This window comes from Halichoerus grypus, chromosome 12 (genome assembly GCF_964656455.1).
Source record: "Halichoerus grypus chromosome 12, mHalGry1.hap1.1, whole genome shotgun sequence".
Classification (NCBI taxonomy): domain Eukaryota; kingdom Metazoa; phylum Chordata; class Mammalia; order Carnivora; family Phocidae; genus Halichoerus; species Halichoerus grypus.
Genome location: NC_135723.1, coordinates 27,729,227 through 28,305,942, shown reverse-complemented (window position 1 = coordinate 28,305,942; position 576,716 = coordinate 27,729,227). Strand labels below are relative to the sequence as shown.

Sequence of the window (576,716 nt, the reverse complement as noted above, 5' to 3'; positions counted from 1 at the left end):
ACATTTTATGATATAGCTCCACATAGCAGAAAAAATACTATAAAATGTTTTCAGAGAATACATAAATGAAAAACTGAAGCACTTTACGGAGGAGATCACTATTTCTTTTGCTACATATATCAGTTCATCTACTGCATTTGAGGGATGTGGTAGATACTGTATTTGGTTCGGTGCAAGGCTCTCTCTCTATTATGTAAAAATTATCTGCGCCAGGGCACCTGGGTGGCTCAGTCGGTTAAGCAGCCAACACTTAATTTCAGCTAGGTCATGATCTCAGGGTCCTGAGATTGAGCCCCGAATCAGGCTCCCTGCTTAGCAGGGAGTCTGCTTGAGATTCTCTCCCTCTCTCTCTGCCCCTTCCCCCTACCGCTTGTTTTTTCTCTCTCTCTCTCTCAAATAAATAAATAAATCTTTTTTGAAAAAGATCTCTGCACCAAGGGACTGCCCTAATTCAGGCTTTCAGTACCAGTCTCCTGCCTCATGTCATCTTCCTTCCAATTGTTTATACTTATATGTGTGGATGTGTATATTTTAATTGAGGGAACCTCTCCAAATTACATCACTAAATCTCTTATTACCCTCGTGAAAATCCCCTCCAAAGACTCTATTCTTTGTATAGAATAGAGCCAAAATTCCTTAACATGACATTCTAGGCAACTGCATTATCTCTTATACATTCTACGCTATATACCAACTGAGAGAACTTAACAAATACACCTAGCTGTTTAAATTTTTTACCTTCTACCCTCCTCTGCTGGCATGTTACAAAATGGAACCACAAATCCACTCCCTTTACAACTCCGATAAGCAGAGAAACTATGATTTCTTTATCAATGCCTGGCTCTTTTCACAAGCTCTCAGAATCCAAGTATCAGGAAAAGCACCTTAGCACTTTTGATTTCAATTTGGTATGATGAAATGAGTTTGACAGTCCTTTAAGGTAGTTCAGAGTCTTCGTTGGACACTAATGCTCAGTGTTTCAGGTGGCCAAGTACTGTCTTCCCCAAGTTCTCTCGAGGGTACCCAGAGTTATGTGGGAAGGAAGACCTATGTGATCTTGCGTCCTTGTTAATAACTGTGTCTTCATACCCAAGCCATGCCTTAGAGGGTCACTCCTAGAGTCTTAAGTTGAATTATGATGCCATTAAATTTTTTTTTTTTCTCAAGGCCTTGATGTTTCAATCTCACCTCCAAAGTCTCTGGTGTTAAGTTGTACTGGGATCTGGCTCTGCCCCCCATGAAATGCTTAGCCCAGATAGTCCTCCCGGAGTACCACACCAACTCTTCCCGTAAGTTAACTGGCCAGCAAACTTGACTGTCTTTCACTTCTTTTCACAATGACCACAAGGACTTGTATAATTTGATTCAACTCAGGAGACCCCTGTGTACGTTGTGAGTTAATGTCCAGGCCTCTGTAAATCTAATCTCCCAGTGTGCCACCAGGTTTCTTGGATGAGACCTTGTTCCAAGTTGGTATATGGGTCGTTTATAAAGCAGCCTTCTCTAACTCTTCCAGGTGGGATATGGTTTCTTCTACCCACAGGGACCTCTCCTTGTTACCCCTTTTTCCGTACTTCAGAGCTTCAAAGCAACTGAGAGAGAGAAGGTGTCGAGGCCTAAGATTTGACCCTACATTCAAGTTAACAAGGTAGCCTGTTGCTGCTTTATAGATGCTACCAGAAGACACAGGGTTCAAGGTCAGAGACAAAGGACTTTACTATAACATAGCAAGCAGCATGAGTATGATGTTGGCACTCGTTACCTTTGCCCCCAATTTCCATGGCCGTGACAGAAAATGGCCCATATGTTTACTGAGCAACCAATGAGTTTGATTCACAGCTGAAGAACACTGATCTTGGGAAATCTGCTGCTTTTCCATTAAGCCTTGTCTTTGTTCTGGAAGGGTACATTTTATCATCCTTTAAAGTTGTTTGCTGCCAGTACAACCCTGAGAAATGGCCCAGGTAAGTGCAGTCAAGGCTTTGCGTTCTTGCCATACCTAGCAAGAAAATGCGGGAACACATATGTCCTATGGCAGAGTGCTTCTCCCAGCAGAATGTTCGTATACATTTCTTCCAGGCAGCCTTCCCTACATCTCACTCCTGTCTGCAATCTTCCAGGCCAGAAGAGGTGAGCTTTCCTTCTTCTTACCCTATATTACATCCTCCTTCTTTTTTTTTTTTTAAGATTTTATTTATTTTTTTGAGAGAGAGAGAGAATGAGAGAGAGCACATGAGAGGGGGGAGGGTCAGAGGGAGAAGCAGACTCCCTGCTGAGCAGGGAGCCCGATGCCGGACTCGATCCAGGGACTCCAGGATCATGACCTGAGCCAAAGGCAGTCACTTAACCAACTGAGCCACCCAAGCGCCCACATCCTCCTTCTTTATCATCATTGCCTTATGCTAAGACATTGTCACAGATAGGAATATTTTCCCTATGCCGTGGAGGAAGTTTTTCAGATGTCCTTCCATATCTAGCTCTTGAAAAATTCACTTGGAGCTGAGTCAATTCAAGTCCTCTGGAAAGCAGACATTAAGATGGGTGAGTTCAGCATTGGGAAGAAATGACAGGACATAAGTATCTCTGCCACACTCCATCATCCAGTTGCCCTGGGAGAGAGTATCTCTGCCACACTCCATCATCCAGTTGCCCTGGGAGAGAGCATCGGCTAAAGGCCATCAGCTGACTGCACTACTTACAGCTGATTCTCTCTTAGGCGAGTCTTGAGCAGTGTATTTCCTTGGCTGCCATAGGAGCCAAAGGAATTACACATGTCCTCTCTTTTCATTATGGCTTGTTTTAAAACTTGTCATCAAACCGAAGAACTCAAATACCTGCTTTGTCTGCCTTGGAGCCATAATTGAGTGAGTCTAGCTAAAGGCCTTCCATTTATTTTTAATCTTTTCAAAGAACCAACTCTTAGGTTCATTGATCTTTCTGATTTCCTTTTAAGTCTCTATTTCATTTATTTCTGCTCTACTCTTTGTTGTGTCCTTTCTTCTGTGAACTTTGGGCTTCAGTTCTTTCTTTAGTTCCATGGTGGGTAAAATTAGGTGATTTATTTGAGACTTTTGTTTCTTGAGGGGGGGCATTTATGGCTATGAACTTCCCTCTTAGAACTGCTTTGACTGCATCCCACCAATTTTGGTGTGCTGTATTTCCATTTAATTTGTCTCAAGGTATTTTTTAAATTTCTCTTTTGATTTCTTCTTTGACCCACAAGGAGCACAAGGTTGTTGGTTGTTCAGTAACATGTTGTTTAATCTCCACATATTTGTGAGTTGTTCAGTTTTCTTCATGGAATTATTTTCTAATTACATACCACTGTTTCCTACCGTTGTGGTCAGAAACAATTTTTGCTGTGACTTCAATTCTCTTAAATTTATTAAGACCTGTTTTGTGGCCTAATATATGTTCTATCCTAGAAAATATTCCATGTACTTGAGAAAGATGTGTTTTCTGTTGCTTTTGGGTGGAATGTTCTGTATGTATTTATTACATCCATTTTTTCTAATGTGTCATTTAAGGCCTATGTTTCGTTATTGCTATTCTGGTTGGATGATCTATTCTTTAGTGTAAGTGGGGTATTAAAATCCCCTACTATTATTGTACTACTGTCTATTTCTCCCTGTAGGTCTGTTAGTATTTGCTTTATGTATTTAGGTGCTCCTATGTTGGGTGCATAAATGCTTACAAATGTTTCATCCTCTTGTTGGCTTGGCCTCTTTATCATTATATACTCATCTTTGTCTCTTATTAAATTCTGTTTTAAAGTCTATTTTGTTTGATACAAGTAGAGCTACTCCAGCTATCTTTTGGTTTCCATTTACGTGGAATATCTTTTTATATTCCCTCACTTTCAGTCTGTGTGCGTTCTTATATCTAAAGTGAGTCTCTTATAGGCAGCATATAGACAGATCTTGTTTTGTTTTGTTTTGTTCTTTCCATTCAGTTACTCTGTGTCTTTTGACTGGATCATTTAGTCTGTTTATATTTAATTTAATTATTGATTGGCATGTACCTATTGTCATTTTGTTAATTGTTTACCAGCTGTTTTTGTAGTTCCTCTCTGTTTCTTTCTTTTTCTCTTAATCTTTCCTGTGTGGATTGATGCCTTTCTTTAGTGGTATACTTATATTCTTTTCTCCTTATTGTTTGTGTATTTAATACAGGTTTTTTTGTGTGTGTGATTCTAAAGCTCAACATTTTTACTCCAAAATTTTTATTTTTGATGTCAAATTTTACTTATACATCAATTAATTATTATAATCATAATTACTTTTACTACTTTTGTCTTTCAACATTCATAGTAGATTTATACATGATTAATCTTTACCATATAGTCACCTCTCCAGTGAGATTGATTCTTCCATATGCTTTCTTGTTACCAGTTAATGCCCTTTCTTTTCAGCTTAAAAAAGTTGCTTTAACATTTCTTGTAAGGCCTTTTTTTTTTTTCTCTTGTGAGGCCATTTTAGTTGTCATGAATTCCTTCACTTTTGCTTGTCTGGAAAACTATCTCCCCTTTAATTCTGAATGATAGCTTTGTTGGGTAGAGTATTCTGGTTGGAAGTTTTGTTTTTGTTTTTTCTTCTTTCAGCACTTTAAATACATCATGCCAGTCCCTTTTGGCTTGCAAGATTTCTGTTGAAAAATCTGCTGATAATCTTATGGAGATTCCCCTGTATGTAACAAGCTGTTTTTCCGTCTCTCTCTCTGTCTCTGTTTCTCTCTCTCTTTAAAACTATGTTCCTTTCTCAATCTCTTCTTATAATCATACCAAAAATTTTCTAGATACGGCTAAGTCCTAGTAATCTGTATAACCAATGTAGAAGAATCATTCAGAACACCATGCCATAGGTTTTTTTTTATTTGAAAGTTCTGAGTATAGAAAAGCTCAGAAGGAGTGTTCTGTCTCAGAAAAAGAGTGGAAATGTATAGTGCTTTAGCAGAAGGTATCAGCGAAATCAGCTACTATCAGGAATAGTCAGGCAAAAATGGTTCTCAGAAGAGGAAGGGATTACTCTTCTGGATTAATAGCCACTGGGATGGAGAGAAAGATCTAGGGGATGAGATCATGGGCAAGAGGGGATGAGAGGTATAGCTCTGGAGGCAAAGACATAAGAAAGATGCAGTGGAAAATTCTCATTCCTTCTTACACCTTGAAGTTTCTGTCTTTGCTTTCTAATTTCCTATGTATCTAGCCCAAATCCCTGAGCTTCTCATCTACTTCCCATATCCTAATTTCTGATCATGTATCATGCCTCATGCTTCAGCAAGTTGCTGCAACTGCCTAATGTATATAAGTACTAATATCCCTTTTTATCCTAGCATTAGACCCTTTACCCTTTTCCCCTATAATCTATCATTGAAGAACAAATTTTATGATATTACCAAACACATTGCCTTATTTCTTAATTGGTCAATAGCCACAATGTTGAACTCTCCTAAGCTATATCCTACTAGTACAGATAACCCTGAGCTTTGTGTAACTAGTTGGATTGTATGCCTGCCGTCACTGTGGCAGAAAAAACCTTTGCCTTAGTAAGTAGGTCTCCATTTGGCTTGCTTTTCTTCCCTACTGTTTCCATTATGCCAAGGTCATGGATTATTTCACACTGAGACATAATTCTTCCCAAGTCTCAAAGGAAAGATAGATAGGATTTTGAGAGATAAATACGATATAAAAAAGAGAAGCTGATAGCAAAACACAAAGGGCAAAATGAATTCAAGAAACTCCAATGCCCATTGTGACCATTGTAGCTAGAATGGTTCATGGAGAGCTTATTTAGCAAAGCAGACACGGATGCAATAGGAACTAAAGTGCTACCTTTGATTAGGTAAGGAGCCCGTGCTCCAGATCGCTGATCACCCCTGATTGACATTCTCTCCTTGCAACTTAGGAATCTTTTCAGTTACAACTGGGCAGGTAGCCACCAACCTAGACTCCCTTACAGCTCGTGACTACACTCAGGCCAAACGTGTTATATCTGTAATCAGTGGGGAAAATTCCTTACAAAGAAAGTTGTTTGTCCTTTATCTTTCCTTTTCGTGCTGACAGAAATTGATGTGCATCGGATCTACTGCCTCGGACCCCAAGGTGGAATTCATGTTGAGAATATCAATTTTACACTATTAGTCCTGGATCTTTGAGCTTTTATGTAAGAAAGCAATAAACTTTTATCATATCTAAGCCTCTGTGTAAAAAGAACCCTATTAATAAAGAGCCTTTGAAGTAAATTTTAAGGAAAAGTTAAGATTGCAATGCCAAAAATAATAACACCAATCAAGTAACAACTATCATGAAGCATGTTCAAGCCCAAACCAACACCGATGCCAGGATGAGTCTCATACTTTCTCCTGCTTCAGTAATTTTTCTGGCCAATATCATATTAACATAAATACATCCAGCAGAGACACCTCTTCCTCTTTTTCCCTGAGCTTGATTGGTGGTATCTTTTAGAAAACTAACTGGCTTCAGAACATAATATTGCCTTTTGGTGTCAGCATTCAGCAGCAGGGCAAACAGACACCCATTTTTTTGATGTGATATTCGGCTCCATGTGAAATACCTCTTTATGTTCCCACCAGAGTAGCTCTTAGCCCTTCCCGTAGGCATTTAAATTAAAACATTGGTAATGTTCATATGATCCCTAAAAGAGAGAGAAGACCAGAGTCTTCTAATATAACACTCCACCCAGGCAGATTGCTTCATTAGAAGTTGTCACTTAGAAAATGTCAGAAAAGTGGATACCAAGCAATTCAATTTTCCTAGGAGTTTTAGTAGATGAGGCCTTCTTTCCAGCAAAGGAGGTTGTGTGAAGAGTGCTCTCAGTTCTTGGTCAAAGGCTAGCACTTACAATGGGCAAGGCCCTATGCAAGGGGTAATGTTACCAGGATCTGAAGAGGGGTCTTTACCCAGACAGCACGCATATGGGAGGGGGCTCCCCCTGCTCTGCCAATTCCTGGCAGCAGCTCCTGGTGAAAAGTAGTATGTTTGGGGGCCACCATTTACCCAGGAGTGGTGCTGAAACGAGGTGGTGAAGAAATGAGTGATGGAGGGAGAGCTGGAGAGGCCAGGGAGACATTGTGGGCGCTGTCCTCTGTGAATCCATTAGCTCCCCACGAAGCCCACGCATTCTGACGGCCTTCAAAGCAATTTCTCTGAGTTTCAGTGAACACGGGTGTCTAAACAAGGTGTTTTCTAAGCTCAGCTTCAGACAAGCTGCTCCTGCTGCCAGTCTTCAGAGCCCTAGGATTAAGTCTGGGCAATAAGTGCAGCCCCCACAGTGCTGGTCAGGCCACTGCAGATACTGTGAGATGCTCCGTGGAGGTGCCCCGCCTCCCTTTGGGGCAGGGCGAGGTCTGTCCAGGGTCAGCTGACTGCCCAGTGGGGTGGCAGGTCTAAGGAAGTTAGAGGTAAGAGGGTGGATCCAAGCTGGAGTCCTTGAGCGGGAACTGGAGATACAGACACCTGATCCCCAGCTCGACATTCTCGCCTCCTTACACCTCCATGCCTTCATCCAGTAGGCCGATCTCCTGGAAGTACTGCCGGTCCACAATAAAGCAGCCGATGAGGGCAGGGCTCCTGATTGGGGCGGTGGAGTTCTCCAGCTTCCACCAGGCCTTGGGGGGGTTTAGGTAGCAGCACCACAGCTCCCAGTCAAAGCCCTGGGTGGCCAGTGGGTACTCTTCTATCTCGAAGTTGTCATATTTGATGTTGTCAAAGGGTGGTGAGATGATCCATCTCCGGTTCTCCTTTATGCGGGTGAGCACAGGTTCAGCCCAGCCCACAGATGAGAACCCTGATCTAGCAAGGTTGAGGGACTTGCCCAAGGTCACAGTAAGTGGTAGAGCTGATGTCCAGCCTCAGTGAGACTGACTCCCTAGCCCCGAGTTTAACATACTCACCACACCGCCTCAACATATTATGGCTCATATGAGGAGCTGTGAACAACCTATCATTGCCTCTCAGGATGGCAGGGCATTGGACATTAATTCTCCATCTGCAAACAGGTGATTTTATATAGCAGAGCAATATGCAATTTTAGTGGGAGTGCTGCTATTCCTAACCCTGGAAAAGCAATGATCAAAAGGAAATACACGTGTAATATAGCCAAAGTTTGATAGATGTTTCTGATATTAAAAATTATATGCAGTATCTAAAAATATCTGAGCCTGACCTATCATTTCATTAGTTATAAACCAGGTTGGTATTTCTTAATACAAATCATGCCAAATCCAGTTTGAGGATCATTTCCCTACCCTTTGAAAATACGTTCTTTTAAAGTTTTTAAATAGATATTTCCTACACCTCCTCTAAATATATTATATCACTTTTATTTTTTCCCATTTAGAGATCATTTGAATTCGAAGTATAAAGAAAACCTGGAATGACCTGAGCCCAGGAACAAGTACAGCCTCCTTTGGCAAGTGAGTAGCCTCTGTAATGAGCTGCTTCTTTTCCCAGTTATCATAATAGAAGGGTCATGAACCAGAATCTGGTTCCAGAGGGAGGGCCGCGTGACTGTCAGATAAGAGGAGGAGTTGCTTTGCAGAGCGCGCCTGTGACTCAGCTCTGTGAAATTCACCAACAGCCGTCCCCTAGATAAACACAAGTGGCAGAAGGAGAAATCTGTTAAGTCTCTTAATGGAGAAGGAGGAATCTGAGTACTGATTCCTGCCGATCTAGATAAGAATGGATTGAAGTCTTTGGTTTTTTATGATATGGAGATTAGTACAATTGATGGTCCAGGAGATTTCTGTGAGATAACAAAATTCTTTGGCTTCGCAGGTGCTCCTCAATGTGATTTCTCTCTTCTGAGCTATAGAAATCGGGTTGCACTTTCTTCATGAAACTAAGCACATAATGCCATACTGAGCCTCAAAATATAGTTGTCTGTGTCAATAATTTTTATGTTCTCTACTGAATTCAGTTTCTCAAAGCTTTCGGTGTCATATTTATATTTGTATATCCTTGAGATCAGTGTTTTGCACATAGATGTACATATACTTATTGAATAATGAGGCGGAAGGATTATTCTCTTTCTTTTAGGTATTCTGAAGAAGTTTCCCTTTAGTTGTCAGTGTTATTCTCTTGTTCCCTGACCACAGACTGCCTAGAGAAATTGATTGTATTTGATCATTTATGACCTAAAAAACAACAAGATCTGTGGTTCACCTTAAAATTTCCACATATCAGGACACTCATAAACTATGAAATGAAGGTTACATTAATAAGCGTAACTTAATGGGAACCGTATATTATATTTAAAACCCCATTTGGATTTCTGTGATATGAGCTTCAGAGCATTGATCCTCGGGTGTACCTCTCTAAACATAAAAACTCTCTGCTTCCATTAGAAATATATTTATGTCCTGGTTTATGTTCCACAGTACAAGAAGATACTAGTTACCATCTAGATTTATCTTTATGTTATTCGGGGAAATTTATAAAAGCAGATCTAGCTTGCATGCAAGATATACTTCTAAGAATTATTTTAGTTTTGGTTAGTAGATTGCATAAATATTAAAATCATAACTCTTACTGCCTAATAAAATATAAAATATTTACCCATCTACCCACTTAACAAGTGTTTCCTACCTGCCCAACATGGGGTAGGGGCAGAAGTGTGGAGATCATGGACTGTGGGGACGGGGACACAGACATGAATGAGGTGCTCTATATCATCTTAAGGAATTTACAAAAAGATGAACAATATCCACTGCACATATATCCCTGTCACTTAAATCCTTAAGTTATGTAATCATTCTCTAATGATTTAAGCTCTGATTTACTGGTAAAAGAAAGTTCTTTCATCTATTATTATAACTTACCTTCTAAGTAATGTTGACCTAAAACTTGTGTTTGTTATTCTCTAAGGCTTAAGTTCCTTTATTATGTCCAAATCTTCCATTTCTAAGCTTGTGTCTAAGTAAGGAAAATGCTTTAGGAACCAAATGCTGCTTTTACTTCAAGGAACCTCTAAGAGATCAAAAATATAAGGCAAAATAGTTCACAGAGAAGTACTAATTAGTGCTAACTCACTTTTATTGCCTCCTCTTCAAAGCTATTTAAAAGAGCTATCAAGGAAATCTGTGAGCATCCCCACTTATAAGTAATGGAGGTGGCGGGCTCTCTGCTGCTCCCAAAGGCTGTAACAGGCCTGATGTGTTTGCATGTGGAGCATGTGAGCCTTTTACTAGGCGGGGAAACACATTACAGCTCCGTAGTGTTATCATAGGCTGCTTCTAAAATGGTTCCCAGTCTCCTAGAATTCACACACTCTTGGGAAATCCCCTCCTCTAGTGGCTTCCTTCTAGAAAAGAGAACACAGTACAAGTCATGTCATTTCCAAGATTGGGTTATAAAAATGGTGGTGGTACTCCTTCTCTTGATTTCTCACTTGCATACTCCGATGAATCCAGGTGCCAGATTCGAGTTATCCTATGAAGAGGCCCAAATAATAAGGAACTGAGGGGACCCTCAAGCCCTCAGTCAGTGTGTCATCCTGTAGGAACTGAGTCCTACCCACAACCGGGTGTGTGTGAGCCTGGGAGCAGATCCTGTCGCAGCTGAACCTTGAGATGACTGCCACCTTGGACAACATCATGGCTGCCGCCTGTCAGAGGACCAAGCTCAGCTGCACCAGATCCCTCACTCAGAGGAACTGTGAGCCAGTAAACGTAAGTTATTTTAAACTACTGCATTTCACAGTAATTTATTACACGGCAAGAGATGACCAATTCAAATTCCTATTTCCTAGGGTTGAAAGTAAAGATTTTAGCTGTGAAATACGATGATGGAGGGAAATGGAAAAGACAAAGACACTTAGGATGGCTGAATCGAAGGAGCACAGATTAGACTCATGACCATAGGCACTTTTTTTCTCAGTCAAGATTTTAAGAGTCAGGTGAAATAAATGAGTACAACAAAACTAAGAGCTTTATAACAGTTCAGTCAGAACAACTCTCAAGACACAGTTAAGCATAGTGGGAAGTCTTTTATTTATCCTTAAATATTGTGCATCAACATATGTATGAACATGATCAATTCCAATGGCAATTACAGTTAACTTTTAAGATACTCAAATGATTCATCAAATTAGAAACGTGCAGATACATACACATATGTTATCTTGGTGACTCCCTAGGTAGGTGAACCATGGAAAATTATTTTACCCCCCCCAACTCTGTTTCTGTATGTCCAAATGTTAGACTGTCTTAGCCACCACCTAGGACTGTGGAAATGAGAAAACAGATGCAAACCACCCAATACGGTACTTGCCATGTGGAAATTGGCTCCTATCTGTATGGTCTAATTTCCCTCTTACATCATATAGATAGAGTATGAGTCTCATTCACTGATTATGGCCACTCAGCATTTAACTTGAATAATGAATGTCCAAGTGTTCACAGGAGTTTTGAGAAAGGCTGTGAGGAGGCTGGTGTGTCTGAGCATTAAGGCTTTACCGTTTCTATTTTGTCGAGACGGATTTTCTAATCACAGACAGAAGGTTCCTTATTTGCTTCCAAGTGTGGAATTTGGAGTTCACATTTCAGAAAAGAAATCCATTTTAACACCCACTCTTCAACACATATATAGATCTAAGTCTGTGACATGCTGTCTTAGCTGAGCTCGAATTTCCTGTTTGGGGCTGCCTGAAACAGGATTGCTACTTGCAAATAACCACAGAGCCTCTTTCTTTCTCTCTTTCTTTCCTTCTTTTCTTTCTTTCCTTTTTCTCTCTTTCTTCCTCTCTGTGTCCTCCCCTTCTTCCTTCTCTCTCCTTCCCCATTTATTCCTCTCTTTCTCCTTCCTGTCTTCCTTCTCTCCCTCTTTTCCCCCCATTCCCATGTCTGAGATAGCAGCCGATAAAGTATTTTTACTTTTTTCCACATGGATTGGATTTTTTTTCTCATCTGGCATCTAAATTAATCTTTCAGAATAATCATGTTGTGTTTGAAGAAGCCAGTTGCCGGGAATTCAAGTAAGAGAGGACAAAGTCATTAGCTAATGAAAAATACATCTTCCTGAAAAATGGCCATCCTAGGGTTACTAATTAGCCAGTACCTGTAATACGTAACAGCTGAAAAGCAATGAAAACCAACAGTGTAATTTAAGTAGAAAGGGAATTTATTAGAAGGGTGTGAAGGCACTCAAGACTGAAGGGAGAACTGGGGCGCCTGGGTGGCTCAGTCGTTGAGCGTCTGCCTTCGGCTCAGGTCATGGTCCCAGGGTCCTGGGATCGAGCCCCGTATAGGGCTCCCTGCTCGGCGGGGGGCCTGCTTCTCCCTCTCCCACTCCCCCTGCTTGTGTTCCCTCTCTTGCTGTGTCTCTCTCTGTCAAAGAAATAAATAGAATCTTAAAAAAAAAAAAAAAAAGATTGAAGGAAGAACTAAAAACCAAACTTGAAAGAACTTTTCACCTAGAGGGGCAGGGTCTCCATAGCAAGGACCACCAGGCAGTCTTCTTCAGGGACCATTGCTGAAATGAATGAATAAATAGATGAACACAGTTGTAGTTTTTTGTATTCCTCTCCATTTGTGACATTCAAATTTCAAATTTCTTAAATTTCAAAGTTCTGAGAGGGAGTTTGATTAGGAGAGCATAGGTCTGCTGGGCAAACCTCTGTTTTTATCAAAGAAGCAAAAAAATAAATCATTGTGAAAGAGACTCCTGGTACCTTGTAAGCTTCTGAGAAGTTGGGCTGAGCATTCTACCTTAATTGACTTGCCTTCCAAGGCTGCACATGCTTCGGAAGACATAATTTCTCAAGAAAATCTCAGGGCACTAGTGGGAAGTGGAAATGGATGCTGGCTAGCTTCTTAAAATGACAAATATCAACCACATGTAATTTTTATACATTGATATGTCGGAAAGAAACTCATTTGGGCTATATGTGAGATCCAGGCTCTGACATTCTGGGCTGTCTTCCTCAGGCCAGGTGAAAAGAAGTATTTCATCATCTCTCAGAACACAGGCTCTAGAGTCGGACTGAATGGACTCAAATCCCAGCTCTGTAACTTCATAATGAGAACACTGTGACAAATTGCCTGTCCTTGCTTGTATCTCCTTTTCCTTATCTGTAAAGGGAAATAGTAAGCATACCTGCCTCAACGGGATGCTGTAATGATTACTTGTGTCGTTATATGCATAGCGTTTAGTATACCCTCAATTACGTTCGTTGTAAAGTGACAGAGTGTAGGGTTAAACATGTGGAGTCATGAGACCCAGGAGGAAGTTCAATTGTCTGCCTGGTGGTCATCCACTGGGTTGTAATTCGGTGAGCCAAACACACAAGTAATCAAACTGCAGATTGAGGCAGTTAACAAAGCTCAGGTGCCATCAGTCATGGACGCCAGGGCCAACAGCTGTGAGCATGACACCAGGTGAAAATGAGAACCAGGACGCATAAAGTGAAGGACAAGGCAAACCACTGGACCCCAAGGCCGTGGCGGACAGGAACCGAGAGGTTTACAGAAACACTGAGGAAAGCGAGGCAGATGCAGCAGGTGCATGGAACCAGCATCCAGGAAACTTCTTCTGAGTAGTTCTCCTATCACTGTCAAAGCTTCTCATAATTGCACTATCTTTATGAGCATTATTTTATGAGCATTACTTTAAATTAGCTATCAGACATATTATCTCCATTTTGTTTCGGTCTCTTGCTATGATTTTGTTCCGCTGCACTATCAGTGCTAACTAAACCTAGGTTTTAGGGGAGAGAGAGTGAGCTGTGCTACCTGCAGGAAAGGGGACGTGATTACATCTAGAAATAGGGATTGTGAGGGTTAGAATAGAGGCAACAAATGACACATTAGCATGCGGTATCCATACCTGCCGATTAAATAATAAAGATCCCAGTAATGAATAGTAGTAGTAGTAGTAATAATGGTAGATAACATTTACTTAGCATTTGCTATGTGCCTAGCACTCTACAAAGGGCTTTATATACATTATGTCATGTAATTCTCCCAATAAATCTTTGAGATAATTGCTAGAAAATAAAATCCTGACAGGCACTGAATTTGTTGTCTTCACCACTCTGTGCAAAATATTTAGAAGAGGACCTGGTACTTAAGAGGCATTTCCGAAGTGGTGTATGGTCTCCAATTAAAGAACAACATGAGGTATCGATTGTCCAAATAATTTGCTCAAGTCACATAATGTCAAATTGTGGAGCTGGGATTCAAAGTCAGGGAGCTTGATTCCAGAGCCCACAATCAAACTCTGCAGTTTTTACCCAACACCACCTTGTTTCCAAAGCATCACCCACAGCCAGTTTCCTACTGATTACCTCCTCCTTGCTGCACTTCCTTCTGTCCATCAGAGTGAAACAGAGTGTTAGGAAAAGGAAAAAAGAAATCATCAATGATAAGCTTGTTATAAAACAGGATAATGAAGACATAGTACTTGCAGCCCCAAATCAAAGTTTTTGGTATTATGCAAACATGGGCACTTGAACCAATTATATACAAGGCATTGAACTAATTGGATAATAAAAATATGATCAAGACAGGTCTCTAAACTTGAAGGATCCATGTTCTAGTGAGAAAGATAGGGGTTTAAACACACAAATAAATAAATAATCTAGTAAATGCAGAAATGGAGGTTTTGTTTTGTTTTGTTTTGTTTTGTTGTTGTTGTTTTTAAAGCCTAGCAGGTTCCAACAGCAGTGAAATGCATTGTGTCTGGGCCTAGCAGGCATGCACAGAAGTAATGGGAGGGAGAAAAGAAAGGTAGTTTATAAGACACAAGAACTCGGAAGGGTCTTAAACATGATGCCTAGGACATTATACTTCATTTTGTCAAAAGTAGGAAGACAGCAGGATTAATGTGTTAAGTAATAACACACCACTGGTTTGATCAGAGTGAAGGAAGATGGGTAATAGGAGGACAAGCAATAATGGAGGGCAGATATGATTAGGGCCTGAAATATGGTGGTGGTGGAGCAAATGCAGAATCACAGGATTTAGTGGCTGATTTAATTTCATCATGAAGGACAGCGAAATTCACACATGACTCTCAAGTTTCTCACTGAAGTAAGTGGGAGGATGATAACACTATTAATCCCAGGAAGAGAAACAAATAGGAAAAATAGACTTGTCTAAAGTAAGGAGAAAAACCTATTGCGGCCACCTACACCATCTGAAGGATTTGCAAAAAGTGAAGAAGGAACTAAAGCACCTAAAAGGATGCAAAATTCCGTATTTGTGTTGCATAGTCTTACACGTGGGAATTAATTCTGTTACTTGAGCTCTTGTTTGCTTGTTTTGTTTTTTAGTTGCTGTCTTCTAAAACTTAGCTCCAGGGCTATAACTGAATGTAATACAGTTTACTTGGATGGGCTTTAACATAAAATCTTTCTTCCTCAGGCTGCTCTTTTTACGTTCCGGAACTAATTGGAGCTCTGTTCATAATTTACCAGACACAGTTTGGGTTTACAGTACTTAATTTTGAAGTTAGTGGCCAAGATGGTCTCATTTTGCAAAGTCTCTGAGAAGATAGTTTTTGCGTTTGGAACACCACTAGCAAAGTCTTTTCCATAAGTTTTTAACTTGGAAGAGAGTAGCCCTAGAAGAGAGGGAAACTTACCTAAGTGCAGGATCAATGAGGAAAAGAGCAAGAAGTCTAGAGGTTCTGAGAAACTGTCCGTCAGGTGGATCATTGATTTGTTAGAATGAAGAGAATTTGTTAGAATGTTGAAAACTGGGAGTCAACTAATTCTTCACACCTCATTAGTTAACTGGCCTCATTAGGATTATTTAAACTTTAGGAAGTCTCCTAGTCGACTTAATTGCTTAGCCAACAAGAGATTTTTTTTCTTTCAGTTTTTTGAGGTATAACTGGTATACAAAAATTTGCATATAATTAAAGTATACAATTTAGTGAGTTTGGACATACGTATACACGTGTCACTGTACCACAATAAACATCCATCACTTCCCAGAGTTTCTTGTGTCCCTCTGTTTGCTTGTTTGTGGTAAGAACACTCATGAGATCTACCCTGTTCATAAAATTTTAAGTACACATATTTACTGTTAACTGTAGGCACTATAGTTAATTGTACAGCAGATCTTTGGAATGTACATTGTCTAACTATAGCTTTATGCTATTGAACAACTCCCCCTATCACCTTCTCCTCATCCTCTGGTAACCATCATTCCATTGTCTACTCCTATACTTTTGTTTATTTTATGTTCTTTAAAGTTTAAGAATTTCTCCACCCAGCATTAGATACTCTAAATTGGAGAGAATAAGTTGAGAGTATTTCCTTTCAAAAAGCATAAGGACTGATAAAATACTACACACATACACACACACACACACACACACACGAGAAATAGAACTTCCAGGTTGCAAAGATGACAAGCATGAGTGAATAAATTTATGATTAATTGCTTTTTTCTCTATATATCTGAGAAATGAGTAAATGTTGATTTTTATGTTTAAAGGTATATTTTTGTTTGAGATGTAGAGAGTACAGGCCTTGGTAAACCTACCACAGAATTTTGGCTGTTGTTTTTGTTATTGATACTTAAAGCCTTTAATTTTGTTTTTGTTACCGTTTTTTTATGACTACTGGGGAGACCTATTACAGACTTTTATATTCTTTTTTTTTTTTTTTTTTTTTTTTTTAAAGATTTTATTTATTTATTTGACAGACAGAGAGAGCGAGAGCAGGAACACAAGCAGGGGGAGTGGGAGAGGGAGAAGCAGGCTTCCTGCCGAGAAGGGAGCCCGATGTGGGACTCGATCCCAGGACCCTGGGATCATGACCTGAGCCGAAGGCAGACGCTTAACGACTGAGCCACCCAGGCGCCCAGACTTTTATATTCTTGAAGGGTGTAATTAAGAGAGATATCTGGCAAAAGTTATATACATTAAATTGTTTGATTTCTTTATAATAGAGTTATTTCCAATTTGAGTAGTCTGAAAACTATCATTTTTATGTCAAATATAATAATTAAATATGGAAGGAATAACAACATAACTATGGGGTATTAAATACAGGACTGGGTTTTCCTACTTCATCCAAGGATCATCTTAATATTTAATGAAGAGAAAACCCATTTACAAATTTTAAAAGCAGCATTAAATCTAAATATCTCATCTAGGGGACTACAAAAAGTATATCATGACCTATCAGTAGATATTAAAACCTGAAAGCCTAATTGTCTAGGACAGTGACTACCATTTGCTCCTCGTTCGTGTGCCCCTTTTCTTGGTTTTCTGGTACCCCCACCTGCATTGGATGCACATATGATTATGCTATGTATTTGTCTTGTTGGTAATGATTTTTTTTTAAGAGAGAGAGAGAGAGAGTGAAAGCGTGAGTGGGGGTGTGTGTGGAAGGGCAGAGGGAGAGGCAGAGAGAGAATCTCAAGCAGGCTCCACACACAGCACAGAGCCTGACGCGAGGATCTATCTCAACCCTGAGATCGAGACTTGAGCTGAAATTGAGAGTTGGATGCTTAACCAACTGAGCCACCCAGAGTCCCCTTGTTGGTCATGATTTTAGTGTTTAAGCAGCACTTTAAAAAAAAAAAATTAGTTAGTCTTTAATTTAGTTAAATTTCTTTTTATAGATGATCATTTGGGGCCAATTAGCTAAGAAAGGTGAGAGTAGTCACAGAGGAGAGTAAGGATGAAGGGTGATATTAATAAGTTAGTATTTCTCTGCCTCTTTGAATCCTTTGAATGCTTGATTAATCAGTCCCCTGGTTTTTTTTCTTGTGCACACAAAAAGAGGGACTAGGGTTTCTGGATAGGAAATTATAGTCTTCTAAGGGATATATCAAAATCTCTCCTCTCCCAAACTCTGTTCACATGTCAAATCTGGTTGATGACTACTTTCTTAATGTGTTTTATAAGGGTTTTAGCATAATCTTCATCAATATTACTATCATTCATAAACATTAAAGACCCTCAATTGGAAAAGCTGGTTAGAAAAATGAATATAGAGTCAGAGGTCTGTCTCTGAAAGGATAATGATTCACAAAGCAACTATTTTTCTATGGCAAATGTTACAAGTAACAAACAAAAGTCTGATTCCTGATTGAAATTCACCACAGCCATTCCTAAATTTAGACTGAGTTCCTGAATTGTCGCTTGAACATGTAAACTAATAATAACAGACTGTTAAATTGTATGGTTTGGTACTTAAATGGCAATACAGAATAACTACAACTAGGTTACCTGCTGGCGAATACCATCTTAAAAATATAAAACTTCATCAGAAATAAAAATCTTAATGAATAATTAAAGAACGTGCAATCTCTGTTTCTCTAGATAATCTAAAATCTCCTATATTAATCTAAAGCAGCAAGGGTTACATACTGAAAGTTTATACATTGACCACACTATGGAACTGCATTTACTGAGTTAGGTTTGAATTCACTCCTTTGACTTGTGTTGAGGTCCTCCTGAATGAGGATTTGTATTATGAAGCACCTCTCTAAAACTTGTTCCTGCATGCATCGTAAGGATATTGTTAAGGACGCATTTTGTTACACAGAACCGTCCTTGTGAAGATTTTCAGAGTAAGTTAATTTTTATCATTAGTGTTAGGAATTGCTGAGCTTTTCCTGAATAATTGATTTATAGATTCTATGAATGGTATAAGTCAGCAAATCCCAAACTAAAGTAAGACTCACAGAGGAAAACTTTCAAAATACTGAATCTTAGGTCTTTACCCAGGTAGACAGACTCAGAATATGGAGGTATGGGTCTGGGAATTTATGTTTTTCACAAAGCATCCTGAGTGGTTGTCTATGAAAAGACTCAAACTCACTGGAGTAACTGATCAACTTGCCCATTTTTCACTGCCAGCTAGAACAATTAAGAGGCAGCTTTGTAGTCTACACTTTATGAGTCCATATGATTTCATGGTCAGTATGTCTTTTTAAAATAAACCTATTTAAAAATGTATCCTAAATTGATTTCTCTGTCTTAATTATTTTAGCATTAATTTCTACTTTATACTCTATCTCATGTTTGACAAATCATTGCTTATCTTCCTTTAATTTTTTTCTTTTTAATGAGGTAAAAGTGTATCCCATAATACACACAGATTTTAAGTGTCTTATTTAAGAAATACTGATAAATTACCATGGTTTTTAATCCAAATATAGAAGATAGAATAACTCCCAAAAGTTGCCTAACATCCCTTTCTAGTCATCCCCCCATCTTCCCTCTAATTATAGCAATGAATCATCTAAGTCACTACAATTGACTTAACCTGTTCTGGAACTTCTAATATATGGAATAATAGAATACATACTCTACTGTATTTGGTTTACTTTACTAAAAAATATTTTTTAAGATTCATCCATGTTGCTGTATTTATCAGTAATTCACTCCTTTTTATAGCCAAATAGTAATCCATTTTCTAGAACACACCAAAATTTATTTATTCATTTATCTGTTGATGGACATTTGAGTTCTTTCCAATTTGGGCAGTTATGAGTAAATATTCTTGTACAAGTCTTTTGTGGACATGGGTTTTGATATATCTTGGGGAAAATCCTAGGCATGGGATTGTTGGGTCACAGAGTTAAGTGTTTCACATTTTAGAAACTGCTTTTCCAAAGTGGTAGCATTATTTTACTCTCATGAGCAAAATATGAAAATTCTATCTGCTTAATAGCCTGACAGCACTTGAAATTTGTAAGTCTTTCTTATTTATTTTTTTAGTAGGCTCCACACCCAGCGTGGAGCCCAAAATGGGGCTTGACCTCATGACCCTGAGATCAAACCTGAACTGAGATCAGGAGGTGGACACTTAACCAACTGAGCAACCCAGATGCCCCGAAATTTGTAAGACCTTTAAAAATTATGATATGTAATGGCATCTCATGGTTTAAGTTTGCATTTTCCTCATATTTAAGGATGTTGAGAATATTTTCAAACACCTGGTCATTTGTATATATTTCTCAATAAAGTGTCTTTTCAAATTTTTGTTTATATTTATTACCTTATTTCACTTTATATTATTGAATTACAGGAGTGTTTTTCCTGTAATATATTCTGAATACAAGTCTTTTTTTCAGATATGTGTTTTCATTTTTCAATAATGTCATTTGAAGGGCCAAAGTTATTAATTTTAATTAAGTCCACTTATCATTGTTTCCTTTTAGTCTTAGCTTTTTTGGGTCCTGTAAAAGAAATCTTTGTCTCCTCCCTCTTCACAAAGATATTTCCCTATATTTTATTCCAGAAGTTTTATGCTATTAATTTTTACATTTAGGTCTATGATCCATCTTGAATTAATTTTTGCATAAGTGTGAGATATGAGTTTATTTTCATTTTGATCTGTACAAGTGTCCAATTGTTCCAACACCATTGTTGAAAAGATGACTTCTTGCTCATTAACTTACCTTGGTGCTTTTGTTGAACAACAATTGAACATAAATATATTTGGGCTTCGTTATGGTCTACCTATTTTCTGTTTCATAGATCTCTTTATCCTTATGACATTTATATAACATTTTGGTAACTGTAGCTGTACAGTGAGGATTAAAATCGGAGAGAATAAGTAAAATCAGGCAGTAGGAGTGTAATGATCCTTTCAAAATTATTTTTGCTAAGTCTTTGGCATTTCCATATAAATTTTAAGGTTAGATCATCAAATCCTCCATATGAACTGCTGGGATATTGATTAATATTTTGTTGAATCTAAAGGCAAACTGGGGAGAACTGACATTTTAATAATGTTGACTCTTTATATCCATGAACATGACATATTTTCTCCATTTGTTTGTGTCAGATGTTCTTCATCTATTGAGTTGATCATATGGAATTTCCTCTTTAATTTGTTAGTATGATAAAAAAAAATCATTATTCATGTTTAAATGTTGAACCAAACATTTTTTCTCTTTTATTGAAATAATTGTCATATAACATTTCTGTTTTAGGTGCACAACATAGTGATTCAATGTTTGTATATATTGCAGAATGATGACTACAGTAAACTTGCATTCTTCTTTTTTTCTTTTATTTGTCAGAGAGAGAACAAGCGGGGGGAGTGGCAGGCAGAGGGAGAGGCAGGCTCCCTGCTGAGCAGGGAGCTTAATGCGGGACTTGATCCCAGGACCCTGAGATCATCACCTGAGCCAAAGGCAGATGCTTAACTGACTGAGCCACCCAGGCGTCTGTAAACTTGCATTCTTGAGGCAAACCCACTTTCTGATGATGTATTGTCATTGGTGTATTCTGGACTCACTTTGTTAATGTTTTGTTGAAGATTTTCAGCATGTTCATGAGTAATACTTATTTGTAATTTTCCTTTCTTTCTAATGTTCTTACTGGGTTTTGCTGTGAGGTTTATGCCCTATTTCACTTTACTCCCAGCTACCTGTTCAGTACTCAAAAAAAACTCCCAGCTACCTGTTCAGTACTCAAAAGAGATGAAAAGCTGATCATCTCACTCTTCTAACTTGGCAGGGTGTCTCAGTTGCTAGGGTAATGTAAAAAAATTACCACAAACTTGACTTGGTGGCTTAAAATAACAGAAATTTATGCTGTCACAGTTTTCCAGGCCAGAAGTCTAAATCAAGGTGTCAGCAGGCCTGAGCTCACTCCCAAGGCTGTAGTCTCCCAGGTTCTGGTGGATTCCATGTTCCTTGACCTCTGACTACATAACTTCATTCTCTGTCTTCATCTTCACATGGCTCTCACTTCTGTGTCTTCTATCTCTTATAAGGAATTGAATTTAGATGATCAAGTGTGATTTCATCTCAAGAACCTTAATGTAATTACATCTGAAAATAACTTTTTCCAACGGTCATAGTCACAGGTTCTGGGGGTTAAGATAGGGACTTTTTGGGAGGACCACCATGGAACCCACCATACAGGGATTGAATCTTATTTGTGTTAAAAAACAAAAACAAAAACAAAAAACAAAAAAACCCTCTATATGTATGTTTAATTTTAAGCCCAAGGACTAAAGAATTCACATATTTTTCTTTACTGGGAAAAATGTTGTTAATACAGAGGATCTCGGATGGGGATAAAGTCACTCCCTGCTTCAGTTCAGGTCCTCTGAGAAGAGCAAGCCAGAAGAATTAGAGGAATTAGATCTATAAGAGACTAACTGGAAAAATGCCTATAAAAGAAAGGAAAGTCAGGAAGGGTGAGGAGAACCCTGACCCATGTGAAGAAACGAGTAAGGAAGTGGGGGGGTGGGTTGCATAGGCAGAGTCTCAGATTGTAAGTAGTTCCAAGAACATGTCAATGAGGGAGTCTTTGAGCCAAAATGACCCATCAAAGAAATTCTCCATCTTAGAGGAATGGGTATTTCTTAGTCACTGGCTGAGAGCAGCCCACTGGAAGTGAGATGATAGGGAAAACAAAATGGTAGAACATTCAGACAAGAGCAAGGGCCACCAGTCAAATATGCTCCCTGCAGCCAGAGGGAATCCGAGTAGAGCATTTTCACGGCAGCCACACTCAACATGTGCGAAGTTAAATTTAACTGGTTTGGGGGCGCCAGTGAAGAAAATTATCTTTAAATAATGATTTCTGCCCATCCACTCCCAAGCGCTCTCCCCATGCTAAGATGATTTTAAGGGATTTTTACTTTGTACACAGAATTTATTTTTTCCAGGGAAAGAGGATGGCTCTTCTCAGGGCTAACTAATTTGGACCATTCATTTATAAACTAATTTAATCTAATTTTATAATCTATCTGTAAACTATTACAACAGTCTTTTTAAATACAGAATTTGGTCTGTCATTAACTAAACAGATGTTTAACCCCTCCTTGGTTTTTTTTTTTTTTTATTTTCTATAGAGAGCCCCGTTGAAGGACTCCCCTTTCCTCCATGCTATGTAATTTTAGGACAGAATCCCTGTTCTCTCTCTCTCCAAGATAGAACATATGTTGTGGGGAAGATGGTTTGAGCTTCAAGTGACTGTCACAAAAATCCTTCTTTTTTTCTCCTTCCTCTGCCTGTTTACTGTGCAATGTATTCCGTATCACCCCTCTTTCTATGTTTTACCAGGGGCGGACTGGCTTGAAATTTGTAAGAATGAAGCCTATATGCATCTGGAGGTTTCTGAAGCTAAAAGGGGTATTTAAGGTTCCTGGGCTTCAGATGGTGCTCTTCCAGGTGAGACTTAGCTTTCTCTTTCTAGCTTTCTAATCCAACATTACTAATCTGGATCATGCCACATGCATTACTAATAACCATTTTAATAATGGATTCAAAAATGCAGATATGTATGTTTATCTTCACAAACTAGCAGAACTTGAGAAATAGCTATTTATAAACACATATTTAGAGCGCATTTGATATGTGCCGTGCACTTTGTAAAATAAATGAGATAGAGTTCTTGTCCCTGGATGCCATAGTCTATCCTGGGGTAGACCAGTAATCATAGTTGCAATGTGCACAGTTTGTACATGCATGCGTACACAGATAGAACATATATGATGTGCCATGTATGTTGATTCTTTCTGGGAAATCTATGAAAGTGACATCTGAATAGTAACTTGATGATGATTGCTGGTGTACTAGGAACATCTGAAGAAAAAAATATACAGAAGTAAAAGAATGAAAAGTGGAAGGTTACATTCTTTCAAAATTTTTAATAATTCATTGTGGCGGGGCACCTGAGTGGCTCAGTCATTAAGCGTCTGCCTTCGGCTCAGGTCATGATCCCAGAGTCCTGGGATCGAGCCCCACATCGGGCTCCCTGCTCAGCGGGGAGTCTGCTTCTCTCTCTCTCTCTCCCTCTGCCCCTCCCCACCACTCGTTCTCTCTCTCTCAAATAAATAAATAAAATCTTAAAAAAATAATTCAGTGTGGCTAGAATACAACATGCATGTATGTAAAAACTAGAGTTGAAATTGGAAAAAGTCAGCTGGGGCCAGGCAGCAAAGGTCTCTATCTTAAAGACAGTGGGTGCTCCTGGAGGTTTCAAAACAAAGGCATGACTGATGACAGGGAAGAATCAAAAAAACCAAGATTCTAAGAATTTTAAGGACATTTGCTGAGAAAACTATTGAGAAAGAGACAAGATAATACAATAAGCAACTAGGGCTCTATGAAACCTCACCATTAGAGAAAACCCGTCCAAGCCAGTGCTGGTGGGCATTTATAGGAGAGCTTGTCCCTAGCACGTGTCTAGGTGGAAAGAAATGTATTTTGGCTTTTTCAGTAGTGGATAGTCAAATAGGACCACAGGGAAGGAGGTATCATGTTCCAAGGAGGAACTTGACATGAAGTTCCACTACATCTCTCTTTCTCTCTCTCTCACTCTCTCTCTCTCTCTCTCACACACACACACACACACACAGGGAAGGAGAAAGAAAGAAAGAAATTCATAGCAGGTTCTGACTCTTGAAAATTCTGTTTTCCATTTACAAAAGATTCGTATGGCTCAGTGATCTCTCACCTGTAATAAGCTTAGACCCCTTATAATGTACACATTGGTAAGAAGTCCCTTCTTAGAATCTTTTCAAAAAGCTCTTTATCTCTCAACAGTGGCTTCCAAGCATTTTTTTCAACATCGCCTCTCCCCTGGACACCTGCTCAGTAGCATTCACTCGATTTACAAGTCTTACAAGCTGCCCTTGATTGTTGTTATTGTTAGTGTAAAGCAAATATGCACCCTCTCTCTCCAAGGACCGAACACACTAGGCCTTGACAAATTGTGATCACATGTTATATTTATAGCAGATACCTTTTTCTGACAAGTATTTAAAAATAATTTTGCACTTCACTTAAAACTCATAGTCCTGCTGACAGAGTTGTTCATCCTGAGAAAGTAAAACCTCTCTCTCTCTCTCCCTCCATTGACTTACTGATTTATTCTGCGCTCATCACCTGGGGAAGCAGAGAGCGAGGTGGGTACCTGTTCGGAGAGTTGTTTCTGGCACACGCAGCAGACTGGATACTGATCTGGTTTCATAATAGTGAGGGCAGCTGTTCGTTCCCTGGATTACCAGCCCTCTCCAAGTACTTTATGGGACTCCGATCCCTTTTGTGGATTTTACCTCCGATGCCTTTTCACTCTCGGAAAGCTTACGATGACAGACTGCTGCAGAGAGAAAACAAACGTTTGAATAGGACACGGAAATGTTGTTCTGATTTACAATTGTGGTGAGATAGGTGTAGGGGTGGGGAATCATCCAGATTTAGCATCCCAGGTGGAGAAGCTTTGGAGAAGCTTGGAGAAGCTTTAAAGTGCTTCGAAGTGTACTCGGGCTGTCTAGGCTTATGTGTACAGGTTAAAGATTAATGTGGCCTTATGGGAATTTTAATAGTATGGACTTTATGTTAAGGAAAAAAAATCCAAAATGATAGAAAGAATGGTATTTGGCTTTCTTTCCTTTTAATCTTAATTTCAGAAAAGGAGACTGATAACTTAATATTTGTCACCCTTAGGACTTTATTTTGTGAACATTATTAGTGAAAATATGTTCAACTGTCACCTATTTACACACTTGGGAAGCACTTGAGAAACCATCTTGTCCAACACCATCATTTAGTGTCACATGTTTTTACCGGAAAAAGTGCTGAGGACAATGGAAATGATGTTGGTTTATCCATTTGTACAAAAGAATTAAGAAATATCTTAATGGACTTTCTGTAACCCTTTTTTTAAGATACACTATGAAAGATATTTAAATTCTTTTCCTTGATGACCCAAGGCATCATGACATGAAATAGAGAATTACTGTGTAATATAGGAGAATTATTTTTCCCTAAGTAAAAAAAACAAAAGCAAAAACAAAACCTAAAATATAGAATTATGGCCCATAACAACCAAATGCTAAATAATTGTTGCTTGGTGATTTATTAAGAGTTTAATGAAGAAAGATAATGAAGACATTGCCATGAGCTCTGGCTTTCGCTATTGGAAACTCCTCAGGCAGTAATATAAAGTATTTCTCCCCAACTCTCTACTCCCAGAAGATAGCCAGCATTTTGTGTTCCTAAGGCTTGAGCATTCCGTGTTCCTAAGGCTTGAGCATTCCTTACCTCAGGAACAGTTTTTGCTTCTGGGGCCTGTGTCTGTCCCTCTAGACCATTCACATCCACACCTTTCAGAGAGCCAGCAAGCTCTGAGATTGCGTGAAGAAATTTGGGGAAGAAATTACAGTGACCTCTGATGTTCCTCAAGGACTAAGAATTACTTAGGTTTGTAGGATCTGGGGGGAGGCGGGGAGGTGTAGACACCTTCCACTTCAGGCTCAGATGTGCTGGGGAAATGAGAGGATCTCAGGGCAAGCACAGGGCACTAAAAGCAAAGACCTCAGGAGCCTGGATTATGGGACTCAGGGCTGAGGAGAGGAGCGTAGAGTAAGGATGTTGAGCTATCTTGTTACAAGTCTGTCAGTCTCACGCAAAATTGTCAAGTTCCAGGTAGTGAATTTTGTATCCCCTTGGCCCACAGTATTTTTCCCAGGCAATCTAGATGAGTTTTCAACATAAAACACACAAATATGGGAAAACAAAAAAAGAAGGTATTCTTATGTCCGCATCAGGGATTACACATTTCTCATATTTTCTTTAATATTCCAAGAGCTTTATACTGAGTATTAATCAGGATTATGCTGGCTTACACTTATTCCCAGATAAATAGTGCAGCAGATGTTTTTAAAACTTTTTTTAAAAATTTATTTGAGGGCGCCTGGGTGGCTCAGTTGGTTAAGCGACTGCCTTCGGCTCAGGTCATGATCCTGGAGTCCCTGGATCGAGTCCCGCATCGGGCTCCCTGCCGAGCAGGGAGCCTGCTTCTCCCTCTGACCCTCCCCCCTCTCACGTGCTCTCTCTCTCTCATTCTCTCTGTCTCAAATAAATAAATAAAATCTTTAAAAAAAAAAAAAATTTATTTGAGAGAGAGAGCAGGAGCAGGGGGGAGGGGCAGAGAGAGAGGGAGAAGCAGGCTCCCCACTGAGCATGGAGCCTGAAGCAGGGCTCGATCCCAGGACCCTGAGATCATGACCTGAGCCTAAGGCAGATGCTTAACTGACTGAGCCATCCAGGCGCCCCTGTTTTTTAAAACTTCTTAAATTTACAAATAATTCAATAGCCTTGTAATGGTCTAAAAAATAAAAACTAAGGAGTAACAGAGATCTAATTCCATGCATGACAACAATGAATGTCCACCTGCTGGACGCATTGTACAGTTTCTGAAGGAGGGGAGCAAGTCAGGAGGAATGTGTGACTCAATAGTTGAAGCCCCAAGCAAAACACATCTCCTGTACTTAAAGGAAAATGAGTTCAATACCTTCAATATCAAGATAAAATGGTAAAAGATAAAAGAATCCACTTTTGCATAATGTGGCAAATAAAATAAAATGTGGTAAAAAAAAAAAAAAAGCACTGCTTTTCAGACTTCAATGTATCAGTGAATCACCTGGGATTTTTTTTTTTTTTTTAAAGCAAAGATTCTGACTCAGTTGTTCTGGGGTCTGAGATTCTGCATTTCTAGCAAGTTCCCTGGTGCTGCCAATGTGCTGGTTTAGGGAGTAACAAGAGATAACAATACTGGAATGATATGTGACTATGAAATGAGGCAGCTATAGTCATTTTTAGCAGACTTCAAATCACAAAGAGATCAGCTAGCAGTGTTTTGCTGCTGAAAACAAATGATCTGATAAATTTGTAATCTGCCTTAAAATTTTTCCCTTAGATAATAGAGAAAGGGGGACACCTGGGTGGCTCAGTCGGTTGAGTGTCTGACTCTTGGTTTCAGCTCAGGTTATGATCTCAGGGTGGGGAGATCGAAACCCTCATAGGGTTCCCTGTACACATGTAGTCCACTTGAGATTCTCTCTCTCTCTCTCCCCCTCCACCCCTCCTCCAGCTCAGGAAGCACACGTGGGCATGCTCTCTCTCGCTTGCTCTCTCCCCTCCCTTTCTCCCTCTAAATAAATAAATAAATAAATAAATAACTTAAAAAAAAAAAGTGGACAAAAGAATAACAGCAGATAATATATGGAGCCCTTATTCTATGCCCTGCACTGATGTAAATGCTTTGCTTTTATTATTTCATTTAGTCTCCATAACAACCCTTTGAGGTAGACTGGCAAGAAGATCTAAAAAAATGACTTCCACAGACTAATCACAAACAAGAGGATACATGAGAGGGTTAAATAAACACTTTTTCCATTTATGTAGAAATGTAATTCTGCACGAGTATGAGGTTGAAGTAATCTTACTACCAGAAATTCAGCTACAAAAGACACGGTCCAGTTAGGACACCGAATATTTAAAATAAGCTAACAGTATGAGTTCATCGTTAAACCAAAAACAAAGCCAATTATGTTTCACATGTTATGAAGGGTTACAGATAACACGTAGCAGGAACATTAAAACTGTAATGTTTAGACCAAAGGTGTAAAATTCCCCTTGGGCTCTGTCCTAGTTAGAACGTATTTACTGTAATTTATTGTTCAGTCTGGTAGTCAGAAGTGAGAGGCATCAACAAAATGGTGAAGAAAATAAGGCAGGATTTTAAAGTAACTGAAAAACAAAGGAAACCTGAATGTCTCCAAGTCTTTCAGCCTTGTGGTCATCAGTTTTGATAACATAATAAACTGACTCATGCTTCAATTCCAGGGAGTGAAGGAAATCCATCAAACTTCCTGAGATTTTGTGTTTTCCTGAGTGACTCTGTTTCCCTAGTTATCCCTTACTCCGAATTCTTACTTTTTCCCTTAATGATACATTCCCATTCCTGGTTTTGTGAGTCTCTTACCCTATTTCTATAACATTTTGCCCTGTACCTGGCTACTATCTCTTCTCCTAAATTGCCCTAAGCCCCGTTAACACAAAGCCCTTGTGTGCAACAACCTCTTTTTCTGGGGGATTAAAGATAATTCAGTGTTGAAAACATTGAAAAATTTACAATGCTCTCTCTCTCTCTCTCTGGGTATTTTAAAACAGAAGGGAAAAAGTAAATGAGTACATAAAGTCTTACAAAGCACCTATTTCCCTATATGATTATTTATTTGGATTTTTATTTTAAATTATTTTGGTTTTGAAGAAACAGTAAAAGCATATGGATATAATTGAAAGATGAACAAGGATATAATATAAAGAATAATTCTTCCCACTCCATTTCCCAGACAACTACAATCCTATTTCCCAGAGGCAACCCCCATTATCTTTTCCTTGTATAGTTTTCCAGAAATAATCTATACTTGAGGATTTTGAAAAATAACAAATGTTCTTTAAAAATACATTTCTTTGAAGATTACTCTAAGCACATTCTTAGCCTTTTTGTTGGGTGATAAGACACTGGTCAGAGCCTAGCCCTGAAGACAACTTAGAACTCACATTTAATCTAACTGTTCAAAAGTCATTTTGCCACCTGAAAAAGAAATGTATCACCTGTCATCTCTGTCATTCTCCCTGACACTTGCACCTTCCCTTGGGGCTCCTAAGTTTGCCAACCTCTTACTCAGAATCCCCTCTTCTGGAGAGAGCCTCCCTCTCTAGAGAGTTCCCACCAAATCCTTTGTCTCTCAGTGTACTGGTTTACAATCCTTGTTACGTTATTATACAGAGCAAGTTAACTATTCTGTGGCTAGTATTTTTTTCTTGTTGGCTATCCCCAAGGAGGACTGGCCTCACATAACAAACAGCAGAATTCTCTTCCTAAGAGGATCGTTTCTTGTCTCTTAAGTAACCCGCCAAACTGCAGCCACCTTTACAATGACACTCCATCCCGCACCTCCTAGCAACTCCATTGTTTTCTCTCCTCACTAAAGGTTTTTGAAACCATTGACTAGTTTCCAGGACACAAGCTCTTTCCCCAAGTGCCTTTGTGGTGAGGAGAGAAAAGACATTGTTCAATCACAGTGCGTGGGCACTAGGTTTGTACCTGAGGGGTAATGTCTTCCTCATGCAAAGAACCCTCAACTCTGAGACTATCGTCTGTGCTCAGCACTGTGGAACAGAAAAGGTTTCTAGTAGAACAAATTCCTACCCCACCTCCCAAAGTCCTGCTTATCATACTTGAGCTCTCCCATCTCAATCCTTCAGGGCAATAATTTAGGAAAAGGAATTCTGAGTCAGAGAAAATACCTGGTAGACTTCATGTACCAGGGATGGGGTGGCTCTTCTCTCCTCAATGATGGTAGTGTGGGAGTTAGATGTCAGAGAAGATGGGTAGATTCTTCATGTTCCTTTACTCCTTTCCTTTACCTTTCATCCACCCTGCTGCCTGGATGAGAAGAGGTCCTCAACAGATATTAAGCTGCACACATCCTAAGGAAGGTACCAGTAAGTCAGATCCATCAGGCTGTGACCAAAATAAAACAATGGCAAGTTAGACTTTATGCCAGAATCATATCAAGATAATATCTCAATGAATGAATACCAAACTATGGAAAGTCTATTACTGTAATTTACCACATGTACCACACAGAGAAAAAAAATATCATCTTAAAGATGGCTGAATTGGTCAAATTTGGCATTATTTTTTTTTAATATTTGGTTTTAGAGAGAGAGAGTGAGCGAGCAGAGGGGTGGGGGAGGGGCAGAGGCAGAGAGAACATCAAGCAGACTCCACGCTGAGTGTGAAGCCTGATGTGGGGCTCGATCTCATGACCCCAAGCTGAGATCAAGAGTCAGGTGCTCAACTGACTGAGCCACCCAGGTGCCCCAGCATTCACCTTTTTTTTTAAAAGATATTATTTATTTATTTATTTGACAGAAAGAATACAAGCAGAGGGAGCAGCAGAGGGAGAGGGAGAAGCAGGCTCCGAGCTGAGCAGGGAGCTGGATGCAGGGCTCGATCCCAGGACCCCGGGATCATGACCTGAGCTGAAGGCAGACGCTTAACCAACTGAGCCACCCAGACACCCCCAGCATTCACTTTTTTAAAAACAATTTATTTTAAAATACTAAACTCATTAAAGTTTAACAAAATATGTTTTTGTAGAAATATATTTTTCAGGACAAGTGTTAGTGAGAAGAGTGGCATCCCTTTACATATTTTACAAATTTTTTTTTTTTTAAAGATTTTATTTATTTATTTGACAGAGAGAGAGATAGCTAGAGCAGGAACACAAGCAGGGGGAGTGGGAGAGGGAGAGGCAGGCTTCCCGCTGAGCAGGGAGCCCGATGTGGGACTCGATCCCAGGACCCCGGGATCATGACCTGAGCTGAAGGTAGATGCTTAACGACTGAGCCACCCAGGCGCCCCTACAAATTTTTTTAATATGTGTTTTATAGAAGACGAATTCTTACATCTGCTTTGGCATTCAGTCTGTTACAATATGTTACTTTAAATAAAGTATCTGAAAACAATCTGGCCTCACATAGAGATGTAGTTGGAAAAGAGAAGACCTTTGAGCCTTCTGAAGTGCCTGAGAGACCCTCGCAGTTCTTCAAACCACACTTAGAGAATCACTGCTTTAGAGAATCTGGATTCAAATCTCACTAAAATTGATTTAGAAATATTTCATTCTGTATTACCTGAATCAAAACTTACAGATCAGGAACTAAAAATTATTTTGTAAGAGTTCTGATGAATTTATATATATATTCATCTAAATTTATGATATATATATATATATATATATATATACATCTCAATATTAAGTTGAAAAAATAGACTGTGATTACTATCATTATAAACACTTATTTTTAGGAATGTATTATGTGCCCTAATTACATGTGTATTTTTTTATATATTGATGCCAAATTGATGCCAAAAATCAATTTTATAATCAGTTATACATAATTTCATATTAATTCATTTAACAGTTATTCTTTGAGCATGTGTGTACTGGACACCGTCACAGGTTCCAAGGATAGAATAAAAAGAAAGCCAGAGAACCAGGCTTTATGAAAATTATATTAGTGGAAGAAACATAATAAATTATCAAATAATAATAAAAGTCACCAAATTAAATACCATTTTATACTCATTTGTTTGACAGATATGAAGAAGTCTTATGATACTGATAGAGATGATGTGGGTTGAAAGAATATTTTAAATATGGCCGGTGGAAGTGTAAATAGGATGACAATTTGTTTTTGCCTTGCAAAGTTGAACCTAACCTAAGATGTAGTATTTCTACTCTGGGTACACAACTCAAGAGAAACTCTTGCACATTTGCGTCAGGAGATATATACAGAAATGTGCATAACAAAACTATTAACAGACAACTGGAACCCACCATAGGCAGGAAAAGTGGAAAAAATGGTATATTTACACTCAAATAATACACAGTGTAGGAAATAAATAACCACAGATAACCTGTAATAGCATGGTTAGATTGTACTTGAGCACAAGAAGTGGGCCACAGAAGGTTATATTCTGCCGAAAGACTTTTTATATTTAAAAGAATTCTATTATAAAAAATCATTGTTCAAGCATGTGTGTGTGTGTTTAGGCAAGAAAATGATAAAGACAAAATTTAGGAGAGTGGTTAATTGCCTCTAAGAAAGTCAGGAGGTTGGATAGAGAAAGAGTGAATTGTGACAATTCATTTATTTATTTATTTATTTATTTATTTATTTATTTATTTGACAAAGAGAGAGAGAGCCAGAGAGCACAAGCAGAGGCAGAGGAGAAGCAGACTCCTCGCTGAGCAGGGAGCACTTTGTGGGGCTCAATCCCAGGACCCTGGGATCATGACCTGAGCTGAAGGCAGACACTTAACTGACTGAGCCACCCACGCACCCCGTGAGAATTTATTTTTAATGTTTTAGATCTAGGGGTTAGATATTGGGTTCAGGAGTGACCAATTGGAATTGGTCTAATAGAGCATTCACTTCTTATACAAGCCTTTCAACAAGTTAAAGATAACAGATAATGTCCTACAACTGAGAAAGAAAAAAATAAAAACTATCTACAAAAAGCACCATCAAAGTAACCCCAATTAGAATAATTCCTTTTAATGTCAAGAGCAAGACAAGAAAGTTACTATATTGGCTACAATTTGACAATATTATAAAGATTAAAGTCAATCCCATCAGTCAAGAAGGAGAAATAAGCTATGTTTTTGAAAGTTTGTCATTATCTGAATCTAACAGTAGCTGTGTCCTATGAAAAATGACTTAAACTACTATAATCCATAAAATATCTCATTTTGAAATTCATCTAGGAAAGGAAGTATGATGCAAAGGTGAGTGAATCTTGCTAATCTATGTAATAAAAATATATTGGAGGGACCCCTGGGTGGCTCAGTCGTTAAGCGTCTGCCTTCGGCTCAGGTCATGATCCCAGGGTCCTGGGATCGAGCCCCGCATCGGGCTGTCTGCTCAGCGGGAAGCCTGCTTCTCCCTCTCCCACTCCCCCTGCTTGTGTTCCCTCTCTCGCTGTGTCTCTCTCTGTCAAATAAATAAATAAAATCTTTAAAATATATATATATATATATATATATATATATATATATTGGAATATAGAAATAAGTAGAGATTAATGGAACAGAATAGGTAGTGTCTCTCTCTCTTCGTATGTATTTATATATTCTTTTTTCTTTTAAAAAAAATTTTTTTTAAAGGAAGGAGTGGGGAATAATTACAGGGAGTGGCAGTGAAGAACAAAATGAAAGAAAATCCCCCAGTGGTCCTTGATGTGAAACAAACAAAACGGTAATAAACAAGACAACACCAGATGAAACGGATGCTGGCAGACAGGGTCTTTACTGACGACCAAGTCCTGCAGTGTTGCTCAATAGGGACCTTTGGCACATCAGGTAGGACAAATCTTCTGCAGGACTTGAAGCATCAGGATCATTTAACATCCCTGACCCCTGTCCACTCTATGCCAGGAGAGGCCTCTAATCACTGGGGCAGACAACCTTCCAAACATTTCTAGCCCCATGGGCTGGGAGTCTTTTGGAGCAAGAAGGTGCTCTGGATCAGGGAAAAGGTCGATCATTTGGGAATTTTGTTTCTGAGAGATCAATTTAGAGAGAATAGCAGCACATTTGAGAAATTGGAGCTGTGTGGGACTTGAGTCAGATTACAGGTTATACCCAGAGAGCCATAAGGGACCAGAGCTGAGTGACTGGGGCATGGGAGGCTTGGCTTTTGGATAGTGACTGATAGAACCAGGGATATGGGGCTCGACGGGAATTTCTTGATGATTCTTATGAAGGCATGAATGATGGCTTCTTCTTCTTTTTTTTTTAAAGATTTTATTTATTTGACAGAGACAGACACAGTGAGAGAGGGAACACAAGCAGGGGGAGTTGGAGGGGGAGAAGCAGGCTTCCCGCTGAGCAGGGAGCCCGATGCAGGGCTCAATCCCAGGACCCTGGGATCATGACCTGAGCCGAAGGCAGACGCTTAACGAGTGAGCCACCCAGGCGCCCCTGAATGATGGCTTCTAATTGCAACCTCCTTATCAAGCTCTTTTCTCATGAAATTCTTAGTGGGGGGGCAGATACTACGGGCCGGGGAACGGCACCAGGAGCATTTAGAGAGAGACCCGTGGATCCTCACGTCACAGCTAACAGAACAGCCACACTGATGGAGACATATTCCCAAAAACATATTTGCTCATAAGTGATCAGACTGTTATCATTTCAAAAAAAAAATGTTCAGTTTATTTTATGACCCTCATCTACAATCCCACGACTTCATATTTGAAGCTAGTGTAAATCTGATTTGAGACATTCATCATATGACATATTATAGTAATTCCTGCCAACGATCATTACTTTTGTTACCCTGTTTTGGTCTGTTTTGTTGTGTCAAACCGTTGTGCAAAATGCTACCAAGTCAGGAGATTAAAACTTGTTAGAAATCAAAATTTCAGCATTTCATATATGGGGTGAATGTTATGGCTAATTCTGATTCATTTCAGATGCTTCTGAATTTTAATTTAATTGAAATTAAAATAATTTAAATCAAATTGACTGTTAGATTTAAATTTAATTTAAATTCTTGATTTAGATGCTTTCCAATTTCAATTTAGAATTTTAATTTATCTCAAATATGAACTAATTTGAATTAATTTTAAAATTCAGATTTCTTTCAGATTCCATTAGAATACACAGCATTCATTTTGTTCTGTGATTTCAGTCCATCAGAGTAGACTAATCAAAATTATTTCCTTTTATTTTATCTTCTTTCTTTCCCTCCTTCCCTCCAGTGGCTTACCAAAGGCTAAAAGAAGAGAGCAGTCTGCCTACGTACAAGCTAGAAGGGTGTGTATTGTCATATAAAATCGATAAGAAAACCAATTAAAAATCAGTCTGACTTTTATCATCATAATGCACCAGCAATTCTAAAAAATTGATAAATTCTAAAAGAATGATAAATCATTCCTCTCTGATAAAAGCTTTTATTGGCCTACATTCTAAATGATGGTGGTGGTTACTACTCAGTTTTAATTATATAAACTCCAAATTAGAACAATTTTATTACCCATCTTTTAAAAACACTATTTTTATAGGGCAGGTAATTTGGAGAACTCCCAGTTAGACAGATATACGTGGACTCATCTCCATGGGTTCATTTGGAAAGTAAGCTTGTAACGGTTTAGAATTATTCAAGTTAACTTTGGTTGTGTCTCCACCCCCAGCTGACAAGATATATTTCTACATTTAAACACTAGATTCCAAACAGAGAGTGACAGCAGAGTTACTGTAAAGATGAAGAAAAGAACTTGAGTCACTTCAAAACTCTCTCTCTATATATATATATAAAATATAATTAAATATATATAATTAAAACAATGAAACTGAGCCCAAATGCAAGGTGTAATATTTCTATTGGGCAAATACAAATTTTAGTTCAGTAATAACAATTCAAATAATTGAATTTGAATAATATCTTTGAAATTAAAATCTAAGTTATCAACAATTATTATTCCTGTTCATTATTAAACCATACTGTTATTACTCATAATGACAACAGACTAATATAAAGGTATAAGTCTTCCCCATCTTACAAAAAATACATTTGTGTAATTAAGAAGTATTAATCCAGGACTTTATTTTCCCTTATCATACTGATATAATTTGTTTCTTATTATGGCATGATTTTATATACACACATACATAAAAGAAAAGCTTTACTATCTTTCTTCTAGCCATTATTAATTTCTTATGATTGTTGCCAAAAGTAATTTTGTCATGGAGGGGGCTGTTTAAAAATGATCCTCTCCCCCTCGGTATCAAATACACTAGGAATAGCATTCGGGTCTCCATCTGTTCCTTTAGAGACCCATGGATCCTCACTTCTCAGCTGGCAAAGGAACAGCCTCACTGATGGAGACATATTAAAAAGAATATATGTTTTATCATAAGTGATCAGATGTTTATCATTTCAATAGAAATATATTCAGTTTATATTTTATTTTATACTTATGGCATATGTTACTTTATATTTGTATAATTTTCCTCCTTCCCGCAAACCCTGCATGTGATGAGGTAAGATTTGTGTGTACTTTGCTAAATCTCCTGAATCTGGAACAAATTCTGCCACACTTTATCAGGTGCTCAGCAAGCATTCAGTATGAAATAGTGCCATTTTATCTCAATCTTCTTTATTTTTTAAAAAAAAATACGTTGGGTTATTTTGTGATGATAAAAGAACGATGAAATGCCTGTTCTGCTTATTATGCATGGTAATATTATTTGGAATTTGAATTTTTTTAAAGAAAATGTAATTACAAGAAAAATCTATGAAATTTTACTTAAAGAATGAAATAGAATTGGCTGAGTAAAAAAAGATTATGGGCAGAAAATGTTGGGAAAAAATAAATGAGTCCACTGTTTCACTCACATGCTTTATCTCCAAGTTCTTAAACAACTACAACAAATTCCCAATTCTATGACTATTAAAACATACAATAAACTATTCTTTGATTCGTAGACTTAAGTAAGTTTTGTGTGGCTGAGTTTGAGCAAGTAGTTGGAGATTTTTCTGTACTTTAAAAACTAAGGCTGACTTTATGACTTCAGCGCCGTATCCATCAAGAGAAACGAATCACCAAGACAGAAGCCCCAGACACTAGACACAAATGCTTTTAAGACTTTTTTGAAAGGTGAACCTTATTTATCTGTAACCTCTACAAGCAGACTCTGGAGACAATTTTGGCCTGAATAGCATGTCTGTCACTTAGATGTGTGCTCTTGCAAGTTACTTAAACTTTCACTGGGAAAAAATTATATATATATAACTTATATTATATATATATATATAATTTATTATAATATAAATATATAATATATAATAAATAAAATATAAATTAAATTATAAAATATAAATTGTAATATATATATTAAGTGGATTCATATATGTAAAATACCTAGAACAACATATATATGTTTATTGTTAATTATTTCACTAAGTAATATATCATTAACGTTTTAATTCTTTGTCTTTGATTCACTAACTTTAACCCTGTGGTACATGACTAAGTGGATTAATCATCCTCATTTTCTAAAATGGAACACCGACTCTTAGAAATGTAAGGGATTTTTCTTTGGCTCAGCAAAATGGAATTAGAAGACATATTTTAACTTTTTTGCATAGTTTGGTGCAACCAATGCATGTAGAGGATTTACTTTAACATGAAGAAACATTTTACTCCACTGCTCTTTTCCAAAGCCACCCACAATTGTTAGTATTTTTCTTGTTACCCTCTTGTCCACATCTTCCATGGGTCACAAGGGCTGTGATACAAATGAGTTGTTTTGCAACATTGTCGTTGTTGAGATTATAATATTCCTAAGAGAATATCAACAAAGGACAGGGGGAAGGACAACAGAACATAGTGTTTTTAAAAGAACATACCCAAGGCCACATCCCGGGTACAATAAGACTAACCACCTTTTTTCCTGAGTAATTGCTGTCTTTTTACCAAAGATATATTATCCCCAGTCCCTCTATTCTGGATGGATAATTCTCTCTGGTTGATCTGCTCAGTCCTGTGTAAGCCATTTACTGAAATGAATAAAAAATAATTCCCCTTTTTTCCTAGATTTATTTTTGTTTTAAAAATGACTGCTAAAACAGCAACCCATCGAAAAATGCTCATATTAGACCAAAATTGTAAAGTCACATACTCACTTGTTAAACAGATGATGGGAATGTGTGATATTATTTAGAAATGCCTAGACTCATATTTTATAAAGCTAGTTAATTTTAGAATTTCTAATCTGTCACACTAGGGAGGATGCTGCCAATATTCATCCCCTCCTCCTCTCCTTTGTGTTTCTGCTCGATCCAAATGATGCACCATTGACAACACTTTCATATGTACACTAAAAAAAAATGTAAAGAGACAGTCATTGCTGTATGGTTTCAATAGTGTATCTGAGGATGAGTATCATCTAATGGTTCCTTATCTTTTTCCCCCAAGTTTCTAGTTTGTTTTTGCTTTAATGTTTTATGAGGAATTTCCCCAACACGCTTATGCTTTCAGAGTGATCCAGAAGGAGAGTTCTTCCATATCTGTATTACCTAATGAAAATCACATTGATCTGTAAACATTCAAGAAGAAAGAAATAATTTTGGCCACAACAGATTGAAGACTTCAAAACGGAGACAAATCCCCCTAGCCCACTGCTTTTTCTAAGCACTTTTAATTTCCCCCATCTGACATCTTCATTAGCATTTCATGCTGTATTTGATAATGGGGGAGATAGAAGGAATGGTGGTATTTGCGTGTCAGTACGTTGTGAAACGAAGCTCCAAAGCAGGCCAATACCTTCATTAGATAAGCCCTCAGGGGTAACAAGGCTTGTAATTCTGTTATGAATACCAGTCAGGTTATTACTCTAGGTAGGTACACACTCGCTTGAGGTTTATTGAATTTAAATCTGCTTATGCACTTCCAGCAGTTAGAGTTACAGAACGGGTCTGCATTCACGGAGAACTGCTGTAAAACTGAGAAAAATAACCACTAGCAATGGGAAGGACAAGGACCTATTTTTTTTTATTGTTATGTTAATCCCCATACATTACATCATTAGTTTTAGATATAGTGTTCCATGATTCATTGTTTGTGCATAACACCCAGTGCTCCATGCAGAACGTGCCCTCCTCAATACCCATCACCAGGCTAACCCATCCTCCCAACCCCCTCCCCTCTAGAACCCTCAGTTTGTTTCTCAGAGTCCATCGTCTCTCATGGTTCGTCTCCCCCTCCGATTTCCCCCTCTTCATTCTTCCCCTCCCGCTATCTTCTTTTTTTTTTTTCCTTAACATATATTGCATTATTTCTTTCAGAGGTACAGATCTGAGATTCAACAGTCTTGCACAATTCACAGCGCTTACCAGAGCACATAACCTCCCCAGTGAAGGACCTATTATTTTTAAATGTTGGCATTAAAGCTGAGCCTGGAAGATCCTCCTCACTTTAAGCCAGAAGCTGAGTGAGCATTTTTGAATCCCAGTGATTTATCATCACTCTAGAGTCTAGAACTAGGACCAGATGCCTCAGAAGTGGCCACAAAGAGTGGCTGGGGGCTTACAGAGGTACCTAGCCCACCCAGCATGAAACTTCCTCACAGTGCACGTAGCCCCCAATTAATTTTACTAAGATTTTTGGACTATATTTTCAGTTTTAAATAATGTTCCTTGGAAGAATTAAAATCTTTTTTTGAATCAGGCAGACTGAAATCCATTAAAAATGGCACATCATTAGTAAGTATTATGTTTTTCTTTGCAAAGGAATATTTGAAGTGCAAGGCCAAAAGATAAAGGGATGAAATTCTGTTTGAAGAAGAAGAAAGCTGAGATGGGGCGAAGAATTTAAAATCATAAAACAATTCTGTGAGAACATCATTTCAAATGTTTTTAAATTTTGGATTTTAAAATTTTGAGGTGAAATACGGGTCCTCATTTTAAATTCTTTGCTGTCATTATTTGTGACCTTTTCCATCCTCAAAGGCCTTGGCTATGATGGGCTACAAATGGAACTGATACTCGGGAATGTACGGAACACACGTCAAGTTCCTTCTGGGCACCGGGAAGTCTCCCCGCTGAGGGCTGTAGAGCAATAAAACCTACAGAAACACGTGTCACATATGCACGTGCTCCTGCTCGTGGCAAAGCCGCATCCTACAAAGTCAGAATTCTTTTTATGTCCTAGAGAGCTTCTTTCTTTTTAATTTAAATTCAGTTAGCCAACATATAGTACGTCATTAGATTTTGATGTTGTGTTCAGGGATTCATCAGCTGCTTATAACACCCAGTGCTCATCCCATCACGTGCCCTCCTTAATGTCTACCACCCAGGTACCCCAGCCCCCCACCCACTTCCCTTTCCACAACCCTCAGTTTGTTTCCTGGAGTCCAGAGTCTCTCATGGTTTCTCTCCCTCCCTAGAGAGCTTCTTCATTCAATTGTGGCCACCTACTTCAAGTCTCCAGCTTAAGTATCTCCCCAGAGAGGCCTTCCCTGTCTGACCAACCCTCATAAATTCGGACTCTGCTGTCATTTCTTAGGTCAGGTCTCTGTTGCCTTCATAGATGGTATCAACATTGTCAAGTATGTATTTAATTTCAATTTTGCCTTTCATTTTCTGTCTACTCACTGTATGGTAAGTTTCCTGATCAGGGACCCAATCTGCCATTTACCAGTGTAACTCACATTTAGCTCTTTGTCAGCCCCAAAACAAGTTTATTTTGCCTTCACCTAGAGTCCTCAAAACAATTTTAGTCTTGACCATGGTATTATGTTTTCTTTTTTTTAGAGATTTTATTTATTTATTTGACAGAGAGAGACACAGAGAGAGGGAACACAAGCAGGGGGAGTGGGAGAGGGAGAAGCAGGCTTCCTGCTGAGCAGGGAGCCCGATGAGGGGCTCGATCCCACGACCCCGGGATCATGACCTGAGCCGAAGGCAGACACTTAACAACTGAGCCACCCAGGCGCCCCATGGTATTATATTTTCAATTTGATAATCCCATGATGGATTTCTAAGTTAACTTTTACTTCACTTGTATTGAGTCCCAAGAGTAGGAAGGAAGCAAGGTAATGTCTGTAAAATGTGTCTACAAGCTTTCTCTTTTTATTTATTTATTTTTTAAAGATTTTATTTATCCATTTGTCAGAGAGAGAGAGAGCCCAAGCAGGGGGAGGAGCAGGCTCCCCAATGAGCAAGGAGCCCGATGGAGGGCTCGATCCCAGGACCCTGGGATCATGACCTGAGCCGAAGGCAGACGCTTAACCGACTGAGCCACCCAGGCGTCCCTGCCTTCTCTTTTTAAATAACATAATAAACAACATTTTATTCCTTATCAAAGAGTAAGCACTTTAGAAAATTTGAAACTACAGAAAAAAGTTTTGGAACTTTTTACTTTGAAATACAGATTCACAGGAAATTGCAAAGATGGTACAGAGAGGTCTCATGTACCCTTCCACCCAATTCCCCCAATTTTTACATTTTATGTTACTATAGGATAGCATCAAACTCAGGACACTGACGCAGGTACAGTATGTGGGAATAGTTCTCCATCATGTGAACACGTGTGTAGATTCATGTGGCTGACACCGCCACCAAGACAGAAGACTCTTCTCTTCCAACAACGATTTCCTGCAGGCTACCTCTTTATAGTAGAGTCACCCTCACCTTCCGTCCCACTGCCATCCCGAACCACTGGCAGCCACTACTAGGTTCTCCATCCCCATAATTTGGTTATTTTGAAAATGTTATATAAATTAAACTATACGGTTTATAACATTTTGAGACTGGCTTTTTCACTTATCATAATGACCTTGAGATGCATCCAGACGGTTGTGTATATCAATGGTTTCTTTTTATTGTGGAGTAGTACCCCACTGCATGAGTCTAACACAGTCGGTTTCATCATTCAGCCATTGAGGGCAGGTAGGCTGTTTCCAGTTTTTAGCTATTACAAATAAAGCCTGTATGAACAAGCATGTAAAGATTTTTGTGTAGACATCGTTTTCATCTCCATTTTTATACAGACATGAGTTTTCATTATTTTATTTGTATTTGTATTTATGTTTATGAAATAAATAAAAATTATCTGAAAAGATACTCACCAGAGAAAATTTGAAACTACAAAGAAATTTTTAAAGGGAGGAAAAGCAATCACCTACATTCCCACAAAAGAAAGTCAGTCACTATTACAAGTTTGGTTTTTTTCTTTCTAGTCTTTTCTGTGCAAAAGATTTTCACTCTTGATTAGAAAGAGTTAGGATTATAATACGTAAGTGAAATTTTGTATCCTGACTTTTTCTCTATTATTATGAAATAATTAGTGTTACAAAAATGCAAGAAAGATATACCTAATACATATAAACGTTTATTTGAACTAAAGCATATAGAGAAGGAAACACCTCCAAGCCCACCAGCCAGTGTCAGAAAGAGTGTGCACTCCTACCACTCACACTCCCTTTGGGTCTCATTGTGTTTTATCCTTTTATTTTTAGATGTTTTTCAAGAGATCTTATCAACCATACTGCTGAAAACAGTAAAAACTTGACTAAGCAAAATTTTAAATGAAGAGAGCTAGGAGGCCCACTGATTTTCTTCTTAACTAACTGGGGCTGGTAATACATCTCCTTTCCTTCTCCTTTATACTTTTTCAAACAATCATAATAAAAGCTCAAAACATTCTTCCTTTCAGAATCCTATGATTTATGTTTTTTTCCTAAGTGAAGGGCCAGTTAGTCCTAGATTGTAGAAAATCTTTATAAAACCACTGCCTTTTAAAATCTTACCTGTGAGTATTTTTCTTTTTTTTTTTCTTTTCTTTTTTTTTTTTTTTTTAAGATTTTATTTATTTGACAGAGAGAGCACAAGCAGAGGGAGAGAGAGGGAGAAGCAGGCTCCCTGCTGAGCAAGGAGCCCGATGTGGGACTCGATCCCAGGACCCTGGGATCATGACCTGGGCCGAAGGCAGCCGCTTAACCAACTGAGCCACCCAGGCGTCCCAAAGTATTTTTCATAATTTATATTTGTTTTGTAGTTTAAGCGAATGGTCAGTCTTTTTTCTACATCACTATTGAGATGGAAGAACTGCTCTTGAATTGTTAATACAGATCTTTTTTTCTTTAATTCTGGAATTAATTTCAGGGGCGCCTGGGTGGCTCAGTCGGTTAAGTGTCTCCCTTCAGCTCAGGTCATAATCTCTCGGGGTCCTGCACCTAGCTCTCTGCTCAGTGGGGAGCCTGCTTCTCCCTCTCCCTCTGCCCCTCCCCCAACTCGTGTGCACACGTGTGCTCTCTCTCTCTCTTAAATAAATAAATAAAATCTTTAAAAAAATAATTTCATTCTATAGAAAGATAATTTTTTTGGTCATAAATATGCATTGTGAGTACCTGATGTTTGCTTTGTCCCATGGACTCTAACTCTAATAAATATCACAGAAGTTATATACTTCAAACTATAATTATCCCAACTTCAAGGAGAAATGAAACTTAGATTTCTACATATCTATCTGTCTTCTAATTTTGTTGTCATTGTCAGGCTCTTCCTTATTCCCAGAAAAACTGCCATTGTGATGCTATTTATTTACAGCATGTTCAAATTCTAACTAGATTCAAATCACTCTTGACATAATTGGGAATATTACAAAATTAGATTTGGGAAGCTATATATAGAGTCCATTGATTTTCTATGTGTTATTATCTGCTGGATATTCTGAAAATTTAACATGAGAACATACTTCTATTGAGATCTGTGTAGTAGAAAGGAAGTGATCTATGGGTAGAAGGGCAAGCTTCCTTACGGAGTTTGCAGTGAAGCATAGGCATATGTAACAAATTCTGCAGTTCGAGCAGTTCTGCTTTCGACTGGTTCTTGGCCTGGTGATGACCTTAGACTATAGCCCTTCTAGAAAAGTAATACAGAAACAGTTACCTATTGATCAAGGAGACTGATAGCACAAAATACACTAAAAAATGCTCCAAGAAGAAAATTGATCCTCACTTATGATCCTAACCAGTGGACCCAAGATATCCTTGACTTTTACTTTTAGATCACATTAGAGATACACACACACACACACACACACACACATATGCATTCGTATTTATTTTTAATGAATCAATTATGGCAACTTTAACCCTTACTAGTCTGACTGCTAGAAATTAGTTCCACTCAAAGTATCAGCCCACTGTTTCTCAGAGTTATATTTAAGGGATTTTTCATGTGTGCTCAGAACCAGTTGTCAACTCTGATCACTGCAATATCCACTCCAGTTTTTTCTTTCTCACGTGTCCACTTCTCTGGCTGTAAAGCCACTGGAAAATGTCCAGTAAGCACTGCCTGTCTGTGATTGATTTCAGATGACCTCAAGGTACCAGGGGTTTTCTTCCCCAGGCATAACTACAGTTCTGTGTCCTGAACCCTAAAGAAGTGTTTGTTTCGTTTTGTTTTGTTAGTTCTAGGATCTTACATATTTTTTGTGCTAGCTTCTAACCATATCTTACCTATGTGCTTCCCAAGAGTCTCATAAAAATTCGGACTTCTCTCTTCTACCCGCAGAGGCTCAAGTTCAGTTCACGAGACCAGACAGGATAGAGACCATAGCTATGTCAGTTCTCCACTGGGTTGTAAGTGAACCTCCTTCAAGTTGCCCCAGGTACCACATGCACTTGGTGTACATGCTAGTTTCTATAGACACTTGCTGGGCGTGGAAGACTGTGGCTCTGTCTACACTCACAGCACCTGTGACCTTGATCAGCAATCTATTCATTTATCATTTATTTATTGCGGGTGACTGTTACGTCCTAGATACTAGGTAGGTGATGGAACTTACCTCCATGGAGTTTACATTCTGGAAAGAAAGACAACACAAACAAGGAAGGAAATACATGCATTTGAGGCTGTGCTGATGGCTGGGTAAGAATATTGGTCAGCAGAGAGCTGGAGAAGGATGTGCAACTTATTTACATACGGTAGTCAAGGAAGGATGATCCCTGAGAAAAGGTTCGAAAGATGAGACATTGGAAACAACTGAAGAAAGAACATTCTAGAGAGAGGGCAAGGTGCTACAGAAGATAAAGTATGGGTGAACTCAAAACAGAAAGAGAACAGGTGTGCCAGGAGAGGTTTTCCTGAAGAGGAAATGAAACCAGATTCAGAGAAGAAAGTCAAGTACCATGTTTTCCTGTAAGGAGGAGAAGAGAAATTGAGTAATCGCTGGATTGGGATGTGGTATTTTGGGGGTGGGGGGCTTAATATTGGTGGCAAATTTTAAGAGTAGAAAGCCTTCACTATATACTGTCTACATTTAAAGTTTATTTATCTTTCCAAAGAGAGAAGTTCCAAGACTAATGTGCATGGAAGATAAAAAATTTAAGAAATTAGGTTAACTGCTAGTTTATTCAAATTGCTTAACCTGGTGCTTACAACTTGTTAAGTTAAAGTTATATATCAGTTTGAGAGTGAATGGTGGTGATAAAAAATTATCCAAAATAACAAGTCACAGGATATTTGGGCTCTAAAAAGATACCACACACCTAAAAATACCAATGTTTACCTTTTAGGAATAGGTCAAATTTAAATACACATTTTATGTTGTGTGTCAGTCTATCTATATATAACTTTAACTTAACAAGTTGTAAGCACCAGGTTACTTCTCACAATAGTTGTTGAAAACTATCACCAAAAAAGGTTTATTTCCCAGAGGGACTTATGTCATGAACCACAACGTCAAACACCCATACACATAAGTCATCTCAGTCACCAGTGCTTGTTTCTCTACCTTCTCTCTGCCCCCCATCTGATCACCACATTCCCCCACCTCAAGAAAATTGTCATTTTCATAACCAATTCCCAGACTATCAGGTCTATCAAACTTCAGGGGGTGCCTGGGTGGCTCTGTCAGTTAAGTGTCTGACTCTTGATTTCAGCTCAGGTCATGATCTCATGGTCCTGGAATCAAGCCCCGCATCAGGCTCTGTGCTCAGTGGAGAGTCTGCTTGAGATTCTCTTTCTCCCTCTACCCTTCCCCACCCACTCTCTTTCTAAAATAAATTAAAAAAAAACAAAACCTCAGCACTCTCCCTGCCCCATCCATCGCTCCTACCCCCACCATACACACACACACACACACACACACACACACACTTCATTATAAATCACTTCATTATAAATCTATAGATGCATTGAGCAACCTTAAGGAATTTAATATGTGTCATTCTTTTTATTTTATTTTTTTAAGTTTTATTTATTTAAGTAATCTCTATACCCAACATGGGGCTCGAACTCATGACCCCAGATTAAGAGTTGCATGCTCTTCTGACTGAGCCAGCCAGGCACCCCAATTTCTGTCATTCTAAATATCAAGTGGCTGGGGGTCCTGGGGCAATCTATGCTGGGGCCGCCTTGGTGGGATGGCCAGAGCTGAAGTGGGTGTGGGCCAGGGTGGTCCCTGGGCTCTCTGTGCAGCGAGCACCCTGGCAGGACAGCTGAAGCTGAAGTGAGTGCAAGCTGGAGTGTCCGGGGTGCTGTGTGCAGGGGTGGTCTGGCAGGGCAGCTGGAGCTGAGGGGGGCGTGGGCCAGGGGTTCTGCAGTGCTCTACTCTTGGGTTGCTCTGGCAAGTTGTCTGGAGCCAAAGTGGTGCAGGCCTGGAGTGTTCTAGGGAGCTCCGCACGAGCTGGAGCTGTAGTGAGCACTGAGGAGGGGTGTTCGGGTGTGTGTGGCACTGGGGCCGCCTTGGTGGATGGGTGAGGGCTGGCTTGGGCTGCCGCGGAGAGGGTGGGCTAGCTGGGGCACTGAGACTCGGCTCCTGTCTACAAAACCAAGGTGGAGTGGGAATAGAAACCATGGTGCTCGGCAGCCTCTCTGATCTGGAGAGAGAGGAGTTTCGGCAGTTCCCCCACAGTTTGGCAGAGTTCTGGGGCTGAACGGTTTATATTATATTCTACTTGCTCTTGTCAGTCTTGGCTTGTTTTCTGTGCCCCACGGTGTCCAGGGCTGCTGTGGGCTAGGGATCTGGGGCTCACTGAGGTGGTAGACCAGCTATCTGCACTTTCAAGGTAGAGGGGGGAACATAAACTATGGTGTTCAACAGCCCCTCTGAACTAGAGAGTTCCAGCAGTCCCCCCACAGTTTGGCAGAGTTCTTGGGCTAGATCCTTTATATTCGAGTTGCCCTTTAAAATGGTGGCTGTTTTCCTGTGCCCCAGGATAGATGCATCGACTCACTGTCCCTCAGTACTATCCCTCCCTGCTGCAGTTTGCAGCATCATGACTGTTTTTCTGTCTCTCTTGTTCTTTTCTGTGTGGTCTCTCTATTTTTTGTTGTACAGAAGCAGTTCAGTCAGCCCTCAGTTCTTCCTCAGGAGAAATTGCTCTATGAAAATAGGTGTAGGTTTGGTGTGGCCACGGAGGAGGTGAGTTTAGGGTCTTCCGACATCTCCGTCTTGGACCAGAACTAAGCCAGGAATTGGCATTTTTTAAAAGTCCTCCTAAAAAGTGATTTTGTGGTAGGTGGTTTCAGAATTGTCCTTTGAGGAACTCTGATACAGGAATCTCAATTACAAATGATGTATATACAGAAGAGGTAAGTTCAAGATCCATAGTTCCTAGTATTTCAGTTGACAATAGCTCTCCTTTGTCTTTCGTTCTCCGTAGTCTACAAACCAAGAGTTATTTCTTTTAGACCTTTACTCGGGAAAAATAGTGTCCTAGTTGCATACATGCTGCATGGCCTCAGGTTGAAGCTGTTTTCCTCAAAGTCACAGAGCTCCGTGTCATTGGGTTTCTGCATATTCAGGGCATAGACCGTTCCTTTCTTAGCCCCTCCCTTCCTGAGTAATTCTGCAGACATCTGAGATCTCCACATCTCTCTGATCTCTAGCTTCCCTGTGGTTACCTAGATCTGAAGATCCCATCTTTCCTGGTGTGAGTAGCTCCCACCTTGCTCGTCATCCTGATGCCCCAGGATTATTAACAGCAAGTTTCCAACGATCAGTGCGGGGTGCTCACATACACTCTCGCAGCTGAGAAGAAGCTGCTCCCACCACGGCCTTGGGGCCATTGTATCTTCTCAGACCACATTTCAGTGGCAAAGAACATTTTCCAACTTTTTTAACAGAACAGATGAAAATAATTTTTTTTGAAGTAAAATAGTACAAAATGCAGTTCCTGGTCAAATGATATAGTAAGATGCTTATGAGAATATGGTCCCTACACACCCATACACTCCACCCACATTAGAATTTGAAAATGCACATTCACGTGTTTTAAGCTATGAAGTCCTGCAGTTTTTTTGTGGTTAGTTTCTGCACAGCCAAAATTTATTTCACACAGTTGACAATTTAACCTTTCTTTTCACTGTTGAACATTCCGAAAGTGGTCTGTGAAACACTGACAGAGAATTTGAAAACCTGACAGAGAATAGTATTATTCTCATAGCTGAGCAATACTGCCATTTCTTGGTCATGAGCCAAATGAAAATATTAAATTACATATATGATATTTAGAAAATCCTGTGATGATAAATGCACAGCTCTTTAAAACTACAAGTTCACTTGAATTTGGCATTTTGGGAGTTATTACTGAGTTAGCCCTAGGGAACTAGTTTGTGGACAGTAGATCAAATTGCACAGTTCAGCAACAAATAAAATCAATCAGACAAAAACTGAACTTTTTGTCTTCTTGATATTGGATTATTTCTGTAAAATGAGATCGATGTCTTTGGATGAGTCAGTGTAGAGCTAAAAAGAGGCGAGTCAGTAATATTTATAATATATTCTATGATACATAGAATTTTTTTGCATTGTGGAATAAAAGGTAGAAGGAAAGGGAGTGACTTGCCGAGTGCATATTTCGGGGGCGGGCAATGCGCTGTACATTGAAGGGCTGAGGGCAGAGGTGAACTATGGCAGTTGCCGCTCTCAGTTTAAGTAGCACCAATCATAAGACATGAGAACCAAGAAGAGTATAGTGCTGTAAGCACTACTGTAGCAATCAGCATAGGGCATTGTAGAATCACAGATCCTTAGAATGCATGAAATATTCTTTTTGGGGGCACCTGGATGGCTCAGTCGGTCGAGCGTGCGAGTCCTGATCAAGGGGTTGTGAGTTTGAGCCCCATGTCGGGTGTACAGAATACTTAAAAATCTTAAGGAAGACAAAATTCTTCTTCATGGATTTCCATAAGTAAATCAAATTTTCTTTGTGAGCATTTGTCTTTTTGCTGGGAGTGTGGGGCATTAGAGTATTTGATTTTGATTTTGATTTACATTTATAACTGGTCGAATAATGGAAACAGTATATGATCAGAATGTGGGGTGACAGACATAAAGGGGAAAAATAGCTGACATTAAAATAGAAATAATGGAGCTGGTGCTCTAGGCCACAATGGCAAGACCAGGGTGCCACTGGAAATTGATTGACTTTATTATGGCATCCTTTCCAATCACTTGTTAAATCAATGATGGAATTTCATTTGGTCATTATGAGAAAATCTCATTTCATTTCATATCAAAAGTCATTTCTGTTTCATGGATTATGCTACGATATCAAAAGATTTTAGACCTTTACTTATTTTTTTTTTTTAAAGATTTTATTTATTCATCTGAGAGAGAGAGAGAGACACATCAAGGGAGGGAACACAAGCAGGGGGAGCGGGAGAGGGAGAAGCAGGCTTCCTGCCAAGCAGGGAGCCCAATGCGGGGCTCGATCCCACGACCCTGAGATCATGACCTGAGCCAAAGGCAGACGCTTAATGACTGAGCCACCCAGGCGCCCTGATTTTAGACCTTTAAAGCATCCTAAATCAGGCAGAATGGGGGAAAAAAATAAAGCCTTGGAATTTGAAACAAAGACAGGAAATAATTTAGCAATATGGGCTATTAACTTTCCTAAGAAAGAGGGTAATTTGATAAGTCGTGCTGTCTTGGGCGCATGCTGAGCATATGACTTCCTGATGACTTGGGAGTTTTTAATTCATTAAAACCAGTGAGAGAGTGAGGCAGTGGACAATTTTTGTTTACAGCAGGAGGGCATTAGGCCAGAAGCTTTCAGGGACCTATGTCCAACTTCAGAGATTTAGCTGAATAATGATGACTGAGTGTCTGTGATGAGCCAGGTTACTAATTATGGCAAGGTCTAACAGCAAGTGAAAACAAATTCAGAGACTGTCTAATGGTGCTACTGGGTTGGAATAAAGCATGGTCCTGGAGGTTTCCAGCAACTTGAGATACTGATTAAAAACATTACAATTAATTATTTTGAGATTATTAATAGTCGCTAATGGAGAATGTTTTTCAGAGTATGGGCTCAGGACAAACAACCATCTGGTTCTTGTCTTTGACAGAGCTCATTTCTATACTGAGTTCTACCCTCATATCTTTCAGACTGGAAATTTAACAAGTGCCCCATGTATTTTTATGCATGTGAAGTTGGAGAAATTACTGGTGTATATAGACAAAGGGACTCATCACACTGCATGTTTCGATTAGTTTAAATTTGTTTCTTTTATTTTTACATCATGCAGAAGTTGTATACTCAATTCATAGGTCTAATTACTAAAGGTCTGTATTTTGGACAAAGAATTATTACACCAGATTCTAGTAGTTGTCTATCAAACATTATTTCCAATCATTTTAATTCCTTCCTGGTAATCACTTCTCAGCCTTTTGGCTAAGATCAAGTGTAATTCCTTCCTGGTGGAGAAACTTCCCACCCCAAACCCCACCCCAAGCCCTAAAGGCTAAAAATGCCAGAGATTCATTTTCTTTACTTTCAGCCCAGTTTGGATGAGGAAAAATTGAGAATTCTTCTGGAAAGCTTCTGTGATACGGACATACATAAGGAGAATCCCTTCCTTTCTCGCTGGAATGGTTTGTGTAAATTACGGTGCGTGGAGATTTCGTATTCATCTTATGGACGTCAAATGAATGTTAAGAGAAGCCAGGGCAAGGGGCTGATATCAGTGAATTAGGTCTAGAACCAACTATTCTGGATTTCTTATTATGCTATATATTAAACTTCCATTGTTTGAGCAACCTTTAATCAGAAATATGGCATTTGCAAAGAAAGAAACTCGATCCAACCTGTATTCAATTTATGTATCTCAGATCACCACGTAAAGATGTAAATTGGCTGATCAGTAGTCTGAATTAAATTTTTCTCTTCTCTATTGCCACTGTTTCACATAGCAAACAATACAAAGAACAACTGTGTAACCTTAACATATTACTTTTATTTTACAGTACTAATCGGTTACCATAACCATAGGTATCTAATAGAATATATAAAATAGAATATAGTAGAATCTTCTTAAAATAGAATAGTTTAAAAAACTTTCACAGTAGTAGAGAATGTATAAATTAAACTATGCTGTTCTAAAACATGTAAGTAGGGACACCTGGGTGCCTCAGTACATTGAGTATCTGACTCTTGGTTTCGGCTCAGGTCACGTTTTTAGGATCCTGAGATTGAGCCCCTCCCCCCCGCCCCTGCTTAGCATTGAGCCTGTTTAGGATTCTCCCTCTCTCTCTCTCTCTCTCCCTCCCTCTCCTTCTGCCCCTACTCCCACTCCCGCTCTAGTGCTCTCTTTCAAAAATAATTAATTACTAATTAATTAAAAAAATAAAAGATAAAAGTATTTCCAAGGCTTTTCTGACCAGGCAATAATTCAAACGTAATCCTAACACAATACAATTAATGCTTCTCTCAGTTTCTCATTCTCCCCTTTCATCTTAACATCTACAGCGTATTAAAAATGTCTTCCTTCCAAGTACATAAGTAAATGTAGCAAGTTAATGGGGATTATTAAAAAGCAAACATCCTTGTAATTATCAACCAGGTCAAGAAATTAGATTTTGTCAGTAAATCTGCCCTTTTGGCCCAACACAATCAGAAGTACTTTGTCTCCCAGAAAAAACCACTAGCCTTTTCACAGGAATCACTTCCTTGTCTTCTTTAGATCTTGTCACTTTATGAGCCACCTGAAACATTACAGTTTAGTGGTGTCCATGTTGAAAGTTTGATTTGCCTCTCTATTCTCTTTTCATCTTAATTTCTCTCTTCATCCCTTTCATTTCCTTACAATGTATTTGCGGAAAGAAACTGGGCCAATTGATCGTAGAATTTCCCACATACTGGATTTTCAGACTGGAGATTCATCGTGCGATTCAGCATGTTGATGAGCCCTTTGTATTTCTTGGAAATGGCAGCTAGATCTGAGGACTTGATTAGACTCAGATTCCATCCTTTTGACAAGACTACAGGCGTTGTTATATTCTTTCATCAGGAACACTGGTTGTCTCTCTTTTCATGATAATAGATGTTGACACTCAGTGCATAGGTCCATTAAGGGGTAGTAAAGTGGTGATATTTGAATCCTATTATTTCTTTGTAATTTATTGGCTGGGAAACCTCTATGAAGGGACTCCTCCGCTCATCTATCATTTACTTAGAGTTCAAATACAGAGGCAAGACAGTTGCTTTAGGTGTTGTCTTTAATTTCCCGGTGTTCAAGATAAAATTTTTCCCTATCTTTCTCCATATGTGACCAGTTACTTTATATTATGATGAGCATCATAAAACACCATACATGTTTGTATGTCACAGTTCTGTAGTTCAGAAGTCCAGTGTTACATGGCCGGGTTCTCTGCTTAGAGCCTTACAAGGCTGAAATCAAATGTTGAATGAGCTACATTCTTATCTGGAGACTCAAAAGAAGAATTGCTTTGGGGTGCATGGGTGGCTCAGTCGGTTAAGCGTCTGCCTTGGGCTCAGGTCATGATCCCAGCCAGGGTCCTGGGATAGAGTCCCGAGTGGGGCTCCCTGCTAGTGGGGAACCTGCTTATCCCTCTCCCTCTACCCCTCCCCTCTCTTGTGCTCTCTCTCTCTCTCAAATAAAATCTTAAAAAAAAAAAAAGAATTGCTTTCACGTTTATTCAGGTTGTCGACAGATCCAGTTCCTCCATGCTATACGACTGAGGTACCCACTGTCTTCCTGGCTCTTGACTGGTGGTCCCTCTCAGGTCTTAGAGTCCTTATGCAGGTTCTTTCCACATGAGCCCCTCTCTGTCTTCAAGCCAGAAGTGACAGGCCAAATCTTCCTCGTACTTTGTGCAGATTCTATTTGTTCACTTGCTTTTTTTCCAGCTTTACTGAAGTATAATTGACAATTACAATGGTAAGATATTTAAAGTGTAAAAAGTGATGATTTGATACACATCTCCATTGTGCTTTCAATTTCTGATTATTTCACAACCTGCAGGAAAAACCTCTGTGCTTTTGATTAGGTCAACTAACCAGGATACTCTCTGTATCTTTGGGATTTTAATTTCATCTGTGGATCCCCTCATAGCAGAATTCGAGATCAGTGTTTGGTTAAATACCCAACAGGAGTCTGGGGGTATATATATATATATATACACGTGCATGTAATACACAATATTACATGTAACCTCATAAGCTTGTACTAATTTCTGATTCAAATTCAGGACTATAAGATTTTTACTTACTTTGCATTATACATGTGTATCTCCATTCTTCCAACCAGGAATTCTGGTTTTCAAAGACATATGTGATGAAAGGAATTAGAGTTTCCTATAATTACTTATTGCTTTATAACATATTACACATACAAATATTTCAGAATGGCAGTGCTAATAGTAAAACCACTGATACGCTTGCTTACTGAAAAAAATGTAAGCTTTTAAAACTTAATAAAACATCTTGTATATTCTCTGACCATTAAAAATGGTTGTATTGTCTATATTTTCAAATCATATAGCTCTTACTAGTATAGTAAGTTATATTATAGTTTTACAAGTAACCTGTTTAAGAACTCCTTTGCTTCTGGTGCACCTGGGTGGCTCAGTTGGTTAAGCATCTGACTCTTGGTTTCAGCTGAGATCAGATCTCAGGGTTATGAGATGGAGCTCCTTATCGGGCTTGCACTCAGCAGGGAGTTGGCTTGAAGGTTCTTTCCCTCTGCCCTTCCCCCCACTCTCACTCTCTCTCAAATAAATAAATAAATCTTAAAAAAAAAAAAAAAGAAAGAAAAGAACTCTGGGATGCCTGTGTGGCTCAGTGGGTTAAGTGTCTGCCTTTGGATCAGGTCATGATCCCAGGGTCCTGGGATCGAGTCCTGCATCAGGCTCCTTGCTCGGGGAGGAGCTTGTTTCTCCCTCTGCCTGCCGATCCCCCTGCTTGTGCTCTCTCTCTCTCTGACAAATAAGTAAAATCTTAAAAAAAGAACTCTTCTGATACCTAAAAGAATTTTATAATTCTGTAGAATATAGGATTTTATAGACTATGTCCAATAATTTTATAAACTATGTCTTGGTGTTGTCCACTTTAAATCAATAGTTTCAAGTATGCCTTGTGATATTTCATTAAGTAGTTTCAAAGAATTTTTTAAATTCAGAAAATGTTTGGGGAGCCTCGGTGGCTCAGTCATTAAGCATCTGCCTTCGGCTCAGGTCATAATCCCAGGGTCCTGGGATCGAGCCCCACATCGGGCTCCCTGCTTGGCAGGAAGCCTGCTTCTCCCTCTCCCACTCCCCCTGCTTGTGTTCCCTCTCTTGCTGTCTCTCTGTCAAATAAATAAATAAAATCTTTAAAAAAAAAGAAAATGTTTGTTATTCCTAAATTGAATGATCTTTCTCCACTTTATACACATATATACACTTACATATATATACATGCACATGCATATACACGTACATATATTACTTTATTTTTGTTCCTTTTAATCTGTTTTTCATTCTTTTTTAATTTAAAGCTTTTCCATCTTTATATTTCTTTGAAGGGTATTTGTTGTATTTGTTCAATTTATTTTTCTTATATTTTTAGTTTTTTTTAATTTTTTATTTTATTACTATTATTTTTAAAGATTTTATTTCCAAGCAATCTCTACATCCAATGTGGGGCTCGACTCACAACCCCGAGATCAAGAGTCGCATGTCCCATTGACTAAGCTAGCCAAGTGCCCTTAAGTGTTTGAATTTTTAATTTTCTAAATCTTTCCTGAGTTTTGGCAACTCATTTTTGAGGTTTTTTTAAATTATTCTTATTAATACTTTTTTCTCATGTTTGTTACCATTTTCCTAGTATCTTTTAGCTCATTTTGTTCTATTTGTGGGTGTGTCTTCTGGTATTCTTTTATTTTTAGAAATGTGATTCTGTTTTTCATTTTCTTTTTTTTATTGTAATTATGTTTAGGGTTAGATATTCATAGCTTTATTCTTAGTTTTCCTAAACGTTGAGGATAGCTTTTTTTAACACTATAGTACTCCCTCCTCTCAAGCATGCACTTGCGTTAAAAATATGACAGGGGCGCCTGGGTGGCTCAGTCGTTAAGCGTCTACCTTCGGCTCAGGTCATGATCCCAGGGTCCCGGGATGGGCTCCCTGCTCTGCGGGAAGCCTGCTTCTCCCTCTCTCACTCCCCCTGCTCGTGTTCCCTCTCTCGCGTTCTCTCTTTCTGTCAAATAAATAAAATAAAATCTTTAAAAAAAAAAAATCACAGCCTGCCTTCTGGACTTTCCTAGTTCCATTCCCCTTTCCTACATTTCTCTGGGTTTTGTTGAACTCAGGTCAAGTGAATACCTAATAGCAAAATGGCTCACACCCTTATTCTAAGACCAGACACTGTCTGTTGTGTTCAGTATTATATATCCTGCAGTTAGCACAGCGTGTGGCACATAGGAACTCAGTAAATATCTGTGAAGATAGGAATAAATGAATGAATGAAAGTATACTAATGCATAACCTTCCAATTCCATCCCCCTTAGTGCCATGTAACAGCTGAATTGAGTTGATGGACAACGGAACCAATCATTCCGCAGACGAGTTTTTAGCTTTACATTAGGGATGAAGCAGCTTCAACCTGTTTCTACTTCTGGCATCTTTCAGATGGGGCCTTAGATTAGGTAAGGTTGGCTACTTTAGGATTTATTCACACAATACCGTGATAGGGGCTGGTATTAAAGATGAAAAAAGGTAAAGCCCTTTTGCAACGAGAAACATACATGTTCTCTATCTGGACGGCATGAGTACCCTAAGGCTCTACCTAAGAGGAACACCAAAACCTTTTCTTTGCTTTTCTTTGCTTTTCTTTCTTTTTTTTCTTTTGATTTGGGGTGGGTCAGAGAAGTCATTTGGAGTAAGTGTTGTTGACGCCCATGTCTCAATGTAGAACCGACCAGGTGAGGGGCGCCTGGGTGGCTCAGTCGTTAAGCGTCTGCCTTCGGCTCGGGTCATGATCCCAGGGTCCTGGGATCAAGCCCCACGTCAGGCTCCCTGCTTAGCGGGAAGCCTGCTTCTCCCTCTCCCACTCCCCCTGCTTGTGTTCCCTCACTTGCTGTGTGTCTCTCTCTGTCAGATAAATAAATAAAATCTTAAAAAAAAAAAAAAAAACCGACCAGGTGAAGGAAATGAGGGGCTTTGGGAAGTGTTCCGGAGGAAAGATCTTGGAGGTAGCAGAAAGCATGCTAAGTTTAGGGGAAACACTAAGAGTTTATCTTGGTTTTTAATTCCCGCAACAGCGAATTCTGAATTCATTTAGAGTGCTTACAACATTCACAGTAATTAAAGTTCGGGGTTTTTTGTTTGTTTTGGTTTTTAGTAAAAAACGGTTAGACATTGTCTTACTCCATTCAGACTGCTGTAACAAATTATGGTAGAGCGAATGGCTTCTAAGCAAGATGCGTTCATTTTTCACAGTGCTGGAGCCTGGAAGTCTCAGATCAGCATGCCAACAGGGTCCTGTTCGGGGGAGTACCCTCTTTCAGGCTATATACTGCCAACTTCTCTTTATATCCCATGCCAGAGGGCAGAGAGGGGAAGCAAGCTCTCTCCTGATGGTTGCTTTTAAGCAAAGATTTATTGGGGTCTGTGCTTTACTGTTCTTTAAAAATTGCATTACGTAGGGGCGCCTGGGTGGCTCAGTTGGTTAAGCGACTGCCTTCGGCTCAGGTCATGATCCTGGAGTCCTGGGATCGAGTCCCGCATCGGGCTCCCTGCTCAGCAGGGAGTCTGCTTCTCCCTCTGACCCTCCTCCCTCTCATGCTCTCTGTCTCTCATTCTCTCTCTCTTAAATAAATAAATAAAATCTTTAAAAAAATAAAAAAAAAATAAAAATTGCATTACGTGGAAATGTTAGTACAAAAGGATTTTTTTGTACCAAACTTCGGCAGCTTTTTCCCATTGGTTTAATACTTCTCTTCGTTGAAGCTGTAGTTTTAACAGTAGCTTTCAGCAGCCTGGATAAAATCATGGCCACCATCTTAATGTTTTTTTATCCCCCAGGACCTAGGGCCGTGCCTGCAGCCATCCTGGAAATTGAGTCCAGGTCTCCTTCTTGCGTCTAAATTAGCTGATTCATTAAAATATTAAATTGTTTAAAGATGAAATTGAGTATCCATGCTTTACATTTTGAATTTTTATAGCAACTTTGAATGCAAGTAGTTAAACTAAGTAGAGATGAAACACAGCTGTCCAGATGCCTCAGTTATCAAAAGACTTCATAAGTAAGCAGTTCTTCAGAAACATGAGCTCTTTTGTTCAATTCCTGTTGCAGAGCCCACATTTATTTGTGTAGAAAAATTCCATTCCACAAATAGAGTAAGAGTAGAAATTAAGGAACTTTTTAATGCATGTAACACTCTTTTTCTGAGTCTAGAAAAAATATTAAGAGTCCAAGTAACTTACGGGAATGATTGTGGTAGATCTACTTTAATTTACATCTTTTTCTTGATGTTAAGATCTAAATTACCTTTTAAAAATCCGTGTTGTCCCCGAAGTTTCTTCTGGTGTCGCCTTCAGAATTTTAGACTACTAAAGTATTCTTTAGTAAAAACATAACTATAAAATTAAAACATTTAATTGTTTATTAGAATAAACTCGTAAGTTTAATTTATTTAATCAGGGCTTTATTCTACTTCATTAGAAAGGGGAAAGAGAAATGCTGATTGTTCCCTGCTTTCATGGTCAACATTTTGAATAAACTGATGTCTCTTCCTCTTGGAGTCTGCTCACAGAAAGAATTACTAAGTTGAAAGTTCCATCCTATTCCATCCAGTTATTTGCAAGAGGCCAAAACAGGCTAGATTCTTACATCAGCATTTGAGAACTTTTTGACTAAAATAGGTAACCCTAGAAGACGATATTTCACATCATGCATACATTTAATAATATTTAGCAGAAAATTGTTTCACACCATTTTAAAAGAAAATACTTCTGTAGAATCAAACTTTTTTATATTTTCAGAATGTGTTTTCTAGACAAAAGTGCTAAGGAACAAGGTCCATGATAACAATTGAATCAGAACTCCGTGTTCAAACTCATTTATTCAGGAGATGCCTTTATTTCATAAAGTACTGTGAATGTTTACTTGAGAACAGTTGTGTACTATGAACTATATTCTGAAAATCAAGAATGTAATTTCTTAGCTTGCTGCTGGAGGAGGTCTTTTGGAAATCTTATCACTAGCACTTTCTCCAGCGTAGGATAATTTTAATTCGATATCTAGAAATTTTACCCTGGGGAGATGCTAAATACGTAAGCCCATCTTGTAACCTCTAGTGTGCCTTTGTATTGACGTAACATACTTTTTAGTATTTTTTACTTGGCAAGATACAACTTTTTGGAGAAGGTTCTTAAAATTGAATGATCCAAGGGTTATTGTTTTTAATTTCTGACTTCAAATTTCATGGAAAAAAATTAGCATGAAAACACCATGATACCCATATCTGTTCCTCACTGCCTGCTGACTTTATAAAACCTCTAAATTTTGATGCATATTATGCAAAGCAGCAGATTATAATGTGCAGATGCTCTAGTCACTAAAAAAATTACTTCCTTTGTCACGAGATGGCGCTGCACACAGTTCTAAATGGGCCCTTTTTCCTTAGGAAAGAAATTTTACAGCATTCAAGAGAGAGCAGCGTAGCTTTTGAACACTCCTACTTTGCTTCCAAGGTACTGAAAGGTAATACAGAATGGCTTGACAAAAGGAAAAAAGTTTTCCAAATTCTACGTTTGTGTCAAAAAAATAGAAGAATTAAAATTCATTCTTCAGAATAATTTTAATGCAGAATAAACAAGAGAAAGAATAGCTAGAACTATAGTAGATTCCGCCTATCTGAGTCTTCTATTCACTCCTCTTTTGGGTAGAATAGAAACAGAACAAAAATGAAAAGGGAAGGATGAAAAAATAGGAGTATTACAGTGAAGATTTTGAGCATGTGGAACTGTTTTTTTAAAAAACTATATGGGAGCATTAAAATTGCCAAAAGGAGAATCCTTCCCACCCCATTTCCTTCCTCACTGAACCTAAGTACAAATTCAGACTTGGCAAGAGAATCATGTGTCATTACATTTTAGATATGGGCAGAAATAGCCATCTCTGGTTTTTAGCACATTTGCAGTGAATTTTTGCAGAATGAATATTACTTTTCCACTTAAAGATTTCAGTGGCTTTCCATTACACTTAAAATTAAGTCCAGGCTCCTGGAGTTACTCATAGTAGCAGATTATGAACTGTTTTATGGATTTGCCATGACATACTGTACTTATTGAAAAATCAATCGTCATTAAACACACTGTTTAATTCAGCTGACCTTTTTCTTTCTTATCCAGGCTTTCTCAATGAAGGAGCTAGTGTGTTGATTAACTATAAGCACAGTAGGACTGTCTTAGAGTGCCCCTCGTCTACCTCTGCCAATCTGCTTTTTTTTGACCCTCTCTCTTGCTTCATATGCTCCATCCACTGTGGCCTTTCAACACCTAAAGTAAATGAAACAAGTTATTTTTTGCTATTAGGGCATCTGTACGTACTGCTTCTATTTCCGAAATGCCTTTGCTGGATTTCTTTTCATCCCTCATGTCACACTTCCGATCTCACAAGGTATTCCCAGGCCACCTAATCTATAGTAAATTATTCTATTTCATTAGCACCCTACTCTTTTTTTATGTCTGTTTTAAAAAAATGTAACTATATAAATGATGCACAGCCTTCATGTTTCAAATAAATTTGAGAAAGACATATAATGGGCCCTCTAGTGAGCCACATTATACATCAGCCTATGATAGATTCTGGAAGGCTCTATTCTAAAGAAACTTACAGAACTTTATTTAACCCTGAGCTTCTAAAAATTACTTTTGAGTATTAACATTTCAGGAAGCTGTCCAGAAGACCCTTTAGAAAACGTTGCTCAGATTCATCCAAGCCCTACATTTTACAGAAGAGGAAACATGCTCAAGTTAGTGATTGCCCATGAAATAAATTTAGCTAGCAAAGCTCTTTGATGGACACAATCCTATTGACAGTGGATGTATTTCCACAGAGTGATTGATCCCACTCCTGTCATTACTTTTCATTGCTGCTGTCTTACTATATTTGGGCTGCTTTTTACCAACCTTTATTCCAGTAGCTCTCTTTAAAATCATCACAGACTAAATTTTATCACCATATCCAAAATATTTATTTGGATTCATGCTTCTCACTTTTCTCTCTCTTTCTACCCACAAAAAGCTGTTATTCATTATTCAGTTGCATTTTGGCAGGTCTCTATTATAGCATGGATCAAAGAGAATAGCAGATTTATTTCAGTATCTCCCTCCCCCTTCTAATTTAAACTTTTAAAGGGAAAGGAATTTAAAGGAATTCATTCTTGTATCTCTTAGAAAGAAAGGCCCCCAAACAAATAAATAGTAGAGGATATAAATACGAAGACTATTTCTCTGGAGGTATTCAAGGTCTAGAGGGGAACGTGACATAAATACCAGCAATTAGAATGTATCAGGCTGTGATATATTCTGTGACAGAGAAAGGTTAGTTGTGACGGTGGGTTCCAGCTTTGCTTTTCTAAAGTGGCACTAAGTAGTTAAATGGAACAAACAAACAGGGTCTTACCATGTGGAGGAGGAGAAAGGCAGAGGTAACACGGTAACATAGTCACGCTGTATTTCCCACCTCCAGAATGCTCTAGCCTGACGAAATGCTGCAGGCCTTAGGATTAACTGGCAGTTCCACAGAGACGCCTTCCTGGGACCCTCACAAATCAAAACCGGTGCCCCAACTGAGATCACCAATTACACCTTTTCACTTTGCTTCATAAAAGCTCAATTTAGTATTATGCATGAAATTATGTAATTTTATCTCCTAGTGAAATGTAATCATCCTAAGAGGAAGACACTGTATTTTGATTGGTGTACCCTCAGCGCCTAGCAAAGTGTCTCGTGCAGTAGATTGTCGATAATTATCTGTAGAATGTGAAAAAGCAGAGAAGTCGATGAATTGCTTATTGTGAGTTTTAGGGGACGATAGAAGATGAAAAATGTAGGAGAGGAGGTAATTTTGAAATTTATGCTGAAGACTTGGGATTTTATTCTATTGCTTACAGGAAGTCATTGAAGGTGTTTGAGGAAAAGGGTAAATTGATGAAGAAAAGTGTCTTAGTCAAGGCTTTATACTAAGTTTTCTGACTCCCTCATGAACTGTACCACAATAAAATCGGTGAACCTGACAGAATATGCTATACAAATAGATCAATAATATGTATGTATATTCTCATAATGTCAGGTATAAACAGAGGTTCTATTAACAATATAGTTGTAAAATATAGTTATTAACAATATGGTCATTAACAAGGTACATTCTTAAGCTGAGATATTTTAAAAATAATATTTATTTTTAAGAGAGCCTACCCAGAGAAGGCTCAAAATTTAGAGGTCATTAACTTTTATTTCCTCTAGACTAACCTGCTTATCAGATTAGTGGCTGATTATTTGCAAGTGTTTAAAAACAGTCTTGGAGGGGTTGCCTGGGTGGCTCAGTTAGGTGGTCAATTCATGGTTTTGGCTCAGAATCATGATCTCAGGATCATGATCTCAGGGTTGTGAGATCAAGCTTTGCGCGTTGGGCTTATGCTCAGCATGGAGTCTGCTGGAGATTCTTTCTCTTCCTCTGCCCCTCCCCCTGCTCACACGTGCAGTCTAAATAAATAAATAATAAAAAATAAATACATAAAATCTTTAAAAACTAAATACAAAGACTTAGAAGTAATAACTAATAAAACTATTCAGTGCCCTGGAGCCGTGCGGATATGTTAACCACTAGCTAGATGTGCTCATTTAGATGCAGATTAATTAAAATTAAGTAAAATTAACGAGTCGGCTCCTCACTCACACTTACCACATTGTCAAGTGCTCCTTTGATCACTGCATAAAATGCCACTGAACAGTGTAATAATAGCTTAGAGGGCAAAAACTACAACAAAAAAACAAAAGCTTTATCATAGTAGCTTCCATTTTTGTACTACTACGTTTTTTTCAACACCCTTGTTTTCTCTATGATCTCTTACTTGACTCTGGAAATGAGCTCTTGAGGTAGAATGTACAGGAATCCCCATCATCACCATCACTAAAAGGAGGCGAGTGGGGGAGAGCAACTGAGATGACTCACCAGCTCCACATTGGTAGCAGCACGAGGGCTGAAGTGGAATTTTGACTCAACTACAGACACCTTTTCTGGGTGAGAGCTACAGGGGAAAAAAAAAGAAGAAGAAGAAGAAACAAAAAAGCTCTCAGTCATGGATTCCGAGAAAATCCCCTTGTACCAGAGAGCTGGAAAGGAGGAAAAGTGGGATGAAGTTGCACCCCTGACTGAAACCACCCCGCCAGTTTCTTAGCAGTGTACTGTAGAACTACATGGCAAGATAAGATGGTAAAAGAAATACATGCTTTTTGATCAAACTGAAGGAAATGAAAGTAGGAGAGTGGTCATCAGCAAATCCTGTAAAGAGCTCAGAATCCCCTAGTCATCCCGTGCCGGGCTGTTTATCTGATCGGCTGTGACTAAGGCTAATTTGTGGCGAGAGAAGCAGCAGCTTCCTAGCAACGTCTGGAGGGTCTGGCATTTCCTAGTCACTCCGACATGCCAGCCACGCTGCCATTTGCTACTTCTCTATCCTACTTTTGTTTATAAATACAAGCAAATGAGGGGAAATAAAAAGGGAAAGCTAGAGTAGCAGCTCTACTTAGGAGGATGTTCTCCATAATGTAGATTAACGGGGGAAATATGTTTAACCAATAAAACAGAGCGTAAAACCTTTAGCTTAAAATCCAAAGCTGTAAATCACATAAAATTCATGGCTTGGAGGACACTGTGTGACTCATAAAATTTCAATTTGTGTAAGTGGATGTTGTTCCTAGCTACACATAAAGACACAGAGCTGCGAGACGATTTCCATACGATGCACTGTGGCGACAGCCATCGTCACTTTACAAGTGGTTCTGCGAGTTTCGATTGAGGGCTTCACAGTGTACATGTGGGGATGAGGAGGACAGCATCTGAGTCCTGACTCTAAAAGGAAAAGTCCACTTGCCGCATATTAAGTTTAATAAAGCAGGATAAAACTTAATAAAGCTAGGAAAGAGCGAGGCACTTGCTAAATGAGCATGAGTAGTCATTGAGTAAATAAACACATTTTGGACAATGTCTTTCCTCTTTTGGATTATCTCGTGGATATTCATTATTTTATCATTCATCACAAGAGAGAAGCTTTTTATTTTTATTTTTTAAGATTTTATTTATTTATTTGACAGAGAGAGACACAGCGAGAGCAGGAACACAAGCTGGGGGAGTGGGAGAGGGAGAAGCAGGCTTCCCGCTGAGCAGGGAGCCCGATGCGGGGCTCGATCCCAGGACCCTGGGATCATGACCTGAGCCGAAGGCAGACGCTTAATGACTGAGCCACCCAGGTGCCCCAAGAGAGAAGCTTCTTGATAAAATAATGAAATGCATCGGATGACTTTGCTGATGGTTTCCACCTTTCCCGCCTTCCTCCCTCCCTCCTTCTCTGCCCAACTTGCTCCTGTCCCGCTCCCCGTCAAGGCACTTGCTATACTTGTACTTTTGCCAGGATCAAGAACCAGTTGGCTCTTTTAACTCAGAAAATGTGCACTTTAACATACATTGGAAGAAAGAATAAGAATTAAGAAATACTTTTTCTGAAGGGAAAATAGAAGAGATGAAGTCTTTCAATGGCCAATAAACCCCCTAATTTTATAATCTATTTGCAGATGTTTTGATAGCAAGGGGATGATTATTTCTGCTATATATAGGGAGAGTGAGAGCCAGTGAGAGCGAGCAAAGATTCGTCTTTCCTCTAATTAACATTCCTTATATTGATACATGATTACTAACCCCCATAAGTAGGGTGACCATAACACTTACTTTCCATACCAGGGAATGTTTAAAAGTGAAAGGGTACTATTAATAACGAATAGCGTGGATCATACAACAGTACCAGTATGTGAGAGCAGTACCCAGCTAACTGTGATGTATGTCTGTCCCACTCCTTGTCATGCAAGGTTATTATGATCAGAAGAGCAACAACTCCCATATATACTTGCTGACAAAGGTAGAATATATCTTCTTGGTAATAAATAGAGTGCAACCAACACTTTTTTGCATGCATTCTTCAAAGACTCTCTGTTTACCTCTTGGTGAAATGTGTAATCTTGTTATTTATTTATAAGGGTCTGAGGGCTGAGCTGGTTAGAAAGCAACTTTTCTTTCGTAACTCTCAATAACCGATGGCAGTGGTTTCTAGTTTCAAATTATAGGGCTCTTTTCTCAGTGGCTCTGGCCTATCAAAGAACTCATCTCTCTTTTGGCACGCTATCACACAGCTAGAGAACTTTGAAAATTATCCTGGGCACTTGGTTCAAATATTCAATATTCTATCTGCTCAGCAGTATTTGAGATGTATTATTACATGGCCATTTTTTTTTATCATTTTATTAGGAATAATTCCAAATGGGTTATGAAGAAAACTTACTGATTTTGATGAGTTTTCCAAAAACTCTTAATGCAGATATGTTCACTGATAAACAAAACAGCGGCAGAACTATCATATACTGGGCAAAGAGTCAGGCTGATACCAAAAAGCAACATGCAACATAAAAAAGATACAATATAAAGGAAGACAATCTGCTGGGTATTAAAAATCATCTCAATATGAACTCTTTGCAACCAGCACAGAACCTAATTAGCTATCAAATCCAAACCACACTAAGGTAAGCTTAGCTGACGAAAGCCAGGATTCAATAAGGGGGGGAAATATAAGTTCCTCAGTGCAAGAGATCTGAATAGTGTTTTGGAGCATTTCCCTGGCTGGTACAAGCAGTATTAGAAGATCTTTTTGGCAAGGGAGAAAAATGAATACAAATGGAATGCTAAATTTTTTAAATCAGCAGACTGTCCCAGGAATGATAAAGGTATCAGTAAAGTAGCAAGGGGATAACTTTAAAACATTATTTCTCGTGGGCTCAAAAAACATTCAAAACGAATTTATTTAAAGGTGTCACAATAGCTATGTCCAGGCATTTAGGCTTAAGGGAATTAAAATTAAAAGAGGACACTTTTTTTCCCAAGTTAAGGAGAATTTCTTTAAAACCAAGCATATTGCTAAACAGCAATATTATTCTTGGTCAACAATAATTGGCAACAAAATAAGTTTGAACACTGTAATATTCTGCCCGAACCAGTCCCAGATACTGTTTAATAACCAAGATGCAAACTAATTTTGTTGTAACAAGCCTAGGCCAATTCTATCAAATGTGTCCTTGGTTAGATATCCAGTTTCATTTAACGTTTTGAAAGCTCGTTTGACAGCCAGTCAAGTCCCTCAGACAGACCCGTTCCTTGTGTAGCACAAGGGGCTTGAACATACCATGTTCTGTTACGAAGACACTGAAGACCTAATTTATCTGTTATTTCACTGATGGCCATAGCATTTGGCAAATCCTGTTTGTTTGCAAAAAGCAGCAACACTGCATCTCGCAACTGATCTTCCTGAAGCATTTTCTGCAGCTCTTCACCTCCTTCCCGAATTCTTTCACGATCATTACTATCTACCACAAAAATAAGACCCTGGGTGTTTTGGAAGGAATGCCTCCAGAGAGGCCTAATTTTATCTTGACCACCAGCATCCCATACTGTGAAACAAATGTTCTTATATTCTGTTTCCACATTAAAACCAATGGTAGGAATGGTGGTGACTATCTCCCCCAACTTCAGTTTATACAGAATGGTCGTCTTGCCAGCAGCATCCAATCCAACCATCAAAATGCGCATCTGCTTCTTCTTTTTTTTTTTTTGAAGATTTTATTTATTTGACAGAGACACAGCGAGAGAGGGAACACAAGCAGGGGGAGTGGCAGAGGGAGAAGCAGGCTTCCCTCTGAGCAGGGAGCCCAATGCGGGGCTCGATCCCAGGACCCTGGGATCTTGACCTGAGCCGAAGGCAGACGCTTAACGACCTGAGCCACCCAGGCGCCCCTGCGCATCTGCTTCTTGTGGAAGAAGCGGGAGAAAAGGGAGGAGATGCTGAGGCCCATGGCAGTAGTCGCACTTGCGATGGGCAGGAGCAGAAGGGGTTTGGGGGCGTCCCCGGGCCTTCTCCTTTCACGCTCCCAGCAAACGGAGCGAAGGAAGAGGAGCTGAGGGAGAAAGAGGGCGGCAGGGACGAAGCTCCGGAACAAGAACTAACGCGGCGCTGCTCGACGACTGGCGCGGCAGCTGCGGGTCTGGCGTTTGAGGCTCCTGCTCGGCCATGTCACGCGGTAGCCGCGGCGACCCCAGCTGCGGCCCGGCCCCCCCAACGCGGGCAGAATCGCGTCACCGCCGTCACTTGGCCATTTTACGATTCATGTTGTAGATTCTCACTGACGAGCAGAAGCTGGAAATACAGACTAAAGTTATATTTTGTGGTTTTTTTCTGATACCATCCATGGTACCCCTGAATAGGTTAATAATTATAGAACGGGTTTATTAACTGCATACTTTTAAACAATGTTTTGAGACTAGAAAGTGATCAAACTTAATAGGAAGACAACATAATGTGACAGGACCTAAATTAAGAAAGATTATAGTAGTATCTTCATTAAAATACAGACATAGAAGTGAAATAAATAAGATTTAAAAGAAAAAGTTCCATAAGCTAAAGAACTGAAGGTATAGGAATACCAGCAATGAGAGAAAACCAGGAAGGGAGACTGGAGATAGATGGATAGATAGATAGATAGACAGACAGACAGACAGACAGACAGACACAGACAGACAGACTGATAGATTGATTTAGAAATCTGACCTATAAACAGAATTTTGTGTTCCTGTTCTTTTTCAGGATAATTAATTAGAAAAATGCAAGAGAATTTCTAAATAAACAAATGCAAACAATACACCAAGTTTAACTTCCAGCTCCTCTGCCTACCACTCCCCCATTTTCCTCCTCCTCCCCTTTATTTGTATCAATGTGGATGCTTCCAACTGAAAGAATATAAAACACAAGCCAAGCTTACTAAAATATTAAGGGGGAGCTTTTGGTTCATATACCTACAAGTTTCAGAGGAACTGTGATGTGCAGACATGGTTTGAATGGAGCACTGTGATTCTCTCAGGATGCATACCCCTGTGTGCCATCTTCAATCCCAGGAGGTTTTTCTCATTGTAGCAACTTGGCAGTTGTTTGGATGGAGATAAATGTTCATGGTATGGTGGTATGGTATTCCTGGCCAAAGTCTCAAGTTCTGTACTGATCACTTGGCTTGGGTAACCGGAACACATTTTTTTGGTAAGAGATACACTCTGTTCCCAGAGTCAAGGGTGAATTCAGTCTTACCTACAACTTCATGGCTGCATGGCTGTCACAGCATTAAGTAAATGTGGGGTAAAGGGCGAATTAGTGCAAATGACACTTCCCCAAAGAAAACCTGGCACCAAATATGGTGGCTCAAAGGAAGGAATAGGTAGGCATGTGATTATTGCCTATTGATTTCTACCAGATGTTCCTCTTCCTTCAGATCTTGCCATCCTCCTTTCACCAGGGAACTCTGATGTTCTCGTGTTCCCTTCCCATTTAGAGAACTTGTTATAATAAAATTTTTGCTTCAACAGTGTTTAAAATATATTTTTCAAGATGGAATTTCTCTGGTAGAGCAGCCATCCCATGTGTTTTCTTTGTAATGTAAATATTAAAGATCTTCCTCTATCTAGCCCCTAACATTCAGGCTGGCCTATTTTAACATAGTCCTATTTTCTCTCCTGTCAATCTTTTTTTTTTTTTTTTGCCCAGTTATTTCCCAGGTGGATTGAATCCTACTCCTTTCTACTATTTTAGAGAGAAGTTGCAATATAGTTATGTTTATAAGAGACAGCATTAGGTGCAAGAAACAAATCCACACATATTTCTTAAAATAACATTGATATGTTCAAACTTAGTAGTAATATTTGTGGGGCATATTTTGTTCCTGCCAGATTTAAACATGATGGAGGCAAATGTGAAATAGACTATGTTAAGTAATTACAATAAAAGCACAACTAAAAAATGTTCCAATATCTTTTCTTAGTTAGAGTGATGTCAGTAGTTGGCTATCAATATCGGAGAAAGATAAAAAAATGGTGTATTCATAAAATGAAATCTTGTACAGTTATAAAAATTGAAGGACCTCTTTATATACTGATACAGAAAGAAGTCCACAGTATTTTGTTAAATAAATTTAAAAAGTCATAAATAAAGCTGGCTATCTTCTGTGGGTTTGTTTTTTCCATTAAAAAATGAGGATGATAATTTATTTACTGGAATATGCATAATGATCTCTAGAAGAATACATAAAAAATCTGTAGCATTTGTTCCCCAATATTGAGTAACAGGGGAACTAGGCAATTAAGGGACATTTATGGAATTCAATTTGTAATTTTATGTTAAGTTATGCCATACAAAGGATCATGTAGGTCTGTATGTAGGGACAACGTAAAGATGTATTAACTTTGGAAAAGAAGTCAGACTAAAAATAGTAGCCTGATTTTGCCAACTATAGCATATTTAATGCAATGTGGTCTTATTTTTTGAATGCTTGAAAATCTTGAATTGCTTTGTGGCTTTGTTCTGAAGATTGCTTCTCACCTTACAAAGCTCTAGAACAAGATGTTGGAGGAAATGGCTTTGTGTGTGTGTGTGTGTGTGTGTGTGTGTGTGTGTGCATGGTCACCTACTGAATATTTCTTTTCACTCAGGTTTCTCTTTTCTGTGGCACCTTATTATTCTCTTTGCTTTACTGAATGGAAATTCCATGAGGTAGGGATGCTTTTCCTTTTTGTTCTTTGCTTTATGTGCTAGGATAGAGCAGCGCCGGGTACACGGTGATCAAACCATAAATATTTCTTACATGAAGAGTATTTTTAAATGTGTTGTGCCATTCTTAAAAGTTTCCTTATTCTTTTTATATTTAATAACTTTTGCTTAATATATTACATTTATAAATAATTGTTGTGGCTGAAGAAACAGTACAAAATCAAAGCAAGAAAGACACAATCTAGAGGTTGGGCAACATTCACAGATTTTCATAGGATGGCTTTCTGAGTAATCTATAGATCGTTCTCCCAAAATAAGTCCTTATTATCAAGACAGTAACTGAATTGATGTGGTGAACTGTAGAACATTGTATGACATTGTCTTTGATGGAAAGGGGACTAAAAAAAAAATAGGACTTTTTTTAAACATCGGTTTCCCCAATATTTTGGCCAGTCTACATATTGAAGACACATAGAGTATCTGCTCTGACAGCATGTTTTAGATCTTAGAAAATGCATTGTACTACCTAATGGACCTAATGTTCTCTTGTAAACAAAGAGCATCTTGTAATACTGTTCTTCTCTTAGTGGTTATCCATTCATCTCCTCAGGATCCTATAAAGATATTCCAGGTTTGGTTTTCTTTTATAGACCCTTTGAAGTGTCATAATTAGTCATGAACATATTCAGTAATCACCGTGATGCAGAAAATTTTCTTGATATTTGGCTGGAAAACTTGAGGGCCATGCATATCTACACTGGACAATTTGTATCATGTGCTTAATCTCAAGCTACATGGGTTGGTGCTGTCATAATAGACACTAGCCTTGATACCATGCTACATTTAATAAAAATGTTGTTGATTTATGGCAAATATCCTTGACAACCCGTTTCCAGTTTCGCATTATTTTTTCCTTAGTATGTCTCCAGACTTCTTCTTATATCTATAGCTGATGCAGAAGGAAAGTTATTTCATTTCACCTAAATTGTTATCATATTAACAATTAGCAATGACTTGGCAACGAATCCAAGTCCCTAACCACTGCTTTGAGCCCTGTCTCTGAGCGCCTGGCGGTGTTGCAAGCTCTGTAGTATCTTGCATGTTGCAACAAGCCTCAAAGTGGGATATGAAGGCCTGTTTAAATATTTTGAACCATGCATTTTCAAAAAGCCAGTAGGAAAATGAACAGAGGGCATGAACAAAGAGTTAAAAAAATAGATGTTAGCAATGTGAAAAGCTATTCATCACTCATAAATAAAGAAATGCAAATTGAATCATCTATGAGCATTTTTTGAGCAGTAATTGGCAAAAGATGAAATGTTTAATGTTATAAAACAATGTTAAGGATGTTGGAGAAAAATATTTGTGCATTGTACATAAAGATTTGATAGGACAAAAACTTTTATTGTGGCTTTTATTGTAATGAAAAAGGACTATTAATCAAAATTATCACTAGGACACTAGATGAAATATAATGCGTTCATCCATTGGAATGCTTTACAACTATTAAAAAGACCAAAATAGATTTACATGTGCTATAGGAAAGTATCCTCAGTGTTTACTATGAAATTCAAAATGCAAAGTGAAAAATTGTAAGTACAATGTTCTTCCATTTGTATTCAGACAAAAACTACATATCTACACACCCTTAAATAGATACCAAGTATTCCTAAAAGAATATATAAGAATATTAACACAGTGGCTTTCTCCAGGGAAATGCGCAAAAGTACTATGATAGAAAGGAGAATATCTTTTTAAGTCTGTTAGAAGTTTTTAAGCCAGGTACACATATTGTCTTAATTTCTTAATATGGAATTTATATTTCTTAAAGGTATAAAATCAATGTTTTGTGAAATTTTCTATGTACTTTAGAGCTCATACAAGCCTAATGTTCCTTTTGATTTATCTCTCTGTCTCATGAAAAATGAATCAATATTAAAAAATCAAAAGATGTTAACTTGGTAAAAGGATGTTCTTTGAGTAGAGTAATGGGGTGAGGAGTGGTGTTATTGTCTGAGTAGTGGAAGAATGTGTAGAAAAAAGCTGGGCGGAGTCGTCACAACCCAGGGTGGGGAGATAGGGTTGCAGTATCTTAAAAAGAATGGTTTGTGGATGTTCACTTTTCCTAGGCAAAAATTAAAAGGATTTCATGGCCATATATATTTGAGAAATGATTGGTTGAATTTTCTTAACAAAAGAGATACAAAAGCATTCCTGAAACTCTCCTGGGCATTCTGAAATGTTGATAGAGTCTTATTTTCTTAAGGTTTTTGTCATGGGAAAAGGAATAGAACTGTGGGTACACTGTTTAATGATTATCTAGTAAATTTATGGATCCAATAAGTAAAATTTTAAAAACCATTTTTTGAATATTTAGTGGTGATAAAAACAAAATTAAATTTCTTTAAATATTTAAACTGATGGCAAATTGAGTTTGATCAGTTCTTTTGAACTCTTCAAATATTTTAAACAAAATATTTATAAATATATCTATTAGAAATTTATTACTGTATTGACACTGAAACCCTTTAAAAAATGTCCACACAAGCGATTTTAATTTTTTTTTATTCCAACTTCTTACCCATTTTTAGATTTAAAACAACACCTATTGAGTTAGGCTTTCAAATTTGAAATAAGTTTACCCAAAGAGAAACAATATGTGGGATTCAGTATCTAGGTTATCAACTGCTTATGCTCAGTTGGCTCTAGCACTTGTTATTTTTCTGAATTCTTGGATTTAAGGTGGGCCCCTATTTAAAATTACATTTAATTTGTCTTTTTATTTTTTTTTTAGATTTTTAATTTTTTAAGCAAGGTGTTTTTCCATGAAATGTCATTTTTTATTTTATCACGGCCAAGATTTTGTCTTACACTATTGCCAAGTCAGTATGTCTTGGCTTGGTCTGTAGTTATCTTTGGGAAATGTAAGTTTGTTACTCTTATCAATTCATAGAAATATCTCAAGCAGTGTTTTTTAACCAGGGGCAATTTTGTCCTATAGGAGACATTTGTCAATTTTTGTTGGTCATAACTGGGGGAGGGGGCTATTGCTATCTACCAGATAGAGGCCAGGGAAGCTGCTAAACATCCTACAGTGCACAGGGCAGCTCCCCCATAGAACTGTAGGACCCCAAATGTCAATAGTGCCAGGTTTGAGGAAACAAAGTCTTATATGGAGATCAGTAGAATCTGTATTTCAAAGTGCTTCTGAAAGCTTAACGTGCAGATGCCTTTATAAAAGCAGATTCTGATTCAGTAATGAATATGGAAAAGAACCAATTGTAGTCACTTTACCCTTTCTGAGCTGCTCTCAGTTTCAGAGCCACTGAGTAGGCAGGATGCCTTATATAAACATACAGGGCAGGCTCTGTCCCCAACCAGCCAGGGTCAATGTGCATAGTCTAAGGAGCGAATCAGCCGACATATTGAGCTGTATATCCAGTGCCATATTGGATTCATTATCCTGACTGGATTCATTGTTAACAATAAAATTGATCATCTGAGCTCCAGCAGATTGGCCTTTGTGCTTTTTTTTTTTTTCTTTTTACTTAAAGGGGGAGAATAGTGCTATTTTCTTGTCCCTTCATGAAAATTCCATTGTCTTTTTTAAGTTTACATAATCACAGGTTGGCTGGTGGTCACTTTAAGTTGGCCCCTTAATCCTCTATCACTGGCCCAGGTGACATCAAAGGCATTTTTGTTTTCTGGTAACAAAAGGCCATTCCAACCTAACTTCCTATTTTTCTAGTTTTGAATATCAACTACCCTTGGGAGTACTGCTTTCTTTCTAATATCATATTATACTTAGTATTATAATATATTACATTACATTATATAGGTAATACATTATATCATATTTACTATTATAGATTTTTTAGGATAGATGAAAACCTGAGGGCTGGGAGCATACTTGAGAGTCCGTCATGGGAAAAGTGCTATCGATGATTTTGGTGTGGGGCCCCTGTTAGTAGGGGCAAAGCAACAAAAGTTTTCATTTACCCGCTAATCTTAATATGTCCTTCCTTATACTTTAAATTTGGTTTGTTCTTTTTTTCTACTCTTTTAAGGTACAAGGTTAAATCTGTGGTAGGAGAGCTTCCATATTTTTTAATACAGGCATTTACTGCTTTATACTCCTTATTAGAAGTAGAGTATTGAAGTTCCCAAATATTGTTAAATGGTCTATTCCTTTAATTCTGTTAGTTTCTGTTTCATATATTTTGTGCTCATAGAGGTGCTGTTAGAAGACCGTACACATAATTTATATATGTCTTCTTGATGGTGCATTAAAATCTCCAACTTCCTTCAGTTTGACTATATATTATATATTCTTATAACATTTTAATTGATTTTAATTGATCTTCTTTGTTTCTTATAAGTTTTTTTTCCAACTGTATTGAGATATAATTGATGTATAACTGCACTTTTTGTCTTAAAGTCTCTCTGTCTGATATTAGCATAACTACTCAAGCTCTCTTTTGGTATAAATATATATATATTTTTTTCCATTCTTTCACTCTCAACTTAATGGTGCCTTTGTACCTAAGTGTCTTTTAAATTAGCATATAAATAAATTTCAAAAATCAGTTCTGCCAATTATGCTTTTAATTGGATAGTTCAGTCTGTTTATATTTAATATAATTACTGATAAGGAAGGACCTATGCAATTTTGTTACTTGTTTTCTGTATGTCTTATATCTTTTTCTTTTCTCTCAGACCTCCATTACTGCCTTATTTTGTATTCAATAGATTGTTTCTTGTGTGTCATTTTAATTCCCTGAATTAATTTTTAGTGGTTATCCTGAGGATTACAATTAACATCTGAATTTATAAAAATTTGGTTTGAATTAATGCCAACTTACTTTTTTTTTTTTTAAGATTTTATTTATTTATTTGACAGAGAGAGACACAGCGAGAGAGGGAACACAAGCAGGGGGAGTGGGAGAGGGAGAAGCAGGCTTCCTGCCAAGCAGGGAGCCCGATGTGGGGCTGGATCCCAGGACCCCGGGATCATGACCTGAGCCAAAGGCAGACGCTTAACGACTGAGCCACCCAGGCACCCCAATGCCAACTTACTTTTAATAATATATAAAACTTTGCTCCTATGTAACTCTGACCTTGGCTTCTTTATGTACTTATTATCACAAATTACATTTTTATATACTCTGTGCCCATTGACATTGATTTAAAATCATTGTGCAATTTTCTTTTAAATCATATAGGAAAAAAGAGGAGTTATAACCAAAAATACAATTATGCTGACTTTTATATTTACCTATGTAGTTATCTTTATCTGTGTTTTTTATTTCTTTGCATGGATTCAATGTATGTCATTTCAATCTGAAAGACAACCTTTATTTAGCATTTCTTGTAGCTCAGCTCTGCTAGAGATGAACTCTCCATGTTTTTAGCTGGGAATGTCTTAATTTCTCCTTTATTTTTGAAGGATGATTTTGCCAGATAAAAATTCTTGGTTGAGAGTTGTTTGTTTTATCTTTAAGTACTTGAACTGTGTCATCCCATTGCCTTCTTGTCTCCATGATTTCTGATGAGAAATCAATTGCTAATCTTTTTTTTTTTTTTTTAAAGATTTTATTTATTTATTCATGAGAGACAGAGAGAGACAGAGACAGAGGCAGAGGGAGAAGCAGGCTCCCCGTGGAGCAGGGAGCCCGATGCGGGACTCAATCCCAGGACCCCGGGATCATGACCTGAGCCGAAGGCAGATGCTTAACCGACTGAGCCACCCAGGCGTCCCTCAATTGCTAATCTTATTAAGTATCCTTACGCAGACAGTTTCTCTCCTGCTGCTTTCAAGATTCCTTATTTCTGGGCGCCTGGGTGGCTCAGTTGGTTAAGCGACTGCCTTTGGCTCAGGTCATGATCCTGGAGTCCCTGGATCGAGTCCCGCATTGGGCTCCCTGCTCGGCAGGGAGTCTGCTTCTCCCTCTGACCCTCTCATGCTCTCTCTATCTCATTCTCTCTCTCAAATAAATAAATAAAATCTTAAAAAAAAAAAAAAGATTCCTTGTGGCTGACATTCAACAGTGTGAATATAATATGCTACAGTGTGAATATCTTTGATTTTTATCCTACTTGGAGTGTGTTAAGCTTCTCGGATGTGTATGTTAGTGTTCCTTATGCAGTTATGAAGGTTCAGCCATTATTTCTTCAAATATTCTGTCACTTTGTCTCCTCCTCTTCTGGGAATCCTCTTAGGCATATGTTGGTGTCCCAAGGGCTTTTAGGCTCTGTTAATTTTTCTTCATTGTTTTTCCCTTCTCCTCAGACAAGATAATTTCAGTTATCTCCTCTTCAAGTCACTGATTCTTCTTTCTGCTCAAATCTGCTGTTGAGCCCTTCTTGTGAATTTGTCATTTCCGTTATTGTACTTGGCAACTGCAAAATTTCTCTTTGGGTCCATTTTCAAAAATTCTGTATCTTGATTGATATTGTTTATTTGGTGAGACATTGTTCTCATAGTTTTAAGTCTTTATATATGGTTTCCTTTAGCTTTTTGAGCATATTCAAAATAGTTAATTAAAATTTTTTGTGTAATAGGTCCCGAGTGTGGGCTTCCTCAGAGACAGGTTCTATTTATTGATTTTTTTTCCTTTGTATTAGTCATACAAAAAAAAAAAAAAAACCTGGTTATTTGCATATTTCATGATGTTTTGTTGAAAACCGGCCATTTTGAATATTATAACATGTCAACTCTTGAAATCAAACTCTGCTCTTTCCTCAGGGATTAAATTCTCTCTCTTGTAGTGTGTGCCACTGAAGTCTTTTTCATTAAATCATTGGTCACCTAGTAGTCACCTAGTGACTGGAGGGATATTTCCTTACATGCTGGAACCCAAACCAGTAACAAATACAAAATTTCCCAGTGTTTGTATATTGGTTCTGTTGCTTTTCTGTAGTATAATTTACTGTCGATTTTGTTGATTTTTGCTATCTTCATTATTTTCTTCCTTTTTTTTTTATTTGGACTTATATTCTAGTTTCTTTACTGGAGCTTAGTTCATGGATTTTCAATATTTTTCTTCTCTGATATATTAATTTAAAACCATAAATTTTAGTAGAGCCTTAAATTTACCACTAAACTACTTTAGGTGCATCCACAAATTTTGATATGTTGTATTTTCCTTATTGTTCAGTTCAAAGTATTTTCTTACCTTCATTGTAATTTGTTCCTAGACCCATGTGTTACTGATAAGCATATTTCTTAATTTGCAAACATTTGAGATTTTATGGGTATTGGGTTCTATTTTTTTCCATTGTGATCAGAAACAATATTCCTTATGATTTCTTAACAATTATTGCAACTTTATGGTTCAGTATATAATCTACTTTGATGAATGTTTCTTGTGTACTTGAAAGCAAATTCTGTACTTTTGGGGTATAATGATATATAAATGCTATTCAGGTCAATTTGATTAATAGTGTTCTTTGTACCTCCTGAATCCTTACTGATTTTTGTCTGATTATACTGTCAATTACTCAATGAACTGTGTTAAAATCTCCAACTCGACTTTCTCCAATTTGACTATGACTGTACTTGTGGGTTTGTCTAATCCTCCTTTAGCCTGGTAAATTCTTGCTTCATTTATTCTGAAGCTATATTAGGTAAATACATTTTAGGATTGCTAAACCTCCCTGGTACACTGGTCCTGATATCATTATTAACTGTTTCTCTTTAACCCTAGGTATATTCCTTGTTTTGAAGCCTAAATTTTTGAATATTAATAAAGTCATACCTAGGGGTGCCTGGGTGGTTCAGCTGGTTAAGCGTCTGCCTTCGGCTCAGGTCATAATCTCAGGGTCCTGGGATCAATTAATTTTCTCATTATGGTTACGTTCAAGTAATTTCTTTTTCTCTTTGCATACTCTAATTTTTTTTTTCCCTATTGTGTTGAGTCTTATGTATCTCTAGTACATTCTTGTATTTTTTTCTAGGAAATTCTTATTTTTTAAAATGCTATATTATTTTTTATGTTCTTGAAGTGCAATTATTATTTTTTTGAGATCTGGTCTTTTGAATTTTTCCATCTTGATACTTATTTTATCTAATTTTTGCTGTAATTTCTTTAAAATATTTACATTAAGAAACTTTATGTTAATTCCAAATTCTGGGCCCTTTCAAAACTTGCCTAGTTTTTTTTTTCTTTTGATTATTGGTCAGACTTTCTGCTTCTATCTTATATTTTATTATTTTCTGGATCTTGTGTTTAAAAAGTCCATAAAGACCGAAGTACATAGTATTTTCACCCAGAGGCGGCATACTCTTCCCTCTTCCAGGAGGATAGTGTAAGTGGATAAGCATTTTTGACTCAATCCGGTCAGTAGTTAAGCTGAATTAGAGTTGTATTACTGCTATGGTTTCTTTTTATCTCTTGTTTCAAAAGCTGTTAAGGGCTACCTGTGCTGTGTATCTATCAGAGGCCACTTTCTCTAGCAGGAAATTGAAGAATTGGAGAAACCTGAGATTCTTTCCTTTCTAGCCCAGACACCAAACTCTTTGTTGTACCTACAGTGCTACAAACAGTAAAAATCCCATACAGGAGACTTGGAAGTAAAAAGATCTAGCTCTTCCCAAGTGCTCTTATTCATTTCAGTCATTTACAGTGGCCACAGGGTTGTTAACAGCTCCTCTAGATTCTCTTTAATCCAGTGGAGTTCTTCTGCCTGTGGCTGATCCAATCCTCCCCTCACCTGGACCCAGACTAGGTGGACAATAGCTACAGATTACTGGTAGTCCAGAGAGGATTTAACAGTCATTGAAATTTAGTTACTTTTGGCCTCTTTGTATTTATTGCCCTTTGGTGCTTTTTATAAATAAATGATTTTTTTCTTGTGGTTTATATATACATAGTCGGTCCTTGACTTACGACTTAGATTTTTCAACTTTATGATGATGGTAAAGTGACACACATTCAGTAGAAATAGTACTTTGAATTTTGAAGTTCGGTATTTTCCCAGACAAGCACCATGTGGTACAGTAGACTTGTGATCTGGGTGGTGGCAGCAAGCCACAACTCCTAGTCAGTCACACAACCTTGAGGGTAAACAACTGATGGACTTACAACCATTTTGTATCCATGTGACCATTCTGGTTTTCACTTTCAGTACAGTATTCAGTAAATTACAGGAGATACTCAACAGTGTATTATGACACAGGCTATGTGTTAGATAATTTTGCCCAACTGTAGGCTCATGCAAGTGTTCTGAGCATGTTTAAGATAGGCAAGGCTGGGGCGCCTGGGTGGCTCAGTTAGTTAAGCGTCTGCATTCTGCCCAGGTCATGATCCCAGGGTCCTGGGATTGAGCCCCTCATTGGGCTCCCTGCTCAGCGGGAAGCCTGCTTCTCCCTCTCCCATGACCCCTGCTTGTGTTCCCTCTCTCACTGTGTCTCTCTCTGTCAAATAAATAAATAAAATCTTAAAAAAAAAAAATAGGCGAGGCTAAGTTCTGATATTCAGTAGGTTTGGTCTAGTAAATGTACTTTCAATTTACGTTTTCAATTTACAGTGCGGTTATTAGGACATAACCCCATTGTAAGTCAAGGGAGATCTGTGTATTTTTTATTGTTTTGGCTAAAAGCTGTTCTGTTTAGACCATGTCCCTCTCATCTGGAAGCAGAATTCTACAAAGATTGCCTTTTAGAGTCCTGAATTTATTACTGCATTAATTTTAGTCCTGGAAATAACTTGAAAAATATTGAAAACCTTAGAATACCTTCTTCATTTTATCAAATTCTGTTGAAATTCAAAGACATTAGAATGCATACTGTCATTTCCTACTGGCATATCTTGAGTCTTCATTTTTCCTTTTCAAAGAGAAAATTATGAAGGCAGTTCAAAGAGAAGAGCTTATGAACCTAACATTAACTGCTGCTTATCTTTAAATCACTAAAGTCTATTTTTATTATTTAATAATAAAACTTAGATTTTACACTACTTTTAGTTTAAAAAGTCACTGAATTTGAGAATTATCTAACTCCATCATTCCAATCTACATGTTTTTCTTTATTTTAGAGGTCATTATCTTTTCCTGCTTTTACTTTCAAAATTTACAACTTATCCAACTTAGCAAAGACATTTTATCCCTTTTGTTCCTCTTAAATTGCTTCCTCATGAAACATTCAAATTCATTCTCCACATAAAAACAACAGAAAAATGATTTTGAACAGAATGGCTTAATCTTACCAACAAAATCATGTTTATTTAGTCTTTACTAAATTTCAAGAAAATTTTGCCCACCTCAATTCAAAACCATTTCCTGCTCAGTCAGCTTTCTTATTGAATAATTGTCTTTTTTGATAAGTATTCAGATCCCTTCCTGCTAACATAATTCAAATCTGGAATAAAAGAAAAAATCTGTCTTATAATTTAATGGCTCATGAATTTTCCTTTAACTGAATACATGATTGCTCCATTTGTGTCACCTGGTAGACTCCTCTTTACTTTCTGTAAGTTTACATTTGGAGATCTTGGCCGCCTTTCCCTATCAGTATACTTCACGCAGGCTCATTACAAAGTAATCAAAAAAACCCTAATAATTGGTGCATTGCCAAGGGAATATTTAGGTGTCTTAAAATTGTCCCCCCCCAAGCTTTCTTCACCTCTAAGAAAAATAGCTACAATTTGTTTATGTATATTTTCTTTTTATCTTCACAATAACTCTATGAGGTAGGTACTATTATATCCTTATAGATTTAAAAACTGAGGGTTGAAGAGTTGAGAAAACTGCCCAACGTAATATATATTCAACAGGGATATGGTGGCTTCTGCATTCACCGACAGTGTGACCGACTCCCAAGCTTGTCCTCTGAATCACTATATGGTGCTGCCACTTCACACTTGGCCATCGCTTTCTATCTAAAATACTCTAAGCAGGGACACCTGGGTGTTCAGTTGGTTAAGCATCTGCCTTTGGCTCAGGTTATGATCCCAGGGTCCTGGGATGGAGTCTGTCATGGGGCGCCTTGCTCAGCATCAGGCTCCCTGCTCAGTGGGGAGCCTGCTTCTCCCTCTGCCTGCTGCTCCCCCAGCTTGTGCTCTCTCTGACATAAATAAAATCTTTAAAAAAATAAATAAAAATAAATAAAATCCACTAAACATATCGAAGGATATAAAGGGATGGTTTGCCAATACGTAAACCAAAAAAAAAAAAAGTTCTTTCTCTTGATATTGCATTCATATAATAAGTACCACTTCAATTTGTCTTTCTAGGTACTTTGCTCTCTCCAGTCTGAAGGGGGTGAAGGGGAAGCTGCCAAATCTCACATTTTTAGATGGCATGTTTTTGTTGTTGTTGTTAAAAAGTCCCTTTTCCGGGCACCCTGTTACATATCACTGATTCAAGATTCTATCATCTTCATATTCACATCAGATAAGGATTGTCGAATAGATGAAACTTAAGCCAGAAGCTATAACTTTATATAAGTGGCTGATTGTTGACAGTAAACATCAAATTACTAAAATTAGTGGACCTTTCCTTTTTTTTTTTAATTTGATGGATCATGATATTTTCTTCATTATTTTAAAAATTAAATTTTGTGTAGTTCCGTGTCCTCATCTCTATGAGCCTGAGCAATATGCAATCTCTGCAGTTTGGGGGTTTGTGTTTGCGTGTTCATTCTAATGGGCAGGTTTTTGGCTGACTTAAGCAAAGAGGAATTTATTGGAAAGTTATTGGGAGGGGGCTCGGGCTGCCGACTCAAGATGGACAGGGATAGAGGGAGTCCTAGAAGGAAAGAGGTGGGAAGCATAGCAGCCAGGACATCTGTCACACCTGCTGCTGTCATCAGAATCACTATGGTGAATAGTCTCCAAATTCTTTCTATCCTGTTGCCACTAGTTCGAGACTTACAGTCCTAGGAGAGACCATGTGGTTGTCAGGCCTTAATGTCATGCCTACCTCCTGGTTAAACCAAGGTATGAGGAGAGGGGAAATCTGACTTCTGTAATGAGGACCCAGGCACATGGAATCTTTCTCATACCAGGAGTATGCAAACCAGAGAAGTCTTTCCAAAGACAAATGGGGTTACTGGTCAAACAAATGACTACACAGGCTGCCTAAAAAAGAATGAAAAACTTTCTATGCTTTGGTACATCTTTTAGAACTTTTGTCCTTGACATTCTAGTTGCTTGAACTTATCTGTTTTCATGAGGGCAGGTAATTCAGCTCTATCCTTCCCAAGCCGCACTGCATAAATCTTGGCAGAGGCAGAATATCTAGGGCTTTAGTAGTCGGCCTTCTGAGATCCTGTCACCTCCCCCCCCCAACCTCCCCCCCAGAGACCTTGCTAGGGAATTGGGTCAAGCTGATCTCTGCTATTTCCCAGTTGTGGAAAATTTACTTCCACTCTCTCACCATGACTCCTCTCAGTCCCAAGAAGATACTCTACTTTTTTCCCTTCCCTTCTAGATTATGGTCATAAAATTTTTTCCTCTTTACTCTCCTAAAAATTATTGAGGATCCCTGAAAACCTTCGTTTATGTGGGTTCTGTCCTATTGATATTTATATCCTATTAGAAACTAAAACTGAGAAAATTTTAGGGTATAAGAATATGTAAGCACACATTCTATTAGCGATCAACATTATGATATCACCTATCATGTAATTAGCAATAAGCAATTATTATGACCTTGTGGACTCTTATAAGAGTCTCAAGGACCCCCCACCCCATGGATTCTCAGACACATTTTGAGCATCAGTGACCTAGTCTAAACTTCCCAGTGACTTTAAACCTTTTGACGGCTAGAAGCTTTTTATGAAGACAGTGAGTTTAAGATCTTATAAGGCTGTCCTTACAAGCTTCTTTATTTTCAACTCCACAAAAAATCTGGTTACCTTCATGGAATGGAGGGAGAAAAATAAAATGAAACGCAAACAATCAACATTTCTTCAAGATGTTTAAAGCAGCAAAGATGGAATACAATTTAATATCACAATATGGTACATTAAGCTTCCTCTCCTGATAAAGCCACTGGTAGTAAAAGAAAGTATTTAAATCTGTTTTCAACAGATAGACTAATGTCTGATAAGTAGGATTTTGCCTCTGTAGATACACTTAGCAAGTACCTAAAACATACATAAACATAATGACAAAATCACTTAGTGCCATATGGATAGATTTCTTTATTACAGTCTTTGAAATTATTCCATTTAACTACCAATGAATTGTGAACCAAAATGTAATGAAGAACATTTTTTTTTTGATTTAGCAATGTTGAAACATATAAAAGTATTGTTAACAGTAAAGCTTTACAGACATAAGAATGTTTCTTTGATTCTTATTTTGAGAATTGATACACACAGGTCAGTTCTATATAAACTGTTGCTTGCTCTGATATTTAACATGGGAAGTATACGGTCATATAAGAGGTGATGATGATTATTATAGGCCAAGAGGAAATTTGTGCCAAAGCCTACAAGGTGACGGATGTCTATGTGGGAAGGAATATTTAGACACATGTAAGAAGCACTTGTAGCTTTTTTTAATCATAAAGAATTCACCTAATTATCACACGATTATAGATTCAGACATTAGAGTAAGAGAACAAAAATGACAAAGAAAATATCTTCCTAAGACCTTTACTTCAAAGGGTCAGTTTGAATCAGAGATAATAGAAAACAATGACTTCTTCGGGGATTTTTTCTAGTCAGTTTATTTCTCTCATAGGAGGGCTGCAGAAGAAGTTTTCCATGGCGTACGCTCCATAAACACTCCGGGGAGGTGCTATTTCTTGACACATTCATGGTCTGCTTTCCTCCAGAACTTTGTTTTTGAAAAGCTCCTAATAGCGTGGTTCCATGTCTGTGATTTCATTGTTTCGATTTATTGAAAGCTTTCTAAATTCTTTTGAGAAACCATTCATAAGCTTACAAAAAAAAGGGCAGTGGGGCTGTACTTTGAAGATTAACAATGGCTGATTTATTAATCAAGAAGTAGAGGTCAAGATAACTGCTAATATATAAAATATTAGCGAAACTTTTTGACAGTGTTCTTTGGCATCAGCTTTTTTCCTGTGACATGAGTGAATATAATATTGTGATGAAAAACCTTAAAACCAAGCTGAAATAAAAAAAAAATCCATAAAATGTTGGAAAGTAATACACTTACCGATGTATATCTCACTAAAAATTTTTTTTTAAATCTGATGCTGCATATTATCAGTGGTTACTTGATGGTTTCTGTATGTTCTAAAGGATGTGTAATGTTTTTCATTGGTGAAAACAAAGGTGTGGGTTCACATTGTTTCTGTATCTCAGCAGCTAAATATTTTCAGTTGTCAATTTACCCATGACTCATGTCTTTGTCACTGTTGGGAGATATCTATCTATCTAAAGATATATACACATAGTAGGAGAGATATATATATATATATACACACACACACACACACACACACATATGTATATATACATATAGGAGGAGATAGTAGAATATATATATGTATATATACACACACACATAAATACACATATACATATATATGTATGTATATTGTATATCCTCCCTTAATCAGTTTTTCATATTTATGTAACCTTTTGAGTTTTAGTTCTTTTTCTCCAGCTACCAAGTTTATATTATCTAGATAGCTTCTATGGTACTTTGACAATATGGTGTTGAATTATTTTTTTTAAATTAACAAATAATTCTTAGTGGTTCGTTCTATACCAAGCATTATTCTCAGTGGGAAAAGAGACAAGGGAAGGAATATGGCTATTAAAGTAAGTCATTACATCTTCTCCCGCAAGAATTTTCATTGCTTCTTGGATGATAAGCATCCCCAGATAACACAAAGTTATGAACTAAAATGAAATTGTTTTCTGTAAGGGTTATAGGGGCAGGCTTTGGGTAGTTTCCTCATTAGAACCCACCAGGATAGAGAAGTATCATGAGGCTAGTGATGGTCAATGGTCACATGCACCGTGTGCTCCCATGGGTAAACCCGGATTAGCATTTTCACACAGATAATATAGACCGCAGGTCCTTTGTGATTCACATTGAAATAGCTTGGCAGTTTGAAACTTTTCGGTCTTTACACTCTTAAAGATTATTAAGGACTTCAAAGAATATTTGTTGATGTAATTGTATCTCTTGATATTTATCATAGTAGAAATTAAATTTGATTTCTAGAATTTAAAAACCTATTTACATTAACAATAATAAACTTACTATGTGTCAACCTAAGTGGCACGTTTTCCAAAACAAAACAAAAATATGAGAAGAATGCTCTTGTTTACATGTGTGCAAATCTCCTTAAAGCCAACTTTATCAGAGATAGTTGAATACTAATATCTGCTTCTGCATTCAGGGTGTTGGGGTATGCCGTGTATCTGCAGTATAATAAATATAATCCAGCATCATCTGGATGTGAATTTAGAAAAGAGAGAAACTTGCAGAGCCCTGAGAGTACTTGGGAGGCTTGAGGGTTTTTAAAGCATGCTTTGAGAACCATTAATCTAATTCTACTTCTTTTTCCCACTCAAAGAAGCTTGTGGAAATACAAGTAAATGAGGACAGCAGTTTTAAAATCAAAATTTTAATTTTTTTAAAGGGCATGTTTTGCAGTATTCCGTGACACATAACTTCTGACACAGGTCCCATCTGGTCATCTGGTCGGGCCTCGTGTGTCATGATACTTACAGTGACTTTGGCTGGTGGGGGCGGGGCTGGGGGGTCCGTTTAAATCCTTTTTGTGGGTGGAGTGCAGCAGGCCTCACTTGCCTTCTGCTATTTGCTTTATTTCTCTAAAGCCAATCACTCCCTACCCCAGAAAGGGCAGGAGATAATTATAGAATTAAGCCTCAATACTGATGAGGTTTAAATCCTTTCTGACTTTCAGCCTCTGTTGTTATTTAAATTATTTACTCCTCAGATTCAGAGGCTGCAGGGATCAAGTAAAATTCCACGTTGAGATCATATTTTTTTAATGTAATCTATAGATTACATTAAATAGAGACACTCCTTCAAAAAGATTTCCCCCTTCCAATCCCTCCCATGAGCTGTGTGTCTTTTTCCTTTCTCTGGTTAGTAAGTACCCAGACCTCTGTAAGCTGCTCAGGCCCGCAGGTGCAGCAAAGTACACTGCATGGCTTTTCTTGAAGCCAGGATTTCTTCTGAATGTCTGGCTTGCCATAATCCCTCAAATTGACTATATAGGGTTCTGTTTTCACCAAGGAGAGAGGTGCTAATATTTTCTAGAAAATAAATTGTGAATTTTATAAATTTGTTTATAGGGACTCGTTAAGGAATGTTATTTGACTTTTCCCCTCAGTACCACATACTTTTAAGCATTACTGTCTCGAAATGGAGGCATATGCAAGATGACCTCCAAGGGCTGAAGGAGCTGTAGGACCAAAGAAACTGGCCTACAAGTCCAGCTTGACCAGAAATGGTTCATTATGGGGACTTACAGGCAGAGGCATGTGTTGGGCGGCTGCAACATGAGAAGATCTCACCAACCCCACCTCCCTTAAGACCTGCTTGTATAGCGTTAGAGGCTGGGTGTACATGCTAGGGGACCACCCAAGAGGAGAGTATTGAAAAATAGGTGTGTGTCATACTTATACCTCCTGTGGGGCAGATCAAGGATGTTAAGCCCCAAGGGTGTACTTCAGAGTGTGGTTAAACAAAAGGAAAGAAAGTGGGGGTGGGGGCTGCACTCAAAGTTTTGGGTCACAGAAAGGGCTTCGTGGAAGATTTGCCCAAGATGGCATTAGTCTGGTTCAACAAGATCTGTCTTCCTTAATGCTCAACAGTTCCTTCAACTACCTATTTTCTTGAACATTCTCTTGAGGGTGACTTCAAAACTTCCTTCAAATTCCTTTTTTAATTTCATTTTAAGTAGGCTACATGCCCAATGTGGGGCTTGAACTCATGACCCCTACACCAAGAATCACATGCTCTACTGATTGAGCAGCCAGGTGCCCCAAAACTCCCTTCACATTCCTATCCTTACCTTCACCCACTCTATTGATAGCAAATATCCATATATGATCTCCTGAAATCGAAGCCATTCAAAACGAACTATGCTTTATCCATCTATTTGACCTCTATCATCATGTCTTTTATCTCCAAAAACTCTTCCTTTGACCCTGCTGTCCACTCATGCTGCCTTCACTTATCTCTGTTTGCTCATTCAGCATGATTTGATGGATCAAGAAAATGTTTCAAGCATTTTGATGGATTCCTAGATAGACCTGCTTTCAAAGTGGTATGTTTATCAGTAGAAATGAAAGTGCCAAGGTACCCAAATTAAGAAGTTGGAGTTATTACTCCTAGGGAGTATGGGAGGAAGGGAAGAAAGAAGAGAAGGAACAGGTAGCCTGTCAACAGGCTCTTGCTGGATATGTTAACTGGTAGTGGATTATAAAATTCTTCAGTTCTTGTCTTCTTGAAGGAAAGAATTCAACTGAGACATTGGATAGAGAGTTAAAGCAGCGAAGGTTTTATTTAGCGAAGTGCAAGTACACTCCAGAGATGGGGGTGTGGGCTGATCCTAGGGTGGGTAGCAGCCTGCTGACTTTTGCATTGTTTTTTTATGGGATGTCTATTTGGTCTCCTTCTTTGCATCTCGTCATTATTATACCACCCTCTGTATCCACCCTGGTTTCCTCCCCTTCAACCTTCTCTGTGAGTTTGTGTCTGCCATCTTCCCATGAACACCTAGGCGAAATCGACAGGGCCAAAATTGCAATGCAAATGATATTGTAATGATATTATAACAGCCTACGCATTACTACCCAACACGATATTCCTTAAATGCCCATGCTCTGAAGTTGGACCAGTCCCTGTGGCCCCTGTCTTCTGCTTATGAGACTGTGCTAAACCGCAAAAGAGGTTGGTCTCAGGGAGACCTGAGGTCTGTGGGTGGCTACGGGGTGATCCCTGGCGATTTCCCATCTGCCATCCTCTTTTTCCCCGATTACTCATGTCTCCCTAACTTCCTATTCTAGCAGATAGACAAAACTTGGACGTACTAGATGGTGGAAAGTGAGTATATTAGTTTGCAAGGGAAGCCATGACAAAATAGTACAGACTGAATCGCTTCAACAATGAGTTTATTTTCTCACCGTCCTGGAGGCTAGAAGTACAAGATCAAGATGTCAGCATTTCTTTTGGGGTCTCTGTCCTTGGCTTGCAGATGTTGCAGATGGCCTTCTTGCTGTGTCTTCACATGGGCTTTCCTCTGAGTGAGCACATTCCTAATATCTCTTCCTCTCCTGAGAACATTAGTCGTACTTGATTAGGGCTCCATGGGAATGGCTTTGATGAGGGAGCAGACGGCTAGCTAAAGACGAAGCATAAGCTGCCACCCTGCAACCTCCCCCGCCCCACACACTCCTGGGGAGGGGGCCTGTGTGACATTCTTCCAGGAATCTCCCATCTGTCTTAATGTTAATACCTTGCTAGAGGGGAAAACTACCTTAACTAGACTGGCAAGGCCTCCATATCTTATAGGTTCTCCTTGGCATATGAAAGTTCTTTAGAAACCTCCCCCAGGGGCGCCTGGGTGGCTCAGATGGTTAAGAGTCTGCCTTCGGCTCAGGTCATGATCCCAGGGTCCTGGGATCGAGCCCCATATCGGGCTCCTGGCTCAGTGAGGAGACTGCTTCTCCCTCTCTCTCTGCCTCTCTCCCTACTCATGCTTTCTCTCTCTCTCTCTCTGTATCTCTGTGTCTCAAATGAATAAATAAAATCTTTAAAAAAAAAAAAAAAAGAAACCTCCCCCAACTCCCAAGTATATAATCAGCCACGCCTCACAACCCTGGTGCAGCAGCTCTTTCTGCCCACGGGTCCTGTCCCTGTGCTTTAATAAACCACCTTTTTGCACCAAAGACATCTCAAGAATTCCTTCTTGGTCGTCGGCTCCAGACCTCACCCCACTGAACCTCACCTATATTCCAAAACCACATCAGCTTCATTTTAACCACCTCTTTAAAGACCTTATCCCCTAACACGGTCACGTTCTGAGGTACTAGAGTTGGAATTTCAGCATATGAATTTGGGGAGGACACAATTCAGCCCATAACAGGCTGGTTAGTGTATTCCAGGCTGAAGGGGAAAACAAGTAAAAGCACAAGGACAGAAAGTGGAGAAAAATCAATAAAGAGTGGGTTTTTTCCCCCCTATTTATATACAAAAATTTTTAAAAATTTTTTTGTAAATTGTAAATTTTAGTAAATACTTTCTGATAATGATAATGATGTATATGCATGTGAATGAACTGGAAGAGTTGTCTCTATTAATAAAATTCTAAATTATTTTAAAATTGTTATTTATTTTATAATGGTAAATTCATATTTATGAGATTAACATAGGATAAAGGTTAAAAATGCTTAATTATATTTATTGGGCTTTATATAGTAACTTTTCTTATTCTACCTTGTTTGAGTTTCCATGTCCTCAGTCTCCTTCAGAGAATGTTTATAATGAATGCATGAATGACAGGCAAGCATGAGGCAAGAATACAATGTATTATATACTATTTAGTTGTAATCTCTTGTCAAAAGTAGAGTCTGTACATTGAATATAATGTATATCATCTTTCATTAAAATTTAATATTAAATATTTTTGTAAAGTTTATAATATAAAAAATTCAAGAAAAAATGCAAGAAATATTCTTTAATTCATCAGTTATACCTAAGAATTTTGTGAGAATATACATGCACATTGTCATATGTCTATGTATATATATCTCATATGTTTATATGTACATATGTGTAAGTATACATAAACCTTAGAATTATACATAAACTTACATATTTGGTTTCCTGTATGTTGACCATTTTAAGTGAATATGAACTTCAGGGTGCCTGGGTGGCTCAGTGGGTTGAGCAACCAACTCTTGATTTTGGCTCAAGTCATGATCTCAGGGTCCTAGGATGGAGCCCCACATCAGGTACCATGCATGGTGTGGAGTCTGCTTGAGATTTTGTCTCTCTCCCTCTCCCTCTCCCTCTGTCCCTCCCCCTACACACACACACACACACACACACACACTCTGAAATGAATATGAATAAATAAGTCTTTTTTTAAAAAAGTGAATATGAACTTCAGTAGTTTGAATTCTTAAATGAATAGTGAATAGGTTTGCATTATATTTATTTATTTAAAAAAGTTTATTGTAAAATATGTGTTCTCCTTAAGAGGCCAAAGGATTGGAAGTAACATAAACCACGGTCTCTTTCTCATGTTCCTTCAACTTAAGAAATACTTTATAAAAACATGGAAGAGCAACCTATTGATTAATGATATTTTGTAGATAATTTTTGCTGATTATAATACACATATCCTGAAGTACCTATTTAAGCCTCTCTCAAAGTCTTCTGAACAGCTGTTAGATTCAAGCATCTTTTAGTCTCATGACTAGCCAGGGACAATGTGGAAATCTTAACTTGGAAGTAAATCAGACTTACCTTATATTTGTGAAGTCAGCATTGTAAAAATCTCAGTAGAGCTCTAATATTACTAGAGCTACTATAAAAGATATATGTGTAAACAAGCTATCAAAAGATTGTAAATCTTGCTTTAGAACTGAACACTTTTTTTTCTTGCTCCCTCTCTTTGTTCGAAGTCCTAATGACTATATTCAAATATTCATCTTCTTAAACAGTAAGATTCATTATAGACCATATTATAATAGATTTAACACGTTTAAATTCATGTCAGATCCTTCAGTGAGTCATGAGCGAAGTTGATAAAAGAAAATGAAAATGCATTTTGGATAATGACATAAGACATTCCATTTTCTCCCTGTGCCACCCCCATCCCCCCACCCCCACCCCTGAATCTCTTTCTATTAAGTTTCCACTCTATTGCCGTGAATTAGCAAGGAATTAAAGATGGCTGAGCAGGGCATGATTCAGGGCATGACTGGTGCCATTCTTTGAGTTTAACCAAAAGTTGAATTGTTATTTTAGGATTTTTGATTTCTTGGGTAATAAGATTAAACAACATTATTCCTTTGGAAATGAATTCAGAGGAAGATTAAGTCAAATCTAGAAAATTACTGTTTCAGTCTAGTACTTAGGGGATTAAAAAAAAAAAAACACACAAAACTTACTTATTTGAGCGGCTTCCTGCTGTGAACATGTCTCATTTCCTACTCCTACATCCTTTCGTTTTCTTTTTTTTTTTTTTAAAGATTTTATTTATTCATTTGAGACACAGAGATAGAGAGAGGGAGAGCATGAGCAGGGAGAGAGGCAGAGGGAGAAGCAGGCTCCCACTGAGCCAGGAGCCTGACGTGGGGCTCAGCTTCCAGGACCCTGAGATCATGCCCTGAGCCAAAGGCAGACGCTTAACCATCTGAGCCACCCAGGCGCCCCTCCTACATCCTTTCTACTACAATTTCACTATATATAGGGAGCCATGGAAACTGTGGGTTTTGCTGCCCAGCATGGTCTTTTTCCCTTTTTTTCTGATAACAAAATATCCCTTTGCAAATAGTGGATAACCGTTTCCTCCAGTGTGAATAGGGCAGATATAGGGGCATTTGCATAACTCAAGCCTGGACAGTTAGATTGCCTGACTATGGGTTGCCACCGTTACTAGTTCAGGGATTGGTAAATTCCGTTCCATGATTATTTCTTTCAGCACAATTCAAAGCAGAGGTTAAGTTTAGAAAAGCTTTCAGTTGAGCTTCACCCCCAGATGTTAACCTTAAAAATAAAACTGCTAGTTATTTTACCAGGAGAAATGGGTTTATCAATGGTGAGTCCTGTTCCCTGGCTTTGGTTCTTGAGTTTGGCCAAGAAAGAATTCAGAGCCAAACTCTTTTTTTTTTTAAGTTTATGTATGTATGTATGTATGTGGTCTCTACACCCAAGTGGGGTTCAAATTCAGGACCGCGACATCAAGAGATGGACGCTCTTCCAGCTGAGCCAGCCAGGTGCCCCTCGAGCCAAACTCTTAAGCAAGCAAGGATTTAATAGCAGTTGAAGCAAAAGTAGACTCTCAAGATGGGATAGGAGGCGGGCCCAGAGGTGGCAGCTGCCCTGAGGGTCAGGGTTGTCTTTGCTTTTTATGTTTGGATAGGTTATGGGTCATAGCTAGGGCGATTTCTGACTAAGCTTATAGCCAATCATCTAAGAGGCTCCTCTTACCAGTTGGGAGGCCTTATACGGTCCTTGTCAGAACTGTCATGGTGGCCATTTTCTGCCTGGGAGAGATTAAAACCACAATGTAAATGTATTATAGCAAAGCTCTGGGTCACTGTAGGGTAGGGGTGATGGGAAAGTACGCATGCATATCCCCTGGGTCTGTCCGGCAGTTTGGAACTTAGCCTCCTCCCTTTTATCAGTCTGAAAGCACTTGTTCCCTGCTTACATCTAGCTAACTGCCTACTTGATCAGGAATAGCAGAAAATTGCAAGCAAGCTATGGCAAAACCATAGGTAAGTCTGGAGAACAAAGGAGAGGAATGCTTTTTTATAGAGAAAAGGTGGCAGTTGAGAGAGATTGTTTAAACTGAAAGTCCATTGGAGTAAATTGGGAGTTCAGAGTATAGTGGCTTCTCATTGGCCAAGCTGTGACTGTCTCTTATTGGCTGTGCTGTTGCCAGGGGAGGAAAAAAGTCTTCTTTCCTCTTGATGGGATAGTAGAGTAGTATCTACTTGCAAGGTCCCTCTCTTCCTGTTGGGTTCTGCAATTGACAACTAGTGCTGGGCATGAACGCTCCCTCGGCTGGCCTCCCAACTCTGTTCTAAATGAGGTTTCCTTTTATTAATTTTCACATAAGCCAGTGGAGCTCCAGCTGAAGGATTTTGATAAATGGGCTAATGTGAGACTAATTATAACTAAAATGGTTAAGTAGGGAAAGTTGATAACAGAAGGAAAAAAAGGCATGAACATAAGGAGTAATATGAGACAATTGATTATAAGCAGTTTCCCGATGAACCCTTTAAAATGGCTTCTGAGAATTGTAGAATAAAAGGCTTGTCTCTGGCTTGAAACACTTCTGAGTAAGGGGAATGTTTGGGTTTACCTGAATCCTCAATTGGTTGCACCCTGTCAAAGTATGGTTGTGATACTGTGATTGACAATAAAAAAATACATATTTGGTCTTTGTCTGGCTCTAACATAGAGCTCCTAAAACTTTTGGAATTTCCTGTGATGAGAATCATAAAAGTGTCTTTTGTTATGTTAATCAGGTGACTTTTGAAATGCACCTAGGTTACCTGCTAATGGGGGCAGATTGCCAGGAAACCAACCCTGAGATTGAGGGTTGGAATTTTCAGTTCTGTCTACCCACCCATCCACCCCAGAGCAGTAGAAAGAGGTAGGAGATTGAGATTAATCACCAGTAGCCAATGATTTAATTAACTACGCCAATGTAACAAAGCTTCCATCAAACTCCATAAGGACAGGGTTTGGAGAGATTTCAGATTGGTGAACATCTAGAGTTTGGGGAGATTGCCACACTCAGAAAAGGCATGGAAGCTCCATGCCCTATCCCCACATCTTGACTTGCCCTATGTATCTCCTCCATCTGACTGTTCCTGAGTTATATTCTTTTATAATAAACCAGTAATCTAGTAAGTAAAATGTTTCTCTGACTTCTGGAAGCTGCTTTAGCAAATCAATCAAACCCAAGTTGGGGGTAGTTGGAACCTCTGATCTGTAGCCAGTAGGTCAGAAGCATAGGTGACAACCTGAATTTGTGACTGAAGTTGGGGGGGGGAGGGGGACAGTCTTGTAGGACTGAACACTTAACCTGTGGGATCTCCATATAGATAGTATCAGAATTAAGTTGAATTGTAGAGCAGGTTGTGTCAAAGAATTGCTTGGTGGTATAGGGAAAAACCCTAACATATTGGAAATTGGTGATCGGAATTGTAATGGTTCATGGAGAAGTCTCCTAATTCACTAGCATGGATGTAGAGAAGGACCTATCATATATATGCAGAGAAAAGCAATAGTCCTGCTTCTCCCTTGTCATACAGACAAACATTCTACTGTGTGTTGTTTTTTTTTTAAATGCTAGACCGTGGTAAATTTTTCACATATGCTCTCATTTATTCTCATAATAGTCCTTCAAGGAAGTAGTTATTATGTCTTTTTTCTAGAAGAGAAAAGCAAAGTTCAGAGGGTTTAACTTCAGATCAGGAACGATGAAGATCAAAAAAAGGTTATAACCTCTTGTAAATTGTAGGGCTATATGGAATGATATATTTAAGAAGTTTGAAAAAAAAATGCTGTTGAAAGAACAATTCTGGAAAATAGCCAAAAAAAAAAAAAAAGGTTGAAAGAAATGAAAGTCAAGATGGTCTTTTGGTTTTATGTAAGAATATATATTATAAAATTTTCCAGACACTTAGCCACAATTATTCCCAAGTTCTTGGCTCCCTCTCTTTTTGGTCTTTTTACTACAATATCTGGTCCTTTTGTACATAGTTCCTCACCTAGAGAAAATGTTCCAGGCTGACTCTAGGCCTCTGTGCCTTCATACGTTGGTTGTGCTTTGTGTCATTTCTGTCTGCTTCTTTTTTTTTTTTTTTTTTTTTTTTAAAGATTTATTTATTTATTTATTTGAGAGAGAGAGAATGAGAGAGCAAGCACATGAGAGGGGGGAGGGTCAGAGGGAGAAGCAGACTCCCTGCCGAGCAGGGAGCCCGATGCGGGACTCGATCCCGGGACTCCAGGATCATGACCTGAGCCGAAGGCAGTCGCTTAACCAACTGAGCCACCCAGGCGCCCTCTGTCTGCTTCTTTAATTGAAAGATGCTCAACCTAATTTCACTTATGCTGTGAAAGCTCTGTATCTGCATAAAGTTCTTATCTACCCAGTGGTAAGAACCATTGTATTTAGGAAACAAAGTGATTATATTACAAGGCCTTCTTCTCTGGAACTAGAATAGACTAGAAGTTTGGAGGTAAACTTCTGGTGTAGAACATTGAAAAATGCTGGATAAAGTATTAAAAGAATCATTTTAAAAGTATGACTGAGTAGGAGGAAAAATAAATAATGTAATGGGAAGCCAGCAATGACAAGAAAGGGCTAAACCAGAGAGAAGGAGGTAAAGAATACAGTGTACACCTTGAGAGAATGTGCTCATTCTTAAAGGCCTCGACATTGAATTTTATTTTATTTTATTTTATTATTATTATTATTTTTTTATTTGTCAGAGAGAGACAGCAAGAGAGGGAACACAAGCAGGGGGAGTGGGAGAGGGAGAAGCAGGCTTCCCGCGGAGCAGGGAGCCTGATGCGGGGCTCGATCCTAGGACACCGGGATCATGACCTGAGCCGAAGGCAGACGCCCAATGACTGAGCCACCCAGGCGCCCCTTGACATTGGATTTTAATGGAGTGGTTCCTTGAAGCAACCAAAGGCCTGTGCCAGCGTTAGACCCACAACAATAAAGCCCTAAAAAAAAAAAAAAAGAAAGAAAAGCCTTAATAAAATCCATGAGAGAGACAGAATTTGAAGTTTGACCCAACAAGTTAGAGGGACTTGGGGATACCTTGGGCTTTTCACAGATGCAGTTTCAGGAAATCATACAACCATGACTTTTCAAGTTCATGGTGATCCACCGTAAGTGAAAGTCCTGTTAACACTGAAATCAGAGTCTATACTATGCATTATCCACAGTTTTCTAAGTTTTCAATCAGTAATCAGTAGACACATAAAGGAACTGGGAAACAGCCAATAAAAATCAAATCCAAAATGGCACCGTTGTTTGACTTAGCAGACAAATACTTCAAAGTCGCTTAGAATTTATTAAAAGAATGAAAGAAAAATATGTTGAAATTATTAGTGAAAAACATGGTCTTAGTAAATTAGGAAATTTCAGCAGAGGAATGAGAACTATAAAATAAATCAAATGGAAATTGTGAAATTAAAGAGTCAAATTATTGTTCTTAGCAATAGTGGGTCCACTACCTGTTGGTAGGAAAATCATGATTAAGTCAGTTAAGTGAACAGGTCTTATGTGCACACCCATGCTCACCACCACCTGAGGGCGTGGTCATGTTCTCTAGCAGCTTGTTGCTGAAAAAACCTTAACTAAACAATGGCCTGAACATACACATGAGGATTATGGACCCATTCTTAAACATAAAAAAACAGGAGAACAGTTAGTCTGGAACTCCTAAGTTAGAACAATATTCTTTTCTTTTAAATTTTATTGTGGTAAGAATACTTAACATGAAATCTACCCTCTTAGAACAATTTTGTTGGTTTGTTTTGCTTTTTTACTTCATTTTATCTACCTGAGCAAAAAGAATGTGAGGACTGGCCATAGTTCAACAATGTTTAGTGTTATAACAAAAATCAGAAAAATAAAGTAACATAGATTTAGGAAGGCATCATAGAATGGAGAACAGAACACTAGAAAAAAGTTAGAGGATCTGAATTTTGGTCACAATTCAGCCACTTACTAGCGTGTGACTGTAAAAATCTGAGAGACAAATGTTCCTTGCCTGTGGAAGTTTAGCAGTGGATTTGATTTCTAAGGTCTCATCCGGTTCTAATACTCAGTGATGTGTACTTACTGCCCTGTATAGCCATTGCTCTTTCATGGTAAGGAAAACACCTCTGTTGTCCTCTCTGGACCCTATTGAAAAATGTAGTTTCAAGGGCCTATAGGACAATATCAGAAACTTATAACATACATGTATTGGAGTCACAGAGAGAAGTATTGATTGAGGTAGAAAAAGAAAAATTATTTAAAAAATAGTCTGAAAACTCTCCAAATTTGACTTCTAAAAAAACCTGACTTGTAGATCAGAGAAGCTCAGCAAACTACAATCAGAATAAATAAGAACTACAAGTATATAATGATTTCGTTACTAAATTGAGTTACAGTAATTGAGTTACTAAAGCAAAGAAAAAGACAATGTAACCACAAGAAAAAAAAAAGACATTCAATACAGGGAAACAACAATATGAAAGATGATTGAATTTCATCAAAAAATGGAAATTGAGCATCATTTTATATTGTCAAGAGGCACTTCATTTGTTTTTCCTATTCATTTCTCTGATTTTTGCCCTGTAAGTTTGTGTATTTGTTTTTCTTTATTTTCAGAATTTCTTTATATATTAGGGATATTAAACCTTTGTGATGTAAGTATCAAAATTCATATGCAGTTTTTTATTTCTCTTTTTATTTTGCTTATGGTGTCTTTTCCATGCTTTTTTTTTTTAATTTTATGCTTCTGTATTTTGTATCCCAGTTGGGCAAGTTTTGCCAATTCCAAGGTTATATAGAATGTCACCCATATTTTCTCATGAAATTTCTCATACATTTGTGGTGAAATGTATGAATTTCTCATATATTTATGGTTTCATTATTTACATTTAATTCTCCTACCTATTTATCCTGGCCTATCATATGAATTATGCATCAAATTTTATCCTTTTTTTAATCATAAAGCTATCTTATTATTATGGTACCACCTATTAAAGAGATAGTTCCATATTTTCTAGAAGTAATAATAAATGTAATTTATTTGTGAAACAGAAATCTATAGTATATGATCATGTTGGGTAACAATGAGAATTTTCAAAGCCTAGTAGTAAAAATAAATAAATAAATAAAAATATTATCCTCCAAATATTTTGTGCAATGAAATAATGGGCTAAAATTAGTGTTTAAACAGTATTCATTTTGTAGTACTGTCCAAGATGTAAAGTTTAATTGGTTGTAATGAGAAGCATGAGATCTATTGATCAGAAAACAGACCATTTCCTTACAGAGCTCTTTACCATTGCCACACCCCAATTTCCCATGTACAGGGAAATGAGGATCTGATGTCCTTTGTGCATACAGTGTAGTTTGCATCATAGGGAAGGAATCCCCAAATTCTGAGACTTGGCATTTTATAAGAAGGCTGAGAGAGAGAGAGAGAGAGAGAGAAAAGGAAGGAAGGAAGGAAGGAAGGACGGGACGAAGGAAGGAGGGAAGAAGAGAGAAACTTTTAACCAACTGAGCCACCCAGGCGCCCCGAAGAGAGAAACTTTTACTCTGTAATGCCATACTGTAAATAAATCCTCTCCAGAGAGGGACAGGGTTCCACTACCCTGGAAGTAAGCAAAATTCTTTGAAGGAGAGGAAAAAAAGACATTTCTGGGTTTTACTACCTTTAGAGTATAAACAAACGATTTTGGGAGATATGTCTTTCAATCTTTCTAGAGCAAAGCATTATCTTCAATTTCCAAGACTTGTTTACCACTCAATCTCCTTTCACCCAGGCTGTCAGTACTCCACTCAGAAAGCCCAGATTGTGCAGAAATGTGGAAATATTCACAGAGAATTGTTTTCCTAACAAAGGCTGGTTGCAAGGGAGACTAACATTAGGAATAATAACACTTAGGTTCTAGGAAATTATCCAGATTCAGATTATTCCAGTGGTCATGAAGAGGATGGAATAGATCTGAGAGGCATATTTTATAGTAACTTGACAGGTGTTTGTGATTGAATAGTTATTAAGGAGAATGAGAATAATGAGTTGAAATTAGTATATGCTTTCAAGGATGGATAATCAAGGAAAAATAAAGGGAAACTTTTTCTCAATAGTGGAAAATAGGAATAGGTTTGAATATACAGTGTTAGAAATGCTGGGTTCAAAAGTGGAGTGGCAGATGATAATTTGCTCTATTCGGCAGTTAGAAAAAGGAAACTCCTGAGGCAGAAGTGTCTGGTGTATGTAGGTGGAGAAAAGGATCTAGAAAGAGGCAAAGACTTTTCAGTGACTAGAAGGAATAATAAAATAGTATTTGTCAAGACGGTCCAGGGTCATGCATTCCAATGGAGTGCCTTCCGAGAAGTAGATTGCATATAGCACACACAGTGCTGAGAAAAATTATGAACGGAAGCTATTTAATTTATCATTAGAGAGGCCATCAGTGCCTATGTGACAAAAATTCATTACAGTGGTTGAGGCATATGTGAGTAATATGGTTAAAAGAGGAGGTGAGTGGTGATGGGTAATAAAGACGGCACGTACTGCATGGAGCACTGGGTGTTATACGCAAACAATGAATCATGGAACACTACATCAAAAACTAATGATGTAATGTATGGTGATTAACATAACATAAAAAAATTTTTAAAAAAAGAGGAGGTGAGTGGAAAAGAAATGAAAATAAATGTTACTCCATTATACAGAGGGACCATTATCCATTTGGCACAAACAAAATAATTCCTCACTGTACTGACAGCTTTGGTTTTGCTTCTCTTAACCGTCCCATACTCTCAATGACTTGACTTTGTTTTCTTCTGAGAACCCCCAAATACAAATGCATTGAGAGAAATTTCTGTATTGAACCAAAGCACCAGCATTTTCTTTTCATAGATTTACTCTGTGGTTGGATGAGTACTTCTGGGATTTATGTGATCTTTAGGGTTTTTTTTTTTTATTTAACTTAATTTATTATTAAATCAGCAAAACACAATTATAATGGGTCATATTCCCAGGCATGAAAATAGCTCTAGCAAACAAAAATTTACATTTAGAATATATTAGTTTAAAATATAATTTTTATCTGCAAATAAATATATATTTTATATACATATATATTTAACTTTTCCTGTGTTTATTGTATTAGTCACTTCAAAATTCATTGACTTTGACTAAAATAATTTTGAGAGAATCTTTAAGTGACCTTTAGACATAAGTAGAGCTGAGGATTGTTCATGAGTATAATTATAAGGAGAATTTCATATCTGGACGCAAGGGATTGATATCCAATCCAAACTAGAAATCTAAATGGTAGGAGTGCCAGGTGAAAGTGTTACACGGCCATCTGGCTGTCCCCTGGGGGGAGAGGAACATTAAAGGCTCTCTTGGCTCCATATTTGGTTTTATTCTTTCGATTAATATGTACTCTTCCATGATTCCCGAGAAACCTCATAGTGAAGATTTCCTGTGTTAAAATATTCAACCCATGCACAGTTTGAAATTGTATTAAAGTAACTAACGAAACTTTTGTAATTCATTCAGATGCCCAAATAAGTGTAACATTTGGCTTTTCTGTGCCAACTAATTAATTCTGTCCAGGGAGTTTTCAGAAGGACGTTCAAAAGGTTCCAAGGTTTCTAGACAGAAGCATATGTCAATACGGTCGTATAAGGCAGCTAAGTTATTTCCGTATAATTTTGCTCAATCCTTTTATTACTATAAAACAGAGCAGAGAAGGAACTAGATCTATTGTGATTTTTTAAAAAAAGGTTTTCTTTATGTTAACGAACTGGAATTTAAATAAAAACTTACAAAAAATTAAAAAGGTTTTCTTCCAAACAGTGGCAAGTAATTTGTCTTTTAAATAGTGTTAGAATGAGGGTATGTTAAACTTCAAGGAAAAAAAATTAAATATTATTTTAGATGTCATCCTAGAAAAGGTTTACACTGAAGAATTTTGGGAGTAAATCTGAGTTTATATTGAACACATTTAGCAAGTTACTATGTCATATCTCCACTAAAGTGGAAATATTCCCATTATACATCTGTGTCACCTGATGTCCATCAGATAATCTAAAAGTCTCTCACAGTAGATTGTGAGGAGCCTAGACAGCAGTCTGATGCCCCGTGACTAACCCTCCTTTCTACTCAGGCATGAAAGCTATGGCATTCCCTGATTACCACCTGGTTATGGATTACTAATAGTAAGAGATTTCACCAGCAAAATGTTATTAGCTAGGCTATTCTCTGAGTTTTGCATCTATTAATTCATTTACTCATAAGTCACCTCATGGTGCAGTTGCTAGTATGTATGATTCCTCTTTCTACAGAAGAGAAATTGAAATGACTTGCCAAGAAGAACAAACCATAAGCAGTTTACAAGTTACTAGGAAAAGCTTGGATGCAACATTGTCGTTTATGGAACAGTTGGAACTTTGGTTCTTAGCTCTTTTTTTTTAAAGATTTTATTTATTTATTTGACAGAATGAGAGAGCAGGAGAGCACTAGCAGTGGAAGTGGCAGAGGGAGAGGGAGAAGCAGGCCCCCCACCGAGCAAGGAGCCTGATGCAGGGCTCGATCCCAGGACCCTGGGATCATGACCTGAGCCGAAGGCAGTCGCTTAACAGCCTGAGCCACCTAGGTGCCCCTGGTTCCTAGCTCTTATGCATCAGAATTTTCTGGGTGCTTTTAAAAAATGGAAATGCTTAGTTTTGTGTCCTCAAACCAAAGAGTTCCATCAGGCTTCACCTGAGTTTTTCCTTTGCCAACCTGGGAACTCTGTCAGGGCTTTCAGCCAGGGCAATCCTACGGACCAGTTTATTTCCCTTCCCTCAGGTTCTCTGTCCTCCATTGACTAATGGCCAGTGTCTTGAAACCCAGTGGTTTCCATGTCTTGTCTGTTTTTTTGTTATTTAAGGCAATAGAGTACGTATGGTTCCCATCCCTTCATCTTGATCAGAAGTAGATGTCCTGTGGAATTAAAAAATATGTATTTTATTGTTATCTCTATACATACAGAAGAGCACATCTGTCATTAAGTATGCAGTCTTATAAATGTTCATAATCTGTAATCAAAATAGGACAAGACACCCACTCAATATCTAAAACAAAAAGATTGTTGAATATATAGCCTATTTTAGGAAGGAGAGTTACACCAATCAGACACAGTGTCTCCGAGCGGAGCAGAGGGGCTCATCTTATATAAAGTTTTTGGGAGAAACGTAGAAATCTGGTATTGACACTTGGTAGAGGTTAAGTGAATTAACATTATCTGCAGTATTCACCTAGGTGAGATCTTATTTTTATTGATTAGTTGTCAGAGCATGCTTATTGCAGAGAATCCATTCTGACGAACTGACTTTCAGAAGGAAGAAGCTATCACTTATTGTAGAAGCACATTCACTGAAAGGAGTTTTTGACTGGACAAGTTTAAAGCCAGTTCTGTGACTACATGTAGCCACAGCTATAGAATAATCCATCTTTGCGTGGGAGGATGAGGCTTCTTTTGTCATTGACTATAGCAAGTAAAGAGCGAGGAAAAACAAAACAAAAATTTGGAACATTCCTAGTCCCCAGAAGCTCCACCTTGGGCTCTCATCTGGTTTCTATCTTTCTCTTGAGAAAAGCCATTATCCCGACTTCTAACAGCATGGATTTGTTTTGCCTGTTTGGGTACTTGGCATAAATGGAATTAGTATATATTTTTTTCTTGTTCTAGTTTCTTTTGCTCAGCATTAAATTTAAAAGATTTATCCATATTTAATATTGAAATATGTATGAGCATGTATACACATTTGTGTTGGGTATATCCCAAGGGGATTGCTGAATCAGAGGGTATGTATAGGTTTCACTTTAGTAGATACAGCTAAACCCTTCTCTTTTGTGATTGAACTAATTGCTGCTCCCATCAGTGCTCTATGAGACTTTCATTTGCTCCTCATCTTCCCCAGTACATGCTTTTATCTGATACATATGGTCATGTTGCATTGTAATTTTAATTTGCTTTTCCCTGATGATTAGTGAGGTTGAATAGCTTTTTTCTGGTGATTAATCCTAGAGCCTAGGGAACTAGGTTTATACCCTCTAAGCAAGAGATGTGAAAATTATTGTCCAGGAAATCTAGCAGAAAACATTTAGAGATATTAATACTGGTAGTATCCCCCCAAAGAATCCAGGCATATCATTCTACGGTGAAACCATATTTAACAAATTTGTCCATGCACACAAAGCTTCCAATCACCAGTCTAAAGTCCAACTCACTTATGAGTAGGCAACCAACGAACACTAAATATTTTAGAGAATTAGCTAACACGCGATATAGACCCAAACTAAAAAACAAAAACAAAAAAACAAAAAAAGAGAGAAAATAATTGGAAAGAAATGGTAACTTAAACAAAGAAAAGCATTTTTTTTTGTCATAATAATATAAATGGTAAATACTGGTCCAGGCAAAATTAAGCTATAATTCTCCTGGGAGGATGGCTGCTCTGGACGCGTATTTGCGGTGGGTGCAAGTGTGCAGCAGGTGTGGGAGAAGTTATACAAATGATCCAAATTTTCATCTTCCGTTGTGAAAAGTAAATACATATGGCTTAAAATAAAAAAAAAGGAGGCTTAATATCTGATTGAATGATAGGGATGATAAGATAGAAAGAAACCGCAAATAGGATGCACTGGGATGGTAACCTAGTGCTGAGTAGGAAGAGCTGCTTTTTGGTAAGAATCTTTGTAAAATTGTGTAACCCCTAAAGCTGTGCATGGATAAATATAAGAAAAACCCAAATTGAAAAATTCCTTCTTTTGAAACTTAATGGTTAAGATAGTAAGTTTTTTAAAAAAGATTTTATTTATTAGAGAGAGCATGAGCAGGGAGAGGGGCAGAGGGAGAGGGAGAAGCAGACTCCCCGCTGAGCAGGGAGCCCGACGCAGGTCTTGATCCCAGGACCCCTGGATCATGATCTGAGCTGAAGGCAGATGCTTAACTGACTGAGCCACCCAGGCGCCCCAAAGTAGTAAGTTTTATTTTACCACAATAAAAACAATGGGAAAAAGCTTCCTTGACCATGATTTTGGTGAGTGCCTCAGGAGAAAGAGAAGATAAGTATGTGGATACATTTGGTCATATTTAACCGGTACCACTCCAGTGGATGTTATAAGTGCTCACCCCAGAAAGAGAGTATGTTAAGTAAGAGATGATAGAGGGAAATCACATTATTTTTAAATGAAAACAAATGAACTAATTCAACATCACTATATTAATATACATAATCTCTGCAATGAAGGATACATTGATTTTATTAAAAAGTAATAATAATACCACCTCTTAAGTTGGATTATTCATTCCCTCATCAAATATTTATCTGGTATCTACTATGTGCTAGATGATAGAATGACAAAGACACATATTTTTTTTTTTTACTTTAAATTGTTTGATCTAGTAGAGGAAATAGAAAACCATGTAATGACATTGCAGCGAGTACCACACATAGGGGAGAGCTCAAGGGCAAACGAGCACCCCCAGACCATGTTCACAGACCTCAAGTAGCTGTGAGTGCTTCCCCAAACAGTACATGTTTGCACAAGTCCTGAAGGTGGGGTAAAATAAAATTACATAAAATAATAGAAGATACCCATTTATTTGATGTTGTTTCTTACGTATTTGGCACAGTTACTTTGAGAAAGAGAAAGCCAAAAGTATGAAGTGAAGTTAGTATCTGAAAGCACAAGCTCAGTAATATGACTGAGTTCGTTCTCCAGTCAGCCCCTCAAAGTTGGCTGTACATTGGACAAATCTAGTGATTTCTAAAGGATACTGATATCTCAGACCCACAGTCACAGGCTCTGATTGAGGGGGTCTGGTGTGTGGCCTGGGCATACCCTATGACTCAGCAATCCCACTCTTATGTATATGCCCAAAAGAAATGAGAACATATCAAAAAACATCTGTACATGCATGTTCATTGTGGCATCATTTGTAATAGCTAGGATTGGAAACAACCTAAGTGTCCATCAATGGATGAAAGAACAAAAAACTTGTGAGATATATATATATAATAAAGGAATATCATTCAACCATAAGAAAGAAGGAAATCCTACCATTTGTGATAACATGGATGTTCCTTGAGGGCATTATGCTAAGTGAGGTAAGACAAATACTGTCTCATGGCACTGATCTGTGGGATCTAAAATAGCCATATTCCTAGAAACAGAAGAACTGTAGTTACCAGGGTCCTGGTGGGTGGTAGAATTTGGGAAACATTGGTCAAAAGGTACAAGCTTGCAGTTAGAGGATCAATCAGTTCTGGAGACCTAATGTACAACATTGTGATGATAATAGTACTGTATTTTATACCTCAAAGTTGCTAAGAGACTAGATCTTAAATGTTCTCACCATCAAAAGGGATAATTATGTGACTTGATGGAGCTGTCAGCTTTGGTAATCACATCGCAATATGTAAATGTCTCAGGTCGACAGGCTGTATACCTTAAACTTAGTGTTATATTTCACTTATAACTTAATTTAAAAAAAGAGATTTTTTTTGATATAACTCCACAGGAAATTCAGACTTGCAGCCAGTGTTAAGAACCAAAGATGTTGGCTGTTTTCAAAGCTGAATTTCAGTGGAAGAATATCTCCAGAAAAATGACTCAGAAAATAGGTTACAGCAGAACTCCAGGATCCCGACAGGTACACACAATATATGTATTATTTTCACATAATACGGTGGAAATAGTGCATTTTGTAGTTGTAAGGAGACTAGGGACTAGGAATTTAGTGTTCTTTTTAAATGTCATTTGGTTTTTAAATTCTAAAGTAGTAAAATCTCAAAATGATCACACTGAATTTTCGCTTAATGTGAACATTTCTGGAATAGCTTCAAGCATCTGGGCCATTTTCAATCACTGCGTTCACATGAAGGACGTTGGTGTAATGTTGTGTGGTTTGTCCCTCTCTGAGTGGCATCTCCCTGTCTCCCACCACACAAACAGTGGCCTCCCAACTCGTATGTCCTTCTCACCAGAACATGGGCTCCTTAAAACGTCCATTTATTCTGGGCACTTACTTAATGTGTGTGTTTCCCCATCATTAACCATATTTTTCACCATAATTTCCTTCATTTCAGTAAAATCTCATTTCTTACCTAAAAGACAAATTTCAAGTATTTCTTAAAGCAGACGGTCCCTTTTATTCTCTGTCAGTATTATTTTTTGGTTTTACAATTAAATATTGTGAAAAATTCAAATGCACAGATAAGTACTTAAAACAATGTGAGCGGTGTATTGATACTCTGGCCTCGAAAATGAAGCAGACACTATTTTTTTGGTTTGTTTATACTTTTTTCTTTCCTTTTACAGGACTGAGATAGATGCAGATAAAGTCCCTTTTCCCATCGATTTCCTTCTCTTCACTCCCAAATGTTTTTTATTATAATATATATTTTTGTACTCTACTGAGTGTAACCATAAAATACATATATGATTTCAGGTGATCCATATAATTTTGCCACTGTCTCCCCACCACTACCAGTGAATATCAGGTGCTTGTCAATACAGGTGGGAACTCGTTCAGTGATTTTAATTGCCTTAATAATCTATTGAATGGATAAAGTACAGTTTTTCTGCTCTCCTCCTGAAGGATAGTTAATTTTTTAAAAATATTTTTTTACAATAATAAACTACTTCTGTGGACATTCATGTAAATATTTCTACTCTTGTTTCTTTTTCAACCAGTCTGTTCATTGCTAGGAGGTATCCCACTGTGCCTTTAACTTATGTTTCCCTGAGGAGTACTGTATGTGATTATTGGCCGTTTAGGTACTATCTTTTGTGAAGTGACTTTTCATGTCTTTTGCCTTTTTCCCTTTATTGAGTTGTTTCTTATTTTCTTATTTATTGGTAGGAGTTCCTTATATATTCTGGATATGACGCCTTGTCAGATATAAGTTTTTGGAATATCTTCATTCTCTTGCTGTTTCTGGCGGGCAGAATTTTTAAAATATTTATGAAATCCAGTTTATCAGTCTTCTCTTTTATAGTTAGGGCTTTCTGTGTCCTGTTTGAGACAGATAGCTTTCTTTTCCCTAAAGTCATACAGATATTCTCTATTTTTTTTCTTTTAAATGCTTAATGACTTCACCCTTCACATGTAAGTTATATGATCCACTGTTTATTTACTTTTTGGTATGGTGTAAGGTAAGAATCAAGATTGATTTTTTTTTTTCTTGTTCTTATATCCAGTTGAGCCTGTTTTTGTTTTTGTTTTTTTATTGTTTGTTTGTTTTGAAAAGACCATCTTTTCCCCAAGTATCTGCAACGGAAAGACTGGTATACATCAGGAGATAAAATGTGTGTACATCTCTTCTGAGCTCTCTTTTCTGTTCCAGTGGTCTGTTTCTCCTCAGAGATGGTGCAGTATATATGAGCCCTGGTCTCAGTATAATTCCTCTAAATTTGCTCTTCTTCAAGATGAAATAATATTTATTATAGGTCCTATGCATCGTCATGTAAGGTTGTGTGTGTATATGTGTTTTCCTCTGCTGAAAAATTGAATCTTATATATGTTTATATGTAATTAGATATGAATATAATTATTTATATTGTTTATATTAAATTATATAATAGAGAATATATTATATATATTTATATATTTTTTAAAATTTATAACTGTTAATGGATGACACTGAAGTTGTTCCTCTTTATTTGTTTGAATTGTGTTCTGTTTTCCTGGACTAGCATTATACTTGGTGATCATATGAGCAAGTGGTTGGAAGAAGCTATGTGACATAGTTCCTCAGTTCGTTTTTTTCCTTCTTCAGTTGTTAGAGCATAGAGCACTTTCTTTTAAAATAGATGGTGCATTTTATTATATTTTTCTCTTCTGATTTTTGTGTTGTTTTGTTTAAGAATTTTCTTTATCTTTAATCTCCTTTTGTCCCTTCACCAATACATGTGCAAGAAATATGATGTCTTCCAAGATATCACTCTCTCTCCCAGAAGTTACGTATTCCTAAGACTGCCTACATCAGATCCTGTACATTTTCCAAGACCTTCCGCTTAGGTCCTCACTATCCAAGGCTGTCATCTGCCATGACTTGTAAATGATTTCACTAGTTTTTACTGCAAGTTGGGTCTTTTCCTTCAGGGAGTGAACCCTAACATGTTATCTGTTTACCACTCCTACCAGAGCCTAGTCACCTCCCCACTCTCTCCTTTGTATGGATGGATTCCGGGGCCATCTTTGCTGCTTTCCTGATGGTCTTTTGCTTTTATTTTCTCAATTACACGTAGATTAGTGTGTGTAGACCCTTATAGCTTCTATTTGTGCTAGAGGTGTACGCTGGGATGATTTGTTATCCTAATCTCTACTATCTGTAGGAGACTTTTCGTAGTATTTGAAATGTATGTGGCCACCATTATCTTACGGGAATCTAGAATCTATCTTTCATTTTCAAACTATTCCAAAATAGATTGACAAATGGCATATTTATATAGATTTCTTACTTTATAATGGCTTATTTTATACTCCTCCCCACAGGGATAAGCATGGGTTTACCTATTATTAAAGAATCCTATATAAATTAACTTATTATGTCATTCTTTGGATTGATGGAATTCAGACCTCAGAACACATAAGGATAAACCCAGGGGTTCTTAAAATTCCATAATTACCCTTACTTTCTGGTCTGAGGGTCCAGGAATCTATATCTTTAAGAAGCCCCTAATCTAAAACAGGTAGAAGAAGAGTAATACTTTCTGATTCTCCTCATATATTATATTAAGATAATGTAAGCCATTATCTTCTTAGTGATAATCATAATACCTTATACTCTCTGAAATATCCTCAGGTATATGAACCTAAACCCTGATTAAAGAGTGAAATATATAAATAATTTTTTAGGCCAAAAATTATTTGTCAAAAAATTCAGAAATTCTGCCATCTAAGTGCTCTCTGATCTTATTCCCAGAAATGCTCCAGGCTGACAGTCTGTTTTCTAAGAACTGGTTTAAGAGATAACATATGATTCAGCAGTTTGTGATCTATGTTCTGAAAGATCTGATTTTTAAAAATTAATGATAGTGGAGTTAAATACCTCCTTTATAATTAGTATCTGAAAAAAAAATTACATGTATCTTACATTGTACATATATTTTGTGGAATCCCACCAAGAGGAAATGACTTATAAGTATCAAAAAAGGACTTATATCCAGGGATTTGAATGCCTTAGCTTAAAGATGCAAGTTCTAGGAGCACCTGGGTGGCTCAGTGGTTTAAGTGTCCAACTCTTGATTTTGGCTCAAGTCATGATCTCAGGGTTGTGAGACTGAGCCCTGCATCGGGCTCCACACTTGGCGTGGAGCCTGCTTAAGATTCTTTCTCTCCCTCTCCATCTGTCCCACCAATCCCCTCCCCACCCGTGCTCATGCTCTCTCTCTGAAAAAAAAAAAGTTATACTATGATCATAAAATTTATTGCTCTTCCTCTATCTTTAAAAACACTTGTTTTTAATAAGATCCCCTTAAAAACAGCACTCGTTATTATAGAATTTAATTCTCTCACTCAAGAATGGAGTAATTTGCCTAAATTATATAACCTTTAAAAAGTAATTTAACATTTCTCTATAATGATTTCTTTCACATAGAAAAATGGCTATGTATTATAGTGCTGTTGTACATCAAGAGAAATTTAAAGTTAAGAAGACTTTAAAAACAATTTGCCTATTAATTATCTTTAATTTTAAATACTACATATGTTCACTTATTAGGTGACACCAAATATAAATTAATTCCACATTTTTCAAATTATAACATTCCAAAAATTGTGATATAAATTCTCATGAATCTAGATAACATTGTTTTCACTATTATAAATATATTTAAAATTGCACATGTGAAATATTTAAAGAATATTATTATTTTAAAGATTTTATTTATTTATTTATTTGACAGAGACACAGCGAGAGAGGGAACACAAGCAGGGGGAATGGGAGAGGGAGAAGCAGGCTTCCCGCTGAGCAGGGAGCCCGATGCGGGGCTCGATCCCAGGACCCTGGGACCATGACCTGAGCCAAAGACAGCCGCTTAATGACTGAGCCACCCAGGTGCCCCTAAAGAATATTATTTTTTATCTCCACATTTAATGAAACCATTTTATTTAAAGTCTTGGCACATAACCTTGACCTTGGTACCTTTGTAATGACTACAATCACTCTTGGACTCATCTAAAAATTTTTAAGAACCTGCTGCCTTTTCTTCTGACTGCCTAAATTGTCTAGATTTGTTACTTTTTAAAATCAGCATGTAAAAATATAATAAAATAAAATAAAATCAGCATGTCATGCTATCATTGGAAATTTTATACCAGCCCAGTTACTGATTCATATAACTTTAGGGTTTGGGGTTTGTTTTTAATATTTTCCCTGTTCATATATATTGGTACCCTCAGTACATACTACTTAATGTATGGCTTTAGAAAGGATCACTAAAAGGATTTTTAAAATAGTGATATCCATCATTTGGACGTGTGAGGTTATGCCTCTTAGAATGACTAGATCATTCTAGATCAATGTCATCTAGTCATCTAGATCAATGACTAGAATAACTAAACCTCTTTCTCTCTCTCACTCTCCTTAATGTAATCTACCAGGTAACCTCTGTAAACATCCAAAGTAGATCAGTTACTGTCATTGCAGGCTAAAGTATCATTCCCAAACAGTACTTTAAATCAAGAGATGTACAATTAGAAGGTGTGTGATGACTTAAACATGAAGCAATTTCTTTCTCAGAGATAATGGAAACAGAGATTTCCAGTCATGCAATCTACCTTGATTATTTATTTATGCCACAATTCATTTCTTCTTCAGAAGTATTTGTAATCAGACACAGTTTAGTTAAGCTTCCTTTTTTTTAAAAAAAAATCTTATTTATTTGACGGAGAAAGACGGGGGAACACAAGCAGGGGATGCTGCAGAGGGAGAGGGAGAAGCAGACTCCCCACTGATCAGGTTGCCCAACATGGGGCTCAATCCCAGCACCCCAAGATCATGACCTGAGCCAAAGGCAGATGCGTAACAGACTGAGCCACCCATGTGCACCTTAAGCTTCCTTAAATTGGAAAAAAAAAAAAAGAACTTTTAGAGCTTTCCCTTAATTTAGAAGTTATTATTATACCCTTTGCAAAGAAATCAGAAGGATTTTCCTTAACCATTTTTTAGATGTAGTTTATGAGAGGTTCTCTGGCAATTCCCACCACTGCCCTTCTGGATGTTGGAATGTGGTGCAGAAGAAGGCCTGTTGGTGTCACCCTACAGAGCAATCGCAGCTCACAAGGGTTCAGAAATTTTCTGCTCTGCTTCTATCTCCATCCATGCCGACATCTCAAAAGCAATAGCTTATATTTTACATTTTTTCTTATACTTTTCTTAATGACAATAATACATCTTGAACACTCAAATGTTTGTGTATTTTTTTAGTTCCTATCAATATTTCTTAAATATTGAGTGGAGAATTTTGGCTGTTTTCATTTTTTTCCCAACTATTTCATTGATTGTTCTTTCCCAAAGCAGAATAATGGCCATCTTGACCTTTGCTCATAATCAAAATATCAAATTAAATCAGTAAAGGTTTCATTAAAAACAAGAAAGTTTTATCAACTATACTTCAATAAAAGACTTTTAAAAACTTAAAAAAAAAAAGGAAGTTTCTATAGTTCTCGACTCAGATAATGAAACGTGGCTTTGCTTTTCCATGTTTGTAAAGCTATCTAAAAAAATTTAGCATGCAACAGTACAGATTAATATTGAGTCCTCTAAAAACACAGTTAAAGAATATCAGTACATAGGCTGAGATTCCATATAGAAGTATTACAGTAATGGGATCAACCGAGAAGCGTATCTCCTTCATAAAGGAAAGTTCTTTTCATATATGAGTTTTTGGAGAGTGTCAGTGAGTCATAACCTAGCAAGCCACCCTATACAGAAGATAACCACAAAAGGAAATATGATTTAGTCTAACCTAATTTCTTGGCCATTTTTAAGTATAATACAACAGAATGATTCTTTGAATTACTGATAGCATTTTCAGACTACATGTATTATTACAGAAAGTATAAATACCTCCTGAAAGACCCAGTATTCAGCTTTGGAATGTGTGGGCATGGCCATAGCTTCAGACTTTAAAGCACATAAAGCTGCCTATTGTAATGAATGTTTAAGTTCTTCACAGATTCCAGTGTTACAACCGTTGTTTGGGGGGTGATCTTTAAATGTGCGTGTTTAGTAATATTTTAACTACTAGAATCTATTAATAAATCTACTTATTTGGATCTGTAATCTCGGAGAGCATGTCCTACTAAAATCCCTACCTCCCTGGGCTACATGTGCAGTGTACTTTGAGCAATTAAATAGACTCTTATAAGTTATAATCTCTTTTCTAGGCTTTCGGAGTTCTAATCTTAAGAGAGAAAAACCTTCTCTAGAAGTTACAGGATAAATCAAGTGAACTTTTAACATAATAGATGTGTTTCAAAAGTATATTTTGATAAAACTTGATTAATATTTTTAATAATGTTGAGAATTTTGATAATACATATCAAACCCTTTACCTAATTTGCATGTCTTCATGTCTAACTTTTGTTAATAAAGGATATACTGTTTTAATTAAAATATTTGCCTAATATTTTTGGAGAACTTAAATGAGAAAGTCACAGAACATATAGAATATAAAGGTAAGTTTAGATAGCTATTTCTAAATGAGAAAGTCACAGAACATATAGAATATAAAGGTAAGTTTAGATAGCTATTTCCTCTAGTCAGATGAGGTCTCAATTTCATCCCTCGAGGTAGATTCCCTTACAGTGACCTGTCCCACAAACTGCTATGACTTATCAATAAGATCACCTTTGATAGAAAGATTTATATAGGCTATTCTCTCATCATTTCCAATTTTATACCTGCCCCGAGTACCAGGATCCATGTCTGCATAGGGCATTCTCTTCCTGTGGGGCATATAGTCAATAAACAATTACAATTTAAGGGAAGAGAAAGTACGTGATAAAAACAGACTAAAACCAAAGGGTTGCATATGTTGTCATCAGAACAATATAGTCTGATGCTTGTTTTTTTCTCCATTCCTGGAACTTATCCACTTAAAACCGGAGACCCTTTTAGTAGAATAAAAATACTCCCTTCCGATATGTGCACCAGGTTTAGCTCTGTTTTTCACGCTTAATTTAAAAAGAAAAACAGGTGTACAGCATCTCTCCTACTGCAATGACACTTTAATAGCATCATGGAAATAATTTTGCACCTTTTTGTTTTAAATGATAATACCATTGACATAGTTCCTTGCTTTTTCTGTTTTAAACTGTCAGCTTCTTGGTATATAGGAAGCCTCCTTAAAATAGGATATGGATAAAGGAAAAAGCATGAGTTAAGAATCTGACAAATTGAGCCTGTGTTAGTTCTTCAATGCAAGGATCATAAAATTATAAATAATTACAAGGATTCAAGATCTTTTTTGAATGAGTTTCCTCACATATGAAAATAATGTGGTAGAATGAATAGTCAGTAAAATTGTTCACTTAACTATCCTGGAATAATAAAAAATAATGAATGTCTGTGTAGAATTTGGCAGTTAATAGGGCTTTTTTTCATATTTATTAACTTCATTCTACAACATTCCAGCTCTTATAAGTCCCATAAATTGCAAAAGATATTTTAATCCTAAAGAGGAATCTTTTCCATGATTAAAAGGTTATTTGGGAAAGTACGTTAACTTCAGTTTCTTTATCTATGGAATTGGTGATAATAAATGTCTCACAGTGATGTATAGATAGCAAATCTCTCCACAGTGGTTTTTTACAGGGGATAAAACTCAACTCTAATTAGCTATTTAGCTCTTAGCCATGTAACTAATTGCTATTGCATGTAATTGCATATGTTTCCAGCCAGAATTCTATGTATATGTTCATAAGGCTTAAGGCTATCAGTCTGTGGTTTGAATGAAGTAACACGTTTATAAGAAAATATGTCCAAGTAACAAGGGCCAGCATATGACAATCGGATATCTTTATTGTGGCAAATAATTTTCTTGCTAACTGGTGATGGACCACTCAAATTTCCCTTCAAAGAAACCACAAAAGAATTGTCTCCCTTGGTACTGTGGGTGTCCTTAGGTATCCTTCAGCTGTCAGCCCTTCTGGGATTGTCTTAGCTGGGGAGCCTCTTTGCCCAAGGCCGCCTGTCATACATCCAGTGAATTATGGACGTGGCAGTACACAGGACCAGTCATCTCCTTTAAACTGAAGATAACTTTGGAGGACTGTCCTCTGAATCTCCCCCACTGGAGGGTGGGGGGATCAGCTGAGGATGAAGCTGCCCACTCCCGCTTCCTTCCCCTCTCTTCTACAGATGTTGATCCCAGACATCCCTACTAAACATCCTATGTGCTCAGTTCTTTCTCAGAGTCTGCTTCCTGGAGAACTCATCTTGCAAAAAAGTACTTATTAGACATAAGATGATGTACAATTTATGAGAGAAAAATTCATTCAGAGGGATAACTCACACGACTTATATAAAAGAGTATAATGGTATTTAAATAAGTCTTGAATATTTAAATGGAAAGGCTGTAACCCACTTACAATGAGATCTTAAGTTAATGTGTGTGCATATGTGTGCATGCATGATGTACTGGAAACAAACATGTAGGTCTATGGCAGATGGTGTTAATTTTAAACCAAATATAAATTTCCTCCTTCTTCTTTACTAACCAAAATACAGTTTTATTCAGAGCAATGTTATTTCTTATTCCAGGCAAGATGCTTATTGTTCTGGTCTGTCTTTACCATAGAACTTATTTCAGGTCTATGAGATAGAAACAGCATCCTAGCTGCATGTCCTGAGAAGGTGTGTGTTTGTTCAGTTGGTTTTTTTTTTTCTTTTTAATGATTAGTAAAATGGGATTGGCACTTCCCTTTCTAGCCTTCATTCTGCCTTGAGCACAGATGTGCTGTCTGGAGTTGAGGCATCCATCCATTGGCTATGCGGAGAAAGAAAAGAGGACAGGGAGACCAGAGACGCTGGCCCTTATATGGTTGAACTGCTCAGCCACCCTCAGCAGCCATCTCTTCCCAGACTGCCTGATACACACGAAACAAAGAGGTCTTAAACTAACTTAATCACAGGATTGACTTTCTTGAGTCTTTTAAGAAGATAGGAAAATGATGCTTTGTCATGAAATTTAAGCAAAATTAAGAAATCCCTTTAGCTCTACTTTAATATATTAACATACAAGAGCATCAAATTTTACATAAAGGCTGAAGAAGGGGAGAGAAAAATCAGTCCTTTAAATTCTAGGGGATTATTGCAAATAAAAAGGAAGAGTGAGAAAGAACGAGGATGTCAGATGCCAAGAGTTCTCATGCCTCATCCTCTACCTCGTCCACACCTCAGGTTGGGGGCTGTAGATGTGTCTAAGTTTATCTTAAGGGAGCACAGTATCAGAAAGCTGTAGGTCCTTAGGAAATATCTACCCTTCAGTTCAGCCATGGCAAAATGCCCTGGCGGTAGGGACATGAAAAGGGCAGAGGAAAGTAGGTAACTAGATGGGCCTGGGGGTGTGGTCTTGGTTCCTCTAAGTTTGGGTGGCATATTGGGAAGAATGGAATTAAATGTCTGGCCTAGGATTCCTTTCCGTCCTTTAGGAGGGCAGGCAAGGATGCTTTTGGGAAAGAAGGCAGGCACCTGGGTTAATCTTCTGTAAATATACTAATAACTCACTTCCTAGAAAGTAAGCCAGTATTTATCAGGAGTAGAATTTTACCTATTGAATTTTTTTAGCCAGGATGACCCTGCTTCAGGACTGCTCATGGCAAACAAATGTAGAATCTATGGATTTGCGAAATATGACTCCAAGCAAAGTCCTGTGAGCTGTGCAACTCTCTGGGTATAAGATGAAGATGTTCCCTATTTTATGTGGTAGCCCCATACATCTTACTAAACACCTCATATATTATTCTGTGTCACAGAGCATGGCTGATGTATCCAGACCTCTCCCTTCTTCATCTGGTCTTGATTATTTGTATTCTTGACATTACTAGTAAAGCTTGACACTGGATAAGATATCTGGATATCTTCTGTCTGTTAGATCTGACAATCTGATATTTTTGTTAGCTCATATATATAGGACCCTAGATTCCCCTGTGCTCTACAAAGAATATTAAAAGGTGCTAAGAAGGCCAGGAGACTAACAAAGAACTTATATCGGAAAAAAAAAATGCTACAGTGTTCAGGGAAAATATGTTTGATCGATTCTTGGTGAGCTTAGTGAGATCCAATAATTTGGTGAGAATGGGGATTTTAAAATTTTTTTCACCCTGTTTCTAATATGGTTACCAAACACATAGTAGCTTCTCAACAAATAAATTGTATAAATGTACAAATAAGTAAATACATATTTAATAACTTAAGTCCTCTTTCTAGGTAATTCACCCTCTGCTTGGATATCTCAGCAATGTGCTCCGTGCTTTAGCTTTCTTGGGCTACTCTCTAGATGGTGTCAGTGTGTATATAGTAGGAGCTTATGTAACCATGTGACAAAGGGGAGATGAAGGAGGTCATTGAATTAATGCCAGAGTCTTCTGAATCTCCTGAGGTCTTTTCTGCAGTTCAAGTAAGAGATCTCAAATGTCAACAAATGCTGGTATCATATGTTAGAAGCTACAGTCCTACCTATTTGCCTCCTTCTATAATGTCTTTGAATGAATTTCCATCTTTGTTCAGAATGCAGGCAAGCCTGTGCTCATCCACTGGCCCTCACAGAATTGCCCTCTTTCTTCATATGGACATGATAGAACTTCTAGTTTCCTTGTACACATCACAAAAGACCGAGAGTATTGCCTCGCCATAATTATATTTGCCTTTTTTGAACTTTCTTTTTACCATTTCTCCTGTGCTCTAGTACACATGACACCGTTACTAAAGCTGGAAACATCTGAGGGTTGGGTTGGTCTCCAGACCCTTGACCTTCCTCCCAAAGAAACACTGTTAACTAGATGTGTCTAGGTTTTCTTCTGGTAAATTTGGTCTTAACTTGGAAATCCAGCCTCTAATTCCTTGTTTTTCCTAAATACTCCTCTTCCTCTGAGAGCCCCTTAAGAGGGAAGAAGTTAAATTTTAGCTTTTTATTTACTTTGTGTCATTTCTTGCTGGTATTCTAGAAAATAGACCTCCTGGATTATCCACCATGTGAGTAAGGGTAATCTTTCAACAATATTGAATAAAACTTATCATCTGAATTCTCTGTGCTTAAAAATAAAACTTAAAATTTAAAAGGGGAGATGAAACTTGTTTCTCTGTATTTTTGGCATTGATAGCCATTACCAAACTAAAGATCTGAAGAATCTGCCTCAGGACTCCAAGCTGACAAATGACCTCCTTATTCTAGGCTAAACATATCTGTTCCTTCCTGGATAACAAACTATCTGATCAGAGCTTGCATTTGGAAGGCTGCAAGAGAAAATGTTTTATGGGCAAAACAAAGTCAATGTTTTAATATTTGCAAACCATTATCTCTGTTACCCAGAATCACAAAGACCTCCCCCCTATTCTTAATTTCTTCATCCTCTCCTCCACAATTCTGCTACCATTTACACAGCAGTAAAAAATGGTAGTTGACTCACATGATAGATTGGAGGTCCAGAAGCTTCGAAGACACAAAAGAAGCTGGTGGTAATGGACACAACCTAAGAAAAGAGGAGTGGTGGGTGAAGACATGGAGAAAAGGTTGTCTGAGGGATATGAAGTCGATGAGTATGTATGTTCCTCTCTAGTTAAGGAAATAGCCATGCAGGTACGAGGCCCAAGATTAAGAAAATGGATTCTCTATATAGACAAGGGCACTATTTAACTGTGCTTAACAGGATAGGTCTCCTCCTTTATCTGCAGTCATTGGCAGATACTTGAGCCATCCCCACAGTGAGCAACAGAAAGGCAAAGAGAGCAAGTTATGAAGATTGTTCAGTGATCAGAATTGATGAGAAATACCAGATGCAATCTAATGTTTTGAAGAGAGAGGGAATCAGGTCAGTTAATAGAAATGGAATTTAGGAAGGCAATGAATTCAGGAGAGTGGGAACAGATCAGTCAGCAAGGCCTTGGGGAGAAATAGAGAAAAGGAGAAGAAAACTACAGAGTGTTTATATTCCTTGCCTACAACATGAAGAAAGGGAAGAACCTAGTAGGAGTTTAATCAGGTAGTTAAGAGCTTTTGGCATGTAGCTTGATAAAGAAAGAAAACATGTAGAAAGGAGTTAACACTGTACTTATAGACAGTCATTCGGGGGCTGGTTAGCCCCATCCTAGAACATGCCCAAAGAAAATTTGGGAAGGTTTATGCCACAGAGAAAGCAAAGTCTAGAAGTGACACATCTGAGAGTTATCAGTCCTCCCACTGAGAATGGTGGTTTGTGAGAGACAGACTACACAATCGTAGAGGAAACCTTTGCGGGCTGCCTAACGGTATGTAGAGGAAGCCAAGGATCAGCACAATTTAGGAAAATTCACAGCATGAAATAGAAGACTTAATATAGACAATCAGAACAAATGACATGGAAGAGAACAGATAATTTAGGGAACAAAGGAAAAAAATTGTGATGAGTGTCCTCAGAGGGATTATAGAGGATGCTACTTCTGAAAACAAGATCAGGCTTCTAAAAAAAGGAACAGCCAGAGAATAACAAAAAGGGATATTAAACATAGATTGAAAAGTTAAAAAAAAAATCAGTGAAAAGCCTAAATATTTTAAATGATTAAAGACCAAATAAATAATCTGAAAGTTAGAGTCAAAAAATTGCCCCAGACCTTCCTAAAAAGAATAAACTTTTCTGTACTTTCCTAGAGAGAGAGAGAGATGGAAATAGATTAAAGGGTAGGAGAAAGGAAGATCAAAGAAATAAGAAAAGAAACTTTCCTTCACTTGAAAAGCATATTTTTTCATACTGAAAGGAGCTCTGTGGATTGACCAACATAACTGAGAAAAGACTAGCACTTAAACAGACCCTGGAAAAGTGCCACAGTTCCAAAGATAAAATCATCTATAACTTTTCTTTATTAAAGGGATTAAAATATAGGTGGATTTCAGACATCTCATCTCTAATAATGGATACAAGAAGAATATGAAGTATATTTTCTAAGTCCTAAAAAATGGGAAAAAACCCCTAGAATTTATTATCCAGACCCATTACTATTAAAATATGAGGGGAAATAACTATATGTTTTAGATATCAAGGATGATGGCATTATACCATGTTGAGGCCTTCTCTGAAAGATTTGTTCAAGTAGGTACTACTATGTGTCAAAAAGAAAGTCCAAGTCTTGATAGTTAAGCAGTTGTTAGAAAAGAGATAGTGGTTATTAAAGGAAATCACAATTGTATTAAAGAGTTGTAACTTGAGGAGGACATAAATTTCTGAAACAAAAGAGTTAATGCTAACTTGGAAGCATGATCTCTTTCATCAGTGATGATCAGCAAGTTAGGTTGCTCTAGACATGAAAGATAAGTGGGTTTCAAAAGGTATTCCCAGTCTCTAGGTAAAGGACATGGTATATACAAAGCATAGAGAGAGAAAAGAAAAAGTGGCTGGGGGCAATAGCAAATGGATCAGTCATACCTGAGTCGTTGCTGTAGAGTAGATGGTGATTAGAATGGAAATATTGATAGGAAGCATAGTAATTTTGACATTGAAATTAAAGTGAACAAATAGTGTTGGTTATTTCCATTTTTAACATCTTTTTTAATTAAAACCAAAGCAAAACCAAAAAAAAATCTCAAAGTTTTACCAAGTATTCTCCTAATTATTTTTATAGCTCAACTCATGATTTTTTGGGGGTACAGGGCAGAAGAGAGGACTGTTACTATTAAACTAATCAGCACTCTCCTTCTTTAGTCCATATTTTGTTCTTAAATGTAATTCTTTTATCTTTGTGGTGGTCTAGCTATAGTCCATAAGTCACTCGTAAGAGTGAGATAGGTAGATAGTGGAACTTTCTTTACCTCTAAATCAATATTCGAATAATACTATAGCTTACTGTGGATGTCCTAATAATAATATATGTTGTCTTTAAATATTAATTAAAATATAAAGCAGCAGATGTACAAATAGAACAGAGAGTTTTAGTAATGCACTTCAGCGGTGCATACCCAAAATTTGGTCTTACCTGTATGAAGAATATGTATGAGCACTGATAAATAGTAACATAATTCCTGGAGAAGCTTTGTGTTTCCACATACTTTATGCCAATAGAAAGCCATCAGTGGGAAACTTCAAAATACACCTTTGAAAATGCTTTCATGTTAGTCAGTACCCAACAGTGATAGGTTTCACTAAATTACATTGGTGGCAGGAATCTTTCTCTGGTTGGTTGTGTGTCTACCAAAATTGCCACTATGAGTGACGCTACAAAGAACACTACACAAAATTGTTTCCAAGTTTTTATATCTACAATAGAGAAAAACAAAATTTTTTGAATTAAATTTCTTGCCAAGTTTCTGTTTTTATTTAAAAAACTGAGGTGGGGGGGAAGGCAGAAACGTTGGAAGGCAGAGAAACACAAACATGTTTTGCTCTTTAATTTATTCTATTAAAGCCAAACATCTCTTCAAATTAGGGATTTTCCTCATCTTTAGGTGGCATGGAGCTAAAACAGTTAAGGTAATTTCCTTAAAGGAAAAACAATTTCTTTTTCTTTCATTAAGCTTGCTTTCTGCATCAGCTTCATTCCTCAGAGATGCAAATGAATGGGGGGGGGGGAATGCATGAAAAGGAAAAAGAGGCAAAGGAGCAGAAGCAGGTGTGAAGAGCTTTCAGATAAAGGTGTCCCTGACGCCTGACAATGGACATCCCTGAAAGGAGAAAGGGAAGGGAGGATTAAGCTGTAGGAAGAGCTAGAGCTTGAAGTGTAGTCTGAGAAAGTCATGGGCAGGTGGTGGAGAGTCCTTGAGTACAGGTTGCCCATTAGAGGAGACCTGGCTACAAGCAGAAATGCATCAACTCTAGTACTGCTACTGGGCTCAGGCAATGGCCAGGAGCTGTCCACTAGAAGGTGACCTTGGCAGCTTGAGCAATCGAATGTGAAGACATGGCCATGGGAGGCTGTCGGCCAGGTAAGCTCCTTGCAGCAGGTTCTCTTGAAAGTTCCCAGTGGTATACCTCCATGGTCACACATCATTTACTCAGTTCTGCCATTTTCTCTTTTTTATTCCTTGCTCTTATTTTGTGGTTGTACCAGTCAATAAGAAATGTTGGTTTTTGTTTGTATGTATTTGGCTGAATATTTACATCCTCCCTCTTTTGATCCATTGCTGGTTTATTTTATGATCTATCACCCAGCCAAAAAGAAGAATTCAATGGAAGCGATGCTTTAAGACTTCTCTCTAATTTGGTAGCTACTTTAAGGTCATTAGAAAAAAGTGATTAACAGTTTTCAAACCTTATTTCCTCTACCTAGACAGAAATGCTTGTTCCTAACATGTAAATTCATTGCCATACAGCTGTGGGAACCAAATGGGGATTGTAGTTGCGTGCCCTTAGCCCACATAATTACAGAGAAGCTATTTAACACCTCAGCCATAAAGTCGAAAGAATTATTTTACCTCTGTTATGTCCAAATTCTCTAGCTTAGTGACCACATGACAGTGTTTAATAGAAGATTGTAATGGACTATATAACTGACAAAGTAAACTTTATGAAGAACCATAAAAGAATGTCTATTTGGTGGAATAGTTAACAGATTGTTACAGAGGCTTCAATTTTATGTAAAAGAAAGAATGCATTATAAAAGGATTTTTTACATGAGATTTCCCAACCAAGGGCAATGAAAAAACTTGATAGACCTTAGCAGAGTTATGAAAGTATGAAAGTTAAAATACCTATTTAAATAACTTGGGGTGATTTGATTTTTAACCATGGAGAAAGAATCAAGAACTCCTTCTTGGCGGTTTAAGAGCTTAGCTCTGAGATTTGAGAAAAAGTGCATGACCATACTGAAACAAACAGAAAATTGCATGTCTCTGGAGTATTTTGTTAGACAAAATGGTAGATAAGAATTGAGATATGATCATTGCTGAGCAGATGATTCAAAAACTTGTGTTATCCCTAATTTAGAAGGACACGAGCTCCGAGGATCTCTTTACCTCCTTCTTGACAAATGGTATGAGTTTTTTGAGAAAGGAATGTCCACATGTTGAGTTACTTATGTCTGAAGTCTTCATAAATATAATAGCCAACAAAGACATAGCTCATCATTCTTACAGTTCTCCAGTTCCCTTCTACCATGATAAGACTTCAGCAGAGTCAGTGCATTCATCAGTATTCCAAATTATCAGGGAATATGCCATATTCAATTCAATAGCCAATATTTCCTAAGTATTTCCCACTCTATTTTTTTTAACTTTAAAGTACTTAAGGCTTCATATTTAATTTTTAATATTGAGACCTTGCTAGCTGGCCTTCATCATCTCACTTTGAAGGAAGCATTTGTCATAGTAAATACATAATTGAGGTGATGTGCTGGTTGGGTGTCATGGTAGAAAAAAATTGTAGTCACTCGAATTAATTATAATCATTTCACCTTTATTCTGTCTTGTCTTAAGAATCTACTTGGGCTTCTGAGTGCAATTGGCATCAAAATATAAGTTTAAAGCCTTGCGTTTTTGAACAACACTGTTGAGGCTTGTATTAGTTTGCTAGAACTACCTTACTTAACAAAGTACTAAAGACTGGATGGCGTAAACAGCACAAATTTATTTTCTCATAATTCTAGAAGCAAGAAGTCTGAGGTGAAGGTGTTGGCATAGTTGGTTTCTTCTAAGGACCTTTCTCCTTGGCTTGTAGATGGCCATTTCTGTAGAAGTCCACACATGGACTTCCCTCTGCATGTGTGGATCCTAATCTCTTCTTTTTTTCTTTTTTAAGTAAAATCTCTAAAAAGATTTTATTTATTTGAGAGAGAGAGCAGGGGGAGAGGCAGAGGCAGAGGGAGAAGCAGACTCCCAGCTGAGTGGGGAGCCCGACTAAGGGTTCGATCCTAGGACCCTGGGATCATGACCTGAGCTGAAGGCAGACACTTAACCGACTGAGCCACCCAGGCACCCCTCTTCTTTTTTTACTTTTGATACTAATTTCTTCTTATAAGGACATCAGTCATATTGGATTAGGGCCCACCCACATGACCTCATTTTGCCTTAATTATTTTTTTAAGGGCCCTATATACAAACACATTCACATCCTGAGGTACTGGGGGTTAGGACATCAATGTACAAATTTTAGGGGCAGGGGCATATTCTGCTCTTATATATCCTCTTCCTCTAATCATCTCTGTTAATGGTTTGAATGTATACCTTCCAAAGTCTATTCAAATTTAAATGTATTTTTAAAAAATTCAACAAAAAGGAGACATTGCCCTACACAGTGTCTTGCAAATTGTTTAAAATGGAAAAACAAAAATGACATGTGTCTTTCTGACCATATTCATAGCTCCATTTCATCTTAATACAGCATTATATCATACTTAATGAGTTTGTTATTTTAATCAAATTCCTATTTATGATGTACATATTGGTTAAATCCCATTTGGCTGAGTTTAACTAAAATCTGTATGGGCTTGGTTAAACTAAAAGAGAATTACCTGGATGGTTGCAGAGATAGCACATGTAATCCCAGGAAGAGCTGAGAGTCATCTCTAGGGAAGATGAGAGAGGGGAATAGTCAGCTTTGGTCAGTGTCTCAAGGCAGCAATATGGGATTTATAGACCCCAATCATGAAGTTAGCAGTTCGGCCAGTAAAGAACCTGGCAAACCACCCAGTAGGTGGTTTATTCACAATGTTTAAATTGATTACATTTCTTTTACTATTAAAGGCAATATTAGACTCACAGATGTAATAAACATCTGAATGGTACTGGCTATGTAATTTGCAAGGCCCAGGGCAAAATGAAAATGTGAGGCCTCTTGTTCAAATGCTATAAGAATTTCAAGATGGTGACAGCAGAAGATTAAACCAAGAACAGAGTCCAGGGAGAAGCAGATTCCTTGCTGAGCACGGAGCCCGATGTGGGTCTCCATCCCAGGACTCTGAGATTGTGATCTGAGCCGAAGGCAGATGCTTAACCGACTGAGCCACCCAGGCGCCCCTAAACATACAGCCTTCTGTGACCATGCAGGTCACATGCTCATGAAATAGCTCTGATTCTGAGATAACTGCCAAAATCAGATAAATTATTTTTTATAAATAATCAAGAGTTGAAAAATGTAAGTCTGAAATTTATGAGTGTATGTGTATCTTTATCTGTCCTTTCCCCCCAGAAAAATTTTCCTAGAAGTTTGAAATGCAGTTTTGTATAGGGCACTTTTACTAGCTAAATAAGTGTGCACAGTAGAACACACATATGGTAAAAGTAAAAATATTTTTTATTTCATTTTTAATTCGAAGTTTTATTTTGCCAATGCAGGCCAAAGTATATTTATCCCTAGGAGTATTTATCTCCCCAGTTGAAGTCAGATGTCACTATAAATCAGTGTTGTCATTTGATAGTAAGGAAAGGAGCAATTTTATGGTTGGCTTAGCAGATGAAAGATTTAATAGTAAATTATTCAAGGCATGTGAATGTTCTGTGTTAGTAGATAAACACACCTGAGACCAGTTCAGTAATCCAGTTACGTTAGACATTGTGTCCTTAAAATTTAGCCTATTTGTTTTTGTTTGTTGACAATCAAGCTCTTTATTTCACTTACAATTCTTATATATCTGTAAGTGAAAAGCAAATGGTTACGTTAATCTAGGATGTGCTTCTGTTTATTAAAGACTGTCAGGGTTCCCTAACTCAGCTAACATCTGGCTCCTGCCATTCAGCAGAGCAGTAACACAGATGGGGGCGGGGGGTGGCGCTGCTAAGCATTAGGGCAACAATCTGGAAACCATCTAAAAGGAAATGACTTCTAGTAAGTGAACAGTTTTCCTAAGCATCCAAATTTGGAGGTATCTGTGCGACATTTTTTAAAAGCATGAAAATGGGGGGGCGGAGCAAGATGGCGGAGGAGTAGGAGACCTGGATTTCGTCTCCTCTCAGGAATTCAGCTGGATAGGGATCAAACCATTCTGAACACCTACGAACTCAACAGGAGATCGAAGAAAAGAATAGCAACAACTCTCTGAACAGAAAAGCGACCACTTTCTGGAAGGTAGGACGTGCGGAGAAGTGAATCCAAGGCGTTATTCGGGAGGCTAGACGGCGGGGGAGGGGCCTCCGTCGGCCGCTTCTGGCAAGTGATAGAGCCGCGGAGCACAAAATTGGAACTTTTAGAGTCGGCTCCGCTGAGGGACGTCACTCTGGTGGCGAAGTGGGGGGTGGAATCCTCGCGGGACAGTGTGGTCTCAGGACCCTCGGGGTCACAGAAAGACCGGGGGTGCCTGAGTGCGGCAGAGCTCCCAGGTATCGGAGCAGGGAAGCTGGCTGCAGAGACGGAGCCCAGGCGCGGGCTCTCAGCTCGGGGTTGCTATAAACCGTGATCCGCGGCACAGTCGGGCCACTGCTCCTCCAGCAGGGACCCAACAAGCGGCAGATCCAGGGAGACTCACCTTCTTCCCCCGGGAGGAGAGGTGCGGGAGCGCACCGCGGGGATCTGCTGGGTTTAGAGACTCCACCCGGGGTCGGGTGCCAGATAGAAAGGCGCGGTCACAGGCCGGGTGAGCGCGGAGTGTGGCCGGAGACCGGGGAGACGGGAGTGACTGACTGCTTTTCTCTGGGGGCGCACTGAGGAGCGGGCCCGAGTTCTCGGCTCCTCTGGGGCGGAGACTGGGAGGCCGCCATTTTCACTCTCCGCCTCCAAAGCTGTACGGAAAGCTCGCAGGGAACAAAAGCTCCGGAGAGCAAACCCGAGCAGATTACTTAGCCCGGACCGGCAAGGGCGGGGCAATTTTGCCTCCGGCAAAGACATTTGGGAACCACGGCAACAGGCCCCTCCCCCAGAAGATCAGCGAGAACAGCCAGCCAAGACCAAGTTTACCGATCAGTGAGAACGGCAGAACTCCAGCGCTAGGGGAATACCGCACATAGAATTCATGGCTTTTTTACCATGATTCTTTAGTCTTTCAAAGTTAATTATTTTTTTTAACTGTCTTTTTTTTTTTCTTTTTTCTTTTTTTTTGAATTTTTCTTTTTCCCTTTTTCAACCAACATCTTATCAATCCCTTTTTTAAAAAAAACATTTTTATTTTTCATTTTTAAAGTCATATTCTATCCCTTCATAGTAGTTACCCGTATTTTTGGCATATATATATATAAGTTGTTCTCTCTTTAAAATCTTGAGATAGTTTCTTCTAACAGATCAAAATATACTCTAAATCTCTAGTGTATGGTTTTTTCTACTCCCCTGCCTGATCACATTCTCTCCCTTTTTTCTTTCTTTTTTTTTTTAATCCTCTTCTTTCTTTTTTCAAACAACTTATCAAATCCTTTTTTAAAATTTTTTATAATTTCCATCTTTACAGTCATATTCCATCCCTTCATCATATCAACCCTTATTTTTGTACATATATAAGTTTTTCTTTCTTTAAAATTTTGGGGGGGACTTTCTTTTAACAGACCAAAATACACCCAAAATCTAGTGTGTGGCACTGATCTATAAACCAGCCTGATCATATTTGATCACATTCTGTTTTTGTTTTGTTTTGTTCTGCTTTTGTTTGTTTTTATCTTTATCTTTTTCTTTTTCTTTTTTCTTTTTTTCTTTCTTTTTCTTTTTTCTCTCTTTCCCTTTCTTTTCCCACTGCTTCAGGTCTTTTCTGATTTGTTTAGAGTACATTTTCTGGGGACATTGTTACCCTGCTAGCATTTTGTTCTCTCATTAATCTATTCTCCTCTGCACAAAATGACAAGATGGAAAAATCACCTCAACAAAGAGAACAAGAGGTAGTACCGACTGCCAGGGACCTACTCAATACGGACATTAGTACGATGTCAGATCTAGAGTTCAGAATCATCACTTTAAAGATACTAGCTGGGCTTGAAAAAAGCATGGAAGTTATTAGAGAAACACTTTCTGGAGAAATAAAAGAACTAAAATCAAACCAAGTAGAAATCAAAAAGGCTATTAATGAGGTGCAATCAAATATGGGGGCGCTAACTGCTAGGATAAATGAGGCAGAAGAAAGAATCAGTGAGATAGAAGACCAAATGATGGAAAATAAAGAAGCTGAGAAAAAGAGAGATAAACAGTTACTGGATCACGAGGGCAGAATTCAAGAGATAAACAATACCATTAGATGAAACAACATTAGAATAATTGGGATCCCAGAAGAAGAAGAAAGAGAGAGAGGGGCAGAAGGTATAATGGAGCAAATTATAGCAGAGAACTTCCCTAATTTGGGGAAGGAAACAGGCATCAAAATCCAGGAAGCACAGAGAACCCCTCTCAAAATCAATAAAAATAGGTCAACACCCCGACATCTAATAGTAAAACTTACGAGTCTCAGAGACAAAGAGAAAATCCTGAAAGCAGCTCGGGAGAAGAGATATGTAACCTACAATGGTAGAAACATTAGATTGGCAACAGACTTATCCACAGAGACCTGGCAGGCCAGAAAGGACTGGCAGGACATATTCAGAGCACTAAATGAGAAAAATATGCAGCCAAGAATACTATATCCAGCTAGGCTGTCATTGAAAATTGAAGGAGAGATCAAAAGCTTCCAGGACAAACAAAAACTAAAGGAATTTGCAAACACGAAACCAGCCCTACAAGAAATATTGAAAGGGGTCCTCTAAGCAAAGAGAGAGCCTAAAAGCAACATAGACCAGAAAGGAACACAAACAATATACAGTAACAGTCACTTTACAGGCAATACAATGGCACTGAATTCCTATCTTTCAATAGTTACCCTGAATGTAAATGGGCTAAATGCCCCAATCAAAAGACACAGGCTATCAGATTGGATTAAAAAACAAGACCCATCGATATGCTGTCTGCAAGAGACTCATTTTAGAACGAAAGACACCCCCAGATTGAAAGTGAGGGGGTGGAAAACCATTTACCATGCTAATGGACACCAAAAGAAAGCTGGGGTGGCAATCCTTATATCAGACAAATTAGATTTTAAACCCAAGACTGTAATAAGAGATGAGGAAGGACACTATATCCTACTTAAAGGGTCTATCCAACAAGAAGATCTAACAATTGTAAATATCTATGCCCCTAACATGGGAGCAGCCAATTATATAAGGCAATTAATAACAAAAGCAAAGAAACACATTGACAACAATACAATAATAGTGGGGGACTTTAACACCCCCCTCACTGAAATGGACAGATCGTCTAAGCAAAAGATCAACAAGGAAATAAAGACTTTAAATGACACACTGGACCAAATGGACTTCACAGACATATTCAGACATTCCATCCCAAAGCAACGGAATACACATTCTTCTCTAGTGCCCATGGAACATTCCCCAGAATAGATCACATCCTAGGTCATAAATCAGGTCTCAACTGGTACCAGAAAATTGGGATCATCCCCTGCCTATTTTCAGACCACAATGCTTTGAAACTAGAACTCAATCACAAGAGGAAAGTCGGAAAGAACTCAAATACATGGAGGCTAAAGAGCATCCTACTGAAGAATGAATGGGTCAACCAGGAAATTAAAGAAGAATTAAAAAAATTCATGGAAACCAATGAAAATGAAAACACAACTATTCAAAATCTTTGGGATACAGCAAAGGCAGTCCTGAGAGGAAAGTATATAGCAATACAAGCCTTTCTCAAGAAACAAGAAAGGTCTCAAGTACACAACCTAACCCTACACCTAAAGGAGCTGGAGAAAGAACAGCAAATAAAGCCTAAACCCAGCAGGAGAAGAGAAATAATAAAGATCAGAGCAGAAATCAATGAAATAGAAACCAAAAGAACAGTAGAACAGATCAACGAAACTAGGAGCTGGTTCTTTGAAAGAATTAACAAGATTGATAAGCCCCTGGCCAGACTTATCAAAAAGAAAAGAGAAATGACCCAAATCCACAAAATCATGAATGAAAGAGGAGACATCACAACCAACACCAAAGAAATACAAACAATTATAAGAACATATTATGAGCAACTCTATGCCAGCAAATTAGATAACCTGGAAGTAATGGATGCATTCCTAGAGATGTATCAACTACCAAAACTGAACCAGGAAGAAATAGAAAACCTGAACAGACCTATAACCACTAAGGAAATAGAAGCAGTCATCAAAAATCTCCCAAAACACAAAAGCCCAGGGCCAGATGGCTTCCCAGGGGAATTCTACCAAACATTTCAAGAAGAATTAATACCTATCCTTCTGAAACTGTTCCAAAAAATAGAAATGGAAGGAAAACTTCCAAACTCATTTTATGAGGCCAGCATTACCTTGATCCCAAAACCAGACAAAGACCCCATCAAAAAGGAGAATTACAGACCAATATCCCTGATGAACATGGATGCAAAAATTCTCACCAAAATACTAGCCAATAGGATCCAACAGTACATTAAAAGGATCATTCACCACGACCAAGTCGGATTTATCCCTGGGCTGCAAGGTTGGTTCAACATCTGCAAATCAATCGACGTGATACAATACATTAACAAAAGAAAGAACAAGAATCATATGATCCTCTCAATAGATGCAGAAAAAGCATTTGACAAAGTACAGCATCCTTTGTTGATTAAAACTCTTCAGAGTGTAGGGATAGAGGGTACATACCTCAATATCATAAAAGCCATCTATGAAAAACCTACAGCGAATATCATTCTCAATGGGGAAAAACTGAGAGCTTTCCCCCTAAGGTCAGGAACGCGGCAGGGATGTCCACTATCACCACTGCTATTCAACATAGTATTGGAAGTCCTAGCCACAGCAATCAGACAACAAAAAGAAATCAAAGGCATCCAAATTGGCAAAGAAGAAGTCAAACTCTCACTCTTTGCAGATGATATGATACTTTATGTGGAAAATCCCAAAGACTCCACCCCAAAACTGCTAGAACTCATACAGGAATTCAGTAAAGTGGCAGGATATAAAATCAATGCACAGAAGTCAGTGGCATTCCTATACACCAACAACAAGTCAGAAGAAAGAGAAATTAAGGAGTAGGTCCCATTTACAATTGCACCCAAAACCATAAGATACCTAGGAATAAATCTAACCAAAGAGGCAAAGGATCTGTACTCAGAAAACTATAAAACACTCATGAAAGAAATTGAGGAAGACACAAAGAAATGGAAAAACGTTCCATGCTCATGGATTGGAAGAACAAATATTGTGAAGATGTCAATCCTACCTAGAGCAATCTACACATTCAATGCAATCCCCATCAAAATACCATCCACTTTCTTCAAAGAAATGGAACAAATAATCCTAAAATTTGTATGGAACCAGAAAAGACCCCGCATAGCCAGAGGAATGTTGAAAAAGAAAAGCAAAGCTGGTGGCATCACAATTCCGGACTTCCAGCTCTACTACAAAGCTGTCATCATCAAGACAGTATGGTACTGGCACAAAAACAGACACATAGATCAATGGAACAGAATAGAGAGCCCAGAAATGGACCCTCAACTCTATGGTCAACTCATCTTTGACAAAGCAGGAAAGAATGTCCAATGGAAAAAAGACAGTCTCTTCAACAAATGGTGGTGGGAAAATTGGACAGCCACATGCAGAAGAATGAAACTGGACCATTTCCTTACACCACACACAAAAATAGACTCCAAATGGTTGAAAGACCTCAATGTGAGACAGGAGTCCATCAAAATCCTAAAGGAGAACACAGGCAGCAACCTCTTCGACCTCAGCTGCAGCAACTTCTTCCTAGAAACATCGCCAAAGGCAAGGGAAGCAAGGGCAAAAATGAACTATTGGGACTTCATCAAGATAAAAAGCTTTTGCAAAGCAAAGGAAACAGTCAACAAAACCAAAAGACAACTGACAGAATGGGAGAAGATATTTGCAAATGACATATCAGATAAAGGGCTAGTATCCAAAATCTATAAAGAACTCATCAAACTCAACACCAAAAGAACAAAGAATCCAATCAAGAAATGGGCAGAAGACATGAACAGACATTTTTCCAAAGAAGACATCCAAACGGCCAACAGACACATGAAACAGTGTTCAATATCGCTCGGCATCAGGGAAATCCAAATCAAAACCTCAATGAGATACCACCTCACACCAGTCAGAATGGCTAAAATTAACAAGTCAGGAAATGACAGATGTTGGCGGGGATGCGGAGAAAGGGGAACCCTCCTACACTGTTGGTGGGAATGCAAGCTGGTGCAGCCACTCTGGAAAACAGTATGGAGGTTCCTCAAAAAGTTGAAAATAGAGCTACCATATGATCCAGCAATTGCACTCCTGGGTATTTACCCCAAAGATACAAAAGTAGGGACCTGAAAGGGTACGTGCACCCCGATGTTTATAGCAGCAATGTCCACAATAGCCAAACTGTGGAAAGAGCCAAGATGTCCATCAACAGATGAATGGATAAAGAAGAGGTGGTATATATATACAATGGAATATTATGCAGCCATCAAAAGGAATGAGATCTTGCCATTTGCAACGATGTGGATGGAACTGGAGGGTATTATGCTGAGCGAAATAAGTCAAACAGAGAAAGACATGTATCATATGACCTCACTGATATGAGGAATTCTTAATCTCAGGAAACAAACTGAGGGTTGCTGGAGTGGGGGGTGGAGTGGGAGGGATGGGGTGACTGGGTGATGGACACTGGGGAGGGTATGTGTTCTGGTAAGCGCTGTGAATTGTGCAAGACTGTTGAATCTCAGATCTGTACCTCTGAAACAAATAATGCAATATATGTTAAGAAAGAAAAAAAGAAGAAGAATGTAGCAGGAGGGGAAGAATGAAGGGGGGGAAATCGGAGGGGGAGAAGAACCATGAGAGACGATGGACTCTGAAAAACAAACTGAGGGTTCTAGAGGGGAGGGGGGTGGGAGGATGGGTTAGCCTGGTGATGGGTATTGAGGAGGGCACGTTCTGCATGGAGCACTGGGTGTTATGCACAAACAATGAATCATGGAACACTATATCTAAAACTAATGATGTAATGTATGGGGATTAACATAACAATAAAAAAATTAAAAAAAAATAAAACTAAAAAAAAGCATGAAAATGTTTTTTTAAATACACAGTTTTTTTTAATTGCCAAATTATTTCGATTTTCTTTACAAAGTCTTTGCCTCTTTGTTTTCTTTCTCATGAATTACCTCCTAAATTCTTACTAAAAAGTGACAAAGTAGTAGAAAGCAGTGGATGAAATACTGTTAGCTTAATGTGTAATTATTTTAATCAAGTTTGAGGAAATTATATGTAGTATATCTAAGTCTTATAAGCAATTTGAGCTAGGACAGTCTCATGTCATTTTCCAAAGCAGCTCCTGAAAGGCAGGCAAATTAATAAAACTTTTGAAAAACGATATTTTCTCTTTAATACAATGTCTTTTTTTTTTTTTAAATTAGTGTTTAGATATGGTTGTTCTCTATGGAGATCACACATACAAAGAAAACCTAAAATAGGTAGCAGTAGTCTTACCAAGAAAGAAAGAATTACTTGTAAAATTAATGAGGAAACCCAGAGAAGAATTCTCTAAGCAGCACAAACTGAAATATTGATGCCAATATTTCAAGAGACCTAACTGATTATTCAATTCAGGTAGACTTAATTCTGGACTTGGGGCAACTGAACATCATCTATTTTTCTAAGAACATAATGTGTCCCACATAATCACCATTTGTAGGTATACACAGCCAGTCCATTGGCATGTGGTTTCTTCCCCAACCTCCCCTCACAATATACATTCACCAAAATAGTGTAAGCTACTCAGCACATGCACGTACTTGCAAATTCCTTTACACACATTAAGAACACAAATCAAGGCCACCTGGCTCAGTTCCTGGCATATGAAGGTCTAACAACCTCTTTCTTTCTTTCTTTCTTTTTTATTTGACAGAGAGAGAGACAGTAGGAGAGGGAACACAAGCAGGGGGAGTGGGAGAGGGAGAAGCAGGTTTTCCGCTGAGCAAGGAGCCCGATGCGGGGCTCGATCCCAGGACCCCGGGATCACGACCTGAGCTCAAGGCAGCCGCTTAACGACTGAGCCACCCAGGTGCGCCAACTGCTTTCTTTAAAGAAAACACTTTATAGCTGATAATGCAGAGGCTTAGCAAGGGTCAGTGACTTATCCAAAGGTATGTCTAGAGGATAAATCTATGGCTTCCCAGGCCACTGCCCTTTGCATTTCACCCAGCTATCCCCTAGTATGGAAGCCTTTGATATCTGACATTTCTGTAACAACAAATACAATATGTGAGTTGAGAAGCTATGGGTTCAACACCAGTGGGCAGCTAGTGGACTATCATGAAGTAAATCCTGTGCTTAGAACATTATCATCAGTGCCGATCAACACCTAGAACGGATTCCTGAATTTGCCAATTTGGATAACTGTTTTTCAAATCCTTTATTACATGCTATATATTCTTAGATCTTTTTCAGAAATCAAAATTCTGTGCACTACAAAACAGAGTTGATATTTCAAAATTAGTTTATCGAATTAAAATAGGTGATAGTCCTGGGAAATATCTTGCCTTTCAACATTAGGTCTGATTTATCTGATTCCGAAATCTAAATTTAATAAAAACAAGATAATCTCTAAAACTCCATTTTATCATTCCAGACACTGTATCTACCACAAGGTTAGCAGCTGTCAACACTTAGCAAGAACTTATTATGTGAAAGGCTTTTGACATCCAGTTACCCATACTGAAATTTATTACATTTTGATAGTAGGCAGAGCATACCATAATAGTCACCCATGCCATCATTTCGTAGAGGTGTAAACTGAGGTTTGAAGCGGTGTTTATTTGTGGTTAAGAGCATATGCTCTGGAGATGGACTACCTGAGGTAAAATCTCAGCTCGACAACCAAAGCAGACATGAAGAAGCAAAGTAACCTCGTTTTCCTAATCCATAAAATAAGTCTGTTGCAAAACTTGACTGACATAGGGCTTAGAACAGCATATGGCCCGCTGTAAGCTTCCTGGGTAGGTTGGCTGTTCACTGCTTAGCAGATTGCACGATCACAGAGCAGAGCAGAGTTTTGAGCCTTCGCAGTAAAGCACCAGGTTATACTGCTGCTCTGTTCCTATTTCACACTCCCCACCCCCACCCTTCACCTCAAGTGTGCCACATTTAAGGAGTGGATTTCTGATCCAGAATGGATTGCACTTTCATGAGGAGGACCTAGGGCCTTAGGACCACATAGGACTATTTTCCCTTCTCTTTCTATTTTTGTTTCTTTTAATTACTGCCTTATCTATTTGTAAATACGTGTATGACATGAAAGTATTGAAAATTCCCCTAAGTGGTGGATAAGAACAAGACATAAACTACACAGCACTTACCAAAATCAGCAAGATAAAATGTAGCCACTTGATCTGGAGCTGCATTCATACTGGTGTGAAATTTGACTGTGAACAATTAGGAAAGCAAACCTTTAAAATGGGTATTACTTATAAAATATAGTTTTTTTAAAAAAGATTTTTATTTATTTATTGAGAGAGAGAGAGAATGATAGAGAGCATGAGAGGGAGGAGGGTCAGAGGGAGAAGCAGACTCCCTGCTGAGCAGGGAGCCTGAACCGGGACTCGATCCTGGGACTCCAACCTGAGCCAAAGGCAGTCGTTCAACCAACTGAGCCACCCAGGCGCCCCTAAAATATAGTTTTAAAAGGTATACCTCATCTCCGCTTCTAGTCTACTTACAAATAAATAGGTCTTTTTTTGTAACATCTGTGTTCATTCTCTCTTTAACATTTCTCTTGTATACTTAAGTAAAAGAATAATATTTCTGACATAGTCATGTTTAAGTGCCTTTAGAAAACATTGCATTTAAAAAGTTAATTATGCTCTATTGGGCATTCATTGCGATAGGTGTGAACTTTATAATTAATTATGGGATTATCTATTTATAAAGCAGATTTCCTTGCTAACTGGAGGAGTAATCATGTGTTCTAACTTCAAATTATTGTATTGTAAAAAAATTTATTTGGATAAAGCAAACATTTATATGAAAAGATTGATTATTTTATGACCCATATATAGTATTAAGAGCAAGGTAATGCGTTCGTTTATTTCAAAAAGAATACAGAGAGATTAGTGAGACCAATGTATCACAGTTTTACCTGTTTATACTGAATGTACACCATGGAAAGAATAATTATTCATCCATTCCTCTTTTAAAAAACAGTCTCACTGAGGGAAATAAAACAGTTTCGAATGTGTGAAACCACAGGAATTGATAGTATGACATTCTTTTTGCTTGTTAAAATATCCTGTCTAAATAGAAAGCCTTGTAAAAAGCAAGATTAGTAATCCCACACATGTAGTGTTAAGAGACTTAGTACCTAAATCTTAGGTCCAGAAAAATGCTGTTGACATCACAAAAGGCTTTTTTAGTTGTACTAATGAATTTTTCATGCTCTAAATGTAGGAGGAATTAGAAGGAAGTACAGTTACACATATAGACTCCCTCAAAAATTCTAACAAAGCCTCTTGTATGTTGTCACATGATTTTTACAAACCAAAGACAATGTGTTCCTAATGTGAAATTTTTACTAATATATGTTCAAATAGTTAGGAAGCTTTCTTAATTGTTTGTTCAGTCAGTAACAAAAAGTTCAATCACAAAATCACTAAAAAAATTACTAAGCCTACATTTTAATTGAAACACTAATTAGCCTGTCTTTCAGAAAAGGTTTCATCAAAAAATTTAGAAGTTGTGTAATTTATTTTTTATATTTTATTTATTAATACTTCAAAAATAAACACGACGTTTTATCCTTTACTTTTAAGTATAACCCTTTCTGTGTCTCATATTTTTAGCTATCTATTCTAACATAGGGGCCACTGAGACATTTGTATGTATTTTTTTTTAACATAAAAGGAGAATTCAACCTCCAAAAGGTGTCACCTTTTCTGCTAAAAGTCCTTTCAAGGATACTTTATGAATGTTGCATAATAGCTAGGCCAAGGAAGGTAAAATACACTATAAAGGCCATGTAAATAGAATGAGCAGTTATGTTAATTTAGTTCCAATTTCCTAAAACTCTATTTCTAAGACTGTGACAATTCACATGTTCTAAAGGAGGTGGTAGGGAAATATCCTGGAGTATTATTGGAATCACCATGCTGATTTTACTGGCTTCTCTCTTCAGGATTCCAGTTTATTTCTACTGCTCCCTGGTTCCTTGTGGTCTTCATAAATCCTGGGCATTCACTTCTCATTCTCCAGGTTTCTCTCACATTTTCTTCTGCTCCTCCTCCTTTCTTCCCTTCTTGCCTGCACCTCAGTTTTACACTTATAAATTGGTTAATAGATAAATTGATAACTGTTTAGGTTTAAGCCCACTTCTCCAGCTCTGTCAGGATTTAGACATTTTATCAGCAGCAACTCACACAAAAAAAGATAGTTGTTGCATTAAAATGATGCCAGAAGGTGAAGTGAGGGGCATAAAGTCCAGCTACAAGGGGACATGCTTTGGGTAATGTCCCTCATATGGTATCTATACGAGCAACCTCGTCTTTCTTGTCATCTTACAGAATTGACTGTGAGTTTACAACAATAAAGGGTTAAAATGCCTTCTTTTTTTAAAAAAAAAAATTTATTTGACACAGAGAGAGAGAGAGCGAGAGAGCACAAGCAGGGGGAGTGGCAGGCAGAGGGAGAAGTAGGCTTTCTGCCCAGTGAAGAGCCCGATGCAGGGCTCGATCCCAGGATCCTGGGATCAGGACCGGAGCTGAAGGCATATGCTTAACCGACTGAACCACCCAGGCACCCCTAAAATGCTTTCTTATGTTGTAAGAAAGAAAAGCAAAACAGATGGGGGTTGCGGTTTGGCATAACATTTTATCAGCTTTTCTTTAACACTTAAATTCTGAAAGGATTTTCAAGTTTAAGAAATCATAGAAGTTCTAGGGCGCCTGGGTGGCTCAGTGGGTTATACTTTGCCTTCCGCTCAGGTCAGGATCCCAGCGTCCTAGGGTTGAACCCCATGTCGGGCTCCCTGCTCAGTGGGGAGTCTGCTTCTCCCTCTGCCTTTCCCCTTGTTCATGCTTGCTCTCTCCATCAAAATAATAAAAACTTAAAAAAAAAAGTCATAGAAGTTCTAAATCTCTCAGAAAGTTAATTTTCTAGACACAAGAGCTTTCTTACCTCACTTAGAAAATTATTCCTTGGTCCCTTGACTATAATTTCCCAAAGATGGTGACTAATTTCTCAGTGAAGGGTCTAACTCTCACAGCCATTAGTTTGAGACTATGCTTCACACAATGAGTTGGAAATGCAACAATTATCTAGAAAGTTAATTCAGCAAACATTTTGTTTCAGGTAAAGCTTGGTGAAGCAGAATATCTTGATACAATTACTCCTACATAGACATGATAAAAGGCAGGCTACATTTCCTGTCAAAATTAAAATCACTGAATTATTGATTGGTTTATATTAATGACTGACGTCCTGTATCGTTATTCCTTTCCTAGTTTCATGCCCCTATGGGGGACTTTGACTTTCTACTGTGTTTTGAAATCTGAGCCCTGTAGTTTCATTAGGGAAGCCAAAAATATGGGCAAGTGAGCATGGTGCCATCCTATGATTTGTGCTGTAAGTGGTCTTTAAGCAAGGCTATTAGACATACACAGACCCAGAAAAATATCCTTTATTTCTGATTCCCATCACACAGTCCAGATTCTTGTTGCCGAATCCACTACAGAAAGTGGGAGTTCCCAAACGGCATCTCTGATCTATTGCGCCGTCTTCCTTTCCCCACAAACCTACAGCTCTGAGTTCTCAAAATTATGAGCCTCAGGGTCTAACGGGGGTGAGATCTTCCTTCTCCACACCCTTCTCTTATCCTCTCTGCTCTCCACATAGGGCCCCACAATCTAGATGGTTGTCCCTGTCTCTGCTCAGTGGGTTCCCATTTGGAATCCCATGGGGTTGGAGTGGCGAGGCTTCACAGTGCTCTCCCATCAAGAAATGGCACTCTAGAAACCAATCTGGGATTGTCACACTGTTTTCACACAGAGTATGTGTCTGTCTGAATACTAGGAGACAGTAAGAGGAGAGAGGATACAAATCTTAAGGACAGTTCTTTTCTCTATTGGTCGAATTTTTATGCCATAATATTTTTTCATGAGTTCATATGCTTCAGAGACTATACTAATTGTTTTCTATGGATTGTTTTGCCTAATTTTCATAAAAACTAGATTATTAAAATTTTATCTAACAGATTAAAAAACTGAGTCAAAGGGATGCATTATATTGCTTGGGGAAAAGGAGAATAAGAAACTTGCCAAACAGTGATATGGTTATTAAGTAGAAAATACAGAACCAAATTCAGATATGTGATTCCAAAGAATATATGTATAACCATTAGACTATTATTCTCCTATGCATAAATCCACCATGTACTTACTGAGTATTTCCTCTGTGCCAGGCACCATTGTAGGTGCTGGAAACAGAGTGAGCAAAATCACACAAAAATTGGCTGAAACCAGAACTGCTCTCATTTGCTTCCTGCTGTGAAGAGAACAGAGCAGGCCTTCAAGGTAGGAGCCATGGTCAGCATCTCCAGGCAAGCCCTTCAGCTGGTGAAGTCATTAGTTCCAGCCTACAAGGCTGACCTAACCTCAGTTTCCTTAAAGACAGGTTGCGTCTAGCTGGTAAACCATTCACCTGGTAGATAGTACATTGTTCTAGTTTAATCATTTTTTATTAAGTAAACTTCTTATTTTAGAATAGTTTTAGATTTATAGAAAAGTTGTGAAGGTAGTACAGAGTTTCCATATACCTCATATCCAATTTCTTCTATTAACTTTTTAAGTATGGTACATTTATCAAAATTAATCGATATTGATACATTATTGTTAAGTCCATGCTCTAGTCACATGAGCTAAGTGTGCTCATTGCACTAGAATGTTGCTGCTTTTAAGCTCTCTCTTCTGACAGAGCAATGAAATATATGTGTATTATATCTATGTAAATATATATCTGTAAGTAATTCTGTTTGTATATATCTGTACCTATATTAAGCTAAACACAAATTCATACTGATGTCTTCAAATCTAATGCTTTACCGCATGGCTCATTCTAGCCTTCTACCTTTGCTTTCTTGCCTAGAAGCTCCCAATTATGATAGTTTTTCACCCCAAAGTAATTGTAACTCATTCCCTGGTTAAGAGGAATTGAGGAGGAAAAGATGAATAAAACAATTGAAGATGATTCTTATTGCCGAATCTACTACAGAAAGTGGGAATTCCCAAACATAAGGAGTTAAAGATGAAAGGATGAATAAAACAATTCTCTTGCTACTTCTGAAATTATTCTCCACACAGCTTCCAGAATGATCTTTTAAAAATGTAAATCAGACTATTACTCTTAAAATTAATAATCTCTATGGCTTCCTATTGCTCTTGGAATAAAATCCAAATTCCTTACCTTGGTCTAAATGACCCTGCATAATCTCACTTCTTCCTACTTCTCCCTCCTCAGGACCTCCTTTCTAGTTATGCAGCTTGCCTGTTTTTCTGTTCCTTAAACCAATCACACTTAGTTTTTGATCGCTAGACTTAGGTATTTCTTCTGCATCAAATACTTTTCCGTACAGTCCTCACATATTCAGCCTTTGGGTCTCAGCTTAAATGTCACCATGCTGAGCACGCAGCCCAAGATGGGGCTCGATCTCACGACTCTGACATCATGACCTGAGCCCAAACCAAGAGTTGGATGCTCAACCAACTGAGCCACCCACACACCTCTGAGATGCTCATTTCTATGAATAACTTGGCAAACACTGGTGGCAGTCTCCCCTACGAGCATTGGCTCTGCACCCAAATCCCTTGTCCCCAGTGGGACCGCATACTTCTGTTTACTTGCCTGTAGAATGAAAATAATCATTTGGATCCATAATTTACAGTTTGTAGGTATGAATCTACAATCAGGGAGAATAAGAATAGAGCAGTCTGGCAGGTATGTGGGCAGGGGGAGTGAAGGGAGTACATGCAGGATTTTGTTGAAAGAAGTTTCATACTAAAAAAAAAAAAATTACCCCTTCTAGTATGGTTCTTCTTCTTGTACACCTTCCACAGGCAGCATGAGGCATTTCGGAGGGTTGGAACACTGAACCAGGGTAACCTAGCAAAGGGTGTTTATTTAGGTAGCATTTCTGGAGATGGGAATAAGATTGTTTTAAGGGTGGAGAAAGGCATGTTTTCCTAGGAAAACCATGGGACAGGTTCAGTCTTTAGCATATGCAGGGGATTTAGAGGAAGTTGTGGAAAGAAAATTAAAATCGTAAAGATGGTTTCTCTGAAGTGAAGTCATAGGAAAAGAGATGTGATTGCTCATGGAAGGAATAGCAGAAGTCATATTCTAGGATAGAGGCAATGATAGGAGAGGTTCTAGAACTGCTTGAAAGTCCGAGTTTTTGTCTAGGACATGAGAGAATGTCACAGGCAAGACTGCTGAACACTGACGATAGACTGGAAACTGTATATAGACGCCAAAGGCACCACGTATTAACACTTCTGCTTCCAGACTGGTCTATGTCATCTTAACACTTTGCCTAGACTTTTGGAGTAACTTCCCTTTTGCTCACAAGAATCTGTGCACGGCAGCCAGAATGATCTTGTACAAATTTAAATCAAACAATGTTACTCCTTTGCTCAGAACCCTTCACTGGATCCCCATCTCACCCAGCGGAAAGTCCGTAGGATCCACCAGTGAGTGTATCGTCTATCCCCATTGTTATTCTCACTCAACTTCTCCCAGCCTCCACCACTTGCTCCATTTGTTCTAACAACACTGGCCTCCCTGTTCCTCTGGAAGAAGCAAGGCAGCCTGCCCACGCAGAATTTTTAAATTTGTTTTCCCTGGACTTGATTCTCTTTCTCCAATTATATGCATGGCTTGCTCTCTCACCTCCTTCAGAAATAAATATCACCCTCCCTGGGCATTCCATTTATTTATTGTTTATTTTTCAAAGATTTTATTTCTTTATTTGAGAGAAAGAGAGCACAGAGGGAGAGGGAGAAGCAGACTTCCCGCTGAACAGGAAGCCTGATGTGGGGTTCGATCCCAGGATCTGGAGATTATGACCTGAGCCAAAGGCAGACGCTTAACCAACTGAGCCACCCAGGCATCCCTGGGCATTCCATTTAAAATTGGAACCCGTGGGGCACCTGTGTGGCTCAGTCAGTTAAGCGGTTGCCTTGAGCTCAGGTCATGATCTCAGGGTCCTGGGATCAAGCCCTGCATTGGGCTCCTTGCTCGGCAGGGAGCCTGCTTCTCCCTCTGCCTGCCACTCCCCCTGCTTGTCTCTCTCTCTCTCTCTACCAAATAAATTAAAAAAAAAAAAATCTTTAAAAAAATAAATAAAATAAAATTGGGATCCTTATTATATGCCAACTAACTAGAATTTAAATAACTTGAAACGTGAAAAAAAAAATTAAAAAATTGGAATCCTTGTACCCTCATAAGGTGGGGACTCGTCACTCATTCATTTATTTATTTAGGAAATTGATCACTTACTATCTCCTAGGAACTTCATAGAGCTCATATTCTAAGGCATTGTGATGGAGAGAAGTGAAATTAATAAAAGTGTGTATGCGCACATTTGCGTGTGTATGCGTGTGCATGCGTGCGTGTGTGTGTTGGAGATGAGTGTTAAGAGGAAAAAGAAAAGGGGAGTAGAGAGCAAAGGTCCTAGGAGTGGACCCTTGAAGCAAGACCTCTTACACTAACATCTGTGACTAATATAATGAGAAAAAATAATGAAGTATAAAAAAACACATTTTTTACCATTGGGTTAGCCCCTGGGTGGGTTTAAAAATCTTCCCAAATTATCATTATTTGTCTGTATGTATCTATTTTATTGAGAGGCAAAAGAAAATAGTTTAAAGGTACAGGTTCTGTAGCCCAAATGACTGGATTAAAATTTCCTGTCTTACACTTCCTAGCTATGTGACATTAACATACTTTACTTCATTTCCTTATATGTAAATGGTAGTACCTACTGGATTTTTTTAATTATGTTAATCACCATACATTACATCATTAGTTTTTGATGTAGTATTCCATGATTCATTGTTTGCGTATAACACCCAGTGCTTCATGCAGAACGTGCCCTCCTTAATACCCATCACCAAGCTAACCCATCCCCCCTGCTGGATTTTTAAAATCTTTTTTATTTTGAAGTAATTTGAGACTTACAGATAAGCCACAGAGGTAATAGAAGATTCTTGTATGCTCTTCATTCAACTTCTTTTTATGTTTACATCTTACATAATCATTGTACTTATCCAAACTAAGAAATTAACATTGGTATAATACTATTAATTAAACTAGAGTTTGTATACCAATTTCACCAGTTTTTCTATGATTGTCCATTTTATGGTCCATCGTCCACCTGAGTTCCCACACTACACTTAGTTTTCGTGTTTCCTTCTTTTTTCCCAGTCTGTAACAATTATTCAGTCTTTCCTTGGCTTTTATGACCTTGATACTTTTCAGGAGCCTTAGCCAGATATTTTGCAGACTGTGAGTCAATTTGGATGTATCTGTTGTTAGCTCATAGTTAGACTGAGGTTATTTCTTTTGGATGGAGTACCATAGATAATTGTTCTTCACTCTGCATCGTATCAGACATTACATGGTATTGATATGTGATGTTAACTTTGATGATTTAATTACAGTGGTATTTGCTGGGCTTCTCCGTTGCAAAGTCACTTTTCCCCCCCTCTGTAATGAATAAATATCTTGGCGGAGATACATTGAGCCTAGGCAAATACCATTTCTTCTCAAACTTGCACCCAGCTAATCTGCGCATCCATTGGTAGATCTTGCCTGCATCATTACTGTAGTACTCTCATGGTGAATTTTTACTTGATGGAGTTGTTCAGTGGTTTAAATGGGTTAAATAATGAAAGCACAGTAAATGCATAATACATGTTAACTGTTTGTATTTTATTAGTGAATATTAATTATGGTTGCTATTTATGGAGAGCTTACTCTGTGCTAGGAAGTGTCTTACATATTTTATAAATATAAACTTCTCTAATCATCACAACAGCTATACGAGGAAGGCATAATTGGTACCTTCACTGGGGAGGAAAGCGAGGCACAGACTAGTTAAGTAAGAAGATGAAGAAAAGTCTTTTAGCCACTAAATGAGAGGACGTTTGTTGGAAATGTTCTATGCAGTCTGGATCTCAGCACAAAAGGGCATTGAGAAAGGCATATCATTTCTGTCTGTTCTTGCCAAAGAATTATAGCTGAAATCTAATCAGGAGAAAATGCCAAACTAAAATGAGGGGTAGTCTGCAAAACAACTGACCAGCCCTCTTCAAAACACACAAATAATTCCTTTTACCAGCCTACCCCGGCCAGAGTCCTATATTTGTCATGCAAACTCAGCATAATCAGGAAGCCTAAAAAAGGAAGATAGGTCTGCCTTTCATAGTTTAAAATTCAAAAAAATCTAAATACTATTAATAAATTTGGAGAAAGAAGTTAGAAAATTTGAAAAGTAGACTATTTAAAGGACGTCTCAAGCAATGTGTACCTTGCTGAGAAAGACTGATGGTCCTTTAGAGATAAGTGAGTGTAATAGCCATAGGAATCTTGGTTAAATATCGTTTGTGTGGCTGTTACTCCTTAACCCCCACCTTGTCTTTTCTCCACAGTCGATGTCTGCTTTCTACTTGATCCACGGTGCTGAGAGGCAGGAAGGGGTAAAAGCAGAGGCTATGTGCTTCTCATAATTTTGAGTAATAAAAGTAGTTAAAATTTTCTGATTTAGACTATATTAATATGCCTCTTGGTCAAAATGCATGCATTAATATACTTAAATCGAGACTCATTTGCTCAAGCTCATCCCTTCCTCCCCTTGTCAATCACCTATACAACGATGCCAGCTCCTGGTCTTTCTACTTCATGCTTTTCTGAGACTTTAGGTTCGTGAGCATATTGTGACCCTAAATGAGTTGATACTGTTTTGTGCCGACTCTGTTTTGTGTCCGTGAACAGCTCTACTTATTGAATGTTATTTGGTGAAGGAGAAATGAGAGATGAAAAGAAAGACTATATTCTCCCAAGGGTGAAAGTTGCAGTCCTTGGATCTTTAAACTTTTTTTTTTTTTTTTTAATTCTTCAGTTGTTCAGAAAAGCCCTTAAGGGGAGAAAGAGAGAGAGTGAGAGAATGAGCAAGTGCTAGCAAGGACACAAATTGATCAAATAACGTAAATTGCAGTCTACAGATGTTGAAACACCATAGGTATTTATTTTCTTTGTATGAATCTAAAGCTGATAGAGCCTCTGTTCTGCGGGTGGGACATTCAGTCTCAGTTATTATCAGAATTCAGAGCTCCATGTGTTTGCTAACATTCAAGATGTGCAGTAAGAAGGGAGGTCACTGGTCATTGGTCCTCTTGGTGTCATTGAGTGACATTGTCTTAGTCTGCATATAGCCTTCCTTTAAGTCTGGGACTTTTTAGGTCCCCAGTCTTAATGGTCTTAATTGAAGAGTGTGGTTCTTTGGGAGGTCTGAATACTACCATGCCCAGGACAGAGACTCCCTGGGAACATCATGTACCCAATAAAACTTATGACATGTTTTAATGTCATTGGCCAATGTGGCTGGAAGGATATGAGTAAAGGGGAAAGTACAAGCAGATAAGGAGGGTTGGTTTAAGATCATGTAGGACTTTGTAGGCCCTGGCAGATCTTTGGCTTTTTCTTTATTATTATTATTTTTTAAAAGATTTTATTTATTTATTTGACAGATATACAGTGAGAGAGGGAACACAAGCAGGGGGAGTGGGAGAGGGAGAAGCAGGCTCCCCTCTGGGCAGGGAACCCGATGCAGGGCTCGATCCCATGACCCTGGGTTCATGACCTGAGCCAAAGGCAGACACTTAAAGACTGAACCACCCAGGTGCCCCATGGCTTTTTCTTTCATTGAGATGGGAAGTCACTGGATGACTCTAAGGCACAGAAGTGACATGATCTGATAGCAGCATTCTGGCCACTGCCTGTGTAGCAAACAAAGCTAGGCAAGGGTGGGAGCTGCCAGAGCAGGCAGACGGATATCGCAGGGGCACCTGTCTGGCTCATTTGGAAGAGCATGTGACTCTTGATCTCAGGGTTGTGAGTTCAAACCCAGTGTTTGGTGTGGAGATTACTTAAATAAGTAAATATTAAAAAATAAAAAGAAGGCTATTGCAATAATCCAAGCAGGAGATGATTGAGTAATCATCCCAGTAGCGTGGGAGGTGAGAGATGTTTGGATTCCAGATAAGTTTTGAAGTTGCAGGCAACAGAATTTGCCAGTGGATTGGATATTAAGTACAAGAGAAAGAGAAGAGTCAAAAATGATCCCAAGGAATCTGACTTAACGAATGGAGGGATAAAGTTACTGTTAAATGAGTTGTGGCAGCTGACAGGAGTAGTGTTTTAGGTTGGGGTGGAAATAGGTATTGATTTTGAACATGCTAAGTTTGATGTACCTAGTAGATATTATATGAACTGGACATTTAAATTCAAGAATACTGGGTGAGATCATCAGTTCAGCTACAAAGGGGAGCACAGACATGGGTTGTAGCTAGAGAGAGAAATAAGATCAAGAGAGGATTTAAAAAAAAAAAATCTAGGAATAGAAGTATGTTTGTGTGTTGACGGGAAATATTCCTTATGGAGAGAAAATTTGATGGTGTAGGATCTCTGATTTAAGCTATTAGATCTCAGAACCAGGCTGTCAATGGGTATTTATAGAGTCTTTCTTATGGAAAGCAATTTAGTGGATTAAAAAAAAGAAGAAGAAGAATAAGCATGGGATACAGTCCATTTTTTTTGTGAGCACATTGTTGAAGGGTTTAACACCTGTTGCTTAACAAGAGGAATACTATTTCATTCTGGTGCATAACATATACCAACTGATTGATTCAAGAAAGTAATAGAATAAGCAGGGATGGTTTTGTGAAGGATAGGTATTTGAGAAGGTGAGATATGTATTTGGGTAGGATTTGGACAGACTGGGACAGGGGTGAGAACACAAGATCTGGGGATGCCTGAACGTCTGCAAAGAGGTAATATAAGATATATCTTAGAATGGAAAAAGTTCATCTAAGGAACAAAGGGAAAGTAAGTCAGGAAAGGCTATTTATGCTAGAGATTGTGCAATATATAATTTAACATCTTCAGGAAAGGAAGGTGTCTCAAGTGACTCATATTTCTGGCTTGGGCCAGATTTTTTTCTGAAAAGTTAAAAAACAGATTGCCAGCCCTGAAGGTTAAATAGAATTTTATTTTGTTATTGAATTTATGGTCGGATCTATGGCATGTTAATCTATCAAGTTATCTGTAAGGGATTTTAAAATATTGGTAACTCCTTCCAAAAGTTAGTAGTAAGTCTTGGAGAACTTATGAACTTCAGAGACAAGGGATCATTAAAAAAAACAAAAACAAAAACAAAACAAAAACAAAAAACAGGCCAATGTTAATTCTTGACCTCAAACAGATTTTAAGAAATGAGTTCCATAAAAAGTGAGTTCATGTATGACATTTATTAGAAATTATTTTGGGAGGGAAATGTTCTTTCCAGCTAAAGAAGAGATTCATTACAAAAAATTCTCCAGACTAAGGAAGGTTTTTTTCCCCCCCTTTTCATTGCCATCACTATTCTGTCTACATGATTGTTAATTCCAACTCTGACACATGCAGATGCAGAACAACTTCAACCTGTCACTACTTATTATTCAGGCATACAAACAAATGAGCTCAAAGGAAAATCAATAGAAGGAATCAGTGGAGATGCAAAGGAGAAAATGTGGGTGAAGTCTATAATATACTGCATGTCTTGTCCCCAATCTTTTAAAAATGTAGTTCTGTTGACAGGCCTACAATCAGATAGGAATTTTATAAGCCCTGGTTAGTTATCTCTAATTGGTAGAAAGATAGTGTCCCTCTAGGCGAGAAATGGAGACTGTAGAGTAGTCAAACACAAAACGTATAAGGACACAGGCAAGGAACATGAACTAAGAAGTCAGGTAGGAGCAGACCTAAAGGAGAAAGCTGCTACCCCAGTCGACTGTTGCCAAGCAGGAATGGGCTCAGGGATGTCAGTTTCACTTTTCCAAGGAAGCATGAAATCTAAATTTTTTAATGGACCTCCCAATTAAAAAAGAATAGCACATACAGATTACTGTGTGAGGGGGCCAAATTTCTGGGGGCCACATTCAGCCTCCAGCAGTTGGCTTGTCACAGCTTGTCACAGCTTAGTCACTGCTGGAAGATGAAATGGATGTGTGATCACCATTTTATCCTGACCCATGCCTGGATAAGGATTCCTAAACCTTCTCAAACGTTCATGCCCAACCACAGTTCTCAAGATGAATCTGCCTCCCTTTGTTTAACTCAAGGATTTGTTCACATCCCATTTTTTATTTGTTTTTAATTTATTTAATTTGTTTTAATATTGGCTCTACACATGACAATGTTTTATGAACAAATTATAGTACAGCATTGTTAGACAATAATAGATGGTAAAAAATGTGAATTTTTTTTTAAAGATTTTATTTATTTATTTGATAGAGTGAGCACAAGCAGGAGGAGTGGCAGGCAGAGGGAGAGGGAGAAGCAGACTCCTCACTGAGCAGGGATCCTGATGCGGGGCTCATCCCAGGACCCCGGGATCATGACCTGAACTGAAGGCAGTCACTTAACCAACTGAGCCACCCAGGCGCCCAAAAAATGTGAACATTTTAATAGCACATTTTTACGTTTTAAAGTAACATTATAGTTTATCAGGATAATACAAATATTTCTAATTTTTAAAACATGGCTAATTTTTTTTTTAAATTTTATTTATTTCTTTGACAGAGACATAGTAAGAGAGAGAACACAAGCAGGGGGAGTGGGAGAGGGAGAAGCAGTCTTCCCGCTGAGCAGGGAGCCCGATGCGGGGCTCGATTCCAGGACGCTGAGATCATGACCTGAGACGAAGGCAGACGCTTAATGACTGAGCCACCCAGGCGCCCCAAAACATGGCTAATTTTTAAAATTGATTATATTCCCTATGTTGTGACTTGATTATTTTATAACTGGAAGTTTGTACTTGTTAATCTCCTTTATCTGTTTCACCTATCCTCCCACCCACCTTCCCCCTGGCACCCATTAGTTTGTTCTCTGTACTTAAGAGTTCAGTTTTTTTGTTTGTTTCTTTGTTTGCTCATTTGTTTTGTTTTTCAGATTCTATATATAAGCAAAATCCTACTGTATTTGTCTTACTCTATTTCACTTAGCATAATACCCTCTAGATCTATCCATGTTGTCAGAAATGGCAAGATCTCATTCTTTTTATGGCTAATATTCCATTTGTGTGTGTGTGTGTGTGTGTGTGTATGTGTGTGGTGTGTATTACATCTTCTTTATCCATTTATCTATTGATGGACACTTGGGTTGCTCCCATATATTGGCTATTATAAAGCTGCAATAAACACAGGAGTGCATATATCTTTTCAGATTAGTGTTTTTTGTGTTGTTTTTTTTTTTTTTGAGGGGGTTGGAGTTTTTGTTGGCTTATTTTTCTAATTGTTTTATAACCACAAAAAACTAGTATGGGAAAAAAAGAAAAAAGACTAGTATAGAGAATACCCTGTACAAAACAACACAATAAAAGTTCAGAGATCACAGTGTTCCCTTAGCAAGGCTGATGACTTCATTCTCTGGTATTTGGTATTTAAGCTGCAGTCCCTGTTTTCAGATTGATCACAATGAGCATGGCATAGTCCATGCTTTTTATCAGGTTTGAACAGGTGAATGACCACTCAGCCCAGGTAGAAGTAGATTAAGTGTTTGGTTTCATGTATCATTTACTACCACTGTTTCTCCTCATGGTGCCCTGCCTGGTTGGGTTGTACTTCTTATCAAACTCTATCTCCATTTAGGTTGCCAGGTCCTCTGTGCTGTATTTCTCCAGCAAGTCCCGTTGCATCTCCTTTGACATATCTGCATTTTTGATCATGGCTTTTTTATCTGACATGGTTACAGTGGAGAAGAGGCTCACTGACTTCCACCATCTCCTGGAAGATTGAGGGTTTTTTGTATTTAGCCTTGCTTATCATACCTGGAAAATATTCTGTCCAATATTATGCTCAGCAGAACAGTTACTGGTTCTAGCTCAAGATACTGAATTCCATTTACATCTCTATTCTAATCAAATGGAAGCTCTATTTGTCCATATTCTCTAAGCCAAAGCAACACGTGGGGAAAAAAGAAAGAAGTTGTGTAATGCCATTTGCCTTCCTATTGGCATTGTCTCTGACATGGGATTTGAAAGCCTGTTGAAGTATGATCTTTCTGGTGCTTCAATTAGGAATGACAGAGTGTATTAACCAACCCACAGCCTCTAACATCTGAATGTACAGCATCTACATTTCCATCAGGCCTCTCCCATTCTCACTGATCTAGTTCAGGCTTCATTATTCTCATTCATTATTTCAGACTTTAATGTACATAGGAAATACCGGGGTATTTTGTTAAAATGCAGATTCTGATTCAGTAGGTCTGGGGTTGGGCTTGAGAGTCTGTTTTCCACAAGCTCTTGAATAACGCTGATCTGGAAGGTCCAGACTTTGCCCAGAAGGATCACAGACAATGTTAGAATCTCTGGCTTAAGGATCACTTGGACTCTTCTTGCTACTCAGTATTGCTGTTGTTCTATTTCACTCTCTTTTATTTCTTCTCCCATTCTTCTTATGAACTGTTTTGGAATGTCTTGAGGTACATTTCACTAGCTCTTCTGAAACAATCATAAATCTAAGCATATGACTTCTTCTTTTCTAGAAAGAGCAGAAATTTATAGAGGTCTATGGTGAAAATACTTTCCTCCAGATGAGCCTTTCTTCTGCTTTTGTCTTTTACCTAGAGGCCACTTTAATATTGGAAACACGAAATTTGAGACTGTTTCCTGCAGAACTTAAGCAATTTAAAGAAAGAAGTGGTACTTTTTCAGTTCACCCTTGCCCTGTAGCCCTTTTGTGTCCCAGCTTATTATTGGGGAGGATCTCATGTCGCACCCCATACCATTCACACACTCCTGGTTTTTATTTCTGTCCTCATTCAATGAGGCTGTTGAAAGGAGAGTTGAAATTTTTCTGAATCAGCAAATGCTCCCAACACAGAAGCAGCTTGCAGGTTCTCATCTCCCTTCAGTTTTGGCCTGGTAATACTTCACTATATTTTTAGCTTTAATGTACCCTAATATTTTTTTAAATGTATTTTAACCAATTTCTTAGTTCTTTTCAGCAAGAAGACCTGTCCCGATCAGCTAGCTTACTGTTTTTGAAAATGAGAAATCTGTAATTACCTTTAAAAATATCTGTCTTCCCCACTATACTATATGCTCATTAAGAACAGGAATTGAGTTTCCTTTGTATATCACTATATTTCTAGCTGGACACATAGTAGGTGCTCACAATGGTTGCTGAATGAAGGAAGCCTAAACTTGAAGACCATCTCTGGCTGGTAAGGCATGCAGGCAGACAGGAGGGCAAGAGAGATGATTCCAAGGTGGTCTTCTAGGCCACCTAAAGCAAATTAGTGAGCTGCAAGGTATGACCTTGCTTCTGGGCCAGATGGTTCATCTTTCCTCAGGGTGCATTTGAGAATGGCATGAAACCTGTAAGATGACAAGAAAGAAACCATATTGTTCTCTCCAGGAGGGGCCTTTCCTCTGTGGAAAATCTAACAGCTTCTGTTTTAGTCTTTTACTATCTATGATTAAAAATAGCCACCATTTCCTGCCAAGAATGGCAAGGAAATCCATACAAGACCATGATTATCTATCTTGGAGTATCCTTTATTAGATTGATACAATTACTATTTTTTCTTTGACGAGCTCAGATTTTGAATGATGTGATTGGTATGTCTTTGGTCTTATGGATGATGAGAATAAAATGTGTGAAAAATAAAACTTCTCTAGTGGCAAGTATGAGTGACTCAAGAGTTATGCTGGAGTCTGGCTCATTGATTCATTTCTGCAGTTTAACCATTTGTAAAACAGACCTGTGATGGTTATAGCAGTGTTGTATGGCTGTTGGTTTTCAAAAGTTTGAGATCCCTGCAGTAAAGGGAAAACATGAAGTATTATTATCATAGGCAGGTTATAGACCATCTGCCAAGAGCAGACACTGATCTTTTTATATGAGTTGTAAGTCAAATAAGGGAAGACATGGGAAGCCTCAGGCAGAATTATATAAAATCCTTTCCATCCTCCGCTTACTCATCAATAATTAACCTGGCAAATCTAGAACTTGGTTGGAATAAAATTAAACATTCCCCAAATTGCTCCTGAAATGGTGAACAATAAAATTCTTGCCTTGTGATTTGAAGTCAAGGCATCTAGCCCTAAATGCAAATAAAACATGATAAATTGATAATGATAAAGACAATTTATTATTAAATCATCCTATAAAATCAGAATAATGAGAAATGTTTTCATTACATTTTTTCCAACATCCTCACTTATTTTCTTCTCTTTGGCTTCATGGAATATTTCTTGGGCAATAAAGGACTACGTGTCATTTTCCATTTATTAAACTTTTTGGTTAGCTTGTTAAAGAAAGTATTATATACTTCCAATATACTTCCCATGTATTATCCAAGTTCTGAAAGTCACCACAGGATACACCACCCCATGAGTCTATCTGTGTGCTCTTTAGCAGGAACTGTCTTTTACAATTAGAAACGGGAGATACTTTAATACAAGTGAGAGAAGCAGTAAGTATAAGAGTCAAGTTAAGTTAGGTTTGAATTCTTTCTTGTTGTTTGCTGGTTAAATGACTTTAAGAGGTTCAAATAACTCTCAAATCTCTATTTTTTCATTTATAAAGTGGACAAAACAATAGTTACATGACAAAACTGTCAGAAGGATTGATAGAGATAAAAATTATATAAGATACTTAACAGAGTGCCTTGGTAATACATTTAATATAATATTTTTAGGTTAAAAATTGTATCATTATAGGATTCCTTAACCTTGATGAAAGCCTTCCCTTATTCTTCCTTTATAGAAGTCCTTCACAAAATAACCTAAAGTCTGTTTTTTGTTATTCACATTTTTAACTTGAAGACATCTCACTAAATAATGCATTTAATGTCTGTTGGTTGAGCACTCACTATGTGCACTAGATACTGATAGGACTGCAAGAGAAAAATATTGTTGCATCATTTGAAAACCTCAGTTCTGAAACAGTTCACTGAAGAAAGGAAAACCATATGCAAATAAATGTCAAATGAAGGAAGATTCTCAAATAATGATCAAGAACAGTAGTGGCTTCAGAGTAGGAAAAGCTCTTATGATGATGAGTGGCCCTGAGCTTGGCCTGGGGAAATGCATGGATAGTTAGAGGTGAGGGGACCATCTTGCCAGATTGAAGAAGAATAGAGACTGGAGAAGAGGTGAGCATGGCATTTTCAAGGGTCAATGAGGCACCCAGATTTACCTGTCTTGCTATTTCAAAAGAAAAATGGAACCAGGATCACTGATGTGCAAAGGATAAGGAGGGGATATATTTTATTGATGTTAGTTTCTCCTTCACAGAAGTACCTCTTGCTACCTCATATTAGTTAAGATAACACTGGCTAACTACTTTAACGAAAAGACCAAAAAACAAAAATATACTATGACTTAAACGTAATATATACGTAATATATATATTATGTAATATACGTAATATATATATATTATGTAATATATGTAATATAAATATATATTTCCCCCCTTGTTTACATAACTGTCCCAGGGGAGGTGGTCTTAGTAGGGAAAGACAAAATTCCATACATGGTCATCCAGGAAACTCCCCTCATGGAATCCCCCCAGTGGCTCTGCAGTGCACCATAGTCTCCTTCTTTGTCACCCACAGAGGTGTACATACCAGAATTCCTTTGGTTGGTCCTGGAAGTAGCACATTTTCATCAGCTGGAACTGGGGCACAAGGACACACATACAACTTCAAGAGAAGTTGGCAACTGTGGTGTAGCTATTTGCCCCAAAGAGGAGAAAAGTGACGTTGGTGAAGAATTAGTATTATTTATCCTACTATGGGATATAAACCAGTCTATACATGTACTTTGTCCTGTTACTATTTTTTTCTTAAGCATGCCTTTTCCATGTATCCAAAAATCCCTTTGGTTTTAGTTGAACAGATTTTGATCAACATGTCCTGAATTCATGTTCTTCAGTAGGAGGCTCTTATCTTTCTAGATTCACCCCTTCAGTCTTCCAGATTAAAGGGATTTTATGTCTCTTTTTGTTTGATTGGCTTTGCTTCTCTCAGTCTGTTACACATTTTGCAAACTGCAGTGACCAGAATTATATATCATAGTCCAAATGCAGGTATGCTACCATTTTTGAACAGAGTAAATCTGTGACTTCTACTTTTTGCTTCAAAAATAATTTCTGATGATGGCAACTATGCTGCTGACACCTTTGGCTTCAGCTTCGAAGAGAAGTCTACACAGATTCCCAAGTGCCTCTTTTTTGTCTTCAGTCTTGTAATGCTGATATTAAAATCCTCCGTCCTTTCAAAGTAGTAGTTCTCAACCCACACTCTATATTATCATCATCTGGGGAGCTTTAAAAAATACAAATGCCACCCCCTTCCCTCAAGATTTTGATTTAATTTGTCTGAGATGAGGACCAGCTATTGATTCTTTTCAACATGTCTATAGATAACCTTAATATTTTCTCAGGGTTTTGAATTGTTGTCAAAAGAGTAATTTATAATTTTTTCCAATTCCACTTTATATATCCCTATTGAAATGCATCTATTCTTTCTCTGATTGCAGACAGACGAGAGCAAAACTTTCCAAAGATTCCTCCCATTAGCTTGGAATTAGCACACGGGAAAATTATGGGGCTCTGTGTAAACCTTATAAACCTTACACTTCAGTCCATATGATAATAATGACTGAAACCTAGATGTCAAATGTCCTTTGTCCTCTGGCTCCTGTGTATACACATGGTATCTATATCGTCTATGTTTTTAATGTATATCAACTTGGATATAAAACTCTGCATCTCTTTCTGTGTCACTCCTCACTTCTATCCTCTCTCAAAGAATCCATAATGCATAAATGCCTTAGTAACGTGTATTTTCCTGGAATTTGCACGAGAGAGAAAAGCTGGACTTTACTTAGCACAATCCACAGGAACCACCTTGAAGACTCATTGACAGGGCAGTCCTGAAAAGGGCCCCAGGCCACATCACCATTAGAGGGTAGCAGTGAGGTCATTTCCATTTCCCCCTTTCCACAAAGTAAGTGGCATCATGTCCCTTTCATACCTTATATATTTCTCTACATTTGTCTTCCAATCCACGCTACTCCACCAATTCAAATTGCTCTCTTTATTCCGTGGAGCAATGCAGATAAGCCCTAATTTCTCTTCTCAAAATGTCGAATTCCAGTCCATCACCAGGCTAGGTAAAACTGAGCATCCTCTAGTTGATGTGATCCTGACTCCTTTAGAAGATAATATGAATGTTAACAGGTTTTACTGGATAGATATTAAAGACACTGTTATATAACATATATTATTTGTATCATATGGATCTGTAAATCTGTAATCTAGCCACCATGTTGAGTAGGACCTTAAGAATGCCACCTTCCTCCCCCAGAAGTTTCTCAAATAAATACATTGGTCTTTCTCAGAAAAATTCTCATGCATAAATTTTTCATCTTTTTATATAACTTTATATTTGGATAGCATTACATAGTTGAAAAATGATCTTCCCATATATTTTCTTGTTTGAGCCTTTCACGATAAAAGCACGTAAATTTTCAGCATAATTGGGCTCTTTCCCATTTATAGTTTAGAAGGATGGTATTTGGAAATTTTGAACAAATAACTCAAGTCCATCTGGACAGTAAATGGGGAAATAGTCACTAGAAGCAAAAGAGTGGAAAGGGAATTTTTAAAGATTATACATAATCATACTGTGTAAAAACTGGAATATCAGTTAGGTAGTTTAACAAAACCCCCCAAACTAAGTGACTTAACATAAGACAGTAATTATTATAATAACTATTATTCCATTTTCTGATTCTTTGGGTTGATTGGGCACTTCTGCTGGTTCCATCTGATTCAGTGATGTGACTATAGCCCCAGATATGGCAGCGGAGGCAGAGTTCTCCAGCGGGACCCACCAAGGCCACGGCTGGGATCACTGGACATTGGGGCAGCTGAGTTCATCTCTCTTGAATTCTCACCTCCTGGGCTTCTTCAGAGCATGGGGGTCTCTGAATATGAAGAGGGCCAGATTGGAAGGCGAGCCTAGGAAGTTACATGCCTCTCCTACCATATTCTCTTGGTAAAGCGTGAGGAAACAGTATCTCTTGCTAGAAAACGTGGCAGTCCCACTGTAAAGAGGGAGGTGTGATTCATCTAGCACCGGTATTTTAACAATCACAACTGTGCTGATATATTTCCTAGCTTAAAAGTGCATTCACATCTTATTCTCATGTAATTATCACAAGGATCCTAAGAGGTAGTATATAATTTTCTCCATTTTTACAGTTGAGGAACCTCATGTTCTAAAAATTCAGTGACTTACTAACCTAAATAGATGTAAGATGTCAGAGCTAGGATTTCAAGTCAGACACTGTCAACCAAAAAATCATAAAGAATAAGACATGCACACATGTCTCCATTTTGCAAAGAGTAGGTTCTGAATTCTAAAGCCTAGTTATGGGGCGCTTCGGTGGCTCAGTCGGTTAAGCATCTGCCTTCGGCTCAGGTTTGTGATCCCAGGGTCCTAGGATCGAGCCCCACATCAGGCTCCCTGCTCAGCGGGGAGCCTGCTTCTCCCCCTCCCTCTGCCTGCTGCTCTGCCTGCTTGTGCGTGCTTTCTGTCAAATAAATAAATAAAATCTTAAAAAAAAAAAGCCTATTTATAAAACAGGTAAATAAGTAATGCTGAATCACCTAAGTTATAACCTCATGACTTATTAGTCATTTTTCAATTTACAATGTAATGGTGTAAAGTGGCGTGGTAACTAATTTTATTCTTAAGATTTTATATACCCTATGTCTATAGGAACATATTTTAAATACAAGCAACTTTTTTCTTTTATTTTAAATTACAGCTTTGCTGTAGAGTAAGTATAAAGGGGAAAAGAAAAAAAACAACTGCCTGATAGTCCAGATGTCAGAATTCAAAAATAAATTTATCAAACTTTTTTCTAAAATACTTCTCATGTGTTTTTCCCTCAAAATTGAGAAGCCAGTTCATAATCAACTGCAATCTCACTTGAATTTCCTCCTCTATAGCTGCAAATCTCATTTTAAAGCAAAGCTAACAAAAATGGCTTAGAGCTGCAATTGAGAAGCAGATCAACCATAGCAAAAAATGAAGTCGGACCTTCAACCACTGCAGGTTCTTGCTCCACTAAATTAATGCAATCCTCTCTTATCTTCTATTAGAGAAGGAACATTAGAAAAATGTGCCTATATAAAAATTATGTCTATATTTACACAAATATGAATATACATGCACACATACACTAAAATGCACGGTCTTTTTTTTTTTTTTTTTTGGTCTTTTAAATATAGAAAGTATAAGAATAGTTTGTTTTATCACTCACCTAATCATGTGAAATCACTGTTAGGGTATATCCCACGGTAATTTTTTTTTTTTCATTTTCTTCATAGGTATTTGTCACAAAATGATAACATTTTGCTTATCTAGCTTAACAGGTTGCATTATTTTTGTCATTTTAAAAAATGATTAGTCATAATTATTGGTGCTCCTACACCAAAAAACAAAATCCTACAAGTTGATTTTGGAAAATATGGAAACTATAGAAAATTAGAAAAAGTAAGATTACCTATGGTCTTCTCACTAAATATATATGGGTTTTGTTTGTTGGTTTATTAATTTCCTGGGGTTTTTTCCTATGCATTTTAGTAATTTAATTTTTTTGCACAATTGTGATCACATACATTTATGAAAATTTGTCCAGTGTATACTTCGTGAAATTTTTCCTATGTTGTAATGGACTCTTTAAAAACATTATTTTAAGTACAAAATACAGTCATCTGGTTGTACCAGATTTTACTTCTCCATTCTTGTTTACTGAGGCAGTAATGACTTTTTATTTATTGCTATTATAAATAATACTCTAGTGAACATATTTTTCCATAATACCATTATATAACTCAAACAATCTCTTTAGGGCTGGTTTCTAGAAGTGTATCACAGATTATGACTCTTTTTAAGGCTCTTGATAAGTATTGCTAAATTATTTTCTAGAAAGTTTGAATCTATTTATATTCTCAAATTTAGCTTATGAAAATGGCGTATTTTACAAAACACTCACTTACACTATTATAATGATTTTAATATGGATATAATGGGCATTTAATAAATAAGCCACTACTCAGATAACTGCTTACTAAATAGAATTTAATAAATATATGCTATTATTTTTAATTAAAAGGCTAAATTATATGAAGATTATTTAATTGTAGGTTTTTAAAAACTAGTGAGACTACACATTCTTCTATATGGATGAAGACTATTCTAACTTTAATTTTTGCAAAGCCTGAATTTATTCAAGTATGGGACATGTGACACACACGGTGGTCTATTTGGTTTTATCCAAGTTGAGTGGTATCTGCAAGGACATGGGTAGACTGGGCAATTTCATTCCAAGGACTCATTATCTTGTCATATTTATTGTTAATTATCACATTTAGATGGGTTCTAATCTACTAAAATAGAAACTACATGGGAAAGTGAGACAAAAAGTAAACAAAGGAAAAGATCTGGTTTTCCAGAGTTGAGAAGTCATTTCAGAAAGACATCATGGTATGTAACAGTGCAAGTTTTCATAAATTAATTAGTTTCATGACCTACCTATCAGGCTGAGTGTATTGGAGCTGAACTATCAGCTTGTTAAATTAAATCTAAATTCAAATAAATGATCATTACAGTAGGTATAATGAATAAGGAGCAACAAAGATTTTGAATACAGCACCATTAGTGAGTTTGCTGAATGAAACTAATTGTGATATTTCTCTGGGTAAGCAAGGAGAGAATGTATAGATAAATTTTATCTATAACATTTAACTTCTCATCCTTGTACCCTCAGAATTCTGAGAATTCAAACTCGAGTAATACACCTGGCTTCTGCTCTAGTGTTTTTCTTTGTATCAGAAACACCTCCCAGGCACAAGCAACTGTTAAGCCCAAATGGGAGACTGAAAAAAAAGAAGTATTTTTCGAAAGTCACAGATATAAAGGTCCTAAAGGCAAAGTCATTTTAAAACCTCAACAACCAAAATGTTTCCCACTTGTTTTCACAGTCCATTTACTCTTTCTATCATACATCCCATTTTCCTGTTTTCTGATGACGTTTGCTCCTGCGACAGGAGAGAAGGAGAAGGTGAATGCACATGTTTTCACAATGGGCTAAAGTCCCATCTTACAAATTATTGCTTTTTGTTTAGTCTGTGCGCATTACTTGGCATATTGATTTTCACTTCTTATTTCTTATTACTTTACAGGCTCCTTTCCACCCATAATGGGAGAGAATATAGAGTTAACAATCTGTTTTCTAGTTTAATCATTATTCTGAGGCTAGACTTTGAGTGTTCATCTTATCATTTCTTTAAGCCTTGTGGCTTGTGAATGTAAACTTATCAAATGTATTTTATTCTCACAACACTTGAGCATACTATGAAAAAATAATCAGCACATGAATCTTCTTCTTCCCCACCTCCATCTAGCCTTAGTGAGCCTTAGGGCTCTCTAAGCATTGGAGCAACTACTCATTTTGCCAGAGATTCAGGATTACGTACCAATTATCTCCTTTTTTGAAGCAAACTTATTTCCAGGAGGTATGATGATTGTGTATTTGTCTCCAGGTGTGGCCATCAGAATGTCAGGTTGCCTCCGGTCATTGGTTTGTGTGAGGTGAAAGCATGCTCTTTATTTAAAAATAATGTATGACTCTTCGCAGTTTTGACTTTGGAAGTCATATCTCAGTATGTTATGAGAGAATCAAAGTTTATGCAAAGTTTTTGTAGGAACCCAACAGGTAATGATACTTCATCTGATGACTAGACATCTTTAAAAAGCAGCACATATCACAAATTGTTATAACTGTGCCATTTTTTAGTTTTGATACAAGTGGAATGCAAAATATCAAACTATTATAACGATTATTGTAAAACCTTGGAAACTTTCTGAGCAACTTATTCATTTCTGTGTATTTATTCATTCCCAGTAGTTAGCTTTTGATTTTCTTTAACCTCAACAATTGGGACACTAGGTCCATTTAGTTAGCCAAGGTGGAGAGTAAAACTTGGGCTGCATATCCAGTGCTGAACTAAAACATCTCCTTCTAGGAAATGTAGTAGCAAGAAGAGTTTGTGTGTTTGGGAATGGATGGGAAGTGGGTCTGAAAGAACGGTTATTAGTGATACTTCTGCTGCTAACCAGCTATGTGCTTCTATATAAATTAATTTAACTTTCGGGGGTCTCTCCACAAGAGAAGAACTGAAAAAAAGGTACTGAATTCATATTTTCAAAATTTCACACCACTTTAACATTTTAATATTCTACAATCTGAATCTTACTACAGTATCCCATGCACAATTTCCCATAATCCTCTACTTTTGTGTCGTCCCTTTAGGGAACAATACAGTGACAAGCATTCAGAAACTTTACCACCTTACTGATGCTGTATCTAAGATTTTAATGTAATTATTCTGGAAAAGTCCTAAATAAAAAGCTCCAGTTTTAGCTCCTTTGGGAGAATTTGTCCCAAAGGTATCATAGGTTAATCTCCAGTTACCTGAATCCATTCCTAAAATCCTAAAAAACCCTTCCTTAAAAAAAAAAAAAAAAAAAAAAAAAGAAAAATTGAAACTACAGATCCCATGAGTCCAAAGAAGGGAACAGATATTTCCCCTCCAGCCCCTCCCTGCCCCTTGAATGTAGTTCGCTAAAACTCAGGTTGAGGCATCCTGAAATATGCCTGAAAGAAAAACCGGCTGTTTCGTCCCGGTTTTCAGCTGCGCTCTCCCCAGGCTCCTTTAAATCGGTGCGAGAGTGAGGAAGGATACAGAGAGACGCAGCGCGGGATAGGCGCGGGCGCGGCCTAGGCGCGGGCGCGGCCATCACCTGTTCCGAGACGGGCATGCGCACTGCGAGGGCGCGGGCCAGGAGGCGGGGCGCGGTGGGAGGGGCGGACGGCGCCCGGCTGGCACAGCTCAGACGTGCTTCTCCCCGGCTCGGGGCGCTGAGGCGGCTTCGGGGAGTTGTCCAACATGGAGGAGGCACCGGCTGCGGGCGTCACCTGTGAGCGGGACTAACACCCGCCTGGCGTTCCGGGCAGCGGTGCCGGGTCCCGAGCCCTGGGACTCCGCCGCCTGCACGCCCCACGGCGGACCCCGGCTCCGGTTGCTCCTCGGGCCGCGGGGTTCCCGACGGGGACGCAGCGCAAGGAGGGAGCGCGGCGGCCCCGAGTCCCCCTGAGCCATGGGCAACGAGGCGAGCTTGGAAGGGGAAGGGCTCCCGGAAGGGCTGGCGGCGGCGGCGGCGGCGGCAGCAGCCGGAGGAGGGGCTGGCGGGGCGGGGAGCTCCTTGCACACCGTGATCCCGGCCGGCATGGAGGCGGATCTGAGCCAGCTGAGCGAAGAGGAGAGGAGACAGATCGCCGCTGTCATGTCAAGGGCGCAGGGGCTGCCCAAGGGAAGCGTCCCCCCGGCCGCTGCGGAGCCGCCTTCCATGCACAGGCACGCACAGCATGATGTATATGTCCGGGCATATATGTACAGCTTCCCGTGCACATATGTGTCAGCCCGTATGTGCCAGCACGGCAGTACATACATGTCGCTTCTGTTCATTTTATTCTCCCTAATGGGGTGACGATAAGGAGATCATAAGCCTTTTGATGGGCAGAATAAAAATGATGCATTGTAGAGTTTCTGGTGGGATAGTCAAGGGTTGCATTCTTGGAACTGTGATTTTAGGTTGTGATTTTTGGCCTTTTGGAACCTTTTCCAAGGCGTGGAGAGACGCCCTCCAGTGTTTTACTAATCTGGAAGTCTTCCATTAATAGAAAACGGACGTGTTGGGGAATGGATAGAACTGGGTGTTCACCTGTCTCTGTTTAAACCTCCTCAGTCGTTTAGGCATCTTTTTCTCTGTGAATGATGTCTGAAATATTTCTGTAATAATACCTTTAATTCCCCCGGAGGTGATTTGTCCTTCCTTCCCACCCCACCCCCAGAGGAGAACAGGAGCTGATTAGGTAGAAGGTATAGAATGAATACACCTTTTATAGTCAATGAAGGACCCTAAAATATGTTGTGGCATTAAACAGATGGTTTGGTCGCAGCAGACCAGGTGCTGTACATGCATTTCTGAATCAGTATATTCTATTTTTTAAACTATTGTTCTTTTATATGCAAAAGTATCTTAGTTGGTGGAAAAACATGTGAATTTGTGTTACCTTAAGATTAGTTTCCAATACCTTTTAAGACAAAGCAAATAAGTGACAACTTGCGCAGGCAATTAAGAGCTATTCTGTAACATTAACGTATTAATTTCCCTCTCTAGCTCTCCATTTTCCTTCATCTAATAAATTAGTTGTTTTCTAATTAGAGTAGTAAGAGGGTATAATCACTGTGCCTGCCTTGCCTTTATTATTGTAAACAAACCCTTTAACTTTACACCCTCCCTTAGAGTACAGTTCTCTGTCCGTTGTCCTGAAACCATTCCTGCTTTATGATAATTGAAGAGAGACCTACAATTTTCATTAGACATATTGGAAATATGAAAGATCTGCATATCGTAGGTGTAGATTCTTAACCCCTACTTCATAGAAGTATTTTAACTTGGGAACTATCATATAAGTATATGCGTATAATTTTGTCAAATATTTTAATTTAACATAGGAGAAGTGTAATGGATAGTTGCAATATTTTTAACATAAAATCTTAAATGCTTAGAATATATCAGCTAAAAACCCTATGTTCTTGAAACAAAGCCACTACTGCTAGTAAAAACTTGCTCCTTTATGTTAAATGTGTTTTTCAACTTGTAATATATGGGGCTATTTCTTTGGTATAGTCTTTTTTTATCCATTACCTTAAGTATTAAAGCTTATGATATGCACCATTTTTCTCTACTGGTGAAAACCTGACTTGGAAAAAATGTTGAACGTTCATATATTAGATTTTCATAGGGTAATAATGAGGTATAATACTTTTATTAGCCTTTTAGAAATGTATTCCAGCTCTTTCACAGTTTTTCCTAAGAGGTACATGCAACAGGTTTAGCATGCTGGTTACATAGACCAAGAAAAAGTGTGAGCTTTTATTTCTGCATTCTTAACTTCTCTTCTATTCAGGGGGTGGCTGAAAAATAACAATTTCAGCCTATTAAACTGGTTTTATGCTGTGCTTATGTCAGATTCTGCACTGATAATTTTGTTATAGTAGAATTTTTATTTAACAGATAATCTGTGGCCTCAGCAGTTATTGGTGAAAGCTTCATCTACCTGTATAAACAATATATTTCTGATTTTTGAGACCTTCTTATATTTTAGTGAAAGATTTTTATAGAATGTACATAATTTTTAGAACATTATTATCCTTGGATGTGATAACCAAAGAAACACTTGGTTTATCATTTAGATTTTTAGAAGCACACCAACTTAAGTATGTATAAGAAAGTATATCCAAATTATTTAAAGTCTGAAGAGGTTAAGTGTGTCAATTAGAGATGGTGGTTTTGTTTTGTTTGTTTTTGAATAAGGGTTGAGAGCCCAGAGACCTAGGTTCTTGTCCTGTTAATTTTAACAGACTCATGACAAATTATGTATGCTTCTCAGCCTAGCTGCCTCAGTTTCCTTGCCCCCAAATAAGGCATATGGCACTTGTCTTACCTATCTTGTAGAGTCATTGTGAGGATCAGTTACAAATTGACAGGGATGTTTTTGTTTGAATTTTAACTTGAAGGGAATCTATAAGTATCAGAAGTAGTGATCTCGATATCAGCAGTGGATGGCACTGGCAGTGGTGGCTCCAGACAAATTGTAGGTTGAGTTCTTCACTTGTAAGTTATTTTGATGTATCTATATATGTATTTTTTATGTATATGGAAAAGTCAGTGCCATGTAGTGGAACTTCCACTCCCCTCCCTACCCCCACCAGAAGTCTCGATACCAGATATCGGTGACTAACTAGTTTTATAACCTTGGAGTAATCACTTAGCCTCTTTAAGCCCTAGTATCCTCTACAGTATAAAAATGAATAGCTATCCCCAAAGTTGCTTATATTTCTAATATCAAAAAATTTTATGTGACTCAGCACTATCAAGTGTCATTGCCTGTTATGCTCCATTAAAAAAATTTTTTTTAGCATTCCAACTGCTTTTACATTTGTATCCGTGAATGTATGTTTACCTCATTTGTAGCTGAAATATTTTTTCTGCTAATCTATGAAAGAAAAATTCTAATCTGGGGATGACAGTAGTAATGAAAAAGGAGGTTGTACAAAACATGGGTCGTTACAAGCTAGAAGTTACAGGTTACAAACAAAATGCTTCTGGATTTTTGATTAATTGAAGACACAGAAAAAGGCAGTTTTATCATTTGGTCTACTCTTTCTGTGTACAGCTACAGATAGGAGAAGGGCTTTACTGAAAAATGCTTCTGATTGGTAGAATATTCTATAGGAATTCTGACTGAATCCATTATTTTCTTTAGTATTCCTTTGGGCCTATCCTACTGGTAGACAATTCCACAACCATTTTTCTTCCTAGGGTAGCAGGCCAAGTCCAGGTTCTAAGTGCATGTAGAATTTTTCCATTTATATCTCAGAACAACCATGAAGAATTTGAAAAGAATTCAAGAAACATTATCTAGCATAAAACAAAAACCTGATACATTCATTGATTCATTTATTCATTGTCATCCACCTATTCATTCGTTCATTCATTCATTCATTCACGAGACACTAACACTCTAGTTAACAGGTTTGGTTCTAGTGATGCAAAGATGAGTGAAACACTTTCTCTAGGAGGTCACAGTGTAGGATACAAGACACAGATTGCATTTTAGTTGTTTTTCTTTTTGACAGAGCAACTGTTACACCAAACAGAAATTCACCAGAAGACCACAGTTACCTGAGACATCTTTATATTTTTGTTCAATATTAAGTCTGTATATTCTTTTAGCGATTTTCTATTTCTCACATCCATGTTTGATGTTTACTTATATAATTCTAGTAGCTGAAGTTAGTTTAAATTGTGGGGCAGTCTTTATAGCTGTATCAGTTTTCTCATGGGGATTTTATTATATAACTTATATTTTAGGAGGTACATGCAATGACAATTTCTGCTGTAAGCAGCTTGCTTTAAATTTTAGTGTTGATATCACAAATATCTGGTATTCACAAAGTTTATTTTTTGTTTTGTACATATGTTGGATGACGTGCAACAACACAAAACAATGATTAAGTTTAATAGTATTTTCAAGAGAGGACAATTTAGTAAATTAAGAATAGATTTCTTTTTTTGTACTCTTTAAATATAGGTCTCTAGGACTCTACTAGGGAGCCAATTAAATAATATACCTAAATAATTACTTATGAGATAGGAACTTCTGTAATGAAGTTCCTAAGCATATGCCCTTCACGAGAGTGGTAGATTTTATTAATTGAACGTGGAACATTTCTAGAATAATGTGAAGATCTAAACAGTGAAATTTTTGAAAATAATCTATCTTAGGTTGTTTACTATAGCTCTTCTATCTTCCTGTGTAAGGGAACACAGAGTGGCCTGTAAAGAAACATTCAAAATTATTTTCTACAAATGGAAATACATAGTATTTTAAAAGATACCTTAGAACCATTGGAATTAATTAGGGTAATAATTTTAGTTCCTTGTTTGAGTTATCTAAAGTTTTTGTAACTTTTTTTCCTGGAGGAAATTGCCAAAACTAAGAATTCTATTTATTCAACTTTTATTAGAAAATCACTTTTTGCATATGGTGGCTTTTATAGATTATTTCCTTCTTATTTTTTGCTATTTAGAAGTAATACTTCTGTATTTCTTTCTACAGTACCTTATAACTTGATCTGTCTCAAGTTTCTGTGCCATTTGGGGAATTTCAAAAACTTAATTCATATTAAGTACTAAATAATTTGAAATTAAAAGTTTATAATCTGGCCCATTAGCAGGTAAATTTTCACAAAACAAATTAAAACTTGTAGAACTTTATTGTGATCATCTCATATTTTAAGTGCTACTGAATAACTCTGTTTCTTTTTTCTTTTAATGAAAAAGAAATAAATCTTTTTCCGAAGTTAAAAAGCTTCATGTATCAAATGAAATACTCGTAATTTTATTTTTATGTAATCCTAATAGAGCCTATTCTTATTAGTTACCACTTTATCAGTAAAGAATGGCTTATTTAAAAAAAGTAATGTATTTGATTTTTGGTTAAAAGTATAAAAAATCAACTATTTTAATTATTTAACCATAGTTATTTCAAAGTGATCATGTTTCCAAAACTATTTAAAAAAATTCATTGTGTATGTTTGTCTATGAATTAAAAGAAAATTTGTAAGTTAGTTATGTCCTTAAATCTTTGTCAATAATAAATAATATTACTAATAATCTAACAGTGGCAATAGTAAATGTTATAGAAAACATTAAGAGATTATTATGTATCTTCTTCTGAGAAAAGTAACAGTACTTTCGAAAGTAGGTTCATAACCAGCTTGTTGCTAACTGTATGCCCGCTGTATCTCAAGCTTCTTTAAGCATCTATCATTATTTTGCATAGAGATCTCAGATTAATAATTAGCTATTAGAAAAATAATTAAATGACATAACATTTTTCTTCTACTAGAAATACGGAATTGTTTCTCAAAAATTTCTAATTGAAGTAGGACTTCTCATTTTATAAAGTTTAATAAGGATAATATTTGAGGGATAATATCTTTTCCAACAGAATAAAGTTGAATAGATTATCAACTTTCTCAGTGTTCCTGGAAATGCATCACGTAACCTCTTTTACTAAAAAGTTCCCCGATGTCGTGTGCCATATGTTACTAATGTAACTTCTTGTTATCAAGTAAAACAAAAAACAGTTGCAACAAGCTCCCACATTTTAAAATGAATATTCTTAATTCTTGGTGCTGCTAGCATTTGGAAGAATAACATTCTTCAAACATGAACATACTAGAACATGGCCCTGCATTGGTTTATTGAGTTGATATATTTAATAAGGTTTTAAGGATGGCCAGATTCTATTAAGTGTAAATATAAACTATTATAAGTGATGTCTAACTAGATATCTTAGAGTAGCAAGTATTGATTTTTCCCCCTCTTGTTTACCTTGTTGAAAATCTCTATCCACATAAAGAAAGTAACAAAGACTTAAAGGATTTTATGATCATTTACAGGATGCTGCAAAAATGTGTTCTAGTTATATCTATACATGCGTAATTTTGAGGCTCTAAGAAAGTAATGGCTCGTTAATATTATTTTGAGTTGGGATACTTTCCATTATTTTTACTTCTTTTCATTTCATTCTTCTAGGAAGCAAGAGTTGGAGAGTAGTCATCCTCCAAAGCAACCCGGAAAACCGCCGGACCCTGGGCGTTCAGCTCAGCCTGGTCTCAGTAAAAGTAGAACTACAGACACTTTGAGGTCAGAGCAGAAGTCGCCTGGAAGGAGTCCTTCCACTATTAGCTTGAAAGAATCAAAGTCCAGAACTGATTTGAAGGAAGAGCACAAGTCTAGTATGATGCCTGGCTTCCTCTCAGAGGTTAACCCTTTAAGTGCTGTCTCCTCTGTTGTAAATAAATTCAATCCTTTTGATTTGATATCAGACTCTGATGCATCCCAGGAAGAAACTGCCAAGAAACAAAAAATAGCTCAGAAAGAACAAGGCAAACCTGAAGGAATCACAAAGCCTCCATCACAACAGTCACCTAAGCCAGGTCCAAAGCAGCAGGGACCTGTGAGGGTCCCACCACAGCAGGATGGCTCTCCCAAATCAGGATCTTCTCAGCAACCGGAAAAGATGAAATCACAGCCTCCAGGGACAGGCAAGCCAATTCAGGGGCTTACCCAGGCACCTCAGATAGACCAGGCACAGTTGCCACTTCAGAGAGATGCAGCCAGGCCTCAGACTAAACAGTCCGACGCTGTAAGGGGAGAATCAGTTAAACCCTCAGTGCAAAGCCCAACCAAACCATCTATTCAGCAAGCAAGTCCTGGAAAACCTCCAGCCCAGCAACCTGGACCTGAAAAAGTTGCCACACCACACCCTGGGCCTGCAAAGCCCTCAGCTCAGCAACCAGGGCCAACAAAGGCCTTAGCTCAACAGCCAGGGACAGCAAAGCCCCCAGTCCAGCCACCAGGGACAACAAAGCCTGCTGCTCAGCAGCCTGGGCCAAAGTCTTCAGCTCAGCCTCTTGGGCCTGCGAAGCCTCAAGCTCAACAGGCTGGGTCAGAGAAACTTCCATCTCAGCAGCCAGGGCCAGCAAAGCCCCCAACCCAGCAGCCAGGGCCAGCAAAATCCCAAGCTCACCAACCTGGGCCACAGTCCCCAGCTCAGCCACCTGGGCCTGCAAAAGCTCCTTCTCAGCAGGCTGGGCCACCAAAGTCTCCGGCTCAGCAGCCTGGGCCAGGGAAAACTCCACCTCAACCGCCTGGCCCAGCAAAACCCCCTCCTCAGCAGCCTGGCCCAGCAAAACCCCCTCCTCAGCAGCCTGGCCCAGCAAAACCCCCTCCTCAGCAGCCTGGCCCAGCAAAACCCCCTCCTCAGCAGCCTGGCCCAGCAAAACCCCCTCCTCAGCAGCCTGGCCCTACAAAGCCCCCAACTCAACAGCCTGGCCCGGCCAAGCCCCCTCCTCAACAGCCTGGCTCTGCAAAGCCCCCTCCTCAGCAGCCTGGCTCTGCAAAGCCTTCACCTCAGCAGCCTGGTTCAGCAAAACCCGCTCCTCAACAGCCTGGCCCAGCAAAGCCTTCAGCTCAGCAATCTCCAAAACCAGTAAGCCAAACAGGAGCTGGGAAACCTCTGCATCCATCGCCTTCTCCATCTGCAGCACAGGCTCCAGTACAAGGCCTCCCTAAAACCATCTGTCCTCTTTGCAATACCACTGAACTTCTGTTGCATGTTCCAGAAAAGGCCAATTTTAACACATGCACTGAGTGTCAAACCACTGTATGTAGCCTCTGTGGTTTTAATCCCAATCCTCATTTAACCGAGGTGAGTGCATTTATTCATTGTGTTCATGCTCTTAACCCATATCATCATCTTGCGCAAATCATGCTTAGTTTATCCCTGGTATCATAGAATGACATTGTTTTCCTCTCATTCTTTCCTTCCTCCCCTCCTTCCTTCCTCTTTTTCTCCTGTGCTAATTGTAAATTTAAAAAAAGTTAAATATTTTCTCCCAAGAATAAGCCCAAAATATTGCCAGATTTTCTGATAAGTTTGGCATATAAAGTAAAAATGAATCAGTTCAAAGATGCTGAGCACTGACTCATTGCACTCTGTCCCATAAGATCCACACTATTTATTGTGTAGCATACGGTGATATTTATTTAGTATGCAGTGATACTAATTTAACTCTTAAATTCATCCTCCAGCCTACCCAACTTAAGGTACTCTTAACTGGGGTCATATCTGTGCTGGGAAAAAAGCAGACATTGTTTTCACATTATAAAGACAATTTTAATATAAAATTGAAAAAAATTTTCCAAACTGTACATCCCCTTTCCCTGCCAGTGATTTGATATAGCTGTGAAGACATGCTTCACTCATTAGTTGAGAGTCATTTATAACAGTATAAGTCAGTTTGTGAAGTGAAGAAGTCATGAGAACAGGTTCACCATTGATGGGTGTCTTCTCAGAAGACCACAGTTTATATCTTCAAGGCTTTTGGTAAGCCTTCCTGACCTATCAAATCATAAAGGGGCCAGTAGTGACACAAATGAGCTCAACATTGTTTACTGTGAGGATAGAAAAGTAATTCTCAAGAAGTCAGTTAATGTTAACCCAGCACTTAAAGGCACTGAATAAAAAAATTAATTAATTAATTAATTTAAAAAAAAAAAGATTTTAGTAGGTAGAGATTTGGGGACATTCAGGGAGAAGGGGTAAAAAGCCCAAAACAGCAAAAAAGCTCAGAAATTCTCTGGAGTTAAGAAGTAACATAGTGAAGATGAGATAATAATATAAGTGAGAATAGAGAAACTAGAAGAATACATTTTTAAAAGAAATCTGGTGGCTCCTACCCGGTGAGAAGGCACAGAAATCACTTTGTCTGGAGGACAGCTGTTAGTGGGCTATGTGTGCATTTTGTCTGCGAACAGCCAGAAAGGAACTGACAGCAGGCAATGAAGAATTATGTGACTTAAAGATCCCTGAGAGAGGAGACTTGTGTACCCTTGTTATAAATGAAATCTATTTTATGATAATAACAGCATTGATGATTATTGGTAGCTGTTATGTTAGTTTGGATACTTACTGTGATGAGAGATTAAAATGATGTAAATTAAAAATGTGTTAACTTCTGGTTGTTTTCTGAAGTATCATTTACTCTTCTTATCCAAAAGTCCTATTAAGTACCTTAGCTTTTCAGATAAGCTCTCTTTAATATAACATTGCGATTAATAAGAACATGCTGCATTCAAATTATTGCGGAAATTGGATTATAAGTAGTTTGTTTATATAGTTGTAGCTTTTAAAATTTTGGCGAAGATATGTTTCTGCTCATACTACATGATGTTGATAGGAATGGATGGTAATGACGACTTCAAACAATAGATGATCATTTCATAAAATGTCATTTTTTTGGCAATTTATAAAGCAGAGGCATGCAGTTGGACTTTGAAGCCACATATATTGTTAGAATACCTATTTATATGGAAGACATTTTAATACATGTTTGGAAGGATATAAAGATAACTAAAACAATGCTGTTTTTCACAAGATCAAAGTGTATTAGGTGAGATAATACATGCAAAGGGCAACATAATATGTGGTCAAATGATAAGAGTTATGAGAGAGATGGACAAATACTCTGGAATTCAGAATAAGAACTGTCCTTTCCAGTGGGTGAGATTAAGAAAAGTTTCATGGAGAAAATGGCATGTGAGCCATTTTGAGCTAAGGTTGGATACTGTTTGAACAGATGAAGGGCACGAAATGATTTGGCCCAAAACCTAGAGCCAGAAAAACATAGGGTGTATTTAAGGAATCAGAGGTAAATCTAGGTTGGTTGAAGTGATGGGGGAAAAAATAGGCAGTGAGATTGGAGAGAAGTCGAAGTCAGATTTTGGCCTTCCACATTTAGCAGGTTGCGGTGAATATTCTGCTTTATGAAATACCTTGATTAATGTAGTGGTACATTCAACCATTCATTCTGCAACTTTGTATCAAATGGCTGTTGTGAAGCATCCCTGAATGTTCTGACAGAATCAAGAATTCACTGGATGTGGTCTTTCTTCCAGGAAATAAAATAGGGGAAAGAAAAGTTGTACATGAGAAAGAAAATGAGAAGTTACTATATGAGAAGTAACTTTGTATAAGACTTTACAGTTGACACAGTTCTTTCTTGTTTTATCAAAATTGAATTTCCAAATAATTCTATGGGCAAATATTCTGTTGACTAACAATGAGAAAACTAGTGTTCAGGTGGTTACTATGGTTACTTTACTTGTTAGGATCATCCTGATTGTAAATAATCAAGCAGAATTCAAACCAAATCTTCTGATTCCAAGTCTATTAACTTATGGTAGGAACAGAGGTAAAGTGCTATGAGGTCAAAGGAAGAACATATCACTATCACTGGTGGGGCGTGCGTGGGCATCATAACTATCTTCATGAAAACAGAAGTATTTGGGCTGGAAATGTGAAGAATAATAGGAATTTGGACACTTACAAAGGCGTTGGGAATGTGGGGGCAGGTGTCTCTCACTAGCTCATGAAAGGAAAGCATTCCTATTATTGATGAGATGAGCTTGGGCTAGTCGTTTAAACTTTCTGTAGGAAGGACGCCATTTGAAATATGAATATAATAATGTATTCTCTGCCAAACACATTGGGTTATTGGGGTTCTCTGAACATTTGCATGAGAAGGTATTTTTAAATATATTAAATGCTTTTTAAGTTGCAATATAATGCAACATGGATAAGATTTAACTTTTAAAGTTTACTCTCAACTTTCTTTTTTATACGGATAGACTATCATAAGTTGTTGGATTCTGAGGTAGCGATCAAGAGCCATTTGATTTGTAGTATTAATAATAACATTATTTTTAGCTTTTTTTTTTTTTTCCCATAAGTAAAAATGTCATCTGGGTTCTGGTAGGAACGTACCTTCCCTATTCTGTGCACCAAATGGCCAGTTCCTCACTCCTGAATCATCAGGGGTAAGAGTTGGGAAATTGAGCTCTGTATAGAGGCAGAGAGCTTCTGTTTCAAGAGATAAGACAGATGAAATTTTGGGAATAATCACCACTTCTGAACTCTTCTATATATCCATGAGGAAGTGAACTTCTCTGCATCTTCTGAAGAGGATGTAACATTCTGGGTCTGATTGTCCTCAGATATTCAGATTGAGTAAACAGTTCTTCTATGCAGGACAGAGACAGAGGGCGGGACGGTCTTTAGTGCTTTAATTTACATGGATTTATTTGCAAGTTTGATGTTTATATGCAAGTAACTCAATACTGTTACTTTCGTAGTCTATGGGTTAAATAGAGTACTGCTCTCTTACATCAATTCTTGAAAAGACTAGGAGGATTTCTCTGATATTTTTTGTTACCAGCATATCAAAATTATGACTATATTTGCTTAAGAATATCCTGGCTCTTAAATAAGTACCAATCAGGGGATGGACGATTAGAGAGGTTTCATCATTCAGACACGAGCTTTAGGGAAGGGGATTTTTACTTCCTTAACTAAATTTGTCACCTTCTCCTACCCCTGCCTGCCACACACACACACACACACACACACACACACACACACCCTCACACCCTTACACAATTCAAATATCTGTGTGAAGAGGATGGTATTTAAACCGTCCACTCTGCTGGCTGTCAAGATGTGTGCTGTTCCAAATAAACCTTAAGAATCTACTGGCTCTAAGCCTAGACTTTTGATGCCAAGAGGAGTTTATAGCTATCTTCTTGCCAGTCCATTAACAGAATAAATCTCAACAATGCAGGTTCTCTCTTTGGGCTTGCTTTTTGACACAGAAACTGAACATTTGCTTTCTAAATAGCAACTAAAGTGGTTTTTGTTGCTGTTTTTGTTGCTGATTTACTTTATCTCTTTTGATGTGTAGCCTGGGGCAAGATTTAGGGAGAGATTTAAAGACTTGTCCCTAATGTCTAATAATTCTCCTGGCTTTTACCAAATTTTGTAATGTTGATAATGAACCAAATGCCAGTGATGAAAGTGGATTTAAGGTGTTTTGTGGGGTTCTTTTTTTTTTTTTTTGGTCATATTATTTTTGGTCATGATGGCCCATATGTTAATCAGTCTCTTGGCTGATACCAGATATTTTATCTAACAAAAACATGGCCATATTTCAGGAGCTAAAAAATAAAAATAAAAAACCCCAAAAACAAACACACCTAGACTTGCATATAAACTCTCTCCACTTATTAAAAAAAAAAAACAAAAAGAAATTCTTCAGGTTGGCAAAATGGCCTAACTGGACACCTCTTTTAGATGGATGGGCCTGCTGTGTGTTCCATTTCCAGTGAGGGAAACCAGTGGGGAGAATCTGTTAAGAAGAACTGGTGATAAGGAGGGTAGAGCTGTGCCCAATGTCAGGAGGCTGGAACCCGTGGAGATAGAAAATCCAGTTAAGACCTTCCTGATGGTGGAGTAGCTGGAAGAATGTTTAGAAAAGGGAATATTCTCTTTTTAGTTGCTTGCTGATGTAGCACCAAGGTCTTGCACCTCTAAGCAAAGAGTGCAACATTAACATAAGATAATAAAAAAAAAAAAAAGGGAAGACTGGGCAGAGTAAGGGCACCTCCACTCTCTAAGTCCCACTGCTTAAAAGATTGAATGTATAGTGGTTCCAGAAAATGGGAAAGACCACCAGTAGTCTATAAGTTGGCATGTTGAATTCCTAGAAGATAGAAAGAAAATGGGAAAAAGATGACAGAAAAAGAGCCAAGGAAACCACCGTACAAGTGGCTTCCTCAGGGAATCTCTGTGAGCTCTAAGCTAGGAATGAACAAATATAGAAAGCAGTCATGGGTTGTGGGTAGTGATCAGACAACAAATTAAAGAACTGTGGTAGGAACAAATGCAGCCAGTGGACACTTCTCTAATCTCCAGTGGGAAGACAGTGGGTAGGGAGAGGCTTTATTTTTCCTTCCCTCTAGCCAAAGCCAAAGCATTCTCCAAATGAAGAGATGAGCTGCCTAATGGCCCCTCATGAGAAAACTAGGGTCTTTGGAAGAGGATTAGAAGTAATGCCCTTTTCACACAGGAGAGTGATTTAAAGGAAAAAACAAACAAAACATTATTCATCTGTGAGTCAACTGCACTGATCTCCTACTGTCTTATAAAGCTGTCCTTACTTGGACACTGACCCTCTGCCATCCCGTTTTCCCATTCAAAGGAGAGACTAATGGGGAAGCAGAATGTTCCACAAACACAGAAAAACCTCTTTGATAACCTAGTAAATAATGGAGACATTCTCCGCAAATGACTGGTTTGAAGAGACCAGCTTGAAATTTTAGCAGTAATACCACACGAAGGACCTAGGTGAACTAGTGAAAAATAAAACAACAAAAACACCTGACCTCATAGGAAAGAGTTCATTCAGGAAATATAAAGAACTTATAAATTTTTTTCTTATTCTTGAGAAATATTTAAGAGGATATTTCATAAATAATTACCACATTCAAATTCCAGTGGGTCCACTTGATGGTCTGGAAGAGATCCAGGATTTTTGCAGATTGTAGAGCTGAATTAAGACAATTAAAAATTATTCAGCTACTTACTGAGCCCTTACTGTGTTTCAGGCACCGTTCTAGACTCTGGGCATATTAAGAGTGAACAAAGTAGACAGAAATTCTCCCCTCCTAGAAAGTATATTCTAGTAAGAGTGACAAATAAAACATATAGTGTGATAGCTGGTAATAAATGTTATGGAGAGAAATGAAGCAGCAGAAGGTCAGAGCATGGACCATGAGGGGAGGGGGTTGAATGGTGGGGTTCCCTCCCATTGAAGGATTAGAGTCTGGGAATTGATGGATAACTTGGGAATCTGGAGTTTTTAATGGTGACTAAAAGTCTAATTTATGTATATAGTCCTAACTAAAGCTTGGGTTTGGGAGTAGGTAAGGAAGGAAAGGGTGGGGATGCACCCAGAAATGCGTAGAATTCTGAGATTTTCCTCTTCATTACTTCCTATAGTGATGTGGAGGCTGGGGAATGGGTATTTTATCTCCTGTGTGGGGGCTCTTTCTGGATGCCTGCCCATAAAGTTGTAAACATTTTGGGGAAGTGGTTATTTATAATTCTGGGAGCTCTGGGGCTCTAAGAGAAATATAAAAATCATTACGAGTGTACCTAAGAGCCCTAATAGGAGTTCCAGAAAGAAAGAATCCGGATGATGGAGGTAAGCTCTTTAGATTATTACAGGCCTACCACTGGCCATGCAAGATGACTAAAATGACTGATAGGTACATCTTGAGGAAATACCAGATTTCCAAAGGTGAAGAGAAAACCTGAAAGACGTCCATAGAGAATAATGGTATCATCTACAAAAAGATGAGAAATCAAACAGCTACCATGCTCATTATCAACGCAGAAGACAGTAGTTAGGGAGTGATTTCTTTAAATATCCAGATATGATGATAAGATGAATTCTGTGCCCACGCAAGGTATCAGGAGAGAGTGTGAGGGCAGCTTAAGAATGTTCTAGCACATGAAAGAATGCATACAAGTTATCACTTCTCTCTCTCTATATGTACATGTGTACATATCTATACATATATCACAATCACTGGAGGAGGTTCTTCTATTTAAACGGAAAATAAAAAGAATGGGATGGAATAGCTGACTCTAGCCCAGAAATGAAGAAAACTAGAAAGACATTAAATCAATGCTTTCCAAAATGTGATTGCATAACCATGGTGGAATGTGAGATGATATTAAATGGTACAGAAATCAAGCTGAAAAAGTTATATCTTACTGCGTGTTAAGATGTATAATTAATGCATTAAATATAATTTCTTGGATATTGCTGAAGACAGTCCTAAAGTAGTGGTAATGTAAGGTTTTCTTGAAAAACTAGCTTTTATAGCAAGGTGAAAATGCATGATGTTTTAAATTTATAAATTGAAACTTGCTCGATACTGTAATGGCAACCACTAGAAAAACTCAAAGTATAACTTAACGCTGATTGATTGTGAAGAGTAAAGCTTGGTGGCAGAGAGAAGATTTTACTTTCACGAGACCAGTGCTCTAACCCCTGAGCTACGGAGCCAAGATTTTACTTTTAATATACCTTTTTGTACTATTTTTTTAAGCTTGTAAATTCATGTTATAATTAACATTTGATTAATTTAAAAAATCCTCACTCATCAAATGATTGGTTGAACAATTATATGATGCGACAGGATGGATAAAGAATTTAGATTGTTGATTTTTCACCTTCAGCCTTCTACCTGGCATTCTACTGGTTGAAATTACAAGAATTTTGGGTTCTAAATAACAATGATGATGTGAAATGCCTTTATGCCTATGATGGCAAATTTGGGTAGTTTTTAATACATCCTTTATCACAGTCATGTGTGCTTTAACTGACACCGGTTTTATATGAATCCAGTGAAGAGGAATACATTCCCTTGATTCTAAGTATGAGGTTCTTATATTCTAAAGATAAAGGACTTTTTTTTTCTCTTCTCTGATAATCCATATGGTATCATTAACTGTATTTAAAACAAGAATACCCTGACTATAAAAAATAAATTTATCTTCCTTTAAAACAGTTTTCAAATGAATTTGAAGGAATGGAAATACCCAATTAATCATTTAAAAAATCTATGTTATTTTAATATGTTTACAAACGCCATATTTATTTAGCTCTCATTTTCGACAAGATCCAGTTTGCAACATTTTTCTCATGACTTGGATGTTCCCTGTATAAAATAGCCTTTTTTTTTTTTTTTTTTTTCACTTCCAGCTTTTAAATGACTAGATGTTTCAGGTGTCTTTCTGCATATCCAGCTTTTAGAATATCTACTAAGGCTGTTGTTACATATTATTGCAACTGGTATGATGATCTGTATAGCTCGGTAAGAACAGATGTTCTGCTGTGAAAGCAGATACCTACACCTAAACAAAATCATTTGCTGGATCAGTAAACTTAGTACAGTGATGGGTTAATGTGCTCATTGTTCACATCCCTTGAGAAAACATATCTAACACTCACTCCTATTCCATATCTTAATTAGCTTAGATAAAGGTAAGCTCTTACTTACAAATATTTCAAAGATAATACATTGAAGACAAAAATGTAATTAATCTATTTGAAGTTTATAATTATTTTCCTTAAAAATGCCAATGTCAAGTGCATCAATAAGGCATCAGATCTGGGGTGTAGTCCTAGCTCTACCCCTCACACATGTATACTCTTGCTGATATTCCTATGAATTTACTTTGAAGTAGTTCTAGTTATCTTTGATAAGGAAGCAACAACTTTCTACAGTTTCTTGCCTTTTTCTTCAGTAAAAAGGAGATTGATCTTCCGTTACAGAAAGGAGAGTTCATAGTTTGAACACTACGTGTTTCAGACTGTGCACTAGGCCCTCTATATGCATTTTGTCATTTAATGCTCTTTTAATAAGGTGGTATCCACATTTTGAAGATAAGTAATACAGAGAGTAAAGAAATCAGAATTCATATTGTAAAGCAATTTGAAATCTTCAATGTTTCTTTGTAAATTAATCATCAGATGGCCCTTTGGAAAAGTGGAAACAATGTGGGATTTTAGATTTGGACAATGTGGATACCAGCCCTAGCTCAGCTACTTACTTGTGATTTGGTCAGGTCGTTCTTTTTTTCTGAATATTTAGTTTTCTTATTTATGATATAAAACTCTTCCTAAAGTCAAAATCACATTTGTCAATATAAGTGGAAATGCTTTGAAATTGAAGTAGTAGATAACATTATTATTAATCTTTATAAAAATTATGATAGTCAAATAAGGATAGTGCCATCATTATTAACTCCATTTGTCAATGAGAAAACTGAAGTTAGGGACTTTAGTTGATTGCATGGTCACAAAATTACTTAGCAGTGAATCTCATACAGGAAACTGGATCTGCTGACCCCAAATTCAGCATCATTTTTTTTTTTATAGGAGACCATGTTGCCTTTAAATAGACCATTTCTTAAATTTCTAGGTTAAAGAGTGTGTGTGTGTGTGTGTGTGTGTGTGTGTGTGTAAATTTTACATATTCTTATAAAGTTAAAAAAATTAACTTTTTATTTTATTTTTGGAATTTAGTGTAAACAAAACCGAGGTCCAAGAACACTGGTTTTATACCTTCCTACTCACTTGCTGAAACCAGAGTTTTATGTTGCTGAATTCTTTTTTGTTCTTTAGGAAAACTGTGGGCTCCTACTTTGAGCTAGCCACTGTGTTAGGTTTTGAAAATACAGACGATGAAGTTGATAACTTTGTTCACTGTCAGGAACAGAACTCAGAGTCCAAAAGGAGAGGCAGTAATTTAGCAAATGAAGATAGAATTTTGTTTGTAAAATATAATATAATAAATTTTATAGAGAGAGACCTGGTCTCACCTGAATATAAAGCAATAAACTACTTTTTCTTTTTTTTCTCTAATCAAAAATAAAGATTTAAAAAATTAATTGTAAAACATTGGATAGAAATATGGCATTTCTATCATTTGTTCAGTAAGGTCAGAATTTTCAGTAGAATTCGTGGAACAACTTTTTAGGAACAGATTTCTGTTTATGTAAAACAAAAGAAGTCAGTGACAGGCTTTATTATGTGAACATGTGATTGGGAATTCTATAAAAGTTGGGAAAAACTTTAATATGTGGATTTATGTGTTTTTAAACTTGACAGAGGAACGTTTAAAAAAATGATCAGAAGGAAATACAGGATAATGAAAAATGTGGATAGGATCTATGAAAAAAATTGAAAATAATGTAAAGGTGATTAAATGTAATTTTAAAATCAGATTGTCCTTAAAGACATTCTTGGAAATGGGCATATATATAACTATATAAAATTTGAATAAATTATAAGTGGTTTCCATTCATAGAAAGCTAAAAGTGGCTAAAATCCTCATGCAATTTTATTGTTTTTATACTAGATTTAATATACTTTAAGCATGTCATATATATTTTTAAAAAGCATTTTTTTTCCTTTCCAACTCAACAGACAAGTGATTATCTTAATTCTAGTTAGCATCTGATTGAATTAAAGATACATAGCTTTCAGCCTACATAATGAGTTCACAAAGTTTAGGTGACCCTTGGTTCTTTTCACTAATGGAATTTATTTCTTCAATTTTTAAATGAAAAATAGAGGACAGTTCAATAAGGTCTTTGCAAATACAGCCTAATTCGAACTCTTAGTTCGCAGGCTACAAAATTGTGTGATAGCTCAAGGTGTGTGTTAACATTCAAGGCATCAAAGTTGGAATTCGCCATATGAGAAGCAGCTCAGAAGTGTTAATGCATAGTGTGTCTAAGTTAAGCTTACTGATTTGGGATCCTCCTCTCTCTGTGTGGCTGTAATAGAGTACAAATATATTTTCATGTCTGTGTATGTATAGTAATCATTTTTTTTAAATTCTTCTTTGGCAAAAGTGGTTTTCTGGTTTTGGTGTGGACTGCATTGACAAACAGTAAACTATGCTTTTATCATTTGATCCTATTTTTTGAGGATTTACACATGTTATTGCCAGTATTTGGTAAACATGGTTATGCTTTAGGAAGGAAAACGTTTAGTGTACGTTTCACGAGATTTGTTAATGGTTGCTGAATTATGCAGCAGAAATTATAATCCACACACTTTCAGAGAGATGTAGCCATCCAACTTCTGGATGGATTGTTTAAAATAAAACTTGCACCCAGTTGCTAAGCATGTCATCACAGTTCTGAGAAATGCTAATGTCCTGTTTTTAGCCAAAATAAATTGTGCATTAATATGCATAGCTAAAGATGTCAACTACAGTGAGCCATCTGCAGCCAGACTGCTGTCAGTGAGTAGCTGCCTCTGTGGAGGAGGTCATGTGGCTTGGGCAATCCTTGAAGAGCAGAAAACAATCTGTTTTCAGGCGATAGCTTTGTTTCCTCTTTATAATATGATACATTATGTGATTATGTAATGCATGTTATGTAATTATATTTTCTATGACATTCAAAATAATATAAATAATATAGAAATAACATTCAGGAAATATTTGAAGATAATTTGATGAAAAATAGGAAAAAAGTTCAGAATAATTCATGAGAAGTCGGTGTTGCTTTTGAGTCCATGTGAGGAGAGGAGGGAGGAAGAAATAATTAGAAAAGAATTCAAAGCACTGTCTGAGTCTAAATGCTGTGGTTCAAACTGCTAGGAAGAGTTAGGAAGCGGCAGACCTGGAAATGTGAAGCAGTAAAGGAGGAAATTCAATGTAGACCCTAAAGATGGGTAGCATTCTGGTAAATGGAGGAGGAATACACATTGGCCTGTGCATCATGACTCACGTATGAGAGAATGAGGATACTGCCATGATGAAGTAAATGGGGCATGTAGATGTCACGGTTTGCAGAAAAGTTTAGTTGTTTTGCTTTCAGAAGTAAGAACCCAACAGGCTTTATTGTATAGGGACGGGCGGGATGAAAGCATGACTGAAGAAAATTTATTCAACAGCTAATGTGAATGGTATGAACACCAGCAAATATAAATTCCTAACATTGTGTTATTCTTTTGATATTCCATTATTCCAAGTACTATCCTGGGTTGAGCAGAGATTCCATTATAAATCTTATGTAGATTTTGTGTTTAAAATTTCCAGTTTGGAGTGCATTGAAGGGTGGATGTTAGTCATTAGGCCTTCTGGACTTTTTTTTTTTTTTTTGAGAAATTTCCATTCTGTTTTGAAGCTGAATAGATGAATAACAGTTGTGAGCAAGAATATGCTTTAATTCTAGAACCCTAACATTTGCCAACTCACCTCAATGCTTAGATGTATCAAGTTAATTATCTTAAATTATTACTGAAGACACATTCTTAAAATTCAGAATATAATTTTTTAGAAATCAGTAGTAATCAGTCAAAAGTTTGGGTAACTTTTTTTGACAGTGGCAACATTAATTGAAACTCTGTGTGAAGCTCACAACCTTAAGTGGTACCTCTTGAGACATCTAAATGATATATTCATGATTATCCATCAAAGTCCTTAGCCAATGAATTTGTATTACTGTATGTCACAACTCTGATAAATAACAAAGGTCCAACAAAGTGGAACCCAGAGGACTGGATTAAGCAGGGAGGTGTGTTATAGTAATTATATTACATGTCTGCATTAGAATACACAGTGACCTGAGAATGAGCAGAAATCCTGGCTAACCAGTGTCTTACTTATGTAGCATATTAAATTAGAAGAGTGAATGAACAACTTTATGTGTTTCTTTTGTTCCTTTCCAAAGAACTAATTGAATTACAGTAGCTCATTAAACAGTTGTGTCTCCAGACCTTGAATTCCATTTATGCACTCTCTGTAAGTAAGGCTATGGGCCGGGAAAGCAAAAGATGACGATTTTTCCTTTTGTTACATCAACTCTAGAATTTAGGAATAGGGAAGCATGACATATTTTTCTAATAAAGTTGGATTCTTCCTGGACACATTGATATAGTTGTGAGCTTCCCTGGTATTGTTTCTTGAATTTTCCCCATCATTTATCAGGTGGATGTGGATGATTATAGTGTAATGTTAGGGAATAAGTGCTAGTTATTTTTTTTTTAAAGATTTTTACTTATTTGGGAGAGAGAGTACACGCACACATGAGAGTGAGCGGAGAGAGCGCATGAGCATGGGGGAGGAGCAGAGGGAGAGGGACAAGCAGACTCCCCATTGAGCAGGGAGCCCGACGGCACTCAATCCCAGGACGCTGGGATCTTGACCTGAGCTGAAGGCAGATGCTTAACCAACTGACCTACCCAGGTGCCCCAAAAGTGCTAGTTATGGGAAATTGTTTACAAAATATTGGTAGAAGCCTTCTGTGAGTCCGCCTTGGCCTTGGATATTGTTTGACCTCTGTGGTATGGGGAAGAAGTAATAAGGACTAAAATCTTCTGAGATCCTTGTTCATGGCTACAGTGGAATGAAGACCCAATCATGTAGAAATAGGAGAACCAACTGTATTACAGACACGTATACCAAGTGGAACTGGCAGCAAGTGTCTGAGGCAGTGATGTTAATAAATTCAAGTTCATTTCTGCTCAGACTTAGAAATAAGTTTAATTTTGGAAGTGAAACAAGGCAGTTATTGCCTCGTCGAGGTGGGGAAAATATGTATGGTTAGCAGGTAAGGTGATTATGAGGGACTCTCTGGGTTTGACCCAAAATGGCGATAGGTTGTCCATGGCATGCAACCAGAAAATGAAGGCAGCAGCATGTCCTACAAACTGTGTAAACAATGGGAATTAGAGTAAACACAGGAAAGCTGTAGTTTGAAGAGCACAGACATTTTCAGTTAATTTATTTAATTCAAACCAGCTCAAAAACTGTGGGCATCTGTCATGCTTAAAGGGTTAGACCCCAGAGCGTCAGTGGAAAGACCACTACCAGGAAGTCCTTCCCATTTGTTGCTTACTGTCTTTTGGGGGATATAGACCCGAAAATAGAAGGATGATATAAGTACTAGCATTTTATATTTCAAAATGATATATTTTGAAGTCGTTGCAAAAGATTAAATTCATTTCACAATTCTGGGAGAGGCATTGTGGTGCGAGGGGAAGTAGTTAGAGTTAGCCCCTTCTGTGGTTGGTGGTTTTACACGGGGATGTTTTTGTGAGGTTGTAAAGTATCTGGACAATGACAGAGGCCAAGTGAGGGACATGGGCTTTGGAAATGTGAAAAGATGAACGGGAAATAACCTTTCACAAGCAGTGCAGACATACTTGAATAATTGGGAATGCAGTGAAGACACCACAGCATTTCTCACTCAGATGACTGAGAGGGCAAAGGCGCTGTTACCACTTGTCACTCTCCCTGCTTGCTTTGTGGGAGACAAGGTGGTTCCTGATGCTGGGGCGGCTTGTGGACTTTTTCATTTTCTCGGTGTGTGGGAAGTTTGCTTTTGTTTTTGTTTTTCAGTTGAATCAGGGAATTGGAAATGCTTCTGTTTTCAGTACTAGATTTTTTTTTTTTTTAAGATTTTATTTTTATTTTATTTGACAGAGAGAGAGACAGCGAGAGAGGCAACACAAGCGGGGGAGTGGGAGAGGGAGAAATAGGCTTCCTGCTGAGCAGGATCCCAATATGGGGCTTGATCCCAGGACCCTGGGATCATGACCTGAGCCGAAGGCAGTCGCTTGACGACTGAGCCACCCAGGGGCCCCCAGTGTTAGATTGTTAAGCGCTGAGATAAAAATCATTTCTAGTTTCAATGGATTTGGCCAGTAGAATTAAATATAAAAGGAGGCTCTTTCTAAAAAAAAAAATCCTAAGAGGATAAAAAGCTTTTCATATTGTGATCACTACAATGATTTTAACCCGTATTCTAACAGTGAGGAGGAACATTGAGGGGTCAAAATTTCTTTTATGTGTTGTTTATCAAAATGAAGAAAAGGTGGTCATTAAAAGGACAAAAGATGGAGCAGTGGAGTCTGTTAAAAAAAAGGGTGTATTAAGAGAAAAGCAGAATTCTCCTCTATGAAGAGGCAGTGACTTGGGTTTTCTACCTCTCTTCCCAACTCTCCCTTGTGTCTTTATGTGGAAACAAGAGTCCTATACATTTATAAAGTACAAGGAGATATTTGATTTTGGAATAAGGGCAATATAGAATGTATTTCCCAGTATTAGTGTTAATTATGCATTGATATGATCTGGTAGTGTTCTCATTTTACAGTAGTTTCAAAGTGGAACGAGAGCCTACCTGCTAGCTACGCATGAAGCTCCAAAGTTCATGTTGCAGAGAGACTTACAGTTTTACTGATAAAACCAAATGAATCCAAGAAAGTGTTCAGTGGGGAGGGTGGGAGGAAGTTTCCAAGCAGGAAGAAAGGAAAAAAGTAGTCATCACAGTATCATCAGATACTTATTACATATCTATAATTATCTTCAAGTTATATGTTAACTTGTTTCTTATCTGACTTTTCTACTATAATGTAGTCTCCAGGAGGATGGAGATTTTTGTCTTTTATTCAGTGCTATGTGCCAAGTAGAAGTTGCTCAATAAATACTTGAATAAGAAATGAATAGGTGGCTCGGGTACCTGGGTGGCTCAGTCGGTTAAGAGTCAGACTCTTGATTTCGGCTCAGGTCATGATCTTAGGGTCATGAGATTGAGTTCTACATCCGGCTCTGTGCTCAGCGGAGAGTCTGCTTGAGATTCTCTCTCGCTCTTCCTCTGCCCCTCCCCTCCATGTTCTTTCTCTCTCTCAAATAATTAAATCTTAAAAAAAAGAAAGAAAGAAAAGAAATGAAACGGGGGTGCCTGGCTGGCTCAGTCGGTGGAACATGAGACTTGATCTTGAGTTGTGAGTTCAAGCCCCATATTGGGTGTGGAGCTTACTTAAAAACAAAAAAAAATTTAAAAAGGAATAGGTGAATGAATTTTGCATCTGCTTTGGTTATAACACTTGTCAAAAAGATTAAGAGCAATTAACTATATAATGCAAGTCACTAACCCTAGGAGTTTATAATTTAATGTGGTTAATGTAGATGCACATCTCATAATGTTTTACAGGAAAAAAAAAATCAGTGACAAAGCATAGGTAAAAAATAATGCTTTTAATTATATATATTTTTTGGTCTGTATGATTATGAGGTGATGTGGTATCATTTAAGGCTGTGGAAAAAGACAAATGAGAAAAAATGAACAGTAGAACAGCTGAAGTGACATTGGCAGTAGGGGAGATGGTTGAGTAGGTAAAAGTGTATTTATGGAGGAGTTTCTATCCATCAAGAAGGGGGTAAAGTGGAGTGAAAGTTTTCTTACATTTTAGCTCACCTTTCGTCAGGGTACCAGTATAAGTAGCAATTGCTTATGTTTTGGGATTCAAATATTTATATGTATAAAAAGTTATTTTGTGAAATGCTTCAAACATACAGAAAAGTAAAGATAAAATTACAAGTACATAGATACTCAACCCCCATACGGAAAGCAAATGTAATGAACACTCAAGTACTTTCCACCCATTTTTAACAAATGTTTTAATTTTACTTTTTTCACATTTTTTTTTTTTAAAGATTTTATTTATTTATTTGAGAGAGAGAATGAGAGAGAGAGCACATGAGAGGGGGGAGGGTCAGAGGGAGAAGCAGACTCCCTGCTGAGCAGGGAGCCCGATGTGGGACTCGATCCCAGGACTCCAGGATCATGACCTGACCCGAAGGCAGTCGCTTAACCAACTGAGCCACCCAGGCGCCCCTACTTTTTTCACATTTTTAAACAGAAATATAACATATTAGAGTTGACAATCTCTTTAGCCTTCTCTAAACAAAAGTTTGCTTTCCATGAGATTGCAAAATAAGCCCTTTTATACCAGTGCATGAGTTTAAATGATTCAGTGTGCTTTTTTACTTTAAAACCATTTTAATGATTAAGAAAATAGTTCAAGGTGGCGCCTGGGTGGCTCAGTCGTTAAGCGTCTGCCTTCGGCTCAGGTCATGATCCCAGGGTCCTGGGATCTAGCCCCGCATCGGGCTCCCTGCTCTGCGGGAAGCCTGCTTCTCCCTCTCCCACTCCCCCCGCTTGTGTTCTCTCTCTCGCTGTGTATCTCTCTCTGTCAAATAAATAAACAAAATCTTTAAAAAAAAAAAAAAAAAAAAGAAAATAGTTCAATAAAGTTTCTTTTTCTTACTAAAAAAGCTTAACAGTATAACCTATTAAATGACAAAAGTTTTTAAGAGTTTAGGAAAGGTTATTTCAATTTCTTTTCAAAAGGAAATTGTTTGCAAATAAGGAGCATGTTTTTTGCCAGCCTAACACTTCATACTTTTGTACTGTGGAAAACTTTTCTGGTACCTCTGTTCCACATATTTAGTTTTTCACCATTAGACTTCTGTACCTAGAACCTCAGTGCTAAACTGGTAACATTGGTTATTTTGGGTGGAGAAGATTGCATCATATAGAATTTGACGTTCTAAATTACTTCGGAAATATTTAAAATTTTGTATAATCATATATTATTTTGGAATTGAAAAAGGTAAATGTTAAACATAGGTATTTTTATTTATTTTTTATTATTTATTTTTATATTTTTTATTTAAATTCAGTTAGCCAACATATGGTACATCATTAGTTTTTGATGTAGTGTTCAAGTGCTCATCCCATCACATGCCCTCCTTAATGCCCATCACCCAGTTATCCCATCCTCCTACCCATCTCCCTTTCTACAACCCTCAGTTTGTTTCCCAGAGTCGAGTCTCTCATGGTTTGTCTCCTTATCTGATTTCTTCCCATTCAGTTTTCCCTCCTTTCCCTTATGATCCTCTGTGCTATTCTTGTGGATTCCTATTCCACATATCATATGGACATATCATATGGACAGTTGTCCATATCATATGGACAGTTAACCATATGATAATTGTCTTTGATTGACTTATGCTAAACAAAGGTGCTTTTAAATTATGTTCTAAATAAGTATCAAATTCAGCATCTCCTTTTTATAGTTGATGCAATATGAAATGAGCAGATGCACTTACAGCTGTACCTGTGTTTATACATGTGATGTGTATCTCACATCTATACATATCTCACCAGTTGAATAAGTGTATCTCTTACTTATACTGCTCTTTCTAGTATATTCATAAAATTATGAGGAAAAAATATTTCCTTTGTTAAATCATGCTATTATTTATGATAATATGAAGAGATGCCATTGTTTTTTTCTTTATTTTCTTAACAGAGAATGTTCTCTTTCTAACCCATTGTGGTTAACAGTTTTTGTTTTCACACATTTGATTATGTTGCCTCAGAGGGGAAAGTAATGCTCTGCTAATTTAAGAAATTAGCAATGTGTTAATAATTTGACAGGTATACACTGGGTTGTGTAACTAAAAATTGTATATGAGCCATTAATAGAGAAAATATCTAATGTAAGTAATTTGTGGAATCTAATATGTTATAATTCATTTTTTTATGATACAGTGTTTCCTATTTCTAAGGGTACAAACTTTCAGTAAATCAGGGGCAAAGAATAACAAAATTAGGGATGCCTGGGTGGCTCAGTTGGTTAAGTGGCTGCCTTTGGCTCAGGTCATGATCTCAGGGTCCTGAGATCGAGCCCCACTTTGGGCTCCCTGCTCAGTAGGGAGTCTGCTTCTCCCTCTCCCTCTGCTGCTCCCCCTGCTTGTGCTCTCTCACTCTCCCTCTCTCTCAAATAAATAAATCTTAAAAAAAAAAAAATAACATTAGGAAAAAATACAACTTTATGTTCATTTTTTTAATTTTCCTTAAAATATAGAGTGCTTAATTCTCTGAGGTTCATTAATTATATTTCAGTGTAATTAACATTATAATATTTTAATATAAATTAAGTAAAATAATTTGGGATCTATCTATTATGTTTCAAATGAGGAGCCACATAGCTTCAAATGGTACCATGCCTTTTTAAAATTATGTTTTTGTGTCTTTACATTGTTATTGTCTCTGACCATTATTTCATATTATTTCTAGATAAAAGAGTGGCTCTGTTTAAACTGTCAGATGAAGAGAGCTCTAGGAGGTGATCTGGCTCCAGTCCCATCATCCCCTCAGCCCAAACCGAAGACTGCCCCCGTTACTCCTGCATCCGCAGTGAGCAAACCATCCCCACAGCCACAGCCGACTTCTCCAAAGAAGGATACTGTACCCAAACAGGATATCTCAAAGGCCCCCGAGTCTAAGAAGCCCCCACCACTAGTGAAACAACCGACCATTCATGGATCCCCCCCACTGGCAGCCAAGCAGCCTCCTGTGGCCGAGTCCTCATCCAAGCCTGCCCCTCCCAAAGAGCCTTCGGTCCCGTCTGAGCAGGCCAAGGTCCCCATGGCTGAGGATAAGCCAAAGCAGCCCAAGGCGGTGAAACCAGCCACAGACATTGTGTCTTCATCGTCGATAGCAGCAAAACCTGATATTCCAAGCTCCAAAGTACAGTCAGAGGATCAAGAGAGAATAGCCCCTCCTCTAAAAACAGATGCTGCCAAACCCTCACAGAGTTTTCCACCAACAGGAGAAAAAGTCACCCCCGTCGATTCTAAAGTCATACCCCGACCTGCATCAGATTCAAAAATTATTTCACATCCTGGGCCTAGTTCAGAGAGCAAAGGTCAAAAGCAAGTTGATCCAGTTCAAAAGAGGGAAGAACCCAAGAAAGCACAAACCAAAATGACTCCTAAGCCAGATGCCAAGCCGATGCCAAAGGGGTCACCTCCGCCCCCAGGCCCACGACCTACCACTGGCCAAACTGCGCCCACATCTCAGCAGCCCCCAAAGCCTCAGGAGCAGTCAAGACGCTTCAGTCTGAATCTGGGAAGTATTACTGATGCCCCCAAATCACAGCCCACGACGCCTCAAGAAACTGTGACTGGAAAACTCTTTGGGTTTGGAGCATCAATCTTCAGCCAGGCATCAAATTTAATCTCCACAGCAGGCCAGCCTGGGTCTCAGTCTCAGAGTGGGCCTGGGGCCCCAACAAAACAAGGCCCTCCTCCTCCACAGCCACCTCCTCAGGGGCCACCCAAATCCACAGGTCAGGTGCCAGCAGCACCTGCAAAGGTTATCCCTGTGAAAAAAGAAACAAAAGCTCCAGTGGCTGAAAAATTAGAGTCCAAAGCTGAAGAAGTTCCAACCGTAAAAAGAACAGAAACAGAAAAGAAGCCTCTGCCTGTTAAGGATAGCAAAGCTTCAGCAGCGGAGCCTCAGAAGGCTGTCCTTCCCCCCAAGTTGGAGAAAACCCCCAAACCAGAATCGACCTGTCCTCTCTGCAAAACTGAACTCAACGTAGGTTCTCAGGATCCTCCTAACTTCAATACTTGCACTGAATGCAAGAATCAAGTGTGTAATCTCTGTGGATTTAACCCTACACCGCACTTGACTGAGGTAAGCGATTTATATCTTACTTATGGATGTGAGTATATCATGTTTATTCTGAAGTATTTTGGTAGCCGAAATTCTCAGCAAAAAAATCCCCCAAAGCACAAAAAAAAACCATTTCTAGTAAAGAAGGCATATCAATATTGATGGCATAGTTTCAATTACTTATTACAGGCTTAATTTCTTTTTAAAAGCTCATGTAATTATATTTTTCTGGGTTATGCACCAGAATTAAGAAGATGAAATAAGCTGACAGTTTAAAGTAACAATTATCCCAATCCTTTGTGAATTAAAGACCCGTAGCTTTGGAGGACTACGCGGTTTTCACTTACCAAGGGCAAGTAGGAGTTGTAATTTACCGTTCCCATGGTCTTCAATCCTTCCTGCCTCCACTACCTTAGAGAAAGTGTTAGTTGCTTACAGATGCATAAATAACATGAGATCTGTTATTTTACAAAAATTGTTAAGAACTTAGTGCAAGTTAATAATATTGCCTACTAGAAAATAGTGGTTCAGACTTATCGGGCCTAGACTTCTTATAATTCTCTTTGAGCTATTGTCTGCCATAAATATAATAGAATACTTTAATAAGAAATGTGCAAAGAAAACAAAAAACAAAAACAGATACATGGGTTTCAGTGACTGATGTCAAGGAACTGTGTTTTAAAAAAACTTTTTTAATGGGATGATGAGACATTTTCCCCACAATGTAAATGACCAAAATGCAGATAGGCAAATTTCTACCTAACAGAGATATTAAAGAATGAATGTAAACATTAGTAATGTGTTAGGGCTGTTAGAATATTTAGATCTTAGGAAACTGAGGGGTTAAATGATTGGTGCTTTCTTAGAGGTTTAATAAACATTTTGGAATTGAATTTTAAATAATTGTTCATTGTTTTTACACAAATCAGAAATACTTAAGGATTATTTTATTCCACTCTCTTTGATCTTATAATTCATTGGAATGGAAAAATTGAACAGATTTTAGCAATTATACAGAAGAAGCTTTAGAGATTCTTGGTGGTGTTTTCGACTTAATTTTTTTTGAAGAATAGACTGTATACATTTTTTATTTTTTACTTTTAAAAGACATTAGGTTGCTTTGACATAATTAGCATCATGTGAAAGTATTGTTTCTACAGACTTAAGCCGATTTTTCTCCTCTTTATCTGTGATGAATAGAGTTAACTGAGATCCATTTTAAAGGCAGATAAAATTTGGTTTCCCTCAGCACTTCATGAGGGGTAACCACTATAATTATTACTTACAGTGGTTTGGATTCAATACAAAAGCAAAACAAAAAGCAAACCTTAAATTTCTCCCATATATTTAGAAGAGTTGTTTTTGGTTGTGTATTCATGAAGCAGAAAATATGGGTTTTACCAATACAATTGTATTTATTTCATAGACTTAAAAAATTGTACCCTTTAATGAGGAGCTGATGGTGTCAATACAGTACCGTTTAAGAGTTATAAAACAAACTGCATCACTAAAAACAAAACCTAATGTCTACATTTAAAATGTATTTCGGGGGCGCCTGGGTGGCTCAGTCGTTAAGCATCTGCCTTCAGCTCAGGTCATGATCCCAGGGTCCTGGGATCGAGCCCCGCATCGAGCTCCCTGCTCCGCAGGAAGCCTGCTTCTCCCTCTCCCACTCCCCCTGCTCGTGGTCCCTCTCTCGCTGTGTCTCTCTCTGTCAAATAAATAAATAAAATCTTTAAATAAAATAAAATAAAATAAAATGTGTTTTGGGCACACTAAAAAAAAAGTGTAGAGTTGAGGGAGGATTTGTGTGTGTGTGTGTGTGTGTGTGTGTACATATGTATATGTATATATTTGGACCATAGTGATTACGAGAATCCACTCAGTGTTTGGAGGTATGAAATGAGAGCCCTTGGGTAGAAAGACAATGAAGTTTTCAGGAAAATCTTTGGTTTTCTTTGTGTTGGTAAATTTTATTTTTTTGTCGGGGGTCCTAATTTGGAAAGGAGATTTCTTGAATAAAGCACAGAATTACCTAGGCCATGTGTGAAATTTCAGTAGTTTGAAAATATAAGTGGTCTCAAGTATTCAGGTGGTTTAGGTGAAATCCTATTTTAAATATGATCACTAGGATCACTGTTACTGTTCAGAGTATTTTGCTGTGTGGTAATTTATTTGAATTTGGAAGATGTTTCAGAGAAGAAAAAAAAAATTGATGTAACAAAAGAAGTTGGCTAATGTTCCTGGTGTAACTTAACTGTGCTAATCCATGTGAAGTTTTCAGTTAGTAGAAGACCTTAGTGCCTTCCAGCCTATAGGTAAAGTCGTTGGCTGACCTGGTATCAAAGGAGTGAATGATGGGCGCCTGGGTGGCTCAGATGGTTAAGTGTCTGCCTTCGGCTCAGGTCATGATCCCAGAGTCCTGGGATCGAGTCCCGCATCGGGCTCCCTGCTCAGCGGGGAGCCTGCTTCTCCCTCTGCCTCTCTCTCTCTCTCTCTATCTCTCATGAATAAATTAATAAAATCTTTAAAAAAAAAAAAAAGGAGTGAATGACGTTGGTTGAGTGATTCGGTGTTCAAATATTCCTCTTATTATTACCCCAAAGGACTTGGGAGGAGTGGCAGAAGGAGTTAGTTGAAAGAAAGGCACATTGTGTTTGTGTGTGTGTGTGTGCATACACACACATACATTTCTAGAAAATTTTAAATACGATTTATAGGCTTAACTTGTGGTGCTCTGTCAGAGTTATTACTACTAATCTCTCCTCATTTCCTTCAGTCAGGAGCAATTAGGGAAGCATCTTCTCCCTGACCTTTGCTTCATTTCTATGCTTTCTCCATTCTGCTTGTGATATTTATTTCTTGTTAACCTCATATTTTCTGCTCTTTCCTCCTAGTTTTAGGGGGCACATTCTGAAAATACTCAGACTTTATACCTGCAATGCAAAGAAGTGGTATTTCTAAGAAAGGAATCAACTATTTCCATTTATTATTCTAATAAAGCACATTTAACTTTATATTATAAGCCTCTGCTTCTACTCTACCTCATCACTGTGAGGCAGGTCTTCTTTTCCTGTGGGTACCACTCTGCCTTCCCTTTTTGCTGTTCTGTTCCTCTGGTGGCGAGAAGAGCTGGTTACAGTTAGTCATGGGTTAGGGAGCTGTAGAGAGTACCCCCCCAGTAATCAACCACACCTGTCTCTTTGGTGGCTTCCTGTTTCTCATACACAGCATCCCCCACAACACCTGAGCTGTGCCAAGGGCTGCCTGCGGGGCCCTGGAGTGTAGCCAGGCTTCAACCTCAGCTTCAGGGTTTAACTGTGTGATGCCAAGTTCGTATAAATGGCACCGTGATCCAGTAGCCTCTGATAGCAAGGAACAAGTCTCTTAGGCTTTAACTTTTGCCAACTCAGGGAATATCTTATCTTAGAAAGAGTTTTAAAAGCAGCAGCAGGGCTTTCTGAAAGAGCTGATCTTAGAGAATTTGGAAGCATCCTGAGAAAAACAGCCTAAGTTGACAATCAGTTTACCTAGTGAATTTAGTAATTCTGGTTCAGTTCAAATGCAAAAAGGACTCAAAATTACTCATAGTGGGTGGTGATGTTATTGTTTTTACTGTACCTTTCAAAAGTAATTTTTTACTATGGGAATAAAACTTAAAACCACGTTTCCTCATGTTTCAGGAAGTTCCAGGGTCATAATTTTGCTTCCTTAGTAAGATAATTATGCAGGGCCTGAGTGATACAGGAATAGCTAGCATATATTTGTCACTAGGCAACAGATGGGCCTTTTGAGCCAATTAAGACCCAGTGGTGTAACCGGGATCCCTTCAGATCTTCACTCTCTAGCTCGGGTGGCTTCTGCCTTCTCTATCACACACTCAAGGAAAGCCTCGTGGGCATGTGCTGGATTTCTTAGTTTGGCAAACACATATCTTGCTTTTACTTGAAAAATCATTACTTAATACTTTAAAAATCATATGCCCAATACCTTTAAAAAGCAATTAAGTACGTACACACACAAAATTAAAAACCAAAAGAATGATAAAAAATCAGTAAGTAGAAAATAATTCTACCAATAATTATTTTCAAAAGAATTATGTAATGGAGAAATGCATTCTGTGTGAATATTTCTGACATGCATGGCAGAGAGGGACACTGATAGCACTTTTTAGCTTGCGTGAGAAAGTTGACAAGTTCATGGGTTGAAACAAAATTTTTATTTCTTAATTTTTAGGAGAATTTTGATGTGTTGCTTTTTTATTAAGTGATACTTAGTCAGAAAATCCAAATGTGGATTTATTTATTTATTCTTTTTAGTAATTAATTTTTTTTATTATGCCATATTAATCACCATACATTACATCATTAGTTTTTGATGTAGTGTTCCATGATTCGTTGTTTGCGCGTAACACCCAGTGCTCCGTGCAGAATATGCCCTCTTAGCCTGGTGATGGGTACCAAATGTGGATTTAAAATAAACTTTTGTTTAAACAAATTTAAACAAAGTAATTTCTCCATTAGTCTTTTCTTCTATGGGTTTTTACATGGTTAATATTCTGTTCTCTCTGGTAGTTCTGTATTCCAGTCTTAACATGTGATTATATAATATTTCCTCACATGACTAAAAGACTGTACATATTATTAAAAGTGATTATTACTTAATTATTTTGATATATGGATATGTTTTTTCATGCACGTTCTTCTCACATTGGGGATTTAGGCTGTTCAATTTTTTTCATTATAAATAAGATGAATATTTTTGGACTAAATATTTTGTATTTTTAACTGTTTCCCAAGGAAAGTTTGCTAGTACTCATGTTACTGAATCAAGGGACAAGGACCCTGAAGTATCAGATTCTCTTTGGAGATGTGATAGCATTTGACATCTCCACCGCTGGTGTCATGATTCCCTTCTTTTACTGCAGCTTCTCCGTACTTGAATAAAAACATTGAAAATGATACCTGTTAATTTGGAGGTCTAAAATTGCTATAATATTGTTCCTTTGATTTGTATTTCTTTGATTCCCAGAAATTTTATTTGGCTATTACAGGTAAATAGATGATGCTCATTAGGATCCAGACAAAACATTGTGTAGGCATTATGGGAAAAGGTAACCTGCCGTCACTGTTGCTGGTTTGGTTTTTGTTTTTGTTTGTTTGTTTTTGTTTTTGCAATAGGCTGGTATTTGAAAGGCATTTTCCTGACAACAATCTTGTTGGGTATGTCTTACAGTGATTTTAGAGATCGGGAGAATGGATATCAGGGCAGGGCAGCTATCCAACCACAGAAGTAGAATTCAGAGGCTGAGCCAGTGGGCTCTCTCCTGTCATATATGTGAGTAACCTAGGGAACTTGATAGCAAATGCCCCTTGTTCTGTCCTCATCTTACCTATAAGTTGTGTCAGTTGGTAATTACCAGGACTTTCATACCAACACATTTGCTAGTATGTGCATGAAAGCTGGGTAGCATTTGGGGCCCACAGAATAGTGGTGTCTGTGTTACATGGTTGGACCTAGAAGAATGGGCCAGTCGAGTGGTTCAGAAGCATAGAGGGCAGCATCATTGCATTATTTTTCTTTCCAGGTAAGTCCACCACTGGTCACCATTTATGGGTGAAAGGGATGACTGAATGACGAAATGATGTCCCTACTTTCACATATGTGAGTGTGAGGACATAAAACATGCTCCGCTGCAAGAAATACTATTATATTCCTGCCAATGAATACAAAGACTTTACTCCATGAAAATTATGAACATCTCGGTGTTCCATTGGTGGTAGTAGTGGTTGTTGATCTTTGCTTCTACCATCACATCTGCATAGCCTCTTTTGTTACATTCCCAGGAGTGGGATTGTTGGACCATAGGTTATCTATACCTTAAACTTGTTCTCCAGGGCGGTTGTCTCAGTTTATATTCTGGCCAACTTCTCATACCTGCTGCTATTTCTCTAGAGATGCATTGTCTGATAAGATAGTCACTGGACAGATGTGGCTAATGAGCACTGTGGCTAACTCAAATTAAGATTATCTTAAGTGCAAAAAAAACCCCACATTTGATTTAAAAAAAACTCTATGAAAAAAATGTAAAATATCTCCCCGATAATTTTATGTTGATTACTGTTACATAAGGCTTTCCATCCTTAAATACTGCTATTACTACTACCTTTTCATCATGTAACTCTGGGGTTGCCTATGTCCATGCATGGTGATATACTGCGGTGTAGGATTTATTATTTTCTCTCTATACAAGAAAAATACAGTATTATTAGATTTATCGCTCTCTGATTATCTTTTGCAGAGCTCATTTTCCTTATGTTACACAAGATAGCTGGTTCTTTTTGCGTGCTCTACTGAGCAGATAGTTCTCAGGGCTCTCATCATCAAGAGACACACTACTAATGCCTGGTCTGGTCTGGCCCAAGGATCAATGTTCTCAGGTGTTGCTAACCATCATTAAGAAATAGCTGTACTATTGAAAAAAAAAAAAAAAAAAGATCTGTACTATTGATGGGCATAATGTGGCCATGCTAGTCTTCAAGTCAGGACATCTTCTCTACTGATCCCTCTGGTTCCAAATGTTTTCTCTCTCACTTCTTTTCAGAACTTTTGTGTCTATTTATATTCATCAATATTTGGGTCAGTTGCTACTAGGAAACTCAGCAGTACAAAATATTAGAACTTCCATCATTTGGTCCACTATTTTCTCCCTTTACTTTCTTGATGACCATTTATTTTACTTTTAAAACTCTATCCCAGTAATTAGGTGCCTGGGTGGCTCAGTTGGTTAAGCCACTGACTCTTGATTTTGGCTCAGGTCATGATCTTGGGATCCTGGGATTGAGCCCCACTTTGGGCTCCATGCTTGGCAGGGAGTCTGCTTGAAATTCTCTCTCTCTCTACCCCTCTCTGCATCCCCCTGTGCACGTGCACTCTCTCTCTCTTAAATAAATAAATACATTAAAAAAATAAAACTCTATTCCAATAATTTGAATTTCAGTAGTAGTATTCCAAATAACAATCCATAGGTACTGAAGTGTCTGAAGAGAAATGAGTAGCTTCCTCTCCGCCATGCACTTCATATTAATGACGCAGTACCTGTTCAGACCATCTTTTTCTTTTTTGCTTTTCATTTTTTAAATTTTTAATTGATGTATCATTGACATGTAATATTAAATTAGTTTTCGGTGTACAACATAGTCGTTCAACAATTGTATACATTATGAAATGCTCACCACAATAAGAGTATTGCAGTATTATTGACCATATTCCCTATGCTGCGCTTTTCATCCCCATGACTTACTTATTTTATAATTGGTAATTTGTGCCCCTTAATCCCCTTTGCCCATTTTATCCATTCTCCCACCACTCCCCTTTGGTAGCCATCAGTTCTCTAGGAATCTCACTCCTTTTTTGTTGCTTGTTTGCTCATTTGTTTTGTTATTTAGACTCCACATAAAATGAAATCATGTGGTATTTGTCTTTCTCTGGCTTGTTTCACTTAGCATACCCTCTAGGTCCATCATTGTTGTCATGAATTGTAAGATTTCATTCTTTTTTATGACTGAGTAATATTCCCATGCAGTATATACCACATCTTTGTTTTCCATTCATCTATAGATGGACACTTGGGTTACTTCCATATCTTGACTATAATAAATCATGCTGCAATAAACATAAGGGTGCATATATCTTTTCAAATTAGTGTTTCTGTATTCTTAGGGTAAATACCCAGTAGTGGAATTACTGGATCGTAGGGTAATTCTGTTTTTAATTTTTTGAGGATCCTCCTTACTGTTTTCCAGAGTGGCTGCACCAGTTTGCATTCCCATCAATGGTGCATGAGGATTCCTTTTTCTCCACATCCTTGTCAACATTTGTGATATCTCATTGTGGTTTTGATTTGCATTTCCCTGATGATGAGAGATGTTAAGCATCTTTTTACGTATCTCTTGGCCATCTGTATATCTTCTTTGGAGAAATGTCTGTTGATGTCTTCTGCCTACTTTTTAATTGGATTATTTGTTATTAGGGTGTTAAGTTGTATCAGTTCTTTATGTATATTTGGGTACTAACCCTTTATTTGATGTATCATTTGCAAATATCTTCTCCCGTTCTGTAGGCTTTCTTTTATTTTTGTTGATTGTTTTCTTCTCTGTGCAGAAGCTTTTTATTTTGATGTAGTCCCAATAGTTTACTTTTGTTTTTTTTTCCCCTTGCCTTTGGAGACATATCTAGAAAAATATGATACGATATACAAATATGAAAATTTTGATATGGCTAATGTCAGAGAAATTGATGCCTATGCTCTCTTCCAAGACTTTTATGGTTTTAGGTCTCACATTTAGGTGCTTAATGCATTTTGAATTTATTTTTGTGTACAGTATAAGGAAGTGGTCTGTTTTCATTCTTTTGCATGTAGCTGTCCAGTTTTCCCAACACCATTTGTTGAGACTTTCTTTTTCTTATTGCATATTCTTGCCTCCTTTGTTGAAGATTAATTGACTGTATAATCATGGGTTTATTTCAGGGCTCTCAATTCTGTTTCATTGATCTATGTGTCTTTTTTTGTGCCAGTACCATACTGGTTTAATTACTATAGCTTTGTATGTATATCTTGAAATCTCAGATTGTGATACCTCCAGTTTTGTTGTTTTTCAAGATTGCTTTTGGCAATCTTGTGGGGTCTTTTGTGGTTTCATAAAAATATTATGGTTTTTTTGGCCTTGTCTGTGAAAAATGCTGTTGGTATTTTGATAGAGGTTGTATTAAATTGGTAGGTTTCTTTGGGTAGTATAGACATTTTAACAATATTTGTTCTCCCAATCCATGAGCATGGAATATCTTTCCATTTGTGTCATTTTCTGTTTCTTTCATCACTGTTTTATAGTTTTAGAGAACAGGTCTTTCATCTTCTTGGTTAAGTTTATTCCTAGGTATTTTATTATTTTTGATGCACTGTAAATGGGACTGTTTTCTTAATTTCTTTTTCTGCTACTTCATTATTAGTGTATAGAAATGCAACAGATTTCTGTATATTGATTTTGTATCCTATGACCTTACTGAATTCTTTTATCAGTTCTGGTAGTTTTTTTGGTTGAATCCTTAGGATTTCCTATACATAGGGCCATGTCATCTGCAAAGAGTGAAAGTTTTACTTTTTCCTTACCAATTCGGATGGCTTTTATTTCTTTTTGTCTGATTGTTGTGGCTAGCACTTCTAGGACTAGGTTGAATAAAAATGGTGAGAGTGGGTATCCTTGTTTTGTTTCTTATCTTAGGGGTAAAGCTCTCAGTTTTTAAGTATGATGTTAGCTGTGGGTTTTCATATATGGCCATTATTATGTTGAGATATGTTCCTTTACTCTGATTTTTAGTGCATCCTTTGTCATGTAATAAATTTCCATTAAAATCCAGTTCGCTCTTGTACTGTCAGTTACATGTCTAGTCTGCAGTGTCAGTACCTTACTATTTTTATTAGTCTAGTTTTAATATTTAAAGATATTAAATATCTGTGAAAACCTTAGTAAAAAAGTCTAGTGATTAGGGTATGTATCTGGCCAGGACTTAACTTTACCCTACTTATAAGCTAATAAATCAGCTTGTTACTATTTCATAGTTGCCTGTCATTGACACGACGCTTCTGGGTCAGAGACAAAGAATTTTATTACTCACATCATAGCATGTAGCATGAACATCATAATATTTGCATTAGTTCATCTTGCCCTCCATGACTCTCATGTGAGTCATGTGATACGGGCCTATATCGATACTGCACATGTAGCGGGTTCTTCACATATGAAGAACACTGAGCTTGTCGAACCCACCTCTTTTATGCAAACTGTAAGCTAGCCTGCTTTTTGCCCTAGAGGAAGACATTACCTCATCCTTTAAGGTTGCCCACTGCATGCACAAGACTCAGAAATAACCAAGATGAAGAGCAGCCGGGGCCTTACACTGTTGGCATAACCTGTAAGACGTGTAGGAGCATTTGTGAGCCCCTGAGGACTGTCCTTCACAAGAGGGAAAATATTATGAATATAACTATATTCATAATTAAAATATTATGAACTTCTCCTTAAAATGATGTTTAATATGGAGACTAAGGATGGAAAACAGTGAAAAGTAAAAATATGCTGGTTTAGGCCAACTTCAACCACTTGACTGAGGGCTGGAAGCTGCCTGTTTGGAAACCTCTCATTCTTGAGTCTGCTTCTCATCCAACTCCATGAAGCTTCCATGAAAGAAGACTACTTATCAAACCTCCTACTAAGATTAAGAAAATGAGGCTCAGGGAACTGAAATGATATGCTTAAGATTGGGGCCAGATAGTGGTTGCTAAGTACTAAGTAAAAATACTCTTTTCATTAAGTTTGTTTTCTGCAGTTCCTTTAATTTTTTTTTTTCCTTTACTTAAATTTTGTGAACAACAAGAACAGGAGGACAATTTGAGAGGCAGACAAACCAGTCTTATATTCAAACAAGCAATTTCTCCAGCTGAAAATACATACTCCATGAATAAATATATATTAACATATTCTTGTCCCATTGTATGTGGGTTACATAATCCTACATATTAATATAATGTTACTGTGATTTGAAAATAAATTCGATGGCATTTTCACAATGCAGACAGATTTATGTGCATGATTCTGAGATTACTCTTATTAAATGATAGAAATCTATCTAATCAGATGGCAAAATAATGTTTTTATTCTATATATGACAGTCTACAATACTGATAATGTAACCTACATAGTCATTTTATACAACTTATTGTAGATTTAGCTTACTGTAGGAGGAAAAAAGTGGTAATAGATATTCATATAAGTAATTGAAACAATATGCTTTCCTTTAATACTTTTTCACATTGGAAATTATATATATATGTCTACATATACATATATATGTATGTGTGTGTATGCACATTTATATATGTATATTTTCAGATCTAAAAATAGAAATTTCCCTGGGAGGAAGTTAGGGCTTAAAATATCACAAGGTTTAATTTTGGGAGATAACATACATAGTGTTGTGTATTAACACATAGAAATGTGAGTCATACTGCCTTGTCAATTTCTAACATGTGTAGTGTCAAGTGAAAATACCATCAGGAGAAATTGAAATATGTCTTACGTATTGAATTAGCCATTGCAATAAAAATAACCTCAGATATATGTGTGGAATGCCTAACCTTGGACTTAACTACTTTTTTTTTTCTCTTTTGTTTTCTAAAAATGTTATGAGAAAATGTGTTTATGGACAGTTAAATGTTAGAAGACATGTCGTTATGGACAATTAAATGTTAGAAGATGTATCATTTTAATTTTCCCATTTGGGAAGGCGCAGAGAGAAGGAATATTCTAAAGTATTTTCAGTTGCTTGTTTTGTTAATACTATAATAAGGCTCTTTTAACAGCTAATAAATATCTTAGGTAAAGGATGGTTGTGAGTTCATCTTGTTTTCAAATCCTGAAATTAACTGTGTATTCACTTAGATTACCTTTTATGCATGTCAGAGTAACAATCACATTTTTCACCTAGTTGTAGCTTATTTCGCTGTTGCGTAACTTTGTAGGTAGAATGATTTTTTTCTGCATACCGCGTATTGTCACTATTCTCCTCATCTCAAAGTACCATCTCCAGCAGTTTTCTTTTGCACCTGCTAAAAATAGAACCTTTCCACCTGAGTCAAACTTCCAAAGGAAAGCTAATTAAAACACTCAGTTAAACAATATAAATTTTCATTGAGTAAACCATGTGTGTGAATGCCTGCTAATTTCTTTGGCTGTTTACTCAGCCTTCGTGAGACTCTTTGGACTTCTGACTTCTATTCTATGTCATGCATTTATTCTTCCACTTTTTTCTAACTCGTCAACATACTGCAATACATGAGTAGCTACTGAACAAATAAATACTCTCCACTTTAACATTCATACAGAAGTAATTATGTAAGTATTATCTAAGTGTACAAAACCATTAAGAATAGACCTAAGAGACGTAAAGAGAGAAGTGAACAGTGTCAGCTGAGCTATGCCAAACAAAGATCGAATATGTTTCATGACTTTTATAAAAAGAATCATCCTCTATTTGAAAACCTTGCATGCTTATCAGAATTCTTAATCACCTAGAGTCAGTTTTCTCATGGCATGTAATGCAGTATAAAGATACGTACTAATCGATGGACCCAACACAATCTGGTACCTGTCTGAATAATCTAGGACATTTTCTTTAATGTATTTTATTGAAGTGTAGTTTCAAAAGATGCTATACTAAAAACATGTTCCTTGGTCAAAAAAATGAGCAAATGCTTTATATTTAATCTCTTTTAGAGATGTAAATTGCATATATTAACACTAGGAGAAATCTTTCCACGTAGAACTTTGTTTTACCTCGTAGATAAAAAATTTATTTTACCACACAGTCTTTTTATTTATTTGACATAAATGGTTTCTAGAAGACCCATTATTCCTTAAGAAATAGTATTTTAAATATTAAATACATTTGAATTGATGCCTTCATCATCTTATTCTTAGAATTCTTTCTTTTGCCGCCATACATTATACTGTCTAGGGAAAATTTCCATTAAAATGTACCACACACATTTCATATTCAACATGTCCCATATTGAACTCATCATTTTTTCCCCCATGTTCTTTTCTCATGTATTCTTTTGCCTTGGTGAAAGGCATCATAAATCCTGAGAGTCATTCCAGACTTCTGTTTCTGTTTCATTCCCCAGAAGCTATGACTTTCAACTGGTATTGATTCTACTTGCTAAAGGTATCTTTGTTCCCTTATGTCTTTCTTATACTCACTGTTAGAGCCTTGTTCAAGGCCTTATTAATCATCTCTGTTACAGCAGTAAGGCCCCAAACACTTTATATGGGGAAATTCAGTTTCTCAAATTTCATTCTCCAAAAAGTTTCCAATTATTTGTGCAGTGTCCTTGTTTATCATGTTCTACTGAATCCCTAATCTTGTCTCATGTAAGACTATATTCAATGCCATGATCAAAGTATATACTTTCAATTGTCTGTACCTTTGCTTGTGCCTCAATGGTCTCTACTTCCTTGCATTTTTATCTCATCCATTTTTTGAGATTCATGTCAAATATCATTTCCCCTCATGTTCTCATACTTCAGTCAGCTCTCTTCTATAGTATTGCAGTTTTCTCTTTATTTGTGTAATCTCACCAGAATGTGACCCCTGGAGCACTATCAGTACCATTAAAAGGCCAGCTCATGGTAGGTAGTCAATACATGTTTGTTCAGTGAGGGAAAAATAGAATTTTGGGAAATGGCATGTACAGGGAAAGGCATGCTTCATGTTAACAGCATTATAATTATAGTTAGAAATAGTTTGAAAGTTACTCAGTCCTATGTTTGCTGCAAGGATTTTTAAAGTCCTTCAAAAAAGTCTTATATATGCACATGTACCACTTTGCCCATGTTCTTCAAGTACAGAAGAAATAGAAAGATGAGCTATTTTTTTACATGAAACAATAAGAACCTTCTATATTTAATTTTTTTTTTTTGCTTAAAAATATCACTTTAATAATGAGGCTAACCTATACCACTATTTAATACTATGATCTCCTAGCTGCTTTCCATAATGCAAAAATTTCTCACCCTTTCTTTTCTTCTTTTGTTCATAGCATTTATTATCTTGTAACATAATAGTTAATTTATTAATTTATGGTGATTTTTGGAAATTATCTCTCTCCCTCACTAGAATATAAGTTCCATGAATGCAGGCACTTGACATACAGTATACTCTCACAAAATCCAGGTGCTTGGCATACAGTAGACTCATGCACAATCTTTGTGGAGTGGATGAATTAATCCTATATAGTTATTACAGATGTGTATCTGAATAAGGTAAACTGGAATACTGATTCGGAATGCTAACCTCGGGGCACCAGGTGGCTCAGTAGGTTAGGCGTCGGACTCTTGGTTTCTGCTCGGGTCGTGATTTCAGGGTTGTGAGATTGAGCCCCACGTCAGGCTCCATGCTTAGCCAGGAGTCTGCTTTTCTCCCTCTCCCTCTGCCCCTCCCCCCACTTGTGCACTTGCTCTCTCTTTCTCTCTAAAATAAATAAATAAACCTTAAAAAAAAAAAAGAATGCTAGCCTCACATCTAGTTAGCTGCATATGTTCTTAATGACTTTCCTACCTCACCTTTTCCAAGGTCTCATTTCAAAAGGTGGAAAGAAGAAACATGTATCACATATATTTAAAAACTTTCTCCAAAATAAATTGTTCTAATAAAATTGGGCTTATCAGGGACAATGTATCTTCTGTTACAGCTGAGGGATAAAGGAATGAAACTAAGCTTCAAGGAAAAGAGACAGTGGGTTTAGTAATTCATAGAAAGGCAGTATTTGTTGACAAGATGGCACGTCCGCCACCTCATAGTGGCTTGGTTTCTTCACCTATAAAGTGGGCATGATAGTAAGAGGACCTACTTCATGGGACTGTTGTTAGGATTCGAAGAGTGAATACATGTTAAGCTTCCAGAACAGTTCATGGCAATTGATAAAGCTCAATAACTGATAGTTTTGCTGGCTATAGTTGCTAGATCTAGAAGGCATATGGTATCAAGATACACCTTTCGCTAAGACCTGATAAAAATGATTCTTTTCTAAGTCAAGTTTTACTTCTAAGGAAAGCTAAGCTGCTTAACGAAATGTGTTTTGATGTTAAACAGCAAGCCTTTACTCTAAGCTTAAAAGATTATTTCAGATCATTTTATATAATGTGGTAAAAAGTAATGGGCCCTGACTAAAATGCAAACACATGCATTGCTGTGTTTTTATGTGCGATGTCAACCATGCTTCTATTTTTACTTAACAAGCTTTTCTCTAAGATTGTGGCATATTAATATGAATGCTTTCTTTACATACGAAATGAAGCAAAGTATCTCTAAGATTTTGAAAAGACTTTTATCGAGAGAAGTTTTGTCATGGGTTTTCTTAAAATGAGTATACTTGGAAAGCCTTAGAAAATTGCTGAGAAGTAATTACCAACAAGAATATGCTGACATGAAAAATGCTCACTGAAATTTACGGCTGAATGGCTTAATTCATGTCAGTCATGGCCTGAGATTTATTTTGTTTTCTGACATTTAAATAGTTGTTCACATTTTTGTATTTCTGAAAAATTTGAGTTAAATGAAGGTTTTATATCATCACGATTTTGTTATAATGATTTATCCTAGTTCTTTAAAAACAAGCATATATTTTGTAATTAAAACACTGTATCAAACTCAGGGAAATTATAAATATAGTTATTGATAGAATATTATTTATTTACATTATACAAAAACAAACCATCATATCATTTATAGTTTTAAAATGATATTATTTTCTCTTTTTAAGAAGTTATGTCACACTTAAAAGAAACCTAAATATAGAGTTCATTTTAAAACTGATGTTACTCTAAATTTCAACTGTGAAGTAGAAACTGCTTTTTTTTTTTTTTTTCCTGCAATGGGTATTAGTTTTCTTTTGCTGTGTAGCAAGTTGCCATAAACTTAGCAGTTTAAAACAATATGCATTTATTAGCTCACAATTTTGTAGCTCAAAAATCTGGTAGGACCATGGCTAGGTTCTCAGATCAGAGTCTTAACAAGACAGAAATCAAGATGTGGTTGAGGTTGTGTTCCTTTCTAGGGGCTCTGCTAAAGAATCTGTTTCCACATTTATTCAGGTTATTGGCAGAATTCAGTTTTTTGTGGTTGTAGGACTGAGGTCTCTGTTTTCTTGACTGTCAGCCACGGGTTATTGTTAGTTCTTGGAAACTATGGGTATGCCTTATCTTGTGGATCCATCCTCAAGGCCAGTAACAGAATTTCCCTTCTGTGAAATCCATCTCATGCTGTTAAGTCTCTGACTTGAAGAAGGACCCAGGCTCTTCCAAAGGGCTCACCTGATTGGATTTAGCCTGACTGGATAGCATCTCCTTTGATTTACTCGAAAGTCAACAGATTAGTAACCTGATCATGGAAAATATCCCATCATATTTGCAGTTTCCACCCATACTGAAGGGGAGGGAATTAAATAAGGTGTGTGTGCCAAAGGGTAGAAATCTTGGGAATGAGAGATGTATCTTAGGATTCTCCTACCTCTGTTGCTAAGTTACTGTATTTATTAAAACAAGAGAATTTTATGAAGGAGGGCACATGTATTAAATTGATTTTGTTACAGAGCATACATACATAAATGCACCCAAGTACTTCACTGAAACATGGATGTAAAGTAGAATTAATTTATCTGAAATCCGATGGCATGAAAAAAAGTGTGTTAGAGCAGTACCAGAAGTAATCTTTATGGTGCTGTCTCTCATTTAAGGCCTTCCACATAAAAATACTTATGCATTATTCTCTTTATTGGGATAGTAATGAGAAGTCTTTATGAATTTACAGTTAAATGCTTGACCTTATTTTTTTGTAATCTTGCCATTCATTTATTAAATGAACCAGATTATGCTGGAAATTAGACTATAGGATTCCCCCTAGGGGAGGAGATGGACTTGACAGGGCTAAGCAATTGATTGGATATGTGGAAGTAGAAAGACAAATATGACTGCATGCTTTTCATTCTGGGATATTGGGACAGAGATTGTAAAATCAAGTAAAACTGGAGTGATGTTCAGTTACTGGAATGTTGGTGTGCCAAGGGAAGTTAGATTACTCAACTCCAGATCTTAAAAGATACCAGGGACAGCCTTCCTATTTTGGATGTCATCAGAATACAAGTGGTGTCAAAGTCACAAAATTAGATTATAATATAGAAGAAAAAAATGTAGAAAAGCAAACAAAGAGGCCTGAGATCTAGAAAAGGCCAAATTTTGTGGGAGAAGAGAGAGGGGGCAAAGCATCACATATTGAGTGATTGAAGAGAAAGGAAAATTAAAAAGGGCATTTTGGAAAGACCAGAGAAGAGAGATTTTGCAGACCTAACCTTGACTCAGATAAGAATTAATGAAGGAGGTTGATTAATATAATGGTGATATATATTGATTAAATCCTCACCCAGGAAAAAAAGTGGTGAGGGATGATATATTTTGCAAAATAAGAACAACACAATTTATGAAAAATATTGAACATTCATCCCTTTCTGCCTTTCATTATTAAAAACTTAGGATGGAGTTCAGTCTACTTCAGAATTATGAATTTACATTACGTTTTCAGAAAATATCTTATATCTAATTTGGCTAGTATTATTTTTCAAAGATAAAATTTGGATATAAAGTTTTATTTAATTTTTGGCAGCACATACGGTAGGGAAATCACACTTTTAAAATGGTAGTTTCAACTTTTTATGCAAAGATATTTTAGCTTCTTTGGTTAATTGTCTTAATTATTACAGAAGAATGAATGATATGTAGATATGTAGAGAGAAACCTGCTTGTATAGCTGCTAAATGCTAAGATAATGGTTGGCCTATATAGTGTGAAAAATAGCCAAATAAATGTGGACTTAGGATCTCATATACAAATTAGAGCAAAGAAAAAGAATATTCATCACTTGCCCTACTAACTGTGATTTTTGCTTCTTTTTTTAGTAAATAATTTTTTACGTTTTTTCCTCTCACATGTATGCACACACACATACATACACATACACACAAACTATTTCACTTTGTATAAATTGTATTAATTTATCTATGACCATTCATGAATGGCAATTACTGTTGCCAAAGAATATCTGAAAACTATTATAATTTGAAACTTTAGATTTCATTCTTTATATATGTGTATGTATATATAAAATTATGTAATGTATACAATATATAATAGGTAACTTATGGATAATTTTGTTTGTGTTGCGTGTTTATCTTTCAAGGAATAAATTTTCTAATAAATTCAACTGGATATGTCTATACATTTTAAAAATCCAAATGAGGGGCACCTGGGTGGCTCATTCGGTTGGGCGTCTGACCCTTCACTTCAGCTCAGGTCATGATCTCAGGGTTATGAGATCGAGCCCTGTGTCAAGCATCATGCTCAGTGTGGAGTCTGCTTGAGATACTCTCTCTTCAGCTCTCCCTCTGCCACTCCCCCCACTCTTTCTCTCTAAAATAAATAAATCTTTTTTTAAAAAATTTAAAAAAATCCACATGAAAACTCAAATTCATTTTAAATTCATTCAAACTAATTTTAAAGGTGACTCTTGTCTTTCTAGGAGATGTTTTGGTCATGATTAATTTATAATTTAAGTCATAATTAAATCTTAGCTGATACCAAAATAAAACAAACATTATTGTATTTTGTGTATTTGACAAATGACAGAAGGGTGGACTCAGGTGAAACGGATTCACGTGGGTCTTGATTGAACATTAAATTGTGTGCTTCACAACACTTAACTCCAGCAGGAGCTAAATGAAATTCATCCAGGCGTGACAGTGGTGACGTAAGTGCTGACATCTAGATGTGTTCTCTTCCTGTTACATTGGTCACTGACGGAATAAATCATAGGTGCATAGGTGCCTGGCTGATGATAATACAGCTTCTTTAGTAATTCTGGCACATGTTCACATCCCCTTGCAATTAGGAGGTAGCAAATTTCTTTCTTTTAAATATCACTTATATTATTATTTTTTTTTTTAAAAGCAAGTGGGATATGGCTCTTGGTAAAAAAAATGCATTTAATTGTTTTCAGTGTTATGAAATAAATATTAATGATCCTATAATAAGTTAGTGAGCTTTTTGAAAAAAGAAACGTATTTCTAAACGAAGTAAAGACTAAGAATTTGACCTGTAAAATAATGCTTGATAACTCTTATTTGTTCCAGTTTTTGGCTAACATAATGACAGCAGTTGAAATCCACCAAGGGTAGGATCTAAATCCTGAAAGAAAAACTGAGAACACTGAGATAAAAAAATATATACATATATTGATATGAGGTTTTTCTTTCTTCACTCAGTTATGCACAGAATTCCATAGTAAGGTAGCACATAGCTCCCCAGTTATATGAGGATAAGTAGAAAGAAAAAGAAACGAGATCACTTTGACAAAGATGAAGCGAGCTTAAATCACTGTATATATTGATTGCTCTTTTTCTTTTAAAATGCAGTGAGTCTGTATTTGATGCGTGCCTTCCAAGTATTTAGATATATTTACTAACTTGTTTGTATAGTGCTTCAGGTATGAGAGAGGATGGTAAAAATCCTCATGTTAACGTTATTTTTAAGTGATTCTAAAAAGCTGGGTAAAAGTGATAAATCACACTATTAATAAGCACATATGTTTGATACGTTAGATCATCTTGATTAAACAGAGTTAAAAATTTTTTTCTTACTGTAGAGAATTCTCAGAATTTTGAATGTGAATAGTGTGCATGAGGAAACTCTAATAAAAGGATGTTTATATTTTTCTCCTACTTATTTTCATAAATGTGTCTAGGGATTTGTATGTGTTATTTGAGATGTACTCCTGGAAATGTTGACCTGGTTAAATTTGTTATAGTCTATTACAATTGAATAATAATGAGAAATAAAACATACCTCTATTTGGGTGCCTGGGTGGCTCAGTTGGTTAAGCGTCGGCCTTCAGCTCAGGTCATAATCCCAGGATCCTGAGATCGAGCCCTAGTTCAGGCTCCCTGCTCAGGGCGGGGACCCTGATTCTCCCTCTCCCTCTGTCGCTCCCCCTGTTTGTGCTGTCTCTCTCTCTTTGTCAAAGAAAAAAATAAAATCTTTAAAAAAACTAAAAAATAAAAAACCAAAAACCCATACCTATATTTTCCTTTTCTACTTGGATATTTTACTGTTTCATATAAAATTCAGTTAAAATTTTAAATGCTTTGGAAGATTTTAGGAAAAAAGGAGTAACATAGCATCCGCCCTTACAAAAATCATAATCCAGTAAAATCGGAAAACCTATGAAATGGTTTATAAAAGTTAGTAGTAATTACCATAATAGAAGTGCAAAAAAAAAAGTAGCATAAAAAAAAAAGAAAATAAGGAAATGAGAGGTTTGATGAGCCAGAGTGGAATGTGAGCTGTCCTTGAAGGTGGGCAAGACTTTTGTGATGTTCATTTGTTGTATTTTGGTTTTCCACACAGCATTCTTCTAAGATAATGCTCACTGGGTAATTGTGGTGGGAGACACAGGCTTGCCTCTCACCATGAGGGGATGGGAGGAGAAGATGTTTCTTCTCCTGACTCCATGCAAGCTAAGGCTTAGTGTTTTGGGACTCTCTTAAAGGACTTGGTACCTTGCGGGATGCTAAGATGATGCGGCATGGGGTTCACACATGCCTTCGGCGGTGGAGACCAGCCCCTGCAGGGGGCAGAGTTACGAAGGCAGCAAAGGGCCGGCACAGCATTCTTGCCTGGCTGCATCTTCCTCTTGACTTGGACTCTGGGTCCTCCTGCCCAGTCACCTTTGTTTCCTGTTTTCAGACTGTTCCTCCAGATTCCCACTGATTTTGACAACTATACCGTATTCTTCCCCCACAAAATCCTTTTTCTGACTGTCAGAATTAGGTTTTTGTGACTTGCAAGCAAGGACCCTACTAATTCGGCTTTAAAAGTTGACTTTGCAAGAAAGTGTATTTCTTGATTTCCGAGGTACAAGTTCAGCAAAGACAAAGAAGCAAATACCGTATGTAGGGCTTTGTCACACTAGAGAAGGAAGGTAGCAGGAAATCATTTTTCAGTGCAGAACAGAATTCTACACTTTCCTGGTTCATGGTGCCCTTGGTTCTCAGTGCTTCTTTCACAGTACCCCAGGCAAAACAAAGGATCTTACACTTTCTTTTACTAAGAAATTAGGTCCAGACGACACAATAGTACTCTGTGGTGTATGCTGAATGTTGCTGTGATTTTCTTGAGAATTTAAAATAGTTGCAGTGCCTGTACGAGCTCCCCATAACTCTCCAGGTGCTTCAGCGTGCTGTTGGGGGAACACAGGCCTAAAATGTTCTTGGTATTTTTCCACCTTTAAATTGGTGTTTCTCATTTCACATTCAAAATACTCCTATGAGATTTGCAGATAGGGAAACTGAGGTTCATAAAAGTTAAGTGATTTGAATAACATAACCTTTAGGTTATGTTATTCTAATACTTCCCAGCAATATTCATCAGCATTTTGTACTGTTTGGATATTTGCTATCAGTACCCATCTTTGTAAATAATTTAACAAAAGAAATGAAACAGAAAGAAGATGAGAATATTGTTGTGGAACACTACGAAATGCAATTGGAAATTGATCTAAAATATGAATTAGCAGAAGCAATATTGATTTCAACATCACAATCAAGGAAAGCTGAAAAAATAGTTTTACTTTGTTGTTGTTGTTGTTAAAGAGCTTCTATGAAACAGCATGTACCTTAATAAACTTGCAGAAGTTGAGGTTGCTTTGGACATACTCTTAATTCAATCAAATCAGCAGTGCAAAATGGAAGAAATATTTTTAACATCTGGGATATTTGTTGTGAAACAAAGATCAAGATTATCAGATGGATCAATTAATGTTTTGTACTTTAAATTTTCATTTTAAGAGTACTGACTTTTAAATATTAAATATTTAGCAAAAAAAAGTTAAGTGATTTGGCTGAGGATATATAAATAGCTGATATGCGGGGTATTGAAACCAAATCTTTATTTTCTTAAGCTATCCTGACCATAGCAATTAGATTTTATGTCTGCGGTGTGTTTATGTGGCTAAAGCTATGAAAATGGAGGGTACTCTGATAAAATAAAAATGTGCCAAGATATAATTGTCAGGATGAGGAGTTCATGCATTCTCTGAGGACCAATACAATTTTGTAACTTCCGTTTGTGTTGAAAACTGATTGGTAAAAGTGATGTTTTACACTGATAAGATTTGTGCTATGGTAGGAATGATTGAGGAGTTACTGAAGACGAGTCTTAAATTCTGTTTCTTGATGATTCATTTGCTCATTCCTTATTCATTCATTTAATGTACATGTATTAAGTGGGTACCTCTCAAAATATTTCACATTATTGAGAAGGTTGAGTGCATTGCCCAACAATAGAAGCCTTTGTCCAGGTCTGTGTTTTGACCTATGCTATAGTTGTGTCACTTCTTTTCTTGATATTAAAATAAGAGAAAGAGCATAGTTTAATAAAATATTTAGAAGATGATAATCAGTTTAGGAGTCACAAGAATTTCCAGTATTATGTTGTGAACTAGAATATCCAATTCTGAATTTGGGAAAATATATGAATGTATTTTTGAGATAATTAAAATCAGCTTCTTTTGATTGCTTATGAAAATATTACTTTTGAGTATTAGGGAGCTCTCTAGCCAGGTGATACAGTTTTTCAAGCCATGGTATGATTTTGTTTGGGTGCCTCATTAATAGTGTTATGACTATAAATGAAAGCTATATTAGGTAAAATTTTAGATGGAGCATGTATTTTTATCCTACTGATGAACACGGTTCATGGAATTATGTAAAAGAAAACAAAGTAAAAGTGAAATACACGTGTATATTATTAAAATTCCTGAAATAATTTTTTTTATTTTGCTTATTCCTCCTAAAGACGATATTTTCCTTTTAAAACACAATCAGGCATAAGACCAAATGAGTCTTCTGAATTTACTTATGTGGCCAAATGTACACACATTTCTATGGCACATATATCAATTTGATCAACCAGTACACGTCTCCCTTTTATTTTCCTAAACACACACCAGTTTAAGATATTTCCAGATAGGCTAAAATTTAAAAATGGTGTTTCTTTTTCAGATTTCTTGTATTGTTACTATGTTTCCTTAGAATTTGTGTTTGAGTGAACAAAAGGCTTTGAAGTCTTGAGACTCTAAATGTGCCATTTAATGAAGTCAATGATTTACAACTTAAAAAAATAATTTTGGCTCAAAGGGCACAATCCCTTAGATGAGTCTCTGGTGTCTATCAATGTTTAAGTACATTGTTATTCTTGAAGTTGTAATTTTATTTCTACTAACTCTAGGCAAATATCCTATTTGGAGAAAGTGAGATTTCTCTTTGGGAAGACCCATGAACTGTTAGTTTAATACAATGAACTGTTTTGTGACTTTATAATAAATATTGATAGTGAGGAAGGATTCTTTGGATTTGGTGTTGTTTAATATTTTGTGATTTAGTCTTTCTTGACTTTTGTATGGTGGCATAATTGAAATTACTTTGAAATTCCAGTGACTATTATTTTTTTTCTATTTATTTTAATTTTTATTGTTATGTTAATCCCCATACATTACATCATTAGTTTTAGATGTAGTGTTCCATGATTCATTGTTTGTGCATAACACCCAGTGCTCCATGCAGAACGTGCCCTCTTTAATACCCATCACCAGGCTAACCCATCCTCCCCCCCTCCCCTCTAGAACCCTCAGTTTGTTTTTCAGAGTCCATCATCTCTCATGGTTCGTCTACCTCTCCAATTTCCCCCCCTTCATTCTTCCCCTCCTGCTATCTTCTTTTTTTTTTTTCTTAACATATATTGCATTATTTGTTTCAGAGGTACAGATCTGAGATTCAACAGTCTTGCACAATTCGCAGCGCTCACCATAGCACATACCCTCCCCAGTGTCCATCACCCAGTCAGCCCATCCCTCCCACCCCACCCCCCACTCCAGCAACCGTCAGTTTGTTTCCTGAGATTAAGAATTCCTCATATCAGAGAGGTCATATGATACATGTCTTTCTCTGTTTGACTTATTTCGCTCAGCATAATACCCTCCAGTTCCATCCACGTCGTTGCAAATGGCAAGATCTCATTCCTTTTGATGGCTGCATAATATTCCATTGTATATATATACCACCTCTTCTTTATCCATTCATCTGTCGATGGGCATCTTGGCTCTTTCCACAGTTTGGCTATTGTGGACATTGCTGCTATAAACATCGGGGTGCACGTACCCTTTCTGATCCCTACTTTTGTATCTTTGGGGTAAATACCCAGGAGTGCAATTGCTGGATCGTATGGTAGCTCTATTTTCAACTTTTTGAGGAACCTTCATACTGTTTTGCATTTGATTGAGATTCTAATTTTGGAATCTAGGCTTCCTTTTCTGTGTTAAGTATGGATATTTTAAGACAGTTGTCAGACTCATAATTTAATGTCTCATGAATACTGGAATACATGATGATTTATGTGTAAATAGCTTCCACCCCTCCCCCCCACCTTAAAAAATGGACGGCTACTGGGGAAGGGAGTAAGTAGATGATCTCTGAAGGTCTTTCTGGTCAAAATTTTATGTCATGCATCTTACATTTTGGGCACCATTCTAAGCACTTTCCCCACCCATTATTAGTCCTATTAGTCTTAAGAAAAAAGGTGTAGTGGGGCTCCTGGTTGGCTAAATCTGTAGAGCAGGCAACTCTTGATCTCCAGGTTGTGAGTTCAAGCCCTACAATGGGCATAAAGCTTACTTAAATGGTGGGGGGAAAAGTAATAATAACACTAATAATAAAGAAAATATGTAACAACAGGAGTAAATTAGTAATACTTTACAGTAGAAGTTCCTAGTGCTTGGAGATTTGTAATTACTTGTGAGGCATATTAAAAATAAGAGTTTCATGTATAATCAGCCCATTTCTACTGGGACTTCATGCTATCTCATACGTTGCACCAACTTCTGACTCTACTTCAGTTAATAAAATAGGCAAGTACCCTCTAGCTATGCCAGTTCCAATCTATGGGAGAGCTAGGGATATAAGTAACTTAATGGATACGACTAACACAGGGTGGTTTCCTAAAGGCCTCTTTGAGGTCGGATCATTTTAGCTGAAATCAGTAAGGTGAGAGAGATCAAGTGAATGGGATCGGGGCCATGAAGGGCAGTTCAGGCAGAAGGAATGGCTTATGTAAAGGCTCTGAATGGTAGAGAATGCAGAGTTGTGCTCTCTCTACTTGAGTAGAGAGAGCTAGAAAAAAGCGTCATGAGATAGCACTCTCCACATCATAGAGGATGTAGATTTATAAATAACCTTCATAAACATTGACATCTACTCTAGAATTATCACCTAATTTTAATGGACATGTTTTCTGATAAGTTTGTTTTGTGAGTAAAAATAGAGGTAGCATCATTAATTAGAGCAGCAAAAGTTGCACTAAATTTGCTCTATCATTTCTAGTGAGCAAAGGATTGTTTCTCTCCCTTTCATACTCATGGCACTTGTGAGTGACTGTAATGCTTTATTTCACAAGTAGTTTCTGGAATGTCCATGAAAACAGGAATGTGAATGTCATTTGTTTGCATGTGTCCAGGTGGAAGTACATTGAGAACTTATTTTTTGGCCATATTGCGATTCTTAAAACTTTCATGTCTTGGGCTCCTCAGACATCTCAGGACAACTTAGATACTCTTTCACATCGCTGTTGCTTGTTTATGTTAATTCTGTCATGTTTGATACAATGAACTGTTTTGTGACTTTATAATAAATTTGATGGCGGGGAAGGATTCTTTGCATTTGGTGTTGTTTAATATTTTGTGATTTAGTCTTTCTTGACTTTTGTATGGCGGCATAATTAAAATTATTTTGAAGTTCCAGTGACCACTGTTTTTTTCTATGACAATTTGATACGCAGCAAAGAACATTGAAATGAAATAATATTTTCAAATTAGGTAATATTTCAAGTACAAAGAGAATAATATTAGGAACAGTACATCCAATCTTGCCAAATCTTAATACGTAGCCTTATTTACTTTTAGTTGTATATCCCTAAGGGTCCAAGCAAAGCATCCGATATACTCTGCTTTAATTCCATTTTCTTCCATAAGTTCTCAGAGAAAACTACCATCTTAAATTTGGTACTTGTTATCTTAAATAGGGTTTTATGTTTTAATTACACCTACACATAAGCATAAGCAATATAAAGTATTGTTTTGAACTTTAATCCATGAGGATACATGTATCTCTACTTCATTCATCTTAACTGTTGTATAGGTTGGCTTATTGTATGGATGTTTTAAAAATGTACCATATAATTTATACATTTTTAGGTAATTAACATTTAGTTTGTTTCCAGGTCTCATTTATTCTTAACTTCTATTTTTGTTCATTGGTATATTTTTCTTTTGCTTCATTTTTTCCTCTACCCCGAATTTTAATGAGTCCTTTTAAAAAGATATTTTTTCGATGATAACCTGACCTTACAGATAAACATAAAAGTATCTTAATTTTTAATTAATTTGAATAGTATTATAAAAATAGATTGGAATAGATTACAGTTAGTACATCTCAAAATTAATAATTTCTTTTTTAACAATGGTAAAAAACATAGCCGAATGTTTATACACTTAGATCCTGTTGGTATGTTTTTCTCAGGAGAGCCAATCAATATTCCCAATCACCACCTTTTAAAAATTTTATAATAATAAAGGTTTCAGATTCCTTAGAAAGGTAGATTTTGACAGACATACTCAATTTATGAATGCCATATGATTATATTTATAAGCCATTTAGCATGTTTAAGATAAAACATGTCTTTTGATACGCAAATTAATAAATGTTTAAGGTTTGTTCAAATAATAGGTCTTATCTTTTCTTCTGCAAGAAACACCACACATCACTTAGGTGAATTATAGAAGCTGCTATACAATGCATAATCAGAAGTAAATAATTATTCATTCTGCAAGATGAGAAAAATCATAATGAACTGTGTTTGAGGTAAAATTTACAAGACCTAACAATTTTTCAACTGTAATAAAACTTGCACCTCCAGTTCTTAAAGTACCAAATGTAATTCTTTGAATTCTTTCAGGTCTATTTGTTTGCTTGATTAAAATCACGTTCTTTTGGGTCGGAGTCACAAAAATTAATGACATTATTTTCCCAGAAAAAAAAAAAAAGGTGAGTTTATTTGAGTTGAGGCTTTTATCAGTGAAGCACTTAGATGTCTGCTAAGAAATGTTAGACTTGAGGGTAGCTCTGGGGAGGATTATCCCCAAATAAACAAATTTGGAATTTTTTGGAGTGTGAAGCAGGATTGCATCGTGATTGGCAAAGTTAATTTTAGAATATTTATTCTTAGAAGCAACAGATTTCAGCCATTGCCGCATTAAAATGTCACAGTTTCTTTTGCCAAAAGTAAAACACATACCATTCAAATTGTCCTTCACTTTCGCATACATTAGTTAACTAACATCCATCAACAGTGTGCCAATTACTAGGCTTTGTCTGTGTTGATAATGACATTTTCAATTTAAAGTTATATTTGTATACAGATATACTCTCTGTCTTGTGATTCAGAGTTCTAAAGGAAATTTAAGTAGGTTATTCAGTTTAATGTTACATAACACTCATGAACAATTTATCATTTTATGTGGATTAACTAATTTCACTAGAATTTCTTAATGAGGAGACTAATCATCAAGTAAATAAACCATTAAATTGAGGACAGATCTGTCAATGGATCTAATTTACACTATACCAACCCTGTTAAACAAAAGAGAGTTGAAAACTAAGTGTTTTGTTTTTTTTTTTTTGCCTTGTGAAAGCAAAACATATTTTAGCTAGAAGTAAAAAATCTTGACTTTTATAAGGAATGAATTTATATAGTTGTCAATAAGGAATTTATTCAGTACATATTGACTGTGTGCTTACTTTATGACAATCACTTTAGGAGGCACAATTTAAACAATCATGATATAAGGTGTGTATTGCTGTTTCAATTCTGCAGTTGAAAGAGCTGTATGCCAGAGATTTTAATTAACTTGCTTGATATCATGAAGTGGCAGAGATAGAATTCAAACCCGGATCTTTCCAATTCCAGCGTCTCTGTCTTTTTTATTTCCCTAATCTACTGCTTTATTTGTGTGTATGGTGGAGAGGCAGAGGGGTAGCAATGGGACAGGGGAAATTATATAAAAGATAGGAAAATGACCATTCAAATAAAATGCAGCCCTTGATTCTGAGTCAGATCACTAATGTAATTTGTTTTGAGTGGGTGGATGATGGTATTCAGAATTTTAGTAAATGATTGTACAAATTATGGTTTTTTTCAATTGTTTAGATAAATATTGGCATCTTATTTGGTTATGGCCGTAAGGTACGTAAATATAAGTCTGATCCTAAGGTCATTTTAGAATCTACAACCATCCTACCTAATAGTTTAATTACCCAAAGACACATCAGGTATTATCTGGTAAATAGATTTATTAATTATAATTATTTTTTTTTAACTAAAGTAAAAGTCCCTTCTGAAATTGGTTGAGCTTTAGCATACCTACACATTTACTTTTACTATCTTATTCACATGTCACAGTTCAAAGAATTCAGAATGAAAGTGTTATTTGTAGTTTTGTGGACTAGATAACACTGGCAAAAAAATAGTATTTTTTTTTCTGAGACCTAAAAATAGAGCCATTTAGTCTATATTCTTAATATACTTTAATTCCTAAGGTTATATTTCAGTCCTATGTGAATTTTATGTATAGGTTTTAGATAGAATATGCCATGTAAAAGTTAACATACCAGTAATAGATATTTATATTTTGTTGTATAAAACTAGTCTTACTTTATTAAGTGCAAAGCAAAATAGAATGTAGCTTTGGTATATTTTATCTGACACAGATTTTAAAAGAAAATTTGTTCTTAACCCTAGAGCAGATTCTTAAACATTGACTCCCAAAATATGGGACTGATGTGTATATCATTGTAAATGGGAGGGTAAATTTATAATCCTTTAGTAAGAAAACATAATGCTGAGGATCTTGCATAGTAACAACATATACCCAGAGATTAATGCTAGAAATTAGACAGATGATATGCCTAGGTTCCTTTTAGGAAGTAACACCTGGGCCAAGCACAGATGCCAACTTTTCTCTCTTCTGAACCCTCATAATGCTGTCTGGGTTGCACCAAAGACTTTGTTAAAATTTCCACTCTGGCTCTTTCATATTTACTGCAGGAATGTATTTCTTTTATCTGATTCTATAATGCGTACCCTTGAGGAGCTCAATTGTTCCTGGACCACGTACACAAACTTAATCTCTGATGTACCCTCACACTTCATATACTCCTCCATTGCAAACATTTGCGCATGTCTAAAACAGAGATGTCATTGAGTTCAGAAACAGGAGAACAATGATGGTTTAAACAATGATGGATTAAAAACATGGGGTTTTGGCCTACATGGAACTTTGCTTATCACTGATTTTGGAAAAGAATGAAGCTTTCATTGGAAATTTACTGTTTTCTCAGCAATGTCCAGGAGGCTGTTAATTCCCTCAGACATTAACAATTACACAAAAAAGGAAAAGCATAGGTTCTTTCTACTTTTCTACTTTGTTTGGGCCACACAACCAAGGAAAATCATGATACTCCACCGAAGATGGTTACTTAAAATAAATGGTAACAATGGTAAATGTTGAAAATACAGTGTATACCTGTCTTTCTCCTGGAGAAACAATCTTGTGAGATTGTTCCACAACTGTTCTTCCTTTTATACCCCTCTACCCCCAGCACTCACCTATTATATTGGGGAAGAAAATGCCAGAATTTTCCAGCCTGAGGCTCAATAGCTAAAGAGAGTGTTTGCCTCAGTCCTGCCCTCAGGCATAAAAACAGATAAGAGAATAAATAATTTTAAAGCTATACCCAAGGAATAAAGCCCCAAAAAGTAATTTTTAGCAAAATTAAGTCAGTCTATTGTGTGAAAATAGTTTATTTTCTATTAATTATATTATTCAATCCAATTTTGTTCTTTTGTTTGTTTGAAATTCTTTTTCATTAACAATGCATATCCAAGGAAGTAGAATTACTGGTTAGGTAAATCACCGATGATACAGCTTTATTGAGCCTATGGTGGTATGTTCTTCCTATTGCTGATCCTTAATAGATTGCAGATATATCTAAAATGGGCTTTATATTCATTCCTAAGTAAAATGTGTAATAGAACTGTAATACAAGTTAACCCTCTCTCTATTTTACTTTTCTTTTTTGGTATAAAATTTTTTTGTGAAGTTATTCTCAATGACTTCTAACCAATTATCATTTTCTTTCATAGGCTATGTGAAAAAGAAAAAGTTTGTCATTGTTTCCCAGTTTTGCAGTAAAGAAATAATGCTTACATTTAACCAAGAAATAAAAAGAGATATTACACTAATTAATTTTAGGAATTGGAAGAATCTTTTGTTACTCTGTTTCATAAAGTAAAGGACCATAACAAATAACTATAAATATTAAAATGCCAAAATGCCATTTGTTAGTGTTCTTACAAATGGCAGAATATTTTACTATGTTCAAAAAGCTATCCAGATATTTTATTTTTTTGGTAAAAAGAGGATTCAAAGCCATTATAAAATTTGGTGAGGAAAATTTATGTGTATTTATATGTGTGTATGCATTGTTTTGTTATTTTAAACTAATTCCAATATTTAGAATATGTGAATTTCTCATTTATAACATAACCTTTATACTAATTATATTAATTTTTAGTTGAGCATCATTGTTGGCACAAGTTCTGTTACATATATATGTTTATTTATATGTATACACACACATACACATATAGCATATATACACATATATACACACATATATGTATAACATGCACACACACACACACAGAACCAGAAAAAGGTAATTAAACAGACAATATCATTTAATATAATAGAGTATAGTAGATTTTACTCCAGTGTGTGTTGTATGAATAGCTTGAAAAAGATGGTGTGCTTTATGGAGAGTGTATCATTTTCTGATTCTAGACTTAGATCAGTATATTCCTAAAATGTATGTAATCCTAGCAAATCTGCAAGTATATTATACATCAAAAAGGAGAATAACCACCACTCTACTCTGCTTCTGTTAGATTTTTTTAGATTCTGCATATAATTATCACATTGGACACCTTAAATATACACATTTTTTGTTAATCATACCTCAGTAAAGCTAGAACATTAATAAATAAAAACAGAAAGTAAAAAAAAAATAACTGTATATACTATAAGCCACACTCTGTGGTTTGCCTCTTCTTTTATTTTGTTTCTTTATCCAGGCATTTTTTTCTTTCACAGTCCTTGTTTGGAGCCTTCCAGCTTCCAGCCTTCTTTCTTGTGTCCCCCCGGTCCCTTCGCTCTCTGGATACTTCTACTCTCCCTCCTACCCCTCTGCCATCAAAGTGTTGCTAGTAAACATTCAGTGGCTTTCCTTTATCTAGAGAGGAGATTTCACATTTCTTAGCCTCATATTTTAAATCTGTTAAATTTTTATTCACTTTACAGGCTTAGCATTTGTGTAAGCTGTTCAATGTGTAAAATATACCACCCTAACGTTCCAGGTGTATTTCACTGGTCTCCAAATACATCTTGTGCTTTCGCACCCCAGGGCCTTTGTTCACATGCCTCTGGATGTCATTAAGTCTCTTCAGCCCTCTTTTTTGAGTTCTGTTTATTCCTCAAGAACCAATTTGAATTCCTCTTCTTTTCTGGAATAGTTGATGACTAGTACAGCTCACCCTTGCCTTGTCTTGTGCTGGTCCTCTGTAATTTGTGTCCCCAAGAGACACAGCAGAACAAAGGAAGATCGCATGCTTTACTGGAACACGAGAGAATGTTTCCTCTGGAGTATAAAAGAGAACTTGGTCAGGGAAGGTAGCTACTCTCAGTAAGCGAATGCTAAAAGATGATCATGGAGAGAAGAGTGTGAGAGGTGCAGATGTTTTTATGAACATATGCTAAGGCATAGAATGGGTGCGATTATTTGGACTGCTACTGATGTGGCTAGAGTTATTCTGATGCATTTACTTCCTTTATATATTCCATCCAAAATTCGAAAAATTAAAGGTGTTCTACAGATACATAAAGTTTACAGTTCACTGTTAGGACATACAGTGGTCAGTTGAGCTAGACTATAAACTGTGCAGGCAAGATTTTTGCTTTCCTTCCGTGTCCAGTGCAGGGCCCTATGTGTAGCAGTTGTTGAATTCGCTTTTATTTTCCTTACTTTATTAGTAACAACACACCAGTAGATACGGTCGTAGGTGGTGCATCTGAAAGATAGAGGGTGCCTTCTGTGCTCACTTTGCAGTATTTACCGAAAAGGATGGTATTTCTTCCCCAAATTAGACATCAATTAATTACTATTAAATATTAATTAAATGAATTATTTTCTGGGAGGGATATTAAGATGTTTATTCTGATCATCTTAATCATTGGATTAGTAAACAGGAAAAGTTTTGATCCTATAAGTACTCCAGGCCATAGCATGTCAGTAGCCCCCACCCCCGAAATTAGAATGGTGTTTTTTACTTATTTATGAGGTATATTGAAAGACACTTACTTTAGCTGAATAAACCTAACCTGATTTGTATTTACCTAGACATATGCTCCCATTCATTTCTCTAATAACAGTGGTGTGGAAATATGGGGCAATTTAGAAGAGTTCTTTCTAATATTTATCTTATTTTTTCATATTATGATTTTATCAGCAAATAATATTAATCCAGGTTGTCATTTATTATAAATAGTGAGATTGGGGGAAAATATATTCATAAACATTGAATAGTCAGAGCCTTAAAGATAATTTTTATTTGTTAAACAAAAAGAATCTATTCCATGTCTTATGGAGTATAGTATGTGTAGTGAAGATGTTCAACTTTTCCTCCTTATGCCAGACCAGTTTTCAAGGGATCACCATGCTCGGACTTTTGTTGTTCATTAAGGTCTAAGCATATTTTCCTTTTCTCTACAAAGGCAAACTGCTCTGTTTTCTAAAGCAATTTCAGGCAGTTGCAATATGAAGAAGTGAAATGTGTTATTTAGACTTGTGGAGCTAGCAGGAGATTATTCTGTGTCACAGTTTGTAAAGAATGATGTGAAGAACCAGAGGCGTAGGCACTTTAACCTATGAAAAAGAATTATTTTTTGTATGCCAAAAATGAGCAGGCCTTTGCATTTATTTTTTTATGTTTATTTACCTCGTTGATTTACTTTATTACATTTAAAATAGTGACAGCATAAGTCAAATTAGAGGACATTGATGTGCTGAATTTTATGGACCGTCTCGCCTCTTTTTCCATCATAGGTGATAAGCAGTCCTAGCTGACATAACACGGCATGCATGCTCTCTGCCAGGCACTCCTCTCTCAACTCTTTACACGTATGAAATCTTTTACTTCTTACGCAACACTTTGAGGTGCACAGTATCATGATTCCCATTTTGAAGATGAGGAAACGGAGTTAGGAGGCTGGTAACTAACTTGTTCAGGTCATTCAGCTAGTAATTGTTAGTAATTGTTAGTGCCAGGGTTCAAGTCCAGCCACTCTGCTGTGTTCACGCAGATAGCAACAAAGTTTCTGCAGTGCAGAATGCAAATCTGGGCTCACAATGTAGGTTTTGCCTTAGTTGTATTATTTAATCAGCAAAAAATGGAGATGTTACTCTTATCCAACAAACTTTTCAGAGGGGGTAATGTGAGGATCACATTAGTTACTATAGAGGAGTGTGCTCTAAAACGTACCAAGTGCGAATCGTAGTCTTTTCACATATTAATAATGTATAAAGAATAAGAGGATAGAGTTAAGAAGTTTAATTTAGGATGTGTTCAATACCATTAGTTTTTTTTTTTTTTAAAACAAATGTGTCTGTGCTGGAAGGGATGGAGAGCTCCTGTATTTAATGAATGGGCATGCCTTGTTTACGGAGGAAAAAAGATTTTATGTGTAGATTTTATAACCAAAATCTATTAGACATTTATAAGGCACTCCATTCAACAACAAAAGAATGGACATTTTTTTCAAGTGGCAAGGAAGCATATTCAAGATACACCATATCATGGGTCACAAAATAAACCTCAACAGATTTGAGAAGAATTTATATTGTATAGGGTGTGTTCTCTAACCATGTGGAAGCAAAGTAGCAATGAGTAAAAGATTTTTTTTAATTTTTTATTTTATTTATTTATTTATTTGACAGAGAGAGACAGCCAGAGAGGGAACACAAGCAGGGGGAGTGGGAGAGGGAGAAGCAGGCTTCCTGTGGAGCAGGGAGCCCGATGCGGGGCTGGATTGCCAGGACCCTGGGATCATGACCTGAGCTGAAGGCAGATGCTTAACGACTGAGCCACCCAGGCTACCCGAGTAAAACATTTTTAAAAATTTCTAAACCTTTTGAAACTAAATACACATCTAAATAATGGATGAGTCAAAGTGGAAGCCTTAAGGGAAATTAAAAACAAAAACACAAACACATTGAACTGAGTGAGTTTGAAATACAACATATGAACATTTGTGAGACTCACCTAAATCAACAGTGAAATTTATACCACTAAACGCATAGACTGGAAAAGAGGAAAGTCTCAGATTAATAACCTAAGCTCCCATCTCAAGAACCTAGGAAAACAGAATAGAATAAATGCAAACAAGAAGAAAAGAAATAATAAAGAGCAGATATCAATGAAATTGAAAACGAAATAATAGAGAAAAGGAAACCAAGAGCTGGTTTCTTGTAAAGTTCAACAAAATTGACAAACCTCTAGCAAGACTGACAGAGAGGAGACACAAATTGCCAATAGGGGAGATCATTACAGACCCCACAGATATCAAAAAGATAGTAAAAGGATGCTACAGATTACCTCTATACACATAAATTTGCTAACTTCAGTGGAGTAGAATAATTTCTCAACAACCACAAACTACCATAACTCATTCAACATGAAATAGATAATTTGAGTAGCCCTATAACTATTAAGGAAATTGAATTTGTAATTTTAGAACTCCCAAAAAGGAAATTTCCAAATCCATATGGTTTTTCTAGATAATATGGGGAGAATTAACACCGATTCTATGCAATCTTTTCCAGAAAATAGAAGAGGAGGGGGCACTTCCCAATGCATTTTGTGAAGTTAGAATTATTGTGGTACCAAAAGAAAGTACAAAAAAATAAAATTTCACATGCGTCTATTTCATCAATATATACATTAAAATCCTTTAAAAATATATTAGCAAAGAGAATTCAGCAACATACAAAAAGAATTATACCATCTAGAAAATGTTGGATGGTTTTCTTAAAAACTGAACACATAGCAACTAGGTAACCCAAGTGTTGCACTCCTGGGCCCTTAATCTGGACAAATGAACACTGTGTTCATACAAATATCTGTAAGCAAATGTTTATAGCAGCTTTTTTATAATAGCCCCAACCTGGAAATAATACAGATGTCCTTCAATAGATAAACAAACCATGCTACATCCATACCATGGAATACTCAGAAAAGGCAACAAAAACCCAAACTGTTGATACACACATGCTGAATAAATCTCCAGAGAATTATGCTGAGTTAAAAAAAATCCCCAAAAGATGGCATACTGTATAGTTCCATTCATATAACCTTCTTAAAGTGACAAATTTTAAAGATGGAGAGTAGATCGACATTTGATTGAATTTGTATCAGAGTATCCAGAACCTTAGCCTGAGAACGTAACCTGGGTTTAGCTGGATTCGATCATTAGATTTGAGAGTTAACTTTGTGGGCTGATCCCAGACTAAGTGATAAAACAGATAAATTCTGTGTTCGATGCCACCCCTCCTGTCTTTTTCTCCGCATCTCCTTATCCTCATTCCTTCCACTCGCCAACCACCATCCCCATGAGTCTTGGCTCTCAAGTGACTACCAACTCTGAGACATATAGGGATTAGAGATAATGGCTTGAGGGTGTTTTTATCTTCCTGTGGGTTCAAGTTTGGCTGAGAATTTCTCTGAAGACTGAAAAACTTTCAGGATTGTAATGGCAGAAAGCGAAGAGGGACATTTTGTTTAGGAGGCCCCCGCAGTGACTCACACACCATGTTATATGCACAGCTGCCAACTCTGGGGCATCCCAAGTTATTCCTGACAGCTCTTTCCACATATTGCATCTGAGTTGTCTAAGTTCAAGTTTTTAAAATGAATGCACTGCTCCCCCCTCCCATCTAAATGTAATAATATTCAGTAGTCATCTGAAATTCCCATGAGGAATAGGCACATTTTTAACAAACAAGCAATAAAAAAAGGAACTTTGGAATGACATTTGCATATTACTTGTTTTCAATTCGAGTGATAACTCCAGTGATTTTTTGTTATGGCACATGGAAACTTCCATCAGTGAAGTACATACTTTAAAATTGTTTTCTTCACTGAACCAAAGGCATTTGTTTTAATATGGCACATGATTAAAGTCTTCCTGGTAAAAATGTTTTTTAGGGGATGTGGTAGTACAATTGAATGACCCTCTTATATAATTGAAACACACATTTTTCTTTCAAGCCCTGGCCTTGTTTTTCAAAATGCAGAAGCAATTGAATATTTGTTACAAGCAAATCCAAATGTACAGAATCTGTATCGGTAAGTGGGAGAAAAAAAATGAAGAGAGGAAATTTTGGAGCACTTTCTTCCCGAGACTGTTTGGCAAAACTCATCCAAATTGGCGGCTGATTAGGGGTTTTAGCTCTTGCAAATCACTTCAGTCCTTACTTGTGAGATTACACCATTCTTACTCAGTAATTTTCAAAATCAGAGTTTTATTCCTCCAAATCCCTCATACAAGTGGCAAAGTACTAGGGGAAAAGGTCCATTTTCTTCAGTTGGCTGGAGAAAATATGATTCTATGTTCCATAGCTATTTTTGGCTCATCAGTCCTTTGATATATTTTGAAATAAGTGTTGTTTTCCATCCTAATATTTGGTTGGCAAGATATTTTCTAGCTTTCAGACATGGACTGGCATTAAAGAGATGAATATTTTCTCTTTTTAAAATCCCTCATTCAACAAACCATTCTTTAGTGGGGAGAACTACATTTATATACATACATACTTGAATTCTTTTCAGAGAAGCAAGGTTCTATATTAAAAAAATAGATAGTAATCATTATTTTCTGTGAAACTAAAAATGGGTTGTTCGGATCCACATATTTCATTGCTCATCAAAACATAATTTATACAAGGGATTTACATTATATATGTAGATTTACTTCTCTAATTGTTTCAAAAACTCTGTACATAAATTTATTTCTCAGAAACTAAAATCTGAGTGTCTGTAGCCCCACTGATACTCCTGCATGAGAAGGCAACAATGATAGGAGGACATAAGATTTTGCATTTAGCGCAAGGTTAAGACAATTATTATTTATCTGGGGGGGGTGGCGGGAGGAAATGCGCGTGAAAAGGTCTTAAGTTTATCTGGAAATATGTTAACTATGAAAATAGCTTTCAGGAGCACCTGGGTAGCTCAGCCGTTAAGCGTCTGCCTTCGGCTCAGGTCATGATCCCAGAGTCCTGGGATCGAGCCCTGCATCGGGCTCTCTGCTCCGCGGGAAGCCTGCTTCTCCCTCTCCCACTCCCCCTGCTTGTGTTCCCTCTCTCGCTGTGTCTCTCTGTGTCAAATAAATAAATAAAATCTTAAAAAGAAAAAAAAAAGCTTTCAGACTATTTTAGTCTTAAAAATGAAAATAATAGTAAATTTGTAGGTTCTCTTGATTTGTCTAGAAATGCGTGTCTTCCCTTTGTATTTGTCACAGGGCTGTGTGTGTTACTAAATTATGAGACTTTAGATCTGGGGAAGCACCTTAATGAAAGATAAGTTAATACTGAGGAAGGGAAGACTCACCAAGTTTAACTGTCATGCCCAGTTTACCCAGATTGTTCAGAACTCCTGATTTGAAGCTGATGATATTTTCTGTGAATGTGGAATGTTTATTGTTGGTTGAAAACTCTTTGGAATGCAGTCATGCTGGTAGCTTCCTAACTAATGAATTGCTTAAGGGGGACATTAAATTTATGCTTTGAGAGCGGGGAACAAGTAAATATCACCTTCCATTTTCTTTTCTGCTTCCTGGATTTCTAACTCTATGTATTTTGAAATCTTTATGTCTTTAGCGCATGTCAACCAATAAATCACATTATTTTGTGTAGATAATATCTATGACTTTATGAGTGCAAGTTCAAATTGTTGACTGTCTGTGTTAATTTGGGAAAGTTGGCTGCACGTTTTACATGAACATAAACGACTGGATCTTCAGGAACTGAAACAGTAACTGAATTTAGAGCCAGGTCTCCTTAACTCTGTAGTCTTGACAAACACAGGGTAGGTGATTCCGAAGGCAAGGGGGATTTGAGACAAGCCAGAGGAGATGACGGACATGATCTGGAACCATGGTACACCACATTTTGCCTCTGCGGCCTCAGGTCATTAGTGCTGCCTATCCTGCCTGCCTTTCTACCTGCTCCTGCCAGTAGTGATTGCACTGGGTTTTGGAGTGAACCGTGCCAAATCTTTCTTTCAAGAGGTGGACCGGTTATGTTAAATATTGACTAGAGAGTTTGACAAATACTGGGGGTTGTGGTTAGCAAAGATTGGCAGAAAATGAGCCCGGAGCATTATCTGTAGCAGTGTGTGGTCTGAGGCCTGAGCCAAGGGAGCATTCTGGAGAGGTGACAGCCTAAAGGGTTTAGTGAGTTAATAAAAGAAGGGGGAGACCACTGTTTCACTCAGGTGAAAAGAAGTACGAAGCTATCGAGGCACAAGAGAGCCCAATATGTTCTAGAATATGAATATTTTAGAAAGATTGGAGAAGGGTTGCCAGTGTGTGGAGGTGGAGAGAGAAAGCTGGTGAGGTAGAAAAAGTCACCTCAAAAATGGCTGAGTGGAATTCAGACAATTCAGAAAGCTTCAGCACTGGGGCACCTGGGTGGCTCAGTCGTTAAATGTCTGCCTTTGGCTCAGGTCATGATCCCAGGGTCCTGGGATTGAGCCCAGCAGGAAGCCTACTTCTCCCTCTCCTACTCTCCCGGCTGTGTTCCCTTTCTCACTGTCTCTCTCTGTCAAATAAATAAATAAAATCTTAAAAAAAAAGAAAAGAAAGCTTCAGCACTTTTAAATCTCTCTACCCTGAGTATGTAATGCAAAATAAAAATTATACTAGTCTTTAAATAAAACCTAAAAGTTATATACTGAAATGAGGTTCTGTATAGATTTGGTTTGTAGAATTTTAGACAAGTTACTCAGATCCGAACTTGACTCTTTTCCTTACACATCCTTGGTCTCCCAGTGTGTAATACAATTCTTTTGAAGGAGCTTATAAATCATAAGATGATTTTGGATATTATCCTGGAGAAACCGGAGTGATATAGAAGGATTTTCACTAGGGATTTTTATAGTCACTTTTGATTTTTTCAAAAGATTATCTTGTCAGTATTGTGGACGATAGCCAAGAGGAGTTTGAGAAGGGTAGAGGAGACCTTTTGAAGAAGGCAGCATAATGTTCTCCGTGATAAGTAAGGACAGCTCCTTTCAGGCAGTGTCAGTGGTGATGGAAATGAGGAAAAGGACCTGAGGTATTCCTGAGGCAGGACGTGCTGACCATTGAAAGCTGAGGGTAACAAAGAGGGAGGAGCCACAATGGGGCCTGTATTCAGGATGGGAGAAAAATAATGAATCAGTGAGGGGCACGTACCATGAGTGTTTGTGCAATGTACTGGTGGAATTAACCCCCCAGCCCTTGAATGTATTCATCTGCTGATGCAGATCTGGAAACATCAAGAACTCAAACAATAGCATGGGCAATGTGTGGGTCGAAAAGGGAAGAGGGTGGTTTCTCCCAGCATTTTATTGGGGGCTTCAGGGACCTTAAGAGGAACTTGTTGGTGCAGTTTTCTTTCTTTGTATATCCAGTCTCCCCGATCCAGATGAAACTAGTCATCTTAGCTGCAAAGGTTTTGTTTTCATGTCTGATGTTGGAAGAGCCTTTCTTGACCCTCCTGTTTTTCCTTAGCATTTCATCTCCTGAACTCTTGCAGTTTTGAGGATGTACCTGGGAAGCGCCAGACATAATCTGTGATTCAGGAAACAGTACAAGTTGTCATTTTACCACTCTAATTTTTCAAAACCAGAATTGGAGAATGAAGGAAGTGATTCCCTGAGGAACGGTCGGTCTGTGATAGAAAAACTTGGAGGTTGTTCATTATCCACCTTTAAAAGGAAATATTTAATGGAATTACATTTTATTTAATGTAAACTGAGTCCATAACATTTTATAACTTATATTTTGGTATGATACTGGGAGTAGACATTTGAAATAAAATGTTGAATCGATTCAGCAACTTAAAATGAAATTAAAATAAAATGTCCTAGAACCTATGCAGATCTCTTTTTGAAGTTGTGATGACCTTAGATTTTTTTTTTTTTAACTCAGCTATAGCCATGAAAATTACCTTAGAATTACATTAACCAAGTATATTATTCAGGAGTAATATAATACTTAGTTTGTTAGATATCTTTGATGTATCTCATTCTGTTTCTTTACATGTTTATTGGATCTCATAAATTTAATAACATTTAATATTTCTCATTGAAATAAACTTCATAGTAAAAGTAGAATATTTGAAAAATATAAAGGCTATTAAGAGAAATGACAAGAATCACCCATTATTAAAACCTATAGATAAATTACTTTTATATGTAAATGCCATGTACGTGAAGTTTTCCTAGGCCATTAAGTATTCATTAGAAATATAACATTAGGCATTATTTCATAGTTTATATTGTGGGTGCACATACGTTACTTAACCTCTTCTATATCTCTGGAAATATATATGCTGGGCATTTATGTCCTTGACATATTATTACTATTACAAATAAGATTTTGATGAGTATCTTTGAACATATAGTTGTTAAATATCTGTTAATTTCCTAATGCTGACTTCCCAGCAGCAACAAAATAATTGGATCAGAGTATTTGAAAATCTATTGATGAGTATTATCAAATTTCCTTTTGACCAAGTTGTGCCAGGATCAAAAAATACTGTGAAATAGTTCTGTAGACCAGATTAATGCTGTCTTTATGATCATTGTTCTCTTAAATAATCATAAGATAATGCATTCTTTGCCATTTAAACCAAAAGCAGTCAGGTACTAATGTAGGTCTCTAGCTTAGGAAGTGGCTTTTTTTTCCAAAAGTCACTTAGCGCTGTTGAACTTGCCATTGTCAGTAAGAATTTTTCCCCCCTGTGTTTAATATGTAGAGAAGTCATAAGTGTCCAGGTAAGAACTGTCAGATTTTGTCAGATTTATTAATTATAAATAATTATACCATTATTTTTTAAGGTCATATTGATTTATGTATAGATAATTTGTCTACCAAGTCACATTCAACAAATATATTGATGTCAAAATTCATTATCGTATTAATACCATTTGATTGAAATTTTGTCTGAGCCACAGTGTTACAAAAAAATCCACAGGATTATCCATTTATTTGTTATTTTCATATCATATAATGGAAAAGAAACCTCAATTAAATCATTTTACAAAAAGTTCCCCATTTGAGAAGACAGGCTCTTCTTTAGTCTTTTTTTTAAGGAAACTGAATTCTTCAAATTATTAGAGTATGAAAAATGATGATGTACCTCTTAATGGGAATTCATCCAACAAGTATTTACCAAATACCAGTGCTCTTGGCACTGTGAAATCTGAACACAACATTATTGAAATAAAGGAGACTGAGCATGTCACACCGTTTAGTCCAGTGTGAGGCATGCTGTAAGCGTGAAGACGGTGGAAGCAGACTTTTTGGTTTTGATGAGTTTTTACTAGTTATATAATCTTGGACCACATCCTTAAATTCGCAGTGCCTCAGTGGCCTCACCTGTAAAATTAACTTGACAATAATTCCTAAATGGGGAGATAACAGCAATAAATGATCTTAGCACAGTGTTTGGCACACAGTAAGCATTGGTTAAGTTACCTACTACTCAGACCAGAAGTAAACTAAAACTATAAAACATATGTTTCCTTCTACATGTCACTTTTCTCCTAAAATGGCGTACATTTCTTGACCTGTGCAGGACTATAATGAGAATTGTATAGCAACTTGGCTGATGTAAAGTTGAGCTGGGGGTGTGTGTGAACTATCTATCATTATTAGTGTATGTTTTTATGATCTTTGAACCAATTATGTTAAATATGCAAGGAAAGCACACTGATTTTCTTTCCTCTTCTTGGGCCAAATTATTTTAGATATGATTTTGTTTTGCAAGTATATTAGAAAGAAATGATAATCACATTCAAAGAGGAATGTCTGCATTGGTCTCTCAAATCCCATTTTAGTATGCTTTGCACCTCTAAGTGTGGTTTCGGTAGATGAATAAGGAAATCTCTGCGTGCTATTAACCCAAGTGGAATTACCGTTGGAGGTTTAAAACTAGTCAAAGCCTTCTTCCTGGCGCTAATTGGAAATGTGCTGGTATGTTGCAAAATTGATCAAGACGAAGGTCTGTGAAAATCTTTTAGGGGCGCCTGGGTGGCTCAGTCATTAAGCGTCTGCCTTCGGCTCAGGTCATGATCCCAGGATCCTGGGATCGAGTCCCACATCGGGCTCCCTGCTTGGCGGGAAGCCTGCTTCTCCCTTCCCCACTCCCCATGCTTATGTTCCCTCTCTCGCTGTGTCTCTCTCTGTCAAATAAATAAATAAAATCTTAAAAAAAAAAAAAAATCTTTTAAACTCTCAATTGTTTTTAAAGTGTGTGTGTTGTGGGGGGGGGTGAATGATAAATATCCTTGAAAACGAAGGTAACTCCATCTCAGTGGTTACATTGAAATTAACAGAATTATTTGTTGATATAGTTAACAACATAACAGCATTTATGGGGCCTCTGATCTTTTGAGAAAATACAGTTTAATTCTGGATAGCTACAGAATCTAGCCTTTAATTATTAATATTAATTACCAACATGTCTTAACCACAATATAGGCAGAATGAGACAGGGTGCTTTTAAGTTGGGATCCCAGTTAAAAGTAAATGTATTGTAAGGCAGTTGTGAATTTTAATGAATTATTTCATTTGTATGTGAATAATTTTTCCAGTCTTTTGCTGCAAGGTGATAAAGACTTCTTTATCCTGGAGCCTTAAAGCTACTTCAAAATATTAATTTAAAGCTATTTTTGGTCATCTTCTAGAATGCTTCCTTACTATCTCCAATTCAAATCCCAAAATTGATAAGTGTATCCAAAGCAAAGCTTATAAAATTTATCCTAGTATCAGTTGAAAAGAACATCTTCAGCATGAATTCCTGTCATGAAAGACAGTTCAGTATTCCCTATTTTCAGGATCTGTAATTCACAAAGATGAACATTTGGAAGAGATCCTCTTCATTATTCTTACTTTTCTTCCAGCCTTCATCTTTCCCCTTAACTTAGCTGCTCTAACTTCTGTTTCCCACACAAACAGTGTTCTCGTGTTAACCCTGCCTTTTTCCTCTTCGCAACTTGCTCCCAAGAAGAATTTTGAATATTATATTCACCCTCCTCTTACACATGACTGATGAAATTTAAATGTATTAACTGCTTTTTTGTTTAAAGGAGAGAGATTTGTATCAATGAAATATATCACTAATGGTGGAATTTAAAGAATCTGTTCCAAATGCTGGAAATATTGGGGGTAGGATCATCATTAGCACTCTCTGAAATCATGACATAGAACAAAATTTCTGCCTTCTCTACATGTAGACTTAGAGCCCTTACTTTTCTTTCTACCATTTTCTTTAACCTATTCACTAATAGGAAACAGATGGGCTAATTTTCCATCTGCTTAAAATGGTGGGATCCAGCTGTTTCAAAGGTGATTATAATTTATCCATGAAAATATGGAATGTTTCCCTGTCAGGTTGGGAATACTCGGGGAACACACAGAGGTAGAGGTTAACAAAGAGCCAGGGAAAACAGATTTTCTACATTAATTTTGGGTATTCTATGCAATATAGACAACCTCATCATATTGTTTTTATTGAATATAAAAAGACCTTAAAAAACACATAAAGCTAGTATTTCATATCCACAGATAATTAAGATTTTTATTGAATTTCTCACTTTCTATACATATTGTTCAAAGTTGAGGTCATATTTGATTTTGTATGTTGCTTTTAATATATACAGATATTTTCTGTGTTAACAAAATAAGCGTCGTAGTGATTTAATATTTTATTATTTAAGTTTCTTCTAATAAGATAAACATATTTCTCAATAAACATTTGTTACTTTTAACATTTTTAACATTGACTACACGAATCATCTGAGATTTGTTTTGTGTATAGGATATAAAAATGAAGTTTATAGCAATTTTTTTCAAATAGTTGATTGTATCACCATTTGTTCTTAAGTAATAATTTCTTTCCAGTGATTTATGAAGGTCCTTTATCATACATTAAATGCATCAAACTGTTTGACATTGTTTCTAGATATTCTATTTTGTTCTTTTGGCAAGCCTATTCTTCATAATGCTTTTAAGTATTGTGGTTTTATATATTCTATAGCTCAAAGAACCAGTCTCTCCATATTATTCTTTCTTTCCCAAGTTTTCAGAACTCTGCCTTATTTTTCCAGATATCCTTTTTCTCCCAAGTCTCAAATATGTGGGTTTTTTTTTATTATAGTTGACTTGAACCTGTAAATCAATTTTGAAAAACGTAATACTTTACATTACTTTGGCTTTTCATCAAGGATTATCTGTTTAGCTTTTCTTTTAATACAAAGCAAATTTTCATGTTACACATATGAAACATCTGTAAAAATATAAATATTATGAGGTAAAAACAAAACTATCTGTAGTTGTTGTTGAGAGTGGTGTTATTTTCTGTTGCATAGGTTAACTAATCATTGCCTTTATATAGAAATTCTTTCATTGTTGATGATTTTTATAAAAATATAGGAAAAAGGAAAAATAAGAAAGTTACAACACTGCAGAAAAATCGTAAATCCAAGTTAAAGAAGTGGTTTTTAAAGTATAGTATATATGGTATAATTTAACAAAAGTTGCACAGTGTGTGAATTTCAAGGTATCATTGGATTTAGGATTCTTTCATTTCTTCATTTTCAAATATTTTAATATAGGTCTGGCTATTTTCCATTTTTATTCATATTGATGTGGCATGATGATAGGATGCTGAGGCTGTTTAGAGTCCACTGTGTAGATTGTCTAAGCCCATTCAGTCATAAGGTTCATCTTTCTTTTGCCAAATAAATTGTTAAATTCCTGTATGAAACACATTAATTTCCCCCTCATGAATTATATAATCCATATTTGTTCATCAGAGTACTTTGTAAAACATTGATTTCTTGTGGGTCCCGAGTATGTAGTCTGAAGTTTATTTGTGTGTGTGTGGTTTTAGTTCAGATAAAAGAATACAGCCTTGCCTTGCAAAATGTTGAAACTTTATCATTTCTTCCCATTTTGTCAAATTACCCTTTAAATCCTGGAAGTAGAAATCAGTATAATGAAAATAACACAGTATTTAAAATTCAGATATATTTCTAAGGATATCAAAAAGCACTTTATTTAAAAAAGAATTTAAAAGTATGTTGACTAAGATATATTTAATCTTTATTAAAAATATTGCTGGTATAAATGTAAGAAGAATGATGAATTAAGAAGTTAAGGTTTATGACATTAGGGAGATGATTCAAATTATACAGAAAAATAGATTTTTAAATTAGCCTTTGTGACTGACAGTTTTGAGTTCATCTGTATATTAATGTATTTTGAGGAAAAATTAAGCATTGCTTTATTCATTAAATGTAAAAAAGCTATTAAATCCTCTCTTAATCATATAATATTGTTTAGCCTGAGAATGTACTAAGCGTTCGACACCTACTGAGAAACAACTTCAGCCTCCTACAAAGAATGTGTAGAAACAGGTTTTTGAGTTAATTTCCAAGTGTAAGGCCTCCAGAGACCATAGTTATTTATCTTCAAACCACAGTTAAAAAAACTTGAAAACCGGAAATTGGGGAGAAATGCTGAAAATGGACTTTTTGTTTCTTCTTTTTTCCCCCCCTTCTTCTTCTTTCATCAATGGTTCTGTCAGAGTTATTTCTGCCCCCTGAATGGCAGGAAGGGAAGATGAGAGCTGATTATTCATCACCACTTCTATTTTCATTTCAGTTGACCTGGTTTAGAAATAAGAATAAAAATAATTTCTGACTTATTTTTATCAGCCATTCTACAGTTTCCATGTGGCTTTTAAGCTAGCACTAGTTGAGTGGTTAACAATTTTTGATTATTATTTTGCTGTGGCTTTTATTGGTATTGTTACGATGCTACTACCTTGAAGTACAGAAATCAGCTTTTTATTGTGTCCCCTAAATATCGTCCGATATCGGTGGCTCCATTAGCAACAGTATATCAAGTGGTAATGAAAATAATGTTATTTGGCATATAATTCAGTTTATGTTGGTATATTAATTTTGCCTCTGCTTTTTGACTTAGATTCAGAGAATTCCGATGAGAATCTGAGTAAATTGGTTTTCTTAGTATTACCTATGTGGGGTATTAATAGTATTCATTGGCTTTAAGTTACCTGTATCCAGAAGCTTTTATCTTTTACTTTGCTGGTACTAATTTATAAATGCCAAACTCTACTAAATAGGTTTGCATTAACAATTAATGCTAGCAACATATGGAGTATCTCTTGAATCATAATTATCTGGCCAGATAAGGTGATTTTATACAAACTGCAAGAAAAAGTCTACTTTCATGTGTTATAAAATAAGATTTTCCTTTCTGGGGTGCATCTTCATCATTTCCTTTAAAAAATAGACCAGTAAAGGTTGACTGAGGCTATTTTGGGAATAAATAAGAGTTGGCTCAGAGCTACCAACCTAAAATTCTATTTGAAAACAACTCCTTGAAAGTAAGGCTTGAGTGCTTTCTGTATCTAACAAATCTCTCAGCCAAATGTCACCATTTTGATGTTTTAATAATGTATGTTTGCTGATTATAGAATAACAGTGATAGGTTCAATTTCCATTTATCTGTTTATATTTGAGAAATTAAAAATTTATTTCTCTTAGTGGCCATTATTAGGAGGCTTGTGAAAGACAAGAGCTCAGAGGGCAGGGCAGCAATCTTTCCTGTACTCTCTGAGCGCTGGAAATGGCTCTTCATGGACTGCTTTAACATGCAATCACCCATCTTGACCTCTGACTGCTAGCTCTGCCCTGTCCTCCCTTCCCATCAGTTGCTGGGATAATTTGGATCTCTCCCATGAAGTCTTCTGAGCTCCTGATTTTTAGACTTAGCTGTTCTACCTCGGACATTGGCGCCTGATGCATCTCCTGAGTTTCGTTTAGTTATTTTCTCCTTCAGATAAATCATCTTGTTTTCAGATCTTTTCTTGACTTCATATGAAAAATGGTCATGTATTTGTGGGGCAGATTAATCCAGCTGTGATTAGATTCCGTGGGAACTGGAATCTACTTAATCAGAATGCAAGAAGAAGAACTTCTGGCACAATCATATGACTGTCTTCATTTGATTGAAACTTTATCTAGACCTAGTTGCATTTTGCTAAAAGAATGCTTCTATTCCTTAAGCATTTTTATCTGTAGTTGGAGTTATCAGCTGTTTTCATTTTTAAAACTTGGCGTGAATGGGATGCCTGGGTGGCTCATTTGGTTAAGCATCTGCCTTCATCTCAGGTCATGATCCCAGGGTCCTGGGATCAAGTCCCGCATCAGACTCCTTGCTCATCGGGGAGCCTGCTTCTCCTTCTGCCTGCCGCTCCCCCCTGCTTGTGCTCTCTCTCTCTCATAAATAAATAAAATCTTTAGAAAAATAAAACCTAACATGAAGTCTGACACAACCTGATTTCTTTCTCTACAATATTACTGTTATTTATTATTATGTTTTCTTTTTTTTACTGGTGAAACCACTTAAAAAGCCCAACAGCAGTAACAGCAAGGAATCAAGGAGGAAGCCAGGGAAAGAGGTAGCTGATTCATAGAAGAAGAGTTAGGAAGCGTTCATGAATTTATGCCAGCCCCTTTGAAATGAATGCTATTATTTTTTTAAAGTTTTTATTTATATTCCAGTTAGTTAACATACAGTGTAATATTAGTTTCAGGTGTACAATATACTGATTCAGCACTTCCATGCAACATGTGCTCATCATGACAAGTGCCCTCCTTAATCCCCATCATCTATTTCAGCCACCCCCCCCACCCACCTCCCCTCTGGTAAACCATCAATTTGTTCTCTGTAGTTAAACTGAGGGTTGCTGGAGGGGGAGGGGGGTAGGGGGGTGGGGTGGCCAGGTGATGAACATTGGGGAGGGTATGTGTTTTGGTGAATGCTGTGTGTTGTGTAAGACTCGTGAATCACAGACCTGTACCCCTGAAACAAATAATACATTATATATTAATAATAAGAAATAAAGTCTGTTTTTTGGTTTGTCTCTCTCTCTTTTTTTCCCTTTGTTCATTTGTTTTGTTTCTTAAATTCCGCATATGAGTGAAGTCATATGGTATTTGTCTCTCTCTGACTTATTTCGCTTAGCATTAATACACCCTAGCTCCACCCTTTTCATGGCAAGTGCAAGATTTTATTCCTTTTTATGGTAGGTAATATTCCACTGTGTATATATACCACTTCTTCCTTATCCACTCATGAGATTTGATGGACACTTGGGCTGTTTCCATAATTTGGCTATTGTAGATAATGCTGCTATAAACTCAGAGTGCACGTGTCCCTTTGAATTAGTATTTTTGTATTCTTTGGGTAAATACCTAGTAGTGCAGTTGCTGGAACATAGGGTAGCTGTATTTTTAACTGTTTGAGGGACCTCCATACTGTTTACCAGAGTGGCTGCACCAGTTTGCATTCCCCCAACAGTAGAGGGTTCCCCTTTCTCCACATCCTCGCCAACACCTGTTGTTTCTTGTGTTGTTGATTTTAACCATTCTGACAGGTGTGAGGTGATGAACTTAATCTTGTTATTAATAACTGAGAGCTGCCTTTCCTCATTCCATTCGCCCCTTTCAGTCACAAAAGCTGGAAAAGAGAAATGATATTGATAGGGCAGCAGAGCCTCGGTGAAGTGACAATTATTAAATGATAGCAGGGTCCTTTAATGTATAAATAAATGCTCTTTCTTTGCTATACTCTACACACTGGACTCTGTAAAGTGGCCTCCTGTATGCAGAATATAATCATATTTTAATCTTAAAGGAAGAATATTAGGCATTTTTTGAAATCCTTAGCATTTGACTCACATAAAAATGCATGTATATTGAAGTACTTTTAAAATTATACTTGCTATTAAAGCAGGATATCCTGTTCTAGATATAGAAACAGTGCACAAAAATATCTTGAAAGTAACCATGTAAAATTTATACTGTGTTGATTTTATTTATAAATTAGATCTTATCTAGAATAGGCACAGATTCAAGAGCTGATTATCAGATAGCTCTTACCCATAAGAAGTTCACAGTTATCATTCACTGATGAACAGAGGATTAAACATACCAGAGAGGGTTTTTTTCACTTACTTTTTTGCTTCTTTTTGGCCAGAGGAAAATAACATTGAATAGAAAGCACATATTTCACATGAAGGTTTTAAGAAGTGAATTTCTCAACCATTTACCTTTTGGAGGATTCATTGGATGATCAACTGCATGGCAGGGACACATTATAAGAGTATAATGATCTACAGATATTTCAGTATGAACTTGTAGAGGAGACTTAGAAAAACTATGAATTTTATAAAAGTCTGAGAAACTAGTTAAGGAGTGGCTTGGAGAGGCACACTGAGGTAGTGCAGTCCTTGAGAGTCTTTCAGACCAACCATTACTAGATGTAGGTTTTCAGTTCAGGTCCTATCCACATTTTAATGTTTATAACAAAATTATGGTTGTGGTACATTCAAAATTGTCTGAGAGTGAGAAAGAAGTTTTTCTATTAAAAATTTTAATCACCTTTTTTTAAACCAGTCTTTCATGTCTAACTCTTACCTCCCTGTAAACCATAAAAAAACATATCAGAGAAAATCCCTGGATATATACATGTGTTTACTTAGAGAACATAAATTAGGCTTTTCTGTGTTAACATTTATAATTGTTAAAAATCTCCTAATTATATTCCATCAAAAGTTTACATATACATATACCTATACATATGTATACATATACGTATACATATATATTAGATCATTTCCCAATACTCTTTTTTGATATGCCAGATTTTAACCTGGCATTACAGAGATATAATCATATCTGCATGCATGATATTATCATGGGGACTTACTGTGTTGATGTACAGGGTTTAAAAATGCATTAAAATCTAATGATTTTGTTAAAGCAAAACACTACTTGGAATCCTATCAATCCTCAGGGTCATTTAATTTACTTTTGACAGAAATAGCATTTACCATGTTTTAGAATCTATGCATTTTACTGGAGACCTGCTGGAATTGAAGCAAGACCTAGTATCATCAGGGTGCTCAGAAAGGGACCAACTGCATTGCAACCTAATTCGCTCTTTGATAAATCTATCAAGTTAATAGCTGCCACAGGACAAGAAGTTTAGCCATTAAAACTCTGACTTTTATTCCAGAAAAGCTTTTGATGCTACTTTGTACTACACTTGGTGATATTTTTCAATTTTTATATGCCTTTTTGAAGAAGTTTTTAGTTTTAATGGAAAAATGAATGGTATATTGATTTTTTTCAATAATCTCTTTTCCAAGTGGGTATATTTTATTAAATACCTATGATTTGGTAAGGGCCTCTAATGGGTTCAAAATACCAACTTGGTGACATGATCAATGAGCTGTTTCAGATGCAATCTATTCAACTGTTTATTGGATTGATTTTATCTTTCCATTAGGGAGCACTTAGACTTTTGTCTCTCTTCATTTCTTTAGGCAGTATTCTGTGATTCACCGTTTTGTTAGAGTAACTCGCTGGATATTTGGTTATAGTTAAGGCCATAAAATATGAAAGAATTATTTTTTCATTAGTCGTATATGTCCCCTGTCTTTCCTGTGAACACAGAAACGGCAGATGGCAAATTGTAAAAAGTGTTGCATTTCAGACATTTCTTAGGTTGATCAAAAACATTATCTTTACCCAAATAGGTGTTTTCTTTTTGTTTCTGAACCATCACCTTTGTTAGTTGTTTTTATGATTTTCAAATATCTAGCGACACTTTCTCTAATTTCCCCTCATTGGCCTATACCATTAAGCATTTAAATAAAAAGAAATTGATAATGCGTTGCTCCAATAAGTTTGCCTGTGAGAAAAGCTCTTTCAGAAAATTTTAATTGCTCATGTGGCTCAGATCGGTGGGCATTGTGTTAGTTTCTTTGACCATCATTCTGGGTGTGGAAGTGTCCACCCAACTTATCTGGGAATTACTGGGCCCTTTTCTTGGAAGATAATTTCATCTCATTAAAGTCCAATAGTAATTTATCTGATAGATATCTAACTGCACATAATTGGGCCCTTTTCTTAGAAGATAATTTCATGTCATTAAACTTCAATAGTAATTTATCTAATAGGTATCTAATCATTTCTTGGCTAAAAAAATTCCTTTCCACATAGTTTTTAGGATGTATTAAATTTTGTATATACACAGAGGGTCAGTTTACCTATGAAATACTCTAAGGATGTTGACAACTCTACATTTAGGATATCTGTTCGAGATCTTTCTCTCCTCACACACACCTGAATGAACTCTAAAATAAAAAGTAATGATTGTAGGGGCGCCTGGGTGGCTCAGTTGGTTAAGCGACTGCCTTCGGCTCAGGTCATGATCCTGGAGTCCCTGGATCGAGTCCCGCATCGGGCTCCCTGCTCGGCAGGGAGTCTGCTTCTCCCTCTGACCCTCCCCCCTCTCATGTGCTCTCTCTCTCTCTCTCATTCTCTCTGTCTCAAATAAATAAATAAAATCTTTAAAAAAAAAAAAAAAAGTAATGATTGTATTGTATATATTAGATAGTACAAGTATTACAAAAGATATAACAGGAAAATTATTTTAATAGTGAATTCCCTTGACATGTCATATGGTTATAAAATGCTAACCTAGACATTTTCAAGAAACATAGGGTCATTTTTCCAGAATTATAATACATTTGATTTGTATTTAATCATATGCTAAATTAATTTTTTACATCTAATGCCACCAGGATGGTATTGAGATTTAATAGTCAAAGATTTAGAAGCAAATACCTAAAGGGGATTTGTTTTAATTACACATGAAGTTCTTTTTGTCACCTCTACATAGAGCTTGATTATATGATTATTATTTCAATTAATCATTTTTATTATTAAAATTATTTTAAAAGACTATAATTTATTTAAAAATAAAAATTTCATCTTTCAAAGTTATAATGTCCCAGCATTTGTAGTTGCATCCCAATATTACCGTGTACTTCTTGGGTTATTTTAGAATTAATGTGTCTCACTAAATTTTTACAGCTAAGTAACAAGACACAGGGCAGCTACTTTGTTTGCATTAAAAATGTTCTTCCTTGGTATTTGAGTGGGGGAAAGCTAAATGCAAGGCATTCAGTGTATTTTTCTTCCAATGCAGAATTTTATTCTGTGTATATTGTGATATGTTTTTGTTTACATTTCAGTCTCCCAAGGGAGCGAGTTCTTGAATGCAGAAAATGGTCATCTCTCCTTAACATGTAACATGATATCTGTCACATGAAATATGCTTAATAAATTCTTATTGGAGTGAGCCATGACTCACAAGGAGGGAAAATATTTGCTCCCTGCCATTTTGTGATGACTCTTAGTTTAACTATAATTTCAATATAAATGTAATTTTGAAGAATTTATGAGATATTCAGAAGTTTGGGCTAATTGGTATCATCTTCAGTTCTAAAATGTGGTCCCACATACCATGGGGCTCAGAGGTGAGAATGGCATCCCTGCACCCCAGTGATATTTCCAGTCTGTTGCTGCATGGTGGAGACACTGTGACAGGACCACTAAGTTGGAACTGTAGCGGTTGTGTAGGTGAGTAGCATAAAAGTCAGAAATAGTATGGTGGAAATGGAAATGCAAAGGCAATAGGCAACAGAGAGCAAGGTGAAAATCTCAGATGAATTTTGCAACTGATTTGATGTTAAGGATAAAAGGAAGGGAAGACTCACGAATTATGGATTTCCAAGTCTGAATAATTGAGAATTATGACCTCCTTATCCAGGGAAACAGGGGATAGGTGTGTAGGTAGAGCTTTGTCATTGGTTTAAATAAATTTGACTTTGAGACAACAGCAGGGGGAAAGATGTAGAGAAAGGGAGAAAGTACAGAAATTTTGTAACTCAGGAGATGTGTAAGATCTGGATATCAGATTTGAGAGTTATAAAATGTTGTAGCTGAAGAAGAATTGGCACAAAGCTTAATTTGGTAGCTGAAGAAAGTGAGTCCCAGGAGAATGAAGTAATATGGCTAAGGTCCCAGAGATACTGGCAGAATGAAGATCAGACTCCTCCTCTCTTTTCTCAGTACATTTTTTCCTCAAATTCCTATGGATAATTGAAAATACAAGAACATGTGTAACATTTTTGATGAGGACTGCAGTAAAAGAAGAGGCAGAGGACTCTTTTAGATGAAAAGGGAGAAAAAAATAAGAAATTTTGGATAATGTTATATTAAAAATCAAGAAAGAAAAGACTTTTCATTCTAACTTTTTAGGCTCTGGTGGTTTTAGGAACTGTTATCTTTATTTTAAGCAATCAAGCTTTTATTGTGAAATATATGTCCTTCATAAAGTATTTAAATGCTTCCTCTAATTGAAATTCCTTCATGAATCTGAATTTTCTCATCCATTGTTTTTACTCAGCGCTTTTGGTAGAAACTATAACAACAAAACCTCTACAGCAAAGCCTTTATAATGTAATTATTATAAGAATCTAAGGAGCCCTGATAAATTATTGATTTTTTTGAGAAAAATTTTTCTCAACTTGCATTATCATTTTCATCAAGAAAAATGGTCAAAATTAAACTTAAAAAAATAAAATAATTTGTTTGAGTCGTGTGTAGATAATTCTCCATGTAAGAAATATTTTATTTTAATGGCATCCTTCTTAAATTCCAGATAGGTCTAAAGCAACCAATGGCAGGATTGTATTCTAAATTCAGGTATATGTAAGTATCGTGAACATCTTTATAAAGTGCTTTCTTTACTCAGTCCTCTTCCAATAACATGACCAAAGATCATTATAGCCTTCATGTATTTCTCTGGAAGTTAACTTAAGTGGATAAAAATACATATATAGTTCTAACTTTTCGTTCTCTCTTACTCTCACCCATGGAAAGCTTCTTTTCAATAGTAGTAGAAAGATTCCTGATATACTAATTGGTGATAACACTTGTCTGTTTTTTTTTTTTTTTCCAATTAAGAAGCTCTATTTTCCCATTTATCTCTCTGAAGAGGGAAAGGCAGAGGGGAATAAGAGAACGAAAGGGAGATTGAGATTATAATAATGATTTTGGACTGGAAAATGTGCCATTGTTTTATTACTGGAAGAATGATCCATTTAGAAACAGTTGCCAAGTCTTTTCCTGAAGCTGATACATGATTTCAAGTGCAAGAAATGCATTTTTTTTTTTTTTTTTTGGTATGTTCAAAAGGTCTCTAGGTTTAACTACCATTACCTGGAAAGAAAATAATACTTTGCACAAGAAGATGTAGCTGTTTTCACATTTTAGAAATATTTTAAAGTGGTTTAAGAAGTTTCATTTAAAATTAAAACACAGATATTGACAATAGTGATTACTTGCCTTTGTCCAGTTGAATAATCCCAGAGGTAAGTAGGATGATGACCGATATTATCATATTGTATTACAGAAACTGGGGTTGAGTAATTCGTAAGTAAAAAGGCAGGAAGCTGGTGCTCCATAATGAAATGGCTGAGGCTAGGACAGCTCCTGAATGCCAGGTTTTCTGGTCTGATTGTATCACCATTTTCTTGGATCTGTTTCTATTGGCACTATTTAAGATGCCTATCACTTCTCAACTTCTGCATACTAAATTACTGTAAAATTTACAGCTTAGAACAACAAGCATTTATTACTTCACATAGTTTCTGAGGATCAGGAAAGCAGGAGTGAGGTTGTTCTTGCTCAGGATCTCTCAAGGAGGTGCAGTCAAGCTAACGGCCTTGGCTGGGGTCTTTGCAAATTAGCTGGAGTTGGAAGTTCCACATATGTTATTGCTAGCAGGAGACTGATTCTTCACCCGGTGGGATCCTTCTCCATAATGCTGCTCCCAATATTGCTTTCCCCAAAAAGAGTGATCAAAGAGAGAGTGGCAGCAAAAGCCCCCAAGATGGAAGACACACTGTTTTTAAAACCTAATTGCAGAAGTGACTTCCCATCATTTCTGTTCTATCTTTTCTTTAGAAGTGAATCACTAAATCCACCCACACTCAAGGGGATGGGAATTAAGCTTCACCTACTGAGGGAAGAATATCAAAGAATTGGTGGATTTTTTTTTTTATTAACATATAATGTATTATTTGTTTCAGGGGTACAGGTCTGTTATTCATCACTCCCCACAACACATACCTCCGCAATGTCCATCACCCAGCTACCCCATCCCTCCCCCCGCCCAGCAACCCTCAGTTTGTTTCCTGAGATTAAGAGTCTCTTATGGTTTATCTCCCTCTCTGGTTTCATCTTGTTTCATTTTTCCCTCCCTTCCCCTATGATCCTCTGCCTTATTTCTCAAATTCCACATATCAGTAAGATCATAAGATATTTGTCTTTCTCTGATTGACCTATTTTCGCTTAGCATAATACCCTCTAGTTCCATCCACGTCGTTGCATGATGAGTATGTTTTTAAAGCCACCACAGAGCTTGAGGTTGTGCTTCTCCATTCCCTCTCCTTGGGTATCTTTTCATTTCTTTGGTTCTTTCCTATCTTCAATCTGTATAATCTTTTTTTTTTTAAGAGTCTTCAGAGTAAGGGCGCCTGGGTGGCTCAGTCGTTAAGTGTCTGCCTTCAGCTCAGGTCATGATCCCAGCGTCCTGGGATCGGCCTCCCTGCTCAGCAGGAAGCCTGCTTCTCTCTCTCCCACTCCACCTGCTTGTGTTCCCTCTCTCACTGTGTTTCTCTCTGTCAAATAAATAAATAAAAGCTTTAAAAAAAAAAAGAGTCTTCAGAGTACACGGTGAAGAACTAAGTATATATAAAGAATTATAGTCATGATTATGATCATGAATATATATTCATATATTCATTAAAAGCCTATGCCAGTCACTTAACTAGGTACATTACATGCATTATCTTAATTTGCACAACAATCCTATAAAATAGAGATTAGTTTTCCTGTTTCAGATAAAGAAACTAAAGCTCAGAGGTTAAGTAATTTAAGGCGAATAAATTATAAGTGGCAGTTTTAGAATCTAAACTCATGTTGTCTGATTAAAATTAAAAAAATATGTGTGTGTCCCTGTGCGTGCATGTGTGTATGTATGTGTGTATAGGTAAATACCACATATATAACTTGATTTTACAAACTTAAAATGTATATTAAATTTCAAACTAGTAATTCTTTAAGAATTCATATTTCATTAAGTAATAGTGTTCCTCTCCACTTACCCTTTACCCTCATTATCCAACTGTGATAATTTTTTTTTTTTTTTTTTTTTTAAAGATTTTATTTATTTATTTGACAGAGAGATAGACAGAAGAGCACAAGCAGAGGGAGTGGCAGAGGGAGAGGGAGAAGCAGGCTCTGCACTGAGCAGGGAACCCGATGCGGGACTCGATCCCAGGACCCTGAGATCATGACCTGAGCCGAAGGCAGATGCTTAACCATCTGAGCCACCCAGGCGCCCCCAACTGTGATAATTTTAAGTTTTTATTTTAATTCCAGTTAACATACAGTATTATGTTAGTTTCAGGGGTGCTGTATAGTGATTCAACACTTCCACCCGACACCTGGTGCTCATCGCAGCAACTGCACTCCTTAATCCCCATCACATATTTCATCCACCCCCCACCCCCTCCCCTCAACTGTGATAATTTTGATATACTACAGGTTCTCAGTAATATATTTTCTTTCTTGTTGCCTTGTTATCTACAACTCTTGGATGTCAGGCCGTTTTCTTCATCTGAAAGGGCCTAAAGGAATCCTTACTTTGGTTGAATGTGGTATTATCTGGAAATTTGGCTGAATTTTAGTTTTAACCTAAAATTTTGTGCTTGTGGCACCTGGCTGGCTCAGGCAGAAGAGCATGTGACTCTTGATCTCGGGGTTATGAGTTTGAGTCCCACATGGGATTTAGAGATTACTTAAATAAATAAAACTTAAAAAATAAATAAATAAAATTTTGAACTTACATATTACCCAACACTGCTATAAGGAGAATTGCCAGCAATTTTTATATAAAGCTCCCTATAAAATATTATCTCATTATTTTACCTGTTTAAAAAAAAAAAAAAAACTTAGCTAAAGGTAAACAAAAAGTAATTTACATAAACATAGAAGGGGTGTATTCCTTGGTTTCAGATATGCACACAAAGTATGTAAGGTTTACCCCAGAGAAGTTTCTTATAAATCTTGCATATTGTTTTTTTTTTACCTTTCTTTGCACAGGAGGGGTTCGTTGTATGAATCTTTAAATGTGATAGACCAACTTCCTACTGAATAGCTTCAGAGCAGAAGGAAGGTACATAGGTGGTGCATCTTACTTAGAAAAGAAAACATAAAACAAAACATGTCGAAAAAGGAAAGGTATGGATCTTTGATAACTAATAACACAAAACAGTCGGTGGCTGAACAGAGTGGTGATGAGCGAGTCAGGCCACTTGATAGGACCAAATTCAGCTGGTGTGGAGTGAGGCCCTACAGTGAGCATATTCACTCTGGCTTCTACCATGGGGTTCAGTGATTAAAACAAACAAGTAGAAAAACAAACAAATAAACCCTCTTGCTATGCTATTCTTTCTGTTTTTTACAACAGCTAATGCAAAAGGTGTGCCAGACACAGACAAGAAAAAACAAACAAAAACAAAAACTCTTGCTAAGAAGGAGAAAAAAAAATTCCCTGCTTTGGAATTTATTTGCAGGAGTATCTCAAGCAACCAGTTGAGTTGATATAAATGGATAAACACTTCAGATAAAGTTTCTTGAATCTAAATAAAATTAGGAGTAAGAAACCAGGAAAAAGAAGCCCTGGGACTAGGAAAGCCAGTCCGTTTACTGGCACTTTTCACACGTAATCTCGGTAATCCTTACGGCAACTCAGTGAAGTGGGTATTAGCTTTATACAGATTGGAAACCTGAGGTACAGAACACTCATTTATCTCAAAGCAGTGATCCAAACCAGATCTTATATCATAGGTTATTTCCATTTTTCTTTTGCCTCATCAAAGATTCCTCAAAGCTGAGTTTGAGGCTTCTTGACAGAACACATGTTGTATAACTGAAAACGTAGTGAACTACATTTAGTTATTTATCAATCCTAATTTTAAGTTCAGGAGGCATTTCAATGATACAAATCCACTGGAAACCTAACGTATTTAAAGTCATAGGTGCTGATATGCTAACAAAAAAAAATAGTAAAGTAATCCTAAATTGAACTGTTTTGGAAATAAAAATAAAGATTTTTTTTTTAATTTTATTTATTTGACATAGAGAGAGACAGAGAGAGAGGGAACACAAGCAGGGGGAGTAGGAGAGGGAGAAGCAGGCTTCCTGCTGAGCAGGGAGCCCGATGCGGGGCTCGATCCCAGGACGCTGGGATCATGACCTGAGCTGAAGGCAGACGCTTAACGACTGAGCCACCCAGGCGCCCCTGAAATAAAAATAAATTAAAATGGAATGTGAAAATACAGATGGCCAAATGCCTGTCATGTCTTTGGTAGTGAGACCTTTTCTTCAACTTACATTTTACACATGAACATACATACATGTATATATGCGTGTATATAATGGATTCTTCAATGAGCAAGCATTTAAAGTTCTATTATAGAATTGGAGAAACAAAATGACCTTTAAAATGGAGACAATTGTATGGTAGATATAGCACATAAAAAGCTAAGAGTAAGCACTAGAATGTAATACAACCAATATATTATAAAAATCGATACAAATGTAATAAATCAGAATAGTGTTAACACTAGCAATCAGTGACTCTTGGAGGTTTTAGAAGTTTCAAAATTTATTTTTTGATCTCTAGACCTAGAAGACATTGGGTTAGCAGCAACTTTTCCTAGAAGAGGAGCTGTAAGACCTAGAACATTGTATTTATTCACAAGAACTTAAACTTATGAAGGCGCCGGAAATCTTCAGAAGAAAAAGTAAATGCTGAAACAACATTCCCTTCATTAGTTCTGTCCTAGAAACAGGAGTATAGTGGGAAGTTTGCATTTAAGGAAACAGAATCCTCCATTTTAGTCTACTGAAGATAAGATGGAAAAACAGCCACAGGGAGATTATTAAATTCACCTTTTTCACCTTGATCAGGTATAACTGCTGCTGATGAAATTTCATCAGAACTACGACTGACCTGTTTTTAACAAAATTCAGCTATAACCACTTTCTCATTTTCATGTGTATGTTCATTTATCTGAGGCACAGGAAAGATAATGAAAGATTTCCTACTTTTATATTTCTTTCAGTTGTCTAATAGAAATAATTGTTTACTTCTGGCTACCTCTTCATTTTATCTTTTACCTTCAAATTTATCTAAAATAATATATTTTAATAATAAAATTTACTTGAAAAGAAAATGATATTTCATGGACAGGAGAGTTTAATTCTCTCTTTGGAATCTTCAGGATACAATTTAAAATCAGGAATAGTCACCATTTTTGCTTAGTTTTAGCTGCATTTCCAAAAAATGTTCTCTTGAGAGCCTTTGAACCAAATGGAGACAAACTTCTTCAACGGCAGAAGAATTTAGTCCTAATAGGCTTAGTCTTTTGTTCTCTTTTGGGTGAAATAATCTTTAAAATAACTCCACACGATTGTGTTTTTAATGATCTTAGAATTAGGGGATTTTTTTAGAAAGTTTTTCAATTATTTAGTTAAAAAGCAATAGGAGATGTTGCCGGGGATGCAGAGAAAGGGGAACCCTCCTACACTGTTGGTGGGAATGCAAGCTGGTGCAGCCACTCTGGAAAACAGTATGGAGCCTCCTCAAAAAGTTGAAAATAGGGCTGCCCTACAACCCAGCAATTGCACTACTGGGTATTTACCCCAAAGATACAAATGTAGGGATCCGAAGGGGTACGTGCACCCCGATGTTTATAGCAGCAATGTCCACAATAGCCGAACTATGGAAAGAGCCAAGATGTCCATCTACAGATGAATAGATAAAGAAGAGGTGGTATATATATACAATGGAATATTATGTAGCCATCAAAAGGAATGAAATCTTGCCATTTGCAACGACGTGGATGGAACTGGAGGGTATTATGCTGAGCGAAATAAGTCAATCAGAGAAAGACATGTATCATATGACCTCACTGATATGAGGAATTCTTAATCTCAGGAAACAAACTGAGGGTTGCTGGAGTGGTGGGGGGGTGGGAGGGATGGGGTGGCTGGGTGATAGACACTGGAGAGGGTATGTGCTATGGTGAGCGCTGTGAATTGTGTGAGACTGTTGAATCACAGACCTGTACCCCTGAAACAAATAATACATTATATGTTAAAAAAAAAAAAAAAAGCAGGAAGGGAAAAATGAAGAGGGGGAATCGGAGGGGGAGACGAACCATGAGAGACTATGGACTCTGAGAAACAAACTGAGGGTTCTAGAGGGAGGGGGGTGGGGGGATGGGTTAGTCTGGTGATGGGTATTAAAGAGGGCACGTACTGAATGGAGCATTGGGTGTTATACGCAAACAATGAATCATGGAACACTACATCAAAAACTAATGATGTAATGTATGGTGATTAACATAACATAATAAAATTTAAAAAAATAAAAATAAAAAAGCAATAGGATAGTAACAGGAGAATAAATATAGCAAGAGAATTATGTAGAAACGAACTTACAGAAATAAAGCAGAAAGGTAAAAAGAGCAGGTAGTCAGGTTGGCTTTGGCTCCAGAAAGTCTGTTTGAGAGAGCACCTTTTCAAGCACTCGGTGTTGTCTGCCTCCAAAAACTGGAAAACCAAACGGCTCAAAATGGGCTCACAGTGGTTAGTTTCCACTCTGTTTCTTTCTTGGAACCAAGCATTTGCAAAGATGATTAGCCTGAGATAATCTATGCACAGTGATTCCCATGAAGGAGACATGTGTCTGAGATGCTGGAAAGGGCCCGGGGTAGTATTCTGTATTGCCAAAAAGAGTCTCCCACCTGCAGGAACTTCTTGTTCGTTTTAGGAAAACACATAAGTGAAAGGGAAGGACTACTTAGAATGAATTGTTTTTACTCTTTTCCCATCCTTTTAACGTCTCTGTGAGAGAGCATGCATGTCCATGGCATTCAAGGAAAGGCAGATTAACTTGTGCTTTGCTTGTTGTCCCCACAAATGTGTATTGAATTTTGGTAGCCTCAGAGCTTCTCTCTCCTTTCAAGGACACATTAACTGCAAGTTTGCATCCATTTTCTCCTTTCGTCCCTGTCCTGTGGCAGATTTAACTGTATAAAGCAGAACTCTCATCAGTGAACAATGACAAGGTATCCTTTGGTGAACATCTGTGTTTTTCCAGGCCCCATGCTAGGTGTTGTACAACGCTTTCTTCTTTCATCTTAACAGCAACTCTGTATGGCCATACGCTGTGTTCATTATTAGCTGATACTCAGAACCATACTGCATCTCAAAGAGAATCTGAAATCCATAGCTTTCTGCTTTGCTTTATCTACTGTTTTATTAATTTCTACCCTTTCATTTCCTATGTAACATTTTTATCAAGCTAGTCTATTTACTCCTCCCAAAGTATGTAACCTATGCTTCCCTACTCATATTTTGTCTTCCTGTTCCCATGATATGGTAGCTCATCACTCGACATATAATTTTATTAGGTCTTCCCTGGGTGTCACTTGTGCATGTCAGTGTCTGTCTTAGTGAGATGACTGTGTATGTAAAAATACAACAAATTATACTTATTTGCCCCATAATTAGACTGGAAATTGTTTCACAGCAAGGAAACAGTTTCATGGAGCGTGTATAGTCACCTCTGTTTACCTTACTGTTCTCATTATAGGAGCTTGCTGATGGAGAGCCCTTAGTAAGTCTGCATTGAATGGGAGCCCTCCATCTACAAAGCACTTTCCTAATGTAAGGTATTATTCTATGTGCTGTGAAGGCAAAACGGAGAAGTCAAAGTCTATATCCCTAAATAATTTATATTCTGTCAATGAGGCAAATGTCACATATCACATAGTACAGTGAAATAAATCAGATGTCCCCGGTATAAGAAGACGTTTTTATAAGTACAAAAATGAAATAGATGTTCAAGAAGTTTAAAGGAGGGAGATATTGCAATAACTTGGGTGGTCTGGGCACTTCATGGAAGGGGAGAGCCTGAGATCAGCTTGAACATAAATCACACTTGGATAGGTGGAGGAAAATGGCATTCTAAATGACAGGAAAAGCGCAATGGTGGGTGCAGCCCATTTATTTTCAGGAATTAAAAAGAGCAGATTTGAGTTCTAGCTTGAAAGCATTTGGGTTTAGTTTCATGGGTAATGGACATTAGTGCATGTTGTTAATTTACATGAAACACAGTACAGTGATGATTCTAAGAAGTAGCTCCGGAGTCAGATACCTGGCTCTACCTTAGAAAACTTCTTCGGTATTTCTTTTACGAAGTTTCTTCCTCTGCAAAATGAAGATAATAAGAATGTAGCTAGACTGTTGCAAGGTTTAAATTACAAAATGCACATAAACTAGTTAGATGAGAATCTGCCAAGTGGCATTCATACGTGACCTTTTATTAGGAATTTGGGAATATTACTCTAGCAGTTATATATGGGAAAATTTGGAAAGAGTAGTAATTGGGGGCAGAAAATGTAGTTGTGTTAGAAAGCTTATGCAATCATACAGGATTCTGGTACATGGTTCTTCACAGCAGTGCCAAGAGAATGAAAATTAAGGGAATTAAATGGTGGGGATTGCAATAAAACTCTCAACGGGGGTGAACAGGGGTGATGTGAGATGTCAAGGAAAATGTAAAGTTTTGAGCTTGAACAACAGAGAACATGATAGGAGCACTGGTTGAAACACAGAAATGGAAGTTGGATTGAAGACCCTTGATGCCGAGTGGTGTGGCGTTGAATCTGACGCATGCCTCACACACAGGGGTCGTTCGATGGATGTCTGCTCTTGATGAGTAGGACTAGGGGGCTCTTCTACCCTGGACCAGATGTTAATGAGGCTGTTCTTGTTTTTATTTATTTAATGATTATACTTACACTCACATGCTATTTATACCCAACTTAGAGACCCTATCAAGATTGTAAACAATTTAATTTTTTTTACTTCAACTCAGCATGTTTGTTCATTTTCAAATGACTATTCTCTGTTCCTTTAATATGGGCTTAGATAGAATTTGCCTTTTATCTAGAGAGACATTGACTATTATATTTTACAATGTTTTTATTAAACCCATGATGTAGTATATTTTACTTTTAATTATTTTTTTTAAGTAGACATTTATTTGGGCAATTAGAATTACAATTCAGGAGACACAGAATTCAGATAGCAACCTGACTCATGTTCCCCAAATATTACTTTTTAGCAAGAGCATTAATTCTTCATAATTCTGTAATTGCACCTGTTATACGAGAACTTGGGAACCAGCTCTAATGGCAGATACATTTTTTTGTATTTTTTTAAGTAGTTTCATTAAGGCAGTCATCTAAGAGGACCTGTCATGAACTATATGAAATCAAATCTGTGTTTGACAAACCCACAGACATACTTCTTAAAGCTTGGTGTACATTTCTTTGCTAATTATAAACCTTATGCCAGGTGGCTCTTAGTTAACCAAGTGTTGTATAGATTCTGATAACCTGAGTAAGGTCATGGAAAAGGCCTCTGTCTTCTCTTCGTTGTCAAATTAAAAATGCCAAAATGTTTAAAATCTATGACCTTGGTGCCAGAATAGCCTCGAGTTCTCAGGAGTAGGATTGATGTAAGTCATTTTGTATGTATTCAAAGTACCTTAGATGCTAAAGTCAACCCAAATGATTGGAGAATGAATCTTGAGTTGACTCAGGATTATTTTTAGCTTTAAAGCTAATGGCTTATGACTGTGTCTGTTTGATGGGGCATGTGGGGTAATACAGTTCACAGCTTAACTGCAGAAGCAGAACGGATCTTCTTTTCAGCGAGGAAATAAATGCACCTGTCCTGCAAAAGGAACTGAAAGTTGCATGTGTGGTTAGCATGTATAATTAGAACCCCAATCTTCTATGTGAGGAGGAATTTTAAGATGGTCACTAAGTCCCTGGCCTGCTGGTGCGCATGGCTTTTTTAATCCTCTCCCCTTGGGTGCAAGGTTATCACTCCCTATATTATATTATGTTATATAACGAAAGGTATTTTGCAGATGTGGTAAGTTCCTTAATCAACTGACTTTGAGTTAATCAAAGTGGAGATGATCCTGACCCCAAAAGGTAAGCCTTTAAAAGAAACAAGAAACAGGAGTAGTTGGTGTTTGCAAGTTGGCCTTAAAGAGGCAAACTCACATGTTTTGGAGAAGGCCAGCCACATGACAGAGGATGGCTGGGGGCCACTAGTCACTTAGTACCTCAGTCTTGCAACCACAAGGAACTGAATCCTGCCAACAAACTGTATGAGCTTGGAAGAGGACCCCAAGTTCCAAATGAGAACGCAGCCCAGCTGCCATCTTGATTTCAACCTCGTGAGGACTCTTGGCAGAGAAGCCAGTTATGCTATTCCTGGACTTCTGACCTCCAGAAACTGTGTGATAATAAATTTGTATTGTTTTAAGCCACGAAATTTCTGGAAGTTTTTTTTACACATCAACAGAAACTATATATCTATATATCTATTCTCATTTTACCCAATAAATTATATGGAGGCAGGAAAGCTCTTGGGAAATAAATTAAAACTTTCCAGAGTTGAACGTTAGACGTATCTGATATCTAATAAACTGTGGACTAACAGTTTGTTTCTGACAGCTGTAGGAGGAAAGCAAATTATCAAGATGTACTGTATTACCTGCAAGGAAAAAAAAAACCTTTTTAATGATGTCATTGTTGTGGAGCTGGACTCGACGACTATGGCTAAAGGGGCAAATGGGTATTAATTAATTCAGTCCCCTCTTCCTGAACCTGTCCCGCACCAGCCTGTATGCACCCATCAGGGACTTTCATGCACCTAGGGGAAACTGTTGTAGTAAAATCTGAAGAAACGTGTAACTCTTTTTGCACCTCGTGCTCCAAGGGTATCCTGTAAGAAAGTTGAACTTAGAGGAACAGGTGAGTTCCCTAGTTGATGTTAGAGAAGAGAGAATGGTGTGGTGGAGGGTAGAGTGATAACATCATCAAATTGAAACAAGGGCTAAGGAGGGGCTGGAAGCAGAGGACGGCACGGTGGGCAGCCATCTGGGGCAGCTTTCAAGCCCTTATCTGGTGGTCGTTACAGCACAGAGGGGGTAGTAGTGAGCCTTAGGTCAGGTGGCATCTTGATTTCAGAGCACCTGACGTTTGCTTGGAGCACAGCCATAGACAGCGGCCTCGGCAGCAGCCGGAGCCAAGTAGGAACAGCACTGTGATTTTATCCCTGGGAGCTTGTGGGACACTTCGTGGATAGAGCCATGGCTTAAAAGAGGGCTCAGGTCGAGCCATTTCATCAGTGAAGGCTATCAGACTACCCAGTTTGGGTTCACATTTTTAAGGGGACATTTGTTACCTGCCGTCTTCCCAGTAGGGAAGCACTTGGTTGTACTAGTTACAGAGTAACTTTACCAGGGCAGTATTTCAGACGTGTGTTATGTCCATGCGGCTCTTTTCTTGCCATAGTGTAAATGACTTAAGCCACAGAAAAAGAATATTAATGAAAACTCTCTAGAAGCCATGGAAATCATTCGGTCACTTTTGTTTCTTTTCAGATTATCCCAAGGCCAAGAGAATAATGCTCCTGTCATCTTCTTAACCTCCCTTCATGTACTGCTTCAGATAGTACATTTAGAAGTACTTCTAAAGGACTTACACATTCATGGCTTTCTGTGGCTCTTACCATTCTGCTGCCTTTTCTGTTTTCCATTTAATTGGGGAAACCTGATTGCTATCCCTTCTGTTGACTTCTCTTTGACCTCTCTTCAAGATTTCCATCCTTTCAGATGGCATAACTCTTCACTTTTTAGCCACCAGGCTGAAGGAAACCCATGATTCAGTACTTATCCATCCCTTCTAGGAAATTGCTTATCAGTAATGCATAGGATATTGGTTAGATATATTTGTGTCATGACTGTATTTTAGACCGACTTTCATTTTTTTACTAAAAAAAATCAATTGATAGTTACTTTTGTAACTTTGTAACTTTGAAAACTTCTCATGATTTTTATTTTTATGATCTACGCATTTCTACCTTTTAAAGCCAGGAATTCTGTAGTAATGTTAACCAAACCATTTCTTTATTGGTTGATCCTTTCTTATTTTTAAATTAAATTTATGTCCTGTCTGTGTATATATCGTATAGTATATACACACATTTTCTCAATTTTGAAGATGCTGTGGTTTATAAAGCAATTGATAATTGTGGTTAAAACAAAATAATTTTTAGTTCTTTCTTTTTACATTTTTTTATTATGTTCAGTTAGCCAACATATAGTACATCATTAGTTTTTGATGTAGTGTTCAACAATTCATCAGTTGCGTTTAACACCCAGTGCTCATCACCACACGTGCCTCCTTAATACCCATCAGCTGATAACCCCATCCCCCCACCCCTGGTCCCCCCCTCCCCCATAACCCTCAGTTTGGTTCCTGGAGTCCAGAGTCTCTCATGGTTTGTCTCAGTCTCTGATTTCTTCCCATTCAGTTTTCCTTCCCTTCCCCAGTCGTCCTCCACACTATTCCTTTTAGTTTTTTCTAATCTGGGGTTATTTATAGTTACAGGGAGGAAGCTACCTTTTCTTAAAGAAGGAATAATAATGTTGCTCAAATGAGTATTGTCATTGCTTATGTTTGCTAATGCGTCTTCTGTAAATGCTGACATTTCATGATTCACTTCGTCTCCTCTCTCAGTAAGCCCCTGGCAGCCTACAAGGATGTGACACCACACAGTTGGTAAGAGGACGGGCTCTAGGGTCAGACTGCCAAGGTTCAAATTTTGACTCCCATCACTTGCTGACAGTAAGAATTTGGGCGAATGACATAAACTCCTCCTCCCCGTTCTGTCAATTTCTTTCCTCGTAAAATAGGAAATGATAATAGAGTCGTTGTGAGAATTAAATGAAGTCCTGAGAGCAGTACCTGACACGTATGAAGTGTTTGATAAATATCAGCAAATACATAAATATACTTGATCCATGTTGATACATTTAACCAATTTTACACTCGCCCTCGAGAATATAAACTGCACAGGAAATAGAAGAGTTTTCATTTTGTCCCTAATTTAATGCTCTGCTGATGTCAGACTGTGAGGGAGGCGCCTCAGATTCTTTGATGTTTTTTTGTCTTCCAGAAGAATTTAATACTTTTGGAGAAGTTGTCAGATCGAAGCACTATTTCAGTGGTTCAGAGTGTGCTGCACTTGGAGTTGGCAACACAGGGGCTGTGGTGTCCTTTACTTTCAGCAAATGATAACCAAAACAAACAGCTCCCTGTGTGATGCCTAAATCCTCAGTAGAACATATGAGGCAGACTGTTCTGATTTCAAACAACTCTGAATGTGAGAATATGCTTCCAAATGATGAACTGAAGTCTGGTTTCTTACAGTTTGTGCCCGGAGTTCTCAATTCTGTAGCCACATGGTAGAGGCCTGAGCCTTAAATCCATGTGAAGGCTGTTGCCAGGCCCCGACCGTCATCTCTTCTTCAAAGCAAAATTCTCTGCTTAAGCTTCAGAAGCCCCCAACCTCCCAAGACAGGAGTTGATTTTGTCCTGTCCTGTTTGGAAATGGCAGTGAGGGAGGATCCATGTTTTTGGTCTCTCCTGTTCTTACAAGATCAAATTAGCTGGTTGTATTTTATCCAAAGGATTTGGGGTGATGCTATCTGTATTCTTTTCAGCATAAAAATAATTTTCAAAAGTGGATATAAAGCATTCCAAGTCTTGACTGCTTGAAAGATTTGTACATCATACTTTGAGTTTAATTATGTGAAAGCATAAAATATGCAAATTCTAAGATTTGGATTTCCTTTCCTTTCCTATCCTTAGTAAATTCCAAATCTAATTCTGTCTTTTGGGTGGCATATATTGATAAATACATAGGGTATGGGGTCCTGAGGAAAGTTTATTTTAAAAAACCTAATTGATTTAGGAATGACTATTTTATTTTATTTTATTTTATTTTATTTTATTTTATTTTATTTATTTTAGAGAGAGAGAGAGTGAGCATGCACATGCAAGCCCATGGGGGAGGGACAGAGGGAGAAGGCAAGATAATCTCAAGCAGTCTCCCTGCTGAGCTCGGAGCCCATGAAGGGGCTTGATCCCACAACTCTTGAGATCATGACCTGAGCCGAAATCAAGAGTCAGATGCCCAACGGACTGAGCTCCAGGAGGGAGCATTTTATAAGTAGTTACATGGCTTAATGATAGAAACATTGGTGAGGTGTTGATGTACGTAACATGCAGTTTATGGGATATGCAATGTGGAACACAGCTAGGTGAATATAAAATATTAGACATGAGAAAGATTATTCTTAGTGGCCCAAACAAGCAATTAAAAGTTGTTGAAAGGGAAATGGCATTATTTAAGAAACTTATAAGATAACAATGTGAGGAGGCTGTGTGACCTAGATAGTCGTAAAAAGTAATGAATTCAACATTAAGAATTCTGGCTTTTTGCTCATCCTGTGTTGATGTCTATGATTTCACCTCTTGTAAAATGAAGTGACTGGACTTCTGACCTCTTAGTTTTCTCCCAGTCATGTTCTCTAAGGTTCTGAAGCCTGTACCTCCAATTAGCTTGGATTTTTGAATTTTGGAGATTAAATTGATCTTTTTAGACTATTGAGAATAGCCTCAGTATACATACAGATGTGAGTGGGGAATAAGTAGTTTTTCTGGTTAAGTCTTAACATGATAGTTGTTGATGGTTATTTCTCACCCCTCAGGACTGAACAACTACATAAGGATGGATAGGTGTGTTTATCATCCTAATTCTAAATAGATAATTATTGAGTAATTTGAATTACTTAATATTTGAGAGCAATTATATATATAAAATACAGATTTTTTTCTAAAAATATTTGAGAACAACTTAAGTCCTAAGATTGATTTTCCCTGGGGCGCCTGGGTGGCTCAATTGTTAAGCGTCTGCCTTCGGCTCAGGTCATGATCCCAGGGCTCTGGGATCGAGCCCCACATCGGGCTCCCTGCTCTGCGGGAAGCCTGTTTCTCCCTCTCCCACTCCCCCTGCTTGTGTTCCCTCTCTCGCTATCTCTCTGTCAAATAAATAAATAAAATCTTTAAAAAAAAAAGATTGATTTTCATTTTCTGTCCTTTAATACAGAGGTAACTGCTTCTTCATGGTAAAATGTGGAGTTAGCCTTTCTAGGAGCACACATACTATTTGTTTTAATGGGGTGTCTCTCAGATTTTATTATGTATAAAGATCTCAGAGTAAGGTTGTGGAAATGCAAGATTAATATAATTTTATTATCTAGTACCCCAGAGTGATTCTCAGATTCTCTCTGATGTGACTCAGAGACACCATATTTTGAAAAATACTGCGGAATTGCCTAGATCCAGAAAACAATTTTAGGTTGACCCCTGGTTCAGAATTCACTGCCTATAAACTATTGCTTTAAAATGTCTGTACCTATGCAAATCACAGCACCTACCCAAGAAAGAAGCTAAATGTCTTCTCCCTCATCTTGAAGCATTTCAGTGACTTGATTTCTCAAAGAATAGTAGCATTTGTGTAATTTGCCTTAATTTAAATGTGAAAGAAATATTTATTTTGAATTACCTTCCTGTCTTTACCCAATAATTTGTCCTTATTGTGTAGAATCAAAACTAGGAATAAAACAAAATATTTTAGAGAGCCCTTAACCCCCACACATCTCTTTTAAATGTTCAATAATACTGTTCTTTTTTCTAGAAAAGTTACAAATTTGTAAAAGCATTTATACCTACTGACAGCTTTTTTTACCCTTCATCCCTGCAAATAATTGGCTTTGGCAGCTTTGCGAATGCCTGCGTTTCAAAAACAGACCCAAACAGTGTCTAACTGATGGAGACAATCATAAAAAGTCCACATGCACAATGAAAACGCAATATTGTGTATAATAGATCAAATAATTTTATGTTGATGTTTTAAGGTGAAAATAGATTCTTCAGAAAGCTCCCTTAGTTTCCCCCCAAAATAAAAGGTCATCATTATTTATTTATTTTTTTTCATAAAGCCTGTAGTGATTCTCCTCAAATAAAATCAGTAAGTAAGTGTGACAAAATGTCACAGGCCATTACGGATCTCATCCTAAAATTCTTCTCTAGGCACTTTCTTTTCCACATCCCCTGACTGCCCAATGGGTAGGAAGGTGTCCCCCTTTGCTCCACAGCCTGTGTAGCCCTTTAGGGTTGGAAAGATTTGGGGATTATTTGTGATATTAGGGGAAAATAGCTTTTTAAAAAGTCAAGGATTTTATTAGGAAAGACATGCTCTTTTCTATAGTTAAGATGTTCTTTTTTTTTTTTTTTTTAAGATTTTATTTATTTATTTGATAGAGAGCAGGAGCAGTGGGGAGCAGCAGAAGCCGGCTCCCTGCTGAGCAAGGAGCTGGATGCGGGGCTCCATCCCAGGACGCTGGGATCATGACGTGAGCCCAAGGCAGAGGCTAAAATGACTGAGCCACTCCGGCGCCCCTACAGTTAAGATGTTCTGATGGTAGCACAATAAATACCGAAACCTTTCAGATTTTCAGGTGTGGGGAGATTGAGTTTACAACTAGGATGCTTCTGATTTAGTCCTTTCAGCAAATAAAAATATGCAAGATAGTGCATTTTTAAACTTATGGACATGGTAATAGAAATAAGAATTCTTAGACTTACAAATTTATTCTTATTTGACTGTGAGATAGTTGAACCATTTAAATTCCATTTAAGTTAATGTACCTGCCTATGAAGTTGGTCAACTGATTCAACAAAATTAAATTCATGAGCAGAAATTGTTCTCATTGGCAGTGCTTTTACCTTAGTGCACACTTGCCTTGCCAATTATTTGTATTAAAATTATACTTAGTCTTGAGCCAGTTGACCTTTGATTCTATGCTGATGAGCTGCTATGCAAATTATGACCTTGATGTTGCTTCAAGGGAAAAGTTTTGTTCAGCCACTTAGTTCCTGTGTGTCTGGCTTAATGCTTGAGTTGATTCCTTGATTCCTACGTAAAACTAATAACTTTTTAAATTTTAGTTTGTTTTAAAATTATGCCCATCTAATTTATTACCCAAACAAATATTTTTAAAAATGCTATAATATTGTAGAAAATTACTTGTGAAGGGTTAAGTATATTTGGGCATATATTATGCCATTCCTTGAAAAGGAAAACGCTATCATCTTGAGGAAGTTCTTGGATTTGTAATATTAAGGTGAGCTGAATATTACATAAGAGCATACCCAGGACTCGGTTTTGTAGCATTCCTTTTTACATGGATACACTTAAGAATTGATCATTAAATTTTTCTCTTGTCTTAGTAGCTGGAATAATTCGTTTTACTTGAATCTGTGAATATTTTATAGACCCTCTGAATTATGTAAAATATCATGTTTCTCTCTTGGCAGTCACTACTGAAAATTTTATTTATATATTTTTTAAAAGATTTATTTACTTAATTTAGAGAGAGAGAGAACATGAGGGGGGTTAGGCTGAGGGAGAGGGGGAGAGAGAATCCTCAAGCATACTCCCCACTGAGGGCGGATCCGGACATGGGCTGCATCCCAGGACACTGGGATCATGACCTGAGCCAAAATCCAGGGTTAGCTGTTTAACCACCTGAGCCACTCAAGCGCCCCACTACTGAAAATTTTAGAGCCAAAATTAAGGTAATTGTTTGGTTCTGAAACTGATATTTGCAGACCTCCATTGTTACAATACAATGGCAAATGTTTTTCTTTCCTTTTAGTATATATGATGAATGGTCCGTAAGATGCCTGTTCACTTTACCTATATTTCATAGATTCTGCAATGTATGTTTTTCACATTTTAAATTTCTGAAGTGAAGATGTATCTTATAGTTTGTTAGAGTTGATTTGACACTTTCTTTTTTTTTTTTTTAAGATTTTATTTATTTGACAGAGGGAGACACAGCGAGAGAGGGAACACAAGCAGGGGGAGTGGGAGAGGGAGAAGCAGGCCCCCTGCGGAGCAGGGAGCCCGATGTGGGGCTCGATCCCAGGACCCTGGGATCACGACCTGAGCCGAAGGCAGACGCTTAACGACTGAGCCACCCAGGCGCCCCAACACTTTCTTTTTCTGGGATTCATAAAGTATCATAGTCTTAAATGACATCTTAGATTCAGTGAAATGAAATCTCACAATATTACTGTGATTTAGGGAATATTCATCCAGATTGAAAAGAGCAGAGTTACTGAAAACTCAAAATGACTAGGTAGATTTGGAATGAATTCCCAGACTATTCAAAGTATTCAAATAACTCTAAGACATAGCTTAATTTTATAGAGCAGTTCAAGGTTTGTAGCAAAATTGAGAAGTTACAGATTTCCCATATACCCTCTGCCCCCATACATACATAGCCTCCAGCATTATTAGCACCCTCTCAATGGTACATTTGTTACAGTGGAACCTACATTGACCCATCGTAATCACCCAAAGTACATAGTTTTGCATTACAGTTCACTCTTGATGCTGTGGGTTTGAGTAAATGTATAATGAATGGTATGTATCCATCATCATGGTATCATAGAGAGAATTTTCACTGCCCTAAAAATCCTCTGTGCTTCACATATTAATCCTCCCCACCCCCAAGTCCCAAGGACCATTGATCTTTTGACTGTCTCTCATAGTTTTGCCTTTTCCAGAATGTCATACAGGTGGAATCATACAGTTGTAGCCTTTCAGATTGACTTTTTTCACTTAGTAATATGCATTTAGGGTTCCTCCATATTGATAGCTCATTTTCCTTTAGCAATGAATAATATCCCATTGTCTATATGCAACACAGTTTACCCATTCATCTACTAAAGGACATCTTGGTTGCTTTCAGGTTTTGGCAGTTATGAATAAAGCTGCTGTAAACATCTGTGTGCAGGTTTTTGTGTGGGCATAAGTTTTCACCTCCTTTGGGTAAATCGCAAGGAGGGTGATTGCTGGATTGTACGGTAAGAGTATGCTTGATTTTGTAAGGAAGCAACCAAATTATCTTCCAAAGTGATTGTACCATTTGCATTCCCAGCAGCAGTGAATGAAAGCTGTTCTTGCTTCACACCCTCACCAGCATTTGGTGTTGTCAGTGTTATTATGGATTTTGTTGCTTTGTTTTGTAAATTAATAGACTGGTTTTGGAGCAGTTTTATTTCAGATTTAAAAAATTATCAGAAAGTATAGAGAGTTACCATATGTCTCATCTTGTCTCTCCCCACCTCCTCCCTGCGCCTAGTTTCCCCTATTATGAATATCTTACATTAGTGTGGTACATTTATTCGAATTGATGAGCCAATATTGATACATTGTTTTCCTTTTGTAGATCTTTGGATGTTGTATCTAAAAAGTCATCTCTAAACCCAAGATCACCTAGATTTTCTCCTGTTATTATCATTTTGCATTTCACATTGAGGTCTTTGATCAATCCATTTTGAGTTAATTTTTGTGAAAGGTGTAAGGTCAGAATCTATGATGCATTTTTTTGCGTGTGGATGTTCAGGTGCTCTAGCACTAGTTGGTGAAAAGACTGTCCTTTCTCTGTTGAATTGGCCTTTGCTCCCGTGTCAAAAATCAGTTGTCGGTATTGGTGAGGGTCTGTTTCTGGGCTCTCTTTTCTGTTCTGTTTATCTATTGTCTATTCTTTTGCTAATACTGTACTGTCTCAAGTATCCTAGCTTTACTGTAAGTCCGGATGTTGTGTTGTGACATTCCTCTGACTTTTTTCTTCTCCTTCGGTAGTCTTTTGGCTATTCTAGGTCATTTGCCTTTCCATATAAACTTTAGAATCATTTTGTTGATATCCATAAAATTAATGTCCAGGATTTTGATTGGGATTGTGTTAAATATAGAGATCCATTGGGAAAAGTTGACAATGGTTAAGTCTTCCCATCCATGAACTTGAACTATCTATTTATTTAGATTTTTAAATTTCTTTCATCAGAGTTTTACAGTTTTTCTCCTATAGATCTTGTGTATATTTGTTAGATTTATGCCTAAGTATTTAAATTTTTGAGTGCTAATGGTGTTGTGTTTTAAATTTTAAATTCTAAATGTTCATTGCTAGTATATATGGAAGCAATTGACTTTTGTATATTAGCCTATATCCTGTAATTTTGCTATAATCACTTAGTTCCAGGAGGTTTTTTTAATTGATTCTTTGGAACTTTCCTACATAGATAATCATGTTATCTATTAAAAAGAAGTTTTATTTCTTCCTCTCCAATTAGTATACCTTTTATTTCATTTTCTTCTCTTACTGTATTAGGTAAGATGTCCAATACAATGTTGTATAGAAGTGGTGAGTGGTTACATACTTGCCTTATTCCTAATCTTAGGGGGAAGGCATCTTGTTTTCCACCAGTGAGTTGATACTTGTTTTAAGTTTTGGGTAAAGGTCTTAATTAAGTTGAGGAAGTTTCCCTCTATTTCTAGTTTGTTGAGAGTTTTTATCAGGAATGGGTCTTGGATTTTGTAAAACTATTTTTCTCTATCTATTCATAGGATCATTTTTTTTCTTATTTTCCTTGTTGATGTGATGGATTACATTCACTGATTTTAAATATTGAACCAGCCTTGCATACCTGAAATAAATCCTACTTGGTTATAGTATAATTCTTTTAATACTTTGGTGAATTTTATTTGCTAATATCTTGTTGAGATTATGTTTAAATCACTGCCTTGTATTAACCTAGAAGAGGAGTTTTAATTTGGGAGTCAACAGTGTATAAACGAGTTAAGGTCAGGTGATGAAAGTAAACTGTGGTGTTTGAAGCCAAGAAACGATAGTAATAAGCAGGTCAGTAGTATCATTAATAATAGTAATGACTTAAATTGTTGAGTGTTTTTCTCTTTGGTTTCTTTTTTTTTTTTTTTAATGCCAAGCATTTTTGTGAGTGGCTTAAAAAGATTTAGTCTTTAAAAATGAACTATTAGTTTTCTATTACGTTTATCCCCATTTACAGTTGAGTTAAGTTTAAGTACTGGCAAGTTAAATAACATTCCTAAGAACTGGGTCTGAGACACTGATTGTCTCCTTCCAGAACTCAAGCCCTCAATTACCACATCATACTAATAATGATCATAATTCTGTGTGATAGACTGAGAACAATGGAAGACTGAGGCCTGGGTTTTGGGAAAGAGCTTTATATGTGGGTTATCAAGGGGAAGATTATATAAAACAAATAACCTTAGATTTAGAGAAAAGGTAGGAGAGAAAGGGGACCAGAATTTTTGTACCATCTATCAGCACTAATTTGAGGACCCTCAGTTAACCTTATTATATTACTAGGATGTAACATTTCTTGCCTCATGTTGTCATGCCTTTGTATCATATTCTGTGAGGTCATTAGATTTATCTTTTATACATTAAAGTTTTCATTGTTTTTGTCATCACTGCCAGATATCATCAAAGTATTAGTGACAGAGCAAGCTGGAAGATTCTCATTTTCTTCTTTTTCCTTAAGAAGTGAACTTGATGACTCCAAGAGAAATTAAGATAGTGAGAAATCAACAGCAGGTGGCTAAGTCAGCTTCATCAAAATCAAAAGGGTGCGTGATTGTCATTTGGGAGGACAGTCAACCATGACTTAGCCACCTGTTCTAAAAGTTTCCATATGCAGAATAGTTAACTCCCCCAAATTTGTAAAAGTAAGAGGTAAGAAATGTGTTATCTTTAAAAAATAGGTAAAGCCCATGCTAAATAGTCAAATATGTGGATTATAGTCCTCTCAGAATTGTTTTCTCAGCTGCCATTTGAAAAAGCACTAAGGAATATGATATTTTGCAACACGGTACTCTTTTAAACTGTGAGTAGGGCGAGAATAAAGGGTCTGAAGAACGTAAAAACTGTCATAAATAAAGGAGACAGTAAGAATCTCAGAATGTTTCACAAGCTCATCATTATACGTCTAAGGATATTATGCCACTCTGTTAGTTAGGTATCTTCTTTGGGAAATACAGCTTTGTTTTTAAAGAATGTCAAATAAATGTGCCAGATTGCCTGCAATAATTAGTGAGAGATGGAGGGGGGAAAAAAGAAGAAGAAAATATTTTAACTGCCTGATATGTCTAAGGATGGTTTGGTTTCTGGCTCACCTGGGGTGTGGATCAACACCCCAGCTAACCTAGAGAGTAGTCAGTTTTGCTTCGGTGGAGAAGATCCTTAAAAAATGATCTGATTCAAGAGTGATTTCCTCTTCTTTTTCTGGGTAGCAAAGTAACTCAGTCTAGGGCATCTGATCTGGCCTTCTAGGTGCTCTCTGTGCTATAGAACAGCAATTCAAGCAAGCCAGCAACATGTTTCTTAAAGAGCAAACTATATACCATGCTGTTTCTTGAGAGCTATGGACATATAACAGATAGAATGCTATAACAATGCTAGATAGCACAATGCTACGATCCTGTAATAATCACAGATTAAGATTCTAAATAAAGGTGTGGAAACAAGACAGATGCATTTAAAACATCAAAGCAGTAAGGCAAAAATGCAATTCAGTGCTAATCTATGTGGCTTAGATTACTCAAAGTTCAGAGAAAGAAGGCATCAGTGCATGTTGGAGTAGTGAGGGGACACCCTCTGGAACGTTGGGCCTGGTCCTCACATAAAATATCTCTTGCTTATATTCCTATGATTATCTAAGACTGTTTAATTTACTTCTTTCAACATCCCTTCTGTGGGTGTGTTTTTTGAGGGGTGTGTGTCTGTGTATGTGTGTTTGGGGTGGTAGATGGAAGCCAGAGAAACATGGGTGCATATCATGGAGCTGCCAGTTACGTAGGACTTGAGAAGATTATTTAAGTTTTCTAATTCTCATTTTTCCTCCTGTTTATAAAGAGTGAAATATTTCTTCAAAGGATTTTTGTGGATTAAATATGATCATGTTTAAGCACTTAACAAAGTACCTAGAAAATAGTAAGCCATCATTAAATGGAAATTGCTAGTATTTGTGCTAAAAAATGCAGCATTGCAATTGTTTATATATAGTAAATTCTTTAGAGTGGTCTCTGCTGTCATTAATATGACAACCAGGGGAAATGGATTTTGAATTCAATATGCAAGTAAAATTGACTATGGTAATGTAAAATATTTCCAGCATCTTCAAAATCAGCAAATATTCACTGGATAATATAAGAAATGAAGGAACTCATTTTTAATATCTTCATTTCTAGTATTTGGCTTCATGTAGGAACTGTATATATGCTCCTTTGAAAATTTAATCATATATGTTTTCTGATATTAACAGGCGTTATACCTGTACATATAAAGATATATTTATTTGTAGGTAGGTAATAAGCAATTCTTTTGTAATCTCTTTGATGTTCAAAATATCAGATAAAGGCAAATTACTCATTGTCATTCCCTCCAAAGAGGTGGCAGTGTTATCTGGCAGGAAAGTAAACAAATGTGATTTATGTAATGGGAAATATTCCCTGTCATGCTATTCTGTATTTGTTACCTAGAGTTGGAGCCATTTCCTGTTTTTTCTTTTGCTTTATATTCATAGTGAAGTCTTAGTAGCTCCCCTGATGAGAAAGTACAGATTAGGATCCCATACCTAGCTGTAGCATTTTAAAATAACTAGCTGTTTCTATTTCTTGAATGTTACTTGGACAGCTTTGTTGTCTCATATTGATTTTCTCCTCATTTTTAAAATAATTGCTTCTGGGCTAAAAACAAGTATCCTCTTATTGTTCCATATTGGTAAATATGTTAAAGCACAGAGTGTATGAAATGCCAAAGGTAGCCACAGCTCTCCTGTTAAAAAATTAATTTCTCAGCCATGGAATTATAAGCACACATTCATGTTTGAGGCTTTGGATATAAACAAAGTTTTATTTGTTTCAGAAAAGGAAGTATTTTTTAGCTAGAATTAATAATAATGAAATAAGAATTCAGAAACATGTGTATGTGTATTTGTATTCTTTGATTTGTATTTTGAATCTAGATGACTTTAATACTAAGATCTAAAAGCGTGGAAAAATCTAATTCGGGAATTTTAAAAAGTCATTTAGGTGAATGATGTTTATGATATGCTTTCAGATTCTCCTTCTTGAAAAAGGTTTTGGAGAACTAGGATAATTATCATTCCTAGGAAGATAGTGTTTCTTATTTAAAAATTAGCACGTCTTGGGGCATCTGGGTGGCTCAGTTGGTTAAGCATCTGACTCTTGGTTTTGGCTCAGGTCATGATCTCAGGGTCGTGAATCGAGTCACATGTGAGTCAAATGTGAATCAAGTCACATTTCTATACCCTAGCTATGAACTACCTGAAAAAGACATTAAGAAAACAATCTCGGGGTACCTGGGTGGCTCAGTCGGTTAAGTGTCTGCCTTTGGCTTATTTCATGATCTCAGGGTCCTGGGATTGAACCCACATAGTGCTCCTTGCTCAGTGGGGAGCCTGCTTCTTCCTCTCCCTCTGCCGCTGCCTCTGGTGCTCCCCCTGCTTTGTGCTCTCTCGCTCTCTCTCAAATAAATAAATAAATAAATAAAATCTTAAAAAAAAAAAAAAACTCACTTAAAATAGGAACAAAAAGAATAAAATACTTAGGAATAAATTAAACCAAGGAGGTGAAAAATCTGTATGCTTAAAAACTACAAAACACTGATGAATGAAATCAAAGACACAAATGGAAAGATACCTGTGTTCATGGATTAGAATTAATATTGTTAACATATCCATTCTACCCAAAGCAATCTACAGATACAGCGCAATCTCTATCAAAATCCCAGTGGTATTTTTCACAGAAATAGAAAAAACAATACTAAAATTTGTATGAAACAGCAAAAAACCCCAAATAGCAAACTCGAGCAAGATACACATTGAGGCATCACAGTTCCTGACTTCAAACTATATTACAAAGCTATAGTAATAAAAACATTAGTACTGGTATAAAAACAGACACATAAAGCAATGGAACAGAATAGAGAGCCTAGAAATAAACCCATGTATGTATGGTCAACTGATTTTTGATGCAAGCACCAAGAATATACAATGGCAAAGGATAATTTCCTCAATAAATGATGTTGGGAAGACTAGGCTGCCACATGCAAAAGAATGTTTTTGGATGCTTATAGAGCATCATACATAAAAACAACTCAAAATGGATTGAAGACTTAAAAAAAGACCTGAAACCATAAATCTCCTAGTAGAAAACCTAAGGGAAAATCTCACTGACATTGGTTTTGGCAATTATTTTTTTGGAATTGACACCAAAAGCACAAAGAACAAATGCAAAATAAACAAGTGGAACTTCATCACTCTAAAATATTTTTGCATAGCAAAGGAAGCCATCAACAAAATGAAAAGGCAGCCTATAAAGTAAGGGAAAATATTTGTGAATCATATATCTGATAAGGAGTTAATATCCAAAACACTTAAGGAGCTCATATAACTCAATAGCAAACACACACACACACACACACACACACACACACACACACTATATTCTACACACTACACACAAAACACCAATTAAAAAAATGGGCAAAGGATCTGAATAGACATTTTCTCAGAGAAAACCTACAAATGGCCAACCTGTGTATGAAAAGATGCTTAACATCATGAATGACCAGGGAAATGCAAATCAAAACCACAAGTAGACACCTCATACCTGTTAGGATGCTGATATCAAAAGTCAAAAGATAACAAGTGTTGGTGGAGAAGGGGGACCCTTGTGCACTATTGGTAGGAATGTAAATTGGTGCAGTCACTTTGGAAAACTGTATGGAGGTTCCTCAAAAAATAAAAAGAAACTAGAACTACCATTTGATCCAGCAATCCCACTTCTGAATGTATATCCAAAGAAAATGGAATCAGTATCTCAAAGAGATATCTAGTACTCCCATGTTTATTAGCAGTATTATTCACAGCCGCCAAGATAAGGAAACAACTCAATTGTCCATACATAGATGAATGGATAAAGAAAACTTTTTGTATGTATAAACAAAATGGGTTCAACCTTAAAAAAGAAGAAAATCTTGCCATTTGCAACAACATGGATGAACTTGGAGGACATTGTGCTAAGAGAAATAAGCCAGACATAGAAAGACAAATATTGAATGATCTTGATTCTATGTGGAATCTTAAAAAAAAATAGTAGTGGTCATCAGAGGTGGCTAGGGGATGGGGGAAGATAGGATACATCGATCAAAGGGTACAAATTTTGAATAATAAGATGAGTGAGTTCTGGAGACCTACAGCATGGTGACTATAGTTAATGTATACTTGAAATTTCCTAAGAGTAGATCTCACGTTCTCACCAAGAAAAAAAAGTAATTATCTGTTATGATGGCTATGTTAATAGTTCGTGTTAATCATGTTACAATATATACATATATCAAAACATTACATTGTACACTTTAAATATACACAATTTTTATTTGTCAACAATAAATAGGGAAAAATGTGATTCACATGCTATTTTTTTATCAGTCAGCATGTAAGCATTAAAAGAAGCTTGAAAATACAGGAGCTAGTATTCATACTTTATATGTGAAATAAATGTAGTAATGTGGTCTACTAATTTTTGAAATAATATCATTAACTTTGTCTAATTCCTCTTAATCAAAAGATAGCTGGTGCATCTAAAAGAACCAACAGGTTTAGTAAAACTTCCATTTCAATTTAAGGTCATCTATAGCACCACAGAATGTATCTGTGTTCATGCTGTAAAATGACTTTGACTTTAATAATTAAAAATCTGAGTTCCAGCAGAAGATCTTTATTAGCTTTTAGTCTTTTCTGCCCTCATTAAACAAACACATTTTTGGAAGCCCTTGCAGGTGCTCATATGTTATTATCTGGAAACACCTCCTGATTCAACTTAGTAGTATGTAATGATAAATGTTGACCAAAACCCATAGTATTTTTATATTGTTAAAATATGTAATTGTGGGAATTAAAGTTTAAACTTTTTGCAAAAAGTAGAATTTAATATTGTCATAACATTCTTGAATAATAGGATGGACACTTGATTAAATACTAAATGGAACTTCATGCCTTTGGCTGCCCCATTTTTATGTTTGACACTTCTAGAATGACCTTCTGTTATAGGTTAAGGTTTTCTAGGGAAAAGATATTAAAAATAAAATGATGCTGGGGCGCCTGGGTGGCTCAATTGTTAAGCGTCTGCCTTCGGCTCAGGTCATGGTCCCAGGGTCCTGGGATCGAGCCCCGCATCGGGCTCCCCCCTCAGCGGGGAAGCCTGCTTCTCCCTCTCCCACTCCCCCTGCTTGTGTTCCCTCTCTGGCTGTCTTTCTCTCTGTCAAATAAATAAAATCTTTAAAAAAATAAAAATAAAAAAAATGATGCTGTTACTAGATTTTTTTAAAGATTTGAATGTAAAAATTGGCCATTTGGTTGTGATGTTGGGATTTTATTAGCCATGTGTTCTTTTCCTATTAAAGCAAATAACCAAAAGTGAAGCTGGCATAAGGGTTTTTTAAGACACCATACTAAAATATGGGCTCTGCTGCTGTGAAAATAGAAGCCATTTTAAGGTGTAGCTTTGAACAGCCTGTGGGGTATTGGTAGGAGATGGAACAGCAGGTCTTTTTTAGTTACTTTGAAGCAAGTAGGCAAGTAGGCTTACTTCACATATGCCCTTATTATTTGATATTTCTGAATCTCCATTTCTTATTTGACATAAAATTTATGTTGGCCTCATACCCACCTGGGTCATTTCATGTTTTTGAAAGACACACTTTATTTTTTTTTCTTTTATGCTTCAAGGTACATTGAACATCATGATATTTGTGGTTTTGATATATTCCTAAAAGCAGCAGTGATAAAATTAGAAGTTATATTTTTTAAAGGAAAAAATAATCATCGTTATCCTGTTTGTCATCATATTTGTCATTAAAAGCTATAATATTTCAGAGAAGTTAAATTTCCTGATTAGATGATATTCCCAGTCTAAAAACCACTCACAATTGTCCTTTAAAATAATTTTATTAAGAGTTGTTGTAAGTATGCAGGAGAAATGAGAATTCATGATAAATAAATATACTTCTTTTTTATGTGATTAGTGTAGCATTGCAGAATTTTGTGTCTGTATACATCCTAGAAACATAGATGGAAGCAAAATATAGCTTATAATGAATTATTGTCTCTTCATGGAAATTAAATTATTGATATAGTTTATATTTCAGGGATAAGGTTAGTGAGTACCTCTGAAAGAATAAAATTTTGGATTAATAATTTACTGAGTCAATAAATCACAAATTGGCTAGTAGTTTACTTGTGTTGAAGATGTATGCATTTCTGCCCATTCTTCCTGTAAGTTAATAGAATGTAGAGAAAACCATAGAACTAGTTATGTTAGTTATATCTCTTAAGGAGAAAGAAGGCTGTTAGTGTTGTGGAGAGTAAAGAAAAAAAAAAAGTTGAAAAGGAAATTATTGATAAGAAAATAGTCATGTTATAATTCATTGTATAGTTACCTCAGTTTTGGTATATAGCAAATCTTTTCATATTTTTGCTATCCGGGGCTCATTTCTAACACTGTCCCCTAATCCAACACACACACACACACATACACACACAATGTTAAATGCTTCCTCTGTGTTTTAGGCTTTTCTAAGCTTTTTCCTGATGGCCTAAGGTGAAAGTAACTTCTCTCTCAGTATGCATAGAATTTTCTCCCCTATAATGTAACTGCTTGCAATTCTGGTACTTGGTTTAAAAAAATAAGAATCTTCCAGTTGGTAAAAGGTGTAGAAATCAAGCTTATTAAAAATAAAGCCCCTGGAGTTCCACTTCTGGCATGTGGAGTTCTGAGGATCTGCAACTCAGTGGAACGGGTGAAAATTCTGAAAAACAACCATTTAAAGTCTCTGGAAATGGCCTTATGGACATTCGGCAAATGAAGAAGCATTATTTAAGAAATCTAAATCTCCTTAAGAACTGAAAGAGTCTGTGGTATTTGAACCAAGACCCTCCACCTTCCTCCCATCTCCATACTCAGAGAGTTGGAAACTCTAGTGGGTTCTGGTACTGTAACCAATCTAACATGAGTTTGCTCCATCGTAAGTCACAAATAGAAGCTACACCAGGTGGAGTTGTCAGGCAAAGGAAACTTTATTTGCAGCAAATAAGGAGATCACTGGGAATCACTTCCGAAGTTATGACTCCTAATCAAGGGTGATTGGGCTCCTTTTATTTGAGGTTAGGATGAATATTTAGATAGGGGAGCCTTGGTGATCTCATGTAGAGGCAGGCATAAGGTCTCACATGCGTCTTAAGGAAACATGCCTATACATACGTAGTATGTTATGTTAATGAGGCTGTTCTCCTCCTTGGGCAGAGAATTCGCATTATAATGAGGTAAGGTCACTGTCGGCCAGGCAGTGGTCCACCTGTGCAGGTATGAGCTTAAGCTCAAACTGGTCTGGGTGGTCTGGGCCTCAGGAGCTCTGCATCAGGGCATTCGTTATGACTTGAGGGGTAGTTTTTGTTTCCATCACAGATGCTGTTTGTTAAAGATAAGCTGGAAAGAAGAATTTAAGGAAAATGCGGGGGGAAGGTCAGGGGGTGCATGCAGATTGGCAGTAAAGGTCAGGTCTTGGGGTTTGCTGGTGACAGTACAGCCTAGACCACTGGGTTTGCTCTGCCCGGGGCTTCTAGTTAGAGGGCTATCTTTCTGTAAGGGTGTTTGTCATCTTGCCCCCAGCTATCTTTTATTGAAACTAAGTTCCAGCCCACTGTGTCTGAGAGGGGGTGGCTCCCTTTTTAGGACCACCCCCACCCCGCTGGGGCAGGGCTACCACTGAGAATCCTGGGGCTCTCCTCACCTCACTCCAGATTGTGGCACAGGAAGAGGGCAGCGCAGGAGACTGGGGAGCTTGCAGGAGGGAAATGGGGAAAGACAGCTGGGAGGAGACTGCCTGAAGTCAAAACATATTTCAGACATTGACCTTGGGAACTATTGTTCCTTGAAAGAAACCTGAAATTGCTTAGCTAAGTCTGTAATAATTGATGCCCCAGTTGAAAATAAGAGAAGAATCAGCTTGCAGTTAGTGGAGTTTAGCAGCTGGGTGTGTTCTAGGGGAAGAGGCAGTCCAAGATAGCCCTGCCAGAACCAGTCATCCCCGGGTGACTGTCCACATTCTCAAGGTGGTGATCCCTGAGGAGCAATGTCAGAGCTTCAGGATCCAGGCAGGGAAGAGTGGGAGAATAGATTTCATTAGAATAATCTAGCCAGTCACTACACAAGTAAATAATAATAAATTCCAGAGGGGTGACCATTACTCAGATTTGCTAAAATATATTATCGAAAAGATCCAGTTTCTAACAGAAAATTATGAGACATGCAAAGAAACAACAAATCATGACATACCATCTCAGACAACAGGAACTTGTATAAAAAAATCCTAAGGGATCCTAAAAACTATTAGAACTAATAGGGTTGCAGGATGAATATATAAAAATCAATTGTATCTCTGTACGCTTGCAGTGAACAATCTGAAAGAGAAATCAAGACAACTCTATTTATAATAACATAGAAAAGAATAAAATGCCTAGGAGTAAATTTAACAAAAGAAATGCCAAACTTATACTCTAAAAACTAAAACAATGTGAAAGACATGAATGAGAGAAGATCTAAACAAATGGAACATTTCATTTAATGGTATGGAATTAAATTTAATTCCATTTAGTATTTAATTTTGTTAAGATGGTGATGCAGGCAGGCCAGGTCTGCAGACCCAGAAGGGCTCCTACAGGGCCAGCCAAGAAGGTCCTTGGCTACGTGCAGAGTGGAAACCAAACGATAGCTGAGAGGAAGTCAGAGCAGAGTTTACTGGAGACATAGAGCAGATAGAGATGGAGCATCTGGGAAGCTCGGGAAAGACAAGGAAATGAGTCTTGTCTTGACTTGGGGTCTGGGGTTTTTACCGAAGACTGTGGTCTGATGCAAGTGTCTTTTTAGGCATCCAGCAACAAACAAGAGTGTTTAGGTGTCCTCCATAAGTCACTTACACCCTGGGGCCAGGGGTATTGGTGACTCAGTGGTGTTCGAAAGGAAAAACATTTATGACGACCCCACCTGGTCACTGTTTAGATGTCATCTATTGTGCTGGAAGACTCCAAAGAAATTAACTCCTTGACCTTTTTAAGAAGGTTCCACATCATCTGTACTCTAAGGCGTGCGTAGGTCTTAGCAAGAATAGAGGCAGCAAAACAGTCTTTCAAGGGGTCCCTTCAGTTTCCCTGTCTCAATGGCAATACTCTCCAAAAGAACTACTGATTCAGTGCACTCCCTGTCAGAATTCCTGTGGGCTTTTTTGTGGAAGTGGGGAAGAGGATCCTAAAATTCATATGGAATTGCAAGCAACCCAGAATAGACAAAATAAGTCTTGAAAAAGAAGAACAAATTTGGAAGATTCACACTTCCTGATTTCAAAGCTTCATGCAAAGCAACAATAATCAAGACAGTGTTGTACTTCGTAGGATACATATATAGATCAGTGGTATTTAATTAAGACTCTAGAAATAAACCCATGTGTCTCCAGTCAACTGATATTTGACAAGAGTGCCAAGGCAATTCAATAGGGAAATAATAATCTTTTAAGCAAATGGTATTTGGGACGACTGGATACTTACATTGCAAAGGAATGAAATTAGACCCTCACCTCACAACTGTTTACAAAAATTAGCTTAAAATAAGTCAGAGACCTAAATGTGATGTAGGAGCTAAAAACTCTAAAAATCTTGGGAGAAAGTGTAGGGGTAAATCTGCATGAAGTTAGATTCGGCAATGGATTCATAGGTGTGACCCCCAGAAGCACAAGGAACAAAAGAAAAAAAAAATGTACTTCACAAAAATTTTAAAACCTCTGTGATTCAAATCACATTATCAAGAAAATGAAACGACAATTCACAGAATGGGAGAAAATATTTGCAAAACATAAATCTGATGAGGGACTTATATCAAGAATATATAAAATCTTAAAATTCAATGATAAGACACAGTCCACTTTAAAAAAATGGGCAAAAGATCTAAATAGACATTTCTCAAAAAAAAAAATCTATAAATAGCCAATAAACATAGGCTTGACATCTTTAATTATCAGGGAAATGCCAATCAAAACTACAGTAAGATAACTACTGGGGTAGCCAAAGTCAGTCAGAAAATAGCAAGCATGATCGAGGATGTGGAGAAGGTGGACCAATCCCTAATATACTAGTGCAAATATACAGTGGTATAGCCAACTTGAAAAACAGTCTGTTGGTTCTTCAAATGGTTAAACATAGAGTTATCATATTACCCCGCGCCTCTACTCCTACATATATATCTAAGAGAACTGAAAACATGTCCATACAAATACTTGCACATGAATGTTGATAGCAGTACTATTGATAATAGCCCAAAGGTGAGAACAACCCAAATGTCTATCACTGGATGAATAGATAAGCAAAATGTGTGCCTCCATACAATGAAATAGTATTCAGCTATAAAAATGAAGAAAATACTTATACATGCTAAAACATGGGTGAACCTTGAAAACATTATGCTAAGTGAATGAAACCAGTAACAAAAGACCACATATTATATGATTTCATTTATGTGAAGTCCACTACCGTCAAATCTATAAAGACAGAAAGAAGACTAGTGATCACTTAGGGCTCGGGTAGGGTGGGGGAGTAGACAGAACAGGGAGATGATAACTAAAGGGTATGGAGTTTCTTTTTGAAGAAATGAAAATATTCTAAAATTGATAGTGGGGATCTTTGTACATATCTGTGGGTATACTAAAAGCCATTAAATTGTATACTTTAAATGGGTGAATTTATGGTATATGAATTATATTAGTGAAGCTGTTATTAAAAAAAGAAAGTCCCCTCTGACACCTGTACGCTTCAGTTAACAAAAGTACATTAACTTGAAATTTAAACCACATTCTACCAGATTGTTGAGAACCAGCATTATATGATAGCAGTTAATATGCACTTTATCCCTCGATGGTCCCAATAAAAACAGTCGTGTCTTAAGACAATTTGTAGATCAAAAAGACTTATGACTGGTGAATTATAAGTTAGGCAGTTTTTAAATGGAAGTAAACAGTGAGGCATCAAAAGTTGCTCCTTTTGATTCTTCTAGATGATCTTTTTGAGGGGGAGTATCATGAGAAAAGTCAGAGGAAACTGGGGCTCCAGGATACGCCTTTTCGTTTTTCTTTACTATAAAACAAAGCAGAACTGATATCCTATTTACAAAAGGTATGAGTGGAGGTAGGATTTAAAAAGTAACTGCTGCTTTCCCTTTGGTGCATTCCTGACCAAGCCCACTGTTAATTCCTTCTTGTTAGCCATCAGGAACGAGTAGAGCGCACTTTCTGATCTCCATTAAATCCAGTTGTCTAGCTCACAAGCTGTAGTAGAAAATCTTATTTCAGTAAAAAAAAACCCAAAACAAAAACAAAAACAAAACCTTTCAAACTAGCTTCTTTCTAAATATATTAACACTTATAGCATCATATACTTTGGCCTATGATGTACTGATAATCTGGGTGGTTGTTGGAAAATCTCCTAGTAGGAAAATGATATGGAAGGAAGCTGTTTTGAAAGCACATTTGCCGGCCAGGTCTCTGTCACTCATGGTATATTAAGCGTAATGTGCCCAAGCAGCCTGCTGCAGTTTGAACACACGGTTTTGCTGCACTACCAAAATACTTTTTTTAATAAAGTTTTTTATACTGTTGGTCCATCAAGAACAAGCAACATTTCTTCACTTTTGCATTTTTACTTTTTTTCAAAATAAATATTTTTCTGTCTACCTTTTTCAACACCTAGTGGAAAGGTATCAGAATGTTGAGTGTCAGATCCGTTTACTTTCATTTTCTTATTGTTTAGCCAATATTCCATTGACCTCATAAATCATCATTGGCAGACCAGGAAGTAACTTTGAAAAAGGACACAATGCCCATAAGGTTATTTGGCCAGGAAGAAGCAGCCTTGGAGCTAGGAAGCAGCAGGGGATAGAATGGAAGCAATCACAACAGTAGTGGCAGTAGGAGCAAAGTAATTAGCAGCTGGGTCAAGGGTAATAATTTGCAGACGTTATGACAATGGAGAGTTGATATTTCAAAGAACTTCCCACTCCCTCAGCCCCCCAAAATGTTAACTGTCCTATATTCAGATTAAGGCAGGTGTGACAAATAGGCCTGTGTACTGGAGCCTTTAGGAGAATCAGTCCTTGTGCTGATGTCACCCCCCCCACCCCCGCCGGTGCATTTCAGAATATCTCCCATCTATACTTTTAACAACACGCGTGAGGACCAGCGTTTCTATGGGAACGAGAGGAAGCAGAAGAGGGGTTAGGCTCATGCAGGGATAGCAGGTGAGCACTAAAAGTATCATGATCAAGGAATAGGTGATTGTCTAACCTAAATTCATCAGTGTTCTAAGCATGTTTAAAGTAAGTGTGGTTAAACTCTTGACGTTCAGTAGGATGGGTGTATCAAATACATATTTTGACTTAGGATATTTTCAATATACAATGGGTTCATCAGGAGCTAAGTCCATTGTAAGTCAAGGAAGACCTGTATAAGGTAGTGGTTTTTAAAGCGTGGTCTCCATTTAAGCAGTTGGGAACTTTCTAAAAAGTTGCAAATTCTTTTTTCTCTACCCAGACCTCCTGAAGCAGAAGCCCTGGGGGTGAGATTCAGCAATCTGTATCTTATGAAGCCTTCCAAACGGTTCTGATACATGGTGAAGTTTGAGAACCATTGCACTAAGATGTTTTATAAGATTGGAGGGTCACCTCCCAGATCAGACATTAGGCATTGCTTCAGAGGCAGGGGGATATAACAGCAGTGAGCAGTGAATCTTGGAAGGGAAGAATCAAGACAGGACCTCAGCCACCCCCCGCCCCAAAGTCCTGTTTTGTAGGAAGGTATGAATTCAGAAAAATACAGTTATTTGTAGACAGTATACAGAGTCAAATGAAACTATTCTGGCTTCAGATAGAGATATATAAACTTCAACAAGCTAGAATCATTTTGTCTCAATTCTCTCATCTCTAAATCAGGGTAATAATAATGGTGACAGCCTTCTAGAGTTACTAAGAAAATTGAATGAATTAGAAAGTACGCACAGGGGCGCCTAGGTGGCTCAGTCGTTGAGCGTCTGTCTTCGGCTCACGTCACGATCCCAGGGTCCTGGGATCGAGCCCCGTGTCGGGCTCCCTGCTCCGCGGGAAGCCTGCTTCTCCCTCTCCCTCTGCCTGCTGCTCCCCCTGCTTGTGTTCCCTCTCTCACTGTGTCTCTGTCAAATAAATAAAATCTTAAAAAAAAAAAGAAAAGAAACAACACACAGAGTAAGCCTGTCACATAGTAAGGGTAGAAGAGATGTTAACTCCCATTATGATTTTTCTGATATTAAAACTGTGATATAAGGTTTGGATTCCCTAATTATAATTTCCTAAAGGTTAACAACATGGCTCTCATGTACTATAAAATAAACATGTATCAGATATTTTTTTAATTCATTAATTAACGAAGTAACCAGTAAAATGTCAAAACTGGGTTCAAAGGACAGAGTTTATGTAATCTGTTAAGAATGCTGACATGGGGGCACCTGGGTGGCTCAGACGTTGAGCGTCTGCCTTCGGCCCAGGTCATGATCCCGGTGTCCTGGGATCGAGCCCCACATTGGGCTCCCTGCTCCACGGGAAGCCTGCTTCTCCCTCTCCCTCTCCCGCTCCCCCTGCTTGTGTTCCCTCTCTCGCTGTGTCTCTCTCTGTCAAATAAATAAAATCTTTAAAAAAAAAAAATGCTGACATGTTTCTAATAGATATAAAATGGGATAATATCCTACAGAGCAAAACATGGTAATAATTGGAGTTATGTTTTTTTATTAGACTAAAACCAATTGCATCTCTCCTGGACAACATTTATTTACATTATTATAGACATGAATCATTTACATTTCCCTCAGGTAAGGATCATTTAAATTGATACCAGTTTTTTGCAAGATAACCTCTAGGCCTACCAAGTTATAAAAGAGCCTAGTCAACAGAAAGTCAAGCAAAGATGCACACCAGTACTGCTCTAAAAGAACAGGCTGTAATTGATTTTACCTATTTCCAATTCTGGAATAATTTTTCTTGATAGATGTTTCACAAGAAATAGTGCAAAAGCCAGGTTATTGGAATTGATTTACAGGCACAAAGCAGAGCCTGAAGCTCAGTTTATATGGCTAGTACTTCTGAGCCCTGGAGTATTTCAGGCCTGCAGATAGTAGCAAAAAAACAAACAATAACAACAACAACAAAACAACAGCAATAACAACAAAAACAAAAAACAAAAAACAAAAACTGTGAACATTAAAGAGACCTGTTGCCAGAGCAACTGAATGAACATTACAGCACCTAGAGATGTACACATTAGGAAGGAAGAGAAATACTCCCTTAATTTGAAACATATTTTCATTATAACTGGTCAACAGAGACCATTTGGAACATTATCTTCCGATGTAGGAAACATTTGTTTACTCAAAGTAAAACTGTAACCAAGGATATAAGAAGACAAGGATTTTATTGTGTTCCTTGTGGTGTAACATTCAGTGCATTTTTCTGTAATGCAAATGAAATCAGCAAGTTTGAGACAAAATTCTCAGCAAGAGGCTTTAAATTCTTATCACATAATAACTAGAAAATAAAGTAGGGGTGCTGCCTAAGCACAGTAGCAAATTTATATAATTAAGTCACTAATATGGTCTGTGTTGAACAATGATTTCAATACAGCATATTTACAAGGTTAGATTGATCAATCTCGTATGTCAGAGTCTTGGCTAAGAAGAAGCAGGGATAAGGAGATGAGTGGCAATTTTCTTGTAAAAAAATCCTGCATCATTTTGGGGAAGTTATATCTGATTTTTTTTTCCTCAAAAGTATTTTGTAGAGGGCGCCTGGGTGGCTCAGTTGGTTAAGCGTCCAACTCTTGATTTTGGCTCAGGTTATGATCTCAGGGTTTTGAGATGGAGCTGGTGTCGGGTTCTGCACTCAGGGAGGAGCCTGCTTAAGATTCTCTCTCTTCCTCTCCCTCTGCCTTCCCACCCCCTTGCATGTGCTCTCTCTCTTAGGGAAAAAAAAAAAAAAAAGGTATTTTGTAGAAAACAGCTTCGTTCCTAGGGAAAAAATAGAAATTTAGTTCTTTTCATTTTGTTAAGGTGTTTTCTTTTCTGATTTTCTGTCCTGGAATGGCACACCAGGTAAGAGTAAGTATACTTTTGATTTTTTTCATAACTATATTGGACTCATTCTCAATCTATGGGTATTCAAATTAAACTTATTTAACAAAAGTTTATTGAGCAACGTGAATAAGGCTATTAGTATGCAGTGAAGACAAGAAACAGATAAATGTGATATTGTTCCTCCAAAGAATTGACCATTTTATCTGAGAATGAACTATATATGACTTCAAATAAAGGTTGAAGGAATATAGTAAGCTTAACACTGGTTTAGGTGAGCAGTGGCATTGTAGCAGGAATATTTTGAGGGGTTTAAAAATACAGTGAGAAGAGATATGTCTCGTTAATAAAGGAAACAAAAATTGAAAGATGAGGGACAGAAAGTGGCTAAAGAGAAGTACAAAGTATTATATGTGTTCAAAGGAAGAAGGATTAAACTAGTATGGAAAGGGAGTTTAACAGCAAAGTCATCATGGAGGAAAATATGTAAGATGGACATTGAATGCTGGTGGGATTTAAGTGGTGTGTGATGTAGGATCTTCTAGGTGAAAGAAACAACTGGTACTTATGTACATGGATAGGAATATTTAGGTAATACTTCAGGAATAGGTTACATACAGAGATATGCACAATAATAATGATACCATTTATTTAGTCATGTTGTATCCAACTTTCCAAATGGCATTTTATTTTTTTTAATCTTTACAGGAACCTATTAGGTAATGTTGTAACTATCATCTCTGGATAAGTAAGTAATGTGGGTAAAGTCAAATAGCTAGTGAGGAGTTGGACTGGTATTCTTAATGAAATCTCATTGACTTTACCCCTATGCTTCATTCTCTCTCAGCTGCATCTCCGGCATTTGGAGTTACACCTGTTAAAACTTCATGATTTGACTCTAGATTATTGGCTGTGGGACCTAAAGGAAAAAGAGTAGTCAAAATAGATGCTAGTGTTTCATGCTGGGTCATTTGAAAAACGGTAGCACGATCAATGAAAAGAGTTTTCATTTGGACATGCTAATCAAATTTGCTAGTAGACCTGCTGGGAATTATATCAAATCAAAGGGGAAATTCATATCTTGAGTTCAGGAAAGGTCTAAGCTCAAGTTCAAGAGGAAAAGGATAACAAGAGAACAAAATCATGGAGAACACTAATGCTAAAAATAGAAAGCAGAGGAACCAATAGAGAGTAAAAGATTAGCCAAGATGAAGAGAGAGCCAAGGGAGACTTGTGTAATTTACATTAGAAGGAGAAAAAAAAAAAAAGAATTTCAGGAAAGAGTAATGGTGAAATGCCCAGTACTCAAAGGATGATGAATTTGTCAATTGGGGTACTCAGGGAGACTCTTAAGATACTAAGAACTGTCTGGCGAAAATAGAAGCCAGATTGAATGAAGAATGAGTGAATGGTTGGTAGACCAACAGAAGCAAGGGGCATGGGCGAAGAAGTTAAAGCTTTCAGTTTTACTACATATCTTAAGATTATGACCACAATTTTAGTAGATAAGGAAAATCAACATGAAAACCCCATACTATTCAAAGACCCATGTAATGAAGCCTGCAGTTGAATTAAAGAAAGTAGCTAATCAAATACAATGAGAAAAAGCCTGGGAGTATAGCAAAAAAGACTGACATACCAAGGGTAGTCCTGAAAAGGGTGTGAATAATGTGAGGGAAATTATTGAAAAGATTAGGCCAAATGTGATCTTAATCCTACTTAATGTTAGTTAAGGGCACTTATTTGTTTGAGGGCACTTACTTTTTACTAGTGGGTCTGAAATAAGGGCCAGCATTTGTGTGTGTGAGCTAATGAGTGAGTGACTTTGAGAGAGGGTAAGGGGGTAGATAGGGGGAGAGGGAGACATTGCCTTGAAGCCTCATTTCTGGATGTAGGTTTTGTTCCTTATGTAATTGTGATTATTTTTTTTTAAGATTTTATTTATTTATTTGACAGTGGGAATGAGAGAGAGCATGAACAGGGGGAGTGACAGAGGGAGAGGGAGAAGTAGACTCCCCGCTGAGCAGCAAGCGTGACGCGGGGCTCGATCCCAGGACCCCAAGATCATGACCTGAGCCAAAGGCAGACACTTAACCAACTGAGCTACCCAGGCGCCCCTGTAATTGTGATTCTTAAAAAAGATAAGACATTATAGGTGCATTTAACATCTGATTCTGGAAATGGCTCAGAATACCTTTGCATTTGTTCATAGACTCTATCTTAATTTTACTATTTCCTTTCTACTTGTAATACAGTGTTTTATCAATGAGGATAGGAAATTGTGCCCACATGCCATCCAGGATATTAGAGCTAACAAGGGGGGGAATACCTGGAACATAATTTAAGTTGGTAGCTTTTACCCTGAATTTAAGAAGTTCCAAGGTCTTTGATGTGACTGCCTAGGGACTGTTAAGTGAAGGACCTTTAAATCCTTTCAGTCTGGTAGTAGAACATGAATTTTAATTCTCAGCCTTAGGCTACTAAAAAAAGATTCCAGTTGCCTGTTTCTAATAGTGTGTTATGAAATAGGTGTTTGGAACATGCATATGACGTGTCTCTGAATTTCAATTGATCAGAGATTGTTAAATTGATATAGTGTGAGCTGTAAATTAAATTTACAAAGTCTTTTCATAATATTTTCCTCACAATAGCTCTGTTGTTAGAGCAGTTGCTGTTATCCGTAATTTATGAGTACATAAATATACTCAACGTTCAGTTGTAGCTCAGAGGAGCTAAGTGACACCTCCAAGATCCTCTAGCAAGTTGAAGGCAGAGCTAGGAATGGATTCCTGTATTTCGGATCTTCTGCAGCCATATGGCGCCTGAGGAGAAAGGAAAAATGTATGCCTCTATATACATTTATTAAAATATCCCCCTTGGGGCGCCTGGGTGGCTCAGTCGGTTAAGCGCCTGACTCTTGATTTCAAGTCATGATCTCAGAGTTGTGAGACCAAGACCCAGGTCGGGTGCCCCACTGTCTCTCTCCCTCTGCCCCTCCCCTTCCTCTCCCTCTAAAAAAAGAATAATATAAATAAATAAATAAAAATAAATAAAATAAAAATAAAATATCCTCCAATTTTTCTTAAGGATTTTATTTATTTATTTGAGAGAGAGAGAGAAAGAGCCTAAGTGGGGAAGGAGGCACAGTGGGAGACAGAGAAGCAGACTCTCTGGACCCTGGGATCATGACCTGAGCCGAAGGCAGACGCTTTACCGACTGAGCCACCCAGGCGCTCCAAATACCCTTCAGTTTTTTGAGGCAAGTAGAAAACATTAATATAAGCTCTATGATAATAAAAAAAAGTGTATATATAAAGTCCTGCGCTGCCCAATCTATTTGCATGCCATTGTCATTCTTCATAAACCCAGCCTTTGCAGGGCCTAAAGGGGACCTAAAGGGGCTTTTGAAGACCGAGAACCCACGCGGCTGTTGGAACAATTCCTCCTGTTGCACAATAATGCAAGGTTGTAATATAAACAAACTACCACCTGTCTTTATATAATGTTTTTATATTTTATTCATCGTGGGGTTTTTGCATTAATTTTAATTTTTAAAAATGTAACATGGCTACTGAGCTTTTCCATACCCCTTTAAATTTGCTCCAAAGCATGCTCCTCACTTCCACTGCGCTAATCCCAACCGTGCTACATAGTTCTTTCTGTTAGCTACACTGCAGCGTGAACTGCAGGGAAGCAAAAGGGCCAGAGACAGAAGCGGAGGAAATCAAAGGCAAAAAAGTTTACCGCTGTTTTTCGGAGACAACAAATAGTTCATAGACCATTCCCGGTGTTCTCACTTGACCATGCCTTTCCTCTTGCCATTATATATACCTGACGTATCTTCTTTCCTTTCTTTTTAATGAATCCCAGTATTTTCTCAAGTCCCAGATCAAAGGTACATTCTCTGTAGAGCTATTTTCATATTCAGACAAGATTAATTATTTGTGGCTCTCTGCTATATACCCAGATCCCTGTATAGATCCCAACTGTTGCACTTACCAAATTGTATTCCATTTTTAAATGTCTGTCTCACTCCATCAGTTGTGAGGCTCTTAAAGCTGACCCAGGCCTTTTCTCACCTGTGTAGCCCTAGCCCCTAACATGGTGCATGGCCTGCTGCCCGTGGGCAGTAAATGGTTGAGTGGCAAAATGGTGAAGATGAGTCAACTCTCAGAAATTACTCAACAGTAATTGCTCAATCCTTAGTTTGATATGCATCCCAGAGAAAAAGTTTCCAGAAATGGTTACTGAAATTTCAAGACTGAGACACCATAAAATTTCCTAGGCATCATTGTCTCTACTGTCAGTAGCATTAATAAGTTGGAGAGGTTTTAGTGTAGCTGCCCACCTGTGCACAGGATATCTTTGCTTAGTTTTTGACTGAAATATTAAAGGTTGGTCCCGAACAGTATTAAGCTTTTCTTAATTATGGCCCCACATATGATCTATTCAATCTCGGGGTTTTTTTGTTTGTTTTTTGTTTTTTTCCAAATGAAGACACTGTTGCTCAAAATGCAATCATATGTCTTGCTGCTCAGGGGCATAATCTTTTGTGCTTAAAGTCTTAGGGACCAATCACGCTTTTACATAGTTACAGCTTTCAAATTCGAGGTTATGCCATGTTCTCTGGTTCTCTAATTCCCAATCAGAGTGTCATATACTTGGCTATATGAATAGAGTTTCAGGGGAAAGGGTGTATGGATAAATGGAGCAAACTGATTTTTTTTTTTTTTTTTTTAAAGATTTTATTTATTTATTCATGAGAGACAGAGAGAGAGAGAGAGACAGAGGCAGAGGGAGAAGCAGGCTCCCCGTGGAGCAGGGAGCCCGATGCGGGACTCGATCCCAGGACCCTGGGATCACGACCTGAGCCGAAGGCAGACGCTTAACCGACTGAGCCACCCAGGCGTCCCTGGAGCAAACTGATTTTAAGAATAGTAACTTTTTGTATTGTGCTCATTCTGCTGTAATTTTTACATTATAATGTACAAAATCAACAAATGAATAGATACAGAAATTACAAACTCATTTTGTTATATACTAATATCAGCTTTTTATATACCATCAATTCTTTTTTTTTTTTTTTTTTAGAGAGGGAGAGACAGAGAGAAAAAGTGGGGGAGGGGTAAAGGGAGAGAGTGAGAGAGAATCTTAAGCAGTCTCCACACCCAGCGCAGAGCCCCACTTGGGGCTAGATCTCATAATCCCAAGATCATGACCTAAGCCGAAATCAAGAGTCAGATGCTTAACCGACTGAGCCACCCAGGTGCCCCACCATCACTTATTCTTGTTTAAAATGTGACATGCTTTGTGACAGTGACTTTCACAGGTCAAATAGCTAGTGGAAACAGTTTTTGAAAAGTGTGATTCTTAGATTTGGTATATGCATTTTACATGTGATACTTATTTCACACCAAACAATTAAAAATAGGATGATGTGTCTAAGTGTGCAGTAAGGTCTAAAGTTACCTTCCTGTTTTCCTACTTTTGTCCATAAACATCTTAGGGAACAAATACAGTTTATCTTTATCCCATATATTCAGGCTTTCAGTTGGTTCATTCATGCCAGAGGTACTTAGGAGCTATTGTATGTTTCTTACATGAGGCAAAGAAATGTGCTATAACCTTTTCCAAGTTAAAGAATTTGTTTAGTGCAGGCTTAAAAAAGACTTGATAGTTTCTACTAAGTCTAAAAGATGAGCATGTCTGTTTGGAAAGAAAATATGCAATTTTCTGATAATAAATATATGAAGGATGAAAGATTCGTTTCATTCATTCACCAGATACTGTTTGCCTATTCTGTCTTCTTCACATTTATAGAAGAGAGGATTTTTCAAAGTATTGGTGGTGATTCTTAAAACAATCCTATTTTTCCAGTGAATACTCTTAGCTGGTCCTGAGGAATAAGATCCTGGTATTTTTTTTTTTTTTTTTTCCATCTTTTATAATGTTGCTATTATGTTCCAGCTACCTTCACAGAAGTCACTTTGCTTTTTGAGCTAAATATTTGCATATAAAATTGACAAGCTATTTTTATGCAAAATGTAACATTTTAGTTTACATAATTTTATTTTGCTAGAATGTTTACAGGTTAATCTAAACAACTTTATACAATACACACTACAATTTTTCCAGGCTTTAAGAGATCCCTAAATATATTTTTATTTCTCTTACCTTGTGATAAAGATTACGGTGTTGCCTTTTGTATATTTTTTGTAGGAAAATTAAGTAAAATCATATATGTGAAAGCACTTAAAATGAAGCACCCTAAAATTAGACACCTTACTCTTATTCTTAACAATAATAGCATTTTATCTTGTTTTAAAGCATGCTGGTATTGCTGCAAATATACCAAACTGTTTTCATTTCTATAGTCTGGTAATTATATCAGGAAATGCATGTGAGAGATGGGACGAAAAGAAAAGAGAGAAAAGCAAGGTGGGAAAAAGGAGGGAAGGAAGTCTGTATATCATATTGTATTATAATAGCATACTTCGTTCTCCCAGTATCTTTGCTTATTTCTTGCGCATCGTGGATTTACGAAATAACCATTTTTATCTCCATTTTATAGATGAAGAAACTGAGGGCCATATACTTTAAGTAACTTGTCCGAGATCACATTGCCAGTAAGTGGGAAAATCAGTTTAGATACAGGATTCCCTAGCCAGTGGTTTCAGGCTGTTAGCTCTTCTTGATGTAATGGTCAACATGATAATAGTTAGGACAAATCACTCATTGTTATCCACTGTCAGCAAATTCTACACCTCCATGAAATATAGGATGTAATCAAACACAACAGCATACAAAACACGGAATTTTTTTTTTAATGCTTCTTTCAAAGAAATCAATCTCATAAGCAGTTAGAGATCAAACAGCGTCTGAGTAATTAAAGGTTTTCTTTGGATGTGTGCATTTATTTAATAATTTTTGTGTGCAGGGCTATGCTAGTGCTTTTCAGTGAGTGAATAATTAAATAGAATACATTATTTAGGTTAGTTTAAGTGATCTAGTTTAAAAGTTCTCCTTCATCTAACTAAAAAGAAGGCTTGAAACAAAGACTGTTGTGTTCTCCTTCCTCTTTTAGATTCTTTCTCTTTTACTTTTGAGAGCCACACATCTAAGCATTTTTAATTGGTTGTGTCTTTGAAATACCCTAAGAGTCATTCTCAAGTGCTTCCTTCCTCTGTCTCTTGAATTAAGATATTCCATGTTTCTGGTATTTGAGTTTGTTTAAAGATGCTTCAGTTTTTGCCCCAGAGTCTAAATGGTTTTCTAGCCATAATATATTCTATAGAAATAGTAATTTGGGATCTATGTGAGAGAGCAACACATTGCTTCACAGAGATAAAGAATAATAAAGGCCACTTACTGCCTACTGCATAGAAGTGATATTTATATAGTAAAAATGAGACGCTGGTTCTCATACATGATATCTTTGTGACTTCCTATAACTGATCAAGATTTTTTGTGGTTGAATGTTCTTTCCATTGACCTCAAAGACTGACTTGGAACACTTGCCTTTTGCATGAGCTCTTCTGGCAAAACAATCTGACTATTAAGAATGTACCAACCTAGAACATTCTACATATAACTTTAAATTATTTTGTATTTCCCTTACAATCTCGTCTGTCTTTTTAAAGATTTATTTATTTGAGAGAGAGAGAATGGGCGCATGGTGGGCGTGGAGGGGCAGAGGGAAAGGGAGTGAGAAAATCTCAAGCAAACTCCCCACTGAGCGGTGAGCCTGACATGGGGCTCAGTCCCAGGACTCTGAGATCATGACCTGAGCTGACATCAAGAGCTAGATGCCCAACCAACTGAGCCACCCAGACACCCACAATCTCCTCTTCTTGTTAAACATTCATGACTAGAAGACCACTGATTACAATACATTAAATGCAATATATTAGATTATAAAATATAGGTTTTACACAGTTTTGCCTAAATTGGTTTAACATTGAAACAAAGAACTTAATTCTTCATTTTGCTCCTCTTCCTGCCTTACTCCACCCATGAAGATTTAAAATTCATTTGGTCTACATAAGCTAAAATAACTGCTCTGTTTACAAGCAAAGCAAAACACATATGTTGAGGAAACTAAAAATGCTTTAAGATTTTTTTAACAATTCACAAAATTTACATTTACATTCTTACTCGTTTACTCATTCATTCATTCATTCATTCACCTATAAATACATTGATTTCAGGCACATTTATGGAAACTGTATTTCATAGCAGATGCTGTAAAATGTGAGAAGGTCCGGAGCTCTGGCGTACCTGATGATGTGCCCTCTCACTCCTTTCATACTCACCTCCTTTCTTTCACCTTCCAAACATGTTTTTTTTTTGCATACCTCAGATTCTAAAAAAGGTGTTTCACTCTAATATGTATCCTAAAATAAATTCTAAAGAAAGTCATGTTTAGGGACACCTGGGTGGCTCAGTCGTTAAGTGTCTGCCTTCGGCTCAGGTCATGATCCCAGGGTCCTGGGATCGAGCCCTGCATCGGGCCCCCTGCTCAGAGGGAAGTCTGCTTCTCCCTCTCCCACTGCCTGCCGCTCCCCCTGCTTGTGTACGCTCTCTCTCTGTCAAATAAATAAATAAAATCTTTAAAAAAAAGTCATGTTTAAAAAGTAGAATACTTTTTTTTTTTTTTGGTAAGTTGGTTGAGGGTTGCCCAGACACGTTTTGGAACATGCTTTTGGTGCAGCTAGTTTTGTCCAGTGATAAATCTTTTTTTTTTTTTTTTTTTTAAAGATTTTATTTATTTGACAGAGACAGAGTGAGAGAAGGAACACAAGCAGGGGGAATGGGAGAAGGAGAAGCAGGCTTCCCGCGGAGCAGGATCATGGGATCATGACCTGAGCCGAAGGCAGGTGCTTAATGACTGAGCCACCCAGGCGCCCCTAAAAGGTAGAGAATTTTACACTCAGTGCACATCAATTATGTCTTTGTTTACAGGCTTCCAGATTGAGTCTCCAAAACATTAGTGTAACAGCAAACAATAAACCACTAACTCAAACTATGGTAGAACTCCTCCCTGAAATTTAGGGAAATTAGCATTATTTCTAAATATATCAATATTTAGGGGCGCCTGGGTGACTCAGTCTGTTAAGCGTCGGACTCTCGATTTTGGCTCAGGTCATGATCTCAGGTCATGGGATCAAGCCCCACGTATTGGGCTCCATGTTTAGTGTGGAGGCCTCTTGTCCCTCTCTCTCTGTTGCTTCCCCTGCTGGCTCATTCTCTCTCTCTCTAAAATAAATAAAAACTTTAAAAATAACATTATTTAATATGTATATACTTAATAGGATGATTTGTATGTCCCTACTTAAAATGGGGTTTATAGTGATTTTTTTTTTTGCTAAGAACATTTAATTTATTTTTTTAAGATTTTATTTTAATTCCAGTTAACATACAGTGTTGTATTAGTTTCAGGTGTACAATATAGTGACTCAACAACCATACATACATACCATGCTCATCACAAGTGCCCTCCTTAATCCCCATCACCTATTTCACCCATTATAATGATTTTAATATGTCCCTTATTAGGCTAATTTCAAAACTAAGTAATTCTGTCATATATATTTCAGCTCAAATACTAAAATACATAAATTCTTTGAACAGAATACCAAAATTTGACATTATATTATTGCTATATTTTTTCTGGTTATAATAGAAAAAATAAAATTTAGAGAACATGTAAAATTATTTAACAAAACAAAACTGGACAGTGTATCAGAACGGTTTCCCCTGATGATGAAACTACTCTAAATACTGCTTATTTTCTTTATTCCTCATATTTATTCTGACATTCTGTACATATTTGTTGCTTTCTACATGTTTGCAACTGTATATTTGTCTTTTTCACCTAACAGAATTTTGTGGTAAACATTTCCTGTGGCGTCAAAAACATTTTGTAAACTTTGACACATGATTTTTATGTTGGTGTAGGACAGTTTATTGTGGAGTCCTTAGCTTGCTTCCAATTTAGCTTTTTTAATAAATAATATTGCTTTAAACACTTTTATGCATTTTGGGGTCTTTCATTAGGAAGGATCCTTAAAAAGAGAGAGTAAATTCAATTCATTTATAATACAGTTTCTCCATTCCAGAATTCTTTATTTGGATTTATTTCCTAGCCATTTGAAGTGTGTTGTCAAGTAATTTTCCCCATGAAAATCTGATCTAGTTCATATTATATCATTGATTTATATATTACATACTGTATTTCTCTTCCATCGTGTAGAATTATAACTCAGTTATTTATAGTTTGTTTTTTAATGTCTCTTTTCTCTGACAATACATTAAAAAAGGGTAGGATTTAATGATACAAGAAGGGTAATCTGATTTTGTGGCTGCAAATGTAATATGTATTTTAATATCTTCTCAAAAACAGGATGCTATAATAAAAATATAAAAATAAGAAATCTAGGTGTACCTCTTTGCATTGATTTTTCTTGGAGTTCAGTGAACCCATCTGCATAATTTGGTCCTTTTCTGGCTTGGAAAACTGTGTCTATGATGATTGCTCTTGTTCTGTTTATTCTGGATTCATTCCTTAGACTACTTAGAGTTCATTCATTTCATGTGTTTTAATTGTTCATCTTCATTTTTCTTTTTTTAATGTCCTGTTCAGCCGCATTTTTGTAAAGTTCTCAAATTCTTTAATGTATATGCGGCTCCTTTCTGACATCGAAATAGAGTTTAATGGTATGACTCCATTGCAAATTTCTCTCTTCCTTTCCTCACCCATCTCCCACTACCTTATAGAAGATGTAGTTTCATTTCTAGATCCTACTCCCATACAAACATTTGGTAACAATGTATCAACATAGCCAAATCATTTCCTAATTATTTTTTTCTGATTTTTTAATAAGTCATTTCAAGAGGATTTTGACCTCTCTTGTTCTCCTTTAGACTTTTGTAGAGCCCAAGTTTATTCACAAAGAAATAGTGCCCCTATCCCCCTTGACCAACACTTTTAGCCATCTTTAAATGAGGACTACTCATTCCTTTTATGGTTCAAGCCAATAAAATAAAGCGCCTGGATGGCTGTGGGCTCTACTCTCTGGCTCTGCTCCTGTGGGAGCGCTGGTTGAATCCTTCCCACAGCCTGAAATGAAAGTCCATGTGTAGCTTTGGCCAACCTCGCAGTATCTAGGGGACTTCTCAGCTGAGGTAGCCCCGGGCCTCGGTACTTCTGATTTCAGTCTACCCTGTGTAACACTCAGAGTCATTTTCTTGATATTTATTTTCTTCGTGTCGCACATGACACTTTTCTTCTCAGAATCCTGCAGTGATTTCTGTTGGTTAACAATGCCTTCCACATGCATGAACCTGGCGTAAAAGGCCCTCCATAATAGACCTGTTTCTCAAACATCATTTTGATTCTACATGTTGTTCCAACTCTACTGCTTGTCCAAACAATAACCTTACTCTGAAGCCAAAATCAGAAGACACATTCTTTAATGGCCCAGACCTCTTTATTTGCTTCTTAGCATAGACTTCCTAAATAAACAGAAGAGACTGGCATTTAAACCTGACCATCAAAAAATAAGCAGTCCTCTTTATTCTTTCTGTTAAAACATTCACGTGAACTGAGTTCTTAACAGCAATTGAATACACACTTTTAATCTCACTTCCTTCAACATTGGTTCTAATTTCAGGTTCCCATTTTCACACATATTTTTTGTCCCATTTTCCTCAACTTATGTGTTTTATTCTATTTTGACATTTCCAGATCTTGGCAGCAGTGCTCATTCTTAGTCAGTCCATCTGTTGTTGGGCCTCTGATGGTGGGTGTCCAACCTCGTGCCATGTCCTTTTTACATGGGGATCTCAGTGAGCTAGTGGGAAGAACATCACCTGCCTCCCCATGTTTGATTTTTTTTCTACCCAGGCTGTGCACTTTCATGAAAACAAATTGGGAGCTGGTGCTTGGATGTTGCCAAGTTTCTGCATATTTTTTTTTAGGGAAATAAATATGAAGATGTGTGACATTTCAAAAATAAAAAAGAGCCTGTGAAGAACAATCGTGTAAAGGAAAGGTTTTTTAACCTTGGCCTTGGTCATACAAAAAAGCCTATGTGCTTTGGGGTAAAACAAGAGAGTTATCATCCGGGACCTCTTCTAAAAACGAATATTGTTGTGGGACAAAAACACAAAAGACTAATTCATAATGTGATAGCAGACTGTCATTTATTTCACGGCTAAGGAAATGGAAAGATAGAGACTGTGCATCCTTTAGCTGCTTCAAAATGGTGCATTTATGAGTAACACATTATTTTTTGGCCTGATTTTCACAATAAAAATTTTCTTTTGTGTGTGTGTGTGGGGGGGGGTAATTTGTCTGTATTTTTATTTTTATTTATTATGTTCAATTAGCCAACATATTGTACATCATTAGTTTTTGATGTGTTCAACAATTCATTAGTTACATACAATAAAAATTTTCTAATGATAATTTGTTATTGTTATTGCCTGTACTATCTGTTATGGAAGCAGTATTTTATTTATAAAATTCATTGCTATTTTTAATACTAAATCTATTTGAAAATCTATTGTCTTATCTCAGAGATACAAAGTGTTATGTTTTATGTCTATAGAAATAGATGAGACTCTGTGGAACTTTGAAGAGTATATGTGTATAAGTAAAAAGTAAAGTGTATATGTATAAGTAAAAAGAAAACTCATGTCAAGATCAGTTTCCACGTGGAGGAGGAGAACTTTTGCCACCTGAAAATGTGGGGTTTTTTTGTTCTTTGTTTTTTGTTTGTCTAGAACTAGCACTGAAAGCCCAGAAATTAATCTTTACAGGGTCTAGAACTGGTGGGGAATTAGAGATACTGATTTATGGTCATCTAGCTCAAAGATTTTGCATAAATTAGAAAGTTAATAAGTGACATAATATATAATATCAATTAGTAAGTTACTGTGAGAAGCAGTGTAGTGTAGTATTTAAGAAAGACTTCCTTGACTGTGTGATTTCTAGTAATTATGTCACCCCTCTCTGCCTCAGCTTCCTCATCTGCAAAATAAGGGTAATAACTGGGCGTAGCTTATAAGGTTGTGATGCTTTAGAGTTAATTCAGGGAAAGCATTTAGAACAGTGTCTGGTGCATAGTAACGACTCAAAAAGTGTTCCCTATTCTAATTATTCTTCCTGTGAGAAAGGCAGCTAGAAAGGGCAGGGCACTTGTATCCTTTCTCTGGCATTTTTCTCTCACTCTTGGGAAGCTATCAAGGAAGCTCTATGGCAGTCCGGAGTTTGTTCTTTTAGGCAGGAAATTAGGACAAAGTTGTTAGTTACGGAATCTGATTGTCTAATGCACTTAGGAAGAGGTAGCCTGGTATATCCACCTTCACAAATGGTGCAGTCTTGCCTCAGGAGACCCAGTAGTCTGTCTGTGCACCAAGAGTCTCCCCGCTTGGTGCTTAGATGTGCACTGCTAATTTTCTGCCTTTACTGTTGTCTCTTTTCTGTCTTCCAGTGTTGAATAGCCAGTCCCCTCCACTCCTTCATGACTCACACATATTCTCTATGTATATTACTTTCAGGCATTTTTGCTCTGAGAGCTTCACAGAAATATATTCATTGATCCATTACGTACCTATTTTATAGTTAAACCTCAGCAGGCAGACTTACTTCCACATTCTTGAGGGGAGCTTATTTTTATCCTCTGTCCTTTATTTAATGCATATGTACAAATGCATAGTTACTCATTCTTATAAATTCCTGGCAACTGATAAGTATTTCTGCTGGATTTGGCAGTAGATTAGGCCAGATATTTAAATGAAGACCTTTCTTGGGTGTGGCTTGATCTGTTTATACCACTCATTCTGGCATTTGTTGACTTGTTGACTTGTTTTATTATCTGTCTCATGTGTGTCTCTTGTCTTCGTAGCAAGATAGTTTCTCAAGAGAAGGGGCATCTTAATACTCATGCCTTTGTTCATTGTGCCAAACATAAAGCTGGACCCAGAATCGATGTTCAATAAATATTTGGTTGTTCTCCATGAAACCATGGGTTGGTTGTTTTCTCTTGCTTTGCAGGTGCTAGTGGTATGAGACGGTATACCCAGACCTTCATAAGAATTGCTATACTAAATGGATACAGGAACAACAACAAAACCCAAAAGCTAGATTTTTATGTGTTTAACAACATAATATGATTATCTGATACAGTTTTTTTAATAATGATTCTGTAATAATTATTATTCTGCTATTTCCAAAAACATGAAATGCCTTGCAGGTTTGTTTATGCACACAAATGTTCCATTTTAAATCCGTTATAAGACTCGAAGCGTGCAGTCTCATAAATTTCATTTCCAACTATTGCCTCTTTATGTAGAGAGTTTGAAAAAGTTTTTTTTTTTTTTTTTTAATTTGGATTGATTAGAACCCAGACAAAATACCGGGGTCCCAAAATTGTGAAATCTTCTGGGGCTGGGATGTGCCTTATTTGGATGGACATCTCTGGCATCAGCCTTCCAGCTTCTGCTCTGGGAAGCATCTAAAAAGGTCATTTACCTAATAGTAAACAGATGCACCGTTTGTAGATACACTTGCAAGACTTTGATGCGTGTATTAGTAAGTTTATCCTGACAACGATGAGAGAGCCATCATATCACTACTTTACCTGAAGAACCTTGGGCACATAGAGGTTAAAAATTAAGCTGTCCATGATCACATAGAGAATACTTTTCAGAGCAAATATCCTGAGTTTTCTTGTTGTTTTTAAACTCCAGTAGCTTATCTTTGCCAATTTTGTCGTCTGCTGTAATCAAAATTTCAGATATCTGATTTATTTACTTCTTCCAAATCTATTGGAAAGCATAAAATAGCTACATTAATTAGTGAAGATTAATTAGTGAAGATTGATTTTGTCTCTTCTGGTTAGAAATTCCATTTCTTTTATATTCTTTCTGAGGTCATGAGCTGTCACCAAGTCAAATAAAGAAATTGAAGTCCTATTAATAAAATTTCTAGAGCTGGTCTCTTTATCGAGATGAGGATGTGTTTAAGGTAGCCATTGAATGTTTAGGGCTAATGTTTGGCCTAATTCTGAAATGAGCAAATGTTTCTTATTACCATAAGGAAAAATCACAAAAGATATTGATTTTAATGGATTTGGGGCTAGCTGATCTTTCTGAGTTATTTCCACCTTTGCTTGCCTTTGATTGACTGTTTTACAGTTTCACAGAAGTAGAGGTGGAGTTGTCGAAACCTGTGAGTAATGTAAAAAATTCCTTTCCATAGAAACAAACATTGTTTCCTGTGGACCGCAATTGGTTTTCTCACCATAGATAATGACCAGCTGTTAGGCATCAGTTTGTAAATTCATCTCAGTATCATTATCCAAATATAAATATATGGTTTGGTACTCTGAGTTCTCTTTTGAACCAGTTGTAACATCTGTTAATTCCTTCATTAATTAACAAATTAATTAAAATTCTTGATACATGTTCATTTTATGTCTTTGTGACAATCATATTTGTGCCTTTTATTTTAAAAATTACCTTTTAAGGGCGCCTGGGTGGCTCAGTTGGTTAAGCGACTGCCTTCGGCTCAGGTCATGATCCTGGAGTCCCTGGATCGAGTCCCGCATCAGGCTCCCTGCTCGGCAGGGAGTCTGCTTCTCCCTCTGACCCTCCCCCCTCTCATGTGCTTGCTCTCTCACATTCTGTCTCTCTCAAATAAATAAAAAAATAATAATAATAATAAAAAATAAAAATAAAAAATAAAAATTACCTTTTAAGGCTCTTTCTCTGCTGCATTTCCTTTCTGCCTCTCACTTACCTTTATGTGTCTAATGACATAACACTCTGTTAATCTTAGGAATCTAAGATGAGATGTATGTGTCAAGCCAGTTACCTCAACCAATGTTAGATTGAATTTCAGATCTTTTGGCGATTTACAACTACTAAGAGGCTATTAAACAACAGAATGGTCCAGGGATATAAGTGATTACTCAAGCAACCAAGACTTAAATGTTACCGAATTTCCTTAAGTCCATCGTAGGCATGTTTTAATAGAATACACACACACACACACACACACACACACACACACACATATGGTATATGTATATGAAAGATAATAGTATTTTAGATAGTGTAAGAGGTTTTTTTTATATTGATTTGTTATAAAGAGGCAAAGCTCTAAGTGAACATTATCAAGGAGGAAAAGGAAACAGTCCTAAAATTTGCCTCTGGTTCAGAATCTATCAGAGGCATATTGATTTCCTGAGACATCATGTGATAATACATGGTGGTATACCACGGAGAATTTGCTGTTTAACTGAGAAATACTTTATTTATATACATTTTGCCAGATTGGGAGGTAAAACATTATTTCTGTTTGAGTTCTCAGCTTCTATCAGACACCTTCAGAAAATGCACTCTGTTATCATCATAGACTATTTCAGAGGTGACTAATTTTTATTCTCATTATAAATAACATATTCATGTTTACTCGTATTTCCTATCTGGAAGGTATATACAGTAAACTGGAGAAATAATCAGGCTGACTAGCAAGTTAAATAGTAGTAAGAGGAGGGAGGTGTGGGATGACGAAGGAGCATTGAACTCATGCTAATTTAAAACCTGTCACGCTCTCTCTCGGGGCAGCGTGAGGAGCTGACTTTCCTTCTTTGCCTTAGCTCAACTCCAGTGGGATCTGCTAAGTTATAAAACTCATTTTGGTGGGGCACCGAAAGAACATATGTATAACTAAATAGATTTATGTTATTATCTATGACTAGAGTTTAACCTAGAGGTTTTGATCTGGTGGCCCACAGTCCAGAACTAGTCAACGGGGTGTGGGGGGGGGGGGAGGGTGATGAGCTGTACGACATTGGTGCCCACAGTGTTTTGTTTTGTTTTTAGAGTAGTTATAATTGATTACAAGTTTTTGAACCCTAAAGGATTTCATATGAAAATCTGGACTTCAGTCTTCTCTTTAAAAAGTGGCTTATCAGGCAGCTCCGGGCTCCTATTTCCTTAAGGCAACAATTGGTAGGTTCCCAGTAGTAATTTCCCTCCTTATAAAGAACACGTATTCTCCAGTTCACAAGAGCCCATACCACTTCCTATTATGTCCTAAAAATACCCATAAAATATATCATCATGCTGATGTGGTGGTTTTTCCTTATCTGATTTGCTGTACTTGTTTGTGTTTCTTGCCTGGCCCCTATAATCCTTTGAGTGAACCATGGTTTGTCAAGTGTGAATTTTTGAAGGTAGTGACTATGTTATACTCACCTCTGATTCTCAGTGCCTAGCAGTGTCTGTCAGTCAGGAGATGCTCAGTGGTGTTGAATGAATGCACTGATCAATTTTCATTGTACATTTATTTCAATCTTATCTCTAATCTAGGGACAGAGAGGTTAATCTAGGGATCTTTAAAGTATAGATCAACCGTTCTTGATTTGTTGGTTATTTGGGTTCTCATCAGGCTTAAAGTGCAATGAGAATTAGTCATGGTTGGGTTTTAGGAAATCAAGTTTAAGAGAAGTGGGTCAGTAGTTTGAAGCTAAATTTGGAAGATATTTCTTAAATTCTCTTGAACTTTGTTTTTTCAGCTTTAATATAGGAGGATCATACCTTTACATTGTTTCGTGAATTTATTTGCCTTGACTTTATGTTAGTAAGTTCCTCAAAATAAAATCACATAATAAAATTGGTAGGTAATTGAAATACTCTTCAATTCTGGTGTTTTTGTTCTTAGAAGGATGTGTAAATTCCTCACTAGAGAGTTTATCCAAGTAACCAACAAGTATCTAACAAGTGCCAGATTAAAGAAACAAACAAAACAAAATTTTAAATAAAAAATAATCATGTAAGATGATTTAAAACAGCATAATATCCATAGATTTTTTGGAAAATATGTAAAATATAGATAGTACACAGTTGGGTATAAAACATGTATCTAGTTAATTTTTGTAAGTAAAGGATATTTTTTTAGTATATGTGCTGCCGAAGCGAGCACAGTAAAGGATATTTTTTCAGTTGGATAAATTTTATACAGTAATTTTGGGAAGACAAGATAAATCAAATAACATGATAAACCTAAAAGTGATAAAGCAAATTAAGCTGCTAGGAGGAAGTTACTAATGACTAAAAGTTAAAAATAGAAGCATAACAAAGTAGTCAAAAAATAGAAACTGAGCTATAGCTGGAAACATTTAAAGATTTAAATTTTGTTGTAGGTTTAAAGCTGAAATGTGATTTATTTTTATTTAAAGTATATGTACATAGCAATCTCTACTTTTTTTTTCATTTCTTTATTTGTCCAACACTTCTTGAGTAGCCAGAATATGCTAGATACTATCCATAAGTGCTGGAAAATCAGACCTCTAGGACAAATTCTTCATTATCTCCTGAGGGAGTTAGGAAAAGTAGAGTAGCACATCACAGTTTTATAGGAACAGAATTAGAATTATGCTCAAGATATTAACCAAGGTCAAAAGTGATCACAGTTCACTATGTGGAACTAAGGGTAGGATCAGAGATAGTTTTACAGATCATATGTGTACTCAGACTCCCAGATACATATAGGCAGTGGGAATGAAGCTAGAGGGAAGAGCATATAGGATTAAAGTTGGAAAGAGATAATTTGATATGTTTGAGGGTATGGCAAGTGTTGATGTGGGTCTAAAGCACAGTGTGAACTGAGAGAGTGGTGAGAGATGAGGGTAGACCAGATGTAGGGCAAATTCTTGAAAGAATCTTGGGCCAAATATTTGGAGACTTATTCTTTACATAGAGGAAGGACATTCATATGTCGTAGGCAGGGAATGGCCTGATAATATTAGTGCTTTGGAAATATTCCTATAATGGTATGTGAAAGGTAGGTGGTTTGAACTGCAGGTGGGTGATAAACTAGAGGTGGGGTGACAAGAAATAATTTCAGTAGTTCAAGACTCAGAACTAAGGAAGAATGGTAATGGGGGTGCAAATACATCAACATCGAGGAGGCAGAATTATGTTTAGTGGTCAAATTAATATTGTTGCTAAGTGGAGGATATTTTCCGTTTTCCCAGGACTGCATTGTCAACCAGCTGGGCTGGATTTTTGTGCTATTCACTGCGTTTGAATTTGGAGATACTTGGCGGGGGTGGGGTGGGGGGGACTTGTTGTGGGTATGTGGATTAAGATAATTTACTTGGGAGCATGATGAGTTGAGATGCCTAAAGAATATTCAGCTGCGGATGTCAGTTAGGAGTTGTAAATGTGGATTTGGAAATCAAGCTGTTAGTCAACAGAAGGGAAGGATGTGCCTCTTCAGATGGTTCTAGGATGGAATTCTAGGGAAACACTGATATTTAAAGGAATGCAGGAAAGAACACACACAATAAAAAAGCAAACATTTGTGTGATGGTCACTACTTGAGCCCCATAACAACTTGGTGGGCAGCTGCAGACTTTATACCGTAGTGTAACGTGGAGCTAGCTGAAGCGCAGAGAGACCAGCTAATTTGCTCAACAGAGAGAATGAATCCAGAATCCAGCTGTGTTAAAAAAAATACATATATATATATTGGTGTTCAGGACTTGTCATATTACAAATTGATGGACTTTTAAAAAATATTTTAATTGTGTACTTAGATAATACTTAGTACATGATTCTTAAATTACATTCCAACCTTAAGACTTTGTGATTCTAGTTAAATACTTAGAAATGCTTTTATTTTTTAAATTGAATATATATATTTTTTCTTTTTTTAATTTTTATTTAAATCCAATTAGCCAACATATAGTACATCATTAGTTTTTGGTATAATGTTCAATGATTCATTTGTTGTGTATAATACCCAGTGCTCATCCCATCATGTGCCCTCCTCAATGCCCATCACCCTGTTACCCCATCCCCCACTCACTTCCCTTTCCGTAACCCTCGGTTTGTTTCCCAGAGTCAAGAGTCTCTCATGGTTTGTCTCCCTCTCTGATTTCTTCCCATTCAGTTTTCCCTCCCTTCCCCTATGATCCTCTGCTCTATTTCTTATAGTCCACATATGAGTAAAACCACATGATAATTGTCTTTCTCTGATTGACTTATAGAAATGCTTTAAAACATCTTGTTTAGGTAATCCATATAGAACCCAATAGTATCTTTCTTTTCCTAGAATAAAGAAACTCTTATCTAAATTTTTCTAATGCAATAAAATCTTTACCTAAGAAATAAGTATTTATTTTGAATTTATGTTATTTCAGTGCCACATGTAGTTGCTTCTACTGAGAAGCCATTCAATTTGATAAAAGCCTTCTATTCTTTGTACATTATTGACTATTGTATTAATTAATCTCTCAGCATAGTATAGAAATTGGAAAACGATTTTATTATGTGCTTTCAGGTGATAGAATGAAAAATGCTCTTTGAAAAGCAAGCTATTAACTCTTTTCCATTGCACTTAAACCATTTATCTAAAGTTTATAGAATTCATAATTAAATAGAAATTGGAAATCTTTGGCACAGATGGGCTAAATAACCCGCTCACAAATTACAGAGAAAACACAATGACTTCAGGCTGTCACTATTCTCAGATGTTAATTTCACAGTACCGAAATGATTTGTTCAAATAATTATTTTCTATCTTTATATTAAACATTGTGCCAATGGGTTCCTTTGGTGCTAGTATAGTTTGTATCTCTGAAAATATTTACATATTATATCATATTCTAGGTCTCTGGTTGATCAGTTACTTACTAGTCAGGGAGCTAAGTATGGAGGCAAGAGGAACCAGTGAACTTCTTATATTTAGAACTTTTAAAATATCTTTTGTAGTACCCACTAAAAAGGCTTTTTAAAAATAAGTTAAAATGAATTAGGATAAAGGTGATTTTTCTCTATGGGATATTTCTGGATGTAGAAATGGGTACAGAGATGAACTTTTTTTTTTTTTAGTCTTTACACAAATATCTCAAGAAACTATAGCCTGCCCTCGCCCCGCAAATTAGATTTTGAGATATAAAAATCTTAAAAGATTTAAAGTACTAGCTAATCCATTTCCTTAGTGAATGTAGGAACCTGTTTTAGATGACAGATCAGCAGCCATCTAGGTTCTGATTGAATGCTTCTAGTGAAAAGTCACTTTTTAAGGCAGCATTCTGTATTTACACTAATCATCATCATATATATACATTTTAGGGGCCATATTTTTTACCTCCTTTTAAATAATTAAATCTCATTGATTTCTCTTCCTCCCTTCTCTTTCTTGATAGGGAAAAAAGAAAGCAACAAGTAATAAAAGTTCAGCAATTCTATAAGAAAAACCACTAAAACTAGGTAGATGTTAACATTTTACTCTATGTTCTTTGGAGATGAGTCACACACATACGTACAAAAATGTCACATATATGGGGTTCCTGGGTGGCTCCATTGGTTGAGCGTCGGAATCTTAATTTGGCTCAAGTCATGATCTCAGGGTCATGAGATGGAGCCCTCCACTGGGGCTCCGTGCTCAGTGGGGAGTCTGCTTGGGATTCTCTCTCTCCCTCTGCCCCTCTCCCCTCACATGCACATGCACATGCATGTTCTCTCTCTCTAAAATAAAATAACTCTTTAAAAAAAAAAGACATATATCTTGGTGTTATCTATGAAATGTCTTTTGTGTGTATGTGTGTTTGTGCATGATGTGTATGCTATTTTTTTAATATATAGACCCGTATAATGTGTTTTCTTAATTTTGATTTTTACTGTATTATGGTCAGATAACAGCATTGCATGATGTTAGTTTATTGATATTTGCCTTGTATCTTGACAGGTTATCAATGACCCATTCTGCTTTTAAAGAATATTAATTTTCCGGTTATTGAGTACAGTTTCATATATATGACCATCAGATCACACTCGTTCAGTTTTACTAATTCTTTGGTCAGCCTGAGCAATCAGTAACTGAGAAATTAGTTATAATTCCTTCCCCATGATTGTGGATTTTCTCATCTCAGTGCTTTGAAGTTTTGCTGTGTACATTTTGAGTCTCTCTTATGAGCTGCATGTAAATTTAAATTGTTATTTCTTCAAACAAGCTTTCTCTTATGTTAGTATGTATGATGTCCAACTTTATCCACAATGAGTTTGTTTTTAAAGTCTGTACTGCTGTAGCTTCACTGGCACCTGTTTGATTTTTGCTTGGTATATGATTTTTTTTATCCTTTTACCTTTATGCCATTTTATTTTGAGTGTATATCTAGCTCTATCTGTGTGTATTTATCAACAACAGTAACAAGAGCAACTAATGTTTATTGAACGTATCAATGAGCTAGACACTGTCCTGCTTGCTTTACATGGACTTAATCACATAATCCTAATTATGACTCTAAAGTAGATACATGTCCTCATTTTACAGATGTATTGACTAAAGCTTACAGACGTATGACAAAGTTAAGTAATTTGCCATTGTTTGTATATCGTAAGTGGTAGAAAAGAGATTCAAACCCAGGCAGTCTGAATCCACAGACCCATATGTGTAAATTCTACTCTAAGTGATCTCTCTCAGTAAATATTTTAAGATACGTATATTTTCTTACCTCTTTTTTTCCACTTGCTGATAATAAAAGGTGATCTTATTTTTAAATTGCTACATAGTAATTTCTCTCCATAGATGTGATTCCCCAAGGCATTCCCCTATTCTGAGAAATTTCTTGCTGTTTTTGTTTTCACAGCAAAAAAAAAAAAAAAAAAGGATAATACCATCCATTTTTCAAAATTTTCCATTTTATTTTTCCTGTGGAAAATGCTTTATTGTATCATGCTAGTATACTACAAGGAATATTTCCAAGTAATACAGAAGTAATCCACGGACTTGACTAAGTGAAGATCCACTGATCCAAATTTTTTTCCCTTAATTTTTCATAATAATTGCCGGAAATCCAATAAGCTCATTTTTCCAAGAAAGATCATTCTAATAACCTGAATGTTCAGTCCATGTAATGGTCCAGTGAGGCCTTACTCCTTTTGTAAACTCCCTCTGAAATTCATTGCTTGCCCTAAGAACTTGTTTAGTTTCCACATTCTGATCCCACAACCTAACCTGGAATACACTGGCGGAGCATTTAGAGTTTCACTGGGGGTGTTAACACTAGTTAAATACCAAAAGCACATCAGGATGTTAACAAACTTCCTTCCTTTCTCATTATAGTACATAGATGTCTCTTGTTGATGTGTATACAGTTTCATCTATGTCTGCAGCAAGGGCATATTTATGGTTGTCAGCTAGTGAAGTAACCTGTTCCTTCCATACCTGGAGCACCTCTTTGGCTGTAAGTTCTTCCAGTACATTAAGTTTACACTGTGACAGTAACTTGGACACGTGAGCAAACTAGCCCACAAATGTGGTACGAATTTACACAGCTCTCAGCAATATATTTAGTTGTCTCCCTAACTCATTGCCAACACCATGTATTGCCCTACTGTGTAATTTTCAGAGTGCTTTTTCACTGATATTTATTTTTGCAACGTTTACTTTCTCCCTTTAAGAATTTCTTGTTCATATGCCTTGATTGTTTTTCACTTCCCCCATTCCTAAGTTCCTAAGAAAGAGACGCATATCTCAGTTGAACGAACATAATTATTTCAACAAATATTTATTGAGGCCCTGCTATTTGACAGACAGTAGTCAAGGATCTTGGGATACACCTGCAAACAAAATAGACAAAAAATTCCTTGTTCTTGTGAAGCTTACAGCCTAGGGCAGTAGACAATCAATAAATTAATAAATAAGGAAAATATAACATGTTAGAATATGGCAAGTGGCAAGGAAAAAATAAAAAGCCTACCAGCATAAGGGGGGTTGTGAGGGCTAAGGAATGGGGGAGAGGGCAGTTTTCAATAGGTGATCATTAATGAGTAGTTGAGAGTTGAGGAAAGGCTTGAAAAGACTTTGTATGGTAAAAACAAGTGGGGAAGACAAGGAGGCTGCTTATGGTTTTATAAACATTATGAGACTATTTGTAAGTCTGGTAGAAACATCCATCTTTAAAGTGTGATTCATCCAATTTCTCCTTCTCCACACTATAAAATTCATCTATACGGTACTATTCTTACCTAATTGAAATGATAAGGATGAGGATTCTCAACAAGCTGAATAAAAATAATGCTTTCTCTGTTTATATCTTATTATGTTTTCAGGGTCCAATGAGAAAATTAATTATTGTTTTGCTGTGCAGCATATTTTATGAAACAGCACTTGTAGGAAAAGGAACTGTAAATATTTTAACTTATTGCTACACTACGTTTCCATCTAATGCATCTGTAAATCTCAAATCCATAAAAATCAATCTTTTTTCAAAAAAAAAATTTGGAAAGTAAGCCTTAAAAATATCTCTTAACTTTACCAGGTTATGTGATACGTCTTTAATTGCCATTTTTATTGCTACTTTTAGTTTTATTATTATATTTAAAAGACATAATTCTAATTTTGTTAAGTAGTACATTCTATAGGTTTAAGGTTTTTAATTTCTATTCATGCTATTAACTCATTAATACCTCTTAAACTTTGCATTCCACTGTAAATCTGATCCAATTTATAATTGAATAGACAAAATTATAAAGCAGTAGCTATTTTCCATCTAAAATTGCTAGTTGATGTTGGCATCAGCCCTCATCATCTGCATTTTCTACAGTTAATATCAAGTATTATGTTTGTTTATTCATTCGTTTTGTTTTTTAGATTCCACATAGAAGTGAAATCATACGGTATTTGTCTTTGTCTGTCTGGCTTATTTTGCCAAGATCCTTGACAATGTTTTCCAAGACACTTGTATTGAAAACTCGGGGTAACATAGGGGACCTGGACATAGAGTCCCCATGGGAGAATGTTGCGAGAACATGCCCCCATGAGTCACATAGCTCAGAATCCTAGCCTCTTCGCAGTCACTCGGCCTAGGTGACTTACTTTATAGATGCAGTTACTGAGGCTGCTGGCGGAGGCCGGAATGGAAGTTAATGAGGAGAGAAGGGCCCAGCCATAAGCTGGCACCATGTGGCAGGCACGTGCATGAGGCTTGGTTCTGCCCGTCCCAGTCGACTCCCCGACCGAGCAGAAGCCACAGGAGGGGCCCCTGCCAGCACACAGGATCATGAGAAATACAAATGGTTGTTTTCTGAGCCGCTAATTTTGGGGAGGCTTGAAACTCAGTAGTAGATGTCTGATCCGGTCCCCAACATTGTTTTTCAATTTGAGAGTGAAGGAAGAGCCTCAGTACAGGCTTGACTTTTTTTTTTTTTTAATCAGACACACCTGCTAATGCATTCAGTTATGTAACAGAGAGTGTGAATTAGTCACGAAGGTTTTCTGAATATGCTAGAGATTATTTTTTCACACTGGCATACATAGATATTCCTTCAGATAATTGGCATTACTTCTTTTCCATGGCAGGAATATCTTGGGTTCTGATTATTTCTCTTTGTGCAGTCACACATCTCAGAATCATCTTACCTAAAACTCTACTGACATACCTTAGGGCCATGGTTTTCAGACTTTACAAATGCACACAATATTAAAATTAAAGGGAAAATAATGTGTCTGAAGTTAAGTTTGTCAGACTTTTATTTTGTCGCCTGAAGTCATAGAAAAAAAAAAAGGACAAAGGGGGAAAAAGCTGTACTAAATACTATTATCACTATTTTAAGATGTTATGGATATTGTTAACATCAAAAATGTAGGGGAAAATGCAGGAAGGACATAATCTCAAAAGAAAGTAGTATTCTTTCATTAAAAATGTTTGACTTTATGAGACACTAACTTTTACATTTTGTTCTCGTTATGCTGGAGACTGGAAAATAAATGGGGCTGATACCATTCATGGACCAGTGGATCACTCTTCGAGACTCTGTTTTGTTTGTTTGCTTGATCCTTTTGTTTCCTTTTGTTTCTTTCTTATTTTTCTCTAACTCATTATAAGTACCATTTGATTGGTTGTTTTCCTTTTATAACTATAACAGAAAGTCAGGGAAAGTGTGTGTTTGCCCACTGTTCCACAAGTTTTGTTTTGTTTTGTTTTGTTTTGTTGTAACAGAAGTAAAGCCTCCTTGTTATTCCATTAATAAATAATAATAATATAAGAATTAGTATTAAGAAAAAGTGACATTTATTGTTCTAGGTCTTTATTAAGACCCATATTATGATTACTACACATAATGCTGCGAATTCTATGAATTAGGTGTTTTAATTCTGTGGCTTACTTCTGCAAATTCTGTGAATTAGGTGTTATGTATCATTTTACAGATGAAGAAACCGAGAGGGGAGTTAAACAAGTTGCTCAAGCTCACACAGAACATAGTAGAGACTAGAATTTGAAATCAAGATCTGTCTGAATCCAGTGCCTGTGCAGCTAACAGCCTTGCTCCCCTGTTTTTTCCACTGAGTATATATATCACCCCTTTCAAGGAAATCAACCTGCTTGATCCTGCATCATTATATTGGTGGATGCCTTGAGACGGGTACTTATGGAAAGTTAGTAAAAGAATATTTTATAGCATGAGACAGTACAAGTTCCAGGGGCTTTGAAATCATACTAACCATAGGTGATAATTAATTTTATATCTTGGCTTGGCTAGGCCACAATATCAAAATATTTGGTCAAGCACTGGTCTAGATATTACTGTGAATGTAATTTTTAGATGAGATTAACATTAAAATCAGTAGGTTCAAAGTAAAGCAACTTACTCTACATAATGTAGGTGAGCCGCATCCAGTCCGTTCAAGACCCTCAGAGAAAGAGACTGCAGTTTCCCAAGAAAGCGGGAATTCTCTTTTAGACCACTGTGGGCTCAAACGACAACATCAGCTCTTCTTCCCTGGGTCTCTAGCCTGCAGATTTCAAACCTCCCAGCCCTCATAGTGGTGTGATCCAATTCTTTAAAATAAACCTCCCTCCCTCTCTCTCTCTCTCTCTTACTCTTTCACTCTTCCTCCCCCACATACATACACACATACGTACATACATGCATACATACATACATGTGACACACACACATCCTGTTGATTCTCATTGTTTCTTTGGAGAACTCTAATAGAGATTTCTGGACTGAGAATATGATCATTCAAGCAATTCACTCAAATTAATTATCTCATTTGCAAAAAGGAATTACAGATCTGCCTTGACTTACTATGGGATTACGTCCTGATAAACGCATTGTAAGTTGAAGATAGCATAAGTTAAGAATGCATTTAATACACCTAACTTACCCGAACATCATAGCTTAGACAAGCCTACCTTAAATGTGCTCAAAAGACAGGAGCCTACAGTTGGGCAAATTGTCTAACACAAAGCCCATTTTATAGTAAAGGGTTGAATATCCCATGTAATTTATTGAACATTGTACTTAAAGTGAAAAATAGGATGATTGTATGGGTACAGAAAGGTAGTGAGCGTCTCAGTTGCTGACCTCATGATCACGTGGCTGACTGAGAGCTGGCGCTCACTGCCAGTGCCCGGCATTAAGAGAGTATTGTACCACCTATCACTAGCCTGAGAAAAGGTCAAAATTCAAAGTAGAGTGTCTACTGAATGTGTATCATTTTCACACCACCGTAGTTGAAAAATCGTAAGTCAAACCACTGTAAGTTGGGGACTGTCTACATTTGTGATTGTTGAATAAATGCATATGAAGTATTTATGCTAAACGTAATCATAGTAAGTATGCAGTGCATGTCAGCTAATTTTTATTGTTATTTTCCCCCTACGACTTTAACAAGCCAATCCGTTCTCTCCGTCTTGACTTTTAGAAAGATCAGGCAAATGTTTTATGCTTAACCCCTGTGACTATTCAACTTGTATTTATTGTTTTCCATTCCTTTCCCTTCCCCATTCACTTTTTCATTTCTGTGTTTTGTCCTGTGTTAATTGTTCAGTTTTTATCACATTGTGATTTACCTATGTTGTGTCCCTTTGGAATATAACAGATCTACAAATACATACATAAATCCAAGCCTCTGCATGTACTTACAATCTAAGTAACAGACTAGAATGAGTTTAAACTGGTTCTGCTAACCACACTTTCCTGCCAGGTCTCTTGACCAGTTTCACCAGAAATGGGGAGAAATCTCGTGCAGGTGACTGATACGACGACAGGGCATCTGCCTTATTTATAAGTGTGATCTTTATAAACTTTCTCTGTGGTTTATATGTTTGTACCATGAAAATTTTTGTTTTGTGTTGTTTTTACAACTCTACTTATAGTAATTTATAGAGTTCTTGGGGGTGAAGAGGAAGAATTTCTTTTATACTTAATAACTGTAGTTAGTGATTGGCTAGTATGGGTTACAGTCAGCCTTGTTAAAAGAATTATTCAAGATACGAAGAATGCCAGTCATAAAAAGAAAGACAAAAGGATATATTTTTTCACTGTTTTTTTTTTCTGAACATGATAGAAAGAGTATGATGGTTGTAATAATCTTTGCATTAGTGAGAAAATGATCTGATACAAGCAGATAAGCCACCAACGAATCACTTTATATTCAGTCTGGAGTGGGTCCAGCAGAATTTGACCTTGTACTCTTCGGAGATAGCCTGTAATCGCTTTTCCTGAGAGATGGTTGCTGTTTACCTGCACCATGGCCAGATCAGCCGGTTTACTCTTAGGTCCTGATTTAGTCTTGAGTGTTGCTAGTGAGACAGCTCTTTTCATTGAAGGCTCAGGTGTAATCATCCATTGAAGTGCAGTGATGACCCATATGTGTTCGGGCTATGATTCCAACTTATATTCTCAAGTCTGGTCTTTCCTGTCTAAGTCCTTTTATTTAAAACTCATCCTAGTTTCTTTCTTGGACATATGAAAAAAGTTTTGGACTGTTCTTTTTTAACACTTCTTTGGGAAGGTTGAAACTTAACAAAATTTTCAGAGTGTTTAGCATCTTTAGGTCCACTCTGCACCCATACCCATCCACTTCACATTTACTTAGCTCACTTAGCAGACTATATTGAGCTACATGCTCAGATAGAGAAATTGTGCTCTGGTGCGTGTGTGTATGCATGTGTACTTATCCTTGCATCCAAGTGGCTGTGAGTCTAGAGACGATCTACACAAAGAGAAAATCATTATAGAATGGCATCACTGTAGTGTGCTTTGGGAGCACTAGCTGCCAAAACAGTGCTTTCAAGGAGAGGCAAAACTTGACTAGGTGAAAAAGGAAAGGAAGGGCCTCTGACTAATAAACCATGTGAAAAACATTAAGCCAGGGGTAAGAAAGTGTATTCAGTGAATCTTCTACTTCTGAATGTGTCTGGAGGGACTTACAAATGGACTATTTTATTCATAAGCAAGGTGAGTCCCTGTAGGAGTTAGCTGTTCCCAGATTTGCATTTTATGAAGATTGCTTGGACAGCAGTATGTAGCTAACAAGATTTTCCTTCAACCTCAGGGATTTGGATAGAAGAGGCTAGTGCTGACACAGTGGCCAAGATTGATGGGTTCAGTACTTCAGTATCTACTAAGTAGCTTTGGGTTCTGATCAAGCTCTAATTTGTAGACTTTCAGGCTCCAGAGAAAAATGTTTTTAATTTTTTAAACAGCATTCTTCATTTCCAAAAATAATATTAGTGTTAATTGTAGAAAATTTAGAAAATGCGCTAGAGCACAGAAAATAAAATTGAAATACTCTAAACCCTATCACTCATAATTAGCTACTATCAATATTTTGATAAATATTTTTTTGGTGGAAATATATGATTTAGTATACATATATATATCTATATATGTGTGATTTAGTATATAAATGATTTTCAACAAAATCAGGTCATAATAATACTAGTTCTCATTATTGTTGTTATTCTTTTCCCAACATAGTAGGCATAATTTTCATGACATTGTTCGTCTTCTTCTAAAGTAATATTTAGGGGCACCTGGGTGGCTCAGTCATTAAACGTCTGCCTTCGGCTCAGGTCATAATCCCAGGGTCCTGGGATTGAGCCCTGCATCGGGCTCCCTGCTCCATGGGGGGCCTGCTTCTCCCTCTCCCACTCCCTCTACTTGTGTTCCCTCTCTCGCTGTGTCTCTCTCTGTCAAATAAATAAAAAAATAAAAATAAATAAAGTAATATTTAGTATTTATTATGAAAGTGATAAAATGCTCATCATAAAAATAGGATTTACTTTTTTTGTTTTTTGTTTTTTGTTTTATTATGTTATGTTAATCACCATACATTACATCATTAGTTTTTGGTGTAGTGTTCCATGATTCATTGTTTGCGTATAACACCCAGTGCTCCATTCAATACGTGCCCTCTTTAATACCCATCACCAGGCTAACCCATCCTCCCACCCCTCTCCCCTCTAGAACCCTCAGTTTGTTTCTTGGAGTCCATAGTCTCTCATGGTTCGTCTCCCCCTCCAATTCCCCCCCCTTCATTTTTGCCTTCCTGCTATCTTCTTCTTTTTTTTTTTTTTTAACGTATAATGTATTATTTGTTTCAGAGGTACTCTTAAGCAAAAATAGGATGATTAGAATGATTCATAATCTCTCCCCCTAAAGATAAATATATTTCACTTTTTTTTTTCTATTTTGTGTTCTTCCAATTGACATTTGAACATACTGAAGATTTTTATATGTTGAACAAATAGCAAATACAGTGTGTATTGTATACCAGGCCTGGTTCTAAGTACTCTACATATGTCAATTATTTTTTTCCCAAAGTGTAGTGAGGTAATTATTGTCACCAATTTTGAGATGAAGGAGTTGAGGCATAGAAAGATTAAGTAACTTATCTAAGACCACAGAACCAGGAAGTAGGATAGCCAGTGTCCAAACCCAGGCCATCTGTTGCCACATTTTACGGCCTTGAAAAGTGTGTGATATTGCTTCTCTCTTAACATTATATTCATTTCATGCAATTGATTTATTACCACCTACTCTTTCACAGCTAAACTTTTCTGAAGATTTATTTATATTTTACGGTTGCATTTCCTCCTGTCCCAGCCATTTCATGACACACACTCCAATCCAGAGCTTTCATATATGAATTTACCTAGACTATTAGTTCTTGCTAATATCTCTAATGAATTTCAGTCTGTACCTGGACACCCAACTTATTTGCACTATCAGTCCATCCAGGGCAAAGGACTGCTCCTTCTTCGCTCTCTTGTTGGTTTCTGTGGTACCACACATTTCTTCCCCTGTTCCATCCATGCTTTTGCTCACTCCTTCTGAGGCATCTGTGTTAGACAGTTGGCTCCAACCTAACTTCCAGGTGTTATACAGCATCAGGGCTTGGCCGTAGCTCCCCGTGCCTTCTCACCATCCATCCTTTCCCTTGGAGTCCGTGAATTTCCATAAGCTTAAAATATCATATATTCACTGTAACTTCCAAACGTCTATCTCTGTATCATCTCTTCTCAGCTTCAGAGCCCATATATCCAGTTACCTCAGCATCATCACTTGATATCTTAAAGGCTGCCTTTAAAATATAGGATATCCAAATATCTTCTTCTCCCTGTTTTTGCTTAGTAGATGACACAGCAATCCACTCAGAAATTTGAGCCGGTAATAGGGAGTAATCTTTACACTTCCTTCCTTGATGCCCACATTCACTCAAATTCTAAGTTACATCAGTTGTACTTTCTAACTCTTCTTAGATCGCTCTTCTACTTCTTTTTCCTCTCCTAAAGCCTAACGCTCCATTTCTCATCTGGACTACTGCAGTCTGGTCTCTCATCCATGTCCTTTCTCTAATCCGTGTCCTACACAGAATGGTATTTTGGAAGCAGATATTGGATCAAGTCATCTGCTGGCTCAGCCGTCTTGGATGGCCTCTTAACTGCTCTTGGTACTCTGTTTAAAATCCTTTATACAATTTATAAGGCTCTGTGCCCCGGGGCCTCAGTCTCTCACACATAATCACTTCCATCCACGAATGCTGATTTCCCAGTGTAACCACTTACTCTGTTCACTACCTAATTTCTAACTCATATGTCACCTCCTTAGGGAAACCGTCTTACTCCAAGTTGCATATCCCTTTTCAAAACACAGAGACTTCTTGCTAACATTATTTGCAATTTTAATTAATAATTAAAGTTGTCAATATCTCTTCAGCATCTGTCTCCCTTGCGACATTGTAAGTCTCCTGAAGGTAGAAATTGTCTCTTTATTCATTGTCATACTACCTAGTGCCTATTAGTTAATACATAGTTGTTGAATGATGAGTGATACTTAAAAAATAGTTTGCTGTACTTTGAGACTTTGAGTATATCTTAAGTTTTACATCGAATCTAAGATTATTGTTTAAATTATGTCTTACAGTAAGACAGTTTCCAGTCATTTAAAAATTTTATCATTTAATCTTTTTCTGTAATTTGAATGACCTCACTTCAACCTCCACTTCCTGAGTTAGTGACGTATTATTGCATCAGCCAACTAGCTTTGCTAAGTCTTAATCCATTTTTTTTCTTTTTAATGTTTTTTTTCTCATTACAACAAGACATAGTCTATTATATTTAGTTTCTTAAATCTCATTTTACTGCTAAGTGAATTATTTTCACCATTTTTTTCTGTGAAAAAAAGAGATGGTTAGAGTGGTAAAATAATTACTCCAAACAAAACTACTAATAGGTGTCAAAACTGGAATTCAAATTCAGAGCTTTATGAAAAACTGCATAGTCATTCCTCATTCTCGATCTACTCCTGCTTCTGAAACAAAGCAATTCAGCTAATATCATCACGTGATAACTTATGTGGTAGACTAAGAGCAGTAAAATATTCTGTAATTAAGAATATCTTTATGGTAGACAGTGGTACATCTGTCACTTTTTTTTAGATTTTACAGAAATATATTGCATTTACTGTATCTCTTTATGTAAATTGTGTTTTTGAGTAAGATATGTGAATAAACTTAACCAAATGTCAACAGTTCTCTATTGAGATTTAGTCACATGGAACATACTTGATTATCTAAAGTTACAATGTAGTGAAGGGGGAAAATTATATATTTTAAATAATATGCAGTTAGAATTTCACCTTGTAAGTTAATATCACACACAAACTTCAGTGATTTTAAATGTATGACTGTGTATTATAGAACTAATACTAAGCACATTTCTTGATTACCAGATTTATCATTAAGGTTAGGTATATTTAATCATGTAAGTCCCCCCACACACACACACACACACCCACAAGGTATAGATGCATTGATTACTAGATAATTCCTGTCCTGCTTCAGGAAATTTTGGAATTTTCAGATCATTTCTAAAGCATTTCCTTTGTGAATCTCCTGTAAAAGAGTGACAATCATATGGATGTCCGTGTCATTTCTGAATTGACAAAATGAAAGGCATCGATCTCTATGGGAAGTGTTATAAGGCATTCAGGTATGATGCCGAGTATGATGACTTTAAAATACTTGGGAGATATGTTCTTTATTTCAGAGCACTATAGTAGACTCTTTGAAGACTTTTGGCTGCTTTCTCGTCTCCGCTAACTACTGTTTTATTTGGTATTAATTGTGGAGAGCAGCAGGTGCATGGACAGTGGCCATTTATCTTTCTCCCCCTCCAGGGCTGAGGCTTTATGATCATGGAGAGACACAAGGAGGAAGAGCCTGTCTTTCTTTGTGGCTGTCTATGGAAAGAAGGTCACAGATATTAAGACACATAGCTCTGATGGTCTGGGGCCAACCTAGGTGATTAATCAGTTTGCAGTGTTAAGCATTCAGACAAATAGAAACAAGAAGATCGTTCTTTTCAGTAGTAATTGCCATTATGTTTATGAGAAAAAGAGACCGTGCAGTGATTTTGTTGAGATGAAGATGCAGAATCTTTCTTAAAATGTTTTCTGATGTGGGCAGGAGATGCCGGAGTTCCTGGATTCGACAGTCCTATCTCTTACCAGTCATAGGCTTTCATGGAAAATGCAGTTTGCAGAACTGTACAGAATAATGCCAGAAAGCAGTTGAACATATCAATATGTATATGGAGGGCAGAGGCCTGAAAGGATTGCTCTGTGAAACTAACCTAAGCAAGTGCTGGGAGGGAGAACATTTTCACATTTGCTTTATGAATTGCTCCCCTGGGAAGGAAGACAAGGGGTTGTTACCAGCCAGCCCAATAATGGTGCAGTGCAGTTGATTGATCATTCGTTTTGACAATGAATAGTGTTTTCTCTGAATAAGGCTAAAATATACTACAAAGGAAGATTCTAAAATCACCACATGATCCTACAATGTTTAGAATTTGCCGGTATCTCTTATTCTAGTTTATGTCTTTGAAAAGTAACTTTAAAAATTCCCAGTAGGGCGCCTGGGTGGCTCAGATGGTTAAGCGTCTGCCTTCGGCTCAGGTCATGGTCCCAGGGTCCTGGGATCAAGTCCCGCATGGGGCTCCCTGCTCAGCGGGGAGCCTGCTTCTTCCTCTGCCTCTCTCTCTCTCTGTCTCTTATGAATAAATAAAATCTTTAAAAAAAAAGATAAAAATTCCCAATAAAGGGGCGCCTGAGTGGCTCAGTTGGTTAAGCATCTGCCTTTGGCTCGGGTCATGATCCCAGGGTCCTGGGATCGAGCCCCACATTGGAGGGTCCTTGCTCAGCAGGGAGCCTGCTTCTCCCTCTCTTTCTGCCCTTCCCCCTGCTTGTGCTCTCTCACTCTCTCTCTCAGATAAATAAATAAAATCTTTAAAACAAATTCCCAATAAAAACTGTATCTAAAAATATTATAAAAACATTGTGGTAGCCATAAGCAAAGACTTTAATTTGCGTGGTTGCTGACAGCCAGTAAGAAGGAATGGTGGCCCCCAAACATCTGAATAAATTGCTAGTCAATAATTTATCAACGTGAAATTAACTTGACCATGATGCCATCAAACCAGGTTCTTAAAAGAAAATAGTCATAGATAGTAAATTTCTAAAATAACAAATGTGCACTTTTTACTTACGTTTATCAGAAATGTGAGGCTAAGAATAGAAAGGGATAATAAGGCTATAATAATGTACATTATAAAAAAATTTGAGTTAATAAGTTATATATATAAGCCACTATAGCTAATTTATGATATTCAATTTTAAATTGTTGCTGTTAACTTCAGTGTTTTATGACAAATTTTAAAATTATATAAGTCTGAAGATAAAGATTTTGTACTATAAATGTATATATATTAATACATAAATGCATAATATTTCAGTGGTATGGTAACAATACATGTAGATGGTAGATTGAAAGATAGATAGATATACATATGAAGATACAGAGATACACAGTTATCTGAGTGAAAAGTGCACATCTAATTCACATTTTATCCCGATTGGGTAGTAAGAGTTCTAGAACATTATTGTTCATAATTATTTTTTTATGAGTAGTATTGTTCATAAATGTTTATTGAATAATTAAATGAAACATATATAATTGACTACTTTTTGCAGAATTTACCCAAATTACCCATACTTCTGGCCTACTAGCAAGTACTAGCTTATTCTAAAATTAGTAAGCAAGAAATAAATGATTATCAATTTTGAAAAACTTAGAAATAACTCATTCTTCATTTGATCCTTTGCTTTATTGTTATGGGTATGTATGAATTTGGTGGTGATTTTATTTGCTTATTATACCATGATGTGCTTTCCTAATAACTTTTTCCCCATTGATGTGATATAATTAATTCTATCAATGTTTAATGATGTTTCTCAGGGAGCATAATCACACTTAGATGTCATCTGGGGAGATAACATATTTAATCAATAATAACACCAATCATGCAAACAGATCATACATTATTATGCAAAATAAAGTCTCTCTTAAAGACACGATAGAGGGCAAAGTCTTTTCTATTTGTAGTAGTTCTGAATTACAGTCAACAATCTCAGGTGTGCAAATAACAAGTTCAAGTCAGTTATTTATTTGTAACCAAAATCAAGTTCTGTTTTGAGCCCCATCTTTTAAGTTGGTGACAACTTAATCTGAGTCAATTTGGAATCCCTCTATGATCGCTCCCACTATGTACAAGATGCAATGGGTTTATAAAGAGTCATGGCAGGGATGTGATAATTATTACCTATATGGTAATCGAGTCATATGTCCATAAGGTAAATATCGAAAAATCATCTTGTCCTTGGTCTTAGTCCACACATTTTAGTGAGCCAGTTCTTTTCATATTTCCATGGTTCTGTTAGTTTTAGGAAGCCATGAAAAAGTCACAGAATTGTTTCTATCCTGTAGGTGTAATTCTGGGGCATGTAAAACTCTGCCAGACACCTAGTGGTCCTGTATACCTATGCAGTGACTCCATTGACTCTGGGTCTTGTTCTCAACTCCCACAGCTTCTCTGGGGAAGGACTTCTTCACGCCTCCCTATTTAGGTTTGCGTAGAAAATATAATTCAGGGCCTCCCTTCCCCCATCTCTTTTCACTGTTCTCCATAAACTTCCTTCAATTTCTTTCATCATCTGAGCCTAAGAAATCTTTTTATAATCACAAAGAAAATTGTTTTTTGTTCTTAAGTTTTAATGTTCTGCTACCTGAGAGTTCCCCCTATATCATGCTGCAAATAGTTTCTTTAATGGGTTCAGGTTTGGGAAAACACAGATCCAGAGACTACCAAGCAACTACTTCTTTTAACATGTCATCATTCTTTCCCCTGGCACTCAATACTGTATAAACCATCTGATGGAAATAAAAGGAAGGGGAAACTCCACAAGAAAAAGATATTTCAAAAATAATATTGTTCTGCCTACAGAAAAATATATCTGGTACTTTATCAATGTTTTACCTTAAACAACTTTTGGTATTAGTGGATTTAAGATCAGATTAAAGACTGAACATATTTAAATTCTATTTATTCAAAATCATATGTAAAACATAAGTACCACAGTTTAAAAATATTGGCTTTTTCTTCTTTTATTGAGAGTGCTATATTATCTTTCAAATAAATTATATACTTTAGAGAGCTAGAATCACAGAAGCAAATCACTGGATTATAATAATGTTAAGTTCTTTAAGATGTTTTGAAATAGATTTGATTTTAGCATATTTTTCTGCCTTTAAAGAGTTAAGAAAATAGTAGAACCTTTCTTGACTAGAGATAATTGATTAGGAAAGTCAAGTGCTTTCTTTTTTAGTTTCTGTACCTCATTGGATTGCTTTTTGCCCTAAAAAGAAGAAAAAAACAGGTACTTCATCAGATAGGAGCCAGCAGTAATCCTCGTTTTTATTTTTTCATTTAGAAGGATCTATATGTAATTTAGAAATTCAGCCCCTTGAGAAGTCAATGCTGTAACAAGAAAACCCTGACTTATCCAACTCAGTGTTACAAATGGATTGTAATGACCCTACAGACACAACTTAGTGAAAACTGGCAACATTTTAAGTATGTAAAAATTGAAAAATGGCTAAATAATTTTTGTTATGTTCACACAAAGGAATACTATATTACTGTTTTCAGTGATATAAGCAAATATATTAATAAATAGCACTGAGTGTGGTCATATAAGGTTAAATGGAAGTAGGAAAAATTGTATATATACCAAATGAATATGTAACTTTCACTGCACAGATGATAGGGTATGCATGATGTCAACTCTATTAAAATAGAAAAGAAAATTGGAATAAAAAATCAATTAGAATAAAAATAGGAAAGCAGATTAGAATAAAAACAGATCACAGGTTTATGTCAGATTGCTTTTTCATTGTTCTTTCATTTTCCATGTTTTCAGTGATTCTTATTTCCTGCTTTAAAATATCAGCCAATATTTATGATTTTTTCTTTAGTAATCTTCTGTCAGAATTGTTAATAATCGAGAACAGTCTTCAATCTTCTGAGAAGCAAGGAGCAATAAGATAAGAGACCTGGATAACCTAAATGTTACATAAATTTTTGAATAATAAAGAAAAAGTGTATAAATGGTGTTTTATGTATATCTATAGAGATATAATCTCCATACACTTTGTTGCTGTTACCTCTACTTCAGAGATGAAGATGAAAAATTGACTATTTTTCCAAAAGTCAAATAAATAGTATGTAGAAAAATGAAGATTTTACTTGGTCTTATCTATCTCAGTGTATTAGCCACTTTGCTATAATTCTCTTGGTAAAACCCGGTCAAAATGTTAGTATCCTCAGATTTTCATCTGTTGAAGATGATTGATAGTTTAAACTGGGCCACAAATTACATATATTTAATGTGATCACTTCCTACAATGAGTTGTAAAATATATTTAAGTAAAATGAAATACTCCTTTCTAGATGCGTATATAAATAATGAAATTCCCGGGTGATCAAAAATGATATTGCAGGAATTTGATAGAAATTAAACTCTTTAAATTATGTGTTTATAGAGATTTATTCCAAGTTTTAATTTGAAAAATAGCACATAACCCTTCACCAACCCATCCCCGTGTTACATACAAGAGAACTGAACTTTCAGTTAAAATGCACTTCAGCTTTTGTTTCTGAAATATGTAATTAATTTGGATGGATTCACATGATAATATCAATATGTCATTTCAAGCCCCAGTTTGGCTAAATGGTATTAAAATACTTGGCTCCCCAGCTAATATGGGCTGCATCGAATAACTGCCCTCCAGGGGCTTCTCATAGTCTATCCCTGAATTAGCTTCAGGTCACAGTTTACTAAAATAAGTGTCATGGTCAAAAATAATGTCATGGTCAAAATAAAATGTCATGGAGGTATGATTGAAGAATGTCCATTCTTTTCATTCTTCATTATCCTCTTCAATGTACTCTAGGCCTGAAATAAAGCATCAGAAAGCCATCTACCTTGCCTGCCCTCCCACCATGCCATTATATTTAACTCAGCATCGTGTGTTTGCTTTTGTTTAAAGAGGAATACCTGGATTGGATCTGCTTTATTATTATTTTTTTGGAGAGAGAGAGCAGGGGGAGGAGCGAAGGTGGATGGTGAGCCGGGGGCTGGGGAGGAGAATCTCAAGCAGACTCTGCACACTGAGCACAGAGCCTGACGTGGGGCTTGATCTCACAACCCTGAGATCATGACCTGAGCTGAAACCGAGTGTCGGATGCTTAACCTACTGAGCCACCCAGGCGTCCCTAAATCTGCCTTTTAATATTAATAGTAAGGAGTGAAAATTGGGCAAATTAAAATAGGGATTATCTTAAATGAATAATTGAATTATGAAAGAGTTAAGACAATCATTCTCCTGTGTGTCATTGAAGCTTTCCTCACTCAAATATAGTGCAATCTTTAAGGGGGAAAAAAAATGAGCTTGTTATTTTAGAGTGAGCATATTTGGACTTAGAAAAATTCCATATCTTGTTCATTATATGAGAGCATGTTCCTAATTTATTTTGGTGCATATTTAAAAATCTGTTTGAGAAGAAAGCTGTTACAAATCACATATGAATGAGGCCATCTGCCGAGGATGCATATAATAATCTTGGTAAGTTATGATGAAATTTGATGACAGGTTTAAAAACAAAAACAACCTATACTCTTCTTTCTGATTCTAGTGATTCTCTCAAAATTATTGTGAAGTTCTTATATTTTATTCTTCATCTTTCTTAAATATAGTCATAACCTCATTTATGAGTTTATTAATTATAAGAAAAATGTAATCTTAAAATGACTTACTCTGAATTAAAATGTGTTAGTAACCATGATATAAAAATGTGTATGAGAAATAAGGCACTGACTAAGCATTTATTTGATACCATTTCTCTCTGAAAGGTATAAAACTCTTTTCTAACTTTAATAGTCTTTATTCAGACATACAAAGATGTAAAAAGTATACATGAGAATAGACAACAGTATTATCTCTAATTTTTATGCACATGGTTGAAATGCAGACTGATTTTTAAGTAACCATACTGGACATATCACAAGGTATTTTTAATGACTAAAAATATCAATTTTGTTGTTGTCATTCTTAAAATGAAGGGCATTTTAATTTTTTTTCCTATTCTGTATATAATATTTTTAGCTCTTAGCAATATGTGCAGCTTCAGCTTTGGATTCATGTTGGTTTATTGCCACAGGCATTGACAATTTTAACCAAATATTAACTTAAAATATTTTATGAATTTGTAATAGACACTACAGAAAGCAAGCCCAGAAAGACACAGCCCTCCCTGTTCAACACATGCCCTCGTTCAGCTGATCAGCATTCATAAGCTGATAGCTAAGTATCAGTCCAAAGCCTAGTTTGGCTAAAAAGTTTTCAAATCCATAGCTCCCCAACTAAGATGGGCTGTGCAATGTGACTGCACTCCAGGTGCCTGTCATTGGTATGATCCTGAATTAGCCTCAGGTCGGATAAAGCTCTTCTAAAAATGTTGGCCAAAGTAAATGTCATGGAGGTTTGCTTGAAGAACGTCCATTCTATTCATTCTTCTTGATCCTCTTAAATGTACTCTAGGTCTGAAACAGAGCATCAGAAGGCCATCTGCCTGAACACTATTATCTTGCCTGCCCTACCACCATGCCATTATAATTGCTTTTCATGAATTGAACTTTGGCACTCTCCCACCAGCTTTTATTGAGGACATTTGAGGAGATATGTTTATGTATTGGGTCAGTTGCTGCTTGCTGTGAGGATCCATTTCTAGGCTCATACTAACATTAGTGTGACTAGTTTTAGTCAGTTATCATAGGGGAAAACTCCAGGTTTAAGAATGATTAGGTGGAAATAATAAATTATTGTAATATTCCTTCAACTTTATCAGTAGAAAGTATTCTCAGCTTCATACTTGATTTTATACAACATGCTGAGATATATTTCCATTTGACACACGTTGTCTACTCAAGGATATTTTTCAAATTAAAAAATAATAAATTTTATCATTTACACCTGTTTCAGTAATTAGGATCACTGAATGGCCTTAAAAGTATCAAGATGCATGCACAGATCTTACTGAAAGTTTTCCCAGGGATGAAGGGCCTGAAATGTTTTGCCTAGATAAGAGAATAAAATAGGGCTAAATATAGGTAAGTGAGCAGGAGCCTCACTTAGGTGAGCTTGTTAGCTGTGAAAACCAAAACCAAACCAAAACAAGAACAAGAACAGCAACAAAGCCAGCAGGTTTAAGGTAATATTAAGGTAAGAGGATGGGGCCCAGTCACATGGTGAATGGTGTGCTTTTGTTTTCAAGGTTGTTAATAAAAATGACAGTGTTTCTGGAGTTAATGCTCAAGAGCTTTGTACCTAGGTCCTTGGCCACAATGCTGATTTTATTTTCATTTCTTTTTTAATGCACACCTATCTCATGTCTTCTGGAGCATCCACCCCATATTTGAAATTGACATTTTCATAAGAGAAATAAAGTCTTTTGTAATAATTCAAGATAATACTTGTTAATAAGAGATAGTGATTAAATGACTAAAATAGAGTTCCTTAGAATCTTAATATTTGAAAAGGGCACCATAAAGTAATCCTCAGAAAGAGAAAGGAAATTTTCACAGTAGAAAATCAACCTTTGATGTGGCCTGATGTAATGTTAGCATTTTGATTAATTTCTTCACGAAACTAAATATATTTGTTATAGCCATAATTATGTATTATGATTATAGATGTTGAGATTATTAAAACAAAAACATTTTTTTCATATACCTAAATCCCGACAGAATACCAAATGAGATTAGAATCAGCTTACTCTCAAGGTGTCGGTCTTTCTGACTTTATTTTTGTATTAACTGCCAAAATATATTCATGTAGTTAAGTAGTCTATTTAGACTAGGGTGATAACATCTTCAGTTGTTTTAACAAGTGCCGTGAGACTACCTTGACTTTAGATGCAAACCAAAAGAACACATCAGCCAAATGCATTTGGTAAATGATTCTTCCGAAGCAAGGATTAATTGTATCTTTAGAATATTGCTTCCTCCATTTTACTCTTTGCCCAAGACCTTATTCACACCTGCAATGTGATGCTCCATTTCATTAACTTCAGTTGTTTTAAATTATTATATAACATATACATATGTAAATATATATACTTAAAATTTTTGGCAAAGTGCACTAAAATGTAATTTTTACTTAAATCTGTAGTATTTATTGTCAGGTCTTATTATGTACTATTTAGCGAAATGTTAACATATGTAACATTCCTTCTCCCAAATTCCTAATTTCTAGGAAATCATATAGAATCAAGTAAAATATGTAGAAATCATTTTAATAAGCTAAACATGAGCCGGAATATAGCTGGTATGAAATATATTTAATTCAACAAAGTGAGAAGGAACACATAGAGATATCTTTTTTTTAATCCTATGCTTTTGTTGATTGTTATAGAAAGATAGTTTTAAAAACTAGGTCAAATGCTAATTACATTAGAGAGAGAGAGAGAATAACCCAAAAAAATCAAAGAGTCGTTTTAAGATTGCCTTAAAACTTGATTATATGAGTATTTAAAATACATTATGATTAATAAATAATAATTTAAAGAGTCAGGAGATTCCCTGAGCCTGATGTGAATAAAGAATAATTATGGATAACCCCACATAAAACCATGTTTTAAAAATAAAAGTAGAAGTAATTTAAAAACACCTTAAACCTATAGACTGCTTTACAGATTATCAAGTAACTTTCACTCACTGTTTTCTACAATGTATCAGGAAATAGAATAGATATGAATATGATCACCCCAATTTTGCAGGAAGAAAATTAAAATACAGAAGGGTGAGGTTTTCAAATCCTCCTATATAATAAAATTTCATCTTAAATTTTATTATTTCATTAGTAATTTTTATTTAATGTCTGCTCTGTATAACTGTAAATGGCATTGTAAAGGCATAGAGATTGTGGATCCTTATAACATGCAGCCAGTAAATATTTTGAAATTCTATTTTAAATGCATAGATTGTATTAGAATATCAGTAATATTAAAACATGAGCAAGTAATATTAAAATATGAAAATATCAAAATGGGGGGGTGCCTGGGTGACTCAGTCAGTTAAGCGTCTGTCTACGACTCCCGTCATGATCCCAGGGTCCTGGGATCAAGCCCTACATCGGGCTCCCTGCTCCACAGGAAGCCTGCTTCTCCCTCTGTCTGCCGCTCCCCCTGCCTGTGCTCTCTCTCTCTCTGTCAAATAAATAAATAAATAATCTTTTAATAAATAAATAAATAAATAAAATGTGAGGAAAATGTCATGTGTCCTAATTTATGAGAAGCTATATATTGGATAGTATAACTTTGGTAAATATGTGTCTCAATACTAAATAGCCAGTCCACTTTAATAATTATATAATATGCATATACAATATTTATATAACTACATAATATCATTGTGTACAATTATATTTACACAAATATATTTATTTATACTTATAAATTTTTTTAATGTCTGCAGAGAATGAACTTTATTTTTCTATAATCCTCTATCTTCATGTATCTTCAGTCTCTTAGAGAACAAATAACCAATAACTTTCAAAAAATTTAATGCCAGACACAGAAATCACCATTATAACATGAAAAATACAAAAAGCCTATAGTTAATCTCCCAGAATGGCGAGCAGCACTAGAACTACACAGGATGGGACAGACTGAGGCACAGGGGGTGGGGCCCTGTGCAGCCCACAGCTGCTTCACTTCCATGTGCCCACCCTGCCAGGACCCCTCAAGTTCCCCCCAGAGCTCTTTTGGGGATCCATACAAACAGATGGGTAACTATGCCCCGAGTCAGATTCAGCTGCCCTGAATTATATACTAAGTGTAATATGTCCCAATTAAAACGAAATATCAAATTTATATTTTTGCTTTCCTTTCAAAAATCAGTGAAGCTTTAATACCTTAGGTTTGGAATATTTCTTCAGCCTAGTCCACAGAGTAAAGGTAATATTCTGGGATACGTATAGTATGGGTATACGATAATTTATGGAAATGTGAGACAGCAAAATTCCATTTCTTGACCATCTGCTATGTTGCAGTCATTACTCCCTTTCTATACACATTTCCTTTCTGGTCATAATAAATTCACGTTAAACTTGCCCCTCAGCCAAGCATGCTTTTTGTCTGGCTAACACCACTTAATGGTTCAGCCCTATTGTCACTTCCTCTGAACAGTCTTACTTGACTCTCACTGTCCCCTACTCTACATGAATCCCATCTTCCCATTGTGTTTCCAGAGCACCTTTTGTTTTTATTATAAAAATACTGAGACTGTGTTTTCTTTCTTTCTTCTAGACCTTGGGCTCACTGTAATAAGCACCTATGTATTTAATCTCTCTATTAACAGAGGGCACCCAATACAATATCTGGTGAGGATATGTGGAATGATAAATTAATTGAGTGAAGTGTGGTATCTCAGTAGCTTCTCCAGGAATAAAAAATTTTATGGTACTTTCAATGTATTCATCAATATACAAAACACATAGAACATTCTCATTGTTTATTTAGATCCTAACCAATTTTTCCATTTTAAAAACTAGGAAAGAAGAAAAGAAGAAATATTGAGCTTCATTCTTCAGTAACTAGTTCACATAAAGTCTAATCATTTATACTCTGTATAGGAAAAGATTATACCCACAAATAAATTCCTACTTCAAAATCTGATGTCGTTCAAAGTAATATTCTAACATGGCACTTGAAGTGAATTCTAAGGTTTCACTTCGTTTATGTTTTTAAATGCTTATACTCATCACATAAAGATGAAGCAATGTAATAAACATAACTCATTGTTTTTAGGTGTAGTTATATATTTAATCACAGGTAAAACAGTTGTTTATAGTCAGTTATGCAGGCCACTTGAGAAACATCAAAGCAGTTATTGCAAAGATGAGAGGGACAAAAGAAACAATGAAGGAAATATATAAATAGAGTACTTGGTTCAATTATAAAAAGAGACTTGTCTGCCAGCCTTTTGGAAATATATGTTACTTAACCTCAGTGCTGTATTTGGTAGTGTTGCCTTTCACTTTGAAATTCTCATCTTTTCCACTTGAGTTTACTAAAAACCGCCGATTTTCCTCCCACCTTCTTGAATGATCCTGTTTATGTGGCTTTGCTGGTTTTCCTTCTTGTGTAAGTGCAGCTATTTTCCAAGAATCTGGTCCTTGTTATCTTCTTTTGTGTGTCATCTCTAGGAAATCCCACCTTCAATTCTGACTTAAGTATCCTTTATATTCTTTAAAATCCAAATGTATGAGCTATGGCCTCGTTTCTGAGATCTGCCATTTACTAGCTTTAGATACTGATCACGATGTGACTCTTTAGTTTCTATGCTCCAGTTTCTTCATCTGTACAGTGAACAGGATTGTAGAAATTCTCTCCTCTGAATGTCATCAGGAATCAATGAGATAAGTATTATATTCACTGGCTCCCAGAACCTGTTCCTCCTCCATTTTTAAATCTTTAGGTTCCTTGTAAATTAGGACAGTTTTTCTGGGCATTGTCAATTCCTTCATCCCATTTCTTCTCTTGCCACCCTGGTCATCTGTGCAAGCTTGTCACCTCTGCAATGCACTGTCATTCCTTCAGGGTAAGCTTCTCCTTTTCAAATGCAGGTATTCTCAGGAGGAAGTTATATGCTAAATGGAAAAGAGCTATCTGTTAAAAATGGGAATTCTGTTTTATAATTCTATTTTTCAGCCAAGCATACTGTACACACTTAAAGGCTCAGAAAGCAGTGTTGACTTTTTTTAGGGTGCATCTCTTTATCGGATTCTTTTTGAGATGACAGATACAGTCATACCACTTCTGACTCAATACTCACTTGACTTGGCTGAGCATTTCAGGCAGTGAAGATCCAGCTGACTTCCCCGTGGAGCAGTTCTGCCTCTCCTGTGTTCAGAGGGCCTCAGGACACCACAGCTTCCTGAAAATACCACTCCCACATTGATCCAGAGAGTAATATGGGCAGGTGCGAAAACTAAGCATCCCACGTGTCTCTGGCAAGACCCTCTCCTTTTCTCTCTCTGTTCCCCTCCCCTCACTGCTGATTCATCCCTGGTGTCATATTCTTACTGTCTAGGAAACACTGAGCAGATCTGAGGGGGTGGAGAGACGGATAACAAGGGTTGACTGGGGTGCCTTGGGCTCCTTGAGGTGATGAGGGTATACGACCGCACTAAGTTCTGGGACTGTCTCCAGTGGTCTTTCTGGTTGATGGTAGTTGTAAGGCTATTGGGATCTGGTTATTAGGATCCATCCATCGATATCTCTTGTTCTTTAGCAGGAAATCAATTGAACTTATGTCTTTTATTAAAAATCTGGTTTATGTGGGCTAGTATTTACTTTCTGTTATTATGTGTCCATTAAACTGGAGGGGAGTTCTAATATTACTAGTTTATTCATTGCATGAATGAATAGGGTAATGGTAATGGTAATGTTTTTGCTGCCTAATATTTATTTATATCTTTGCCAGTTGGACTTTCTATATTATCCAGTCTCCCATTCTCAGCCCCTCTTCACTGTATCCCATCCTTACTGGCTCCAAAACCAGAGACAACAACACACATGAAAGTTAAACCTACTTGAAATGTCTATTCTTCCCTGGATTCTGTGAGTAACTAATGAGTCTTCAGGCTTATAAGGGCTAGACCTGTCTGTTTGCTGGCAGCAATATAATGTTGAGCTGGAGATTGAACTCTGAATGTCTGAATGTATAATGCACATTATTGGCATATTGTTGAGTACCAGATAGTGAAGCAAATGGATAATATTTTATTTATGGAATTAAATAAACTAAATTCTTCAATACTGCCTGTTCCCTTGCATCGACATTCTGACTTATGTTTGCATTGTTGTATTTAGAATATTTTTCTAAGAGTGAGGTCATTAAATAAAATACATCCACACAGTTGGTTATTGCATCATCATTAAAAATTACATTCTTAAAAAAATCTTTCAGGGCATCAAGGTAATGTTTGATGATAGTTTCAAATTGTTCAAAAATTTTTCATGAACAGGTAGTCCTATAAAAAATGTATATGTGTGTTTATGTATGTATTTATATATTTTTTAAATACAGATGGAGTTCATGTTTAATATATGAGACGTAGATCCTCAAGTCTATGATTGGCTGCCAGAAAAAGAAGAGCTTGAAGAAATGACGAGCTTTAAAACAGATGCCTATAGTCATGCCATAACTGAGAAACCAAGTCCTTGAATGTTTACTTAAATTTGAATTTTTTTCCTATCCCTACTAGTTTCAGCCTAGACTCTATAATAGATCATTATCTTCCATGTATAAATCATACATGAATCACATATGAATGTATATTTAATGTATTTTTGTTGGTTCTTATATAATTATGTTGGTCCTTCTAATGGCAAATATTACATATTTAGCACTTAGAGTAACATGAAAATCATGGCAAATAAGCAATAAATATTCTGTGAATGAATTGAATAACACTACTTTAAAGTTACTGAGATTCCTCAATATTGATTAGTTATTAAATGTGAAGTCAAAAACTATCTAAAAATAGAATGTTGAGATCTTTATGAACTCTATTTTTAGATATCTGAACAATCATATTCTACTTTTTTAAAAATTAGCCTCATCGTAATTGAGTAATCTTTGATCAATCAGATTGTAGGGTCTTTACTAAGTTTTTAATTAAAAGCTGGTCCAGTGAAGGGAGTGTATCCTGCTGGTTCATAACCTGAGTTTGGCACAGATGTGTTTTGTTGGGTCTCTAATATTTTTAAAAATGAAGTTAAATGAGTTCACGGGAGTTGTGCATTTCCTAGTTTCTCACGGTGCCTGCCTCTGGTTATGGTCTTACCCATCGTATTTATCTGTCATTATCACCAGTACTCGCTAATGGCACCATAGCTTGGTTTTGAGGAAATGCTTTGATTTGGAAGGTTATCTATATCTACCTACCTACCTACCTGCCTGGCCATCTAAAATAACACTTTACAACTCTGACTCTAAAATCAGAATCAAAAACAGAAAGGAAATTTGGGTACCATTTTTCAGAATATTCAATAGCAAGCAATATATGGTGTAGGGACTTACAGATCGGGGGAAAATATGCCCCAAATGTCATAATTAGAGACACATAAGATAGGACGGCAGTTAAATTGAAGGAAGATATAAAGAGGTGAGTTTGAAAGAAGCTTCAAATATGATAGTATTCCATTTGTTAATTGAGTCAGTGGTTCCCACGTATTCATTATAAAGTTTTTCTTTATGCCTCACACATATTTCATAGATCATTTTTGTATCTAGGCAGTGTTTGCTGAAAAAGAATAAAAGGGGGAAAAAAGCACAAAACTATATATAGTTCAAAACTATACAAGAGTAAAGAGTATGTAAAAATTATGCATATTAAAACCATAAAAAACAAATGTGTAACAACACAAAAATTATAATAGTGGTTCTTGGAGAGTATAGAATATGATAGCAGAAGTCTCTAATAATACTGTCAGCGTTCCATTTAAGTGGACAATGGATGCATTTTAAAATTTTTCATTGTGTATATATGTCACAAATTATTTTTGATGGCTGTTTTTAATTTTTTACCATAATTTTTTAACCCCCCCAAAATTAAAAAAGACCCCAGACCTTCCAAATAACCCATTTATGCATGTCACACTGACAGATAGTCCCTAATTCTTTTGAATTCCAGTTAAGTGTACTTTCTTTGCCATGCAACTTAAGCTCTGAAATAGACTATTAGAATTACTTTGCACACATACCAATATTACTGTATAAAAGTGTAAAATATCGGGGCACCTGGGTGGCTCAGTTGTTAAGCATCTGCCTTTGGCTCAGGTCATGATCCCAGGATCCTGGGATCGAGCCCCGCATCGGGCTTCCTGCTCAGCCAGGAGCCTGCTTCTCCCTCTCCCGCTCCCACTGCTTGTGTTCCCTCTCTAGCTGTCTCTCTCTGTGTGTCAAATAAATAAATAAAATCTTAAAAAAAAAAAAAAGTGTAAAATATCATCACCCCTTGAATAACAGTTGACCCACCCTGACTCTATCACTTAGACTTTAATTAGGGAAACAGAATCATTAGAAAGTACAGAATCTATATAATAAGGGATTTGTTTTAAGGATTTGATCTTAAGCAATTATGGGAGCTGGGTAAGTGATCGCTGAAAGCCTACTGGAGATTGAAGGATGGAGGGCAGGCAGAGGAAAGAAAGATGAATTTAAAAGAGGGGAGAGCAGAAACCAGCTAGAACCCATGAGGAAGAGCAGAACCCCTGTCTGTTCTCATTGTCTCCATCCTAAAAGCTAAGGAAGAAGCCAAAGAAGAATCCAGAGGAAAACAGAGCAGCTGCATGCCTGCCTGCTGTCCCAAGCCAAGCAGTAAGTGATGTGTGTGAGCTACAACAGTACGTGTGACCTGTTCAGCTGTCTGAGCATGCAGAAAGCACTGTAGTTGCTGCTTGGCTTCTGCCCTCCATATCTCACCCACAGTATCTCTGATGCCACATTTTAATGGGAAACATTTAGGGAAGGGGAATTTTGGAAACATAGTTCACCCTTGACAAGTTTATACCTTGTAAAATCAGCACGCTGATTCTTCCCTGCAAAAAGGGTTTCCAGTACTGTACTGTGTCCTGTAGAAGGGCTCACCACCTGCCCCATCGCTCCATCCACCTTACATGCATTCTCCATCATCCAGTCAGTCTGGTGCCACGCCCCCCCCCCCCCCCGCCCCGGTTCCTGTACACTTCAGCCCTATCTGTGAGATGATTGTGTCTTTGAACATTATATCCACAATGATGCTTAAATTTAAAAGCTGGGCCTGGTTTTTGTTTATCCTGTAAAATGTTCTACAGATTTTAGTCAATGTGCTTTAAATAATCTAGCTTCCAAATGCATATAGCTTTGTAACCTTAACAAAATTCCTCTGTGATGAAGTGTGTTAACATCTTCACAATTCATTATAAAATTCAATTACTCATTGCCTGTAGTGCTGACTAGTGACTATGTTAGACTTAAAAGGTATTTTTTTGCTTTGATGTATTAATTAACATATGCAAAATAAATACATACCTCTTGTAATAGGGATATAATACAAGTCTGTAAAAGCAGAGGGATGAGAAGTGATTATAAAAAAATGAACTTGCCATCCATATAACATGAATGACATATTTTTTAAACTGTTGGTTATATTTTATACTAGACTTATATAAATACCAGCCTAGAATGTAGTACACTAGAATAATTAATCACAAATAGAAATGCCTTGAATCCAAAGATAAGCCTTCTCTTTAAGCCTTCTGTTTTTGCTAGAGCTGAGTTAGCTAAAGTCAACACAGTAATTATGTATGATTACCCGTAAGTTTGCATCATTGGTTACCAGTGAGAAAACAGCTGTGTCTTTGGAGTTGTCCTTTATACACACTGGTGGGAGATCACTTACCCTGATGCCTGTGATTGAACCCGAATCAGATACATTTGTTAATCAAAGAATAGTCTTAGTGAGCTCACTCTTCTTGTTGCCCTCTATACAGATATAAAGAAAGAAGGAGAGAGGAAGGGAGGGAGGGATAGGAAGGAAGGAAAGAAGGAAGATATTATAGGGAAATGAGCCCTGTGTAGTCTTATCCATGCAAATAAATATACATATTTGCATAAATATAAATGTATATGTGTCTTCCTAAAAGGAAACCCCTGATTTTCTTCAGGTTCTGTCAAAATTGTGTTAATATAATAATTGAGAGGTATTTTAATTAATGCATGTGTGTATTTATATATTATTTATTTAATGGTATTTAAAAGATCAAACACTCAGAGATCACTTTCTTAGTTTAGAAAAATACATATGAATTATGATGAGAAAATGACTAGAAAAATAATCCTGGTTTAGTCAAAGAAAAATGGATGCAAAAAAGAATGTCAACTGAGAGTATGCAATTCTAATCTAAATATAGTTTTAATCCCTGGTGTAATATACATGATTTTAGTTGGCATGTTGCTATTTATGGAGATATCTGTTAATATAATTTACATTATATAGAAACTTACGCTAAGAGCCTCCAGTTGGTGAATAGAGGCTTTGTGTGGGTGTATGGGTGTGTGTGGTCTTACAGAAATAAGCATCCACATAAAAGAAGAGATGAGTAGAGACATGACCACAGATCAGTTTCAACACAGGCAGAATGACCCCAGTACAATTCCTAACAACATCCAGTATTCTGTTCAGTTTCATTATTGAATCTCACTCTTAACGTTCAGCCATTTCATTGGAAATTAATATTTAAATAGCCTATTTGTTTTTTTCTTAGTTTTCGTATGAATATTTGTGTTCTAATACATTCTGATATAATTCTTATATCTACACAGAAAATAAATGAGGACTAACCCCAGTCATTCACTTACGTATTTTGGATATGAGTTTTTCTTGTTTCATTGATTGTAAAGGGGACAAAAATACTAATCTAGTCAAAAACAGTGTAATAAGAAGAGGAGCTGACACACATTCATTTTTAGGAGAGACAGAATAAGGATAGAAATACCACAAATACATCATTGCATATACTTGTGAAGTGCAGTCTCATGAATGATCAGAGATTTCTAATATCTTGATTTTATAGTGTAGGAACTGATTGTGTAATCTGAAAAAAAGAGTGCACCAACTGTGAATTCAGTCCTTTTCCCTTTTAGAGATAACAGAAGGAAATAAATTTAGAAATTTAAACAAAAAAATCTGATTTTCAGAATGTCCACTTGAATTGTAAGAGTATATGGGCCCAGGGCACCTGGGTGGCTCAGTCGATTGAGTGTCTGCCTTTGGCTTGGGTCATGATCCCAGGGGTCCTGGGATTGAGCCCCATGTCAGACTCCTGGCTCAGTGGGGAGCCTGCTTCTCCCTCTCCCTCTGCTGCTACCACCCCCTCATGTGCTCTCTCTATCTCTCTTTTTCTCTCAAATAAATAAGTAAAATCTTCAAAGCATCATCTTAAAAATAAAAAAAAAGTGTATGGGCCTCAGATAAATGGAACACCTTCATCCAAGACTATAGGTGAGGCTGATACCAGTGACAGGTTGCAGGTAACATTGCTCTCCAATTTTTGGGCCTGTTGATAAGTAAATAGTGATTTCTAAACAGATCATCAGTGTAATTATTTTTTAGCTGAAAAAAATAACATTCTGAGTGATAAGCAGATAAACAGACCAACAGAAACCTGTGTAAAATGTTTGTTGTTGACTCAAAGACTTAATAGTAGGCTGGAAACTCCAAGGTATTTGAGTATCAATTCCCTTGATCACTTGGTTTTCCTTGACAGAATTTTGAATAGGGGGCGCGTAACCTCTGCTTACATACTCTTATTGGTGGAAACCCTCTGAGCTTCCACATTCGTCTGGTTGGTCTTTTAATGAAAAATTCATGCTAAAATGTGGTGAAGACTTCTCAGATACAGCTATGAATGCTCCCGCAGCCTTCGCAGCCATCCGTTCTCTACCATTTTAAGTCTAACGGCCAACTTTCAACCTGAGGCAGGTCTTATTATCGTGCTTCCGAAATGATACTTAGAAAAATAAATAGGCAGGCCTGAAGTTCAGAGATTTTCCTTAATGGTATTGTTGCTATAGTTACAGCTAAAATGTTATATAAAGCAAATTGCTTATTGATGGAAAAATGCCAAGTAGCACAGCAACATCCCTCTTCTGGGTTTTTATTGCCTTCATTTCCTACTTTGCTCTTAAGATTAATGGATTTGTGAAGCATTGCTTTGAACAAGCCCTGATGATATGATGTTAAAATAAATGCATTCTATTAACATGCACCAGCTGACAATTGAATACATTCTAGTATGTTGTGATCGACATGGAGTTATTTTTTATACACTATTTGTTTATCAGAATTTTCCCCTACTTGGAGATGAATTTGGTATCCTGGTTATTAATGTTAAAGCCCTGGATTAAAAGGTGATTGGTCTAATAGAGTCTTCTGAATTTATTTGATACATTTAATAATAATATAGATAAAACTTTTATGTTTTCTACTATTAGGAGATATTTATAGGCTACTGAAAATAAAACATAATTTAAGAACCTACTGAAACCAATGGAAATGGTCTGAAAGCATCCATAATGATGACTTGTATGTTAAAAAAAAAACCTCCATAAGCATCTGTATTTTTCAATGTATTTTCTATGTAGTAAACTCAATAATATAACAGCAATGGCTTTAGTTTATATAAGTATATATTACATAATAATATATATAAAATATATTTATTTTCTAATTGTCTTACTGTCCTTTTTCAAGATTTCTTTATTTTAGAGAGAGTGAGAGAGAGAGGGAACAAGTTGGGGAGAGGGACAGAGGGAGAGAATATTCAAGCAGACTCCCCGCTGAGTGCGGAAGTGGCCCTCGGGGCTCGATCTCACAAACCATGGGATCGTGACCTGAGCCTAAAGCAGGAGTCGAACACTCAACCGATTGAGCCACCCAGGCACCCCTGTCTCACTGTTTTTATTTTCAAAGATAAAGCTGTAACTCTTTTGATGTTTAACCTTAAGGCAAACTATGAATAGTCATGTGTTTTGCAATTTACAGAAAGAGATAATGCTATGTGTGGTAAAGTCCTTTCAGGTGGTAAAGATCATATATGGGCAGTGATAATTTATGCATTGAATTTTTGTATAATTTAGGCATCTTGCTTATTGTATCTCCAGATTGTTACTGGACTAGAAACATGAGTATTTAATGGTGTGGCTGTTGAAGAACAAAGAGTGAAGATAATGGTTTTTTTGGACCTAGAAATATAATGCTTCTCAATTAAATCCCTGAATACAGGGATACAAAATTTCTTGGGATTATTTTTGGTAAAGAATGCAAAAAAAAAAATTGTGAACTACAGATTTTTACATCTTATGTGTTGTAGAGTATTTCCTAAATTGTGACTTGTGAAGCCAATTTTTCTAGTAATTGTGTTTGTATTTAATGGTGATATGATAATGATGATAACCTATATTATCCAAAATGAACTTTCATTTGAAAATTCATTTTCACTCATTTTACTCATTATTAAAATTCAATCAATTTTGCTTTTCTCATTTCTACTTTTGATTTTACCCTAGCCTCTGCCTTTTCGTATGCCCTCTCTTAATAAAATTTATATTTGCATATTTAAAGAAATATACAAATTTTGGTGTTACTATACTTTTTCCCCTTTTTTGATTCCTTCTTGATATTATAACTTCCTCTGCTTGCCGAATTTGTTGGCATTCTAATTTTGGTTCTAGGGCTGCAGAAAGAAGAGACACATGTATGAGACTTCCAATTCAGCATTTCTAATTGGTGAAAAAATTCTCTTTTGGGATTCATAAATTATCTAATTCCTTATGTTCTAAACAGATTCATCAGACAATCCCACTAAAACCATTATATCCTTGGGGTGCCTGGGTGGCTCAGTCGTTAAGCGTCTGCCTTCGGCTCAGGTCATGATCTCAGGGTCCTCGGATCGAGGCTCCCCATCGGGCTCCCTGCTCGGCAGGAGGCCTGCTTCTCCCTCTCCCACTCCCCCTGCTTGTGTTCCCTCTCTCGCTGTGTCTCGCTCTGTCAAATAAATGAATAAAATCTTAAAAAAAAAAAAAATTATATCCTTTCCATTTCCCTTATATGTATATATATTTTTTACTGCATATTTTAACCCATATCTTATTCCTTACCCAATGGTATATGTACTCCATAAATATAGATAGAATAAATATATACAGAATAGATACATAAGTGAATTACGTTGTCATAATTATTTGACATGATAGTAACATCAGTTTCCAAATGAATTTTGGTGACAATTAGTCAAAGTGTAAAGTCAAAAGAACTAGGCTTGTCTTAATAAATCTTATTTCAAATGCAAATCACTCATGCAACTGCGAGACCAAGTATAAAAATATCAGGTTTAACTGCATACGGATGGAAACTTAAGCAAACACAAGTTTGATCTAGACAGCGAGGCTCTCAGGATAAAATCCTTTTTCTTTTAGACTGACATAATTGCCTTCCCTCTGCCTTGCAGACCATACTAGTGTGAGTTATCACTGCTTATAGGTTTATCAAACATTACTTTAAATTGGGAAAATGAAGTGTTTTATGTGACACTATAGGTTAAATAGATGATACCTTTTATCCCCTTAACCTTCAAATATGTGAAAATAATGAGTATATTACTTTGAAATGGTCACTTTATTTTCTGAACACATTTTCATTTTAATGAGAGCTGTGTACCATTGTGGTATCATATGCTATAAGTAGCAAGAGATGATAACTTTTCAAGAATAATTTGTTCCAAAAACTCAGATAAAAGAATCACACTATTATTTTGATAAAAATTTGCAATGTAATGATACCTGTGTTCCTGGTATATGAAAAACTTCCTAACTTCTTTACATTAGGACATGACCTGCCAGGAACGCTTAACACACACCTGCATTTGGTTTTTACAATCCATGTGACAAGACAGCAGTGATGCAACTATTTGTGTCCGCTTTTGTTTTTAAAAAATGTCAGGTTCTGAATAAAAATATCCTCAGATGTGGCTCAACTGAGTAATGGTTTTTAAAACCACAGCACAGATAAAGATTGATTTTCTTGGAAAATTGATTTTCTTGTGGAAGTGCCTCCTCCAGGGACTATTCATTGCCAGGGTTGGAGCAAGCTTTTCATATTTGACGTAAGGGATCAAGTCAGTTTCTTTCCTAAGACTTTTCTATAAAGTGCTGGTGTAAAGAAGCCGCCATTCAATACTTTAGAGTTGCCGAAACCTGAATTAAGAAGAGAATTGGTATTAGATAATTGTGCACACAAAAAGCAAATGAACCCGTAATGCATACTGATGTTTTATAGACTGCAATTGACAAAAATTAAATAATGGACTTTTGTCTTTACTCTTCAGATAAGTAAATAAGAATTTATAATGGCTTACAGATTGCAAAACAGTCATTACTATTTTTTTTTAAGATTTTATTTATTTGAGAGAGAACGAGAGAAAGAGCACGAGTTGGGGGGGAGGGGCAGAGAGAGAGGGATGAGTAGACTCCCCGCTTAGCGGGGAGCCCAACGTGGGGCTCAATCCCAGGACTCTAGGATCATGACCTGAGCCGAAGGCAGACGCTTAATTGACTAAGCCACCCAGGCGCTCCTCAGTCATTATTATTAAGCAACATTTTTTATATCTCTAAAGAAATTAGAAGCTGAAATAAGAAATGAAACTTAGATCCCTAATAATATTCTTGAACAATAAGTGATTTTGTCATGTAACTAGAAAGAGTGATCCAGTATGAAAAGCAGTTTGAAATTGAACTCAGAAAACAGTGCAACATATGAATGCAATACTCTTTGTATGACTCTCCAACCTTGGACTTTACAGAATAGGTATTTATTAAATGTAACAATTAGAAGCTACATGTATAGTCTTTAGTTCTTACATTATAATGTTTATAAAGTAAGAAAAAGCACAGCATATATCAATAAGGGAAGAATTCTGCAATATTGTTATTCTAACGTAATCAATCTTCATCATGTGTATATGTTATGAGAGAGGAGTTTTCAGAATTTAGCTCGCAAAAGAATCAACCAAGAATTAACTAGTTTATTTACTCCTTCTCCTTCCCCAGGATCCTGCTAAAACAGTTTTAGGAATTCCTAGGAATTTGCATGTCCTATGACCCCCCTCAGTCGATTGGTGCAAGTGGCCCATGGATTACAGCGAGGAGCAGAAATATAAGGAAGTGTTCTAGTCAGTGATTCAAAAAACTCTAGAGGAAAGATACCAAACAATTTGAGCCAATGATGTGTCTTGTTCAATTGCATTAGAAATGTGAATATTATTAAGAATGAAATTATTTATCAGTCCTAAAGCAGATAGGGAATTATGCACAATACTCTGGTAAATAGAACTACATTTGACCCACATCAAGAGATAGGAGATTATGTGCTAAATCCTAAAACTTTTGGTTAATTTTAGTTAATAGAAAGTGACCATAAAATTTAATAGTCTTGTGTAAATATATGAAATACCAATTTTTAAGCCACCAAGCTCAAAAATATTCTGTTTGGAACAAATGCAGGTTCTTCACCAAAAAAGTGAATATTTCCTTGGCTCCATCTTTTTTTCTTTTTTTTAAAGATTTTATTTATTTATTTGACAGAGAGAGACAGCGAGAGAGGGAACACAAGCAGGCGGAGTGGGAGAGGGAGAAGCAGGCTTCCCGCTGAGCAGGGAGCCTGATGTGGGGCTCGATCCCAGGACCCTGGGATCATGACCTGAGCTGAAGGCAGATGCTTAATGACTGATCCTTGGCTCCATCTTTAATGCTACGTTTTTTTTCTTCCTCATGGTGAGGAGAGTGAATTGCCAATCTCTAGGGATTCCTCATATTTTTAGATTATAGATAGTCTTTTTGCAGTCTTCCTTAGAAGTCACTATTTCATTGATTTGGAAAACAATGACCTATCTTCTCCCTATACAAAAAAGCAACTAGAAGTCACCAGATGTTAATCTTAGTATATGCACCAAAACAGATTCACCAGAACAGATGCATTATAATATAGTTAATCTGCTCATTGCTATTTTCTTTGCAGATTCAAGAATGGCTTTGTTTAAATTGCCAAACCCAGAGAGCAATATCAGGACAGCTTGGAGATATGGGCAAAATGCCACCTACACCTTCAGGACCCAAAGCCTCTCCTATGCCTGTCCCTCCAGCACAGCCATCTCAGAAAACAGCAATGCCTCCCCAAGTAAAAATGAAAAAGAAGGAACAAGAAGTAAAAACAGAAGCTGAGCAAGTCATTCCAGAAAAAGTGAAAGAAATACCATCAGTTGAAAAGATTGTCCCAAAGGTGACCACAGATCACAAACAGGAGAGTCAACTAGAAGAAGACAAAACTTCAGCCCCTCAAGAAAAAAAGCCACCCCCTGAAGACAAAAAGCCACTCCCAGAAGAAAAAATGCCACCTCTTGAAGAAAAAAAACCAACTTCTGAAGACAAAAAGCCAGCCCCTGAAGACAAAAAGTTACCTCCAGCAACAAAACCATCAGCTCTAGAGGCGGAACAGAAACAAGACTTACTTAAAACTCACGTACCAAGCACTGAGGAAGAGCCGGAAGGCAGAGCGGCTCCTCAGCTGGTACCAGAGAAGCCGCCTCAGACCAAGACAGAGGCTGCGCCCTCTGGCCTGCCTCCAGGTTTGCCCAAGGAAGGTGATGAGGCGACTCAAAAGATGAAAGGACAGCAACAAGCGGCTCGCACAGCAAAGCCTGAACCTGGGAGAGAAAAAACAGTAAGTTATGTTTTCCTGTCTTTGCATAGTCTTATGTATATGAAATTTGCTAATTTTTACCTAAGTACACAGAGTGCTTAGTGGTAATTATGTAAGTGCAAACCTTCAATTAAAGGCACTTTCAGAAAAGTGTAACAATTGCTGAAATGAACAACTTTGGCTTTCTCACAGCTTGATCTAACTTAAAGCAGAGATATCAAATTTATTTTCCTAGCTTTTATGCATATTTGATAATTTACCGAAATCCTGTAGGATGATAAGAAGAGTTTCTTACAGGTTAAGTTTCTTCTTCTCTCCACTGTGAACATAAAATCAGCATCCACCTTTAATATAAAATAATATGTGTCTTTATGTAAGTTTCTGTTCACTTAGTCACTTCTTTAAGCAAATCAACAAGTTTCTTTTCGCTTGAAAGCCTTTTAAGGTGCCATCAGCCATAAAATGATTGTGATTGCCAAAAAAAAAAAAAAAAGTGTGGCTGAAATTCAGGACAAAAGTCATTTTTACAAAAGTTAATTTTAGTATTTAACATGATTTTAATATAACGCACTCTATTTGGGGTTTGTTTAATGTGTTTAATATTGAAGGATTATTTATAATCCAAGCATAATTTGGAATAATATATATTCTCTTTCTTTAGTGGCAACTTTTAAGAGTATCCATCTTAACCTCTATCTGCACAAGAAATAATGTCATTTTTAGAAGAACTCTGATTGTTTTAGAGCTACACAAGATCTTACTTCATATCTGGTTGAATAATTTTAATTCACAGATAACAGCAATGACTTGAAGGAAAAAGAAATGATTTATTAATATTAAAAGTTAATGTTAGAACTCTAATTAGAATCTGTAGTCCATTTTTTTGGTGTTTACAGTTTTAACACGTGGTTACTAACCCATCTTTGATGCATGATGCATCAGGCATTAAGTAAATCCTGGTCTTCCTTCATTATGTAAATGAGTATATCAGAGTCAGAGCAGGTGCCTATGTATTCTTCATTCTAATGGCTGGATCTGGTAACATCACCACCACCAATTGCTTCTCCTAGCTAACCACTTTGCAGAACCTGATGCCTATGACCATTTCTCTGTTTATGAAGCTACCCTTGGCTTTCATGACCCTCCCTTTTTGTTCTCTTTTTGTCTTTCTGATCATGCTTTATGAGTTCTACTTTGACGCCGTGTATGGCCTTCTTTCCTAATCTCTATGTGATGAGGTTTTCTTTGTGTTTTGCTTTGTTTTGGTTTTGGTTTGAGTTTTGTCTTCTTTGTTCTGAGGGGAGCCACATGAGCAATTCTTCAATCTACCTGTGCACCTTCTGGCCCTCTTTTGAGTATCAGATATGTGTTTTCAGATACCCAGTACAAGTTCCGCTTCAAAGCCTCGCTGTAAACTGGAACTCAATTGTTGGAATCTTATCTCCTCTACAGAAGCAGTTTCTGCCTCTGACTCTCGTCTCTGGTAATGGCAATACCATTCATCTGTCTCTAGTCTCCCAGTCACTACCCTTCTGAGTAATCTCTGGTTTCTTCTTACCAGCCACACTTTACTCTCTGCATCCAATTTCTCACATTCCTGTCTGTTGACTCCTATTCCTGAGGGCCCTCCTAATGATGACCTTCATGACCTTTCACTAATGATTTGGGCAATCTAATAACGTCACTGCGCCTGCTCCCTGCTCTTTCTCCCTTCGTCCATACATATGGTTGTCTGATCTTTCTTTCTTTTTTTTTTTTTTGCTTACTTATGTGTGTCAGTTTTATTGTGTTACAGTGACCTCAATCAACAGAAGACAAATATTCATTTTATTTTTTTCAATTTTTAATAAAAATAACATTTTTATTACAAAGGAATATTCCTTATTTATTTATTTATTTAAATTTGATTAGCCAACATATAGTACATCATTAGTTTCATATGTAGTGTTCAGTAATTCATCAGTTGTGTATAACACCCAGTGTTCATCCCATCATCACGTGCCTTCCTTAATGCCCATTCCCCAATTACCCCATCCCCCCACCCCCCGCCCTCCAGCGACCCTCAGTTTGTTTCCTAGAGTTAAGAGAATTATTTTCCAAAGTTCACATAATTTAACTCTATCACTCAGATACTGCTAATGATTCTCCATTGCTTGTTAAAGAATCTAAACAAGAAATATCTGAGTATTTTGTCAATGTACTTTTAATTTTATTTTACACCTTTATCACTTTCTTTTTATCATGTCTTTTTATCACTACTTTTTCTTTTATTTTACAACCTCGGTATGTATATACTTATTTCTGAATTAAATGTATACACTGATTTACTGATATATTATTAACAATATAAAACATTTGCAAAAACAAAATAAATCAGTGAAATAAGCTAAAATTATTGTTATTTTATTTAATATAGATACATTTGATCACATTAAAATATGATTAATAATAGTATTTTAGAGAGAGCATTGATTGTGCTTCAATATTTTTGAAAATCTTGGTCGGAAATTTTACAATAGCGTTATTTGAATTTCAGCCTCTAAGTTAAGCTTATTTTGGTATTTTGATGTTTAACTTTAATGACCATCCATAACAAGAAAGATAACCCACAAGGATATATCAGAATTAGAAGGACTGGATCAGAGTTTGTACTTGCCAAATCTTGCTACCTGTTCTCCTAGTTTGAAATTGAAAATATATTTTTTAATAGTGAAAATTCCACAAACAAATGTTAATCTTCCCTGATACCAATAATTTGTTCTTGCTATCTGTCAGAAAATGAGGGAATTAAATATATATATATATACATATATATATATATATATATATATGTATATATATATATGAACAAATTGCTTTAAAGCCCACTGGAGTTCATCTGGAAGGCTTAGAAACAGATTAAAATATTCTCTTTAAAATTTGTTAAGGGAGTAGATATGACAGCTTTTAAAAATGACATGTGTCATTTTATATAGCATAATCACATGATTTCCAAACTTCTGTTTCAGAGGACTGTTTTCACATGATAATTCTCTTAAAGAGAATTTATTTTTATTTTATGTTTGAGTTTTTTTATTTTTATATTTTTATGTTTATTTTTTACTAAATACTTAATAAGTTGCATATTGCTGATAACCAGGGTTTACTTCCTCCCATCTACCTTTTCTCTCCCCATCATCGCATTTACTTTATACGATCTAGTAAGTGATGTATTACCAATAACCACTTGTCATCACCAAAAAGTTGAACAAATTTGGCATTCTTTGACTTCTGTCAAAAAAGAATTAAATCTCCAGATTCTACAATGTTTTAAATTAATTTCCCATTACATAATCAGTAAATCTCTGTAGTTAAAATAAATTTATAGTTATTCTCTATCTCAATACAAAATATTAAGGATATTTTTCAAAATATAAAGGTCTCATCTCTATGCAACATACACCACATCTGTAAAATCCTGAGTCACTCTGTCCAATTCTGATCTACTTGTCACAGATGCAGTAAATGAAGTTCACAGGTACGGCCATGTCTGTAATCTTACCCTTTTTAAAAGAATAATTCCAATCAAAAAAGCCAACTCTTCAGTAGCTAATTACAGTCTTTTCATTAAAAAAAATATGTAGACCTTAAACAAATTCAGTATTGAGGCTTACTTCATTCATTGGTACATTTTTCCTTCGTGGCTTAAGGTAGTACTTTAAGTATTACTGAAACAGAAATAGTGAGTATTATAAACTGAACATATTAGAAATATCTACACTTTGATTCTATTATTACCAAAACTTTTGCTACTTACTTTGTTATAATTTCTCCCAAACCTTCCAGTTATTTATTTATTCTTTCCAATAATATTTGCTGACAAAGAAACAGAGTTTGATTTGTCACACTATCATTTCATCCATTTTTCCATGGTGGTTAAATCAAGTTTCTCCAAATGATGTGTGACTTCTTTTGTCTTTTATTATTAAATAAGAAAAATCAAAAGAAGGTTCTAAGTGTTTATTATTCATTTTATTGAAAGTTGGTAAAGTACTGGAATATTTATTTGCAGAAATTTTTAGAAGTTTGTGATGGTGTCATAATATTGCTTGCTATGGTGCTAAAGCATGTTGTGTTTAGGCAAGGTTTGCTCTTAGCAATACTGGACATCAATACAGATGTCAAATAGGTTTCCTGGTAATGGCAGACGTTTTTGGCAAACTCAGATCTGGTTTAATTTGGTCATCATTGCCTTTATCTTGTAATGTTGCTGATGAAAAGCTTGTAATGATATGATGAGTGTCAGCTTCTTTAGTAATGTGTTTGTGTATTTCTTACATTATTATCTTTATGACGTGATTTTTGTTTTGCAAGAATCTTTTGTCTACCACTTACCTGTTACAGGAAAACTAGTGTAATTGCTAGTAGGTAATAAAAGCCAGAGAGCTGCCTAACTGAATAAGAAACCTCAGTATAAAGGTGGACGAATAAAGTGACTCCCTCACTATAACTTCTCCTTAGAGTGTAACTCCCAGTTTTCTCTCAGGATTCCTCACAGAACAGCGACCAACTCACATAAGAAGTAAAAGAATATTAACATCAATCCATTTATTAAATATTAGGAACATGTAATTTTGGATTAAAAAATACAGTAAAGATCTTAACATGTACTTCTTATAGCCCATTAGATCATTTTGCAAACTTGCCCAGGCTTTTGCACCCCACGGCCAAGACTCCTGTCTAAATAACTTAGTGTGGCTTTCTCAGCCCTGTGGAATATGGCTCCAGTATAACTTGCAAGCAGCCCCTAATATTTCCCACAAGTGAGCTCTAGAAAGCCAGCCAAATATGCCTTTGTGTAATTCCTGAAGGTAGATGGTCCTTTCTCCCTTCTATACCTGCACTCAGGTCTCTGTGCATCGTTGCTGCTCGCTTGGTGTCAACCTGATTGGAAAACTCTCACTTGGACCTCTGGGCCACTTTTCTCCCCAGTGGCTGTCACTTCTGCTGCTGAGCTCCCTGTATTGACTGGTTTTAAATTTTTAAATATTCTTAATTTATCTCTTAGAATATTCTCAGCACTATGTTAAGTATTTCTCGATCGTTTCATCCACACAACAATGCATGAGGTAAATATTGTATCTTCTTTAAAATGAGGAAAACTAAATTTCTGTGCCCAGGATCATATGGCTAAGCCAAGATTATAGTCCAGTTCTGATTATAAAAGAGTGGCTTTTCAACACTACACGTCCTTCTTTTTTGACACTTGTAGCACACTGCCTTTACGTTATGATAATTATTCTTCCCTTTAGCAGCTCCTGGTATAGCCCAAGCACTTTATGTACTATTTTACTTTGTTATATATTTATATTATTTTATTTATGCATTTGTCATTTGTGTCATTCATATTTTCGTAGTATATTGTTTACATTTCTTTGTCGCCATATCTTTTTGTCTCTCCATTTATTCCTGTCTACCAAAATGTGTTTGTCAAATGGGATTAAAATGTATCCTAAAATATAACAAATAATTTGAAAGATACATTCTTTATTTTTTTGTTTACTATTTTAAAATTTCATGTTGCTACAGAGTTCTTTTTATCTATATACTTAAACAGAATACTGCTTGTCTACATTTGATATATGACATTGAAACGCTATAGCTCTCCTGATAGAAACCAAAATTGGAACATCTTTAGCATAAACTTTTATTTCTGCCTAAAATGACCAAGGGGTTAATATTCAAGTTATATATAAGTCATTGTATGTAATGGCAGCATAATCAGGATGAAAAATAATGGGTTTTTCTGTAGTGAAAAGGATTCCCATGTAGGTAAGAATATTCGGTTTTTCTCTCCAGTCGCACTGAACATTGTGGACTTAATCTTTAGTTTTGAGTGTTTGGAACACTCAGACTAGCAATCCATTTTGACCCTACCATTGTACAAATGATTGAAGATCATTCATTTGTTGTTTTACTTTGGCCCATTGAAATAAATGGCTTGGGAAAATTAAGCAATATTGCATCCTTTCTTTGTACAGTCTTAAATTTAACCAACAATTTGGTTCTTAACCCCAATAATATTCAAAAAACTTCCATTTACCTTCAATATGGAAGGATAAACATCTCAGCATTTGTGAAAGGGGCTGAACTGAGTTTGGCGGTAGAGGTGTGTATTGATACATTTTCCATCACTAGAGAAGGTTTCAAGATATGACACTATCAGAAGAGTTTCAAATGGGTCAAGTTCATCACTGCCTCTCTCTGACTGGTCTCCAGGTCAGTAAATGGCAGTGAAATACTAGAAGGAAAAGGAATTCTCCAGTCTCTGCTTTTGGTTAGTAAGTACATATATATATATATGAATCTTAGCCCCTGGAAATTGAGTAATTGTTTCATATACACAGACTAGAAAGGCTCATGAACCATAATTTCCCGTGTATACACGGGAAAAGTGCAATAACAGTAACACTAAAAGTAAGTGCAGTAGGATCTAATGCTAAATGTACTTAGAAAAATGCACAGAAAATGTGTTCTTCAGGGTAACTGAAAAATGACATTGCTATTAAAAAAAAAGGTATGCTTAAATTATCTTTGTTTCCACTCACTGCCTCCATCTAAGATGACAAACAAAATTCTCATGTAAAAAGTAGATGCCTGGAATTTTCTTCTTAAGTAATCATTTCAGAGGTCCTTCTAGATTGTATTACATGTAAAAAATGAAATGGATAATTAATTTCAGTTTCCGATTACCTATTCAAATGAAGAAAATGTATACATAAGAAAATTCAGTGATATTTATACACATACATGTATGTGTGTGTTATATGTAATAAACATGTAATTTAGAAATAACTGAATCTATTCATTTCATTAAATCTTAATATATTACCACAAGTAGTTTAATGTTCTTCTCAAAAATAAGTATACAGCCATACTTTTTTTTTTTTTTTTTACAACCATACATTTTTGAAGAAACTAGGAGAAAACTCCCAATCTTTTAGTCCTAGGGACTTAGAAATTTGGAAGAAAATAAGCCAAATTATGCCTCCCTCTCATAAATCCTTTGATCATATTCCTCTAGAATTACAGTACTCCAGACAGCCATTTGACGATTAAATAATTGGAGAAAACCAAACCCAACTTATACACTGTGTTTCATGATCTTCTCAGTTCCATTTACTCTTATTTGATCAAATTATTCCCTTGTTAAAAAAAAATATCCATGAAACAAGGGTTTGCAGTGTTAAATCTATATAGCCCAGTTAACTTGTGTGGGTACAAATCCCACTCACATACCTCCCAAAGGAAAGTAGACAGCCACAGGAGGGATAAATGCTTGGACAGATGAGTGTCTCACTATGTCCATCTCTGTATATGAAGAACAACTTTTTTCTTCTTTTGATTTTAGCAGCAGCAGGTAAAAAGATGAACATGTAGGAGCCTTAAAGAGGCAAAGAGCTTGATTGGTGTATGATCAGGTAGTTAACAGCTAACAGTGTAATGAAGGAGCAGAAGGTCACTCGCCTCTCTCAGAAGACTGTATTCCAGTGCTAGTTAGTGTGAGAAGAGTTGACATTATGAATTTTTTTTCAATTTACCATGGCACAATAAATCCATGACCACCTGTTTCTTGTGAACAGTTCAGATAAATGCCCCTAGGTCACCTAACTTGATTTTCTTATTAACCACTCCAAACATTTTATCTTAGACCCACAAGCCTATAGAGCAAAATGTTTGCAGCCTTTTGCCACATCATAATATGGAGAGGAAGAGTCATTTAGAGGGAAAAATCATCACAGCATCATCATACATAAAATATGATTGAATCCTCTGAGGCTTGTGGAGGAAAGAGACCAGGAAAGGGACAGGAGGGAGAAGTGGGTAGAACATGGTACTGAGGAAAGAAAGAAAACATGAACACATGGAGAAAGGCCACAGAAGGGGATTGTAGGATAGGTATTTTGATATTTATGTGTGTTAGTCTTCTGTCTAATGTATCTTCATTTCCTTTGTTACATTATGTGTCTGGCCTTAATCTTATTGTTGTAAAATGTAGAACTTGTAGAATTCATTGTATAAAACTATAATTTCTCTTTTATTATACTCAATTGTTATATATAACAATGGTTACATTTCCTTCGTATATGGATAATTTATTACATTGTTCTGTTTTATAACATATGCAGACAGAAAATAAAGAATACAAATGACACTATCACAATTTGATTATGAAATTTTTTTTTTTACTTTTTTTTTTTTTTTTTTTTCACAAGGAGCTTAGGTCCCCCACCCCTCTGGTTATGGTATTTACTGTGATTTAGTGAAGGGTGAGAAGGCAGATAAGGAAAGACAGAGAAAGCGTATTGGACTCAAAAAAATTGTGCTCATCATTGTGTGGGATGTGAGGAGATAGAAACATCCTTCCACTGGGACCATCTAGAAAGATTTTATTAGAAGTCTGCTTCACGTGTGCTTACCTCTTTAACGTGCAACTCTTAAGACAAAGGACCCAAAATTAGTTGGGTGCTCATCAGCCCTACTACTAAGGTCTTACAACTGCTGATAAGTAACTTTTTCCTGGGGAGACATCTGAAATTACCCAGGGAAGTTAATTCATGATAAACTAAAGAATATATACTGTTTTTTTGCACTAAAGTCATGAATAATATATCACTGTCTTTTTGAATTTGAGTTGTGTCATGTAAATTTGGCCAAAGCATTTTACCATATAATGTGTTCAAGATACATCTCTAACCATACCTAGTAACAACAGGTAGTGAGATGAACATGAATGTAAAATGAATATCAAACCAACAGCTTCTATATTTGAGAACTCTATAGTTAAAAGAAGAAGGAAAGGGAGAAGGAGGAGGAGGAGAGGAAGGTAGAGGAGGGAAGGAAGGAAAGAAGGAGAGAAAGAAGGAAGAAAGGTTTTTGCGTGTTTGTTTTTTATTGTTCAGCCTGACCTCTATCCAATCATTTGGGCTACAGGTGGGTTGGAGGAGCCCATGCTTACAAACCCACTGAAGATATTGAGGTGGTTAGTTCAAGATACAGACTTAGTGGAATTGAGGTGGCCTCATAGGCCAGGGTCAGACAGAGCATGTCCTCCTGCAGCTCGTTTTCTGACCTCTTCATTCCATAGGCCTGTGGGGTTATTTTAACACTCTGCTTGAAGCATGGAAACCAGTTAGATTCATTGAGTTTCATTTTGCTTATAGGTATATTTAATTTGGACTTAGGCAAAAAGTCTGTATGTTTCTTATTTTCATTTAAGGCTGCTCTGATTCTTGAACCAAATTGCTGGCATGGCCTCATCAGAGCCTAAGGAAAGCAGCAGGTCAAGGCTGTGATCTGTCTACTTAGTGTCCCAGCTCCCCGGAAAGCCCATGGTTCCATTTACAAAAGTTAGTTATTGGACTGGTTGAAAGGAAGAGACTTTGACATAGTGTAGAGGTAAAAGTCCAAGTATTTTCAAAATCAGAAGACATTTATAAGTGATATTTATTAAATATCTTTGAGGTATGATGCTGAATATAAATGAGATTGACAACACTACAAAAATAATAGCTGAATATTTCCCTTTAGCTAAAGCCACAAGTCAGACTAATTACTGCATAACTTTTTCAAAGTTATTAAGTATTTTAATAATTATTAATAATAATTATTGCAAACTTTTTCAAAGTCTCTAAACATTCACTTCAAATGATATAGAATAATAATATTAACAACAATACCAAGTAAATATAGTGTCTTAGCGTCTTTTAAAGGTCTTTAAAAGACACTTAGTAGTGTCTTATTTGAATCTCTCTCTCTCAAATATTTTTTGTGGTAGTTGAGACAGATATCATTATGGTCATATTACAGGCCTATTTTTGTTAAGTAAATTTGCCAACATCTCCCACAACTTGGAGCCAGATACAAAGTCCATCCTCTGATTTTTTCTTTCTTTGCCTGTCCTCATGATTCAAAAGTATTGATTATATTAATGGAAACACTAATTTTTTCCTTTGACAATTTGTAACGTTTTCCCAAAATAAATGTACTGAGAAAGATAATGATGTGTTTGAAAGAAAATGGAACTGAAATGTAAAAAGATAGAGCATTAATGGAAAAAATCAAATGTCATTGAGAATTGACATTTAATTAAACTTAGGTTAAATGAAAACTGACCCTAGTCAATATGTGTCAACTACTTTCACTTTTTTATATCCAAAGATTAAAAAAAAAATACTAGCATATAGTTAAGAAATCCTATAATTATTCCTCAGTTCATAGTAATTATTTGGGAGTAATAGAGAGGCCATGTTACTAGTTTAATCACATTAAGTTTTCCTGTATCTTTTCCTCCCTGCTAGGAAAAGGAAGATGACAAATCAGACACCTCAAGTTCTCAACAACCAAAAAGCCCACAAGGTCTGAGTGACACAGGATATTCTTCTGATGGGATATCAAGTTCACTTGGTGAAATTCCAAGTCTTATTCCAAGTGATGAAAAAGATTTGCTCAAGGGACTCAAAAAAGACTCTTTTTCACAAGAAAGCAGCCCTTCCAGCCCCTCAGATTTGGCTAAGTTAGAAAGTACCGTTCTATCCATTTTGGAAGCTCAGGCAAGTACACTTGTTGAAGAAAAGGCAGAAAAGAAAACCCAACCTCATGAGGTTTCTTCTGAACCGCCTAAGGACGAACCGAAAACTCAGAGTTTATCTGAAACTCTAGAAACTACAATTGCAGAAGAGGAGCTCACAAAGAGTCAAGAAGAAAAGGACACTTTAAAAAAAGATAGCCAACAAGATGTTCCTTCCAGAAAGGACCATGAAGAAAGGTCTGAGTTTGTTGATGACACAGCTACCAGAAGACAGCCTTATGATTCAGTTGAAGACAGTAGTGAAAGTGAGAACTCACCTGTTCCACAAAGAAAACGGAGAACTAGTGTTGGTTCATCAAGCAGTGATGAGTATAAACAAGAAGATAGTCAAGGATCAGGTGAAGAGGAGGACTTTATTCGAAAACAAATCATAGAAATGAGTGCTGATGAAGATGCTTCAGGTTCTGAAGATGATGAGCTCATTAGGAGCCAGCTCAAAGAGATTAGTAGTAGTATTGAGAGCCAGAAGAAGGAAGAAACAAAAGGGAAAGGGAAAGCGACAGCAGGGAAACACAGGCGACTAACTCGGAAAAGCAGTGCAAGCTTTGATGATGATGCAGGGAGACGCCATTCGTGGCATGACGAAGATGATGAGACATTTGATGAAAGCCCTGAGCTTAAGTACAGAGAGACTAAAAGTCAGGAGAGTGAAGAACTTATAATTGCTGGAGGAGGGGGGCTACGTCGATTCAAAACAATTGAACTCAACAGCACGATAGCAGATAAATATTCTGCAGAGTCCTCACAGAAAAAAACAGCTCTGTATTTTGATGAGGAGCCAGAATTAGAAATGGAAAGCCTGACAGACTCTCCAGAAGATAGGTCAAGGGGGGAAGGATCTTCTAGTCTTCATGCTTCCAGCTTCACTCCCGGCACATCCCCTACATCAGTGTCATCACTTGATGAGGACAGTGACAGTAGCCCGAGTCACAAAAAAGGAGAGAGCAAGCAGCAACGTAAAGCTCGGCACAGGTCACATGGTCCTCTTTTACCTACTATTGAAGATTCTTCGGAGGAAGAAGAATTGAGAGAAGAAGAAGAATTATTAAAGGAGCAAGAAAAGCAGCGGGAATTGGAGCAGCAACAAAGAAAGACTTCTAGTAAGAAATCAAAGAAAGACAAAGATGAACTTCGAGCTCAGAGAAGGAGGGAAAGACCAAAGACACCACCGAGTAATCTCTCTCCCATTGAAGATGCATCTCCAACAGAAGAATTACGTCAGGCTGCAGAAATGGAGGAGCTCCATCGATCTTCTTGTTCTGAATACTCACCTAGCATAGAGTCAGACCCAGAAGGTTTTGAAATAAGCCCAGAAAAAATAATAGAAGTGCAAAAAGTTTATAAATTGCCCACAGCTGTGTCTTTGTACTCACCAACAGATGAGCAGTCTATTGTGCAGAAAGAAGGTGGCCAAAAGGCATTAAAAAGTGCCGAGGAGATGTATGAAGAAATGATGCATAAAACCCACAAATATAAAGCTTTTCCAGCTGCAACTGAACGAGATGAAATGTTTGAAAAAGAGCCTTTGTATGGTGGGATGTTAATAGAGGATTATATTTATGAATCTCTAGTAGAGGACACATATAATGGTTCGGTAGATGGCAGTCTGCTAACAAGGCAAGAAGATGAAAATGGTTTTATGCAGCAGAGAGGGAAAGAGCAAAAAATAAGAATTCCAGAACAGATTTATGAAGATCCTATGCAAAAAATAACAGACCTCCAGAGAGAGTTTTATGAGTTAGAAAGCTTACATTCTGTTGTGCCTCAAGAAGACATTGTTTCAAGCTCTTATATCATCCCAGAAAGCCATGAGATAGTGGATCTGGGTAGTATGGTAACTTCTACCAGTGAAGAAAAAAAATTATTAGATGCCGATGCTGCCTATGAAGAACTCATGAAGAAGCAGCAGATGCAGTTAACACCTGGAGCCAGTCCAACCCAGCCCCACATCGGGCTTGATATGACAGAGTCTACCGTGGAATTTGACAGGGTGCCTGATGCATCTCTGACATCAAGTGTTCTCTCAGGAGCATCTCTTACAGATTCGACCAGCAGTACGACGCTCTCTATCCCCGATGTCAAAATAACCCAACATTTTTCAACAGAAGAAATTGAGGATGAATATGTAACTGATTATACGAGGGAAATTCAAGAAATAATTGCCCACGAGTCACTGATTTTGACCTACTCTGAGCCTTCAGAAAGTGCTACATCTGTCCCACCCTCTGACACACCCTCTCTCACGTCATCTGTTTCTTCAGTTTGTACCACAGATAGCTCCTCACCCGTCACTACCTTGGATAGCATAACCACAGTTTATACGGAGCCAGTGGACATAGTAACTAAGTTTGAAGATTCTGAGGAGATTTCTTCATCAACGTATTTTCCAGGCAGTGTTATAGACTATCCAGAAGAAATAAGTATCTCTTTCGATCGGACTGCCGTACCAGATGGAAGAACCAGTGCTGAACATATTGTGATTTCCTTATCTGATATGGAACCTCCTAGCATAGAATCTGTAGGAGCTAAACCCGAGGGGCTCATTGCCGACACTATTTCCACTGACTCATCTCCATCTGAAAAAGACCCAATGAAGAAAGCCAAGAGGGACACAGGGAATGGAATTATTCTTGAGGTTTTGGAAGCTTACAGAGATAAAAGGGAAAAGTCTGAGGTTGAACTAACAAAAATGGGCTTATCTGAAACTGTGTTTGATCACCTTCCTTCTTCTGCTATTGCCATGGAGGAGCAGGTTCCAGCAACGTGCTTTCTGTCTGGACGGGTCTTTGATCAAGCAAAACCTGCATCTCAGTTACCATCTGGCCGTCCTTCTGTTACCCCTCTACCAACTAAAACTCGTCCATTCTTTAGAAGTTCTTCTTTGGATGCATCAGCCCAACCTCCTCCCCCACCTCCCCCTCCCCCTCCCCCTCCTCCCCCTCCCCCTCCCCCTCCTCCTCCTCCACCTCTTCCTCCACCAACTTCACCTAAACCACCTGTTCATCCTAAAAAAAAGTTAACAGTTACAGCTCCAGTGACTCTAACTCCTACAGCTACACCTCTAGCTGATGCTGTTACTACGGTAGAGGCCACAGCTAGTCCAAGAAGTAGTGGGTTACCTATAACAAAAATATGTACCACTGCACCTCCTCCTGTTCCTCCTAAACCATCTTCCATCCCATCTGGACTTGTATTTACACACAGACCTGAGCCAAGTAAACCTCCAATTGCCCCTAAACCAGCAGTTCCTCAGCTTCCAGTAACTCCACAAAAATCAGCAGATACACACCCCAAACTGACAGGTCTATCTTTAACTTCAAATTTGACACTAAATTTAGTGACTTCAGCAGATTATAAATTACCTTCCCCTACTTCCCCACTTTCCCCTCACTCTAACAAGTCCTCCCCAAGATTTTCCAAATCCCTCATGGAAACCTACGTGGTTATCACATTGCCATCTGAACCTGGGACTCCAACAGATTCTTCAGCTAGTCAAGCAATTACCAGTTGGCCCCTGGGATCACCCCCCAAAGACCTGATTTCCATCGAACCAGTGTTTTCTCTAGTTTCTCCTTTAACAACTGCAGGAATGCCAAGTTCTTCAGAACAGAGCTTTTACATCTCCGGAGCTCTGGAGACATTTTCTGCTCTCCCTGTCACAACACTGTCTTCATTTCAGGCAGCCCCAACCTCAGTGACACAGTTTTTTACAACTGAAGTTTCTAAGGCTGAGGTCTCAGCAGCCAGAAGTACAATTCCTAGTGTTGGTCTCAGCAGTGTCTCAATCTCAATTCCTCCAGAGCCTCTTGCTCTAGATAACCTACATTTAGAGAAGTGTCAGCATAAGGAAAACGGAAAGGTGCAGCTTGTTGGGGATGCCATTGATTTGCGTACAGTACCAAAAGTAGAAGTTAAAGCAACTGAAAAGTGTATGGATCTTTCTGCTTCCACCATGGATATGAAAAGGCAGGCCACCGCAAGTGACATTTATGGCAGACAGATTAGTGCTGTCCAGCCCTCCATTATAAATCTCAGTGCTACTCCATCAGTAATAAGGCCTATGTCCGTGGTCACTGAGACAGTGACTGTTGTCACGTGTGCAGCTAGTTCAAGTTACACCACGGGCACCGAAAGCCTAGCGGGCGCAGCACATGCAACAACAGCACCACTCCAGCTTACTACATCAAAGCATGCTGAGCCTCCATACAGGATACCAAGTGGCCGGGCCTTCCCTGCAGTTAGGGAGGATGCACCAATAAACTTATCCTTAGGTCCTTCGGCACACCCAGTGACATCGGCTATTACAAAACCTGTTACTGTGCCTCCTGTTGGTGTCACAAATGGATGGACTGATAGCATCACATCCCAGGGGATCACTGACGGGGAAGTAGTAGACCTCAGTACAACAAAGTCTCACAGAACTGTTGTAACGATGGATGAATCCACGTCAGGTGTGGTGACCAAAATAATAGAAGATGATGAAAAGCCTGTTGATCTGACTGCAGGAAGAAGAGCTGTATGCTGTGATATGGTTTATAAGTTACCCTTTGGAAGGAGCTGCACAGCCCAGCAGCCTGCAACTACTCTTCCTGAGGATCGTTTTGGTTATAGGGATGACCACTATCAATACGATCGATCAGGGCCATATGGTTATAGAGGGATTGGGGGAATGAAACCTTCCATGTCTGATACTAATTTAGCAGAAGCTGGACATTTTTTCTATAAAAGTAAAAATGCTTTTGATTACTCTGGAGGAACTGATGCAGCAGTAGATCTAACTTCAGGGAGAATTGCTACAGGTCAGTATGATGTGGCAGCAGACCTTTCCTTGAAATGTCAGTATGGTGTCCCTCATCTCATTTCAGGATGAAAAATGTGGTCCCTTTTCCGGTTTTGTTACTTTTTCTCTTTCTTTGGATGTTTTGGCAACATATTTCGGAGTACATGTGCGCTTTCGTTCCTTCATTTTTTAATTTGTTCTGCCCAAAGTCACCCGCATGTGCCTGCATGTTCAACATCGCTTTGATTCCGCATCTAATTAGGTTAACCTGTGGATTTGCATGCAGTCCCATTCATTATGTTCGTCAAGACTGAAAGGGCTTTCAAACTCAAAAGGCATCATTCATTCTGGGAACTGGACTATAACTCTACCCTATATTTCAGGTGAGGTAATGGATTATTCAAGCAAGACTACAGGTCCATATCCAGAAACACAACAAGTCATTTCAGAAGTTGGGATTAGTACCCCACAGTATTCCACAGCAAGAATGACTCCACCTCCAGGATCCCAGTATGGTGTGGGGAGCGTTTTGAGGTCAACTAATGGTGTTGTCTATTCTTCAGTAGCAACTCCAATTCCCTCCACATTTGCTATTACCACACAGCCTGGCTCCATTTTCAGCACCACGGTGAGGGATTTGTCTGTTGTGCACACAGCTGACGCAGTGACTTCATTATCCGCCCTGCACCAGAGCCAGCCAATGCCTCGATCATATTTCCTAACAACAGGTGCATCTGAAACAGACATGGCAGCAACTGGTATTGATATCAATGCCAGTTTGCAAACTCTTACAATGGAACCTCTTACTGCTGAGACAATAGACTCAGTTCCCACTTTAACCACAGCATCTGAAGTGTTTCCTGAAGTGGTGGGAGATGAAAGTGCTATTTTAATTGTCCCCGAAGAAGATAAACAGCAGCAGCTAGACTTGGAGCGTGAGCTCTTGGAACTGGAGAAAATTAAGCAGCAGCGTTTTGCTGAGGAACTGGAGTGGGAACGTCAGGAAATTCAAAGATTCCGGGAACAAGAAAAGATCATGGTTCAAAAAAAGCTGGAGGAGCTACAGTCTATGAAGCAGCACCTTCTCTATCAGCAAGAAGAAGAGCGGCAAGCCCAGTTCATGATGAGGCAAGAGACATTAGCTCAGCAACAGTTACAGCTGGAGCAGATCCAGCAGCTGCAGCAACAGCTTCACCAGCAGCTAGAAGAGCAAAAGATTCGTCAGATCTACCAGTATAACTATGACCCTTCTGGAACTGCTTCTCCACAGACCACGACGGAGCAGGCAATTTTGGAGGGTCAGTATGCTGCCCCAGAAGGCAGTCAGTTTTGGGCAACAGAGGATGCAACCACCACCGCCTCCGCTGTTGTGGCAATTGAAATACCACAGAGCCAAGGGTGGTACACGGTTCAGTCTGATGGTGTTACTCAGTACATCGCCCCGCCTGGCATCCTGAGTACTGTTTCAGAAATACCTCTGACAGACGTGGTGGTAAAAGATGAGAAACCACCCAAAAAGAGAAGCTCTGCAGCTAAAGGCCGTGGACAATATGACGAGATGGGGGAATCCGACGATCCCCGGTGCTTTAAAAAGATCGTGGACAGCGGCGTACAAACGGACGATGAGGATGCAGCCGATCGGAGTTATGTGAGTCGGAGGAGGAGAACCAAGAAGAGTGTTGATACCAGCGTCCAAACCGATGATGAAGATCAGGACGAATGGGATATGCCTACTAGAGCAAGGAGAAAAGCTCGAGTCGGCAAGTATGGTGACAGCACTACGGAGGCTGACAAGACCAAACCCCTTTCCAAAGTCTCCAGTATAGCAGTTCAAACAGTAGCAGAGATATCTGTGCAGACTGAACCAGTGGGAACCATAAGAACACCGTCAGTACGGGCGCGCGTGGATGCCAAGGTAGAAATAATTAAACACATTTCAGCACCTGAAAAGACTTACAAAGGGGGCAGTTTAGGATGTCAAACAGAAGCAGAATCAGACACACAGAGTCCTCCATACCTGAGTGCCACATCTCCACCCAAAGACAAGAAACGCCCAACACCTTTAGAGATTGGTTACTCATCTCACCTTCGGGCAGATTCCACATTACAGCTGGCTCCTTCCCCACCCAAATCTCCAAAAGTCCTTTATTCACCCATCTCACCACTTTCACCAGGCAAAGCCTTAGAATCAGCCTTTGTACCTTATGAGAAACCCCTCCCTGATGATATAAGTCCGCAGAAAGTACTGCATCCAGATATGGCTAAAGTGCCCCCTGCAAGTCCTAAGACAGCCAAGATGATGCAGCGGTCCATGTCTGACCCCAAGCCTCTGAGTCCAACAGCAGATGAAAGTTCCAGGGCTCCTTTTCAGTATACCGAGGGCTACACGGTAAGAGTGATTCTTTTCAGTTAGAAGACAATAGATGAGTTGATGTTAACCGTGTGTTTGCGGACCTGAGCAGGCAGTGAGGCTCCTGGTACCTCCGAAACCTAGTTCGACAGTTTAGTGAGGACTATTGCATTAGAAATTTGGGAAAAAATAGAGAAGTATACATCCAGTTAGAAATACCAAAAAGAGAGAAAGCATCTTAGGTGAGGCAAAATGAGAAAGAAGTGTATTACTTTATGACTTCATGAGATTGAAAGTTTGCTTCTAATCTTGAAATCTCCCAAGTATCAATTGTCAATTGCTGCTTTCAGTGAGTATAATTAATATTCATATTCAGGTATAATGGAATAAATACTGAACATAAACAGAGAAGGCAAAGGATGGCCCTAAATTTAGACCCATAGGTATTGGAAATCTTTAGTGGGAAGGTCCTTGGAGAGCATCCAAGCAGTTTCGTCTTCCTCAGGCCAGAATATCTTCTGCACTTAGGACATTTACTGCTCAAAAGAGCATTTATAAGGCAGGCAGATGACAGTGTAATTTAATTTTATAGTTCATCCATGCTTGTTTAGTTTCTGGCAACTTTCTTAATCTAGCTTCAGGTAAGCCTTAGTCCCAGGGCTTACAGAAGCAAAAAGAATTTTTATGTTTCTTTGAATAATAGTGATTAATTATTTAAAAATACATAGTATGCTTCAAGGGAGAAAGAACATGTATAGGTATGTTAGACACATTTGTGAAGCTCTCTCTAGCTGAGCTAATAAGAAATGATAATAATCATCTGTAGAAACACGTGTATCCTACTTTAAAAACCTAATATATAACAGAAAGCTGTTGATAAATATGATGGTTCAATTTAATACAAGATGTTCAAATTAGAAGTTCTCTTAATTTACTGGTTTGTGAACTCTAGGTCTTCAAACCCTGAAGCTCCTAAATAGGTTTTTCTGAGACATTGCTATATTTCCACTGGCCCATGTATATTAAACATTGGCTGTGGGCTGAAAAATATGCTGTTAAATATGACTACAAGTCTATTTATAGGTATATAGACAACTTGATAGGCATATTAAAAAATGACAAATTCATGTCTGTTTTCTAGTTTCATAGTGACATTTTGTTATTACATATTTTCTCAAACAGTATGTCCTCAAAGTAAACTTGTCTTCATGTGGGGGCAGAGGTCATAACTGGTAAGTCAGGAAACCACTGGTGCATTGAGATTTCATTCAATTTACAGAGAGTTATTTTTTCTATGGCTTTGTTTCTAGAATTAAATCTATTGTGAGAAGTGATTTTCAACTCAGCTATATGTATAGGTATTTATTTTTATAGCAGTGGCATATAAATTCACCTAAAGAGTTGCTTGGAAAACTTGGAAAATGTGGTTTTTGACAGGACTTTAAAGTATTATTTATGGTTTGCGTTCTTAGAAAGAATAGGCTTTTCCAGTTGGTGTATTGATCATTTACTTAATATATGGCCCTGTACCCTTAATTCATATGAACTCAGTTAAAGAGATTGAAGTTGTCAGTAATTTTTTTTCACACTATTCACTTCAGATTTGGAAGTGTGAAATGAAAGATACAGTGACTTATGTAGGTTCTGTTACAGCTAATGATACTGATTAACTATCTAATCACAAAAGAAGTTGGGTAGAATTTACTAAATAATTTCTGAGCCTGAAAAATCCTAGGTGGATTGAGCCTTGAAGCACAATTCAGTAGTTCCTTTTTTCAATTGGTCCAACTCAGTGCTTTAATGTTGAGGAATTGTGTATCAACTCAAAGATAGTGTTTTATTTCATGCACAAGGCAGACCATTTTTGTATACAGGCAATGTTTTTGGAACTTTGGATACTTTGATTCTAATATGTGAATTTTATAATTGGTTTCTTTGCCCATTTCTAGACATGCTTTGAGTCTGTTTTAAAAACTAAATTAATTCCTTCATTATAAGCATGGATTAGTTGTATTGAAAAGAATAATCTTGTAAGTGATATTCATAGTGATATGTGTTTAAGAAGTTTAGCTCAGTAATTTACACACTGTTGATTTTCTCAGACTAGTAAAGTTGAAAAGAATCACACCATTCAGTAGCCATTGAAACAACATAGCATAAAATAGCATACTGTCATATAGCATAAAAAAGAAGTTCTATCCTGTATGAGATTCTGTGGTGAGATCTCCTTTCTCAGGAAGTGTCAGGAAATGTTTCAAAGAGGAGGTTCTGAAACATGAGGGTGAAATCTCTGTTGGATCATGAAGAGAAAAAAGGAGGTCCTTCTAAATAGAGGAAACAGAATATGCAAAGGTTCAGACTGATGAACAGACATAAAACAAAGGGGAGGAAGAAGTTTACTGTAAATGAAACTCGATAAGTAGTAAAGAACATGTCACAGGGCATCTACTTTGCTGAGTTAGAATTTGGATTTCCTTCCCGTGGCCATCAAGAGATTAGACCAAAGGCACCATCTCTTTTTTCTTTACACTGTTCACTGGCCCTTGGACTTCCCCCACTTGTGTTTTCTTTACCGTCATTTCTCTGAACTGCACCTAAGGTGATTTCCCAAAATGTATGTCAGATTATATCACACACTCCACAGCTTAAACTCTCCAGTAGTCCTCATCAAATTTGTAATATCTTAGAAATTTCTTAACAGGGACCCATATGATCTCTTCTCTACCTGCCTCACAACTTCACTGGTGACTCCCCACATTTGCCCCCTCCTCTCACTCTGCTCCAACCACTGACCTTGCCATTTGCTGGATGTGCCAACCTCATCCCCATCCCAGCCCTGTGTTGGGATCTCTCTCTCCTCAGATCTTTGCCTGGTTCATTCCTGTGTACAGGTTTCTGCTTAAGTTTTACTACTACAGAGAGGTTCTCCTTACCTCATTCTCTAAATAAATCTTCCTGGGGCACCTGAATGGTTCAGTCAGTTAAATGCCAGACTCTTGATTTCGGCTCAGGTCAAGATCTCTGAGTCCTGAGTTTGAGCCCTGCATCAGGCTTCATGCTGAGTGTGAAACTTGCTTGGGATTCTCTCTCTCCCTTTCCCTCTGCCCCCCTGCCCTGTGCATGCTCTCTCTCTAAAAATAATAATAATAATAATAATAGTAATAATAATATAACAAAGCACTGTATTGTACTTTTTGTTTGTTCAAGGCAAATGTGGACTGTTTTTTCCTTGGTTAGTTTGTTTTTGGTCCTCTTTCCATATTCACTTTTTTGTCTTAGTAACTATCTCAGAAACTTTTTGGAGCACTTTAATTATTACCAAATTCTTCCTATGGATCAAATCTTCCTTCTTGGAGTTTCAGAACATTTGTCTTAATTTTGCAATTTGGAACATCAGAGATCTAAATTTTATTCTATTCCTACCCCATAGGAATGCAACTAGGTGGCATGAGATCCTTTAACTTGCTTATGGTTTTTCCATCCTGGAACCTGGGTCATATCTTTGACACAGGAATTCTAAGGCAGAAACATGGTTAGTGTCTAATTAGTGTTTCACTGGCGCTTTGAGTTCATGCTAAGCCCTAGATGTCTTATATATTCAATTAGTTAAAATTAGCACTAATTAACATAAAATCACAAAATAATGTACACAATGTGCATAACTGAAGCAGGGAGTTATCTGAGATAATTTTATGGAGTTATGTAATGTTCCCCAGTGTCTTTAAGAGTGAACTCTATCCCTTTTTCTAGACCCCGTCATTCTGGCATCAAAGTGATAGCCTCAAAGCCAAACTCTATTTTTTGATAATGTTTATGTAACCAGGGCACTTGGGTGGCTCAGTCAGTTAAGCATCTGCCTTCAGCTCAGGTCATGATCCTGGAGTCCTGGGATCAAACCCCACATTGGGCTCCTTGCTCAGCAGGAGTCTGCTTCTCCCTCTGCCCCTCACCCTGCTCCTGCTCTCTCTCTCTCTCTCTCTCAAATAAATAAAATCTTAAAAAAAAAAAAAACATTTATGTAAACAGTTTTATCTTGTAGCCTACTTCCTTTTACAAATGTAAATTTTTAACTCTGAGTAAAGATGTAAGAAAATTACTGCCTTTTTCCTTAAGTCCTTCAATTTACTCCCCAGGAAAATTCTCAAGAGATATAACAGAAACAAAGTCAGCATTTATTCCTTCCCGTGAGGTTAAGCTCACTACCCATATATTTGTTGGTAATGATGTATTTTCATCACAATTTAGAAAGAACACAGGAAGAAGTATGCTTTCTAATGAAAGGTAGTATGTACACAATGATTTTCTCACTTTTATTGGCAAAACTCTTCTTCAACTAGAATGCTTAATGGAAGCCAAATAGCTAAAAAAATAGGTAGAAAGTGGTATAGAATGATCCAATAACTATCAGCAATGATTAAATGAAGGAACATTTACCACCTTCCCATCCCTAAGTCTGGCAACTGTAGATACCTAGTCCTGTCGATTCCCTTTCCTTAAGTTGACGTTTGGCGATATCTGTATGTCCTCAGCACAAATTTGCCAACTGTCATTAAAGAGCTTTACTTTATGGGTTGGTGCAAATAATTCTCAAATCTCCTAGTAACTACGTGGCTTTCATATTCTGTGGAATATAGAATGCCTCTTCTCTAGAAATACCAGATTCCTGTTCTCTATGACCATTTTAAATTTACTTTTCTGGGTAAATAAACCAGAGCACCAAAATGTGTTCCTCATGCCCTTCATCTTTCTTATATACAATGAGATTGATTCACATCATTGCCTCACATGATCAATAACTTCAGCAAGGGAGGTTAATATAGCATATTCTCTACAAAATCAGGGGAGAAAGTGACATCATCCGCTGGGAGAAATAGCATTGTAAATTCAAAGAATTTTTTGGTGCTAGAAGGGGTCTAATTCACTCAGAAGATTTCTTGATCTTAAAAAATAGCATTTTTGAGTGATTTCTTTAAAAAAAGACATTTCAGAAATAGCACATTTTGCAGTGATGATACATACCACTTTCTGTGCTAAAATAAACTACATTTAAAATGATATCACCTCTGTATGCCTTAAAAGTCCTAGGCTGAGTGTTGAAGCTGTTTTTTCTTACCCTTAGACTTATTGAACAAGTGTAGAGCTTTTTGAATAATAATGCAAACTCCCTATTAAAATCTATTTGTTCTAGAGTGAGTTAAGCCAGGATCCTATTGCAAAGCAGATGGTAATTCATGAGCTGATTTTTACAAGAATATGTTTTGCTTCACTGATTGCTGTTTTGATAGCTATTTTTAAGATTTTTAGAACCCTTTAATATGTATTTCTGAAAGTAATTCCATAACCTAAAGTGAAAAATTTTATTTCTGTCCATTTTATTTCTGTCAGAAAATGCAGAATTAAGAAATAATGACTGTGATGGCCAAGTATGATTTAAAAATTAATAATTACTAGGGATTGCTTTTTATTACTCTTTTTGAAAAACAAGGTATATCAGTCTATTAAAACTGACTTTGATGAAATTACCTGTTTTATAATGGTGGTATTTATGTGTGTCAGTAAAGATTAGTCAGATATTAAAGATTGTCTTTGTAAATCAAAATTATTCTTTCTGTAGCTCTTTCTTCATTACTAATGTATTTTTCTCATGATACTTCTTTATGATTAAAATCTTGCACTTGAAAATGTGACTGTTTTAAAATTGAAATAGGAAATACTATTTTAAAGTGTTTTCCAAAATAAATGACAATAAAATAATAATTTATGGGAATTAATTATTAAGATATAAAAATAAAACTAATGTGGGGCGCCTGGGTGGCTCAGTTGTTAAGCGTCTGCCTTCGGCTCAGGCCTGATCCCAGGTTCCTGGGATCGAGCCCCGCATCGGGCTCCCCGCTCAGCGGGAAGCCTGCTTCTCCCTCTCCCACTCCCCCTGCTTGTGTTCCCTCTCTCGCTGTGTCTCTCTCTTCAAATAAATAAATAAAATTAAAAAAAAAAAATAAAATAAAATAAAACTAATGTGTGTACATATACATATTATATATACACATTACATATTATACATTACATTATGTTTATATACATATTATACACATATAAATGTAGGTAAGTGAAAACCAGAAAGCTTTTAAGTTGATCTCATCAATTTAGTTAAGTAGTTAACATTGCTGTAGTCCGTATGTAAGGACTAATTTCAAAACAAAGGTTTTTAGCCTGAAGGAGGAGAAAAATCAGATCATTTGTATTATCCTTAGCCAGACATCTACATTTCCAAATATGCAAATGAGCATAATTATAAGAAATGCTTAAAATGTAACACTTAAATATTTGGACATGCCAGTTTAACATAGGGGAGTTCTGAATTAATACAGCATTGATTATTACTGACACAGTTTAAAAACATAGAACATTATTTAATATTAATTAGCTTTTTAAGTATATTATAGTATTAGTTTCTGATCAATTCACTACACTTTCTCTTGTGGATAGTGGCTTGACAAGCTGCATACATATTCTCCCAAATACATCCCTTCCTAACATACACACATGCACTTTTGCATATTTGTAGAAATTTCTAAAAATTACTAATTACTTAATGATTGTCTAATCTGCATTAACTATGAGAAAATTAGGAAACAACTAAAATCATTATAATACAAAAATTTGGAAATTTGATTTTATACTTGGAGGTATAAGGTATATAGAGGCATCACAATGTATCCTAGTAGTTATGTGACATTATCATATACTCAACATCGGAATACAGAAGTCCCTCCTTATCCATGGTTTTGCTTTCCATGGCTTCACTTTCAATAGTCAACCACAGTCTGGAAGCAGATGATCCTCCTTCTGAAGTACTGTTGGAAGGTCAATAGCAGTCTAATGCTCCGTCATTCACCTGACTTTATCCCATCATATAGGCATTTTATCATCTGGCATCATCACAAGAAGAAGAAGGATGAGTAGAGTACAGTAAGATATTTTGAGAGAGAGGGAAGAGACCACATTCACGTAACTTTTATTATAGTATATTGTAATTGTTCTATTTTATTATTGTCATTAACCTTTTACTTTAATTTACAAATTAAACTTTGTCATAGATATGTAGCTATAGGAAAAAACAGTTTATAGCATTCAGTACTACCCATGGTTTCAGACGTCCACTGAGGGTCTTGGAACATGTCTCCCATGGATAAGGGAGGACTACCGTCTATGTTTATAATAGGTGTATACGCATATATGTCCACATATACAATATACATACATAAGATACTTCATGCTTTTGTGGCCTCATATAAGTAATACATTATTTTCACATGCAGTTGCTTGGTTGAGATCCAAGCCACTTATTTTCTATAGGCTTTATGTTTATTTTATAGCACAGTCTAAAGAATCACCTGAAGAACCTGAAGTTCCATCCCCAGCCCCCATACTCAGCCAAGATTAATTCCATCTGCATCAAATGAAGCCCTGGATTTAATAGGGTTTTCTTTTTGGTACTGTTCTCTATCGTGAATTACATGTAGAGTTTGAATTAGGAGAGCACTAGAACAAGTGTGGTGAGTCTTTAATGAACTGGCTAGTTTGAACTACCTCAGTTTATTTAGCCTGAAGCTATAAACAACAATGGGTTTTTTAAAATCTATTTTATTTTAACCTCGAGAACAAGGTGCAAGGGATTCAAATTAAAATGGTCGAGGGGCGCCTGGGTGGCTCAGTCGTTAGGCGTCTGCCTTCAGCTCAGGTCATGATCCCAGGGTCCTGGGATTGAGCCCCGCATCGGGCTCCCTGCTCCGCGGGAGGCCTGCTTCTCCCTCTCCCACTCCCCCTGCTTGTGTTCCCTCTCTCTCTGTGTCTCTCTCTGTCAAATAAATAAATAAAATCTTTAAAAAAAAAAAAAATAAATAAATAAAGTAAAATGGTCGAAAAATTGAACCTTAATGCTTAAAGACAGTATAAGAAACCATTAAGCTAGATTTTACAGAAGTGCTTTTGCAGAATTTTTTTGGTTGAAAAAATTTTAGGAAATGTCAAATAAAAACTTAGCTTTTTTCCTCTTGAGGAAACAAAAATTCAATAGAAATAGAAGATTTGTAATAGAAGGTGATTACACTTGTCACTTCTCCTCTAGTGAATGATTATATATGTTTATGAAAAATTATATATTTACAAACATTGTTTGGGCATCTAATAAGCCATTTTAGCTACATGAATAAATTGCTCTTAGTAGGTTGGACCACATTTTAATTTCTGATCTATTAGGTAGTATATTTTGGCATGACAGGAACAAGGCAAGTCCCCATTGTTTGTTTTTTGATAGAGCTCAGCCCTAATCACAGAGCTGAGTCTCCAGGCCTAGAAACTACTTAGATGGCTTAGTCATTTACTTCTTTGAACCTTGATGTGAAATCTCTGCTGCAAGTACTAATTACTGCTAATTGTAGAGAATTTTATAATACTTTGTGGAAAACTTGACATCACAATATTAATTTTACTTTTGATGTGAATAAATGTGCATGAATTTCTTCAGAGTGTCATTAAGTATTAAAACAATAGAAATGTTTGTAACAGAAAAAAATGATGTTATATTTAGAAAAAGCTTCTTTGCTGGTGGTTTTGCAGTTCTTCCCTTTATGGCAGGAGCTGATGCCTATAAATGTTCACTCAAATGCACAACACTCAATAAGCTCAGGTTTCATTAATTATCCATTTGGAAAATGGTCACTACAATCTCTCATTTTGGATCAATCTAATCACCCATCCAAGTATATCGTTATTCTCATGTAATTGTGTGGAATTGAGTATTGGAAAGAAAAGTTAACCTCTTAAAATGTCTAGTAAATATTTAGTAAATAGATTGTCATACTTACATAAGCCCATGAGTTTTATCTTCCAGAAGACTGAGTAAAATATTCCTTGCCAATTTTTTAACTTGACTGCCTTCTTTTATCACTTGTTTATAGTGTTGTCTTTCTAAAGAATCAAATGGTTCAGCAGTTGATATGGAATAAGGACCATGGTCAAGTACTGTACAAGGAAAATTTTCTCTTTAATTTGTGGGGAGCTATTTCACATGATTTGGGCTTATAAAAAATAAATACTTAATTCATTGCAAACATATAGATAAAAGCAACTGAACTATTTAATGCCATGTTTTAATTTTTGTTTTTTTATTTTTATTTTTATTTTATTATGTTATGTTAATCACCATACATCATTAGTTTTTTGTTTTGTTTTGTTTTAAATTTTTTGTTATGTTAATCCCCATACATTACATCATTAGTTTTTGATGTAGTGTTCAATGATTCATTGTTTGCGTATAACACCCAGTGCTCCATGCAGAATGTGTCCTCTTTAATACCCATCACCAGGCTAACCCATCCTCCCACGCCCCTCCCCTCTAGAACCCTCAGTTTGTTTTTCAGAGTCCATCGTCTCTCATGATTCGTCTCCCCCTCCGATTTCCCCCTTCATTCTTCCCTTCCTGCTATCTTCTTCTTCTTCTTTTTTTTTTTTTAACATATATTATTTGTTTCAGAGGTACAGATCTGTGATTCAAGAGTCTTGCACAATTCACAGCACTCACCATAGCACATACCCTCCCCAATGTCTATCACCCAGCCACCCCATCCCTCCCACCCCACCCCCCACTCCAGCAACCCTCAGTTTGTTTCCTGAGATTAAGAATTCCTCATATCAGTGAGGTCATATGATACATGTCTTTCTCTGATTGACTTATTTCGCTCAGCATAACACCCTCCAGTTCCATCCATGTCATTGCAAATGGCAAGATCTCATTCCTTTTGATGGCTGCATAATATTGCATTGTATATATATACTACATCATCTTTATCCATTCATCTGTCAATGGACATCTTGGCTCTTTCCACAGTTTGGCTATTGTGGACATTGCTGCTATAAACATTGGGGTGCACATACCCCTTCGGATCCCTATATTTGTATCTTTGGGGTAAATACCCAGTAGTGCAATTGCTGGATCGTATGGTAGCTCTATTTTCAACTTTTTGAGGAACCTCCGTACTGTTTTCCAGAGTGGTTGCACCAGCTTGCATTCCCACCAACAGTGGAGGAGGGTTCCCCTTTCTCCGCATCCCCGCCAACATCTGTCCTTTCCTGACTTGTTAATTTTAGCCATTCTGACTGGTGTGAGGTGGTATCTCACTGAGGTTTTGATTTGGATTTCCCTGATGCCGAGTGATGTTGAGCACTTTTTCATGTGTCTGTTGGCCATTTGGATGTCTTCTTTGGAAAAATGTCTGTTCATGTCTTCTGCCCATTTCTTGATTGGATTCTTTGTTCTTTGGGTGTTGAGTTTGATAAGTTCTTTATAGATTTTGGATACTAGCCCTTTATCTGATATGTCATTTGCAAATATCTTCTCCCATTCTATCCGTTGTCTTTTGGTTTTGTTGACTGTTTCCTTTGATGGGCAAAAGCTTTTTATCTTGATGAAGTCCCAATAGTTCATTTTTGTCCTTGCTTCCCTTGCCTTTGGCGATGTTTCTAGGAAGAAGTTGCTGCAGCTGAGGTCGAAGAGGTTGCTGCCTGTGTTCTCCTTTAGGATGTTGATGGACTCCTGTCTCACATTTAGGTCTTCCAACCATTTTGAGTCTATTTTTGTGTGTGGTGTAAGGAAATGGTCCAGTTTCATTCTTCTGCATGTGGCTGTCCGGTTTTCCCAACACGATTTGTTGAAGAGACTGTCTTTTTTCCATTGGACATTCTTTCCTGCGTTGTCGAAGATTAGTTGACCATAGAGTTGAGGGTCCATTTCTGGGCTCTCTATTCTGTTCCATTGGTCTATGTGTCTGTTTCTGTGCCAGTACCATACTGTCTTGATGATAACAGCTTTGTAATAGAGCTGGAAGTCCGGAATTGTGATGCCACCAGCTTTGCTTTTCTTTTTCAACATTCATCTGGCTATTTGGGGTCTTTTCTGGTTCCATACAAATTTTAGGATTATTTGTTCCATTTCTTTGAAAAAAGTTGATTGTATTTTGATGGGGATTGCATTGAATGTGTAGATTGCTCTAGGTAGCATTGACATCTTCACAATATTTGTTCTTCCAATCCATGAACATGGAATGTTTTTCCATTTCTTTGTGTCTTCCTCAATTTGTTTCATGAGTATTTTATAGTTTTCTGAGTACAGATCCGTTGCCTCTTTGGTTAGATTTATTCCTAGGTGTCTTATGGTTTTGGGTGCAATTGTAAATGGGATCTACTCCTTAATTTCTCTTTCTTCTGTCTTCGTGGTGGTGTGTAGGAATGCCACTGATTTCTGTGCATTGATCTTATATCCTGCCACTTTACTGAATTCCTGTATGAGTTCTAGCAGTTTTGGGGTGGAGTCTTTTGGGTTTTCCACATAAAGTATCATATCATCTGCAAAGAGGGAGAGTTTGACTTCTTCCTTGCCAATTTGGATGCCTTTTATTTCTTTTTGTTGTCTGATTGCTGTGGCTAGGACTTCTAGGACTATGTTGAATAGCAGTGGTGATAGTGGACATCCTGCTGCATTCCTGACCTTAGGAGGAAGCTCTCAGTTTTTCCCCATTGAGAATGATATTCGCTGTGGGTTTTTCATACATGGCTTTTATGATATTGAGGTATGTACCCTCTATCCCTATACTCTGAAGAGGTTTAATCAAGAAAGGATGCTGTACTTTGTCAAATGCTTTTTCTGCATCTATTGAGAGGATCATATGATTCTTGTTCTTTCTTTTATAAATGTATTGTATCACGTTGATTGATTTGCGGATGTTGAACCAACCTTGCAGCCCAGGGATAAATCCCACTTAGTCGTGATGAATAATCCTTTTAATGTACTGTTGGATCCTACTGGCTAGTATTTTGGTGAGAATTTTTGCATCCATGTTCATCAAGGATATTGGTCTGTAATTCTCCTTTTTGATGGGGTCTTTGTCTGGTTTTGGGATCAAGGTAATGGTGGCCTCATAAAACGAGTTTGGAAGTTTTCCTTCCATTTCTATTTTTTGGAACAGTTTCAGAACAATAGGTATTAATTCTTCTTGAAATGTTTGGTAGAATTCTCCTGGGAAGCCATCTGGCCCTGGGCTTTTGTTTGTTGGGAGATTTTTGATGACTGCTTCAATTTCCTTAGTGGTTATGGGTCTGTTCAGGTTTTCTGTTTCTTCCTGGTTCAGTTTGGTGGTTGATACATCTATAGGAGTGCATCCATTTCTTCAAGGTTATCTAATTTGCTGGCATAGAGTTGCTTATAATATGTTCTTATAATTGTTTGTATTTCTTTGGTCTTGGTTGTGATCTCTCCTCTTTCATTCATGATTTTGTTGATTTGGGTCATTTTTCTTTTTGATAAGTCTGGCCAGGGGTTTATCAATCTTGTTAATTCTTTCAGAGAACCAGCTCCTAGTTTCGTTGATCTGTTCTACTGTTCTTTTAGTTCTATTTCATTGATTTCTGCTCTGATCTTTATTATTTCTCTTCTCCTGCTGGGTTGTGGCTCTAGCTCCTTTAGGTGTAGGGTTAGGTTGTGTATTTGAGACCTTTCGTGTTTCTTGAAAAAGGCTTGTATTGCTATATACTTTCCTCTTAGGACTGCCTTTGCTGCATCCCAAAGATTTTGAACAGTTGTTTTTTCATTTTCATTGGTTTCCATGAATTTTTTAAATTCTTTAATTTCCTGGTTGACCCATTCATTCCTTAGTAGGATGCTGTTTAGCCTCCATGTATTTGAGTTCTTTCCAACTTTCCTCTTATGGTTGAGTTCTAGTTTCAAAGCATTGTGGTCTGAAAATATGCAGGGAATGATCCCAATCTTTTGGTACTGGTTGAGACCTGATTTGTGACCTAGGATGTGATCTATTCTGGAGAATGTTCCATGGGCACTAGAGAAGAATGTGTATTCCGTTGCTTTGGGATGGAATGTTCTGAATATATCTGTGAAGTCCATTTGGTCCAGTGTGTCATTAAAGTCTTTATTTCCTTGTTGATCTTTTGCTTAGATGATCTGTCCATTTCAGTGAGGGGGGTGTTCAAGTCCACCGCTATTCTTGTATTGTTGTCAATGTGTTTCTTTGCTTTTGTTATGAATTGCCTTATATAACTGGCTGCTCCCATGTTAGGGGCATAGATATTTATAATTGTTAGATCTTCTTGTTGGATAGAACCTTTAAGTAGGATATAGTGTCCTTCCTCATCTCTTATTACAGTCTTTGGTTTAAAATCTAATTTGTCTGATATAAGGATTGCCACCCCAGGTTTCTTTTGGTGTCCATTAGCATGGTAAATGGTTTTCCACCCCCTCACTTTCAATCTGGGGGTGTCTTTGGGTCTAAAATGAGTCTCTTGCAGACAGCATATCAATGGGTCTTGTTTTTTAATCCAGTCTGATAGCCTGTGTCTTTTGATTGGGGCATTTAGCCCATTTACATTCAAGGTAACTATTGAAAGATATGAATTTAGTGCCATTGTATTGCCTGTAAGGTGACTGTTACTGTATATTGTCTGTGTTCCTTTCTGTTCTGTGTTGCTTTTAGGCTCTCTCTTTGCTTAGAGGACCCCTTTCAATATTTCTTGCAGGGCTGGTTTCATGTTTGCAAATTCCTTTAGTTTTTGTTTGTCCTGGAAGCTTTTTATCTCTCCTTCTATTTTCAGTGACAGCATAACTGGATATAGTATTCTTGGCTGCACATTTTTCTCGTTTAGTGCTCTGAATATATCCTGCCAGTCCTTTCTGGCCTGCCAGGTCTCTGTGGATAGGTCTGTTGCCAATCTAATGTGTCTACCATTGTAGGTTACATATCTCTTCTCCTGAGCTGCTTTCAGGATTTTCTCTTTGTCTCTGAGACTCGTAAGTTTTACTATTAGATGTCGGGGTGTTGACCTATTTTTATTGATTTTGAGGGGGTTTCTCCTGGATTTTGATGCCTGTTTTCTTCCCCAAATTAGGGAAGTTCTCTGCTCTAATTTGCTCCAATATACCTTCTGTCCCTCTCTCTCTTTCTTCTTCTTTTGGGATCCCAATTATTCTAATGTTGTTTCATCTTGTGGTATCGCTTATCTCTCGAATTCTGCCCTCGTGGTCCAGTAGTTGTTTATCTCTCTTTTTCTCAGCTTCTTTATTTTCCATCATTTGGTCTTCTATATCACTGATTCTCTATTCTGCCTCATTTATCCTAGCAGTTAGCACCCCCATTTTTTATTGCACCTCATTAATAGCCGTTTTGATTTCAACTTGGTTAGATTTTAGTTCTTTTAATTCTCTAGAAAGGGTTTCTCTAATAACTTCCATGCTTTTTTCAAGCCCAGCTAGTATCTTTAAAATCATCATTCTGAACTCTAGGTCTGACATCGTACTAATGTCTGTATTGAGTAGGTCCCTGGCAATCGGTACTGCCTCTTGTTCTTTTTGTTGAGGTGATTTTTTTCCATCTTGTCATTTTGTCCAGAGGAGAATAGATGAATGAGAGAACAAACTGCTAACAGGGTAACAATGTCCCCAGAAAATATACTCTGAACAAATCAGAAAAGACCTGAAACTGGGGGAAAAGAAAGGGAAAGAAAGAAAAAAGAAAAAGAAAAAAAAAAGAAAAAGATAAAGATAAAAACAAACAAAAACGGAACAAAACAAAAAAAACAGAATATGATCAAATATGATCAGGCTGGTGCATAGATCAGTGCCACACACTAGATTTTGGGTGTATTTTGGTCTGTTAGAAGAAAGTGTCTCCCAAAATTTTAAAGAAAGAAAAACTTATATATGTACAAAAATAAGGGTTGATATGATGAAGGGATGGAATATGACTATAAGGACGAAAATTATAAAAAAATTTATAAGGGGCACCTGTGTGGCTCAGTTGGTTAAGTGACAGCTTCGGCTCAGGTCATGATCCTGGGGTCCCGGGATCAAGTCCCGCATCGGGCTCCCTATTGGGTGGGGAGTCCGCTTCTCCCTCTGACCCTCCCCCCTCTTAAGCTCTCTCTCTCTCATTCTCTCTCTCTCAAATAAATAAATAAAATCTTTAAAAAAAAAATTTATAAAAGGAATTGATAATATAAGAAGTTGTTTGAAAAAAGAAAGAGGAGGTTTAAAAAAAAAAAAGAAAAGCAAAGGGAGAGAATGTGATCAGTCAGGAGACTAGAACAAAGCCATACACTAGAGATTTAGGGTATATTTTGATCTGTTAGAAGAAACTGTATCTCAAAATTTTAAAGAGAGAACAACTTATATATATATATGCCAAAAATAAGGGTAACTACTATGAAGGGATAGAATATGACTCTAAAAATGAAAAATAAAAATGTTTTTTAAAAAGGGATTGATAAGATGTTGGTTGAAAAAGTGAAAAAGAAAAATTCAAAAAGAAAAAGATAGTTAAAAAAAAATTAACTTTGAAAGACTACAGAATCATGGTAAAAAAGCCATGGATTCTATGTGCAGTATTCCCCTAGCGCTGGAGTTCTGCCGTTCTCATTGATCGGTAAACTTGGTCTTGGCTGGCTGTTCTTGCTGATCTTCTGGGGAAGGGGCCTATTGCTGTGGTTCCCAAATGTCTTTGCTGGAGGCGGAATTGCCCCGCCCTTGCCCGTCCAGGCTAAGTAATCTGCTCGGGTTTGCTCTCGGGAGCTTTTGTTCCCTGCAAGCTTTCTGTACAGCTTTGGAGGCCAAGAGTGAAAATGGTGGCCTCCCAATCTCCTCCCCGGAGGAGCCGAGAACTTGGGACCCCGCTCGTCAGTGAGCCCCCAGAGAAAAGCAGTCAGTCACTCCCGTCTCCCTGGTCTCTGGCCGCACTCCATGCTCACCTGGCCTGTGACCGAGCGTTTCTGTCTCTGGCACACGACCCCATCTGGAGTCCCCAAACCCAGCATATCCCTGCGGTGCGCTCCTGTGCCGCTCCTCCCGGGGGAGGAAGGGGAGTCTCCCCAGATCTGCCGCTTGTTGGGTCCCTGCTGGAGGAGCAGTGGCCCGACTGTGCCGCGGATCACAGTTTATGGCAACCGCGAGCTGAGAGCCCGCTCCTCGGTTCCATCTCTGCAGCCGGCTTCCCTGCTCCGATACCTGGGAGCTCTGCCCCACTCAGGCACCCCCGGTCTTTCTGTGACCCCGAGGGTCCTGAGACCACACTGTCCCATGAGGGTTCCACCCCCTACTTAGCCACCGGAGCGACGTCCCTCAGCGGAGCCGACTTCTAAAAGTTCTGATTTTGTGCTCCGTGGCTCTATCACTTGCCAGAAGTGGCCGACGGAGGCCCCCTCCCCCGCCATCTATCGTCCCGAATATCGCCTCGGATTCACTTCTCCGCACGTCCTACCTTCCAGAAAGTGGTCGCTTTTCTGTTCAGAGAGTTGTTGCTATTCTTTTCTTTGATCTCCTGTTGAGTTTGTAGGTGTTCAGAATGATTTGATCCCTATCCAGCTGAATTCCTGAGACCAGATGAAATCCAGGTCTCCTACTCCTCCGCCATCTTCAATTTTTGTTTTATTTTTATCCGAACTATCTTAATGCCAAGGTTGTATTCTAGGCCCAAGGATGGATAATCAGTCAATGAGAGAGAAACAAAAAAACAGTAGAGATTTCTGTGATTTTGTGGTTAGGCTTTTTAAGAGTCTAAACATAAAATACCTCTATTATCCCAAGATAATTTAGTAGACATTTTGCACCACTATTAAAATGGTCATTATGTTTTTCATGACTTTTGATAGTATTGAATCATTCCTCAAATTGCTAATGATCCAGTGCTCTAGAAGACATATCACATAAGTAATCAATAATAATTCCAGTATACCATGTGCAGAAATGTAGCATAATTAGAGATTTACACTTTACAACGTTTGAAATCAAGTTAATTTTGTTGTGGTGAAATCTTGCCAATGAGGAAATATTTTATAGAAACATTGGAGGTCACTACAATCTCTCTTTTTGGATCAATAATTGTTATCAAAATGGAATAATTCTCAGGCAGACAGTACTACCAAACTCATTATGCAGGAGTTTAAAGAAAAGGTTGCTGAAAAGAAAAAGGAGAACATGTATTTTACTTTTTTTTATTTATGTTTCTGTGTTCGGATAAGTCTTCATGTTAATTCTTGGAAACTTTTAGTAAGTTTATTATTCTACTTCAGATTGCCCACATCAACTATTTAACACATTTTCTGATAAGGTAATAGTCATTATCTCAGAGTGGTAAATAGTAGAGCTGTGAATTATGCTTTGCCCTTGAAGAAGGAATCAGCCTTAGATCATGGTTCCTAGCATCCAGGGTGCTAGTCCAAAAGTACCATGTAAAAGTTAAATGAGAAAATAGGAGGTATCTGTGTTCATTTTCCAGTGTTCTGATCTGTTATTTTAATTCTAATGCTATCAAGTTTTCATCACCTTTAGGTTATGTGAATGCTTTTTAATTACTTCTTTGTTTCTCTTTATGCTTACTGGTCATCAAGCCTTCTTTCTGCCTAGCGAAGAACATATAAGCAGAATATGTTTTGCTGCCCCAGTGAATTTTTGAAGTAGTAACTATAGAAAGAGTGGTTTTAAACTTAGTAATAATAACAATGTTGGGAGATTAAAAGGAAGAGAAAAAGGAGGTCATCAATAGCTTTAGGCGTTTTCTTTTCTCCTAGGAAAGTAATCAAGAAAACAGTAATGTTAAATGAAGCCACAAACTAGTTAAGAAATATATCTGTATACTGACACATCAATGTGTCTTTCTAATGAAAATGTAGAATTTAGAAATATAATGTGCCCTACTTCTGAAGCCATTATCATTAGCCTCACTTTAATTTTTATACCCTTGTAGTTAGTAAACATTTGACTTTACAGCACTGAAATATCAAAATGCCATATTTCTTTAATCCTTTAAAGCAAATTAATCATTTATATATTGTTCACTGAAGGTTTGGTCATGGTCTAGTCCTCCATAGACCTTTAAAGACAACAGCTCTCCTGTTTATATGTCAAGCTTGGCAAATCGGTGCCTTACATGATTTCCAAGGCCATGATTCTTTTTTTTTTTTAAGATTTTGTTTTTGTTTGTTTGTTTGTTTATTTGAGAGGGAGAGAGAGCACACAAGCAGGGGGAGCTGCAACCAGAGAGAGAAGCTCCCCCTCTCAGCAGGGAGCCCGATGTGGGGCTGGATCCCAGGACCCTGGGATCATGACCTGAGCTGAAGGCAGCCGCTTAACCAACTGAGCCACCCAGGCGCCCCCAAGGCCATGATTCTTAAGTCCTGTCATTGGCACCGCCATCCAACTAGATTTTAAATGTGTCTGTATAGAAATAGGGGTTAACTTTGTTTGGATGGGCTCTGTAACTCAACAGTCCCTTAGGAAAGCTCTCATATTTTGAATATGACACAGACCTATGTTCACGTGATTAAGGGAGAACACCTCTCATTATTCTAATCTCTTACAGCAAGAATAAGAATAACAAAACACAATTGAAGTTTTCAGTAAATTATGTGGCCATACCATGATATATTCTTCAGTGTATGTAATACTGTTTTAGTGAAACACCAAAGTAAGGTTGGGTGGCATTGGTTAATTGCAAACAATTGCATCTGTTTGTCCCTATGTAATCATGTGGCTGGTTACTAAATTTGTAAAAATTATGAAAAGGGAAAAACTATCATTTTTTTTCACATTCACATAGCATTGAGCATTTCATATATGCAATAGAATACTATTGCCAAAATTAGACAAAGTCTCTAAAAGCATATCAGAGCATAATTACTCATGTGAGAAGTACATTTTATATTTCTAGTTATACAAAAGCTTTTAAGTGGTTCAGGGAGTTGATACAGTTTAGAAAGTTGAAAATTTTTATTTTCTATGATAGAAATAATGAAGACATGTAAAACATATGACTAGTAGAGTTTATTATAAAACAAGGCATAGTATTTTTTTTTTACAAATGCAAAAAATGTAGCTTAGATTTTAATATTTTTTAAAGATTTATTTATTTATTTTAGAGGGTGGGGTCAGGCAGAGAGAGAGGGAGAGAAAGTCTCAAACTGACTCTGCACTGACTGCCAAGCCTAATGCAGGGCTCAATCTTATGACTTTCAGGTTGCTTTTTTTTTTTCATTTTCTTGATAATGACTTTTCATGGACAAAAGTTTGAAATTTTCAATGAAGTTTCATTTATCTGCTTTTTCTTTTGTTACTCATACTTTTGATGTCATATCTAAAATCCAAGATCATAAAGATTTACTTCCATTTTTTCTCTTAAGAGTTTTATGGTTTGGGCTCTTTTATTTAAGTAGTCTATCAATTTTGAGTTAATTTTTGTATAAGGTATGAGGTAGATGTCCAACTTCATTCTTTTGTGTATGGGTATACACCATCATTTGTTGAAGAGATTATTCTTTCCCTGTTGAGTAGCTTTGTCAGCACCCTTGTCCAATTAGCCATAGATGTAAGGGTTTATTTCTGCACTCTCAATTCTGTTCTATTGATTTACGTTTGTTCTTACGCCTGTACCACACTGTTTTGATTACTATAGCTTTGAAGTTGCTCTGATAAGGAAGTATGGGTCCTCCAACTTTGTTTTTTTCTTTTTAGAAAAATATGTTTTGGCTGTTGGAGGCTCTTTGAAATTGCATATGAATTTGATGATCAGCTTTTCTATTTCTACAAAAGAAGTCCATTGGAATTTTTTTTAAGTTCAAGTTAGTTAACATATAGTGTGTAGTATTGGTCTTAGGAGTAGAATTTAGTGATTCATCACTTACATATAACACCGTGCTCATCACAACAAGTGCCCTCCTTAATACCCATCACCCATTTAGTGCATTGCCCCACCCACCACCCTTCCAGCAACCCTGTTTGTTGTCTGTAATTAAGAGTCTCTTATGGTTTGCCTCCCTTTCTCTTTTTATCTTATTTTATGTTTTCTTCTCTTCCACTATGTTAATCTATTTCATTTCTTAAATTCCACATGAGTGAAATCATATATTTGTCTTTCCCTGACTGATTTTATTTACCATAATACACTCTAGTTCCATCCACATTGTTGCAAATGGCAAGATACCATTCTTTTGATGGCTGAATAATATTCCATTGTATATATATATATACACACCACATCTTCTTTATCTGTTCATCAGTCAATGGACATTTTGGTTCTTTCCATAATTCGGCTGTTGTTGATAGTGCTGCTATGAACATTGGGCTGCATGTGCCCCTTTGGATCAGTGTTTTTGTATCCTTCGGATAAATACCTGGTAGTGCAATTACTTGGTCGTAGGGTAGTTCTATTTTTAACTTTTTGAGGAACCTCCATACTGTTTTCCAGAGTGGCTGCACCAGTTTGCATTCCCACGAACAGTGCCAAAGTTTTCCCCTTTCTCCACATCGTCACCAGCAGCTGTTGTTTCCTGAGTTGTTAATTTTAGCCATTCTGACAGGTATGAGGTGCTATCTCATTGTGGTTTTGATTTATATTTCCCTGATGATGAATGATGGTGAGCATTTTTCCATGTGTCTGTTGGCCATTTGTATGACTTCTTTGGAGAAATGTCTTTTCATGTCTTCTGCCCATTTCTTAACTGGATTATTTATTTTTGGGGTGTTGATTTTGGTGAGTTCTTCATATATTTTGGATACTAACCCTTTGTCAGATATGTCATTTGCAAATATCTTCTCCCATTCCATAGGTTGCTTTTTAGTTTTGTTGATTGTTTCCTTCGCTGTGCAGCTTTTTATCTTAATGAGGTCCCAATACTTCATTTTTGCTTTTGTTTCCCTTGTGTCCAGAGACGTGTCTAGTAAGAAGTTGCTATGACCAAGGTCAAAGAGGTTTCTGCCTGTGTTCTCCTCTAGGATTTTGATGGATTCCTGTCTCACATTTAGGTCTTTCATCCATTTAGAGTCTATTTTGTGTATGTAAGAAAGTGGTCCAGATTTCATTCTTCTGCATGTCGCTGTCCAGTTTTCCCAACACTGTTTGTTGAAGAGACTTGCTGTCTACTTTCCATTAGATATTCTTTTTCTGGGTTTTCTTTTCTATTCCATTGATCTATGTGTCTGTTTTTGTGCCAGTACCATACTGTCTTGATGACTACAGATTTTTAATGAAATCTGGGATTGTGATGTCTCCCAATTTGCTTTTCTTTTTCAACATTACTTTGGCTGTTTGGGGTCTTTTCTAGTTCCATACAAATTTTAGGACTGTATGTTCTAGCTCTATGAAAAATGTTGATGTTATTTTGGTCAGGATTGCATTGAATGTGTAGATTGCTTTGGTAGTATAGACATTTTAACAATTATTATTAGTTCTTCCAATTCATCGGCATGGAATGTTTTCCATTTCTTTGTGTCTTCTTCAATTTCTTTCATAAGTGTTCTTTAGTTTTCAGAGTATAGATCTTTTATCTTTTATCTCTTTGGTTAGGTGTATTCCTAGGTATCTTGTGGTTTTAGGTGAAATTATAAATGGGATTGATTTCTTGACTTTTCTTTCTGCTGCTTCGTTACTGGTGTATTGAAATGCAACTGATTTCTGTATGTTGATTTTATATTCGGCGACTTTGCTGAATTCATGTGTCAGTTCTAGCAATTTTGTGGTGGAGTCTTTCAGGTTTTCTACATAAAGTATCATGTCATCTGCAAAGGGTAAAAGTTTGATTTCTTCCTTGCCGATTGGATGCCTTTTATTTCTTTATGTTGTCTGATTCCTGAGGCTAAGACTTCCAGTACTATGTTGCACAACAGTAGTGAGAGTTGAATCCTTGTCATTTTCTTGACCTTAGGGGAAAAGCTCTCAGTTTTTCCTCATCGAGGATGATATTAGCTGTGGGTCTTTCATGTATGACCTTTATGATGTTGAGGTATATTCCCTCCATCCCTACTTTCTCGAGGGTTTTTATAAAGAAAGGATGCTGTACTTTGTCAAAAGCTTTTTTTGCATCTATTGAGAGGATCACATGGTTCTTATCCTTTCTTTTATTAATGTAGTCTATCACTCTGATTGATTTGTGAATATTGAGCCACCTTGCAGCCCAGGAATAAATCCCACTTGATCATGGTGAATGATTCTTTTCATGTACTTTTGGATTCGATTAGTTAGTATCTTGTTCAGAATTTTTGCATCCATGTTCATCAGGGTATTGGTCTGTAATTCTCCTTTTTAGTGGGGTCTTTGTCTGGTTTTGGAATTGAGGTAAGGCTGTCCTCTCAGAATGAGTTTAGAAGTATTCCTTTCATCTCTATTTTTTGGAACAGTTTGAGAAGAGTAGGTATAAATTCTTCTTTAAACGTTTGGCAGAATTCCCCTGGAAGCCATCTGGCCCTGGATTCTTATTTGTTGGGAGATTTTTTATCACTGATTCAATTTCTTCACTTGTTATGGGTCTGTTCAAATTTTCTATTTCTTCCTGTTTCAGTTTTGGTAGTTTATATGTTTCTAGGAATTTATCCATTTGTTCCAGATTGCCCAATTTGTTGGCATATAATTGTACATAATATTCTTTTATAATTGTTTGTATTTCTGTGGTGGTGGTTGTGATCTCTCCTCTCTCATTCATGATTTTATTTATTTGGGTCCTTTCTCTTTTCTTTTTGATAAGTCTGGCTGGGAGTTACAATTGTTAGATCTTCCTGTTGGTTAGACCCCTTTGTTATGATATAGTGCCCTTCAACTCTTATTACAGTCTTTCTGTCTAAAATCTAGTTTCTCTAATATAAGTAGATGTCCATTATTATGATAGATGGTTCTGACCTCCTCACTTTAAATCTGCAGGTGCTTTGGGTCTAAAATGAGTCTCTCATAAGCAGCATACCAATGGTACTTTTTTTTTTTTTTTTTAATCCATTCTGATTCCCTTTGTCTTTTGATTGGAGCATCAGACCATTTACATTCAGACTAACTATTGATAGATGTGAATTTAGTGCCATTGTGTTAACTATAAAACCACTGTTCCTAGAGATTGTCTCTGTTCCTTTCTAGTCTTTGTTGCTTTTGGTCTATTTCCCACTCAAAGGGTTCCCTTTAGTATTTCTTGCAGCATTGGTTTAATGTTCATGAACTCCGTTAGTTTTTACTTGTCTTGGAAACTCTATCTCTCCTTCTATTCTGAATGACAGCCTTGCTGGATGGAGTATTCTTGACAGCATATTTTTCCCATTCAGCACGTGGAATATATGGTGCCACTCTATTCTGGCCTGCCACATTTCTGTGGACAGATCTGCTGTGTCTACCTGTATAAGTTAAGACCTTTTGTCCCTACCTGCTTTCAGAATTCTCTCTTTATATTTGTATTTTGCAAGTTTCACTATGATATGTCTTGGTGTTGACCTGTTTTTCTTGATTTTGAGGGGAGTTCTCTGTGCGTCTTAGACTTGAGTGCCTGTTTCCTTCCCCAGATTAGGGAAGTTCTCAGCTGTAATTTGTTCAAATAAACTGTCTGCCCCGTTTTCCCACTCTTCTTCTTCTGGGATTCCTATGATATGGATATTATTGTACTTTGTGGAATTGCTGAGTTCCCTAAGTCTATATTCATGACCTGATAGTTTCCTTTCCCTCTGCTTTTCAGGTTCATTATTTTCCATAATTTTATCTTCGGTATCACCTATTTGATCCTCTCCTTCTTCCAACCTCATTGTGATTACATCCAGTCAGTTTTGCATCACAGTTACAACATTTTTTATTTTGGCCTCACTAGTTTTAAGGTCTTTTATATCTGCAGCCAGGGTTTCTCTGGTGTCTTCTATACTTCTTTCAAGCCCAGCTAGTATTCTTATGACTGTTGTTCTAAATTCTTGTTTAGATATATTGCTTATATCTGTTTTGAGCAAATCCCTGGCTATAATTTCTTCTTGATCTTTCTTCTGGGGAGAATTCCTCCGTCTTGCCATTATGTCTAGGTTTCTGTCTTTTGCATGTTATGAAAGCTTGTTATGTTTCCTTCCTGACAGTAATACTGTGTTAAGAAGATTTCATACACAGTCCAGGGCCTGGCTCAGGAAGTGTTCTGGTGTATGCTGTGTGCACTCTGCTGTTGTGTTTTCGCTGCTCTTTCCCACAGGTTAGTCATCTGCAGAGTTCCTCCTTGCTAGCAGTGGGGAGTGTTTGGACCTTTAACTAAGTATGCTTTGATTTGTTTGTTCAGAGAAGAATGATTAAAAATTTAAAAATTTTAAAAAGCCCGATCCAAGGAAAAGGAACAAAGAGACAAACAAAAAACTATAAGCCTGATTCCAAAGAAAAAAAGAAAAAGAATGAAGTAAAATAAAAAAGAAGATAAAAATTTTAAATTTAAAAAATTAAAAAAAAAGAAAGCCTGGTCCTATTTCCACCAGAACTGAAGCTGACACTTTGGAGCACTCTGTGATCGATAGACTTGGTAGATGCAGGCGGCCTATGTTGGTCTTCTGAGGGAGAGGCTGTCAGTGCTGGCTCACAGTCCTCTGTGTCCTAGTGAAGATTCCCCTGCTGGGCGCAGGGGTGTGGGGTTTGGTTTAAGTGACTCCAACCTCCACTGGAGGCGCTGTGTTTCTCTCTGAAGTCCAACTGTGCTAGTGAGCGGGGTTGGAGGCGTTGGAATATGGTGTCACCCTCGGGAGGGGAACTCGAAGCCACTGCTGTTCAGGAGGCCCTCACTGAAAAGTGAACTCTCTCCCCTCCTGTGTCCCAGGCTTTCATCAGATCTCTGCCCTCAACCGGTCTGTGCCTGGGCCATTGGCACACCCAGTGCCACGGTTCTCTTATATTTTATCTCTGGCCTGGGGCTGGGGTTCAAAACTCCAAATCTTAAAGGACCCAGCAGGGCACAGACCCACTCCCTTCCCCTAGAGGAGAACCTCGCAGCACTGCACCCTTCACCGTTCTGTCCCAGAAAAGCAGTCACTGGGCTGCGCAGGTGCCTGGAGTCTATGGTGAAGCACAGAGAAAAGCTGTGACCAGGTTATCTGCCCTCTGCACATGCCTCTGTCCTCTGCTGTTGAGAGGCCACTCAGTGGCACTCAGCAGGCCTTTTGTCCTTGGAGTGGCAATATACCCTCTTCCAAATGTACTCCAAGAAGGAGCACCTTCTCTTCCAGTGAGACCCAGGCAATCCCCACACCACTGCATCTTCATGAATCCTATATGCTTCCCTCTCTCCTGCTTTCTCCCTCTCTCCCTGACTTCTGTCCACAAAAAGGGCTCCCTCTTCTCTGCAGCACTGCGGCTTTTCTCTCCCCCAATTCACAGCTCCAGATCTCGCATCTGCCACATTCTCTCCCTCCAATTATGCAGATTGTTTTCTTAATCCTCAGATCAATTTCCTAGTTATTCAAAATGATTTGATGTTGATCTAGCTGTGTCCGAGGGCTGAGGCAAGCTCAGGGTCCCCCTACTATTCTGCCATTCTAACTCCTTTCTCTTCTGGAATTTTGATAGAACTTGCAGTGAATCTGTTGATCACTTTGGGTAGTATTGCCATCTTAACCTTATGTTAATTCTTCCAATCCATGAACATAGGATATCTTTCCATTTACTTAGCTAATTTTTTTTTCAGCATCGTTTGTAATTTTTAGTATACTAAAAAGCATACCAATAAGTCTTTCACCTTTTTGGTGAAATTATTCCGAGGTATTTTGTTCTTTGAATGCTGGTATAAATGTAATGGTTTTCTTGATTTCCTTTTCATATTGGTCTTGGCTGGTGTATAGAAACACCATTGATGTTTTTGCATTTATCTTGTACCCTGCAAGTTTGCTGTATTTACTTATTAGTTCTTAGTTTCTTTGTGCATTCTTTGGTGTTTTCTTTCTTTTTCTTAAAGATTTTATTTATTTATTTGACAGAGCGAGACAGCTAGAGAGGGAACATAAGCGGGGGGGTGGGAGAGGGAGAAGCAATCTCCTGGCTGTGGGGGAGCCTGATGCCGGGCTCGATCCCAGGACCCTGGGATCATGACCTGAGCCAAAGGCAGACGCTTAATGACTGAACCACCCAGGAGCCCCTCTTTGGTGTTTTCTGTATATAAAATCATGCCATCTGTATATGGAATTGTTTTACTTCTTCCTTTCCAATTTGTTTGTTTTTTATTTATTTTTCTTGACTAACTTCTTTGGCTAGAACTTCCAATATAAAATAGAACAGCAGTGTTAAAATAGCCTTCCTTATCATGTTCCTGATCTCAGGTTAAAAGCTTTCAGTCTTTCACCATGAAGTCTTTCATTATTAAGTATGATGTTAGCTGTAGTTTTTCTTATAAATGCTCTTGCCATATGAATGAAGTTCCCTTCTATTCGTAATTTTCTGAGTGTTTTTACTATGAAAGGGTGCTGGATTTTATCAAATGGTTTTTTCTGTATCAGTTGAGATGATTGTTTTGTTTCTTTCCTTCATTCTCTTGTTGTGCTGTATTACATTGATTGATGTTAGTATTTTAGTGTGTTAACTCACATTGCATTCCTGGGATAAATATCACTAGGTTATTCTGTTAATAGGTTGTTGGATTTAGTTTACTAGTACTCTGTTGAGGAATTTTGCATCTATCTTCATACATAATATTGGTCTATAGTTTCGTTTTTGGTTTCTCATAAAATAAATTAGGAAGTACTTACTCTTCTATTTTTGGAGACATTTCAGGAAGACTGGTGTTCATTCTTCTTTAAGTGGTAGAATTCACTACTAAAGCCATCTGACGTGAGCTCTTTTTGTTGTTGCTGGGAGGTTTTTGTTTACTGATTCAATCTCTTATTATAGATCTGTTCAGATGTTTTCATTTTTTTCTTGATTCAGTTTTAATAATTTGCATATGTCTAGGAATTTCTCCATTTTGACTTTGCCTAGGTTATTTAATTTGTTGGCATGCAGTTGTGCATGTATTCTCCTAAAATCATTTTTATTTCTGTAAGTTTGTTAGTAAATCCCCACTGTCATTTCTGATTTTATTTATGTCTCCTCTCTTTTTTCTTAGTCTAGCTAAAATTTTGCCTACTATCCTGATCTTTACAAAGGACCAATTTTTGATGTTGATTCTATTTTCTTGTCTATTCTTTATTTATCACCACTCTAATCTTTATTGTGTTTTTCTTCTGCCAGCTGTAGGTTTAGTTTGTTCTTTTTTGTGTTCCTTGGATGTCAACTTAGGTTACTGATTTGAGATCTTTCTTCTTTTAATGTACGCTTTACAGCTATAATTTTTTCTTTGAGAATTGATTTCACTGCATCTCACATTTTGGTATCTTGTTTTCATTTTCATTCATCTTAAAGTATTTTCAAATTTCCTCTCGTGATTCCTTTTTCAATCCATTTGTTGTTCAAAATATACTGTTTAATTTTTACATATTTGTGAATTTTCTTTTAGTTTTCTTTATTTATTGATTTCTAACTTCATTTCACTCTGTCAGAAAAAATACTTTGTATAATTTCAATAATTTTAATTTCGTTGAGACTTGTAGTCTAAGATATGGTCTATCAGGAGAATATTTCAGGTACACTTGAGAAAATATGTATTGAACTGTTGTTGGGTGGAATGTTCTATGTATGTCTGTTAGGTAGATCTAATACATATGTGATTTTTCAATTCCCTTATTCCCTAGTTAATCTTTGAGCCAGATGTTATATCCGAGCTGGAATTTGGGCTAAGTACACAGTTAGCAAAAACACCACAGTGCTTTCTTACTAAATGATAATACCCTCTTTCTTCTTTAAGCATTCCCCTGCTTGGAGTAAGATTTTTACTAGGTGCCAGAGTTCCAAAAGAAGTTGATTCTCTCAGTTTTTGCCAGCCTAATGGTTGACTTTATGATGTCACTCCAACCATAGCATAGAATATTAGTTTATAATTTGCCTTATCTTAATTGAAATGAAGTTTCACTTTTAGTATAAGGGTAATAAAAATAATTAAGAATTTACCCATTTCAATTTTGGCTTCATGTGAAGAAGTAAATTCTATTGAACTTATCATTTTGCAGATATGGATCTTTAACTTTCAGAAAAACTGTGGCCTATGTGTTATGGAGTTTTGTTTTTTTATTTTCTGGAAGGCAATATGTATTTATACAGCCACATGATCTTTACAATAACAGAAATTATAATATTAGCAGCTATCATTGAGTATTTCAAAGTCAAGCAACTACTAAGTACTTGAAACAACTAAGCTCATTTTATCTTACAGCAAATCAATGGGTTATAGGTATTTGACCTTCAATTGACAGAGTCAAAAACTAAGAAAAAAATCATTAAGTTGTTTAAGGTCATGCTGAAAAAATAAGTTGCAGAGTCATGATTCATTGAGTTTCTGAGTCTAATTCTTTTCAGTATACCAGGCCTCTTCCTGGTCATTCTATACGTGTGGCCTTACCAACATTTTTTCCCAATGAATCATTATTAGATTAGATAGTAAAATCCAAAGACCTTTATTATTTTAGGAAAAGCATTCAGCTTATGAATTTCTGAACTTCTGATACCAAACAAATAATTATTCCTGTTGTTTTCAAGAAATGCACATTATAATAATAATTAAACATTTGTAGTAATATCAACCATTTATTGTGTGCCTGCTGCTATGAGAGCGGTATCATATGTAAGAGGTATTACAATCTAATATATTATATATTACTGTGTAACTATAATATGTAAGTATGTACTGTTAGAACCAAAATATTTTACACATTGAAAACAATTATTATTTCCCCCCTAGGAAAAAAATAGGTAGACAGAGGTAGATGAAAATCTAGAGATCAGGAGTTTGTAACATATCATATAATTTTTTTCCAGACATATTCTGTAATTATTAGAAGCTTTGACTATCATACTGAAGAATAGAAGAGCTAGCTGAAATTTCGAAAGATTATAATTTAATTTTAGACTACATACTTGTCAAGTAGTTCATAAGATTAAGAAAGCAATCATTGTATCATTTTTATTTTATAATAAGTGAAAATAAACATTTTCGGGCTGAATCTGTATACTGCCATTAAATTAAATATGTGTTACATTTATCATAGCATTTTGGTTGCCAATCTACATAGATAAATAATTAGATTATTTGAGGTAGAAATGGATAAGTATGTGAATGGATCCATGTATAGCTTAATTTAATTAATGTACTAAAATGAGTTTTGCTTAGAATATTTATCTTGCTAAATGTACATTATTTGCCTAAGATTTTTTTTTCAGGCTTTCAAGAAAAGCAAACCCAACTAAAGAAATTTTAGTCATTGTTTCTGAATAAAAATCATTAGCTGCCTATGAAAGTCACAAAGGGCTCCTTGTTGTCTTTGAATGACCACCATAAAATCTGGTCATCTCTATGCAAGAACATTCTAAGTAATTTTGCTTATGAATATAATTAATGAGAATAGTTTATAAAAGTGTATTTTAATATTTCATATGCAAAGACAACTCACAGTAGTAGCTAACTTCTAAAAAATATGATGCTCTTAATTGGTCAGTGAGGCAGACATGTGGACTGATTTCAGAGGAGTACTGGACCAGGCCCCCAAATTAATCCCAACACATGACATTCCATCATTAGATTAATTTCTCTCAGTAATAAAGAACTCTCTCAGGAAGCTATTAAAGTTTATGTATGCCTAAGATGGATCCCATTTTCAACTTTTCTGAGAAAAAAAATTCACTTGTATAGGAAGAATCACGAAGAGATCAAGGGAGGATCATTTGGTCTTGGCCTTATTTTGAGAAAGTAAGACCTCAAAATGTAGACTTCTGATGTGATCTTCAAGTACAAATCCTTGTGTATTCTTGTGTGTATTTAAAAGCATTAATTCTTCAGTGTCACCATTTAAAATATATCACAGATTTGTAAATTTATTGGGAATATTTCGTTGTTTTTTATGTATCCAGAGTATAAAAAAAATGGAAATAGTCTGGGCCTCTCCTAAGTGCCACTAAACCCTGCGTTTGTTGATTTAACCCTGCATATAAGGCGAGGCTGTGAGGGCTGGAAATTGTTCAGGTGGTAGGAAGGCCTAAAAAGCCTATTTTTGCCCAGAGTAAGCTATCTTCTCAAATGCTTGTTGTTTCTCTAAGTACCCAGTGTGAGGAACACTTAAAATAATTTTCACTGAAAAATCTAATGTTCTAGGAAGTTGAAAACCCCAGGATACATTTCAAAAGGCAAAATTGCTAAGATTTCACCTTTCACTTGGTGCTTAATTAACCATCTATAAATTATTATTTCTTGGAAACACCTTAAAGACTGATCCAGTCTTATCTGGTAAGAAATGTCATCCAGAAAAGACTAAAGGAATAACCCAGAGAGGGTCTTGCCAACTCTATAGTGAGTCGTTCCTGGCTTATAAATCAGGGCTTTGCAACAGAACATAACCCAGAAAGGCAAGGTGAAACCAGACAGCAAAGAGTTTGTACATGTAACACCTCTTCTCCAGGGAAAACTTGTCAGAGTAGATGTCTAAAGAATGAGACTGAATCATCAGAAAGATAAATAGGCACATACTGAGATACTCAGCAATGTGGAAAAGTCAATAAACGTTATTATTTATTGCTTTGTAAGAAGTTACTCCAAAATTTATTTTAAAATAGTAAAAATAGAAAAGAAAGCAAAATGAACCTGTTTGCTTTTTCTGTCCAAGAATACATTTGTATTGGTAGTATAATCCAGCATGTTTTATCAATAAGCATAGTGATCATGTGATTCCATTTGTGTGTAATAAACTGATATCTCACCATCAGAGTCCTGATAGGTCCTGATTAATTTCCACATCTGTGAGGAGGATGATCTAATACCTGGTTCTCTGTTTCTTTACCTTCTAAAAGCTCATTTCCAGTGCTTATTAGTTCTCCTGCACATTGTCCATCCATACCTATAATTGCTTTCTGCCCTAAAGTTAACTGAAAATTATCTGACTTAGAAATCATACATATGACTATCATGTCAACTCTCTCAGTGCTTACTCACATAAAGTTGACCTTTGTTCTACTCTACTAGAATTTCTCCTTCATCTGTTTATCACTCCTTCTATCTCTGCCACTCTCAATCCAAGCCTTCATCAGCATAGCAGCCCTCTTGCCATTCCTCTAATGTTTCTCCCAGCTCTGGCAAGGAATTTGCCCTGCATGAATCCAAATATATACCTCCTCCTTTTCTGCATCTGGCCTATGGAGCATTTGCAGAGGAAGACACATATACAGGAATATGGAAATAAAAGTCAGAGCCCACTACTTCAATCAGACCCTTCCACTGTCAAAAAACCCCTACAAGATTTAACTACTCAGCTTCCTTTCTCACTTTCCACTCTGCTCAAAACCTGAGGAGCCCTTCCCTAATCATAGTAGATAAACATACTTCCTACATCACAGGGAAGGCACAAGCTTGCACAACCATCAGCCACCGAATGTACGATCATGTTACATCTTTTCAAGGTATCCTTGACTCTGCCCTCTTCCAGATCTTTCATGTGCAATCAGTCATAAAGTTCAGTTCATTTTATGTTGTAGACAGCTTCTAAAATCATTGCTACATTCTGGTATTTATGCCCTTGTGGAGTCCCCTCTCCATGAACGTGGGCTACACTTAACAACTTGCTTCTAATGAATAGAATATGCAAAAAAAAAAAAAAAAAAAATGGGCTGTCACTTCCAAGCTTAGGTTACAAAAGACTATGACTCGCAACTTGATTGCAGGCCTGTGAGAAATCCTGAGCGGAGGACACCACTAAGCCACGCCTGGGCTGCTGACCAACAGAATATGCTTGATAACAAACGTGGTTTTGAAGCCACTGAATTTTGAAAGGATTTGTTATGCAGAAATAGATCACTAGTCTACCATCTAAAATGCTTTGTTTAGCACATGATTCTGGAGACAGACTGCTGTAGTTCGAAACTTCTCGTTTCCTCCATTCACATTCTGTCTGCCACCTTCCAGCAGTGAGAACTTGAGGAAGCTGATTAACCTCGCTGTGCCTAAGTTTCCTCATTTATAAGGCGGCGACAATAGCATTTACCTTCTCAGATCATTTTAAATTGAAGTGAGTTAATAAAATGAAACCCCAAGAACAAAGCCTGAAATCCTTAGTATTCTCTGTAATATTAGTATCCCATAATGACCCTGCCGGGTTTCAAAGGTGCGCCTTTTTTTTTTTTGACCGCTAAAACAGCTCGTTTTCCTACTTTTCTCTTCATTCTCATCTTATTCATTCTGCATTGAAGCCAGGTAGAGCTTTTCATATGTATGTTTCATTGGTCCGGTCATTTCTGTGCATTAGCTTTTCATTGAAATTATGTTGTATTTAGATATCATGAGTGTGGCTCACAGGGACTTGCCCACCTTTCTAGACCCATCTCATGCCATCCTCTCTCTTGCTCTCTTTGCTCCAAACCAGTTTAGTTTAAGGAATACCCCCCATTCTCCCCTGACTCTAGACCTGCATATGTGCAGTACCCTCTCTGACAGCTCACATTTCATAAGATATAGCACATTTATAATTAATAATTAATATTTTGCATGTAGTGCCTGTATTTCTCTCTCATGAGAGAGCGGCCATATGGCTCATGTTCATTACTCTTTTCCAAGGTCAAAAGCAATGCTCGAATAATACAGTAGTAGCTGCTCAACAGATATTAGAGAATGAACGGTGTCCTGGACTAATGCAAAGACTTGGCTTTGGAAGTAAAAATGTAAGGAAAGATACAGGTAAGTGTTAGAAATAACATGGAACTGACAAAGCCTTTAAATGCATTTGAATTCTACAAGAGGTACATAGCAATAATTTTAATATATATTGTTCTTTAAAATACAAACCTTACATTATAAAGTATATGTTGTCTGTGAAAAACAAATTATTTCACAACAAATGTTTTTTGTGTAACAAAATATGGCTAGCTACACTTTGTCACATAAATATATACAAATATATGTGTATATACAAATATAATGAATATAAAAAGTAGAGAATTTTTTAAAAATAGCATTTCATGGATAAAAACCAGTAATCTTTCAATCATCATATCTAATGCTCTTGTCTTGACTTTATTTTTAGTAACTTCTCTGTAATGTCCCAAACTGTTCTTTCTCCCCTTTCAGACATTGAATTTTTCTACATCCATCCCTTTCTCTGTAATCATACTTCTGTTTTTCTTCTCTTCTAGCTCTAAATACTCCATATGGTTTTGATTTTTGCCATCTTCCCCTCCACCCTAAGAACTTAGGAGAGTGTCTTTCTCATGGGAACACATCAAAAATATTGCATAATTAAATATATTATGGACACCTTTACATTGAAACTCCATAGTGGGATTGTCAAAGGAGCCAAAAGACTTGTAGATCATCCTTAGACTTGAAGTATCATGACATAAAGAGCCTGGAACCTAGTAACTGTAGCTTCACAAAGGTATTATCTTAGTATATTTGGGAAACAAACTAGACTGGAAGTCAGAGACCAAGGTTATGGTTTTGGAGGGAAGAAATTGTCTACAACAGAAACCAGAATTTATGCATTTGACTTTCAGCTCTTTTATACTATTTGTAATAGTAAACTTCTGCCGAAACTATCTGTTATGGTGTCGTGTCTGTACTTAGGCTCTCCTTGCCTACATAATGGAGTCCAAACGTGACATTCAAGGCCCTCCATGGTCTGATACATCACTCTATAGCTTCACCTCCAGATACTGTTTCTCCCTGCATATGTTTTGGAAGTGTTTATGCATGTCCCGTTATATATATATATATATATATATATATATATATATATATGCTTTAATACTATGTGCTAGGCTTTGTAGGTATAGCCATGTTTTTATGCTCTTCACATGGATTCTGCTGCCAATAGATTGTTCCTTCTAGCATTTTTATTTTTTATTTATTTATTTTTAACTAGGTTCCAAGCCCAGTGTGGGGCTTGAACTCATGACACCAAGATCAGGAGTCATGCTCTACCAACTGAGCCAGCCAGGTGCCCCTCCTTCTTAGCATCTAGAAACACTAACACAAGGTGTCTCCTCAGAGGCCACTGTATATATAGAGAGAGTTGTATGAGATACAAAGTGCTCTCTCTACACTCTCTAAGAACCACATGTAAGCTTTTATTATAAAATTTATCATGTCAAATCACAGTGCTTGGTGAAATGTCTCTATTATTTTTCTAAGTTCTGAAAGCTGCTTAAAGACATAAATGACACCAGGATCATTCATCCTCACGTTACCATGGCATGGCACAGAACATGGCACCTAATACAGAATTAGTAACTGTTTGTTGGATAGATGGGCAGAGGGCCAAAAAACAGAATTCAGCAATCCCAAATAATCAAAGTATACACTTCATGTTAGACTCCTCCAAAACAACTCCTGCTTATTTCATAAAATAATAGTAATTTCTTGAATACATTTTCTAGAAATTTAGGAAATACACACACTGCTTAGATAATGAAGATTGATAGTTTGAAAAATATCAGATGAGTATCAAGTTTCAAGAAAACTGAAAATAAATTTCAGATTGATAACTAATTTTGTTTGTTTACTTTCTTCTCATTTTTATAAAGATTTGTTTCCTCCAAACTTTTAAATATATTATTGATCTGATGTATCAGATATGAGCATACTTTGTTAACACATGTTCATTATTTATCATATTTGCTAAGGTAGAAATCTTCATTGTAGATAAATTTTTTAAATATTTTGAATTTGGGAGCACCTGGGTAGCTCAGTTGGTTAAGCATCTGCCTTTGACCCAGGTCATGATCCCGGGGTCCTGGGATCGAGCCCTGCTCAGTGTAAGTCTCCTTGTCTATCCCTCTCCCTTTACCCTTCACCCCAGCCCCGCTCATGCTCGCTCTCTCTCACTCAAATAAATAAATAAAATCTTTAAAAATAGATAAAATAAAGTATTTTGAATTTTAAATAAATAACAGTGTACTTAATCCTGAGCATTGGCATGAGGCAAACATGGAGTTAAGTCCCAGCTCAGCCACTTATTAGTGCTGCAAGTTTGGCCAAATTATATACTGTGTCTAGTTATAAGTATCTGAAACCTGGAATTAATAATAGTTTCTATCTAAGAAAGATGTGTCAGAAATTTAATAAATATATACTTATGATTTAATATATTGGAAGAATATGTTAGTGTAAGGGAAATATGAATTGACGTGTATAAAAATGCAGTGCAGGAAAGAATAGTGAAGCCGCAAGCGATTTTGCTACTGTGCACTTTGGGAGACGATAATGAGAAGAAAGAATAGACAAGATGGGAAGGTGAGTCTTTACTAGATCTTTAAAATCCAGGCAAGATGATTTGGGTGACCTATAATCATCATTAGAGGCCTTGGCAGGAGAGAAAAAGGATTCACACATTAACGTGGTCTCTCAAAGGTAGTTTGGAGTAAGTAAACGCCTTAGAAAAAGGTTTTCATTGCCCCTTTATGGAATGGTAAAACTGTAGATAGATAAAGTCTGAAAATGTAAAAACCTGCGTATATATGCAGATGATTCTAGAAAAGAACGAGCACCTCTTAGTGACCGAGTAGTAGTAAACAGATTGCTAAAGAGAATACTAGTTGCTGTGTAGAGGAGAGGGGTTTATCCACTTCAAACCTACCCTTATGATATAAATATCAAGAATGACAGATGAATACCCCAAAGGCAGTGTACAATCAGTCCTGACTTTCTTGTGGTCCTAGATCGGTCATTTGACCATAGTAAGTTTCAGATAAAACTTACACTAAAACACTCGTCTGAGGAGATTTGTGACAATATGAATATCCTTCTCAAACTCTATATATAGTGTGTGGTAGTTGAATAAGGCAGTTGTCAGTCTGGCGGGCGGGGGGGGGAAGCCCTACATATTATGACCATTATACCAAACTATATCAAAGGACCATATGAACAAAATAGACTTTGTTCACTGAAATACAGCCATCTGATTTAATGTTAGAAAAGAAAAAAAAAAGGGGAGGGAGGGAAGGTGGGAAAGGAGGAGGGAGGAAGGGAGAGGAGAGAGGACAAATACATATACATACAAACATGCATGCCCTAAAAAGCTTTTAAGAGGGCTTTGAAAAAGACTTTATAGACAGATCTTAGGCAAGAAAAGGAATTAATCTCTTTGGGACATTGCAGAAAATACAAGGCAGTAAGTGTTGCACAGACTGACATCTCTAATACTTCTATCCAGTGAGGTAGAAACTAGTTTTCTGCATGGCTGCTCAGCCCAAGAGCAATGACTTTCAGCAAGAAAACAAAACAAACTGGGACAAGAGGTGCATTAAGGAGAAGCTTAAAGATTGCTGATGAAATATTGAGGGCCATTTTCACAGTATGAGTGGAGATCATTTTTGTCCGTACTACTAGATTGAGAAATAACTTGTAGGTGTACGACTTTAAATAGGTTCTGTTACTTTGTTTTTATTCTCCTGTTAATACAGTCCTGTAGTTGAGTTTCTCCTTTTCTTTTTCTTGTTATTAGAATATTACAACAATTAGGAGAAAACTACTTTTAAAAGACAATTTCATTTACATTTACAAATGGTAAATTCTCTCCCGTGGCAGTGGAGATTCAACTATTTGTTGATAAGGATGCCTATAAGCTTTCTATAATTCAATGATATTCTCATAGCAATAATGATCCTGCCTATTTAGAGTTTTGATTCATCGAAGTAGTTGTTAAACTATTCCACAGTACCCCAGTTGAAGAAATTTGATGGCTTTATTTTGTATGTGCCAAGCCTTGTGCCCTGTTGCAATGCCTAATGGATTTTATTTTATTTTATTTTTTAAAGATTTATTTATTTATTTGAGAGAGCGAGAATGAGAGAGAGAGAGAGTACATGAGAGGGGGGGAGGGTTAGAGGGAGAAGCAGGCTCCTCGCTGAGCAGGGAGCCCGATGCGGGACTCGATCCAGGGACTCCAGGATCATGACCTGAGCCGAAGGCAGTCGCTTAACCAACTGAGCCACCCAGGCGCCCCGCCTAATGGATTTTAAATGTTTTATCAGGTTTTTTTTATTATGTTAATCACCATGCATTACATCATTAGTTTTTGATGTAGTGTTCCATGTTTCATTGTTTGCGTATAACACCCAGTGGTCCATGCAGAACATGCCCTCTTTAATACCCATCACCGGGCTAACCCATCCCCCCACCCCCGTCCCCTCTAGAACCCTCAGTTTGTTTTTCAGAGTCCATAGTCTCTCATGGTTCGTCTCCAGGGGGGGAAATTGGAGGGGGAGACGAACCATGTTTTATCAGTTTTTAAATATTTTCCCATGAGTGGTATTACTTATAATTTTATTTTTCACAAGTTACTCCTCTGTTAGCTTTTATTTTTCTTGTACATCTTCAAGAAGTTGAAATTCTTGAGCCTTTGCATGAAACATTTTGTATGTTTTAGTGTTCCCTGGGGGTGGGGTGGGGTAGAGGGATTGTTGGCCTATTTGCGGGATGCTTTATTAATGAGATAATGCATAGGACAGAATGTTGAATATTTTTATATTCAACTATTTTGTCTCATCACTGGAAACTGGTTGATATTGGGGGAGGGGAGACCCCTTGAAGGAATTAATGTTTTCATTGACATTTCAGAGTGAAACCCTGCTTCCAGTCAATTTATAAGGAAGGATGTGTAAACTCCTATTTCCTAACTTGTAGCCTTCTGTTTGCCTTAGAGCTTCATCCTCATCCTCTACCCCAACGTCCCAAAGTTAAAGGAATATGCTAGCTTATCCTCATGTATTTTAAAAAGATATCTTGTTTGCAGGGGAAAAAAACCTAGACATTTCAAATGCCTTCCTGATGCTTAAAGAGCATAGCTCTTTATAGATGATGTTTATACCATAAGAACAATGAATGGCCAGGAACAGGCAGAAGCAAATAAAGTCAGAAAGCAGAGTAGTTTGTATAAATATTATTCTTATCAAGGCAAGGACTTACCCTCACATTCACAGTATTTCCAGGCCTGGATGAAGAGAATTCAGATAGAGTGGGACAAATGATCCCAAGAGCAGTTTGTAATCTCCATTTCTGTAGATTATACTACATAATTAAAGAGCAGGTACCACCTCGCACTCATTATTACAATCCCAGTATTTAGTACAGTGCTACATATGGTATTGTCTCTTTTTCCAAAACATGTGCTTGACTTTTTTTTAAATTTACACCAAGCTGTTAGAAAGGTGTTTTTGTTTTTTGTTGTTCTTTTTTCTTAAACTATTTTCTAAGAAGGCAAGAATTTCCTGATTTTGAAATTGAGCTAAGCTATCCAGGTTATCTCTCTTAGTGATTGTGGTATTTAATTTCTTACACTAAATAATTGTCCTGTTTTCTTTGGGTTATAATCTCTTTTTTAATTACATCATTGATTCTCCTTTTGAATTTACAGTAACAGGGAACTTTTTATTTTTATTTTTTTAAAGATTTTATTGATTTATTTGAGAGAGAGAGAGAAAGCATGAGCCGGGGGCAGGGGGTAAAGGGTGAAACAGACTTCCCACCGAGCGGAGAGCCCGATGTGGAACTTGATCCCAGGACCCCAGAATCATGACCTGAGCTGCAGACACTTAACTGACTGAGTCACCCAGGCGCCCAACAGGCAACGTTTTAAAAAGGACTACCATTACATGATTTTTCAGTTAGCTTAGCAACTGAATGAGGCAGTTGTCAGTCTGGGGGAGGGGAGAAGCCCTGCATATTATGACCATTATACCAAACTATATCAAAGGACCATATGAACAAAATAGCCTTCTGACTTATTCCTAGTTCCTGAAGCTGTGGAAATTTCCCAAGTTTCTTATGGGATAGAAAGATTAATTTTCTGCCCTGAGTTGACTAATTCTCATAGTTGTAGGCACCCGTTTTTTTTTTTCCTCCCTGTTCCTTAATAAAAGTGTTTTTAAAAACCTGATTTATTATCTGTTTAATATTACTTCATATTAATCCAGGAGGTAAGAATTATTTTCTCAAAGAGATTAATTTTAGGATCATAAAATGTTTAACAAAGCAAACTAATCTAATACATTTCTATGCTTACTGCTTGACTCAGATTGCTACCGCAGCCTAGAATGTCTCTTCTTTCGCTTTTTATCCCAAGAGTTCTCTTACTCAAGGCACCATTCAAATCCCTGTTCCTCTAAGAAGCTTGCCTTTTCTATTCAGAGGCACTATGATATAGAAATACTAGCATTCTCTTTATCAGTTGATATATTAAATAACAAGAGATCAGTGATCTCTTTCTGAGACATCCTCTTGTATATTCTGCTCCACCAGTGTTTTTTGTTTGTTTGTTTGTTTTCTCAACCTGTAACTGTTTTCTTTTCTTTCCCTCTGAGACATGTGACAGTGCTGAGTGACATTTTTGATTGACATGACTGGGGGAGGATGTGCTGATGTTATCTAGTGGGTAGAGGCCAAATTTACTAATAAACCCTGCATGGCAGAAAACAGCCCCCCCCTCCCCCCGACATAAAGTCATGTGGTCAAAAATATCATTAGTGCCAAGATCTGCATGCAGATCTGACAAATTATTTGCCCGCTTTCTATACTCGTGGCCAAAACTATGTTGGTGCTTGTGTCGTGGGGCAACATGAAATGCTTTGCTGAAACCCTGAGAGATTGTATCTGTCGTTTATGAGTTATCCACATTCTCTGCCACATTATCATTGAAGGAAATTAAACTGGGTTGTCACAATTTTGTCTTTGACAAAGCCACACTGATTGCTACCCAATACCCTGCATTACAAGTCATTGCTAATGCTGGCACATTTACAGTTTCATGGTTTGTCCTGGGATTTCACACGATATTGGAGTTAATTTGACCAGTATGTAATAACCAGGATTGCCTTTTCCATCTGTAAAAAAAAAAAGAAAAAGAAAAAGAAAATGGATGGAGATTTTAATATAGATACAGCTTTCAAGGTGTTTATATGTATATATATATATATATATATATATATATATATATATATATTATATATATGAATATGTATTCACACACACACACAAATTTCATTTGCTCTTCCATTTTTCCTCTTTCTGTTTGCATAGAACACTCGCTGGATGTGTTTCCTTCTCACAGGTATTAATGCATCACCAGGCCAAAGTGAAACCAGACAATCCTTGGTGTTTCTCGGAAAATGTACGTTTCATACTGTTCCCTCCACATACAGATTATTCTCCTGTTTAAGTCCCATACATTCTTCAAGACCCAGGCTTTCTGAAAATCTTTAAAACAATAAATAAGGGGCACATGGGTGGCTCAGTTGGTTAAGCCTCCGACTTCACCTCGGCTCAGAACATGATCTCAGGGTTGGGGGATCGTGCCCTGCATAGGGCTCTGTGCTCAGGGCAAAGTCTGCGTTTCCCGCTCCCTCTGCTCCTCCCTTCCCCTCCCCCCCCCCCCCGCGTGCTCTCTCTCTCTCTGAATATCTCTCTCAAATAAATAAATAAATAAATAAATATATAAAAAAGACCCAGACTTTCTGTTATTGTTTAATCCATCTTTCCTTCCCCAGTCTTAAGGTAAGCCCTTTTTATTCTGGGTCCCAATACACTCTGTTCATATGCTCTTCTAATTTACCAGCTGACTTGTTATATAGATGATCTTTTAAGAGGTTGTGCTTTCTCTAGAAAATTATATTTATCTGTATCAAAATAACTTATCAATAAATCTATGTGGAATTATACTGTTTAGAAGTGAATCCACATCCCCATTATCTGAAAGTAAAGGGTCTTTATAAGAACTTTTCCTGCTTAACTGAAAGAATAAGCTTAAAAACTCAAGGTATTATCATGATGAAAATTGATTTTCAATTTTCGACATTTATGAAATAAAAATACGTTCCTTTGTCTCTCTAGTGGTACCGTGGTTTAGAAGTGTATCTCTGATATTGACAACAAGAGCTGCTTAGCAAAAAACAAATGGTTTCTTCACACAGCATCCTAAAAGATATTCCTGATTTACAAGTTCTTTGAGAATAAGGTTTAATTGAGCTTGTTTTATCTCATCCCTCTTAGTTCTGTGCCTTTAGTAACTAGAACAATGCATTTTAGAATTAGACTTAGCAACTACTGAAATAAATTAGTAAGTTGAATTTTGCCATATTTATTATTTATAGCAATCAATGAATAATTTTGGTCTAGCATCTATTCTTAGTTCAGCTTTTTGAAAAAAATAGGTTTCCTCCTTTACTTATCTTTAGATTGAGCCTAATTATTTTTTTTTAATTTTTTTATTGTTATGTTAATCCCCATACATTACATCATTAGTTTTAGATATAGTGTTCCATGATTCATTGTTTGTGCATAACACCCAGTGCTCCATGCAGAACGTGCCCTCCTCAATACCCATCACCAGGCTAACCCATCCTCCCAACCCCCTCCCCTCTAGAACCCTCAGTTTGTTTTTCAGAGTCCATCGTCTCTCATGGTTCTTCTCCCCCTCCGATTTCCCCCCCTTCATTCTTCCCCTCCTGCTACATTCTTCTTCTTCTTTTTTTCTTTCTTAACATATATTGCATTATTTGTTTCAGAGGTACAGATCTGAGATTCAACAGTCTTGCACAATTCACAGCGCTTACCAGAACACATACCCTCCCCAGTGTCCATCACCCAGTCACCCCATCCCTCCCACCCCACCCCCCACTCCAGCAACCCTCAGTTTGTTTCCTGAGATTAAGAATTCCTCATATCAGTGAGGTCATATGATACATGTCTTTCTCTGTTTGACTTATTTCGCTCAGCATAATACCCTCCAGTTCCATCCACGTCGTTGCAAATGGCAAGATCTTATTCCTTTTGATGGCTGCATAATATTCCATTGTATATATATACCACATCTTCTTTATCCATTCATCTGTTGATGGACATCTTGGCTCTTTCCACAGTTTGGCTATTGTGGACATTGCTTGAGCCTAATTATTTTGACAAAGACATAATGCACATGCATATATTTAAAGACTTTGGGATAGTGTGTCCATATACCTTAGCTATTTTTACTAATAGCCCTGACACCTCAGAAAGAGAAAAATTCCTTTCCTTTGCTATATAAGATGCATGTTATAAATGGACTCTCCTGAGAAAAATGTTGTTTAAAATAACTTTGGACTGAAAACTTATCTTGGAGTTTATTTGCCTCTGATCACAATTACTTCCTAGGTATTGCAATTGAAATTAGTGATTCTTCTAGTCCCTCTTTAACCTCCGTTCTATTGTTAGGACTTACTGTTCCTTTCCCTTGCCTCACTTTGCACAGCTATTTTAAAATATTTTAAATTTATATATGCAATACAATATTTTTTTTTTAGATTAAGGGCACCGGATTTGTCTAAAAACAACTTTTGCCAAGCTAGTCATCAAGGAAAATCTTATTAAATACCAAGACTTTTCTAGATTTTTGTCATCATCTCTAATCATGGCCTCCAACTACATCTTCGTTAATCATGATAAGCTTTCTTTTTTACATCTCTTGATTTTTTTTCTAAGCAATTATATTGTTTTGTTTTGATTCTCTGTTTTGGGATTGTTTACTCTTGTTTTACAACATATTGATTGAATTAGAATTAAATAACCAGGTTAGAAATTATTTATGGTCTTGAAAGTCAGTTCTTTTTAAATTGTAAGTTGGCCAGACATCATTTCAAATTCTCTATTATATTTCCATCTGCCCTTGGGGATAATAACTAATCTAGACTCTTTACTCGTTTTAACTCATTTATTCCTTAGACAAACCAATAATATTGAAATATTGAATACTAACCTCCTTTTCCATATAAGAAAACTGAGGCTCAGGGAGTTGAAGCAACCTGCTACTAGTCTCACAGCTAGTAAAAGAGCAGAGCTGGGATTGAAACTCTGAGTGTCTGCCCTGAGAGACAAGCTTTCAGTCACTGTGCTCCACTTCCTCTCAGTCAGGAGGAGTATGGCTGAGACCTTGACAAGTCTCCAACTTTGTGACTATTTCTATAGTCAGAGTTAAAGCGATTTTGTTACCAAGCAGAGAACAGCAAAGCTACTTAGGTTTGTGGAGACTGAGTGGTGAGCTACGCTAACTTAGTGAGTATCTACCTGCTTCCAACCAGCTTTGTCTCTCTTGCTTCCATGACTCACATCCGTGGCACACAAAATATTAATAAACACAAGTCATGGATGGTTAAATATTTGCAACCCTGGATGATAATTAGAAATCCCCAATACCTAGAATGCTTCTTTAGCCTATGACTTTATAAAAAGAAAAAAGAAAAAGAAAAAATTGAGTTCGACTAAGCCTCTTCTCTCAAGTAAAAATTATAAACTATGAAAGGTAAATTAGGAAAAAAATTATGTGTATGAGCAGTGAATAATAACTTATACAGTTCCTCATAATTTTATTTTTCCTAAGATTGCATATATACTCTCATTCCACTCAATGAATTCTGAGGAATTCAGTTCTTGATTCTAAAACTTTAAAAATAATTGCAAGTTCTTATGTTACCCATTTATCATTCTTTCATTAACAAATATGTGCACCCATTTCATAATCAGAAGCCATATCCTGGGGCACCTGGGTGTCTTGGTTAAGCAGCTGCCTTCAGCTCAGGTCATGATCCCGGGGTCCTGGGATTGAGCCCCACATCGGGCTCCCTGCTCAGTGGGGGGTCTGCTTCTCTCTCTCCCTCTGTGTGCTCACTCTCTGTCTCTCAGATAAATAAATCTTAAAAAAAAGAAGCCATATCCTAACGATCAAGGTTTATGCTCATTTCTGAAATTTAAAATATTTGGATGCAAATTCACAATGAATAAATCTTATGAGTCGGTGAAATATGGTAGAGTGATTCTGAAATTGTGGCTTGTTCCTCCTCACAGAAAAATCTCAAGAAATATGGGGAATTGGAGTGCCAAAAGCAGCTGTTTGGCATGTTATTTATTCCCTCTCTCTCACTTTCAATTCTTTTCATTTATTTAATTAAGTCAAAGGGTTGTTATGAAGATCAAATGGGACAACTCTGTAAAATATTTATTATGTATTGTTGTATGCATCTGTTAATTTAAATAAAGGGAGCAGAAAAATTATAACACAAGGCAGATAAAGACACCAAGGAAATGAATTTGGAAGTAATAAAAAAACTGAAAACAGAGGGTCTTAGACAAATATGATCTAATTAATTAGAAATAAGCCTCACATACCTTCTATTATTTTTCTGCTTTTAATATTTAGTAACTGGGAAAAGGGGAGAATTAAGGTCTTTGGATTATTAGTAAGAAAAGGAGAAAAAGGCATTTTGTAAAGAATATGCAGAAGACCTGAAAGTTGTGAATATGCTATTAAATGTTTGGGTAATTTTGTTTATATCAGTTGATTTTTGTTTATTTGTTTCAAGTTTTTTTTAAAAAATTCCAGTTAACATAGAGTGTAATATTAGTTTCAGGAGTAGAATTTAGTGATTCATCACTTACATAAAACACTGTGCTCATCACAACAAGCACCCTCCTTAATACCCATCACCCACTTAGCCCATCCCCCACCCATTTCCCCTCCAACAACCCTTAGTTTGTTCTCTATAGCTACAGTCTTTTTCCTGGTTTGCCTCTCTCTTTTTTTCCCTTATGTTCATCTGTTTTGTTTCTTAAATTCCACGTGTGAGTGAAATCATTTGTTATTTGCCTTTCTTTGACTGACTTATTTCACTTAGTGTAATACACTCAAGCTCTATTCATGTCTTTGCAAATGGCAAGATTTCATTCTTTTTGATGGCTGAGTAATATTTCATTGTATATATACACCACAGCTTGTTTTTCCATTCATCAGTCAGTGGACATTTGGGCTCTTCCCATAATTTGGCTATTGTTGATAGTGCTGCTATGAACATTGGGGTGCATGTGCCCCTTCAAATCAGTATTTTTGTATCCTTTGGATAAATACCTAATGATGCAATTGCTGGGTCATAGGGTAATTCTATTTTTCACTTTGGGGGAACCTCCATACTGTTTTCTAGAGTAGCTGCACCAGTTTGCATTCCCACCAACAATGGAAGAGGTTCTCCTTTCTCCGTGTCCTCGCCAGAATCTGTTGTTTCCTGTCTTGTTAATTTTAACCATTCTGACAGGTGTGAGGTGATAGCTATCTCATCATAGTTTTGATTTGTATTTCCCTGGTGATGAGTAATGCTGAGCAGCTTTTCATGTGCCTCTTAGCCATTTGGATGTCTTCTTTGAAAAAATGTCTATTCGTGTCTTCTGCCCGTTTCTTAACTGGATTATTTGTTTTTAATTGAGTTTGTCTTTTTTTTTTTTAAAGATTTTATTTATTTATTTGAGACAGAGAATGAGAGAGAGAGAGAGAGCACATGAGAGGGGGGAGGGTCAGAGGGAGAAGCAGGCTCCCCGCCGAGCAGGGAGCCCGATGCGGGACTCAATCCAGGGACTCCAGGATCATGACCTGAGCCGAAGGCAGTCGCTTAACCAACTGAGCCACCCAGGCGCCCGAATTGAGTTTGTCTTTAATTGTTGAGTTTGATAAGTTATTTATAGATTTTGGATGCTAACCCTTTATCAGATAAGTCATTTGCAAATATCTTCTCCCATTCCAAAGGTTGCCTTTTAGTTTTGCTGATTGTTTCCTTTGCTGTGCAGAAGTTTTTTTATCTTGATGAAGTCCCAGTAGTTCATTTTTGCTTTGTTTGCCTTATCTCAGGAGATACGTCTAGTAAGAAGTTGCTGATGTCAAAGAGGTCACTTGCCCATGTTCTCCTCCAGGATTTTGATGGTTTCCTGTCTCACATTTAGGTCTCTCATCCATTTTGAATTTATTTCTGTATATGATGTAAAAAAGTGGTCCAGTTTCATTCTTTTGCATGTTGCTGTCCAGTTTTCCCAACACCATTTGTTGAAGAGACTGTCTTTTTTCCATTAGATATTCTTTATTGCTTTGTTGAAGATTAGTTGACCAGATAGTTGTGAGTCCATTTCTGGGTTCTCTATTCTGTTCCACTGATCTATATGTCTTTTTTTTTTTTTTTTTTTTTTTTGCCAGTACCATACTGTGTTGGTCACTACAGCTTTGTAATATACCTTGAAGTCCAGAACTGTGATGCTGCAGCTTTGCTTTTCTTTTTCAAGATTACTTTGGCTCTTCAGGATCTTTTGTGGTTCCATACAAATTTTAGGATTGTTTGTTCTAACTCTGTGAAAGATGCTGGTGGTATTTTAATAGGGATTGCATAAAATGTGTACAATGCTATGGGTAGTGTAGACATTTTAACAATATTTGTTCTTCCAATCCATGAGCATGAAATGTTTTTCTATTTCTTTGTGTCCTCTTAACTTTCTTTCTTTCATAAGCGTTCTATAGTTTTCAGAGTACAGATCTTTTACCTCTTTGGTTGGGTTTATTCCTAGGTATTTTTATTTCCATGTTTTTATTTAAATTCTAGTGAATTAACATATATGGTAAAATTGGTTTCAGGTGTAGAATTTAGTGATTCATCACTTACATATAACACCCAGTGCTCCTCACAACAAGTGCCTTCCTTAATACCCATCACCCATTTTGCCTACCCCCCACCACTTCCCTCCATTAACCCATGGTTTGTTCCTAGGTATCTTATAGTTTTTGGTGCAATTGTAAAATGGGATTGATTCCTTGGTTTCTTTTTCTCCTGCTTCATTATTGGTATATAGAAATGCAACAGATTTCTGTACATTGATTTTTATCCTGCAGCTTTACTGAATTTGTGTATCCGTTCTAGCAATTTTTTGGTGGAGTCTTTCAGGTTTTCTACATAGAGTGTCATGTCATCTGCAAATAGTGAAAGTTTGACTTCTTCCTTACCAATTTGGATGCCTTTTAATCCTGAGGTTAGGACTTCCAGTACTTTGTTAAATAGTAATGGTCAGAGTGGACACCCTTGTTCTGTTCCTGACCATAGAGGAAAAGCTCTCAGTTTTTCCCCATTGAGGATGATATTAACGGTGAGTCTCTAATATATGGCCTTTATGATGTTGAGGTGTGTTCCCTCCATCCCTATTTCTTGAGGGTTTTTATCAAGAATGGATGCTGTACTTTGTCAAACACTTTTTCTGCATCAATTGAGAAGATCATATGATTCTTATCCTTTCTTTTATTAATATGGTGTATCATGTCAATTGATTTGTGAATATTGAGCCACCCTTGCAGCCCAGGAATAAATCCCACTTGATCATGGTGAATGATTCTTTTCATGTACTGTCGGATTAATATAGCTAGTATTCTGTTGAGAATTTTTGTATCTATGTGCATCAGGGATATGAGCCTGTAATTCTCCATTTTAGTGGGGTCTTTGTCTGATTTTGGAATCAAGGTAATTCTGGTCTCAGAGAATGAGTTTGGAAGTTTTCCTTCCATTTCTATTTTTTGGAACAGTTTGAGAAGAATAGGTATTAACTCTTCTTAAAATGTTTGGCAGAATTCCCCTGGGAAGCCATCTGGCCCTGAACTTTTGTTTGTCAGGAGATTTTTGATTATTGGTTCAATTTCTTCGCTGGTTGTGGATCTGTTCAAATTTTCTATTCCTGTTTCAGTTTTTCCAGTTTATATGTTTCTAGGAATTTATCCATTTCTTCCAGCTTGCCTAATTTGTCAGCATATAATTGCTCATAATAATCTCATATTTGTTTGTATTTCTCTGTTGTTGGTTGTAATCTCTCCTCTCTCCTTTGTGATTCTATTTATTTGGGTCCTTTTCCTTTTCTTTTTGCCAAGACTGGCTAGAGGTTTGTCAATTTTATTAATTCTTTCAAAGAACCAGCTCCTGGCTTCATTGACCTGTTCTACTGGGTTTTTTTGTTTGTTTGTGTATCATTTATTTCTGCCCTAATCTTTATTATTTCCCTCCTGATGGTAGCTTTAGGCTTCATTTGTTGTTCCTCTTCTAGCTCTTTTAGGTGTAAGGTTAGGTTGTGTATTTGAGATTTTTCTTGCTTCTTGAAGTAGGTTTGTATTCTTACATATTTCCCTCTTAGGACTGCTTTTACTGCATCCCAAAGGTTTTGGACTGTCATGTTTTCATTATTATTATTTCCATGTATTTTTTAATTTCTTTTTAATTTCCTGGTTGGCCCATTCATTCTTTAGTAGGATGTTCTTTAACCTCTATGTATTTGTAGTCTTTCCAAATATTTTCTTGTGCTTGACTTCAAGTTTCATAACATTGTGGTTGGAAAATATGCATGGTATGATCTCATTCTTTTTGTACTTGTTGAGGCCTGATTTGTGACTCTATTATGATCTATTCTGGAGAATGTTCTATGTGCACTCAAAAAGAATATATATTCTGTTATAGGATGAAATGTCCTGAATATATCTGTTAAGTCCATCTGGTTCAGTGTGTCATTCAAATCCATTGTTTCCTTGTTGATTTTCTGCTTAGATGATCTATCCACTGATGTAAGTGGGGTGTTAAAGTCTCCTACTATTATTGTATTATTATAAATTAGTTCCTTTATGTTTGTTATTAATTGTTTTATGCACTTGAGTGCTCCCAAGTTGGGGGCATAAATATTTACAATTGTTAGATCTTCTTGTTGGATAGACTCCTTTGTTCTGATATAGTGTCCTTCTTCATCTCTTGTTACAGTCTTTATTATTTTATATATTTTTTAAAGATTTTATTTATTTATTTGAGAGGGGGACGGGGAGGGACAAGCAGACTCCATGCGGAGTGCAGAGCCCAGTGTGGGGCTGGATCCCACAACCCTGAGAGCCAAAACCAAGAGTCAGATGCTTAAGTGACTGAGCCACCCGGTGCCCCTACAGTCTTTAGTTTCTCATAACTTTACCTTTTATATCACTTACTCATTCCTCTGATTCTTCCATCCTTGTGGTCATTACATCCAGTCTATTTCGAATCTCAGCTATTGCATTTTCTATTTTGGTCTGACTATTTTTTAGGTCTTTTGTCTCTGTGGTAAGGGACTCCCTGGTATCTTCTATGCTTTTCTCAAGTCCAGCTAGTATCTTTATGACTGTTGTTTTAAATTCTAGATCAGGAAGTTTACTTGTGTCTCTTTCAGTTAGATCCCTGACCATGACCCTTTTCTTGTTCTTTCTTTTGGGATGAATTCCTCCATCTTGGCATTTTGTCTAGGTCTCTGTCTTCTTTGTGTTAGGAAATCCTGTCTGTTTACATCAGTTTATTGAAAATAATCTGACACATGTTTTGATATTCTAAAATTGTATGATTCTCAAGATCAGTGATTCTTATAATACAAGTTTATGACAAACCAAATGAAACCTAACATATGTGACATTTCATCAATGATATAACTTATACGATTAAAAAAAAAATTCAGTGGGTTTTTATTGCAGTTAGTTCCCTCTGCTTCATGTATAAGTTGCTAAAACATTAAGAACAACTAAAATTACTAAAGAATAATAAAATTGAAAGAAAACATAAGACCCAATGGTCATGAAAATAATGAAATATTAAATAGAAAATTAGATCACTCTTTTTGGGGGGGGGAAGACATTAGAGATTTAAAGTTTTTCTTTCAGAATATTTCATGATTGGAATAGGAATGACAGCCACTTTTGGGTGGGGGTGGGGGTGGGGGAAGAAGTGGGAATGAGAAGATAGAAGCAAACAATTGAAATTAACAATGGTAAATGTGCATCTTCACAAATATAACTTAAATTTTAGACATCTAACACACATACTCTGGGAATACATTTAGCAAATAGTTTTATGTGTACTAAACAGGATGAAAAATGAGTTTCTAGAATTCTCTTAAGAGTCTAAATAAAATATAAGCCCACGTAGTAATGAGTTCTGTGCTTGATTTCCAAATTCACTTCTAATGTTACAGAAGTTGTAATAATAAATAACCAACTTGCCAAGAAAGGAAAATTTATTTTTCGGTTAATTGTATTTGTGACTAATACTTGAAATAATATATAGAAGTTTTGTTTTATTATGTTGTCATGGCTAAAACATATATGAAATCATTTTTATTTAAAATGTAAGTGATAAAGTTTTTAAATCTTTTTTCCCTTCTTAATAAAGTTTTATTTTTTGTGTATTATAGACAAAAGGTTCTCAAACCATGACACCCTCTGGCACCCAGAAAAAAGTTAAGAGAACTCTGCCAAATCCACCCCCTGAGGAGACCTCCACAGGCACTCAGTCAACATACAGCACAATGGGCACAGTTTCCAGGAGGAGGATCTGCAGAACCAACACAATGGCACGAGCCAAGATTCTCCAGGATATAGACAGAGAGCTTGATCTTGTAGAGAGGGAATCTGCAAAGCTGAGAAAGAAACAAGCAGAACTTGATGAGGAAGAAAAGGAGATTGATGCCAAGTTACGGTACCTGGAAATGGGAATTAACAGGAGGAAGGAGGCATTATTAAAGGAGAGAGAAAAGAGAGAGCGAGCCTACCTCCAGGGAGTAGCTGAGGATCGGGATTACATGTCTGACAGTGAAGTGAGCAGCACCCGACCAACCCGAATAGAAAGTCAGCATGGCATAGAGCGACCAAGAACTGCTCCCCAAACTGAATTCAGCCAGTTTATACCACCGCAAACCCAAACAGAATCTCAACTAGTTCCTCCTACAAGTCCTTATACACAATACCAATATTCTTCCCCAGCTCTTCCTACCCAAGCACCTACCCCATACACCCAACAGTCCCATTTTCAGCAACAGACTTTGTACCATCAGCAAGTTTCACCTTATCAGACTCAACCAACATTTCAGGCTGTTGCAACAATGTCCTTCACACCTCAAGCTCAACCTACACCAACCCCACAACCTTCTTACCAGTTACCATCACAGATGATGGTGATACAACAAAAGCCACGGCAAACTACATTATATTTGGAGCCCAAGATAACTTCAAACTATGAGGTGATTCGCAACCAACCCCTGATGATAGCACCTGTTTCTACTGATAATACATATGCTGTTTCTCATCTTGGGAGTAAGTACAATAGCTTAGACTTGAGAATAGGATTGGAGGAAAGAAGTAGCATGGCAAGCAGTCCAATATCAAGCATATCTGCAGATTCTTTCTATGCGGATATTGACCATCATACTCCACGAAATTATGTCCTAATTGATGACATTGGAGAGATTACCAAAGGAACAGCAGCACTAAGCACTGCATTTAGCCTTCATGAAAAGGATCTGTCAAAAACAGATCGTCTCCTTCGATCCACTGAAACACGTAGGTCTCAAGAAGTGACGGATTTCCTAGCACCTTTGCAGACTTCCTCCCGATTGCATAGTTATGTGAAAGCAGAGGAAGATCCCATGGAAGATCCCTACGAGTTAAAGCTTCTGAAACATCAGATTAAACAAGAATTCCGTAGAGGGGCAGAGAGCTTAGATCACCTTGCTGGTCTTTCCCATTATTACCATGCTGATGTGGGCTATAGACATTTTCCAAAATCAGAAAAGTACAGCATTAGTAGACTCACACTTGAAAAACAAGCAGCAAAACAACTACCAGCAGCCATACTTTATCAAAAGCAATCAAAACATAAGAAGTCACTAATTGATCCTAAAATGTCAAAATTTTCACCCATTCAAGAAAGTAGAGATCTCGAACCTGATTATTCAAGCTATATGACTTCTAGCACTTCATCTCTTGGTGGCATTTCTTCCAGAGCAAGGCTTCTTCAAGATGACATCACTTTTGGCCTCAGAAAAAATATTACAGACCAACAGAAATTTATGGGGTCATCTCTTAGCACAGGGCTGGGCACATTAGGAAATACCCTAAGGTCGGCTTTGCAGGATGAAGCAGATAAGCCATACAGTAGTGGCAGCAGGTCCAGACCTTCTTCCAGACCTTCTTCTGTCTATGGCCTTGACTTATCAATTAAAAGAGATTCTTCCAGCTCTTCCCTAAGACTGAAAGCTCAAGAGGCTGAAGCTCTAGATGTTTCCTTTAGTCATGCATCACCTTCTGGCAGAACTAAGCCGACCAGCTTACCAATTAGCCAGAGTAGAGGAAGAATACCAATTGTGGCCCAAAATTCTGAAGAAGAAAGTCCACTCAGTCCCGTTGGCCAGCCAATGGGAATGGCCAGGGCTGCAGCTGGACCCCTTCCACCAATATCTGCAGACACCAGGGATCAGTTTGGATCAAGTCACTCATTGCCTGAAGTTCAGCAACACATGAGAGAAGAATCACGAACTCGAGGCTATGACCGTGACATAGCGTTCATCATGGATGACTTCCAACATGCCATGTCAGACAGTGAAGGTAAATTGGGCCTCACACTACCTTGTTACTCTCAAAACTCAAACTCTTGTTTTTCTGCATGTTTAATTTTCCTTCTCCAAGGATGTATTCTACTTTTCTTAGTGCGTCTTTTGCATGTTTACTTCAATTTTATTTCTTGTAAATGGAAATTTGATCTTGTGTATAGATTTCCTAGCATGCTTTTCTTTATTTCTCTTTAGTTTATTCTTTTATTGTTGTTTCTTGATTGCTTGCTTGATTTGTTTGGTGTCCACTTTTCTAAAACCATTATCAAGTAATTGTGTCAATAAAATATGGTCATCCTTTAAATCCATAGTTGGAAAGTTTGTCATTGTATGTTTCTTTTATCTTTTAAAAATGCATTTCTAAATGTATTGGTCAGTTTCTTTCAGTTTGTGAAATTATTAATATTTAGAGCCATTAAGTACTATTCTGCTAGACTTTGTAATAGAAAATTATTTATGTTATTTTTGTGATATCATTGTTCATTAATTCAGAGATGTTCTATTTTTGAGAATCTTTGGCTAAATCCCTGATATTAGTGTAATGTAGAATTTTATAATTCTCCTTAAATAAAGGATTAATATTTTTATTTCTCTCACTATGAATACCATAATTGACAAGTTTGTGCATTTTGCATTACATACTAGAAAGCTTAGCACTAAATATGATACTGACAAAAAATAATCGTGTCAGTACACAGGAAACATTCTTTAGATTTAGAATCAAAAATTTGCTCACTACTTTTGTGAGTTTAACAAGCTGAAGGCCTCCTAGTTGGTATACCCATACAGGTTTTCCCTTGGCTTTGCTTTTTGCATCATCCCATTTTTTTATCCTAAATTGTTTTGCTAGTTTTTCTTTGAATAAATGATTTAAGGCAAGTATATACCTTAATTAAAAATTGCCTTATGATAATTTTGTTGTTGTTGTTGTTGAATCATATAGAATGATAGGATTTTAGAAAATTATCTACTCTAAATATAATTATGAAGGCAAGGGAGGAGAGGTAAAAGGTTATATAGAGTCCTTTCCATGCCAGAAGCACTCATGACTTTTGGTCCTCTTTTTTCCCCTCCCTCTATGGTTTACATTTGAATGTAGGTGCGGTTTGAGTCCTGGAAATAAAATATTTCTCATTGAATACAAATATTATTACTTCATGCCTTTGAAGACTGCAGAGCACTAAACTAACATGAACAACAGCCCTTTTAAATCTGACATTTTCCCTGAGGATTCACAGGAAAATAAGTGTTTATGAAAAGAATTTTACTTCTACTTCTATATATAGACACTAATAACAATTTTAGAAGTTCAAATCTAGATTTGAATAGGATTAAGATAAGTCACTGGATCTGAAAGTGGACAGATTCCTTTTCTTAGTGAAATCCCAACAGACTAGTTCCTTTCTGATTTATTTTCTTCTCTACAGGCTATTGGATTGACCATTTTTATTGATAATTATTCAATTAATAAAGCACTTCATTTGTATATTTTTTTATTTAGTCAATTGTTTGTATCTCTCTAGTTAAACAAGAGTTATGATATTATGTGGAAGCAGTTTTTTTCTTTTTTCACAATCCACATTTTACACACATTTTATACATATAAAACAATTGCTGCAGAGGAATAAAAAGACTCTTCAATAATCACATTGGTAAAATAACAAGATAAAACAAAAACTTCAACAGGTTTGTTGTATAACTAAACACCTAAGGCTGTGTGTGCACATGGAGCATATATTTGAGAGAATTTGACAAATTCATTTATTCATCATGGATGTTTTGTCAACATGGTGTCAGACATTTAGATTTTTCTAGATATTCCAAAATGTGGTATTTATTTACATACAACCATATAAAAATAACCAAATGTTTTATTTCTCATTGATATGTTTGGAAGATGTATACTTCTAATCATTAAGGACTGTATGAAAAACATTGTTTTCATAAAGTAGATGATGACACATCATGCAACATACAAAATTATGAAATGTATAAAGATTATACCAAAGAAATAAATAATTAAAGTGAAATTTAGATGAAATTACACAATTAAACTAAAACATATTTAAAAATTAACCAGATAAGAAATTTAGTCATAAAGAACATACAGATACAGAATTAGACAAAGGACAACTATAACAAATTGAATTATATATGTAGTAGTATGTGTGTGAATTGTAGTGATTATCTTTAAAAGTTATAGTTTTAAAATGTTACATTTTTTTTTTTTTTTTTTTTTGCTTTTAAATCACCTGAACATACTACTTTTCTTCTGGTAAAGCAATGGCCTACTTTTCTTTTGAAATCTTGGGATTCCTTGGGTTATTAAGGGAAAAAGTAGAAAATATTTTTCCTAATTACATAACTCATTTGTGAACTCATGAAATACAAAGAGTTTTTTAAATATATTTTTACCAAATATATGCCATATCCGTAATTCAGTGATACAAAGATCACTCTGAGGAGTGTAACATTCCAACAGGCTATTTAGTATTGGGTAGACAAAAACAAATTTAACTGCCTTCAAATTGTTGTGTGCTTTCTTTGAATTCAATTAAACTCTAATTTATAGATTCTTAGAATATTTTTCATATGTGTTCTATATGACTTTAGTTAATTTTGAAATAGCTCACTTGAGGTAAAGTCTAGATAAGCATAATTTACATTGCTTAGTATTTATGGCCATCAGCTTGAAGTCCACAATTTGATGTGCATGCATGGTTGGTTAACTACAGAGCAGGAAGCCCTTTTTTGGAGCAGATTTGGAGGAAAACTAAGCTAAAAACAAGTTATATTTATTTCTACAAACACAAATATTTTGTTGAAAACATTCTCTCAAAGTATACTCCAAGCCAAAAAAAAAAAAAAAAAATCAGTATAGTCTCTTTTAAAAAAATTTCCAACCAATTTTTGACACTGAATAGAACTGAACTATTCCTATAACTTTGAATAATGCTTCACCCGAAAATAGCATACTTTTATTTTACATACAAGATTTCAAGAAAATATCATCAGTTTAAAACAAGGAGATGTTAATCTCCAGGAAATTATTTAAGTTAATTTGGAAAATTTTATAAAATTCAATTTTTAAAGTACAGATCTACCATGGCAGATCAGATAATTGCAGTTATAAACAACTAACATTTATGTCCAATTTGCTATAAATTATGAAGACAGAATACAACTTAAAAGTAGATTCATTCACTCTGGTTGCACTTGATTGATCTATAAACTTTTACGCAAAACATGACAGACATCCTAACTTAATTACATATTGAGTTATTGTAAGAAATAGTAGACAAATATGTAATCAGAAACAAATTGACAAAACTTGGATCAGGTTGAGATTCTGCTTTATTTGTATAGACATAGCCAAGAAAACATGACTTAAAGGATTGTTTCAAGTGCAATTAGCAAAGTTATATATTTAAGTGAAATCATATACTACATAATCCAAGATATGCATTTATTAAAATCAATATAGATTATTTTTTTCATGAGAAATAAATAATAAGAATATGTAAGAAGTAAAATAAGATAGTGTTACTATGGTTGGGGATAGTCTAGTTAAAGTTTTTAAGAGACTAATGATTACATTATAAATTTGTTTGGTATTTACTTATCAAATTTCATTACATTAAATATTTTTTCATAAGTTTAGTTTTTTAGTGTCAAATTAAAACTATGAAAAACCATAATATATTATCAAGGAGATTGTGAGTCAAGATTGTATAAATATTAATGAAGTTCAAGGGACAAATTAATATTTTTTTAATATGTATATCACAATTAGGGTATTTAACTTCTTTCTCTAGTTGATGATTAATTTTTCTGTTTCATTCACCTCCCAAACATTTATTGAATGTTATGGCATTTGCAAGGCATTGTTTTTAGTGTTGAGGGAGGGGGAAAAAAAAAGATCTGAGCCTTATCCTCAAGCAGTTTAGAAGCTCCTATTAGAGATCAGATAAGCGCACATACAACCACAAACCAGGTATGTAATATTGCATTTCCTCAAATTGAAGAATGACTAAATTATGACACATCATCAATCATCATATTTATTTGGGGGACATGCTGTGGTTAATCAGAGGAGGTGACCACAGGACCAAGATCACAGGAGTTATGGAGGTGAGTAGTGGTGTATATGCTATGGGTTTGCCAGTCCTACCAGCAAAAATGTAATGGAAATTGCCTGGCAAAAAATGTGTTGGGAAGTTTTGGAAGAAAAGATAATCAAGGATATAGGCATAAAAAGAAAACTATGATGAGTTAGAAGAACTCAAAAGTATGGTTTTGTAGATGCTAGAATTTCAAGAAAGCCTAAGTTAATAACACCATCAACAAATCTTTCAGGATGAGAACTTGAGAAGGGCTGCTCCATCTGCCATTTAGAAAGCAACAGTGTAGGGCGCCTGGGTGGCTCAGTTGGTTAAGCCACTGCCTTCGGCTCAGGTCATGATCCCAGGGTCCTGGGATCGAGTCCCACATCGGGCTCCCGGCTCAGCGGGGAGCCTGCTTCTCCCTCTGACCCTATCCCCTCTCATGCTGTTTCTCTCTCTCTCTCTCTCTCAAATAAATAAATAAATAAAAACCTTTAAAAAAAAAAAAAAGAAAGCAACAGTGTATTTCCAGAGATCCTTTTTACAAATTAGGGATCCTTTTGCAAAGAATAAAACTTTATATGAAGTCAAATTCTATATATTAGGTAAAATGGGATTTTTTTGGTCACTAATTAATAGCTTTTAAAAAAAGCCTTGGAAGTACTAAGAACTGAATGGGATGAATAATTTAAAATAATTATGTACTTAAATATGGTTACATTTTCAAAAAAGTATTCTAAGATGTCAAGTTTTGTCACATTGTAAGTATAAAAAGCAGTCAGTGAACTCTTCAATCTTACTCCTAAATCCATGGCCACATGGAAAATAATTGTTTAATTTTTAATAAAATATTCTAAATATACTTTAATAGTAGGCTACTAGGTGAGTATGGCACACATGTTCCTTGCAATAATACCTGGGATCCTCTTAGAAATAAATGTTTTCACTTCTTTATCGAATGTCATAGAAATGTCTTGATGACTCACTTGATGTTCAAAGCCAGCAGCCACATGTTAGTAGTGATTGATATGATAGTGGGAAAGTGACAGAATCTTCTGTAGTGAAGGAAGACATTTTTCTTAGATGTTAGTGGTGGGTGGTAGGTAGTGGGAAGAGATGAGGAGGTAGGAACTAAAGGGTTGAGGTTGAATAGAATGACTTCTGAGGAATATTCACTCGTTCATTTATTCAGTCACTATCTAAATTTCTTCTCATTTAAAATTTAATTTTGTTTTATTTTGCTCTGAGAGGCTGAACAAGTGTGTACATTATTTTTTTTTAAGTTATTCCATGGTACAAAATTTTTATCATAGTATTGGAAATGATTTTTCTCATCCTCTTAGGAGTTGTATTTGAAATGCATGAATGGTTAACAAGCCTGGAGCATGTTGGTATTTCAGAACATCTGCTGTCCTCTATGATCTGTATTAGTTGTGGTTGCAATGTTTGATATTTCCTTGGTCTCCAAAGCCTATCATCTGCGTCGTGAAGAAACAGATTGGTTTGACAAACCCAGGGAGTCTCGTTTGGAAAATGGACATGGTCTGGATCGCAAACTACCAGAAAGATTGGTCCACTCTAGACCAGTTAGTCAACATCAAGAGCAAGTAAGTGCTATATTGAGAAATCTCTTTTAGATTTATCCCCCACCACCACAAAAAAATCAGCCAATCCATCAATCAGCCAATCAAATAGTCGGTCATCCTAGAATGGTCTCAGTTATCCTAAAATGCATGGGACTTTTGTCAATCAAGTTCATAAAAAAATTTTTTTTCAGTAAATTAAAGTACTGAATAACTTACTTAATCATCCCTGGCTGTCAACATTGCAGCATAGCTGTAGTGCTTCTACTGGGCAATTTAAGTGATTCATTCTTCCAAAAGATAGTTAAATTTGTACAACATACCCAACACTACTATGCAAGGTCAACACATATAGCTCCTAAAGACCTTACAGAATATTGGGTGAAATAGATATGGGTAATTTCAGTGCTTTCCAGTAACAGTGTGTTCAGGTGTTAAGAAATAGCAAATAAGGGGGTGACCAAACCAAGTGAGCTGGGGACAGGGAACGCTTCACTTTGGGAAAGAGGGGAACTTATATCTTAGAGTCTATTATATGGACATGTTTGTTTTATATTTATCTTTGGATTTTATCATCAGAAAAACTCAAACTAGATACTATTAATATCCATTTTATGTTCTTTAAAGATTTATTTATTTTAGAGAGAAGGCGCGCGTGCGTGTGTGAGCAGGGGAGGCGGCAGTGGTGGAGGAGGGGCAGAGGGAGAGGGAGAGAGAGAACCTCAAGCAGACTGCCAGCTGATCATGGAGCCTCGTGCAGGGCTCAGTCTCACAACCCTGAGGTCAGACCTGAGCCCCCCAGGTGCCCCAATTAATATCTATTTATAAATGAAACGAAAACTTAGAGATAAATTTCACAGTTAGATAAATATGATACTAAAATTCATGGTCATCTTCACTTTAGAACAAATGAGGTGACGTTTGAGTGAGTTTTGAAAGACACATAGGAGATCAACAGTTGGATAAATTGAGAGAGATTCCTCTGGTAAGCCCAGTGGCCTAAATCAGTTGCCTTAAGAGATCAGATATTTGCAGGCTGTGTACCCATAATCATTAAAATACCCATAGAGTTATTTCATACACATTAATTCCTAAATAATCCTGTCTGATTAGTGATTCTCTGATATAGAAGACAACTCAATTTTGAACAACAAAGGTAAACCATATGAGTTTACTGTAATTTACTTCAGTGTTGGTCACGTTAAATTGTAAAAGAGATGATTTTCATCACACATATAAGTACCATTGAAAAGATAGTATCTATACTCAAATTTGATTTCTTCCAAAGCAGTTTAAATTTTCATGGACAAATTTCTAGCTGTTAAATAGAATTTCTTTATCTCAGGAACATCTGGGTGGTTCAGTCAATTAAGGGGCCAACTCTTGATTTTGGCTCAGGTCATGATCTCAGGGTCCTGGCCTGGAGCCCCGCATCAGACTCCATGTTCAGTGAGGAGTCCGCTTCAGGATTCTCCCTCTCCCTCTGCCCTTCTCCCTGCTCTGTCTCTTTCTCTCTCTCTCTCCTTTACTCTCTCTCAAATAAATAAATCTTTTAAAAAAAAAAAGAATTTATCTCAAAATTTTGTTCTGTATTGGTTTTATGTATGCTATCATATTTTCTAGAAATCTTGGAATTATTTTCTATATATTATAAATATTTTTAGTTTTTGATATCTTTAATAAGATTATAGTTTAGTCCTATCCCCCACCCATCTTCCCTCTGGTAAACATGTGGGGGGGATGGGTCAAATAGGTAATGGAGATTAAGGAATACACTTATGATGAAAATAAATAAATAATTAAATATTTTTTTGAAAAAGTTTTGGTTTAGGGCTGTGTTTACCTCTGTATACATGTCCATATACTTCCATTTCTTTGTACTTCATTTCAATGTATGAGACAATTGAATTAGACTTTTCTTAGATTACCTTGTTATTAAAATCATATTTATAGCTGTAGTTCAATCTCATCAATTAGATCAGCCTAATGAGCAAGGAAAATAATAAAATCATTCTGAACATGTTTATAAAATGTAAATTTACCTCTTTTTATCTATAATTACTAGAATAATAAATCTGTCAGCTGAAAATAGCTTCCTTGAATATATTTTACTGTAAAAATCTCTCTATATTGACTTACTTTTTATATCTTACCTGTCTCCTTTGTTTCTTTGAAGTTTATTATTTCCCACAAACCTACATTTAGTCAATGAAAGCACAAATCCTTTAAAGAAATCTTAGTAAGATGAAATATATAAACTGGAGAGCTAGAAAATAACTCCCAATTATTTTCTGACATTACTATTTCCACAAATATTTAGAATAGTCTTGTCTGTCTAATTTATTCAGCCAGTATTCTTGAAGGATACATTTTAACATAATCTGTGTCCACCTCAAAAAATATTTTCTGGAATTCTTTTGTATGTAGATGAAACATTAATAACCTTAATGGCACTTTTTGATTTTAATTTTCTGTTGCTAACATCTGCAGATTTATGATTTTAATCCACTGAGGATATAATACATCTTATTTAAACAAAATACAGACCAATATAATGGCCAAAATTAAGCAGAATATATTTAAGAATCATTTCATGAATTTCCTGCTATTTTTTATAAAGTAGAAAATGTAAGGATCCTTGTTAGAATTATTTATAGGTAAATGTAATAAAATAATGTGTAATTTCTTATTAAAAGTTATTTTTTACATTTAGTTTTTTAATTTTTTTTATTTTTATATCTAACATACAGACAAAAAACTACACATGCAGTTACCAAAACTGCAAACAGGCAGAATTATAAACTACGTATAAAGTGAACAATAATATAACCAACACACAGACCAAGAAAGGGAATATGCTTGCCCCAGACACCCCTATGTGCCCCTTCCAGATGGTAATCCTCAACCTCCTTCAAAAAAGTAACAAATATGCTAACTTTTGTGACAATAACTTCTTTGTTTTTCTTCATAGTTTTTTCTAAACAAGCTACATAGAAGGTGACATATGTTTTGATTACATTTACCTAAAGCTAAAAAATCATGGTATTTTTTTGCATTCACATTTATCTTAAAGTACTGTTTTTGTCATTAACTCATCATAATTGTGTTTTGGTCTAGAGAGAATAGCAAAATGGTGTTCTTATTTTATTCACTTGTTTGATCTCTAATCATAAAAAGGTAATATTGAGCTCTTGGTACTAATAAACCCGGATGCTTTTATTTGGAAACTTACACATAACAAGAATTTATACTCATAAAATGCCCTGCAGGCAAAAGTAATAAAACCAAATTGATTAATACAAACATGAACTTATCTGCTTTAAAAATAACATATAAAAATACATGAGAAACAAAATTTTTTCTGAATTTTTATTAGACTCAAGATCGTATTATTTGAATATATGCATCATATATATATATATATTTGAAAGGAAAGAAATGTGGATTTGCTTTATTCACTTCATCTATAAATAGAGCTAATAGCCCTCACAGGGTAATTATAAAGGTCAACACTTCTTGATTAGTATCAAATGCCTCCACGTTCTGCACTTATGCCCATGTCTTCTGCAGTCTTCGTGCAACTGCATTATTGAGGTACATTAAGCTCCTCTGAGAGAGCCATTCTTCCTCTATATTCTGGGCCTTTGGGTATCCTGTTCCCTTTCCCTGAACAGTCCTCCTCTCATCTTGGCTCCTCTACTCGTTACGTAGGTCTCCGTGTATGTGCCCCATCTTATAAGAAGCCTTCTCTCACACTACCACCACCACCTCCCCACACACCAGGGCAAGTGTTCTTCCTTTGTGCTCCAGTAGTATTGCATGCATTACGTCACAGGCTATGAGCTCCTAGAGAGCAGGGGCTCCCTGCTGCATCCACCGCAGTTCTACAAGGGCCTAGCACAGTACTTGGAGCACAGGAAGGACACTCTCTCCCCTGTATCTAGCATGCATGGTGTTTAGGAGAGGGAAAAAGATGAATGTCCCTATGAATAAACAGTATGTTAACACAAGTGTTATTATTTCATAAGTATGAAGGCTCAATTATTCATGAAAATATCTGTAGGTAGAGAAGAATCCTTTTGCTGGGAGGCATAAAGGTGATAGCCCTTTCAGTGCAGAATCACCAAAAGACAGTAATACCAAAGACACACAGTCGGGAAAAAGTGTGGGCACTACTTGACATCAGTCCTGCCCTCATTCCTACTTTTATTTGGCAGAAGCAACACTGACCCTGAAACTCCATCTGCTGGAGAACTCTGAACATTGACCTGCAATGCTTAGAAAAAAGCTAAGATCCAACTAGTTCATACATGGAAGACAGATACCACTGCTTTCTACAGACTTTTGGTCACTTTGATCATAATTATGGCAGTTTCATGTTTTTGATTTATTAAGTGAGTTTGTGATGCTAGCTATAGACAGTCTCTGAAATTACAGGAGGTGCTATGAGGTTTTCTGAAAGCAACATTTTATGGAAATGAAGATGCTAACATCCCTTCTACTAACATCATCAGAGGTACAAATTAGAAGGTGATAATGGCTAGCTGATAAAACTCTGCTGAAAAGTTTGGAAAATCTTACAGCTCTCCTAGACTGTGCAACAAATGCACTTGAGTTTACATCACCTTCTCCCTAGTCTAGAGAATTGGAAAGAATAGCATAATGAAAATGCATTTTCTTACTTTATTGTTGACCAAGTGGAAAAAAGTGACTTTTTAAGATTGTGGCCAAATAGAACATGAAATTAAAGATACTTAAAATGAAATCATGCCAATTTGAATTAGTTATCTACAGTACCAAAGCAAAATTCAGTTATATCTAATAGTTGTAGTATTTTCAATGAACATGGTTTAATTTTCAGTAAAAAAAAGTAAGATCATTAAATGCAGATTGGGGAGGGAGGAATAAAAGTGGAAGAAGGGAAATAGAAGGAGAAAAGATGAAGGGAGGGAAAGTAAGAAAGGCAGAGGAGAGAAATTGAGAGGGAAGAAGAAAGCAGGCAGAGGTAGACAGATACCGACACAGAGAAAATAAGACGGAGAATCAAGGGAAAATGTACACACTCTTCTTGCCATGAATATAAATAAATAAGGTTCGGTGGCTTACGAAGTTATAGTGGCACAAATTATCTAGACGAACCAATTATACTGCCCATGATTTATTCATAATCTTGCAAACAACAGTTCTACTTTGAAGAGTTCAGATAATATCCCTGGACTCAACAGGATTCTGCTGTTTGGGGAGTGTTTTCTGTTCATCAGAAACCTGATTAAGCTTATTCTTTCCTGAAGAGAAGAAAAGCGACAGGCTATAATTTAAGCTTGCATTTTTCAACACGTATTTTACTTTTAATATGTAGAATTTCAACAGCCTTACAGGTGGATTTACACATTAAAACCACACGAGTATTCAAGGAATCACAAGTCAACATCTCTTGGGTTCTAACTTCTATTTAATATTTTGGTTTAGTTCTCTTACAGACTTCTTAAACGTATTCTGAAATAGGTAATATTGCATGTCTCTTTACTAAACTTTATTTTGTTTGTAATTTTAGTCAAATTTTTCTAAGGTGATAGAACATTTCATACTAATAAAATCCTCAATATAGATATGACTAAATATTTCACTATTTTTATCTTGTATTGTTTCACAAATCTCATTTAAAAGCAAAGTACCATAAAATATAAAACGTAAGTTTGCATTCACTAATTTGTTTCAGAAGTCTCATTTTGCCAGGGGAAAACAGCGATAATGCAATCTCTAGTATTCTCATATTCAAGTCTCAAAAATGAGAGTCGGAATCACAGGCTAGCCACAGTAGCTTTCAGGGTTGATGTTTCTACCCGAAGGAATGTGAACAGTAAATGAGGAATAACTTCATCAGTAACACAGCTTTGAATAAAAGGAAGGCCTCAGAAAGAATTACAATGAGCAAAAGCTTTATTTGTGTAGAACTAGCCTCAGCATCCAGTGTGCATTGGCATTTCTAGTAGGTATGCATAGCAAAAGCACAACTTTACAATAAAATCAAAGCAACACAAATGTAAAGCAGTCCTATTAGAGTGATAAAGATGTATAGTAGGAGGATTTTTTTTTTCTGCCTTTTCTCCGCCAGCACCACTTAATTGCCAAAAATTAAAAATACCTTTCCGTTTCTAGGCTGCCCAGAACAAAATCAGAGACTCACTCGTTTTCACATACGTTGTCTACCACTGTCATTCATGTACTACTATAGGAACAGACATCTTCTAGTACCTGTTAAGTGTACCTATCAATTTCCCAAACACAGAAAATCAGTTTGCAAGAGTGATTGGTTATAAATATAAAGATCACAATCAACTCAGAAACTGATAATACTGTATAGTGTAAGATGCTTAAATTGTGATCATTTGAGAATCTGGTAATATTTTTTTTATTGATTGAATCAACACACTTAAAACGAATCTAAATCTGTATATTGCATTTTAAGTGCCTTTAAACATTGATTGTTCACCTTATCATATGTATATCTTAGATTATGCAGATGAACGGGAAGACTATGCACTACATCTTTCCTCATGCAAGGATAAAAATAACAAGAGACTCGAAGGATCACACAGTTTCAGGTAAAGGAAATCAAATAATCTACTTCTTATTTTAATATCAGATTAGGATATGTATTTGGATTTCAGTTTAGATGACTTACCAAATTTTAGAAAATACTACTTTTTATGTCAAAAATTGTGTTTTGGAGAATTTCAAAAAATAAGCAGGCTACACATTTGAAAATAAAAGATTATAAGGGCATGGTCATTAATATGACAAATTACTAAGTGGTACACATTTAGATCCATTTTTTCCTTAATTGCATTTTTAAAACATACATGGCATTATAATACTCCATAATTATTGCTCCGAGCAATATGGCCACTGGTTTTAGAACTACAAAACATCCTTACACAGGTAGTAGAGATCTCTGATTCTTCTAAGGAATAAACCCCTCTATACCTTGTCAATTTGAACATTATCAATTATGCTGAGTTTTTGTTTGTTTACTTGTTTGTGTTCTTATGTGAACCAAAACATATGACAGGTTTCTACGCTTTTTATTTTGAAAAAATTTTAGGTTCCTAGAAAATTCTGGACTCCCAGAAAATAGTATGGTCAGTTCTTCTGCCCATCCTTTACTCAGTTTCCCTAATGTTAACATCTATCTAATAACGATCAGGAGATCAAAACCAGGAAGTTAACATTAGTTAATATGGTACTATTAAAACAGCTACAAGCCTTGGGGTGCCTGGCTGGCTCAGTCAGTAGAGCATGCAACTCTTGATCTCAGGGTTGTAGGTTCAAGCCCCACGTTGGGTGTAGAGATTACCTAGAAGTAAAATCTTTAAAACACACACACGCACATCTACAAGCCTTCTCTAGAGTTTTAGTATCCCACTTACCCACTAAATTCTTTTTTTTTTCCCGGTCCAGGATCCAATACGGATCTCATATTGCATTTAGCTGTCATCCCTTCTTCGTCTCCAGTCTGATAGTTTCACAATCTTTGTGTTTCATGACCTTGATGCTTTTAAAAGATAATGGAATTTTTATATCATAAATTTTTTTTGTTTAGATCTTTGAGGCAAAATATAAATCCTGTCAAAGTTAATGACTTTTGAAATATGAATAGTACCTATATTCTCATTCAAGTATATTCCTTGTGTTTATAGACACTGTACATCAACAGAAAATATTCATAAATATATATGTTTATGTATATATATGAACATATGTAGAGGTGATGTATCTAACATGGTATATGTACTGGAGGTTTTTTTTTTCCTGCAAGGACTGATATAACAAAGGACAAAAATAGATATTTTTTCAGTTTACTTGCTCCTGTTCTTTGCATATTTTAGACCATGGAGCATGAAGAAGTGGAACAGGTTTTGCTTTGAGCAATTTTCCTCTCTTTATTTTCATAGAGAATGAATCGATTAAGAGTCTAATGCTGTTTTCCTTTTAAGATTGGGTAATTTTTCTCCTACCAGAGACAGATAATTTAAACTTTCATAGTTTTATTGCATGCACACTGTATTTTAAGCACTGATGAAAATTCCAGGGGTAAATCTTAAAATCCATGGGCTCTATGGATTGGAATAATTACAATGGAATAACTCTATGGAATAATTACTTCTACAAACTATTTCAGTTCCCTCCAGCTCATAAAGCAAAACAACATTGTACTTTCCAACAATGCCAAATTTTTTTTTAGTGCGAACAACAGAAATCTTACTAAATCACCAGAATTCTATATCACTGTATCTATCTTCTAGCTGTATTATTGCTTTTATACTGTGTTAGTCATCCCCTCAACCTTCTTACCTGTCTTTTGCAACTTATTATTTTGTTTTATTAGGAAAAAAGTTTTAAAATATATGAAAGACAGAAATGAGAGCTACTAATATCTCATTATAAATACTCTAGCCTGAAAACTAAATTCAGTTTCCTCTGTATATAGATTTTATGAAATGAGAAACAAGAATCATTGTTTTGAACAAGATGTTTACTAGTAGGGTTCTGTATCATCTCTCTGCATGCCCCTTTTTCTTTTGATATTTACCTAATATAAAAATAAAAATATTTTCCCCATTATTTTCCCTTGCATTGAATACTACTGAATATATTTTCCATGTGTACTTGGGTAGCATAATTTCATAGTAAATTAAATGTTTTGAAGCAATTCATGTTGTTTTCAAATAAATCTTCAGTACCTCAAAGGGATTTAAATACACGTATATGCAAAGCTAGAGTGAGAAATGACTTCTATGGCAAACAAGGTCTAAAAGGTCTAAGCTAATGGCAGGCAAACCCTAGCACAGAGCATCTGTGCTCCTGGCGGATCTCTCCGTTGTTTGCCACTCAACCAAAAGCCTTTTTTGCTTAACTGAACGTTTGGTGATATTAAAGATTTACTGTTGTTTTTTGGCTATGGTTACCACTTTTGATGTTAACGTTTTTAATAAAAATTAAGGGTAGTTTTTTTTTTTTTTTTTTTTTTTAGAGATACATACTGAAATATTTGCAAAACAATACCTTGTCTGGGATTTCTTTCAAAATTAGTTGTGTGGAGAATGGTGAAGGAATAGATGAGAAAATTGACCATGATTTGATAATGGTTGGAGTTGGAAGATTGACCACACTGGGTTTTATTATAGGCTTGCATTACTTTTTTATATGTATGACTTTTTCCATAATAAAAAGATTAAGTTCCCGTTTGTTTTTCATATTTAGAGAAAATGAGCAGTGGCTTGTAGCTTCATCAGTAGTGAAAAAGCTATCTAACCAAAAATTTAAATGCCTTTGTAAACATGATAGGATGTAAGCAAGGAAGGAGTGAAGAATAAAATGTAATATATCTGCCCTCCCTAACAGAAGGTCCAAATAGTCATTAGTGCATTTTCATTTTGGTTATATAAACCCACTGAAAGTAGAAAAACTGTGTATCTTTTATGATAGTTTAATAAGCCATTCTAGGGGCGCATGGGTGGCTCAGTTGGTTAAGTGTCTGCCTTCCACTCAGGTCATGATCCCAGAGTCCTGGATCAAGCCCCGCATCAGCATTGGGCATTGGCATCTTAGGCTCCCTACTCAGCAGGGAGCCTGCTTCTCTCTCTCTGCCCCTCCCCCACTCATGCTCTCTCTCTTGCTCTCAAATAAATAAATGAAATCTTCTTTAAAAAATTAAAGAAAATAAACCACCCTAACAGGGTGTAGCGTTAAAATGTTTTATAAGAATTACGTGAAACAAGTATACCTCACAAAAAAAAGAAAAAATATTTTTATTTTTTGGAATCAAAAAGAATTTCAAAATAGAAGACAGGAATAGAAAGTGTGTGTTTTATTTATTGTTTCCTCTGTGTGTTTCGCAAAGTTCGAGCAGGAGACCCTCATGGTTTCCAAGATTCTTTCATGGGGTCCACAAAGAACTATTTTCATAGTAAATGGTAAGGTAGCACTTGCCTTACACCCCCATTTTCTTGTGAATATGCTCAGTAGAGGTCTTTGGAGGTTACACGATGCGTGCCATCACAACAGGCTGTCCACAGAGCAGATATGAGCATTTAGCTGTATTTCATTTAGCTCAGTTTTAAGTGGATTTGCAATAATGTGAAACACCACCACCCATCTCATAAGTGTTTTATTTTTTTATTTTTTTATTTTTTTTTTAAAGATTTTTTATTTTTCAACAGAGAGAGAGACAGCTAGAGAGGGAACACAAGCAGGGGGAGTGGGAGAGGGAGAAGCAGGCTTCCTGCTGAGCAGGGAGCCCGATGTGGGACTCGATCCCAGGACTCTGGGATCATGACCCGAGCGGAAGGCAGACGCTTAACGACTGAGCCACCCAGGCGCCCATAAGTGTTTTATTTTTAAAATACAGTCATTTTTATTAAAAATGTAATTATTTTAACATAGAATGAGTTCATTTTAAATTCATGAATAAATGTTTTTAAATTCTCAGTCTTAAATTATGATACGGGCCTGTAATCCGTATGAACAAAAGCTCTTTGAGGTCCTTAGTAATATTAAAGAGTATAAATGGCTATTTAAAACAAAATGTTTGAGAACCATTACTCTAAGGATATTTATAGAGAACATTAAAAAAAATATAAATAAGCTTTTTCTCTTCCTGTAAAAAAAACTATACAACATAAAATGTATTTTGCAACTGTTTTTATAACTCATATTGGATAAATTTTTAATTGTTTGTTAATATTTATTGAACACCCCTGGTGTGCTTTACATTGGGTTGATTGCTAGGGTAATAGAATGAACACAACACATATCCTTATCTACAACTTACTCATAATTCAGTAGTAAAATCTGAAATATAAGTAATTATTACAATAGAATTTTAGGAATAACTTAGATAAAGCCAAGGAATTTATAAAACATTATTTTCATACCTATACACTTGTATGTATAAGAGTGTACACACATATATTTATGTACCACTATTTATATTTTTGTGATGTTCACAGAGAGAAATACATGAATACAGTCTTCTTTTAAATGATCCATAATTTTTAGAACATAGATCCTTTGACTATTAACTGAAAACTTCAAAGATAGAGTGATAGGTACTGATCAACAACTGTATAATGATTTTGAAAGTCTTTATTCCACCAAACACAAGGCTGCAAAGTGGAGAGAATAGGTAGTGAATTTTAGCAGGAAGACCTGAGTTGGAGTTCAACTCTATTGCTTATTTAAATTTTGAGAATAAATTTGCTTATCTGGAAAATAAGACCAGCTCTATGTATCTCACATAATTGCAAATGAACCTAGCACAAAATCCTATACTTACTATACACTCAATGAATGTTATTTCCCTCTTCTCTTAGAGAGAAATTATCAGGGAAAAAAAGAATAAAATGCAATGCTCAAGAAATGAATCTGTTTCTTTTTTATTTCAAACCATCTTATGGCTCCAGAAACACAGCTGTTTCAAACAAGCCAAAGAAATTCTTCTGATTTCAAAAAAGATATTTGCTTATGTATGGTTCCATAACAGGCTGGCTACATCTGCAAGGCTAGAAAGACTAATTAGCAAGTGTAATAGGGAAGAACACTAAATATGTTTAGGTTCAAAAGACAGCAGTGTCTTCAGTGGAAATAGTGGCTCATTTTCTATTCTTCGTTGTCTACCATCTTTATGAGCTTTTAGAAATAGGAGACAAATGTAACAGATCTCGTTGGCTCTGAGTTGGTAGCAATACCAAATATGGATAGCTCTTTTTTATTGTTATTATTTAAACTGCTTTAATAAGGTACAATTTACATATCATAAATGTATACATTGTAAGTGTAGAAATCGATTACTTTTAGTGAATGTATGGAGTTGTGTGACCATCACCACAGTCTTGTTTTAGAACATTTCAGTCATTACAAAAATTTCCCTTGAGCCTGCTAGCAATATCCACCTTCAACGGTCCTCTCCCAGCCACAGGTGAAAGATTTACTTTCAGTCTCTAAGTTTGCTTTTTCTGGGCATTTCGTATAAATTGAATCATTCAGTGTGCAGTTGTGGTGTCTGGCTCCTTCACTTACCAACATTTTTGAAGTTATCTTTTTGTCACCTGTATCGGTAGATTGCTCTTTTTGTTGCTAAGTAGTCCATTATTTGGATAGTCTACATTTTTTTATCCATTGGATTTTCCCAGTTTTTAAATAATTTGCATACAAGTTTGAATTTGGACGTATGATATTTTTTAATGGTTTCCTAGAAATGGAATTGTTGGGTTCTATGGTAAGTTTCTTTTTAACTATTTAAGAAACTGACAAATAGTTTTCCAAAAATGAGTGTACCTTATTGCATTCTTTCCAGCCGTGTCTGATGGTTCTACTTTCTCCATGTCATAGCCAACACTTGGTAATGGCTATCTTTTGGGATGGGTGTGGATGAAAACTCATTGTTTTAACTTGCAATTTCCTAATAACTTAGGTAATGAGCATGTTTTCAGGTGACTATAAACAATGCATATGTCTTCTCTGGTGAAATGTCTGTTCAGATACTTTGCCAGTTATTTATTTGGGTTGTTTGTCTTCTTACCGAGTTGTAAGACTTCTTTATATATTTTGGATATAAGTCCTTTATAAGGTATATGACCTGAACATATTTTCTTCTAGTCTGTGTCTTGTGTTTTTATTTTCTTAACAGTTTATTTTAAAGGAAAAGTTTTACATTTTAATGGAATTCAATTTATCAGTATTTTTTTCTTTAGGGACCAGGCTGCTCTTGATAGAGTGTTAAGAACTATCCCAGGATCACAAAGATTTTCTTTTATTTTTTTATATCAGAAAGGTTATACATTTAGGTTTATGACCTATTTTGTGTTGTGTTTTGTATATGGTGTGAGGCAGAGGTCCACGTTCGTTTATTTTAAAGCACAAATATGGATATCTGCTTGTGCGAGCATCTTAAAAAAAAATCCCCCATCGAATTGCCTTAGCACATTTGTAAAAAACCAATCTACCATTAATACAAGGATTTATTTCTAGATTCTCAGTTCTCTTCTCTTTGAGTATGTGCCTGTTATTTCATCAATACTATGCTCACTTGTTTACAGTTAATTTATGTTAAGTTTTGGAATCTGGTAGTCTAAGTCCTCCTTTTGAAAATTGTTTCAGCTATTGTAGATCCTTTTAATTTCCATAATATTTTAGCATCAGTCTGCTGGGATTATGACGGGGGTTGCCTTGAAATGATATACTCAACTAATGAATCATGTTATATCACATTATATCAAAAACTAATGATGTACTATACCTTGGCTAATTGAATTTAAATTAAAAAAATAAAAATAAATAAAAATTTTTTAAAAATGTAAATGAAAGAATACTAAAAACAAAACTAAACAAAACAAAAAAAAGAAATTATAGATCAGTTTTGAGAGAATTGCTATTTTAACAACACTGAACCAACCCATCCATGAACATGTAATATTTCTTCATTTACTTAGATCTTCTCTAGTATTTTTCAGTAAGGTTTTATAGTTTTCAGTGTATAAGACTAGCATTTCTTTTGTTAAATATCTCTTAAATTATTTTATTCTTTTTGTTGCTATTATAAATGGAGTTGTTTTCTTAATTTCAATTTGGGCTATTCACTGCAATTTTATAGAAATACAATTGATTTTTGTATATTGATCTTTTAGCTTATAATCTTGCTAATGTTGTTTTTAGTTCTATTAGATTTTTTTTGTGGAATCATTAAGATTTTCTAAGGATGCAAGTTCATGTCATCTACAAATAAAGACAGTTTTACTTCTTCCATCCCAATTAGGACTGCTTAATTTTTTTTTCCTTATTGCACTTGCTAAAACTTGCTGTACAATGTTGAACTGAGTAATAAGAGTAGACATCCTTGCTTTATTCCTAAAGAATGTTAGTGTCTAATTGTAATGAGAGTGCAGGGACTCTGCCCTATACCTGCCATAGAAATCCTTCCTCTCCCCCCCCTTCTTTAATACTCACTGGAAGAGATATTTTGGCCTAACATTTTAAAAAGCTGAGCAGAAATGTTTCAGAACAGCTTTAAAAGCCAACAACAGTTAGTTAACCTTAATTTTAATTTTTTAAATAAAATTGGATTGCAGAGATGAGAATTACAGGAGAAAATGTAACTGTCATCCCGAGACAACGTATGTTCCGTTCTAACTGCTGGAACTTGAACAGGTCCTACAAAGTGAACCTTGACACAGAAATTTCTCCCTTCTCATTCAGGATGATTTTTTCACTTTCATTCTCATTTTAAGAGTGCAGTTATATAAATACAATTTCTCACTGTAAGAGTACAGTTATATATGATACAATTTCTCATTGTAAACCTCTCAAATTATTTTTAGGGACAAACTGAGTATAAACCTATAGACACAGGGGCGCCTGGGTGGCTCAGTCAATTAAATGGCCAACTCTTGATTTCGGTTCAAGTCATGATCTCAGGGTCCTGGGATTGAACCCTGCGTCAGACTCCATGCTCAGTGGGAAGTCTGCTTGAGAATTCTCTCTCTCTCCCTCAAACTCTGCCCCTTTCCACCCCCACATGCATTCTCTCTCTCTCTCTCTCTCTCTCTCTGACTCTTTCTCTCAAATAAATAAATCTTAAAAAAAAAAATACCCTATAGATATAAAATGCAGATTGGGTTGAATCTCTTCTAAAACTCACAACTTCTGCCTGGTAAATTTTAATGAAAGCTTGCACTCGTTTCCCGAGTAACAAAGGAAGTGTTTATTGTCCAGGCCAATTCCACATCAACGTCATCACTTCACCTGACATCTGTCAGGATAAATATTGCTTGTACAATTCTGTTCCTGCTAAGGAAGTGCTTTGCTTCTAACTGGAGGTCGGTTAGCACATTATTCTATACACTCTTCATAAAATTAAATTAAAGGAATTGATGTTTGATTCCATGAGAAGAAGGTGAAGACATTCAAGATATTTAACCTTAGAGAAGAGAGGACAAACAGTAATGTTAATGTGAAATTTAAGGGTGTAAATCAGAAATGTACGTGAATTGGCTACAGGTAAATGAGCAATAAGAAATGAAATTCAATTAAAGGAGTAAGGATTTATATTGATCTCCTAGGATATTTTATTGACAATTAGAGTCATGAGCAGAAGAATATAGAAAGAACAAGGATGTAGGAGTCATGAAAAAATAAATAAATAAATGGGCTCGAATCTTAACTTCTTTCCATGCTGGACAATGTGGGAAAGTTTCTAAATTTTCTTAGTCTCAGCTTATTTGTCCTGAGATGATATGGACAGTACTTAACATAAGAAGTTGTAGAGGTAATTTTTAATGTAAAAAAAAAAAGTATAAGACACATAGAAGAAACTCTTCCTATTTTTGCCTCTCTCCCTAAAGATGATACTAAAGAGTTTGAAAAAAATCAAATAATATAATAAATACAAAAAAAAAATTGGCACACGGTACAGAAACCAAACAGAATTCATACAAAGTCATGTATTTTGAGACATTTGACAGTTAAAAGTTCAACAAATATGATGTAATAGAAAATTGGATGAAAATAAAGAAAAGCAACTCTCTTTTTGTTTAAAGCACAATCTCAGTGGAATGTTCTTGAATATTCATAGCTGGTCACCTAGCAACATGTAACACTTCTTGTTCTTTTCAGGTAGTAGTAAGAATTTTTTAAATAGAGTAATGAAAATAACCAAAATAACTACATTAGATAACTCTTTAGTGAAAAGTATCTCCTGATATATACTGGAAGATAGAAGCTGTTGACTGTTGAATACTTCCTTCACCAATAGCAAATTGATTTTGATGAGAACAGGTTTAGACCAGATTATGCAGACATAATCTGGACACCTGGATTTTAGTTTTATGTCTAAGTGACTCTGCAAATTCAGAACTTCTCTTACCTAATCAGTTTCTCAATTCTTCCCAAAACTTGTGGTAATCATAACCATTATTATGCTACCAGGCTTGTGCGTACTTTGTTCTTTACAGATTTGCATACCAAGCTATAAGTATTAATCCAATTACATATTTATTTAACAGATACAGATGCAGTTCATATTTGTAATACAAATGCAAAAATACAAAAATGATTAAAACCGTAATACTAAAAAAGTAACAATTTCTTCTTTGTCATGTTTATTAAAGATATAAGATGGTATAAACATTTATGCATCAGTAGAAAAATAAAAATTATATTACATAAAACTCACATCAAGTAATCGATTTAATCAATTCCCGCTACTGATTAAATGGTGATTTAACTGACTTGACTGAGAATTGCTAGTTCCCAACATATTTCTTCTATCCTGATGGATTCTTCCTTTAATGGCGTAATTGCAATCCCTCTCACCACTCTCCTCTCTACAAGTGAACAGGGAAAGGAAGGGCTGGATGTGCTGTTCTCAAACCCATCCCTTCTGATTCCAAACCAGATGCACTGGTGCTAACCAGATAGGAGACGCCTTGCTAGTCACTCATTTGGAGCAAGAGTGTGGGCTTCACTCTAGCTTTGCCATATTATTAGGTGTTGCCTTGAGCACTTAGCTTCGTAAAGCCTCATTTCCCTCATGTATAAACACAGGGGGCTTTGTTTGTTTTTTCTTTTTCTTTTAACATCCAAAGAGATAATGTAATTTTTAAGGCCTTTTCTAAGAATAAAATACGATACAATTAAATTATTTTAACACCCTTATCGTTGATGCATTAGCCCCATGGGGGAAAAATAGGTGTTTTAGTATTTATCCATTCAATATTCATCCAATTATGTATTGAGTGTTGCCTAGATGCTGTATGCTTCCTACACATATTATACCAGAATCCCAGCATTGCAGAACTGATCACAGAGCTCTTCCTCTGTTTTTGTGGGACAAAGGGTAATTTTTTCATGGCCTGTCTTCTGCTCTGTCACTGCTCATTCACTGTGGTAACTACTATAAACACAAATGTTCCACAAGTTTTGCTACCAAGATAATGTCCATCTATATTGTGTGCACAGAAAACTCAGGATACAACTTTTAGCTTTGTATTAATTTTCTACTGATGTGTAACAAATTACCACAAATTTAATGGCTTAAAGCAGCACACATTTAATATCTCACAGTTTTCTTGGGTCACCAATCCAGGCACAGCTTAACTGGGATCTCTGGTCAGGATCTCACAATGCTGCAGTCTGCATGATGCCTGAGCTGCGTTCTGTTGGGAATATCCTTCCAACCTCCTCTGGTTATTGGCAGAATTCATTTCCTTCCATTATGGAACTAGGCTCCCTGTTTTCTCCCTGGCTGTCAGCCAGGCCACTCTCAGCATCTAGAGGCTCCTCAGCATCTTGCCCTGTGGTGCTTTCTCCTAACCTCTCACACATGGCAGGTTACTTCTTCAGGGCCAGCAGAAAACTCTCATCTTAGTTGGCTAAGATAATATAATCATGGTAGTAACTATCACATTACCTTGTCAGATCCTATTGGTTAGAACTAAGTCACACGTTCCTCCTGCCCTCAAAGGGAGGGGGTGCTTCCGGAAGTGACTCGCTGGGAGTCACGATAGATGATGTCTGCCACAATCTTCTGTTATCTCCAGAAGTACAAAAGGAACGCTTATTGCTAAGTTTTGAATTGCAATAGTATTTTGCTTCCTACTTATCTTTTATTAAATAAGACTGGCACTTATTTTGAAAAGCTCATCATAGCATTACAGTAATATAAGTTTAAACTGTTCTATTTCCACTGACAATATAGGGTTACATGAGTATCTTGCAATATAACAATTTTCTTTTTTTTTTTAATTTTTTTATTGTTATGTTAATCCCCATACATTACATCATTAGTTTTAGATATAGTGTTCCATGATTCATTGTTTGTGCATAACACCCAGTGCTCCATGCAGAATGTGCCCTCCTCAATACCCATCACCAGGCTAACCCATCCTCCCACCCCCCTCCCCTCTAGAACCCTCAGTTTGTTTTTCAGAGTCCATCATCTCTCATGGTTCGTCTACCCCTCCGATTTCCCCCCCTTCATTCTTCCCCTCCTGCTACATTCTTCTTTTTTTTTTCTTTCTTAACATATATTGCATTATTTGTTTCAGAGGTACAGATCTGAAATTCAACAGTCTTGCACAATTCACAGCGCTTACCAGAGCACATACCCTCCCCAGTGTCTATCACCCAGTCAGCCCATCCCTCCCACCCCACCCTCCACTCCAGCAACCCTCAGTTTGTTTCCTGAGATTAAGAATTCCTCATATCAGTGAGGTCATATGATACATGTCTTTCTCTGTTTGACTTATTTCGCTCAGCATAATACCCTCCAGTTCCATCCACATCGTTGCAAATGGCAAGATCTCATTCCTTTTGATGGCTGCATAATATTCCATTGTGTATATATACCACATCTTCTTTATCCATTCATCTGTTGATGGACATCTTGGCTCTTTCCAATCAAGAAATGGGCAGAAGACATGAACAGACATTTTTCCAAAGAAGACATCCAAATGGCCAACAGACACATGAAAAAGTGCTCCACATCGCTCAGCATCAGGGAAATCCAAATCAAAACCTCAATGAGATACCACCTCACACCAGTCAGAATGGCTAAAATTAACAAGTCAGGAAATTACAGATGTTGGTGGGGATGCGGAGAAAGGGGAACCCTCCTACACTGTTGGTGGGAATGCAAGCTGGTGCAGCCACTCTGAAAAACAGTATGGAGGTTCCTCAAAAAGTTGAAAATAGAGCTACCATATGATCCAGCAATTGCACTACTGGGTATTTACACCAAAGATACAAAAGTAGGGATCCGAAAGGGTACGTGCACCCCGATGTTTATAGCAGCAATGTCCACAATAGTATAACAATTTTCTTTTACATACATAGTAAATGACCCCACTCCCAGACCTGGGCTGTCATCATGTGATCAATATCTAAACAAGTAAATATTAAGGCCATATCTATAGGAGTGCCTGTGTGGCTCAGTCGGTTAAGCTTCTGCCTTCAGCTCAGGTTATGGGCTGGGGATCCTGGGATGGAGCCCTGCGTCAGGCTCCCTGATCAGCAAGGAGCCTGCTTCTTCTCCCTCTCCCTGCCCCCAGCTCATGCTCGTTCTATCTCTCGCTCTTTCAAATAAATAAAAATCTTAAAAAACAAAGGCCAAATCTATAAATTGACCCTAACTTTTAACTTTGTAACATCCAATTTCATATCAAAGAATTATTTCATTTTGGACCCTAAGTACTGCTAAATGATTTAAGTTTATTTTTAATTTCCTTTTATTGGAGTATCATGCAAACATCTCAGATTTGGTCTTTCTGATTATAATTTTGCATTTACCTTAAATAAGTTAAAATTAAGAAAGAAATCCATGTGTTATCAATGAAGCATGGTTTTTTTAGTATGGCAGTCCTGGGAAATTTTCTTGGTGGGAATTATTTCTGAAGTATTTCAGGAGAGAGAAATCCTATGCACCTTTAATAAAATTACTTTACCGGTCTACAAAATATCTTTTATTTGAAAGATGTTGTTCAACAAAGCCAGAATTCCAGTGTCTTTTGATACTTACTTGTGACTTTTTTACATCTACCTATACACATAATGTTTTATATACACATGTATTTGTGTATATATTTGGAAGATATGTGTCAGGTTATTCCTGGAAAGTTTATTGTAAGCTCTAAGGAGTGATTGTGGGAGCATCTGAAACATCAGCAGCCTTCCTGTTCTCCGGCTGTTGAACGCAAAGGCCCCGTAGGAATAGGATCCCATCATCTCCTGGGCATAGAGATCTCCTGGGCAGGGCATAGATAAGGAGATATGAAAGAAAGTAACCCTCAACTCCCCTTCCTGCCTCGGGTGATTGCAAGTGCAGATATCCCGTTCCTCCCTTATTCCATAACCCCCTCCTTGTGTGCCTGCGTATAGGGGAGGGTACAGGCCTGCTTTCTGGCTTCAAGATAATTGCCATCTCTTTGTATTCCCTCCCCATGCTTTGATACATCTGTCCTTGCTTTGCTGATAAAAAACAAAATAAAATTTATGTGCAGAATTCAGCTGCTGCTACTCTCCCTTGTAGAGGCAGCCCTGTATGACCCCTCAGATTGGTGTCTGAGAGCATTATTTCGGTGCGCGACGACAGATATGTGTGTATATATATGTATATATATAATGTTTTATATACGTATCTGTATGTGTGTATATATGGAAGATATGTGTGTGTGTATATATATATGTATATGTATATATGTCTTCCTTATTTCCGATACCAATGGTCATTTCAGTCATATGGCCCAACTTGGGCCCATCTCTTCTAGTATGGTGTAAGTATGAATAGCATTTTATACATGCTTTGTGTTGCATTTTTATCTTAGTATTAGTCTTATTACATTAGAAAAGAAGAATGCAAACTTTTGTTCATGGAAATGTGACAAAAAATGTTCTCTCTGAATCCTTCATGTATGTAAAGGGTATGTATTTAAAACTAGGAAAAAGAATGCTACAGAGCAATTGACTGGATTAGAAAAAGCTAATGGGAATAGTTGAGTATGTAATTTCTACACTGAGGTTTAGAGTCAGATTAGATTTCGTATTAAGGTGGTGTTTCCATTTTGATGCTGCTGGAAACAAATCAAAGAGGGATTGTTATTAAGGCAATTGATATGTGTTGTTGTATTTGTAGCAATGTTTTTCTCATAAAGAACAAAAATTAGTGAAAATAAAGAAAAATGGTGAAGTAATGAAATATTTTTTGGGTCTTTATGTTCAAGTATTAATGAATTAATGTAGCATTTGATAAGAACACAAAGGAGACATTACTATGGGTTTTTTTAATATAAGTTGGTATATTTTCCTAAATATTTATATAGATAATTTATAACCTAGAAATTAGTAGGTGAAAGAATATAAAAATAAACTTTCACAGTCTCACTCAGGAGTATAATTAATGTATAAACTATAAAAACAGATTTAATTGAACTATCCTTTGGGGACTTTTCCATTATCTTTAGTACTTCATTAGCATTAATATTTATGTAGATAATCTTTCTTCTTCAGCCCAACTAATGACATGACTAAATTGCAGTATATCATTATCCTGTGATAACTTTATTGTGAATAATAAACTCCATTGATTTAAGGACTACTATTCATAAGATAGTGTGTTCACTGATAAAATTTTGCTTTTCCTTGATGCTTAGATGTAGCATGTGATAGTGTCAAAATGAACCAAGTATTTTAATTTTGTCTAAACTTAATGTTCCAATAGTTACATCATAAATATTTCACATATTAAGATGAAAAGAAAAACATTTTTATAACTCTATGTAACGTGTTAATAAGCATATAAAATTAAAGTAGATTTAAACTTTAAATGCAAATATAAAGATTGTCTCCTTAATATGCTCATGTTTATTTTATACACAGCTCATTTTATTTGTTTTTTTATTTTAGCTTTATTGAGGTATAATGGACTTATAAATTTTTAAGATATTTAGTGTGCACACCATGGTGATTTGATTTACATATATATTGTGAAAGGATGCCCCCCATCTAGTTAATTAAAACATCCATCACCTCATGTATTTATCTTCTGTGTGTGTGTGTGTGTTTGTGTAAGAACATTTAATTTCTACTCACAGCAAATTTCACTTAAACAGTACAGTGTTAACAACCATAGTCACAATGTTTTATATTAGATCCTCAGACCTTTTTCATTTTATAGCTAAAAGTTTGTACCCTCTTACCAACCTCTCCTTATTTCCCCAACTCACAGCCCCTGGCAACCACTTTTCTACTCTGTTTCTATGAGTTTTACTTTTCCCCCATACATATATGTAATACCATGCAGCATTTGTCTTTCTCTGTCTGGTTTATTTCACTAAGCATAATGCCCCCAAGGGCTATCCATGTTGTCTCAAATGGCAGGATTTCCTTCATTCTCATGGCTCAATAATATTCCATTGTGTATATATGTATATACATATATACACCTTCTTTATCTAGTCATCCATCAATGAACATTTGAGTTGTTTCCGTATCTTGGCTATTGTGAATGCTGTAATGAACATGGTAGTGCAGATATCTCTTTGAATCCTGTTTCTTTTCCTTTGGATAGATAACCAGAACTGGGATTGCTGGATCGTAGGGTAGTTTTATTTTTAATTTTTTGGAGAAGCTCCACACAGTTTTCCATAGTGGCCGTAAACAATTTACATTCCTACCAGCACAGCAGTGTACCAGGGTTCCCTTTTCTCTACATCTTTGTCAACACTTGTTATCTCTTATATTTTTGATAAAGGAGAAGGAAGGGAAAAATGAAGGTGGGGAAATCAGAGGGGGAAACGAACCATGAGAGACTATGGACTCTGATAATAACCATTCTAACAGATGTGTGGTAATATCTCATTTTGGTTTTGATTTGCATTTCCCTGATGATTAGTGATGTTGAGCACATTTTCATGTACCTTTTGGCCATTTGTATGTCTTTTTAGAAAATTGTCTATTTAGTTTCTCTGCATATTTTTAAATCAGATTGTTTGCCGTTAAGTTGTATGAGTTCTCTAAATGCGTTTATATTTTTATATTAACCCCTTATGAGAAATATGATTTGTAATTTTTTTCCGTTCTATAGGATGCTTTTCATTTTGATAGTGTCTCATGAATCCCTTAATCTGTTTTCACTCTTCTTCATTCTTTTTTCTCTTTGCTCCTTTTCTTAAATGACTTCCACTACTCTGTTTTTGAGTTAACTCATCTTTTCTTCCAGTTCTCTGGTCTGATATTGAACCCCTCTATGAATTTTGCGGTTCATATATTTTATTCTTCAGCTCTGTGATTTCCATTTGGTACTTTCTAATATATTCTGTTTGTTGAAATTTTCACTTTGTTCATGCATTGTTCTGCTAACCTCAGTGAACATCATTATAACCATTATTTTGAACTTTTTATCAAATAACTTCTCTCTACTTCATTAAGGTCCTTTTCTGGAATTTTATCTTGTTCTCTTGTTTGGAACATATCCCTCTGTTACTTCAATTGTTTTGACTCTCTGTGTTGATTTCTAAGCATTAGATAAAACAGGCACCTCTCCTAGTCTTGTTGCAGTGGTTTCATATAGGAGATAAGCATTATGATTCAGCCTGGTCTGAGCTTTTGTTGTCTCTCAAACCTCAGTGATTGTCCAAGCTGCCTTCTTTGTTCTTAATGGCTCCCAGTAGTTGAAGGTATGCCAAAACCTGTTTTTATGTGGTTTTGTTTTCATTTTTGTTTTTTTTTCTCATTGACCAATATGTAGGAGTCATTCAGCTAGTTTCTGGATTTTTTTCAGAGGGAATTGCTCCACGTGTAGCTGTAGATTCGGTGTGTCCATGGGACGAGGTGAGTTCAGGAGCCTCCTATGTTGCCATCCTGGCCTGGAACATTAAAAGTGAATACATGATAGTATATTTACCACATAATTATAATGAAGACTTAAAAAGACTGGTATATTTAAATTATAATCCTAAGGTTATTAAGGTAATACTTTTTCTTAATGGTTTCCTACATCCATCATTGAACTTCTCTTTTCTTAAAAATATTCTCTACATACTTTAAAGGATTCTGAAAGTTAGATTTCTCTGTAAGACTTCTTCAACAACATCTCTGCTTATATGTTGTGAAATTACTGTAACTTTTGAGAATCTTTTATTAAAGCTTCTGTGTTCTCTTTGGTAACTACTTGTCTCTCTAACCTGCTGCACTGTTCACTTGAGCAAAACCACCATATTTTCAAGACAGCTAACTAAGGAAGCATTTTATTAATGTTTTTGGATAGAATATAAGCAGAGAGGCAAAAGGAATTTATGTTGATAAAAATTTGTCAAAAGTTGAAAAACAGTAAAACATCACTTATCAAGGGCCATTCAGATATAGGCCTTTCAGTTAAAAATTAATGTTGCTTCTTGAATTTACCAAATCTTTTATTGAATTCTGCAATTTAGATTTGAGTTAGGGTGTTTTATTTTTATAGAAATATTTTTGTTTAATTTTCTGCATTTAATACATAAAATATCAAAGTGCAACTATAGAAATATGAAATCAAAATGTCCAGATTTAAATAATTAGAAATCATGTAAATGAACTTTATATTCATTATGTCCAAACTAGAATACATGTAACCACTGTAAAATAAGCAAAAAACTGTTATACTTTGAGTCTTTTTATTTTCTATCATTCTATTTTATCATAAACTTTAATATTTCTGTGCTACTTTGTTGTATACAAAGTATACAACAGCAACCACAACAACATCAACCAGAGCAACAGTAATTCTTGAAAATTTACTATGTGCTTGAAGTGGCTTCTTTACATATAAAATTTCATTCCTCACAGTATTGTCATAACTGTACATTACTTTCATTTTACCTAAGATAGATACTGAGGCATATAACATGTATTTAGGAAGTGTTTTGAGTATTAGAATTCAATAGTATGAAGCTGTATTTTACAAAATTAAATAAGTATTGTGTTGTGCTACTTTATTAAGATGGATATAATTATAATTTCTTTCCACTGATCCTTTACTACAAGGTTTTAGAGTGTACTCAGTCACCAAAAATCAAATGGTACTAAGGATCCAACTACTTAACTCTTAAGACAATTTCATCTACAGAATGAAACTATAACTGAATCTTTAAAAATAGTCACTTATACCAATTAATAGAATTTAGAGTTCCACAACTACTCTTTTAGCTATATCTTTACGAGGTGTAACAATTCCATGTGGAGATCCTTAAGCATATGGCTGTGCCCTATAATATATAGTGCTGAAATTTTTTTCATGGGCTATGTTTACATTCTCTTTTTTAAGCTTAAAAAGAAATAATTAAAACCAAATGCCCTGAGCACTCTACTGTACCCTGCTGTACTCTCCTATACTCTAGCATTATGATAAATTTTGATGCAAGCCATGATCTTGAACATATGCCTGTCCATGAAGGAAATTTCATAAATCATCTTTTAGGATCTGAGACTGACCACATCTTAAAACTGATATGGCTACACTGACCACTTTAGAAATTCAGTATCTGTGTGTGTTTTTATGAGAAGTTTAACAAGTGGTAAATTACAGCTCTGAGTGATTCAATCATGGAGAGTGAAATCAAATCTTTAAGAAACTATTTTTATTTTTTACTGATAAATTCCATGAAATAACCCTTTAGTTATGGCCAGCTATTTTAAAATCCTCATTTTGTAATTTCCAAACTGTCCTTCGCACACTAAAATATAGGCTAGACTAATTGAATGAAGAGTGGCTAAGAATTTTTCTTCATCTTCTACCCTTTATTTGTATCTGTCTAATGTCTTACTGTAGGATCAGTCCTGGTGAATCCCTAAAGCCTACTGTCTAAGAAATCAACTGTTTCTACGCAGACTTAGTTGAAACCAGGTCATGTACTAGATGATGTTCTGTATTCACCCAGTTATATTCAATGTGTATCATAAATTAATCTCTACTCATAGTGGTAGCAATGGGCCAAGAAACTGGTGACAGAAAAACTCCACAAGTGGGGCCAGAGAAAGCCAGTATCTTATTTAACTCTGTCCCCTTGACAACAGCAGGAAACTTAGACACATACAATTAATTTCTTTTTGTTTCACTTTTGTTTTGAGGTAAATCTTCAGATGTGGTCAGTCTCAGATCCCAAAAGATGATTTATGACATTTCCTTACCACTTATCCTGGTTAAAAAAGTAGAGAGAGGGAGGCAAATAGTAGGGAAGGAGAGAGAGAAAAGAGGGTAAATACAAGGAAGGAAGGGATGAAGAAAAGGAGAGAGGAAATTCCTTTGGAACCATCATATAACCTGAGAATGATGTTTTACCAAAATATACAAAGGAGATGACAGAAGGATTCCATAATCCGGTGTTACTGGTTATTGAATGTTTGTACTGTGCTGATGCTGACTACAGGGATTGTTTTTGAAGAGTAAAATGGGAAGGGAACAGAATCTACAAGAGAGCTGACTCTTAAAATTCAGAGATTTTGAGAGTTGAAAATGGTACTTCAATCAGTGAATGGAAACAATCTTAATTTAAAGAAATAACTATCTTCATTTAAGAAGAAGAATTCTGCTTTTTTAAAGTACTTTTATTTTTAAATATCCTTGGCATTGGTAAAAAAAATATATATCTGGTGCTATATATTTATATATATATATATATTTGCTAATTTTTAGCTGATTAAAAAAATATAAACTTAAAACATCAACAGTTCATTTCTATCTCAATTAGTTTTCACATAATAGTCATTCTCCATCTTTTTCTGCATGTGGTTATTTGCAGAAAAATCTGTTCTATGAAATAAAAAAGTTTACTAAGTTGTTCATCAGTCAAGAATAATTTTATTGGGCTTCGCAGTAGGTGCCACGCAAATGCACAGACAATGTTAGTTGATCAGTTAAGGCTAAAAAGTGTATCGTAATTCACAAGTTTTGATCGTGTTTTCATTTTATCATTTGCAATCACATGCTTGGATTGTGTCTTCTCAACTTATGATAGCCATTACTGCCTTTTTAAGTGAAATGCTCCTCAATTTCATAAGTGAACTGTAGGCTCTGGAGTTTCTTATAGTGGGAACATCTTCATACAATATTTTTACAAAGTATCTGGTCAAAAATGGACAAAGATATTTGTATCATAGCTTGGTGATATGGCTGAATCAAAGAATTATTTTTTAGTATCAGGTGATTCATCATAGAGTTTACCAAAATTTCAAAATGTCCTATTTCATATCAACTATTACTGAATTCAGAATAATATCCTTCTGTTATTAGTGTCCAGTCCCAGCATTCATGTTGTAGATAGCTTCTGGGCACCAGAGCCCACTTTTTTTTTTTTTTTACCAGAGCCAACTCTTTGTGCACCTTATAACTTCTGATACCTGTTGTCCCTTTAAATTATGACTAATAATTTGCTAATTTTCCAATACAGGTAATGGATTAGGAATTAGAATTGTGGGTGGTAAAGAAATCCCTGGACATAATGGAGAAATTGGAGCCTATATTGCCAAAATTCTTCCTGGAGGAAGTGCAGAACAGACAGGGAAACTTATAGAAGGTAAGAATAAGGATTTCATAGTAAATTAAAATGAATGTACTCCTATTAAATATATTTTAATTTCATATGCAGGTTTCCTCTTTATTTACTGTCTAGGTAAACCTCTCTCCTTATAGCTGATTATGAAATTTTGGTATAGTAATATAAAAGAAAATGTGTTCACAATTATATTCATTTTATTTTCAATTGCATTGTCCTTTTGGCTGTTGGTTTGCTATGGGATTATGTTGTTTAAGAAACACTAATTAGTCAATATTGTTTACTGACTTGGGCAATATTATTAAAAAAAACTTTCATCATTGGGATTAATTTTTTATAAATACTAAAAAAAATTATATTGAAATCAGAACTGTAAAATACCAGATGATTCAGTACACATTAAAGTCAAGTCAGCAAACCATGAACAGCCCACAGGCCAAATCTATCTGCTGCTTGTTTCTGTAAACAATGTTGTATTGGAACACAGTGAGGATCATCGATTTACATGTTGAACATGGGTATTTTCCCACTACAGTAACAGAACTGTATTCATGACAGAGACTAACTGGTCTATAAAGACTAAAATATGTACTCTGTGGTTCTCTACAGAAAAAATTTGCCAACTCCTGTGCTAGGTTACTGTCTACTTCTAGATACTATATACCTTATTACATCAAAAGCATTTTAAAATAATGGACTTTAGAGATGTATCTAAAGGGCCATAAAAATATATTTTATCACTTTCTTTCAAATGTTATAAGATGCTTGATTCTCAAAATGCATAATGATTATTTTCACTTGTTAATTAAATGTCATTCGCATTTTCCGAACTCTAACATATAGTTTACAAGTTTTCAATGATATTGCTTATGATGAATATTTTTTATCATAAAATAGCCTCAACCTATCATTTTATTTTATTTAAAATACTTAGTTGGAAGGTGTTTTTCTGTCATTTCATAGTTTTATAAAATGCTGCCCATTGCTTAACATTTTAATTATGCTAAAATTATTCACTGTCATTTTCTTAAATGTATTGGAACCTACCAAAAAAGTCCCTGTATATTTTGATAGCCTATTAGAATAAATAAACTTGAGGCATTATTGATTCATCACAGCATTCTACTGGAGCCCACTTGTACCAACTCACTAAGATAGGCTCTTCCTAACTTCACATTGAATGGTGTCACTTTGATGGCTTGAATTGGTCATGGTGGGAGTATTTACAAAGTGGAAATAGATAAATGTGATAAATTAGGCCTATTTTGTTTATTTCCTTGCTGGTTTTCAGAATGCCAGTTTACCAGGACATTACCTAATATGTAACCGAAAGCATATTATTAAAAATATTCTAATGTCATGCATAAAACAGGGAAATGTAGGAGAATTAACCAGATATCTAAAAGAAGATAAAGACAATGAACCAAGATATTACAATTATGAACAGAACACTGAGTCTGTATGGAGTTTCTATGACTATAATCCTATCACTCCTAATGCTAATCCTTAGGTGTTGCAGTCTACTTAAGCTATAGAAATTGAGACCATTTTTTAAAAATAGAGACCATTTTTAAGAATGGGAGTGATATGATCATTTTCATACAGCATACTCCAGAAGGAAATGCATATACTATTTTTATTTTAAAACAAAAAATTGCAGCAACTGTTTGTGTTATGGTTTTGCAAAGATACTTGAAGAAAGAAACCCTTCTCTGTATTTACACCATGGAAATTGGGAAATACTACAAATCAGGATGATTTGAAAAACAGTTTCAATGAAGCATACTGTTATGAAATGATACTCTTTGTACTTGATAGCCTATGTAGCCATTTTTAAGTTCATAAATTTAAATTTTAAAAAATAGATATAATACATATTAATTCAAGAGAGAAAATTGAAATGAACCTAAAATTTTACATGCTCCATTTCTCATCATTTTTGGAAGAAGTATTCTTACAGTCCACCTATTTGGTTTGAGCAGGAAATCATTAAAAGCTACATGCATATTATTTAAGATTTTATTTTAATTATTTATTTAGTGATTCTCCCAAAGATTTGCCAAAGTGTCAAACCAGGCCTTTCCGTGAACACAGATCCTCTGGTTGGAGTCCAGTTCTTGTAAAATGCATACCCATTATTTGTTATTTATGATTTCTATCTTTGCTTTATTTACTCTTGCAACATAGGTCTTTAATAAAACACTTGGTAGTATTTCTTTCTGTTAGCTTCATGATGATGTCTTGGTTCAATATTTAGATCCTGTTTTTGAAACATTAAATATTTTAAGGAGTTACTTTAACATACAAACCATCCAAAAGGCTATTCCTATGTCTTGTGCCACCAGGCTAAAATGATAAAAGTTCATTCCCTTTATATGCAAAGATGAACTGACTAGAAGGCCATCAGTCCAAATGGGAATCCACAAGGACTCACCTTGTTTGACCTGTATATTTTCAGGATATATATGTTTATGTATATGTATTTATATTTACATAGTTTTTGTTTTGTCTGTAACTATGTGCTTTATTCATACATAGTATCCTTAGAGCCCTCACCTTCAATCTTTGATAGATTATCATAAAATTTCAGAGCAGTAGATTGGTTAAAACACAACTCTGATTTTTATGCCTGAGGTAAGGCATCACTATGACAATATCAAGTGTATATCACTGGAGTCTTGTGGTTTTTTAGTAATTAAAATTTTGCATGACCATCATAAAATTTTATTTATTGAAGGCAATAAAGATGGCTAATTCGCCATTAGTTTAAAATTAATTCTTTTCTAAGGGAAAATTGTATGTATATGAATAAACAGATAAAATATGTGTTTGTGTGTATGTAACTGTGTATCTCCATCTGTAGAATGAGTTCCAGGTAGACTTAGGAATTGATTTGACGTCCTCCAAGTGTATCTTTCTGCATTTCTGAATACAAAAGTATGTACACTGAGCCTTTATGATTTAAAATTGTTGATTGAAAACATGAATGACATTTGGTTGATCATAGAATTCTTAGACTGTATTTTTTTTCCCACTCCATACAGTGAAGCTCTTGCTAAAAAAAAAAAGGCCGACTTTACTGTTTTTTCTAAGTTTGGTTATTTCTCCTACAGTAGGCTTTTCAGACTCATCAGTGTCTCACATGCTTACGCTCTTGTAGCACTCAGTGCCATGGATTCTGATTGTGTTGACTTTTGGAAGAGCGAGAGTATTTCCAGGTTTCCTCTAGCTTTTTATTCTCTGGATTTGTGTGTTTAAAAACATACTGACCAATCATGTAGGTTTTCCAATGTTCATAAGCCAAGTGCTATTCTGAAAGTACTGACTTATGTAATGAAGGGAAAAAAGCCCCCCTATACTTCCTGAAGAAGATTTTTATTCATTGTTTTTTGAAAAATCTTTCTGAACAAGGTTGTCTATCTTGTTAAAAAATGTAGGAAAATGATGTGTTTCTGAATGCTGATAGTTAGCAGTAATTAGTATTGCAGAATCATTAGGCTATTCTCAAGAAATTTGTTTTTAAACACTCATAATAGAGGCTTGTGCTATCCCCTGAAATTAAAAAAGCCATTAGGGAGCATTGTGTTAATCAAAATTTCCTGAGCCAATCTTTTAGTTTTGTAAAATTCTGTAATGATTTTCTGAAAAAACTTACATAGATACTTGAGGGAAACTAATCTTCCAAAATCTTAAAACTTATTTCTCTGCAACATTACTAAACATTCTTAAGCAAATACCAGACCAAGAATGATTTTTTGCAACCTGTCATTCTTCCTTTTAATGCATAAGGTCAGTTTTCTGTTGGAGAAAAAAAAAAGAAGAAGAAGAAGATGACAAAACATCTGGGGAACTAAGCTACAAATCTAAGTTTCTAAAGTGCTATTTCTTGCTATTTGCTTTAGGATTAAAATTTTCAACAATTTCAGATCAACAGTGTTGGGGCTGTGTAATCCTCATCAGTATTGAGGCTTTAAGTGGTGTATGATATTATCTCATTTTCTCCTTTGATATTGTTATTTCTCTTTGAACTAATTGGAGCATCTAAAAGTACCCTTGAATGTATGGACCTTGAATGTATATTTCAAACTTGCCACTTCCATTTTAAATATTTATTTTTAGAAAAATGATTATAAACCTTATTCATAGTACAATTTTAATACCAGGTTCAGTATAATCATCACCTTAACCAATGGCCTCAAAAAATTAGATGCTTCCTCTGTAATAAACTCTCTTTTCTCTGTTTTACCTAGTGAACCTATTCGATATGATGACAGTTTTTGAATTCATGACATGCTTTAAAAAAAAAAAAAACTTTCCTTAAAAATAACTCTTTATATGTTGTTCTCAGATCAAAGTACCAACCATCTCCGAATTTGGAGAGTCCATAATATAATTATCCATACCTCATGACAAACAAAGACTTTGTTTTGTTTTGTTTAATCTGATAAAGACCAGGGTCAGTTCTTTATGTTCCAGCCATTTGTGCGTATGTCACGTGTGCGTGGATCTTTCATGTCCCTTAACAATGAGGTTTTTTTCCTGCATACCCGGGGCCCAGCAGTGTCAAATAAAACAAGATTTCAAATAATATATATAGAAATGAGTATTAAATAATTTTTGATTACAAATGTTATATACTTATTAAGATGTTACTCCTCTCAGTATTTTGTGAAGCAAATAATAAGACAGGTAGTCACACTCTACTATTTGTAAAGAACCATATACATTTAGGACAGCATCTCTATTTGGTTAATTACCATCTTTTATTACCTTTTCAGGAAAAAAATGTACAAAATAGAAACCATTTCCTCTGGGCACACATTCTTATAACTTTGAGCTTAACTACTCAAAAATTTACTGTAGGGTTTTTGTTTTTTGGGTTTTTTTAGTTTTTCTTTGCTTAGAATTTAAATTAAGATCTCTGGAGTGGGGGTATGGTATTGGATAGTTACTGATACAGAAAAAACAAACAAACAAAAACAATGATACCTGGAAAATGCAATGCAGTTCTGTGCAGTGGCAGAGTGTGAGTAGATTTTCTCCTGGCAGTTCTTTTCTAGCCCAAAAGCATTGTAAGACGGTGAAGGGCATGAAACAGAGGAGTTTTAAATTAGAAGTTAAAATCTCAACTCGAAATAGCAAGTGCTATGTGAAAATGTTTGCTGCCTGACACATGTTTCTAATTTATTTGCACTTAAATGGTGAGTGTGTTTTGCTCTCAGTCTTGTGAATTTTACTAAAACAACTCAATGGTTGCATGTCTCCAACTACATAGTAACCACAAAAAGTCAGGGTTTGATGCTCACTGATTCATTAAAAGAGGGCATGTTTTTTCTTAGTCTGAGCCCTCTCCCCAGTCAGGGAAATGATCTTTTAAGACTCACACAGCTTCTTCACACTTTTTACCTCCTCATCTATTGAGATGCCCAGCTCAACATCCCACACCTTCTGTTCCACCTTCCCGGATGGGAGCGGGGCTGGGGGAGCTTCTCAGCATTTCATGGTTTGATGTATGCAACTTAGCACTTATGGGGCACTGACTTGTCATTTTGATTACAAATGTTTGAGTGTACAAAAAAAAAAAAACTGTAGAGAATAATATGGCAGACAGCCATGTACCCACCATATTTATTATATCAACATCTTGCCATATTTGTTTCATTTTTTTAGGGGAAAGGGATACATATAAGTCAATTAAAGCCTCCTGTAGTCACTTCTCTTGTCCTAGACTTCTCCGAGAATAAGTTACCAGACCTAATTTGAGGTTACTCTTTCACTTGCTTTTCTTCACAGTTTTATGTATGTAGTCATAAACTCTTCATATCTTGCCTGTTTCTGAAATTTTATATAAACAATATCTTAATATATTTTTGCAACTTCTCTTAGTCACATGAAGTTTATGCAATTCATCCAAAGTCGTACATGTGGCTCTAGTTCATTTATTTTCACTATGGGGCAGAATTCTATTATTGTACATCTCTACCATAGGTTAATTTAAACATTCTCTGGTTACTTAAGTTATTTATGAGGGTTTTTTTTAACTATTTCAAGCAATGCTATGATTTTTTGAAGTAGTCTCCTTAAGTACATGTGGAGGAATTTCTTCTACAAGTTAAATTTCTGGTGATAATGACTACCTGGTTAAATAATGTAAGAGAATGTTGTGTGGTTTTTTCAACAGTAGTTGATTTTTCTGAGTTGCTGTCCAAAGTGTTAAAATGTTTTTACATTTGTGAGTAGTAAATGTGTCTTCTTGTTTCTCTACATCTTTGGTCCTCTTTCTCTAAATTTTCTTTTCAAATGTAATGTGGGATGGTGTCTGTTGTTTTTATTTACCTTCCCTTCGGTGATGTTGAGTATGATAACATTTTATTAATCTTGTTAGCTCTTGGGTTTTTCTCATCTGCATTTTGCCTGTTCTTTTGCTTATTCTTTAATTGGATTAGTTTGTGTGTTTCAAATTGAATTTGAGGGAATCTTTATGTATTCTGGTAATCCTTTGTCATGTAAGTGGGCTGTAGATGTCTTGTATTTTTGTCTTTTTGTTTGTTTTTACCCAAGTTGAAAGGTTATCATTTTGTTTCTATTAAGTTTTATAAATGTTCTGTATTGTTTAGGAAATTGTCCTTGCCCAAAAGTCTTAAAAATATTGCTCTATATTTCCTTCTAAAAATCATAAAATTTTTCTCACTTTTCACATAATGTCCTGATAGATGTAGAATTAAGTTGTTTTAATCTATCTGGGGTCTGAGTAGAAACTCTAGGGCTTTTTCTCTCTCAATAAAGATAATCAGTTTGTGTGTGCACCGTTTATTGAATAGTGTGTCATTACTCCCACTGATCTACAATGCTCCATCTGTCAGATATTGAATTTTCTTATACATGTGTGGGTCTTTTATGACTCTTTGTTCTAGTCTGCTGGTCTGTTGTCTATCCCAACATCACTGTCACACTGTTTTAATTATACCTTTATATTAAGTCCTGACATATGGTAGGTACCATATTGCTGTTCTTCAAAACCCTCTTGGGAGAAATCTTGACCTATGACCTTTCATACACATTTCAGAATCTTCTTACCAATTTTCAGGAAAATCTCTGTTGAAATTTGATAGTGACTGTATTGAGGGAATAGATGGACTTGGAAAAAGTGTATCTTTTTATCCTGAGTCATGTCTGTTTGAGTCTTAAATGCGTTCACAATACTGGACCCTTGTTCTGCCTAGAGACTTAATTATTGTATTCTGAATCACTATAATAAAATAAGGTAGGACAGTAAAAAAATAACACATAGCAATTATTAAACTTATTAATAATTTTGTATCATTTTATATCAACTTATAACAATATTATATCCCCAGAAAAGGCAGGGTAGAAAATGTAAATAAGGGGCGCCTGGATGGCTCAGACGTTAAAGCATCTGCCTTCGGCTCAGGTCATGATCCCAGGATCCTGGGATTGAGCCCCGCATTGGGCTCCCTGCTCGGCGGAGAGCCTGCTTCTCCCTCTCCCACTCTCCCTGCTTGTGTTCCCTCTCTTGCTGTCTCTGTCAAATAAATTAAAAAATATATATATTAAAAAAAAAGAAAAGAAAATGTAAATAAAATAAAATTCTGTTTAGGAAATATAATGCGCCAAATATAATCCTTCATGTGCATACCATTGGTTCTAAGTTTCATTTAATCCCTGAAGTTCTTGAACTCATTCTCCAAATTTTTTTTAGTGTTGTATATCATAATTGTGAAATACATTACTGACATGATACTTTCAAATTTCAACAATTTCCTAAAAGAACAATAAATCCATAAGAACTAAACATCTTCTAGTCAGTGAACCAAAAACAATCATTTGGTTTTGAAGATAACTTGTATCTATATTATTATTATTATTATTGATGATGATTAAATCAAATTTGTGTGGAAGATTTTTAGAAAGCCATTTGGAGCCAAGATAGGAATATAGTGTTAAGATCTAAATGTAGCTTCAAGAACCTTTTAATGAATCATGAGGGATATAGAATAGGAGAGCAAAAGTTTAAAACCATTGATGTCCACTGCTTGCTTTTAGATTTAGCCAGGGCTGTAGGGAAAATTAGTTTCTCCCAGGTCATTATACCTGTAAAGAATGAATTCATCTTTTGTTCTTCCATATATTATTCTGTGAGGAAATATGCCTTTGGCATAAATTCTAATTCATGGATATTGTTAAATTCTTAGTTTCTAGTTGTTTCAATGTAGGTGATATTGATCCAGCTAGCTAGCTCTTTGTAGAGATGACTTGACAGGGTTTCTGGCAAGAAAATGCTGTTGGCTCTCTGGTTGACTATCAGTGATTGGTGTGAAGGTAAGGCTAGCTGTTTTTGCAGTGGCGGTGTTGCTGTGAGAAGTCGGCCTCCGGAAGTCCTTGTTATGAAGAAGTCTATAGTAGGAGAGTCAGCTCCAGTAGTAGTATTAGAAGACACACTCCTGTGTAACTTAAGGGAGAATGTTCCTAGGCAAGAAAGTCTCTATTTCTGCTTATGCTTTTTTGGCATATGTTACAGATGGCATGGCAGTGATCAAGGTTGGAGATCAAGAAACACACCACACAGATGAGTGAGCTTCCTTGTTCTTGGTCCTGGGGGATTACCAGGTACGGATTGGTCCTTAGTATGAGATTTCTCAAAATTCCTGCAAGCTGCTATCTCAGGCACACATGACAAAAGATCACATTTCATGTTAATACAAAGATTTTCTGATAAATATTTAGGAATCTATCTTGTGGAAAGAAAAATATAAACTTGGGGCACCTGAACTGGTAGGTCGTAATGTATTATTTTTAGGATGCAGTGATACCAGACTTACTTTGTCAGGATATTAATGATTAGCTATGTTGCCAGGACAAAGAAATATATTTATCTTTTGTATCCATTTATTTTGAAATTAATCAGAGGAAAAGTATGTTTGAGTCATAATATTTCTGGTAGGGATATCAAGAAAACTAAATAATTGCCCTGTTTTGTACATTTTTTTAGTAAGTGTAATAATCCATACCCTAATTTGATTGCCTTTATTAACAAGGGTAGCATACCTTGAAATATTTATGTACATTGAGGTGATACTGCTTCTTGATGAACAATTGCTTCTATGCTTAAATTTCTGGATTTGTCTAGTCAATATGCCGTAACAGGCTACATTTCAGTGTATGTGTGAATTGAAATGGTTATTTTGGAAGCAAGGATGCTGAACTGTCTTTAATATTCATACTAGATCTTCATCAGCCAATGCTTTAGCATGTCCCACATACACAGAGAATGTTTTTCAAGTCAGACAGGTCAGGATTCAAATTCAGCTGTTGTACTTAACTGCCTGGATAGATACGTTGTTTAACTTTCAGTACTTGGGTGTTCTCAGTAGGGAAATTGAGATAATAATAGATTTAGAAATAATGTACCAGAAACATTGAATACAGTGTTTGGCATAGTGTTTTACATAAGTAGTGAAAAGATCATATTTACTTTCACTTTGGAGATCTTTGATGGTAAGAAGAGTATTTGCTGTATTAAGCTTGAATTCTGCACATGCTTAGATAATTGACCATCGTCAGTTCTGATCTCTGAACTGCAGGGACACAGAATATTTCTCATTAACAAAGCACCAAACTTGGGTCAGAAAACTGGGAATTAAAGCCATCTTCGTGACTTTAGTCAAGTTACTTGTGTTCTCTGAGTCTCCTTTATCTCATCTGTACAATTAAGAGGTTTCAAGACCTATCTCACAGGGTTAACGGAATGAAAGGAATCGATATATTTTGTGTGCTTTGTTAACTACAAGGCACTAGACTAGCTATAGAAGTTATTTTGTTGAGGACAAATCAAATTATTTTCATAGATGACAATAAATCTTACAAAGTTCAGGCTTCCTGTAGGGGAACACTGAGCTGTTAGAGCTGTCTACTGTAGGGATATATTATTTCAGTTAACAGGCCTGAATAAATTAAAAACGGACAAACACCTAATGCCTGAAGTGATTAAGCCATTTCTCATTTTAACTGTAAAACGAAAGTTTTGGCTGAACTTTGAAAAGGCTTCTAGATGTTTCTTCTTATCAACAGTCTATTAATCAGTAAATCTCATGTCTGATTAAAATCTATGGACACACATGCAATGACTATCTGCTCATGTAACTTTCATGGTCTGTTAGTCACTGAAAACACATCTTGTTAGTGAGCAGAACTGTGGTGTAGGTAGGTGTCAGATGTCTGGCTCTCAGTGTCTGGACTCATTTTTCTCATCAACCCCTTTTGTGCGGGACTTTTGACAAAGCACAGAAGCCCATGGGTCTTGGGCATTAAATGTACAGGATGCTCTTCTAGACCCTTCTATCATGCATACTTAGGAGACACTTTACCTTGTGAAGTGATGTCAGGGCGAGAGTGAGCCTTGGGAAGAAACATGGTTAAAGGTTTGGAACGAGAAGGTGAAACGGTAGCATGTGAGCCATGATGAGCAGAGTGTGTTGGATAAGTGAAAACTCAAGCACTAGCATTCAGAAGGTGAGAGTGAGGCTTCGGCAGTGGTGCTGGGAGCCTCACGGCGCGGCTTGGTTACTCGCAGTCGGGGGAAGGGGGGCGGCGGCGGCACAGCGCCGAGCGCACATCGCGCGGCCTTAGCAGCAGCAGCGAAGACGCCCCGCCCTCACAGCCCCTGCGCTGGTGCAGCCACCCCCGCTCCCTCCGCTCTTCTTCCCTTCGCTCGCACCAAAGCTGATCAGCTGACCGAAGCAGAGATTGCTGAGATCAAGGAAGCTTTCTCCCTGTTTGACAAAGATGGCGATGGCACCATCACAGAAAAGGAACTTGGAACTGTCATGAGGTCACTGGGTCAGAACCCAACAGAAGCCGAATTGCAGGATATGATCGAGGCGGATGCTGACGGAAATGGCACCATTGACTTCCCAGAATTTTTGACTATGATGGCTAGAAAAATGAATGATACAGACAGTGAAGAAGAAATTCGCGAGGCATTCCGAGTCTTCGACAAGGATGGCAACAGTTACATCAGCGCGGCGGAGCTACGTCACGTCATGACCAATTTAGGAGAAAAACTAGCAGATGAAGAAGTAGATGAAATGATCAGAGGAGCAGATATTGATGGAGAGGAGCAAGTCAACTATGAAGAATTCGTACAGATGATGACTGCAAAATGAAGGCCTACTTTCAACTCCTTTCCCCCCTTCTAGAAGAATCAAATAGATTCTTTTACTTACCTCTTGCAAAAAAAAAAAAAAAAAAAAAAATTCGTTTACTCATTCTTTTTCTATATAGGAAAACTGAATGTCAGAAGTACCTTCTGTCCACACACACAAAATCTGCATGTATTGGTTGGTGGTCCTATCCAGTAAAGATCAAGCTACACATCAGTTTTACGATATAAATACTTGTACTACCTTAATGATAAGGAAGCACCTAATGGACTCCTTGCAGTTCCATTTGCTCATGATTAATACACTGTTTGGGCTGGCCAGTTTTTCATGCATGCAGCTTGACAATTGAGCACAGTCAGGCACTTGTATTAAAAACAAAAAATGAAAAAAACAAATTTAAAACTTCTTCAAATGGGTTCTAGTTCAATTTGTTAGTATAAATTGTCATAGCTGGTTTACTGAAAACAAAACATTTAAAATTGATTTACCTCAGGATGCTGTGCAGAAAAATGGGTGAAGGATAAACTGTCTAGACGTAGCCTCACTTAGCAGGACGGCCCTCTCGCACTTCCGGGCACCCCCACCCATGGTGACCACGACACTCATCCCAGTGGCATGCCATGTGTGTTGGTTTAGCGTTGTCCCATGTTGTCCTAGAGCGAAATGGGTGTCAGGCTGTCACCATTCACACAATTTTTTTTTTTTTTAAAGAAATCTTTACCAAGGGAGCATCTTGGGACTCTCTGTTTTTAAAACCTCCTGAACCATGACTTGGAGCCAGCAGAGTAGGTTGTAGCTGTGGACTTCAGCACAAGCATCAACATTGTTGATCAAAAAATTACAATTTACGTCCATTCCAAGTTGTAAATGCTAGTCTTTTTTTTCCCCAATAAAAAAAGACCATTAACTTAAAAAAAAAAAAGAAGAAGAAGAAGAAGGTGAGAGTGATTACATGGGCTGAAAAGAGAAATGAGACCAGAATGGAGAAATTATGACACCAATGGAAGTTAAGTCTCAGGGCTCCTCCCTCACCTACAAGCCCCCTGCACAGCTCCAGGAAGTTCTGAGGAAGGGGTGATGTTTGTGGCATCTCTTGCTTTTTCGGCATTTGTCATTTGTTGTGGTTTCTTTTGTCCTTTTAACAAATATTCACTTGTATCCCATTTTGTATTCATAATTTTATATTTTTCCTTAAAACTGCATAAGCCTCAGGCCCTGCAAAACTTGAATTCATCCCTGCATGAGATGTTTCTTAATGGGAAGGACACTGAAGTGCGTACTGCAGAACTGTAAGAACCTATTGGGGTGCCATGAAAATATACTGAAAAGTTAGATAGAGGTTAAAAAAACAAAACAGGAAGTTTGGAGAGAAGGTTGTTGTGAGGGAGTGGAGGTGCTGTTATTAGGAATACTGGAAATAATGAAGAATAAATATGGGTTACAACATGTATTCAGTAACTACTCTGCATAGGTCTGTCCTAGGATCATGCAGAATGATATGATGCTACCCTGCTCTGAAGGTGCCTTCAGTCTAGAAAGGTAGTGGATAGAAGGTACTCACTGTGGAGGTAAGATTTGACGAGGGTCTAAATGAATAAAAATATAAAATAAATCTGAAGAGCTAAGAGAAAGATACCTTTAAAGGGAAAAAAAAGCCATTTCTTTAGTGACTTTTTATGGGCACTTTATGTTTTCTTTTAGTTGCAATAAGAGGAATATAGAAATTCAGAACACACTGGTGTATTCCACATGCATTAGAACCAGGACAATCACTAAAGGGAGCTTACAGATATGCCTCCTCCCATCCCAAAGAATCCCAGGTAACCTTTGGGTAATTTCTAACAGCAGAGTGTAAACTTCTCAAGGCAAGGAACTGTCCAGGAACTGAAACGGAGCTTTCCAGGCTTTCATTTATTCCATTTGTTAATTTTTAAAATAGTTCAACATAGTTATGGCATTCTGCTGTGTTCCAGATAGAATGATGTGTGTTGAAGCAGAAAGAATATTCTGCGGAAAGGCAGGTTTTTAGGTTTTCATGCCAGCACTGAAGGAATTCAGATTAAAGGCTTTTCATATGTATAGTAAGTTACACTGAGCACTGGAAGAAAATAAGATTTCTCTCTTAGGCTACTTTTGTTTTCTTTTTTTTTTTTTTTTTTTAAGATTTTATTTATTTATTTGACAGAGAGAGACACAGCGAGAGAGGGAACACAAGCAAGGGGAGTGGGAGAGGGAGAAGCAGGCTTCCCGCAGAGCAGGGAGCCCGATGCGGGGCTCGATCCCAGGACCCTGGGACCATGACCTGAGCCGAAGGCAGACGCTTAACGACTGAGCCACCCAGGCGCCCCTACTTTTGTTTTCTTTTACTCTCTAGTCTTTCCTAGATCCTCATCATTGTCATTTATGGTGCTTGAGTCTGCTGAGGTCTATGAGTGATCCCTTTATTTTTATAATTTTTTTTTTTTTTTTAGTACATGCTATATAGAGTGATCTCTCTTGATCCCGTGGGGACATAAATGAAGAAAGCATGGACTGTACATTTTAGCAGGCAAGACAGAAAATAGCAAAGTTATTTATAAGTAGCCTATATTAAATGGTAGTATATGCTAAGGAGAGAAATACAACAAGGAGCAGAGATACGCATGTAGGAGGGTGGGGTTGCAACTTTAGAGGGGATGTTCATGGAGGGCCTCACAAAGGAGGCAGAAACGGTGTAAAGCACCGCAGGAAAGGAAAGAGGGAGCCAGAAGTTATCTGTATTCCAGCAGACAAATGAAAAGGGCAAAGGCCCAGAGCAAGATCCTGCCTGGTGTGGGGCAGGAAAACTGAGACAGCAAGGAGCCCAGTGTGGCTGGAGCTAGCGAGCATATAAGAGAGGACAGCAGAAGTTTCAGTCAAAGTAGTCACAGAGATGGGGTCTTGTGGGCCGTTGTAAGGACTTTAGCTTCTATTCATGTGGGATGAGAAGCCCCTGGGCTGACACACAAGCGTAATGACATTTAAATAGGAACACTCTACTCTCTCTTTCTCTCTCTTCAAGTAAATAAATAAATCTATTTTATTTTTTTAAAAGGGAGGGGGTGGGGGTTTGCCTGGGCACCACTTGAGCATCTGACTCTTGGTTTCAGCTCAGGTCATGATCTCAAGATTGTGAGATCAAGCCCTGAGCCCCGCATTGGGGCACTCAGCAGGGAGTATGCTGGAGATTCTCTGTCTCTCCCTCTGCCCCTCCCCCTGCTTGTGTGCACACGTGCTCTCTCTCTCTCCAAATAAATAAATAAATCTTTTTTTAAAAAATTAATATAAAATAAATAGGAACACTCTAAGTGCTGTAACTAGAATAGTTTGAAGGAGTAAAGGGTAGAAAGAGAGCAGTTAGGAAACTAAAGAAGTAATCCAGGTATGCGATGGCTGTTCAGACCAAGGTGGGAATAGGGACATAATGATAAATTATTGTTACATTGTGTATATATTTGTGTACACACATACCCAATACAACATGTGTGTTAAATTTCAGATCAGTGAAAATGACCTCAGTGTGTTCATTCGTGTGTTCCTATACATAGTATTCAGAATTAGTAAGCCAAAAGTCACTCCCCCATATTTTTCAAACACAAATCCCTACACACCCTAACAGTCCTACAGAGTGAAACATGGAAGAGACTGACCCAAACCTTCCAGAAGTGGCCACAGGGGAAGAAAGGTGTAGGCCCTCTCCAAACTGCACAATGTTGTTAAAATAACAATTAGATTATTGTAAACCTTGCCTCTTATGTCTTATGTTATTAAATGAATCGAGTCCGAGTTCGCTGTGACCTACCCAGTGTGTGGTGGGCATACACCAACCTGTTAGAACTCATGGTGGTCCATCCTCAGTCCCATTTCTCAGCTTCCTACCCACCAGCCCCCCAGAATTCTCTAATCCTGGAGCCGGGGTTTTGTTTACCTTCCATGATGCTCCTACTCCTCCCTGGGAGAAAGCATGTCAGGAGTCATAACTGATTGACCTTAGTGACCCAGAATCTAGTCCTCTCTCTGACATACACTAAGTATCTGTTGACTTGATGTGGTAAGTTTTATCATAATTAAATACATTCACTTATTTTGATGTTGCACTTAATTCTAAAATATTAGTTATAAAAATAGTCAAGATTTTATAATTAGGTTCTGTGTATCTTTAACAGGAAAAAAGCCCTTAGAATGCCAGTATTCCTGAACTTAGATGAGGAATCGGGAGAGCTGGCTTGTGGAACTACAACTAAATATAATTTCTTTCTTTTTTTTTTTTAAAGATTTTATTTATTTATTTGAGAGAGAGAGAATGAGAGAGAGAGAGCACATGAGAGGGGGGAGGGTCAGAGGGCGAAGCAGACTCCCTGCCGAGCAGGGAGCCTGATGCGGGACTTGATCCAGGGACTCCAGGATCATGACCTGAGCCGAAGGCAGTCACTTAACCAACTGAGCCACCCAGGCGCCCTACAACTAAATATAATTTCTAAAGCTGAGGTTTCACATCTATAAAAGTAGGGGTAAGTTACACCTACCCCATATATTTTACTAGAATACTGTGAAGATAAAATGAGGAAAAAGTGGGCAAAATCATTTTGTAAAAAAAAAAATAAAGTCTCATATTGATGCTATTAACATAAGTGAAATGGGTCTGATTTTACTTCTTTTAATCCAAAGGACTTCTTATAATTAGCTGGTGTATGTACAAACGTCCTTTGTAATTCATACAGTATATAATTGCCATTAGTTTTTATGGTTGTAATCATGTTTGCTTATGAATTAGGAGAAATAACTTCTCTACATGAATTTTTGAGAGCTGGAGGGAAAATAAATGAGTTTTGTTTTACATCAATGGATAGATATTGATGTTAAACTGTTGGCTTCTGGGGCACCTGGGTGGCTCAGTCGGATAAGCCTCCGACTCTTGGTTTTGGCTCAGGTCATGATCTTGGGGCATGGGATCTAGCCCTGCTGGGCTCTGTGCTCTGAGCTCCTTGGGGAATCAGCCCAGGATTCTCCCTCCCACTCTTCCCTCACTTCCCCGCCCCTCCCCCTCCACTCTCCCTCTTCACCCTCCCTCCCCCACAAATGCGTGTGCTTGCGCACACTCTCTCAGATAAATAAATAAAATCTTTTTTAAAAATGTTGTCTTCTTAGGCAATCTTGTTTTTCAGTGGAAAAATCAGTTATTATAATATGTTGTATATTATTGTATATATTGAAATATCAGGGATGCCTGGGTGGCTCAGTCGGTTGTGGAGCTTTGGCCTTCAGCTCAGGTCATGATCTCAGGGTCCTGGGATGGAGCCCCACATCAGGCTCCCTGCTCAGTGGGGAGACTTCTCCCTCTCCTTCTGCCTGCCGCTCTCCCTGTTTATGCACATTCTCTGTGTCAAATGAATAAATAAAATCTTTAAAAAATAAAGAAATATTTTACAAATTAAAAGTGATTTAGAATTTTTTGGAATGAAATTCTGCCATCACATGATATTTGTTATTTATTGAACATCTCTCAAGCCAAAGTAAATTATTTTCTAAATCTTCTTTGATAAGTAAGAAATAGAATATTGACACTTCTTATGAAGTAACAACACCTAATTCATTTTATTTCTTTAAGATTCTCTCAGGACGATAAAATCTTTATTGATGTTTTTTATTGTTTGAAATGGCTTCTTTATTTTATTTATATCCTTTAGCTCCTCAAATGGTGAAAGAATTTATACATTAAAAGTTCATCATTTTAATTTCGATTATACCATTCATAACAATAGTACCTTTGGCTCAAAAATAAGCAAAATATTGTTGTAATATTGTAACATGTTGTAATATTTCTAGTGATGAGTACTTAGGTCAGGATAAAAACTCCCTACTTCTTTGTCAAAAGAAACATTCTGTTCTCTTATACGATACACTAAGTATATTTGCATTTACCTTTTGCTTTTAAATTTTGTTTGGAAGATTTCTTTTTAGAATTTTCCTTTTCAGAAATATAATTTTCTTTTTATCTGATTTTAGAAATGATTTAAACTTACAATTCAGTAATCAAAGTTCTGTGCTTTCTACCTGTCAACTAATGTTTGAAACGGAATTTATATTGTCCTTGTATTTGTTAATTCTCAGGGGAGATGATATTGATGGTGATGATGATGGGGATGGTGATGATATTGCCCCTGATCCAGATACCTCCTGTATTTATTAGAAAACTCCTTTCCTAGAATAAAGTGATGGTATATTAAGTTGAAATCTGTTGTCTGAGTAGTGGGATACATTTAAATAATATTTTTAAAAAAAGAACAATACAGAATATATGAATATTAAAAAAGTTTAAGGACATAATTAAAGTTAAAATCCTTAATGGTTCACTAGAGATACTTAAAGGAGAGGAGGCAACAGTTAAGGCAAGCATTTATCATGTACATTTGCATCCTGTAGCCAAGCTTCCTATGTCCATTCAGTTAACTATGTATGTGTATATTCACGAGTGCATTTTGGATTAGCGTGTTACACCCTATTTAACGGATTAGTCTGGTAATACATGAATTAGAAAGTCACTTGAGAGCATCCATTTTGTTCTAACAAAATGAATTGGGAAATTAAGAAAAGTTTATAAATTTATGAACTTCGATCTACTTCAGATGAGATGCTGACATCACATACCTATCATTGGATAGCTCCACATGTTATATTATTTTCCTGGAATTATTAAAATTTTACTAATCTACCCATATCCTTTTTCCTGTCTTATTCAGCCACATTCTGTTTTAGTATGTTTCAAACAATACATCTGATTCTAAACACCATAGACTGTAGCCAGAGAGTGACGTTAGCGTCTATACCAATATTGGACTGCAATACTAGATTATTTTAGAGGTTATAGTGATGAGAAACACAATCCTATCATGATAATCTTCTTCAAGTTGAACCATAAATCACAGCTAATTATATTCCCCTTTTTGCCTTGACTCTATTTAAAAAGCATGAATTTGCAATAGATCATCTTGTCTCATGTAGGATTTTTTCCTTTTTAAGGGCTGAACAGTATTCTACTATATGTATAAACCATGTTTTATTTACCCATTTATCTATCAATGGATATTTAGGTTACTTCTATGTTTTGACTATTGTGTCTATAACTATAATGAGCATGGGAGTGCTACTATCTCTTTGAAATCCTGATTTTAATTATTTTATATAAATACCCAGAAATGGGATTGCTAGATCCTGTGGTAATTTTGTTTTTAATTTTTAGAAAACATCATACTGTTTTTCATAATGGCTGTACCATTTTACATTCCAACCAACAGAGAACAAAGATTCTAATTTCTCTTCCTCTTTACCAACACTTACTATCTTGTTTTTTTGATAATGGCCATTCTAATAGGTGTGATTTTTATTTGAATCTCCTTGATAATTGGTGACACTGGGTAATCCTTCCTACATTATTTTCCCTTACAGCAGTGTTCCACATAATTTCCCATCAGTGTGTCTGTGTAAGTGTGATATTTGCTTATTTTCTGGGAGTGGAGTGGAGAAAAGATGAAAAAGTCAATTAGCCTTTTTTGTCATTCCTAATTGGCATTTTTTATCCACTGTAAATAGTTCATCCCACAAAAACTTTCTGTTTGTTCAACAGTCTTTTCATTTTTTGTATGTCAAAGTCTTCAAATAAAATTGTCATGTAGAGGAACGCCTGTGTGTCTCAGTCGGTTAAGTGTCTGCCTTCAGCTCAGGTCATGATCCCAGGTCCTGGGATCGAGCCCCGCATCAGGTTCCTTGGTCAGTTGGGGAACCTGCTTCTCCCTCCGCCTGCCGCTCTCCCTGCTTGTGCTCACTCTCTCTCTCTCTGACAAATAAATAAATAAAATCTTTTAAAAATTGTCATATAGATAATACAATTTTTAAATTATCTTTTTATTATAATTAAAATGGAATTATAAATAACATATGTGTTCTTTGTGCTAGGTTTTAACATATTTGAGCACCATTTATATTTAGGTGGCCTACGAGGTAGGTTTAGTTGGCATAAACTGAATGAGATTTTCTATTTGCTGTTGCTAGCATTGGCCTGAGAGATAGATGGCGTTCATACTTCTGCACTATCATTAACTAACTGTGTGACACTGGAAGTCATGTCACCTCATGTTTCACCTTCCTAATGTATTCTATAAGAAATGAAAGCTAGAGCATCTGCAAGGATCTTGCTTGCTTTATAACACGAGTCTATAAAATAGTTGTGACTTGCTTTTACAACACATTTTATTTATATGATTCTTTTTCAATGACCTTTATTGTTAGCCATTAATGCTGTAAAATATCTAATAATCTATTTTCTTTGTAATTATGTTTTTTTGTGATTAGAACTAAACCTATTTTAGATCTGTGAGTTTAAAAGTCATTGATTCTAAATATTTCAGTTTATTCAACCTAGAAAAAAAGAGTGGGTATGCCCAGACTGTTCACCTACAGTCTTTGATGTTTCTTAGGTATTTTTTTTCTATTTACAATGTTGTGAGAATTTTTTTTTGTAAATTAATTTCATTTGAGAATTTATATATGCACACCATACTTTGCTTATTTTAATTGCTTGTTTTCATAAAAAGTGTGAATGAAAGAAGAAACATGGAAAGTGAATCGCTCAAGACCCCATCCCAAATTAATGACAGTTTTGAATACAGAATTCAACTTCTTTAATTATGAGCTATCGAAAAATTGGGAACCTGGGTGGCTTAGTTAGTTAAGCATCTGACTCTTGATCTCAGCTCGGGTCTTGATCTCAGGGTCCTGAGTTCAGGCCCCACGTTATATATCTATATAAGCTATATAACATTACTCAAAGAACTCTTATCAGTGGTATTATCATAGCATATACTTTTGCTTAACAATCTGTTTCATTTATATTGGGTTTGTTTACTCAATATAAAAATATGCAATAGTTTAAAGCAAAAAAGTAGAAAGTTACCCCAAATCTCATATATATATATATGTTTAATACTACTGAAACTTGGAAGAATGTGTATTTATAAAATTTACATTAAATATTCTAATGAGCTTAATTCTATTATCTTTATACTATGAAGACAGGATATTGTGATATATCACATTTTTTAAAATGTATAACTTAATAGAGTTAAAATTTTGGTATTTTAGGTTGAAAACATCTTTTAGTTTGAATGGCATTAGCACTAGGTACTTTGGCATGTAACTAAAATTTTTTTTATTATTTTAGAGAAAGAGAATGGGGGGAGGCAGAAAGGGAGAGAATCTCAAGCAGACTCCACACTCAGTGTGGAGCCTGGTTCATGGCTTGATCTCACGACCCGAGAACATGACCTGAGCTGACCATGACCTGAGTCGGTCACTTAACCAACTGAGCCTCCCAGGCGCGCCTGGCATCTAAGTTTAAACCAAATTTAGATTCAGACTACAAATTGAATGTTCCAACCCCTGAGTTAACCAACCGGTGGCAATGCCCAGAGAAGATAAACTAGATAGGATGTTCCCTGGGGGCCCTGGGGATCCAACACCAGCCCCAAGAGCCTGAACAATGACCACAGAGGGCAGTGAGAGGAAATGTGGGGAATGCAGAAGAGAAAAATTAGATGACATGTTTCCTGTGCTTGAACATCTTAGTATATATAGAAGGAAAATTTGTAGATAAGGAAAAATAATGAAAAACAATGTGTAAATTTCAGGATCCAAACTATTTGTTCAAATCTTCATATAAAGCTCCAGTTCAAAAATTGCATTTTCATAAATTGTAGACAAGCAGTTGATTTTTCACTGTGCCATAGTCATAGAAATAAACCAAAAGTAGAGTAGAAATAAACCAAAAGAGTGATCTAGCAATATCATCTCCCTTGAGAAAGCCAAGGATGGCAAATTAACCAGTTTGCTGAAGGTCACAACAGCTAGTAAATACCCAAGCTAAATGTGAACACAATATGATTAGGGAGAAGAGAAAGTATCAGCAGTCAGCAGGACATTGGTTCATAAAACACATTTCTGAAAAAATATTTATCTTCCTGAAAATAGCACATATGTCCCTTATTAAAAGAAGGGCAGATTTTAATTTTTTAATGTTAAATATCAGACACACACATATGTCATTGCTTTTGAAAGTATTACTAGACTATTGGTTAAAAAACCAAAATGTAACATTTTATTGTAGCCCTTTTTAGCAATTCAGACTACATTCTCAATGAAATTCAGATTATGTTCCTTTCACTGTATCTCTAGAGACATTGTCCTTGTTAATGGAAGTTGTTCTGATGCCCTATTCAAGTTGTGAGGTCATTTTATTTTTATTTTTATTTTTAAATTTGATTTTATCTAAATTCAATTAATTAACATATAGTATATTATTAGTTTCTGAAGTAGAGTTCAGTGATTCATCAGTTGTATATAACACGCAGTGCTTATTACATCAAGAGCCCTGTGAGGTCATTTTAAACTCAACTCATTCAGGTAAACCAGGGAAACAGAGTTCCTGCAAGTCCCTGAGGATATCTCTAGGGTATGGAGAGTGAGGAGGGAAAAAGTAGGCAGAAAGAGACTGCTTCAGTGAAAGTCGCTCCAGGTTTATATATGTTATGTGCCAAGGCTCTGTTTTAAGTTTTGATCGAACTATGTATTCCAAGAGTAAAGATAATAGCAATCATAATGACAGTGACAAAAAATGGCAATATTATTATTATATTAGCCCTTCAAGAAGATACTTGCCAACCTTAAGATTGTATGCTTCTAGATGAGTTTTCTCAGGAAAATACATCTGGGTTTTTAATGTCTTCTCATGATTGAGGGAGTCTCCTTTGTCCTCTAAATAGGCAGGATGTTATTCAAATACTATTTTTTCCCTTTACTAAAGATACCTTCCCACCACTCTTTTTTCCCTTCCTGATTTTCGTTTCTTCCACCATTTTTTTCTTTCCTTCCTTTATGTTAATGGATAAATTGGTTAAAGTTTTAAAATATTGAAAAATAACTTTATAAAAGAATCAAATGCATCTATCTATGTATTTCTCTTCTATTAACATTCCATCACTTGAAAATGAACGAGTAATTAGTGTAACTGATGTGGACACTATATTGGACCCCTGAAACTCACTTGCAGGGTTTGTTCACGATTCAGAAAGCCAAGGCCAATGACCATTTCAAATTCTGTTTTGCTGCTGCTGCTGCTAATTTATAAAAGACTTTTGAGAGCAAATGTCCAGATTTAGGAAATTAATCTATAGTCATGGTTAATAATATCAGTGGAGAAAAGGTGCAAAACAATAAATTATGATTAATTTATTATATACGTATATTTTTAAATTAAGTCTGGGTTTTGTTTTGTTCTGTTCTGCTACCCCAATGGCATTAGATTCTCATTCCATAGCACGCCAGCCTCATTGGTTCATGTAAGTTTCCCTCATGTATGTATGTGTGTGTGTGTGTGTGTGTGTGTATGAGTGTGTGGGTTTTGTGTTTTTTTGTTTGTTCATTAATTTATTCATTTTCTTTTATCTCATTTTCTTTTCCCATTTCCTTCTTCTGTTCATGAGCAACTATTATAATTTACAAAATTTCTGTTATTTTTCTTTAAATATATACTGTTACTTGGTATGAATAGCATTTTAATGTACATCAAATGTCATTGTCCTGTAGACAGATCCTGTCTCTCACTTGGTTTTACTTGGAAAGTAGTTTTAAGGTGGATCCACCTTTTGGTGTTAACGCCTGGTATGGTCTTTTTCCTGCACCCTCTGCCAGATGTTTTCATCTTGAGCACTTACTATACTCTCATTGTCCCATTTCTCCTGATACTGCCCCCTCCCACAAATAGACACTCAGCAAGATTTCTGAATCATAGAGTATACATGTGTTTAATTTCATGATGTTCTGCCTCATTGCCCTTCAGAGGGGTGTACTTATCTGCATTCCCATTAAAATAATTACATGTTTATAAATTGTAAACAAGCAGTTGTTGTATTTTCCTAACACTTAGTCATAGTATTCTCACATCACAGAGTGGGGGTAAAGCTGAACAGCCATCCAGCAAGTATAATCTCCTTTGGAGTCCGGGTCCCCTGATCCTCCATCCTGGTCAACACCTGGTATTTTCTGGCTTTTAAACTTTTTGCAAGATGATGAGAGCTCACTAGTATGTCATTATTGCTTTAATCTGTACTTTCTAATCACTAATGAGTCTGAGCCTTTTTATATATACCTATAACACTTTTAAAATTCTTCCTCTCTGAATCATCTTAATTTTACTAACTGCTAAGATGTTTCTGTTTTTTTCTAGTAGAGTATCATTTTTATTAATTTTTATGACAGCATACAATATTAGATGCAAGGTCGTGATCACCACGTAAGTGACTAATTGTGTAGCGCCTGCCACTTACTAGGTGCTGAAAAAATAGTTGTGGAATAAAAAAAAAAAACAGTCATGAGCATTTGTGTTATATACTTTTGGATATACCTATAAGATTTCAACTGTTAACTCAAATTTAATCCATAAGATGTTTGTGATGTAATGGTAAATATTAAATATAGACAAAGAAATAACATACATGAAATTGTGCATTATAAAGAATAGCATTTACTAGTTTTAGGAGATATAAGTTAAGTAATCCTAGAAGTTATAAAAGTTATTTTTTTATTCAAACATTACCTGATTATCTTTTTTGTTTTAAATAACATGTTAAAATATAAGATTCTGAGCAGCAAATCCTGTCATCAGTTGTTGCACATTCAATAAAAATTCAGATGATCTTAGTTTTCCTATTAAAAGCTATTAGTATAGGTACTTTCTAGGAATATAATTGAAACATCATCTGTCCATTCTCAAAGTTGAACAATTCATTAATATACATGTTGATATAATTTAAATATAAAGAAAATGTAAATGTTTGCTCATAATGCTAAATAATTGATATAACCATTCATGTGTATGCTGCCTTCCAGGAATTATTTCTAAAACAAAGTCAGAGTACAGGGTTATCTTCGGATTGACTCTGCTTCCATTCAAGTCAATTAAATGATAAAATATTACTTTAGTGTACTTTATCACATTTATCATAGTGATCCTCAATGTAGCATGATCATGTTCAACAAATTTTTACTGCATTTTAAAATAGTTTAGAGGATTTTGAACTTTTTTCAAGAATATTGTATTTGAAATCATATCATACTTAATTCTCACAATTATTAAAACCTTGTCATGAATTAGTAAGGAGTGATTGGTTATATTCACTTGGTTATTTTAGTATGGTTCTTGTAGGATTTGTAGGGATTTGAAGAGGTGACAGATAGCAAAGGTATTATTAAAGGATGATGTGCAAGTCATCACATTCCCTGTAGCATCTGATACTCACCATTGGAACCAAGTACTGGCAAAATCTTTTGAACCACAGTCCTGCACAAACTCTGGTGGAAAACTGAATGAAGAGAAAAGAAGTTCAGTCTGTGTATCACGGAACAGAACAGATTGTGTAGTTTATGACCTCAGGTTTATTTCTACGCAAGCTTCTAGTTATCTGTTGTTGTTTTTTTCAGCAATTTTATTAACGATTCTAAATAGTTTTCCCTTTGTAATACTGGAAGCATTTTTTAATTTCATTGGGTAATTATGTCTTGTAAATTTGCCCTTTTATTTTGAGAGGTGAAAAATAAACAAGTTAATCCAAGAGAAGAAGCATGAAGATTATGCAGCTATTTATTTTCATAAAATATGCTCTTGCTGAAAAGTGACAATGCAATTATAACACTATAATTTGTTTCAATTCAAAATTATCTTTACATAAATATACTCTTTATGCTGACTTTTTTTAAAAAGTGTGTTTTTCAGTGTGCTTTTCCTTTTGTAGTGCTAAATTTTTCTTTAGTGGTATCATCATTGTCTCTTATGTAATTTTCTCATTTTATACGTACAACAGCCTGGGATTGTTGAATTAAACTTAAGGCCCATCTGAAGATAAAGTTTTGTTGGAGTAAGTTCTAGAAAAGCCATTTTTGTTTGTGTTATTGTGGACATTTTTATGGACTTCTTTTGCCATTTCACTGTAGTAAAAAGAATTTCCCTTACTTGTTTGCAACTGGTAATATGCTTTCCAGTGTATATCAAAATCATTAAAACTTTTGAAGATTCAATTATGCCATGTTTAAAGTTTTCCACTGAAGCCAATGGTTTGCAATAGGGAATTTCACATAGGCATCTGTGAAGCTCATTGAAAAGCTAATTGTTCAAGTATTTCTTTTTATTTCAATTATAGCCTAATTATGGCATACAGATTTTTATTAGGTAAAGCTGGTAGCATTCACAAATATTTGGGCACTATAACTTGGATAGTTTCATCTAATTTCTATCCATTCACATAGTGGCATATTAGGACCATATGATTCATGCCAAATATGTACTCCTAAATTATTTTGATAGCTCATATAAAATGGACCAAAGAAACAAAATTTAAAATGTTGAAACACTGTTACTACATTTTTTTATTGAAAATTATCTTTCTAGACAGAGAGGAAACATGAAATGTCCTCTAATTAATCCAGGAACATAATTGACGCTATCCAGTGCAAAATAGAGTTCTTTGTTGAAACATTATTAAGAATTTCAAAATGGCGCCAATGATGTGTTAAACCAAGCATGGGCCCTTCTAAGCCCGGGGCCTTGTCCTACCACACGGGCCACACACACACACACACACACACACACACACACACACACACACACCCATGAAGCTGTCCTCTCTGTAACATGCCTGCTGATTCTACTCAGGGATGTCTTGCATGCAGTGAAGAAAAAGAAAAAAATACCACGTGGAAATCTGTCTTATCTGAGCAAAGTTGAAGCAATAACAGCTTCTTAAGGGGAGCTTCACAACAAGCTATTAATGACTTTTTTCCACCTCTCCCATTCCATTATGGAATATGGAAGTTTATACTCTTCTAGATGCTTGTTCCCCATAGGAAAATTATATTGGTGCTTTTTTTTCCTACACAAAATTGGCCTAAGCAATATATGTTCAATAATGTTTTCTTTATTAAAGTAGTGTGAACAAAATGCATGTGTTTGGTAATATTTAATAAGTTTTCAAAAGCAACATTTTGCATGTTGTAGTAGACACATTTGATGTGTTCAGGTGAGTGATGAAATCAAACTACATGTGGCATTAATGTTCCAGAGAACTTTGAATTGATGCTCTCTGAATTGGTGTGCTGAGTTGGTTTTTAAATGTCTTCTATGCCTTATGGACTCTGACTAGAAATACAACACATTTTTAATTTTATACTTGAATTTGTCTCTTTAGGGATGCAAGTATTGGAATGGAATGGAATTCCTTTAACTTCTAAAACGTATGAAGAAGTGCAGAGTATCATTAGTCAGCAAAGTGGGGAAGCAGAAATATGTGTAAGACTGTGAGTTTTTCCCCATCTTTTTGTTTCCATTTTTTGGCTATTCATGACTTTTAATTTAAAATTGTTAAGGTGGAACCTTTGCCAGTCAGCAAGATTTTCAGTAATTAGAAAATAAAGTGAATACAAGTTTTATAGATTTCTTGTGCTCGGAATCAAAGTCGAAAGCATAGAAAGAATTCAGCTAATTTTGTGTCTGATTATGTCAGTAGTTCTCCCCTTTCATGCTTTTACTGAAACATGCTTCATTTAAATGAAAGCCTAAACCCATTTAGATTTTATGTGTGTATAGTATTTCAAAATGAACTTACATTTAATCCATAAAGATTTCACCTTAAATAATCATTTTTATCAGCTGACTTTTAACAGCATTGCAAATATGTATTTGGTTAGAAGGATGAGCATGCTTGGAAATTGCTTTATATCATTAACCACTTCTCATTTACCTACTGGAAAAAAAAAAATCAAGGTAGTTGGAAAAAAGGGCCTTTTGTCTCTGGTTTCCTCAATTTCTTTCTTAATATCTTTGTTTTAATTTTTAGGGACCTCAATATGCTGTCAGACTCTGAAAATCCCCAGCACCTGGAACTTCACGAGCCACCAAAAGCCGGTAGGTGAAAATCATCTGCTTTCCACTGTGGGTTAAGGTGAAGATGTAACTGAAAGGTAGTTATAGGGGCACATGAAGCTGTAGATGAAGATATAAAGACAATCATTGATACTGTATGGGCAAGATGCAGTTATAGACCAATAGATGTTTATTTATTTATTTATGTAATCATAAACAAAATCAAAAGCAATACAGCTATGTTTTAGCATTCTAGGGAAACACATACTTGCGTGTTAGACCCATGAAAGAAATTCATACAGAATTCTTGCTGTGTGAGTTTACATTTTTAATTCTTTAAAAATAAATTCATCCCACCAGATTAATCCATGGAGCCATTTACTTGGGGTTTATGGAATTTTTAGATAATACTTGATTCTCTTTAGCATAACCAGACTATAGAACACTCATTCTTGAATCTTTTGATTGCCTTTTTCTTATAAAGAAAAAAATCAACATGTAATTTCATAAGGACGTGATGAAACAGACTTAACTCTTTCTGAGCTAACAACCAGAGTCTTATAAATGTAGATCGATTATTACATGAGAAACATCCCTTTTTGTTTAACAAATATTTACTGAACATTTTCTCTGCTACAGCCAGCATTCTAAGAGTCTGGGTTACTGCACTAAAGAACAGACCCAGGCCTGCAGAACTTTTCATACAGCTGTGCATGTAAAATTACATTGTCATCTAGAACTCGCATAAGCTCCATGGTATTCAGTACCTATGAAACTGAGAAATACATAGTCACTTCATTTTGTTGTAGTGGATAAAGCGAAATCCCCAGGGGTTGACCCTAAGCAGTTGGCAGCAGAGCTCCAGAAGGTTTCGTTGCAGCAGTCTCCACTGATTGTATCGTCCGTTGTGGAGAAAGGATCTCACGTTCATTCAGGTCCTACGTCAGCGGGATCCAGTTCTGTTCCCAGCCCCGGGCAACCAGGGTCCCCCTCCGTGAGCAAAAAGAAACACAGCAGCAGCAAGGTGAGAAGTGACCTCTGAGTTACTTATTTTCTCTTGCTCTTTATTCAGACGAGGACAAAGGAAATCCAGTATCATTTTCTAAGGTGTTTTCCTTGTGATTTCTCATTTTATTGAAACAAAAAAAAATTCCATTTCTTAATATATAACTAATCAAGATGTTATAAAGATGATATATTTCTACATTTCTTAAAATATTTTAGCAGTTATTATTATGAGGCACTTGAACAGTGTGTCTAATGCTTTGTAATTCCTGATTCTTTTTCTCTGTAGTTGTTGCATAAATCTGAGCCTCTTTATGTATGGAACATTGGCTTTGCATCATTTTGGAAATGCAAGATATACATTACATTGGATTTGATCATTTAAATAAAAGGTATAAAGGATGCAGAGATAAAGAGGATTTAGGACAATAAGGAAAACCTGTAATATAGAATTGCTACTTTGAATTTTATCCCTAATTCCATACTAATTGGGGTGCCTGGGTGGCTCAGTCATTTAAGTGTCCAGCTCTTGATTTTAGCTCAGGTCATGAACTCTGGGTCATGAGATGGAGCCCCGCATTGGGCTCTGTGCTCCACGGGAGTCTGCCTGAGATTCTGTCTCTGCCCACCTCCCCCCCCCCCATGCTCTCTCTCTCTCAAATAAATAGATAAGTCTTTTTAAAAAAAGAAAAAGAAAAGAAATAAGGAAAACCGGTAATATAAAATGGCCATTTTGAATTTTATCCCTAATTCTATACTAATAAATGTTCCCTTGTTGGAAGTCTTCATTTGAAATAAATGTTTCTAACACTATTATTTCCAAGCTACTGGGCTATTAAAAGAAAACATAGAATTAGTTTTTTAACCTTATAAAAGCAGATGAAATGTAGACAGTTTGCAGCTTTTTCTTCATAGATTTGACTCTTAATAAAGAAATTCTCATTATGGTCAGTAAATATATTGGAAAAAGTATTCTCTTGTTTAAACAAGAATAAAGATTTCTCTTTACATGGTAAGATATATGGGAGGGACAGGCCATGCTTGGGTAAACTGACTGGACTTCAGAAAACAAAGTTTTTTTACGAAGTATAAAAACAGCAGGTGTCTCCAGGTGTCCCCCCAAATCCTTTTTATTCAGAAACAAACAACAAAGGTAAGATGATCTTAACCATTGTATCTTTTGATGACTTGTCCCAAATTAAATATAGCAGGGCTTCTCAAAGAATAATTTCAAGAATAGTTAGATTCAATTTCAAAACAAATTTTAACACAACTATAATTTCCCGTATTTACCACAAGCAATTGTGTGTTAGTTTTCAAGAATTACCTCATGGAGGCTCCCTGTCTCCTGAGACTGGTATTTCTCATTCCTTTCTTAATGTTTCCAGGTACAAGGCCTCAAGACATAACAAACTCTGCTAGCAAAGTTTCCAAACCAAGCACATTATAATAAGTTTCTCATCCTAATATATTTTTTATTTCAGCAACTGACATCACCATCCTTCCAGAAAATTAAGTACAAATTTAAGACCACCATTGCTCCTCTTTTTTCTCCATTCACAGTGTCTGATCAGTCACTGAATCTTGATCCTGAGAATTCTAATTTTCTAATAAGGCTGTAGTGATTTTCTGTCTTCTCTGAACTCACCAATTTTCTTTAGCAAAGCATTATTTTTTTCCCCAACATTATTATACTCACTACTGGTAACTCCATTCACCATTCTCTCTTCCTTCCTCTTAAACTACCTTCCAACTGTCTGATCTGTAACAGTGATCTGATTGGGTCACTACCCTGTTTAAAAAGTATCCCTGCTCCCTAGAAAGTTGACTACCTCACCTCTGCCTACGACCCTATCCTGCTCAGTCTAAAAGGGCTTGGTCAGTGGTTTTCCTTGGGAGATTATTACAGTAAGTATAACGTTCAATCTTTACAATAGCCTTGCTAATAAGTACTCTATATATTAGGGTTTCCAACTCATTCCTACTTTCCATGGACATTTTTGGATGGCACCTCAGTGTCAGGGATTACACTTTGTACAAGATACAAAGATGGATAAAATCCCTTCCCTGCAGACTAGGTAGACCAGTAGTTCCTAAAGTGTGATTCCCAGTAACAGCATCAGCATCATCTAGAAACATGTTAAAAATGCAAATTCCTGATCCCACCTTATACCTTCTGAATTAGAAACTATGGGGATAAGACCAAGCAACCAAGGTTTTAAAAAGTTCTCCAAGTGTGTGTGCTGCCCCTCGAAGTTTAAAAGGTACTGATCTAAAATACAATGATATGTAAACAAATTCATTGAAGGTATATAATGTTGGATGTCATTAAGAAATACAATGAGGGCATGAAGAGTGAGGTTAAGAAAGCTGGTGTTTAGCTAATGAACTGATTTGGTAAAGGGGATAAAGGGACCAACATTCCAAGCAGAGAGTGCAGCATGAAAAAAAATCTCAGAAACAGAAATTGCCTGCCTAGAATGTAAGTGTACAAAAAAATACAGGGATAAGAAATAAAGGAAAAGCCTAGACAGTTGTAAATTGGAGGATATTATGTGCCATGCCTGGCTTTTACACTGCAGTCTGCAGGAAATGAAGAGCCAGTGATAAGCTGTAAGCAAAAATGAAGTAAGAATAATAGGAAGCCTTTGTCCATGAAATCTTTCCATAGTCCATTCCTGCCTTAAAATCAGAAGGTATCCTTTTTCCTTTTCTCCTCCCTCTGAAGTGCCCCATGCTTTATGTATCTCTTAAGACAGTTTGTATCTTTTTTTAAAAAGATTTTTATTTATTTATTTGAGAGAGAGAAAGATAGCAAGAGAGAACACAAGCATAGGGGAGAGGGAGAAGCACGCTCCCCACTCACTGAGCAGGGAGCCCGATGCTGGGCTCGATCCTAGGACCCCAGGATCATGACCTGAGCCAAAGGCAGATGCTTAACCACCCAGGTGCCCCAACAATTTGTACCTTGATTGTAGCTACTAGTTTCCTTATTTTATCCTCCCAATTAGGCTGCAAGCTCCTTAAGAACCAAAACCCCTTTCTTACTTTCTCTGTGCTTCTTAAGCACATAGTAGAGGGGCTTACACAGCATAGTAACAACTAAATAAATATTGTGAATTAAAACATCATTGGCACTTGTGAGTCTCTATAATATTACAGAGGTGCAAAATTTGTTTTTTGTTGTGGCAATGTTTTGGCAATGATTAGAAGATGAAAATTCCTTAGAATTTAGAAATTAGAAGAGGAGGGCGCCTGGGTGGCTCAGTCGTTAAGCATCTGCCTTCGGCTCGGGTCATGGTCCCAGGGTCCTGGGATCGAGTCCCACATCGGGCTCCCTGCTCGGCGGGAGGCCCGCTTCTCCCTCTCCCACTCCCCCTGCTTGTGTTCCTGCTCTCGCTGTGTCTCTCTGTCAAATAAATGAATGAAATCTTTAAAAAAAAAAAAAAAAAGAAATTAGAAGAGGAAATTATATTGACATGTTTTATGATATGCAGTAATTTTTTTCCATGCCGAGAATGTGGCCTATGTGGTTTTACTATATTTTTGCTGGAATAAAAATTTATAGAACTGTATTGTCCATAATGATAGCCACATGTGACAATTGAGCCCTTGAAGCGTGGCTAGTCTGAATTGAGATATACTGTAAATGTGAATTAATGCAAAGTTATCAAGACTTAATATGAAAAAAGAATATAAATTATCTGGTTACAATTTTGATATTGATTTCATGGTGTAATTATAATAGTTTGAGTAAATTGTGTTATATAAAACATTATTAAAAATTAATTTCACTGGCTGATTCTTACATTTTTAATGTAACTACTAGAATATTTAAAATTACCTATGGTCTCATATTCTACTCTTCAGTGATGATATAGAGATTACTTAACTCTTACTAGTAATAATAACAATAATCAAATCTAATCACTTTTGGGATATATATGTATATAATATTACACATACATTTTTAATTAAAACATATAGTCACTAGATGCTAACACTCTTGAAGGAAGAGACTGTTACCTGTTCATCTTTTGGGGCATTTATCTCTACCATTTAGCTGGTATAGTTTCTTAAAACAGTTTTTTCTGAATGAATGAATGAATGAATAGATAAATAAATTTAATGATATTTCTTGACCCATCAACATGTAGTATTCATAAAACACAATACATTGTTTTCATTTGTTCTCCAAATCCTACAATGTTAAAGAATTTATAGTGAGAAATTACGGAAATATTGAGTGATGGTCTGAAACTTACATATCCCTGAGTCAGGTACTATGTCCACAAATGTCATATGTTCTTTAGATAATTTATAGAATTATGGTTTTAACTTCATTGTGTTTTCATTAGGTGTGAGACTCGGTATGAAGTTATAAAACATTAAGGTAACGGAATGTATTAAAACTAAAATATTTAAATATAGTTAGCATAATTATACATTTGGATACTTAGAACACCATCTAGTAAACATTCTAAATGATTATTCATAAGTAATTATTAATCTGTTAATACTCAAAATGGTTTCTTCTGAGTACACAAAGGTAAAATATGAATCAGAATTATTTAAATACATGTTTAAATTATATAAGCTATGTATATGACTATTTTAAATTATTTTGTTTAAACTAATTCAGTACGAATTTTTATCTTCAAAATTTTTATTTTACCACCTCAAGCTGTTTGTCTCTGAAATTCAAAACAAACCTTCTTCATTTTATCTTTAAAGTTTGAATGATTTCTTTCAAGTCATGGTATGAATAAATGATTCAATTAAAGTACTTTAATCATGTCTTATGAAATAGGTCATTGGTTTCCCAAACTTTGCTGGTCATAGCACCCTGAATGTCTCAGTAATTTTTTTCCATGGCTCTCTTATGCCCAAACATATACCTAGAACAGTTTTATTTATTAAATAATTAATTAGTATTTAAATCCTAACATCTGAGTAGCCGTTGAAAAAATAATACATATAAAATGAACTGTAAGTCGGCTAATTGAATTTAAATTTAAAAAGTAATGTATTTGTTTCATTGTTAATAACTAGATTACATTTCATTGTGATATGTGCAGCTGATGGACATTGCACAGCTGCTTAAACCATGAAATCAGACTGCACACTAAGTGATTTCCTGTTTTTTTACTCAGCTCACTGAGTTTCTTGAAGTATATTTTTTATCACCGCAATCATTAAAAAACAACCTCACAAAGATAGGACATCATTGAAAGGAAAGTAGTTGGCTCTAATCTTGAAAGGTAACTCCCCGGAGCTCATGGTTTGCTCGGTGTCCAACAGATATTGATCTTTTTCAGACAATCACTTCTTAATATTTCACATTCCTTAATTAAAGTTCTATCCTATTCTATGTAAGTTCTCACTTCCTTAATAAATTGCTTATGTCAGTAAAGCCTTAAGAATATTCAGGAATGTGATCTGGTAAACTGGCTCCTAATGCTGAAAAAAATGACTGATTGCTGACTTGTTACATTTCAATGCCGTATTTGTACAAATGGAGAGATGATATCCCCGACTCCAGATCTGTAATAGGGTTTCAGGTAATGGGGCATCCACACTGGGAGATATTTACGAAAATGGAGGCCAGCCTGCTACCCCCAAAATAAGGCCCTGTCTGTCTACATGTGCATAATATTGGCCTTGCCTCCCTAGAGGGAGCAGGGAGGGATTGAGCACCCATCGAAGGAGAACAAGGATGGACTTCTCTAACCTTTGTGCTCCTAGGCAGTCATCGTCTAAAAACAATGTCTTTTTCATTTCTCTATAGATCTTTGAAACCTGTAAATACTTAAATTGAGTACTTTAAACCAAAATATTAATTTCATTAAGTAATTGAAAATGCATTCCTACAGGTATAAAATTATAGCTTCGAAAGAGGCTGAGCAAAATGAAAAAAAGAGATTTATGTATCTATAAAATTAAATACATATTGAGAAGGAAATGCATTTTCCAGGCAGTATGCTCTGACCAAATAAAAATTCCAGAAGGAAGTTGAAATGGTAAATTTTATGAAGGACTTATCCATTAATACAATGTATGTTTTTAATATTGCAGCCTACTGATGCAACAAAGGTTGTCTCTCATCCAATTACGGGGGAAATTCAGGTATGGAAGTTTTTGAAAAATCAGCATTGTACCATCTTCGTTGGCTGTTTTGTTCCCCCAACCCTGGTCTGTTGAAATTGTAAACACTGTTAGGACCTTTCCTGTTTTATACATGTTGTATATTACACATACAGACCTGTGAAGGAAAAAATACAATTTTATAGAATAGCATTTTAGTACATAGTTCATAAAATCTAATTATATGTATGCAGTTCTATAATTTGATATGTGTCTGATGCCTTAGCAATATCAGTACGTTTTATGTCTCAGTTTATACTTGTTGAATGTGTTTCAAACATGACAGATTCTTCTGGAAATGTGAAGTCTCCTCTTTAAGAGTTTCATGAGTCCAGTGCTATCCTCTTTTCTTCCTCCTACCAACAACTGTTGTATAATCGCTGAACATTTCTTCTAGAGTAGTGTTTTTCATACCAGCGGTCATAACCAGTTTGTAATTCATAAAATCAACTTAGGGGATTTTGATCAGGAAAATAGAAGAAAAATAGTACAAATCACTCTCTTTTTTACTTCTATAAACGTGTGTTTCTGTGTGTGTCTTGTATCATAACTATTTCTTACTGTGGGTTGTATTCAGAAATGTTGTAAAAACTGTGCTTTAGATGATACCAAAAAGTAATTCAGGATAGATTTAAAAAATCACATAGAAATAAGTAACACAATGTAAAATGGTAACTATTGGGAGATAGCAAGTTTCAGATAAGGGGAAGAGAACAGTAAGTCTTAGAGCTGTGTCTCCAACATAGTCTAGAGAAGTTTTCATGAATGGCTTCACAAAGGACAACAGACTTGAACTAATTTGAGGATAAGCCCTGAGAAAGGGGGACTGTGTTCCTGGCAGAAGAAATGCTTCAAGGGAAGTTTCCGCTGCCAGAGAGTAACAAAAGGCAGGGATCAGCTCTGCGGCTGTGAAATGTTCCTGTACGGATAAGTTGAAACTAAATAAAACCTTGGACACAAGCTGAAGGGTGTTAACCACCACACTAGGGTGATCAGTAAGTATTTGGGGATAAGGGAGAGACTAATTGAAGGGAATATATAATAAGATTTCATACAGCAATGGCATCCAGGAAATATTATAAAGGAGAGGACACAAACGCAAAGGAAGCAATGAAGTGATGATCTAGGCTCGCGCTGATTAAAGCAGAAGCGGTGTGTGAGTGTGAAATGGGAAGTGCAGAATGCGGGCACCTCACTGAGGAGGATCCAGCAGCCCAGAGCCTGGAACCTTCCATGCTGCACACCTTGCAGCCTCGCTGCTCCTTCCCCCTTCCAAGAAAGCCAGACCTGATCTTTCTTGATTTCACCAGCAGCCAAGAAAATGCTAAATTTGCTGATTTGCTGATTCCTAATTTTTTTCTCCCCCCCGCCTTTTTTTAAGCTTCTTGCCCCCGGACCAGTGTTTGCTTTGTTTCTTTTTGCTTGGGTTGTTTTTTTCCTTCTTTCATTTTCCTTTCCCTTGAGCAGTAATATTTAATTCTATAGCAGAAATTTACTCTGATAATATCCTTTCTTAACTCTTAGGCTGTTTTCTTTTCTCTTTTAATATTTTCTCATGACAGTGATTTCTAGCTTATTTCTTTATTTTCTTGTAGCAAAACCTTTTTGCAAATGCAACCTTATGTGGACAACCAAATAAATGAATCCACCAGCCCTGGGGTAGCTCAGGGTGGAAGGTGACCGGGACGTTTCATTCTGTCTCAGAAGTAACATCTGAGCAACCCTAAGCGTTTTCTATAAAGCACTGCAGGATCAATGGTGAGAAGCACTTTCTTAGGGTTAGCCTGCAAGTTTTCATTTAAATAAGAAATGGTTTTGGTGCCTCACCAGATAAAAGTGGACATAAAGGCTGGCAAAGAAAAGACTACATGGGGAAGCATTTCTCCTTAACAGTTCAGAAGCTGTTCTAAATCTCAGTGAAATTAATTGCAGAATAATTCCATTTTTCGATACCCCGTTAGAGTACATAGTTACTGCAGTTTGCAACTTCCCATTTTTTTCTCTTCCTTCATGGCACTTTGTTTTATATGTCACGTTGCTTTCATGATGGTCAGACTGAGCTTTTCTGTGTTGAAAAAAGCAATGGAAGATTCCTTTTCTGCCAGAAAAATATAACCAGATGAAAATTGTGCTAAAATTAGGAATTATTTTAATTATCAGATTTTAAATAAAGCTTGGCTTCTCTACATTATCCCATTCTCAACATGAGCACAACATACCTGTTTCATATGATTATAAAAAATAGGTTAATATTTTTATTTATGGATTTTTTTCTTCTGAAATATAGATCCCTTCCTTTCTGTTATTTGATAAACAAAAGCAGCATCAGGCAAAATTAAGGCTTATTCAAAATGGTGCCATAAGAATATTTAAATTTTGAAGGAGAAAAATTAGTTAGCTCCATTATCTTGAATTTTGTAGGCTTCGCAAATATTTATTTGAATTGTTAATCTTTTCCTATTCAGCGACAATTGTGCAACAGCCATTAAACATCTAGGAGGCAAGGCCTCTTCTTCCCTCTTCAGCATCTAAAATTAAAGAACAAGATCTTATTGTCTTAAACTCTGACTCTATTAGAAAAGCAGGCACAGAAAAAAATTATGGGTAATATAATGTAATATGGAAAGAGATAAAATCCACATGTTCTTAAATATTCTTACATTTCAGACTAACAGCTCTATCTTTAAATAATGATTCCACCTACTGCTAATTATTTAGTAAAATGCAAGACATTTTCTAATAAATTCATCAACTGATTTATTTTCAAAATTCTGGTAATTGTATTCATGAACGCTAATAACATTACTATTTTTCTAAGAGTATAAATTTAGTTTAAAAATGTAACTAGCAATTCACTGCATGATTTTTCTTCTAAATGAATTTTAGACAGGCCAGAACTTTAACCATGGAAAGAATGAACAGCACATTTACTAGTAATTAGCATGTGCCTGGGAGCTCTCAATTAAATTAGACATACACTAGTCTGTTCAGTTTCAAGTAAAAGGGAAATGAAGGTTGATGCTCCTTGTGAGACTAAAAATATGTACTGGTGCGTTATTGAATAATAATGTATTATAGATTTCTTAAAACAACAACAAAAAATATTCATGGAATATTTTGATGTCCCTTTAAGCTTCAAATCAACTATGATCTTGGAAATCTCATAATCCATATTCTCCAAGCAAGAAACCTTGTCCCTCGAGACAACAATGGTTACTCAGACCCCTTTGTGAAAGTGTACCTTCTTCCTGGGAGAGGGTGAGTAAAGAAGCAGTGTCTTCTAAGTATCGCATCTCATGGATTAAAAAAAAAAATAGTGTTAGTGTTTCTAGTCTCCAATTTTAAAGAGTTTAATATCTATTCCTCAGTTTTATTCACATGTCATATTTATTTCCAACTATTAGAGAAGGTGGAAATAAAAATTTGCAGTGAAGCGTTCCTGGGGAGCCTTGATCATACTAAATCCTGTCTTGACGACACATGTCAGTCTTTTGAATCTAGAAACCACTATAATCAATCAGATGGACTGTGAAATCATTTAAGGAATTATTTGTGACAGATTTAGAGAATTAGCTTTACCTTCCCAAATTCATTTGCAAAAACAGTGTTCAAGGACTCGTAAATTACTGTTTTATCTTGTAGGACATCATTATCTAGCCCGTTACACGTTCATTAAGTGACTTATTGATGTCTCCTTATTTATATGTGTATTTTCAAATCAATGTTTTAAAAATTATAAAATAAGAGTAATATTTGAAGTGTTGAATATTAAAAAATATTTAATAAGTATGGTGAATATTTGGTAAATAAACAAAAAATATCTCTGAATCTCGCATGATACACAAACTTCATATAAAACAAGTGCTCTTTGGAGATGTTTAATTTTCATATGATAAGTGCAAATTGCTATGTTCTGGTATATAAATCAGTACTCAAGGATGGTTTCAAAACAGTGATTTGGACCCAACAGATCATTATACCTTATCTGAATAACTTACAGTAGCCAAATTAGCATGATGGAACCAAAAGTAATCACAACTGGAGGTATAATAAAAAGAATTTGGGGCTGGTAATTTGAAGGCTCTGGTTTTATTTTTATTCATTTTTCATTTAACTTGAGGAGTGACATTTGAATATTACTTTTTCCTTGGAAATTTTGAATTGTTGCACGTGAGTAGAAAGAATAATGTAATGACCCACCACATACTCGTTACTCGGCTTCAACAATTATTTCCTAGCCAATGATGTCTCATTTTTACCCTCATATACTCCCTCTATACAGATTATTTTAAAATAGATCAAAAACTAATAACGTACTATATGTTGGCTAATTGAATTTAAATAAAATAATAGATCTCAACTCATATCTTTTTTCTGCAAATACTTTACTATATATTTCTAACAGTTAACTCATTTAAAACAATCATAATACCACATATAACCACTGTAATTTTAAAATGTTTAAATCATTCCTTAATTTCCACAAATGCCTCATAATAATTTCCTATTTGGTTTGAAGACCTAACTGATATTTATAGAACATTCTTCCCATCAATAGCAGAATGCGTATTCTTTTCAAGTGCACCCAAAACATTCGCCAAGATAAACTATATCATGGGCCATAAAACAAACCACAAAAAATTTAAAAGCGCTGAAATCATACAAAGCATATTCCGTGACTATAGTTGGTTTGTTTGAACAGGATCCAAATTAGAGTTATATGTTACCTTTGAGTCTGCTGCTTGTTGACTAATTACATCACCACCAGCAGATCACCATTTCTTTTGAGATTAATTTTTCTTGTCAATATTGACAGAGCCAAGGAAACAGAGCCAATAGTTTTATCTGTCAAGAAATCAAATAATACTCAGAAAATAATCTGCAAATTTCCAGGTGTTATATCAAATTAAGTATACAGCCTTTAATTTTATCCTAATAATTTTACTTAGAAATTTAGAATTGCTGGTTTTGTGATTCTAGTTTTAATTTGTTGAATTTAATTTATAGGGGTCAGCAGTAGAGCACAGGAAAGGGGAGTTTTCATTTTATGTTCATTTAAATCTTTAGTAGTTACAACTGCAATTTGGCTACCTTTTTTTAATGTGAGTATAACTACAACAAACTGATAACTTCATTCTGCCTTTGATTGGGTCATTAGACCTTCCGTGTTATTTAATGACAATATTATGGGACAAGAGGTAATCACTGCCAAGGGTTTATCCCAAATTAGCATTTGCTAATGAATGAATGAAAATAAAGCAGTGTCTTTTACTTTCTCTCTTCTCTAATGATATCCTGGAGAATATCACCTTTTGTACTATATGAGAGTGCCTATCTTTTATTTATTACAGGATATGTTTCATTAGACTATTACATGCTTGAATAACCCGAAAGGGCAGGCAGATAACATGAATATGTCAGTCATTCTGGGGTGAGTAACAGGGAAGGAGGGAACTATAGTGAAATAAAGAGTGAGTTTCCCACCTGAAGACATCTCTACATATTTTGTCCGACAAAACATGCCTGCTGGGTGGGATTTGCCCCAAAGGGAGCTAATCAACTACCCCTATTCAATTCGTAAACCTTTCCTTAAATTATTCCTATGGTTTACAGTGGCCAAGGCGTTTGGCTGTTATATGGCTTAGAGCTGTTATTTTCACTGTAGCTCTAAGTCTCTTTTCTGCCTCATGTTATTTATATGTTACGGTGTACCTCCTCCCGTTATTATTCTCGTATTTTCTTCCTTATTTCTGTTCCTAACTTTTTTCTTCCTGTCTTTCCGACTTGCCTGTTGTATCCTTCACTCTCGCTCTCGGAATCAATGCAGTCAAGTCATGGTTGTCCAGAATGCAAGGTAGAGTTGGTTCTCTTTCAGTGTCAAGCTACGCTGTAATGTCTGGAGTTTTATTTTTTGCCTATTTGTGTACATTCACCTGCAGTTTGACTTGACAAAGATGTAATTTGCTTCTTTTTACATGTTGGTATCTGTTGAATTAGGCTACCAGCAAATTGTTCTGATCACATTACCGAACAGGTTTGGCCTATGTGTGCCATAGAATGTTGAAAAGTAGAAAATATTAAAAACAGAAAAATATGAATAAGGAAATACCACCCTGAAATTAGATGTAACTGGTTTTCATATGTAATTTGTCCACTAAAATTCATTTAGCTTCTCCTGTGATAACCATGGCTGAAGTTCTCCTGGGTCTTCTATTACAAATAAAAATAAAATCTAGAGTCATTTTTCACAAAAGTTAACTGACCTTCCAGATTCACTGGGCATGAATCTCATCCTAAACACCGTAGTTCTCGAGTCTTTTTCCCTTAGTTAGACCTGATATTGAAACATTTCCATGCCTTTATACATTCTGCACTGCAAAGGCATTGCCATGCAATAGGATGCCATAGTCGGCCTCCTCTAGCACACTGGCAACAACATAAGAGCATCCTCCTTTCTGTGCCATTAGTAGGAAACTGTTTTCTAATAGAGCTCATAACGTGGTACATCATCACATGGTCATCTAAGGGTATCTTTTAGATACATAACTAAGCATTCTTTTGCACATCTCGTTACATTATATATTAAATGTGTTATTTAGTTGGGGAGGTGAATCTTGCACCATCTGTAGCAGTGGGTGATGGGAATTTTAATCCCACCCAGAATATTAATGGTACAGGATTTGTTTTTGTCTGCAACATTAAAATTTGACATCTTTAGTAAGCCTGACAAGCTGATGCCCAAAAGAGGTTGTTTCTGCTTTGAAAGGCATAGATATTTAAATATTGTAAAGAATAGGATTAGTCACCACACCCTTTCTAGTGGCCAGAAAGGTTGTGTTTCCTTGCACACATAACCATGGTAAATTTGATAGTGTGACAGATTGCTTGATATGACATCCTTCTCAGGACAGCATCCAGATCTCTCATCCAGATTGGTCTCAGACCAAAATGCAAAATTATTCGGTTGAAAGAGATAGTGTCATTTTAAAGCTTTTTTTTTTTTTTTTAAGATTTTATTTATCTATTTGACAGAGATAGAGATCACAAGTAGGCAGACAGGCAGGCAGTGGGAGAGGGAGAAGCAGGCTCCCTGCTGAGCACAGAGCCCGATGTGGGGCTCACTCCCCGGACCCTGGGATCATGACCTGAGCCAAAGGCAGAAGCCTAACCATCTGAGCCACCCAGGCGTCCCGAGATAGTGTCATTTTAGAACAGACATTATCAGTCACTTTATTCAGAACCTTCCTATCCTTTATCTAGAGAAACTGAGGGGAAATTGTCAGAATGACAATAATTGTCAGTATTTAATTTAGAAGAGAGCATGTTTTGTAAACATAAATACTGGTTGAAACAGTCTGGGGTGTGCTGGTTACAATTTCAAAGATCTAGAAGTCACTTTCTCATCCTATGTTTCATCTAGAGGTCACTTCCATCATCTCTTTGAGAACTGTCAATGCAAGAAGGAACAATAATGACAAGGTACTGACATTTTAATTTTGGCTGAGGAGGCCAGTGAATAAAGTCCTAAAGAGCTTGGGTTTGGATTTCAGCCCTGCCTCTTAGAAGTTGGGAGGTTTCTCTAAAACGACTTCCTCTTCTGCTAAATAAGAATAATAATAACACCCCTCCCAGGTTTTTTGTAAAACACAGAGTAATACACCAAAAGTGATAAGCGTAATGTCTGACACATAATAGGCTCTCAATAAATGGTGCTTGATATTATTGTCAGTATTACGTACAATTACACTCTCTTAGGGTATACCACTTAGAATTTCCCAAAGCAACTATCAAATTGGCCTAAAATTGTTGTGATATGTGTATATATACAAATATATATAATTTATATACAGGAAATATATATATACATTTAAATTGAGGTGAAGAACTTTAGATTGCAGGGTAGATTATAGGGAAGACAACCTAGACACTTCAGCTTATGAAGCCTGCAATTAAGAAAGTTATTGGATTATTCTTATTTTATGATTGGCTATATCAAGTCACCAGTGGTCAGTTATTCCTACAAAAAAGTGATGCGGAATGCTTGGGCTACAGAATTATACAAAAGCATTTAACAGTATATAGGAAACCAAACAACTTTGTTTTCTTCGATCATAAAATGTAACACATTTGTCATTCTTAAAATTAAAAAAAAAAAAAAGAAAGAAAGAAAGTCCTGTTCACTGATAAGAATTTCACTGGTCCAATTTTCTCATCTCTCATTTCCTCTTCCCACCCTCGGACCAATATACTCAGAAGCTCTGAAAGCCCAATTGTCAGCCCCGACATGAAAGGAAACAGGAAAGAGCCTATAAAGAGTGCATGAACTCAATACTTGTCCCTGGCTAACTAAGAAATGGAAATGAGCATATCTGAAGGATCTCATTCTGGTTTTCTCTCATTACACTGTTTGACAAAGTGCAGGCTTTTGCCACGAATGAGATTTTGCTCTGACTGAAGCTGATTTTCACTATCATGATACCTGGAAGTTCAGTTCCAGCGTGGACTTTCTCTAAACCGCCTTGTTAGCATATCAGACTATTCCCTCCAGGACCTCTATAAAGCAGGGACAGGTGTTGCATGCATTTACAATTCAAAGGCCAAAGCTTGTTTCATTTCAATAGATTTTAAGGGGAAAAAAATAGAAGTATATTTTAAGGACCCATCCAATAAACATTTCTTTAGCACAAACTGTTCCAAACCCTGTGTGAGGTGCTGAGGGTAGAACTGACAAATGGCCACATAGGCTCTGACTTCAGGGAGCACAGACAATCAAGTGATGTGCCAAAAACACACTACTGCACAGAAGAATAGGGCTTAAAAAAACGGGATATTATCTGAGCTGCTTTCTAAATTAAAGGAAAATCCTTAGAAGAGTAATTAAAAATAAATTGTGCGTGTGTGTGTGTGTGTATAATTTCCAATAAAGGAAAGCCAAATAAAACAAGAGAAATGAAAACCTTCAATATTTTAGATAATTCTATGAAAGCAAAATACAAAGACGTCATCATATTCCATTCATTCATCTTTCTTATTTTTTTTTTGAAATTAAAAAGAGAAACTCAGAAAACTCTTTTTCTGCTAGTATAGGGGAGAATAATTGAATTTCAAGTATCTTTTTCTGTCTGTCTTAAAAGCATTATCTACTTATGAGAAAGTAACTGGTCAATAATTTAAAAAATGAAAGAGAAAAGAAGTTAGTCAAAACTTCAAGGAAATGAGGGTTAATTTTTTTATTAGCATCATGCCCCATCTTGATTAATTGACTTTTTATTTTCCCTTCTTAAAACTTCTCTGATTATTAGATACGGCCTAATTGTCCTACTATAATATCATTATTGCAATCTTCCCGTGAGGGAATATAGTGTGTTTTCCAGACAAAGAAGGGAAAGGAAAATGAACTCTACTTTTTTTCTCAACCTAATTTATGCTCACATTTAAGAATCCCACTGCTAACCTGCTCATCTTCAACTTGTCAGTCCAGATTTTGATGTAGTTGTGAGAAATGCTGAGTTTTCAATTTTGTAAAGTGGCAGCACAGCCCATTGGGATCATGCTCAAGATGGTCAGTTCGTGGTAGTTATAAAGCAAGTGTTATTGAAGGAATGGCTTTGTGCGATCATCTCTGCATAACATTCAAGTCCAAAAAAAAAAAAAAACTGCACAGGATTGCATTATCATTTACACAGTTCCACCAGAAACAGTGGAGGCAAGTTGTGTATTCCTACATTAATCCAGACCTTGAGTCTGGAGAGAATTGAAGAATCAAACTCACTAATAACATAAAATTCCCCCCAACTGTGGTTATTTCTGAGTGGATCTGGGCAAGAATAAATATTTGTAGTAATTATCCTTCATTCCACAACACTCTTTTAGGATATACTAGTCAGAATTTCCCTAAACAACTCTAACGCTGGCCTAATTTTTTATGATATGTGTATATATACACACATATTGTATGTAATTTCTATTACATATATAGGAGAGCAACCAGTTTCCCTATGTTTGAATCATGGTCCTACCAGTTAATAACTATGCAGCCTTTCCAACATACCTTAATTCTACTGAGCTTCATTTTTTTCCATCCTGTCTCATAGAATTGCCATGAGGATTAAATGAGTTAATACATAAGAAGCTTTTAGAACTCTGCTTGGGAAAAACTAAGCTTTTAATGAATGTTAGCTGTTTTTATTTTAATGTGCTTACTTTATAAATTGCTTTTTCATACATGAATTAAGAACTTTTGCTAAATGTAAAAGTGAAAAAAATGACAAAATATGCAGGTGAAAAATTATAATAACAATTATTCATAGATTCAGAAAAGATGATGAATAATGAATTCTTTGGAAGACATTTAAATATTGCAGACTATTTTCATATATATTGACATATCTAGGATTTTAGTGAAGTACTTGAGTTTGCATTTGACATTAATTACCATCTTTTTAAAAAGTTATGCATTTAATTTTTCAGCATTGGAAAAAAATAATTTACTACTATTCCAGTGTATTATGAATCTTATCCTTATGTTTCCGCACGATCTCATTACCTTAGTAACAAAGGCCAAAACAAATAGAAGCCTTAAAACTTATACTGCCATGTGTTTTTCTTCTAAGTATACCTGCCTAGAGAAGTAGCCATGAATTCTAAAGGAGTAACCAAGGCTTGCTATTATCTTGAAAATGGTCACATCCATTCTTCCTATGTCATCATTAAAAAAAATCAAAAACATAAGCTATAAAGGAACATAGTTTACCAAAGTTATTTTGAATTTGTATTGTAAAATATTTCAAAAATCACTGAAAATTATAGAAAATAACTAACAAATACCTGTGTTCTTGCCATTTAGTTCCATCAAATTTTAATATTTTGCTATCTAGGCTTCATTTTTTTAATTAAAAATATTTTATAAGTACCCTCTGAAACCATTCCCCTGTCCACCTAAGATAACCACAAAATAGAATTTATTACCTATAATTCCCAAACTGTGTTATGATATTTTTATATGTTTATTTTATATCCATGTATTCATAAACAGTTTACTCTATTATTTCACATGATTTTAATTTTAAATCACGATAACTATAGTTATCCTTCTGTACATTTTTTGCTCAACTTTTTTCAAGATTTATCCATCTTAATATATGGAAGTGTATATTTATTCATTTTAACTGCTGCTTACTATTTCATTGAAAGAATATATCATAATGTATTTATATATTATCTTATTAACTTGCTATTAGAAACAATGTTACGATGAATGTTCTTGAACACATTCCTTGTGCACAGGTGGGAAAACTGTAAGGTGGAAGAAGACAAAGTAGAATTGTCTAGGTTATTTGGGTCCATAAACTTAAACTTCACCAGTTTCATCTAAAATTCATCTAAAAACTGTGTACAAATTTATACTGTCTACAGTCTATGAGAATTCCTGTTTCTTTAAATCCTCACATGTGCATTTCCTCCAAATTTTTTGCAATTTGTCTTGAATGAAAAAATGGTCAAATCCTGCTCTTATTTTTACACAAATGAGTTGGTTAGAAGTTATGAGAGTGATGCTCTATTTCTTAAATTGGATTCAATTCACAATGGCTGACACATGGGGCCTTGGCAAACGTAAGTTCAGTGGTTTCCAATCTGCACCTTAGACTTACCTGGGAGATTTAAAAAAATTCTGATACTCAAGCCTCACCCCAGACCTACTAAATCAGGATCTCCTTGGAGGTGCAGGGCGGAGAATATGGGTGCAGCGCTGAGCCCTACTTGGTAGCCTCAGAACTCAGATTCTTAGGTGATCCCAATATGCAGTCAATGTTGGGAATTAATGCCGTTGCATGTGGCTGATAAGAAAGAGAATAAAGCTGAAGAGAGAAGACATTCTAAAAGTGAGTGGTGAACTAGAGCTTGATTCTCAGTAGCTCTATCTAGAACGGATAGAGTAAATTAGTGCTTGGGAAACAGTAGGAGGCATTCCAGGATGTGGCAGTGCTAGAGACCAGGAACTAGCAAGTTAGTCAGCCCATAGTTAGGAATAGAACAACAAATCAAGGGTCAGGATCCTGTCCCTTTAGAAAAGACAATGTGTAAAGTCAGAGCACATGAAAGGACTCCAGATGAGTAGGTTGATTTTCAGGACTCTGCTGCCCACTGGAGCTGAAGTATTATCTAGGAGTTCAGCTATAAGGCTAGGCAGAAAATTCGGGAAAAAGGCAGTGAGGATTGGATGAAGGCCTCATCTGTGTGGGTAACATTGGCTAATAGCAAACAACAATAATTCCAACCACATCAGCCGGTTGATGTCAGTTATAGATGTTCTGTTTGTCTTAATTAGAATAGGTTTGGGATATAAACTTCTAACTGTTGCTCAGAGGGAATGGAAAAGTCAAGGAAAAATTCAAATGCCCCAAGTTATAAGGAATGAGGAACTATTTTGATCTGGTTTATAATGATTTATCTGGGCTATTGACATAAACTAAGAATTTATATTTAATTGCTTTATAATTAAATATCCTACTTTACTAAGAGTGTCAAAATATACTTTAAATACAAGGTAACAAAAGTTCATGGAATTTCAGCTATAGCAACAAACATTTCTCATCCTTTCCTCAGTCAAAAAAATTATTATAATTTTAAATAGGAAAAAAAAAGACCATTTGGCTTTGTGGACATGATTAGAAGTAAAACTATTGGAAAGTGAAATACCAAATTATTATTTAAGGGAAATACTTAAATTATTATTGATGTTACCATATAGTTCATGCAGTTGTCTCCTGCATTCAGGAAAGAGAAAGGTTCTAAAATTATGGTATAGTTAGAACACCTAAAAGCTTTTCTTTAAAAACTACTTTAGAGCAAATAAAACTAAAGGCATCCAACGTATTTTTAAATTGTCATTTTGTATTCAACTTAAAGTAAGGTTTTAGACAGGAAGGTGATGGGATGATTGCATAATGATTTAAAACAAAATATCATCTTAAAATGTCTGCATGCCCTTCCAGCTGACTATGAAGTCATCAGTTAAGGTGAATAATCAAGATAACTCTTTTTTTTTCTTCTAATTCAGTGCTGAGTACAAGAGGAGGACTAAATATGTTCAAAAAAGTCTTAATCCTGAGTGGAATCAAACAGTAATTTATAAAAGTATCTCCATGGAACAGGTATGCAATGATTATTTTCTATGTGAGAGTTTTCGGCTAATATTAGAAATCCGATGACAAAATTATTGCAAGACTGTGGTCTATCAATTTTGCCACACAAACAAAAAGAAATGAGTAAAATACAAATAATAAATGTAGCCAGTGAGAGGAAATGGATACAGTGCACAGTTACCATGAGTGTAAATGTGTGCATTTTGACAAAGCGGCCAAAAAATAAATAAGACCAATGGAACATTTGCCATCAATTATTGCAAAATCTTAATATTTCAACAGCCTGGGCCACATTTATCATATTTTAAGGGAAAATATTTTCCAACTGGCCATATACTTTTTATAAATTTTGGTCAATCACTTTCATTTTTTTCCAGTTTTACTGAGAAAATTGACATAATACATTGTATAAGTTTATGGTATACACCATAATGATTTGATATGTATATATTGCAAAAATAATAGGTGGCTGTATTTTGACTTTCACAAATAATACAAAGAAAATATTCAGTGTATATGAATGTGTTATTGCTCCAGGCAACATTTTAGGAATTCATCTCTTCTCTAAATCAAGGCCTCTTAAGAACCTGGCGTTGTGGGGCTAAACGGTACAGACCAAGGCATACAGGGCCTAGCCTAAAGGATTTTAAAGATTTATGATTTGTCCTCTGGAAGATTTCTAATTTGATTATGAAGTTGAAGCTGGGTACAAACTGTAATCTGGGTTCTTGAATTTAAAATAAGTTAAATTTACCTGCAGAAATTAGAGAATGCTACTATATTTTTTGGTGATTTACTAAAACCAAAAAACTCCAATCTAAATATTTTATCCAAATAACCTAGACAGTTTTTCATCCTTTAAATTCCATGTATTTAAAGAGCATTTATAGATTCTACTTTTTTTTTTTATAAAAATCGAGAGTGGGGGCTTAGAATAACAGGGAATTAGTAAAATTTTGAGGTCTCATGAACAAACAGTAGGTTGGACTATAAAATCATTGATATTTTATATAATATTTAATATAAACCTACATTTTAGATAAAATTTGAAGACTTTTTACACAAATGGAAAGAGTTCAAGGAAGTGAAAATAAATGAATCTATAATAGAGTGTGATGAAAATTTGTGGGGTTAATAACATTTTGATTTAAACTGTAGCTTAAGAAGAAAACACTGGAGGTGACAGTCTGGGATTATGATAGATTTTCTTCCAATGACTTTCTTGGTGAGGTGAGCATCTGATTTCCTTTTCTTCATTTGCTTTCATTATAAACCACCAATTAAAATTTATTGATACAAGCATATTTCTTAAGTTTATTAGATAATCATTTTGGTTAAAGCCCTTTGATGGATAGGATATATTTCCTGATTTATTCTTTGACTGGATGAATAGTAATTTGAGAAATGGTTTTCACTCTACCATTTGATGTACTTTATAACTAATTTGTAGATGAATTATTGTTTTGATAGTAGATATATAATCATGCTGTGAATCCAAATTTGAGATAAATTATTATAAAATGAGCTAGATTTTTAAAATGCATTTTCAGGTATTTAATTGCTCTTCTTCACTGCATCTATCAATGACTTGATATGGCATTCTGCATTGTTTATTTCTTTTAAGTATCCCATGAAAAATCTCTCAAAATATTTTACGAGGCAAAATAGAAGTAGGAGAAAACAATAAAAATCAGTTTTATATAAGTTCACATGCAATCTACCCTAATCATGAAATCTGGCAGAGTCAGATCCTGTGGGTTTTTTTTTTTAATCTATAGTATTTCAAAAAATGTATTTAGTAATCTTTACTTAAAGCAGAAGTTATGAATTAATGTTAAAAAATAAATCCTCTCCAAAAATAAAATAACACCTAGACAATATGATGTCCCTTCCCAGAAACAATAGAAAACAGTTTTTTAGTCTAGGTGACACGAGACCTTGTTTGGTTCCAAGACTCCACACTTTTCTTTACTATAAAATTAGGCCATTTGACCTTTACTTGCAGGCTCCATGCTGGTACAGTCCCTGGGACTAATCTTGATCTTTGGACAGTTCTAGAATGCAATATTCTATCAGACTTAATGTCTCATTTCAGAAAACTGATTTATTATAGTCCTTGTAATTTATTGTTGACATGAACCTAGAGCATATATCCATTGTGTTGGTTCTCGTTTTTTTTATATCTCATCAAATCTAAAATGCCAGCAATTGTAAAATGGGATATTACTCATGAACCACTAAGAAAGAAAAAAATGCTGCCAGTCAAACCATGATATAGTGCTTTCTCATCATAAATTGTTAGTCATATCCCTATTTCAAATATGAGTTAAAGTATGTTTTAAACTACAGGGAATTAGTTAGTAATTGCAAATTACCCATTCTTTTTTAGTTTGTCCCTCTCCTAACTAAAAGCAATCTTTAAAAATGATATCCAAGTTTAAAAAAAAAAGATATCCAAGTTTAGTACTAAAATGTGTTCATTTAGTAAAAGAGAGCTTTCATTCATAAAGAGATTGAGTTGTGACTACCTTTTCACATCATCTCCAAATAATTTATAGTCGAAGATCTTATGCAGTTCAGTTTAATCAAATGTTCATTTTAAAAAATATATATATTTATTTTAGAGAGAGAGTACACAGTGGGGAGGGGCAATGGGAGAGCAGAGCAGAGCCCAATGTGGGGCTCGATCTCACAACCCTGAGATCATGACCTGAGCCAAAACCAAGAGTCTGATGCCCAACTGACTGCACCACCCAGGTGCCCCTAATCAAATGTTTATTAAGCATCTAATATGCACAAGATGTTGTTCCCAATGTCATGGGTAAAGAAAAATGAGGAAGACAGCCTTGTCATCCTCAAAGTCATACTATGTCTTTTGGCTTATATCCTTGAGTAAATTTCAGATCACAGATAAAAGTAACGGATGAATTATATCAATTTCATTGACTTACTGCATTTTTTCAGGTATTGATTGATTTATCTAGCACATCTCATCTCGATAACACTCCAAGATGGTATTCTCTCAAAGAACAGACTGAAAGTATTGATCATGGCAAGGCTCATTCCAGCCAGGGCAGCCAACAGTCTCCAAAACCATCTGTCATCAAAAGCAGAAGCCATGGTATCTTCCCTGACCCATCCAAGGGTAGGAGATATTTCAAGTAGAAAAAGCTTTTTTCTATTTGTTCACTCAGTAACTTCTTGAATATGAGTGCCTGTATATTTAATATATTTTACAATGTTGGATTCTATTGGAAAGTATGTAATATAATATCCTGCAAACAGTAATGGATATGGAATCAGGAAAAATGGGCTTTAGTTTCAGATCAGCGCATTATCAGGTTTATGACTTTGTGATCTTCACCTCTTCGACTCTGGTTTTCAACCAATACAATGGAGGGAGTTGGGCTGTATGAGCTGTTGGATTATTTCCAGCTCTCAAAATCCATGATAATACGATTTTATCAAATATGTTGGGGTATTTCATAAAGAAAAATAAGAATCCTCAACAGTCCATTGACTAGACATACTCATCATTACCATTTATGCATATTTCTTCTCATTGTTTAAACCCCTATTTTTTCATAGGTATATTCTTACTCATATATTATATATGTAATATATGAGCATATATAATTTTGCATCCTGCTTTTTACTTACCATACCAAGAACATTTTCCCCATGTCACCAAAACAACTGGTATGTTGAAATTTACCTAAACCTTTCCTAAATGTTGGCCTCGAGCTAATTCTATGATTTTTTTAAACCACTATCATTATTTTTGAAATGGTAACGTTATACATTGGGTTTGGCAATATGCACAGCATTCCCATTTGAATGAGCTTTTCCTTTGAGAGGTTCATTGCCGATTATCCTACCACACAACATCAATCTTCATCATAAACCGAGTTACTGCCTAGATGAGATAACCATGTAGTATTTTACCTAGGCACACTGAACTATTTATAAGTATCAACTCTAAATGTTTATACTGGACCTGAGTATTGCTCCCTTCTCTCCTCAGAAAGTACATCAAATTGAAAAGTGCTTCTTTGCACATTAGAAAGGAATGGGTCACAGGTGCCAAGTGTTCTCGGAGATGGAAAACCACAAGGCCGAGTCCAGTAGGCCACTGAGTTGATATGACAAACCACGGGCTACCATGAGGGCTACAGATGACTTATGAATGAGCTTTATAGATCATTTATGGATCCCACTTGGCCAGATCAACGCTACCCTGATTAACTTTCTGGAAGATCATTAGCATAAAGACCTCTCTCTCTGTCTCTCTCTCTCTGATGGCCATAGTAAATGTGGGATCTCTATATACATTCTCTGAAATCCCCTGAGACACGATTCTCCAGTCTCCACTGTTAATGTGTCCTGGTGACGCACACCCCTCCATCCGGGCATTCCCTGCATTTTCACTGGAAACTCCTCTGTGGCCGTGGGAGCCTCTTGTCTCTTGCCTGGTCCCTCCTAGAATTAGCAGTTGCTTGGCGATACGGAAAGTTAACATATGCATTTCCATGAGGCTAGTTAGATGTATGTCCTCTTCTCAGACCTCTGTCTTCTCGACATGATTATCCTTTTGACGTTCCTCCCCACAACTGTTCCCCCAATGTTTAATCACATCGCCGAGTGACAAGCAGTTGCATAAATGAGCCCAAAAGGAAACAGAATTAACATAAATCTTAGACAGTCTCAAATTATGTGAGACCAAGCTTGCCAGGAGGAACGCTGGAGCGCTGTTAACTCACGTCTCACCCTCTTGTAACCAGACATGCAGGTTCCCACCATTGAGAAATCCCACAGTAGTCCCGGTAGCTCGAAATCCTCCTCCGAAGGCCACCTGCGCTCTCACGGACCGTCGCGCAGTCAGAGCAAAACCAGCGTCACCCAGAGCCACCTGGAAGATGCAGGGGCTGCCATAGCCGCTGCCGAAGCCGCAGTGCAGCAGCTCCGCCTGCAACCAAGTAAAAGACGCAAATAAATTCCTCAGCATGGCAGCTTCATGTTCATCTGTCGCCTCTCTCCTGCTGTCCTTCCCCGTTCGCTTTCCGTGTTCTGGCAGACCCTGCTCCCTCCATCCTCTGTCCCTCTGTCCGTGTCACAACAGTACCAAGACATAAATCTGCTCTTTCTTACTTCGATTTTTCGTTTCGTTTATTTATTTACGTGGACGGCAATAAAACTGGCTGTTTCCCCTCTGTCTCCGCCATCCCTCCAACCTGGCTCATAGTATTTGGTGGCTGTGTCTGTGATGTTTGCAGGCAAAGCAGTGTCGTGTGTCCTTTTCGTGTGCGCTTAAATATCCTTGAGAATCCGGGAATTATGAGCACAAGTGGCTGCCAGTTTTCCAGGCGTTACACCAAAAAAAAAAGCACACACACAAGCATTTAGAGCAGATTAGAGATGAGATTCTTGCATCTGAAAACACTCAAAAATTGTCGGGCAGAAGAGTAATGCGACCAACAGTCGAATTCTCCAACCCAGCGGGCGGGGGGAGAAAGCCACTTCAAGCTTAGAAACCTTAATGAATTATGCATGTGAAATGTTGTAGCTTTCCATGTGGGAAACTTTCTAGTCTTTTAGCGGAAAAAAAAAATCTGTGAATAAAATCATGTCTTATATTTTCCCAAAAGTACATAATATTAATTATATGTGTAGACATATATGATGAGGCCATGTCCCCTCATTAAGGAGCACAGTCGGGTCCATTCTGTTGGATCACACTTTGTATACGGTATCAGAGAATTTATAGGCTATTTTCTTTTCTAACCACTGGAAGTCCTTATACAGGCAAGAGGCCGATTAAAGAATCACAACTCACCCATCTTAATTGCTGTATTTTCATTTAATTTGCGAAAATGTAGTCAGTCGATATGGAAAAACTGAACGAGTGCAGAGATCTTACAAACGGAGCTGCTCTTTTGCTTCCAAGCAGCCTTAGCCAGATCACGGAGAGAGATCGATGTTATCCCCATCTCCCCAAGTCTTCATTTCCCGAGAAACAGCCAGTTTTAACCCCTCTAGTGCTGTGCATGTGGTGTCGTTTTGGCATTTGAAAACACAGCCTCTTGAGATGGAGCAAAAGATCACTTCTGTTTGCATGAGTGACATTGAAGCTGGTTCCATCCGAGGATACGTACTCTGGGTTTCCATTCCACCCACACTGCCTCAGCAGCACATAAAAGCGGTCAGTCTAATCATGCCAGGAAGCAGCACAGACACAGCATAGCGGGCGTCCTCCCCATTCAGAGAACTCAGTCTGATAATCTGCCTCCACCAGCCAATGGGAACCAAGACCAAAGCCAGCTAGCCCTCAGGAAGGTGGTGTCTGACGGACCAGTCAAGCCAGAAGGAGGTGAGCAGAAAGGCGCTATGCAAAGCACACAGCAAGAACATCCCCCACATTTAAAGCCCTCATCTTTTAATTTTTTAGAGATTGTCTGATCAAATCTGTTTATCCACTTTTTGATGTGCTTTTGTGGGCATGGCATTTCAGGACTTCATCATCACTGTGTAAGTCCCCAAATCAGTCCCATAATATATGACTACAGTGATTTGTATTTTTCTATGCGCTGGGCATCTTTTGACTTCTGTTGGGAACTAGATTAACAATATTCATATTGCAGAATGGAATGCATGCTACTAACCTAATCTGTTCAAGCATGACTATAAATATGTTGCATTGTGATAAAAGTTTAAACTGCTCAAAATTCAAATTAGCATACCAGTTGGAATGTAGATCAGTTTTTGTTGCATATTATTTCAAGTGTAACTTTTTAAAACTTCAGTGGATTCTGGAAATTCTTAGAGGAAAGTAAGGGGAAAATTGTTAATGCACTAAATCACCTTTACATGGTGAAAGTTCTCTCTTGATCCTACAAACAGACATTTTCCACTCATGTTTCCATAGCTGTTAAGTGTATCAGATGTGTTGGGCATGTGAATATCCAAGTGCCTGTGTAATAAATAAAGTATCTTTATTTCATTCATAAACTACTGGGTTCTGAGCCATTGTTATATGATGCAGCTTAAAATGAGTGTGTCAGTTTTTGCTTTCTCATTTGATTCCTTGCAATAGAGTATGGCTAGTTACTGTTCCGTTGCTAGTGAGACCTCTATGATAGAACATTTTGGGAGTGGAACCAAGTTTGATGTTGAAACATCATTAGCTAGATGGAAAATTATGACCAAATGAAAGCACCAAACATACATAAACATGTGAGTGTGAATTGGGGTTGGGCTCTTCTAGGCAATACATCCACAGTTTCTGGCTCCCACATCTGATCTACTCCACAGTCTTCTTGGGTTCCTGGATAGAGGAGGACAAATCCCCTGAGCCCTGGCTTTGGAGGTGTATCTAAACTTGATTCCATAGCCGTGTTCAGAAAGGAAAACAAGTTTGTATCCATCCCTAGCCAGACCCCAACGCTCCTGGAGTTTTCCCCAAAGAAAAGAGTATCACCACCAGTGATAGGAATCAAACGAGGGTGATTATAAAATTATCTTCAGATTTATTTCAAAAACACTTATAAAATAAAGGGCTTTAAAAAATAGGTTTAAAAAAATTGGATAGCGGTACCCCCTTCAGTCCCTTCCAACCTGAAAATACTTTATTTTACGATTCTCTACTTGTCCCCAAATTAAAATCAAGCCTTATACTTTCCTGTTGTATTCCTCTTAATTCTCCAAAAACTACCATTTTTAATACGTTCTTGTCCCAACAAATCAGATATTTAGGGGCAGTGGAAAATGTATGTGGCATAAAGCACAGTGATGTTTTCTGAATTAGCCAGGTAATTATCCCCTGTGCATGGATTCCGTTTTCTAATTAGCTTACTGTTACTTCCCAAAAGTACTTAAAATCCCTCCTCTTACCTTTTTCTCTATCAAATGAGCAGTTGGTTTCTTACAGTTACTCATTTTCTTACTTCAAGTATTCCATAATGATGTCACAGTAATGAAATGCTTCCCTATCTCACTCTATTTTAAATTATCATGATTTCAGTATTACTATGTAATATTTTGTCTGATTTTTTTTGACGTGGTTCTTAAAATTCGTAGCAAAATATGTTTAAGTCCCTTTCTTTGCATAATGCTGTAATGGATATTCTCATCCACATAAGGTGCTGTGACTGAATCCTGGAGCCATTCTCTATTGAAATAATCAAGATAACATAACCTGCTTTCTTGTTTAAGTTGGTACTGAAGATAGAATGCCGTTTTCTAAAACATAATTATTTCCCTGCTACTGTAAATGTACCAAGAATATAATTCAACCATGCATTTTGCCAATTAAGAGTAAACATGCTATAGGATTAAATTTATATAAAATGCTGTAGAATTAGTTTAAAGCGTAGAAAAATTGGTATGAGATGGAAACATACAAAGAGCCAACAAATTCTCGTTCACTAACTGCATAAATAAGTATTATTATTAATTTTAAGTGTTTAGATAAAAGCCTTCCATTTCAAACCTCACAGTGGAGTTCACACAGTCCCATCTGCATTCTGATGATAATGCCCTTCATTTGAACAGTTCTTCGCATTGTATCGAGTGTTCTGTCACCCATCTTCTCATTTATCACACCTGGTAAAGGAGGTCTTCATGGCAGATATTCTTATCCCTGTTTTCTGAGTGAGCAATCAGAGAGAGGGCTGGGATGATGGATAGAATACACAGAAATTTCTAGAATCGGCAACTGGACCCTTGTTCTAGTCCTAAACCTTTGCTTCCTAAATACGTTGGTTCCTCTGAAATCAAACTCTTCTGATTTCCGTAAAAACAATTGTCATTTACATACTTGTTATTTGTCACTTAAGTTCTTACAAATGATGAGAGGTTGCTAGAAATGATGGCAGAATACAATTTAGACTTGCTCTCCCTACATGATCCTTTTTTCTGAAGACTCAAAATTAAGCTGCCACAAACCCAAGGAAATGAATCCCTCTCATGCATGAGCCCAGTGTGGCAGTAAGCAGAGTCTGTAGAGATCGTGTGTACATCTGTAGTCATTTCTATCAAGGGTGACGAAATTGTCCCTAAAGAGCCTTTCGAATGTTTCTTTGTGAACTGCTCAGCAGATTTCTGCCTGAAGTAGCGTAAAAGATGGGTCAAGCAAGAATTATGGAGTGAGCCAGAAGGAACTTTCTCTCTCCCCCCGGGGTTTAGTTGCACGCTAGGAACCCTGAAAAGAAAGATTAGACAGATTGTGCCACATAATCCTGACGCCTAAACAACTCTTTTGTATTTAGAAATCCCTGGAAATGATTTTGTTCCAAGCCAGTTGGTTTGACTGAACACAGGCTCCACCATTTTAGAAGGTGACAGCAACCAGAGAGGAGAGTTTAAAAAATAGTTATTTTTTTAAACCATACTCAAACTGAATCAGATTGAAGCGTTCTTTAAACCTTAGTTGACATCCACTATTTTATATTGTAAGTGCATTTTGAAATTCCTGAGTTATTCTTGCTTGATACTAAGATTTTATGTGAATTTTAAAATTAGGAACAGTAATAGAGGCTGAGGAGAAATGTCCCTCCACCCTGGGAAATGAGATAGGAGCCATTGGAACGGGTTGGAGAGGATAGGAGAGCAGATGAACCATTGAATAAGTTGTGTGCGGGAATTATGATTAAGCATTCCTTGGAGTGGCCGAGTTGTAGGAGAAAAGCCTGAAGCTACTTCCACAGACCACTGCTGGAAACTCCACTTTCAATAAGGCTCATTTTCAGCACCTGTCACAGAAGAGTTTCATATCTGCAGGTTGTCGTGGTGAACTCTTACTAAGCCATCACTCTGTGGGAGCTGCTGTCTTGGGCAAGTGGTAGGGGGTGGCCGGGCTGGGAAGCGGGATGGGCATCGGGAGTAGAGGGTACTGTTGGTGACAAAGGGCGATAGGTAATCTGCGTCCCATTCTCTTCTGACTGGAAGTAGATGGTCACTTCTGGTCAGAAAGAATTTAGCGTTCTCTGTTTCTGGGAAGGAGAGGGTTCAAAAGGAAGTAAAGGAGAAATCAGAAGAGAAATCAAAGTGAGTTCATTTGGAGGTGAAGTCTTCCTGTCACGTATGTAAGAGGTTAATAAAAACAGATTTGCATTCCTCATTTCAATGTGTTCATGCAAAAACACAAACTTAAATAAAACTTTGGGTAGTTGAAAATGAAAAGAAAATTGAAACTGTAATGATCTGAACACAGTAAACATCCAACAAAGTCTGAGGGACTCAAATTGGATAATATCAGCTTTCAAAGTTCTGTGCCTGTTTTTCTGGGGACGAGGGTTTTCTTTGTTGTCTGTGAAGATCAAAATGCTCTTCTAAATTTTTTTTAAGAGTTTCCATATTTTCTTAAGAATGATTACGCATTTTAAAATATTTCTTTAGTCATTTAACATTTATTGCCAGGAATATCTCTGCTATACATGCAAAGTCACAGAGAGTAAATGTATATAGCTCTGACCATGTGACACTGTCTCTTGTTTATGGACGTTTATTCACAAAGGTGAATCCACCGATCTACTATCATGGGTACTTTTGTTCTTTTCCAGTAATAGGTGTGGGTCTGCACCAAGCCATCCACATGTCTGGTTCACACTGGGGATTTATATGTTCATTTCATCTGACATGAATAGCAAGACCAACTGGTCTACCCAAGTATCTGACTTGGCTTCAATATGGCTGCACCTTAGTCAAACGATCTAGCTATGGGCCTGTATAATTGGATGTGACCATGAAGACATGATCTAATTTTAACATGGCAAAGTCCCTTCAAATGCTGCTTATGATATAGCTTTAACAAAGTTCAACTTAATTTTTAAAATGCAAATTATTTGGGCTTGAAGAAATTATTTTTTAAAAAGTTACTTTATCAAATTACCACCAGGGAGCAGGACCCTGAGGAAATGAGACAGGCAAGTAAATGCTGATGGAGGAAAGAAATGAGAAGCATGGAGCATGAGAAGGCTGATGGGGACACAGTGCGGGACCCTGGACAAAAGGCACAATATGAGCATGGGGCTGGGAATGTGTTCACTTGGGTAGGCGGGATCATGGACCTGGGGGAAACACTACCTAAGGAGAGGCAGACGAATGTCAAAGGCACCATCGGGCTACTTAACAGTATTGCCTAAGTCCAGATATCTAACTATCCATGAATTACTTGATTTTTTCCACTTTTCATCTGCATGTACTACATTATGTAAAACCGTGATATTTCACCTATTCTGCATTGTGCAAGATAATGGGAGGGGGTGGACAGACGGGGGGCTTAGTTAGTGGGATAGGATGAAAGGAACCTTCATGTGTACTGAGCCAGACTCTGAAAATATCCTTTTTTTCTTTTTCTTTTGTTACTGTGTTGAATGTATAAATATACAATTAATCGTTGAGGAGCCAAAAAAAAAAAATACTTACTGATTTTAAATGGAAACATATTATATCAGAAATGCAGAATTTTGATCGAGGTCTTGAGTTGTTTAGATATATGAATAGGAATAATGTAGACAGTCATAGCTTCATAGCTCAATGTATTTTAAGATACTGTAAGATAACTGAAGATTTCCATGGAGATACTGAAGGCTAAAAATTAATTAAATTGATAATTTGAACAGTAATCAAAATATTGATATTACAGATCAAACAAAAACAGATACATTTTTAAGAAGAAAATGCTTGATAAAAGGAGCATGGCACCCTTTTTTTAAACTTATAAGCAAAACAGTGAACTAAAATTTCTGCTATATTTGTTTTTAAAAGAGTACAGGAACAAAATCCACTTTTCCTCCTGAACACATTTCAGACTGAAAGCCACATTATTTGAAGTTCTGTAGGTCACATTATAATTTTACCTGACTATATAAAATGAATTTGGAATCTATAGAAAAAGGTATTAAAAAATGGACTTTTTTTTTTACTATATAATTGAAACTTCTCTCTATATGGATCTATTACATGCTTTTAGTTTGTTATAGAGCATTCTCATTGCTGATGCATTTCATAAAGTAAATCACTATTGAATCACTATTTTGGCTTCATCCAACTATTAAGGTACCAGCAAATTAAAGACTTTATGTAGAGAAAACCCCTTTTTGGAAGAATGTGTGTTATTTTATGCCTGCCAAATATTATTTATTGTGGGTTTCTGCAAACCATAAAGTAGTTTTTAAAGCAAGAGTAGCACAGACAAGCATGATTTTTTGATACATATAACTTTTAGTTCAGACCTTCTACTTTGTAGAGTTATGAAGTTCTGAATGGAACAAATTCCAAAGCTAGAGAGGTTAATAAGAATAATATCAATAATAATAAATCTTTTTAAGAAAGCCTAAAAGCTTGATATTTTTTACTACAAGTATTAAAAAATGAAAGGCACGATAGAATAATCCTGTATATAGTGGTTTAAGATGACTGTCAAAAAAAGCTGATGCTAATTGGGTTCTTCTATTTTCATAGTTAATACTTCATTTCTATTATGGTAGATCTAGACCAGTAATTCTCAATGTGTGTCCCGGGGGCACTTTTAGGGTTTACAAGATCAAATACAAGAATATTAAGTGTTATTTGCCTTTCTCCCTCTCATTCTTTTTCATGTACAGTGGAGTTTTCCTACATTTACATGAGAAGTTATGACATCATTGCTTTGAACGCTAATGGAATATGTGCTTATCAATTGCTTATTCTAAATTTTCTTCATTTTGAATATGATAAATATTGATAGATATAACTCACATAAAATAAAGTTCTTAGGGGAATGCAATATTTTTTAAGAATGTAAAAGCGGTCTTGAGATCAAAATGCTTAAGAGCCATTGATCTATACGAATGCACAGTCATAATCCTTCCAGTAGCCAAAGACAGTGGGTAACTGGAGGTTTCTTCCCAGATCTAATTGTCATATTTGTCTCTAAATTTTCTATGCTTTTTTTTCTCTTTATTGTATTTCAGAATCCCTTCTTTCCTTTCTCATCTAATGTTAATTTATAATTATTAAGATTGACAAATGACAGTCTTTCATTTAATATTTAAAGTATTTTATTGGGCTTGATTTAGGTCAAATTATGAATGTATGTCCATATTTATTACTTACTACTTTCACAGTTTGACTGGTAAATTGCCTAATCAGCTTTAATCAAACTGCTCCCAACCTAAAATAGAGAGGGTGTATTATAAAGATAGAATAAATTTTATTTGCATCCTTATCTTAAAGATAAGGCTGATTGGAAAAACAATTGTTATAAATAGTTTCCTTTTATCTTCTATTGTAGTATCTATATTACCGGTTTCATAGAGATCAAATTAATTTTGTTGGTGTAAGAAAAACTGAAGATCATCACTCTGATTCAAATTTGAGAAAAAATTAAGTTTTTTAACCTCTTACCTAATTCTTGATTTTTAATTTTCAAGTAATAATTTAATGTGTTTTTAAGTAATTAAAGCTAGAAGGGAATTCTGAAAATATCATTTGTGGACAATATTATCTGAATTACATATATTAGTTGCTCTTCATCTATTCATATTCATATATACATTTTTTGAATGAATGTTATGTTCCAGAACCTCCTCAAAGAGTTAGTGACCCTGTAGTGAACAAAACAGATGAAAATAACCGTCCCTGGGAATCTCCCATCCTAGTAATATTTATTGAATAACCAGTTAGATATCTGGGAAGAATTAGGAAGAATGGGAAAAGTGTAAGTTTTGCTCCACTGCGATTGAAAAAGAAAAAAATGCATAGTCATTGTCTTAAATTTATATGCAATCAAACATCCTCATGTTTAGAAATATCTGGAAATATAATTAATTATATTTTTATTTGTCCTGGCTTTGGTTCTTCCTAATAATCTTTACAGTCCCCTAGGATATAACTACCTATAGGAGGAGAGAAAGTATTTGAAAATGATCTATTTGGAGAAAGTAGAGAGATTAATGAGATTAACTAGAGAAGTGAGATCCCATAGGATGGGACATGCATTGATCAAATAATTGTCCAAACTCCTCTTAATTCTGTGGCCACTGAGTACATTTGAATGATATGAAAAATAATAGTATTTGTTATAATGTTAGCCATATAAATCAGTCTGCTTTGGGCAAAATGTTTATATAAATCAAACTATTTGGATTCCATTTAAGGAGAGCATCCTTGTTATCTACATGTTCTTGATCTAAGTTAGCAATTTCAGGATTATGTAAGAACATTTTTCAAAACATTATTTTTAAATTACTTTCCACTCAAACAATCCTGCATGTGTTGCAAGCAAACTGCAAGAGAGAGAATACTTGTTCAAAGTAGAATTAAATGAATATTGTAAAAGTAAGAGCTTCTCTTGAGAACTTAATTCAAATCTTGCATTTTTTCCAAATATGATTCTCCCTATTAATCTTTTAAAGATAAAAATCCTTATTGTGTTGTAACAATTATGTTAGCATATTTTAGCACAAAACCAAAACTTGGTACTTAATATAATTCTTTGTTGATTCCAACTCTTTGAACACAACTAGAATTATAGCCTAAATCTATTAAAGATAAAATGATTTTTTAAAATTTTCATTTATGATAATATCTTAATCGAGCTTTTTTCCAATAGTTACTAGGAAATTTTGGTTTCCACTTAAATTGTATTCATTTTAGATATTTTAAATATTAAAATGTCGGTATTAGTTTATTTAGTAAACTTAAATATTAGACATTTAAATATTTTATTTACTTCTTTGAAAACTAGTTCTGAACCAAAAAGCTTAAAAAAGGGAGATGTACTTAAAAGGCAACATTCTAGCAAAAATATAAGAACTATAGCATAATGAGCCATCACATATATTTGTGTAAGAAAAAAATCCTCTCCATTATGTTATTAGTTTAATTTTACTCTCACTTCCAAACACCTCTCACACTAAAGTTATGTATTACTTCTGTTCCTGGAAGTTATCATTAATCCCATTATCTACAAAGCTAGAGAATGTATGATTAGTGAGTATGGGAAATACCTGCAAATTACTGATAGCATTAGATAAAAACAGATTGAAATGATTATTGAAACATCTTGCAAATTCAGTCCCAAGGCCTATGTGGATGGAGAAGGAAGAGTGGGAACGAGACTAAGCTTTACTACCTTTCCTGGATTTTAGCAAATAAGAGACCTCACACCTCTTTTCTCTCTGAGAGAAGCTACTATGTGAATATGGAGTATCTTAAGGGACATACTTTGATTTTTTATAAGGAAAAAAAGACATTGTGACATTCCATTTCTCATGGTTTGTTGTAACTTTGCGAGATTATATTCACCCGTAATTTGCCATTTTAAAGAAATGACGTAGAAGTCTGAGCTGTTTTTAATACTTTCATTTGTAAAAACTTGTAATTTGGAAGTATGTGGAAACTCCTACAAGTAGCTATATTGAAAGTACCTATGCCATTTTGGGGGGGGAGGGGCTGGTTTCTTTAGAATTTTTCCAAATCAGATGATGAATATCCTGAAGTAATATTAAAAAGTATTAAATTTCTAAAGTCCTTTTTCATTTTAATACCCCTAAACTGTCATAGGGAACAGAGAAAATGTGATTGGACCTAATTCAAGGGAAAACTTACCAAATAATGCTGGTAACAATTGAACTTAGAACCTGACCTTTTCAGGTTCACATTCAAAGCAAATCAACAAAGGAGATAAAACTGCAAGATCTCATTAGTAAAAATAACAACCAGAAAAACAGCAATAAGAATAGAAGGATAGAGGGAAGGGCAGTGGGGAGAAAGTAGAAAAGGTCACCAAATAATGTCCAGCTAGGTTAAAGTTAAAGCTAGCAAAAGAAAAAAAAAAAAAAAATAAAATAAAATATATATATATATATATGCTATAAATACATAATATCTAAAATAGTCATTTCAGTTCCATTATTAAGCTACCGAAATAAACAAAATCATTATTGACTGACTTATTTTTGATCTCTGAAGATAATATTAATACTGTATCCACCAAGTAATTTGGGAAATTATAGACTACCAACATTATAAATTATTCCTAAAATATTTGGATATATCTTTGAGCTGGACCAAGGATTTAAACCAGCGGTAGAACATCACAGGCAGCAAGGCCGTGGTCCTGTATCCCAAGCCCGGAATTCTGAGGTAGGCAGAGACCTCACGATCTCACTTTGAGACAATTGGATGCGACAGAAAAGTGGATTAGCACTTTTTAGTTTTTCTTTTCTTTCTCTCCTTGATTAGTGTGTGACGCGGAACAAATCACTTAATCTTTCTAGGGCTTAGTTTTTCTATAGGCGAAATGATGGTTCTAGAGTTCTTGCCAGCTTTTAATTTCCATGGTTCCAAAATTATACAAAGTCTACAATTCTGTTCCACGGACTGTGAGCCTAATGCTGCCCTCGTGTGGTAGGTACAGTGATAGATCGGCATTTTTTAAGTATGGTTGAGGGGGAAAAAAACCAACAGAGCCAACTAATTGAAGACAGATGTGCAGTCAAAAAGACACTACCAGGTTTAATTAAGGCTAGCCACAGTGGAGTAATAAAACAAAATGATGTCTAACTATCTCCCATCTGAAGAAAATGAAGAGGTCAAAAAATAATTTAAAACAGATTGAATTGCCTCACAGAAGATAAAATGTGTTTACTTGAAATGCCCCCTCAATAATTGAGGACAGAAATGATTTAACACTCTAGGATTTATTCCTCTAGGGTACAAGAACCCTCTCTGCGGGAGTGGGCTTATTCCATCATATATTTATGAGATTACATTCTTTCTCCTCGTTGGTACTTGATAGTACAAATAGGAATTAAAAAAGAAAGAAGACACAAAAATGTAGGCTTCCAAAATGCATTTTATTATTAAGTAAACCTCAGTTCCTCATAAAAGAAACACTTCTCATGTGCAATACACAGGCACATGATATATTCAAGCATAATAGGTCCATGATCTCTGAAACTCTTATTTAAAGAGAATAAAGCAAAGGTAGAATAGTTTTAAATTACTAATTTGGAATCATGAGTCTATTGAAAGTCATATTTAGTTTTAATGTTTTAAAATATTATTTTAAATATTATTATATTTATATTTAAATATATTAAATATAAACCAGAGTTCACCAGTTGTCTGTATATCCAGATTTGGAACCAGCACAAATACTAATGTCTGTAAGAACACCCTCTTGTTCTCCCATGGAATGTGACTATACATATTATTTCTTACTATCATTCCAATTTAAATACATTTATAAAATATCCATGGTCTGTTAGGACTCCATGGGAGTGCAAAACTATGCACTCCCATGTTTAGTGTGTTATCATTAAATATTCCTTTCAATTAAACCAGTTTTGGAGGGATTGGGAAAAAATAAAACACCTAGTTGAGTGATCACGTTTTTCTCTACCATATGACAGATTAAAGTTGCATCTCTGTTTTTAAAACTCCAAAAAAAAAAAAATTGCATTGCCCCAAGTTTCCTTGACAAAACATGGAGGAAAAAAAATAACCCTCCCACATCAAGTGGTGTTAATGAGAGATTTATGATTTGCATAATGCACACAGCCAGATGAAAAGTAAAATATCTACTTAATCATTCGGATGTTTGAGTTGTGTTGTTAAGGGAAAGAATTATTAATTTTATTATTATTTCATTAAATATGGCTTGAGCATAGTTCCAGGATGAGCTTTTGAGAAGGCTATGGTGGAGAAAACACAGGCTCGGCTTCCAACAGCAACATGAATGTGACAACCACAGCCAAAGATAGAAAGTGGTCATTGCAGAAACAGACCTGTGATCTTGTGCTAGGAGAGTACGGATATAGAAGAGCTCGCTTCTGAGTGGGAAGATGAGGAAAATACACAGAGCAGGTGCAATCGGAGCTGGGCCTTTACAGACAAGTACAATTTCGATATGAGAAAGTGACAGGTGCAGAGAAAGGCATGACAAAATCAGAAGAACGGGCCCAGCTACAGCTCAAGAGAAAAAAGAAAAGCCAAACCAAAGGGAGCCAGTGTGAGTGGTCTAAGTGGGCTTCCGTGAAAAATGTATAAAGGAGAATGATAGGAGATACATTTGGAAAGAAGCAGATGGTTAAGGACTTTGAGAGGCCAAGTAAAGAATGTGACCAAAATCATGAGATGCCTTGAAATTACTTTGAGATCTAGCCTCGGATATCAAGTTGTAAAAGCACTTTATTCATTAACGTGCTGGAGATAATGCAGGTTTAGCTCAATGTAAGAGAATTGACACGTTCTTATTTGGAGACTGTTTCAAGAGAAAAAAATAAGTAAATATATGCATTGTTTCAAGCATCTGATAAAGAACTATTAAAATACTTGGGTTTTTAGTCCCAGTTTATCAAAACCTCTGCATTTCTGTATGTTTAATTGCATTTTATGCTATGTAGCTATAGCCCAGTAAAAAGCAAAGGTCTCTTCTACATTTTTAGTTGAATTCATTTTTAGAAACTACCAGACATCAGGCTCTCTTTACCCTACACTTCCATACCAGATTAGGGAAAAAAAAAAATATCAAGCACCAGATGTTTTGGTAAGATGATGCCAAACATCTCCATTTATGTGAATTGTTCACCTAACTTCTAACTGCCCGAAGTTTCTTTAGACTCAAACTTAACACATAATTTTGTTTTCCAAATATGTTAGGTAGACTTAGACTTATTCCAATATATGTATATGTTCTCTAGATTTGGTTTTCTTTCTTTTTATGTTTCTTATAAACTATTATTTGTTTGCATTTAAATTGACAGCACTTGTATAGGCTTTCCAAATGAGATTTCTATTTACCTAGACAAGATGAAAAGCTCTCCTTAAATTTATTTCTACCCCTGTTCCTTTCTTCTTGTTATATTGTTTTACATTCTGTACACATCTCAGATTTTCCAGAAGAGAAATAGAACTAGAAATTGCATCAGGTAAAATCAAAGTTCACATAGAAAAGATTGAATATTTTGAAATTTAAATAAGACAGCTCTGCTATAATAGCTATTTTGATGCATTGCGAGATGGATCTTGGTTGAAAATTGTTTTAATCTAGTAAAAATAAGTTGATTTAAAAATTAGCATATATTAATTAAGGTTTGTTTTTGAAAGTAGTATATTGAGATTTTCCAGTTGATGGTATTAAAGTGTTTCATTCAATATCATACTAAAAAATATTAACAATATTGTTGATTGGATTACATAATGCCAATCAAAAAATGTGGCAGCGTTCCTTTATTTACAACCAGTTGACTAATCTGACTCATTATGTGTTTGATTATACAGTTTAATTTACTTTACAAATGTTCATAATTTATATCATAGTCATATATGATAGTCATTTATATTTTTTAAGTTATCCTTTTAAAAAGTCCTTAAGTTAGCACTAACTACACCATCTGGGCTTCTCCTACATAGAAAATATCAAACATTGTAACTATCGTTCTGTCTCCTCAAATCTACTCTGGGTTGCTAGTAATTGATCGGTGACCGGTGATTTAACAATATTCAAGCCTTTTTCTAAATAGCTAGTCCCAACTCACAGATACCTGCTGTTATTGCCCAACATTTCTTCCTTATTTCTCCATTCTGAGAAAGTGATCTTGCTATCACTGGAATAGATATTATAACAAGTCCTGGTGGCTTTAGAGAATCTGTTGTCCCAAAAAGGAAAAAGTGGAGAAGTGGGGAAAAACCAAAACTTTTGTGAGACTTGATCCCGATTACCCTGATGGTGGATTTCCTGTCCTCAAGTGGTTTCCCTCACAATGTCTGTAGTTTTCCCTTCATTTGGATGTACTGGTTTTATTAAAATTCCACCAGATTAAGAGTCATTGTGTTTGTATACATCTCTTTAAGGAAAATGTAGATATCTTAGTGTCATTCAATGATTATCAATGATTCGCCCACAGTGTGAATCTATCCAACTGCTTAATCTATCCACCTGATTGAACACAGGTGTTTTTATAGAAGAGAGAGACTCGAAGTATTTTTGTATCCTAGAACATGTCTAGAATTGGAAAGAAAATTGAAGCAAATTCATTATCAGGGGCTAGGTATGCTCAAAGACACTAGGGAGCAGTGATTGACAGGAAAACCTTGCAGAAGAGGTTGGGGGTATGACAAATAAAATCACAAGATGAGGAAGAGAAAGTAACTGAGCTCCTGCTTTATCTCACTCCTCATGGTCACAATCTTATGAGTTGAAGTATGCATACTGAACCCATTATCTTCAAATGCAAAAGCTGAGACTGTTTAGATTTACTCTAGAATGAGCTAGGATTCCAAATCCTGTCAGTATGATCAAAGCTCATGCTCTTGAATTCTGACCATGTGACAGAAAACATAATAATAATTTTTAAAATTTGCCTAGAGAAGCTTCTCTCCACAAAAAGAAGAGGAAACACTTGCCTTCTCTTCTGTTTTTTGCATCAAATGTTCCCCCCAAATCTCCTCTGATCTAGAACTCCACTAACAATATTAGTACTGTATTCCTACTGCATTAAACAACACAAAATTACAATGTTTCTATGGGAATATGGATTGCTTTATCCAAAAGAATCAAACTTAAGGAATTATTGAAACAAGTCCCAATCATAGATGAAGAAATGCCGAAGGAGAAGCAAAGATCTTCAAATTTAAAAACTTGCTGGAGATAGTTGTTACATACAAACAAGCACAGAATTCTTCAATCACTTCTTGAAACCATCTGTTCTACTTTACATCTTCACTTCTCAGGAGAAAAACAGATTATCGGTTAATATGGAGAATAATTAAGAAATTTTCCCTTATCGCACTATTTCTCTCTACCCAAGTCTTTCTAAACTCCTTTCTCCATGAAATAGCCCAAATTCATATTTGTTTGTCCTTATTGTAATACTGTACAAATAAACCACAAAGAGAACCAGTAATAATGATAATAGTAATAGACTGGTTATATACTATTTAACTCAGTCTAAAAATCTGATGATTTAACCCTAGAAACAATTGTGTTTTTTTTTTTTTTTTTACCTCTATGTCCCATAAAAATAACCAAGTCCTTAGTGTTACCACAGCACCTTATTGGTTAAGGAAAAGAAAATGACAGGCAGATTAAGACATGTGGAGTTCTTGCTAGAGCTGTTTCATTATCCGTGTAAATGAAGAAAACGTAGAATGATGCCTTTGGAGATCAATGGGAGTTTCATTGATTGACTGTGGTGTTGACTCTTCCCACACCATGCAGCAAAGCCTGCCAATCACCGGCCCGCGGAAAGTTCCGTGCCCACCGGCTCCTCCGGCAGCGGGTATAGCGTGGACAGTGAAGGGAGCGGCAGCACTGCAGGGGAGACCAATCTATTTCCTATTCCACGGATGTAAGTGTGGGGGTTTTTCTTTGTCTTTTTTTTTTTTTTCCACTACAAAGTTATAACATGAGTAAGCTTTGCTTAACACTTAACAGGAAATAACTAGATAATTATCCAGTTCTGACTCATTGTCCCTGAAGCAATTCAACTGTGTATGCCTCCATAGAAAATAGACTGTTCGGGGAAGATTGGGTTAATTTAGCCAATTCTAAGGACGAACGCTGGTCACATCCAGGACTATTTAATCAGTGCAATCTGTATTTAATAGAAAAACTGCTACAATAATAACTAAATGAAGTTCAGCAGCAGTAGTCCCTTGATGCGTAATCACATAATGATCAAACAGAAATATTATTGGTGTTTGAGATAAACTTAGATTAATTTACTTTGAATCAGGAGAGATTTAAACATATTTAAAGAGCTCATATATCGTTTTTGAAATAGATAACACATTGGGCTCCTCATAGAGGCTTTTCAGTAATCTTTCCACAATTAAAAAGGAAGATTTTGAAGTGTTTCCATATTTTCCACAACAAATACCAAGTAATACAGGGTCCCCAGTACATAATCTTAGAACAAAGTTCATTGGTAATATGTTAAGCCTCAAGAAAATAATATTGCAGATCGAATGCAAAACGAAAGCAGATTGTGTTTAGGATGTGTTAGAATGGGCTTAGCCATGTTGGTGGCAAAAGTTAGCAGCATCCAAGATACGTATGTTGGTTATGTCTGTTCCAGTGTCGAAATCTAGACTTTCCAACCTTTCCTTCTCCTCCCAAGGAACTAGTTTTCCAGGTTTTGAAAAACGTCATTGGACCATCCATCTCCAGGATCTAGGTCAGGGCGAATCTAGCTTTGCAAGGTCTGTGAGCTAATTTGGCCTTTGCATTTTTAAATATTTGGGGGTAAAAAAATACCAGAAGAATCACATTTTGTGAGACATAAAAATTATATGAAACTGAAATTTCAGTGTCCATAAATAAAGTTTTATTGGAAGCCACACCCACTTGCTTATGTGTTGCCTAATGTTACTTCTGCCCTATAGGGGCAGACCTGAGTACAGGACCATTCAAACCGTCTCCTATCTGGCTCCCTGCGGAGTTTGCAGACCCCTGATCTGGGCTCTTCTTAAAGGATCTTCTTCATTTTCTTCAGTGTTGAGTGAAGCCATTTCTGGGAGTGGAATTCTATTTCTCTTTGTTTTAGTGTCAAGGTTTTTATAAATCTTTCCTTCTATCGTCCAGAATACTCCCAATATTTATATAATGGCTCAGATTACAAAAGCAAAATAATGCGGAAAAGGGGTTTGTACAGTGAAAAATGTATTTATATTTTATGATTTTCAAGTTATATTTTTCCTACTTAAATTGTTACATTATTGGATCACCTGCCCATCTTTTTCTTTTCTTAAGACTTAGGCTATGGATTCAATAGTTATTTATATTTAATCAGTTCTCTTTTATTGGACATTACTTCTAAAAGGAGTCTGATCTCATTACTCCTCTTTCTCTGATGATCTTCTATGAAGAGAATTTCAGCAAATTCATTACATTTCTCTCTCTAGACTGTGAATATCATACGAGTTTGTGATTTTTTTTAACCACACATCACTTAATATCCTTCCAATTTATCCATACCTTTCAAATAATTTAACACTGATGATAAAGTTATAACTTCCAGAGAAAAAGCACTTTATTTCCTCAATATCTGAAGTAGAACTAGATTATGTATTTTTTACATACATACCACATTCCAATTTTGTTTTTCCCATTTTCCTCAAAACCTTTCAAAACTGCTTCGGACACACCATTGTTTTGCCATCTGAGCACAAAGAAAATTCTCTTTTCTAAAGCAGTATTTGGTATTTCTTTTACATGCCCTTTTGTGTCTAACACAATTATTGCTTAGGCTAACATAAGAGTTCAATAACTGTTTGGTGATTGATTAACAAATATAAATTACAAACTGTGTAGCCCACATGTTCTGAGCTGAAGGTTATCTCCCGGGAATTCAGAAAAATTGCATCCTTCACATAACCCACAGTCAAGTTTCCTTCGTATTTTATTTAGCTTCACGATGCTGCAGAAGTACCTGTAAGATCTTAGAAATGCCTCTCATGCACATTTTCCCTGTGCACCTAACGTTAAAATCAGTTTTCATTAGAAACAAAGACTGCAGCTGAATATCAGATACCATTAAAATTCGAAACCTAGGATGTGAGATCAAATAAAAAATTACCCAAATTTTACTATTACTAAAAATTATAATTATTTTGTTAAAATTTGACATATATAGAAGAGTAATTTTTCAGTACTCTCATCTGTTAGATGAACACTCCTAAAATGATTTTCCTTTTCATCTGAGTTTGACTCAGTAACAAGACGTTTGGTTCCCTCTGTTAGTATTGCTCACGGTAAGATTGCTACTGAGTTATGAAGATTTTCTCTCGTCTGATCGGAACAGAGCAAATTTTTTTAAAATTTATCATCTACTTGTATTGAATCTCATTGAAGCAATTACACAAATTGAAGTTCCTTTTATTGCTTAATCAAGAATTTTTTGGCACATATTCAGATGCAGACTGTATCTATATGTATATAAGTATATATATGATTTCTAACATTTTTTCATGTCCTTCACACTTGATAAAAATTTGTGTTTAAACCTTTGACCTAGAATTGTCATAATGGAACAATGTAATGGGTTTCAAGATAAAATAATTTCTGAGTTTATATCTATTCCTCTTTCATTATGTGCAGAACCATCTCTATAGAATGGTAGGATCTTTAGAGCAGTTTTCAAGTGAGATGTAATTGGATTCTTAAGAAAGAAATACGATCACATTCTCAGCAAAGTCAGCAAACCAAATATTTTTGTGAAAGTAAGAATTAATTGCGAGCAAATCCTGCTGTGTTAGAATTATTGTCTAGAAAGTATAGTATCGAGGAGTTCTTTTGTTCAAACACCCTTTTTAAAACTTAGGTGTTTTTATTTCATCGTTTGAGAACATCTTATATAAGTACGTATAAAGGCAATTCCAAATCTTTTCTATGCCATATAGCTTTTTCTCTTACTGAAAAAATAAGAAGTAGCCTATAGTGTTTGGGCTGTTACATTGTCAATATTCTGAACACACAGCGCTCAGAGTATCATGAATTCTTCATCAATTTGGCCTTCCAGAAAGTTCGAGGCTGAAACTAAAAGAGTAGTAGACTCTGGCTGAATTCTAAAGCCATTATGTGCATACCTACCTATTAATATTTTCTATTTATTGAATTTTATGATGTGTCTGGCACTGTGTTAAGTACTGTTTTCCACGTGATTTTGTCCTACCCAAAAGCTAGCTAGTGTTACCATCTTTTTATTACAAAAGGAGAAATAGATTCACCAGATTAAGTAGATTTGCCTTAGATTACACATAACATGAAATAGTGAAGCCAGGGGCAGAGACCAGGAGGTCTGACTTCAAAAGCTAACACGCTATGCACAGTTGAAAACAGCGACAGGATCTGAAAGTCACTAAGTGAAATAAAAATCTGTGTTATTACAGTCTTATTCTTGCAAGTTATTTAATTCAACATTTCCCTTCTCACCAAAGGGTCTGTACAAGTCATCGTAACAAAACATAAAGATATAAAAACTTCTTCTCACTTCTTGAGTTAAAAATGGAGTGTATGGTGATTAACATAACATAATAATAATTTTAAAAATGCAAAAAAATAAAAATGAAAAAAACAACACCCCAATTCTCAAAAAAATTTGATAATTTCATGATAGTCTGATCTTTGATAAATGAGTCAATAAATAAGACACTGAATTTTGAGGTATTATGCTCAGACTAAGTAAGAATAAGAAACAAGCCCCTATTTTAAAATTAACATGATACAGAGTAATTTATTGTGTTTAGACTTGCCATTCAAGTAATTTATTTCAGGTCTGAATATATAATGTCATTCTATTTTTTGGGAACTTGGTCTTCTCATTTGCATTTAGGAGAGCATAACTAAATATATAACCTTTTATTTTCTTTTTAAACAGAGGGAAGATGGGGCAGAATGGGCAAGAACCTGTAAAACAGCCAGGAGTAGGAGTGGGACTAGCAGACCCGGAAGGTAAGTTAAAATTTACAGTACTGGATTTTGGTTGAATCTACATGTTACACTACAAGTGTTTGATTTGTTTCTCTTTGAATATAAATGTAAATTTCTACGTGCTAATGGCAACAGCCCTGGGAAGTACAGCACCATTCTCTGTGTTACCTAGTAGATTAGAATTATTTTGTAATTTCATTTAACAATTTCCCAATTTCTTGGTTTATATTTAACATTTAAGTACTTAGGGGTACTAAAAAGTTAAACAAGAAAGAAGAGTGAGAAGGATGACAGGAGAGACAATCAGAAGACTTTCTCAGTAAAAAACAAATATTTTGTTAAGATTTTTAAAAATTTTTGTTAAAATACCATGCAAATAGAAAATAAATCATGAAACATCACTTAAAATGGAAAATCTTAAATGTATGGAGCTCAGAAGAAACTAATGGTATAAAAATCATTTTATAGGAAAAAAATGACTAAAGTAACTTCTAAAGTGAAAACCCAGTTTGAACTTAAATTTGGTTTTGTTAAACAAATGGTAAATGTATTACAAAATGCAAGAAAATCTTTAACTTCAGCAGACACATATTCAGTATCTGTAAGGTGCGCAATGACTAGCTTATCTTTCATAATATTGTGATAAGATCTGACAGCACTGTTATCCCCCTTGGATTGCACAACCTCTCAGTAATTTCAACTATCTTAATTACTTTATACTAATCTAAGTACTTTTCATGTATTATCTCATTTAATTCTTAAAATTACCTATAAAGGTAAATAATACCATATACCAGTTTTACATGAGAAGAAACCGAGGTGCAAATATCACACAAGATAAGAGCAAGTAACTTGAACCCAAGCAAATGATGCCAAATCACCTGCTATGAAAAAGAATGATTAATGGCACAGTATCACAAAGACACTAGATGAAGAAATAGGAAACCCAGATTTGGATTTCAAATCTGGTCCTGTTACCTAACTGGTGACCTGATCTGTCTTCAGAAACCTCATCTGGCAAATGCTGGATGCTAATGATGCCAAGGTTCCTTGTGGATTAGTAGATACCACATTTTTCTGATTCAACTAAAAGTTTTTCTTTAGATTCATTCAAAGACTGTGTTTTCTTTATCTGCTGCCTTTTTCCCCAGGGTTCCACCCTCAATCTACCAACCATTTTACACACTCTCTCTCTCTGCATAAACTCAGCAATTCTCATCTGTATGTTGATTAGTTCCAAATTTACCCTCCAAACTCCCTGGAATTCAGCCTCCAATAGTTCATGTCTGCCAGGCGTCCAACCAAGAAAATGGAAACCACTCTGAATATTTAAAATAGAGGAAGCTGATGGCTGGCAATGATTATATACTCATGGTATCCCTGAGAAACTGAGCAGGTGGCAGTGAAATAGCAGAACTTGTGAGGTGGCAGAAGGAAGTGACTGTCCTGAGAGCTGAAACCAGGGCAAGCCTGAATTGCGGGGAGCAGGAGACAAGGAAGAGGAACAATAAATGCTAGAAATACATCTGGAGATAGACGAGGATGGGGAGAAATATCCTGGTTACTTCCTTCTTCCCATTCTCCAATCTCTGCCAATGCCTGATCAATCCTGCTGGAAGCCAACTGCCAGGGGAGCCTGGGAAGCAGCCAAGGGGACAGCTACCCTGATAGGAGAGCAGAGGGAAGCCGGAGAACGAACCTAAGGGCCCAGAGGTGTAGGGCCAGTGCTACATTTCGCCTCGAGATCCCATAGATGAATCAGATTACATATGTCCTGAACTTAATTCACCCTCTTTCAGATTTTGCCTCCTTCTCCTCCTATGCTCTTCTACCACTAACCAGATCTGCTCCTGTCTGCTCCTCTCTGCACCACAATTTGCATATTTTGTTATCATTGTTCTTTGACTTGAATTTACCTGTTTTTATGCCTGTCTCCTCCATTAAGTTGAACATTTAGACTAGAGCTATGGTTTAGTCATCCTGGTGGCCCAGCACTTAGCAGAAAGCCTTACCCATAGAGTCGCTTCCAGAATGTTTGTTGAACTTCTATATGCCATCCATCAGGGACTTTGGTTAATATTGAATCGGATCTTTTCAAGCAGCAAGAGCACGGGGGGGGGGGGGCAGAAATCGGATGGGGAGACGAACCATGAGAGACTATGGACTCTGAGAAACAAACTGAGGGTTCTAGAGGGGAGGGGGTGGGCGGATGGGTTAGCCTGGTGATGGGTATTAAAGAGGGTACGTACTGCATGGAGCACTGGGTGTTATACGCAAACAATGAATCATGGAACACTACATCAAAAACTAATGATGTAATGTATGGTGATTAACGTAACATAAAAAAAAAAGCACAGTACAATGTTCCATTGATTATTTTCTCTTGTAATTTCTCTCATGGTTTTTAAATCATTTCCTTTGAATACATAAAGCTTTTCATGTTTTTGGTTTAAAAAAAGAAGAACGTTTGTTGAGTGAATGAATAAATGATATAATAATATATGAAAATAATGCCCACTGATTTTCATATGACTTTAGAATTCAGGTAATTAGAGAAGCAATTCATGTGTACTTTTTTCAAAGTTGAATTACTTAATTTTACTTTTAATTTTAAAGTTTATAAATTATTTTATTATAAATGTTAATAACTGTCAATGAATAAAAATTGTTCATCCTAATACTGCTTTCTTCTTTCCCATCAGTCCCACAAGAAGGAGCCAATCATAAGCTATTTTATATTTTACTTAAACTTATGAGTCAATATATTTATATTTTAGTGAACTGACTCTTATCAATAGTTAATCTCAGATTAGTTATTGAGCAGAGGGCTGGAGGTTGAGGATGGGGATAAGATGGAATACATAATCTAATGTGAGTCATTTATAGTTATGTGCCCTTTTAGTAACAATATTTTGGATAGATTATTTTTGACTGAGCTACTTCTGAAATTTGGACAATAAGCAAATTTATAATTTACATATCTATATGAAATTGGGCATGAAAATGTCCAACTATAAGAGATATATAAGAGATTGCTAATAATATGGAGAAGAAATCTGTAATAAGTATTTAACCTTACAAACAATTTTAAATTTAAAAGAATACATAGAAGGGCGCCTGGGTGGCTCATTCAGTTAAGGGTCTGACTCTTGGTTTCCACTCAAGTCATGAACTCAGGGTCATGAAATCGAGCCCTATGTCAGGTTCCACGTTCAGTGGGGAGTCTGCTTGAGATTCTCTCTATCCCTCTGCCCCTCCCCCCACCCCATGCACATGCTCTCTCTCTCAAAATAAATAACTCTTTAAAAAAAAAAATACATAGAGAGTGGGGAGAAAATTATTAAACTATACAGGAATTTAATTACTCTACGCAGATAAGAAGAAAATGTACAAGATTTTGCTTTGTCCCCATAGAAATACAGAATCAACTCTGTGCTGTAATTCAGGTATATTTATGATATACATTTTATTTTGAGCGATCCAGAGGATTGCTTTCACTTCCTTTTGTTGTCAGTCAACATATATAGCCAATTTGTGGGAGAACAACAAACAAACAAACAAAACAGAGTTAGTTCAGTTTAGTTTTAGACCTATATTTAGTTTCTTGACTGGATTTTTTTTCTCCTTTAAATTCTTCATCAGGACACCAGAAAAATTGTCACTTAGTAAGATTTTCTTGAGTGTTCTACTACCCCTTGAGTCTTTCATATTACCCATTTAAGCACTTTGTTTTATGCACACCTTGGTCCACTCTAAGGAAAACTGATCTACATAGATATGCATACTTTAAATCAGAGTATATCATAGATTTTAAGTAATCACCTTTGGACAGTTTGTTTTTACAACATTTTTATTCTTGTTTTGGAATTACAGTGTACAGAATACAAAAAGTCATGTTTTTATGGGGTTGAAATTTTATGTGGAGCATGTTATAGATATTTTTTTAATGCTAGTCATGTCCTTGTTCTACTTACTGAGTAAATCTATTTATTCTGCATTCTGATTTTTTAAAAAATCATTTTCAACTTAGTCATTTTCTCCAATAATGTTGCATCTTCCCTATCTCAGTTTCTCATAAATTTTAATCTCATGCTGATTAATCTCATGCTCAGTGGATCAGAATATGAGATCAATCAAAGGTTCTAGAGTTCCAACCTAAGTTGTAGTAAAAAAATGGTAATACTCCTGTGGATGGTCTCTGCTAATGACTGGTTGAACTTTCACAATTTAAATAAGTGCACAACGTAAAGTGCAAATAAACACGGTGTTTGACACATGATTAACATCCTTTACATTGTAGCTGTAATTAAATTAAAAGTTAATATAAGGGCACCCGGGTGGCTCAGTCGGTTCAGCGTATGACTTCAGCTCAGGTCATGATCCCGGGGTCCTGGGATGGAGCCCCACATCAGGCTCCCTGCTTAGCAGGAAGTCTGCTTGTCCTTCCCCAGACACCCACCCCACCCCACCCCACCTGACTCCACCCCCGGCTCCTGCTCTTTCTAGCTCTCTCTCAAAAAAATAAGTAAATAAAATCTTTTTTAAAAATAAATAAAATAAATACAAGTGAATATAAAAGAGGGCCATTTGGATTTCATCCAAGAGTGATATTAGTCAAGACTGACAAAATATCATGCCCTATTCGGAAGAGATATACAAGACCACTCCTCTTAAAAATTTAGATCAAATCAGGGCACCTGGGTGGCTCAGTTGGTTAAGCGACTGCCTTCAGCTCAGGTCATGATCCTGGAGTCCCGGGATCGAGTCCCACATCAGGCTCCCTGCTCAGCAGGGAGTCTGCTTCTCCCTCTGACCCTCCTCCCTCTCATGCTCTGTCTCTCATTCTCTCTCTCGCAAATAAATAAAATCTTAAAAAAAAAAAAAATTAAAAAAAAAAAATTTAGATCAAATCAATTAGCCTTCCCAATTGTAATGAAAAGTGTTTTCCCAATTTACATTAAAACCCTCTAATACCCTTAATAGATGATCCGGCTCTTTCCTACATTGTTTTAATTAGATATATTTAAGAGTGTTATTGTTTGTTGGTGGGCATCCATGTATATTACATAGAGTGCCTGGCTTCACCCATTTATTCTCCTAAACCAGGGGTTCACAAGCTTTAGCAGCAGGCATTAAGAATCACACTTTGCGTGAGGTTTAATTTGCCTGGCTGCATGTATTTAAAAAACAAATGACCCTAATACATCATTTATTTTCTTAAGTATCTTTAGAAGCCTTAATTTAATCACTCAGTTTCCATTTTCAATGGGCCAGAACAAATAAACCTCTACCATTATAGAAATATGCTCAACTCAACCCACAAATGTTTTCAAATAATTGAGTCTGTGAAAGCACATCACCAATAATGCTAACCCAAGGAGGCGGGGGCCAAGGGGTAGGACAGAGAACAAGATTCGATTCAACATCTTACTGAAAGTGGGGTTTTTTTGGTTGCTGTTGAAAAAGCATAAAAATTTATGTAGAAATAATGAAAGTCTATGATGACCGCAACAATCTCATTTTAACTGGCACCCCAAGTCTGTTGTATACACATATATATTCTTTACATAGCTCCAGTGGTGATTAGTATGAGTGCCTTTAAGGTGAATGAACATGTTGGGGCACCCGGGTGGCTCAGTCGTTAAGCGTCTGCCTTCGGCTCGGGTCATGGTCCTAGGGTCCTGGGATCGAGCCCCGCATCGGGCTCCCTGCTCGCAGGAAGCCTGCTTCTCCCTCTCCCACTCCCCCTGCTTGTGTTCCCTCTCTCGCTGTGTCTCTCTCTGTCAAATAAATAAATAAAATCTTTAAAAAAAAAAAAAAAAAAGGTGAATGAACATGTTTTACAAAGTCCATGAAAAAAGTGCAGAACAGTAATGACTTCCTGCATTAAACCAATAAAAATCGAGGCCTCAGGGTTGGAGTCTCTATCTTGTTATCCTGTTCTGAGAAACATTTTTTTTAAAGATTTTTTCCATTTTCTTTTTTTTTAATATTTATTTAATTTTCCCTCTTTCCATGACCAACTGGGTTGTTTAAATATTAGCCCACAAAAAGGAAAATACAACACACTCTGAAAGGCCCTCAGTTAGAACATAATAACAGCTGTTATAAGGGCATCCCAGAGGTTCTCAGCAAATACTTATGGAGTACCTGTTGTGACCAGCACTGGGATAAGCCCTGGGCTGCAGTGTGGAATGTGACTTAGTCCTTGCCCTTCTGAGCTCCTAGTAGAGTTCCCCCAACTCAGATAATAGTTATAATCTTGATCCTGAAGAAAAATTCATTTCACCCACTAGACATTTATTTCCACTTCTTCAGGCTCTCTTTCTAATTAGACTAAGGAAATTTCAAATTAAATATGAAATGTCTTTTTTTTTTGGCTTTTGTATATCACTTCTTTTATTATTCTGGAATTTTCTGATTCTGTTCATTTTACTGATGTCACGAATAATCTTTCAAGGGGTTAATTAATCTTATTATTGAAGTATAGTTGACATTCAATGTTATGTCAGTTTCAAGTGTACATCACCATGATTTGACAATTCTATACGTTACTCAGCGCTCACCATCATGTGTAGTCACTGCCTATATCAAATAATGTTCTTACACTATTAGTAACTACATTCCCTAATGCTGTACTTTTCATCGCTGTGACTTATTTATTTTATAACTAGAAGTTTGTATCTCTTACTCAAAGACTTAATTTTTAAATAAAAAGTTATCTTTATTTAAGTTCAGTTTTATTGAAGATGATGATGGACAAGATTTATTTACAATATATTTATCGTTGTAGATGTTTTGTTAAAATCATTAAGAAAATGTGATGTTATTTGATTTTTATCTCAATTCTGAGGTCAGGATGTGATCAAGGGAAATGTGGTTAGTGGATTATTCTGTATCATCTGATTACTTACCATACACAAATTGTGCTTAAAAATTGACCAACATATGCACATTATATTATAAAACTGTTTTCAGTGGGTTGAATATGTTTGCTTTTCTGTGAGCTTCTTGCCCTGAGTTTGCTAATACATATCCCTTGTTTTTGTATATCTATAGTTGATCAGAGCTAAATAGTATATCTATTATGTGCAAGACATTGTGTTCAAAATTTGGATGCTACAGAGATCAATTCAATACATATGCTGATCCGAGGGGGCTTATGATCTAGGATGTTCTATCTCATAATCGACCGGCGAGCAAGCGCGCATACTCAGTCAATGGGTAGAGCCAAAGCATTCATAGTGGCTGGAGACTGCCATACCTGCTGTTAAATATTTTATTACCTTTAATAAGTATAATGCAAAGAAGAATTGTGATAATGATTCATAAATTCGAGAGCAAATTATGTGCTTTAGGATTTGGGCATTGGAAAGCGTTGCTAAATCCGTGGGAGTCGGGGGGCATGATTCTGTGGAAGAGGTTACAGGTGCTTTGAAAGATGGACCAGATCTAAATAGGTTGCAATGAGAGAGGCAAATTCCCGGCTGCGGGAACACGGTGAAGAAAGATGCAAATGGAAGAAAGGATACGAGATATGTAAGGGGGAAAGCAATTCAGTGAAACTGGAGCAAAGGGTGTGAATGGAGAGCAGAGAAACTGGAAATTTGTACACAGTTAGGTTGGATAGGGAAGTTCATGCTTCTGTGAACACTGGGAAGTATTAAATGTTAGTGAGGAATTTAGACAGTATCAACACGTACAATATTGAATCTTTCTGTGGAAGAAAAAGGTAGACCTCCTTTTACATTCAAATCATCTTTTTTTAAAGTATTTTATTTATTGGGCGCCTGGGTGGCTCAGTTGGTTAAGCGACTGCCTTCGGCTCAGGTCATGATCCTGGAGTCCTGGGATCGAGTCCCGCATCGGGCTCCCTGCTCGGCGGGGAGTCTGCTTCTCCCTCTGACCCTCCCCCCTCTCATGTGCGCTCTCTCTCTCTCTCTCATTCTCTCTCTCTCTCAAATAAATAAATAAATAAATAAATCTTTAAAAAAAAAGTATTTTATTTATTTATTTGAGAGAGAGAGAGACAGAGATAGTGACAGAGATAGTGAGAGAGAGCATGAGCAGGGAGGAACGGGAGAAGCAGGCTTCCCCCTGAGCAGGGAGCCCAACGCGGGGCTCGATCCCAGGACCCTGGGATCAGGACCTGAGCGAAGGCAGACGCTTAACCAACTGAAGTACCCAGGCGCCCCTCAAATCATCTTTTAGGACTTTTTGGGGATTGAAGTATGGTTGATCCTTGAGCAACGTAGGGGTTAGGCGTGTGGACTCCCTGCACTGTTGAAAATCCGTGTGTAACTTTTACTCCCCCAAAACTTAACAACTCATAGCCTACTATTGACCGGAAGCCTTACTGATGACGTAAACAGTCAATTAACACGTATTTTGTATGTTATATATATTACATACCATGTTCTTAAAATGAAGTAAGTTGAAGCAAAGAAAATGTAAAGAAAATCGTAAGGAAAATATTTACAATGCTGTACTCTATTTATAAAAGAAATCCACATCTAAGTGGACCTGTGCAATTCACACCTGTGCTGTTCAAGGGTAACTGTGTATGTGTGAAATCCGAGTAGAAGCAATACATGTTATGCAGTTGGACTATGACTCTAGAGTCAGGATACAGGTCTCAATTTGGATCTAGATTCAGAGTCATAATGTAGTAATATCTAGGGAGCATCTAACATTATCTCTCTTAAGCTCCATCCACCAGAAAAAGAAAAATCCCAGTAACAGTGTATACTAGGCTCCTCCCCCCACCCACCCCTGCAAGTCATATACAGAGAAATTGAAAGCCAGAGGATTTTAGTGCTTTTAGGGGCAAAGTCAAAACATGACCCTGAGATCGTGACCTGAGCTGAAACCAAGAGTCGGACACTTAAACAACTGCACTACCCAGGTGCCCCTAAAATGCCAATTTCAATCCCTGACTCTTGCTCATGAATTTAAATACAGATATTCACAGGGTCAAATTTATAAATAATTTTGTGTATCATTTCTTCTTTAATTATTTGTTTAGGTATTCTTTACCCAGTTGAGGATATTAGGTACATAATGATTTCTATTTTTATCTAGTTCTTTTGTGGTGTGAAATGTAATATCTAATTATCTAAGTCAATTTCTTTTATTCCATGTCATGAGATAACAGCAAATCAATTTTCCTGGAACCATTTGTTGAATAAGCTTTCTTTTCCTCACTGATATGAGATGCCACATCTTTCATACTCAAAATTTTCAAGCACATTTATGTCTGGTAATGGGCTCTCTGGAATATTTTATTGACATATCTGTCTGTATCTGCACACTTACACAATTATCCTAATTTTATTTTCAGTTTTTTAAATTGGACTGTTTTTACCCGTTTATTTTTTTTATTTTTTAAAAAGAACTTTAAATCTCTCTTTGTTGAGAAGCAGAGGAAATTCCACTAAATTTTCATTGAAATTATATTAAAACTCTAATGTAATTTTGAGGTAATTGACATCAGTACATATAATATTTTCTTATCCATTGACATGGTAGATTTTTATACGCCAGTTTGGATATGCTAATTTTTATATGCATGGTATTAGGCAAGTTACTGAAATTCTCGAAGTCTCTGGTACCTAATCTACAAAAGTCAGAATAACAGTAGTACCTACCTGACCAGTGTGTTGCAGGGAGTGATGAAAATAAGGAGTGTAATGTGCCTGGCACTGTAGTGACTCATAGTCAGTAAATGCTGGTTATCGTTGTTCTGATCATCACCTGTATCATGTAAGTGATTACTGCTGGCCTAATTCTTCCCAAGCCTTTTTTTTTTTTAAATTTTTTTTATTATTATGTTATGTTAATCACCATACATTACATCATTAGTTTTTGATGTAGTGTTCCATGATTCATTGTTTGTGTATAACACCCAGTGCTCCATGCAGTACGTGCCCTCTTTAATACCCATCACCAAGCTAACCCATCCCCCCACCCCCTCCCCTCTAGAACCCTCAGTTTGTTTTTCAGAGTCCATAATCTCTCATGGTTCATCTCCCCCTCTGATTTCCCTCCCTTCATTCTTCCCTTCCTGCTATCTTCTTCCTTTTTTTTTTTTTTTAACATATAATGTATTTGTTTCAGAGGTACAGATCTGTGATTCAACAGTCTTACACAATTCACAGCACTCACCATAGCACATACCCTCCCCAATGTCTATCACTCAGCCACCCCAACCTTCCCACCCCCCACCACTCCAGCAACCCTCAGTTTGTTTCCTGAGATTAAGAATTCCTCATATCAGTGAGGTCATATGATACACGTCTTTCTCTGATTGACTTATTTCGCTCAGCATAATACCCGCCAGTTCCATCCACGTCGTTGCAAATGGCAAGATCTCATTCCTTTTGATGGCTGCATAATATTCCATTGTATATATATACAACCTCTTCTTTTTTTTTTTTTTAAATATTTTATTTATTTATTTATTTGACAGAGAGAAAGTGAGAGCACAAGCCAGGAGACAGAGGGAGAAGCAGGTTCCTCGCTGAGCGGGGAGCCTGACATGGGACTCGATCCCAGGACTCTGGGATCATGACCTGAGCCGAAGGCAGCCGCTTAACCAACTGAGCCACTCAGGCGCCCCTCTACAACCTCTTCTTTATCCATTCATCTGTCGATGGACATCTTGGCTCTTTCCACAGTTTGGCTATTGTGGACATTGCTGCTATAAACATCGGGGTGCACATACCCCTTCGGATCCCTATATTTGTATCTTTGGGGTAAATACCCAGTAATGATTCCCAAGCCTTTTAAACACATGTTCTCTAAAATGATCTTTTTTTTTCAACCTTTGGCATTCCAAAAGTATCCTGAAAAGATATTTTTAGGGTCCTACGTTTTGCAGTTTGTTTCCAAATACTGTTACTACAGTATTTCAAGCTACTCTTCTTCCCCCAAATAATTCTGATGTAATCTCTTGTTTAGGAATGCCTCCCCTCTCTTGAGGATGACTTCTCTAGACTGTAGCATATTTCCCTAAACTGCCTGGGTTTAAAATCAGTGAAACTTATCTCTGGACTTGTAGTACTCACTGGGAATGTAAAATTGAAGGTGTCTACTAAAAAGTAGCCTAATACTGAAATATAAAAAAACATTCTAGGTCTTTACTCTGAGCCAGATTCATCTCTGGAGGTTATTGATGGACCACTAAAGGTTCAATAAATTTCTGGAAGATACCTTGGATATTTCTTAGCCTTAGTACACATCAAAGAACCGGCAATTGACAAACTTAAAGCCCAGAATATTTTAGACTTTCAGAAATTAAAAATGGCAATTTTTAATATTTTTTTTAAATGTCTTTTTTTTTCTTTTTGCCTAGAAGTCCCTGAAATGCTTGCATTGGGAGTTAGTGCTCTGATTTATTTATCAGAGAGCAGCTCTTAAATCACGATAAGGACATTACAGTGTAGCAGAAGGTACTGAATGAATATAAACCAAGAGCATTCTCTTACCATAGATGTAGAAAATAATAACAAGGATGTGTATATATTATAGATATTTAGTATTTATTTTGTTCTAAATGCATTTACATTATCTGGTTCATTTGTCACAAAACAATCAGGAATATAGACAGGAAATAATTATTTCAACTTTATAGTTACGGAAACAGAGACTCAGAGCAATGCAACCATTCACTCAGAGTCCTATAGCAACTAATTAAACAGTCTGGGTTAAAATTTACAGATACATAATCTACTGTCATCTGACTCTAGCCCCTTGTACTTTCTAATATTTTTTATCTTAATATTGATACAGAACTACTTCATGAAAAACTATTTTAAATTTATAAGATGGTCTGCAATAATTGGAAAGGAAAGCACTCAATTATGTCAATGTGTATGGCCAACTAACTATATCAATATCAATGACATTAGAGGCATTATGTGGTTGACCAAAAAAAAATTTAAATCTCGTTTTATGAGACACTTAAAATTTCCATAAAATTACTGTACTCAAAACAGTATTGTATTAACAAAACAGACGTGTACACAAATGAAATAACATAATGTATATATGATAATATGACTGTAAATTTTAAATGAAATGGACATTTTTATTTAGTAGAAAAAGTTTATTTTGCAAATAGTTATGTCATAATTTTCTTCTGTAAGAAAAGAAAATTAGTCTACTGGATTATACCATACAGCCAGTAATTGTAAATTTGATTAAGGAGATAAAGTTAAAAATAATATGAATATTTGAAGAAATTTAGGAGACTATTTGTATAACCTTGGTGGCATTTGCAGGGTAGCTTTCTAAGCATTAAAAGAAATCCACAAACCATCAAAGTAATAATAGATGTTTTGCTGCAGGAAAAATAATAAAATTTATATGTTAAAAGAATCAAAAGCAAAAGCAACAAGCAAATAATGAACAGTCTAAAAAAAATGTATATATGATCACCAAATGATTATTATCCTAAATAAACGTCTCCTTAAAGGTCTCTCATATTTTGCTCAATTAAAGAGAGAAAAAAAATGGTCAGAAGTTATGAAATAGGCATTTCAGTGAAACTGGCATCTCACTGGAGGGAAATTATCAATTAACTTGTTAAAACAAGAAAATTAAATGATAAAGCCAATTCTAGCTAATAGTAATTCCATGAAAAATAGTAAGAATGGAGAGAAATATTATTCAAAAATTAGCCCATTGTTCCCCCAAATCAAAGAAAATAAATCTCATCATTGGAAAGACAAAGAATGAAAGAGACTTACAGCTGGAACAACATCATAATAGTTCAGAAAACTAGAGCTATAAAGAAGATTCCAAATATTTCTAGAGACAATTAATTAAAATACATTGTATACACAGAGGAAGGACAAGAATCCATTTAATTTCTCAATAGCAAGAGACATTTAAAAGAATAGAGAAAAATGGGTAATGCCCCTGAAATTCCAAGTGGAAGGGGTTGTAACTAAAATTCTATCCACAAGCTATCCATCAATTATAAGGGTTGAGTAAAATCATTTTGGAGAAGACTAGGTCTCAAAAATTTTACTTATGCTACCTATCTGGATGAGTGGGGTGTTAGTGCAGGAGGGGAAAAGAGAAATTGACAGAAATCATGATGTGTCTGACCAAGTGAAAAACGGTTTTGAGAGGGATTTTAGTACTCTTGGATATTTTACAAACAATTAGGGGCAGGTACACAGAAAGCTAAGCAAACTATAAAACAAAAATAATTTAACAATTTTGAGGGAAAACAAAAAAATTTAGGTAAAGAACTCCGTGTAATACCCAAATGGTCTCAGACATGAACAATGTTGGTCACGTCAGTGTAAATACCAAATATTAGTATAATCAAGATTGCAACATAACTATGTTGCAAGGATGAAGAAGGCTAAATCTCCATCCACCAAAATAAAACATCAATAAATTATAAGGGCAATACAATATTATTTTAAGAAACTAGTATAGAAAGAATCAAAGAAACAGAAAAATAGTTGACAGTAGGTTTTTCTTGGTGATTTTTTTCAAGGGTTGGGTAAAATGAAGGATTGGGACATGGGAGAATTGATTTTTGAAAAAGAAGGCATAAAATGTATAATGATTCAACCTTTTGATATATAAGAGAATAAAAAATTAGAGCTAGCGATCAAATAGTATTAACAAGTACAAGAAAAAAGTACCATTATTTGCAGTTAATAACTTCCTACGAATGACTGTGAATAGTCATTCTCTTAAAACTCTTTAGTAATAGTTATTGCAGTTAAGTGCTGTCTTTAACACACTCATTCGTCAAAGATATTCTGTTACACAAAGCTTTTTCACTTAAGAAACCTGACTTTGATAACAATAAAATACAAAATCTCTGGAGAAGAAAAGGCTGTGGAATTCAAACTATCAAGTTGTTTTAACATTTTTTTCCACGTCACTCAAAAGTTAAAACGAATTTTATAAATACTCAGCAAAAAAATTTCAGAATTTTGGAAAATGCTAGAATTCATTGAAGATAATTTGTTTTCTACCATTCAGATTATTAGATATTTTCTCTGATTGAAACATTCTTATTTGCTTTATCCAGAAAGTCATTTGAAAATTTACATAATATTCTATAGGGAAAAAAAAACCTCTTATATTTAAGTAAAAAGGAGAACTAACTTCCCTCCTCCCTCCAAAAAAAGACAAGCACATTTCACAGAAGAAGTCCTCGCTCAACCAAATAACACTTTCCCTGAAGGAACCAATTTTACAGATAAGGAAGTAACACAGACCTGAGATAATATACTCTGAGGAAAGTACACACTGCTTCTTTTTAAACGTCTAAAATAATCAATATATCCTATTTGCTTTGCAACAATAAAAATTATAGGAAAAAAAGCATTCACCTGTTTAGTTCTTTTATTTTAAAGAAGAATTGCTATCTAGTCTTCTTTTGCACTTCGGTATTTTCCTGCACCAAGCTGATGCAATTTTAGACTGTTATCAAAAGCAAATGCTTACTTGCCCACAAAATAGCACACCATTGTGAATTCTGTAATTTACATTGCCCTCTGAAGTCCAGAAACTGTCATTCATGTTATGGAATGCTAAGAAGCTATAGCAGAGCTTTATCTTACATATTTTATTATGACATGATTGCTGATATATCTATATAGCTACATACATCTCTATCTAGATATATATATATTCTGTATCTATATATGTTACACATATAACATACATAGATATGTTCTACTTGATCTTTTCAAAAAAATCAACAGATCCTCCTCAACAACAAGAACCACAACATCACACTGCCATTTGCTTGCTAAGCACTCTGCTGATATCTTTAAAAATTTGGTGGTCTCAATTCTTGCAACAACTCTCTAAATTAGGTATGATAATATTTATGATATTCCAGTGTCTGGCACAGAGACTTGCACAAAATACCCACCCAGCAAATATTTTTTGAATCGAGATCAAGATTCAGAGAGACTGAAATATAAATCAAGCCTAGAAATATAGTTGTCACATTAATATTTACACAAAAATATTGAGATAGTCTTAAACCTAGGATTCTTTGAATATGCCTGCCAAATACAAACATCTCTAAAAGTGATATTAAACATATATGTTGATTGTATAGCTTTTTATGGAGTTTACCAGCCTAAAACTAAACTCGGAGAGATGACATTGCTTCAATTAAAAACCACATAATCTGCTTAAAAGTATAGTAATTCTGCATTTGTATTAGTTGTGCTTCTTTTTTCACGAAGCCCAGCTGGATCTGCAGAAGATGATTAATTATGATTCTCGACCAGAAAGAACCAGTGCCCCTGGTGAAGACCGATATGTTCATGAACAATTACGATAAGAGTTATAATAGAAGGGAAGGTACATTGAATATTAAGGCACTTGGCTTTAGATTGGCTAACGAAAGCCTTCCTGGCAGGGAATGCTTTTGTAGATGGTTCTTGAAATAAAATAATAAGTGTAACTGGAGGAGGGCTGGTGAGGTTTCCAATAAGAGGAAGTTTCATGTTCAAAGCCTTCAGATGGTGAGAGAATATGTATTATTGGTGAACCTGTGGGCACTCCTGTGTGATTGCAGCAGAGTTTAGGCTGGAGGGAGACAGGGCTTGAAAGGTAATCACAGTTCAGATAATTTATGAAATATCAGACACTGTCAGGAGGAATTTAAACTCTACGCTGTAGATAGGAAATTGGAAGCTATAGATGGATTTTTTAAGAGGAGAATTACACGATCAGGTTTGGTGCAAAGAAGGATGGTTTATAAGGGATCACATCTGCAAGTCGGGAGACCAGTTAGGAGGCAATTCAAAAGTCCAAGTAAGAAATGAGAAGGACTGGAATGCAGGCAGAGACAACAGTAGGAGAAAAGAGGATAGACAGCTCTGGGAGAGATCTCTAAGAAGACAAATAAGAATGCGTTCGTTCTAAAAATGATTCGGAATCAAAATGCAAATAGAGCAACTTTAGGCACCAGCATGGTAGAGATGAAACGATGTGATTATGGTCACTTTGTCAATGATCAGTTGTTAAGTACAAGTCTGATTTCAAAAGGAGAAACTAAAAGTCTTAACAGCAGTCAGTGCAAAAAGTGATAGAACATAAAGCGAAGCATAGGAAAAATGATAAAATGCAAACCTGCGGCTTGCAGAATTTTTAAAAATATTTTATTGATTTATTTCCAGAGAGAGACACAGCAAGAGAGGGAATACAAGCAGGGGGAGTGGGAGAGGGAGAAGCTGGCTTCCCGCGGAGCAGGGAGCCCGATGAGGGACTCTATCCCAGGACCCCGGGATCACGACCCGAGCCGCAGGCAGACGCCTAATGACTGAGCCACCCAGGCGCCCCTTCACAGAATTTTAAAAGGCCATATGGTATGCTCTTCAGAGGACATTTTCAAGATGAATTAAAAGAGTAAAATGGAGTTTGAATGAGGTTGAGCACTGAAATTTTGTTCTTAACTTGGTCTTTATACACATCAAGTGTCATGGATCTGTCGTTCGGACAGCTTGAGGGCTCAGCTCCCTGCACACACTGATGACTGTGTTGAGTGTGTGTGCAGGGCAGCCTGTATGAAGGGCAAAAATCACTGGCAAACAAGGTCAGACGAAGGATTTGATTTTTTAATAAAAATTTCCAGCTGTCTTCCTAAAGACAGTGAGGGGATTAGTCCAGTACTTTTTATTTTATACGTCTCTGGTATTATACGAAGAAATGAAAAATTCAGAATGCTCCCGTAAGGTATTGAAAGCAGGTTTAGTCAAAAAGAAGTGACAATTCTATATTTGAAAGTGCATCGATATTGATCTGTGCGTTTTAGAAAGTCCTCCGGGAACACGAAGTGTTGTTTTTTGTTTTGTTTTGTTTTTTGAAGCAGAAGAAATGGAATTTATCAAAATACTGCCTCTTCTAAAATTAACTGAGCTATTGTGTTTACCTTTTGAAACTTTTTTTCTCAGTCACTAATACTTCGTTCAACCAGAGAAACAGGGTTATTGGTTGAACAGCTTGAATCAGTCAGCAGTCTTTAGTACCGAGGCATCTGAGTCCATTTCATATTCTGTGGTTCTCTGTCCAGTAAGGAGGGGTGTCTGTTCGCCTTCTGTCTTAATTGGTGGAAAAAGTATTTTAAAATGGATTTCAGTTACTGCAAGAGGCCAAGAAATCCAGACCCATTTGTCAACAATTTATTTTCAAGACAGATAGCTTTTTCTTCAAGTGTTTGTTACTTTTGATAGTCTGATATTTTGAGTTCATTTCCTTTTAGTTAATGATGAATTGGCTGGGTCAAATTTGAGGTCAAGTTGGGCAGGTTAGTTTGATTTTCACACTGCTGTGATATTTGTCAGCCAATTTACGATTTGTTTTTTTTTATAGTCAGCAGGGAAGTTATCTGGGTAAATTTAATATGAGCTGTCGCTCATTGGCTTTTGGATGTTTTAGAGCTGAAATAGGATCTGTTTTCAGAATGTTTTTCTTGTGAGTTTGGAAATGTGAATTAGCAATCTCAGATTGAGATCTTTATAGCATTTGATTTGATATATTGAGCTCTCATATAACTAAGTTTAACTAATAACCTTCTTCTTCCTAGATTTTTTCCTTAATAAAGTGTTTAGATATATTCAAAATAAGATAGTCTACTGAAATGTTCCTGAAAGCAATTGTATTATAAATTAAGAGAATGGAATGATTGTGTTGTTGAAAAAAATGGCTTTTAAAAAATCATATCTTTATCAATTAATGAGTGACTAATTACCCTTCCTGCCCAAATATTACCTAAGATTTAATCTAGGTTGAATTGTTATCATGGCAGACATGATAACATGGCAGTCTGTTATGGAACTATGCAATATTATGTTACTTAAAAAATACAATTTTTAATTTATTAAGAATAATTCCTAGCTAATTTCAACAGCAAAGTTTTAAGAAAATTCAAAATTTTAAGTTTATTGGTGGGGAAAACTATGTCAGATTTTAGTTGAGTTTAGTTAAGTTTTATTAGAGGGTCGAAGGGAAGACTGCAGCTCTTCGCCTGGCAAGCTCCTCCTCCCGTATTTTATACCTCCTATCCTTTATTTCCTCTTTTCCATCTCAACAACTGCCCAATTGTAGGTTTTTATCACATCTCCCCCTGATAACCTCCTGGTCAAAGTGCTTTCTGAAGCACAGGATCATCTTTGACAGCCACTGTCTCATGTGGCCTCGTCACTCTAGCACAAAGCCTTTCTATGGACCCCTATAAACTACCTAACTCTAGTGGGTTTTAATGCAATAATTAATCTATAGGACATACAATAATTAGTCCATAGAATATTCCATTTTATGTTCTTTTAAGATAGGTCACTAAACTCCACTTAATAATTTTAACTTTAACAGTAATTGTGTTTTATAGAATCTTGGATGTTTCAGTCACTAGTAAAGCCTAAGGTCGATGCCGTCCATGTACAGACATGCAGGATGTGCACAGCCCAATTCCAAGAGGCACTGTTAACATAACTCAGTTGTAAACAACACCCTCTGGAGTTAGCAATGAGACATTCCTGCCAGAGAAATGTGGTACATCACACAGTCTGGACTTAGGGTCCAGAATGACTCAGGGTTTACAAAAATTAGATGTTAAAGGACAATTTCCATTATGGTAAGTTAAAACTGTTAATAACTTAACCTACTGAGAGCTTAAATGTGCTGGGCTCATTTAATCTTTGCAAGAACCTTGTTATATAAAACTGCTTTCTCAGTGACCCTTATTATTGTGTCTGGAAGGTAGATGTGATGCCTGGATATGCAGCATGCATCTTGCAACTATTAGGCAAAAAGGATGTAAATGAATACTAAGAATTACAGACTAGGAATACAGAAAGAACCCGAGTTCCTAAACTCATTACTGTAATGGCAAACCTATGTCTATCTCTGGATTTCTTGTTATATTAGAAAAATAAATCCCTATTTGTTTAATCATTCTATGTAAGTCTTCCTATTTCTTATAGCTGAAAACAGTTCTTAAGGATGCAGAAGAAAAAGAATAGAAAGAAGAAAAAAAGAAATTATACAGAAAGTAGAATTAATTCCAAATAACCTCTAGTTCATGTTGCTGTATTTAAATGACCTCATAAAAGATGAATTTAATTCAAGTAGATTAAACATTTCTAGCCACATGCTATATATAGAAAAAATATACTTAAAGTAAAATCTCATAGAAAAGTTGAAAATAAGAGATGGAAAGATGCATATCATGCCATTATTATTCAAAATAAAGTTGGCAAAATGGTGGCAGAGTCAGACAAAATGGACAGAAAAATCCAGGCAGAAAACAATAGCCTTCCTGTGTCACCTGTAATGACCACTTCAAAAACATGATTAAAAAAAAAAAGAGCCTTTTCACAGTAGCAGCACAAAGTCTAAGATTCCAAGAAATAACTAATATCTAAGAAAATACTCAGAGCACTTTATGAGAAAAATGTAAAATACTGTTGAAGTTCATAAAAGAAGACATGAATGAATAGGCATAGAGAGCATGATGTAAAAATTAATATCATAAATATTGCATTTGTTCCCAAATTAATAGGTAAATACCAGGAAAGTTCAATTAAGTAACAAAAGCTTACTATGGGATTTTGAGAGCTGATCCTAAAATCCATATAAAAAAACTAAGGGCCAAAAAATTTTTTAATAAAGTAGGAAGATACTCACAAAGTAGGAAGATTACTCACAAAGTTACAGTACATAAAATGCTGTGATATAGACGAAGTATAATCTAGTAGACCAATGAAACCAAACAGATGGCCCAGAAAATGTCCTTGTGTATATGGAAACTTTATTTACTACAAAAATCGCACCACAGATAAATAATTCAGAGAAAATTGGCTGCCAGCATGAAAAAAAATTACTACTATCTCATACTGTAAAAAGCAATAAATAGGTAACTGTGGATGGTTTAAGTATCTAAAATGAAAAGTAATACTTTCAAACTTTCAGAAGTAGATAGGGACTGTCTTCCTAATTAATGACAAAATACAAAAGAGCTGTTAAAACATAAAACCAAAACCATAGTGTAAAAGGCTAATGAATTTGACTTATTATAATTAAAATGAACTTTTGTTCAAGAAAGGACACCATAAACAAAACAAAACAATAAAACAGCAGATATTTGCCGTGCATATAAAGCAAGTAGATCAGGATCCAGTATGCATGTGTGTATACACGCATATATTGTTTATCTAAAACTCATTAAGAAAACCCAAAATTTGCAGAAATGTGACAAAATGGAATTATATACTGCTGATAGAAGAGTAGTACATAAAATGTTTGTGTAAATATTTTAGAGGCCAATTTGACAATAACAACCAAATTTGTATACTGTTTAAACCTATGATTCCAATATATCTGAAATATTCTACTATATCCAAACAAACTCTTTTATCTATGTGTAAAGAGTTTCATATAAATGTTCATTTTAGCTTTGTTTATAATAATGTAGAATTGGAAAACTATATTCATGACACAATGGTAGATAAATAAGTTTTATATATTCATTAATGTTATAATAAAAGTAATTATATAGATGAAGAAAAATCACTTGAGTTACTATATACACCTATTTTTGATAATTCCTAGCAAATTAGGAAAGGTAGAGTCTTTCCTGAATTTTGTAAAGATTATATATGTGTATGTTTTTAAATCATTTTACTAATAGGAGTAATTTTGGTGCATATTTGTTTTTTGTTTTTTGTGGTTTTTTTTGAGAGAGAGAGAGAGAGCAAGCACATGCACAAGAGGGGGGCAGGGGCAAAGGGAAAGAGAGAATCTCAAGAAGATTCCTTGCTGAGTGCAGAGCTGGACACAGGGCTTGATCTCAAGACCCTGAGATCATGACCTGAGCTGAAATCAAAAGTCAGAAACTTAACTGACTGAGCCACCCAGGTCCCCCTTGGTGCATGTTTTTTAAGATCAGACTCAAAGGGGCGCCTGGGTGGCTCAGTTGGTTGAGCGACTGCCTTCGGCTCAGGTCATGATCCTGGAGTCCCGGGATCGAGTCCCGCATCGGGCTCCCTGCTCGGCGGGGAGTCTGCTTCTCCTTCTGACCCTCCCCCCTCTCATGCTCTCTCTCTATCTCATTCTCTCTCTCAAATAAATAAATAAATAAATAAAATCTTTAAAAAAAAAAAAAAAAAAAAGACCAGACTCAAAGGATGTCCAGTACCATTACTAATATTTGACATAGCATTGGTCTTGACTCATGTGTAAGGGAAGAAGATAAAATAAGAGGTACAACAACTGAAAGGGGAAAAAACTTTATCCGCGGTCAATTTGAATACATATGTATGTAGAAAATCTGACAGAATCAACAGATTAATGTTAGAACTAACAAAAGATCACCGGTAAATAACCATAAATACACAACAACAATATCATTCATAATATCAAAATGTTCTTAATATCATATCTTGGAGTTAACTTAGAAAATAACTAAGATAGGGGTTCCTGGGTGGCTCAGTCAGTTAAGCATCTGCCTTCAGCTCAGGTCATGATCTCAGGGTCCTGGGATCAAGTCCCACATCGGGCTCCCTGCTCCGCCGGGAGTCTGCTTCTCCCTCTGCCCCTCACCCTGCTTGTGCTCTCTCTCTCTCTCACTCTTGCTCTCACCCTCTCTGTCAAATAAATAAATAAAATCTTTTAAAAATTTTTTTAAAATTTTTAAAAAATAAAATAGCTAAGATAGCTACAGAAAAATAAACAACTTGAAGACTCTATTAAAGGGCATAAAAAACCTCTGGATAAATGTAGAATCATTCCATGTTTCTTATTGAAACAACAATATAGAAATCTAATAGCATTTCAATGAAGTTACCAGCTGAGTATTTTTGAGGAACTCAATATACTTATTCTAACATTCATGTAAAATAACAGAGAACCTCCAACACCCAAGTCAACTTTGAAGAAGAGGAGCAAAGAACGGGTTGGCGTTCACTAGTGTTACTCACTGATTACCTCCATTCCTCTGACCCCCAGACCTTTTGGCTCCCTTGTGGCACAGTGGGTACTTTGACTCGCTCTAGCCCATGAGTGGCAGTTGGATATGATGTACGCCATTCCTGGATCAAGCATTTAATCACCAGTGGGAGACTTGAGGAGTTCTCTTCTCTTTCAGGCATGACAATCAGCAAAGAGGGAGACTGCTGACTGTCCAGGCAGCCTAAGACATTGTGACTTTTAGTTTTAAATCACTGCTATTTTGGTGATGTTTGTTACTGAACAGAATCTAATCTATCCTGACTGACACAAGGGTGAAGTTATCCTGCCAGGTATTCGGACACAATGATAAAAACAGTTTGGTATTTGTGCAAGATAAAGGGAACAGTGGCCTAGAATACAAAGCATAGACATAGGCTCAGGAATATATGTGAACAAATCAATAGGTCTGTTTCATGGATAGACCATTTCTCCTTATAAAAAGAAAATAAACGCAAACCCTGGATTATGGTCTAACTTAATCTGCAATCACTGACGTGCCATGAGGCCCTAGAGGGAAGCAGTTGACACATTCAAATGGAGTAGTTAAAAGAGTTTAATGAAAAGACCGTGTACAAAGTGGGGAAGGTTAAGGGAACCACCAAGGCAAGGTGAAACAGTGAAGGACTGGCCACAAGAAAAAGCCACTCCTACCCCCGAGCCGAAGGAGGTGTGAGGAGGGAGGCTGTCTCCAGAACCCAGCAAGAGCGACTGCCATGATACAAGAGATTCTGGGCAGGAGCCCTAGCCTTGGTAGCAAGGCACCAGTCTCTGCCGAACAAGAGCACAGACAAGGATGGGTCAAAGGCAATAAATAACTCAGCCTCTATCCTCCAACCTTCACACTGCCTGCTGACTCCTCATTGCTAAAACCCCAGGGGAAGCGTAGGATGAGGAAATCCAGGTGACATGGCTCAAGGTTCTTCTCAGGGCAAAGCGGGGTAAGACTAACAAAGAGGGGAGAGACGTAAAAGAAAATCTAGCAAAAGTGGGTTGAGAATAAATAGTCGAGGTGGAATTCTAGTTCGTTCTTTTAGCTTGCATGGCAGTTAAGGACAAAGGAGAGAAAGTGATAGCTGGGAAAAAAATAGGATCAAGGAAGGCTTTTATAGGATCTTCCTATATGCTGCATTAGTAGAAAGTGAAAAACTGAAGAGCCAGTGAAAACCGAAAGGAGAATCAAAATGACTCTATGTTAAGGGGGTTAGGATTGATTCAAGAACAGAGAGAGAGAGATGACATAAATAACTTGATGGGCCAACCTAAACTTTTGATTCCCATCATCTATTGGCCCTCCTTTAACATCTCAGGGGCTATTCACAGGTTTATTCAGAGGTTACTTGGCGTCCTGGGCACCTTCCACTCCTGGGAGAAGCCAGAAGTTGTACTATGGTTAATTGGTAGTTTCGCTCTTACACAGACCAACAGGAGCTCCTGGCTTCCCTACCATTATGCAATTATCCGGTTTTACTTTCTAAATTCATTACACTTGGATGCTAATGTTTCTCTGTATTGGGAGAATATATATAGATCCACCACTACTCCTGGGTGGTTAATCTGCCTACTTTTAGATCAAAGGTCAAGTCAACTTGATCTCTTTGATCTACAACGTAGATGGGAGACTATCCAAGGCCTCGTAAACTCAGGAAGCCAGGCTCGTGTTCTTGACTTTGACCCTCCTCTGGAAAAGAACTTCACCAACCTCACTTGCTCAATCTACCAGCTCTCCTACTTCACTCCTCCTGGAATTTGTTTTCCTGAGGCTTTTGAGAGTAATTTCAAAACTCCAAACATTTTAAATGTGATGTCCATTTAAGTTTTCAGTTTTTCGTTTCTAGTAGCAAAAGTTCTTTTTTTTTGTCTTATACAAGATAATAGGAAGCTTTCAATTAAACATTTTAAAAAGGGCTTTGGTTATTTTCAGTCACAGTGACATGAACGCTAAGAAACATGTACCAAAAGGACCAAAAAAAAAAAAAAAATGCCAAAAACATTGAAGAAGATCAATCAGAAAAAAATCTATTTTTTCCTCCTAAAATTATGTTCTTTCTGGCTTTGTCTCAGAAAGAAAGGATTTCTTTATGTAACAGAACACAGAGAGAATGTGCAGGCTTGTCCTACTTTCATAGAACTCTTAAATCATATTAGGCCAGAATGCCTGCCTTATTGTAAAAAGTATCTCCTTGAATCTGGGTTATTTCAAATAAAGGACTTAGTGAAAGCTTACAGAACTCTTCTCCTGTGGAAAAAAAATTAATGAAAACATAACAAAATGCCTCCTACCTCAGCCCCCACTAAGCCCTGAGACATGAAAATGTATTAGGATGTCACTGCATAGCTTTGAATAATAGAGGCTTGGATATATACGTAAACAGGGAATGAAATTCATAAACTGACATAAAAGCATTTATTTTGGGTGAAACTATAGGAGAAAAGAAAATCCCAAAATATCTCAATTTGGTGGCCTCAGCTTAGGTTAGAGGGAAGAGCATGGGCTTTGAGACAGACCTGAAAAATCTCTTTCTTCAGATGTGTGTGGAAATGATACCTTGTAGGTTTATTGTAAAGATTAGAGATATTTTATAAATTCATTCATTAGGCATCTAATACAGACTAGATGTCTTTTCTATGGGCTAACAAGACAAGGGTGTAAATAAGGCACAGTCCTTGAAATCAAAGGCTATAGAGTGATGCATAAAGTGCCTGGAACACAACAGTTGTTCAGTAAATCGAATACATTGTTGTTGCCATTCAAGTAAATTGTAACTCCCTACATGTGATGTCAAAATTTTAGTTCGTAAATTAAGGCTTTGGATAGGAAATAAGCAAGCATTTATTCTCTCTCTTGATAGTTCCTTGTCTTTCCGAGACAGCTTCCCCATAAATCTTGAGTCCCCACAGTCCCCAGATCGCCCCCCTCATGTGTGCTCACAAGCATGCACATGAATTTGGCACACAATCATTATCACATCATGGATTATGACAGTTTGGGCTGTCTTGCTGGAAACAGCTAATCTAGCTATGTGACGTTTGTCAAATTCGTCAACCTAAAATTTACCGTCTCCTTTCTTGAAAGTGAAGTTAGTAATATTTCTGTTTCATGTTTGAGGGAAAATGAGATAACATGACACAAGTTTGCATTACATAATTGATATTCATCATAAGGTTATAATATTGTTCTCTTGATTACGGATTAGTGTATAGTTAAACTGTGAGTAGAAAATGGTATTTCTGGAGATACACTTGGTATGAAGACTCATCTTCTTTTCTTGAAAACCAAGTCCGTTGAATTTCACTGTGAAAAAAATTACATACTTTTATCTGATCACAAAGCATTTTACAAACCCTGTCTCAGAAATTCTCTAATTCTTTATTATAGTTTGTGTTAGTAGAAAGTGCTAGATCCAAGTATTTACAGTCATCTGTGAGATAGAGGAGGAAAAGTAGTCAGACAATAGAGCCAGCTACATGCTGTCTGTCATTTTTGCTGTCTGAGCAAGCTGATTAATTAAGAGTCAACTTCATGAGATCTTACAGTGATGGTAATAGGAATTGAGTTTAACACACTATAAAGTGAAATAAATTAGTACCATTTTTGCTTCCCCCTTTCAAACATTAAATTACCAGGATAAACCTTCAAAACCTGTGGTTCTTCACCCCTTCTATTTAACCCTACATATAATGAGGTAAGACGTAAGAACCTTTGCTCAGAAGACATGTTTCTGAAAATTAAGTTTAAAACATATCAATGGCGGGCGCCTGGGTGGCTCACTTGGTTAAGCAACTGCCTTCGGCTCAGGTCATGATCCTGGAGTCCCAGGATCGAGTCCCGCATCGGGCTCCCTGCTCAGCAGGGAGTCTGCTTCTCCCTCTCCCGCTCCCCCGTCTTGTGCTCTCTCTCTCTCTCTCTCACTCTCTCTCTCAAATAAATAAAGAAAATCTTTAAAAAAAATAAAAATAAAAATAAAGATAAAAAAATAAAACATATCAATGGCTTGGGAAACAACAATTAACCAGGAAGGAACATTCAATGCAAATAAGATTACCAGACCTGGTGAAAGAAAGATCTAGTAGCTTTCCCTGCTACTCCAGGACATAGTGTAAGGAAAAGAGAGTGCCAGTTACAGATAATTATTGAGTACTACAGTCACAAATTATTGAGTACCACCTTGAACTTTTGGAAGAGGGAGATATGATTTCAGCATGGAAGGTAAAATTATTATGGACTCTAGGGTGGGGTTAATATACCTGGATGGAAATTACAGAAAGAGGGTGGTGAATAGAACAAATTATAGTGAGCTTACTTCCTCTCTCTAACAAGCTCTGCAAAGTGGAAAAAGGACTCTCTTTTTTGGAAATTTCTATTTTAAAAGTATTGACTCATATGAATACCTTGAGATGTTTTGTTTTGTTACTTTACTCTCAATAAATTGAGCAATTGACCTACGGGTATAGATTTGTTTGCGAGGTGTAAACTGCCCATTTCTTCTAGAACTGATCCTGCATTGTATCATTGTTGAGACTTAAGAAGAATAAATGCTGTTGAGTAACTAGCATTTCGGGCATTTGTGCTAACAATATAGATAGATAGATAGAGATAGAGATATATATAACAATATATTTATTATGCTAGCATTTAAAAAATTCATTGTTTAGACTTGAAACTGATAGAATAGAAACAATTGAAAGGAAGAAAAATACAATTATACTATTTTGGGTATTAACAGGTATTAGGACATTAATAAGACTTTCTGTAATGTCTGGGTTTAGAAATCCTGAGTAAACAGAGAAAATTATTTAGAATAGAAGATGTTTAGTAAAGGGCCGGGACTAAATCATATTTAGATAATATCAGAAAATGTTCACAAATTTATTATCCTATAAAGCTGAAAGAGATATTATAAATAGTTCATAAGTAATCTTATTATATGTCATCACTTTACAATACGAAGAAATACAAAACAGAGATATTTAACGACTTGCCTGCCATCCAGATTTCCTGGTTTTGAAACTCCACCTTAATTCCACTTTAGACTTTGCTTAGATTTAGAATGAGTGATAGGAGCTAAGTAACAAATTTTGAGGTGATAGACTCTCAAGGCTAAATATACATCCTACCTAACACCAATTCAGACTTCATTTGCTGGTACCCATGACCTGCGGCATTGGTATGTAGTATTTATTAATGGAAATTTGCAAGGAAACCTATGTGTCAATGAGAATTTTATTCACTCTATGCTATTTTTTCCTTACACAAACTTTCCTTTTACAAAGTGCCCTTCTTTCCTTCTTTTCTTTTCCACATTTTATTCACTTTCAGTTAATTAAACAATGCCTCTAAAGAAACTTTTTGCCTAAAATGGTCTCCCATTGGCAAAAGCTGCTCAGATTGCAATAGATTTCTTAGAATTCTGAGAAAGAATAAACCTCGATTTATACTATGCGCAGCGAAGTATTGCAGATACTGATAATGTTTAAAAAAAGTTTTCTCAATCCATAGTCACTTCCAAAAATTATTTTGTATGTTTAGGTGGTTTCCATGTAGGATCTCATACAATTATTAATATTTCAGGAATTATTTATTGCCATTTTGTTGTTTAATGTACGTAAGCCACATAAGTGATGTGGACAATAACTTCTAGCTATGGTTTTATCAACCCACAGTATGGGGCGCCTGGCTGGCTCAGTTGGTAGAGCACGTGACTCTTGATCTCAGAGTCCTGAGTTCAAGCCCCATGTTGGATGTGGAGCATACTTAAAAGAAAAAATTTTTTAAAAATGCTTGTCATGTCAAAGTGAGATGGGCAAATAATAACCTTGAATCAACAACCCACAGTTGCTTGCTGTCTTCTCTGCTTGCTAAGGTCCTGAGCGTGGCCAAAATAAAATAGTAAAATGGCCCCTGAAAATCCCTTCATTCCAATAACATTTAAAAAAATATGTATGTATTATGTGTTTAATCTATCTTGTGCTTAGTATCTTCAATGAAATGTTTATTTAAGCACATCATTCTCTTCCAAATACTTTCCTTCAAGACGTCAGGGCAGCCTCTTTTCTAACTTCTAGAGCTAGCTAACATCATTTTAATGTTTTTCCTTGAATACTCTTAGGATTTCTTGTCAGAAATATGGTTGCTGGTTTTTTCAACTGAACTTTGCTCTTTATTTTGGTTTGTTTTTGAACTTTGCTCTTAATTTCAAAAGAAATCCAGCATTTGCAGCATTGTCTCCAAAAAACCCAAAACATTATTTTATTCATTTACTTGTTTGTTTATGTATTTGTTTAGAAGTATAGTTAACATAGTGTTATGTTAGTTTCAGGTGTACATTGCAATGATTCAACAATTCTACACATTACTCAGTGCTCATCACAATAAGCATAAAAATCATATAAGAAAATACAAGGTTTTCATGAGAGAATAGAGCTCTGGACTTAAAATCAGATCTAGATTAAAGTTCTGCCCGGACCCCTTAGCCATGTGGCAAGTTACTTAAAACACCTAAGCCGCTGTGTTCACACCTGTAAAATGCGGGTTATACTGAGCTTATTTCTTGTGAAAGAATTACTGTGTTCTGTTAATGGTCGTTTTCTTAAAATGCACTTCTCTAAAAATATAAATCAGATGGAATATAGATACAGCATGTATGTAAATGTGTGCATGTAGATATGACCCACACATGTTTTTCAAAAATATATATATACTTTTTTCTGAGGAAAAAAAAGTGAGAAGAGCACTGCATATCTTAATGGAGAATACAGCATCAGAGAGTGTGAAAGAAGAAAGCTGTGCAAGATAAAACTAAGTCAATTTGACAGTTACACTTAGTTGGAGCACTTTAGCTAAAGAGATGGAGGGACACAAACAATTTTAATAGAATTCAATTATTCATGGTCTTTGTCCAAAAATGATTATACTGTTTCTTTTTTAATTTAATGAAGGGGATATATCATGGTGAAAACAAAGGAATAGTTTAATTTCAATAAATATTTTACCCTATTCATTTATAAAAGATCTCCCTAAGTTTAAGAAGCAAAATTGAAAATATTAAGAGGTTGAACAATTATGATTTTCAATTTTAAATTTTATTAACTCCCTGCTTAAAGGAAATCAGCACATTTCCACTTACTTCCTCTTTGATTTCATCTTCAAGTTTTTTTTCTTCTCTCCTCCCTCCTTCCTTCTACCCTTCTCCCTCCATCCAACCTCCTTCCCTCCCTTCCTTCCTTTCTTTCTCTCGTTAGTATGTCCTCTATATCCTCTGCCACAGGCTTTTAAATATCATCGAAAAGCTACTTTTTTTCTACATCAGTGTACTCATTCAGGGGACTTATTTTTTCCCCTGGTTCCTTTAAAAATGTTTTCTATATTTCTGAAGTAGCTGTAATGGGGATATATCAGTATATCAACTTCTCAATATTTCCAGGAATACAGGATGCTCTTTTGATCCACAGATTTACCCTTCTGTTACTTCAGATAAATACCTTTATATTTTAAGTAGATGCGATTTTCTAATCTCTTGAATTTCCTTTTTTCTGAGCAATCAGTTATATTGGATCATATTTCTCAGTTTGACGTATCTATCACTGTTTTCTACCTTCTTTACTCTCTGTTTTCCTTTCTATAGTATCCTAAGCCTTTCTTCCCTCTATGTGAATAGTATTGATTTCAATCTTATTCAACTTTGTTCCATGGTGTTTCTAATTCATTAATAGTCTTAAAATGGGACTATCTGTATTTTAGCACTGTAATCCCATCTTTGTCATCTCATTTTTTAACTATGCTCTCAACATCCCTTCATCCCTTCCTTTTCCATTTTTCCCCCTTCTTTCTATTCTCAAATCGTGCTCATGTATCATATTGTAGGATAAATGTCTTCTCCAGAGTAGGATTGATTTTCGATCTGGAGCTGCTGCCCCCTTGTGGCGACAGTGGACGGGAGGTTTCTGTCGCGATCCCGCATCTGCTCCAGATGACAAAGGCATTCTGAACGTGTCAAAGGGCGAAGACATGATTGACAGTGATGACTCACAATTAACGTGATCTCAGCAGGCATGTCCCTTTCTTCCTTTAATAGAAACATTAAAGAGCAAGCTGGACCAATCTCCCAACAGGAGAAAATTATCAAGGGCTTCACAAGTACCATACTGTGAAGTGCGTGAATTTAACCTACCAAGAAAGAAGCACGCAACGTGATGATTTGAGAACTGTAATTAGCAAGCTTAATTCCACCTTTTTTCCCATATGAGAAGGTGGAAAACAACAACAAATATCACATGCTTAGCGTGTGGGGTTTTAAGGGCTGTAAAAGAGGAATATGACCTATAAAAGTGAATTTCTCCCAGAAAAAGATTTGTCCTGCTGTTTTATTCCTGCATGCTCATTACTGTCATCAGTTCTATCCACAGCTTCTATTGGCTCCGACTAGTGGGAGTGAATTTTCCTTGGCTCCCTCCTTACCTAGTTAGAAGCCTCTTTTTCCCTCCATCCCAGGTGCGGGTTTGAGAGATGGTGTTCTTTCCACTTCTGTATGGCTTTGGAGGAAAGACAGAGAACTGTTGCACATTTAGATTTGCTGGCCTGGTTGATGAGGTTTTGCTCCCCCTTTTGAAATTTGATTAAATGTTTTTTGGGTTTTTGTTTTGTTTTGTTTTGTTTTGTTTGCTAGCATTCACTCCACCAAGCCAAGATATGTCTTATTCCCAGGAGAAGATAATCTCTGCTTTGGGCTTTTCACTGACTTCATTTTAGAGCTTCAAGAAATGGGGAGCCTTGGACGTTTTTCCTGATTCTACTGAAACCCTCAGATCTTCTGAGTGATGAGCCAGGATTGCCAATCTCAAGTTGAGATTTTCCTCTCAGCATTACTTTAACTCTCATAGACTCTGACACGTGGTTCTTTTCATTATCGTTATTTTTCAGAACTCCTGTCTTTTCTCACTGTATGTCACCATTCACCCAAGAATTATTTAATTGAAGGCTTTTTGTGTGTGATCAATGTTTGTAATAGCTTCATTTTGTAGAACTTACTGATATCTTCTTTGCAACTCAGTATGTGATCAATTTTGGGAATGTGCCATATATAATTGAGAAAAAAGATATATTCTCTGTTATCAGGGTATGGTATTTAATAAATATACATGAGATCTGCTTTATTGATTATAATGTCTCAAAATTCTATGTCTTTGCTTCTTTTGGTCTACTTGGCCTGTCTTGCATTACAAGTGTTGTATAGAAGTCTTTTACTACTATTCTCATTCATCTCCTTACAACTCTTAACATCTCATGTTATAGTTTCAGTCTTATTTAAGTGGTACATACATCTTCATAATTGTTATATCTTCATTAGGATTTAGATATCCTTAGTTTGATCAAATGCCCCTTTTTGTCTTGTTTACTGCATTGTACCCTAAATTATATTGTCTGATAATAACAGTCCAACCCCTACTCTCTTCTGGTTTCCATCAACATGGCATGCTTATAATTGATGTATTTTTCACTATTTGAAGCAAAACTAAATTTTATCATAGACTTAAGCTTTGCTTTATGAGCCAGTCTTAAAGTCTTTCTAAAGATAGGCTAGCTAAACCTAATTATATTAACTGATATAGATAAGTTTGATTGCAACTCTACATTTTGTTTTGTAATTATTGTGTATATTTATTATATTTCTTTATCCATTTGGTGTCTTCGATTTGAAAAAAAATTCTGTAATTAAGAAAGATTTGTATCTTTGTTTTAATGATTTCCTTTTTATTTAGACTATTTATAATTCTTGTTCTTACTTCACCACTTACTATCTGGTTTGCTAATTTTAAATTGCATCCTTTGTTACCTACCTATTACCTATACAAAAATCAATAATCTCACTCTACTTTCCCCTTTCTCTCCCTTCTGCCTCCATCTATTTTTGGTTTTATTCTTAATACTGTCGTAATACATAACAAACGCTGTTCTCCCACCCACCTGTGTCCTCACTCCTGCTTTAGCCTTAGCTCTACAGTTAAGTACGTTAAATATTCACCATCAGTCCTTGTGCTGAAGTCTCTCTAGTTATCTCTTTGGTTTAATGAAATGCATCCCTGGTGTATTTCTCAGAGAATCAATTTTTGTATAGAATTCCTGAGTTTTTCTATGCTTAAAACTATAGGCTTCATACTTGAAAGACAGTTGAACTGTATATAAAATCCTTGGTTTGCATTTTATTTTCTTGAGTTTCTTGAGAGTAAAGCTCACATCTAACTGCTGTGAAGTATCTACAATTGTTGGTTGCTAAACTATTACGATGTAATTATATCCAGAAGATTTGTGTTTCAGTGTAGAGGACGGTTTCCTGTATTTTTGGACCTTAGTTATTGGTATTGATAGATATTTCTCTACATGTCTGGGTACATCCAGGCATAAAAAGTTAAATTAATTTAATCAAACACTTGATCCAGGAAAGAAATTCATCAAAATAACACATCCCCAAAATGTGACAAAATTCAATCAAAAGGATTAAATCACCACCATCTAATATATTTACGATTTTGCACATAATGCTTTTGTTACTTTAGTTTCCTCTCAAAGATTACTCAACTATCGTCTGTATTCTGTATTTTGTCTACGTGCATGCACGAAGTCAAAATTATTTTTTTAAATATACTAAGATATTGGGTGCCTGGGTGGCTCAGATGGTTAAGCGTCTGCCTTCGGCTCAGGTGATGATCCCAGGGTCCTGGGATCGAGTCCCGCATCAGGCTCCCTGCTAGGCGGGGAGCCTGCTTCTCCCTCTGCCTCTCTCTCTGTCTCTTATGAATAAATAAATAAAATCTTAAAAAAAATAAATATACTAAGATATTATTTACCTTTTCACTGTGTTGCCATTTGCATTGATAATGCAAAAGCAATGATGCAGTAAACTGCTGGGGACTTAGCACAAGGTAGGACAGTGACACCAAACTATATTAATAGTTACTGTATTTATTTTTTTAACTGCCACTCACTTATAAGGAAAATGTCAGTTTCATTTAAGACTGTCCTTAATGAGGAAGTTAAAATTATTGTTATTAAGCCTAGACCCTTAAGTACATGTCTTCCTAATGCTGTGTGATGAAATGGGAAATACACCTAAAGCATTTTGCTGCCTGCCAAATTAGTTGACTTGAGGAAACCTGTTTGTGTAATTTTTTTTTTGAGTTGCACGTTGAGCTAGCCTATTTAATAAGAAGTGTAATTTTTGCTAAAAAGAATAACTGATAAACAAATGCTCCTTATTCTCAACAATTAACAAAGTGAACTTGTCACTTTAAGAAAAACAAGTGACGCTAGTTGTCAGTGATGAAATCCGGCTTTTAAATAAAAATAGAACTTTGGAAAACTTGCCTTCCTGATCTTGGAGGCTTCTTAATTTCAAAGACCTTTTTGATGATATTGGTGGTGATATTAACACATGTGCTTTAAATATTTTATGAAATATGTCAACAAGACCTGCCTAACTCAGTGAACCAGTATTTTCCAAAATGAACAATATGCTGTTACCAAGTCGGGCATAGTTAAAAGATCCATTCAAAATGCAAGATAAAAAAAAAAAAAATGCAGGATAGACTGATATATTTTAAAGTAACAGTTCAAAAGTCCATTGATATGATTTCAGATTCCAGAAATTACCACTTGTCAAATTTTAATTATATAACATTATCTAAAGAGGATATTAAAATACTTCTCCCTTTTCCAATTATTTGTATGAGATTGGACTTTGTTCATACATTTCAACTAAAACAACAAAATGAATTGGATTTAATATAGAAACAGGTATGAGAATCCAGCTGTCCTTTATTAAGCAAAACATTAATGAAATTTGAAAAAATATGAAACAGCTTTCCTCACTATATATTTTTGTTCTGGAAAATATGGTTATTTTTCATTAAAATATTTATTTATAAGTATATTATTGTCATTTTAATGGAATCAATAAGTATTCTAGAATATCTAATTTTGTATTTTAATTAGAAATGTTAAATTTCTAATATTGATAGCTATAATACACACAATTGTTCTTTGAGGACCCTCCATTTTTTTTAAGAGTGTAAAGAAGTCTGAAACCAAGATGTCTGAGAACAAGTGATTTATATCCAAACTTAGAAACCTTCAATAGCTTCCTATTGTCCTAAATATAAAAACCAAATTCTTAACATGGTGCCAATTAACAATATGTCATAATCACATGAACATGTATTTAGTTCCTCAGCCCCATGATGTTCCCTCCTGTGAGCACACTGTTCCTTCTCTGTCGCATGTTCTTCATCCATTTCAACTAGTTAACTTCTCATCCTTCTGGTTTCAGCTTGAGCAATACTTCCGCAGGCTCTCTTGGAACCACGCTCTTGTATTTCATTACCTTTTCTCTTTTTCTAATTTTACATTTATTGATGAAAATAATTCGTTAAGGCTTTCTTCCCAATAGGTGGAGAAACCATAAAACTGATAAGCATGTGTGTTTGGCTCACCATTGTAACCATTCTTCCTAACAGAGTGCTTATCACAGTGTAGGGTGGGAAATAAAATACTTGTTGGTGATTGGAGAAGTGGATGCCTATATGAATTGACAGAGGAAAGGGTGAATCATTAAAGAACATGACCTAGCATGAATAGCTTCTTCAGTGATACAAAGATCCAAGATAAACACTTGAAAGAAATACACTGGATTCATTTCAGTCTCTCATGGTATTTTCCCTTGTGCAATTTCACTACTACATATTCTTGTTGGCTATTCTTTTATACAGGAAAAGAAAGGAAGTAGAAAGAACATATAACAACATTTAGTTGTGGTAGCAAATGTTCCTGCGCAAGCCTGGTAATGAGCAATTGTTAGCAAACAACTCTTGTATTTCACATGACTGATTTCCTATAGATTAAATTAAAATTATATTATTTTTATGGATACCTGTCTTCTTGTGGTCTCATCTGTTTCCTCTTTTGGCCTAATAATCTGCAGTTAAGTAATACTTATCAACTTGCATTTCTTCCATACCTCCCTTTTTACTAGCTTGTCGTTATATTAACACACTTTGTTGTAAGTGTGTAATTTATCAGTCTCCCCAAGAGATATTATACTCCTTAAGGGCTCGGACTATATTTTATTCATCTGTGTATCCACAGGATACAGTAAGGTGTTCAACCCTTGATAAGCAATAAACAAATGTAAGAATGAATTACTGAATTAAACATTTGATAGATGGCATTTCATATTCCTTAACATGTTTATTAAATTCTTCCAGTCAAAACTCAGGTAATGGGCGAAATCAAGATTGCACTGAAGAAGGAAATGAAGACAGATGGTGAACAACTAATAGTTGAGATTCTCCAGTGCAGAAATATCACCTACAAATTTAAATCTCCCGATCACTTACCAGGTATCTAATTTTATGATAATGAGCAATGTCATACATCTAGGAATTCTGTAGGAATATGTCCTAAATAATCTGGAAAATGTAGAGTAAAATTTGGGCTGTACACCAAATACATCTGAAAAATGAAAAATAAGAATTAATTTCTCTTACATAGAAATAAGTTGATATTTTACTAGTTTTTAACTAAATTTTCTCAACACATAATCTTAGAGTACCGTATTTACCATACAACAGGAAAACTGAATTGCTAAGAAAATTGGTGTATCTTTTAATCACTTTATGTTGTCTGAAACAAGTCGAGCACAGCCTGCTAGCTTTGTGTAAAATATACAAGAGCTCTCAGTGTACAATTGTAATTCTTTCAACAGAAAATTGTATGAGTCATGGACACTTTACAAGCCAAATTCTTATTTTCAGATTTATATGTAAAAATATATGTGATGAACATCTCTACCCAGAAAAAGGTGATCAAGAAAAAAACAAGAGTATGCCGACATGATAGAGAGCCTTCATTCAATGAAACTTTTAGATTCAGCCTCAGTCCTGCTGGACATTCTCTTCAGGTAACTCTATATTATATTGCTACTATTTTAAAATTTTTGTTCATACAGGATTTGTTTTCCATTCAGTTATTTAACATGTGTATACCGATCATACGGTATGTGACATCTTACAAGTTAATTAATTCTTAGAGGTGTTTTCCAGTGGGCCTTTAGAATTCCACAGCCCACTCACTCATCCAATTAGCTACCAGGTCTTCTCACTTCTGACTACTCAGTTTATTTTATGCTCACTGGCGCTAATCCTCTTTGAGTCCTCATCTTTATTACTCAGATCATTTTAGCAGTACACGTGGCCTCCTTGCCATCAGTGTCTTGGCCTCTTAATTCATTCCATCACACTGCTGGTGGAGGTATCTTTTAAAAACACTGGCTAGGAGGGTGGGCGGATGGGTAAAATAGGTGAAGCGGATGGGAGTATACCTATTGTGATGAGCACTAAGCAATGTATAGAATTGCTGAATCATTATCTTGTACACCTGAAACTAATAGAACACTGCATGTTAAGTATACTTGAATTAAAAATAGGTAGGTCGATACATAACAACACTGACTAGCAGGTTCATTAAAGCCCTTCAGTGACTCACCGATATCCTGCCTCATTCATAGTCCTCTAAGGTGAGCTCTAATCATACTGATTTAATCTCATCTCCGTGTATACTTCCCAGCACACTCTATACTCCAGCCACACCACAGTCTTTTCAAATCAGGTTAAGCCTCCAATGTTTTGCTCCTATTTTTCTTCCCCTTCAATATCGTCTTCCTCATGTCTCTCCACCCATCCCACTGGTCCACAATCTTTCAATGTAAACTCAGCCCTTACCTGTCACTGCTTCCATAGCTTCCTCTTCTCTAGGGCAGGGCCTGGCTTGTATTGTTCTTTGTTCTACAGCCTCATACAATCCTGGTACATAGTGTGTCTTCAGTAGATGTAGGGACAAGGAATGAAAGAGGGAAAAGGAGGCAGGAGGAAAGAGATGAAAAAATATGGGAAGTGAGACCATGATATCAGCACTTAAGGGCCTACACTAAAGACAAATATAAGAATATTACCAAGCTAAAACTGTACTGAGAGTACTGACAGACATTAGAGTGGAAATTAAAAAAAAAAAAAAAAAAGCTAAAGGATGCCCTGCAATCTGTGTGAACAAATGTGTCATCCACAGAGATTAAGTAGTTAGAGAGGGGACAGCGAGGGAGAAAGATCACACATTTGTTTGAAATATGATACATTTGATAAGAAAGCAGGATCCAAGTGAAAATCTACAATACCATCTGAAAACCCAAAACCAGAGGCCAGAAGAGATAGTTATAACTAGAAATGTAGATTTTGAAGTCAGAAACCTAAAAGTAAGGTTTTAGCCAAGAAGGAAGATGAATTTTCTAAAGGAGATTCTGAAAAGAGAGAGAGCAAAAAAGAATTGTCAGGGATTCATGGTTAGCACCACTAATGCTCTCCACCTTTCTTTCAACTCCTCTCTAAAAGAAAAAAAAAAATGTCTTGAGTCTGAAATCCTATGGCATTTCAACTAACGTAAGTTCTACATATGACAAGAAATCACTTTGGAAGTACATACCATAGTAAAATCACCAGTAACTGAATGTTAAATAAAATTAATGTTGTGTTTTATCTGCCTCGTGAGCTCTTACTTATTTATTCAGCACTCAAATAATTTCGTATTTGAGTTAATATTTCATAAACTAGTAGAAAATGTACCTAGCAAAGTTCTTTTGAGAAACTTGCATTCATGTAAGCATAAACCTAGTCAGAATTAGCTGCTAATACATGTCATCTAAAATTCTCATATCCTCCAGGATGTGTCTTTTCCTTTGGGAAATGCTGGTGTGAATTAATTAATATTCTGCACATCTTTTGAGGACATCTTGAGGATTAGTTTTCTTATACGTATAGCTGCTACTTCCCCTCACCCTTTCTTGTCTGTGTTATTTCTTTGATGATCAAATGTCCTTTAAAAAAGGTTGAAAAATATATGCAAGTATATATAATTTTGGCTATTTTTTCTAGATTTTACTTTTCTCTAATGGAGGGAAGTTTATGAAAAAGACCTTGATTGGCGAAGCTTGTATCTGGCTTGACAAAGTGGATCTCAGAAAAAGAATAGTCAACTGGCACAAACTTTTGGTCAGTCCTACACAAACCCATTGAAGAAATGTGTCTGCTCAGGGTATAGAAACTGCTCTAAATAATTTCAAATCAAGACTAGAGTTGGATACTATTCTACAATGTTTTTAAAGGGGTAAACGTGAGAGGAGGAACACCAGGCAAACACATACTTAAAGCTTCGTGAATGTTTTGTTGTGGAACACAGAAAAAAACTCAAATGAAAAAGTTCATATATTGGAGACCAAAAAAAAAAAAAAAAGAGCTTTGAGTCCTTGGATTGCTTCAAGAAAAACAGCGAGAGCTATTTTGATTACTTAATGCACAAACCTTTGAGCAGAGTTGAACTATAGCTAAAGGCAGCTGCTCAAATGTTAATATGGTTCCTCATGCAAGACAAAGTTGATCATTTATGCAAGACAGCCTTGCTTGAAAGGAAAGAAGTGATGTAACAAATCTCAGTTTTCAGGAGTCTAAAGATCTTTCTTCTTCATCTTCTTCTCTCAGACGACTTACTGTTTTTAGATTGTGACATAGGATACAACTACAGAATGCGTTCAAGACTAGAAGTGAGGTGGTTGTGTTCAGAGGGAAAGGGTACTGGAGATGGAGAAATTACGGCTTTTAGGTTTTCTCTCTGTCTAGATGTGATAAGCGTGAGCATCGCCAACTTTGGAATTCATGTCCTACAAGCACATTTGTATAATATGAAATGATGTAGAGCGAAGATAATACTAAATGGAAATGGAATTACATTTATCTAGAAATAAAGCCATGATTGGCTCGCACTGAATGTTGCCCCACAAAAATATTGGACCCTTGGTTGAAAACATCAAAATTTCCTTAAGTGACCATTAAGCCAATACATTTTCAATGTACATACCAAAGAACATAGATTAAAATGGTATGTTCCAGGAAGCCTGATAAGTTGTTCTTTGTGGAATTGCAAATAAATGTTATTCCACATATTTCCTTTCTCTTGAGTGAGGTATTGAAAGAAAGAAAATTCTTCCTCTGGCAAACAAATTATATTAATCCTTGACATGGATTAATTCACTTGGTGTCATTTCCTGCTCTTCCATAATGCTTTTTTTGTCCTTAGCGCATTAACTGATTGTATAATGAAAACCCTGACACCAAACTCAAGTTCTTCCTAGTGCTCCATTTTTCTCTGTTAGTGACAATATTGCAGTGATCAAGGTCATCAATATTGAGAAAATAGGTGAAAAGTCAACATTATATTGAGATTATATGAACCTGAGCTATTTTATTAATACGGAATAAAAGGACCAATGTCCAAGTCATTGAAATGAAGCATCCTCTTCTCCATCGACCAACACTATAGACAAAGGCAGTAGAATGGAGTTGTAGGAAATGCACTCAGCTGGGATAAAAAGCTTGGCTTCTGTCTTGGTCCTGCCACTGACTAACTGGGTCACCTTGCACATGTCACTTAAAGTCACTTTCCCCCAGTTTCTTATTTGTAGGATAAAAATAATTACATATTCCTACCCTTCCTAATGGGATGTTGGGATGATCAAGCCAAGTGAACTGTGAGGAAAAAAAGAAAGCACATTTTCAGATATAGTTTTATACATAAAGTGAGGAATAATTACTATGCAGCTCTTTATTTCTCAAATTTTATATGCAAGAACATCCTCCATAACGACGGTAGACATTGACTTGGATAAGAGTAGTGTATTCACTCCAAAACTAATGGTTTTTCTTTAAAATACAAACTTGCATTGAACCTGAGAAAAGGTGAAGAATTAAGTCAAAATGATTTTCAAATTGGGTTATTATAAATGAAATGAATCATACCAATCTTATACTATTCGCATATCCTCTCCCAAAATAAATTGCGCCCCAGAGCATTCTGAGTTTAAAAGCTGCTTCTTCATTCAAAGATGAGGTTTTAGTGGGTTTTGAGAAATCACCTCCAAATATGTTGGTTGGATATGGAATTTTCTCACTTTTAAAGAAAACCATAATTTAAATTTCAGAGGAATTGATTAAATGTAAAACATTAAAAATAAAACAATTTCTAATAAATTCCAGGCTATATATCTTTATTACATTCGTAAAGAAATACACATGCACTCTTCCCCAATCCAAGGAGAAAGCAGTTCCTTTCCTTCCCTCTATTTTTTTACCTGTCCTCCCTGATAATGCAGCGTCCTTCACCACTGATACTGCTCTACAACAAGCATGAGGGAAGGGATTGCTGGAGACTTGATCCTGCTAGGATTTTATTTTTAGAGACATCTAGATCTGCTGATGGTTGCTATGGATATTTCCAGCAGAAGTGAGCACTTTAGGGAGCTTGTAATCATCACTCATCGTTGGGAAAGGAAAGGCTTCGGAAGATCTCTTTCTGAACAAAAAAGGTTCAGCTATTTGCCCTTCAAAGGAAACTCTAGCTCACCTTAGGCCCTCTTCTGCAACCACGTACATCCAGGGGTATGGATGAGAGGTTGTATGACCAGTAAGTTTGACTTTATTCCAGTTGCGATTTCTTTTAGAATAACACAAATGAGGTGCCACCAAAACAAAGATCATCCCTTGGTAGCTATTTGACCTGAAAGGGTAGGAGTCTCTCCATTCTAGGTGCCCCTTTGTTCCGAGGAACCAGTGATGATGGGGCCAGGTCAATCAAGAGAGCTAACGGTAGGGCTTCTTTTTTGTGCACCAGCATCCCCCTTCAGAGAGCATAAGATCCTGCCACAGTGTGCCAAGTTTGCAGCTGACCAAAATCCTAAGTTGTACGGGAATTATTCTATGCAACACTGGTCCTCGAACAAACGCATTTCTTCTGAATGATGTCGATTACCCTTCTTACAACAAAGTTGTTTCTTTTTTAATTGCAAATAGGGCTCTTGGTGTTTTTTACTTTTTTGTATATATCACAGCACATAATTTTCCACTTTTTCATTTCTTTTATTTTTTGGAAGCAGTTTTTTTCTTAATCTTACTGATGACAAAGTTTGTAATCTCTAAACAATATGCAATCAGTCCAATTCCAACACCTATATCTCGAAAAGCATCTTAATTTTCCCCACGACTTCATTGAGTCATCAGAAACTGGAGTTGCTTCTTGGTTCAAAATTTGGTCCTAAAGAAACTTCTAGCTGTAGAAGCAAAAGCACAGAGTGAATTTTTACGAAAGATGGGGATTTGTAGAATGGTCATTACAGACATAGGTAACAGTGTAAGCAAGAAGTTGGTGTTTCCCCCCGTTTTTACTTAAGATTAAGAAGATTTTTGGTGACTTGGAATTCTTTCTTTACCATTTCTGTTGAAAAGAACAGTATCCAAGACTAAGGAGCAGTGATTGTCTTTGTTCCTTAATGTGCCCATATTGTAACTAATCATACAAATAAATGCATATTTTCAGCATATCAGTGGAATTAGTTTTGTGGATCACACACATTAAAATAGTCATATTGTGGGAATATTATAGCTGGTAACCAGCTGATATTGATTCTTACTATAGGAATGGTCGTAACAATAGTGGTGATAGTGGTAGTGACACTAGATTGGTGGTCATGTGAAGTAAAATAAAATTCTATACTATATTGTGCCCAATTTATTAGAAATTATTTGATTGATGTTTCATTTCATTAAGATATCACAAAATGTTTATAGTATTTTTTTACTTTATTATTTAAATCATAACTAACAATATTTTTAAAAACTTATTTTCATTGCTATAATGTCTAATATTCCAAAAGCAGCCAACTACAGCTATATATATGTTTATAACTCTCCATGTGACAGAGTGAGTTTCCGTCTTTTTGAGCTTGACATGGAAGTGAAAGAAAGCTCAATGAATAATTATGAGCCGTCTCTTTAATAATTACTTGCCTTTGATGTAATACAAAAATGAATGAGTGAAACAGATATTCTCATTGACTAAGACACATTGATGTTTTCTGTATGTTCCATGTTGTCATAATTAAAGGTACCCATTAAGTCAAAGTCATTTAATCAAATGAGTCCTTCTCTGATATGTAGATCGAGAGCATTTTCTTAAATGATAACCCTGTACATAACTACTATACATTTGGTAAAACAGACAAAGTTGAAATATTAATTTCATTTGGCATTCAGCATGTGAATATGATTATCGTTTGATTGTGTCTGTATATTTGTTGGTGATGTGCTCAGGTGCTCCCACTACTGATTAATGTGTGTGCTAATATCCTAACAAAAACACATCTGATATTAATGGAAAAAAAAAATCTTGTCTGAAAAAATAAAAATCTAATAAAATTGTTTTCAAAATAAAAAATAAAGAACTTGGAGATATGTCTTGTTTCTAACTACATGTTGCATGCCGTGTTGGTGATTTGCTAATGTGTTCTTTTCTGTTCTACCCAAATCTCTCTGGAAAAATCTAATGAACAAGTACCAGTTCTTGGGCTAAAGGTTGTAGAAATTGAACTGAAATACATGAGAATTGTATTTAAAATGCTTGTAAATCTGTCTTGAGTTTTTCTCTATGTAAAAATATGTCTCGGTTTTGTGATTGTATGCAAGATGTATCTTGATAGCATATTCAGACTGTGCTGTATAAAAAGGCTGTTGCCTCAGCCTTCCCAATAAATATTGAAAATGTCAACTTTGACTTCTTGTGTTTACCAACTTGATAAGTCGATACTTTATTATAGAAATAGAATTTTTCATAACATCTTCTCTGAAAATTATATCATAAATACATTCATTCACCCAGTTTAAAAAATAAATTTTAAACCCAGCACAGAAAACAGAATTAAATAAATGTATAGCTTAATCCGTTATTATATGTCAGGCACTCTTGTCACCACCACCCAGGTCAAGAAATTAAACTTTGCCCGTCACCTCATAAGACCTCCATTTTACCCCTCCCTCTCACAACACCCTCTCAAACCCTAAATGCAACCACCATCCTGATATTTATGATAATTACTTCCTGAGTTATCACTGACATCTGCCTAGTAAACAAATACTCCCGTGGTTTTCCTGTTTTATTTTTAAAATGTTTTCTAAGCTTCTTTTAGTCTACATATTCTCCTGCCAACCCCTTCTTTTTCAGTGAATCTTACTTTTTGAAGAAACCTGGTCTTTCTACCAGATTGGATTTTTGCTGACTGCATACTCACAGTGTACTTAACAAGTTCCTCTGTCTCTGTATTGCCCTACAGGTCTTTTGCCCTACAGACCTGACCTGATTCATGTTCGAGGTCAAAGGCTGGCATTATATTCTTCCATTGGGAGGTATATAGTGTCTGGCTGTCTTTCATTTGTCCTGTTTACAGCCACTGGTGCTCAATGGCTAGTATAGATCAATTAATTAACTAAATGTTACAAAATGGTGATGTTCTATTCAGTCAATGAAGGAAAGTTAGGGTAAAGGCAGAAAAGGTTGGACAATTTTTCTTTACCTACCATTTTTCAAAATAAGAAATGGTTCCCTATCATCCTCCAAAGATGACCAATAAGCTTTTGTTTTTATTTTTATTATCATTGCTCTCAAGGATGAAAACAAATGTGGTATTTTTTTTTTTTACTTTTTTGTTTCAAGTTTTTATTTAAATTCTAGTTAACTAGTGTAATATTGGTTTCAGGAGAAGAATTTAGTGATTCAAAATTTTATATGTTTTAGGGCGCCTGGGTGGCTCAGTTGGTTAAGCGACTGCCTTCGGCTCAGGTCATGATCCCAGGGTCCTCGGATCGAGTCCCACATCGGGCTCCCGGCTCAGCGGGGAGCCTGCTTCTCCCTCTGACCCTCTCCTCTCTCATGCTGTTTCTCTCTCGCTCGCTTTCCAATAAATAAATAAATAAAAAATCTTTAAAAAAAAAAAAAATTTTATATGTTTTAATTCATTGAAACCATTATTCTTATTAATGCTCAAATTTACCTTTCTTAATGAGTCAGGGACATCTTTGAGTAAACTTATATGTTTCTTATATTCTTTGATAACATCTCTCTATGGCAAGAAAGTTATATATCATTTCCTTAACCTTAAAACAGTATAGGAGATTTATTTAACTTGAATTTTTATTTTTCTATTTATCTCTTTAAAAGTAACTAAATTTAGGAATGCATTGACACTGCTTGATCAACTTTTATCTGATATGTTATTGCTTCTTGGCCTTTTGGCTAAGATCAAGTGGAGTATCAAGTATATTATCTAATATGGCAAACTTTTAATAGCATTCTTAGGTAAAACATATCTTGGAACATTTTTTGAAGATAATGTCAGATCTAAAAGGTGGTAATTAGATGATGATTAATGATTTGACTATTGATTATCTAGGCTTTAAGAGCTGAAAAATCCCCGCATCTACGGTTTAAAGCTTTGATAGCATATTGAACCAAAATAGTTTTCTATCAAAACATAATAATAAAAGTATGATGGCAAAGTGTTGAAATTTTTACCTCCGTTTAAATGACAATTCCAAATAAATTAAAATTTTATTTTTAAAGTTTCATTTTTTATTTTATTTTATATATTTTTATTTTATTATTTGTAAAAATTAAGAATTATTTCCATGGATTACTCAATAAAAAATGACCTTCCAACAATTTGATTCTTTGAAGGAAAGTTCAATAAAATTAAACCTGTTGCAATCAAAGGAGAAAGAAAGCCAATTTACCATTCTCAGGTAGGAAAAAGTAATGTATATGCCAAGATTCAAAGATCTGGAAATGTATCAAAGTGATAAGAATCAAGTTGAATTATCCCAGGTACACAAGATTGTTTCAATGTTGGAAAATGAATTAATGAAATCTAGTACATTAATATACTAAGGTACAAAAATCATAAGATGCTGGGTAATATTTGATAAAATTCAAAATCCATTCATAACAAAAACTTTATAGCACACTTGGAATGGAGGAATACTTTTTAAATCTGCTGAATGTTATCTACCAAAAACAAACAAACAAACAAGAAAAACTTTGCTGGTGAAAGGATAGAAGGCTCTTCCTTTGAGACCAGAAACAAAGCAAGTATGCCTATTGTCACCATTCTCTTCAATGCCTTTACCAGAGTTTCTAGCCATTCTGTCAAAGCAAGAGAAGAAAAAGACAAGTAAAGGTATAAGAAGTGGGAAAGAAGAAAAGAACTATAATTATTTGTAGATTATACAACTTTGTGTGTAGAAAATCCAAAATAATCAATTTGTTTTAAAATATGTAAGAGAATTTGTCAAGTTTACTAATTATAAAAACTATACAGAAATAAATTTCTTCTCTGATTGTGAACAAGAAATCATCAGAAAATGAAAATTTCAAGAAATGATTTTTATTAGCATAAAAAGTTTCAAATGCCTAAGAATAAATTAACAAAGAAGTTCAAGACCTCTACAAAGAAAATAATAAAATTTTATTAAGATATTAAATAAGAGCTGAATACAACATTCATTGATTGAAAAATTGAATATAGTAGTGATATACAATTCTTCCCAAATCAGAAACCCATTGATTCAATGCAATTAAATTTTTTAAATGTGAGAGGAATTTGATAAGCCAAGTATAAAATTTATGTTGAAGCACCAAGGGCCAAGGAAGAGCCCACTGAAAAGCAAGAACAAAATATAAGAATACTTTCTAGCAGATATTAAGACTTATTATAGAGGTATAGAAATTAAGAATATAGTGCTGATGCAGGAGAAATTGGGACAATGGAACAAAATTATCCCTAAATGGACTTTATATACAACAGAGGAGATAAAGCAGGTCTGCAAAAAACCATGAACTTGCAATTAAATAGCCTGAGTCAATTGAAAAACATAAAAATAAATGCTACTGGACCCTGTCACAAATTGCAAAGATAAAATCCATATAATGTAAAGACCTAACATGAAAGACAAATTTATAAAACATATAGAGGGTAATATGGGAAAATAACTTCATAAACTTGGGAGAGGAAAAGATTTTTTAAACAAGGCACACTATGCAGGAGGAAAATTAGGAAAATACTACTACATAAAAATAAGGATTTCTGTTCCTCAGACACCATAAAGAAATTGATAGGGAAAGTAAAAAACAATTAGAAAAGATATTTGATACAAAAAACAAAAAAAAAGACTAGTGTCAAAAATAATACAAATCTGAGGTCAAAGAAAAGCAGCATAAGGGAAATATAGGAAAAACACTTCAACAGATAGTTTAGATGAAATCCAAATGGTTAAGAAACATATAAAGAGATGCTAAACCTCATTAGTTTTCAGGATAATTCCATTTAAAGTACAGTGATATATTATGCACATACATAAGGAAAAATCTAGTCTGAGGAAGCCAAACATTGAAAATGGAATTCTCATTAAGTATAAATGGTATAAGTACAAAATGTCACAACCATTTTAGAAATAGCTAGAAATTACCTTGTATGATGAAGATTTCCATACATTACCACTCAATAATTGCACTCCTAGTTACGCACATCAGAAAAACTCCTGAACTTGTAGGTCAGGAGGCATTTCCAAGCGTGCCAGGTGGTTATTTAGCCAGTACGTAGTGGTACAGCATACCAGAGAAATTTGTTTCTGGTTGGTCCGCCTTCCATTCAGATGGGTTTGACAACTTGTGATTGGTGTATGACCTTGCCATATATACCATTAAGTATTTTGAATATCATCCTTGTAAGTGTACTTACAGCAGTATCATTCAATGTAGCCCCCAACTCAAAAAAGCCCCACCAATAATGACATGGATATTTGGTGGTGCAGCAGTGCTGAAGATGAATATTTTTCAGCAGCGATGCTGAATAAAGAATAATGCAAGACAGTAAAGTGAATAAATGAGAGCTCTACGTATCAGTATGAATGAATTTCACAAATACACGGAGAAAAAGTAACGTGCCACCAAAAAACCCAGTGTGATTCTAAGAACCATAAAAAAAAAAATGAAAGGATTGAATAACACAAAAGAAAAAATAGTTGCCTCCTGGAGGAATAAAGCAGATGTCATTAGAGAATAGTGTTTGGGGGGTTTCTAAACACTAGCAATGTCCTATTTCTTAATCTATACGGTGATTATACGTATATTTGCATAGCAATTATTATGTAAGCCACACATTCTTTTGTGTATTGTATTTTTCACAATTTAAAACAATTTCAAAAGAGCAAGAACAAGTAATGGTTAAAAATGAAGCCTCTCAAAAAAGAATGAAAAAAATGTGTTTGGCAAAAGAAGGTTAATTATAACTTCTGTAGGCTGTTTCAGTGGAATGATGGGGACAGAAACCAATTTTAAAGAATGGACTCGACAAGTATTTAAATCTTTTTAGACACTTGGATTGTATCAGGGCAGACTGGAAACTCGGGCAGAAAGTAGACACCTTGGTCCACAGGTGGTATTTCTTCTTCGTTTTGGCACCTAAACTCTTGAAAGATTTTAAGGCCTTTCAGCTGGTGAGATCAGGCATGCGCACCGGAACACTGACAACAAGCTCTTCACTTAAAGTCAGCTGACGAGAGATGCTTATCATCTCTACAAAATCCTGTCACAACAGGCCTCTCGTCGTATTTGGATAACTGGCTACTACGGCTACTACGGCTAACCAAGTCGACACATAACACTGACCGTCACAGGTATGAAGAAGAAATCTAAAGTTTTTTTGTTCTTTGGTTGGTTGGTCAACTGGTTTGGTTTGACTTGATTTTTAAGATGAGAGAGGATTGAATAAATTGCAAAGTCAAAGGGAAGGACTTATTTGACAGGGAATGATTCTCTACAATCTGGCTACATACAGAGAAGAGGCAGTGAGTAAATTTTAGCATGCAATATGAGAAGATGGCATCTAAGTACTTGTTCAACACCCCCCCTTCAAGAGGAGAAAGGAAAATTTCTCTAAGGGTCGGTTCCCAGCCCTGACTCCGTATTAGAATCAGATGAAGAGCTTTAAAAAACATGGATACCCAAACTCCAAAGCAGACCATTCAAATCGTCATCTTTGTTTTCTGGGCCAAGCCTAAGTGTATTTTCAAAGCCCCCTAGCTGTTGTCAGTGTGCGGCCAAGGTATAAAATTACTGCCCTAGTGAAGCAACCAAAAAAGGAGATTATTAGTACAAATGTAGACAGACCGTATGTTTGATATGAGGAGGTTAAGACTGTTTCCTTCTGATGGCTACGAGTTTCTCATTGAGATAAGATATGAGGTCATCTGCCTACAGAGAAGAGGAAGGGAATATGGGTTAGGTTTTTGAAGAGAATAAAGGAGGTTTAAAATAGTCCTGGAGATGAGTGGGAGAGCAAGTAGGAAGAGAAGGATACTGTACATAATGAAGGCCCTTTTGAGTTTAGAGACAACACACAGTGACACCTATCTGACTTGCGACATGACTTTCCCCAGCCTTGGCTTGGGGTTTCTATGTAGGGGCAGAGAACAGACATGGTAAATTTTCATGAGAATCAGTCTTAACAGATGGATTAGACAAAAACATATGCAAGGGAATTAAAGGACAGGGTGACTTTAAATTGTTGGACCGTAGACCGTGTAATCATCAAAGAGGGAAGTAAAGAAAGTAAAGACTGATGGACTGGGCAAAAGACACATAAAAAATCAAATCTGAAGATGAAATAACGAATTCTTCCAGGGCAAATCAGGCAAACCGCAAGGAGAGAAAACTGTGAGTAAAGTCTTACAAGGGGACGACAATTCACCAGTAGAACCAAGAGAATAGGAGTTAAGGGTAAGGGAATACTGTCAACAAGTAATGTGTTGTGAAATGCATTGCTTATTTCAGAAACACTGGGCAACTGTATTTCCCAAGTAAAGTTTGCAATGATAAAGAAGAGCTGAAAAGAGAGGTTTGTAAATTATCCAGAATCAGATTGTATAAAGTGCCATCAATTTTGATTTGGGGGAATAATGATATCGCTATGAAATAAGTGTTATGATTCAGAAAAGGCAATATCTGATTCTATATTTTATTTATGAATGGGAAAATTTGCAAGTAAGATATTTCTAGGCATATGTAAGAATCTCTGTACTTCAGAGCATGTTTCCAAAAAATAAGGGATTACCGTTTTCTTCGCTGTATACAGAATTGCACCTAAAAGTTTGAAGCAAGATAGCTGAGCCAGAGACAATACTGATTATTAGCAAAATTGACCAATTTTCTTCTGTTCCCTGTGTAATGCCTTGCCAAGCTCTTACTGACCTCAAGATGTTCAGTTGACATTTCCGCTTTCAGTGAAGAAAAATTTCTGCTGTGGGGCCAGCTTCCTTCTGTTGAGCTAGAGAATTTAATTTTCTGTTCTACCCGTGAAATTCAAGGAACTATTACTGTCAATTGATTACAGTTTTTGAGCAGTTCAACTCTTGCCTTAAAAAGGGCTATTCAAATTTACTGCTGTAGCCATTTAAAAGGAAGTCATATACTAATGAGTCACTTCCTTTTAATAGTAGTTAGGACTTGCAGACTAAGTGAGTTACAGCTGCCTAGAATATCGAATTCAGTTATACGTCCCTCAGACGTGTGCCGCTCTGACTCGGATTTACACAGCAGCCTCCTTGTGGCCTTGCTGCCTCAGCTCTTCCAGATGCATCCTCCACACAGTCACCTGTGACCTCTCTGAAATATGGATCTGGCCATAACTTAATTAAAACTTCACAGGGGTTCCTATTGCCAGAACCATGGCAAAAAACTGGAGAACATCCTTGACACCATCCTCTCATTCATTCTCCCCCTCAACCTCAAGCCGTCAAAAAAACCTTAGCTTTTGCTTTCTTCAATTCTCACATTTGGACTATTGCAAATGCTCTCTGTTTAGGGGCACCACTTGCACGGGGAAGTTACCGTTGCACTGATCGAAAGTTTCAGTTACACAAGATGAGCAAATTCTCGAGACTGCTGTACAATAGAATGCCTATGGTTAACAATAGTGCACTGGGCACTTATGAAGTGTAAGTAGTAAGTTTCATGTGAAGTCGTCTTACCACTGAAAAAGGGGACATGAGGAGACTTTCAGGGGTGACGAAGATGTGTGTTACCTGGCTCGTGGTGATGCTTTCACAGGTGTTTATATATGTCCAAACTCCTCAAATGTTCCCATGAAATATGTGGCTTTTTGTATCTCAATCATACCTTGATGGAGTTGTTAAAAGATAAAAATTAAAACTTAAGCAGGCACTAGAAGCCTAGAGGAAGGAAGAACGCTGTCTACCGTCTGGTTAAGCTGGGTGAGATTTTAAGGCCATCTTGGTCCCCTGCTTACTTCCTACCCACTCACCATCTCCAGCGCCCACTCACATATATGCACACGCATGTGCACACACGCTTTCCTTTCCTCTGGGAAAAAAAAAAAAGGACAAAAACTAGGTGGATTCAAAGTCAGGAGAAACACTGATAGATCAGAGAACCAGTTCCCTTTTAGAACTTTAGAAAGAGGAAGGTCGGGAGCCAGGGGATAGGCTCTCAGGAGATGCAGTGTGGAGAGAAAAAATGTCAAAGGACTGAGAGACCATAATGGCATTGGTATAACAGTAGAAGGCTTTCATCAGTTTTGGTATTCTAGAGAATAGGTGAGGTGAAAAATCACTTGAACTTTCTTGGCCTTATGTGAGATTCCCCTCCTGACTCTAACATTCTGTCCTAGCTCAGACAAGAGTAAATTTTTTCTTACAAATTTTGGCAAAATCTTTCTTGTCACTGAGTAATTTTTGTCAATGAATTTAATATTAAGTGATCACTATTACACAAAATAAATGTTACATAATAAAAATATTTTACAGTAAATGTATTGAACTTGTGAAATACAGAGAGAAGGAGAAAATTATTCTCAGATAAGGTTTTATCACCTTATGATCTTAGTATCATCATTCAAGTGATGAAAATACTTGTATTGATGAAGAATCTGAAAAAGAAAAAGTTTAAAGAAAACCAGCATAGAATACTGATTAGCTAGTGCCCCAGAAATAGTCTGAAGTTTAGAATCTGAAATAGAAATAACCCTGAAAGTGAGATGTTGTTATTAAACTGACCAAAAGCATATAAAAATTTTAAATGAGATCTTAGAATTAAGGTTGGAAAATCTACAACCTCATCTCAGGAAGGTACATGGTAATCAAAGAAAGAGTGCCAGCCATGAAGTGGGTTAATTAATATTTTCCAAAAGATATTCACTCTCAAAAATGTGAGCACATGACTGAGACAAATTAGTAGTTTGGAATTTTTAACCTGCTCTCTATCACTTTTCACACCTTTTCAGCATTATACCACCACTTTCTTGAATTGCATTAAGAATGGCTTCTTTGAGTTATTGAGGGTCATCATTATGATAAATTAAATTAAGAAGTATTTCTTTGAAATTCATTCAAAGAAAATGAATTTCATGTGGTAACCACGGTAATTTCAAATAACATTATTCTATGTTCAAGAGATTATATGACTTAGTACAAAAACATTTGACAGTCAGAATAACTGGGTTCTAACCATACTTTTACCACAACCTATGCTACAGCACAATCTTCCTTCTCAAGGCCTTGGTTTTCCCAAATTGAAGGGTTGTGCTAGATAATCCACAAAGTTCCCTGTAGATCTAAGACAATTGGGAACAGCACTGCATTCCTTAATAGAACCTTTCTCTTGGGGTACCTGGGTAGCTCAGTGGGTTAAGCGTCTGCCTTCAGCTCAGGTCATGATCCCAGGGTCCTGGGATCGAGACCCCATTGGGCTCATTGCTCAACAGGGAGCCTGCTTTTCCCTCTTCCTCTGCCTGCTGCTTCCCCTGCTTATGCTTGCTTGCTCTCTCTCTCTCTGTCAAATAAGTAAATAAAATCTTAAAAAAAACAAAAACCAAAAAATGTTGAGGGGTGCCTGGGTGGCTCAGTCGGTTAAGCATCCAACTCTTGATCTCAGCTCAGGTCTTGATCTCAGGGTCCTGAGTTCAAGTGCCGTGTTGGGCTCCAGGCTGGGAGTGGAGCCTGCTTAAATAAAAACAAACAAACAAAAAAACACCTTTCTCTTGACTCATTTGCTGCCCATTCAATATAATTTCCTGCCCCTCCCCCTGAGAGTCACTATAATTAGCCAAGTTTTAAAATAAGATTTTTAAAAATTCAGTCTGAGTCAATATCTGAATCTAAAAATACGCAATCAACAAAGTAACGCTCACTTCCTGTGGAATTTACTGTGCTTCTGGTAGAACTCTGTCTTGCTACCTAATTCTGGTATTGATAATTTCCTTCTGAACCTCATGACTTGATTCTATAGTTGCTATAATTCTTGGCTTCCAGGTTTTAAGCACAATAGAAAGGTATGGGGGAAAGTCAAAAGGCAAGGCAATAAGCATCAATATTATCTAATCTTTACTTATGATCAAGAAACACCAGTGTAATGGCTGTGGCCATTCCATTCATGTACCTACAATGCTAGTTCTGAAATGGCCAGTGACAAAAGTGGCTAATCTCAACTGGTCAGACCATGTGTCTAATTCATTGTTCAGTGCCTTTCCTTTGGTGGATGCTTTCTGCTAGATATTAACCTGTGATTCAAAAACTGTACTCACTGCCAACTCCCGAGTGTCCATCCACATGCTCTCTCAGGTGTTGTGCTTCTTTTTATATGATAGGAATTGGAAGATGCATTAATTTGTCTTTTACCTTGTAGGTGATATCTCAAATGCCCCTGACCACTAGACCCCTACAAACTTGACTAAAATAGCAGTTCCCTGATATAATGTCTTAGCAAAGCCTCTAATGTACTAGCCACCTGTTTTTTTGTTGTTGTTGCTGTTCTACCCAACTCAGCATGATGTCATCAGTCTGATAATCTGTGAAGTGTTCAGATGGTCCAGATTTCTTCTGAATAAATTATGACAAAGGGGTGGAAGAGTTAATAGAGTCCTGAAGAAAAACTAGAAATGAATATTGCTGTCCATTACATATATAAATGTAACTTTTCTTTGATTTTTTCTGACCCTAATAAAAAAAAAGTATGCATTCGCCAAACCCAAGTCTGTATATCATGTGCCTGAAGGCTTCCTGGTCAGCTCTTGCAATGAGAGCACACATAGTGTAGCAGCTGTGGCCAGAGCTATTACTTGGCTGAACGGCCAGTGGTCTACATTTTCCAAGATGCATTCAGTTTCTTCGGGAGCCAGAGCAGTGAATTAAAAATATGTTACAGCCATGCCCCTGCATCCCTGAGGTCTCTAATGGTGGTGCTAGCTCCTACCATTCCTTCCCATCCCCAGGGATGCTTTGATTAATCATCTTGCTAATCATCTATCACTTATGCCTGGCCTGTAAGATCCCCCCTTGGCAGTGAATTTGGTCCATTTTGGGGAATGCTTGCTAGGGGGCAGTAATTTTGGAGTTCTTTCCCTTGGCCTTTCCGGTAAGTACAAGGACCCAACATGGAGAATGCTCCAACTGCCAAATGACAACTCACTTACTTGGAGACATAGAGATGACCACCAGTGTAGCTGTGGACACAGTGAATCCACTCTAAGCCAGGCTTTAGCAAGATTCCATATATTACATGGTTTCTGTTATCTCCGCCCTGACTATGGGACTAGGATGATGTGCTGAGTCTCCACATATCAACGTCACCTCAGACTCTGTATCCGATAGACCTCTGGATGTTTCCCCTCTCCCTAGTGTATGGTCACATGAGGAAAAATGGCCGTAGGTCCACTCGGGGAAGGATTTGGAGAATCATTACAGTGTATACTCGCCGTGTGTCGCAGACTTGCCCTCCCGAGCACATGGTCATCTCTTCAGTGAGTGGATTCTGGATCTCAAGATTGGTTTAGGTTTAATAACAGGGCAAAGAATTACAGCTTTTTATTGAGGCAGCAGCCCTCAGCTTCCTGCTCCTTCATTTTAGCCTGCTGCCGATTGTAGATGTTAAATAGCACACTCATTGTCTACCTGTGCCTGTTTTGCCCCTGGTGATGTCATGTTCTATGAACAATCTCTGTAACTCTCTGAAGGTCAAGCACCCCCCTCCCAACCCCAGCTACTACTATATTCTTGTGGGTCCCTTGCACTGGGCACTTAGCACTGCCACCTGGCTTCACTCAGTTCAAGGCTAAATCAGCCTCGTGAATACTGACCGTGAGATGAGCTCTGTGAGCACGTCTCCTACAAACTTCCGTGTCACCCCTAGATGAGCTACCACGGAAGTGCTTACGAATGCTGGTGCCAATGAATAGTACCAATGCATTCCTGACGGCCTTGCTGGATGCCGGGTTCCACAGGACCTCCCAGGGCACGTAATCTAGCCTCATATAATATTCATTCCACAAGGCCCACGTTGCCGATTCTTCTTCTCCTTCCTCTACAATCGGCCTTGCCACACAGGCATTTGCACCTCGCTCAGTGTAGGCTATCACGTGTGCTTGGCCTGTAAGAGCCACCCTTGGCAGTGAGTTTGGTCCGTTTTGGGGGATCTTTACCAGAGTGTAAAATCAAGTATTCCAAGAAAATACTGCCACGTCAATAAAATGTTCATATCCGGTCTTTAATTCCGGCCCTCTTGATGAAGCACCCTCAACACCCAGTACCAGAACTACTCTCTTGGCGAATGTTTGCAGATGGTAGCTCATTCTTGCAGCTTCTTCAGTGTCGAATGTCATTCCTCCCTTATCAGGACCATCTCTAGTTAGATTATGCTAGAATTTAATCATAATCGTCAGCCTGGTAGCCAGGACGGGGATAAGGGTAACTGTTGAGAGGACCACCTACTGTCTTGCAGCCTCCTTCCGCATGTGAGAAATGCTAGCTCTCATTAAGGAGGGACAGCCTCCTCCCCTGTGTAAGTTCTTAGGGTCAGAGGGATCTGATGAGCTATAATTCTCAGCGATGCTGTTAAAGCAAAAATTTCACAGGACTGTGTTGAACAGGGTTAGGAAGACTTTATTCAAGGCTATTGAAATAAAGGAGAGAAGCCAGAACCAAGTCTGACCCAACTCCATGCAAACAAAAGGCAGGAAGGTTTTTAGGCTCTGGGGTCAACCAGTGGAAAAGTGCTGGGGGGCGTGGGGGCTGGAAGGGTTGATGGATAGGATGTATCTAACATACTGGGTTAGCAAATGTTTTTCTCTGTTATTAGGCCGTTTGTGTTTATTAATTGGTGTCCGTGAAAATTAGGCTCCTATCCTCCCAGAGACTGGAAGATAGTGCACTGTCTTCCCTGATGATTAGGTTTTGAAAAGGATGGCTCTCTGGTCCTAGAGAAGGATTTCTCTGAGTTGAAAAACAGTCAAGAGGCTTTTAAAAAGATTTATATCTCAAGGAGGCAAAGAAAAAATTACAGTTACACACTTTCCAAAGTAAATGCTCTAAGGAAAGAGAGGTCAGGAGCTTAGAGGTAGGAAGAAGTCTCTCTAAAGTTTAGTCACGTTGAGGAGAACATTAAGGCCAACTACGTCAGCACTCACTCAGGTGTTCCAATTCTGTCAGAGTTCCAGATTTTTCCAACTACTGTCCTGACCTCAGGGCACCAGTATGGTCTTTGCTGAATATTTCAATGTCTCTGGAGCTCGGCAATTCTAACAGGAAATCTGGTTCCTCTACTGTATCTGTTCTTGCCTTGCAGGAAACAAGGCCTTCTGTGTCAACTACCCTAGAGGCCCTCTGGCTGTCACCCTTAAATCGTAGCTATCTGTTAACTGCCCTCAATTTATCCTTATCCCTCTATTAGGCATCAATTCCATTTAGTGGTAAACAGTTAACTCTGCTGTCCTTATAGGCATTATTCACCCTCTGTTTTTCAAATGCTCCAGTCACCACGCTGTTAAGAATACTCCTCTCTTTGGGGACTTTTTCCTAAGTCACCACTCATGAGATCATCAGCGGATGGGCCGCCATTTTTATGAGGGGACTATGCAGCCCTCATATTTCCCCATTCGTGTCAGTTTGGATCCTCCAAGGAGTAAACGCCTGGGCAGGGTGGGATGTGCAAGGGATTGAGGGTATTGCCTGTGAAGGATAAAGCGGTGGGGAAGAGAAGCAGGCAGGCAGAGCTTTCAGACAGAGACAGGAGGATGAGAATTGTGAAAAGTGACAAGATAAGGACTGGGAGGAAAGGGAGCCTCAGACCAACAGAAGAGTTCTAAGAAAATCTTGGACAAGCTGAGGAGAGGCTCTGGGGGAAATGTGTTCGTCAGAGGTGTGTCACTTCAGCAGGCACGGGTTGGCTCCAGTCCCCCTGCCCTGCTCAGCCATTGGCTGGGAGCAGCTTCGGGATGTGTGGCCTCGGTGCTCATGGGGGTAGCAGTTAAAGGTGTTGGTCTACTATGTTCCCCTCAGCAGGTTTCCACAGAGTGGGCATTGCCACAGAGACCACAGTCTTCTGCAAGAATCCACTGGAAAATACAGAATCCCCTGAGGAAGGCTAGGGAAGGTCAATGGCAATTAAAACTTTAGACTGTGGAAAAATGGGGTGAGGTTTAGAATTAGAAACTGGTGTGCCTCATATTCCATTCTATTTTTTTTAAAGATTTGAAAGAGAGAGGGAGAGAACACAGGGAGGGGCTGAGGGAGAGGTAGAGAGAAACTTTAGCAGACTCCTTGCTGAGCTTGGAGCCCACTTGGGACTCGATCTCAAGATCCTGAGATCATGACCTATTCACAGAAATGAAGAGTGGGAGGTTTAACTGACTGAGCCACCCAGGGGCCCTTCCATTCTATTTTGGTGACTTCTAGAACACAACTTTTAGTTTTGAGCATACTTTAGGTGTTTAATACAAATGAACATGGTTCCCCAAAATTGTCCATTTCTTACACCAAATAGGATATTGTATAGGTAAAGTTTTCCCTTTAAAAAAAAAAATGTACCAAAAAACACTAAAAAATGCTAAGATGAAAAGAATAGTGTTGGTCCCATGACTTACTTGTTGGTGAGTAAACAAGAATGGACTTTTTAACTAAATCATTTTAGGGAACTGGATGGTCTTTTAATGTATGAAAAAAAAAGTTCTAGCCCGGTGTAAACATGCTTTTGGTTCCTGAATTTTAATTGGCTTTTAATGATGGTGCAGCAGGCTTTTAGCCGAGCTTGAAGCGTCTCCTTTGACATACTTCAAAGGAACATTCGGAGTTGCTGTCCCCGCGGTTGTGCCGTAGTCTTGTAAGCAGAACATGAAAGTGTGTCTGCTCCCAAGGAAGAAAAAAATCCCAGGGCCTGGACAGTCAGATATGTAATTGCGACAGAATTTTTTCTTTTTCTGCTGAGATCTGGGGCCTCTGTTTCAACCTATGTAGCTTATTGCCCTAAATACTAGTATTTGTTTTCTATTGTCTCTCTTGTCCTTTTTTTCTATTTGCACGGTGTCCTTCTTCATCTTCCTCACTACCATCAACATCATCAAAAGTCACTATGGAAAGTATCACTTTGCCCTCCATGCGTCCATTCTTAGCCAATCTGCGCTAACGTTTGCGCTCCCCTGTGTGCAACGGGCCAGATTCAGGGCTGAGGGCTACGGACATGTTAAAGCGAAAACCTCTCAAACCCATAGTTCTCAGAAACATTGAGAGTAACTGCCGGAAGTTTGAGTCGGAAGGTGAGAGAGAGCTGGTGGAAGTTTTTCTTCCAGTCGTCAAGAAGTTGAACCTGTCTTGGACGTGGAGAGCCCTGACCCCGCCCGCCCCCCGTGGAATATTTGTTCACGAGGTGCTCTGAGATCCAGAGATCCTGGGGAGACCAGCAATCCCGGCGAAGGAGTTGGACTCCTCTACCAGGTTCCCCATATTCCCTGAATAATTTTGACACCAGGAATATTTAAGTACAACATAAACATTTTAAGACACTGTCCTAAGAAGCAAAGTTAATTATTTTTCAGTGTTTTGTTTTGTTCTAATGCTGTTTGGAATTCATTATTAAGAGCCCTTATCAAGCTGTGAGTGATTTCTCACCAATCACTTCTCTTCCCTGAGAGATGCTGTTAACTTGGCATAAAAAAAATGTGGGGGTTTTTTCTTTCCCCCCAATTCTAGACTAAATAAAGCAGCTCATATCCATAATGGAAGACACATATCCAAGCATTTTTAAAATTGTAATTATAAAAAAAATCTTTTTGTAGTAAATATTTTAAAATATTTTACTCAATAATTAGTCTCTCTCCAGAAAATCAGCATCCTGTTTCTTATTGCCTCCTTTTTTAGGGTAAGAAGCATGAATTATGTTATATTAGCTTGTTATCTTAACTACCTGAATCTAGCCCACTGCAAAAGGAAGAGATTGAAACAGGCTGGAAATTCCAGATCCATCTTCACATATATATGTAAAGTATATGTGTATACATTGACAGTATATATGTATTTTACAGTCTATATATACACACATATGCTGTAAAACACATACTATAGATACTGTAAAAATATAGACTATAAAATAAAGTATATATATATTTACAGTATATATTTTTACAGTAAATTTTTTTTTTTAAGATTTTATTTATTCATTTGAGACACAGAGATACGGAGAGAGAGAGAGCATGAGCAGGGGGGAGACAGAGGGAGAGGGAGAAGCAGGCTCCCTGCTGAGCAGAAAGCCCGATGCGGGGCTCGATCCCAGGATCCTGGGATCATGACCTGAGCTGAAGGCAGACGCCTAACCATCTGAGCCACCCAGGCGCCCCTACAGTAAATTTTTTACAGTCTATATTTTACAGTATGTAAAGTATGTGTTTTTACAGTGTATGTTGAGTATATGTGTGTATATGTGTGTATGTTGAGTGTACATATGTGTACACACGCGCACACACGCAGCTAAGCCTGCCCCTGTTGCAGTGTTTGTGAATACTGCCCTCTGGTGGGGCCCCACGGGTTCAGCTCGAGGTTGTGGAAAATAAACTGTGTGATTATACCTCGTGCAGTAACAAGAACGCTTTGATCAGTGATGAGCTCAGTAATGGAAAGATACACAAAACGTGTACTCAGTAGTCCCTCAGAGACAAAAGCCTTTCTACTGTGATCTATTTGTGATTTATTTCTTAAAGGACTAATGAGGCTTAGTCAGATTTTTCTGACAGCTTTGGATCCTCAGCTTTCTGCTTTCATCATTTCCTGTCCATAATAGGAAAATCTGTATTTAAAGTGTTTTAGGTTTTTATAGATCCCTACAAATGTACACATCCCTACTAACACCTGCCAATACTTTGTGCATACCTTTGTCTTCCACAAAAGGTCTCTTTCTGCAAAGAGTGTAGCTGGGAGACATGAGGGAAGTCCCCTGTTGAAAGATAATTGCATTTAATATAAACCCAAATCAATCTTTATATCCTTCAATGCTGCCAATATCTTGCTCAGGTTGTCCTAAAAGGACCCCAAAGCAATTCCTGTAGAAAACAGAAAACAGATTTCAGTTTAAGAATACCCTGATACTATTCCACTGTATTTTATGTCAAAGAAGAGCACAAGCTCTATCAATTTAAGAGACGTTATGTTTTAGAAAATTTGAATGTAATGAAGATGCATTTCTTTTCCTTTCCCAGCTAACCAAAATTAATAGCAGTAATAATCATTTATTGAGTGCCTACTACGTTTTATAAATTATAATCTTTACTATACATTTATAATGTATATATTATAATTCCCATTTTTAAAATGAAAAAATTGTAACTCAGAAAACATAATGTGATAAGAGTTACACATCTATTGAGTGATAAGGCTTATATTGAAACCTATCTAATTATATTCCCAAGTCTATGTCTATATTAAAATAGCAAGACTGGAACTTTCTGATACTAGATAGAATACTAATATGTTTTTTTAATTGAAGTATAATTAATATACCACGTTATATTAGTTTATATTAGTGTACAATATAATTATTCAACAATTCTCTACTTTGCTCATTGCTCACCAAGATAAGTATACTCTTAATCCCCTTTATCTGTTTCACCCATCCCCCACCGACCTCCCCTCTGGCAACCATCAGTTTGTTCTTTATATTTAATAGTCTGTGGTTTTTTGTTTATTTTTTTGTCTCTTTTTTTCTTTGTTCATTTGTTTTGTTTCTTAAATTCCACATATGAGTGAAATTATATGGTATTGGTTTTTCTCTGATTGACCTATTTCATTTAGCATTAAACCCTGTAGATCCATCCATGTTGTTATAAGATCTCATTCTTTTTATGGCTGAGTAATATATCATTGTGTGTGTGTGTGTGTGTGTGTATGCCACTTCTTTTTTTTTTTAATTTTTTTATTGTTATGTTAATCCCCATACATTACATCATTAGTTTTAGATGTAGTGTTCCATGATTCATTGTTTGTGCATAACACCCAGTGCTCCATGCAGAATGTGCCCTCCTCAATACCCATCACCAGGCTAACCCATCCTCCCACCCCCCTCCCCTCTAGAACCCTCAGTTTGTTTTTCAGAGTCCATCGTCTCTCATGGTTCGTCTACCCCTCCGATTTTCCCCCCTTTATTCTTCCCCTCCTGCTACCTTCTTCTTTATTTTTTTCTTAACATATATTGCATTATTTGTTTCAGAGGTACAGATCTGAGATTCAACAGTCTTGCACAATTCACAGCGCTTACCAGAGCACATACCCTCCCCAGTGTCTATCACCCAGTTACCCCATCCCTCCCACCCCACCCCCCACTCCAGCAACCCTCAGTTTGTTTCCTGAGATTAAGAATTCCTCATATCAGTGAGGTCATATGATACATGTCTTTCTCTGTTTGACTTATTTCGCTCAGCATAATACCCTCCAGTTCCATCCACGTCGTTGCAAATGGCAAGATCTCATTCCTTTTGATGGCTGCATAATATTCCATTGTATATATATATACCACATCTTCTTTATCCATTCATCTGTTGATGGACATCTTGGCTCTTTCCACAGTTTGGCTATTGTGGACATTGCTGCTATAAACATCGGGGTGCACGTACCCTTTTGGATCCCTACATTTGTATCTTTGGGGTAAATACCCAGTAGTGCAATTGCTGGATCCTATGGTAGCTCTATTTTCAACTTTTTGAGGAACCTCCATACTGTTTTCCAGAGTGGCTGCACCAGCTTGCATTCCCACTGTATGCCACTTCTTTATCCATTCATCTATCGATGGGCAATTGGATTGCTTCCATATCTTGGCTACTATAAATAATCTTGCTGCAATAAACATGGGGGTACATATATCTTTTTTTTTACATTTTATCTTTTTAAATATTTTTTAATTTAAATTCAGTTAATTAACATATAATGTATTATTGGCTTCAGAGGTAGAGGTCAGTGATTCATCAGTCTTATATAATACCCAGTGCTTATTACATCAGGTGCCCTCCTTAATGTCCATCACCCAGGTACCCCATCCCCCCAAACCCCCCTCCCCTACATATATCTTTTTGAATTAGCATTTTCATTTTCTTTGGGTAAATATCCAGTAGCGGAATTACTAGATCATATGGTAGTTCTATTTTTAATTTTTTGAGGAAACCCCATACTGTTTTCCAGAGTGGCTGCACCAGTTTGCATTCCCACCAACAATGCAAGAGGGTACTTTTTCTCCACATCCTTGCCAATACTTGTTTCTTGTGCTTATTTTAAGCAATTCTGACAGGTGTGAGGTGATATCTCATTGAGGTTTTGATCTGGATTTCCCTGATGATGAGTGATGTTGAGAACCTTTTCATGTTCCATTGGCCATCTGTATGTCTTCTTTGGAAAAAAGTCTATTCAGGTCCTCAGCCCATTTTTTTTTTTTTAATTTTTTTTATTGTTATGTTAATCCCCATACATTACATCATTAGTTTTAAATATAGTGTTCCATGATTCATTGTTTGTGCATAACACCCAGTGCTCCATGCAGAACGTGCCCTCCTCAATACCCATCACCAGGCTAACCCATCCTCCCACCCCCCTCCCCTCTAGAACCCTCAGTTTGTTTTTCAGAGTCCATTGTCTCTCATGGTTCTTCTCCCCCTCCGATTTCCCCCCCTTCATTCTTCCCCTCCTGCTACATTCTTCTTCTTCTTTTTTTCTTTCTTAACATATATTGCATTATTTGTTTCAGAGGTACAGATCTGAGATTCAACAGTCTTGCACAATTCACAGCGCTTACCAGAACACATACCCTCCCCAGTGTCCAACACCCAGTCACCCCATCCCTCCCACCCCACCCCCCACTCCAGCAACCCTCAGTTTGTTTCCTGAGATTAAGAATTCCTCATATCAGTGAGGTCATATGATACATGTCTTTCTCTGTTTGACTTATTTCGCTCAGCATAATACCCTCCAGTTCCATCCACGTCGTTGCAAATGGCAAGATCTTATTCCTTTTGATGGCTGCATAATATTCCATTGTATATATATACCACATCTTCTTTATCCATTCATCTGTTGATGGACATCTTGGCTCTTTCCACAGTTTGGCTATTGTGGACATTGCTGCTATAAACATCGGGGTGCACGTACCCTTTCGGGTCCCTACTTTTGTATCTTTGGGGTAAATACTCAGTAGTGCAATTGCTGGATCCTATGGTAGCTCTATTTTCAACTTTTTGAGGAACCTCCATACTGTTTTCCAGAGTGGCTGCACCAGCTTGCATTCCCACCAACAGTGTAGGAGGGTTCCCCTTTCTCCGCATCCCCGCCAACATCTGTCATTTCCTGACTTGTTAATTTTAGCCATTCTGACTGGTGTGAGGTGGTATCTCATTGAGGTTTTGATTTGGATTTCCCTGATGCCAAGCGATATTGAACACTTTTTCATGTGTCTGTTGGCCATTTGGATGTCTTCTTTGGAAAAATGTCTGTTCATGTCTTCTGCCCATTTCTTGATTGGATTCTTTGTTCTTTTGGTGTTGAGTTTGATGAGTTCTTTATAGATTTTGGATACTAGCCCTTTATCTGATATGTCATTTGCAAATATCTTCTCCCATTCTGTCAGTTGTCTTTTGGTTTTGTTGACTGTTTCCTTTGCTTTGCAAAAGCTTTTTATCTTGATGAAGTCCCAATAGTTCATTTTTGCCCTTGCTTCCCTTGCCTTTGGAGATGTTTCTAGGAAGAAGTTGCTGCGGCTGAGGTTGAAGAGGTTGCTGCCTGTGTTCTCCTTTAGGATCTTGATGGACTCCTGTCTCACATTGAGGTCTTTCAACCATTTGGAGTCTATTTTTGTGTGTGGTGTAAGGAAATGGTCCAGTTTCATTCTTCTGCATGTGGCTGTCCAATTTTCCCACCACCATTTGTTGAAGAGACTGTCTTTTTTCCATTGGACATTCTTTCCTGCTTTGTCAAAGATGAGTTGACCATAGAGTTGAGGGTCCATTTCTGGGCTCTCTATTCTGTTCCATTGATCTATGTGTCTGTTTTTGTGCCAGTACCATACTGTCTTGATGATGACAGCTTTGTAGTAGAGCTGGAAGTCTGGAATTGTGATGCCGCCAGCTTTGCTTTTCTTTTTCAACATTCCTCTGGCTGTGCGGGGTCTTTTCTGGTTCCATACAAATTTTAGGATTATTTGTTCCATTTCTTTGAAGAAAGTGGATGGTATTTTGATGGGGATTGCATTGAATGTGTAGATTGCTCTAGGTAGGATTGACATCTTCACAATATTTGTTCTTCCAATCCATGAGCATGGAACGTTTTTCCATTTCTTTGTGTCTTCCTCAATTTCTTTCATGAGTATTTTATAGTTTTCTGAGTACAGATCCTTTGCCTCTTTGGTTAGATTTATGCCTAGGTATCTTATGGTTTTGGGTGCAATTGGAAATGGGATCGACTCCTTAATTTCTCTTTCTTCTGACTTGTTGTTGGTGTATAGGAATGCCACTGACTTCTGTGCATTGATTTTATATCCTGCCACTTTACTGAATTCCTGTATGAGTTCTAGCAGTTTTGGGGTGGAGTCTTTGGGATTTTCCACATAAAGTATCATATCATCTGCAAAGAGTGAGAGTTTGACTTCTTCTTTGCCAATTTGGATGCCTTTGATTTCTTTTTGTTGTCTGATTGCTGTGGCTAGGACTTCCAATACTATGTTGAATAGCAGTGGTGATAGTGGACATCCCTGCCGCGTTCCTGACCTTAGGGGGAAAGCTCTCAGTTTTTCCCCATTGAGAATGATATTCGCTGTAGGTTTTTCATAGATGGCTTTTATGATATTGAGGTATGTACCCTCTATCCCTATACTCTGAAGAGTTTTGATCAAGAAAAGATGCTGTACTTTGTTAAATGCTTTTTCTGCATCTATTGAGAGGATCATATGATTCTTGTTCTTTCCTTTGTTAATGTATTGTATCACGTTGATTGATTTGCGGATGTTGAACCAACCTTGCAGCCCAGGGATAAATCCGACTTGGTCGTGGTGAATAATCCTTTTAATGTACTGTTGGATCCTATTGGCTAGTATTTTGGTGAGAATTTTTGCATCCATGTTCATCAGGGATATTGGTCTGTAATTCTCCTTTTTGATGGGGTCTTTGTCTGGTTTTGGGATCAAGGTAATGCTGGCCTCATAAAATGAGTTTGGAAGTTTTCCTTCCATTTCTATTTTTTGGAACAGTTTCAGAAGGATAGGTATTAATTCTTCTTGAAATGTTTGGTAGAATTCCCCTGGGAAGCCATCTGGCCCTGGGCTTTTGTGTTTTGGGAGATTTTTGATGACTGCTTCTATTTCCTTAGTGGTTATAGGTCTGTTCAGGTGTTCTATTTCTTCCTGGTTCAGTTTTGGTAGTTGATACATCTCTAGGAATGCATCCATTACTTCCAGGTTATCTAATTTGCTGGCATAGAGTTGCTCATAATATGTTCTTATAATTGTTTGTATTTCTTTGGTGTTGGTTGTGATTTCTCCTCTTTCATTCATGATTTTGTTGATTTGGG

The 576,716-nt window shown here is 36.5% G+C and overlaps 2 protein-coding genes, 1 long non-coding RNA gene and 3 pseudogenes across 5 annotated transcripts; 3 read left to right on the top strand and 3 right to left on the bottom strand.

Moving 5' to 3' along the window:
- Nucleotides 1-64,801: 64,801 nt before the first annotated feature.
- Nucleotides 64,802-66,350, bottom strand: LOC118545586 (ADP-ribosylation factor 4-like). Its single transcript, XM_078060094.1, has 2 exons — nt 66,173-66,350; nt 64,802-65,981 (listed from the first exon to the last, which is right to left on the bottom strand). Exons 1-2 carry the CDS (start codon nt 66,233-66,235, stop codon nt 65,484-65,486), a joined length of 561 nt encoding a protein of 186 aa, XP_077916220.1. The 5' UTR covers nt 66,236-66,350; the 3' UTR covers nt 64,802-65,483.
- A 20,679-nt stretch (nt 66,351-87,029) lies between these two features.
- On the bottom strand, nt 87,030-90,098 carry LOC144379658 (uncharacterized). The gene is made up of 2 exons (XR_013442985.1): nt 90,053-90,098; nt 87,030-87,208 (listed from the first exon to the last, which is right to left on the bottom strand). It is a non-coding gene; the product is annotated as an uncharacterized LOC144379658 (long non-coding RNA).
- A 57,111-nt stretch (nt 90,099-147,209) lies between these two features.
- LOC118545590 (dynein light chain 2, cytoplasmic pseudogene) lies at nt 147,210-147,571 on the bottom strand (annotated as a pseudogene).
- An 11,204-nt stretch (nt 147,572-158,775) lies between these two features.
- On the top strand, nt 158,776-550,120 carry PCLO (piccolo presynaptic cytomatrix protein). 3 transcript variants are annotated; one of them, XM_078060093.1, is made up of 25 exons: nt 158,776-159,334; nt 165,153-166,830; nt 185,479-186,882; nt 335,664-336,365; nt 346,685-351,773; nt 352,138-353,669; nt 404,043-406,230; nt 411,809-411,945; nt 418,436-418,526; nt 438,897-439,022; nt 465,490-465,598; nt 466,138-466,205; nt 466,973-467,187; nt 473,244-473,294; nt 476,446-476,570; nt 479,140-479,166; nt 486,373-486,466; nt 487,616-487,687; nt 489,422-489,602; nt 491,239-491,433; nt 507,663-507,792; nt 511,822-511,895; nt 547,128-547,262; nt 547,677-547,822; nt 549,846-550,120. In XM_078060093.1, exons 1-25 carry the CDS (start codon nt 159,078-159,080, stop codon nt 549,984-549,986), a joined length of 14,967 nt encoding a protein of 4,988 aa, XP_077916219.1. In that variant the 5' UTR covers nt 158,776-159,077; the 3' UTR covers nt 549,987-550,120. The 3 variants fall into 3 exon arrangements, with proteins under 3 accessions (XP_077916219.1, XP_035963824.2, XP_077916218.1); XM_036107931.2 differs by having other exon boundaries at nt 352,138-354,143; XM_078060092.1 differs by lacking the exon at nt 479,140-479,166 and having other exon boundaries at nt 352,138-354,143.
- Nucleotides 449,731-450,587, top strand: LOC118545589 (calmodulin pseudogene; annotated as a pseudogene).
- Nucleotides 550,121-556,063: 5,943 nt separating the features above from the next.
- Nucleotides 556,064-556,157, top strand: LOC118545591 (U2 spliceosomal RNA; annotated as a pseudogene).
- The last annotated feature ends 20,559 nt before the right edge of the window (nt 556,158-576,716 follow it).

Excerpts from the sequence above, each read along its gene's own strand:
- LOC118545586 (XM_078060094.1), bottom strand. The coding sequence starts at position 66,235 with ATGGGCCTCAGCATCTCCTCCCTTTTCTCCCGCTTCTTCCACAAGAAG. Across the intron at positions 65,982-66,172 it reads AGAAGCAGATGCGCAGGGGC|AAGAAGCAGATGCGCATTTT; the intron begins GCCTGGGTGGCT and ends AAAAAAAAAAAG.
- PCLO (XM_036107931.2), top strand. The coding sequence starts at position 159,078 with ATGGGCAACGAGGCGAGCTTGGAAGGGGAAGGGCTCCCGGAAGGGCTG. Across the intron at positions 466,206-466,972 it reads TCACGAGCCACCAAAAGCCG|TGGATAAAGCGAAATCCCCA; the intron begins GTAGGTGAAAAT and ends ATTTTGTTGTAG. Across the intron at positions 473,295-476,445 it reads CAATTACGGGGGAAATTCAG|CTTCAAATCAACTATGATCT; the intron begins GTATGGAAGTTT and ends TGTCCCTTTAAG.